The 576,716-nt window shown below is 41.7% G+C and overlaps 5 protein-coding genes and 4 long non-coding RNA genes across 19 annotated transcripts; 4 read left to right on the top strand and 5 right to left on the bottom strand.

Annotated features, from left to right (window-relative positions):
- Positions 1-986: 986 nt before the first annotated feature.
- GNG12 (G protein subunit gamma 12) lies at positions 987-123,372 on the top strand. 4 transcript variants are annotated; one of them, XM_082359959.1, is made up of 5 exons: positions 987-1,468; positions 50,909-50,961; positions 95,414-95,481; positions 117,104-117,221; positions 119,366-123,372. In XM_082359959.1, exons 4-5 carry the CDS (start codon positions 117,129-117,131, stop codon positions 119,489-119,491), a joined length of 219 nt encoding a protein of 72 aa, XP_082216085.1. In that variant the 5' UTR covers positions 987-1,468; positions 50,909-50,961; positions 95,414-95,481; positions 117,104-117,128; the 3' UTR covers positions 119,492-123,372. The 4 variants fall into 4 exon arrangements, with proteins under 4 accessions (XP_082216085.1, XP_082216084.1, XP_082216083.1 ...); XM_082359958.1 differs by lacking the exon at positions 95,414-95,481 and having other exon boundaries at positions 1,020-1,468; XM_082359957.1 differs by lacking the exons at positions 987-1,468; positions 95,414-95,481; positions 119,366-123,372 and adding exons at positions 1,519-2,193; positions 117,647-119,357.
- A 14,554-nt stretch (positions 123,373-137,926) lies between these two features.
- GADD45A (growth arrest and DNA damage inducible alpha) lies at positions 137,927-141,099 on the bottom strand. 2 transcript variants are annotated; one of them, XM_082359489.1, is made up of 4 exons: positions 140,831-141,099; positions 140,198-140,299; positions 139,716-139,971; positions 137,927-138,616 (listed from the first exon to the last, which is right to left on the bottom strand). In XM_082359489.1, exons 1-4 carry the CDS (start codon positions 140,872-140,874, stop codon positions 138,503-138,505), a joined length of 516 nt encoding a protein of 171 aa, XP_082215615.1. In that variant the 5' UTR covers positions 140,875-141,099; the 3' UTR covers positions 137,927-138,502. The 2 variants fall into 2 exon arrangements, with proteins under 2 accessions (XP_082215615.1, XP_082215616.1); XM_082359490.1 differs by having other exon boundaries at positions 139,716-139,953; positions 140,831-141,094.
- A 32,401-nt stretch (positions 141,100-173,500) lies between these two features.
- Positions 173,501-187,014, top strand: LOC309613569. The gene is made up of 2 exons (XR_014235795.1): positions 173,501-173,618; positions 182,948-187,014. It is a non-coding gene; the product is annotated as an uncharacterized lncRNA (long non-coding RNA).
- LOC309613361 lies at positions 178,458-361,272 on the bottom strand. Of its 4 annotated transcripts, XR_014235679.1 has the most exons (5): positions 360,757-361,272; positions 319,751-319,935; positions 280,036-280,153; positions 207,476-207,605; positions 178,458-178,704 (listed from the first exon to the last, which is right to left on the bottom strand). It is a non-coding gene; the product is annotated as an uncharacterized lncRNA (long non-coding RNA). The 4 variants fall into 4 exon arrangements; XR_014235678.1 differs by lacking the exon at positions 207,476-207,605; XR_014235680.1 differs by lacking the exons at positions 178,458-178,704; positions 207,476-207,605 and adding an exon at positions 200,000-203,710.
- On the top strand, positions 264,397-277,002 carry LOC309613446. The gene is made up of 3 exons (XR_014235729.1): positions 264,397-265,459; positions 266,313-274,645; positions 275,210-277,002. It is a non-coding gene; the product is annotated as an uncharacterized lncRNA (long non-coding RNA).
- Positions 324,707-330,204, bottom strand: LOC309613567. The gene is made up of 2 exons (XR_014235794.1): positions 329,824-330,204; positions 324,707-329,654 (listed from the first exon to the last, which is right to left on the bottom strand). It is a non-coding gene; the product is annotated as an uncharacterized lncRNA (long non-coding RNA).
- A 96-nt stretch (positions 361,273-361,368) lies between the features above and the next one.
- Positions 361,369-377,680, top strand: SERBP1 (SERPINE1 mRNA binding protein 1). Of its 4 annotated transcripts, none has more exons than XM_082358479.1 (8): positions 361,369-361,817; positions 365,617-365,767; positions 366,264-366,404; positions 366,535-366,606; positions 367,202-367,321; positions 369,811-369,988; positions 373,356-373,529; positions 375,434-377,680. In XM_082358479.1, the coding sequence occupies exons 1-8, from the start codon at positions 361,505-361,507 to the stop codon at positions 375,488-375,490; spliced, it is 1,206 nt and encodes a 401-aa protein (XP_082214605.1). In that variant the 5' UTR covers positions 361,369-361,504; the 3' UTR covers positions 375,491-377,680. The 4 variants fall into 4 exon arrangements, with proteins under 4 accessions (XP_082214605.1, XP_082214608.1, XP_082214606.1 ...); XM_082358482.1 differs by having other exon boundaries at positions 361,379-361,817; positions 366,517-366,606; XM_082358480.1 differs by having other exon boundaries at positions 361,391-361,817; positions 366,517-366,606; positions 367,247-367,321.
- Positions 375,519-466,963, bottom strand: IL12RB2 (interleukin 12 receptor subunit beta 2). The gene is given in 17 exon segments (XM_082360021.1): positions 375,519-389,106; positions 393,469-393,568; positions 395,984-396,074; positions 398,841-398,978; positions 403,006-403,164; positions 403,255-403,353; positions 408,431-408,461; positions 408,463-408,632; positions 422,566-422,785; positions 434,593-434,672; positions 443,641-443,791; positions 444,916-445,058; positions 446,312-446,496; positions 447,406-447,520; positions 454,251-454,538; positions 456,417-456,528; positions 466,857-466,963. Coding segments are annotated over 16 exon segments (2,586 nt in total). The 5' UTR covers positions 456,493-456,528; positions 466,857-466,963; the 3' UTR covers positions 375,519-388,566.
- A 42,117-nt stretch (positions 466,964-509,080) lies between these two features.
- IL23R (interleukin 23 receptor) lies at positions 509,081-564,828 on the bottom strand. The gene is made up of 10 exons (XM_082360028.1): positions 564,758-564,828; positions 561,529-561,825; positions 554,703-554,826; positions 543,974-544,134; positions 539,738-539,883; positions 534,068-534,224; positions 521,523-521,612; positions 519,121-519,226; positions 516,514-516,604; positions 509,081-512,951 (listed from the first exon to the last, which is right to left on the bottom strand). The coding sequence occupies exons 1-10, from the start codon at positions 564,825-564,827 to the stop codon at positions 512,301-512,303; spliced, it is 1,893 nt and encodes a 630-aa protein (XP_082216154.1). The 5' UTR covers position 564,828; the 3' UTR covers positions 509,081-512,300.
- Between the last annotated feature and the right edge of the window lie 11,888 nt (positions 564,829-576,716).

A 576,716-nucleotide genomic window follows, 5' to 3' on the forward strand; every position in this document is an offset into this window, starting at 1 on the left:
AGTATTCCTGCAACTGTCAGTGTCTGTGAATCAGTCAAGCCTTTCCTGCCACTGTACCAAGCGGGGAATAAAGAGCTCCCCTGGCAGCCTGTGGCTTGCACACCAACAGCTACCGCCATCCACAGGTTGCAAGAATCACAGTCCTGGGGCAAAGCATCCAACCACAGACTTCCTATACCCGCAGTACCCCTTCTGCAGCCTGGTCAAAAGATTTCACCGAGAATGATACTTGAGCAGGGGTCAGGAGGGAAGAAAGAGTGAAGATAATGTCCTCACTGCAATCCTTGGCTCCTGGCTTCCGTAGGCCTCACTTCTCCTCAGTTGGTGAAACTCAACTCACAGACATCCTTCATCAACGCTTTAAGACTCCATTTCAAGTCTGGACTCTGCCCACACTGGTTTTAAGTGAGCTACTTTGGCCTTCTCTTCTCCTTTATCTCCACCCTGTCAAACAAGAACGCAGATACCTAGGAACCTGCAAGAAGTCCGCTGAGTGGTGAGATTTCTGCACATCCAACTTTTTGACTCTTTCTGGACTCTTTCTGGACTTTTTGAGGGTGAGTCCCCCGTCTGATTCATCTTTGTGTCTCTCCAATCACCATTATTGCAATGCTTGGCACACAGCGGGTGCTCAATGAGCGTTCGTTGAATGGCTGTATATACGAATAGTCAGAAGTCTGTGGAAACAGAAGTGGCTTTTCAAACTACCCCACCCTGAATCCATTCATTAAGCAGAACTCTACCAGGTACTGGGCGTTCGGAAACACAAATCTCACGGCGAGAGATGGAGGGGAAGCGCCTGATGAGTGGATGTACTAAAAATTCAACAATCCGCAGTTATAGCTCCATTTTCTGGAAAGCAAAATCTCTCTGTGGCCCCAGGGCCCTTTAAATTTTACTGTGACTGTTTTCTTAAGAAATTCCTGGAGCAGAGCCTAACTTTTGTGTAGGGGGTTGGCGGCGTGCATATTGGCGGCCTAAGGGACGGCTGGCTTAAGAGTTGCCGAGCGTTCGAGCGTTCGCACGCGAAGGAAACTTCTCAGGAGTCAGAGCGGCCCGGTGGAGGGCTGTGAAGTGGGGTGGCCCGAGAATCCTTGAACTTTCAAGGCTTCGGGGAAGTCGGGGAAGGGAAACTGGGGGTGGCCAAGGCGGCCAGACGTTTGCAGGACTTCAACGCTCCCGACTTCTCCCCTCTGCCGGCCCAGACCTGACACGGGTTCGGCGGCCGAACCAGGGAACAGCCAGGGCGTCTGGGCAGGAGGGAGGAGGGCCGGGCCGGGAGGAAGAAGTCCGGGGCTGCCGCCGCCCCGCCCGTCGGGCTGTCCGCCCCGCCTACCCGAGCGAGGCGGAGCCGGCGCCCGCCCGGAGGAGCAGGAGGAGGAGGAGGAGAGGTCGGAGTCGTCTCCAGGAGCCCTTAGAGACAGAGTCCCCGGCAGCGGCGGTGACGGCAGGGGCAGCGCACCGGCAGGCAAGTGAGCACCGAGCGGCGGGCGCAGGTGGCGAGTCCGGTCCCGGAGGGGACAGGGGCGCATCGCGGGGCGTCGGCTGGCCAGTTCGGGAGCCGCCTCCGACTTCCCGGTGCTGGGAAGCGAGATGGAGGGAGGGAACGGAGGAAGGAAGGAAGGAGGAAAGAGTGTCCCGGAGGGCGGGGACTGGTCGGGGCACTAGGCGCCGGAGACCGGGATGGGGGAGGGAGGGCAAGGGACGCCGAGACCCGGAGACAGACGGCGCTCTCGCCCTCGACGGGCGGCGGTCGGAGGGTGCAGGAAGCCAGGGGCCCTGCGGGGCCAGGGCTGGGGACGCGGTCCCCGGGACGAGGGCGGGAGTGGGAGGAGAGGTCTCCCAGCTCGCTCGCTTGCTTCCTGGTCTGCCCGCGGCCGTGCGCCCAGCACCAGGATGGGGCTGGGAGGCTCCGGCGTTCCCCGCTCGTGCTTGCGGTGGTGCAGGTTCGGGAGGAGGCCGGACAACTGGGGGAGACCGGGGCGCCACGCCCCTCTTCCCTACTTTCTTCCGTTCTTTCTGGGGACTAGGCGGCGTGTGCGCAGACCTGGAACCCGCTCGGCGCTGGGGGTCTGGCGGGGAAATAGCGGGTCACAGCGAGGACTCAGATCACACATCCCGCGAGGGACCCCCGAGCAGTGAGTGGCCCGGAGACTGTATTTGCAGGTGGTATGAGGAGGTCAAGACTCAGACGTGAGTCTTGCGTGATTTTTTAAAAAGTATTGCCCCGACACTTACTGCGTGGATCAGAGTGACTTTCTTTCTTTTTTTTTTTTTTTTTAATTTTAACTAGGGCATATCAGTTAAAGCTAATTTTAAAACGCTGTCACTGAAGTCGCCCGACACTCACTTGTCCCTCGCCTTCTGTTTGTGTCTTGTAAACTTGACTTAAACCATTCATAACTTTGGAAAAGGACCCCGTGATTCTCGTTAAAACCCCGCCGTGGAGTGAAACTTTGGGCAACTAGAAATCTGAGTGAAGGAACTGCCGAGGCCTGTCATCTTGTGGTCACCACTGTCCGGGCGAGGTTGTATACAAACAAGTGCACAGAGAAGGAAATGGCCAAAAACCGGCGAGAAGGGAGGTCCCCCGCGCCCACGTGTCAGGGCACGTTTAATGGCTGCTCTGAGTGGAAACAAACCGCAATGTATTAGACTTTGTGGAGTTGGGCAGACTTCACATGATTAGCTTCCTTCCCATCAGTTGTTTCCTCCCCCGCCCCCCTACTGTCTTTGTGGACACTTTATATTTCCTGGGGCTGTTGTAGCTTCGTCTGAATAGACTGTCTATAAGGAATCTTTTGGACCTTGTCAGAGGTAGGGACTGCGTCTGTGTGTTCTCTACTTTAAAAGCCGAGTTTGGCTTTGTTTTGAAAGTGCGAGTCACCACACTGCACCATTGCTGGTGCTTCTCAGCCCTGCGTGTAAATTATCGCAGGATGGCGGCCCTCACCTAGGAGAACCAGGAAGGCCGGCAGCGCTAGAGTGACGGGGTTGCGTTTAACTGTTGCCAAAACAGCCACATTCAAGTAAGGAGCTGTTTTGATTCTTAAAAAAAAAAAAAACCAAAGTGTATGTGTCAGCAAGACCTTTTTTCAATAAACAAACATGTGATTCACACATAATTTTTTAAAGTAATCAAACGTTTTATAGAGACTTCAGTGATAAAAGGACTTTGGGATCAACCGTTCAGTTTCTTTGCCTTCTCTAACGGTAAACTAACATCATAAAACCCTGGTTTAAGTCCAAAAAATGCTGAACAATCTAAGGGCTGGGTCTTTAGGCCTTATTAAAAAAAAAAATGCAGTTGTATTTTTACTGTTTTTAACCCAGGTAATTCAGGAAGGTGTAGAATCTGGACAGCATTTAGATTTGTGTAGAAATACATAAAAATGTGGATCTGTGTTTCACAAGAAACCGGAAAGATTAATACTATAAAAATTTTCAATGTCGCAAGCTCCAGTCTCATTTGAAAGCCTTGCTCTCTAACAATGAGATTTGCGGTGTCGGGCTTACGTTGTCACTTGTTGAAGGACGTGGGTGGTCGTCATGTTGTGACAGCAAAAAGCTGCTTAGTCGACACACTTGAAGAAATGGCTAGCTAATATCAGATTAGTTTTGTTTACCTCTTTCTGAGAGAAGAAAATTTCAGATTTGGAATTATGTCATTTATTGTGTTGGATTTTTATTGGGTGTTTTTTTTTAAGTTTTATATGTCAGCTTAAGCTTAATTTAGGGAGGCAAGTTGTGGAAGTCAAATTTTTCTGGAGTCTGATTTGGAAGAGAAGCAGCTTAACAGTGGTTTGAGGTATGGTTTTGGTGTTGGACAGATGTGGTTGGGAATATTAGTTATTTAACCGTTTTCAGTCTGATTTGTAAAATGAGGATGATAGTGGTCTCTGTCTTGAGGGTTTTTGTGAAAGTATATGAAACAGTCTTTGGAAAACATTTTGCACCTAATACACAGATAATGTTCAGAATTATTAGATATTTTATCTACTGACCAGCAGTCGGCTATCGGATAAATTAAAAGATGGCAGTTTGAACCTTCTGGAAACACTGGATAGAGCAAATAAATCAGGTAAAGAAGGTACCTGATTTTATAGATAGATGGATAGATAGGTAGGTAGATAGATAGGTAGATAGGATAGGTAGATAGGTAGGTAGATAGATAAAGCTTCTGGAATGCTAGAGCAATTAAATTCCAAAGAAGTTACCTGGTTTTATAGATATATAGAGCAAGATGTCTATCCATCTATCTGTCTAAAATATCTAAAATATTTGTTTACATATGTGTGTCATGTTTCTACCACAGCAGTATGAATAATTATGATTACTGGAGTAACAGTTTTAATGTGCTTTTAGTGTGAAGTTACAGTTGTGTAATATTTTTAGAGCCAGGCAATCATTTCATTACTCATATTTTAAATTTGAAGAGAATTTATATTTAAAATAGTCATGCTTATTAGCCCTGGGTAGGACATAAAACAGAAACAGAAATATTTGTCTTTTACCTAGTATGATTTTTAATTAAAGTATGAAAAAAATGTGACCTGGAGTATACAGTTATTTTTCACGTACTAATGTCCAGTGCTAACAGATAAGCCTCAAGAAGTGTTTAGGGGGACTTCCCTGGTGGTGCAGTGGTTAAGAATCCGCCTGCCAATGCAGGAGACATGGGTTCGAGCCCTGGTCCAGAAAGATCCCACATGCCACGGAGCAACGAAGTCCGTGAGCCACAACTACTGAGCCCGCTGCCTGGAGCCCGTGCTCCGCAACAAGAGAAGCCACTGCAATGAGAAGCCCGCACACGGCAACGAAGAGTAGCCCCCACTCGCACAACTAGAGAAAGCCCGCGCGCAGCAACGGAGACCCAAAAATAAATAAATAAATAAATATTTTTTTAAAAAGTGTTTAGGAAAGGATCAGCGGCATTTCATAAACGTTTTGTAAAAGCGTTGTGACTGATGGTAAACTTTTGTGAGACTGGGTGTTCCGTTAATTCAGGGAATCTACTCATCGTGTCATTGACTCATGTGCAAAATTTTAAAAATGCTTCCATCTTGAAAACAAACCCTTTTAAGTGTCTGTTGTTTTCTTAATGCATGTCAGGTGCATAGGATTGGGCCAATTGGAATCGTGGCTTGTGCCACAGATGACTTCTCGTTTACTAATTGTTCCGCAGGGACTCAGATCATGCTTATAATATTTTTAAATAACTGTAAAGGGTACAGTATTATTATGAATCATTTCTTGCCTATGACATTATACTCTGAAGCAGCGGAGGACTCGATTGAATAAATTATTGATTCTTTTCTCTCTTAGAACATCATAGCATAGTGATGGATTCCAGGCTCATGCTTCTAGGTGTGTAGCGTGTGGGCAAGTTACTTAATACCTCTGTGCTTCAATGAGGTGTTGGGAGAGATAAATGAGTTAAATCTCTCCAAAGCATTTAAAACAGTGCTTGACACATAGTCTATGCTCAACAAATATTAACATTAAATTATTACTTACTAAAATTTTCTAAAGGTTATAAGCATACATTATTTTTGTAACAGGAAAACAACTATATGAAAATTTAATGGTTCCCCCAAATCTAAAAAGGCTCAGTAATTTATATAGTCCTGTCAAGCAGTGCTTAAGAAGTAAGAGAATACAATCAGGCAATTGTCATTGTGTCTTTTAAACATGAAATGGAGTGCAGTGTTAATTTGTTCAACAAATTAATTCTCCTAGATCTCAGTCCTATTTTCCTTTCTTATTAGAACCTTGAAAAAAAAAATCGATAATCCATGAAGTCCACCTTAGGATAGGTTAAGTAGGGGAAGGGTGGTTGCCCAGTTACAGTGCATTATTACGCTTACAACTAATTTAAAACAAGTTTATGCATAGAGAAGAAAGTACAGAGAAATGGATGGTGGGATTTTGGCGCTTCTCCCCATATTTTCGCCAATGAGCATGTATAAAAAATAAAAGATAATCCATTTGTGTAACAATTACTCAGTAAAACCTGGTTTACTAGCTACAAATAGCAGGATTTTGGTTTTGTTTTAGAAAAACCACCAGCTTGCATAGCAATCGAAGGTCCTTGAGTTACATGTGAGAATTATTTAGCAGTAAAAGAGAGGCCCTTTTGGAAGTTTGCAGGTTTATCTCCTTAAGAGATGTTTGAAATTTGGGTTTGCCTGCAGACGCGGTTCATCAACCTTGACTTTATGGAAACTGTCACTTCCCAGATCCGTCATGTCCCAGCCCTGCACTGAGGAGCTGTGTGTACACAGCACCTACCATGTGTCAGAGGCCTCTAAGACAGTCACGAAGAAGACATACCTGCCATTAGTTTAATGGGAGAGTTCAATAGGTAAAAGAATATACCTTCAGCACAATCGTGCGACTCCATTTACGGAGCTGTTCTACATCCTAGGCCCCAGTCTAACCCCTTTACATTTATGATCTTGCCCAGTCCTCACAGCAGCGCAGGTGAGAAAGCTGAGGCTCCCTAAGCGGCAAGACGAGGATGTGACCCAGAGTTGTTCTGACTCCATATACTGTGCACTAAGAGCTCTGCCAGGAGCTGCAGTGGAGGTGCTTCCAGCTAAAAGTGCTTCCTCATGGAGGAAGTTTCGTTCAGAAGCTGTAACTCAAACCAAGAGAAACAGGAAGGAGAGGTCTCCTCTTGGCGGTGAGATGACCTGCCTGAGGAGTATTACCAGTGCCTTGCCATTGGGCTTATTGGGCTCCTTGCCCTCTGCAGCCATAGAAGTCAAAGCTGCCAGAATTGCCTCGGAGACCCAGCAGGCCTGAAGGGATCCGTAGAGCCGGTCCCTCCCATGGCTGGATTCCCAAAGAGGGCCTTGAGAGGAGATGGGGGCACCAGCTAAGTCCTGCTCTAGAGCCAGCTCACACCGACAGGCCCCGTCTCCCCACTTCTCCCTCAGGAATAAAGGGAAGAGCGGTGAGCCCGGCGCTTTGGACCCAGGGCAGAGGGTGGAGGTGATTTGACCGAAGGTTACTTCTAGATAGATTATTGCATTTAGTGCCGACTCTCTTGAAAATCATTTCTAGTGTCACTTAAATGTCTGGTTTATTGTGTTAGGCTTTATTGGGTGTCGTAAAAGTGCTTAGGTGGGAGTGTCATGGTTGCCATCCCCTGACAAGGAGGGTTTTGTCTTCTCTTAATGGGTCTGCATTTTGGAGGATTGCTGTATAATAAAAACCAGGGTGTTGTAGACTGTTCAAAGACTTGATATTTTCAACTCTGCTGGAGAATTAGTAGCTCAAAGAAGGTTTTCTTTTAGGTCAGCTTTAGTGAATCAGTTGCTAAGAATCTTTTGTAATTTTTCACATTTATTGATTGTAAGCAGGTGACTTTGGGGCAGAGGGTCAGGAGGCCTTATATTCCATTTGCTTTCTTACAGAATAGACTACCATTCCTCTTGCAGTCAGTGTCATGTAACTGACATAGGATCCCCTTGGTTGACTGAGAAGAGGAGTGTAAGTTCTGATTTAACTTGGGTTGGTGTCATCACAAATGCTCCCCGGGTGGGCTCTGAATCAGTGGTCATCGCCGCGCTTGCGTGCCATGTAGAGAGCATTGCCTTCATCCCCAATGGCTGTGTGCAAACCCACATGAGCCCGTGGGGGTGGAATCTTAACTTTACCCATGTTGGATAATCAGGCTTTTACTTAGCTACAGATGCTACCAGCCAAGATGTCCCTCAGCACTGGACATTAAACCTTTAGCCCTGGAGCCCTTTGACTAAGAGCCCTTTGACGAAGATCCCAAGTTTGCAGTGACCTCACTGGAGCCCTTTGACTAAGATCCCAAGCTTGCAGTGACCTCAAAGTTTGCCTGCTTTTCAGAGACAAACGATTGCAGTTTAGCTCTCAGTGTGAACTAAACAAATCTAAGCATGGAAAGAGGAATCAAGATCCAAAAGCTGCTTGGACTTTATCGAGGCGTAGTGAGGACTTTATTGATATGAAACCATCACACCAGGTTTATTCAACCAGAACCTCAGGCAAATTGGGAAAGTGTTGAAGCCAGCAGACTTGGTGCCTGTCCTGTACCTAAACTACCCAAACCTTTTGCACTGTTAGACCGTGACCTGCACATTAGACCATGAGGCTTCATGTGGATGTGTAAGGTCATGATTGGCTGCTCAGACAGGTTGTCAGGGGAAGGTTGAATGTCTGGCCAAGAAGCAGAAGAGTTGGATTGTGACTTCTTGACAGGGCTGCTTTGAACTCTTGTACAGATTGTTCACTGCGCAAGAGTAGCTGGCCAAGGAAGTTAAGTGGGGCTCAAATCTCTCCAAAAACTATGTGTCCTGGGCTAGAACTGCCTCTGCCAGGAGGACGAGGCACTTCATTCTGACTCCGTCAAGCCTGCAAGGCTGGGTGCACTTGGAGGGCTGGCCTTTTCGTAAGTCACACAAAGGCACAATCTGGCAGCAGCAGCCCTGCCTCTCCCAGCACCTTCAGCCACAATAACCCTCAAAATGACATGAGCCGGCTGAGTCTGGCACGTAGTAGGTACTTAATAAATGCCAGTGGACTGAAGGAATACAACCACATTCTCTGTAGTGTGTGCCAGTGAAGTGGATGAGCCAGTGTTCTTTTTTTTTTTTTTTTTTTAAATTATTTACTTATTTATATATTTATTTATGGCTGTGTTGGGTCTTCGTTTCTGTGCGAGGGCTTTCTCTAGTTGCAGCAAGCGTGGGCCACTCTTCATTGCGGTGTGCTGGCCTCTCACTGTAGCAGCCTCTCTTGTTGCGGAGCACAGGCTCCAGACGCGCAGGCTCAGTAGTTGTGGCGCACGGGCCCAGTTGCTCCGCGGCATGTGGGCTCTTCCCAGACCAGGGCTCGAACCTGTGTCCCCTGCATTGGCAGGCAGATTCTCCACCACTGAGCCACCAGGGAAGCCCGCCAGTGTTCTTTTTCATCAAAAAGGTAAAATTGATGGTATCTACTGGGACAGGCACATTCAGTGGTGCGTGTTCCCTGTGACAGGCTTCTTCCTCTTTAGTTCATCATTTCCTAAGGGGCAGGTAAAGCCCAGCACTTGAGCGGTTGTTGACGTTGTTTACTCTGAGTCCAGCACCAACAAATGTGCTCAGCATTGCCTGGTACCTGCGGGACTCCTGCAGTGGTGCCTCCTGGGAATGGACAAAGGGATCCATGGTGTTTATTGACCAGCTGTGGGCCCTCCTCTTGGGGACAGGATGCAAAGGACACTGGCTGCAGGAGCCTTTGGAATTTACCTATGAGTGGCTGCTTCTTGTGTAGAAAGACTTTTCTAGTTTAGGGTAAGAAGTGGGGAGCCTTGTTGCTAAAGCCACTGACAACTGAGGAAGGGGGTTTGTGTGTGTCCCTTGCAGTGCCAGCTGCTGCTGCTGCTTGCATGCTTCTCTAGTAAGCTGATCCTTTAGAAAGCAGACTCTCAGAATTAACCTCCTCTTGGCTCCTCTCCTGAGGGGCAATCTGCACAGCAGGTAGGATCAGCCACGTTTAGTGGGTCAAACTGCTAAGACAGTGGTTCTATGCATAGAGGTGCTGGCTTGCACTTAGGACTTTGGCCTTCTGCTGTTTTATGGAGAGGCCACACCTTGTGAAAAATGCCCAAAGGTGCAGAAACGTGAATGCCTTTCCCATCTAGTCTGGTTAAATGCAGCTTTCTTCAGGCAAACTCAGATTCCCAAAACAGGAATAGCAGGAGATAACAATTCCTAATAAGGATTTCCCACAGAATTTCTTTCGTTCTTTATTTTGGCTGCTTTGGGCCTTTGCTGCTGTGCGCGGGCATTCTCTAGTTGTGGCGAGCAGGGGCTACTCTTCATTGCGGTGCGCGGGCTTCTCTTGTTGCGGAGCACGGGCTCTAGGCACACGGCCTTAAATAGTTGCAGCACGTGGGCTCAGTAGTTGCGGCTCGTGGGCTCTAGAGCACAGGCTCAGTAGTTGTGGCACATGGGCTTAGTTGCTCCGTGGCATGTGGGATCTTCCTGGACCTGGGATCGAGCCCGTGTCCCCTGCATTGGCAGGCGGATCCTTAACCATTGAGCCACCAGGGAAGTCCCTCACAGAATTTCTTGAGAGAGCAAACTTACCTGTTGCATTTACGGTATGATTTGATTTTACGAAATTCCAGGATTCTCAACTTTTCAGGAATATCTCTCTGTTGAATTAAGGAGAATATTCCGGCACATGCTTTGCCCTCTTTTTTGACATAAATATTTGATGAGCAGCATGCTTCAGCCATTACTGTCCAAATCCAGAAAGCAAATAATGCGCCTGGCATGCTGCCTGGGAGGGAATCCTCACGTTTCTGCCTTTGCCTCCCATTCACCTCCAGTTCTCTGACTTCCTCCTGCTGTAATAAATGTCAAGGGGCTCAGGGACACCCACACCCAGCAGGTGATATCGCACAGGGCAGAGACCACCTCTCCATGCACGCCTCCTGAGCTCTGGATCCAGGTTCCTCTGATTTACTGATGCCAACGTGAGAATTCACCTGCATCAACCCAGGTTTCCCAGAAGCCTCGTCAGCTTTGTTTCTTCCAAGCTGGGATTGTCCTGTTCTTCACACTCCTGTGAAAAATGGTTTATACAACCTCTCCATTTTTAAAAAATTGGTAATGTATTTATATGGTTTACCCGCATATAAAAAGGTAAACACTGAGAAATCTTGCTCCCGTCCAAGCCTCTTCCACATTCTCTACAGGCTGCAACTTGTAAATACAAGCAAATGAGGGTGTGCATGTGTGTGTGTGTGTGTGTGTATATTTAATGCTTCCCCCTTCTTTCACAAAAAGTGGTATATTATATATATCGTTCTGTGTCTTGCTTTTTAAAATTAGCAGTCTGTCCTGGAGATCTCTCTCTATCAGCACGATCGTTTTCCATTGTGTAGATGTAGCATGGTTTATTCGACCAGTCCCCTATGGCTGGACCTTTGAATTGTTCCCAGTCTTTCGCTATCACCCACGGCGCTGCAACAAATAAAGGTGTCATCTTGCTTTTGTGCGGGTGGACCTAGAGGATTGATTCATCTTGCTTTTGTGCGGGTGGATCTAGAGGATTGATTCCCGGGAGCGGGACTGCTGACTCGCAGGGCCCTGTCAGCCCCTTGGGCAGGGTTGGCTCATTTTGCCCTCTGCTCAGCAGCATGTCAGATGGCCTGTCTCCCCATAGCCCCACCGGCACGAAGGGTGTCAGCTCTTTTTATTTTTGCTAATCTCATTGATGAGAAATGGTAATTAGGGTTGGTTAAATTTTTCGAATTGTGAGTGAGTGAGAGGATTGGGGCCATTTGTGCATCTTCTCCTGTGGGCGGTCCAGGCCTGCCGGTCCCCCCGTGGGCGTTTATTGACCTTTCCTCCTGAAGCTAAGCCTCTTGCCTACACCGCTGTCAAAATCTCTAAAATAGAGACTTAAGAATGTGATAGCTCTTTCGGGCCCAAGGGTACAATGGGCTGCCAAATTGTCAGTACAAATTCGAGAGAAGTGGAAAGTAGGGTTTAATGCCAGTTGCTAATGTCTGATTTATAAATAGTTTTCGGCTAATGGTATCATTAAACTGGGGCTTCTCCAAAACCATTATGAAGATGACCTTCTAGTCTAGAATTTCTCCCTCTCAAACAAAAACAAGAGAGATTGAGAATATATAAATTCCAATGGCATTTCCTGCAAAATCTTCTAAGAAATCTAGATTTTTCCTTTCATATGCATCTCCTGAAAAGTCATACATGCCACATTTTTTTGTGTGCATACCTGCTGACCTGCTGAATAGGGCTCCTGTTCGCCCTTTGATTTAACCATCAGAGAGCTGTCTGCTCTTATTTCCAGGGTGAAAGAAAAGACGGAAGTAAAAGTACAAGGTAAAGAGACTGGCCAGAGTTCAGGATTCGACGAAGGGTGCAGGGTTGGAGTTCCACAGAGTCATCTTTCTTTGTGAGGTGCTCTTTCACTCAGCTCTTGGGATGCTTTTTTAATATAAAATTAATTTTCATCTTTTTAAAAATGAAATCCACCGAAAGAGAAATTTTGGTTGAGGGAAAAGATGACTGTGTGTGGCTTATTTTTTTATTTTTTGCTTTTAGAAATTCATATGAGGCAGTCCTGTATAAAGTTAACCTCCATCTCCATCAAAAAAAAGAAAAAAAACAAAACAAAAAAAACAAAACTAAGAAAACCCCAGCACCACAACAAATTCTCCTTCTCAGAGTTCCCACATTTAGCATAGGCCTGTGAAATCTCTAGAAAGGACGCTATGATCTTCCACCCCCAGTGCTCTCTTTTGAGCTCCAAACTGTGTGGATTATTACCTTGTGAAGGTGGGTTTTCAGCTCTCTGGATGCTTTGTTTTCCTTCCAGTGCTCCTGTCGCTGTAGTGTTGAGCTCCTGCACTATAGTCTCAGCTCTGTAAGAACAGGCTCTTGGTCTGTTGTTCTAGCCCAGGACCTAGAAGGGTATCCAGCACCTTGGAGTGCTCTATTAATGGATAAATGAATGCTGCTGAGGGCTGCTGCCTTCTGGACCTGGCTGGGTCTTTGTGGTCCACCATGTTAGGGACCCCATGTTAGACTGGGGCCTGGGCTGGGGGTCACGTTAGCCATTCCTTGGCCTTTGGGCAGGATGCTCCAGCCCTTGTGCACTCTCTGACGGTGTGCATGATGGCTTGAGAGCTCAGGCTTGCAGTCTGATTCACCTGGGCAAGTCACCTGACCTCGAAGAGCCTCTGCTGTCCCATTTGCAAAATAAAGGTAATGACACCATATTTCAACAAATCTAAGGTGCCATCAATTATGAGATGTGCTGTTATTCTATGAGCCACTAAGAAAGAAAAAAGAAATTGCTGCCAATTCAACTGTAGCTCCCATTAATCCTAAGAATGCATTCATTTTCTATGGCTGCCATAACAGATTACCACAAATTTAGCCACTTAAAGCAACACACATGTGTTATCTCACAATTCTGACATCAAAAGTCATCACGGTTTTAGCTGGTTTCTCTGCTCTGGGTTTTACAAGTCCGAAATCTTATTGGGAGGTTCTGGGAAGAATCCATTAGCAGGGTCGTTCAGGTTGTTGGTAGAATCCAGTTCCTTGCAGTTGTAGGATTGAGGTTCTTGCCTCGTTGATGGCTGTCAGCGGGGGGCCACCCTCGGCTCTCAGAGACCTCTCTTGGGTCCTTGCACTTGGACCCTACATCTCAGAGCCAGCAACAGCATGATGAATCCTTCTCATGCCTGGAATCTCTTTGAGGTCCCCTCTCCTCCATCCCTCTGCTTCCAGCCAGAGAGAGTTCTCTGCTTTTAGGGCTCATTTGCTTCGATTGGGCCCACCTGGATATTCCAGCCTACTCTCCCTTAATTACATCTGCAAAGTCCTTTTTGCTGTGTAACATAACATATTCATAGGTTTCAGGGATTAGGGCAGGGACACCTTTGGGGCGCCATTCTGACTACTACAGTCATCCTAGTATCGGGGATGTTAAAATGTGAACAGAATATGTTTCTTAGAATTGATTAAATACTATCTTTGGTTTAAAAATCAAAGAGCTACTAATGTATGTAAAGCATTCAGGGTGTCAATAGTAAGTGCTCAGGCATTAACTATTATTATTATAATTAATAGTATGATCATAGTGCTCATATAATACCCATCACCTTTAACTTCAGTTGAAGTTATTCTCACAGTTAGATGCACTTGACAAACACTAATTGAGAGAGTGTAGTGTGTGGGCAGTTAATTTGATGACAGTGATGGTGATAGTTACTCCTTGAGTGACATCTATATGCCGACATGCGCTAGGACCTTTACACACTTTCTCAGGCCTTGCAGTAGCCCTCTGAGGTAGGCAGTACTGTCTCCATTTACAGGTGGGGAAGCAGGTTCAGGGAGGTTGAATACTGCTTAGGAGCTCAGCAGTAAGTGGTGGTGGCATCTTGCTTTGAATCCAGGTCTGCTGGCTCTGCAGTCAGTGGTCTTTGTGGCACCATATTACCTGTCCTGGTGTCCACCAGGTGTGTGGGCTGGAGGGGGTGGCCTCCTGGAAGGGAAAGGAACACAAGGGAAGAGGCATTGCCCTGAGATGTGTCTCTCTTGTACTCAGATGTTTCTTTGCTATTAACTGTTTAGCTTATCAAGGATAAAGGTCCTCTCTCTTCATCCTTTTTTTCAGTTTTCAATAAACACAAAAATGATCTTTTTTCATTCAACAGGTATTTATCAGTTACCTACTCTGTGAGGATACAGCTATGAACAATATTGTGATTTATAATGAGAAATATATATACGATCTTTGTATAGTTCCTGTCACAAAACTCCTGAAACCTTTGGAATTTCCCAAGTGATGAGAGCGATAAAGGTGTCTTTTGTTCTGTTATTGAGGTGACTTTGGGACCACACCTAAGGATGGGGGCTGTTTCCCTGGGACTCAACCATGTGATTAGAAGGGTGGAACTTTTGGTCCCACCCCTCAGACCTCCAGGGCAGGGAGAGGGGCTGAAGGTTGAATCAGTCACCCCTGGCCAGTGATGTAATCAGTCATAGCTATGTAATGAGGCCTCCATAAAAACTCAAAAGGACAGGGTTAGGAAAGCTTCCCTTTGATGAACAAGTGGAGTTATGGAAAAAGTGGTCCTCTCCAAGAGGGCATGGAAGCTCCGTGCCCTTTCCCTGTACCTTGCCCTCTGCATCTCTTCCATCTGGCTCTTCCTGAGTCATATCCTTTTATAATAAACCTAGTGATCTAGTAAGTATAATGTTTCTCTAAGTTCTGTGAGCCGCTCTGAGCCCTTAACCTGTGAAATCCGATGCTATCTCCAGGTAGATAATGTCAGAATTGAGTTGAATTGTAGGACACTCAGCTGGTGTCAAGAATTGCTTGGTAGTGTGGAAGCCTCCACCACAAATTGGAATTGGTGACCAGAACACTTTTATATACTGTGTGTGACTTTCAAAGGGAGGAGAGTTAGCATTGGGGAATTTCTGCTTTTTAAACTATTTTAAGTGTAACTGGGGCAAAGGGGAAGGGAGAAGAGGAGGAGAGTGGTTTAGCAGAACCGGAGTAAAAATAGTAGCTACCTGAATGCAATACACTACTCTAAGATTGCAGTCTGCAGAATTTTCCCAAGACACAACTGCAGATTATCTTAGGCTCTTCAAATTCAGGTAGACATTCTTGAAAACCAACCTTATCATCTTGCCCTCAAAGCCTGCTTTTCTTCCTGCCTTCTTTAAGTCTGTAGACATCTCCATCCACCCAGGATGCCAAGCTCTGGACCCCTGAGTCCTCCGAAACCCCTCCCTCCTCTTACCCTCCCTCCAGCTCAGATACCCCTGGCCTCCACCATAGCCTGCCACATCCACTTCCGAACTAGTCCACATGCCTGGTCTGCTCTCCTCTACCCCCACTGCCTCTCATCCAGATTGTCGCCGTGGCTTCCTAACTGACCTTTCCCCCGCACACTGCCACCAGGGTGATTTTTCTGAAACATGGGTTTGAATATGTCACTTCCTGTCTGGCAGCTCCCCAAAGGCATCACAGGCTAGTGGTTAAGGGTTCACACTGTACAGGTTCAAGGCTGCCTGTGCTTCTTACATGCTCTGGAATCTTGGAAGAGTTATTTAGTTGTCTTGCGCCTCAGTGTCCCCATCTCTTAAATGGGTGTAATAATAGCACCAACCTCACAGATAGGTTGTGGAATTTAAATGAGTTATATGCATGGAGCACTTAGGACAGTGCCTGGCACACAGAAAGCCCTCCATGAACATTATTAACCCACAGTCCTTGGTACCACGACTGTAGCTCACCTTCCCTACTGCTCTGCACCTCATCCTCCCACCCTCTCAGTGCCACACAAAGCTTGCTCTGCAGACAGACTCTTCGCTAATGATCAGACACTAGGTAAGTACCCACATGGAGAGAACACATTTAGACATTTTCATAGCAAGTTTTACATCTCTTGAATCTAATGAAAAATTTGGCTTGCATTTTATATTTCATTTTTCTATCAGTTCTTTTTATTGCATCTTATAAAAGTATTGGTCCATGGTGAATTAGAAATAAAACCGAAAAGCTGATCTTTCACCACGGATAGTTTGAAAAGCACTTCCCTGTTCCCACACACCCTGGCTAGTTGATTCATCCTGGCCAGATTACCCATATTCACTGTGTAGCCTTAAATCTCTCTGGATTTCTTCACACTGTTTCCTCTGCCCAGAGTTTATTACGCATTTACGCAGCACCTATAAGTGCTAGGTTCTGGGGATATAAGAGTGAGGAAGATACTGCCTCTACTTTGAGGAAGTTTCCCTCCAACTACCCAGTGAGTTCTTGCCTGTGTTTTGAAACCTAGAATAATTTTGTTCTTTCTTTCACCCATTAAGAAAACATTTATTAAATACCAGCTGTTTATGAGGCACTTGATGCATTCTGCTCCTGCTCTTAAGGACCACCAAGCTAATGGAGGGGCGGGACACGTGTGAACAGACACAAAAACAATGACAGTAGGATGGGAGGGTTAGAGAGCTATGTGAATAAAGAAGTGTGATGTACAGAGGAGGGTGTGTCTGACTTTCCCTTGGCCGGGCAATGACTTGGGAGCTGGGATACGGTTTCACAGGTATAATGGAGGAAGTGTCATCAAAAACTGAAGATCCAGGTCCTGAGGTCGAGCCCAGGCCCAAAGCCGAGCTCTACCACTCACTAGTCATGTGACTTTGAATGACTGATTCTCCCTCTGTCAGGCTGCTATAACAAAATACCATAGACTGAGTGGCTTATAAATGATGGAAATTTATTTCTCAGAGTCCTGGAGGCTGGAAAGTCCAAGATCAAGACACCTTGCAGGTTCAGTGTCTGATGAGAGCCCACTTCTGGGTTCATAGACAGCAGTCTTCTCACTGTGTGGGGTCTATTTTATTTTATTTTTTATTGAAGTATAGATTTACAGTATTGTGATGATTGGCTTAAGAAGGTGTAATGTGCACATACACACACACACACACACACACACACACACACACACACACACACACACAGGGGAATATTACTCAGCCATAAAAAAGAATAAAATACTGCCATTTGCAGCAAAATGGATGGAACTAGAGAATATTATATCACTTATATGGGGTCTCTTTTATAAGGGCACCAATCCCATTTATGAAGACTTCACCCTCATGACCTAATCACCTTCCAAGGCCCCACCCCCAAATACTATTACATTGGGTTTAGGATTTCAACTTGAATCTTGAGGAGACACATTCAAACCATAGCACTCTCTGAACTTCAGATTCGTCATCTGTAAAATGGGGATAGCAGTACTAGTCTACCTCACAAGACTGTTTTGAGTCTCGCCTGAAATTATTATATACATAATGTGTTTAGAACCGAGCCTGACATATACAGCTCCATAAATGTTAGATGTTATCACTCTTGTGGTTACCTTTTTTCTCCTATCCTTCCTACCCCTATCTCAGGGACATATTTAAATTTTCCCTTGTCTGGGTTTCCCGTGGCAGGCTTTTCAACCAGCACACTGATTATTGCATTGAATTGTGTAGTTTTACCTGCATATCTCTGCCTCCCCTCCAGAATGTACTGTACCTCTTGAAGCCAGTGACATTTTTTCCTCTGTCTATTGCCAGTGGCAGACAACATCCAACTCATAGAAGACTCAATGAATATTTAGAGAATTTATATTGTATTTAAATTTGAGCACTTCTTGTCAAAAAGCTTTGTGAAGAGTCTGGTTGTTATGGACTGAATGTTTATGTCCTCCCAAAATTCATAGGTTGAAATCCTAATCCCCACAGTATGAGGATATTAGGAGGAGGGGCCTTTGGGTGGTAATTAGGTCATGAGTGTGGAGACCTCATGAATAGGATTACTGCACTTACAGAAGAAGCCCCAGAGAGCTGCCTTGCCGCTTCCGCCGTATGGGGACACAGTGAGAGGATGGCCATCTGTGAACCTGGAAGCAGGCTCTCACCAGACGCTGAATCTACCAGAAACTTGATCTTGGACTTTCAGCCTCCGGAACTGTAAGAAATAAATGTTTGTCGTTTAAGACACCCAGTGTATGGCATTTTTTTATAGCAGCCTGAATGGACTAAAAGAGTGGTCAAACATTCGTTTCCACTTTGCAGATGGGGAAACTGAGGCTCTTTCTAAAGTTTAAGTTTCTGTTACTTGCCTAAGGTTAGGGAGCTAGTGAAGGGCAGAGGTGAGATTAGAACCCTACATCTCTTGTTTTCCTGTTTTGTGCTGCCTTGTCAAATCCACCCTGTGAGCTGGGGGCATGTCTGGCTGCTGGCCAGACTCAGAAGCTCCTGTCACCTGGTCCCACCTGTATCAGGATGGCTGTGTAGGCAGGAACCAGGCCTGGAGAGACCTCTAGACACACCCTCTCTCCCCACCCATCTCGTTCACCGCTGCCCCAGTGGTATTTATGGGTCACACCCTTGGCAGTGAGCATCTGCCTGGAAACCTGGGGTGGAGGTGGGGGATAGAGGCGGCCTGTGGAAGGCAGGAGGCTGCTGGAGAATGGAGGAGAGAGGGAGGGCCTTGTCTAAGAGTGAGTGATTTGTAACAAGGCTACAGGGGTGAGTCAAGGAGGAGGAGCCCAGTGAAGTCAAGAGGTTGGAGAGTTGGGAAAACTCTTGTAAGGATATCCAAAGGCAGTGAAGCTTTCTTAGACTTCTTTTTCCCTCCAGAAACATCTTGATGCATCTCCCTTCACACCCTCTATGAAAGGGGCACCCTTTACACTCTGCTGAGGAATACATTCTGTGCTCTAACCACTTCGATTGGGTTGTAGTCTTTATTATGGAGGCAGGGCAGAGTGGTGAATTCACAACGAGGACTCTGACCTCGAACTTTCTTGAGAAAAGTTTAAAATTTATGACTTCGTACTTTTTTTTTAATTCTTTCTTTAGGAAAAAAAAAAAGGAAAAGAATTCTCAAAGGGAATAGGATCTAGTGGCTCAGGTAGCCTGGAAAGCAGAAGAGCCCAGGGTCATGGTTTGCAGATTTGTCTGCATATTGGGATCAGCTGGAGAGTGATTTTTGACAGTCAGAGAGACCTGGCTGCACCCAGACCTGTGAAGTCAGCCCCGCGGGCATGGGGCCCAAGGGTGGCCATTCCTGTAAAGCTCCCAGGTGGTCCCAAGCGCACAGTGAAGGGTTGGGAGGGGTGCCCCGAGGGTGGTCTTCTTGATGCCCGAGGTAAGGCTGGTTCTCTGCAGTGCGGATGATTGACCCGAGGAGAAGCCGTGACTTGGCCAACAGTGAGTTTTACAGCTTCTGGCTCATTTCCTCATCTAATTATGGGGTCTGGGAGCAGCCTTTGCGATAAATCCTCTCTCCGCATCAGCTCACAGAGCCCCTTCCTTGAAACACGCTGAGCTCTACCCTTGAGCTGTCTAATCCAGCTCTTCCCACTTCTGAACAAATTATTGGTGTATCCTGTTAGGTGAAAACAAAAAGGAGTGTCCTTGAAGGGACAATGTCACCATTCCCATTTGGACACAGTCACCCACAGCAGAAGAGCACGGCAACTCTGGGTGCGAGAGGGCTCTCGGTCCAGGCCTCTCTCTCTGCGGCAAATCACACCACCCCATGGATAGTTTTCTGGAGAAAGGGAATCCGCTCAACTCATGTTACTCACGAGTCATGTTCAACATGTGTTACTCATGGCCAGGTTCGTCACGTGGAGCCTAGGAGCAATTTAGTGTTTTTGAGGAGCATATAGCAGGCTCTTGACTTTTGACTAGAAATGGCTTTAATGATCAATGTTCATTCTGTTTTATGTCCAATAGCATATTTTATTGTTTTCAGGGATATAGTAAAGGAAAAATTGTGAGGGAAGGTGACCTGTAAAATTCACATTCATAGAAATGATTTGTGGATTTGTTTAGCTGGATACAAATACAATTTCATTTCTAGAGAGAGGTTTTTTTGGATTGAATGTCCATTCCCCATAGATTTCCCCATTCCCCCTTGAGAGCTAGAAGCCTTCCATATGGTAATGCTTTCCAGAAGCATCTGAAAGTAAGAGTCCCTCGGGAACTTCTATGGTCACCTGCCAAATTAAAACGAAAAATAGAATCTCAGGAGTGCCACTTGGTTTTGAAACTAACTTCACTTTTTACAGCTTTGACGATGAGAAGGAGAGGGAAGTAACGTTCTTGTGTGCCTGCTTTTGACCAAGTGTTACAACCTTATAAAGGAAGTATAATTAGTTCACTTTACAGAAGAGGAAACTACAACTCAGAGAGGTCCAGTAATTTGTCCAAGGCTGCACAGCTTCTGAGGAACAAAGCCAGAATTCAAACCTGTTTCTGTTAGACTATACCATGCTGATCTCTGGTACTAAAAAAAAAAGCAACAACAAGAACAAGACGCACTTAACTCGTTAAGTGTTAATTTTCTAGTACCTTTCAGAGACTTCTTTTATTGTCCACAGAAGATTGTCCTCAGAAACATATAAAACATAAAAGCGCATAAAAGCATTGTAAAACCTGAGGCTTAACGGAGTCAGCATCTATGGCAGGACAGAAAGTCCAGAGAAGAGAAAGTGGAGCTGCTTCCTGGCAGGTACCATGTTTATAAAGAGCCCAGCAATCACTCATGTGAATTTGTTTTTCAACTGGCTCATGACAGCTGCAAAGACTGGAATTATCAGTTCTCAGCTCAATTGTCTTTTTATTATCTGTGACTTGCCCTTGTTAAATATAGCGTTGTAATAGGTAGGAACAGCTTTGCTGATTGTTAATAGGCTTTTGGTTGATGATTGCATTGAATGCATGCGTTTTGGTTATTTCACCAGAAAACAATGCTGAGGAAGTTTAGAGTAAATGTTGGAAAAGTGACAGAATTAAAGTGTTGGCGTTCTCCAGAATTTCTAAACAGGAAAGGCACAGGGCTGGCAGGCTACAAGGGGTATGAGGGGACAAATCTGGAAGTTGTGTTTGCTAAGCAAGAACGATTTTTTTTTTTTTTTTTTTTACTTTGCATGTTTTTGTAATGTTTTCTAAAGATGTTTTAAATTTTATACTTTATAAAGTGAGACAGTGTTTACTGTCCATATTGAAAAAAGGGTTCCTGCAGTGGCAGAGAGGAGGAGCCTGACCGGCAGAGACTAATCCCAGCTCTGCCACTTGCTGCTGTGTGACCTTCAACAAGTTACTTCACCTTTCAGTGCCTCAGTTTCCTCTCCTGGAAGATGGAGATGATATTGCACCTTCTTCCTGGGGTTATTTTGAGGCGTAAGTAAGTTAATATATATAAAGTGCGTAGAACGGTGCCTGACACTGAGTAAACTAGACACCCAATAAATGTTTGCCATTGTTCTTTTAATTAATTGGAGTTTAATTAATCTAATTGGAAGGTCTGATGGAGGCAGTGGTAGGGAGAAGGATGTTAAAGTTCTCCCAGGCCAGCCTTTTGAGAATTCTGCCAGAATAGGTAATTCTCTTCAGCCCGATGATTTGAAGTCCATGTTTTTAATTCTCACAGTACTCCAAATTTATATTTCTACAATATAGTATAGTGGGAAGATCATTAAGCTATTTATTTTTCAAACGTGTTGTAATTCCATCTGTACTTTCAAAAAGGGTTAGATGCGACCTCTGTTGAAACTGTATAGTCAGTGGGGCAGAGCTACAGCCGGAAGCCGTCAGGAGCTCTGTGCAAGATACGTCATTGACCCAGGTGCTGGGCAGAAGGGCCCCAATCATCTGTTCCTCTGAGAAGCCAATATCTCACCACCAGCTCCCCCCAAGTCAGAGTGAACAATGTAGTTTTCATTCTGTGGTGAAAGGAAATGTTTTCTGCAGTTTTCTGGAGAAATATGCTTTTTTCTGGCCCTAAACGCCAACAGATTTGTCATGTAGGTCCTTATGTGAGGGACACTGGAGATAGATTCCTGAGTATCTTCAGCAGTTATTCCTGGGGACCATTTGGAGAGACTGTTCTTGTGGCCATTTCTCCTGTTAACCCTTGAAGTAATTAGAAGGATGTTATTTAATTCTCATTCAGTGACTGTGCTTCTACAAGAAATAATTAAGTCCAGGTGCATTGTTCTTTTGCTCTAATTTGATAAAGGGTCAGCCAGGAGGTCCTAGGAAAGAAGAGTCGGGAGAGTTAGGAGCCTACCGTCGGGAGTTTTAGGTACAGAATTAAGGAAGGTTACAGTGGAAATGGGCCATGGTGATCATGGAACCCAACTCCTGCTTTTTACACATGAGGAAACTGAGGGCCAGAGATTGGCCTGAGTTTGTAGAACTAATTGGTGGCACCCCCTGGGACTTGGTTCCAAGTCCAGCTGCCTGTTCTACCCAACTACACACCTGTCATAAGTGTGTCTTTAGAGCAGCTCTGTGCAATAGCACTTTCTGCAGGATGGAAATGTTCAGTCTGTCCAGGATGGTAGCCACCAGCCACATGTGGCTCCTGAGCACTTGAAATGTCACTAGTGAAACTGAGGAGTTGGATTTGTCTTTTGCTTTATTTAATTTTAATTAATTAAAATTCAAATTTTTATAGCTGCATATGGCTAGTGACAACCATTTTGGACAGTCCAGCTTTGGAGACACTGAGGAGGAGAAAAAGGCCTGTCCTCACCTTCTGCCTTATATTCTCACAGGGCGAGAGGCTCACCTTTCTGGTGGCTCAGGTACACTTGGTCTTGTGCCAACCCCGGAGAGTCAGCCTTGGCCAATCACCCCCTCTTTCTGGATGAAAGGTGGCTCCTCTGTGAAGTAGTGGGTTGGATTGTATCTCCCTCCAAAGTCTCATTGTGTGCAGACGTGGCTGTCCACTGATCAGCAGTGTGACCTTTGGAAGGGTGCTTAGCCTACCTCTGCCTCAGTTTCCTCATCTGTCACCTGAAGTTGATACCTGTTCTGCTCCCTCATCTCAATAATATCGGGGGAGTCTTAGAGTAGGATATCAGTGAGAAGAAATCCCTTTGCAAGCTTTTTTTTTAAAATGGTCTTTGGTGTCTGGAAATATTTTTGGCTTTGACGCAAGTCGTGGGTGGGTTTTCTTTTCTCTAAGGTGCCGCAGGTGATGAACTTACTGTGTCGAGGTGATCCTCATCGCCAGGGTGGAGACAAATACCATGCAACCCCTATGAAATACAAGCTGGGAGACATTTTCCTGATGACAGATGACTGATTTGATCAGTGGGTGCTAGTTTTTCCTAGTAATCTTGCTTAATGTGGCATTCCCTAATCTCTCTCTGCATAGTCAGCTGTTTCATCTGAGAAAACAAAGTGGATCCCCTCTCTTGGGAGCTGTGGCCTCCCCTCTTGGCTTCTCTTCCTTGTGCTCCTTTTCTCACGGCAGCCTATGTAAGCCCCGGGTGGAATGTAATCGTCAGTAAACAGATAAAACCCTCTCAGGACTCCTTAGCGGTAGCCTCTCCATCAGTGGTTCTCAAACCTTGTTCCCAGCTGGTGATTCGCCACTGGCACGCCCACAGCTCACTGGTGGGCCTCGAGTCTCTTCAGAAGTGTGCCACCAAACTTTGATCAAGGCATAAAATGTACTTTGGCTACCACAGAATAAGTAGATCTTCTAGCCTGGTGTGAGTGGAGTAAAACTTGCTCTGAGTAGCAGGCAGTGAAACATGAAGCTGGGGCCAAAGAAAGACGACTAGGTTGGCAATTGTGGGAAGTTTGCCCCCAAGCACATGAGACAGCCGGGTAAGGCCAGCAATGCAGTCGGTGGTGGAGGGTGACTCTGGGGGGGTGACCCAGGGCGAAGTGGCTTAGCTGCAGATGCCGTGGAAACCCCGGGAAGCATTATTTTACTGCAGCTGGGTGTGCCTTGTGATTATGGTTGAACGGTTTAGTGTCGTGTTGAGTCTTTTAATTCTTTCAGGTGGTGCCACCCAAAATTGTAGCATCTGTAACTAAGCCAGAGACCCCTGTTTCCTGCCCCTGAGGTCCCTCGGGATGGCTGCGGGGAATGAGGCAGGATCTGAGGGTACTTGTCGGAGCTCTCCCTACCCAGAACCTTCAGAGCTGTTTCAAATATTCATATTTTGGGCTTCCCTGGTGGCGCAGTGGTTAAGAATCCGCCTGCCAATGCAGGGGACACGGGTTCGAGCCCTGGTCTGGGAAGATCCCACATGCCACGGAGCAACTAAGCTCGTGTGCCACAACTACTGAGCCTGTGCTCTAGAGCCCGCGAGCCACAACTACGGAGCCCGCGTGCCACAGCTACTGAAGCCCGTGTGCCTAGAGCCCGTGCTCCACAACAAGAGAAGCCACCGCAATGAGAAGCCCACACACCGCAATGAAGAGTAGCCCCCGCTCGCCACAACTAGAGAAAACCCACACGCAGCAGCGAAGACCCAATGCAGTCAAAAATTAATAAATTAATACAAAATTAATACATAAAAATAAATAAAATTTTTAAAATATTCATATTTCACAAATCAACTTTCTGAAGAACCTTTTGTAGAAGGGATTCCTCGGCTTATTTTTTTATTTTTATTTTTTTAAAATATATCCCACAGTGAGTCCCATGTGTCTTTATTTATTTATTTATTTATTTATTTTTGTCTGTGTTGGGTCTTCGTTTCTGTGCGAGGGCTTTCTCTAGTTGCGGCAAGTGGGGGCCACTCTTCATCGCGGTGCGCGGGCCTCTCATTATCGCGGCCTCTCCTGTTGTGGAGCACAGGCTCCAGACGCACAGGCTCAGTAGTTGTGGCTCACGGGCCTAGTTGCTGCGCGGCATGTGGGATCCTCCCAGACCAGGGCTCGAACCCGTGTCCCCTGCATTGGCAGGCAGATTCTCAACCACTGCGCCACCAGGGAAGCCCCGGCTTATTTTTTTTTAAGTTGAAAACCAGTACTGTAGAGCAGTGGTTCTCAAATTTTAGCACCAGAGTCACCTGGAGGACTTGCTAAAACACGTAGTACTGTGAGTCAGTGCGTCTGCATTGAAAACTGCATTTCTAACCAGTTGCCAGTCGATGCTGATGCTGCTGGTCTGGGGACCACACTTTGAAAACTGAACCACTGATTGATTGTAGAGAACTGACATAATCATAATGACTACCTCTTCTGTGTCAGGTACTGTGTCACATGTGATAAATTCAGTCCCATTTGAAGCTAAAAACCTTATATGACTATCCCCATTTTACAAAGGTGAAAACCGAGGCATTGCAAACTGAAGTTTCAGTAACTTACCCATCATTAAATTGCTGGGCATCAGAGAGCTGGAATTTGAACGGAGGTCTGGGTAATGCCAGACCCCTTCCCCATCTAGGATGTCATGTGCCTTTCTTGTAGACCACTTGTTCCCAACCTATCGTCCAAATGGGGATGGGGTTTGCAGATCCAGTCTGCATGGCCCACGGACTGAATGTCTCACGTATTGGATGTCTGTTGTACACATGCATTTTTGTGATAAAGGCACTGTGAAGTCATATGAAGTGTGTCAGCTGGACACAGTTAATGTGGAGTGAGCATTTTCTCACACAGTGGACCCTGGAATGACAGCTACTATTACTGAGGGCCTGGGAAGTTGTTTTGTTTCTTGTTTCTGATGGCAAGAAGTCGTCTAGAAAAGATGGGGAATTATTTCACTAAAGCAAGGTGTCCGGTTACCTTTTCTAAATCTGGGCCTTGGGGAAAGAGGAGGGAGACATAATATGAACAGATTCTCATTCGAGAAGATTGCTGCAGGGAGTAATGTAGTGGTGTGGATCGATTCCGCCAGGGACTCGTGCAGTCTGCCCTCAGCTGCCGGCCCCAGTGAGGACAGGATTTGTCCACTCCTTCTGTCCCCCAGGCCCTGCCCCATCACCTCCCCCAGCCCTGAACCCGCTTTCTGCGCTTCCTTCCTCCCACCCTGCTCTGCTGCTGGAGGCTCTCATGTCCAGTTGCCTGGATTCCTTCCCCGTCAATTGTCTCCTCTCCCAGTTGCGTTTTCGCTTCTCTGCCGTCTCATTCAAATAACATTTTTTTTGGTACATTCACCATGTAGCAGACACTTCTTCCCCTCTCCGCACAGATGTGTCCAGGCCTGCCAGCTCGGCTCATAGTTACGATGTGTCCAACCTGGGCTAAGGACTAAACTTGCATCATTTACCACTGACCACTCCTGGGTCCTTGGATAAGCTACCTACATTCTCTAAGCATCTTTAAAAAGGGAACATAACTTCAGAAGGCTGTTGTGAAGATAAAACACTACAGGTACAGTACTTCCTGCAGGGCCTGACGTGTTTAAGTACTCTGTGGTTATAGATCAAGAGGCTTACCCATGAACGGAAGGAACAAAAAGGCATTATCACTGCAGTTTCCTCCACCGTTTCCTTCTGCCTTCAGTCCTTACAGGGTGCCCTCCTCTCACCCCTTTCACTGAATCACCTTCTAGATCAGTGCTTCCCAACCTTTTTTCATTATCACCCCATAAGGAGAAAGAGTAAAATAAGTTTAAGTTCATTGGTTTAATTAAATTAAATATTAAGGAACACACATTAAGTAGGGTTGAGCTTTAGAGGGCCACAAACCACTGTCATATTAAGAATTTTTTACTCCCCCCCAAGAGCCAGTTTGCACCCACACTGGGGAGGGGGAGTGGGCAATACCCCTTCTGATGAGAGTGCATGCTTTAGATCCCTAATAGTCTTCTACTTGTGAAACCCACTAGCTTCCTCTGGATCTGCCATCCTCGGTCTCTCCCCACACCTCTGGCCAGTGGTATCCCGTCCTCTGCCTGTGGCTCCTCTACTGGGACCTTCTGTATCTGTTTTCCTGGCCCACTCAGCCAACTGAGTGGGACTGAGCGTCTGAGACTTCCAGGACAGGGTCACATCTCGGGGAAGAGACACACCTCCTTCTACTACAGCAGGAGAAGAGTGGTGGGGCAGAAGGAACAAGGTCCAGCAAACCTAGGAAACGAGCCGGGAGAGGCAAGTGTGTGGTGGGGCTCAGAGGACACAGCAGCAGGGCGGAGAGAGGCAGGACTAACCCAGGGGGTGATGAGGGAACCAGAGCTTCAAAAGTACCACTGTGAACAATGCTCTCCGTAATTGTTTTGTTTTGCCGTAATATTAACATATGACCTTAAAGATCACAAGTACCGCTCTTCGAGAAACTCTGCTTCTGGGGAAGAGCAGTGAATGCCTTTCAGACAGTGAGGACAGTGTATGAGAAGCCTGGTGTTGTGAACGCGTCAAACGTCAAGTCTGGCGGAGCGGGAGTGGCTGGCTAGAGATGGGAGAGCCTAAATGTGCCTTGCAGACAGGGGTTGGGAGCCGATGCGTGATTTAAAGCAGGTGCTTCCTTTTCGTGTCTCTGATCCGGTTTTCTCCTTTTTTCCCATTTGCCCTCATTTACCGTGCCACATGTCCCGTAGACGTTAATTGATCCTTTACTCTGTGCCCTTCCCTGACTGTCTGGATCTTTGTTGGAAGTCTGACCCTTCGGCATCCACAGAGCCAGCCTCCTTGGCACCTCCATTTGGATGCCCTGTGGGTACCTGCATATCAGCTCATTCTTACGGTCCCCCAGGCTTGAAACCTTAGAATGATCTTCTTTCTTATTCTCTCTTATTATTGTCTTAAGAAACCACAAGCAGGGCTTAATAGATTCTCTCTCCCTCTGGCACTGCCCACGTTCACTTGGGCATTCAACAAATATTTCCCTCTCCTCCCTGGTTTTTCTTCCCCTTCCTTTCCTTCCCCCACCTTTTTCCCCTTCTTCCTTCTTTTCCTGCACCCACCCTCCCTCCCTCCCTCCCTCCTTCCCTCTCACCCTTCCTTCTTTTTTTTTGTAGCTAATATGGAGCCAAGAACTGTGGTGTTGCTTTGTGTGCATCTTTTTCATTTAACACTCACGATCACTCTATGAAATTATATATTATTATTGGGTTGGCCAAAAAGTTCGTTTGGAACATGTTATGGAAAAACCCGAACGAACTTTTTGGTCAACCCAATATTATTCCATTCTGCAGATAAGGTAAGGATCAAAGAGGAAGAGTAACTTTCCAAATTCACACAGTTAAGTGTCAGAATTAGGTCATGCTTTTCACCTAGACCACTGAAAGAATCCTAATGTGTCTCTCCTCCTGTCCCTCTCCACTCCAAGCCTTCCCAGATCCGGCTGGATTTGATCCTCTGCAGCACAAATGTGATCATGTAAATCCTTTACTAAAAATCCCTCAATTTATAAACCACTAGTACTGACATCCAAGCGCCCCGCAGCAGCATGGCCCTGGTTTTTATCACTTTAAAGGCATCAGGGTATGGCGGGAACAACGTGGAGTTTGGTGCCAGAAGACCTGGGTTCAGTCCTGGAGCCACCACTTTCTAGATGTGTGATCCTGAGCAGACAATTCATTTCCCTGAGCCTCATTTGTTTATTTATTCAGTGAATATGTATTGTGTGCCTTTGATGTGCTGGTCACCGTGTGGGTTTTGAGTATTATTAGTGAAGAAAACATACATGGTTTCTGCCTTCAAAGAGCTTCCAGACCTCAGTTTCCTCATCTGAACAAGAACAATGATGACAGTCTCACTGGGCTGTTGTGGGAGTTGACAGACATGACGGGCATGAACATGCTTTGCTACGTGGAAGGTGCTGGTCATCTGAAGTTGTGTTTTCTTCTACTTCTGTTCCAGGAAGGTTCCCTGCACATTTCTAGCTCTGTATCTTTGCTTGTACTCCTCCCAACCTCTAAACCTCCTATGTGGTCTTGATTGCCCAACTGAAAAGGTATCTTATCCAGTAAACCTTTCTAGAACCTCCCTGCTTAATATGAAGTTTTATTCATTCATTGATGGATTCAAGAGTATTTATCAAACACTTTTTAGAACGGTGTTTTCCAAGGTGTGGTCCATAGACCCTGAGGGGCTCAAGAATCTTTCAGGGAGTCCACAAGGTCAGATTTCTTTTTGTAGTATTAAGATGATATTTGACTTTTTTTTATTGTATTGACTTTTGAAATAATGCTGCAAAAGCAGTGGAGGCTAAGACTCCTTGTGCCTAATTATTAATCAAGACAGTGGCACCAAACTGTACTAGAACCCATATTCCTCACCACTACACACCCACAATAAAGAAACAAAACAAAATGCCATTTTCACTGAAGAATGTCCTCGAAGCAATACAAATTATTATGTTTATTAAGTCTCAACCCTTGAACGCATATCTTTTTAAGATTCTTTGTGACACAGAAGGGAAAATAAAGCTCTTCTGCTAAAACTAAAGTGTGATGATTGTCTCAAGAAAAAACACTTGTGCAATTATTTGAGTTACAAGCTGAACTAGCCGCTTTTTTTGAAAGAATGTCTGACAGACAAACTATGCCTATCTAGACTTGAATATTTGGCAGATGTTTTCTCAAAAAAAGAACAAAGTCAGCTTGTCACTTCAAGAAAAATGACTGGCAGTATTTGTTGCCAGTGATAAAATTCTAGCTTTCAAGAAAAAATTAGGATTTTTGGAAAACTTTTGTCTGCCCCCATGAGCTTGACAACTTCTCAAACATACTTTTAAGAAAGTATGCTTAACGACTTCCCTAATGAGATCTGTGGTAATGTTAACGAGTATTTTTTCTTGGTATTGTATGATGAAATGTGTCAAGATATGGAAAACCTGCATAACTCAGTGAACTGATGTTTTTCAAAGACCAATGTGTGATGTTACAAGCCCTGTATAAAGGTCTATTCAAATGCAAGATGGACTAAGCAATTTTAGTACAGCAGAACATGAAAAGTTCATTGAAAGGGTTTCAGCTAACCTTTAAGAAATCATTACTTGTGTAAGTCTTGGTGTAGTCAAAAGCATCCACCATTACCTGAAAAGCCTCTCCATCTATATCCATGTGAGGCCAGACTTTCTTCATATACTACAACCAATACAACATATCACAACAGATTGGGCTTAAAGGCAGAAATGAGAATCCAGCTGTCTTCTATTAGAGAGATTTGCACAGACATGACATTAAAGAGATTTACAAAAAGATAAAACAGCTCTACACTTCTCACTATATCTTCTTTTATTTTGGAAAACATAGTTGTTTTTCATAAAGTACTGTTTTTGTTAGGATCTAATGGATTTATCATTGTTATATTTTTAGTCCATTAATAAATATTTTCAAAATTTCTGTTTTAATTTCCAATAATGTATGTGTGTGTGTGTGTGTGTGTGTGTGTGTATCGATAGAGTAAGATAAATAAACAAAAGCCCTTTTTTTAAAAAAATTTTTATTTTTATTTATTTTTGGCTGCGTTGGGTCTTCGTTGCTGCGTGCAGCATTTCTCTAGTTGCGGTGAGCAGGGGCTACTCTTCATTGCAGTGCGCGGGCTTCTCTTTGCGGTGGCTTCTCTTGTTGCGGAGCACAGGCTCTAGGCATGCGGGCTTCAACAGTTGTGACATGCGGGCTTAGTAGTTGTGGCTCGCGCAAAAGCCCTTTGTGATCCTCAATTTTGAAGACTGTAGGGATCCTGAAACCAAACAGTTTTGAGAGCTGCTGAATTAGAACAGTTCTAGTCACTGGCATACATCAGTGAATACTTAAATCCCTCCTACGATGAAATTTATCCGCGAAGATCACTGTGGTTCTGGGTTTTCTGGCACGATCTAACTAGGTACAAAATCACTTCAAATAGGCATGAAATGATTATAGACTAGTATACGGTGCTCTGTCATCCGTACCATGTCTGGAATGCATGTTAATATAAGTACATTAGAGATGTGAAGAAAAGCAGTTCACCCAAGAGACTAATAAATGTGTCTGCCACGCCTACAGCTCCTTCTAAAAAGTCCAGTTTCAGCTGAGGGAAGCAGCCCAGACTATTAGTTAAAAATGGGTGGCCATGTTCCTAACTAGTATGACTTCTTCTCCCCCAGCCCTTCTTCCTTAGCCTCAGATGATTGGGTCAGGAAGAGGCCCTGACCCTACGGCAGCCAGTCTAAGAAGCATTCTGGTCTGCTGTGAAAATCTCAGCCCAGTTTAAAGGCACCATGTGCCCAGTCGGATTCTTTATAAGAATTTGTGAATGAAAGACACATAGGACTGGGAGAGTTGGCCGTTGGTACTCTCATCTGTGGCTGGGAAGACAGTCACAGAAGCCACATCACAAGCTCTGAGTCAGCAGAAACTATGAGGAAGCAGAAGCAGAGGGGAGACCTAAGATGCATGGCAGGAGCAATCCAAGCAGAGGAAAAAAAGGCTGAGTCATCAGTTTGGGGGAGCCCATAATTGCTGCCGTTAATGGGAGACCAGGGAATTCAATCCCCAAAGCTGCCCTGGCTCCTCTCAATTCTTGAACTGCTTTTTTTTTTTTTTTTTTTGGTCTCAGGGAGGCCTGTCACCATGGCCCTCATTGTTTTGTATATCTTTACAGTAAACCTGTAATATGTGAGGTCACTGGAGGGAGTCTGTTCCTTTCCGCAGCAGAGCTGAGCATATACGCAGGTGATTGGAAGTCCGTCGGAGCGGTGGGGTAGGGGAGACGCCTTAGAGGAAATGGCATCAGCAGGGCCTGACGGGACTTGAGTGGACAGAGGGCATTCCAGGCTGGGGCACCAGCATGACTGAGAGGCATGTGTGAAGAGAGGAAGAGGATGGCAGGGGAGGTCCCCAAAGTAGAGTAAGGAAGGGATTGGTTGGTGAGTTCAAGCTGGTTAGCTCAAGTGGCCTCATGCAGAGAGCACTGGAAAGCGCCAGAGGAGGGCAGACTGAGGCAGACGGTGAAAGGCACCTCCTGTAGGTTCTTGAACAGAGGACTAAAAATGGAAGTGGGGGGAAATGAGACTGGCCTGGTGACTGGGGAAGCGTCTGAGGAGAGAGCATTTGAGTCAGGGACCCTGGTTTCGGTGCCACTGCGGTAACCCTATAGTGTCCATGGACGTGCTGGTCGCCTCAGCCCTGCTTTCGATAGAACTTGAAGAGCCTGGCCTGTTCGGTCACCCGGGAAAGGTCTTGGTTCTGAGGGACTGGTTTTCTTGTTAAAAGCCTCGTGGCCACGTTAGGAACATCCCAGAGACAGCACCCACGTTGACCGGAACGGGACTTTTTCACCTCCCACCCCATTTTCTAGGTAAGAACTTCTTCAGGAAAAGTATGAAAAGTTTAATGGGGAGTCATTTGAATACAATCAATTGGGGATTTTCCAAAAGGCAGAACGATGACAGCAAGGGGTCCTTTTCCTGAAGCCACACACTCCGGGTTGGGCTTCTTGAGATTTCAGGCGTGAAATGTTAACGTTTTGTTTTTGTGTTACGCATACTTGAGTTGTTGTTGTTGTTTTTCACAGCCAATTTAATTTATGGTTTTGCACTGCCTGACTCAACTGTGCTTATGAATTTAAGTGCAGCAGGACTACCTTCCTCTGTGTACATGCTCCTCTTGTGTGCGGTGACATCTTAGGAGAGCATTTCATCCTTCCAGTGAGGTTGAAAGGGTAGGGGGTCCCTGCCTTTCAAGGACCTGTATTTTAATGGAAGGACAAGTTGGAGATGAGTAGAAAAAGAATCTTAGAGATGATCCTGGTGAGCATGACTTCTTGTGTTTTGCCAGTTAGTTTTTAACTCACAAAAGTGTGATATTCCAAGTTAGAATGAGCTGGCTTTTGAGTTGGGGTGAGCTGAGGCAGGAAGCTAACTATTTCATTTTATTAACCTTAGCAAAATGTTAGCTACTAAGCAATTGACTTCTCTGCATCCCATCTATAAAAAGTTGATAATTATAATACCTCCTTCTTAGTGTGGACATAAGAGTTAAATGAACTAAAGTGTAACTCAACTTGTAAACAGGTATTTATTGAGTATCTGCTCTATGTCATATACTCTGTGCTTGGGGTTATTTGAATTCAAATGGGGCTCACAGGAAAGTGCTTACAAGCGTGCCTAGTATATACTAAAATGTTCAATAAATGGTACCCATTGTTATTATTGTTATTGAGGGAAGTGTACCCAAGTTCAGAAATTCTTGAACAAGCCAGAGTTAGCCAGAGGAAAGGTATAGCAATCCAGGCCTCAAGCAAAAAGCATCCTGAGTGTGCCAGTCTCAGCAAGGAAGGGCTGTCCCTGCAAAGCAAAGGCTGGGTTATCTGAATGTACAGTTTGGAAAGAGTCATGTATTATGCTTTTCACACACATACACACACACAGAACATTATCATGTGGTCTTCAGGCACCGAGAACAATGTATATGTTTAAGCTGGCAAATAAATGGGTGTCTTTTATCACTAGGTCATTCATTTTCATGATAGGAACCCAGAAGGCATGTTTTTCAAAATTGGTCACATGTTAAACTGTGAACATGCATTTTGTAAGAATTCTGTGATATGGATCTTAAGAAGGGCTGTGGAGATAAAATAGAAGAGCCAATTGTGAGTGGTTTTATTAAATTCTGAATCTTCATTGGACACTTAGGTCCTCACATTCTAGTGCCAGTTTTCCCAACGTGCGTATTTTTGCATAGTTGGGTCAGTATGTACTTCTTCTTTGTTGGTCTACTTTTGCATCTAACCTTGGTTGATGTTGCCCTTTTCTTGTGTCCTTACACTCCACCTCTTTCTCCTTGGGATGGCAGTAAAATGATCTCCTCTACTGATAAGTAGCCGTTGGTTTACCTTTGTATCCAAATACTAGACATTTGGATTGTTGCCAGCATTCCACAGTGAGGAACATACTTGCTATAAACAGTGTGCAGATTGCTTAGTCAACGACTTATTATGTACCTTCTGGAATGGCACTCTCTGGCAAGGTCTTGGAAGTGATATCAGCTCATTAAACTAAGAGTCCTAAGAACCGGCACTCCGGAGTTCCTGAGACAGCATGGCTTATTTTTCTTTATATAATTAGGAGATATGTAGGGAGGACCTATCATGTGCAATGGAGTACCAGGTGCTGGTGAGCAAGGTCGAAAAGGTCTCCAACTGATGGTGCATACAGTGGCCAACAGATGCAAGATGAGTGCTGTGGAAGCAGACGTCATCATGGTGACATTGCCATCCTGTAAGCACACTGGCAGACTTCAAGGCGAAAAGTGGATATTTGGTCTGGGTGGGTCTAGATACAGTATACAGTGTAACTACTTTAGATTAACTGCAGATGGTGGGGTGAGAGACAATCAAAATTGACAATCAAAATATTAAAAAGCAATACAATGTTTTATTTCTAAATTGGTCTAACAAAGTAATGGCTAGGTTCAAAGCTGCATGGTAGAGTGAAAAGCACAAGGCCTGTGAATTCATACAGTCCCGGATTTGACTCTGAACTCTGCCACTTGTAGACTTGTGGTTTTGGGGAAAACATTTAAAGCTGCTGAAACTCAAATGTCCTTATCTCTAAAATGGGTATAGTATTTTCTGTCTTTTGGCATTGTTTATATTTCCAGTGCCTAGTGCAGCGCCCAGCACTGGATAGAGGCTCAGCAGTTGGTTGTTGGCAGAAAAAAAGAAAGGATGGATGGATGGTTGGATGGATGGATGGATGGATGGATGGATGGAGCAATTACTCTGGATTGATAAAAACTGAGAGCCTCTGTGCTAAAAAAATATAGGTACATTCATAACAAGTCATATTTGCCCTATTGGCTTGAGGTTTGCCAAGCAAATTTTCTCACTTCTAAGTTAGTGGGGACCAAATTTAGAAGCCATAAACCTCTCTTTTGTCATCTCATGTATATCAAGGCTATAAGTAACAGAAAAGAAAACATGACTAATTGTGACCCTAACAAGTAGGGGGTTATTTTCCACATATTCAGAAAGTGTAGACGAGGTAGTTACTTCTGCCATTTGCCACTAAAGAGCTGTGCTCTTTTCGTTCATGGGATCTGCCTTCTTTGCTGTGTTGTTTTTGAAATTCAGACTTGCTTTCTCATGGTCACCGATGGTGATCACTCTTCTGTGCTTTACTACCAGTTTCAAAGTTGAGAATCGAGGAGGCACCTGGCACATGTCTCATGTCTTTCGTGAGGAGGCAAAATCCTTTCCCGGCAGACTCACAACATGTCCCCTCGGGCCTTACTGGGTGGACAGAGCACACAGCCTCCCTTAGGCCAAGGCTCCCACCTTTCCTGAGCTCACAGCATCTCCACCCAAACAACCTGGGGTTCTGTTGGCAGGGAAATGTTGAGGGCTATGTTCATTTTCACATAAGTGAACTGGTTAAAAAAAAAAAAAGCGTAAGTTCAAGTTTAATGGAGATGATTTGCTTGTAAAACTGTGTTATCTGCGCCAGGAGATTCAGGATTTGCAAGCCCCCAACTGGGGTGTAATGATTCTGCTGGTTTTAAGCTGGGTAGAAATGTTTTTGTCTCTTGGTTGTGTGTGTGAGGGTTTTTGTTTTGTTTTGTTTTTTTCTCTTCTTCTTTTTTGAGTGGTAGATGCAAAGAGGAGTAAAAGAGTTAAAATAGGAAAATATTTTCTGGAGTTAGTGCTAGGCCTCTGAAATGCTGCAACCCTGACTTTTGCCAGAAGCCCTGTGCTGAAACTGGCCAAAAAAGACTGTTAACAAAATACTTCCCGACCAAGCTAAGTGAAGAGAAGAAAATATAAAACAGTATTGGGGCGGGGGTGGGGTGGGGGCAGATATTCTGAAAGGAGGGTTGGCAGTGAAGCTTTGCAGGAGAGTGTAGGAATTTGAGGGTTGTACACTAGTGTGTGGTTTACATTGGCTCTGCCCAGGTTCAGTGCTCAGAGAGCAGAGGAAGAAAGGAAACCACTTGCCTAGCCTGAGAAGGATGTAAAGACTACAGTGGGATTAAGTCCAAAGTTAAACTGCACACACACACATTCTAGGAATCCAAATTTGTGGTTTAAAATATATATATATCAAAATATTTTCGTGGGAGCTTTTGACTTGGATGACAAAATGCTTAATAATCAATATCTGCCATTTTCCTCTTTTGGAGAAGCCACCCAACCACTTACATTCCTAAACAAATATTCCTAAATAAATAGGATTTCATGTCGCAAACATCAAAACTTTTAAGATTTAAAGAAGTACTCACACATGTCAATAAAAGTTCACCAAGACTTGCATTTGATTTATTGCATTTCATTTACTGAGGAGGTAAAGGGGCAGAACTGATACTGATCAATGCTTTCTATTTATGTTATCTCTACTCTTAGCATTTGACCATATCCTTGAACTGTGCTATTTCTCAAATGACTGGAGATTAATAATATCCTGTTTTTATACAAGAATTTCAAAGTCTCACATACAAAAGCTCCAGACAGATGATGCTTTAAGAAAAGGAGAAAAGACACAGTAGATAAATGCCAGTTGACTAGACTCTGAAGCTGAGGTTTGCTAAGAGGCCAAGTAAAGGAGAGAAAGGTGGAATTCAGAGAGAGATACTGGTCTCTGTGAGGTTGCATTCAAGGCCACGCTGGGAAAATGCCAGAGGGCTGGGAGAATGGCCGTCCCCTCGGAGTGCCTCATCATAAATGGGGCTCATTCATGAAGGGAACACTGTTCTTCTGAAAAGCACCCATGTTGAAGAAGCAACCAGAAAACCCAGATGTGTAGGAGGTGCCTGGCAAGAAGGCTCTGTGCCTCCTCCTTCCCTCTGTCTCTTCCAGAGAGTTTTCTTAATATTCCACAGTATTTCCTGTGGCCACTGGGCCCAAACTGACTGGAAGCATACAACAAAAGTAGTTTAGCCAGCCACTTGGCACTAAAATCTGAGCCAGCCGTATTCAGAATTAACTGAAAGAAACACTGCCACTGCCATAAATAAGGCAGACAGTTTCTTTATGAGTTGAATTCTCTGAGCATTTTTTGAAGGCAATAAAGCTTTAAGGCTTTAGTAAGAGGCAAGAGACTGTAAAACATGTCAGATGCTTAGTAAAAACTCAGGGTGCAGCCACGAGTTTGTGTGCATTGAACTGGGGGACCACACCATTGACCCTCAAGGGAATGGGGCGCCCTAGCCCACCCGCTGGTGGGGTGTTTCAGAGAGGGCAGACCTATCAGAATCTAAAGTACATGTGTGTGTGTGCAGGGGGGTCGTTTAAAAACGATGTCTTACGATTCATTTGGGAAAAGGGGAAATATTTATTTTCATAACACAAACATCCGAAAATCAAGTTCAACAAAATACTTCTGGTTCGCTGACAATATGCATTTATTCAGTAACAAAAAAAGATTATTTTATTGAATGCCTCGTCTGTGTCAGGCGTCGCCTCGGGCACTGGGGGTACAGCAGGGAACAAACAACGTCCTTTTCTCGCGGGGTTTACATGCCAGTGGAGGGCAGGGCTAATAATTCAGTAGGATAGAAAAGACAGTGTCAAGTACTATGAAGAAAGGCAAAGCGGAGTAAGGGAAGAGAGAGCAGGGCCTCTCTGAGGAGGTGACACTTGTCAGAGACCCAGAGGAAGTGAGGCCGTGGAGTGTGCAGGCCTGCGGTGTCTGTGAGAAGAAGTCCAGCAGCGGGAAGGATCAGTGTCATGGCGTATCTGAGGAGACGGGGAGGTCGGTGTGGCCAGATCGAGTGACCGGGCTGGTTCCGGTAGAGCCTGGTAGGCGAAGGGTGGGAGCGCTAAGCCTGCTGGGAAGCCATTGGCGGGTTTTGCGCGAAGAGTGACGTCATCTGAGGACACGAGTGCCCCCTGCTGGCGGGGAGCAAGAGGGAAGCCCAGAGGTCAGCGTGGAGGCTGATATCCTCCGGGTGACAGATGCTGCCAGTTTGGACAAGGAAGCGGGGAGGGGAGGAATGTGGAGATGTGATAGAATTGGGGAGATGGTAGGGCTGACAGGATGTGCTGACACATTGACTGGACGTAGAGTAGGTAAAAATGGAGCCAAAGATGCCTGAGGATTTTGCCTTGAACAAGGGACATGAATGGTGGTGTCCCACTTTTCGCACTAGGAACCCCAGGGGAGGAACCGTGTGAGGAGATTATTAATTTGGCTGTGGCCATTGTTACAAGTTTCAGATGCCTCATAAGGCACCACTGGGGAGATGGTAAGTCAGAGAAAAGACTGGGAATGGAGATGTAGATTTAGGGAAGAGGAAAGGGGGTGAGAATGCATGTCATAGTTTCCCAAAACAACTGAGGAAGGGCACATCAAAATCTGGTTGGGGAAGGGAAGGGGAAGGTTTTATGGTTATCAGAAATGAGTGTGAGTTTTAAAAGGTTAAGAAAGACTGTCTTACATCATCAGTATCCACAGCTGTTCCTAGAATTAAGGGAGACATATTCATAGGAACAAAAGCCAGCTTTGCCAATAGAAGATAAATAGGAACCGAATTTCTGAATTAGCTGTTCTGTTACTCTTTTGCTAGGCCACTGTGAACATCTTAGGTATAGATAATTAGATAGAAACATGTACATCTGTCTAAAAACATGTACAGATTTTTTTTTTAATTTATTGGAAGCCTGAGGTATGTTAAGAACTCATTCTTGTGGGAAGGAAAACAAATACATGGAAGTTTAAAGTACAGCCTGTGCAGTCAGAAGACCTTATAATCAAGTTGTCCATGCAGATACATGAACAAATGAGAAACATGAGGGTCCAAGGAGAAGGCTGGGCATGGAAATGACTAGCTCCACAGTTAGAACATTGCTGAATGCCCTGGGCTGCCTTTAAAATCCTCCCAGTGGTATGGGGAATGACAGATTTTTTTTTTTCTTTCTTGGCTCTGGGTGGTGGTTGTTGGTTTTTTGTTTGTTGTTTGTTTTTTCCTGGTGCAGTGGGTATATATTTGTATATTTCCCTAAGGGAGGGTCAGCAGGTTGTGTCATTCAGAATGTATGTAAAACGGGAAGCTCCCTGAGAATATCTGGAGGGGGTGCAAACTAATATTAGAATAGAGGCAGCAAAGGTGGCTTTACCCAGGAAGCAAGTACAAGTGGCAGGTTTAAGTACAGGAAGGTTGTACTGATTTTCTTGGGCGCTGTCTTCTCGTTGAATTGTGGCGTTAAGTGGATTATATTGAACATAGCTGGATTTGTTTGTGTGTTTGTTTGTTTGTATAAGCTGTTCATCTCTTTCTTGAGGATACAGGAAAAAGATGGACAATCCTTAGAAGATTCTCCATGCCCAGCCTTGTTTTGGTAGCTGCAATGAAAGACTCTACTGAACCATCCAGTAGAGTCCAAGTCCCGAAACCAGGGTGATATATTTCATAGCATGTGCTCTAAGTGCCTGTAAACATGTGGGACTTGCAGGGAGCCGCTCACAGCCTCACTTGAGGACTACTACTTACTGCCTCCTGCCTCTGAGTGCAAGGCCTGCAGAAGTATGCTCATCCACAGCAGCGGTCTGGCAGAGTGAAAATAAAACCTCTCTCTTGTTTTTCTGACTCAGGCTCAGGGCAGTGCCCTTTGCTGCATCCTGCCCTCATTATGCTGCCTGACTCTGTGCAGCGGACATAACCTGAATATTTCTGTGATGAATCTCTCTGTCTCAGTGTCTGACGGAAAGTGTGTCATGGAAAGGAGTGATACGATTAGAGAGCTAAGCCTCGTGGACAACATGATTATTTTCAACATAAAAGCAGAATCTCAGTTACCCAGAATGCGCCCATAAAACTGGACTTTTTAGAGGGAAACATAGTTCTAATATATATTACTGGTGATAAATGCTACTAAATTTTACTTTTTTTTTTTTTTAGTTTTCTGAGACTAATAAAATTCAACCCTATTGAATAGTTTTTTTCCAGGCATGATTGGATCTTAAAAATATTTTTTTCCTTGAAAACTAATCAGGAATGCGTTGGAGATCATTGTCTGTTGCCAGAAAAAGAGTCTAAGGTCGTATCTTCATCCATTCCTGCTTCAGGAGTTCTCACAAAGAGCACTGAGCCTGGCTAACATTAGCTGAGCTTTGGGGGGTAGGGGGCGGGAGCAGGGGTGCCTTTGAATCAGGATTTAATGGTGGGCCCTTGGCTCTTACCAATTTTAAGTCTTTCTGCATCTTCTGCTGACTGCAGGCCGCAGGGGCTGTTTTACTCATTACCCTGTTGCAAGGAAAGGAGTGCTCTTGAAGAGCTTACGTTCCCTTTTATCAGACAAGAACCGTGTGCCGCAGCTGCCCGAGTCAACAGCACTGTGGCAAAAGCTCAAGGATTGCCATCATCTCATCCACAAGCCCTGGTAATTTTCTCTTCTGTGGTTCTCCATGGCCCAATTTTTTTACCGTCAGTCATTCTATAAAGATTTATCAGCTACCCTCTGCCTGTCAAATATTGCCATAAAGTAATATCCTATTGGGCCTGTAGTTCTTGGAAACTGTGTTACTGTTTTTCTTTGTCTTCTCAACTTTCTTAACTGTCTGTTGACCAGTAAGAATGTAAGCCATTGCAATGGATATGGTCCCTAGTTAACAAAGATATATGAAAATATGTTTACTGCTCTGGATAGGTAAGTAGATTCATTTCTTTAAGGATGATTTTCAGTATTAAATTTGAAAGGTATTTGGTTAATTCTCAGTTAACAATAACAAGCACAAAAATTAAATTCAGACCCTCTTTTGCCTGATTACTGTTTTCAGTAAGCGTTCAGTGAGTGATTCCCTTCAGCATGACAGCTAGTGATCACTAGGCCCTAAGCTAGTCTTTGTGCTTTGCAAATATAATTGAGCATGAATTATTGCAAATGATATAGGACCCCCAGACAAGCCCCCAAGATATCCAGGGAGGGTCCTGAAAGCTCAAAAGGTCTAGGTTAGCTTCCAGGGAGTTAGATCACATTTAACTTTGCACTGGTTCTAATATAAAAACCTAGGGCATACAAACTCTGAGTAGGCGACCATCCGTCTTGGTTTATATGGCACTGAGGGGATTCCTGGGACGTGAGACTTTCAGTGTTAAAACTGGAACGTCCTGGCCATACCAAGATGAGTTGGTTTCTCTAGTCAGAAGAAGAGTCAGTTAACAGGAAGGAATATCAATAAATACTGTCTTCTAAAACCAGCAACTTATCTGTAGAATGGGGACGATTCTCTCTTCCTCATGGGGTTGTGGTAAGGCCTACTCACTACTCCTGTCTGTGGGGTTGGGTAGCTGGCTATGTGTTTTTCCTTGGAATTGGGAACCAGCATCACCTCTGACGGGCAGTCTCTCTCCTTGCCCTCCTCCAGAGGCCTGTTGCCTAAGAAGGCCTTGGCTGTTCCCTGGGGATGGGTCAGTGCCAGCTGTTTCTGATGTGAGGATGCTAGAGATCCCGGGTTCTTTCTGTTGTCTTTATGCTTCTCACTGTGGTTACCCGCTTTGGGTTTTACCTGCTACTGCCTCTTATGTAATAAGGCTTCTCGCTGATTTGAAACTCTTTACTCATTTTTTTTTTTTTAATATATGAAGTCCTTAAGTATTTCAGTTTACCACATCACTTGGCATGTACAGTTGAGTTGAGAAATGCTCAAAGATTTTTCAGATTTTTTTCTGATTTTTTTAAAAAAGTATTGAAATATAGTTGATTTACAGTGTTTCAAATGTACAGCAAAGTGATTCAGTTATACATATATATATATATATTTATTCTTTTCTTACATTCTCTTTCATTATAGGTTTTTACATGACACTGAGTATAGTTCCCTGTGCTATACAGAAGGTCCTTGTTGGTTATCTACTTTATATATACTAATGTGTATATTTTAATACAATTCGAAAAGATACATGCACCCCAGTGTTCACTGAAACTCTTTACTTTTAAAATCGCAGCCCTGAGCACACACAGGTACTTGCTTCCTCTCCAGCATTTGTACAAGCTGTTCCATCTGCCTTGCTCATGCCTCCCTCCTTTCATCTTTTGGCTAACCCTGGTCACTCTTCACACTTTAGCTTTGATGCCACTTCCCCCTGGAAGCCTTCCATGATCATCCCAGACTGGTATTGGTGCCTCTCCTCTGTGCTCTCAGTGCTCCTTGTACTTAGCATGATAGATTATGTGCCTCTGGAGCTGTAATTGCCTGATCAGTTGTCCGTATGACTCACTGTAGGCTCCTTGCAGAGAGGGACTGTGTTTTGTTCTCTGTTAAACCCCCAGAACCTTCCACATTGCCAGGCACATAAAAGGTATAGAGAGGCTTATAAGGATCAGGATAGTGCAAGAGCCGCCAAGGAGCAGACCATCTTTATGTACAATTGGCTTTGGCTTTGCAGTGGCCCTGACTATCCTTGCAGTCCTCCTTGGGAGACATAAGCCACTCTAGATCTTTCTCAAAAGAGCTACAGCCTCTTCATCCAGGGACCACCATCTAGTTTAGTTAGGTCTTTGTTTGCCCTGTAAGACACTGAGCACGTTATGAAAATACACATGCAGTAAACCACCCAGCTGTCAAGCATTGCATAAATATCAGTGGGGAGACATAGGACCCAAGAATATATGTAGGGTGAGGGCATTCAATTTTATGTTTATTTGTATATACATGGCATAAAGATATTTCTACTCTCTCAAGTTTTAATAAAATGTGAAATCTTCCCCTCAGTTCTGAAGATCTGATGATTTGCAGGCTATACTGTATTAAATTGTGAATTTTGGATGTTTCATTTCATAATGTGATCCAGATTATTTTTCTTTCTCCCTAGTGGACATTAATCGTTTCCTGTGAACTTTCCTGATATTAGGAAACAGATGTTCCATATTTTTATCTGAGTTTTTTCCAGATGCTGAACCAGGACTTGTGTGTGTGTGTGTGTGTGTGTGTGTGTGTGTGTACGTGTACACAGTGAATTTTTGAGGAATGAGTTATATCAGAATTTGCAAGTAAAACCATAACAGATATATCTGCAGAATTGTACAGATTTGTCCAAGGCTGGAAATGCTTTTGGACATTCTGTTTAATGTAGTTTAGTATTGTTTAGCTAATGCAGACTGCTGGCTTAAGACTGCATTAGAACTGTCCCATGATAGTGTGCTTGCCAAAATAAGGAGTGGTGTAGCAAAAAGCACACAGTTCATGCAACCTATGATTTTTAACCAAACTGTAATTGCTTTTACCATTGTCTCTTAGCTATATAAAATTCTTCCCCCATCTCCCCATAAAACACTGACTGAGTGCCACCTGTGTGCTGAGCAGGGTGCTAGGCTCTCTGGGAGATACAAACACAAATAATATACGGACCCTTGGGACCTTATCATCCAATAGAAGAGCTGAAACACATTCTGAAGCATCTGTAATGACAGGTAGAAGGTGGTAAAGGTCGTAGAAATTCAAGGAGAAGAGTGGTTTCTTGGAGCCAAAGAGGAAGGGAATATTTGGGGGAAGAAGTGGTACTTGAGCTAGGTTAAAACAATAGTAATAAAGCAACACTTGCTTTAGGTCTAAGTTATTGAACTTATTGTAACTACGTAAGAACTGCGTAAGGGTGGTCCGTTATGTAAGCCATGGTTTTGGTGGATTTGCTAAAACCATACTAACATTTCTTGAGTGCTTCCAGTGCAGCAGGCACAGGGCCCTGATGCTCCGTATAAAGGAGTTTTAATCAGAAACAATGTGGAATTGGTGCTTTGTATAATCATCCATTTTGCACAAAATGCATCTCTTCATTTTACCTTGTGACCTTCCTTTCACGAGGAGGCCTTGGGTTCAGAGAGCAAAGGACTGAGGCCAGTCTTGGCCAACTCCAGGATTCGGGGACCCTCTGCAAGTCACCTGGCCTGTCTGGGTCTCACTTTTCTCCGCTGTAAGGTGGGGATTGTCATCGTCCCGAGCTCACTCACAGGGTAGCTGGGAAAATCAAAGTGGGTGTAAATGGGCAGTGAAAAGCGTCAAAAGCCAAACATTTTGCCATGAAGCCATGTCATAGCTCAGGAGGTTTATACAAAATATGGCTGTTGCTTATTATTAAAACACTGTATAAATGAAAAGATGGTTATCTTAAAATTGCCAGATACCAGTAATATATTTGTAGCAAATACATATACTAACTCTTGATTATCATGCACTATAAAGAACTCATGGAAATTCAAACGAAAAATATCAAGACCCTACTACACGAATAAGCAAAGAATATAGACTTATTGTTTCTCAAGGTAACAAACCATTAATAAACAGGAAAAAAATGTCCATCCTCACTAATAATCTTAGAAATAAAAATTAAAGCAGCATTAGGAATACCATTTTATGTATAAAGTGTCAAGGTCTCAGAAATTCTCAATTATTTTGTAGGTGGTATTATCATACATTAATTAAAAAGCCCCTTTAAAAGCAAAACCTACTAATTCTACTGTTAGGAATTTAGGGAAGCTAGGGAAATAAGTTAAAGGGATGAAAAAAGCTGAAGCATGAAGGTTTCCAATGTAATCTTACTTATAGTAATAAAAACTGGCAATAATTTAAATATCCAGCATTAGGGGAGAGATTTAGGTCCCTTAAACAGTCATTATGAATGTGTGTAGAAACACACAAAAAATATTTGAAATTGAAAGTGAAATGGAAAAAGAAAATAACAGCGTCATATATGGGTTTTTTTTCCTGATGGCTCTATCCTAGCGTCCTCCCTTTTTTTAATCCTTAGAGCAACAATGTGCAAAAGTCATATTAGTCCTACCTTACATGTTAGAAAATTAGCTGAGGAGCCAGCATCAAACCTAGATCTGTCCAACTCCAAAGCCTTTGCTACCAATAGCATATAAACTATGGCCATAGTCATATAACACATATGTCTATCGAGGGTAACAGAAAAAAATAAATAGTAGCACTAGTATGGTGGGAATATGGGTCATTCCAAAGAATGCTATCCTTTTAAAACTGCCATTGGGGGAAACAAACCAACAAAAAACTACCATTGCCCTTTCAATAGAAAAGGAGGAAAAAAAATATGTGGAGTGTAATATTTCACAATTAATTGTTCACTCTGACTTCTTTATATTCTCTTAAAGTTTGGCAGACTAGGAATACATGTGTATTTTTAAAGATTTCTCACTGGCATTGACATTATGAGGATACTTTCTCCCCAACTTATCCACAAATTAGTTGAGGACATATACCACCAGCTCCTCAATTAAAAACAAACTTTAAGTCACTAGAAGCTCTCTGAAGATTAAGAGCAGTGACCAGGTAGAAGAGTTTCTCCCAGTGAACAGCCCAGACCAGCCCTTTTGGCCAGGACATAGTCTTAAGGTGGGGAAAATGGTGTGGCACCATTTGGCTAAAATAGGCCAGCTCACCTGTTCCAGGTGTGCCCTTCCCAGGGACAGAAACCTTGCACAATAAAGGAAAATGTCACCATTTTGGTGACTGTTTACTGTCTTTTACCTTTGGGGATCAACACTTGATTCCTGATGCTTTAAGCCATATGGCATTACTTTACCAAGTCAGTAGCCCTGCCAACGTGTCAAAACACACGACTTTCTGTGGTGGACTCAAGGCACAGGGCATATTTCTTTTGCTTTGTCTCGCCTTTATGGAACATGTACCTTTTATGCCTACTGTAGGGTCCTTTATATGTATCAAAGGCCCTTTTATATCTGTTTTGCCATTTGAGATAACATCATGTCAGTATTTGCAAGTGAAAACATCATAGACCTGACCAGAGAACAGTGGCGCCATCTGGAGAGCTGGAAACATTCTCCAACGTACTTCTCAATATAATCCATTCCAGATCGCTCCCAATTTTGTAGGTGGGGAAATTGAGGCACTTAGAAGTTTAGTGATTTTGCTGGAAATCACTGGCAGTGAAGACAGCTGGAAGCCAGGCTTATAAATCTAGTGTTCACTCTCCTCCAGTGCCTGTATTATGTTATTTTCTAGAGAATTAAAATGAGACTAGAAACAAATATGTTCAGACAGATCATAATCCAATCGCCATTCAAAGCTAAAGGTCTCCGAGGACTATCATTTTGTATTTTATAATTGCAATAAGCTTTATAATAATGATAGGAGTCTAGCAGGTTATCATGTTCATTCTAGACAAGTCTGCCCAAGAGAGCTTTTTATGGTGATTGAAACAGTCTACACCTGTGCTGTTCAGGACAGTAGCTGCTTCTGTGTCCACCTGACCACTTGGATGTGGCTCATACACTGGGGAAATGAGTTTGTAACTGTATATATTTAAATTTAAATCCCCACGTGTGCTAACGGCTATAGTATTGGACAACACAGTTCTAGACTTCTCAGTATTTTTTTGCCGTCTCCACTTGGATGTCTCCAAGTGAACAAGGTCAAATCAGAATTCTTGATTTTCTTTCCTCTCTCAACCCGTTTCTCCCTCAAGGAAGCCATCATTGACCCAGTTGCTTGAACCAAAACCTATGTGTCACCTCAGCCCCTTCCTCTTCCTCATTGGCCACATCCACTTCATCAGCAGGTCCTAGTTGTTTTACCTCCAGAACCTGTCCTGAATCCATCCGTTTCTCTCCATCTCTACTGCTACCATCCTAGGCAAAGGTACCATTATATCTCACCTGCACAATTGAGTAGCCTCAGAATTGGCCACCACTGATCCATTCACTCACTGTTGCCTCTTCGAAACTCCTCCATTCAGCTGCCAAAGAGACATTGTTAAGCTCTCCAGTGGGTTGCATCACTCCCTGCTTGTATGAAAGAATTTGTAGAACTTACCACTGTTGGAAGTTCTCTTATTTTCTTCTTTGTATACTTGCTTATTTTCTGTTTCCTATTAAATGTAAGGCCCCCTATGTCAGGAACCTTATTTACCTCATTCACTGCTGTATCTCCAGCACCTGCAACTGTGCCTGGCCCTTAACTTGCACTCAGTAAACCTCTCAAGAATAATTAAATTACTGTTCATTGTGGAAGGAGATGAAATAGCAAGATCAAAACTGCAGATTTATAATTTGGTTGTTAATATCTGAGAGGATGCTGACGTCCGTATCCATGGGAAGTGTGTGGTTTCTTTTATATTCTGGGTGCAAGTAGGAAGGGTGGGTATTATGGCTAGTTGTATTTATCTCTGAGTGGGTGGGCTGGGCACAGTCCTGATGCAATCTCTGACATGAGCCGGAAGGAGGTCTCTTTTTCTTTAGAAGTCTATGTATGTCCCAGATCGTGGAGCTTTTTTCTTTCCTATTGTTAGAGAAAGAGGAGAGTATCCTCCTACAAGGACTTCTATATCCATCCAGGGGAAGTGTAGGTAGTGACGGAAGGAAGCATCTTATGGAACTCTGGGCTAGAAAGTGGTACAACCACATCTGAACAGCAAAAGGAGATTTTCAACATGAGGCTGTTGTTTTTTGAAAAAAAAAAAAAAAAAAGATGTTTGGAACATACTCATAGCCAGTTATTGGGAACCAAGAAAACTTTAGGAAATAGCATTTTCTGTCTTTTTTTCCTTGAATATTGCATTTTTTTTAAAGGAAAGTGTCTTTTCTGGTATTTCTTTATAGTGGCCAGCCAAGGCATGTTATTACTTAAATCCATGTGCAATGTAAAATGAAACTGATGAACTTGTTGGGGGTGTGATCAAGTCAGCCGTGCTCTGCATTGCTTCTGTTCCCTCTGGTGTTAAACAGACCTGGGAAATGACCATTCCCTCAGCACAGGCTGAATTTAAAAGATGAAGCTAAAGCTTGCTTTGTTCAAGTGCATATCTGGAGACTCTTTCTCCTGGTGTGTTTTTTTTTTTTTTTAAACATTCAAGGAATCTTAACCAATTGCATTTTTTTTTCTTTTTCTTCTTCTTTTTTTTTTTTTTTTAAGTTTTTATTTATTGATTGCTTGATTGCTTGATTGCTATGTTGGGTCTTCGTTTCTGCGCTAGGGCCCTCTCCAGTTGCGGCAAGCGGGGGCCACTCTTCATCGCGGTGCGCGGGCCTCTCACCATCGCGGCCCCTCCCGTTGCGGAGCACAGGCTCCAGACGCGCAGGCTCAGCAGTTGTGGCTCACGGGTCTAGTTGCTCCGCGGCGTGTGGGATCTTCCCAGACCAGGGCGTGAACCCATGTCCCCTGCATTGGCAGGCGGATTCTCAACCACTGCGCCACCAGGGAAGCCCCTGGTGTGTTTTTATTAGGCCCAAGTTTGTACCCCTGGCCCCTGTCCTTCCAGTGCTGTGCCAGTGTTTTCATGTGTGTGCCTTTATGGAGCATCTGCTGTATACCAAACACATTGCAAGGTCCTGGAAAGACAAAGATGAGTTAGACACAGTCTCAACCTCCAGAGATTCTGCAAACAAGTGGACAGAGAGACCAGTAAATGAAAAACTGCAACACAGGAGCCACTTGGATTAACAGAGGGAAGTACAGGAGCAATGAGAGTAGAAGGCAGTGGAACACAGAGGGAGTCAGGCCCGGTATAGCGTTAAAGAGTCCAGGCTCTGGCACAGAAAACGAACTTATGGTTGCCAAAGAGAAAGTGGGGGGAGGTATAAATTTGGAGTTTGAGATTAACAGATACATACCACTATATATAAATTAAACAACAAGGACGTACTGTATAACACAGACAACTATCTTCAATATCTTGTAATAACCTATAATGGAAAAGAATCTGAGAAGAATATATGTGTATTCTTTATATATACAGTATAGAAAACTGAATCACTTTGCTATACACCTGAAACTAACACAACACTGTAAATCAAATGTACGTCAACTTAAAAAAAAAAAAAAAGAGAGTGAGTGCAGGCTCTGGAACCAGGCTGTCTGGGTTTACAGTCTGGCTCTGCCATTTATAAGCTGTGTGACCCTAGGCTACTGACTTGACCTCTGTGCCTCAGTTTGCTCACCTGCTAAATGGGGTAATAACCCATTTCATAAGGTTACTGAGACAATTAAAGGAGCACGTAAAGCGCTTGAAATGCTCCATAAAAATCAGCTTTTATTATTATCAGTAGTAGTGGTACATAATTATCAGTTGAGTTGAGTGAATACTACTTTACTACTGTTACTGCAGAGAAGTTGCCCCTAAGCCAGCCGAGGGAGTTCACACAGGCTCCCCAGAAGTGTTGATTTTTTAATTGAGACTTGAAGGCAGGCAGATACTGTAGGGAGAAGACGTGCTTGACAAAAAGAACACAATCTGCAAAGGTACAGAGAAGTGAGAGTGGCAGGGGGGAGCATTTAGGGACCTGTAAATAGGTTTGTGTGGGTAAAGGGCAAGATGCCCACAGGAGAGTGCCTGAGGGGCAGGCACGAGGTCACTGGGGCTTTGGAGACTGGGCTAAGGAGCTTGGACTTAATCCTACCACCTAGAGGAAGCCACTGAAGGATTTTCAGCAGGTTCAGGGGTCGCCTTGGGTGACTGGGAGGCAGCACCCCCAGTGGCCTCAGCCCACGGCCTGTTGATTCTAAATGATGTACCTCACCAGCCTCCTTCCCTATCATTTGGGCAGGAAATTCATGTGTGTGGATTTGATTTTGCTCATTGGGTATGATTTCTTTGGGGGGGGGCACAGATTAATAAAGTGAAAGGATGTGTTTATGTAATTCCTTTCTACTCCCTACCCCTACTAAGACAGATACAGAGATGTCTAGCTTACAGACTCATTTGAGAATCAGATGAAAGTGATAGACTCTTCCCTCAGAAAAATCACAAAGACACGATTTTCCAAAGACCCCACCTTAACCTCTCCCTGCACCCCCATCTTGGTCATCCAGACAGGCCCCCTAGACACAGTACAGTCTTTTTGACCCCAGCCTTGCCTGTGGTTTTTGTGTTCCCACCCCAAATTATTTTAAATTTAATTTGCTAGTACATCCCATCAGTCCTGCATCTGCCATCAGTGCTATTATCTGACCGTGTATGATGGGAGCAACCTTGGATCGCTTGACGGTTATAATTAAAACTGAAAGTAATTATCTTATTTTGACCCGTTCAAATGTAATTGAGACTATAGTGGCTAAGGGCATGGGCTCTGGAGACCAGCTACGTAGATTAGAATCCCAGCTCTGTCACTATCTTATAACCTTGAGTAATTACTTAACTTCTCTGTGCCTCAGTTTCCTCATTACAAAATGGGAATGATAATATACGTACCTCGTGAAGTTATTGTGAGGGTTCATTAGGGTAACATGGGAGCTTGCCGAGAACACATAGCAAGTACTATATAGCATTCGCTATTATTATGTTACTATTTCTACTAAATGACATCATGGAATGGGGTAATTAATGATGAATTCCTAAGAGCAGGAAAATAGATAAACAAAATCTCCATGTGCATTTCACTCACTTTGGAGCCTTGCCAGTAGCTGAAGGCCAAGGATAGATGCCCTAGGCCCGTGCTGTCCGATACGGGAGCCACTAGCTGCTGTGGCTGTTGACTACTTGGACTGCTGCTAGCCCGAGTTGAAATGTACTGGGTCTTGAAGATTTAGTATGACAAAAAAAAAAAAAAAAAAATGCAAAATGTCTCATTAATCATTTTTTATATTGGTTGCATGTTGAAATGATAATATTCTGAGTAAATTCAGTTAAATAAATATTAAAATTGTCATCTGTTTCTTTTTGCTTTTTTAATGTGGCCACTAGAAAATTTAAAGTTATATATGTGGCTTGTGTTATATTTCTGTTGAACAGCAGCGCTTTAGGCTCACCATTATCAATAAAATAAAAAGGTGTGGTTATCTGTGATCAGGTGATCGCTATTGGAAAGCCTGGTACACTCCTCCTATTGCCCTTCAAGTTATACCGGACCATCCGTTTTTCAGTCGGTTCCATAAAGGGAGTCATGGCTTGGTGCTAGCAGAAGGGAGTGGAGGGACCAAAGCAGGAGCAACAACCCGGGAGGCTCCCGCTGACTTGGAGGGGTTTGGACGAAAACACTACCATTTATAGTTATACTGGCCTCAGACTTTGAACACTCCCTGAAGGAGATGAGAGAATGCTCTCTGTTCAGGAAGTTGAAATATGTAGGCAAAAAACTCTCCCTATTCCATCAGGAGCCAGAAAAAGCTTTGCTAATCTTTAACGAAAAGAATAAATACTCAATGTGATGGCAGTCACTGGGATCGAAGGCACACCCTTTCCAAATGTGATTTACTTACGGAATGCTTGTTTCATTCTATTTCAGATTCATTCCATCACCTAAAACCTGGTAACGGTGGGCCACACAGAGTCTCACGGGTAAGTGATCTTTCATTTTTAAAACAAAGTGACCGTTTGACATTACTTTTGAAATGATATTCACACTTCTAAGTTAGATGCATCCCTACTAGTACCATGATTAGATGTCTATTTATTTACATTTTTTTTTCCTCTGAAATGATTTACGATGTGTCCATGCCTTAAAAAAACAGATCAATCCATGTTCTTTTGCTAAGAACATGATCAGGGAAAAGATCTATGATTACATGCCAAATACTATTAAAATAAAAACTTTTTTTGTGATGAAACTATTTCCAGGCCCCTGTTGATAGTCTGCTTGTTTCAAACAGTATCCAAAACAACAAAGTGATACTTCAGCCAAGGAATTCAGACAGTTCCTTGCAGTGTGTTGTAATGAAGATTGGCTCATAGCTGTAACATTAGCTTTCTTATTGCCCTATTTTTTCTCTCGTCTCTCTTTAAACCTAAATGTGACTGTCATGAGATAACAGTTCTGTAGTGGTAGAAAACTTCCTTTAGAGCTGGGAAAGTAATGTACTTCTTAAGTGAAAAAGCGTCTGAGGCTTCAGGTGGCACCACTCCCTGATATGTGGCGATAATGTTATTTGCATTGTGTATCAGTTAGCTTTTGCTGTATAACAAACCTCTTCAAAATTTACTGACTCAAAATAGCAATCATTTCTTTATCCCATAATTCTGTCGGTTGGCGATTTGGGCTGGGCCTAGGTGTGTGATTCTTTTGGTTTCAGCTAGGACCATTCACGTGTCTTCAGTCAGCTGCAGGTCCAGGTCACCTAGGCTGGGGGTCACCTGGCTGTCCGCTGGAGTGATGACAATGACTAAGACATGTGTCTCACTGTCCTGCAGGCTACCCTGAGCTTGTGCACATGGCATTTGGGCAGGGTACCAAGAGACACAGCAGATGCGTCTTGAGGCCAAGGCTCAGAACTGCCACAAGATTGCTTCCACCACATTCTGTTGGCTAAAAGAAGCTATGTGGCTAGTGTAGATTCAAGAGGTACAGGAATAGATTCTACCTCTTGGTGAGACGAGCTGCGGAATCACATTGCAGGGAGGATGGTTACAGAGAGGGGAAGATTTGCGGCCATTTTCACAGTCCACCCTACAGTGTTTATGGGTCTCACGAAAACAGCTGTGATGGAATGAAAAGCGCCTGGAGAGGGAGAAGGCTCAGGTCACGCTCCCATCTCATAGCCCGTCCCCTCGGCCCGTTCTGATCGACAGACCCTGGGATCCTGGTCTTGCTGTCCGCCGCCTGGCATCCCGGTCAGTTCAGCAGCATCCTGGGTGGTCTTGCCAATACCAGCTTTCCACTCTCAGCCTCGCTTCATGGTACGCAGCACCGCCACACCAGTCATCCTTCAGTTCAACTTTCAGGAGGTTCCTCCTTTGCTCAGAAACCGTCAGTGCCCCCGTGTCATCCACCACACCAGCCTAGACTTCTCTCTGGCTTCTCGGACCCAGCCCTTCCATTATCTGGCCCAGTCCTCTCTTGTTCAACTCCCGCTATTCCTTTTCTTCTAGCCAGACTAGCCTGTTTACCGTTTCTCCTGAGGACACCTCATGCGGCTCACCCCTTCTCTGCTTGGAAATCCTTCCCATTCTGCAGGGCCCGGTAGAATCTTCCCTTCTCTCTAACGTGGCCTTCCCTGCCTCTTCCCACCATCTGTGATCTTCTCTGCTCTGAATACTTCAAAGCCAAACACTGTCTTCTGTCATGCACTCTTCTTCACCTTCGCTAGTCTTACCTCCTCAGTAGCTTTGTCAGAAGGCTCCCTATGTCTCCCTTGCAGTACTCAGCACAGGGCCGAGAGGGCAGTGGGTACTTAGTCAGCCAGGACCCTGCACCTGGTCACCCGCCAGCAGCTCATCAGGATCACATGAGGTACCTGTTGAAATACAAGTTCACAGTCCCTTCACTGGGCCGTCTGCGTTCATTAGGTGAACCCCGGGGATCTTGAAGCACTCAGGCGATTCTGATGTAATAGCTACACAGTTGGCAACCACTTGTTGAGGAAAGAACAAGAAATTTATATGAGACTGGGGTTTGAGTCCTGGCTCTGCTACTTCTTGGCTCTAGGACCTTATAAATGTGACCTTTCTGAGCTTCAGTATCCTCATCTGTAAAACGGAAATAATATTTAACGTGAGGATTGCCAAGAAGATAAAAAAGGATGATGTAAAAGGGAATGAAGTACTGATACATGTTACGACACGGATAAACCCTGAACATATTATGCTAAGTGAAGGAAGCCAGTTACAAATGTCCACATATAATATGATTCCATTCATATGGAAATGCAGAATAGGGGAATCTATGGAGACAAAAGTAGATTATTCATTGCTCAGGGCTGGGAGGTGAAAATGGGGGACATGGGAGGATAGCTAAAAGGTATAGGGTTTCTTTTTGGCGTGATGAAGACGTTCTAAAATTCATTCTGGCAGTGGTTGCACAGTGCCTGTGAATGTACTAAAAACCACTGAATTGTACATGAAAATGGGTGAATTGTATGAATTATATCTCAATGAAGTTGTTTAAAAAAAGAATAAAAAGAAGTGTTCCCTCCTCTTAAAAAAAAAAAAAAAGGATGACGTATACGCAAGTGCTTTATAAACCATAGAATGTAATTAAAATACATTAATTGATTATGGATCTGTGGCTAGCCAGCGTTTCAAAAGGGGCAGTTACCTCTGTGGTGGTAGTCATGGTAGTGATAGAGGAATAGACAGTGAGTAATCCAGTGGTGGAAGGATTAATAATTACAGCAAGAGTAGTCATAATTAGTGTCTACTGTTTATTGAATGCCGACTGTATGCTGGGCACTGTGGTAACTGCTTCACATAGAATTATTTGAAATTTACAAGAAGATCCCCTTGTTCAGTTGCATCTGTATCATAATTACAGCCTATTCCACCATTAGTGATTTAGTCCTTTGATTTCTCCCTCTTCATTCCTGAGAGAAATAGTTGGTTAAGCTGCTATCAACCATTGACAGCTTACCAGTGTCAAGTACAAGGACCTGTAGAAGTGTGAGCTGCTTTGATTGGTGGGAGAAGTTGGGGAAGGGAGAGCAACCAACAGTACTAGGGAGAGAGTAGGTGTGGGACGTGCAGGAATGGACCAAAGGGCACCCAACTGCCTGAGGAAGGATGGAGTAGGGGGAGAGGTGTGCAGGAGGGCGGGAGGGGGTGGTCTGAGACATTTGCTGACGTGACAGTTCGGCCCAGGGCTGTTTCTGGTCTAAGGCCCACCACATGCTCACCCTGCTCACTTGGAACTTCCCTATAACAGCTATCACAACAGGCAACATTTATAAAACTGTCCTCTATTCACTGTCTGATTTGTTGTACATTATTTTGATTGCTGTTGATCTAGTGTAGGTGCCTGTCTTCTTTCAAAGAGTTTTAAAGTGGCTTTTAAATACACATATATTAAGATTCAGACAAAGAAGGACGGAAGGAAATTTGTGGGGAAGGAAAAGTAAGGTGAAATCAGAGATAAGGATAGGCCCCCAGTTCTTAAGTGAAAGCCCGTACGCACACTAGCAGCCCCCGAGCAGTCAGTACTAGGAAAACATGCTCAGTTAGGAGTTCTTGGTGGCTAGAGGATAAAAACACGCTAGTTACTCAGAAGAAGCAAGGTGAATTGTGATTCTTTCGACACTTAGAGTAATTTCCCCCTGGGTGCTCATGAGGAGGATGCCACATAAGGCAGCGAACAACATCCCTATAGAAATGACTGATGAGGACCACCCTCCATGTAGACCAACGATGTGTGACACCTGAGTGCTGCCCAAGAAGAGCCTTCCAGCCCAGGTGTGCTTTTCTCGGCTGGCCTTGCTTCACCCAAGTATAAAATGTAATATTTTCAGCTGTAATAACAAGTATATATATTCATCCCTCCTCCCTCCCCTGTGATGTGTGTCACAGACTGTCATGGCTCTTGATGCTGAGCCCAGACATTTGGCTACGGCCCAGACTTGGCACACGAGTTGAAATCTCCTTACCATCCCAGTTCTAAAAGAATAATAAACAACTTCTTGGGAAGTACTCAGTGAAAGTTATTTCTCCCAACTCCAAATCATGCTATGCCCTGACTCAGTCTGCAGAGTGGCTTTTTGCTGCACAGAATTTACACTGACCCTGTCCACTGTGACCTGTGTGGCCCACTTCGCTTGCTCCACGTGTATCTCTCCTTCTGTTTTGAGCCCTGTGGCTCTACATCATTTTAGATACCAGAGTGTTCTGTGCCTTTTGAGGGAACCAGGGCAGTTTGAGAAGCTCACTGGAATAAGATTAGGAGACTCCAAGGATGTATTGGATGGCAGCAAACTATAAACTGAGCTACTATTGTCCACTTACGCGATTTTCTTCTTCTAGTCGGTAACTTTAATAATTTTTGCAGGAGTAGTGTCTGATTGGTTGGCAGCACTGGTAAGATGAACCATCAGGAGAAGAGGGTGATATGAAAGTAATGTGCATAGAATGAAAAAAAAGTTAATTCAGTAAGGATCATTGTCAGAGAGGAGCCCAGAATTCCATAAGGACTGCCCATAAATGGGAATTTCCTTTTGGGCTTTGTTTTCATTTAGATCAGTTTTCTTAGTTAGAATTATTTTGGTTGCAAGTAACAGAAGTCCAACTTAAACTAGTGTCTTGACTCAATGACTAACATGTCCGTGTTGGCATGGACTTCAGGCATAGGTGTATCCAGGGGTTCCAGAAAACATCAGGCCATTATCCTTCACTCTCTCCATCTCTTGATTCTGCTTAACTCTGTCAGCTTCATTCTCAGGCAGTCTCCCCCTCAGTACATTGCAGAGGTAGCCATCAGTGTTACATTTCCATCATCTTCACAGCTGTGGGTCTCAGAGAAAAGAGAGTGCCTCTTTTGTCATTGTTCTAACAATAGTACCAAGGAGGTCTGGCCCAGTTTGGATTCCTTGCCTGAATCAACCTGGCCAGAAGTAGGCAGTAGACAATAAGCAGTATCTGCTTGGCCAGGGCTTGTCCATGTGTTCCTTGACAGAGGATGAATCGTACCTGAAGCGCATGGCACAGGGTCCCTAGGAAAAAGGAGGAATTTTGTTACCAGAAGAAAGGAAAGAAAGAGCATGCCAAGCAATTAAAATTTCTAGGTACCAGAGTGCACTGATTTAGAAATTCTTAATTTGGGGTCCATTAAACTTGAAAGGTTTAAAATTAGATTCAGCTTCAGTTACATTGACTACCTATTCCAAGTTTAGTATCATGATCAAGACTAGCAACAGTGAGCATACTGAGAGGAGGAGTGTGGGTGAGCCCACTGTGGGGTCACGTAGGCAGCTTTTGGCCTGACGACCTCATGTCGTGTCCCCTGGATCTAGATTATTAACCTGAAGACGATGAATAGGCTTCAATGGATCTGTAATCCATTGAATGAATCAATGAATGGGCTTCTCTAATTATTTGCAAAATGCTGTGTATGTATTTTTTTTTACTGGAGAAAGGGATCATGCTTCCATGATTTTTTCATAGGACTCCCCAGTTCCCTACTGCTTAAGAGCAGACTTACTCAAATTGTTTTAGATTTGGCTAGCTTAATCTTATGTGTTCATTTCTTTTCTTGGCTGAACGAGTAGAGTTTAGCGTCCATGATAAACACAGCTCCTTATGGAACAGACACAGTGATGTCAGTGGCTGGGTATGTTGCATCAAATTGCATGTTGAGGGTTTTACGCATATATGTAAACTTTTCACAGTCGTAGTTGCCATTTACCTAATGCTTTTACTCTGGTGTTCACCCTGTGCTGAGTGCTTTATGTGCATTATCTGAACTATATATTTATACACGTGACTGTATTTCTCTGAACCTCAGGTTTGTTATGGTAACCACCTGCTGGAACCAGCTCCTCCGGCTGCCTCTCTGGGAACACAGGACACAAAGTCTGGCTTTTCCCTCTTCCCCGTGTCCTCTTTTGTGGGTCCGCACCTCTCCACTCCCAACCCCCAGATGATAGAATCCTAGAACCCCAGAGTTGGAGGAGACTGCTGAGATCATGCAGTTCAGTGGTTTTCAAACTCGGCTCTCTGCTTTTCTAGCTCAGGGACTCCTTAGAAGGAAGGATGGAAAGATCCCAAGCCCCTATCCTGCTCTGGTCACCACTGGCTGCTGAAAACTACTCATCTGGGAGAAGAGAGTCCAGAGTTCAATGTCAGACTTGTGGTTGAGTCTGAGCTACTACTCTGCTCACCTCCCTGTGTGACTCTGGGAAAGTTGCCTTACCTCTCTGAGCCCAGTTTCCTTTTCTGTCAAAGGGGTGATAATACCTGCCTCACAGAGCTGTTGGGGGCCTGGATGAGGTCATGTCTGTAAAGTCCTCGTCCCAGTGCCTGGCACACAGGCACTGCTGCAAAGGTTAGCTGTGACTAGGACACTGCACGGCGCAGCTTGTGAGACATAATTAAGACACAGCTTTCTTCTTGTCTCTCACTGTGCCTTTAAAGTTGATTCACTGGGGTGTGTTTTTCACCATTTCCTGATAAAAACTTGATCAGGCCTATGACGTTTCTGGTTACTCTTAGGTAACAAAAAGTCCTACGGCCCCTATAAGTGGCACACACACACACACACGCCGCATACTTTCTGGAAATTGGAAGTGCTCACTTTAGTCTATGAACGGTCAGTGTTTACTCCAAGAGAAGACTTCCCTCCATCTTGCCCACCATTCCAGGCCTGCCCAGGTGAGGCAGAGAGAGAGGAAAGTTCTTACCTGACCACTGTTGTCATGCCTGGCACTGGGTTCTCTGAGCCTGGCTGGTGGATGAGTGGACTCTTTTGCTTTCCTGGCTGTTTCCACGGCTGTCCTGAGGACTCCCGCACCAGCACGTTCCACCAGGACCTCCCGGGATTTGGGCAGTGCCTCTCCTTCTGGTTGCTTCCATCCTCCAGCAATTTCTGGTTCCCATACAGATTCTCTCTTTGGGGTTCCCTCACCCTCAGTCTGAAGCCCTGGTGGGTAGAGCCTGTTTCAAAGAGACCAGAGCTGGCATTCCTGGTGCCCTTTAACCCCCCATCAGGGGAGGGGGCGAGCAGTCCCTTTCTTCTACTCTGTCACCTTATATTGCTTCAGCTCCCCTCCCACATTTTGGTCCCTCAAGCAGGTGTCACATACCAACCCCCAAACTCGAGGAGCCCTCCAGGTGCTGCCTTTGAAACTCTTGTCTCCAGGTTTGAGATGAAAAGCAGACTCCCACCACTCCACCCACCTCGGGGAGGCCGGGAATCAAAGCATTTCCGAGAAATCTGCCCCACAAAATCCTCCATCACTTTCCACTGTCCTGAACCTGTTTATATCCTCCTTATGGATCTTTGAGGCAGCTGGGTCAACTTCTTAGAAATTTCCATATAGTGTCTGGCCCCGGCTTTGGAATTTCCCATCTGTTGAATCGTGTTGCCACAATGGAAACTTCCACTTGAGCATCTTGTTATATTAACTGTTGGCCCAGTTCAAGGAACTCCTCTGTAACACCCTGAAAAGCGGTCCTTTAGCCTGTGCTTGAAAACTGTCCAGGCATGGCAAGCTCTCTCCCTCCCAAGAAGCATCCCATTCCGATTTTCAGATGCTTGGAGTTGTTGGAAAGACGCTGCTCCCATGAAGCCAAGCTTGAGTCCCTGTAACCTTCCCTTTGATGGGATCAGAAGTGTGCATGTGAGGCTCGTCCGAGAAAATCTTCCTGGGCTGCAGGGATTCAAGTGGCAGCCAGGTTTGCACCAACACTCTGTTCTCTAAGACCACAGGGAAGCCTCTGACCTTGTCTCTGGGCCGGTTTTCTTTGCTGTCATGCCAACAGCACATAACCCCAACAGAAAGCTAGTATTGGGAAACTCTGTGCTCAAGCACCATTTCTCATGCTCATTACCCTAACATCCTTTCTCTTGATCTGAGAGCTGATTTGCCTTCCTTCATGGGGGCATCTGGATCAGGGGTCCATCCACAGTTGATGAACTCTCCAAAATCAAGCCTTGCCGAATGTGCCCTACTGCCCTCCAAAGACACCCCATCCCTGCTTTTTTGCAGTTTTTCTCATATGTTTAAGTGTCCTTTGGACTCAGCTGGTTGGTTTGCCTCCTCCCCAGCATTGTGAACTGGGCCTCTCTGCCAGGTGACCTTCTTTGTCATGTGCAAGTTGGGCCACTGTGACGGTGGATCCCACAACAAGTCGGTAACTCTGTGTTCATGTTCCCCACCCCATGGTGAAGGCAGCGTCTCAGATGAGCAAGCGACATGTGCTAGCAAGACGCTTGGGTCAGCTAAAGTTGAAGTCACTTTGGGGACAATGGCCTAAGAAAATACTAAATGCGTTTTGGGTTGTTCCATCATGGACTGGTTCCCCTGGCAAGTCTCAGCCTTATGTATCCAGATGTGAACCTGGTTTACATGCTAGTGTTACTTTTCATGCTGTCTACAAAGACGGTGAGATGCAGCTCCCTCCCTCTCTCCCCCGCCCCTATGCCCTCCCTCCTGCCCAGATGATGCTGGAGACAGAGGCCCGGAGGGCAGAATTCATCTCCCCTAGCACTGCTCACCTATCTTTTTCTCTTGGCCTGAAAGAATATAGTGATTTTTACTGGGCCATTCAAAAATCTCTATGTGAAATAGCTAACGGGCCGTTACTGAAAACAAACTTTCTATCAATATTTGTGTACGTTTTACAGTAGGGAGGTGGCATAGTATAAGCAGAGAGACTAGAGTTCAGACCATTCCTCAGCTGCTTGAGATACTTTGGGCAGAGTGGTTTAGCATCTTTGTGCTTCAGTTTCCTCATCTGTTAAATGGGGATAATGACAGTTGCCTCACAAGAGGGCTGTATTAAAGGAACCAATGAATGTAATGAATTCAGCACAGTGGCCTGTCACATAGTATATACTCAATAAATGGGCTATTATCATTGTTTGCATTTGACTGTTGTGATGATTTCTAAAAAACTTTTAAAGCCTTGAAAAAAGTGTCAATCCTCCAGCAATAGTTGAGCAAGTCACTTACTCTTAAAGTCTCAAATTCACATTCATAAGTGGAGGATAATCCTGTACTGGGTTATTGAGAGGATTAAGTGAAATAATCTATTTGAAATGCTCAGCACAGGCCTGGCACATAGTAAGCACCCAAATAATGGTGGCCATTAAATAATATATTCCCATCACAATATTAGCTCCATTTTACAGATAAGAATTTGCAGGACACTTTTTTCCTTGTGATAAATGGCTTCATGAAGACACTTTTATATGTAAGAAGTTGTTCTCACTGTTTTGTTCAAGAAAGAAGAACATTTAGTAGCTGGTTTGCTTATAAATGCCAAACTGTAGCATATATGAAAGTAAGCTATATAACTAAACCAAATGGCTTTCCATTTTTTTAGGCTTCACCTCATTTCCTTGTTAAGTTTTGAGTAAGTGATTTTGCCACTAGATTAGGAGAGTTTATATATTATTTTTACAAGTTCCGTGGAAACATGCAAGCATAGCTATATTTAGCTAGATGCTCTAAATTCACATCAGTTTATTTTGTGCTCTTGCAATAAAGATGCATGGTGGGCACCTTCCTGGCATCCAAGGAGGTCTTGGAGGGGGCCATGGAGGAGAAGACAGGGCCAGACTATAACAAGATGACCCAAACTGGAGATCGGGGCTTGGTCAGGAGGGTGGCGAGCTGGCCGGGGTGGAGCAGGGATTCTTGACAGGGAGGTTTTCTCCTCTCACAGGGCAACACCTGCAGTCCATTGAGCAGTTCGTCCCTAGGGTCCTCTTGGAGCAGTGGGCAGTCCTGAGCAACAGAGCTCCTATCCCCTTGCTTCCTACTGACCAGGTGCCCGTGCCGCACCAAATACCAGGTTTGCGAAGAATGATGATGACATCATTATTTGTTGGGCTGATTCTGAAGTTTGTGTCACTCATGCCTGGACACCTTCGGTGAGGAATGATCCAGGTGAGCAGGAAACCTGTTCATAGGTTGGGTCTGACTTACTCACCCCTGCAGACAGACAGTTCAGCAGTAATCTTCCTTGATGTGGAAACTTGAAATGTGGCTGGGAAGCCAGAAAGAAGGGAGGGACGGGTAGGGGACCAAGCAGTGGGGCCACTTGAGTTGGTGGGTCAGCAAGTGTGTACGGAGCATCTGCCATGCGTGCGGGCAGGATGAAGAGGGAGCGGAACCGAACCTCCTGCCTTCTTCCTTGCCCAGCTCCGTAGCCCACTTCCTGAGGCAGGGACTGAACCAACGCACGTGGCCTTAGAGAAACCCCCCATTGCCATTTTGTGGATAAGGCTCACGAGAGCCCCTTGCCCGCCACACATGCTCAACTCCAGGGCCCACGAAAGAGCTGATGGCGGTTATGAAGTTTAAGTCTCAAGATCTCTCATTGGCAAGGACCCCTTCTGATGTCCTATAGCTCATTCCTAATTTTGCATTCTTTTTTTAAAGAGGCCCCCAAATTGTATAAGGCTCAGGAGCCACAAAAAACTGGATCTGTCCCCGGACCTGGGAGAACTAGCACACGCTCCGGGTCTTTCCCTCCACCCCATTTTGCCTTCACCAAGACGCTAAAACTCCAATTTGCTTCTGAACTCAGGAACAGGCTTTGGCCCTGTGTGTGTGTGTGTGTCCTCTGCTGCGGCTTGACCCAGCTAGACCTGAGTTCCCACCCAGAGCTCCTAACCCCGTGAGTGAGGGGGAGGGAGGCCCAGCCAAGAATTGCTGTCTGGGCTTCTTCCTGGCTACCAGACACCATCCCCCGGGGTGGAAAGGTCCCACCGTTCCTGCAGGAAGGCAGGGCGGGTGCTCTCAGCCCTCCCGTGGCTTTGTGGTTGCTGGGAGGGAGGCCCTGCAAAGGAGCGGGGCAGGAGGGAGCCAGCCCTGTACGAGGCATCAGCTGGCTAAAATAGGCCTGGTGGAAAATTCTCCTTTAAGAAAAAAAAAAAAAAAAAAAAGTAATATCCTTGAAACTGTATCAGCTTTGGCAAAACCATAACTCTGATCTCAAGTTTTGGGAGAATGGGCCTGCCAACCTACAGGGCTGTGCCGATCACGTGTGCTGGCTTGCTGTCAGCCATAATCATGTCCCTTCCCTCTCATGCCTCACAGGGCTGGAGTGCTTTGCTAATCAGTCAGGATTAAATGTCCTGAGAAGAAGGGAAAGGAGGGGAAAGGCCCTTTTTGTCTGTGAATGTCTTTCTACCACTATGCAAAAGGATACCCAAGTTTGAAAATAATTTTCTCTTTCAGTCAAAGGCTGGCCAACTTCACCCCCTGGTGGAGAAGTAGAGAACTGTGTAAAATGAGCCATCAGGCATCATTGTCATGACTGATAATCTGGAAATTCTCAGCCTGTGATGAGTTAGGACAGGGAAAGGGGCTGGGTGTATAAGGTTTTTGGGTTTGAGGGTGGGTTTTTTGCCTTGAAACAGTTATTCTAAACTTAGGGTTAGATTTTTTTTTAATATCTGTAAAGAGTAAAATGGTTAAAATGCCACTAGGTTTAAGGCTCACACCTATTAAACTGCAGTGGACTTTTTTGCCAAAGCTCTGCCACCAGTGCTAGTTATGGCCAATCCTTACCAGTCTGTAGGCTTCTTTTACTCCTTGAGATTGTGGCAGAGACATAGAACCAACCAGAAAATAGGAATTTCAGCCACCAACTGGATATCTATTAGTGATCCTGACTTTCAGACTCCAGCTCACCACTGCCCACGTTGAAGTCTTTTGCTTTAGTGCTGCTAGTTTAAATTATTTGCCTTAGTTCATTTACACTTACTGCTCACAGCTTCCAGAAAGTCAGATTTGGGCTAACTAGGTGATAGCTATTTCACTACTATTTCCTACATATTTTTAAAAGGAAAATGCAAAACAGAAGGATAATGGTTGAAATATAAAAACCTTCCCATATATGTCATCTTCTGTTGAAATATGATTTTATCCTGACACCTTTATCAATCTTTTGTTAATTACTCAACTGCTTTTAATGACCAGAACTGACCTGATTGTTTAGCTTCTGTTGTGTCTTCAATAATAAGAGCCTTCCTAATAGAAATCTCATCTGCTATCTTTCGTTCACCACGTGGTAGTCCGTGTCCCTGGTGAATGTTTATCATCTCCATTGTCCTGGATCTCCATCCCCCAAGTGGAGGATACAATCGTAGTGTTTATATTAGTAATGCTTTTAATAGTTTTTTTTTGTTTGTTTTTTTAACCTTTCTCTGCTCTCAGAAACCCTTAGGTGCACTTCAGATTTGAGAGCCTGGCATTGTAAGCGTCTGTTTGTTACTCATACATCAGATTAATTGCCTTGAGGCTGTTTTTCCTCAAAAGAAAGATGTGAAAGAAAATGAATGCGCACACACCTTGTAGGTTATTGTAATTGTTTTCAATATTTAATAGAGTTTTCTAATGATTATTGATCATATTTTTATATATATTGTCTAATTTTTTATCTCACGAAATTTTTATGTAAGGAAAACAATTTTTTGATGGTATCATCTGTTTGATTTTTCCCCAAGTGTATGGAAACCAGTTTTCCTAAGCACTAAATAGGCATTATGTGGGGGGGGGTGGTATATTTCTCCCAGGATTAGTTCCTGGGAGAATCCTCTAGTTTCTTGCCTTTTGACTCACTCTGACACAACCCAGAGGAGGGAATGGGCCTGGGGAGCTGGACTTGCTGCTGGCCCAGCCTCAGGCCACAGCACACACTGGTTGCTTTTCTTTCCTTGCTCATGGCTGCAGCCACCACTCCAGTTATTTGAGATTACACACACACACACACACACACACACACACACACACACACACACACACACACACCCCTTTCCCTCTTCCTGGCCATCTGTCCCCTTTCCACTGTTGAAACCGGCCATTAATCTAATGTTGAGACAGCCTGACTCATTAATGATTCCTTGATGTCCAGGTAACTGCAAGGCTGAGCCACATCAGAATGGTTGGTAAGTTCCCTCTAATTTCTGGGCATTTTCAAGCTTTCATTATTATTCACAAATGGCCGCACCCTGAAGTTCAGACTCTGCTGACCAAGATGAACAGGAAGGAAAAGGGCACACTTTAGAAATGCATATTTGGGCTTGGTCCATCTGGGGGTTCATGTTTTTGGTAAAGGGCAGGTTTTGCAGACATTGTGAGGATAGTCGTGATAAGTATTATGGGATGGAACTGGAGAGGCTCCCTTTTTCCTCTGTGCATCCCAGCTGCAGCCATACCGCCTCTGTGTCTGTCTCAGAGCCCCAGGCTCTTGCCTGCCCCACCTGGAGCGCCCCCTCTCATTATTTGATAACTGGGGTATTTCGTAGCCCTTAGAATAATCTGTATTACCGTGTTTATTTCTTTACACGAGAGCTTGATGTCAGCACCTAGAAGAATACTGGCACAAAGCAGACACTCAGAAGATTTCTTGAAAGAATGACGGAACACACAAACAAAAGAATGAACAAACGAACACATGTATTCAGGATCCATCATGAGAGGAGCAGTGCTGTTTGTAACCATACTTTAAGACAAAGTTTACTGAAACAGCAGGGCAATATTATTTTTTGTCTCCCTAAATTAAAATATATCGTATAATATGCCAGTGTGCAAGGCCGGTTATCAGTTGTGGGACTGCACATTGACAGGACCATCTTAGAAAAAGTTGTTAATATCATATCCTTAAATATAGAAGTGAATGGAGAAAGGCCAAGAGATAGTTGGTAGGTAGAAAGAGAAAGAGCTTCATTTTGCAATTATAGCAAAATTATAAAAGAGCCCAAGATTCTGCAATCAGGAAATGCCTATGTAAAATGGAATCTTACTGAAATCATTAAAAATTATGTGTATTCACTTCTATGGGCTAGAAGTGCAAAACCTGAATCTGATCAGGAAGAAACAGCTGACAAACCCAAATTGAGGAGCATTCTACCACATAACTGGACCTTTACTCTTAGAAATATCAAGTCCATGAAATATCAATACAAAGACTTAGGAACGGTCCCAGATTAAAAGAGACTAAAGAGATAAGACAGTTGAATGCCGCGTAGAATTTTGGATTTTCTTTTTCTGTAAAGGACATTATTGGGAGAATTGCCGAAATCTGAGTAAGGTTGCAGATTGGATAACAGCAGTATATTAACTGTAGTGAGGTTGTTTAAGAGAACTCCTTATTTGTAGAAAATACACACTGAAGTATTTAGGGGTAAAACACATCATCTCTCTCTCTTCCGCCCTGCCCACCCCGCCCTCAGAGGGGGAGTGCAGGGAGATTAAAGTAAATATAATACAATGTTGACATTTGAGGAATCCAAATCTGGGTGAAAGGGTATCAGAGAATTCTTTGTACTATTCCTGCAGCTTTTCTCTAGGTCTGAAATTATGTCAAAATAAAAGTTTTAAAACAGGATGCTTATGAAGAGATTATAATCACTTTAGGAAATGCCACTGCTGAAAAGAAGCAAAACATAAAATTGTATAATAGAGTGTGATTTCAGCTACTTTAAAAACTCATAGAGAAAAGATAAGGAAATACAGCAACATGTTAACTTTCCTTATCTTGTATCCATGTTAATTTATCTCACACGTTTTTCTCTAAGTAGCATGTATTTCTTGAAAAATAAGGAGGAAACGAAACTTCTCAAGAAAGATGATGGCTAACTCTCAAAGAAAGAAGACCTGAGTGGATCTTGTTCTTTGTGTCTTTACCACCATGTGCTTCATTCTGGTAGAAGGATGCCGTATATGTATGAATGTACACACATACTTTTTTAAACTTTTGTTTTTCTTTAATGACATTTCAAAGGAAATCCTATATTGGGCAGGAGCTGAAACGAAATGACCTCTTAAGCCTCGTCCAGCCCTGGAATTCCTTGCTCTACTTTCCAGTTCTTTGCAAGTCAGTACCTCTGCAGTCCAGACAGGGTGCTGGGTACTGAGTGCGTAAGGATGGGTCAGCCACCCAGTCCATATTCTGTGTTCACAGTCCACAGACAGACAAACCAGTGATTTCGATCTAGTGCTAGGTACTGTGGGAGCATAGCAGCTCTTATGATGGGCGGACCTGGCTTGCGGCAGGGGTGGTGGTCGGGCAAGGCAGGCATGGATCTCTAGACCTAGAAAGTTAAGTGAGATTTTGCCATTCGGAGAAGGGTAGCAGAGCATTGCAGGCTGAACATCTCAGTGTATCTAGCGTTTGTCCTCACTCTGGCCCACTGGAGTGTCACTCTGGAGACCCTGGCCAGGGAGGTGAGGGTTTTACAAAACTGGGAAGCTCCAGGTCCCACAGGGTCTGCTTTCCCAGGTTTAGGAGGAAGTGGTCCTGCTGCAGAAAGCAGGAGGAGCTCCCTGTGGCTCTGGAGCAAGGCCCCCCATGAACCCAATGCCTCCATTTGCAGAATCATTGTGGGAGTTTGCCTGATCGCTCCCACCACGGATACAGCATAGATACACCAGGGAGGACAGAATAAAGGTGATGGCAATACCATGTTGGAGAGTTTGCTGATCTCTGATGTACTCAGTGGAACTGCTGGAACGTGCTTTATTCATTTGGTATCAGAAATAAAGCCAAGGGGTCGGTCTGCCTGCACGTGGCCTCGCAGGCTCTGCGACTGTTTTTGGAGTCCCAGAGTTACCCCGAAAACAATGTTGCTGTTGAGAAGTGTGCTCCTTATTTTCCTGGGCAGTAACTGCTCTTTGAACCATCGTTTGCTTGGGCCCATTTTCCATTCTAGTCCTCAGAGCCTGAGGACACCAGTACATAAGTATTTTTAATCCACCATGTAACTAGATCAGAGACAAAATAGTGGTTAAGAATCCTACACCTGGTTTGCGTTGGAAGCTTCTCTCCATTTATCTTGGAACCTTTGTTTTTTTTTTTTTTTAACCATTTTAGAGCATGATTTTTTTTACTCAGGTATTATTTCCATTTTAAACATATCTCATAGTTTGGAAAAAGGATTGCACGAGCTGATATTAATTCAGGATGTAACATATAGTAAGCATTTGATAACTACCAGTTATTATTAATAAGCATTGATTAGCACTATGTATGAAGAGAAAGCCCTAGATTCTTGGTTAAGTGACGTGGTTTCTAGTCTAAGCTCTACCCCAAAAGTCCTAGAAGTAAAAAGAAACAGCTGGAAGGAGACCTTAGAAATTTTTTAGCATCTAGTCCAACAACCTCATTTTCAGAAACTTAGAAAGGTTTATTAATCATAGCTTACATGTTCTCCCACTCATTTTTTTTAATAAATCTATTTTTATTTTTGGCTGCGTTGGGTCTTTGTTGCTGTGCTTGGGCTTTCTCTAGTTGCGGCGAGCGGGGGCTACTCTTCGTTGCGGTGCGCGGGCTTCTCATCGGGTGGCTTCTCTTGTTGTGGAGCACGGGCTGTAGGCGCACAGGCTTCAGTAGTTGTCTCCCACTCATTTTTAAAGCGAGAGTAATAATCACAGAATAAGTGCTTGATTTATATTTAGTGTTGTCATGTTGATTCCCAGTTTTATTATCTTCCTCTCTTGTTGGACTATGAAGATAGACTTGTCCTCCTTGCTTATTGTCATGTCCCCACCATCTGCCACAGCAATGGGCATGTAGTAGGTGCTCAGCCGATGTCTGTTGAATGATTGAAGGAAGCATCTTGCTGAGGGTGGAATTTAGGCAAGTCTGAATCAGAACCATGTCCTAACTCTAGGGTGCAGGTTTTCCACACTGTTCGTGTTGGCTTCCTTCTCCCTTTAACTTTAGGCAACGTGCTTCATTTCTCTTTCTTCACCTTGGATTTGATCCGTCAGGTCCCTCCTGCCTTTTGGGAAGACCTATGGTTGTGTGCTTGAATGGCCACTAGGTGGCAGGGTTGGACAAAGAAAAAAAAAAAGGACCGATTGCCCTACCAAGAGAATAATGGGAGTGATCTTATACCCTCATAGCCTTGGATGAGTTGGGGGGACTTACCTTGAGAGGGAGGCAGGTATCCCAGGGTTTGTGTGCATGGATTTAGGTTAGCTTTGCTCCCACCAGCAGACCTCAGACACCCTGAAGCTTCCCCGGGGCCTTTGTTTCAGCGATGTCATGCGTATAACACGCTCAGCACTTTGCAAGGGTAGAGGAAGAGCTCTGTAAGGTTAGCAGCTATGAGTCTACTTCTGGTGTTTGATACCACAGAACACCACTTTTCTGTTCCCTGCCAAGCCAAGTGGACAGGCCTTAGAAGCATTTGCAGGAGAAGCACGTGTGCCTTGCTCCCTGTTTTACAAAGCCAGAATTTTAAATAGCTGCTTAAAGGGAAAAGTGGATTGCATGTCAGTATCAGGTTAAAGGGAAGTTTAGAATATTTGGAGGGACATCAGAACTCCTGAGAGAGTCACTGTAAAGGAGCTTACTCAATACAAAGCACAGTGTTTTGCGCATAACTGGGTGGAAGGGGGTGATGGGGGGATGGTCACAAAATGTCCTTTGCTCACATTGTTCAAAGAAAGAATTTCTTTGTTGCATGGACTGTGATTGAGATCTGGGTGTCTTATTTTTATAATAATTTGGGGAGGATCTTCTAGGAATAGCAATGACTAGCATTCATTACACAACTTACTATGTACAAACTACTATGCTAAACACGATACATTCATTATTCTGTTTAATCCTTACAACAGCCCTATGAGGTAGGTTTGGTTATTATGACCATTTTATAGATGAGGAAATTGAGGTGCAAAAAGAGTATAATAAGAATAGCCAACAGGTATTGAGTACTTACTTACTAGAGGCCAGGAGTTACTCTAAGTGCTTTAAGTATCATCTTTACAACCATCCTATAAGGTAGATGCTATTATTACCTTCATTTTACAGATAAGGAAACAGGCACAGAGAGGTTATGTAACCTTGTCAAGGTCACACAGGGAGTGAGTGGAAGTCAGAACACAAACCCTGGCCCACTTGATTCCAGAGTTGGTTGTTTGTTTGTTTACCCCTGTACTATGCTGTCACCCACAATGCTTTGTATGCAGTAGGAACGTGATAAGTGTTTATTGAATTGAGTAGTTCTCAGACTATAATTGGCCAACACAGAGAAGCCTCCCTAAGGAAGAACTATACAGGTCTTCACACTCCCACTCAAAACCACACCAGCCTCCATTAGTATTATGGGATACATATGCAGCTCCATGAGCTGGATTTTGCTCCTGACTCTTTGTTGGTAGAAAGATACTCTTTCATTGGAACAGTGAGGAAAAGGCTGTCATTGTGGCAAATGTTTCCAGGAAACACTTCCACAGGGAGCATCTCAGCACATTTTATCTGCTTCATGCTTTTCTGGCAGGTGCTTCTTGGGCTTGTTTGTTCTGGTAGAGTGGTGTCTGGCAGCATCTCTTTAGCCTCAAAAAGCCAAGGCCGGAGGGTTGCAGGGTGTCAAGCCAGCCCTGGAGGTTGTACCGTCGGTGTGTGCACCCAAGCAACCCTCGGACAGGCCCACTCCCTGGTCCTGACGCCTGGCCGGTGCCAGGGGACGTGAGCAGCTGAGGGGACCCGCTGCCTCTGTTAGTGAGCTGACCGCTGAGACCGGCCAATATTTTTGGTCGTCACGGTGCCAATGAGGTCTGAGGAAGGAAAGCAGGACCCAGGCCTCATAAATCATTCTGTGGTTATAATAATTCAGTCCCAGGGCTTTGCTTGCTTGTTTTTTATGTGTCACTGCAACAGGAAACCCAAAAGAAGTTAGACTAAAACCTCCCCCTCAGACCTGTGACTCTGAGCACGGAGGCTTGTTTTTGGAACCCTCCGTCCGCTGCCGCTGCCGCTTCTCTGTAAGTGAACTGTGCCGTCTTGAATCTTCCTCAGAGCTTCTCAGCATCTCTGTGGGCATGTGTTAACTACAGGCCCCGGGTTCAACCTTCTCGAGGAAAGCAATGATTTCTGTCTGAATATTTCTCCCTTGAAATAGGAGATTTTTTTTCCCTGTAACCAAAATTATGCATGTCAGAGGAGACACAGGGAGAGTTTGGAGCTGTTGGAGGGGGAGGTGGTAGTCCATAGAGCAGATTCCCCGAGCAGGCAGAGGTGGAAGGTTGAGGGCACAGGTAGAAGAGCTCCTTCAGCCGCATGACTTGTCACCTTCTGGCCGTGCTGGTCTTGTGCTCACCTTCCCAGGATGTAGTTGGAAGTGGGTGGATGTCTGCTGTGTGTCATTAACAAAGCTACTAGACACTTTCAAGGCAGAAGAGGTGGAAGTGAGAGGCCGAAGGTGATGCTGGGCTCAAGTGGGTATTTTCCCGTCTCCTGTCTGGAGCAGTGCTTCCTGCCTGTTCTCTCATAATGGCTCACCTAGAATCGCCATACCGTGGTAGGGAGGAAGATGGCCCCAGATCGAGGCTCTGGACATAATTACTGTTCATCATTATGAGCCTAGGACACTATAAAAGTCTCAAGTGCCCTCAACTCATCAGAGGCAAATTATTCATTTAGCCAACATTTTGAGTGTCTACCTTGCACTAAGCATGTGCTCGGCGCTATAAGGTGTATAAGGACGGATGAGCTAGGTTCTGCCTCCTGGAGTTGACCACAGAACTTTTATATTTTTGTTGAACATTTGAAAAACATAAGCAAAAACAAAACAAATTAAGCCCCTGAAGAAGGTGAGACCCATTTGAAGGGTATTGGCACCTCACAGTATGAGGCCCAGAAGACAGTGCTTCCTCTTCATTCAAGCACAGGAGTGCGATAACCAAGCCTGCCTTTGGGGGCTACAAGGATGCAAACATGGCCTTTAAAAAGCCCGTGGTCTCACAGGAGAAACAAGATTTTTTACCTAAGTGCCTCTAAGACAAAACAGAAAGTGAAAATGCCCTAAGAAGCTGTATCTGTTTGGGCTACAAGTAATAGAAAATCCAACTCAAAAGGGCCTAAACCAAAAGGGGACTTAGTATCTCATCTTAAAAAAAAATGTCCAGATGTAGGCTGTCCCCAGTTGACCAATTTAGTGCTCATTGACAACACCAAGTTCTTTCTATATGTCAACCTCAAAGCATCAGCTAGCTCTCCTCATGGTACCGAAAGGCTGCAGGCATCCCGTCCTCTCACACCAGTTCCAAGGCAGATAAAGAATGGTTTCTTATGCATCCCTGTTTAAGAATGAAGAGACCTTTCAAAAGCCACCAACCAGCTTCCCCTTATGTCTTCTTGGCCAGAACTGAGACATGCTCACCCCTAAATTCATCCCTGACAAATAGGATGGGGTCATTTCCGTGCCCTAGCCTAGACCCATCTAGATTTGCCCTAATCACATGAGGAAATGGTGCCTTCGTTCTGCCGTGAGGAGGAAGGGGGAGATGGCTACTGAGGGGCAGGCTAGAGTGCCTGCCACAGAGGGAATGATAAAGTAGCTCATGTTGTTCAGAGGAAAACAAGGTGCGCCCTCGGTGGAGAAGACCCCACAGGCATGCTCCTACAGGCGCTGTGGAAGCACATCAGCAAGGCTTCCGGGAGGAAGCGACATCTACGTTGGGGAAGAAGTCTAAAAAGGGGGAGGATACGATCAGATTTTTCTTTCAGGAATCAGTGGCTGTGAGGAAGGGATTGGTCGGGGTTCGGAAGGCAGACGAACCAGCAAGCTGTCACAGCGTTGCAGTAATCCCGTGGGGAGCTGCCCGTGGTCCCAGCCAGTGTGGTGGCAATGGGGATGAAAACGTACCCACCTGAGAAATACTGGGGAGGTCGAGCGAGCAGGACTAGGAGCAAGAAGCCACGGTGCAGAGGGGGAGGAGGCCGGGGTGACTGCCGAGCGGCTGCTTGGGCAGCTGCCCGGATGGCGGAGGGTGACGCCACTCCCTGAGCGGGATCCACGGCGGTGGGCGTGGAGGATGAGTTGTGCAGGTGGCACCCGAGCTTAGCGTGGGCGGCGGGTGGGGCCGGAAGTCAGCGGAGGGCTCCGAGGGCCCCCCTGGGAGGCTCCGCGTGATCCTCCTAAGAATCTGTGCAGAGAGGTGGTGAGGAGAGGAGGCGAGAAGACGCTGTGAGCAGCGATAGAAAGGCCACAGCTCCGCCGGCTGCGGCAGGGCACGGCCGGTTCTCACACGTGACGGTGGCGCGGGCTGCACGGGGACTGGAGGACAGCGGGCCGGACCCAAGGGGCATGGGGATGTGCTGGTGACAGCCCGGGGCCCCGTCCATGGGAAGGAGAAGCGGTCACCTGGCACAGTGCTTAAAGGCACTATCACATTTTCTGGGCGCCGCCGGGCCTGCTGGGGCAGGTGTTCCCTCGTGAACAAGCGCAGAAACCACTGCGCAAGAAAACTCCCCGCGCGGGAGGGGCAGGGGGGCGGTCCCGGAAGCAGCTCCCTGCTCTCCCCACTCAGGCCAGTGCTGTTTTTACTAAAAATCTCTGCAAAGAATCTTTTTGCAGCACTGCACAAGCCCATTAGTAAGTACTAGGATTACAGAACTGAGGCGAACACGATCCCATTTGGAAGGCAGAGAAAGGCACACACACAAAATTGCAGTGAAGAGTGAAGGTAGAAACATAGAAGCAGAGAATGAGGGACCCCGGCGCTTTGGATGGCTCAGAGGAGAGTGAGGCCAAGAGCAGATGCCAGCAGGCCACTGGGGGCTGCCCCGGCCCCTGCCTCAGTTCTGCCCCCCCCAGCCCCACCCCCCCGCCCCCGCACGCCTTGCTGTTAGGACGTTAAATAACCACCAGAGGTAGCAGTTGTCACGGATCATCTGTTCAGTGTAGAGCATGAGTTGGAGCTTATTTGAAAACAGGAGCTTTAAAAAAACACACAGAAACAAAAACATTCTTACAACATATTTATCAAACACCCACTATGAACTCAGCCACGTGCCGGGGGCTGTGCATCCAAAGGTGACTAAGACGCGGGTCTTGCCTTCATGGAGTTGAATAGAGAAGACAAGACAGCCACATGAGCTTGCTTTTGTCATACAACAAGGGCAGTGCAGTGGTGGCACTGGAGGAGGCTAAAGGGAGGCCACCAGCTCAGCCAGGGAGTCACCAGGGAAAGTTGCTGGACGCTGTGATACAGATCAGGTTCAAGCTACCCTTGCCTGCTTTGGGATTTTTGTAAGGACACACAGACATAAGTTGGCACTTAGACATTAAGTGTCTGGCACACAATAAACATGCAGTGGCCGATAGCTAATATTATTTGCAGCTCAGATTAGCAGAGGGATGAGCTGAGAACAGAGAGGCTGTTGCTAAAATAATGATACCTTAGTCAACTGTCAGGTGCATTAAAGGTAGAAAATTAAAGTACTGAATCAATTAGAACAGGACTAGCTAATTGTTTGCAACTTATGTGTCACCTACAATTGATTGGAGCCAGGTGTTGAAAAGGGTATTCATTAACTCATGTCTGGGCCCAACAAGAAAGAGCACTGTGATCCATTAGTGATGTCTGCCAGGGGTGCAGGGGGGAGGGGCAGCATGCATGCCAACATCTGCCATCCTCAAATTAGAATGATAGTTTAAATAACTGGGATCTGACTACATAAAACCTATCAATCCCACCCACGCACACTTGGCATTTTTCAGAGACAACAGTACCCTGTTCATGTGTGAAATTTTTAAAAGTAAACAATCATACTTTCAAAGTTGTCTGTTGGAATTCAGGTTCTTTCAGCCCAGTCTCCTATACTTGTTAGACAGTTGCCCTCTTGTCACTGATCAGAGCTGGAAGCAGAGCAACATCCGGAAACACCAAGGAAAGATGAATATTGGGTAATTAATCCCTATCCTGATTAAGTTATATTTTTCCCAGTGGTGGAGGAGTAGAGGAACGTGTGTTAGCTTTTCTTTAAGTGCTGATGTAAGGAGACGGCTGCTAATAAGAACATCCAGTTATTCAAGAGCTTCCCATTAAAGGGTCAGCCCAATCAATCAATCAAGGATGAGCTAGGCGCAAAGGGGTGGAGAAGAGACCACAGTTCCTTGTGTCTTGGTAATAACTCTTGCTGAAAGACAGATGAGATACAAATGCACTGGTACTTCTCACACTTCACGGTCATTAACCTGACATCTCTGCTGTGCTGCGTTAAATGCTGATTTGGGTTAGAAAGGCAGCCGTGAATTCTGAAACCTGGGGAGAGGCACATTTAGTACATGAGTTTATTAGCATGTGCGGTTTGGGAGAGGTTCCTGTTTGCCTGTTGTTTTGGTTTGGCTCTTCTAGAGTGTCCACAGGAGAACCCTTTCTACCAGTCTTGCTTTTCATGCTGGAAAATCAATTTAGGTGTATCTTTGGGAGATGCTGTTGAATGAGAACAAGGGCCAAGGTATGGCTTTTTTGGTTACCTAAGTGTCCAGGGAATATTGTAGGGAGCAGTACAACCGCAGGCATTTGATGCGTGTACTTTTTTTTTTTTTTTTTTTTTTTTTGGTGCATGTACTTTTGTACTCATGGTCCCAAACACAGCAACCCTGACTGGCTGGAAGGCCCCATCCTGGACAGAGCTGCCCCAGAGCACATTCATATTTATACAAAAACATAAATGGCCATTCTTGGAGGCTGTGATTCTTACTACAAGGGTGTGTGTGTGGTTGTATGTTTGTGTATGTGTCTGTGTGTGTGAATGGTTGGGTAAGTCCAGGTGGCCCAAGTAATAAAGCAGTTAAAAACTGTTGAAAAAATATTTTAATACAAAAGCAAAAACAAAAGTGCATGCATCTTTTTTTAATGATGAGCAAAAATATTTCTTTCCCTCTTAATGTTATTTTTTTAAGTATCTAATGTGTTACCTAATGCTACATAAAGTGTCATAAAATATGAAATACATCCAGTCGAGGTGGGAATCTGCACAAGTCCCTGATGCTGTACTAAAATGAATCATTAAATTGAAAGAACTGAAGTTTATTCTGCACAGGTACTTGCCAGTCTAATGTGAGTCTGAGACAAATGATGTGGCTCAATAAGAAGGTATATAAATATGTGTAGGATATTCTGAGAAACGAATGGGCCTAGAAACCTAACCCCCAGTTATAACACTGTTTCTATGGGAAAATATGCTCCCTAAGTGCCTTCTTTGAAACCAACTTTTGAAACCCTGCCGATTTATAAGTTGGGGGTTAATGATATAAAGCGATCACCTACTGATGTGTAGAATTCTCAGCCCGAGTCCATCATCAAGCGTTTACTGAGTAACTGCTGGGTGGATTACACTCTGATAAGCATGGCAGGGTGAAACAAAAGAAATAAAGGGGCGTTTCTGCCCTCAAGAAGCTCATACCTAGCTGGAGAGAGAAAGTATGCATGCATTCCCAGTGCCTGAGCTACAAAGCAAGGGTCCTGCAGGCAGCAGCGTGAAGGAGGGATGTGAGACCGTGTGGTTAATCAGGAAAATGTGGGGCTCCACTGGCAGAGCATGTCCCTATTCATTTGTAATCCCCAGAGGCACACCAAAGACTTTCCCATTCTTCCCCGGAGAGCCTCGCACAAGCGTGAAGCGATGGCTGAAGTGAATGTCACATGATCCCAGGATGCTGAGCAAATTCAAAACCACAACTGGCATGTGGCGTTACCTTATTAGGAAAGGTTTGGTCTTCTTTCCTTCTTTTTTTCTCCCTTCCTTCCTTCCTTCCTTCCTTTCTTCTCTCTCTCTCTCTGTCTCTCTCTCTCTCTTTAGAACATAGGTAGGCTCTTGGCAATCTGGGCAGCGGTGTACCTCCTGTGCCCCAAATTCCAGTTCAGAAGCACACCCTAGTGAATCAGAGTCTTTCTGACATTTGGAGCCTGACTTTGTGTGTTTTGTGTGTCATTTTCTGGGAGACTCTACAAACGAGGCAGGCCTTAAGCAGTGACTCAGTACCAGCAGGCAGTTTCCTTGCCTTATTTGTGAGGCAGAGCTATTGCTTTTCATTTAGCACCAGCCTCGAGGTCACCAAGAGGGAGAAGGGACATCAGGAGGGGGGCAAATTGACTGTAAAATTCCTGAGTCTGGGGCTGTGTTATATCCCCCTGGGAATGCTGACAGCCTGCAGAGAGGGGGATATGGCTGAGGCCGGCCTGTCAGGTAAAGCAGCCAGAGCAACCGCCGTGTCCTGATTGGAAATGCCTAAAAATAGGCCCGTTGCTCCCTTCTGTACACTTTCTCTGAGAACTGCTACCCAGGGGCTGGATCAGCAAATAATTGTACCCAAGCCTTCCTTATGGTGCTGTTCTTTAGGTTTTAGAAGCACTGAGTCCTTGCTACTCTTTATGCTTTGGGGGAAGGGGGGTGACATTCCCATCCAAAAGGTGTAAGTAATAATAATAATCATACAGCAGCAAACATCTATTGAGTGTTTACTATGTTCCAGGAACTGCAAGCATTTCATGTGCTTTGTCTCCTTTAATTCTCCTTATAGCCCTTAGCAGGGTTTTTACATTATTATCTCCATTTTGCAGATGAGAAAACTGAGGCTTAGGGAGGTCATGTAACCTATCCAGAGCCTTACTGCTAGTAAATGACAAAGCTGGGATACAAACCCAGATCTGTCTACCTCCACCACGATTCTTGCTCTCAGACAAGTTTCTATTTACAGTTTCTTACAGATCTTACTCCTACTTAATTCTCCTGCATAATTTGGGAAGGAGAGGAACTTTTTTCCCCCAGGGTGGTGAGAAGAGGGAGAGGCCTTGGAAAAAATAAGTCAGAGATGAACTTATTTTGAAAAAGGAGGGTTTGTGAGGGAAGTGTTGAGTTGGCCAGCAGAAAGGGAGAGGCTATTCTGGACTCATGTGTTATGGAAGAATGCATGGAAATGAGTGGGAGAAACAGAAAGTAAACCAGGATAGGGCAGGATCCAATAGAAGGAAATGTGATAGTCAGCAAAGAAAGGGGCAGCCCTGCCTTCAAAAGCAACGTGTTAATGATTAGCGCTCTGTGAACGTTTCAGGCCTCACGTGCTCTCCGAGGTATGCAGAACTCCCTTGTTTGGGGGAGAGTTTTGCTCTCCAAAAAACAAAAGCATGACATTTAATTCTGAGTTTCTGCAGGGACTGGATGAAATCACCACTGGAAAAACAAGAATGGCAGCGCATGTTAATTATTTCAGGAACTCTTAGAGGGTGCAAATAAAACACCCGCCATCCCAAGGAGAGACGCTGCAGCTCTTCTCCACCCTCTCTCCTTGCTGGGCGCCCCCTTCCCCACCCTGTCTTGCCGCCTGGGTTGAAGATCCCACATCCTTTGTGTTTCTCTGAAGAAAAAAAATGCATAAAGGAGATTTTTGTAAAGCAGACTGCATCTTCCCAGAAGCCTATGGTATCCTCCCTGGCCTTCTCTGACCTTCCTGTGGCATCGATCTTTGATTGGCAACCCACCTCCTCACACTACCTCCTCTGCCACCAGTGTCTGAAAAGCCGGGGATTTCTTTATTGATCTTTAACCCAACTCTTAAATACCCAGGACTTCCCCTCTTCAGAAGCACCATTTTGCAAGCAGAAGAGTCCTTTGAAAATTGAACTGTAGTCCACTTTGCAGGTTTTCTCCCCGTCTTTTCCTCCCTAAAAGAAAGGCTCTTGGGCTTCCCTGGTGGCGCAGTGGTTAAGAATCCGCCTGCCAGTGCAGGAGACTCGGGTTCGAGCCCTGGTCCTGGAAGATCCCACATGCCACGGAGCAACTAAGCCCGTGCGCCACAACTACTGAAGCCCGCCCGCCTAGAGCCCGAGCTCCACAACAAGAGAAGCCACCCAATGAGAAGCCCTCACACCGCAACGAAGAGCAGCCCCCGCTCACCACAACTAGAGAAAAACCCGCACACAGCAACAAAGACCCAATGCAGGGAAGGAAGGAAGGAAGGGAGGGAGGGAGGGAGGAAGGAAGGAAGGAAGGAAGGAAGGAAGGAAGGAAGGAAGGAAGGAAGGAAGGAAGGAGAGAAGAGAGAGAAAAGAAAGAAAAGAAAGAAAGGGGGAGAGAGAGGAAGGAAGGAAGGAAGGGGACTCACTCATCTCTGGTTTTAATATACCAAGTTCTGTAATTATTTGTCTTTTGCAGATTAGGAGACTAAAACATTGCAGCCACTCTCCGAGGGATCCCACTTGGCCCCAGTGACTAAAACTATGCCCCACCATCCTTGTCCTCATGGCCAGCAGCCTCAAGTCCCACAATATCTCTGCCTTGGCACAGGGAGCCGACATTGTTTGCATAGCGTACATTCCTGGACAATTGAACTATCCAATTTAACCTTCAGAGCATCCCCGTCGGTTTGTGGGTGTTTGTTCCGGTGAGAGGGGGAGGAGATGGTGACTTCCATGGTTCACACATGATGCTACCCACACACACCCCAAATTCCAAATCTTTATTCTCTAGAGATTAGCTGCAAATTGCATCTCTAAAATTCACAAGTGAAATCAAACATTTAATGTACTTAAGTCTTTTTGTCCAGAAGCAGATAGCATTAATACTTGCTTCTTTATAACACTCCCCGATCACGCCCGTCCCGTTATATGAAAGCCTTTTAGATATAGCCCCATTTCACGTGAAATTAATCTTCGTTAATTAAGATGCTATAGTGACACATCGTTCTTGAAATATCTTCTGGTTATGATTGGTGCCTAATCAGGGAAACTTTAAAACTGTTACCCCCAAAACCAAATCTTGTACCACCCAACGTTTGGAACAGTCTTTATGCTTTTAAAGGTGCATTTTTGCAGTTTTGTGTGCATGAAGTTTGGTTCCAGAAATGACGTTAGGAAAGGTATGAGTAAGTTGAAACTCACCAGTTTTTCTTCCATTTATTTTGAGTGAATTATAGGCCCTCCCTGCCCCTGCAAAAAAAAAAAAAAAAAAAAAAAAAAAAAAACTTTTAAAATGTTATTTGCTTTAGGGTTATCCAGCTACCTTTTGCTTTCAAACTGGAATTTAAGCCTTTCTACATCCTTATCACCTTCCTTTTATCTCCTTTCACCTTTGGATTCTAAGAGAAGAAATGTTTAGAACCTTGGAATCAAAATAAAATTGCAACCTCCCTGAATTACTTACCGGTACTCACTAGGGTTTAAGCATGATCCTCTGCACATAATTTAAAAATCAAAACACCAACTGGCGGATTTAAGCCAAACCCCCTATTTTTAGAACAGTATTAAAAAAAAATGGCAGACTTTCTTTTCGGCCGCACAGCCGAGTAGCAACGGAGGAGGCTCCTGGGCACTCCTCCATCCCTCAGTGCGGAGCTGGGCTGACCACCTCCTTGCCCGGGCAGCTGCCTCTCTCCGGATGCCTTCCCCAGCACAGCTACTTCCGAGCCTCGGTTGAACTGGTTACTGGGAAGAAAGGATGTTGCAGGCTTAATTTTAAAAAAAACAAACCAAGGGGAAAAAATGTGCTGTAACTTTCCTTTTAGTTGTAGTGGATCTGTGTGCTCCTTGAGCTTAGGGGTAACGCGGGACTTTCTTTTAATTAAGAATGGAGGAGAAAAGTTTCCTTCGGTATTCTTTACAATTATGCCTTTGTCAGCAGGTAGTTTATAGGGGAGTCAATTTAAAAAAAAAAAAAAAAAAAAAGGGAGAAGGCTGTAGCCTTTAATTATCCCAGTTGGTATTCAGCTTTACAAAGTCAGAGTACCTGCTGAGTATGTTAATTTAACCACTTTATAGTATCTTAACTCTGCCAGTCTCCCACCCAAATCACCTCCTCAAAGAATTCAGAGGAGTCTGGAGATACATGAGAGCTTTGTACCTGCGTATCTTTCTTTCTCTTTCTCGGTACTTTGGGCTTTAATTAAAATCTTTAGGTCGGTTTTTTTTTCTTTTTTTTCTGCTCCTCATGCAACTTCAAAATCATTTATTCATTGATTCATATATTCCCGCTTTCTACAAATTCAATCAAATATTTCTTAAGTGCTTACAGGGATATTGACAGAGATGTCCTGCCTTCAGCGACCTTAGATTCTAGGCTGACAGAGAGACAAGTAAACAAATAAGGCGGGTTTATTCCAGGTCGTGGTAAATGATAAAATCGTTTTCACAAATATTTGTTAAGTGTCCATCTGCTACCCAGAAATGAGATGTTCTTGTAGAACCATCTATGGAGAGGGGCTCTCAAATTTGTTTTCTTATCTGTCTGTAACCCTGTGAAATATGGGGAACAGGTTCTGTTTTCTTCCTCTTAGAGGAGAGGAAATTGAAATTCAAAGAAATGAAGTTATATGTTGAAAGTTATAAAATTCCTATGCAGGAGAACCAGAACCCAGAGCATGTGGACCCGTTTCTGTCCTCTCTCCCCTGTGACAGGCCACCTGGTCTCCATGGGAGGAACCGAGGCCCAAAAGAATGAAATGCCTTCTCCAAGTCACATAGCTGATTCATGTCCAATCTGGGACTAAAGACTAGGACTTTATTCCCAATGTATTCTTCAGTTCAGCAGTTCAGATCAAAAACCAGCCCCACAGCCAGTGTTTGTGGTGGGCTTGCTGTGTCGGCCACTGCGAGAACTAATTTAGATATTTCTTCCATTGATAATATATCCACCACCTCTGCCTGGTTTGTCATCTGTATATAGGTGCTCACTTAAGAGAGAGATTTGTCTTTTTGTTTATGTCCCAAACACTTACGTAAATAAACATTCTACAAATATTAACTCATTCATTCCTCAATACAACCCGAGAGGACACGTGCAATTATTATTCTCATCTTACAGATGAGGAGAGAGGCACAGAGAAAATGAGTGACTTACCCTCACTTATATAGCTAGTAAGTGGCAGATCAAGTCCTGACAGCCTGTGAATGTAGCCACTACTCCTTGCTGTTGTTTTAAATGGGATCACGTATTCCCTTAGGTGAAATGCTAGGAGGACAGAGTGTGACGCTAGAGAGGCCTAAGTTCAAATCCCGGGTCTACCCATAACTAGGTGTGTGATTTGCTGCAAGTGATTGAACCTCTCCAGGCCTCATTCTTCCATCTGTAACATTGGACTAATGCACACTTTGTAGGGTTGTAGCGAGGAAATGAGACAGCACTTACAGAGCCCCTCACAAAGACACCTGGGTCCTCATGGCAGCTGCCCGTTGAGTAGCGGTTACACATTCGTGATTCTGGAACTGTGCCTTGCCTATCCGTTTCCATAAACCTGGACTAAGATATGTGGTCTCTCTCGGCAGACCACAGATTGGGCCCCCTTCTCAGGAACATTCTTCACATATCTGAAAATCAGTTATTTAGAGAGGTGCCTGCGAGGGTGTGGGACACAGTGAAGAAACACCACGGGTAACCCTGAGAATTTCAGCTCGGACCCTACACTTGTGTACAGCAGCTGGCAGTTGCAAAACCCTGCAACTTAACGCAGACCCATCTTGCTTAGAAGGCAGCTAAGGGACCAGCGTTGAAGAGTGAAGGTTTGGAGTCAGTCTCTCTAGGGTCAGATCCCAGCGCTGCGGCTTACTAGCTCCAATCTACTTAGCTTGCCCATGCCTTAGTTTCTCCATACATCAAATGCAGATGGTCAAGGTTCCCCCCATGGGATTAGGGTGAAGAGTAAATGAGGTAGTCCTTGTACAGCACTTAGCACAGTGCCTGCCGCTTAGTAAGAACCCAGTAAATACTGTTCGGATTATTGTTAGTATTATTATCATTCAAGCAAAGCCCTTTGAGGGTCCTCCACCTCCCTCCTTCCCTCCCTCCCTCCCTTCCCCACCTACACACCTTTCTCTTTCTTTCTCCCGCCCACCACTCACACACACACTAACACACCCCAAGTGGCTTCTGACGTTATTATAGTACTCACCATTTTCAGTACTCTACTTAAAGATAAATACCATTTTTTCCATCTTGATATATTTCCAGAAAATTATTTAGCACCTGACTGATGTTCCCATGCTGCTTCGGGACCAATACCTTTGAAGAAAGCTAAATGACTGGCCTGCCTCTTAACTTATTAGCTCCTGTTTCCAAAAACAAAGAATTAAGTTTATTGATAAATAGAAATATAAAAGTATCTTAAGCATCACAGCAACCTTTATTCATTGCTCTTTGAGTTTTCTGAGGTTTAAAAAAAATATATGTCATACATTTAAATAGGGCTTTTTTGGGGGGGGGGGGCGGTGACAGGGTCAAAAAGCAAATTCAAACATAGGCAGATGTGAGGAAACCTAAATGTCTTCTTTCCCCAGGGCCTCACCTTGCAAAGTGTCTTTATATCCAAAGGCATTCTGGCCTGTTACCCTCCTTATCTAATCCAGCCATATCTAGGTTTCACTTTCATTCTGTTGCCTTAGGCCTTGTTAGCAGGAAAAAAAAACAAAAAAAACTCTGTCATCTGCTATATAGAAACATTTGTGCCATGGGATTAGGTACAGTTTTATGGTTTGTTAACAAAAACTTGTTGCATTTTGTGTTATTTAGCTGTGTTTTGACATTGTTTTGCCTACCTAGCTGACATGGTCAATAAGAACCTTGCTTCTGCTTCAGGTACTAAGTACAATACATACTAAATCTTGATGCTGCAAATCCAAGATTCAAATTCCTAAAATACTAGGCAGCATTTTGTTTTCACCCAGCTTCCCCCATTCCTCCCCTACTTCAGATCCCAGAAAGTAGCTTCATTGGTAACGCTCTACCCAGAGACGCTATTGTTGGTGAATCCTGTGTGGCTGTGAATTTTGCACTAAGCAATCAGAGACCTTTGTTCTTCCTGATTAATAGACAGCTTATATCTTTACTCTTTTTTTTTTTTTTTTTATAATTTAGTCTTGCTTGATTTCCCTTTGCTCACTTTTTTTTTTTTTAATTTTACTTATTTATTTATTTTTATTTATGGCTGTGTTGGGTCTCCGTTTCTGTGCGAGGGCTTTCTCCAGTTGCGGCAAGTGGGGGCCACTCTTCATCGCGGTGCGCGGGCCTCTCACTATCGAGGCCTCTCGTTGCGGAGCACAGGCTCCAGACGCGCAGGCTCAGTAATTGTGGCTCACGGGCCCAGCCGCTCCGCAGCATGTGGGATCTTCCCAGACCAGGGCTCGAACCCGCGTCCCTTGCATTGGCAGGCAGATTCTCAACCACTGCGCCACCAGGGAAGCCCTATCTTTACTCTTTTAATGAATATAAAACACCAGTATTTTGCATACCACCATCAAGAGTATTTATCATACCTGTATATCATCTGACGTCCTGTGTTTAATGTTTTTCTTTAAATCTATTTTTAAACTAACTCACTTTTTAGTCTTTTCTCAAATGATATCAATAATACCACTGGTCTGATGTATAATTATCTTTATATTTTTCTAACAAACATTAAAATAAATACTAGCCATTATTATTAAAATGAAGAATGTATGTCTGCATACTACCAAACATTATTGTAAGTTCCAAAGAGTGGAAAATAGCTCTCTTTGATGTAGAGACTGATCAAATGGTACAATTTGCTAGCAATCTCACTGCAATGACTTTATTTATAATAAAAAATATTTCTTTTTTTTAGGTAGTGTGTGTCACTTTGCACACACTGTTCTGCACTATTTTTCTTCAGTCTTTTTGGACTCTACCTACTATTTAAGGCTCTAAAATGTATTCCTCTTTTGAGATAATAATCATACTTATCTCATAGAGTAATTGGAGGATGAAAGCTCTGAGCACAGTGCCTGGCACAGAGTTAGGGCTATTAGTTCCTCTCTGGTCTGCGTGGGTGTTTTCTTCCCAGCTGAATTTATCAAATCCTAGGGATCAAAGAATTCCTGAATTCTTTGTGAGTATATAGTATACTGATTTGCCTCCAGTAAATACCCAACACATATTTATCAAATGATTAAAAGTTGGGTAGTTGTAGAATAGTCGGGGAAATAAACAGACACTGGGGTCATGAGGATAACACATTTCTTGATGTAGGTTTATTAATGCGCATTGTTGTGGATGAGTCTTTTTCTGTGACTACCCTTATTCAAGTCATCTCTGAAAGGATGTTAGAGAATCTGTCTCTGGCTAATTCCCCCTCATTCACACCACCCTGAAATGGAGAAGGAGAAAGAACTGAAATTCAGTCTCAGGACTTTGAGGTTTTTGATTCCTAAACTGTCATTGGTCCCATCACCCCTTGAAACATTGGAACAACTTTCCAAAAGGGCGTTTAGCCCGTGGTCACAGACTCAGATACTGAAGGGGCCAGCCCGGCGTAGCAGTGAATGAGGCTGGGCTGTACCCCGAATCTGCATCCACATGGGAATGTGCTCTCTCTAAAAAAAGCCAGAAATCTGGATTTTTATGTGAAAACTCCCAATATCTAAATGTTGGCTCTGTTGCTGGTTTTGTTTTTGTTTTGTTTTGTTAAATAATTCTCTGTGGGCCAAATAAAACAGGTCTGCTGCCAGCTCCAGCTCTCCAGCTGCCAGTATGCGACTTTTGACTTAGATTTTGCTTCCTTGATTGATTTGATAGTTTATCTTGTAGACATACAATATTTTTTTTCAGTAATTTATTCTCATGTCAAACAGCTAGTTTAATTATTTTAAACTTTTAAGAATGCTGGAATCAAAGGATGATTTGTAACTTTGGTGGTCAGTTTCTGTGGGGGAGTCCCAGCTCCTCCAAAACAGGAGAATAAGCTACTGACCCTAAAGCCTGGGCTCCAGTCTTTCCCCTCTTTGCAAACAAAGGCAACAGATGCCAGGCAGTTAACAGCACAGGTAACTTGGTGGGAGCTTTGGTTAGAATATGGTGAACGCTCTTCCAGGGTCAATGCATTTTTGTAGAGCAATAAGGAACAACTTGGAAGGAAAGTCCATGTTGGCTGCACGTGTCAATGACCTTACACCAGAAGGTAGTGGCCTTGAAGTCCAGGTGTGCAATCAGTCGGAATAACCAGGAACTCTGACTTGTTTATTGTTCCCAAAAGCCAGAGAAGCTTTAAAAAGCAAACAAATAAAAAAAAAATTTAAAGCATAAGAAACGCTTTTTCAGTTCACGGCACTAATCTTTAACTTAAGATGCATTTCTCTGTCTCCTTTCCTCAGTGTGTATTTTATAAAAATGAACTGAAGTCCAAATTAGATAATAAACTATATGATTAATACAGGACCTTCTTTTCCAAGTTGAAGCAGAAACAAACAGTAGGGAGAAGTATTTGGGGAGGTAGTTAATTTTAATTTTTTTTTTTTTTAAAGAACTAGTGGGTGAAAGTATAAAACAGGCAATTCCCTATTTATTTATCCATATTCATGGAGTACCTGTTAGGTTATGTATGTGGTAGACTTCTGAATGAAGCCATGATTTTTCTTTACTCTAGATCAGAGGTTAACAAATATGTTCTATAAAAGGCCAGACTAGTAACTATTTTAGGTTTGATACATCATCCATTCTCTGTCACAACTACTCAGTTCTACCATTGTAGCACAAAAGCAGCCATGGGTGATACATAAACAAGTGGGCATGCCTATATTCCAATAAAACTTTATTTGCAAAAATTGTCAGCAGGCGGCATTTGGCCCATAGGCTGTAATTTGCAGACCCCTGTTCTAGGTAACTGAGGAAGAAGTATGGGAGGGATAATTTATTTTTTTAACTTGGAAAAGTACTTTATTATTTTTAATCATTTTTTTATTGAAGTATAGTTGATTTACAATGTTGTATTAGTTTGGGTGTACAGCAAAGTGATTCAGTTATACATATATCTATATCTATTCTTTTTTAGATTCTTTTCTGTTATAGGTTGTTACAAGGTATTGACTATAGTTCCCTTGTTGTAGGTCCTTCTTGTTTATCTATTTTATATATAATAGTGTATATATGTTAGTCCCAAACTCCTAATATATCTCTCCACCCCTGCTATCCCCTTTGGTAACTGTAAGTTTGTTATGTCTATAAGTGTATTTCTGTTTTGTAAATAAGTTTATTTGTATCAATTTTGTTTTTAGATTCCACATATAAGTGATATCATATGATATTTGTCTTTCTCTGACTTACTTCACTTAATATGATAATCTCTAGGTCCATCATGTTGCTGCAAATGATATTATTTCATTCTTTTTACAGTTTTTTGCATATATATATGTGGTGTGTATATATATATATATATACATACACAGACACACACACCCCACATCTTCTTAAGCCAGTTGTCTGTCAGTAGACATTTAGGTTGCTTCCATGTCTTGGCTATTGTAAATAGTGCTGCTATAAACATTAGGATGCATGTATCTTTTTGAATTAGAGTTTTCTCCTGATATATGCCCAGGAGTGAGATTGCAGGATCATATGATAACTCTATTTTTAGTTTTTTAAGGAAGCTTCATACTGTTCTCCATGGTGGCTGTACCAATTTACATTCCCACCAACAGTGTAGGAGGCTTCCTTTTTCTCCACACTCTCTCCAGCATTTATTATTTGTAGACTTTTTAATGATGGCCATTCTGACTGGTGTGAGGTGATACCTCATTGTAGCTTTGATTTGCATTTCTCTAATAACTAATGATATTGAGCATCTTTTCGTGTGCTGGTTGCCCATCTGTATGTCTTCTTTGGAGAAATGTCTATTTAGGTCTTCTGCCCGTTTTTTGATTGGGTTGGTTTGTTTTTTTTTTGATATTAAGTTGTATGAGCTGTTTGTGTATTTTGGAAATTAATCCCTTGTTGGTTGCATCATTTGCAAATATTTTCTCCCATTCTGTAGGTTGTCTTTTCATTTTATTTATGGTTTCCTTTGCTGTGCAAAAGGTTTTAAGTTTAATTAGGTCCCATTTGTTTATTTTTGGTTTTATTTCCATTACTCTAGGAGACAGAAACAAAAAAATGTTGCTGCAATTTATGTCAAAGAGTATTCTGCCTGTGTTTTCCTCTAGGAGTTTTATAGTATCAGGTCTTACATTTAGGTCTTTAATCCATTTTGAGTTTATTTTTGTATATGGTGTTAGAGAACATTCTAATTTCATTCTTTTATGTGTACCTGCCCAGTTTTCCTAGCACCACTTATTAAACATACGGTCTTTTCTCCATTGTATATTCTTGCCTCCTTTGTCGTACGTAGATTAGTTGACCATAAGTGCGTGGGTTTATTTCTGGGCTTTTTATCCTGTTCCATTGATCTATATGTCTGTTTCTGTGCCTGTACCATACTGTTTTGATTACTGTAGCTTAGTAGTATAATCTGAAGTCACAGAGCATGATTCTTCCACCTCCGTTCTTCTTTCTCAAGACTGTTTTGGTTATTCGGGGTCTGTTTGTTTGTCTTACAAATTAAAAATTTTTTTTGTTCTAGTTCTGTGAAAAATGCCATTGAGACTTTGATAGGGATTGCATTGAATCTCTAGTTTGCCTTGGGTAGTATAGTCATTCTAACATTATTGATTCTTCCAATCCAGTGACATGGTATATCTTTCCATCTGTTTGTGTCATCTTCAGTTTCTTTCATCAGAGTCTTATAGTTTTCAGAGTACAGGTCTTTTGCCTCCTTAGGTAGGTTTATTCCTAGGTATTTTATTCTTCTTGATGCCATAGTAAATGGAATTGTTTCCTTAATTACTCTGATATTTTGTTGTTAGTGTATATAAATGCAACAGATTTCTGTATATGAATTTTGTATCCAGCAACTTTACCAAATTCATTGATGAGCTCTAGTAGTTTTCTGGTAGTGTCTTTAGGATTTTCTATGTGTAGCATCATTTCATCTGCATACAGTGACAGTTTTACTTCTTCCTTTCCAATTTGGATTCCTTTTATTTCTTTTTCTTTTCTGATTGCTATGGTTAGGACTTCCAAAACTATGTTGAATAAAAGTGTCAAAAGTGGGCATCTTTGTCTTGTTCCTGATCTTACAGGAAATGCTTTCAGCTTTTCACCATTGAGTATGATGTGAGCTGTGGGTTTGTCATATATGGCCTTTATTATGTTGAGGTAGGTTCCCTCTATGCCCACTTTCTGGAGAGTTTTTAATCAAAATGGATGTTGAATTTTATCAAAATCTTTTTCTACATCTATTGAGATGATCATATGGTTTTTATTCTTCAGTTTGTTAATATGGTGTATCACATTGATTGATTTGCAGATATTAAAAAATCCTTGCATCCCTAGAGTAAATCCCACTTGATCATGGTATATGACCCTTTTAAAGTATTGTTGGAGTTGGTTTGCAAGTATTTTGTTGAGGCTTTTTACATCTATATTCATCAGTGATATTGGCCTGTAATTTTCTTTTTTTGTGATACCTTTATCTGGTTTTGGTGTCAGGGTGATGGTGGCCTCATAGAATGAGTTCCGAAGTGTTCCTTCCTCTGCAGTTTTTTGGAGTAGTTTCAGAAGGATAGGTGTTAACTCTTCTCTAAATGTTTGGTAGAATTCACCTGTGAAGCCATCTGGTCCTGGACTTTTGTTTGTTGGGAGTTTTTTTAAATTACTAATTCAGTTTCAGTACTGGTAATTGATATGTTCATATTTTCTATTTCTTATTTGCTATATTCTTAATTGTTCTTATTGCTCAAACAATAGCAAGAGTATTCATAGTCCTAGCTAGCAAATAAGTTCATCTTTCCATGTTCTGACCACTGATTTATGTACATAGACAGTTGACCCTTGAACCACATGGGTTTGAACTACACAGGTCCACTTCTACACAGATTTTTTTCAATAGTAAACACTACAGTACCACATGATCCGCAGTTGTGCAGGACAGAGACCTGCTGATCTGAGGTCACCAAAGAGGTGGACCTGCTGGAGGGACAGAGGTCTGTGGGTCTTGCTGCAGCCCAGCTGAGCCGTCTCAGCTTTGCTCAGACTGTGTGCTCCCTACGAGGCCTTCCAGTGTCTCGTTTGGCACGTTCCCTGAGACAGCTGATCCTATGGAGGGCTGCCCTGTGTGGTGAAGAGGGTCCCCACTGGTGTCTCTGTCTGTCTCTTTGAGCTTGATACGCATGTTTCATTCCTGAGAGGACCCCCTCAGGGGGCCCTGATGGTGGTTCAGAACCTGCCCAGCTGAGGGCTAGACCTGCTGGCAGGGTCCTCGCTGGGTGCTGCCCAGCCCAAGCACACAGCAGGGTGGCTGGTTGTATTCCTTTGGGGCACTTCCTGTGACCCCTTCCACCTGCCTGAGGACTGTCACTCAGCCCTAAGGAGAGCTCACCGTGTGGTCAGAGAATGGGCTGTGGAGTAAGGCAAACCCAGAACCTCTTATTAATAAGGGAGAAAGAAGCCATCGTGAGCGGGAGCTTGTGGGAAGACAGGACTTGCAGGAGAACCTGTGGATGATTAGACTGGTCCAGCCACGGGGCAGCCAGGAATTCAGAGCTCCGGACCCCATAGTCACCACCAAGTCTATTTCAGGAGTTATTCCTGCTTCTTCAGTAGCTGCTAGAATAATTTCTGTGATCTCCTTCTCACAGAACGCCAGGATCCCGCTAACTGCAGGCCCACCCAGCAGAGTCACTGAACTACCCAGACACACGGCCATTTCCTTGGCTTTCTTATCTCACACATGCAGCCTAAACCCTGGATCAACCCCTGCTTCACCAGTCAGTGCCTGAGACGCTGCAGACAGTTTACATACACTTTCTGAGCACGTTTCGACGTCTATGGAATTGTTGTATTATACACCTTGTCAGGTTAGTGTGAGGATTAGAGATAATGTGAAAACAGAAGCCGGCATATAAGACACAGTTAATGGTACTTAGAGTATTGTATCACCCAGTCCTTCATGCAACGTGTACATACCAGGCCTTGTTCTAGGAGCTGGGCAGACAGCATTGAAAAAGACAGACCTTGTCCTCATGGAGCTCAGACTCTGGGGGCAAAGGCAGACCAAACACACGTAGACTATGATGTCATGAAGTGACCCCTGTTCAGAAGAAAATTGAAGCAAAATAAGGGGAAAGAAAGTGACAGGTAGAATAGGGTGTTGGCTGTTTCAGGCATGGCAATCAAAGAATGTCTTGCTGAGAAGGTGATGTGAGCAGAAACCTAAAAAAAAACAACAAAGAATTCCATATGCACATATCTAAGGGAGGAGTATTCCAGGCCAGGGGAACAGCAAATGCTAAGGCCCTGAGGTGGGAGCAATCTAACATATTTATGAGAAAGCAAGTAGACCTTAAGGATTGGGAGAGAAAGGTGGAATAGTGGCCAGGGGCCAGATCTAGGGTCTCCTAAACCATGCTAAGATCCTGGAATTATTCCAGGAAATGATGGAAAACCACCGAAGGGTTTGAGCAAAAAGAACAGTGTGATCAGATTACATTTAGAAAGCTTCACTCCAGCTGCTGATTATAAAATAAACTGTAGGGCAGCAAAAAAGAAATAGGAAAGGACAGCGAAAAAGCTGTCTCAGGCATCTAGGAGAGAGACGAGGGTGGCCTGGACCATGCTGGGAGCATGGAGCTGATAAGAAGCCACTGGGCTCAGGATATGTTTCTGTAGGTAAGGCCAGCAGAGCTTCCTCTGGGATTAACTGCTGGGTATGAGATGAGGAAAGGAGTCGATGCTCCAGGTATTTTGGGTCTGAGCATTTGGATGTTGCCATTTCAGAGACAGCGAATGCTGAGAAAAGATGGATTTTGGCTGGCAGGGAGACCTAAATCTAGAGGTTGCTTTACACATGTTAAGTTTGATATGCATTGTATCGATAGATATCCAAGTGCAGATGTTGAGCAGGCAGGTGGATATTAAAAGCCAGAGGTCCAGGGGGAGGTTGAAGCTGGACATAAATAGAAGGAGGACTCGGGATCATGGGAAAGACCTGACAGAGACCAAAGCTGTGTGAGGACAGGGACCGTGTCTGTTTCATTGACCTTTGTATGCACAGCATGAGCATTCAGTATGTGTCTGATGAGTAAATTAATCTGTGGCTATTAAACTGTTACATGATGAATGTGGTTTCGTGCAAAACAAAAGCACTAACTGAAAATTTGCTTTATTATTCCAAACCGAAAATAGAAACCTGGTGTGTAGTTTCTTAAGAAATAATTGGCATATGATAAAATCAAAGCTTGATACTGAAAGGAACCTTTGAGGCCATTTAATGAAAAAGTTCAAAATTTGTGGAGGAGGGGATGGTAAGGGGAGTAGATGGTTGATTGCCAAGGGTGAGACAGTGTCCGCACACTGACAATAAACTGAATAAATAACGTCTTGACCGTCAGTGCACTACTCTTGTTCAAGCATATGAAGATGTTGCAATTAGTAAAATAAGAGAGAACAACATATTCTCGTAACCAAAGAGCTCCCAAAGACCAACTGTCTTTGGAGGGGAGAGAATTTAGTGAGTGTTTGTACATTAGAAGGAGTCTTTGTCTTGAAATGGGTGGGAAACTCGGATCTAATCCAAGCCTTTTGTTTTACTGATACAGAAAGGGAAGGGGAGTGGGATTAAGTGATTTGCATAAATGACACAGCTAATTAATGACTGTGCCTAGATGGACTCCTAGGTCTCCTTAACCTAAGCCCAAAACTCCTACCACCACACATGTGCCTGCTCTGACTTTCAGCACCAGCTTTCTTCAAACCAGTAATTGAGGTATTACCTTAGAACGGAACTCATTTATTTTTGGCCATGGAATTATTTTAGTGATGTATTTTGCAGGCAATTTAATATGAGAATTATAATTAGACTTTGTTTTAGCTAATTTCAAAATCCATTTACAATTCCCTAAGCACGTTCCTTTTGGCAATGCGAAAGAATAAGTAGTCCAAGAAGGGTCGCTGAAAGTAAAATGTTTAATTTGCAGTAGATAATTTACCAAGTGAGTAATTCTCGTGTCGAAAAATTAAAACTTGATTTGAGCTGCAAACATCATTTTAAGGAAGCTGAGAAGCCCATGTAGGCCTTCAGGAGGGGACACATCTGAATATCCACAACTCTCGGTTCAAATCCTGGCTCCACAACTCAATTACCTGTACAGACCGTGTTGGCCAAGCTAACTCACTCCTCCAAGCCTCAGTTTACACATCTGCAAAATGGGGAGGGAGACACTTCCCTTTCTAATGAGGACATTAGAAAGCACACCCATCTGATGGCTGCACAGACGAGGCCCTGGGGAAAGAGAGGAACCCCTCTCATCTTACATGTGGGGAAACTGAGGCCTGTTAGAAGTAACCCAAAGAAACCACTGTGAGTTGAGCCCGCAATCCAATCCCCTAGCTTTTAACTACCCTCCAGCTCAGTCACCGTCTCCTGATGTTCCCGGCTCCTGACTTCCTCAGGCTGCGTTTGCCAGGAAATTGCCCAGCCATACTGCCTGGACAGCTTCCCTGGCGGAGGAGTGCCCGTTGGGGGCGCAGGCCCCCGGGGCTGGCATCACAGTCTGAGCCTGTGGGCTGCTCCAGCGGGTTCCGCTGAGAGGCTGCCCCGGTCGCTGCATTACTCACACGTCCCTGCCACCCCGCGCAGCTGGCCCCGGCCTGAGCACAGGCTCGTTTACATTGTGGCACAACAGGAAGCAGGGCCGGTGTTCAGAGCCGCTTTGGCCCACGGAGAGCAGTGGCTCCAGGTGCTCTGGGTCCTGCAGCTGTGGCTGTGTCCCTCACCTCACGTTTGCCCCGGGGCGGGGGTGGGGGGCGGGTAGCAGTCTTCTGCAGCAGCTTGGTGGGGCTTTAGTGGGGGACGGTTGAGTGTTTTAGGGGGTGAGAGGTTGGTTTGCTTTTTGTCCGCTATCACATGCTTGGCAGGCGTGACCAGAAGGCAGGGGAGGGGGGGGGTACCTTTTGTGGAGTCAGGGTTCCTGCATAGTTCTCCCACAGCGGCTGCAAGTGAAATGGCAGAGGCGTGAGTCACCCTGTGAGACGGGAACAGGAAGACATCCTGTTGATGCCAAGCCATTTTCAGTTCAGTTATGAGAATTTACACCCTGCCCCCCCCAAAAAAGACAAAAAATCAGCATTCGGCATGCGTCTCCCCGAGCACAGTGGTCCGGCACTGGCTGTGTTCCCTGTGAAGGACGGCCCGGGGCCCAGCTTGGTTTAGTGCTCAGGAAATTGGCCGTGTCCTTGGTCTGCTGTGTCTGTGACGGTATCAGAGAACCCTCTTTGCCAGAGAAACTTTCTGTCTGAGGTTTTGTTTGTTTGGTTTTTGATTCTTGTTTTGTTTTTATTCAAATATTTTCCCTTGTTTCTCTTCTCGGGACGGTAACGCACTGTATGGTGTCTTAGGGTTTTCTTTTGTGTAAACATTTTTCATGTTTTTCTGACAGGAACTGTTGCTTATGAAGATCAACTGAGAATTTATAATATTTGAGGGATTCTCTGCTCCTCTTAATGGAATTCTCATAATCCCTTTGTTCTTAAATTATCATTATAATAATGTATGGAATGCTTAGAGCCAGGCACCCTTTTAAAAACTTCACATATACATTTAATCCTCACAACAGCTCCATGAGGTAGAGGGACTACTGTTATTCCCAGTGTGCAGATGAGGCGACTGAGGCTTGGGTTAAGCAATTTCCAAAGTCACAAAGTTAGTTGAATGGCAAGTGCCAGCCCTTAAGCCCCGTTTCTAATCACTCTCTTTGCCAGCCTTTACTCAAAGTATGGTCAGCAGAGCACTGACCTCATGAGATGTTCCTAGAAAAATGTAACTGTGTTCAAATAACTGGGGGAAAGGCTGCAAACCATGTGCCTCTTGCAGATCATAAACGTATCTTAGTGTGGGAAGACCCTGTGTAGTCCTGTGTGAAAGAAGCCTACTTATCTTTGTTTGAACTAGGACTCTCCAAAATAGATGTGATATGGACCCTTATTTCCATGTATACCTATTAAGTTGTAATGTGTTTTGAGAAACACCACGCTAGTATACGAAAGCGTATAGCCAGGTGATTGAGAGCTTTGGAGCCAAAGTACCTGGGTTCGAATACTGTATCTGCTACTTCCTCTGCCTCACTTTTCCCATCTGTACAATGGGGAAATATAATAGCACCCTCTCACAGGGTGATGGTGAGGACTAAATTAGTCAGTGCATCTAGAAGACCTAGGAGAGTGTTGTACACATAGAGAAGTACTCGATGTTCCAAATGTAGCAGGATGTATCAAAACATTTGCTACTACCTGTGGGGTCTGGCCGAAGCCAAAATGCTATTTCATGGTGCTTAGAAAACACATGAGACAGGAAGCATTGCCCTCCCTCTTTCCCTTGGTGCTCTCTCTAGCTGCCCTGGATTCTCTCTGCCTCTCACCATCTGGTTGGTCCAGATAGCGGCTCAGAGCTAGGCTTAGGTCTCTGCCCTTGAGTCAGGATTAGCATGCACTCTTGCTGGGACAGGGGACAGCTATCGTCATTAGCCACATGCCTGTGGGTGGCCCCAGGAGAATCTGCAGAGAGAATGTGCTGGTAAGAAAGGAACTCAAGTTCCCTGTGTTTAAACAAGGCAGCTGCCCATGCACACTGTTGGCTCCTGGACTTCCAGAAGGGGAAACTGTTGCAAAGCATTGCGCTTTCACTGAATTTGCTGCTCCCCCGTCAACTGCCATTAACCAGAGCAGCTCCTGCAAGGGGGTCCGGCGCCGGATGAGAAGCCTTGCAATTCTGCAGGCTCGGCTTCTGGTCCTGGTGTCTCAGCACCCAGCCAGCCTGAGCCGCCTCATGCAAAGTCCTGCAGCAGACAGATAGCGCTTGGTGGGGCCGGTTCTTCCCCTCCTCTGCACGTTCCAAAGTTGGTTGTGCGTTGACTCCCGGGAAGGATCAGAGAGAAGTCCATTGGAGAGAAGTAGAGCAATTACAGGAATTTACTAGTTTTTAAAATGAGCACCATATGTGTACATTGCCCTTTGTGATTTTTCTCTAAATTTTTTTTTAATATCTTTTATTTTATTATTTATTTATTTTGTCTGTGTTGGGTTTTCGTTGCTGTGGGAGGGCTTTCTCTAGTTGCAGCGGGCGGGGGCTGCTCTTTGTTGCGATGCGCGGGATTCTCATTGCGGTGGTTTCTCTAGTTGCAGAGCACGGGCTCTAGGCACGCGGGCTCAGTAGTTGTGGCTCGCGGGCTCTAGAGCGCAGGCTCAGGAGTTGTGGCGCACGGGCTTAGTTGCTCCGCGACATGTGGGGTCTTCCCGGACCAGGGCTCGAACCCGTGTCCCCTGCGTTGGCAGGCGGATTCTTAACCACTGTGCCACTGGGGAAGTCCTCTCTAAATTTTAAATGTCTCAAAATGAGAAATTCAAATTAGAAAAATGCACCAACCCTCTATGTGAGCAAGGCTGGTTGCCCGTAATATTTTTATTATTGAGTGAAAAAGTGAAATTTGCAGAACTATATGTAAATATGGCTCCATTTGTTTGAAAATCCACATATATGTGTATGATGTGTGTGTTTGGGAAGACCAGAGGAAGGTGTGGAAGGAAGGAAAAAGACTAGGGACAGTAGTTACCCTTTTGCCCTTTCGAGTGAAATTAGAAGCAAAGAGTTTTAACTCTTTATTCGATTCACATGCCTATAGATTGAATTTTTCAACATATTCCTTTTGTTATTAAAAAGAAGAAGAAGAAAATAATAAAAGGGAAACACCCCTAGGTAGACTCCAAAAATAGGGCTAGACTAAATAGTAGTGGTTAATAATGGGTGTTGTCTGCCTAGGCTGGGAGGCTTTGCAGTAAGAAGGAAGGAAACAGACCAGACCAGAAAATGGGCCAATTCCAGTCCCAGTGAGTATGGTACAGGCTCGGCTCAGCAGTGCAGTGGGTGGCTTTGGAGCCTGTGCAGTTACAAGTGGTGCTAAGTTTTGCTTTTCCTTTCCCACGCCTTCCCTCTGGTAAGCCACCCAGGCTGCTCAGGTCTTCAGGGGTTCAGCTCCCCCTGTATTGCCCTTGGCCATGATAAAGGACTTTAATCACCCAGGCCCTAACCAAACGGAGGGGCCATTGTTATCACTGGGTCACCTCTGCAGAGTCCTCACTCCCCGTGAGAGTTCCACCACCAAACTTTGGACCCCTGCCCAGCGGGGAAAGATTCGAGTGGGGAGAGAACCTTGTCTCAAAGTCAGGAACTGTGGTCTTTTCCCAGTTCTGAGGGGCCTTGGACAAATCAGATTTCCTTCTGCCTCAGTTTTCTCAGATGCTAGACATACAAAGTAATTTAATTACAGGGTGGTTGTGAGGTGTGATAATAGGAGTGAAAGAGCTTCAAAAGGTAAAAGGTGGGGATTTGAAAAGAAAAACTGGCCCCCTGGATGTTATTATTAGCGGTACTATGCTGGGGGCGGGGCAGGCAGGGTACTCAGTGCCTGAGCTGATTTCTCTCCCAACACAGCGTTCACTTTCTGCACTGACTTGGAGGCAGAACCCCTTCCTTTGCAGTATTCAAAGTACTTGCTGTCCTAGGGATCCCCTCTTTGTTGATAAGAAACACGAGGAGGGTCTGAGAGGGTGAATAGTCTGTCTCTTTTTCCTACCTTCCCAGATCCCACCGGAAGTCAGGGAACAGGGCCCAGGGTGAGGCTGGACTCTCGGATTCCACATTCTAGGCGCTAAGCATTTAACGGGACTGTCCTGCTTCAACAGTCACTTTATGCTGAGGGCACCTCTAACTGACTGATGTCAGTGTTTGTTGAAGAATGACACAGAGTGGGACCCCACTCCTCACATACACTTCCTCTAGGGTTTAAGGAACTTTAAACGTTCTCCTTTGTGGTGACAGGTTTTCCCTCCAGATGTCAGTCATTCAGTGTAGTGAACATCTTGGCCTAGACATCAAATCGTACAGTTCAATGGCGCACCTGAACTTGTCCAGCTCAATTATGCTACGCCCTGTGGTTTCTTTCTGTCCCACCTTCCCACTCTCTTTCCTCATTCACTCAAAACCCATTTTAAGGAGACGTTGCGTATTCATTTATTAAGTAAATATTTATTGAGTGCCACTGTGCATATGACAGTACAGTAGCACTGAAACCATATCTGTCTTTCATTAGCTTAAGTCCAGTGGGGGTGAGGAGCACCAGAAGATAAGCATAACCGCATTACAAAGCAAGAGGCAGTTAAGTGCCAGAGGCAGGACAGTGTGTTCTAGACCCTCAAAGGAGAAACAGATCATCTCCATCCATCTGACCTACCAAGGAGGCACATCTCTGATCATATCAGTCCCTGCTGAAAATTTTTCAGTGGCTCTCAGTTGCCTCCAGCATAAAATCCAAACTCCTGAGCCTGGCAGCCAACCTTCTGACTCTATTCCACACCCCTTCCAGCTCTTCTTCATGGTGTCTCTGCTCTGCCGAACCTAACCGCTACCTGCCTTTCCCTGCACAGCACCAGGGCTTTCATAGTCTTTGCCCCTCCACTTGGAATGCCCTACCCTCCCAGCTCCAAAGCCTGCAGTGTGATGCCACCTCTCCCATAAAGCCTGCCCAGATTTCCCCCAGCCAGAACGAATCCCTCCCTCTTCTGAACTCCCCCTTGTACTGACCTCTCTGTCTCTCCTGATGCAGCTTTTCTGCTTCAAGTTATTTGTGGACGCTCCAGTTTTCCCTCTGCTGGATGGAAAGCTCCTTGAGGGTTTGTTTATTTGTACATGCTCAGTGCCTACCAAAGCATCAGAGCAGCCTCCTGATAAACAGTTGTGGGATGGAGGTGGGGGGAGCTTTAGGTTGGAGGATAAACAGAGACTTGGTGATAGAGGCAACCTGACAGGATCTGGAAGCAGGGGTGGCATCTCAACAGGGGGCCTGGGAAGGGCAAGTCAGAGTTCAATTCCAGGGACCATTTGAGGAGCTACAAGTCAGGTTATTTTCTCCTACCTCTTTTGGGTTGTGGGCCCCCTTCGATTAATGCTGTGGACCCTCTCCCCAGAAAATGTACATACCCACAGCATTTCATAGAGGGTACCTGGACCTTTTCGGGGAAAGAATCCCAAAGCAAAAAAAATAGTTGACGACTGGAAAGGTAGATTACAGCCATATTGTGAAGGGTTTCTGGGCCGTAGTGAAAGTTGCATTGACTTCAACAGTTAATCGGGAGCAGTTGATGTTTTTTGTTTCTTACTTTCTTTTGAAGTGTTATATCTCGCAGCTGCTGACCCAAATCGTATGCATAATGATTTTTTTCACAAGCTAAACACACAAATGTAGCCAGCACTTGGAAAAGTCCCTTTGTGTCCCCTTTGCCACCTTTCCCTTCAGGAGTAACCACTGGCCTGACATCGAACAGCATAGATTAGTTTCCCCTGTTTTTGTGCTTAATGGCCCCGTGTGGTAGGTACTTCTTTTTACTCTTTGTGTCTGGCTCCTTTCACTCAACATTATATTTGTGAGATTCATCCATATTGTTACACAGTTCCCTGGTGGTCTAGTGGCTAGGATTCGGGGCTTTCATCCATATGGTTGCATGTATTTGGAGCTTGTCATTTGCTATGGAATATTGCATTGAGTGAGTTATTATTCTCCTGCTTGGGTCGTTTAGGCAGTTTCCATCTGGGGTCTGCTATGAACATTCTAATGCACGTCTTTAGGCGGATATAGGACTAGAATGGCAATATGTAAATGTTCTGCCCAAGTGACTATTGCCATATTTTGTATTCCCTCCCCCCATCCAGTTGATGGTTTTTGAGGGGCATCATAAGATCAGAGTTGAATTTTAGGAAGATTTATTTGGCTGTGGTATCTTTCATGTCTCTGAGCATGGTTTTGGAGAGCCCTGGGAATCTGCAGAGTCCCCTTAGGGGCTGCCACCGGGCAGAGAGAAGGGAGGCCGAGTTAGTGGCAGTGCTCTGAGCTCCTCATTCACAGTCACCCTCCAGCAGAGCAGGCGTGCTCCTATCTGTTTCATTAGCTTTTGCCATTATCTAGGATTACTGGTCCATGGCCAGCAGTCTGACAAGTTGACAGCTGTTGGGGGAGAGCTCAGGGAAACCAAGAAAAGCAAGGCGGTTGTAGTCATCTCCAAACACATATCGAGGGAGGGCCTTAATAAGAGGTTGATGGCAGGGGTACCAGAGAGGAAGGTGTGGATAGGAAAATAGAACCTGTAGGACTGGTCACCTCTTTGGATGTCAGGGAGCAAGGGGGTGGTCTCAGAAACAGAACTAAAGTTTTGAATCTGAGTAACTGTAATAAAGGTTGTTTTCTTAGCAGAGAGATTGAGAAGCCAAGTCCAGAGAAGGGCCCCCGGGGAGAAGAAGAAGGGGAGCCTGACTTCTGACAAGTTTAAGGAGCAGGCAGGCTGTGTGGATGAGGGGGTCCCGCAGACAGCTCCGGGACCAGACACAGATGTAAGAATCCTGTGTCAGGGACTTCCCTGGTGGCGCAGTGGTTAAGAATCTGCCTGCCTATGCAGGGGACATGGGTTCAAGCCCTGGTCCAAGAGGATCCCACATGCTGCCAAGCAGCTAAGCCCATGTGCCACAACTACTGAGCCCGCGCTCTAGAGCCAGCGAGCTACAGCTAGCCCGCATGTGTAGAGCCCGTGCTCTGCGACAAGAGAAGCCGCCGCAATGAAGAGTAGCCCCTGCTCACCGCAACTAGAGAAAGCCCGCAAGCAGCAACGAAGACCCAACACAGCCAAAAATAAATAAATTAATTAAAAAAAAAAAAAAAAAAAAGAATCCTCTGCAAGCCCTTGGAGGGAGATGGAAGGAGGGAGGACAGAGAGAGGAAAAATAAGCACGCAGGCAAAGTCTTCAGGGACGGCTGAGCTTGGAGGACTTGGAGAGGGAAAGATGTCAGCCCGGGAGACAGAGCGGGACAGTCAGAGGCCTGCAGACATGCCCAGGGGAGGATCGGGGCTCAGAGACCGAGGGCAGAGTCAGGAGGGTGGGACAGTCCAGCAGTGTCAGTGTCAAAAAATGGACTTGTTCCAAGAGTTCTTCAGCTTTATCTGGAATCATGACATTTCACGGAAGTGCCTTCTTAACCATCAGTAATGTTCAGGGGTATGTGTGTATTGTGCTGTTATCTCTGAAAATTGGCAACAGCGTGCCCTTGCACATGGTAACTCACCCAGAAATTTCAATTCACTCTGATAGCCCTTCCCAGAACATTCTGGCTAAGAAAGCTTACTGTACTTGTGAGCATGGCTTTATTTTAAAACATCCATGAACAGTATTTTCTCTCCCATGTGCTTGCTTGCTTCAGAACCCACTTGGTAAGGAAAGCTCCCCTGCCCCATCCCTCCCCTATTTGGGCTGATCCCCGCTTATAAAGTCTTCTGGGGCTTCAGAAATAGCTCTGTGCTGACCACACACCCCCCTCCCATGTGCGTAATTCTTTCAGGGCACTAGATTCACCTGTTTGTGTCCCTACACGGTTTACTTTAGTGACTTTGTCCCTGCCGTGGTCATTATGACAATATATAAATATTAAGTGCTTAAACCAATGATCTGAGTAATTCTAAAGAGCAGGAAAGAGAGGACCACTCAGAGAGAAGCAAAGAAGAGGTTCAGAGCGTGTACATTGTTGTCCTCTGTTAAGGAGGAGGAAGCTGAGACCCAGAGAGGGCAAATGAGTGGCCACCAGTTTGGCAGATGAGGAGTCAGGGAGTCCCAGGTGTTGTGCTGAACAGCCCTGATGTATTCTAGTCCCTGCGGCTCTTTTACCCAAATGTACAGCCAGATCACCCGGAACTTCTTCAGAATGTACTTTTCCCAGGACTTACCCTGATGTTCTGATTCTGGAGGTTTGGGGGTGAACTTCAGACCTGGGCGCACTGAAAGAACTGCCCAGGTGATTCTGAAAGCAACCCTGTTAGGAGTCCAATGTCTAGTCACTTTGTGGTTTCTGTGTTTCACTCCACACTACCTCTTAAGTGCAGGTATAATCTGCGTCTAAGAAAATGTCATTAAACGGGTTGTCTCTCAGAGAGGAAAAACCAATACTTTCCTCTATTTAAGAAGTATATGGAATTACTAAAAGTGAATGTTACACTAAATATTAAGAAGGGAAGCACCTGATAGGCTACTAAGAAGTAAGAGTCTTGTGAGGCAAAGGATTCTGATACTTTTCTGGTTTTCTGCAAAAATATCTTACCTATTGACCACATACATTTGCATGCTAAATTCAAGAGGTTCACACAAGTCCATAAGTAGAAATTAAAATGAAATTAAGTATTTAGTTGACCCCATCTGATATAGATGGTATATGAGAAAGCACTTCATAAATTTCCATCTTGGGGGCATTATTGGGATACCAGGCTTACCCCATGAGAAATAGAATACCAGATTTCGACATTGGGTCAAGGCAGAAGTGACATACAAACATATGGCAGCGTCTGTATGTGACACATAGGTATGTTTCCCCAGAATTTAGCTGGGGATGGTTTTCATTTATAAATGAAGGCACAAGCATCCTGTGATCATGTGATCACTGGGTCAGTTCATTTATAAATGTTGACACTGACAGATAATGGCTGTTTATAAGACTTGGATATGTTTATTTTTTCAATCTACTAAAATCAGTCTCATAATTTCTGCATGTAATTTCTACATGTAATATAAACACATGTCATTTATTTTGACTTATATTATGCATAAAATTGTTCCAAAGAATCTCATGTGCTTCTGAAAATACCCCAAGGACAAACTTTTGATAGAATCTACTTCAACCTTCTGAAACTCGTATTTGGTCACAGACAACTAAATGCTGATTTCTTATGATCTCTCCCAGGAATTTAGTCCCTGGACTCATTAAGTGTTAGAAAAGTTTAACTTTACAGTTAAATGCCTGAATAAATAACAGGCACTAATGTTGTCATATTGGTATTAGCATTTGCTGGAAGGTGTATGTTACTCCCAGTGCCACTCATAAGATGAATTACCCTTGGGAAGCAGCCCCCTTCCCTCCACTATAAGCACCTGACCTGCAGAAGCAGACTTAAGCAATGGAGGCATCTGGGGTAGTTCTTTCTTTCCAGAGCTTGCAGTATCACAATTGTACTTTCCTATATTCGTCCTTAATATAAGGGGAAAAGTGCCACCGAGGCCAGAGTCCAGATAAGGAGCTGCTTTTGAAACCAAGGTTAGCAGGTAGCCTAAAACCAACATCTATGTCACCCTCACTTTCATAAGTACAGGAATGAGGAAAGTATATGCCCTAGTGTTCATTTTGGAAACTCAAGTAAAACTGTGCTTAAGACATAAGAAGGAGTTGTGTAAAATGTTATACTTCAGAGATGTTTGTTATGGTTCCTAATTGATATATAATCAGAATCTGAGCTAATACAGTGAGTTTCTCTGACTTGACCTCTTCATCCAGAGATAACGCATCTGGGAAAGTATTACCTGAAGGAATCCTTTTGTAATGTGACATGATCCCCATTTGTTTCAGAAATTCTGAGTTTTATACATTGGGTTCAGGCCCTTATCATCACTCATCTAAAATACTGCCACAGATCCCTGTGTCATAATTTTATTGGAGAAAGTATTTATTGAGTTCCTGCTGTGTGTCCAGCCCCAGGAATATATTGCCCCTTCTGTTTGCTGAATTAGGGAAAGGAAAAATCGCAAAGCCGTTGCTTCCTGCCAGGGCTATCCATATGTCTCGTAACAAACCAAATCAGTATGTAGTTATTCTGTGTGTATTGTATATGGAAGAAGTAGAGAACTATGTACTACGGGGTGGCTGGCCTCAAGGGCCAACCATCAGAGAGAGAATTAGACTTAAAGAAGGACTCTGGTGGGTGAAGTAGATGCAAAATATTTGTGAGAAGTATGATGGCTGTAGTTGTAAAGCCAGCCCTTGGGACGTGTGGTCTGGTAAGTTACTAGTACACCAAGAGAAGCAGAATATTTGAAATAGTTCTGGCCTGGAAAATCTGGGGCTGAGAGTGGCCATAGAAATTCTTCATCTGGGCTTAACAGGCAGCACCCTTTCCCACTGCATTCCATTTGATCATCTTGTTTTGTGAAATTCTTATGTTTAAGAGAACAAACCTTAACAAGCAAGTTGTTGGTAGTAACATGCTGTGTATTTGAACTGATGTCCTCTTTCCAGTGGTCTTGAGTGTCATTCTGTCATGATATATCTTCTGCTTGATTCAGCCCTCTTTCTCAAAAGTTCTATATCTCATTGAAAGAACAATTTTAATGGATTTGAATTAATTCATACTTCTGAGGAATTTTATATCACCTGTTAAGGTGAACAGAGATATTCTGAAATTTTACAGAACTCAGTGAGCTGCAGTAGAAGTGTGCCTTTTGGGTGCCAAATTATTTAACTTGCATTGATGTTGCTGATGAGGTTTGGACCTTAAATGACTTGGCTTGGTTTCCTAGTCCATGTTTTCCCTCAAGTAACATTTTTTGGAAAAGGAGGGAATCAACAAATTTGCTTTGAAAGGGAGAGCTCTAATCCTTTTACATAGAGAATGAGTTAGAACTACAAGAAGCTTCCTTGGGGACCCCTTGTATCTTCAGTTCTTTCCCTTTGAAAATATATAAACTTTTAGGTTCCATGAGGCTCAAAACAAACAGGTACTTTACGTGTGAGGGCCAGCATGGAAAGTTCATCTTGCTGGTCATTCCAGGAATTCGATAGACACTGCTTTTCCCCAACACAGTTATCAAGTCCAGACGTGTTGGAAAGGAGGTTGGGCATGTTCCCTGGCTATCGTTTCATGGGAGAAGGTGAGATGAAGAAAGAAAGAAAAATTAAGTATCCTATTATGTAGTCGGTAGCATGTACAAGTTATGGGTATCGGGACCAGAGTTGGGCCTTTTTTTTTTTTTTTTCTTGGTCAGTGAATGCAAGGAGGGTGCGAAGCTTCCTGGCAAGTTAAACTTTGGCACCTGTGACTCAGGGCCTGAGTGCCACGTACAGTAGGCACAGGGCCCAGATCATGGCTGTTTTAATCCCCTCTGCGCCTCCTAAAAAGGCAATTAAATTACTTCCTCTGTATTGTGGACATTGGCCATACTTGCTAGATGGTGATCTGGAAGAGGAAACAGTAGATAATAATTAACATATCTTCCACTCTTTCATGACAGAGCTCATCTTATGGTGTTGGTCATTATCATGTTATAGATTAGGAAGTGTTTAGGATCATAGAATTTTACTCTTAACTTTCTATCCTTGAAATTTTCAAACATACACAAAAGTAGGATGCACTCCGCATACCTGCCACCGAGCTTCAACAATTAGCAACAAATTTCATAGCCAGTCTTCCTTCATCTACCTCCTCGCCCACTCTCCCTACCCTTCTCGTTTGTCACCATAGATTAGTTTTGCCTTGAACTGTAAGAAAATGGAATTAGTATGCACTCTTCTGTGACTGGCTTCCTTCGCTCAGCATGATGTCTAAGGGATTCGCCCATGTTGTTGGTGCATCGGTAGTTGGTCTCCCTTTTTTCCTCACCTATTAGAAGGCTTTCAGCCACTTTTCTCTAATATCCCCCTGCGCTCACCATTCCTGAATCAATGCTTCTCTCTTGGTCCCTTATCCTTCGACCTCCCTTCCCTTCACACTGTGGAAACCACTCACTCAGGGGCCCTCCCATCACCAAGTTCCATGAGCTATGCTTGCTCTCTCCTTCCTTTATCCCTGTAAAGTGACTAATAACTGCCCCTCCTCCTGGTTTTGTGAATAACAATTACTGGGATTTTTTTTATTTTAATCATAAAAGCATCACATGTGGTTGAGAGCACAGACTCTGGAACCAGGCTGCTGGGATCGCAGTGCTGGCTCCTGCGTTTACCTTTGCTCTGACCTTGGCTGTGTTCTAAGCGTCTGCCTCCCTCAGTTCCTTTAATCCTAAACTGGGAAAAACAATAGTAACAACCTCATAGTGTTGTTTTGAGGCTGAAGTAAGTTAATATCTGTAACGCTCTTAGAACAATGCTTGGCAAGTGTAAGTGCTGTACAAGTATTAGCTATTAAGAGCAAAAAAATAAATAAAAACGTGCACACTGCAGGAGTGCATAAAAACACTAAAAATCCCCTAAAATTCTCACCGCCTATCTAGAGCTACATTGTGGACTATTCCAATGTGTTTTCTGGATATAGTTTAATGAAACATATTTATAACTAACTGACTAAACATATTTACACAGCATTAACGTGCCCTTCCTGCCTCTCTTCCCCTAGCTTTTGTGATGGTGTCGCCCTGCCCCTTCTCTGCTCCTTTGAAGCTGCCGTTATTGCCCCCCCGACACACGGGGAAGGCCCAGGGGTGCGCCCTGCTCTTTCCTTCATGCTCTCCCTCCAAAGTATAGCGCTCAGCCACCATTTCCGGGCTGTTGATCCCCATCCAGCCCAAAGAAAGAAGTCTTGTTCATTCTTACATTACCTGTCTCTTGCATCCAGCTTTTTCTTTACATTCCAATTGCCTCCATATGTGTGAAACCTTATGCTCTAACTCCTAACGGCAGTACTGATGCTGATAGATGACACTGGGTGGTTTCCGTGTGCCAGGCTCTTTTCTATATGATCCCATTTAATCATTACAGTCCTGTGAGGTAGGCACTCTTGTTACCCCATTTTACAGATAGAGCGCCTCGGGGTTCAGTGAGGCTAAGTGGCTCATTCCACATACACACGAATTGGCACAGCCCAGATTTGAACCCAGTGCCATCTGATCGTAAATATGACCTATACCGTATTGCCTGCCCTCTAGACCTTCCATGGAAATCCTCTACTTGTCTCTCTCTGTCCCCCACTTCCGTTCCATCCTACAAAAGGTTGTTGGATTGTTTTTCTGATAGCATTCCCTATGCCTGTCATTCTGGTCAGAAACCTTCAGTGGCTCCCATTTTCACGTAACAGAATCAGCTTTCCTCCACTCTCTACTGCTCCCCTCAATAACCGTTCTAAATTCTCCCCACTCCTTTGCCACCGCCCATCCAGTTCGTATCCTTAAGGGACTGATCCATTTAAGAACTGTGTCCTTCGTGCATGTCTGCTTGCTCAAGCCCTCACTGACTCTGTCTTCTCTGAGCTCCTAATGCTTGCACTTGGCATGCCTTATTGGCCCACTGATATTCCTTATTCATATTCAGGACTTAGTCCATCTTGTTGGAATCACAAGCCCTTTAATCACCAGTGTAACAGCCCACATTCATTGTTTGTCGGCCATGCCCAGCCCAGCTGGTGACTGTAAATGTCAGTGAGCTGCACACACACGTCTCAGTCCTCCTCAGTCTTTCTCTCTCTCAAACCCCCCACTCCTATGCCTTCAAGCAGCTGTGCTGTTCAAAGCAGGAGAATGACTACCTAGCTGCTTCTTAATCTAAAATGGATGTAACAGTGTTTACCTGTTGCCTCACTTTCAACTCTCCCATTAGGTGTTCGGTTGTTTGTCTTAATTCACTCTGGGCATGTAGGTGAGCTCCTCTCTGCTTAGCAGTATTAGAAAGCATGTCCTCTGCTCAAAGTCAGTGAGATGCTAGGCCTTTATGACCAGAATCCTAAATATCTCTGTTCTGCTGCTTTGTCAGCCCACCAGGAATGAGGGTAGAATGGCTATGTTGGGGACAACAGCCCGGGTAAGGGATCTTATTGCAGACAGCGTCCAGCCCTGCTCAGCTAGGGGGGTAGAGGGGGTGCAAGGCAGATCCCTCACTAAGGCTGATGGGGAGGACTCCAGCTGTCACACAGATGGAAAAGAAGGCATCTGTTTTCTGGGTTTGGGTATCAAAAGGGCCATCAACCACATAACCACAGGTAAGAGATGAATGGGCATTCGGAATGTTCTGCCTCCTTCCTTAGATTGGTCCTGTGTCCCTTGCCAGGAATCACTTCCTCAAGGCAAAGTCCCTGTGTCTTTTGGAACCAAATGATGCTATAGGAAGTGAGAGGATGATTTCCAAACGACATGAGAACACAGCCCAGAGACCGTTTCCTTGCACCCCAAGGTGCTCAGTATCTGTGCAGGGAAGGAGCCGGCGGGTGGGGACAACTCCAGACGGGAGCCCCTAGATCACTGCTCCTCCACAAGTGGGCTCCACACCACACCAGCAACATCAGCCTCACCGGAAACTTCGCACAAATGCAAGTTCTTCCCCCAGCCCAGACCTACTGACTCAGAAACTCAGGGATAGAGAAGCACTGTTCCAGGGGGCTTCCTCACGTCATATAGCATTGTTTGCTCCCCAAAGCAGTGAGCCCTTTGAAGGCAGGAATTCAGTCTTCTGCTTCTCTGATCATTCCCACTTCCTCTCTCCAGCCCCAGCAAGCTTGTCCTGTAGAACCTGCAGACAGATGCAATGTGTGCAGTGATGGCTAGGAACACCAGGGTTGATTCCAGCCCTGGAGAGCTTCAGTTTCCTCATCTGGAAAATGGGTTAATAACACCACCTTCACCATAACCCCCAAATATATTAGTTAAAATAAAAAAACAGGGTACAGAGCAATGCATGACATGCTCCCATTTGTATTTTTTGGAACAGGTATGTGGGTAATCACGTTTGTGTATGCGTGTGATGTCTTCAGAAGGAAACAGGAGAAACTGGAAACAGTGATTACCTTGGGAAGTCTAGACTAGAAGGACAGCTAGTTTTTGTTGCCTACCCTTTTGGACTGTTTAAAATTTTGACTATGCACATATATTCTTTTCAAAACTAGTTAATGAAATAATAGTGATTTCTTTTTCAGAGATGTTGTAAAGAGTAAGTAAAATAACTTTACGTAAAGCCCTGAACACAGTGCCTGGCACAGGAAAAGCACTCTGTTAGTGTCAGCCTTTGTCTTCAGTATTAAATAGTTGTGGAATTCATCCATTCATTTATTTATTCATTCATGAATAAACAAATGGGACATCCAGCTGTCCTCAGCCAGCCACGCAGATATGAGCAAATCATTTCTCAGCCAGTCTCGCTATGCTAGGTAGAGAGTAAAACTTGTTTGTGAAGGTCACGCTCAGTCTTGATGGTAAACACGTGCCTCTGCATGGCTGGACCCTAGCTCGGCATACACGGTGGGGGGCGCTGGACCCTGCACCTCTGCAGTGCACGTCAGAGAGCTGCTCCCTCGGCCCACCTCCACTGGCTGTGAACCTGTTTGGGGCACAGTCTGGGGGTGCAGAGCAGCACTGCCCGCAGAACCTGGGCACCACACAAGTGGCCAGCCCACGCTGGAGGTGAATGTTCACAGTCCCAGAAACTGGCCCTGATCGGGTGCATCGGAGTCCCAGGGACTCCGCCCCAGCTCCTCAGAGCTGTGAAGGGTAACCTTTGGCTTGGAACAGGCAGTATTTTTCAGGGTACATGGGGGAAGGAGCAGCGAGGTGTATCCCGTTTCTAAGAAGACAGACACTGTACACATGAACACCGCAGGGTGATAGGTTCACACTGGCTGATGTGTTGTATTGGTTGCTATATTGAGTGTCTTAACCTAACCCAGGTATTTATTGAGGCCCCATTCTCTGCATTAGTCAGTATGAGAGAGAAGATGGCATGGATAACGCACCTGCCTGGTTAAGGGTGTGGCTTTGAAGTAGGAGAGTTCTGGGTTCAAATCCTGTTTCTACCACTTTCCAGCTGTCTGATCTTGGCAAGTTATTTAACCTTCCTGAGCTTCAGTCTCAATAGGTATAATGAATGCAACCTCTTATAGTTGCAGGCAGTATTAAGTGAAGTATCATCTGTAGAGAGTACTTGACATAGTAGCTGGCACGTAGTAAGTAATGAATAAATGTACTTGCTATACTATTATTATTGAGCTAAACTTCCCACAGTTTAGTGGGAAGACGATTTTCACACACAAAGTCAGTTACATAACAATAAGCATTAAATAACATACAATTAAGCATTGAAATAAACACATGGTGTTGCGGACCCTTTTTGAGAGCTTAATGATAGCTATAAATCCTCACTTCAGAAAAAATAAACATAGGCGCACAACCGAATTTTGCATGCAATTTTAGGGGCTTCATTCACATCTCCCCCTGCCTCTCCATCTCATGCATGGGCCATCCCTTAGGGGTCCTTGAAACCCCTGAGCTTCAAGCATACAGCAAGAATTCGTAAGGGGAATTAGTCACTATAAGCAAAAGTATTGATAGGGAGCCCTTCCTGGAAGAGTTAAAAATGCGAACTAGCCTAAAAGAAGAGAGAATTTAAATTGGCCAAGAGAAGCAGGCAGAGAACTTGGGTGGAGATTTGCAGATGGGACTTGAAAATGCAGCCCACAAAGCCAGAGGATGGGGTGACAGCCCCCTGAGGCTACAGCAGTATACAGCAGGCAAGGTTCCAGCTGGGCCCCTGGAGTAAGACTGCCTGGGCTCAAATCCCAGCCAAGCAGCTTGCTAGCTGTTTGACGCTAGGTACATATTTAACCTCTCTGTGCCTCAGTTTCTTCATTTATAAAATGGGGATGAAAATACATAGAATTTCGCACAGGGTGATTGTGAGGATTCAGCAGGATAATGTATTGACAGTGATTGGCATATAGGCTGGTGTCTGGTGTAAACTCTATGTAGCAATAAGCTGCTTTTATGATGAGCATTTTTATTATGGGGCCAAAATACTAGGGAGGATCTTGACTGCAAAGCTGAGCCCTTTGGACTTTTTCTGGAGTTACTGGCGAATCCCTGGAACTTTTTTGAGCCAGAGAGAAATAAACTGAAAATTGTACTTTATCTGAGCATATGCTGGTCAGGATAGATTAGACTGGAGGAAAATAAGGGACATAAGTGGTTATGAGGCTGTTGCAATAGCCCTAACTTGAGGTGCTGGGAGCCAAGACCAGAAAATGGGGAAAAATTTAAATGCGGGGTTTGTCAAAGTAGGAATCAAAAGAATTTAGAAAGTGCCAGAGTCTAGGGTTACGCTGTTCAGTAAGGCCACTGTGACTGCTGAGCACTTGAAATGTGGCTCATCCAAATCAAGATGTGCTGTAAGTGCAAAACGCACGCTGAGCTTCAAAGATTTAGTACCCAAAAGAATAAAATATCTCGATTTTTTAACATTGATTTACATTTTAATTTTGGTCATATTGGGCTAAATAAAATATATTAATTTCACTTTTTAATTTTTTTCATGTGGCTACTAGAAAATTTAACCTCACATATGTGGCTCACATTTCTATTGGACAAAGCTTGGTTTTAGGAATTGGAAGGAGGGCTAATGAAAAAGGATGCCTCGTGACCAGGACAACGGTGGTGTCACTCATTGAGAAAGGGACATGAGAAAGATTGGGGGCAGGCGGCTATGTTGCATTGGGTTTTAGGTGTGTTGTGTTTGAAGCAGCTGTGCAGCATTCGAGTGTAAATTGAAATAGGCTTTTTTATTTAGACATTGGAATTAAGGTAAAGGGTCAGGGCTGTATGCACGCGAAGTGTGTTGGTCTTAGCTACAATCCTTATGGGTAAGGCATCTACCATCACTGAGGACCACTGCAGGTCAGGCAGGTGCTGAGTAATTTACATATGTTCTCTCATATCCTCCTGGTACAACCCTGTTAGGTAGGTACTATTATTATCCCTTCCCATTTTACAGATGAGGGAACTGAAGGTCAGAGAAGTGAAACAACGTGGGGTAGTCCGTGATGAGCCAGGATTCGAATTTATCTGACTCTAAAGGCTCTTGTTCACTCTGCTACACCAGCCCTCCAGGTCTGGGCCCCTGAGAAAACCAAACTCAGAAGAAGGAACAAGAGCTGTAGAAAGGAATAGCATTAGACAGGCAAGAACATGACGGTCTGGCGTCACGGAAGCCAGGGAGGAGACACTTTCCAAAAGGAAGTAGCTGTTAGGAAAACAAATTTAGACTTGAGTTACAAAGGGTGTTAAATGCTAAGAACTGTTTCAGACTGAAGGAGGGTTAATCCTGTAGGTTAAGGTCATTAGAAGAAGTTAGAATTTTCCAGGACTTGTTCAGAGCTTTGAAAAGTTAAACATAGGTAGGAAGTGGCATTCTTTTAAACTGACCTGTTCTAAGACCCAGGCAGAAATAAACATGGGTCGAACCAAGAGGCAGAGATTCTAATAATCATCACTGGTGTTTCTCAGGAGGACCTATACCAGAATCCTTTAGAAAGCTTGTAAATACAGCTTCTTGGGCTCTGCATCAGATATACTGAATCAGATTTTCTTTAACAAATGCCCCAGGTGCTCTAGGTACACAGTGAAGTTAGGAAGCAGCTGCTCAGGCTATGCAGCTCTCTCCTCTGGATTTATTACCCAGGATTGGCTCATTCTCATGGCTCCCTGCCAGCTTTGCTAGGGCACAGGAGGATGATGGGACCATCCTGCGTCTTTAGCAGTAGCCCTACCTGGAATCTGGGGCAGTCCTTTTAAATAAGAGCAACCAGTTCTCCTTCCCTTAGATCTTCTCTCAAGGCCATTGAACTCCCCGCTTCTACCGTCATTGCTATGGAAACCACCTATCTGAAGGAGCAGGAGGCCCTAAAGGGAGGCCTTGTCTTCTTTGTCCAGTGCTTCTGGCTGACGCTTGGCCTTGCTTTCTCCCGATTCCTTCCTTGTGTCTTTGATGTTCAGAGGCCTGCAGTATAGAGTGGCGACAGAGAGGATGACCTTGAGAGTCAGGTGGCCCTGAGTCCCAGCTCTGCTACGTAAATCAGTGTGATCTTCGGCAAGATTTTTTAACCTCTCTGTGCTTCATCTATAAAGCAGAAATGATAAAAGAATTCACCTCTAAGAAGATTAAATGAAATAATTCTTGGAATTTACTTACCTGGCACATACTAAGTACTCAGTAAGTGGTGGTAGTTTTTTGAATTTTATCATCATAACAATAGCAATAACATCTTCATCACCATCATCATTATTCAAGGACATGTGCCCTGGATGGCAGGTAAAATCTACTAATCAAAGATAGCAGACAAAGACTTCGAAGGGTTAGCAAGTTTAAAAGCATCTGCTTTTAGAGGCAGAGCTCTGTTGAGGTTTTGAGAGAGAGCTGTTCTCTTTCTTTTTCACTCTGCTGATTCTGAGCCTACACATACTTGTCTTAGAAAGGAATATCACTGTCACTTCATTGTCTCTTCCCTATCCCAAAGCATGTCTTCCACCGTTCTGTGCAGCCCTCCCTCATCTGTCCGTCTTATTTTCCATCCCCCTAGGCCAGCAACTTGTTCCTTTCGCTCTGTGTTCTCGGAACTGGACGGGAGCAGGGCAGGACATGCAGGCAGCCGGTCACAGGTTCAACTACCCTTGGCCTCACTGCCTGCGAGCTTTGTTTGGGGTAGGGGTTAGGACTACACCTTGTGAATTCTGGGGGGATACAATTCAGCTGGTTACACTGGGAGAGGTAGTTTACTTTCCCACCCTGCACTAGCGAGGTACAGCAGGAGGAGGGGAGAACGTCAGGGCCTGCAGGTGCTCGGAGGACTTCCCATGGGCTGTGATCAGGGGATGCAGCTACTAAATGCTCAGCAGGAGTGTCCTCTATGTTTACTACACTCACATGCTTATTTTATCTGATGCCTTAACAGTCCTTGGAGATAGAAAAGTATTATTATCCCCATTTTTCCCATGAGAAAGCGGAGGCTGAGATAGGCTACAGGTCCCGCGCAGGGCGCCAAAGGTAGGAAGGGGCGGGGACAGGGATGAGTCCAAGTCCCCTGGCCTAATCCTTGAGCATGTCCCAGGAACTAAATATCCGAGGCACAGTGTAAAGGCTGTGCCACAAGTTCAAATAGAGGGGCTGGCAGGCATGCCTCTACTCAGATCCAGCCCACCTGTGTAAGATTTTCTGATTTTTCTTTTTAAGGAGAAATCTCTTCAAGTGTTGACAATTAAAGTTAAAACACACACACAATTTGATTGGTATCTTGTTTTAGAATAAAATATTAGTGATACATATGAGAGCTCTCAAAAAAAAAAAAACACGCATTCTCTCTCTCTCACTCTCTCTCTCTCTCTCTCTCTCTCTCTCACTCTCACTCTCACTCTCTCTCACTCTCTCTCTCACACACACACACACACACACACAATTTAGTTAACCCTCTGTGGGACCCAACCAAACACATCTGCAGTCTGGATTCAGCCTGCAGGCTCTGATAGAAAATAATAAGTGTTCATGAAAATAGAAAACCAGTTCCTGGGGGCCCTGACTGTCCACTCCCTGAACTCCTTCCAAGACCCTATCAGTAGATGTTGCTACCTGATCACATTACCTTGAAACTCTTCTTTTACTGTCTGAATTTTTCCCTTGTTTCCCACTGAACACGTGGTTTTCATCTTATTAACAAGCCTAGGGGCCCAGCACTTAAACGGCTGTGTGTTCCAGGTGCATTAGTGCTAGGTGCTCCTGTTTGTCCTCCCAACAAGCCTGTGAGATAGATTGCCATCCCCTTTAGCAGATGAGGAGCAGAGAGCTGGGGTAAGATATTGATAGTTGAAGGCAGGATCAGAGGGTAAGTGGTAGCCTGCTGTCTTTTTTTTTTTTTTTTTTTTTTTTGCATCCTGCTCTTTTATTACAGCCACAAGGGGTGTGTTTGCTCAGAAAGTTGGCTTCACTCCAGTGATTCAGTTACTGGCCAGGCCATGATGACTTGTGATTCAGATCCTGGGGCTTCCTGGTGCCTTCCTCCCAGAGTGTACCCTGTGACACACTTTCCATCCCCACCCTCCTCTCCCTGCTTCAGGCCCCTCTAGACAAAGATTAGAATGCCCACATTTCCCTAATGTGACACCTTGTTCCTAGGAATTTCTAGGAAGCTGAGAATTCAGATGAATAATAGCATTAAAACCAATGCAAAGTATTTGAATAGCTAAATACTACTTATGTTTATTCAGATCTCTCGGCCACATGTAAAAGTGGAAACAAGGCTGCAGAAGCAATAGCCAGAGTTTTATCAAACCTGGGTGTCTGCACAGGCAGGCACAGGCCTGGGCCCTTCTGGGTGGGTTATCCAGTGATGCCAGAAGTTGACCTCAGTCCTTGCCTAATAGCCACAGTGAGAACATTCTCACTTAGCTTATGGATATGAGAGGGGAGACCTGTCTTCCAGGGCACTAGACAGACAAGCAGATGCCTTCTGCACCAGAAGGGGTGTTGCACAAACGTAAAGCCATCAGCAAGGCCACAACTCTAGGTCATGGAGTGTCAAGGTCGCCCTTGATGAGAACCACATTGTAGACTGTTCAGTGATGTCCAGAGTATTTGCGAATCAAATTAATTGGAATTGCATCCTTTCCTTGATACAATAGGAACTGTGGCTTCTGGGGTGGAGAGGCTTAAAAGCTAGTTCAAGGCTGTGAGCTGGATTAACTTGGAGCAAGTTTTTCTAATTTTGGTTGCCTCATCTATAAAACGAGGATGAAAAAGTAATATACCTTTCAGGCTGAGAGTGAGGCTTCACAGATGAATGCAGATGACAGTATGTGTGTGCTCTAAGGTTCTATACATCGGGTGCTGTTTGTCTTGGAAGCTATTTTTGGAGTAAGAATAAAGCAAGTTTTTTATCCAAGTAGTAGCACAGACAAACAGCCAGACACCCGTGCATTGAGGGAAGACCAAAGACACCCTCTGAGGGTGCAGAGATGCTCAGAGATGTTTGTGTCCCAGCCTCTCGGTCTGGTTCTGCCCCAGCCCAGCCGTTGAGGCAATGCAGAGCAGCTGCAAGTGAGGAGGACGTCCTCAGCGAGACCTCCTGCTCCTGTAAACACCACCCACCGCTCAGACATCAAGCAGCCGTGACCCTGCTTTCATACACGAGAGGCAGCTCAGCCCACCGAGTTCCTTGCAGAGGCTCCTTAGGTTAAAATGACATAATTTTGATTTGACTTATGGTAAAGAAATTATGTTCTTTACCAGTGGCCCAGTGTACAACTTTTTCTAGAGGGATCCCCAGCAGAAGGGAGCAGGAAGCTATCTGAGGGATAGGGAGAGGGCTGTCTGTGAAGGAGCAGGTCAGAACACAGATGTCAGAAGTGGGGAGAGCTGTAAGAGCCCCAAGCTGGCAAGCATGAACTGTGAACCACTGGCTGTTTATAATCGTGACTATAATACAGTCAGGAAGTAAGTCGTCCGTGTACCAGATGCAGAGTTTCTCACCAATTTTAGGAGGACCTACCCAAGCATTTTATAACTAAAGCCTAATTGTGGACTATTTGCTTACAGCCGTGTGGGTGGGAGGAGCCATGGCTGACCCAGTCCTGATACGTGTGTGAAATGTTCTGCAGTTACAGGAAAACTTGCCCAGGCCTTGGAAACTTTATGCCCTAGAGGTTGAGAAGAAGAGACTGCTTGGCGTTATTTTCCTGCAAAGGGAACATTTAGAAAGTCCTAAGGGTGCAGCCTGGAAACCACAGGCAACTCAGAAAGGGTGTCACGTTCGCACTCTGAAGGCTGGGGGCCAATCCTCAGAACCGGTGCCAGCTGGCAGGGGAGCCCAGTTTAACGTGCTACAGGGAACAAAACGAGGACCAGCGCGCTGTGAATCAGGGCACTTCAAACTGTTCGCAGAAAGGCTGCCTGCTGCCTTAGACCCATTTCAAAGGCTCTGTTAACAGGTGCTTGCTGGGAGCACAGAAGGGCTGGGCCAGACCGCTGGGTGTGTGCAGTCACCGGGAGGAGACCCTCAGCCTCTCCTTTGGGTGGGGCAGGATGAGTGCCCCAGGAATCTGAGGAAGAGGCAGCTTGTCGGGAAGTGTGTTGTAACCAGGTCGCCCAAGGCAAGGCCACCGTGCCCTGCCTCACGAAGGCTCCTCCCAGGTTCCTGCACGGCTTGGGCTCCCTTATGCTAGGGGAATCCTTAGTGGGCTGTTTCCAGCCATTCTATTCTGCCCTGACACCAGAGTGTAGCAGAATTGCCTGGGGCCCATGCCCATAGCACCCCCAGACCAGTCGGTCAAAACGCTTGGAGGCCCATTGTCCGGGGGGAGGCGGACAGGTGCACAGGGGATTCCCATTCATTGTTCTGGGTGTGACCCCCAAGGATAAATACAATAGCAGCTGCTGTGTATGGCGTGCCTTGGTCCTATGCTAAACGCTGCATGTGCACCAGTGAATTGAATCCTCAAAAACAATAGTATCCCTATATTACAAATGAGAAAACATGGGCTCATAGAGGTTAAGTAACTGGAAGAGGTAGGGTCCAAACCAGGAACATGAAACTTGCTAAATTAGGCTGGATTTCAAAGTTCTGCACGCAGTTAAAAGCACAGTTTTATTTGGGCATTTGACCCAAAGCTGCCTCTGACTTCAGAAGGTACAAGCCCTACCCAAGTCCTTGAACTCAGCCATCGGAAGCATTCTGAGTGCGGTAGAACTCCGGTGGACCCCGCAGGAGCTGTGGGTTGCTGTTTTCGGCAGCCTTGTCTAGTGTAAGCCTTTATGGCAGATATGCCTTGTGCACCTGCAGCCCCTCCAGAAGGTTGAGTCAGCCTGCGTTTGCTGCTGGCGCCACGGTGCCCTCAGACTTTGCTGAGCCCTTGCATAGCGCCGGCGAGGCACACCTACTGTCCACCTGCTCTGACTCATAAAACTGCCAGCGCTGCCAGCTCTGCGATGTCTTCCAATGCCACCGTGCCAAGAGAGAACTTAGCCATATATGGCAGGGGCACCAGGCAATGCTTTTCCCCAGCCTGCCTTCCCCTTGGACTGTGCCATTGGGCAACTAGACCGGTCGAAGCTCAAGGTCCGGGATGTTTCCTTTGCTTTTCACCGGGAGAGAGAGGCAGGGGGCAGGCCCACAAACATGTGATGGGGGTGTGGGATTAGCCAGTGCCCTGGCCCCCAGGATGAAGCCAGAGAGGTCAAAGGGGTGGGGCAAGGGGGGAGGTGCTGATGTAGTTCCATTAAATATTTCAGGCTTGAGGCTGTATCCCATGTGACTTTTGCTGTGGATCTGTCATTGAGAGTCTTTCAGCTGAAAGGTTCCCACTTTTTCCTGAATAAAGGCTTCCTTATCGGCCTAACATTCTCCAAACGACTGCAAATCTTGATAGCACCTAAAAATGCACCCTTTGTGCAGACTTCTCCAGAAGCACTCTCTTCTGCCCTTTTCTGTTGCCAGGATTTGTATCAGTGTAATAGTTGGGTAAGAGAGCCAAAACGAAATGAAATCAAACCTCCTATTAACGTACAGGGCAGTAATGTTAACCTGCACGTGGAACATGGCCCACGTTGGCTGGAGGCCTGGTAACTACCACAGATGTTTGTGTTTGTTTCCCCTTAGAAAACGCTACTTTATGCTGTATATGGGGCGCATGGATTAAACTACTGGTACTGGGTTTCTGCAGACGAAAGATTCACGAAGGTGCTCAAAAGGATTACAAGCTTAGAAACTGAGGTCGCCCCTCCCATTGCTGAGGGGCTTTGTGGTAGCAGCCTCCAAGAGGCTGTGGTGACCGGGAGTGCATCCTTTTCCCCCTCAAAGCATTATGAATGTCTAAGCAACTTAAAGATGACTGTTCTTCACCTTTGAAAAAAAAAGTTCTCTTCAGATTTCAGGTGAAACCGTAACTGAAGATGTCGAGCAAGACGGCCAGCACCAACAACATCGCCCAGGCGAGAAGGACTGTGCAGCAGTTGAGAATGGAAGCCTCCATCGAAAGAATAAAGGTAAGAGCCTTGAGTGGGTCAGACGTGTGTTCTGACCGGCTCCCTCTGCCCTCCCAAGGCTGGGCCACATTTCTGAGAAGGTGGGATGCCATGTAATTGGACCAGGTGCCAGGATTTTCCCCGAGCCAGCTGAGAGCCTCCGAATCTTCACTCTCATTTCAACATAGCGCTGGCGAGCCAGAGTGTCTGAGTGAGGCTGTGTGGACAGAAAACCTAAAGCCCGTGACAGGATTTCCTGGGGACCTGCCTTCCCTGAGCGCAGATGGTCGAGCCCTCTGTCACTGTGTTCTCCCTCGGGACAGGGGTTCCAGGTGGACTTTATAAACACCCTCGTCCTCCCTCTGGAATGTATGAAGTGTTCTAGCGTTATCGGTGCAGCCAAGGTGGCCTCGTATAACAAGTCAACAACCAGGTGTCCTTTTTAGGAGAAGGTGGGTTTTTCAGTGTGCGCGGACTTTGACGACCACAGTCTGCAACCCAGGGTAAGTATCGCTAGCCTTAGTTGTGATCTGGAGGAAACCAGAAGGCAGTTGTTGGGTCACCTGACTTTGAAGTCTTTTTTCCCCCAGACCCCCAGAGAGGGCTAGGCGGTGAGTGCCTTGGAATGTTGTGAGTAATGGCCGTTTCCTAGATACTGAAGCAGTCACCTGATAAATTCCTCTGGCCTAGAGATAGTCACCTGTCTTCAAAACAGGAGGCTGCCTGTGCCCCTGGCCTGAGGACACTGATCTGATTATCCTAATGGGTCTCCCACCCAGACTTCTGAACAGGGTGTGGTATTTCCATTTTTAACTCATGCCACAGTAAGGTACTGCATCGTCCCATGCTGGCTTTGTCCCTCTTTTTATTCCCCCAAGCCCAATCTTTAACAGTAAATCTTCAAGCTCTACTAGAATTTGGCTCTAGTCTGAGTTTTGGCTCCGAGCCCATAATTCAGTTCTTTAACTCTGTTCTGCATTCTAATCGATTTGTTATTGGATAGAAACTAAGATACAACCTTCCTTTGAATCACAGACACTTTTCTTTTTCCCCCTCCCCCACCAACTTTTTATTTTGAGAAATTTCAAACCTGTGGAAGAGTCGTAACAACAAACACCCATATACTGTTTACCAAGATTCACCAATTAATTAGCATTTTACCGCACTTGTTTTCTCTGTCTCTACACACACATACTCACAAAACTGACATAATTTTTTCTTTAAATTTGTTGAAAGTTATTTGCAAACATTGTGACGCTTCACCCCTAATACTTCACCATCTGTCACCTAAGTAAGTATAAGGGCATTCTTCTACGTAAACACAGTACAATGATTAATTCAGGATCAGCTGCTAATAGTATCTCACACGTAGTCCAGTTTCGAAGATTCCAGGCCACTCACTTCTCAGAATGGCCCTCACTTTAGATGGGATTGTTTGCTGACGATCAAATTCAGGCTAAAAGAAGTTTGGGCAGAAATACTAGCTGGCTGGTGGCGAGTCGTCTGCCCTCACTCCAAGAGACATCTGATGTCAGTTTGATCACTTGGTTAAGGAAGGCCTTATCTGCCAGATTTCTCCATTTAGAAGTACTTTTCCCTCTTTAAGTAAGTAACAATCTGGGAGTGATACTTCTTTGGTTATCCTATTCTCCAACAGTCTTCCACCCAGTGGGTTAGCATTCAAATACCTTTCAAGTTTGTAAATTTTTAAAAAAAATTTTTTTTATTGAAGCATAGTTGATTTACAATTTTGTGCCAATCTCTGCTCTACAGCGAAGTGACTCAGTGATACACATATAGACATTCTTTTTTTATATATTCTTTTCCATTATGGTTTATCACAGGATACTGAATACAGTCCCCTGTGCTATACAGTAGGACCTTGTCGTTTATCCAGCCTATATAGAGTAGTTTACATCTACCAACCCCAAACTCTCAGTCCATCCCTCTCCCTCCCCGCTCCCCCTTGACAACCACAAGTCTGTTCCCTATGTCTATGAGTCTGTTTGTTTTGTAGATAGGTTCATTTGTGCCATATTTTAGATTCCACATATAAGTGATATCATATGGTATGTGTCTGTCTGACTTACTTCACTTAGTGTGATCATCTCTCGTTGTATCCTGTAAATATTTCCTTTGTTTGCTTTGGTCTGTCTACACACCAGGTTTCAAAAGCATCAGCGGACCTCATGTCCTACTGCGAGGAACATGCGAGGAATGACCCTCTGCTGATGGGGATACCAACTTCAGAAAACCCTTTCAAGGATAAAAAGACCTGCATCATCTTATAGAGGAGTAGTGAAGTGGTTCCTCCCCTCTTCTCAACAAAGCAAACGATGAGCAGCTCCTTGAAAAAATTTACCTTCGGCTTATTCGGTAACCACTGCTAATAACTAAAATGCTCTTAACTTGGCATCATGGACTCGGAAGTCTTTGTTTTCCAAGTTGTCCTTTCTCTAAAATGCCCTTTAGTGAATTAATACAGAATAACAATCTTGTTTTCCATTTGTTAACTCTGGTGTCATATTGGGTTACTGCTGAAGGAAAGTTGGTCTGGCCTTTTAAAAAAACAAATATGTGAATGATCCAGTTAAGACCTAAATTACCTAAGGACTCTTCTCGATTAAAATGCCAAGAATAACTTGTCCTAAAGCCTTTCTATCATAGTATGTTCTTAATAGGGTTATGCCAATCTGTACAGTATATGTGGGTGAGGAGTGTTTTGTGTATATATATATGTGTTTGTATATACACATCTCAAAGCTTATTTCCCTATTAAAATGTCTCTCTCTCCAGACCATCAGTTCAACTCCAGAAGAAGTTATACCTTTATCTTGAGCTGTGTGGGGGTAGAATTAAATTCTTTTCTTATAGTCATTGTACAAAAAGTAAAGAACACCCTAAAGACTGCATTCATTGTAATTGAGTAATGAAGTCATCTCTCTCCTCTTGAAATCTTGCTGACCTCTTAGGCTACAGTAAACTGTGCCAATTAAAATTTAAAAACTGAACGAAAAGCCCTTTTATGATATGAGTATTAATTCACCAAGGGCTTTCGGGCTTCAGTGATCCTGCATCTAGAAAAGGGGAGGAGGCCCTTGGGGAGTACCCTGGGCAGCTGTGCCCCGGGGCTCACGTTCTCTGGAGCAGGGGTAGACAGACACCTCTGAAATTTCCACTCGAACGCTGGGAGCGAGACAGAGCATCCGTGAGCCCGGCCAAGAGAGGAGCAGGAATGCGTGAAAAACAGCTGCTCTCCTTGGCCCAACTTTGTGATTTAGCTCACTTTCTCTGCCTGCCCTCCATCTTTCCTCTGCCACCAGAACATGTCCTCAGAGGTCATGTTCACCTCCCAGCCCCAAGTGGGCAGATCATGATGGGGAAGAAACATACATACAAAAAGAACGTAAAGGTATCAGACACTTACTTAAGCTCTTTTCAAATATCTGCAGCGTCAGCGTCATCCCTAGCTTGTCCTCACACCATCTGAGAGAGGCTGGGATTCAGTGGTTCGCTACCTGGGCCCACGGTTCCAGCAGCTGGGTGTTGTTGGGCTCCTTGATTTTCCTCTGGGCATGATGGCGCTGCCACACATCCTCAGAATTTCCAGTGGGGATGCCAAAAGAAGGCATCTCCTGTGGCCAGAGGGTATGTTAACTTTATCAAAGAGGAAGAGAGGGTCTTTTTAAATGCTTGTTTGTGGGCCCAAACCATACACTAGACCTTTGATATTTTAATTCAGCTTCAGTTCATTAAAAACAACTACTAATGAACGATTTAAAATATTCTCAAAAAGGATTCCTCCCCAAGAAGGAATTAATTACAACGGTTTTCCCTAGTTCTGTACAGTCTCGCCCTGCAGTGCAAGCCCCTTTTAAAATCTAATGTCTGAACTTTGAGTATTATGCTAATTGTGGGTGAACAAATGCAGTACTGTTTCCAAACTGCTCAAATATATTCCGTATTTCCCCAAGTCACCTGCCTGTTCAGCATCGTGAACGGCCCTCACTCTTCCAGGACCATGTGGAAATCACGCCACCACTGTTACCCTCTTGTCATCTACCCTTAGTTCTGCAAAACGCCCAGTTTCCAAGTAAATTATAGGCACCTGTTGGAGAGAGAACGGTTTTTCCTTTCAAAAGGTGATATTTGAAATGTACATTAATAAGACAACTTTACACTTACAGCTTCACTTAATGAGACATACTTTTTTTTAATAAGTATATTTTTCTACTGATAGTTTCAGAACACTAATCTTATTTTCACTCTGATTTTTACCATGTTTCTTTAAATATTTATAATGTAGCTTGTTACAAAATATTTTCATGAAATTACTTTTATTATACTGCTATGTACACATTTTTGGTAGCAGGCATAGTTTATTCTTTAGTACTAAAACATGTTCTTTTACCTAACAGAAAACAAGTATGGTTTGCTATATATTTGTTAACATGCCTGTAGTGGTAAGGAATGGACTTGAGGTCCCAGGAGATTTCATTTTTATTTTTGCTGGCCAGATATCATAAAGGCTACAAGTATGAAAATCATGTAACTTCCTAACCAGGTGTAGGGTATGTTTAAGAAAAGTGATATCAAATCCTTTGATGCTGGACCCAAGGGGGAGAAAAATTGTAGCTAAATGTTGATTTACTTATAACTAGACATCTGTGTGAGAAAAATATAATATATGTATACATATATGTAATATGCAGAAGTCACTTTTATTTATCAGGCTTTATTCTACTTGTAAAGCCACAGTTTAACTATTCGGCAGCAACTGGTTTTTGATGATGACAGACAAATGCCCAGTGTGTGTTACTTTTTCCAACTACCACTATAATGACACACCTAATCACTTATGTGCATGCAACTTCTTGCCTTCATATCTATGAAGCTATTTAAATATGTTCACTATACTTTGTCTTTAGTGCTGCTTCTGTTAACAGTGATCTCTTTTTCCATTCTTATATCTTCATTAGTGCATCATAAATCTGTCCAATTGAGGCCTCAGGACCATGGCAAGATATGCTAGACAGAATTTCATGACCCCAAAGTATTTTACAGAAACACTTTTTTTTAAATAGAGAAACACTTTCTATACCAGGTGGTTCACAAGCTATAGGTTTTTTTCTAAATAAGAATCAGGTTTTTACATTTCTTTACCTTATTATTAAAATGAAAAGTGCCATACTTACCCTTTAAAGGAAAGACCTGATTTGCTTTCTCTCTATCGGGACTACTTTTGTGCTTTACTAATCTTTCAACTATCAATCAGAAAAAAAAATTATACCAACAATTTAGTAATTTTGAGGCATAAGTTAGTTTAGGTAGTGCAGGATGTGCCAAACTTTCCCTTCAGATTCCTTCTTCTCAGTCAGTTTGCACCTAAGAGAGTGTCATCTGAGTGATAACTCTGAATTTTAACAGCTATGTAGTCCCAAGAAGTAAATCATAGTACATGTCAGTCCTTTCTCAATAAACGTAATACCAGAGTGTGTTAGGACTTGTATTGACTTTTTATGGTAGATCTGTTAATAGGAAAAAAATACATTGAATCAAGTAGAATTATCTGTATGTTAAATTAACACTTACCTAGAGCTGGGTGGCCTGGATCGTTCGTTGTCTAGCCAATCCTGTGTCCATGTGTTGTGTGACTTTGAACAAGGCACTCCATCTCTCTGGGCCTCCATTTCACCATCTGTAAAATGGGCCTTGAAGTAGATGATGGCTGAGATCCCCCTGTTCCATCCAGCAGCCTACTACCCCTCTACTGGTCCTGCCAACATGTTGGTGCTATATGCTGCTTCAAATATAGAACTCGTTTGTCTATTGTGTGTGCTCATTTAATAGCTTATGAAAGGCCTTTTTGTTATATGGCTTTTTTTTTCTAGTTTTATGGACTTGATTACTGTAATAATGTCTTGTTTATAGCCATGTAACTATAAACATACATTCTCTTGATGTCTCAGTAAATTTGCATTTGATATATAGTTGATGGGATTGTTGTTTTATAACATCCTTTGACTACTCATCTGTCCAGCATCTTATTAACCTAAACATTGTGATCATTGTTTGGAAATCTGTTCTGCGGAAAGAATAAAAGCATTTACTTCATAGCTAACGTGTTCACAGATTTGAAAGAAGTTTCATTAAAGCACCGTTGCTCTCTTTACTGGATCAGTGCCTCATTGAATCTTCCTACTGTATTTTGCTCAATAAATTAACAGAAGACCAATTCTCTTCCCCTTTTCCTGCATTCATTCAGTTAACATTTTCTGAGCACCTGCTGAGAGCCAGGTATGGAACTCAGGCTCTGATTACACTCAGATGAATAAGGTTCACACCAGTCCGTAAGAAGCTCACAGTCTAGGGCAAGGAAGGGTGGGAATAACCAATATATAAACTAATAATTACAGTACCGTGTGCAAAGTGCCTGAGCTCAGGTGAACACACAGTGCTGTGAGAGCCCAGAGGAAGGAGGGCTACCTCCATATCAGCAAAGTCAGAGAAGGCTTCCAAGGGAGGTGGTGTTTGAACTCGGTCTTGAGAGACGAAGAAACCCCGTATGCGTTGGAATGAAGTCTTGGGAGGGAATGACAGGAGGAGGAGAAAAGTGAGCTCAAAGCTAGTGTGCAGAGCGCCTCCCATACCACTTACCCTGCAAGCAACAGGAAGGCAGTGGAAGTTGTTGAGGAGGAGTGGCGTAGTGATTCACTATGTGTGGAAGGCTCTTTCCCATCCTGAGACCCGGCTGTGACCATAGAAACAGACAACAAATGGAAAGGTCATCAGACTTGAAGACTCATATTCAGTGTTTGCTGAAGGGACCCTGCCTCCTGCCCAGTCTCTTCCTCCAGAGCTGGGATTCCCACAGAGATGAAGGGAGGGACAACGTCATCCAGAAAGCCGGGGAGAAGGCAGCCAACAAGGTTATGGGCTGGGCAAGCTAAAGAGATGGCCCCTGCTTCCGAGGACCAGCACTCGCACACTACAAAGGGTAGGGGCAAAAGATAGATAGCCACTCAGCCCTTCCTAGGAAAGGACTGAAGAATTTAGACACGTTGATCATGAAAAATAGGCAGCAACTGACCACCTCTTTCATTGGCTCAGACCAAATTACCAGAAGTTCCTGTGACTTTCAATGGAAGACGATTGTATTGGGGGTGGTAGATGGGACTTGGGTAGGGATAAGGGAATGGAGGACAATGAAGCTGAAATGGGTAGACTAAGTAAGTAAACGTGGCAGATGAAATGGTATGCAACCTTAATGGTATGAACAAAGAACTCAAGCCTGCTGGTAACGTGGGAGCTAAATGTGGAGATGCAGGTCCAGCTCTCCTGGACACGCGCTGTGACCAGCTTCTCATTGGCAAGGGTCTGTTACACATATACATATGGACATTTCACCATAAGCCTTCTTACTTGGGGCTAGGTAGACAGTCTTTTGAGTCCCTATGTCTAGATTTACAGACTTTGGGCTCACGGCTCTGACTCTGTAGAACCTGTCCTGCCGTCAGCTCTAAGCCATCTTTGCACAACCTGGCATGACTATTGCCTTTAGCTTGCTTTCAGAGCATGGCCCTGCTTGCTACTCTACCCCTTTGCCACTGTGAGCAGCAAATAACCTTTCCCTTCAGATGCTTCCCCAATTGCTGTTTCCTTATCTGAGCCAATCACATCTATTAAAGGCCATTTAGCTATAGGCCAGTCCTGGGCAAACATATACAGTTGGTCTCAGGAACCCTCACCTCAACTATTAATTTTTTAAGAAACCAATATTTTCTCTGCACTGGAAGAAAATGCAGTCCAAATAAGTGTATCCTGAAATGCTATATGACTTAATATATTAATCTGTAGAAGACAACTGATGCTATAAAATAGAACTATGGAGAGAGCAATGCTTAGCACAAAGGAGCAGAAGTTAATCATAAAGTTTTAGGTGTATTGAGAATTAATTTTACATACAAAGCATTTTTATACCCTATAAATCCTCCTAGGTAATCTATTCAATAATGAAAGCAAGTAATTGGAATGGCCGAGATATATAATGGTAAGGTCTCGAATTTGCACGTTAAATCTGCAGCTGAGACGTCTATGTGCAAATTGCTACTCCTGGTCTCTAGATCTAATCATGCCATCTTAACACACACACACACACACACACACACAGCTTAGTGATAGAAGAGAGAGCTCCAGCCACAAAAAGACCTCAGATCTGGTCCTGACATAGGACATTAACCATGTGACATCACAAAGACCCTGTGGATCTGTAAGTTGATATGTTGGGGGCAGGGGAAAAGCAGTCACTCACTGAGCAAGTTGTGATATACAGTTTCCTTCTAAAACAGATTTAAATAAAAAGTAAGCCAATTTATATTTTCAAAAATGTGGGTGTATAATAGCACAGCTTGTACTTGGATGTAGCAAAGATGGTAAAGAAGCTTTACAGTATATCTGAAGACAAGCATCCCTTTGGAGAACTGCACGCCAAGAATCATCCATGTGCAGCAGATCCTTCCTACTTTTAACCTTGAGACATTTTCCCATGGCCAACACATGAGAATTGCTTTATTGTAGATAAACCCTTGTAGATCTGACATCAATGAAGTACATTTCAATATAGCTCATACATCTGTTGATATTTACAGACATCTGTGTGAGGCCCTGGGGAAAGGAGGGACCAAACACTGACACAGGGCTGGACACTCCACATGTATCCTCCCATTTAAGCCTCACAACAACTCTTGAAAGGAAAGTAGACTTTATTTAACTATGCTACAGTTGAGGAACTGAGGCTCAGAGAAGTCAAGCGAGTTATGCAGGATCCAACAACTAAGAAGTACAGACCCTAATTCCACACACCCGCGTCAGCTAGATTCTACAGCCCATAGTCTGTCTTCATAACTGTAGCATGGTTTGAATGGTGGGGGGAAGGGAGGCAAAATAACTTTGGGAATTTTAAAATTAATCAAGTGAGAAATAAAACTACCATATGACCCAGCAATTCCACTCCTGGGTATATATCTGAAAAGAACAAAAATACTAATTTGAAAAGATACACGCACCCCAATGTTCATAGCAGCATTATTTACAATAGCCAAGATATGGAATTAACCTTAGTGTCCATCAACAGACAAATGGATAAAGAAGATGTGGTATATAAATATAGTCAATGGAATACTACTCAACCATAAAAAAGAATGAAATTTTGCCATTTGCAATAACATGGATGGGATTTGGAGGGTATTATGCTAAGTGCATTTAGACAGAGAAAAACAAATACTGTATGATATCAGTTATATGAGGGGTCAAACTAGTGAATATAACAGAAATGAAACAGACTCACAGATATAGAGAACAAACTAGTGATGGAGGGGGGAAGGGCAATATAGGAGTAGGGGATTAAGAGGTACAAACTACTATGTATAAAATAATTAAGCTACAAGGATATATTGTACAGCACAGAGAATATAGCCATATTTTATAACAACTATAAATGGAGTATAACATTTAAAATTAATAGAATCACTATGTGGTACACCTGAAACATAATATTGCACGTGAACTCAATAACAAAAAAATTTTTTTTAATTTAAATAAACTTAAGTAATGTAAAGTGAGCAAATTAGTTCCTTAGTAATCAAGAGCGTAATGTCCTGGACCTTAAATAAAAATAAACAATACTAGACTCCAGGCACTTACTATGGGCAGGTACTATTCCCAGTATTTTGCATCCCTTAATTCATTTAATTCTCACAACAAACCCATGAGGTCACTACTATTATTATCCCTACTTTACATATGAGAAAATGGAATTTCGCAGAGATCCAAAAGTGCATTTGATATGCTTTTTTTAAAAACTGCATTTTTTCATGAGTTGTCAGTATGAAGTAAGAGAAAAAACATGTCTTAGACTCAGGAAATACGGGTTCTAGTTGGACTGCCACTAATTTGCTGTGCAACCTTAAGACTTTTATGACTCCTGTTCCTGTTTCCAGAAAAAAAAGGAATTTTTTAAAGAAGGATTTAGGCTAGGTAATTGTTAACATTTCTTCTAGCTTTAAATCTTATACAAATTTGGGGGAGGAGAGCAATTCACTTTGGGTCACTTTTTTGCCATCTTCACCCCCAGTCATTTTACATTTTCCTCCTTGAATTGAAAATCAGGAGGAAAAGAACCAAAGTTTAGAGTATGGGGTCAGAGAAGGGTATGTGGGTTTGCCGAGTATAATTATAGATATTTAAAAGATATTTAAAGAATCACTTCCCAATACTTCAGCTACTGACTCATCATCAGGGCAGGAAAGAATTTTTAAGGAAAAATGAATTGTAGAAAGGTATTTTGTATATAAGCAATTAATAGAATTAAATGAGCAAAGTTCTTCAACAAAGTATCAACAATGTCTCATGAGTTATAACTACAAAAAGAAAAATACCCCACTCAACATTAAATGTGAATAACACAGCATTTGATTTTTAGAAGCAGGACAAAGAGGAATTCATTCATTTGTTGAGCTCCTCCTGGGAATATGGTAGCTCCTACTAGCACTATGCTAAGTATGTCCTAAGATAAACCCAGAAAAGACTAGGATCTCCCAAGATAGTGAGGGTGGGGATTGGGTTGGGCATTACTGTGCAATGTGATCAATGCTATTACAAGAAGTCGCCCTGCCTGAATGAGTCAAAAAAGGTTTCACAGGGGAGGCACTGTATCAGTTGGGCCTTGAAGGATGAGTAGGAGTTCGTTAGTGAAGACTAGGGAAAGGATATTCTCAGCAGCAAAAAAAGTGTGTACAAACGCTAAGTTCTAAAGAAGTCTGGGTTATCAGATAACAGATCTCTGTGGCAGGAGTATGGGGAGGAGAATATTGATGAGGCCAGGGAGGAGAATATTGATGAGGCTGGGAAGGAAGTTTGAGTCAAGTCAACAAAGGCTAAGAGTTTCTACTGATTATAAAAGGCAAGGGGAGGGAGTTGGTAGAGTGGTTTAAGCAGGGTCTTGACATGATAAGCCTTGTTTTCTTAAAGACAGAGTGAAGAAGGAGAATGAACTAGTGGAGAAAAAGTGGCAGTAGTGTTTCTAACCTCTGCTGAGCCTCCAGCAGCATTTTATAATTCTTTTATTGGTCCTTGTTCAACTCCTCCATTCCAAACCTTTATCACCCTACTTAAACCCCCCTATTTATCTCCTTCCCATCAAGCAAATAATCCTGCCTTCCCCATCAAAAACATGCTGGGGCCATTTGGCCTGAATTCTTAAAACTTCCTACCTTTCCACATCCAAATGTCTCCATCACACCCAAGCAAATAACTTCCATCAGGCTCACAGGTGAGAAGCAAGTCCTCCAGCTATTCCTGAAGCCCCTTATCCTCTTTTCTCCTTTCTTATCAAAATTTCCCAAGAGTAGTCCACCTTCCCTGTCTTCTCTTCCTCACCTCCCATCCTCTCAATCAACTGCAATGTGGCTTTACTCACACCAACAGAGCAAAACTGATTTTATCCAATAAAACGGCCAGTGAACTCTTTTTTTTTTTTTTGGAGGTGGCTGTGTTGGGTCTTTGTTGCTGCACACAGGCTTTCTCTAGTTGTGGCGAGCAGGGGCTACTCTTCATTGTGGTGCGCGGGTTTCTCATTGCGGTGGCTTCTCTTGTTGTGGAGCACGGGCTCTAGGCGCGTGGGCTTCAGTAGTTGCAGCACACAGGCTCAGTAGTTGTGGTGCTCAGGCTCTAGGGTGCACGGACTTCAGTAGTTGTGGCACACGGGCTCACTGGTTGTGGCCCACGGGCTTAGTTGCTCCACAGCATGTGGGATCCTCCCAGACCAGGGATCGAACCAGTGTCCCCTGCATTGGCAGGCAGTTTCCCAACCACTGTGCCACCAGGTAAGTCCCAGACAGTGAACTCTTAATTTCCAAGTTCAATGGAACCTTTCAGTCTCTGCTTCAGGGACCCCTCTAACAATGGGAATTATTCTCTCCTGTAAACTCACCATTCTGCCCCACTAGCTTCTGTGACATCAGACTCTCATTTTTCCCCTCTGTCTCCTCTTCCTATGTCTGCCTTCTAAAATCCCACCCTCAGTCCCAGGTTTCTATCCTTGACCCACTGCCGCTTTTCTCACTTTATCCATTCTTGGAGAGCTCATCCACTCTCACTGTTAGTATATGCTGAGGATTCCCAAATCCAAACATCCAGCCCACCTTTTATCCAAGCATCCAACTTACCTATTCTACTGGACATTTTTAACAGATAGTCACACAAGGACTTGAAACAAAATGTGTCCAAGACTAAAGCCATCTCCCCTTGCGAAACTTTAATTGACATCAGTATCATCGTTAAATTGCCCCAGCTGGAATCCTGAGAGGCATTCAAGAATTCCCCTTCATTCCTTACATCTGATCATCCAGTCTTGCCTATTTCATTTCCCAAATATTTCTAAAATCCACCCCTGATTTTCCTCATCAACTGTAAGTTCAGGCATGTATCATCCCTTGACTGAACTACTGGAAAACGTCCCATCTAGACTCCAGCCTCTGTGGTTGCCCCTGGTATTAGGATAGCCAACTGTTTCTGTTTACTTGGGACTGTCTCAGTTTTGGCCTTGAAAGTCTCACATCCAGGAAATCCCTCAGTCCTACTTCTAGTTGCAAATAAAACTAAAACCCGATTTTTAGTTGAAAATGAAATTATGCACATTAAAAAATCCATGAGCCTCCCTTCAGGTACAGCTGGATTTAGCTCTGCTTTCAAGTGTCACCTCTGCCCTTTAGTCTTTAATAGACTTACTCTCCGTGGCAGGCAAGCGGCTGCCAGCAATCCTAGACTCATCCATTAGCTTGGTGGCACTGCAAAGAGACTACAGAGTTTTCTACTCTGGCCGCAAAGTCTCAGGAAGATTTCTGATTGGCCCAGCTGAAGTCACATTATCTATCCCCACACCAATCACCATGGCCAGGAAGATGAGCCAGGCCTATATTCCAAATCTACTTTTGAGGCTGGGGTGAGGGGTGATAACAAGAAAGAAGGTTCATGGAAGGAAGGAGGGGAGCAGGACAGACAAGAACAATGAACGGCTGTCCCTTTACATTACACTCCCCTCAAATCCCATTGCACTGATCTGGGCAATCAAATGCCTCTGAGAAGAGTAAACCATAGACCACTGTTAGCCCATTTTACTTTTCTATATAAAATCCTCGGGCTTCCCTGGTGGCGCAGTGATTGAGAATCTGCCTGCCAATGCAGGGGACACGGGTTCGAGCCCTGGTCTGGGAAGATCCCACATGCCGTGGAGCAACTAGGCCCATGAGCCACAATTACTGAGCCTGCGCGTCTGGAGCCTGTGCTCCGCAACAAGAGAGGCCGCGACAGTGAGAGGCCCGCGCACCGCGATGAGGAGTGGCTCCCGCTCGCCGCAACTGGAGAAAGCCCTCGCACAGAAACGAAGACCCAACACAGCCAAAAATAAATAAATAAATAAAATTAAAAAAAAAAAAATCCTTGGCATCCCCTCATTGCCTGCAGGGCAAAGCCATGCTCCTTAGAAGGACATAGAAGGCCTTCTATGAGCTGGTCTCTGTCTACCTTTTCAGCCTACCTTTCTCCACTCCTTTCCTTAGCAGTTAATCCTGTAGCAAACACCACAGACTGAAAGAGTCCCTCGTGCACCGCATTTTTCTCCCCTGACTCTCTTCTAACCGTGCTTGAGGACCCAGGTCAAGCACCACCCTTTCCTGGAAGGCTTCCTCACCCCCCCCCCAAACACACACACACACACACACACACACACACACACACACACACACACACACACACACACACACACACACACACACACACACACACACACACACACACACACACACACACACACACACACACACACACACACACCATGCCCAAAATGCCAAGGCACCACACCACCTTAAATTCTGTGTCTCTCAGCTCCCCACACTAGACTGCAGGTAGAAACTGCACCATAATCATCTTTCTATAGTAAGTTCCAGCACAGAACTTGGCACACAGTATGCGCTCAATGTTTGATTTTGAACAGAAACTGCTCTGATAATCCAAATGAGTGATAAAGGACCAAATTAAGTTAATGGTAATGGAGAGGAGACACTAGATTCGTGGAAATTAACATAACTTAATTGGATAGTGTCTTTCCATATTCAGTTCTGTTCAGCTATGTAGTTTGCTGGAGGGTTTCTTTTTCACTTAAGTCACCCTCTAATTTACAAACATAGAATAATGATGCAAAATACATACGTAACATACATGCATAGAAAATTACCCACTCGTGGGAGATGCAATTATCGTGGGAGATGCAATTATCGTTAGGTTACAATATATCCAGTACTTCCAGCAACCGAGCCAAGTGTTTTGCTTTCTCTGCATTGTTTCCTTTAATCCCCACAAAAAATCAGTGATATAAGCCTTGTTTATTTTCCCATTTTCTGGGAGAAATAACTGAGGCTGAGAGAAGTTACACTACTTTCCCAAGTCCTAGCTGGGATCCAGGACCCAAGCTCAGGTCTTTCTGGCTAGAAAAGCCTATTGTCTTAACTGCTGAACTCTTGTTCTTGATCTTTTGCCAGCTCTGTCCTTAACAGTTATACAAAGCAAAGTGAAATCGGAAGGCTCTTCTCCAGGTGAGCCTTTTTGCAGAGTGCTTATTTTGATGGTTGCAGTGTGATTACAGTGTGGTGATGTAATCAGGTGTTAAGTGGGGATACTAGGGAACTTTGCAGCTTTTCTGCATAATAAGTTCTCAGACACTTATTTGGAGAAAATACGTTAGCATAAAGTACCCAGGGACACAAAAATCACTTCTCCCATGATGAGGTTACAGGATGAAAGAGAACAATTCTTAGAATTCTCTCCTGTTTTTTTGTCTCCTTTAGTTTTCCGGGGGCTCTGTCCCATTTACTGGGTAAGTAAAAGATTAGGTGCAATTAGTTTCAGCCTCCCGGGTTAACCTGTGCTGTCTGGTTGGCGTCTTTGAGAGATGGAGTTCACAGTAGAATTTTCATTTTCACCTTCCTCTCCATGTGGCTTTGGAGGGGTCTCTTGACCTCTCTGAGCCTCAGGTGCTTTGGCAAGGAATCAAATGGATTAATAAATGTGAAAGCACACTATAAGCCAGAAAGTGCTAATGGATATAACAAAAATAGGAACTCCACTCACTCTCCGAGCTCCTTACCTTGTGCCTGATGTTGAGCAGTACTCTGTACAACAGGTTGTTTTTATCATGCTGTCAACTTCTTGTCCAAGTGCCCAGCGCTGTGTCTGGCACGTAACAGGTCTGTTGATCGGTCAGTTCAAGGCAGTGCTAAGAGCCAACCTGTTTGTGGACCTCCCACCTTTTGTAGTTCTTGTACAGTAATCACCTTAGTAAACTAGTAAATTCTAATTCTGTCCACACGTAGCAAATTGTTCTGGTTATACCTCTTCCCTGAGAATCTCTTCAACCTTTGCAGAGAAACATGTGTCCCTCAGCTCCTGGTGGGCTAACATCAGGGAGGCTGGAAACTGATGAGGTGAAAGCGGCTCCCTGCCTGCCCACCCCCCCACCCCCCGCCTCCACCAAGCTTCGTTAAGCGTGATTCTGCTGAATTTCAGCTGGAAGAACTCCAAGAAAGCAGGCAGTGTTTCTCAAACTTCCCTGATAATAAGAATTACCTGAATTTACTTGTTAAAAAAATAAATTCTAAGACTTTTCCCAGCCCCACTTAATCTGAAACTCCTGGGAAGGGGTTTTAAAGCTGTATTTTTAACATTATTAAAAATGCTAGGTCTTCATTATTATCGGAACAATGTCAGAAATTCTGGAGGGCAAATCCCTCATTTTACACAGGAAGAATCTGAGCCCCAGACTGAGAGATATTTGTCATTGGGGGGTGAAGTGTGGCCCTCACATGCCTAAAAGGATTAGGAAGGGAAGCCTAAGTGAGTCCAGCAGGCTTAAGTTAACAATAGGGAGGGGTGAGGTCTGTGGCAAACCGGAAATCTTTGTCTAAAAGGGAGGAGCCTCCCTCACCTGCAGCCAATTGCTGCCATGCAGAATGTGGGCCCACTGTTGCCACATACAGCAAATTTCCAAGCGACAACAGAAATAAAGATTTTTCGAAGAAATTTCTCCATGTTTAAACGTTGACAACTGATTCCCCCCCAAAATTGTTTTTAAACATCATGTGAGCCAAATTTCTCTTGGCTACCAGTTTCCAACCTCACATTAGGACTTTGTGAGCCCCAGTTTCATCTTTTCCTAGCCTCTGTCATGGTGGTAATAGCACCTGCCTATTTTCTCAGTTTTAAGTTTTTAAATGGCTTTCTATCACTTAATGAAAAAAGGCTGGCTTGCAGGGCCCTTCATGGTCCTTCCTACCACCTTTTCCCACATTATCACCTGTCATTGGAGAATATGGATTCCAGGGCCAGACTGCTTCAGCGTGCATCCTGGACTTGCCACTTACTAACAAACTCTGGGCAGATTTCTCTCTGTGTGTATCAGTCTCTTCACCTTCAAAATAGAGGCAATAATAGTACTGATACTTACTTCCATAGAGTTGTTGTGAGGCTAATGAGTTACCATAAGGTTCTTAGAGCTGTGCTCAGCGTGTAGTAAGCCCTATGTGAGTGGTGTGGTTGCCTCAGAAACTCGCCCCAAACATGCCTCAAACATACACTCGAGAGCTGCAGTTCCTCTCCGGGAGGACGTGCCCTTCACAGTCCCCTGGCAGATCTCTTCATCCTTTGGGTTTCACTGGATCTGGCAAACCTTCCCGACCCCCAGGAACACTTAGGCCTTGAACATAGCACATCATCGCCGATCACCCTGTATCACAGGTGTCAGTCTTCTACACTAAATTGCACACATCCTTGAAGGCAGAGACCTTGTTTTTTCACTTTTGTAGCCCCGGGAACTAACACAGTGTCACGTACATGATGGGCTTTCAATAAATAGCATTAAAGAAGTGAATGTGCTAATCTTCACAATTTCCTTATTTGATGATAAACTTCTTAAGGACAAGTGCTCTTATAGGCTACATCTGTGTATTCTCCGCAGCACTTAGCAGAATTATATTCAATATTCAATCAATTAAGTAATTTGTGTGGTTGCAAAATACGATGCTAGCCTCTGATCAAAGAACTTACAAACTTTTTCTACTTGTCATCCCCATGTGCCCTCCAGAAATCTCTACCCTTTGAATTCTCATAGCATTTCTCTGGGCCTTTCTTATGTTACTGGGCACTTTTGCTTTGGATTACATCTATTGATGTGCATGTCTAGTTACTTCACTAGGCTGGGAACTCCTTGAGGCCAGAGTAAGTGTCTGATATTTCCTAGACTTCAATATAACCAGCATAGCCCCTTTGCCCATAATAAGCTCTTACTAAGTACTTCTTGGTGATCTTCATGAATATAACCTTTCACACAGTTTCTTATGTTTACCTAAGGATTGTTAAAAAGGAACAAAAAAAGATTCAACTCAATTTGAGGGACACAGGCTTGGTGTTAAATCATGCCATTGATAGTTTTGTTCATTTAAAGGAAACGCATCTCACTGCTTACAGCCTTCTACCACACATCAAAGAATAAAATTTAACCCATATAGTTGAAAATTGGGAAACAATGATTTTACAAGGGTTACAGTAAGGCATCTCAAAACAAGCTTTGAAAATACTTCCAATTAACAATATACAAACAGCTCTTTCCTAGTCATGACCCTTTTTTCTTTATTTGGGAAATAAAACATGTATTATGGGAGATTAGTTACCTTCGCGAGTCCTTTCATTACATAAGTTTAACTTACTGAGGGCCTTGGTGAACTGTAGGCAGGAGAAGTCAATGCTATTTATGACACTGAGGTGAAGCTGCCACTGGAAAAAAATAGGTATTTTCCACAAACAACACACCTTAGGTAGACGAGGGGATTTTTGTCCCTGTTGTAACATTTTCACCTACTTGCAATAAGTAGGCATTTAAAGCGACAACTAAAAAATATTAGCATCATTTAGAGGCAGAATCTGCCCTGGTAATTGCACACTTGTTTACAATTAACTCAATTGTTTCAGATTGGATTTTTCAATGCCCTGTTACTTTTGGGTTATGTTCAATTAGGAACAACTAACAACAGTTAAAACTTTAAAACCAAAACAACAACACTGAATTCATTGTTGAGATTTTTCTGAAACCAAACAGCCTGAAGGATGCATACTACCACTTCGTATCTCTAAGTACTATGAATTGAGAATACAGATTCAAAACACTTTTCTTAAAATATATATATCATGTTATAAGCAACAGATTTCTCTGACGCCTTAAAAGTTTTTCTATTGCTATCGCCTAAGTTTTAGTAATAGACACACTGTATTGGCACCTATCAGATGCCAGGTAGTTTGCATCTATTATTTCTAAATCATTTAGTCAACAATTTTTTTTTTTTCACCACGCTATGTGGGATCTTAGTTCCCTGACCAGGGATTGAACCCACACCCCCTACATTGGAAGGGTGGAGTCTTAACCACGGGACCGCCAGGGAAGTCCCTAGTCAACAGATATTAATTCAATACCTACTGCTTGCTGAGAAGTGTGCTAAGTACTGGTCTACAATTATGAACCAGACATTGTTTCTTACCTTCAGGGAAGTTACAGTCCTGTAGGAGTGAAACAACTCTGCAAGATGGTTAATTTTATCTCCGTTTTGCTGATGAGGAAAACGGGATGCACTGGGACTGATCCTGGCTGTACCCATGCTCTTTCCACCAAGCAATGCTGCTTCTCCCCACTCTGCCTTCCTAGTTTAATTCACTCATCTTTGCAGAAGCGTTTTTAATCAAGTAGTTGTGGGAAAGAATTGAAAATATTTTTACTTTAGTGGGAACGAAAAAGAATTCTGTTTAAAACTCACTCCTCTCCGGCTTCCCTGGTGGCGCAGTGGTTGAGAATCTGCCTGCCAATGAAGGGGACGCGGGTTCAAGCCCTGGTCTGGGAAGATCCCACATGCCGCGGAGCAACTAGGCCCGTGAGCCACAATTACTGAGCCTGCGCGTCTGGAGCCTGTGCTCCGCAACAAGAGAGGCCGCGATAGTGAGAGGCCCGCGCATCGCGATGAAGAGTGGCCCCCGCTTGCCGCAACTGGAGAAAGCCCTCGCACAGAAACGAAGACCCAACACAGCCAAAAATAAATACATAAATAAAAATTTAAAAAAAAAACAAACTCACTGCTCTCAATCTTTTGATAATGTAAGAAACAAATATTAAATACCAGTTACATTTTGGATCAGGCACTAGCTTAAATAAGATACAAGTCTAAACAAGGCCTAAAAACCCACATTTCTAGTAGATGTGAAAAACAGAAACTTAATTGTAAGGTGAAGGGCTCATGGGCCTATGTTATTCCTAAAATATGCAGAAATGTGGAGCTTTTACTTACTGTTAGCTGGTTTTCTCTCCTCTGATTTCTACTTTTTCCTGATTGTATGTAGTCATGACAAGGGTGGGAGACAGATGGCAGGGGAGCCATGGGGGGTTATGGTTTGAGAAGAAGGCAAAGAAAAATCATGTAGACCAAAGCTATATTAGGCCTCGCCTCAGTAGGCATTTTTGCTTTCTTTGGCTGTATCTACAGGAGGTTATTGCAGTTAATTATCAAGTGACTGTTCCAAGTAAAAGATGACTGTTCTGCTGAAGCCTTTCATTTCTTTTGCTCTTTTCTTCCACCTCTCCCATCTAATTTAGCCAAACCCCTCGGAACCATAGCAGACATGTTCAGCTGGAAGGCACACAGCTCTAGAAAGAGAATAAGGGTACCAGAATATTTAGCAGGCCACTTCCCTGTTTGTTCCCTGAATATGCTTCTGCAAAATGCACAGCCTTGGACTGTTTCAGTCACTTTCTAATTGGCCTTCTTGCCTATAGCCGATTATCCCAATAACCCGTCTTTCAGTCCCCAGTGTTATCTTCCTAGAACACTGATCACGTCACTCCCTGCGTGAAGGCCTCTGCAGACTGGCCAAAGTTTACAGAAGGAAGCCCAAAAGCTAAGGGTGACACAGAATGCCCTTTACAGTCTGTGCCTAATCGCCACTTACCTTTCAGCCTTATCTCTCCCTTATCTTTCTACACCAGAGGCACACACAGAATCACTTTGTTCCCTGAACAGGTTTTGGCCCTTCGGGCCTCCACACCTTTGCAGAAACTAGTGTTGCTGCTAGCAATATCCTCTTCCTGTTTTAAGATCCAAATAAAATAATCTCTCTCCAGGAAAAACTTCACTGGTCTTGCAGGTACCTTTCGTCACTCTCTCCCCTCTGCTTCCTTAATATGTTGCATATAGTCTTATTACAGCACTAGTATCATTGAACTATAAATATTTATTCAGGTTTTGCAAGTGCAATTTCTAACACTCCTTTTCCCTAACTCCAACCCCAACTCCTCTTAAATCACCTTCGTTTTTCTGACTTTGGATGTAGGGTAGAGCAGGGCATCACTAAAATGTCCATTAAAGAATAAATGAAAAGCAATATTATGCCCCCATGTCTGGCCCAAATGTTTAAGAGTGGAAAAGAATTATATATACATACAAACACACACACACACATCTATATATATAGACACATATACTATATGTATATGATTTCACAAGGGTTTTAATTTTTCCATATGAAAAAGAAACTTGTTTAAAAGAAAGTCCAAGTTAAAAGAAACAAAACACACATAAAGAAATGATGCAATTATTCCATACCAGTTTATTGTAAGTATTGTGTTTCAAAAAATTTATAGCATAAATAACCTTTCATGTCATAAAATAACTTAGTACAATTTATAATAAAACTTTGAGAATTTAACATCTCATCAAAATACAATAAAATATGGTTTTAAAATATGATTAACCCTTTCTGCTTTTTTCTTTTTTACTTGAGGGCATATAAACCAAAATTACCCAAACTACTGCCGCGCACTTAAACTTTAACAAAGCATATTTGGTTTATTTAAATGTAACTCAACCATCCTAAGTTAATACATAGTTTTGTTTTCCTTCCTGCGTGGTTCTTTGTAATTTTTGTTCCTTTTGACTTGTATTTCTGTTTCCACACAGCTTCCTTCTTCATCTTCACCTCTTTCCATCTGCAAAGTCATCTGTCTCCGGGCTCCCAGAACATGTAGTTGAACTCACGCAGCCCCTTGACATCAGTTTCTGTAATCCTTGCATCAGTGTAGGGAGTAACTGCTTGAGTAACTACAAAGGTATTTCAAAACTTCAGTGCAATTTGGTTCAGTTATTTTCATTCAGATGCCATCACCGTTCAGGGAGATTAATCACTGGCACCCACTGATCCATGTAGCGGCTTTCCCGGCAAAAACAAATAAGTTGACTTAAGGCAGGATCCTTCCACTGAGATGAATGTGGATTCTGGGAACAAATTTAGAAAAAATAAATTTACTATTAAAAAAAAGTCAGCCTTTGCTACTTATTACACCACTTTGGAGGGGAAGACACTCGAACATTCTATACTTTGGCTGTGTGACATAGAGACCTGTTACAACCATAAGAAATAAAATTTCTTCTAGGTAGTTGGGTTTCCTGCAAAATCATTCAGGGTAATTCTCTACTAAGCTGTACTCTGCAAAGTCTGAGTACATGAAACCCACTGAGCCATATATATATATACATGTTTTCATAATATTTATTCAGTTTTGCATGAGAGTATTATTCACAGGCTTGCCCTACCAAACTGGTACCTTGGCAGAGAACTGAGTGAACAACTGTGAGAAATATTTCCACGCTGGGCTACCAGGAGGTGAGAGCTGCATAGCAGTTAACTAGAACTGCCACCTGTTATCCTCCCAAAAGAGACAGTAGTATTTTTTCAGGAGTAGCAAAATAATTAGGCTGCCACTTAAGGAGATCAGCCAAAAAGTAGTAAAATGTAAAAGACAAAACGATCACATTTACCTCTGTAAACACAAGTTATATACCTACCAAAGGTTTTTATGGGGGTGGGAGGGAAGCTCCATTTTAAAATATGCAAGATTGCAAAGAAAAAATTTCCACTCTATCCTCTCAATACATTTCTAGGGAATTAATAAGGTCTGTCTCCTACACCATTTCTATTTTTAGCTCTGACTGGCAGAGAATGAAGCTGACTCCTTAATGAGGGTGAGCCAGGAATTTATTTGGCTTTATCTAATCTGCCCTGCTAAAGGAATTAGTCACGGGAGGTAGTGCAGATGTAGGTAGGGAGGAGCTGGGCTGACAATGCTGACTCACAAGGATCTCTTCCGCTTCTGGCGGCCTCCAACGTGCTTAGACACGTTCCGTACCAGAGAAAATCCCAAGGATGAAACTAGCACATCTCGGCTGAAAGTCCAGCCACACTCTTTAATGGGGCAAAGGCGCCCAGCTCTTGACCCTCACCCATTCCGCATCTGGAGTCAGGCGACTTTCAGCCGTTGCGGACTCCCTGCCAGGACTCTAACCGCGTCCTGCCCGCAGTCCCCTTCTCCCTTACCGTCACCAGCACGCAGTGCAAGTCCGGGGGCTGCTCGGCGCCCTCGCTCAACGCGGGGCCCGCGTCACTCTCCAGCAGCAGGAGCTCGGCCAGCCGGCCAGGGTTGCTGACGCGCAGGATGTCGATGTCGTTCTCGCAGCAGAACGCCTGGATCAGGGTGAAGTGGATCTGCAGAGCCACGTCCCTGTCGTCGTCCTCGTCCGCCGCCAGCAGGCACAGCACCACGTTATCGGGGTCGCTGCGGGCAGGGACAGGGCTGGTGTGCCCAAAGGCAAGACCCGCCGCGTGGGCGCCCGCAGCCCGCGCCCACGTCCCAGGGGTCGCGCCCCGGCCCGCTTGCTCCCCTTGGGACAAGCAACCGCAGGGCAGATGGAAAGCGGCAGGAAGTGGCGCTGCTGGCCGAGGGGACGCCCCTGGAAGGCGACCTCTCCGGGCTGGGGCGGGAAGAGGAACCACGAGGGACACGCGAGGGCTCCACTTACACGTTGAGCAGCTTGGCCGCCTCGTACACCCCGACGGTGATGGTGCGCTGACTCAGGGCTTTGCTGAGCACTTCCTCGAGGGCATCCCCCACCTTATCCATCCTACACGCAGGCAGAGCAAGGGGATCCCGTCAGCCCGCCGCCCCCTCGGGGCCGTCGCGGCCCCCTCGCCCTGCGCCGCAACCCTCCCTCCCGAGTGCACGCGCCACGGCGCACCTGGGCCTTTGCAAACCCGGGGCTCCCCGGGCTGTCACACCCCCGCCGTGACCCCTCGCACGCCCAAAGGCTGGGCGTCCAGTGAGAAGCCCCGAGAGTGCCACCCGCCACCCTCTCCCGAGGGCATTGCCAGTCCCAGGCGCTGGGCGAAGCCACAGGCTGCCGGCCGCAGGAGCCGCACCGGCAGGGACGGTCACTTCTGCCCTTTGCAAAGGCTCGAGGGGCTCGACCGGCGTGGGGGGCACGCTCTTTCTGTCCACGCACGCCTCTGGAGTGTCCCGAGGAAGAAAAGCGGGATAGGAAGTACCCTCTGCAAACTTTTAACCGCTCGCTCCCCGCAAATCTTGCACAGCCCGGCAGCACTGGGGTGCGCGCAGTGGGCAAGCAGAGTTCAGGCAGAGGCTCCGGCTGACTTACCTTTCGGTCTTCTGCTCTCCAGCCGAGAATTCCTCCAAAGTCATATTGCAACTGCAGGTGCCCTACAGAGAGAGAGCGGCTTGCGGGCTGCTCCTGCCACCGCGGGCGCGCGGGTGCCTGCTTTCTGCACTCCCTCTCAGGCTCCTCCAGCGCCAGCCGCCGCCGCGCCGTCCGCCCCTCCTGCCCCCCTCGCTCGCTCGCCCGCCGGCTCTCGGCCCCCAACCTCCCCACGGTCCACTATAGCGTCGCGGCAGCTGCCTCACAGCCACTGAAGGACAAAGGCCCCGCTCGCCGGAGTTATCCTGCCAACCCCCAGCCAACCACCACCCGCCTCATTTGCATACGCGCAGCCATTGGGCTATGCAAATCAGCCTGCTCCGACAATTTGACCTCAGCTCCTGGAACCAGGCTGAGAGGAGCGGAAGAGGGAGGGGCCACGAGGAAGGCGAGCCTAGGGGCGGGGGCGGGGGCGGGGGCGGGGCGGGGGCGGGAATAGGGGAGGGCGGGGTCCCGAGCCTACTCTCATCCTGCTGGCAGGGTGGGTAGGAGAGAAGGTCTTTGTGCAGGGAGAGGAGGGTGTCTTAGCTTGGGCTGGAGCTGGCTGCCAAGTGTTTTTCTAGTTGGTGCACATTTGTTTTTTTTAATTGTCGTTTCATGTCTTTTGTTTTGGGGGCCTGCTATTAAAATCTATTTTCAGGGTTAATGCACCCAAGTCTAGTAATTATTAGTAAGCTGGTTACATAAAAAGAGTGTGTCCAGACCTCTGGGGCAAAGTTTACCTCAGAAGTGTTTATGTAAGTCTAGGCAAAGCTGCTTATTAGTAGTAGTATTATTTCGGTGCCCTGATGGCTGGTTTGATTTATTTTTGGAAGGTTGCAAGGGTTGGGAGCTCAAAAAAAGAAAAATCAACACATTTGTGTTTGGTGGTGGCAGGGAACCAAGTTGGAATCTCTTCCACAGAAAGCAGAAAGGCTTCCCACCTGCCCAGGGTACCTCTGGAAAACCGTGTGCAGGAAGAGCTGCTTACCACATGTGTGTATCCTAGCCTTACAAGCCCAGTTCACCTTTCTCAGACAGCCTTTCCCGAAGGAGGATCCTTCTGCAGGGCACCAGCTAAGAGACAATTGTCTGACACCCACACAAGCTACACGTCTAAATTCAAAATGCTCTCAATATGCCCTCAGCTTCCTTTCATAAGGCAAGTATGTCACTACCTTCCACAGGGGGCCTGTGATCTCACTGTGAATTATTGATGTTAGATGCTGAATCATGAAGCGGCAGCAATCGGACCTTTTAGTCATATGCTAAAATTTCAGCTTTGAGTTGAAATTGTTTAACGGCAACTTGTGGGTATAAAGAAAGCAGTAGTTATACATTTTTGAAAAGCAAACTTCAGTGTATAGACTTTCACTGAATAGGTTGAAAGTTCTTTCCTTTGTTTCATGAGTTTATGCAATAAATGCAAAAATATGTGTTAAACCTACTGAAGTCACCAAAGGTGGTAAAGATGCTCCCATATGCTTGCATTCAAAACAATGCTTGCATTATTAAGGTTACTGTACAGACAAAGGTCACAGAAGTAAATTTTTGCTAAGCTCCCTGGGAGTTTTTGCAAACTCCCGTATGATTGTATCATTCTAGACAAAATACTCTCCAGCTCTCTTGATCTTAATTTAGTGGAAAAGAAAAGTGATAGGTCAGTTTTCTGGCTCATTTATTTGAGCTGCCATTTTTCACTTAATCCCTAACTGCGCTGTCAGCAAGGGACAAGGTTTGAGTAAAGGAATGGTGCTCGTCAATGCATAACTTACCCAGGAGTGTAAGGTATGTTTCATATCTATAGCTTAAATTCTAACATGTAGTGTCTTTGTTAAAGAATTCCTTTAAATTGAAATTTAGGGAGATGCTGAAGCCCGTTCAGCTTTGCAAACAAAACCTGAATTATGCAATCTGGCCTGAGTCATCATTTGGAGATTGTTGAACTGTGTTCTGTGGAACTCCAAGGTTCTATCCACTAGGTATTTCTTAGAAGTTCTTTGGAAAGAAATGTGATCACAGCAAGCTGACAGTGAATTAGGGAATCGAGTGAGTTTCTTGACAGCAGGGACTGTGACTTCATCAACTTGGTGTTCTTGGCACGTAGCACCATTTCTGCATTTAGTAGAAGCACAGTCAGTGTTCACTGAGTTAAACAGAATCTGAGGGTTAAACAATAAGATCTCAGAATCCTGCAGTCCTGTGTAATGATTGAATTCTCTCTAAGGTATTCCATATTTAAATTTAATTCAAAGAAAAAACTTCTTTGATGTCCTACAATATACCAAGAATGGTACAATTCCTGGTCCTTTGCCTTTAAAGTGCTTACCATCTAATTGGTATGTCCATGCTTGAACTGGATTTTGGGACAAAATAGTATGCACTGTCATCAGCCAGCTATGCTGAAAGTCCCATGACTTTGGTCATCTGAACAGAAACTGTAGGACAGTAGAACCCCTGTATTGTTATTCCAATTCAAACGAACCACAGCCCTAATAATGCCCCACCCAGGTCAACTATATGCAGTAAAAATGCAGTATAAAAGGATGACTTCTTAATATAGGCCTAGTCCCTCACTCAAAAATTATACTGCATTCTGTATTTGGTCCATAGGGAAAGTGATTTCTTCATGTGTTGTTGGGTTTTTCCCTATGAGATAAGCCTAGCCTTCCAGTATTCAAAAATATTCATTTGTCATACTTTCTGACTCAGATATGTTACACCATTTTGCCTCATTGCTGAGTCTACCTAGACGGTTTCATCAGTGATTATTTTCAAAGCTGGTGTTTCCAACTGGGAGTAGAAGCTGAATTTAGCTACAGCTAGATTGCAGTTATACAATAGGATGATCGTAGATGATACATTTCATAAGTGCTTATTAGTCCTAGGAGAGGACGGTATCCAATGATAAATCAGAGGAATATCCCTAGATCAGTATATATGTGTATATATACTTTTTTCATGTGTTTTAATATATTTGTATTTAAAAAAATAATTCCAGCATATAAAATCATTTTTAAAACTATCCCCAGTAACTCCAAGTACTTCAACTGCACAGGACTGGAATGACCTTCTAGTAACATTTATAAGGATGCTAAATGGTTATATTTGGAAATCAGAGGAAAATATATACTCAGAAATTGTTAACTTATTTTAGCACTGCTACCTGCTTTGCATATTAAAAGGCTTTTTTGATATTTTCTTCACTATTATCATACATATATTCCTACTACTGGTTCTATAGTTTAGAATGATAACTTTTCTTTCTTTCAAAAATTAGTCAATCCTTTAACATCTGAAAGAAGTATGATGCTTATTATTGCAGCATTATACAGATCATTGTTCACATTGAAGGAGATCAGTTAGTCTATGACGGGTGTACTAACTACCTATCTAGAACTGTATTATATTTTATTGTTAAAAATCATAAGGTTCCTGATGTATTTTTTGTGTAAGTCTGGTGAAGTTAGTTTCTAAAGGCAGGCTCTAAATTTCCCTCAGTGTTTTTCTCAGAGAAGATCATTCAGACAAGATTGACTTTACACCTAAAAACGTGTAATTTCTTAGGATCAATACTTCCATTTTGGAATTTAACGTAAACGTTTAGTTTCTTGGACTATCTGGTGGGCACATTCTGAGATGGCCTCGATGATCTCTAACCCAGGTGTTAAGCTCTGTATAATCCTCCTTCTTTGAGTATAGGCAGAACCCATTCCTTGTTTTTAACCAATAGAATATGGTAATGGTGTAGGGCTATCACACACATGATTATGTTACATTCTATGGCAAAGGTGAAAGGACTTTGCAGGTGTAATTAAGCCCCCTATTTCATTGACTCTGAGTTAATCAAAAGGGAGATTATGCTTGGTGGGCCTGACCTAATCAGGTGAGCCCTTTAAAAGAGGGCCTCAGGGGCTTCCCTGGTGGCGCAGTGGTTGAGAGTCTGCCTGCCAATGCAGGGGACACGGGTTCGAGCCCTGGTCTGGTAAGATCCCACATGCCACGGAGCAGCTGGGCCCGTGAGCCACAACTACTGAGCCTGCGCGTCTGGAGCCTGTGCTCCGCAACAAGAGAGGCCGCGATAGTGAGAGGCCCGCGCATCGTGATGAAGAGTGGCCCCCGCTTGCCACAACTGGAGAAAGCCCTCACACAGAAACGAAGACCCAACACAGCCAAAAATAATAATAATAATAATAAATAAATAATAAATAAATTAAAAAAAAAAAAGAGGGCCTCAGCCTTCTCTGAAGAGAGGCTGGAAGCATCAGAGACTTTCTTTCTCCATTGCTGGTTTTGAAGAAGCCAACTTCCATGAAGCTGCAAGGAAATGGATTTTACCAACAACCTGAGGGAGCTTAGAAGTAGATCCTTCCCCACTCAAGCCTTCAGATGAGAATGTAGCCTGGGCAACACTGATTTTAGCCTTGGAGACCCTGAGAAGAGAGCCCGGCTAAGCCACTCCCAGACATCTGACCGGCAGAAACTGTGAGATAATAAATAAGTGTTGTTTTAAACCACTAAGTAATTTGTTATTTGTACTTTGTTTCGTAGCATCAAAGCCTAATACAATACCCTTAATGCCATCTTGTTGTGTGTTCAATAACTTCTTACCCTATGGAAATTTTCTTTAGCTATTAATATTCATGGCAATAGAGGCGTGTTGTTGCTTTGAGCTTTAGGCTGACCTCCTTGTGTTGCCATCAGCTGTTCACATTTCACCAGCCATGCAGGGGCCAGGTAGTTGAGGTGTCAGATGAAGAGACTCATTAGGGCACTTTTCAAGGAGCCCCTCACTCCATTTCCCCACCTCCCCACTGAGTTAAGTGTGTGTCAGGAGGTTTCTATCCTTGTAAGAACGTTCTCTCTGTGAATGTCTCTGCTTGGTGGGCTAATCAAAGGTGAAAAAGATAGGTGTTTGGGGTTGGTAATTGGCCCTTTGTGGTTTGTTCTGGTACCTTGACCAGGTTTCTAAATTTTCTATCTCTGAAATAGAAGAGGTGATTCTTTTCACCCATCTACTTCATTGTAAAGTTCTCTTCTTCCTAACTCTTAACAGCTTAGTTCTTCTCTATCTACACTCACTCTCTTGGTGACTTCATCCAGTCTCATGGCCTTAAATATTTATATGCTGATGACTCCCAAATATACTTCCAATCTGGTCAGTCATCTCTTCTGAACCTTAGGCTTACTCATCATCTTTGTGTTGATATACAATAAGCATCTCAAACTTAAAATGACAAAAGTTGGCCTCCTGATTGTCTTCCTATAGGTCAATGGCAACTCCATTCTTCCCATTGCACAGCCCCCAAGCCATGGTGCATCCTTGACTTCTTTTCTTCACAACCCACATCCAGTCCATCAGCAAACGCTATTGGTTTACTTCAAAATGTAAAATAATTCAACCATTTCTCAGGGCTGCCAACACCACCACCATCATCTCCCACCTGGATAGCTGCAACAGCTGGTTTCTCTCTCTCTGTTTTTGTCCTTCCTCTAATCACCTCCAGCAGACAAAGTATTCTATACATTATAGAATATTATAGTACTATATATACTATAGAATACTATAGTACTATAGATACTATATAGTACTATATATACTATTTATACTATTTCTATAAAAAGCAAGTCAAATCATAGTCACTTTTCTGACCCAAACTTACTAATGGTTCCTCTTTTCACTTAGAGTAAAAGCCAAAGTCCTTACTAAGGTTTAAGAGACCCTGCAAAAATCTGTTCACCATGATGAAAAGGTTCTAATATTGATGGTGGTGATAACTGCACAACTCTTTTAATATATTAAAAACCACTGAATAGTACATGTAGGGTGAATTGTAGAGAATGTGGATTATATCTCAATAAACCTGTTATTAAAAAAATATTGAATCCCTAATCCAATCTCTTCTTTTACTATCCTCCACCATGCGCGTTACTCTCAAGCCACATTGGCCTTCCTTTTGCCTCTGGGCCATTTTACTGACTGAAAGCCAGAAATATTCTTTCTCCTGATCACCACATTGCTCGCTCCCTTCAAGTTCCCTTCTCAGTGAGGCCTACCCTGCCTACTCCTGGCATTACTGTTCCCCTAAACCCTGTTCTCTCTCTTTTTAAAAAACTTTCTAACATACATATTTTATATATATATATACATATATATATATATATATATATATATATATATATATATATATATATATATATATATATAGTCTGCATTATCTGGCTCCCCTATCCTACCCACTCTACTCCCCAAGTATAAGTTCAATGGAGTAGGATTTGTTTTGGTCACTGGTTGATCCCCGCTAGTTAGAAGGGTGCCTTGCACAGGGTAGACCCTCAATAAATATTTACTGAGTCAGATATTATTGAACGAATAAGTTGTACAGATTTAGAGATGTAATTAATGAACTAGAACATAAAACTGTACATCTTCTGGTCTCTTCTTATATAGAAGAGAATAGAAACCATTATATAGAAACCATTTTTGATTGAATCCTAGTTTTGTTGGTTGTACTTTTTTAATTACAGAGGGTTATACACCCTTATCTACATATTATATTCTTCTTTGTACACCTTTCACACCCACCCCAATGATTTTTTATATATTATTTTCAGGAGCTATAAAATGGCCCATCGTGTAACTACGGATTTGTGACCTCTACCAGTCTGTATTGTATACACCTATAAAACCCAACAGATGAAAAGGTGCTTAATTGCCAAGCTTCAAGTCTTGTTCTTTCAATGTAGCATAAAAAGATTATAATGATGAGGAAAACAACCTTGAAAGGTTTTTATGAAGGTGAGTTTTGAAGTGGGCGATTTAAAAGAGCAGAGATGGGGTGTTTTGTTATAGAAGCAACATATAAGAAACACAAATGGAGATGAAATTGAAAACACTGAGTAATATTTAGGATACTGCAAACAAAAGAAATAAGGCACAAAGGAAAATAAAAGCCTTCTTTACTAGTATTTGAACTTTTACCTCTTTCTCTGGCTTTAGTGCTTATAAGCATTTGATCTCTGTTCACTGGAAATTTCTGCCAGGAGAGCTTATACTCTGAAATTGCTTGTAAGATCTATTCTGTGAATAATATGCATTCTTACATTTTGCTTTGGTCCTCCTTTACTTTGGCAATGAAATGTCAGTCTCCAGGTCTGGAAGATATTAAATATTAAAAAAGGATAATTTACAATTAAACCCTATAAGGCTGTGATCTTTTGCAGAGGGTACAGGACACAGTCCTTTGAAACACCTATTTCTGATGGCTGGTCTGGAGGTTGTCTGACAGTACTCTGTCTGGCTACTGTTTGACTTTATATTCTAAAGGTCCAAAGTAGCCTCATTTTTAGTAACCAAAGAATGCAGTAAGCACACTGTTATCTGACTGTCCATTATGAACACTTTACTCTTGTGCTTCATGGACCATATCAGTTTGTGGCAAAGTGATGGATTGTGTTTAACATTCTGTTGTTGACCTATAAGGATTTTTGCCATATGTTATAGCTCATCCCCTTTAAGATAGAGGAGGGGGAGGCCCTATTCGTATCACTGGCCACTAAGCAGAAATGTGTCAGGGATTTTGCTTTCTCAGCTGGAATATCACCCTTGGCAAGCCATCCTCCCTATTTTAGGTAAGTGTCACCATCAAATATAAGCCCTGTCTATAGATTCATTTGATTGTTTATATTTTATGTCTGTATCTTAGGGATGTTTTGAAGTGATGCTATAAAATTAAGATCTATGTGGCTACTTTGCATGCATAGCCAGCATGATAAATCTAACTTGATGTCCTTCTAAGAATGTGGATTGAATGCTGCATGATCTTAGGCAGGTTGTTTAGCCTTTTTGTACCTCAGTTTCCTCATATATCAAATATTTTTTTTGGAAGAGAACTCCCCTTTCCCCAAAGTAGTAGGTATAATCCCACACATAGATAAATAAAAGCAGAAGTGTTCTGGCTGACATGGCCAGATGGGGGTGGGGCTGAGGGACAGAAGTCTGCAGGTTTAGGCCTCCTCTTACCAAGGCCCCAACACCCCAGCTCAACTCACAGTCTTGGAGACACACATTGGTCACGGTTGGAAACTGAAAACTTTGTTCTATAAGACCCTTCCAACGCTGACATTTTTTGCTTAATAATTTTGTTATTCTAATAATCATTCTATAATTTTCAGCAGCCACCAAAAAACGTTTAATATCTTATTTTACCACACAAAAACACGTTATTTTTCTGGACCTTAAAAGCTTAGTCACCAGATGATCTGTCTAAAGAATTAAAAACACATTCATATCCCTCTGCTGTGATGTCAATTTTTTAAAATCTCAATTCATTTCAATAGGTTAGTCGAGATTATGTTACAGCTTGCCTTATTAACCTTAATATATTGCCCAGTTACCAAATGCTAACTAACCAAATGGAGTATGATTTGGCACTGTGTCTTAATAAACAGGTCGCACCTGGGAGCTAGTGGGAACTCTCCCATCTGAGAAGAAACAGCTACAGCAGATGGTAAAACGACTGAAAACCAGGTGGGGTCATTGTTTAATGACCATCTGAATTAAGTTTGGTTAATTTGGCGTGTCTCTCATTATCCCTAGCAACTGGACCCTCTACTCCATTTTATAAGTTTGGGTTTATATTTTTTACATAAACTATCAAAACACGTCCATCTGTGATCCTGAAGCTATACTTGCCCTAAATCCAACCACAATGTAAATCCTAAAGTCTTTGGGTCTAGCTGTGAGGAGCTCTTAAACGCAGGCCTTTGGCAGTACTCTGCAATTAACTTTTTCTCAAATGCCTTCTTGTCATCCGTGACATGGATAAATATCCCTTTACTCTTTTCTAAGTGTTTATTGAGAAAAAGAACTTCCTCTTAACCTAAAACACTTATTAGAAAGAATTTCCAACAATCTGAGATGTCAAGATTTCAACCCATGTGCAATGCTTTAGAATTTCTCCTAAACTCTGTATGTGACAGCAAGTTGGCTTCCAGGGATGTTTCAGAAGATATCTAACTAGACTTGTGATTTATTAATAAAAAGAGCTGCTTCGTTAAATGCTTGTCATATGCTTGGCACTTTTTATTTATATGCTATCACTTGACTCTCACGACCATCTTTGAGGTGGATACTGTCATCTTTATGTTATTGCTGAAGAAGCTGTGGCCTATTGGAGGAGAGTTAAGCTAGCTACCAGCTCAGAGGACCCACAGCTAAGGGGCAGAGTCAGGATGCAAATGCACGTCTGCGAGACTCCAGATCTCACCTCTTTAGCAGCGGATCATCTTCCTCTAGAACAGCTGTCAGCATCAGAGCATGGTATTCAGAATGCAGACTCTCGAGTTAGGCTTGGGCAAATCACCTAACCTGTTTTGTCGCTTTCCTGAGTAATAATAGTACCTATCTCATGAGTTTATTATGATGATTAAGTGAGATAATATAGGCACAGCACTTATAGTGCGCGGCACATAGAATGCCATAAGTGTTCATTATTTGCCACCCATTTTCCAATTCCTTCATCAAAGTAAAATGTTGTATTTTCATTTTCTCTAAACTTTAGGGCATCCTTGCTGATAGTAAAAGTACTGGGCTTCCCAATCTTCAACTAATGCTGTGAAAAATTTCACTGAATTTTATTGTAATACAGTCACAGATGAATCCAACATATGTGTTCCTCTCTAACTACAGAGGAAGCAAACTTTCCCCGTTTGTGCACTTTAGATCTTTATGCAGTTTTGATAGCCTGAATGATGTATTTCTGCGTGCTAAGGAATAGGGCTTGATGTTATTCAAAACCCTCCTCGTGTGTATGTGTGCGCGTGTGTGTGTTTTAATACAGAACAATGAGTTCCTCAAACTATAGAATACTCTTAATGTTTCTTTTATCCTCTGAGAGCTTCCTGTATTTGTGAACTCCTTTCAAATCAGCAAGTGCAGCCTCAACATCTGGGTCCTTCCTGCTGCAGGGAACATAAATTAACTGGTAGCGTCCTGTAAATGTTATGAGCGGGAGCTCGGGGAGCACACAGAGGCAGGCCAGGGTGCTTTCAGTATCTAGCAGCTGGTCCTGATGTAGTGCCTCAGAACTGGTTTTAGTTGACGTCAGATAACGCTGATGTGCACCAGATTGACTTGTAGTACCAGTAAAGCTGATCCCTCCCACTTCCCCTACTGCCCCTGTGCTTGCCAGGACGCTGGAGACCATTATGAACTCACAGTTGTCATTTGATCTCCATCTGGCTGCTGTCACTAAAGCTGCCTTTTATCGCTTGCCAAAAGTGTAACGCTAACGACATTTCTCTTTCTCACAGATCTTTGCTTCTAGTCCTTACTTTTCTAATTTTCTGGGTGGTTCCAAATAATTCTCCTTCTGTCTACTATGCACCACCATCAGGAAACTAACAAAGGACACACCAGAATATTTACCCAGATGTCTTCTTGGTGAATGAGATTTAGTAATAGATTTTTTAGGAAGTGTTAGAGGTGGGCTGTGGCTTTGTTGACTTCAGATATTATGTCTTAAGTTTGATGTGGTTTGAATTTCTGATATAAATGTGAAGTTTGTGTGTATGATCTCATGCTGTGGTAAATTTTATGGAGCTGTAGATCACAACAGTCTAGCCATACAATTATATGGGTCCCTGTATTGGATTAGAATCTACACAAATTAAACAATAGATATAAGAGTAACATGCCATAAATTGGATCTTGTAACAGCTTAATAATCTGAGGAGGATAGAAGAATGGATCCTGAGGTGATGTTTAATGTACTTAGTTACTAGACTGTTCTTAGTTAAAGCTGATCATAAATTTGGACCCAGCTTAAATATTTACTGTTAGTGATCGTCTAGCAGCTAAGATTTAGCAATCTTAGCACCACAGCCTGAAGAACATTCTTGGTCAAGAAACCTCTTTAGGGATGGCCTTTCACATTCAGTAAGTGTTGTTGGTGGTGATGATGATGATGGAGTATCATAGGCTTTAAAAGTTTTGAAAACAAATTTAGGATCCTGATTTTTACTTAGTTTAGCAAATTAATCCTGTAAGAAGTAAATATAAAGAATCTTTTATGTTTGTTCTCAGTATACTGTTCATTTAAAAAAAAAAAACAAATTAGGAGGCACTACATTCTGTATGAATCCATCTTGTGTGTTGATGTGTAAAAAATGAAATAATTTGGAAGGACATATATCACAATGTAAACACTGTTCCTCTTTGAGTGATACGATTACAGGTCATTTTGATTTTCTTATTTTTGCTTACTTTTATGTGATAATGTTTCATATAATAAGCATGTGTTACTTTCTAAAAGTATTTTTAATAGAAGTAAAATTTACCTTCAGTGAAAGACACAGATCATACAACTTGATGAGTTTTGGCAAACGTACACGCTCATACAGCCCAAGCAACATATAAAGTCCAATCAAGATATAACCCCAGTCAAGATATGTAACATTTCCATTGCCCCAGAAAGCTCCCTTCTAACCCCCTTCCAGTCAATCTCCGCATCCCATAAGCAACCACTGTTCTGATTTCTATCATCATAGATGTACATGTCACTTTTAAATTAAACAAACAGCATAATTATTTTTGTTTCTGTTTTTTAAAGAAACTTCTGTATAAACTGAGATAGGACCCCAAGAATAATTGACACTGTCCCCTACCTTGTCAGTGAGGAGATAAGAAAAATAATAGAGCGAGAGCTTAGGAGAGAGAATTTAAGAGTGAAATCATGTAGCTCAAGAAAACTCAGAGAAGAGCAAGATTGTATAAGATTTTATAAGATCTTAGATCCATTATTTCATTCAAGTAGAAAAAGGGAGAAAGTCTACTGGACTATAAGCTCTAAGAGGTCAGGGACTATATTTATTTTGTTTCGTGTATCCTCACTGCCTTACACATTACCTGGCAGAGCTACTGACTCAAGAAATATCTGTGGGCTGAATAAGTGGATACTATTAGTTAGTCAACAAATATTTACTTACTCTTCCAGCAAATATTTATTGACCTCTTGCTATGTGTCATGGATTGTGCTAAGCTCTGGAGATAGAACGGTAGACAATGGCCCTTAAAAATGGTAGAGATGTTCCCTAACTTCACAGAGCTTACAATGTGTCTTGTCAGGAAGACTGATATTAACAGAGTTTTAGAGGCAGAGAAAATGGCACGAGTGAGGGATTAGAAAAGAAGGAGCTTGGTAAGCCTGGAGACTGAGAGAAGGCCAGTACAGTGAAGGGTGAGGAGGCAGGAGGTGGGGCTGCAGAGTTAGTCAAGGACAAGATGATACAGATAGGACCTTGCTGGTTGTCAGATGGATTGGGGATTTTATTCCAGGAGCAACAGGGAGCCATTGAAGGATTTTAATCAGGGGATGGACATGGTCGATTTTGTGTTTTAAAATATTATTCTGGGGACTTCCTTGTTGGTGCAGTGGATGAGAATACGCCTGCCAATGCACGGGACATGGGTTCGATCCCTGATCTGGGAAGATCCCACGTGCCGTGGAGCAACTAAGCCCGTGCGCCACAGCTACTGAGCCTGCGCTCTAGAGCCCATGAGCCACAACTACTGAGCTCACGTGCCACAACTACTGAGCCCACGTGCCATAACAACTGAAGCCTGCACGCCTAGAGCCCATGCTCCGCAACAAGAGAAGCCACCGCAAGGAGAAGCCTGCGCACTGCAACGAAGAGTGTAGTCCCCGCTCACCGCAACTAGAGAAAGCCCGTGCGCAGCAACGAAGACCCAATGCAGCCGCAAATAAAAAATTAAATTAAATCTTTAAAAAATATATTACTCTGGATCTTGGACAGAGAGAGGATAGCTTGGACAGAGGCAACAACAGACAATCAAGAGGCTGTCATAATGTTGTAAGAGGGAGTTGAGGGCCTTGGGGAGGGTGGCAGCAGAGGAAGTGAAAAGAAATGGAGTGAAGGCCTATTCAGAGACAAAACTGAGCCTTAACAAGTGATTGGCTGTGATGAATAAGTGAGTAGAGGTGTCAAGAGTGACTCCAGGTCCTGGTATGAGCACCATCTTGGTTGATGGTGGAACCATTTACTTTTTTTCTCTCGGATCATTATGCAAAAGATGCCAAGCTCATGGATTCACCATGGTGAGGGTCAGACCTCTGTTGAGCAGAGCTCAGCCCATGCATCTAAAATGTGTCCATTGCAGACCTGAGGTGCACAAGTAGTGATTTGGAATGGCTGGTGCAGGGCAAAATGGTGATGGTGGAAGGATTTTGATGCCCGCAACCTGTCCTCTTGGGTACCTTTTCTTGATCTTGTCCACATTCCTCCTTTTCTTTTACCAATCCTCATATCATTTTCAGGTATCTGATAATTCATCCCTGCTAGGGTGATTTCTGATAATTGTGGCTCTAGGGTGGGCTGCCTTTGTACCACCTCTTAAACCCCACATACCTTGAGTTTTTGCCTTATAAGAGTAGTGGGGTGGATAATAGGGAGATCGGACGAGTCACAGTGTCAGCTGTTGCAATTGTAATTTCTTAGAAAAACGAGGCTGCCCTTAGCCTGTGTAGGCCGGGCCCATCCTATTTCTATTTCCCCTATTATTTTCTTCCCTGTCCTTTTCCCGTATTTTCTTTGCACTCTTTGTCTAGCAGTTGTCTTTATTTTAGATCCTAGTTCTGTGTCTTTGGAAAGTTTACTTAAGATCTCTGACCCTCAGTCTCTTCAACTCTAATTGGGGGATAATATCAATGTCAGTGGATTCAGTGTCTTCTACATGGCAATTTCTCACTGTTAATTGCTTTCCTCCACCACCCACTCATTGGCTCCATTGCTGGGAACCATCAGGAAGTCACTCTCCGGTGTACTCAATTTTAATAGGCAAGCTTAAAGGTGCCACCACAGTGGATTTGGAAGGTCTTTCTCTCATTTCTATTCCCTTCCTCACTCGCCCATTACATGAGGACATGCCAGATTTGTGAGATAGTCATTTGTCTCATCAACTTGTAAGTGTAAGCCACTGGACACTACAGTTATTAAGGGGGAGAGTATGGCTGGAACTGCACAAATACATCCCCACCATGAGAAAAACAATTCAATAAGTGCACTGTACTGGCTGCCGATCACAAACGTCCTTAGGTATGAAGCCTAGTCCTCTGTTCAAAGTGTACACATACGAATCAAGCAAACTAACCCATATCATGTATAACTATGAATACTATTTGTGTTTATCAGTTAACAAGGACTAAACACCCACTCATTCATTTAGTCATACGTGGTTGTTAAGCACCTACTATGTGCAAGAGGGTGCACTGGGAGCGGGCCCACAAGTGATGAACAAGACGGAGTTCCAGTGGAATCCACGTGCTGTTAAAGGAAATGCACATGAAACAACTAATTACAGGATTAATTGCTCAATTATAATTGTGCTAAGTTCTACAGAGAACCAATTACAGGTTGCCAGGCGAGCTTATAGCAGGGGATCTGATGCAGTAGAGAGGTCAGGGAAGTGGGGGGAGACTTCTGGGGAAATTAATGAGCACTGAATGTGAAGGCTAAAAAGCAGTTCCTAGTAAGGAAAAAGAAGAGCTCCCAGCTGTTTGGAGGATAAAGATTCTGAGTTTCCCAGTGCTGCTGGTGGGTTGTCTCAGGTTCCACCCTGGCAGAGCGTATGCCAGCCTTGGTGACTTGGTGGTGTTCTGAAGCTGGGATCTGTAAAGATCTTCCCACTTGGTTACACCCAAAGGGAAGAAACCTACTCAGGTATCCTCAGAACCAATCAATTGAAATTGGGTAGAGAGGGAGTTCCCTGGTGGCCTAGTGGTTAGGATTCCGGGCTTTTACTGCCGTGACCCAGGGTTAATCCCTGGTCGGGGAACTGAGATCCCACAAGCCATGGGGCACAGCCAAAAAGAAAGGAATACATTTTTAAAAAAATAAATAAAATTGGGTAGAGAATAAAGAGATATTAAATATCACTTAATTTCCCTTACCAAACACACATACAGGCCACTCAGGAACCTCACTTTATTGAAGGTCTGCTTTGGGACAACTGATTTATACCTCCATGAGATCACTCAGTCCTCTATTAACCTTGCAATGCAAATATAAACTCCACTTCACACCCCGGGTAACACCCAGGGTCAGGGAGATTAAATAACCTGTCTAAGATCACACCTGTACCAACCCCTTGTCCCATGAAAGCCCATGACCTTTCAGCTACACCAAGCTCCCCAGTTGTTGGCGTATTGTCAGATGATTGCTGTCCTCTCTAGGGGCACTTAGATCATTAAAGAAAAATTTTAAGTGACAGTCCTGGAACTAGAGAGTAAACCCAAGTACAATCTGCAATGTTCCCATTTTTAAAAATTGTTATTTAACAAAGATGATTATGACTCGTGAGCAGGTCCATGCTTTGACTATTTCAGTTTGTGTCTGCTGATATTATGGTTCGCTAAGTTTTATCAGCAAAGGGGTGAAAGGGAAGTTAACATGATTAGGAGAATTTCTACAAACGGGCTGAAAAACTGAATAAAAGAAAAGAGCATCAGAGGATTGAGGAGAAGTAGTGTGAACACATTAGTTCTGTGAAGCATCGTCACCATCCCAGGATCTGGGTGTTTACTGCCTTCACGTAAATGAAACTGGTATTGCTGTGTTTACATTGACCTTCTATTTCCAAATACTAATGTGTTATTTAATTTTATCCTTACTGTATTGGAGATCACACTCAAATAGTGCCAGAAAACCAAAGAGAACTCAGGAAGATTTTGGGAACAGTTTGGCAGTTGAGAAATCACATCAGAAGGGTTTAAGGATCATTTCTTTTAGTATTTCATGGGAAAAACTTGAGTGACTCAAAAAAGCCATGGTTCTTTGGAAGGAGATCAAGAAACAAATAAATGGACTCTTCATGTGCCTCTTTGCTTGTGGGAGTTGCAGAAATGGAAATCTGCACAAGGATTTCATTTCTTACAGTTTGTACAAGGATTGGGGGTGTCCCTGATATAAATGATGCAAAATAATTATATCAAGCACGGCTTTCAATGGGTCTGGTAGGCCCAAGCACAGCAGTGATGTGTTCTCTTGAACCCCACGCACTTTGTTGAGCCTTTGGTCCACTCTTCTTTCCTTACAGGCTCCTTGTGCACCCCGAGTGTTAACTCCGGCCAGCTGTGCCTCCTACTCATCTCTCAGATCTACCTTTCTCAGACATCCCCACTGGAAAGGCGAAGTTCAAGACCTGAGCCTCTCTGGCCCTGTATACTTGCTACTGTTGCCATGCTTTTCCTCTCAGCCTCCATATGCTCCCAATAGGAGGGCCAGAAGTATCTTTTTGCAAATGAATCCAATCAGGTTGCATCAGTGCTGAGAAGCCTTCTCTGGCCTCTTGTTAATTATGGGGCGAAGTCCAGGGTGCTTAGCAGGGCATACCATCTGACCTCTGCTGACCTCAGCAGTGTCATTTCCTGCCTCATAAAGTACTTCTGCCCCAGGTACTTCTTGTTGGCAGCAAGGTTGAAGCATTTATGGTGCCCAGCAGTCTGGCTTCATGGACAGGCAACCTGTGCCCTGCACTTACAAGGGCTGTTTGATTTAATGCTCTGCTATACCATTTTGAAATTCTTAATAATTTGTGAACGAGGGGTCCTACATTTCCATTTTGCTCTGGGCTCAGCAAATTACATAGCTGGTCCCGGTGCCCAAACATCACATTGCTTCCCTCCTCTGGGTGTTGCATGTACTCTTCTCTCTGCCTAGCATATCCTTCCCTTCATCTCCATCTCCTGGGCTCTTCTTAGTCTTTCAAAGCTAGTTTGAATACCACTTCTTTAGTGAAACCTTCCCTGAACACCTGTCCCTCTACCCTGGCCACATTAACCCCTCCCTCCTCTGTGCTACCCCTTTATGTTACACGAACGTCGATTATAATCCTTCCAAGCTATATGGTGATGAGTCACCTATCTGCCTGTCTCTCTACCAGTCTTTGAACTCCTTGAGGACAGGGTCCATGCAGGGCCCAGGCAGTGGAACATAATGGTTAGGAACTCTGGAACCAGACTGTCTGGCTGGGGATCACCTTGGAGAGGTCAGCTGGCTTCTCTGTGTCTTAGTTTCCTCATTTCACAAAAGGAGGATACTCATAATACCTACCTTGAAGTGTTGTTGCTGTGAAGTTTGAATAAGATAATCCACGTAAAGTGCTTGAAACAGGACCTGGCGTATCATAATACTCAATAAATGTTTCTATTCTTATACCTTATTCTCTTTTGTGTTCCTGGAACCTGGTACAGTGGCTAGAATGTTTGTTCCTTGAACATTTATTGAATACCTAGCATGCACCAGGCACCAGGCTCTGTGCTGGCTGCCTGAGATACAAAGTGCAATAAAACATGACCTCTGCTCTCAAAGAATATAATTTTAGTCAGGGAGAGACACAAGCAATTAACAATCACGGTCCAACATGATAAAATCCTAGGTGAAAGTTACTTTAAGAGCACAGAAGAAAGGCATCCAGATCTTGACGTGAAGCTTGATCTGAATTGTGCAGAATGGGTAGGAGTTAGCAAACACTGAAAAAGAGAAGATTATTCTAGGGAGAGGGAATAGCACACGCAAAGGCACCCAAGTGTGGAAGTCTCACATGTTTAAGGAACTACATGTCATGCAATGTGACTGAAGCAAATGGTGTTTGGTGACATTTTGGGAGACTAGAGGGATAGATTGGTGGGACTAGCAAATAGATTTCAACTCTGGTCTATTGGTAGTGCCTGCCAGGAACATTGTATTAAGAAGGATTCTGAAGCCATGCCCAATCTCTGTGGGAAAGAGTGATGGGATACAATAGCTCCATGGGTTATGGGAGCAGACGAGGGGAGTGGGAGCCTGCGTGTCACATATCTGCCATTGTTGATAGATTAGGTAGGGCCTCATATGCTGTATTAGGAGGTTGACTTTTATCCTGAAAACCACAGGGAATAATTGCAAGATTTTAAGTATGAGAGTGACATGATCGGATTACATAATAGGTGTTCCATAAATGCTTGTTGAATTGAACTGACTACGAGCCCCACTTCACTTAGTAATGATTTAGTGGATCAAATGCACTGAAATGATTGGAACCCAGCAAATAAAACATGTATAACTGAGCTGATCGCGCTCGGAGGCACTGTGCTAAGTGCTGAAAGAATTAGAGCAGCATCTAAAGGTGCTTAATGTGCTCCTATGGTGTGGTTTACACAGTAAAACAGTCTGGTTCACACTGTCGTTTCAAACAGAGGATTAAAGTGGTATTAATAATTTATGCAGCTATAATATTTCATGCTATAAGCTGGATGTATCCCAAAAGAAAGACTTCCAGCGGGATTTTTGAACCTTTAACCATCCTGCTGGTTACAAATCAAACAGTACAGAAATGATTGGAATGTTTTAAAATATAAATCTACTGATATATATTTTTATACATTTTTCTAATAGGTATTTATTTGTAGCCAGGTGAAAAGGGCTCTGAAATTTGGGTTACTGTAAAAAATAAAAATTCCCTGACCTATTAGTCTTATTAAGAAAATAAGTTAAAATTCTATAAAGTTAGCATTTGTTATTGCAATCATTGTCTTTTAACTGTGACAGGTGAAAAAAATCTTGTGACCAGCCGCGCTTCTGCAAGAATACACAAAGGGGGGGGGTTATCCTCCGCAAATATAGTATGGTAGCCAAAGGCATGTATTTCTATTTATTTTTCCTTGACTCCAAAGGGATTTAAGGTAGCATAGAATAATGCAAACAATATAGCAAGGAAAATGAATTTAAAATAACTACGAAATATGGGGCAAAGGGAATTTGAATGATTTGAATGCAACAAGATGCAATGGAGTCCCCCTGTGAGATTAGAGCACAACACAAGAAAGCGTATGTATCTCAACACACTCAAACTGAGCAACATTGGGGTTCTTATCATGGACCGAAAAGAAAACAGAAGTAAGTGACATTTCTGATTTAATGATTATAAGCAAAAAGACAAAAAGTAGATTTTTCAGATACTGCCTAGAAACGATGAAAAGAATCGATGAAGATATCGAGATTAAGATGAAAATTTGTACGACATTTACTCACCACATCACTCCTTCTTGTGTGTCCATTTGTTTTGTCTTTGTAGGTTTCTGGTGTTTCCTCCCTTTGACTTCCTATCATTATAAAGGCTGACAATGGTCAGAGCTCAGTATGGGAGAGTTTTGTCTTTGTACAAATATTCTTCTTTGCAGTCACATTTCAGGGGTTGAGGGTAAACGGAAAGGAGTTGGGCTGCAAACAACCTGAACACGCAGTGTTATGTCTGTATTAGTGGGATCTAGGATAGTTACTAATATATAATTGATACTCTATAACTGTGAGTTGAAAGAAGAAATGAAGCTTCACAGAATTTATCAATCCTTACAAAAATGTATAACCACTAAAGATGTATGCCTATATGATACCTTTATCATAGCTTCCAAAACTCAGTTTTTAGTTTGTATGGTCATGTTACCTGGACATTTTGTTCTAAAAGTCTAGGCTACAATGAAGGCTTAAGAAGAAGGTACATTAGGAAGACAGAAATGGAAGTAAAAAAGAAAAAAAAATCAAAGAGAGGGCACACAGCAATTCCTCTTCCTTGCTACTCCGTTATTTGTTGCTTCCTTTTTTCATGTTTTTGTAAAAACAGGAAGGCCTTCAGGGCCTCAGACAACACTCTCCCACTCCCACCCAGCTGCCCCTTATTCTCAGAAAGGATTTTTTTTAGCTTCCTTTCACTGAGACTTTAGAACACTTGAGACATTTGGGAAGGAAAGAAGAGATCACTTTTTTTTTTTTTTTGGTAACTACTTTGTGCCGGGTGCCCCACTAAGCAATTTAGCAGTGATTATACTGTTTAATGCTCACAGAAATTTTGATAGGCAGGTATATTCTCACTTTATCAATGAAGAAACTACTGCTCACAAAGCTGTCTAGCTTCAAGCATCATAAATAATGGGATGGAGCTAGGATTCAACCACATGTCTACCCAACATCTTTCCCCTTTACTGTGCAGGAGAAGTACTTCTCCCACTCTCAAAACTTTCTCAGGGTCTTTCTTGTTTTAATTGTTGATCAAGATCCTCTATGCTCCATGATCATGAGGACGTAGTATTTTTCCCCTGGAATGGGCCTTAATATTGTTTGTATTTCTAATACATTTGGCATTAACTGTTAACATAACAGATTAATCCAGTTAGCCAGGTGCTTTACAATGATCTATTGTTTGAATAGAGGAAAAGGAGGCCATGGCAAGTATATAGAAAAAATACTTTCTGTACTGTCACTAACACAGTAGATCTCCAGTTCCATGAGTTGACCATTAAAGTGTGTTACTCAAATTACCAATATGATATAATGAAGATGAGAATGATGGTGATGATAGTAACACTCTTATTTACTGAGCGTTTAACGTGTCAGGGATTGTTTTAAACACTACTACTGTGTCATTTAACTTTAACAATAACCCTACGAAGTAGGTGTTATTGTCCTCAGTTTACAGAGGAGAAAAATGAAGCTCAGAGTTGTGACTTGCTGAGTTCTCACAGTACTAAATGGCAGAGCTGGGTTTGAACCCAGATTTGATGTTCCTGCCCCTATTTTTAGTCATGAAGCCAAAGAGCCTTCTACAATAACAACTGGCACTACGTTGTTATCCTTAGATTTTAGTTTTGCTTTCATGTCTCTACCGAAATCGCATTTGTTAGATTTTTTTTTCAAGTATACTTTGTGTGTGTGCGTGTGTGTGTGTGTGCGTGCGTGTGTGCGCGCGTGCATGTGTGCGCGTGTAGTATGTGGTTGTAGTTAATTCTGCCATAATGGATAATTTACTAACATTTCCACAGCTTCAAGGGTCTTCTTGGCCAGGATATGCTGGTTTTGTCAAGTAACTTAATTTTACTATAACTTATAATTCTTATTTCCTATAATAGTAACAGTCTTCAGAACATGCTATTATATTACTTTACTTTCATACATATGTATGTATATATATATATATATATATATATATATATATATATATATATATATATACACTCATATACAGGCACACCTCATTTTATTGTGCTTCACTTTATTGCACTTCACAGATATTGTTTTTTACAAATTGAAGGCTTGCGACAACCCTGCATTGAGCAAGTCTATAGGCACCATTTTCCCAACAGTATTTGCTTACCTTGTGTCTCTGTGTCACACTTTGGTAATTCTCAAAATATTTCAAACTTCCTCATTATTATTATATTTGTTATGGTGATCTGTGCTCAGTTATCTTTGATGTTACTACTATGACTCACTGAAGGTTCAGATGTTTGTTAGCATTTTTTAGCAATAAAGTATTTTTAAATTAAGGTATGTACATTTTTTAGACATAATGTCATTACACACTTATAGATTACAGTATAGTGTAAACATAACTTTTATATGCACTGGGAAACGAATCGTATGTGATTCGCTTTATTATGATATTCTCTTTGTTATAGTGATCTGGAATCGAGCCTGCAGTATCTCTGAGGTATGCTTGTGTATAATATGAAAAACCTGTGCATAAATCTCAGTGGCATTATTTTGCCCTTAAGGTGAAATGGTGTCCCCTCTCACAACCCAGCTTCTTCCACTTCTCACTCATCTAATATGTATTGAGCACCTACCGTAAGTTTGTTACTCTGCTAGACATCCAGGACACAGAGATCAAAGGGCATGTTCCTGTACTGAAGGAATCCGTAAAAACTTATTCTAGTTTATGTTTAAAGCACAGATAAGGTTGATCTTAAGTCAGTGGAATAGTCCAAGTTTAATTAGTGAAATATATCCTGGTTGTCACTCTCCCCACTCTCCACAGAAACTCCTTCATGATACGGCAACAATTTATAAGGTATCTCTCTTCAGTGTGCAGAGTAAGAGATGCCCAGTAGCCTATGGATACATTTTAGTTAGTTCCTGCTCCAGAAGTTCCCCCAAAGTCCTGGAACACTAGATAGTGAAGAGGTTCCAGGAACTAAGAGAGATCACCTTCATGACTATTGGAAGATTCTGTTATTTTAACGCTGTTATCCAAAGCCTTGATAAACATGCCCTATAGTTGAATACTGGCTTCTTCAGCCACTATCTGTCTCACGTTGCTGTGTTACATAAGCCTTCCTGAGCCTCATCATCCTTATTTGTAAAACAGATAACAATGTCTTTTTTTGGTTTGCTTATATATTCATTCATTAAAAACATTAAAAAAAAATATCCACTTGGGCTAGGCACTAGATAAGCAGTGTCCAACACGATAGATGCTGTTCCTGCCCTCGTGAACTTTACGGCCTGGTGAGAGAAAGAGGCAATAAATGAACTGGGTGCTATGATAGAGAATAAAGAGGGGAAACATGCTTTGGAGTGGGTGGTCAGAGAAGGCCTCTCTGCAGAGGTGACACTTAGGCTGACATCTAAAGCATACAAAGGGCATGCTTTGTAAATGGCAAGTGGCAAAACTGTTTTGGGTAAGGGAAGTAATTTGTGCAAAGGCTCTGATTTGGTAAAGAGGAGTTGAGAAACTGAAAGAGGGCATTATCCTAAAAAGTGGATATTGTCTACCCCCAAACCCAGTAATTCTACTCCTGGGTATATATCCTAGAGAAATTCTTGCATTTGTCTACTAGGAGACACATATAAGAATACTCCTATCAGCACTAACCTTTGTGTGATAGTACAAAACTAAAACCATCAAAACACTGACAGAAGGAAAGAGAAGTAAATCTTGGTACAGTCCAACGATGGAATGTTATACAGTGGTGAAAATGAGTGAATTGTAGCTACTCAAACCAATAAAGATAAATCTTATAAACCCTACTTTGAATGGAGAAAACAAATCATTAAAAAATAGCTTACCGTATTATTTATCATATATTTAAATAATCTTAGAATACCCAAAATATTTTAAAAATTTTATATACATATTATATTGTAAAAGTATTTTTAAAAAGCAAGGAAATTGAAACTTTTGTTTCTAGCCAAGATGTTGGAATGAAGAGTAAATTTACCCTTCTGCCTTAAACAACTAGGAAACTAGAAAATTAAATGAAACAATGGTTTTCAGAAATTGGACAACAGCAAAGCAGGGCTGTAACGCTTGAGTGAAGGAAAACAAACAAGGTGAGCTCTGTAATTGTACCAGCTACCCCCTGGAAGGAGTTGCCAGGTGGTAGCACAGAAAGGGGAAACCCAAGCAGAGTCCAGTGGTCTTGTTGAGTGGGAAGCAGAGACTGGAGTTAGGGGAGAGCAAGGCAGCCACAACTTGCTGGGCAGAGTACTGCAGAGGAGGGAGCTGTGCAGAAAGAGAGCTCCAGAGATCTGTAGAAGGGTCAGCTAAATGTCCATGGCTGAGTACTTACCTACGCTTGAGTGAGACGGACTTACCCGAGGCCAGGGAAAGACCACTCAGAAAAGAATAGGCAGAGCAATTCCTGGACCTAACAGGACTGAGAAAAGTTCTTGCTCCCACAAGTAAGAGTAGAAAGATCTCATAATATGTGGGGCATCGGGTAGGAACCTTAAAGATCAAACATCTTAGTAATGGGTCTAAAACTATACTAAAGGCTGCTGTGGACCCATAATAAAAAGCTTAAAAGCAAGCTTGGAGAGATCCAAGTGTGATCCAATAACTTAACTGTGTGTCAGAAAAAATATAATAGTACTTAAAGCAGTACAAGAAAATCTAGCAACCAACAACATAAATTCACAATATCTAGTATCTGATAAAAACAAAAAACAAACAAAAAACACTATAAGGCATGCAAAGAAGCAGGAAAATAAGACAAAAAAACCAATCAATAGAAACATACACAAAAATGATATCAATGATTAAACTAATAGATAAGAACATTAAAACAGCTACTATAAATATGCTCCATATGTTCAGAAGGTAGAAGAAAAGCCATGTAGCCATAATGAGAAGAGAATTTGAAGCTATTTTTTTCAAAGATATTTGAAAAAACCCCAAATGGAACTTCTAGAGATGAAAATTATAATATCCAAAGTGAAAAATACCCTGGATAGCATTTGTGTCATTGAATTTAAAGTGCATCTCTGGTAGAAAACAGATATTGAATCTCGCTTTTTAAAGTATTATCTGGCAATCTCTGACTTTTGGTTGGAGTGTTTAGTCCATTTATATTAAACATAATTATCAATATGGTTGGATGAGGTAGGCCATTTTGCTATTATTTTCTATTCATCTCATCTTTTTTTTGTTTTTGTTGCTCCTCTGTTCCTCCTTTACTACTTTTTATGCTTAAAAAATATTTTCTGTATTCCACTTTAATCCCTGTTAATTTGATAGCTATATTTCTTTGCCTTATTTTTCAGTAGTTCCTCTAAAGATATAATATGCATCTTTAACTTATCCTAATCTACCTCAAGTAAACACTTATGTACTTATGTACTACTGATAAAATATAGGAACTTATCACAAGTCTAGTAGCATGCCCCTCCCTTTTGTGCTATTGTTGCTATATATATCACATCTATATATGTTGTGAACCCCACAATAAGGTGTTAAAATGTTTGCTTTAAAGAGTCATACGCCTTTTAAAGAAATCAAGAGAATAAAACAGAAAATATATAAATACGTATAATCTTTCATATATGTGCAAATATTTACCAGTTCCCATGTTTTTCATTCTTTCCTGTGGATCTGAGTTACCATCTGGTGTCATTTCCCTTTAGCCCAATGGACTTCCTTTAGCGTTTCTTATAGTGCAGATATGCTAGCAACAAATTCCGTCAGATTGTTTATTTGGAATTGTCTTTATTTTGTCTTCATTTCTGAAAAATAGTCTAGATATGGAATTCTTGGTTGAGAGATTTTTCTCTTAGCTTCTGAATCATCATTCCAATGTTTTCTGACTTCTATTGTTTCTGAAGAGAAGTCAACCATTAATTGCATTGTTTTCACCCTTTATTTATTTATATATGTTTCCTGCCCCTTTCTCTTTCTTCTCCTGGAATTTCAACTACATGTAGGATAGACTGCTTCATGTGATCCACACAAGTCTGAGATTCTGTTCAATTTTTATTTATTTATTTATTTTTGTTTATCTATTTTTTATTTTTGGTTGCGTTGGGTCTCGGTTGTTGTGCACGGGCTTTCTCTAGTTGCGGCAAGCGGGGGCTACTCTTCGTTGCGGTGCGTGGGCTTCTCATTGCGGTGGCTTCTCTTGTTGTGGAGCACGGGCTCTAGGCATGTGGGCTCAGTAGTTTTGGCTCACGGGTTCTAGAGTGCAGGCTCAGTAGTTGTGGCACAGGGGCTTAGTCGCTCCGCAGCATGTGGGATCTTCCTGGACCAGGGCTCAAACCCGTGTCCCCTGCTTTGGCAGGTGGATTCTTAACCACTGCGCCACCAGGGAAGCCCTCAATTTTTTTTTCAATCTTTTTCTCTCTCTATTCTTCAGATTTATAATTTCTATTTTAAAGCTCGCTGACTTTCTTCTGTCAGGTCAAATCTTCTGTTGAGCTCATCTAATAAATTTTTCCTTTCAGTATGATACTTCTCAGCATTTCTCTAGAATTTCAGCATTCTTTAGAATTCCCACTTGGATCTTTTTTATAGGGTCTGTTTCTCTGGTGTGTTTCCCTATTTGTTCACCCATTTTTTTTTTTAGCATATTTTCTCTTAATTATTTGAATACAAATATTTTAAAAAATCCTTAGACATATTTACATAGCTGCTTTGAAATTTGTGTGTGTGTGCTAAATCCAACACCCAGGGCCATTTGGAATGATTTTTTATTGACTGGTTTTCATTTCCTGTGCATCGGTCATACTTTTATGTTTCTTTGCATACCTCATAATATTTTTTTTGTTGTTAAAAAGCAAAGATTGTAGATAATATGTGTAGTGATTTCAGATTTTGTTTTATTCTTCTTATGATTGTTATTTTTGGTTTCAGTAGGTAACTAACTTGTCTGCCCTCAAAACTGCAAAGTCCACTTCCCTAAAGTCTGCAGCCATTGATGGCTCTGCTCAGTTTTGCTGTTTTGTTTTGCTTCCCGGAGGAGAACTACTGGCTCCCGAAGGTCTCTCCCACACCTACATAACTTACTGGTACGCCAGTGATTTGGGCAGAGATTATGTTTAGATACCTCAAGCCAGCAAGGCCTTCACTCTCTGCTGTCTGAGTTGTGGGTAGGCCAAGGAGCACATTTAAAGGTACAGCAAATTCACAAATCTCTCCAGACTTTCCATTTTCACTGGGTTCTTTGGGGTGCACATGTAGTTTGGCACCCATCCAGACCTATGTGATTTTATTATGTCAGCCCTTCTATGGCTCTCTCGCTTCTAAAATTTCCCCATATTAGCCCTTCTGCCATCCTCCCTAAACCAAGACAACCATTTTATCCAGCAGATAAAACTGTAGGCTTTTGCTACTCAACACGGGAGTGGTGCATGGGAATGCCTCCTGCCCCCTGACCAGCATGAAGGCCACAAACTCGTTCTTATTTAACATGGTGAAGTTTTCGTTAGCAAAACTTCTTAACATTGCTGCCTGAGTTTGGTCATCTTCCAGGGCTATGAAGTGTTTGTTAATCATTTTGTCCAGTTTTATGCTTGATCTCTCTGGAGAGGAACTTCTCTACCTCTTCTTCATGCCACAATTATAGAAAGTAGAGTCTCCAAACAGGCTTTTTTAAAAAATAGAAATTGATAAGTTGATTCTAAGATTCATATGGAAATGCAAAGGACCTAAAATAGTTAAATAATTTTGAAAAAGTAAAAGAAACCTACTCTATATGACTCTAAGACTTATTATACCACTCATGTGGTATTAGCATAAGAGGAGGAATATAGATCAGTAGAAAATAGACCCGCTCATATATGGTCAGTTGATTTTTGACAAGAGTGCTGAAGGAAGGGACACGACAAATATGCTACAACATTTGGCTGTTACCTCGCAACACACACAAAAATTAACATGAAGTGTGTCATAGACCTAAATGTAAGAGCGAAAACTATTAAACTTAGGAGAAAATCCTTGTGACTCCGGAGCAGGAAAAGACTTTTAGATGGGACACAAAAAGTATAAACCATAAAAGAAGAAAATTGGTAAATTGGATTTCATCAAAATTAAAAACATTTGCTCTTTGAAAGACATTGTTAAGAAAATGCAAAGGCAAGTCACCAACTTGGAGAAAATTTTGCAAAGCATATATTTGATCAAAGACTTGTATCCAGGATATATAAAGAATTCTTACAACTTAATAATTAGAAGGCAAAAACAATTTTTAAAATGGGCAAATAATATGAATAGATACTTCACCTAAGAAAAGATATGGGTGACAAACACATAAAAAGATGTTCAACATCATTAGTCAGTGGAGAAATGCAAATTAAAACCACAAGATACCACTAAATACCCACTGGAATGGCTAAGGTTAAAAAGATAGATCATACCAAGTGTTAATGATGATATGGAGAAACTAGACTCTCACATAGTGCTGGTGGTGATGAAAAAATGGTGCAGCTGCTTTGGAAAAAGCTGGGCAGTTTCTTATAAATTTAAACATATACTTTCCATAGAATCCAGAAATTCCATCCCTGGGTATTTACCCAAGAGAATTGAAAATGTATGTTCACACAAAAAAACCTGTACCTGAATGTGCAAAGCAGCATTAATCACAATAGCCAAAACCTGGAAATCACACAAATGTTCCTCCATTGGTGAATGGATAAACACATCGAAGTATATCCATACAATGAAATACTATTCAGCACAGGAAATAAACAATATATATATATAACAACATGGATGAATCTCAAAAGTATTATTCTAACTGCCAAACACAAAAGACTACATATTGTAGGATTCCATTTATATAAAATTCTAGAAAAGGCAAGACTGTATTACAGAAATAAGTGGCTGGTAGAGGCTGAGGGTTGCGGTGGAGGTTGACTGCAAAGGGAAAAGAGAGAACTTTGGGGGTTAAAAAGTGTGCTAGATCATGATTATGGTGGTGGTTACATGACAGTATATATTAAGCAAAATGCACTGAATTGTACTCTTAAATTATGTGAATTTCATTGCACAAATTATTTGATAACATATCCGATAAAGAAAAAAGCAAGGGAAGGATAAAAACAAAATTCAAATAGTGGTTACCTTTGAAAGGGATGCAGGGAGATGGAATATGAGAGGTGCACATAAGAACACTGAATGGTGGTGATTTTTTAATAGTTTTTCTGTATATTAAGTTAAAATTAAAAACAATAGGGGGGATGAGTGAATAGGGGAGAAGAAACGTAGACACATATGCAGACAACTTTAGAGAATTAAAGCAGTGGCTACAGAAGAATGTGATGTCAAAGCTTTTTTGTTGTTGTTTATTTTTAAAAATATGACACACTAGAGCATGTTTTTACACCAGTGAGAATGACTCACTAGAAAGGGGGAGAATGATGATGGAAGGAGAAGGGAACAAAGAAGGAGCAAAGTCCTAAGAGGAGGGCAAGATGGGATGGCTTCTGGAGCCAAGTGGAAGGATTGGCCTTTGGTCATGGAAAGGTCTCTTCCTCCATGGTGACAAGAGGGAAGAAGATGGGTACAGATTCAGCTAGGCTTAGGAACTTAGTGGTGGGAAGATGAAGCAATTTTCTTCTGAAAATTTCTATTTTCTCAATGAAGTATGGTTAAGACCATCAGCAGAAGTGGGGAGGAGTAGGAAATTTGAGGAGAGCATTTGAAATGGCCATCTGGAGAGTGCACTGAGGATCCCACCATGAAGTATATGTTTAGTGCCTGCTATATACACCTCTTCCTTCTACATCGTGTACCCACTTTGGCTAAACTCTGTGCCTCCATTGGGTGAGGGTTATTTACCCTGTGACTGTGGTCTGGAGGAGGGAAGTGCTCAGTAATGAGTAAGAGTCAGCAGAGGATGCAGCTGCCCTCCTGGCACTCTCCTTGTCCTGGATCTGTAGTCGAAAACATTGCTAGAGATCTGTTTACAGCCTTTTGCAATCCATGGAGGGTGAGGGAGGCCTCTTCTGAATGTTTTGCTTGCTAATTTAATGTTTCCAGCTAGGCCCCTGCTAAACAGAACGTTTTCTAGGGTAGTTTTTGTTTTGGGCATTTGTACATGGTATTTTTGATGTGTACTGAATCAATCAGGTGATTTCTCCTTCTGTTATGTTCCCACTCTCCATATTATACTATAATATAGATTACACATATGTGTGTGTATATGTTATATGATATACTATAATAGTATTTCCTACTTAAGATATAACTTGCACTTTGCCTTTCTGCCTGTCTGACACTGTACGCATTCAATAAATGGGGAATGGACTAATCAATCAATCAAAATGTATTTATTGAATATTTATTGCAGTGCCTTGCAAGACAGGCTTTAGTAAAAAATGCAGACAGACACTGCCCTTATGTCACCTACAATCTGGTTGGTAAGACATATACTTGTTAAGGCGATGGCATAATATAATATCAAGGTACAGAATTTGGAGTTGAAGTCTACAGAAACCAACTAAATTTATGATTTGGGGAAAGTTGCTCTACTTTCTGGGTGTCAGTTTCCTTGTTTATAAAAAATGGGGACTTGGATTTTTGTGAGAAATAAATAAGATAATGTAGGTAAACTGACCAGCGTGGTACCTGAGTGTAGTCAGAACTCAATAAAACTAACCCTGCCATGGTGGGGCTCATATATCTAAGGCCTTAGAAGGGACAACTGGGCTGATTCGGCTCAGCTTCACACGGTCTCTCATCCTCCAGGAGGCTAGCTTATGCTTATTGGCGTGACAGAAGTAGGTGTTTCAAGTAAGAGTAAAGGAACATAAAGTCTGTTGAGGACCGGGCCCATTACTAGTCCACCATCACTTCCCCATTTTACGTGGAAAGTCCAGCCCAGATTTAAGAGGTGGGGATATAGGCACCATGTCTTGATTAGAGGAGCTGCTGAGTCACATTTTTAAAAACGTGGACTCAGAGAATGGGACATTTGTGGCCACTTCCGCAAACAGTCTACTACAAAGTATTACAACCATTCATCCTACACTTCCTTGTTTTTTTAGGACCTTTTTCTATTTTAACACTAGTTAATTTAAAAATATATATGTAAATTGTGTTCCTGTTTATCCAGATTTGAGAAATGGATCTAAGTGCCAAGAAGTCTATTAAAGTCCAGATTTTTTATTGCTAAAAAAAAAACTAACCCTGCTGCATGAAGTTATCTTGTTAATTAAATGCCACATTTAAAGGGCAGACAGTTGTTTTCTCATCTGTAAAATTGAGACTATAGCAGCACATACTTCTCAGGGTCATTATGGGAATTGTGCTATAACAATACGGGGTAGATTACCTGTAGCATTGCATTTGGTTCTTCATAGTAACTCTGTGAGGTGGGAGGATACTTATGACTACTTTACAGATAAGGAAACTAAAATATAGAGAGATTAATTAATTTTCCAAAGATCATACAACTAATACATGGTAGAATCAAGGGATACAAACCCAGGCAATCTTTTAACTACAGGCTAATAACAATAATGGTAAGGGACTTCCCTGGTGGCGCAGTGGTTAAGAATCCATCTGCCAATGCAAGGGACACGGGTTCGAGCCCTGGTCCGGGAAGATCCCACATGCCGTGGACCAGCTAAGCCCATGCGCCACAACTACTGAGCCTGCACTCTAGAGCCCACGAGCCACAACTACTGAGCCCGCGTGCCACAACTACTGAAGCCCCTGCGCCTAGAGCCCATGCTCTGCAACAAGAGGAGCCACCGCAATAAGAAGCCTGCACACCGCAAGGAAGAGTAGCCCCCACTCGCCTCAACTAGAGAAAGCCTGTGCGCAGCAACAAAGACCCAACACAGCCAAAAATAAATAAATAAATAAATAAATAAATTTATTTTTTAAAAAAAGAAAAACAGTAATGATAATGTTAGAAGGAGCAGTGCTATCAGTAGGAGTAGTAGAAGTAAGAGTAAAGCGAGATCACTTTGAGGGGAGTGGGTACAAAAGACCTCTTGGCAGTAGGATCTGAGATTGGCTTTTAAATATGGCAAGATTTCTACAGGCAGAGAGGGATAAAGTCTTCCCAAAGCAGAGGGCAATTGCCAGCAAAAGCTTAGAGTCTGGGCAGGAGCAGACTTGCTCGTGAAACTAGGCCCTTTTGACCCCTGCAAAGGGTCTGCCTTACAGGGAAGTAGTGTAAAGTGAGGCCAGAAAACATGGTTAGGGTCCGATATGGAGAGAACTCAATACTGAAATAAGACATTTGCCGGTCAGTTTCTGTGAGCAAGGGGTGTCTTTAATCTGGTGTGCCAGCCTGGAACTCCAGACACAGGCTAGGGGAGAAATAAAGATTTGGGATTTGTATGCCCAAAAGTGGTAAAACTATAGCTTACATTTTCACAGAGCTTTAGAGTTTGCCTAGCGCTTTCACACCCCAGGTATTTGCTAATGCTCACGATAACCTTATCCTTGGGATGGGCAGATAACTCCCATTAAGTGCGTTACCACGTGTGAAATGCCTACTTTAAAGTGGGTGCTTAATTAAGGTCACTTCCTTTTGATAGACAAGACAATGAGGGTCAAAGATGTTAAGCAACTTGCCCAAGTCCACAGAGCTAGTACTGTTGGAGCTAGGAGTGGAACACAACTCCTTGCTCCCAGCTTATTCAGTTTTCCACACTTTACGTTGTCAGCCCAGTTATCAGTTCTGTATATAATTCATCCAACAAGCAATTGAGCACCTATTGTATGTCTCATCAAGTATCAAGCTATAGAGATGCAAAGACAAATATGTGTCATGCTCGCAAACCATTGGGGAAAATAGACTTACATTTTTTTTAAAAGCAATTTGACAAGTGCTGAGATGGCAGTGGGTGCACAAGTGTTACGGAAGGGGTTGCATGGGGGAGAATGGCCTCACAGAGAAGACCAAGTTTGCACTGAGCCACGTATCCAAATTATGCTCTCACAGACGGTCTGAGTCTTGCACTTAACCCTCGCAGAATGTCAAGTGCTAGTGGACCCGCCAGAACCAGGGAGCCTCCAAGGGGAGGGACAGAGAGAGTAGAGGAGGTAGCAGCCAAGGGAGCGCACCCTCGGATCTCCCTCCAAGAGAACAGGATGTGAGGACAACACAGCTGACAGCTCCCAGCTGCTGCATCCCTGTCCCCCGGGGGTGCACGCAGCATTCACATGGAGGTGACATTCCCCGGGCTGCTCCCTGCTACTGTCAGAGTATGGCAAAGGCACTACAGCCAGGACATTCCTGCCCAACACAGCAATCCTCCAACAAATCCTCCAGAGCTCAGAGCTGCACAGCAGGCAGCCCGGTCCTCCTTCCTTCCTCTCTGCTTTTACAGGTGTCAGATCTGCATCGTGCTATGTGCTACGAGGCTCTCCCCACCTGATCCTACTCCTTCTCCCTCTCCTTCAACTGACACACTGAGTTAGACAGGAAGAGACACCGAGGGCAAATCGCTTGGGAAAGGCCTTCATCTTGAGCAAAGAGAGGAGGAGAATGAAGGAGACCATGGAAATAAGAGGAAACCCAGCAGAAAGCCCTGTGACCAAGACTCGGAGAGCAAATGTCAAGAGGATGGTCCCCAGTTGTATCCTGAAGAGAAAATAAGACTAGTGAGAAGACTCATAGCTGCCTGCCTGCTACAACAGTCTAGAAAAGTGTTGACTGAACTTAATGAACAGAAACGGAGAACTATCAAGGTATTTAAAGCCAGCAGCTGCACAGAAAAATCCCCAATTCTCAGTTGGTTTAACCCCATAAAGGTTTGTTTTTCACTCACAGCAAGACGGGTGCTGTGGTTTGCCCACGTAAAGCAGGAGTTGCTGGTGATGCCAAGAAAGGTGGGGTGGGGGGATTTTTGAGGGTCTGACTTCGGAGTGGCTGGCGTCACTTCTTCTTATACCCCATTTGCCAGAGCCCAGGTGCACGGCCCCAACCTAACAGGAAGCGGCGGGGGACGGCGGGGGGGGAAAGATCTGTTCCCGAGTGCCTGGGCAAACCCATGGCGTGATCCAGAGATCATTCCACGTGGAATATGCCAGTGTTTGTCAGTTAGGAGCTCATCATAAACCTTCAAAACCGTGAGTGCATACATGAGGGGCGGGGCGAGAAGTGCCCGGGGCATTTAAACCTGTGAAAGGTTTTAGCAGAGTGAGCAGACAGTCCAATTGCAGGGAGTGAGTGAAAGGGGGGTTGGGTGTAAGGAAGTGGAAGTAACTCAGTGCTGCCTCCCAGAATACTTCTGCTCACCTCCACCCTCCTACCCCAGGGTTGAGAGCTGCCCTCTCATCTCCCACGCACGTTTTGCATCTGCCCGTCCCGCACGAATTCACTTCAATGGGCCGAGAGCTCTGTAAGGAGGGGTGGTGTGTGAGGCGTGTCTGGACTCGCAGCCCCTAGCGCGGTGCCTGGCACAGAGTCACTGTCTGTTGGATGAATGAGAAGTGTTCTCCACCTGGAGATTCTGACATCGGGCATCTGGGCTGGAGAAAGGGCATCCTTCCTTTTATTATTATTATTTTTAAATTGTGGTGAAATATACATAACATAAAATTTACCATTTTAACCATTTTTAAGTGTACAGCTCTGTGGCATTAAGTACATTCACATTGTTGTGCAACCATCACCCCCAGCCATCTCCAGAACTCCTTTCATCTTGCGAAACTAAAACTCAATACCCATTGAACAATAACTCTCCATTTCCCCCTCCCCCTTTCCCCTGACAACCGCCATTCTACTTTCCGTCTCTATGACTTTGACTATTCTAAGTACCTCATATAAGCAGATTCTAACAGTATTTGTCCTTCTGTGACTGGCTTATTTCACTTAGTATAATATCCTCAAGGTCCATCCATGTTATACAGCTTATGTCAGAATTTCCTTCCTTTCTAAGGCTGAGTAATATGCCATTGTATGCATATAGCACATTTTGTTTGTCCACTCAGCTGTAGATGGACTCTTAGGTTGCTTTGACCTTTACTATTGTGAATAATGCTGTTATGAACATAGGTGTACAAATATCTCTTCAAGATCCTGTTTTCAATTCTTTTGGATATATCTACCCTTTTTTAAGGTGGTTCGGGTGATCTGAAGTACAGCTAGGGTGGAAAACCTTTTTTTCATGCAAAAGAGGAGAAGAGGGTTAAAGGGAATGATGAGGAATGTAGGAGTTTGGGAGAATGAGTGACCATGGAAGGGTCAGGAGGAGACGGGCATGGGTGGGATCCTGGCTACAGTGGAGGAGTTTATGTGGCCAGGAACCATGGGAAGACAAGGAGGAGAGTCACAGGACTCTGGAAAGGAGAGGATGTCAGATGACCTAATTCCTTAAGTAGAGATGACGTCATTTGCTGACTAGAGCAGGAACAGGGGTGAAAGTGAGGCTGGGGCTGGAGGAAAGAAAAGATTCACAGCCGTCGTGGAGAGGAATGCAACTGGGAGATGATACAGGAAGATGAACAAAGGCCAGAGACAAGGAAAGGACCCAATGGCGTGTGTGTTGGAGGAGAGGGGCTGCAAGTATCAGGAATTCCTTTTTATTAAAGGCAGGGAGTGAAGAAAGTTGGTGGCAAGTGTGCTCAGAAACAGAAATCTTCAGAAGGATGGCAGGATGTCTGCGAGGCAGATGGACATATGGCAGGCCAGGTCACATGGTAGGCTCAGGGATCCAGGGCAAGGTGGAGAAAATGGATCGTGGAAACCATCCAGGTTTGGAACCCGGCCAGAGGATGTGGCAGAAGGTCAAGGGAGGCTACACGCCAAAGAAGTGCTGAGCATTGCATACCTAAACAGACCCATGCTCTTACAGAGGCTTCCTGCTACAAATAAGGAGAGTCACTGTCACACATACACAGACAATATTATTTTATCTTATCCCATCAGATCAGTCGCAATGTCCCGCAGAGCCTGACTTTGAGGGGAGCCCTCTCTACCCCTAGACCGACCGTCTTCCTAAGCAGTGAAAACTTGTCGCATAGATCAAGGTCCTCCTGGCTGCATTCGGGAACCAGAGTTCTCCCCTTGTGCCTGCCTCATTGCTTTGTCACTGCAGCCAATGGCCCAATCTGGGGCCACCAGCAATAGATATCTAACACCTCAGGGAGTCCCCTCAGTGAGTCAAGGCAGTGACTTTGCACTTCTGAAGGCCTTGCCCTTTTACTATGGCAGCTGTGGGCTGCTGTGACAATGTCCCCAGTGATCTCATTTTGAGCTCATCATTGTAAAAAGGAAAAAAATCAGAAGTTTTCTAAGCAACTGTACTAGAAAATCCATTCCCATCCTCCTCCCTTCCTCCCCCTCCCTTCCTCCTAGAGGACCCAATCTATCTTTTTGATCTGGAACTTTCTTTATCTGTTATCTTATGGCAAATAGGAAGCTTTGTTCATATTTCCCTCCGATGCCCCCATTTACCCCTAAGTCTTTGTTGGCATTGTTCTCTTTCCCTGCTCTGTGGGTCTCAGCTTCATCCCTGTATAATTGCTCAGACTTCCCCCCTGCCTGCTCTGAGAAACCTGTCAGTTGCTGCCTGCTGCTTGCTGTCTGTTATCTTTTACTTGCTCCACTGGGCTTCTGGCTGCCCTCTGGACATTGCTGCTGTTCTAGGATCAGATAGGGATCTGTTTGTTTTTCTAAGCAGTCTCTTATATGAGCATTTTGCTGTCCACATTTTATAGCCTTTCTCCCTTTTTTTGCCCCCGCCTTGCCTATTTCCTGTTGAGAGAAGGCATGTAAGAGGCTCTCCAGAAGGCAGGCAGCCTCGGGAAAACACTGTCCTACTGAAGTCCTTGGACGTGTCCAAAGTGACAGTGTCCTTCAATTGCAAATGTGCAGGCAGCCTGGCAAGTGGCCTGCCGACTCTGGTCCAACCCAATCATCAGAGGGTATGGAGGGAATAAACATTGTTTAATAAATAGACTAGCCAGACAAAGTTACCTCTAAAAGATGTGAGGCTGGGAAAGGAAAAAGATGAAAAGGAAGTGTCCCCTCATTCTTCTGTGTGTAGCATGAGGCTTCTGATTGATAATGGGAAATGAGGCCCCTCCAGGCTCTCTTTGAAATGCCCAGGACCCTCTTTGCTCCATTTCTAGCTTGCTTCTACTTCTTTCCAGCTTCAGCAGAGCTGCTGAAATTTGACCTTTCTGTTTGCCTCTAGAAACTAGCACTGGCCCTTGGCTTCCTGTGTTTGTACCGTCAGCACGCCCTGGGGATTTAGGCTGTTTCAATTCTTGATTCTTCAGGCAGAACATCCCACACTAATTTTGGTCCCATTTTGACCTAACACCAGGTGTTATAGTCGGGCTTTCCCTCTCTGTCCAGGCCTTCAGAGGCTGTCAAGTTTGGGAGGTGGACGGGGTGGTGGAACACAGTTCACAAGGAAAATTTTTTTTTAATAATTTAAAAAAATTTATTTATTTATTTTATTTATTATTTTTTTGGCTGTGTTGGGTCTTTGTTGCTGCACACGGGCTTTCTCTAGTTGTGGCGAGCGGGGGCTACTCTTCATTGCGGTGCACAGGCTTCTTACTGTGGTGGCTTCTCTTGTTGTGGAGCACGGGCTCTAGGTGCACGGGCTTCAGTAGTTGTGGCACGCAGGCTCAGTAGTTGTGGCACACAGGCCCTAGCGTGTGCGGGCTTCAGTAGTTGTGGCATGTGGGCTCAGTAGTTGTGGCTCGTGGGCTCTAGAGCACAGGCTCAGTAGTTGTGGTGCACGGGCTCAGTAGTTGTGGCACACGGGCTCAGTAGTTGTGGCGCACGGGCTTAGTTGCTCCGCGGCATGTGGGATCTTCCTGGACCAGGGATTGAACCTGTGTCCCCTGCATTGGCAGGGGGATTCTTAACCACTGTGCCACCAGGGAAGTCCCCAAAAGGAATATTTGAAGGATGCCCTGGGTGGCAGAAATGTGAGAGGAGAGAGTTTCAAGAAAGGAGTGGAAAGAGGTTTAGAATAAGTTCTTTGCAATATGAGTAAAAGAAATATAGTGGAAAAAATCAGAGCATCAGTCAAAAGTTAAGAATATCATGAATACAAAATTGGCAAAGGCCTTAAGAAATAGGGATAAATATTAAGTCAAATATCTGAGTTAAATGTAAGAATCTGTATAAGAATCAGATCTGTGTAAAATGTAATAATAACCGTCTAGACCATCAATTCACAACCGGCTTACACTATTTAAGGTAATTACTGTACCACTCCATGATCAACAAAGTGAGGATACCTGGCTTTGCTCTTTTGTTCTTTCACTGACCTATTTTACATATTTTTTTCTGAACACCAGCCAAGTGCCTGCCTGGTACTAGATGCTATGAGAGATACAAAGAAGTATAACACCTAGTGCATGCCCTTAAGATAGCTAGATGCATATAAATTTAAGATTAAAAAAAAAGGTGCTGCAAGAGAATATAATTATCTATTGAATAAGTACTATAAGTCCTCATAAGGGAGCATCCCTGGGGGTTGGATGGAATCACAGAGGTTTCCTGGAGAAGGTGAGCCTCAAGGGACATTGATGAATAGGTAAAATGATAAAGGAAAAGCGGAATCCTTATGCTTAGTGATGATTTACTGAGTTCTCATGATATATGACAAACTATAGAAGAGCTGTCTCAGGTTAAAATCAACAAAGGACATCTTTACTATCTTCCAAGACCTAGAATAAGAGAAGGCGAAGAAGACTCAATGGCGAACACCTGCTATCTGGTTGTTGGGGTGATCGGTCGGGCGTGTGTGTTTCAGAGGCTGTATGGTATCTTCACCATGGTACACACCTGGAAAGCACGTTCTGTGACCTGGAGAACAAGAATATATGTTTAGAATGTGTTCAGCTTCCAATAACAGGATGCTTGATTAACAGTGGCTTCAATAATAAAGATGTTTAATTATCACACAAAACAAGAGGTCCACAGTTGCTATAGCTGCCCACATATACCCTGAGGGGCCCAAGGTTTTTTTTTCTTACTCTGCCATCCTCAGTGAAATTGTTTTGCATGTCCTTAGGCTAATTTCCCTATGGTCACACGATGACAGCTGTGACTCCCACAGAACTTCATTCCAAGCGTGAAGAAAGGGGCAAGGGCCAAGGTTGTTCTCCTCCTGAGGCTTCATCTTTCCAAGAAAAAAGTCTTTGATAGAAGCTCTTCAGCAGATTTTCCCTGAAATCTCCTTGGCCAGAACTGAACCATATGCCTACCTCTGTAGCCAATTACTGGCAAAGATTTAAGCCACTCATGATTCATCTCCTTGGTCTGGGGTAGATGCCCATCTTCCGTGAGATTTAGAGATCTCTGCTCACTTTCTGAATAGATCCAGAGTTCTCTTTGGCAGAGAAGGGAGTGAAGATGGTGTATAAACAGACAGTCATTCAGCAGCATTAAGGGTCTCTGCCCAAGTGTCTGCTCCAGTGGCTACGGCCAGCTTCTTGCTTTGCTACAGCCAGTCTTTGACCTTGGCCTTCATTCACAACTCTGAATTTTTTCCCACTTGTCAAAAATTATTGTTCTTGCACGATAGATCTGACTTATACAAGAGGGGTGGTAACTCAAAACTCCAAGCAGCAAACCCTTATTCAGAGAAAACCTCTTGACCATACCCCATAAAATTGCTGAATGAATGTACTTTCATATGTTTTAAATTTAAGAAATGTTAAAGTTAGGTAACACTCTCACAACTCCCTCCTTTACTAGACAGGCTACAATGGAACCAGCCAGTCTCTAGATCCAACTGCTTTAGATAGCAGGGCTTCTCATACTGTAATTGTTAGGGGTTTTTTTGCCTGAATTCCCTACTGGATTGAAATCTAGAGGACAGGATTCAATGTCAAACAAGTCTGCACACTGAACTCCAGAACTCTGTAGTCCAATACAGTAGCCACTAGCTACACATTTGAAACATGGCTAGTTTGAAATGAGATGGAGGAACTGAATGTTTAATTATATTAGACTCTAATTAATTTAAATTTAAAACTGAATTCAGTTACTGGAAAAGTTTTAAGTATGCTTGGAACAATTCAGGAATGTGAATCTACTTTTCCAACTGTAAATTTTATGAAATCTAGATATAGATTGACTACTTCCAATGAGAACGTAGCATCTGAATTGAGAGGTGCCCTAATATAAGACATATACCAGATTTTGAAGACTTAATATAGAAAAAAGGACGAAAAAATATCACAAATAATTTTTATATTGATTGCGCAATACAATGGTAATATTTTGAACATACTGGGTTAAGTAAAATATGTTGACATTAATGTCATCTCTTCTTTTCACTTTCCTATAGTCACAGCTAGAAAATTTTAAATTACATGTGTGACTTCCTTTAGATTTCTCTCCGACAGTGCTGCTCTAGGACACAGGGAGCACTCAAATGTTCCCCGAGTGAATACATGAGTTCAGTGACTTGACCAAGGTCACGCAGAAAGACTCAGAATGGAGTCTCGGGTTCCCTGGATCCCCACTCCCTCTTTCTTTCTCCCACTCACTGTAGCCTCCTTTATCCCACTCTGTGCTTGCACCTCACATTCTCATGCCCACCTGTAGGACAGAAACTTTCCTTGTGGGACTGAGCTTTGCAAACTCTGAGGACAGGGAGGAGCATCTGTGTTGAGGTCCTGTAGAGGCAACAGCTTATGGGAAATGGAGCTCTCTCTGATGGAGAGAAGTCAGTGATCCAGGACGCCAAATCTCGGAACACCCTTTTGTTTCATATTGTGCCGTTTCTGGCTATCTTTTCTGAGATCGCCAGTCATCTCAAGGTACCTTCTCATTCTGAAATTTCTCTCAGTAAAAGGATGGTTTTATACTTCTGGGCAGATTGCTTGCCATCCCCAGGGCTCTGGTGACACAAAACAGGCAGGAGTAACATAGGCTGTGTGCACACAACCGGAGAAGACCAAGAACTTCGGCCATCCACGCTGCTCGCCAGAGAAGCTCAGCACTGCCCTGGGCAGGAGAGCAGGGCTTTCTCAGACTCTGCGCCAGATGATTGGCTCCAGCTCCTCAGAGTCCAGTCCATTCTCCCAGACTGCAGTCGTTACAGAACGGCGCTTCTCCCGCAAAACATGCACAGAGCCACCTGGGCCTGTGAATCATACACCGAAGTGAGAGCACGGTAATTCCAAATTTTCAGTTTTACGTCCTCATGTTCATGCTGGAAGTATCTTTATGAAAGATTTCATTCAGTAGACATTCATTCAACAAATATTTATTGAATACCTGCTATGTGCCAGGCAATGTGAGTTGCTGAGATAAAAGAACACGTATGGATTTACTGGTCGGAACTATACATAAATTACTTATTTACCTGAACTATAAATAAATTGTGTATAAATTTATGTGAACTATCAGAGGCACAGATAATTTGTAAGAGCATAATCCAAAGATGCATCTTTACATAAAATAGTATACTCTCCATCCTGATTCAAAACCAGAATCTCTCTGAATGAATTTTTTGTCTCTGACAGTGACATTAAAACATTTGGTGTACTTCTAGAAATCTATTCTAATGAAATAATTAGATACATGGTCAAGATTTATATACATGGGTGGATATTACACTGTTATTTAAAGGAGAAAAAAATGCAAACCCTCTAAATGTTGAATAAGAGAGGTTTGATAAAAGTTGGGCCTATCTATATCATGACAAGTCATTACAGATCAAGTTTTAAAGAATATTTAGTGATGTGAGAAAATGTTTCCCTTATATACTAAGATTTAAAACTCAGGATATTAAAATATACATGGTAAATGTTTTCAGTTTGGAGGAAGATCTATAAATGCAGGGAAAAATAAAGACTGGAAGGATATATACTGAAATTAACAGGGTATCCCTGGGGGTGAGATTATGCATGGATTTTATTTTCTTCTTTACATTCTATATTTTTAAACTAGTCTACATAATTGTTTATTATTTTTGTAATGAGAAAAAAATAAACTTTTAAAAGAAATTTGGTGTAGTAACATTATTTTCCTCTATGGAATTAATTTTTAAATATAAAAAAAATAGTATCCCTCTAACATTTCTACATTTTCTTAAATATTCATTCTGAATCTGGCATGCTTGTCTCTATTAAAACTTTTGAATCAATTTATAACATTGTGACAACTTGTGTTTATGACACGTCCTATGGCAATTAACTTCATAAATTTACTTCTTGCTATCACATGGTGTAATACCAATTACCTCCCTAGGCTATTGAGAAGACTGGATGATACAAAGAATGTGAGGAACCTCATCCAATGCCACGCATAATGAGCCCTCACCACTGGTTCCATCCGCCTCTGCCTGGATTTAATCCTCTCACTACTCTCTGCCTTGTACAGTGTTAATTTTTTAATAATGAATAATTCACTTCTTTTATCATTGTGGTAAAATGTACATAAAATAAAATTTACCACTGTAATCTTTTTTTAAGTATACAGTCTGAGGCATTAAGTACATTCACATTGTTTTACAACAATCACCATCATCCATCTCCAGAACTTTTTTCATCTTCCCAAACTACAACTCTGGACCCATAAAAAAAATAAATAAATAACTTCCTACCCCCTTCTCTCCCCAGCCCCTGACAACCACCATTCTACTTCCTGTCTCTATGAATTTGACTACTGTAGGTACCATATATAAGCAGAATCATAGAGTATTTGTCCTTCTGTGACTGACTTATTGCACTTAGCATAATGTCCTCCAGGTCCACCCACGTTACAGAGCGTGTGTCAGAATCTCCCTCCTTTTTAAGGCTGAGCAATATTCTACTGAATGTATATAGCACATTTTGTTTATCCATTCATCCTCTGATGGACACCTGGGTTGCCTCCACTTTTTGGCTCTTGTGAATAATGCTGCTATGAACATGGGTGTGCAAATATCTGTTTGAGCAATTCTTTTGCTTGAAGTAGAGATTGCTGGTATGGTATTTTAAATTTTAAAATTCCATTTAAAATTTTTCATGGAATGGCAAACTGTTTAGTTTTGTTAGTGGCTGCACCATTTTACATTTTCTAGTGTCATTTTTATTCATGTTTCTTCTCTCAGATTAGGTTGATATCATCCTGCGATCAAGTGCATTCACATCCAAACCACCCGGAGCAACTAAAAAATTGCCACAAGCTTTGTAGATACTCAATAACTATTTGATGGACTCACAGATACAAAGAACAAACTAGTGGTTACCAGTGAGGAGACGGAGGGGGGAGGGGCAAGATAGAGGTAGGGGATTAAGAGGTACAAAGTTCTATGTATAAAATAAATAAGCTACAAGGATATATTATACAGTGCAGGGAATATAGCCGATATTTTATAATAACTTTAAATGGAGTATAATCTCTAAAAATATTGAATCACTCTGTTGTGCACCTGAAACTAATATAATATTGTGAATCAACTGTACTTCAAAAACAACTTACCATTAAAAAAGCTTTTTTGCTAATTTCTAGAAGCGCATTTCCATTCTTAATGTGTTCCTTCTTCTCTTCGTCATTCTTCTGTCAGCTCTCATGTACTGTGATTGAGTAGACCTCTGCTAATAATTTCCATATCCTTAATGATTTATAAACTTTGGTCATGTTGCTCCTTCTTTTAGTATCATTCAGCCTTTAAAACCTCAGACAAAGGAGTGAGAAAGACCTGGCCTCAAGTCCTGGCCTTCCCACTTACTTATAAGTTCCATGACCTTGGACAACATGATAACCTCTTGTTTCAGATATTTATTGCTGTGTAACAAAACACTCTTAAGACTTAGTGGCTTGAAACAGTAACCATTTTATTATTCATTTCAATTCTGTGGGTCAAATTGGTCAATTCTTGTACAACACATGGTGTCCGCTAGGATCACTCACATGGCTGCATTCATCAGCGAGCTTGGCTTGGGTTCACGTGACCAAGAGGGCCTCACTCAGATGTCTGGCACTTCAGCTGGGGTGGCTAGAATCGCTGGGGGCTTGGCTGGGCCATTCTTTCTTCATAGCTTCTCATAAAAACTGGCCCCTTTCTCTATGAGGCCTTTCTCTCTCAACAGGGCAGTTAGACTTCTTTCCATGGCAACTGGCTTCCAAGAGAATAACGACACACATTGCCAGCTGTCTTAGAACATGGGCCAGAATCAGCCCAGTATCACCTCCAGTGTATTCTAGCCATGGCGATAGCCATGAGCCAGCCGAGACTCAAGGGGAGGGGAAATAGACGATAACACTTGGTGGGAGGAGGGCCAAGTGTGTCCTGGGAGGGGAGGAATTGGTGGCCATATTGGCAAAAAACCCATCTCTAAGTCTCTGTTTCCCCATCTGTAAAACTGAAGATACTAATAGATGCTATCATTATAAGATCATAGTGAAGATTCAATGTGATAATGCATGCAAGATGTACACTAATCATGACTCCAATCATTATTATTATTATTGCTATTTTATTCCAATCAGGGTGGAAGTTGTTCAGGGTCATTCTGAAAATCACTTCTCTTTCTTTAATAAGATCAACACCGTACTAATCATCACCACAAAGAGGACTGGAGCCAACATAAAAACCTCTATCCTCCCTGGCACAAGTCAGACCTCCCTGGGAATCCTCAGGGTTTTCCAGTCTCCATGACTGCTCCCCACTTCCCTCTTGCGGTGTGGCTCTTGGAGTGAAAGGTCATCAGTATTTTTGGGGCCCACTTTCAAAATGCAACAGCTTCTGCAATTTTTATGAAATCAGCATTTTGCTTCTTGGAAAATCTTAATGCCTTTCTCTCTTTGAACTCTGAGATTTCACTATGTACTTTCATGAAAGAAAAATAAAAAGCAGAGGGTAGCACAAAATGCACTCACTTCATAACTCAGATCTTCAAAGAAACATGTCATTTCCATGCTGATTTGGTGTTCCTCACCAAATCGTATCCATTGGTGAGTGGGAGGAAAGATTCACTCAAGAGTGGATCTGAATTGAAGAGTAGTCTAATATGATCATTTAAACAGTTCCTTTTAGATGGGGTACCATGTCGCTTAGACACTCTTTCCCTCCTCCTGGTTTCCTCCCTAAACTGATCCCATATGGATATTGAGGCTTCCTGGACAAATGGAAGAGCCAAGGAAAAGAACTTGCCCATAAGCTTTTTGAGCCTGATGTCCTTTGCAGGGGCTGGAAGAAGGTACATTTTAAAAATATATATTTATTTATTTACTTATTTGGCTGTGTTGGGTCTTAGTTGCGGCATGAGGGATCTTCGTTGTGGCATGAGGGATCCTTCGTTGCGGCGCAGGCTTCTCTAGTTGCAGTGTGTGGGCTTCTCTCTAGTTGTAGTGTGTGGGCTCCAGAGTGTGGGCTCAGTAGTTGCAGCACGCAGGCTTAGTTGCCCCGTGGCATGTGGGATCTTAGTTCCCTGACCAGCGATCGAACCCGCGTCCCCTGCATTGGAAGATGGATTCTTAACCACTGGACCACCAGGGAAGTCCCAGAAGGTACATTTTTAATAGTTCAATTTCTTCCATGGTTACTGGTTTAATGTTTCGACTTCTTCTTGAACAAATTTTGGTTACTTATATTTTCCTAGAAAATCATCCATTTCATGTGGGTCTCATATTCATTGGTATAAGTTGTTCATAAATGTTCCCTTTAAAAAGTACCCCCTATATGTGTACATTTCATACCTTTTCATGGCTGATATTACCTATCAAGTATTTTCTCTTTTTATCAATCATTCTAGCCAAATAATTTTTAACCTTAAAAAAGCAAACCTGTGGCTTTATTGATCAAGTTTGCTGAGTTTTCTCCATTTCATTATTTTCTTCTTCTATATTCATTAACTCATTTCTTACCACTTACTTTGGCTTCATTTTGTTTTTCTTTTCAATCTTTTTTTGATGTTCTAATAAATAAATGTAGGGCTAGCGTTTTCTTCTGAAACTTGCTTTGCCATATCCCATTGGTTTTGATGTGTGTTTTCATTGTGGTCCAGTTCCAAGCAGTTTACTTCCTCTTTAAACCAAGAGATCTTTAGAAGTGTGTTTTTATATTTCAGGAGTATAGTGGTTTTTTTTTTTTGCTCCCTGTTTGTTAATCTCTAAATTTATTGAATTCTGGTCAATGAATGTGGCCTGGATAATAACAGTTTTTAAAAGTGTGTTGTTATTTCCTTTGGGCAAAGAACAGAGTCAATTTTGGCGAGCTCTGCATGTGTGCCTTTAACTAAAAAGAAGGGCTTAATATTGCATTATTTTTACCTTCCAGTATTGTCATAACTTCTGAGAAAGGCAACAATTTAGTTGCATTGATAACATTGGACTCATTTGTTCAACAGATCTTCACTGAGTGCCTGCATATTCTAGGCACCATAGGCTTTGGGAGACAGAAAGATGAGCAAAAACAGGTGCAGTCCACCCTTGTGAGTTCATGGTCCAGTGGGAGAAGCAGGTATGAACCACAGAGTCCCTTTAGTGAAGCAATGAGGCGAAGAAAAAAACATTTGGTTCTGTGAATGCATATCACAAAAGATCCTGTACTGGGGGAAGCTCTCCTGATATTTGAACAGAGAGCCAAAAGGGGAGTGGAAACTAACTAGGATAAGGACTGGGGAAGGGAGAGGAAGAAGAGCGTGTCACAACGCTCTGTGTGAAATGTGATCAGGTATAGGTGGTGGGGCCCTGGCAGTAGGCCAGGGCGGCTGCAGCACCCATGGTGGAATGTTCACTGCACTGGCCGAAGCTGGGAAGTTGTGTGTGTGTGTGTGTGTGTGTGTGTGTGTGTGTGTGTGCGCGCGCGCACGCGCGCTGGCAGGAGGAGATGCAGACCATATAAGGCCTAATAAAGAATGTTTATCCTAAGGGACTTCCCTGCTGGCGCAGTGGTTAAGAATCCGCCTGCCAGTGCAGGGAACACGGGTTCGAGCCCTGGTCCGGGAAGATCCCACATGCCGGGGAGCACCTAAGCCCGTGCACCACAACTACTGAGCCTGCGCTCTAGAGCCCGCGAGCCACAACTACTGAAGCCCGCGGGCCTAGAGCCCGTGCTCCGCAACAAGAGAAGCCACCGCAATGAGAAGCCCGCGCACCGCAACAAAGAGTAGCCCCCGCTCGCCGCAACCAGAGAAGGCCTGTGCGCAGCAACGAAGACCCAATGCAGCCAAAGATTTAAAAAATTAAAAAAAAAAAAGAATATTTATCCTTAAGAAAAATGGGAAGTCAGTAAAAGAATTTAGCTAGGCTTATGGGACCATATTTGTGGTTTTAAGAGATATTTTGTAATGTTTGCTCAAGGAGTTTTTTATTCCTTGATGTTGTGCATAGAGGGGTCCCACTTCCCTTCTTGCCCTTTAGCAACATTGATCTAAATATAGTTAAGAAAACTAATCCCCAGGTGCATTTTCTATTAGAGGCCTGCAAATTACCCTGTATCTTTGGAACCAAGTCTGTACTGCTAGTGTAATAGATTATAATAATCATAACAATAAGAATCATATAATAATGGCTACCATTTTTTGAGCATTTGGTCTGTGCCCTAGTTCTGTGCTAGGTCCTCTACAAGTTTTATCTCATTTGATCCTCACAACAACCTTATGAGCTTTTTTTTTTTTTACCACACATGTTAATCACCATGCCTGTCACCCTTTGTAAGGGAAACTCCCTGCCTACAACCTTCGTTGAATGGGGGATGCCCTCAGTGTCTTTGATTCATCTGATGTGATTATCCTCAAACACACACACACACACACACACACACACACACACACACACACTCATTTCTGATTGGATCAGGGGTGAGCCCAGGACCCAACAGCAGCAAATCCAACGGCCAGCCAGCAGTTTTTAGGGTATCATAACACAAAAAGCCTTGTCCAAATAGATTCTTGATTTTAGACATTTCAAGTTGGGATGTATAAAGCAAATCAGTTAATTGCAGAAACTGAAGTTGAAAGATGAAAGGCCAGCGAGGCCATGATGGGCCTGAGTAAGTTGAGGGCATAAGTAAGTCAAAGGTACAGAGAAGCAGAAGCTGGAAAAACTGGTTCATAGAAGGAAGAGAAGCAGATTCAAGAAGAAGCCAACTCTTGGACAACAGCTGAGCCATGTGAATGATGGGCACTAGAGAAAAGATCCACACATTCCTGCCTTGGCATCCAATTCCAGTCTCTGAAGCCCAGCCGCAGTGTGGTTCCTCCTCCCAGCTTTGCATGAGATACCTGCCTCCCCTGTCAGGCATCCTCAGAAGCTCATTACCAGAGTGCACCTGGAGGAATCTCCGCTCCATGAAACATGAGAACCAGCATTCTCGGGTGCAGATGAAGAAATAGAGGCTCAGAGAGGTTAAGTAACTATCCCAAATTGACACAGCACATTGGCAGAGCAGAAATTCAAACTCAAAGGAGTGTGACTGTAAAGCCCTCATCCTTAAGCATAGTACTGTTAATATTATAGCAGCAGGAATTATCTGCTTAAAAATATTTGCTCAGACCTTTATCTTTTTACCTTGAAAATAAACACCGGGGGTACACTACTCTCAAATTAGTAAACTAAGTGACCTGGCATTATTGGCCTATTGTTAAGTACCACAGCTTAATAATATTTAACATGAGATGATCATTGCTCTTGAGTGGACTACACAAAAGCAGTGTTTTGACCTAGTCAGCTATTTGGAGAGCGTGGCTGGAGGTGGTGGAGGGGGGCACGGACACATCAAAAGATGGGTTTATAATTTCTCTTCCAAGAACTGATTAGTCTTGCAGGTCTGAGACCTGATTATCCATTTAACTGGGGAGTGGCCATGGATGAACTGGATCATGTGAAAGAAACTTCTAGCAATCACTGGGAAGCAGACAGCTGCTAATCCAGTTTTTGGCTGTGGAGGAACAGAGCTGGGCACCCAATCAACCCTATTTGTGGTCCTCTAAGTGGAATGTCCTCTTCCTTGTAAAAGGGTTTCCAAGTGAAGTGGCAAGGGGAGTGAGTCCACTATGAATTTACTGAGTGCCTAGTAAGGATGAGGCCTTGTGCCCAAGGAAAGTGTAAAGGTCAGAGTCATCGGTCCACAAAGACTTAAGTAGGTCACCTTTGCTGTGACACAGCAGGAACGCTCTGAGATTGCAGCCTTCTGGTAAACCACCAACACTTTCTCTCCCAAGACCCTTCTTGCATGTGTGCAGTGACCCAGTTGCCTCTCCAGATGGTCCCAGGTCCCGTGCTGAGGGCCGTGGAGATCTTCCTCTTTGGTGTCCCTTCTCAGCAATGCCTTATGTGTCCTGAGCTAATTGCAGTTGAAGACATTTCCTTTTCTGACCTTTGCCAAACCACCTTTTACCTAATTCCTGGTGTTTACCCTATTGAGAGGGGGTGTGGCCAGAACCCAGAGACCAGACAGACCCACAGAGGCAAGAGAGATTAGGAAAGTCCCAGTGGGATGCCACAAGCCCCAGCTACATGTCCCATGAGTGTCGGCCAACAAACTGAGTCACAGAGTCCAGCGGCAAAGATCAAAACCAAGCCTTGAGGGCAGACACCGGATTCCACAGATTGTCCCCCGGGTCCATCTTCACTCTTCTTTCCTTCTCCATATACCCACTATTACTCACTGAATGTTTTTCTTTTTAAAATTCATTTTCATCTTTTATTTTTTTAAATAGGCAATCACTTTTATTTATTTTTTTAATAAATTTATTTATTTTATTTTTGGCTGTGTTGGGTCTTCGTTGCTGCATGCAGGCTTTCTCTAGTTGTGGAGAGCGGGGGCTACTCTTTGTTGCGGTGCACGGGCTTCTCATTGCGGTGGCTTCTCTTGTTGCAGAGCACCGGGTCTAGGCGCACAGGCTTCAGTAGTTGTGGCTCTCAGGCTCAGTAGTTGTGGCACACAGGCTTAGTTGCTCCACGGCATGTGGGATCTTCCCGGACCAGGGCTTGAACCCGTGTCCCCTGCATTGGCAGGCAGGTTCTTAACTACTGCGCCACGAGGGAAGCCCCTAAAATTCATTTTTAAACTTAAATAAGTAAAACTGTGTATCAGTAGGGTAAATGAAGAATGAAGGTCACTTGTCAAAAATAAAAAAGGAAGCCTTAAAGATAGATTTAACTATCAAGGTAGAAACCGTCTGTCCATGTTTTACCTAAAATTGTAGGTCATGGCCATGGCGGAGTGCCTGCCTCACCTTGGCCTGCCTTGGGCTGGAGTGTCCAGGCCTGACCCAGAGTCAGCCTTGCACGTGGGGCCTGTTTCCACCACCTGTGGTTGACAGACTGAAGTGACTTCAGCTAGCTGGACCTGTTTCCTTCCCCATCAATGGGGGACCACAATAGTACCTGCTTTGTAGGGCTATTGCAAAGATTAAATGAAATAATGCAATGAAAGCTCTTAGCACAAGGCCTGGCACACATTATACACTCCACAAATGCTGTCTATCTTTTCCAGAGCTCTCCCTATAAGTGCACTTGTGATTTTCAGACCGTTCATCCCAATGTTTGTTTGGGAAGCATGGTTTTTAATCAGTAAGGCCAAAGTTCAACTTGAAATAGAAGGCATCAAAGTGATGAAACAGAGAGAAAAATATAATTATAGTGCTATTATTGCTCAGGATGAGAAACAGTAAACTAGAACAATAGTTCATGAGGAGCAACTGGCCAAGATTAAACGCATCTTTATGAAGGCGGTCAGGACTGCCTCTAACAGAAGGGGCTGGCCCCGCCCCCTGGCTCCACCCCCTCACCCAAACAGCCCTGTAGCGGAACCTAACCCTGACTTCTTGGCAGCAGTGGGAGTGAATCAGGTCAGCCTGAGTCCAGAGTCCTGAGTCCTGAGCCCCACTTGGCACAGCTTCAACCACAGGTCTGGGGTCACAGTCGTGCCTGCTCCAGGCCAGAGGCCTGGCTCCCTGCACTCAAGGTGCCTCTCAGCTTGGAACACAGGGGCACAGCTGTGGCCAGTTCCCAGCCTCCGGCACAGCAGCTTCCAGACATTCTGCCACAGAATTTTCCCAAATGAAACTTCCCCCCTTCCTGTACAGCTTGGCTCTGGCCACCTTGAACTCCTCTCACTTTCAACCACTTCCTTTCTTTCTCAACACGAGCTTCCCTCCACAGGCCCTGAGTTTCTTCATCATGTCACTTCACCCACCTTCCAGGACACTAATCTACCTTCCTCCTCTCCTCTCCTCTCTCTCCTCTCATTCTCTTATTCTTTCTTTTTCACCCTACCTTCTCCTCCCCTCCCTTTCTTCTTTCCCAAATGTTTTGAGAGCATTTACTAATGGGCTAGGTATTGTGTTAGAGATTACTGTGGTAACAGGATCCTTGTCTTTATGGGATGCTTTCACTAAAAGGAAAGACTAACACTAACAAATAATTTCTTGAATAATTATTTAATTACACCCATAATAATGCTAAAAATAAGGGATCCAAGTGGGCCAGATCCTACAGACCTGACTTGACATTGTCCACAACCAGCTGGCATATCTAATGTGCTAGACGGGGACTGCCCTGTAGAGCAAAGATTATGTCTGCTTCACATTATATCTCCAGGGTCTAGTACAGAGCCTGGCATGAACATAGTAGACACTCAACAATTACTTGTGGAATCAATGAATAAAGTGCTTTTTAGTATAACCTGTTAGTGCTCATTTAGACATGGGAATCATGAGGGAAAGTCCCCTTTCTCAATCCCATCTCCTCCCCTCACTCTATCAACAGTCAGGTAATTAATAGCCAATTAGATGCTAAAGGAATGAGGTGTCAAGGAATAGAGGAAGGCCAAGTATTCTCCTAGATTCTCTGCCCTCAGCTCTCCCACTGAGGAAAATGTACCCAGAACCTCCCTTCCAGGAACCCCCAGCTTTGGGGACAAAAAAAGGGCAATCCCTCTGCCTGGCCTCACAACTTCTTTGGTGTGGAGGCATTTTGACTACCCTCACCATGGCCAAAAAATTGTCTTTCAATTCACATCCGCTTTGGGACTTGTTATTCCGACTGCCTCAATTATGTAGGAAGCAGTGGGTTACTGAAAATCATGCTAATATGAACAGCTATGAAAAGATATTAATCCAAAATGAGGGGCAGGGTACAACTTCTAGTAATAAGTGAAAGGAGAAAGTATCCAGAACACGTCTACTCCGTAACAGTTTCACTTCAAACTGGAAAATAATAATAAGGTGTTAAAAGATGGGAGGAAACAAACTGACAAAGTAAACAAACCCTCCAATTACAGCACAGGTACCACTGAGAGGAGGGCAGAGTACCACTGTCAGCCTCAGGCCCTCAGGGAGATGTGTGGAGGTCACGATGTTTGAGAAGGGAGAAGATGGGCCATTGGGCAAGAAATAATCAGCCTTGGGCTTGACCTGAACTTGAGCTGGCTCTGATAGGAATCTGTCCAACTTGGCAGTGATGTGACAGTAAATTCCATGGATTTGAAAGCACAATTCACAGCAAAAAAAACTTGATTGCATTTTGGACAGAATTATCCTCATTGTTACTGAGCTGGACAAAAAAAAAATGTGCAAGAGATGCAGCATCTGTAACTGTCTGGCCTGGGACACAATTGGTCCCTTTCTCCCTGGTACCCAGGGGAAGTAGGCTGATATAAAGGCTGGTGAGGTCACCTTCAACGCACCGTGTGTGCGCCGGCAGGCACGTCAGAGCGAAAGAGAGACGGATGCTCAGCCCACTTTGGGACAAGCAATAAGCTCAGCATGTTTGCTTCATAAACTCAGAATTTTATAGCTGTAAAGGATGTTAGAAACTGCCCAGTCCAAAAGTCCTGAAGTAGTTCAACCCCATTGTTTCCAGGGTGAGACTGAGGTCAAGACACAGGAAATGACTTACTCAGAGAGCATTGCTAAATTGGTAGTAGAGCCAAGACCTGCTCACAAGGTGCCTTCTTCTACTTCAATTTCCTCATGTGGTAGAGGTCAGTAAATGTTAGCCATCATCACCTCTGTTACTATTATATGCACTTTGCACACCCTGTGGCAATTAGATTGTATCTTCCTGCCTTGTGAATGCAGAAAGTGAGAATCACACAGCTAACGAGGAGCAGCCCTGGAACCCTGGTGTTCTGATGCCACTGCTGTGCTCCCTCGGTCCTCACACTGTCTCCGTGCACGCCGTGTCCCGTGATCTGTATACTGTGAAGCTCTGAGCCTAGAAAGACCCTGTGATCGTTGGTTCTAGAAAATAGCTCTGCTAACTTTGTCTGCACAGCGGCTGGGCTGTTGGGATGCTCCCCATGGGGACAAACGAACAACCTCTTCAGGATGACTCTTTTCTTTCTGGTGAGTGTACAACTGGGGACCGTGCTAGAAAGCAGAAGCAGTTCAGACAGGATGCTGGAGAGGCAGACAAGCAGCAGATCCCAGAAGGGCCCTGTCCAGGTTAGGGTGCTTGGATTTTAGTTTACCTATGGAAACGCTGGTGCGGTTTGAGGAATCAAATGCCGTGGCAAGATCTGTGCTTGAGGTATTTCGTGCTGGCGGTTGGGCGAAGGATGGTTTTGAGAGGGTTGGAGGAGAGGTGGGGAGGACTGACGGGGGTGGCAGCTTAGGGGAGATGATGGTCGTAGGGGAGCAATGGAGGGGCAGACTGAGGCCAAAAAGGGTGGAGTCAGGGTGAGTCTCCAGTTTGCAGCTTTGATGGCTGAGTGGGATGAGGGAGGAAGACACATGGCACCGGGGGGAAGACTAAGAGTTCTGATTTAGACAGTTTGAGATAAAGATGCCCAAAGGATATTTGAGCCTGGATTCCTCCAAAGAAAGGCCTGGCACACAGATTTATGTGCTGGTCGTTTATTTCAGAAGTGATCCCAGGGAACAGGAGTGAGAGACCAGGGAGGCTAATATAAGACAGCATGGAAAGTCAATCAAGGATGTATATTGTGTTGGCCCCTCCATGGGACACTAGCACTGGATCCTCCCAGGGCCTCCTGGGGAACTTACACTACATCTCAGGATTGGCCACCAAAGAGACAAAAGGGAGAAGCATTATCCACTGGTTCTTGTACCTCATTGGTCCAGGGCTTCTCCATGGAATGTTATGCCCTCCCTCTGCCCCCATATCTGAGTTGCACATGTGTAAAGGTCAGGCACTTCCACAGGTAGCCGGGATGAATGAATAGGTGTCCAGGGGCATCAGAGAAGCTCCAAGGCGGAAGCAAGGTGTAAGCTACTTGCTGAGGTAAGTTACTATGTGAACTAAATCAAAGCCAGGGCAGAACTGCCTGCCAGAGCTGCTTCTGGACTTGGAGGTGAGACCAAGGGTCTGTAAGATGATGCACAAGAGGCATCCAATTCATGAGACATCTAGGTGGGACTGTCCAGTGGGCAGATGCATAAATCATCTAACCACTTCTCTGGTGGCGCAGTGGTTAAGAATCTGCCTGCCGACGCAGGGGACACGGGTTCGAGCCCTGGTCCAGGAAGATCCCACATGCCGTGGAGCAGCTAAGCCTGTGTGCCACAACTACTGAAGCCCACGAGCCTACAGCCCATGCTCTGCAACAGGAGAAGCCACTGCAATGAGAAGCCTGTGCACGGCAATGAAGAGTAGCCTCCGCTCGCTGCAATTAGAGAAAGCCCGTGTGCAGCAACGGAGACCCAATGCAGCCAAATAAATAAATTTTTAAAAAAAGAGGAGAAGAAGAAGAAGAGAGGCGGGGGCTGGAGATAAAGATTTGGGAATCATCAGTGCACAGGTGGTGGTTGAAACCATGGGAAAGTGAGCTGAGTGCCAAGAGCAATAAGCTGAGGACGGGACGGCAGCCTGGGGAACACGTCAGGGGAAGGCAGAGAAGAGGAGCCCAAGGCAGAGCAAGAAAGGTTAGGGAGGTAGAAGGAAGTGTGCAAAGTGTGGTTCCGCGGAAGCCAAAGGGGCAGCAAGGGGACTGGTCTGAAGGTCTCTAATTCATCACAGGCCCTTAGAAACCTCACCAGGTCTGGGATTCAGGAGGTGGTGGGTGCCATCAGGAAGAGGAAGTTTAGTACAAGTGTGACATCGGAGGCCAGAAAACAGTGGGCTGAGGTATGAACAGGAGGTATGAAACTGGAAGGAATAGTGCAACCTGCAGAGTCACGGGGATTGCCCTCACACAGGATGAGGACAACAAGGAGGTGGGAACAGATTTTAGGTCAGAGAGTGAGGAGATGAGGGAGATCAGACAAAAAATGATGCACTCTTAAGACTGGGGGAGCACACGGGCTAGAACTGGCCATTTTTCTTTTCCGACTGTGACCTTCACACCTGAGGATCACAGGAAGAGTCTGCTCTAGCACTCAGTTATTGCTATTCGTCAGTTAGCATTTACGAAGCCTCGTGCAAGTAACTGAGGACAATACAAGAATGACTGTGATCCCATCCCTGCTTGTCAGGAGCAGTCAAGCTTAGAGCCTGGGAATTAGCTACGCTCCAGAGGAAGTTAGAAACTGGGCTGGGTCAGGGATGCTGATCTGGGGTCCAGGAGTCTATTCGTTCTTTCAACAAATTTGCTGAGGGGCTACGATTGGCCAGGCCTGATCCAAATGCTGAGAATACATCAGACAACAAAACAGACCAAAATCTTGCTCTCCTGGACCTTATATCTTAACAAGATGTATTAGTCAGAAGAGTCTGCAAAGCATCAGTGGCTTAACCAAGAAATGCTTCATTTATTTCTCCTTCACACAAAGTCCACTGTGATTCTCCAGGGCAACTGTCCTCCAGGCAGTGACTCAGGGGCCCAGAAGGCTTCACCAACTCAGTCTGAGGTTCCTTGGTTGCTATAGCGGAGGAACAGAGGAGAGACGGGAACCTGCCATGGGCTGGTCAGTACAGCAGGAAATACCCACCACACTTTCCTTCAGGACTCGTCACATGGCCTCACCTAATGACACACAGGCAAGAAATCTGGAGGAGCAAATGGAATAACTGGTAAGCACTATCATTTCTGCCCCTTGTGAGGAGACAGCCTATAGACATAATAAATAAATAAGTTATATACTATATAAGAAGGTGGTTAAGTTCCATGGGAGAAGGAGAGCAGGGTAAGGTGGATGGGCAATGTCTGGGTTGGGGGGGAGCATTTTTAAAGAGGGTATTCATGGTAGGTTTCATTGAGAAGGTGGCATTTGAGCAAAGCCTTAAAGGAGGTGAGGGAGCCATTTGAATATCTGGGAGAAGAGTGGCCTCGGCAGAGGGAACAGTCTGTGCAATGGCCCTAAGGCGGGAAGGTGTCTTAGGGAGGAGAGAGCAGTAGTAGGAAGTGAGGTCAGATGGGTAAGGAGGGGGCGGAAGGAGGAGAGGAACAGTGTACGGATTGGGTAGGGCCTTAGAGGCCAATTGTCAAAACTTTGACTCTGAGGGGAAAGGAAGCCACTTATAGGACTGGAGCAAAAGAGCGTGCAGCTTTAACGTGACTCCTCTGGCTGCTCTTTGGAGAAGAGGCTGTAGGGCAGGGAGGCTTCCAGGAAACCAGATAGAAGGCCGTGCTAGTCACCCAAGCGGGAGATGGATGGTGGCTGGGGCCAGGATGGTAGCACCGATGAGAAGCAGTTCAATTCTGGACATTTTTGTAAGTCCGAGCCATGAGGCGGAGTTTCTGGAGCTTTTGTGCTTCATCAGCTCTGACTGTTTACGTCACAACAGTCCAGAGTTCCCGAGATGAAAGTGAGTCCGGGGTGGGGGCGGGGGGAGGCTGGGAGAGCGAAGGTGGAGGGAGGGGGCAGGTAGCGAGTCCAGTGACAAGGCTGAGAACTAACTGGACTCTAAGCCACGCCCTTCCCTGCGCAGCGAGCCTGCGGAGGGATTTGCCTTCAGAGCACGCGGAACCTGCTGACGGGACGGTCATGCCCATTTCCCACGAAACCCCAGCCCTGCAGTCTGGCCACCTGTCAGTTATCACAGATACACGTTAAACAGCAAGGTGAAGAGCCTGAGGTCTGCAAAGTCAAGATGACCTTAAAAGCCAGGGTCAGAGTCAGAAAAGGAACGCTGGTGCCCTGCCTCCGGGCTTCGTGCAGCTGCTTCCTTCTCCTGCTCTTCCCTCTTTGACCCATTTTTACCGAGGTCAGAAGAATTGGGGCAGGGGGGAGAGACGATCCGAGCGAGTCTTTCCGACCTATCCTGTCATCCCACCTCACTCCTCTGCACTTGGCACCGGCTTTGGGAGTCCCCGCACCCGCAGAATGTTCAAGTCTAGCCCTGTGAGGTGGATAGAATGTATCAGGAAGCACAGCAAAACAGCCGCAGTCTGTGTAGTGGTTGGAGGTGAAAAGCAAAGACTCTGGTATTAGAACTGGTTCCAATCCCAGTTTTGTCACCAGTTAGTTATGGTACCTGGGACAGTTACTTTAGCTTCAGTAAGGTTCAGTTTCCCTATCTGAGAAATGGGGATAAAACCTATGTCATAGAATTGTTACAACAGACATTATTGTATGTAAAGTGTCTGACTCAGAATAGGAGGATATGACAGATCCAGTACGTTGGTTTGCTCAAAATCTTTTCTCAAACATCTTCTGCCTTCCTCTACTAGAGAGGGTAGAAGAGGGACAATACTCAAACTCCCAGCTCTTCTGTAGCTAGGGGTGGCCATAAAACCCAGTTAGGGCCAATGGGATGTAGGTAGAAGTCCTTGACTTTTCCAAATAAAAAGGCAGGGCTTCCAAGCATCAAGTCCTTACTCTTCTCTCCACCCCTCTCCCCCACCTTCTTGCCTGGAACTCAACTGTGAGAGTGGAGGTAGAGCAGCCATCTTGCAGTCATGAGGTAACAAGACAAGAATCATAAGCAAAGGATGATGGGGTGGCAAGACAGAAAGCACTGGGTACTTGAGGACATCGTGGAGCTTCTATTTTAGTCCATGGCTACCTGCCCAGAAATTTATTGTTGTGTGAGACAAATACCTCCTCACTGGTATTCACCAGTGTTTGGTGGGGTTTCTGCTATGTGAAGCAAACACAATATCAGTAGCTATCATCATCATCATCACTGTTCTCCTGCATCTATCACAACTTCCAGTCACAGATTTAGATTTTATTATCTAATTGGGGAGCCAATTAGGATTTATTAAATGAACCTCTAAGGTATCATTTCCCAGGGAGTATTCCAAGAAACACTGGTTCTTCCAGATATTAATAGGTGTTCTGAGAAAAGAAAACTCTCTACTGTCAAGTGAACAAATGGTGGTACCTGGCAGAGATATTTTAACAGTGATTTCAAGCCGGTGTACTATCTGAGGGCTTTCCAAAGGATATGTGTAAAAAAAATTATTTTAGAGAATCAGGTTCAGATCCTCAGCTACCATAAGTACTCTTTGCAAAAATTAATATGTCTAAAGACTCCTCATTAGGGTTCCTCTCTCCCTCCTGTCTTTTCATCACGTCCATCTTCCCACCTTACAAAAGAAAGGTGCATCTCCCGCCCGACCAGAAATTACCCTGATGCAATGCACTAAAGTTGTAGAAAGCTCTGTGCCACAAAGAGACGATTCCGAATATTGCTGTTTAACTGGATTCTAATGGCCAGGTCATCCTTTTGCAAGCCTTGTGGTTCCCAATTCTTTGCTTTCAACAGAATTAAAGGACACTCTAATTGAATTGTCAGCTGATAAATCATTAAAATCTTTTCTTAATGATGAATGACCATGTGATCTTCGTCTTATATCTTTGGAATAGTGCAGACGTGAGTGGCAATGCTATTAAATCTATTCTCACCTACTTATTTATGTGAACACAGTTTCTCAATGCCTATATCTGTAAAAATAATAAATAGGAATAGAATGGATGCTGCACCCTGTCTCATTCTAGCAATAAATAACTCACCCATGGATACAAAAAACAATTGAGAAAAAGCGATACTCAGCTTATTAATGAATGCAATTCCAATAAAAATTTAATTTTACGTTTAATAATTTTGCATCATAATGAATTGTAATATTTGTCTGTTGTTTTGACTAATTCTGTGCTAATTATAACTAAGTCCAGAAGAAAAACTTTTACAACGCTTTGCAGCCCTCGACTTACATTTGCTTGTGTGTGTGTAGGTGCAGAAGTATGATAGAGTGACCAGTAAAGGCCTTTAAACATTTAAACATTATTTTAGAATAAAATTCTGTGGGAGGGATTTCCCTGGTGGTGCAGTGGTTAAGAATCTGCCTGCCAATGCAGGGGACACGGGTTCGAGGCCTGGCCCGGGAAGATCTGACATGGCACGAAGCAACTAAGCCCGTGCACCACAACTACTGAGCCCGCGTGCCACAACTACTGAAGCCCACGCACCTAGAGCCCATGCTGTGCAACAAGAGAAGCCACCGCAGTGAGAAGCCCGCGAACCTCAACGAAGAGTAGCCCCCGTTCCCTGCAACTAGAGAAAGCCCATGCACAGCAACTAGAGAAAGCCCGCGTGCAGCAACCAAGACCCAATGCAGCCAAAAAATAAATAAATGAATGAATAAAAATTAAAAAAAAAAAATTCTGTGGGAAAAGTGGAAAGGAGAAAAATGGTGACCATGTGTATCAAAGAAAAGCTTGTTCATGTACTTTTAAACTAGATGGTGGTGGATATCAAATTCTTGTAGCTGGTGTCAAATTGCTGTGGTATTTAGAATTCCTTGGAAAATATTTAAGAGAGCAATGTAAGAGCTTTATTTTTAAATGGCAATATTTATAATATGTCAGAAATCATATCCTTTGCAACTATTTAAACTTATCGTGAAACTTTTTAGATGTTTATTTAAAAAATGGATGGGGGTATACAGTTTTCAAAATTTTGGAGGAGTATACAGGCAAAAATTTGAAGATCACTGCCTTAGAGGATCTGCTTTCATGGATAGATAAAAATGCCAAGTATTAAGAATGATATTGTGGAACTAGTGCTTCTACAATCATTTATTCTTCTGAAAAAGGCTAATTATAATCACTGCCTTCCATATTATACTGTACCCAGCATCCTTTACACATAGATAATGCAAAGCTAAACTTTACTCCTCTCTCTCTCCCACTTAATCACAAAAGACAGCTGTTTGGAATCCAAAGTTATTAATCTATTAATAAGATTTCATCTAAATTGTGAGGACAAGAATATAGTCTACAATCAAGTAGCTTAAAAGAGAAATACATTTGGAGGACAAAATACCAAAAAAAAAAAAAAAAAAAGGATAGGATTCATAACAACAACAAAAAAAAGGATAGGATTCATAACAAAAAGCAAATTAAATATGTTGTCAGTGAGAGCTGAGTAGGAAAAATAGGCAGTGCCAAGGGATGAGAGTTAACTGCTCTGTCCCAGCTGTCTTTTGAAGAATGTATTGTCTACTTTTATGGGATGCATATGTTGGGACCCAGTAGATCTAGAAAGAGATGGAAAAGGCAAAGAATAGCAATCAAGAACAATGAAGATCTGATTTTATTGAAAGGCCTAGATTTCACTTTAAAGTAGTTCACTTATTAAAAGATTTATGTTTCTGTCTAAATAGGAAGTCAAATGGTAACCCAGGGGATGTTTTAGAGTCAAACCTCTCAGAAGAAGGGAATTACTCAGGGTGTATTAAGGATACATTAATATTTTTTTGAAGGGATATTTGTTTTGGTAAAGAATCTTTGGTGATCAAAATTCCTGCTTAGACTTCTTCCACTGTATAAAAGGAAAAATGGGATAAAAGTGAAGAAAATAAAACTTCAGATTATCACAACCATTGTAAGATGATCGACTTGTAGCTTGAATCAATTCTAATAACTAAAGCCAACTTTTGGTTAATAATCATAAGAGATGCTATTAATAATATTAATAATAACTCAATTTATTGGTTACTAACTAGTACTTATAACTGAATAAATTATTCAGTTTCATAACTAATTGTCAAGCTTCATTTAAGCCAAAAGTCCTAACATCTCCTCTGGTAGAGGTGTCATAATGATCTAAAGACAGGAGAGATGTAGGAAAGACCCGACTGATTCACAGTAGGGACTCTTGACATTTGAAAATAAGGAGCCAAGAGAACAGGGCAGTTCTCTCCAGCCCACCCAGGAGAGAGCAGAAGACCTGCTTTTAAGAAATCAAAACAACAACAAAACAATTCTCTCATTTCCAGTCCACTCCAACATCACATATCAAGTGTTAGTTATTTTGGAATGAAGAATAAGACTTTTCCCCAGTGAATTTGCTCCTTCTTCTGCATTGCCTTGCTCATTGTGAGTCTACAACCTGTACACCTGCACACGGCAGCCTTGATTCACCATCTACCATTCTCCCACACTAGAAACCTGGGAATCATCCTTGGTTTCCTCTAATACTTCCCTCATCCACTTCTCTCCATCTGTCTGTCTCCTAGCAAAGAACTCAAACATGTATGGAATAAATGACCTGATTTAATATGATCTATGATTGATCTCTTTCTTCAAGGAGTGCTCTGTGAAAAATGAGGAGCTGGATACAAAAACCCCTTGTCCTTTAGCTCTTCAGGTGCCACCTCCTCCAGGAAGCCTTGCAGACCCCCTTCCACCAATCAGACTCGGGTATGTGACCCTCCTCTGATCTCCCAAAGCACCCTGTGCTTACATTTGCCGAATAACTTATAATTCTGTCTTGCAACCATTAATTTACTTGCCTGAGTCCCCCACTAGTTAGGGACTTTTATACCTGGATCCCCAGTGCCTAGAAGAGTATCTGGTGCAAAATACAAAGACAATGAATGTTGTTGAATGAATGAATGAATGAATGATACAAGGAATAAGTGCAATAAGAGGTACCCACAAAGCAGTCCTATGGGGAGACATATGAAAGAGCAGCTAATTCTGCTATTAGGGTGAGTCAAAATATGAGTTGGAGTTTCCCTAGTGAATAAGGCAAGGAAAGGTGTTATAAGCAGAAGGAATAGCATGAACAAAAGCATGTGGGCAAGAAAGCACATGAAATATTTAAGATAATGGGAGCCTGGCAAAGCTCAAGAACAGCTTTGAGTGGGAGGAAATGGGGCAGATGTGGCTAGAAAAGTTGTTTTAAACAAGTTGTAAAAGATCTGGAAGAGATATCAAGGGGATTGAAAATTATAAAGTAGAAAGTCACTGAAGTTTTTAAGCAGTAGTAACATGATCAGATCTCTAAAAGAGAAAAAATACTTTGTTTCCTTTTTGGTAACTAAAAGCCATAAATCTAACTTCCTCCATCTTTATATTTCTTGCTACTTCATGAAAATAAAAAAACAAAGGCCAGCTGAAGCAATTCCTTGCCTGGTCTGAACTAGGCACTTTTTTTTCTTTTCCTTGTTTTCTGGCCAGTCGCTTGGTGAAGCGAGTGCATCATACAGCTGGGAAAACACGAGCTTCTCGAGTTTGTTTGGCTTCGGAGCTATGTGGGTGAGCGTGAGTCTGGGCAGTGTGTCAGCTCCTTCCTGAAAGTCTGGGTCAAGGAAGTCCACGACACAACCTTGTTTACTTGATTTTGCTTTCAGTGTTGAGAACACTGGTTCTGATGACTACAAAGGTGTATGTGGTCGCTGTTGGCTCACAAGCCTGCAATTCCTTTGAAAAGATGATCTGATTGGGACAACTGTGACCTTATTTTAATACCTCAGTTCCTTTTGAAATGCCCAGATGGAACTTGATGCTTTATTTTCCTAGTGGATTTTGTTCCTGGCTAACCATCTTAGTTCAGTGGGTCATTAGGAGTAATTCTTCAGGACTGAATCGCTGGGCTGGCAGATTTGGAGGTGGGGGACTCCCACCTTGAGGGACCAGTCTGCTAGCCCAGATACATGGAGTTACAGTTAATTGACAAATGTACACTGAGTGCCTGCTTTGTGCCAAGCACTGGGATCCCAACATAATGAAACAGTTTCTACCAGAGTCCAGTAACTAGACTGAAAACTCATCAAAGGTAAAAGCCAACTCTTATTTCTCTTATATCTCCCAAACTGCCTAGTGCAGTTAACTCAAGGCGGAGCCTCAGTAGATACGAAGGTCTTAAATAAACAGGTATATTTCAATTTTGCCCAAAAAATATTTACTAAGAACCTACTATGGGCCAATATCATGTTAGGTAGTAGAGAGACAAAGATGAGAAAGATTGGGCCTTTACCCCCAAACTTCTCACAGTCTGGTGGGGAAGACAGACATTGAAACAATTATTCAGCCTATTTGAATCTGAGCCTCCAAGGAACCCCAAGGCCCCTAAAGAACCTTTTGCCACTTTGTCCCTCCTCTGGAACCCCCAGGCCTCCCTACAAAAAGGCTGGCCGGGATACTGCCCAGCACAATGTCCATTCTGATGCTTTTGCCTTTTCAGTTGGTATTTTACTATCATTCCTACAGGTAGTAATAGAGGCACAAGCCTCTCTTACTTGGGGCTCAGAGGAGGGAACAACTTGACAACACGGCCTGAGACGAGAGCCTGATTAGATCTGGAAGGGGATTATGCAATCTCCAGCAAAACCCAACACAGCAGGTGATGTTTTGTTTCAAGGAGTCTACTCAAACCAAAAAAACCCCTACTCCCCCGAGCATGGATTGTGCAATCCAGATAGAAGGGCACCTGACCATTATTTCATGTTGGAAATGATGGATTCCAGATACAGAAAATCATTTTGAAATGGTATTATAAAACATTTTAATTTTAAAAGTTAATTTAAATAGTCATTTCTTCTGATTCTGCACCAAACATTATCCACAAGCCTGGTTTTGTAGCCATCTTGGTTCAAATAATCTTGTTACCTGCTGAATCCTTAGACTCACTCATGAGCCATAGTGATCCAGAGAACCTTCCAAGGACCAGTTTAAGAATCTTTAGAGCTAACCCTCCAGGCAGAGGAGAAAGGAATGTTTTCGTTTCCTTTTCATCCCTTGCAAAGCTGATGTTTAGAGCCTAGAAATGTGGAACCTTCAACATTCTGAAAAACAAAAAGAAAGAGATGGAGAGAGAGTGAGAAGGAGAAAGGAAGGAAAGAAAAAAAGAACGAAAGGGGGAGGGAGGGAAGAAAAGAGAAAGGGACAGAAAAGAAGGAAAATCATCTACCCAAACCTCTCCTCAGATTTTCAAAATATAAATTCATAAAATCCTAAAGCTGAAAGGGCCAATTTCCCACTTGTAGAAGCATCAAACATCACCTGAGCCGGTTCTTCAGTAAGAACCACAATTATTCTACAGAAACATGTCCACAGTTCTCTGCTCAATTTTATGAGCAAAAGCAATGAAGGAAATCACACTTGTCTGTGTTCTATAGGTAATTGAATTTGGCTTCTTAAAATTCAGGTGTTGGACTGTTGAGCAGAACATGCTAGTTCCTTTGTTAACGCTTTTGTTTCTACCTCCTTTCACCCAAAGCAAGATTTCATAATTGGATTATTTAAAAATAAATTACTGGCACAAGACTAGACTAGTCTCTCGTCACTTTTCCAGCCTCATCTTTCTCCACTTCTTGCTGTGCCCACGAACTAGAGCTCTCGATTCCCATGCAGACACCACACCATTTCACCTCCAGACATTACCCACATCCCCTCTCCACGGAATGACCTCTCCCACAGTTCTCCCTGCAAGCATGGATTTCTCCAGGATGACTTTCCTCCTCTCCCTTCCTCCTCTGGATAAGAAGCCCTTCCTTTGCGCTCCTCTCTCACGCTTAGTGCATCTTTCACCATCCCACTTACCACCTCACATTGTAAGGACCATGTTTGTGCACACACCCGTCTCCCCCTCTCCCCAAACACGGTGACTATGCATCACTTATTTTCACATTCTTATGGCCTAGCATACTATCTGAAAATAGTAGGTACTGGTATCAGTTCTTTATTGCTGCCTAACAAATTGCCTCCAAACTTAGCAGCTTAAAGCAACAATATTGATAATCTCACTTTCTGTGGGTTAGGAATTCAGGTGCAGTTGCAGCTTAGTTGGGTGACTGTGGCCCAGGGTCGCTCACGAGGCCGCAGTCAAGGTGCCAGCCAGGCTGCCATCATCACAGGGGTTACTGCAGGAGGGCTCTGCTGCCTAACTCGCTCCTGAGGCTGTTGGCAGTCTTCAGAAGACCGACTTCCAAGCCAATCACATGGCTGTCCGGCAGGCTATAGGTCCCGCTGGACTCTCGACTGAAGATGTTATTTCCTTACCACATGAGGCTCTCCGCAGAGTTACTCAAAACATGGCAGCTGGATGCCCCCAGAGTAATGGCTCAGAGAGAGACAGAGACAGACAGACAGACAGAGAGCTCACGTGCGTTAGAGCACGTGAGCAAGATGGGAGTCTCTGTCTCTTTGTAACCTCAGAAGAGACATTCCATCACTTTTGCTGTGTTCTATTTGTTAGACCCCAGTCACTAGGTCTAGCCCACGCTCAAGGGGAGGGGACTGAACAAGGACGTGAATACCAGGAGGTATCAGGGCCGACCATGGTGCTTAGTAAATATGTTGAACAAATCGATGCATCTCTCTAGTCAGAATGAGTTTTTCCCTCCCTGAAGATGTACAGCATTTAATCTATTTATTAAGCAACACAGCACAGTGTGTGTGACTTTTTAGCTGAGCATGTGCTCATACGCGTCAGTGGATTATAAGCAACTGCATAAAAACAGTGCCAAATATATGGCTGAAATGAAATAAATAATTATTGATTGGGTGAGTAAGGGCAAGAAAGGTTGACAGAGACTAGTATGTGTCCATCAATATTTGTTCTTCAGTAAAGGAACTGTCTTACTTTTAGCTGGGCACATAGGTGTTCCACCAGAGACTATATTTCCCAGTGTCCCTCACAACTAGAGATTGGCCATGTTACCAGATTTTGGCTAGTGGGATATGAGTAGAAGACTGGGAGAGCACTTTTCTTCCTTTCTTCCCCCACTGACTGGGAGACAGAGGTTTGGGTGGGTTCCTATGAAAGAAGATAAACAACGAGGGTGGCAGGACCACCCTATCAGACAATTTCCGTATGGACTAGTACCTGAGGCAGAGCTAAACTTTTACCTTATAAAAGCTACGTGCTTTATATATATATGTGTATATATATATTACTCAGCCATGAAAAAGAATGAAATAATGCCATTTGCAGCAACATGGATGGACCTAGAGATTATCATACTAAGTGAAGTAAGTCAGACAAAGACAAATATCATATCATACCACTTATATGTGGAATCTAAAAAAAAAAGATAAAAATGAACTTATTTACAAAACAGAAACAGACTCACAGACTTAGAAAACAAACTTATGGGTACCAAAGGGGAAAGGTGGCGGCAGGGGGAGAGATAAATTAGGAGGTTGGGATTAACACACACACATTACCATATAAAAAATAATCAACAAGGACCTACTGTATAATACAGGGAACTCAATACTCTGTAATAACCTATATGGGAAAAGAATCTGAAAAAGAATAGATATGTGTATATGTATAACTAAATCACTTTGCTGTACACCTGAAAGTAGCACAACATTGTAAATCAACTATACTCCAATATAAAATAAAAATTTTAAATAAAATAAAATAAAAACAATGTGCTTTAGGGTCTTGGTATTATATCAGTATAGGCTATTACCTGTCTGGTACAGAGTTTTTAAAAAATCCAAAAAGAAGTCTCCCACGACCCCGTCCCCTACCCCAGAGCTTGCCCCATGTTTTAAGCATGCTCTAGGAACTCCACAAATATTTCTTAGATCAAATTGTGCCTGAAGACCCACTGGGCTGTGCTGGTGAATAAGAGAGGAGTATTAAAGTCACCACCTTTCCCTACAGTCAGGTGAGCACAGGCTTCTTGGGTCAACTCTTGTAAAATTCAGGGCTATGAGGCTTCTCAGTGAAGCAGCTACAGCAGCATGGAGTGGCCTGAACTTTCAGAGGTCGGAGGCAGAAAGCCAGCAGGGAGAGGCTTACGTCAAAATGGATTCTTCTCAAGGAAAACCTGTCCAGATTGAGGTTTCCTCACAGGATGTTGATTTGCTTTCCCAAAAAGGAGAAGAGTTCTCAGCCCAGCTCCTGCAGAGGGCCAGGCCAGCAGCTCCTCCAAAGCCCGCAGCCATCAAGGGCAGGTGTCCCACTGGGCAGCAGCAGTACTGTCAGCCTTGCTCCGCACTCTGCTCTTGGAGAGCCAGCCAGCTCTCCCATCCTGGAGGAACAGGGCCTTAATCTGGAGCTGGAAAGGATCCATGGCCTCGAATTGAATGTTTTTGTTCGGTTTGTGTTCTTTTACAGTATATGGACAGAAGGCTCCAACCAACACCATCCGCAGATGCCAAAATAAAAGGCTCACCTAGCCAAATCCTCTCTGCTGAGGCTGGCTCAAGGAGATGACAAACCCTTGTTAAAATACAGGAAGGGGAGAGGAAGGAAGTGGGATACACTTGCCTAGATTGAAAATCTGTTAATAAGATAGCTATGTGCCAAGTGCAGAGTAATTTGAGGCTATTTCTCTTTTATGGGAAGGTAAATTGGAGAAACCAGAAGAGGAAGAAGGGTTGAGGAACTCCAGGTTGAAGTCTACAGATTCAGTCGTCTTGGAATGTGGGGAAGCCTTCAAGAAGCATTCAGGGTACTAAAGACGACAGCCAGGTCCATTACCGATGGTGATTCCGAGTGGGCAAATGTTTTCATGCTGTTGTTCTCAGAGGACGGAGACAGTCAATCTGACCGAAGGGTGGTTTTATGCAAGGGGACTGAAGGGACTCACCCTTGAAGGATGATTAAGGTTTTCCAGGTGGTCACTGGCATGCAGTGGAGAGCATGTCAGGCGGGGAGAGGCTTGAACCACACTCCAGAGGTCTCAAAGGGCAAGGTATGTTTCTGGAATTCCCCATAACCTAAGAAGGTAGAATCATAGGGCACCTGAATTAAGTCTTTGATAAGAAAGAATAGAGATGACTTCAATTAAAAATATGGAGACTATATACAAAATAGATAATGAATAAGGACCTACTGTATAGCACAGGGAATTCTACTCAATACTCTGTAATGACCTACGTGGGAAAAGAATCTAAATGAATCTAAAAAAGAGTAGATATATGTGTATGTATATGTATAGGTATAACTGATTCACTTTGCTGTACAGCAGAAACTAACACAACATTGTAAATCAACTATACTCCAATAAAAAAATTTTTTAAATGTTAAAAGATATGGAGAAAATAGTGCAAAGGAGATGGGAGGGGATGAGGAAGAGTTAATAGAGCAGAGAGAAAAGAGAGACAGAATCCGTTCCCTAGGATCCAGCTATAACAGGAGCATAGGGTTCAGCAAAATGGTTGTAAAACTCGGTGGTTTAAAAGTCACAGGCTCGGGGCTTCCCTGGTGGCTCAGTGGTTAAGAATCTGCCTGCCAATGCAGGGAACACGGGTTTGAGCCCTGGTCTGGGAAGATCCCACATGCCGCGGAGCAACTAAGCCCGTGAGCCACAACTACTTAGCCTGTGCGTCTGGAGCCTGTGCTCCGCAACGGGAGAGGCCGCGACAGTGAGAGGCCCGCGCATCGCGATGAGGAGTGGCCCCCGCTCGCCACAGCTAGAGAAAGCCCTCGCACAGAAACGAAGACCCAACACAGCTAAAAATAAATATAAATAAATTAAAAAAAAAAAAAAAAAGTCACAGGCTCTTGAGTCAGCCACTGCACCAGTGTCCTAGGGCTGCTGTAACTACATACCACACACTGGTGGCTTAACCATCAGAAACTTATGGCCTCGCCATTCCAGAGGCTAGAAGTCCAAGATCAAAGTGTTGGCAAGGTTGGTTCCTTTTCAGGCCTGTGGGGGAGAATCGGTTCCATGTCCCTCTCCTAGTTTGTGGTGGTTGGCTGTCAATCCTTGGTGTCCCTTGGCTTGTAGATGCAGCACCCTGTTCTCTGTCTTCATGGTCACACAGCATTCTCTGGGTGTCCATGCCTGTGTTTGTGTCCAAATTTCCCCCTTTATAAGGACACAGGCATTTGGATCAGACCCACCTTAATGAACTCATTTTAACTTGATTACCTCTGTAGAGACACTCTCTCCAAATCAGGTAACATTCACAGGTACTGGGAGTTAGGACTTCAACATCTTTGCTGGGAGGGGGCACTCAGTTTAGCCTATCACAGCCATCTCGGTTTGAATCCCAATTCTGACACCTCACTGGCTGGGTGGTCTTACAAAAACTCTTATTAGCCCCATTTTACGGGACGGAGAGCATCCTCGGTGCAAGGATGAGCACGGAGTAAGCACCTGATCCGCATCAGGGGTTACTACTGCACGCCCTGAAGGACCACATAGGCAAGTCAAGCCCTGGCATCCTTCTACATCAGGAATGGAGACTGAGGGGCCACGAACAGGCCCCTGTTTTACTCAGTACTTTCCCCCCACCTCCACTGCCTAGCCTAGTGCCTGGAATCTTAGGGGCTCAGTAAATACTTTCTGCAGTTTATGACTCTCTAACTCAGTTTAAATTTTGAGCCACTGTACCCCCAGGGTGACAGTAACTGAACCGATCAATCTGGGGTTTCCCTCTCTTTTTTCTTGGGATTGTGGCTCAATTTCAGTGAATCCCATTGTGCTGGGACTCAGGACGGAGGCGTGGGAGCTCGTCGTTGTCTCGCTGGTCCACCAGGCCTCTGAAGAGCCCCGGTTTGTCCTGGTTGGTCCTACAGCAGCAGTCTGCACAGGCCCTGTTCCCATCTGAACGCCCCGGCCTCCCCCACGCCCGGCCGCCGTGTTTCCTCCGTACCAGCCCAGAACACAGAAGTCTTTCTGAGTCTGTCTGAGGCTTCATCTCTGCAGCCAGCCACTCATGGGGGTCTCTGTTTCCCCCAGGCAGAGCACTCCTGCCCCTGGGCTCCCCAAAGTTTTCTGAGGACCTGCAGCCCCCCGACCCTGCATCCTGAGACCACCCCACCCCGGCCCTCATTAACCCCCCCTTTACCGTCCCAAAGCCAGCCGGACTGGAGGAATCTTTGCTCTCTCTTTACTGAATTGTCCGCAGGCATTGCAGGGATAACCCCCATCTTCTCCATCCACTGAAGAACTCGGGTTTGGAAAGCAAAGCCAGGAAGAGACCTGCAGTCTTCCTCCCCACTCAGCCTCCCAGGCATGGACCCAGACCAGTCTATTGACTCAAGGGGGAAATACCAGGAAAGGGGAAAAAAAAATAAGTTAAGATTGAAAAAATATTATCCCAGCTTGTTTCAGTGAATCAATAAATGAATACATGGCACGGGCCCACAGAGCTTGGGGGAGATCCTAGGCCAGCTTCGTGAAAAACCTCACTCCTGAGACTCCACTAAGGCCTCTGTTCCCAACGAGAGGGCCCCAAACCCCTCACAACTCTCCCACCCAGAAGTCTCAGCTCAGGGCTGAAGCGTCTACAGTTGAGGTGCTGCCTGGCCACGTGCCCCAGGTAGGATCACAGGTTTCCTCCCCCCTGCTCCCAAGTGCGGCTGGCAGTTCCAATGAGCACTTGGCCCTGCTGCCTGGTATTATCACAGTTAATATTTGACATGGCTGACCTCCTTGCTACCTGGAACCGGTTCTTACTCAACCTATGCAGCAAAGTGAAAGTTTTGCCACTTACTACCCAGGTGACCCTCTCCCAGCCTCATTTTCCTCATAGGTAAAATGGGGATAAGAACTCCCACCTGCCGGATTGCTATGAGGATTAAGTAACATTACCTAAATAAAGCCCCAAGCCCGTGGCCCTCTAGGCGATGTCTGCTGCTGCGAATCACTGTGGTTGTGGCTATGGCTTGCTTGACCCGGCTCTCCTGTACCTCACCTGTGCGGAGAGCGAGGGGCGGTCAGGCTACCAGTGTCACCACAGCACAAGGGGCCCTGCCTGTGGACTTCACCCAACAGAAGGGCCATCACTAAAACCCACTCATGCCTTAAACCACCCCAGATTAAGATCAGCATTGATCCACTCAATAGCTAAGCTCTTATGAAACATCAACCTGGCACTTGCATACATGAGCCTGGCACTTGCATACACCTGAAAAAGGGCTCCACAGGGAGATACACATGGGCAGAATAATAATGAAATGGGCTAAAACAACTGGGTTTAAATGGAAGGAAATCATTTGTTTGCTTGTGGTCATTGATTTATTTATACCACCTTCAGAGCCTCTTGTGTTTCCAAAAAGGATGTAAGGAGGCCCGGGAGAAATAAGGAACTTTACCCAGGAAGTCGTCTGTGAGCTTGGCCTGGAAGACTGTCACTGGATAGCAGTGAGGACAGAGATACTCTGGGAACAGCATGTGCAGGGACGTGGCTGTGTGGACACGCCGGGCACAAGATGCTACTTTTCCCAGGAAGGAAGCGAAGTGCTCACCCCCAGATATCCACACACCTTCTCCTTCACCTCTTTCAGGTTTCTGCTCAAACATCATGTTCTCTACCAGGCCTTCCCAAATCACCAGCGGCATGCTGGAGCCGGCAAGTACCAGCTCAGGAGAGCTGACTTAAATGTTCAGGAAACTTGCAAGCTGGTTAGTATACACGGTGATTAATGAGAATTAAATTATGTAAATGTATAATTAAATGAATTGTATTAGAAATCAAGATTTAAAATATCCAAACTCATCACTTCTTAATATTTTTTGGCTCGTTTATGCCAACAAATAGTATTCTTTACATATATATATATACATATATATATATTCTTTTTCAGATTCTTTTCCATTATATTGAATATAGTTCCCTGTGCTATACAGAGGCCCTTGTTGGTCATCTATTTTGTATAGAGGAGTCATCACTTATTAACTATTTTACTATTATCTCTACTCAAACTTATTTATATCTACTATATTGGTTTGGTAGAAGTTGTGTATAATATTGTGCACTTCTTCCCAATTTCGTGTTTAATGATGTCACATTCATAGCATGCAATCTGCCATGACAAGAATATTTACACCATTGAAATCGGCCATTGCTACAAATCAGGACTTTTTCCACCCGGAAAGCCAGGTATTGAACATTTCCCAGCACCCCGCTGCTGGCCACCTTCCCGCTTCCCACTCCCAGCCCCATTTGCTCTGATTTGTTGTTTCCATAGACTGTACTACTCTTTAACATGTTGCACAATTTGCTCGGTATCATTATTTTCTATCTCGCTACATCAGAAGTAAGCTCCATGAGGGCAAGGATTTTTCTTCTATTATGTCCTTCACGTATTTCCACACCCAAAGAGTGCCTGCCACCTGGCTGGTGCTCACTAAATCTGTATGAAATAATGCTGGTGAACGCTGGACTCACCGCGGGGTAAGATGGGTGGGCATGGGGCTGGGGATGGAGCAGGAGCCCCTTCCACCCCTCTGCCTTCGCCCAGCCGCGCACAGCCGCGGTTTTCCTGAAACTCAGGCTGAAGCTCTCTTTCCCTCCCTCCATCCCTGCAGTCCCTGTGCTGCCTGCAGCCTGAGGGGTGTCTTATGTAAATGTGTCCCCCAAGGGCCCAAGTCTGAGGATTCACTTTTCCCCGCCAGCTCTAGTCACAGGCCAGAAGGTGCTCAGCACACGTTCCTTAGTGCTCTGGAGACCAGCGCTTTGCATCTCTAGGGCAGAGTGGTTCCCAAGTGGCCCCAGGCCAGCAGCACCCGCAGCACCTCATTGGATATGCAAATTCTTGGGCCCCACCCCAGACATTTCGAGTCAGAAGTTCTGGGGATGTGGCTGTCTTAGTTTGCTCAGGCTGCTAGAGCAAAATACCACAGCCTGGGTGGCTTATAAACAACAGGAATTTATTTCTTAGTTCTGGAGGCTGGAAGTCTGAGATCAGGGTGCCAGCATGGCGGGGTGAGGGTCACAGACATTTCATTGCATCCTCATGTGATGGAAGCGGCAAGGGAGCTCTCTGGGGTCTCTTCTATGCAAGCACGAATCCCATTCATGATGGCTCTGCTCTCATGACCTAATCGTCTCCCAAAGGCCCCACCTCCTGATACCAAGAGGGTTAGGTTTCAACATATGAACTTTGGGGAGACACATTCCAACCCTAGCAGAGGCCCGGCGATTTGCGTTTCCAAGATTCCAGTGCAGTGGTTTGAAGACCACTGATCTAAGCCTGAGTTCTCTAAAGCAGTGGTTTTCAAATGGGGCTATGTTTTTACCTGCCTTCCTCCCCCCCGAGGAGACATTAGGCAGTGTCTGGAGACACGTGTGGTCATCAGATTCTGAGAGTCGGGGTGCTACTGGCATCCAGTGGGTAGAGGCCAGGGACACTGCTCATCCTCCTACAATGCACAGGGCAGTCCTCCACAGCAAGAATTACCTGCCCAAAAGGTCAGTTGTGCGGGGGTGGAGAACACTGCTCTAAGGTAGCCTCACTCCCCCATATCCATCCAGCCCTCCTTTGCTTCTTTCCTATCACATGTTCTTAGCACCCAGCAGCTGATAAAAACCAAGATGCCAGCCTCTGACAGGCAGCTGTGAGGAAGACAGATGAGACTGGGGACCTGCTTCATGCAGAGTCCCTGCACCGAGGAATACAAGCACTGCAGCTGACCTTTACAACCCAGCATGTAAGTGTTATGATCAGAGAACTATCAAGGAGATGCTCCCAAGCCAAGCTTGGAGCATCAGGGAGGACTTCCTGGAGAAAGTGGCTTCTGTGCTGAGACTCAGAGTTAGGATTCATCAGGGATGGATGGATGGGGGATAGCTTTCCTTACAGAGAACTTACTATGTTTCAGTCACAATGCTGTGTGTTTTATTATCTCATTTCATCCCTGAAACACTTTCCAAGGTTGATACCATTATTATCTCCATTTTATAGATGGCGACACTGATGTCCAGCTACACTAAATAACTTGCCTAAAGCCACAGAGCTGGGAAACATTGAAGCAGGGATTTGAATCCAGGTCTGTAGATTTTAAAGCCTGACAGGAGGTGATTGCCTGACAGAAGGCAAAGAAGGTAGACGGGAAATTTTTTAAAAAACACCACTAACTCTTGTGTTAAGGGCTGAACTGTGTCCCTCCCACCGCCCCAAATTCATATGTTGAGGTCCCAACGATCTCTAGTACCTAGAGAATGTGACTGTATTTGGAGATAAGGTCTTGAAAGAGGTGATTAAGCTAAAATGTGACCATTAGGGTGGGCCCTAATCCAATATGACGGATGTCCTTATAAGAAGTGGAAACCTGGACGCAGAAAGGGACATCAGGGACATGCATGCACCGGAAAGACCCTGTGAGGACACAGCAAGGCAGCCGTGCACAAGCCAAGCAGAGAGACCTCAGAAGAAACCAAACCTGCTGACACCTTGATCTTGGACTTGCAGCCTCCAGAACTGTGAGAAATTGAATTCTTTTGTTTAGGTCCCCCAGTCTTCTGTGCCAGCAGCCCGAGCAAACTAATACACCTTGTTTCCTCTTTGGGGACATTGCTTTGAGGGTGGGTAAACTTAAGGCATGTTAAATCTTTTTGTGTTTTCTGTTGTACGATAAAAGAGAATGAGAACTCTAGGTCTGTGTCCCCTTCTCTTCCCAACCTGACCCATGCATCCCCTGCCAAAGGGACATCTGTTCAACCAAAGCTGCTAGGAGACAGTTTCTCTCCCTGGCTTTTGTTAAGAGCCAAAATTCATTCATTGAGGAGGTTGTGCAGAGCGTCCTAGCAGGGGAGGAGAGCTGGGAGGATCTTAAGTGGCAGAGGCAGATTCTCTGAGGTGAAGAGGTGATAGAGATCTGAGGGTGCCACCAAGGGGGACCCAAGCCCATTTCCTTGCAGTACCACAGGGAGTGGCCATTGGGCAGCGGACATGGCAGACCAGGCCTAAATTCTCATGCAACAGAGCACTGGCACCTCAAGGCATAGATCACGGACGTCTCAGCCACTGCCAGGGTAGATCCAAGACTGTAGGCAGGGACCGCTAGGAAATTTTTTTCCGGTTGTGAGCCCTAGAACTGATACTGCTTCTGAAGGACGTGGGGTGCAGTCAGCACCAGCACAAGCTGAGATCGAGTCTCCCATCAGCCCAGAGGGATGGAGGGCCCAAGTTAGACTGAGGTGAACTTAAATGTGATATTTTTGCACATCCAAACTTGTGCATTAAGATCCAAACTGGCTATGCTTTATTTTCAGAATTGGGATACAGAAAAGCAGGGCAGAAGCCAATTCAAGGCAAACTGAAAACACTTCTGTCAGCAGGAGAGACAGTCAGCCAGAGGGGAGGAGGAGTAAGCAACCCAGTGTTTTTCTTCTGGCTCTGCCGCTGTCTCCTGGCTCTGTTTTGTCTCCTGACTAGACCTAATTATGCTTGTCATCCGCATCAGAAGGATGGGGCTAAGATTAACAAGTTAATGTGGGTAAAAGCTCTTGGAGCTCAGTAGATGAAAGGAGATCTAATTAGCAAGGCCAGCAATGACCGCAGGCAGGCTGGCCAGGGTGGGCTCCACCCCCTGTACTCACCAGAGAGTTGGTTATAGCTCCTGGGAGGGGCTTCTGCAAATTCCACCCAAGCCTTCAGCACTGAGAGAAGAACTTTCTGCACTTTCTTTTCTTTTCTTTTTTTTTTGAATTTTATTTACTTTTTTTATACAGCAGTTTCTTATTAGTTATCTATTTTATACATATTAGCGTATAAATGTCAGTCCCAATCTCCTAAATCATCCCACCACTACCCCGCCCCGCTTTCCCCCCTTGGTGTCCATACGTTTGTTCTCTACATCTGTGTCTCTATTTCTGCCTTGCAAACCGGTTCATCTGTACCATTCACATTTTCCTTCAGCCCTAGAATTCTGTGACTCTTCATGGGTGGAGGCAAAAATGTGTGCACCTCTCTAAACTGACTGAGACAAGGAAAAGGTACAACTCTCATCCTTTTTTTCCTCAACATGGGCTGATCTGCCTGAACAGGCGTTAATGATACACAGAGGTCAAGTGAGTTCCGTGAGGGGCATCAGAGGGGTGTGGGTTCAATCCCGATTGCCATTTACTAGATGCGAGCATTTCGGCAAAACACTCAATACCCTCGAGGCTCTGGTTGTTCCCTTGCCCAAATGGGGATAATACTTCCTACCTCAGAGGTGTGAGGCTTAGATTTGTTCATGCTGGACCCAAATAAGTGCATTTTTAAAAATTAAAGTTAATAATAGTGGTGCCTGGAACATAACAGCTGCTTGAAATATTGGTTGGAGTTAAGTCTTTCATTCAACAAAAACTTGTTGAATTATCTATCATGGGCCAGGGAGAATGGGCATTGTATATCCTGGCTGTACAGTGATGAGCCACAGACACGACTCTGCCCTCACAGAGCTGATGGGTGTATCAGACAATAACCTCCATAAACTCTCCAATCTTCCCCCAGTGCCTTGCTTCTACTCTTAAAAGGCATCACTTGAGAACTTTTTTTAAATTAAAAAAATCCTAAAACCTGCTCACAGGTATATCTGCCTGAAAGAAAAAGACAATTGATTCTACCCTAAGAATTAAAGGGAATGATTAGTTTAGAATACCCCAAATTACCCAAGAATTTTTAAGTGTAAATGCTGGAGCAAAACTTGTAACGTTTCCCCTTCAGCTGCATGATGTGTTACCCAGAGTTTCACCTGTTATGTAAATGGGAGCCTGGCAGGCTTGGAAATGGGGGAAGAGTTTGCCCTTTGACTGTGAAAAGGACTGGTTCCCACTGGCCCCTCTCCTTCTGGGCACTCACTTATCACCATTGCTGCAGAGCACAGGTCTGTGTAAATATTTAGTTAATGGCTATCTCCCCCACTGGCCAGTGACCTGCAGGAGGGCAGTGACCCTGACTCGGGTTCCTGGTTGAACCTCCTGGGCCTGGTGCTACCTTCTACACCTGGGCTCGGGGCAGGCAGTATTCCCTGCAGTTCTCCTGCAGGATCCTTATGAACTGGTACTCTTATCAGGTACTTTTTGCATAGAGTATGTGGCATAGGAGGATTGCTGACTTGCCGGCAATTCTACAGCTAGGGAGGGGCAGAGCCATGAATCAGAGCATACAGGCACGCTCACCCACTCCACCATGCTGACAGATATTAGGTGGACATGTGTAGGATGGGAGAGGGGGTGCGAGGGTTGCCTGGAGAGCTGGGTGCTCAGGTGCAGCAGGGCCCAAGAACATTATGTGGTGCAGGCTAGTCTCTACCCATTAGCTGAACAACCTTAGGAAAGTTACTTCGTATTTCGGAGCCTCAGTTTCCTGTTTGCATAATGGCAATTTAAAAAAACAAACCAGCAAATCACAAGCAAATGAGATACTACCTCACAGTCTTTGGGATGGCTACTATTTAAAAAAAAAAAAAAAAAAGGAAAAAGAAAAAGAACAAGCATTGGCAAGGATGTGGAGAACTTGGAAATTTTGTGCACTGCCAGTGGGAATGGTGCAGCCACTATGGAAAACAGTTTGGCATTTCCTCAAAAAATTAAAAATAGAATGACCATATGATCCAGCATTTCCACTTCTGAGTATATACCCAAAAGAATTGAAAGCAGGCTCTCAAAAAGGTATCTGTACACCTATGTTCATAGCAGCATTATTCACAAGAGCCAAGAGGTAAAAGCAACCCAAGCGTCCATCAAAGATGAGTGGATAAACAAAATGTGGTCTATATATACAGTGGAATATTATTCAGCCTTAAAAAGGAAAGAAATTCTGACACATACTACAACATGGATGAAACCTCAGTACACTATGCTAAGTGAAATAAGCCGGTCACAAAAAACTAATACCATATAATCCCATTTATATAAGGTACATAAAGTAGTCAAATTCATAGAGACAGAGAGTAGAAGAGTGGTTGCCAGGGGCAGGGGGCAGAGGATGGGTCATTGTTTAGTGGGTACAGAGGTTCAGTTTTGCAAGATGAAAAGAGTCCTGGACGTCTACAGTGTGAGTGTCCTTAACACTACTCGTCTGTACACATAAAAATGGTCAAGATGGTAAATTTTATTTTATGTGTATCTTACCACAATTTTAAAAAGAAAGAAAGAAAAAAGAAGCAAGCCTGGGAGTCTACCTGGGAGGAGTAGATGAGATAAAGTCTAGCATAGCAACTATCTGGAATGAAGAGGTTAAGAGCCCAGATACCTTAGGATCTCCCTCAGACTGCATTTTAAGAGAGAGTTTCTATACTTTTAGCCTTAAAGAAGTGACGAGCACTGCAAGACTTTCATCCAGTGTGGCAGTCCACACAGAGGTTTATTGTTGGTGGTTGTTTGGTTGTTTTTTTTAAAGCAGAGAGGACTTTGGGGGCAATTGCCAATTACAAAGCAGACACCTCTCACCATCCGCAGCCCACAGGCCTAGGGAGGGTTTGGAACTAGCCTCCAGACAGGGTAGGGCAAGAACAGGGCCTGACGGGGTGAGGTCCCATTTTTATGTCTCTGCCGGACACTGGTGCCAGGTTGCTACCAGCTGCCGGCATCTTTCAGTGCTGCCAATAAAAGTTTCAGCAACACTCACCGAGCCAGAACTGCCAGGCCTAGTGCCCCGGTCAGCACCCAGCACAGCCGTCTGCACTGACGCTGCACTGTCTCTCTCTGCAGAGCAGGAACAATAGATTCTGTTTACAGAGCCCTGGTGTTTTGCATATATGATCTCATTTAATCTTTACAACAACTCAATAGGGTGTTATTATATTCACTTTTTAGGTGTGCAAACTGAAGTTCAGAGAGGTAAAGTGACTTGCCCAAACTAGTAGGTGGAAGAAACTAGACTTAAACTTAGGTCTGGGGACTTCCCTGGTAGCGCAGTGGTTAAGAATCTGCCTGCCAACGCAGGGGACATGGGTCCGATCCCTGGTCCGGGAAGATCCCACATGCCGCGGAGCAACTAAGCCCGTGCGCCACAACTACTGAGCCTGCACTGTAGAGCTCGTGAGCACCACTACTGAGCCCACGTGCCACAGTTACTGAAGCCCGTGTGCCTACAGCCCGTGCTCCGCAACAAAAGAAGCCACCGCAATGAGAAGCCCGTGCACCGCAACGAAGAGTAGCCCCCCACTCGCCGCAACTAGAGAAAGCCCGCGTGCAGCAATAAAGACCCAACGCAGCCAAAAATAAATAAATAAGTAATTTTTTAAAAAGCTAAAGAAATGGCCAAAAAAAAAAAAAAAAAAAGAATCCTAACCAGTTTCCCTGCTTTCAGTCTAAGTCCTCTCCACATCAACACCTACAAATCTATTCTCCTTTTAGATTGACTAAACAGTTTTAAAAATTATTTTTAACTCTTTACTAGATAGGAAGTCATGCACTTTTTGTTTTAATGGTTATCTTTAAAATTTTAACATGCTTACTTAACAGTGTCTAAAGTTTATTAATATTTCTAACTTCTCAGTATTAAAAAAACTTAAAATGCTTATATTTAAACACTCCCCTTCCATCTTGATATTGTTACCAATATTTTATTTCACCTTGTTTTGTTACCAGAAATTAGTAATACTCATTTTTTAAAATATATATCCAAAAAAGATAAATAAATAAATAAATAAATAAATAAAAATAAACTTAGGTCTGTCCAAAGCTGCCATCCATTTCATTATGCTACATTGGAACAGTATGAATGAATGGATGGATGAGTGAATGAATAAATGAATGAATGAAAACTGTAGGGGTTATTTCCAAATGTCTTTCAGCTGAGGATTTCAAAGCACTTCTCAAGAATTCAACAGTGATTTGTTGAATATCTACTCTGCAGGCACCTCAGAGTGCTGGATTTATAAAGTCAGGCCATGGTTGTCCTTGTTCTCAGGGAGCTAGCAGCCAGCTAGAGATACAAACGTGTGGTAACTAGTAATAGCTAACATTTACTGACATTGCTGGGCTAGCTTTCACAGGGGTTATTTTATTCAATCCATACCAAAAAGTAGCCTATAAAGGAGGAACTGTTATAACTCCATTTTTCAGATGAAGAGACTGAGGCTTTGATGGGCTAATCAACTTATTTCTGGTCCTATAACTCAAGGCTACTCAAAGGATTGTCCTTGGCCCTAATTGCTTACCAGTGATCAGCTACAAAATTAGTACAGAAATAGAGTATTAGTGTATTGTATCAAACAGAGCAATTTTATGTCTGCTGAATAAAATACTTTTTAAAAGTTGGTCTTGTATTTCATATATTCATTTCTTTTTATTTCATCTCATTTTTAATGAATTCCCCTCAGTATTTGAGGAGAATTGGCTCTAGGACCCCCAAAGATACCAAAATCCACAGTTGCTCAAGTGCCTTATTTAAAATGGTGTAGTATTTGCATATAACCTACACACATCCTCCCATAAATCATTTCTAGACACCTAATACATGTAAATGCTATGTAAGTAGTTGTAAATACAATGTAAATGCTATGTAAATAGTTGCTGGCATGTTGTAAATTCAAGTTTTGCTTTTTGGAAATTTCTGGAATTTTTTTGCAAATATGTTTGATTCACAGTTGGCTGAATCTACAGGTGCAGAACCCACAAATACAGAGGGCCGACTGTACTTCATTTCATTCTGTTTTACAAAAGCATTGATCTGCTACGGATTGAGGAAAAACAACTGCTCCTTTGCCAGAGGTAGCTGGAGAAGCAATGAAACAGTTTAGCAATAGCAGACATGGGATTTGACTTGTGCAGTCTAACTTCATAGCCTATGCTTGTCCTCAGGGTTGAAAGATGGCTGCCGCCCCTCCAGGCTCTGTATCTGCATTCCAAGGAGGAGAAAGGAAAGGGAAAGGGAAAAGGCACATGCCAGCTAAGTCACATGGCTCCTTATCGTTTGTCTGTCAGGCCAAATTTATTCCCTAACTCATGGCCTTTGTTCTTCATATTTCTCCTCTCCAGATATGCACATGGCTTGCTCCTTCACTTCATTTCCCATCTGCATTTGAATGTCACCTCCTAAGAGAAGAGGCTGTCTCTGGCCGCCCTGTCTAAAATAAGGCCACTGTCCATTCACTCCCTAGCTCTGTGCTGTCCAATACCATAACCACCTGTGCCTAGTGAGCACTTGAAATGTGGTTGGTCCAAACTGAGATGAGCTGGAAGTGTAAAATACACACTGGATTCAAAGGCTCAGTTTAAAAAATAGAATTTAAGAATCTCATTAATAACTTTCCTATTTACTACATGCTGAAATCATAATATTTTGAACATACTGTACTAGGTTAAATAAAATATATCATTAAAAATGAATATCGGGCTTCCCTGGTGGCGCAGTGGTTGAGAGTCTGCCTGCCAATGCAGGGGACACGGGTTCGAGCCCTGGTCTGGGAAGATCCCACATGCCGCGGAGCAAGTAGGCCCGTGAGCCACAGCTACTGAGCCTGCGCGTCTGGAGCCTGTGCTCCGCAACAAGAGAGGCCGCGATAGTGAGAGGCCCGCGCACCGCGATGAAGAGTGGCCCCCGCTTGCCACAACTAGAGAAAGCCCTCGCACAGAAACGAAGACCCAACACAGCCATAAATAAAATTAATTAAAAAAGAATAAATGTCGTTAGGAGGAAAAAGCTAATCAATAGTGGCTAACATTTATAAAAAAAAAAAAAAATGAATATCACCTGTTTCTCTTTACTCTTTTAAATGTGACTACTAGGAAATTTGAAATTGCAAATTGTAAACATGTGGCTTTCATTATATTTCTATTGGACGGAGCTGTTCTAGCCCCGATGCTGCTTTATTTCCCTTCATAGGCGTTATTACCACCAGACGTTAGATGACATATTTCTACTTCATTTGTTTATTATTAGTTTCTCCCACTGGAATGTAAGCTCCGTGATGTCAGTGACTTTATTTCCTGTTCACCACTCTAACCCCAGTGCCCAGAACAGTGCCTGGTGCAAAACAGTTACTCCAGATCTGTTATATGAATGGATGAGAAATGAACAAAACCAACTAGACTCGAGAGTCTCTCGGGCCCTTTCATCTTTGTATCATTTGTATGTCAGACAATTGCTTAAAAATATGTTTTTGTAAAAAGTGGACTCCATGTGTGTATTCTAACTTTAATCTATACCCTCCAAGTGGTTAGATAATGTTCAGTGTCCTACTTAGAAATCCACACTCTAGTGGAGACTGCTTAAGCTTTTCAAATACAGAAATCTATATCAGGGGTTTCTTAATTAGCATTAGGAATGTCAAAGATAATTACTCATTGTTGGAGAAAGAGCAGTGCTCCAAGTAGCTTATCTAGAATGACTATCCAGTCCAACTTGCTTGCAGAACAAAGTAGAAGAATCAGCAAGTTTGGCAGCATTGTACCATGCAGCGTGCTTGTGGGATTCACCCCTCCTACCTCTTAGACTTAGAAGAATTGATTGTGCCTAACTTGCTAATAAATACAAGTCTGGCAGAATTTGGTCTAAGAGCTGCTTTCATAATAGCATACCCCCTGGTAGCAAGGTAAGGGGGATCAAGTGTATGCCCCCAATCCCACCCCGTCTACCTCTGATCACTGGGGGCAGCTGATATTTCTGAAAAGAAACTGACAGTTGTTAAACCAACAGACTGGCTTGGGCCTGGTAGTAAGAGACTGTTAGACCTCATCCCAGATGCTTCATCTTCAAGCTCTCCCTCTGAGTAACAGAGCCCTGACCCTAGCTCAGACAATGCCTATCTGCACTTTGGCTGCAGTGCTTCTGGTCTCTTCCATGCCTGTTGCAACAAGCTGCTGCCAGGGTGGCAGGCAGCACGTCCACAGCATCAGAGGTCAGGGTGAGTTGCTCAATCTGAGCCAAATGTTTAAAGGCAGCCGACATTCACACGGCCAGGCCTCTGGAATTAGCTGTGAGCCTTTATTCCCTCTTTGGTGAACAGAGAGCTTCAGTTTGTATTGACTCGGGGTAGGCCTGGCTCCAGGTTCCCAGCCCATCTCAGGGTGTTGCAGGTGGGCTGTGAATACACACACACACACACACACACACACACACACACACAGCATTGTCCGGGGGCTAAAAAAAACAATATGTTTCTCCCAAGCATTTACCATATTTTGTATGCATATAGATAAATACGTTTCCTTTTGATTGTGTTACTGACTTCATAAAAACTTCTCGTCAATATCTGAATCCATAGATCCTGAAGGAACAAATGCTATCCCTCAGGGTCCCCAGTACTCAAAGGCTGGGTGCTACTGAACTAATGATAAACTTTTGAGCTGGAGGAGAGTTTAAAGAGCAAAAAAATCAGTGATTTTCAAAACTGGGGGGACGTGGGGGTGGGAGGGAGGCAGCATCTTTTTTAAAAAAACTAAAATACAATTTTAAAAAGAGAGAGAGAGAGCAATGAAAGTCCCAGAAGTCTCCCTACACAAGCAGGTGTATAGGGGACGGGCTTACCCCAGATGTACCCTTGCAGATCTGAGCTGAGATGTCCTGTCACTCATGCACCACAAATGTCTGCGAACCCTGCACCCCTTCAACATGGGGCCCGCTACCTATCGCTCTGGAGGAGCCATCGTTCACTCCTTCAGTCCACCAACATTCATGAGCACCCTGTGTGTGCCAGGCAGAATGGTGGGCCCCAAGAAGAGAGTGGTGCGCAAGTCAGCAAGGTTCATCAGACAAGGGCACAGTGGTATCACGGTGGAACAGGCAGCCATAGGAGTACAGCGACAGAGCCTGTGACCCCTCAAGGGAGGCAAGGAAAGGAAATGATGTCTTAGGTGACCCTGGAAGGTGGATGAAGGGAGAGGAAAGAGTGGGGATGGGGACAGCAAGGATGGTGTGAGTTCTCCAGGCCAAGGGAATCACATGCAGAGGAAATAGTTATTACAACTAATCCATGTGACAGAGATCTAAGTGCTTTTGCATGTATACAACCCTCTAAGGTAGGTACTATTATTTGCTCCATCTTGCAGATGAGAAAATGAAGGCACAGAGCAGTTAAATAACTTGTCCAAGGTCACAGAGCTAGGAAGAGGTGGAGCCAGGATTTGAGCCCAGATTGTCTAGAACTAGAGTCTTTGTGCAGAACCACTGTATTGTGCTGCCTAGGAGTTCAGAAGAGCAGAAAAAACAAGTCAGTCAGGTTCAGTCCAGTGCTGCAGCAGACTCAGAGGTAAGGCTGGGGAGGCAGGACTTTGCTTTCAGTGCTGAGGAGCCTGAACTTGATCCTAAGGGCAATGAGAGCCCTTAAAGGGTTTTAATCAGAGAAGTGAAATGAATAGATTTCACTAAATTTCCTGCTACAAAACCAGATTCTTATAAGATTGTCAACACTACTCCCACAATTTCCCACCTCCTTGTTCACCTCAGTCACTTCCAGAAGGTCAAGGCCCCTTCTAAGTCAACCACCAACACCCTAACCCTTAGCTCCATGGCGCTGTGCATATCTATTAATCTGACCAGTTGCCACCCTGCCCATCCTTTCAGCAGCCTCCCCTCCTATATCCTTAATCCCTTCTCAGAATGTTTCTCTCACCTCTTGCCCTGTCTAGTGCCTGAATTTGCCTGAAAACTTTGCTTCCATTGCTGCTACATGAAAGTAGTTGGCTTTTTTCTTTCTCTCACACCCCGCCCATGCCACACAACCAGGAGATGGGATGGGTATGTGCCTTGCTTCCCATGGCCACTTCCAAATCATTTTATCCCCTTCTCCTTCAACCCTTCTTCCCTGGAAGTTTATTTTTTTAGACTTTGCCCCACCTCTTCTGGATTGCCACCCTCTCCGGTCCATCCTGTTTCACCCTTTCTACTAATGACTTTTAGCGTCTTCTCATTTCCTCCAATTGCAGCCATCCTTGGTTACTTCAGAACTCCAATGGCTTATCCATCTAACACCTTGGCTGCTTGTTCTTCAGCCAACTCACGCTAATGACCCTTTCCTCCATCCTACCTAGCTATCCTCTTCCTTGGTCCTATCCTTTCATGTTGCAAACCCCACTAACTGTACCACCTCTGAAATTTCAACCTCAAATATCCCAGTCTCTATGCTTCTAGCTCACTTTCTCTGATCCTCCAGTCCTGTAAGTCCTGAAGGTCATAAAGACCTTCAGTGATTATTCACTTCAGAACTTTCTCATTAGTCACCTCACTCTCACCTCGCTCAGCTTAGATTCATGGTTCTTTCACTTCCCTGCAAACTCCCTCCCACAGCCTCACCTGCCAAGTTCCAACTTCCCAGCACCTGAGCAGCTGCAGGTTCTTGACAAATCCACTGATTATGATGAATGGGATTCCGTTTACATTTATGGACACCAATCTCAAGTGGGTTCTCACCACTGACTGGCAAACACTTCTCCAGTATCTTCACTTCCCACTCTCTCCCAAAATATTGTTCACATTTTCTCCTCTCCTCAAACTTCCTATGTTGCTCCTTCCCTCACTCTCAGCTGATGGCCTTGACTTGTAGTTCAGTGAGAAAAAGAGAAACAATCACATAGAAACTGCCTCATCTTCTCACTGATAAAATTCCAACTTAACCCAAACTGTGGTCATATCCTGCACGTTTCCTCCTGTTTCTATGGAGGGCACTTCCCTGCTCCCATCTCAGGTCAGCCCATCCCTCCCCTCATGCCCATGTGGAATCCCCTCTTGCCTTCTCTTGGACAGCACTTCTGTAAGTATCTCCTCTCTTTTCCTGCATCACTTTCTCCCTTTCTACTGGCTCATTCCACTTGCCCTTCCTCCCCTCCACAGAGGGTCAAGAATCAAGGTTCTCAAAAAACAAAAGCAAAAGCACAACAACAACAACAACAACAAACTTTTCTGAGCTCCCCATTCCCCTCCAACTATGGTCTAAAGCTTTATTCTCCTTTACTGCAAAACATCTTAGACGTGGTTCTCTACAGCTGCTGTCTCCTCTCTCCTACTTCAAATGTTCTCCGACACCCATTCCTTCTGAGGTTCTATCTCTCCACCTTCGTAGAGATGGCTCTTGGCAAAGTGGCTGGTGACCTCTGGATGACCAACCCAATGGTCACTTTGCCGTTCTTACTAGAACTCTGAAGCAGCATTTCATAGTTTACCAGGCCCTCCTTCCTGGAAATACTTTTTCTTTTGGTTTCTGTGACACCAGATTTTCCTGGTTTTACCCCCACTTCACTGGCAGCTCCTTCTTCATTCCCTTTGCTGGCTTTCTCCTCTTTGATTTTAAATATTGGAGCTCTTTTCTATATTTATTCTCCCCTTTGGTGACCTAATTCAACCCCATAGTTCAAATACCAATTTAAGACTATGTTTCCTGAATCTCTATCTCTAGACCAACCTCTCAGCTGATTTTGAGACTCATATCCAACTGCTTTCTTGACACCTCCATGTGGATAACAAATAGACCTTTCAAATTTGATGTGGTCAGAGCACGACTCTTTATTGCCTGCCACCCTGAACTTCACCAGGCTTCTCAACCATGGTAATTGACACCGCCACCCACTTAGTTACTCAAACCAGAAACCTAGGAGTTATCTTGATTTCCTCCCCTCCTTCATTCTCATGAGCCAGTGCTCTTCACTTTCTTCTCCAAAATATTTCCAGTATCCATTCACTTCTTGTTCCCTCTACTATTACCATCCCCAACCAAGTCTGCAGTATCTTTGAACTTGACAACTGCAAAAACATTCCTAATTATGCTCTTTGCCTCTTCTCTTGCCCCTCCCCTATAACCTATTCTCCACACTTCTGCCAAATTATCTTTTTGAAAAGTAAAGCATAATATGTCTCTTTGCTCCTTAAATCTTCCAATGTCTTCCCATCTGACTTAGAATAAAAACAATACTTCCTGTTCCAGCTCACAGAGTCCTCCATGACCTGTTCCCTGCCCACTCTCCCCTTTGCTCGCTCTGCACTACTTGGTGACCTTTGTGCTCTGGACTTGGAAGGTTGTTCCAGTCTTAGGACCTTAGCTCTAGCTCTACTCTGCCTAGAATGTTCTTCCTCTAGATCTCTGTATGCACGGATCCTTCTCAAGTCTCAGCTGAAGTGTAGCATCCTCAGAGAGGATTTCCTCATCATCCAACCTAAAGAATCACCCCACCACCATATACATGTCATTTCTCTCATGCTATCTTGTTATATTTTTATCATAGCTGGTGAAGGAAAAAAAACACCACTTGACATTTTTATATTTATTTCTTTGCTTATCTAGTGTCTGTCTACTTCCCTCTCCTCACCCCTGTCACACACACACACTCTAGACTGTAATCTACACCTTTTCCTGTTCACTAACCTAGAAGAGTACCTGCACTGGTTGAATGAATGAGTTATAAACTATGTGTTTTACATTCCAAAGTCCGGAATCTGCACCTGTAGCTAGATGTACTGTGAGAAGGAAGCATGAGCAATCAAGAGAAAAATTTTCAGGTAAAATATGAAAAGGCCTGCAAATAAGTAATTTAAAACCTCCCAACAAACAAAAGTCCAGGACTAGACAGCTTTACTGGTGAATTCTACCAAACATTCAAAGAAGCCTTAATACCAATCCTAAAACTACTGCAAAAAATAGAAGAGGAGGGAACACTTCCAAACTCATTTTATGAGGCCAGTATTACCCTGATAACAAAACCAGTTAAGGACACCACAAGAAAAGAAAATTACGGGCCAGTATTCCGGATGAACGTAGGCACAAAAATCCTCAACAAAATATTAGCAAAACAAATTCAACAGTACATTAAAAAGATCATAACCATGACTAAGTGGGATTTATTCCAGGGATGCAAATATGGTTCAAAATAGATAAATTAATCAACTTGATGTACCACATTAACAAAATGAAGGATAAAAATCATATGACCATCTCAATAGATGCAAAAAAAGCATTTGACAAAACTCACCATTCGTTCATGATAAAAACTCTCAACAAAGTGGGTACTGAGGGAATGTACCTCAATATAATAAAGACCATATATGACAAGCCCACAGCTAACATCATACTCAACAGTGAAAAGCTGAAAGCTTTTCCTCTAAGATCAGGAAAAAGACAAGGATGCTCACTCTCGCCACTTTCATTCAACATAGTACTGGAAGTCCTAGCCAGAGCAATTTGGCAAGAAAAAGAAATAAAAGGCATTCAAATTGGAAAGGAAGAAGTAAAACTGTCACTATTTGCAGATGACATGATACTATGTAGAAAACCACAAAGACTCCACCAAAAACTTGTTAAAACTAATAAAATCAATATATGGAAATTTGTTGTGTTTCTATACACCACTTCAGAAGGAGAACTATCAGAAGGAGAAATTAAGAAAACAATCCAATTTACAATTTCATCAAAAAGAATAAAACACCTAACTATAAATTTAAACAAGGAAGTGAAAGACCTGTACACTAAAAACTATGACATTTTGAAATAAATTGAAAAAGACACAAATAAATGAAAAGATATTCCATGCTCATGGATTGAAAGAATTAATATGTTAAAATGTCCATACTACCCAAAGCAATCTACAATTCAATGCAATCCCTATCAAAATTCCAATGGCATTTTCCAGAGACAGAACAAACAATTCTAAAATTTGCATGGTACCACAAAAGAACCTGAATTGCCACAGCAATCTTGAGAAAGAAGAACAAAGCTGGAGGTATCATGTGCCCTGACTTCAAACTATATTACAAAGCTATAGTAATCAAAAAAGTATGGTGTTGGCATAAAAACAGACATTTAGATCAATGAAACAGAAACAAGCCCAGAAGTAAATCCATGCATATATGGTCAATTAATTTACAACAAAGGAGCTAAGAATATACAAAGGGGAAAGGACAGTTTCCTCAATAAATAGTGTTGGGAAAACTGGGCAGCTATATGCAAAAGGATGAAACCAGACCACTATCTTACACCATACACAAAAATTAACTCAAAATGGATTAAAGGCTGGAATGTAAGACCTGAAACCATAAAACCCTGAAAGAAAACAAAATAGGTAAGCCCTTTGACATTGGTCTTGGCAATGATTTTTGGGGTTTGACACCCAAAGCAAAGGCATTAAAAGCAAAAATAAACAAGTGGGACACATAAAACTGAAAAGCTTCTGCATAGCAAAGGAAACCATGAACAAAATGAACAGTACACCTACTGAATGGGAGAAAAAAATTGCATAGCATATGTCTGATAAGGTGCTAATATCCAAAATATATAAAGAACTCATACAATTCAATAGCAAGAAAACCAAACAGTCCAATTAAAAATGGGTAAAGGATCTAAATAGACACTTTCCCAAAGAGATACAAATGGTCAACAGGTATGTGAAAAAGGTGTTCAACACTAGTAATCATCAGGGAAATGCAAATAAAAACCACAGTGATGTATCACCTCACACCTGTTAGAATGGCTATCATCAAAAAGATAAGGAATAACAAGTGTCTATGAGGATGTGGAGAAAAGGGAAGGCCTGTACACTGTTAGTGGGAATGTAAATTGGTGCAGCCTCTATGGAAAATGGTATGGAGTTTCCTCAAAATATTAAAAATAGAACTACTATATGATACAGTAGTTCCACTTCTGGGTATTTATCTAAAGAAAATGAAAACAGTAACTTGGAAAGATATATGCACCCCCATGTTCATTGCAGCATTATTTACAATAGTCAAGATACCCTAAGTGTACATTGATGGATACATGGATAAGGAAAATGTGTCATATATATATATATTATTCAGCCATAAAAAAGAATAAAATCTCACCATCTGTGACAACATGGATGGACTTGGAGGGCATTATGTTAAGTGAAATAAGTCAGACAGAAAGACAAATACTGTATTATCTTCCTTATATGTGGAATCTAAGAACAAAAAACAAAAATGCAAGCTCATAGATACAGAGAACAGATTGGTGGTTGCCATAGGTGGGGGTCAGGGGTTGGTAAAATGGGAGTCAAATGGTACCACTTCCAATTATGATATAAATGTCATGGGGATATAATGTATAGCCTGGTGACTTCAGTTAATAATACTGTATTGCATATTTGAAAGTGGCTAAGAAAGTAAATCCTAAAAGTTCTCATTACAAGGAAAAAAAATTCTGTAACTATGTATGGTGACAGATGTTAACTAGACATTTATTGTGGTGATCATTCCACAATATATACAAATATAGAAATATTATGTTGTACACCTGAAACTAATATAATGTTGTATTGTCAATTATACCTCAATAAAAATATATAGAAGAATATTTATTGCAATAAGAAAATATACTACTTATAATATAATTAAAAATCAGTGCATATAATGGCAGTGCAAATAATAGCACAGTGGTATGGTAACATTATCATTTCGTAAGAAAAACAATATGTAAGAAAATATTGTCAATTGTTACTATGTTTCAGATTTTAAAAAATTTTTAGTTTATTGTTTTCCTGTGTTCCTGCATCAAACTTAGATTCTCAGTGTAATAGGGGAAAAACAGTATTTTTTGAATGTTAAAAAAAAGGCTTTTCAAATAATTAGAGCTAAAAAGGATTGGGCTCTTCTAGAAAGCGGAAAAGTTTCAAGGAACAATTATTTAGTACCTATCTCAAAAGTTTCTCTCATTCTCACAAGAATGCCTTGAGGTACATATCATTATGTACCCCATTTACTTATGGAAAAACAGGTTCAGAGAGGTTAAGTAACTGGCCCAAAGTCACACAGTAGGAAGCAGGAGCTGAACCAAGGATGTTTAATTCCATAGCCTATGCTTTTGACTACCACACTAACCTGGCCCCCTTACTTTATCTCCTCAAGTCTCAGGGTCCTCAAGTGCAAAATGATGACAATGACATGCTTCAGAGGTTGTCATGAGTATTACAGAAGATAATGCATTGAGAAGAGTTTAGTCAGTGTCTGGCACATGAAGTACACTCATTACCTATTCGTTATTATCCGTATCAGTGTAATCTAATATTACAGAATTAGTGGATGGGAGAGCTAAGAGGTGAAACCAGTCCTAGCTAATTCCAAAGCCTGTGATTTTCCAATGGAGTTGGGTGGGAACTAGTCAGCTCTGCTATAGAATGAAAGGTATTCAAGGATAGACGATCTACATAGTCCCACCTGATTCCGAGAGTGTATAGTTTCTGCCTTTATTTTCACGGGCCAACAGCAGTTAGAGTTAGGCTGGGTAGGAAAGACATTCCTTCATCCTTCCCTACTTCCAAGCAGCCATGGCATTATGGGAGCACAGGTGAGGTCCCTTGGCTTCACCTCATTAGTCAAACCCAGCTGGGTGTGGATACCACTCCTATATCAAATTGGGTGAGCAGGCAAGTTCCGTTGTCACCTAAGGTCTTGGTTCTTTTATCTATAAAATGGGGATAATAATAGGACTTAGCCTCATGGATGGTAAGGATTAAAAGGGTTAATACACGTAGAGCACCTGTCTCCGTGCCCACAGAACCTAGCCAAAGTTCAGAGCGGCCTCCTCTAGCTGGTGGCTCTGTTTATTATTCTCATCCGGGAACCCAGGGTGAGCAGGGCATTGTTTAAGGACCCGGGAAGCCATGTTTGTGCAAAATTCACTTCCTATTGTTGGACCTGTCCGACTTGTAACCGGCTGATTTAGCGTTTGCTCACATGTGTAAAAGCCAGGACGTGAAAGGGCTTGGATCCCTGTACAGAACACATAATAAGGCAAACAAGTTTTGCTGTTCCTGTTTTTGAGCTGCAGGGAAAGACCAAGGGCTATTTTTAGCTGTGGTAGGTGTGGGTTCTGGGGAGGGCACTGGGGCCGTGTTTGTAACATTACATTTTAACATAATACAGAGTCACCAGGCTGAAGGGATTTGTTACAAGTTGTTTTTATTAATCAAAGAGTGGTTTTTTTTTTTCTCCCCCGAGTTGAGATGTTCAGACTTAATGGGCAGCAAGCAAACAGTGCCTGATACACAGATTTAACCTAACAAAAATAAATCCTTTGTTCTATCAAGTTTCCATGAGGTATCCTAAAAACAGGGGGGAAAAAATGTCATAAATACAGCATTGCCTTCACTTGAGTAAGTTGTTCTCTCAGTAAAAAAATATTTTGTAGGGGCTTCCCTGGTGGCGCAGTGGTTGAGAGTCTGCCTGCTAATGCAGGGGACACGGGTTCGAGCCCTGGTCTGGGAGGATCCCACATGCCACGGAGCAAGTAGGCCCGTGAGCCACTGTTGCTGAGCCTGCGCGTCTGGAGCCTGTGCCCCGCAACAAGAGAGGCCGCGATGGTGAGAGGCCCGCGCACCGCGGTGAAGAGTGGCCCCCACTTGCCGCGGCTGGAGGGAGCCCTCGCACAGAGGCGAGGACCCAACACAGCCATAAATAAATAAATAAATAAATAAAATAGACCCAAAAGTTTAAAAAAAAAAAAAAAAAAAGAGAGTCTGCAGAACTGAACGTCCTTGCCCTTATTAAAAAAAAAAAAAATTTGTAATTATACTATTGTATATCTCACACAAATAAACTTTGGAAGAGGGTTCTGTGATTCAGGAACAAAGCACGAGCAAGACCTTCCCATGGAATTTTCTTGAGCTCTTTCAGGTACAGACAAGACATCTTTCTCCTGAGATGAGAACCAGCACAAAGTGGGGGAGGTGGGAAATAATTACATCAAGTACAGACAATTTGCGTTTGAGGTATTAGAAACAAAATGCATATTGCTGGGGTGTAATAAATGATGTCCTCCAAAATCAGACCTCACAAATTCACTTAAGAAACATTAGCTGAGTGCCTGGGATGGGCATGCCATGTGAGATGCAAAAAAGAACAAGACAGATTCGGTTTTTGCCTTAAGAGAGCCCGCGGTTCAGAAGGGAAAATATTATAGATAAGAAAACGGCGTGACAGGTGCTCTCACAGGGGAGATAGCCTCCTAGAGTGACTGGACCATTTCCAAGTTGCTTAATATTCCTGAATTTCAATTGCTTCATCTCTGACATGAGGCTAAGAATTCCTGTGAAAGACGGAAAGTTTGTGCGTATGTGGTTAAAGCAAACAAAAACACGCCCATGTCCTCTTTCCCACACCACAAAATGAAACATTAAGAAAGAGGAAAGCACAGGACCCAGAAATAAGGAGTTTTAACCTAAGAGAGAGGCACAGGGAAGGCCCAGGATGACAGTGAAGGATCCTGGGCTGACAGCTGTATACCAGGCCCAGGGGCTACCCGTCCAGGTCAGAGCCGGTCAGAAGGCGCCCAGAGGGATTGCTTCAAAAAGATAACACTGATAGAATCCCAAATGTATTTGAAACTTTTCAGAAAAGATTTATGCAACTGCAGACAAGTTTGAGGTTGAATTAGAGCTAAGTACACAGAAAATTAAGCCAGCTTAAAAAAACAGGAAAATGACTCCATGGGAAATTAAAAATTGTGCAGGAAAAGTAAAACATCTAGTGTGCTAGATGACACAGTTGTGAAAATGCTGATCTGGCTCAGATTAAGTTATATCTATACTGGGAAGATAGGAGAATGGGGAAAAGTGTGTGTACATGTGTTGCACGTGGGGTGGTGGGTTGATGTCAGATAAATTCTCATCTTCCCCTGGTGGAAAGCCAATAAATAATGCCTAAAACAGAGAAATCACCAATTAGCAACATAAGCATGTTATAGAGAGATATGGAGGTGAATAATAAAAAAAGTCAGCTGAGGTGTTCAAAGTGGTTGCCTCTGGACCATGGGAAACTGCACTGTGTGAGTTTGGGGAAAGAGAGGGGAACAGGAGGTAATTACCATTTCTTGTATCTAAGCATGCAGAACTTTTTGACTCGTTAACTACCTGCACATATAACTAAATTATCCAAAAACTAAAATTTAAGTTATAAACTAAATTTCGAATTATAGCTACACAAGAACAGAAAGTGCTGGAATTCCTTGCTGTGTTTGTTAACAATCATAAAAGTCATGTGCACGTCTCATGAAAACTTTTCTGAGAAAGAACTGCCATCACATGGTGTACCAGGCTGACTGGCCCTTCATATTATCTCTCAGATTTGCAAAGTCGGCGTGTTGATAAAACATCATTTGCTTAAAAATAGGAGGGAGGATAATAACATTATTTACCCCCATAAGGTAGCTGACAGGGTCAAATGAGAAAAGGCAGTGACTTAGCACAGCACTCTATAAATATTGGCAAGTTATCCTATCTGTCCTCCTCCTCTCTGTTCTAATTATATAATTATCCCCAGGTGATGCCCTTAGAGCCAGGGGGAGAAGGGGCTTGCTCTCTCCCCCTTGTACTCAGCTCTGGCTGCCATAAGAGAATGCCAAGGGCTGGGTGGGTTAACAATGTCTTTATTTCTCGCAGCTCTGGAGGCTGGAAGCATGAAATCAGGAGGCCAGCATGGTCAGGCTCTTGGTGAAGACCCTCTTCCTGGTTTACAGGTGGTCAAGCATCTTCTCATTGTATCCTTACATAGCAAGGTAAGTGGGGATAGGAGAGAGTGGGAGGGGTGGTGGTGGAGAGAAAGCTCTCTCATTTTTATTCTTATAAAGGCACTAATCCCATCATGAGGGCTCTACTTTCATGACCTAATTACCTCCCAAAAGCCCCATTTCCAAATGCCATCACATTGTGGATTAGGGTTTCAACATACAAATTTGGGAGGACACAAAGATTCAGTCTATAGCAACCACCATACTGGCTGGATAGCTGGAATGTCAGGTGTGGTGGTGAGCCAACTGGGACCATGCCAACAAGGGCCACCACCCTGAGGATGGTGAAACAACAAAATAGAAGGAGACACGACCTGTTGCCCAGGCCCCAACCTCCAGTCTAATAATGAGAAAGAGATACACTTCTATCTTGTTTAAGCTCCAGGCAGCTGTCATATTCTAACTAATACTCATCTTAATTTCATTCATATTAACAGTAGGAGTTCTAGTAGTAGCAGTTACTTATGGTGTTCTAAGGAGGGACACCTAGCTCAGACCTGGAGACCTGAAGTCCTGATAGGTATACAAAACTGAACGAACTATTAGGCAATCAGGCAAAAAGAAAGGCAAGAATATTCTGGGCAGAAAAAACAACATAGACACAGCACTGAAGATGAGAGACACATAGTGTTTGGGGAACAGAAAGTGGTTGAGGTTGGAGTGGGAGAGGGAGAATGCAAGAAGCAAGGCCAATGAAGTAACATTATGCCCTCATAGGTCTTACTGAGGAGTTTCAGTTATCAATCAGGGACAACAGGGAGCCACGGAAGGAAAGTTGATGTGATTCGATTTTTTTTTTTTTTTTTGGACTAGCACTCACTGATCTTATTTATTTATTTATTTATTATTATTTTTGAAAATTTTATTTATTTTATTTATTTATTTTTGGCTGCGTTGGGTCTTCGTTGCTGCACGCAGTCTTTCTCTAGTTGCGGCGAGTGGGGGCTACTCTTCATTGCGGTGCATGGGCTTCTCATTGCAGTGGCTTCTCTTGTTGCAGAGCACAGGATCTAGGTGCGCGGGCTCAGTAGTTGCGGCTCATGGGCTCAGTAGTTGTGGCTCACGGGCTCTAGAGTGCAGGCTCAGTAATTGTGGCGCATGGGCTTAGTTGCTCTGCAGCATGTGGGATCTTCCTGGACCAGGGGTCAAACTCATGTCCCCTGCATTAGCAGGCAGATTCTTAACCACTGCACCACCAGGGAAGTCCCTGTGATTCAAATTTTAATTGATGTGTTTGCAGTATGGAGAATGGATTGGAGTCAGACAGGATGGAGGCAAGGAGACTGTTTCAGTAATTAAGGCAAGAAATAAAAGGGGCCTGAACTGTGGTGGGGTACTGGGGGTGGAGACACGAAGGCAGATTTGGACAGATTCAAATGACAGGAGGTAGAATCTGACTCAATACGAAGGTAGAGGGGGAAATGGGTATTGAGAATTAGGACCATATTTCTGGCTATTTCCCTGGAAGGATGACTGGGCCATTCATGGAGACAAGGAACAAAGGAGGAGGAGTGGTTTTGAGGAGGAACGTGGAAGATGCTGATCTTGGTTGCAGGAACCTGCAAACATCCAAATGCTGAAGTTCCAGGGGCTACTAGATATTCAAGAGAGAGTCTGGGGCTACCCATGGATTTGGACTCAATCCAGAATTAGTCTTTTCAAGCATTTTTAAAAAGTGAATTAGGGGGGCTTCCCTGGTGGCGCAGTGGTTGAGAGTCTGCCTGCCGATGCAGGGGACACAGGTTCGAGCCTGGTCTGGGGGGATCCCACGTGCTGCGGAGCGACTAGGCCCGTGAGCCACAATTACTGAGCCTGCGCGTCTGGAGCCTGTGCTCCGCAACAAGGGAGGCCACGATAGTGAGAGGCCCGTGCACCGTGATGAAGAGTGGCCCCCGCTCGCCGCAACTAGAGAAAGCCCTTGCACAGAAACGAAGACCCAACACAGCCATAAATAAATAAATAAATAAATAAATAATTTTTTTAAAAAAAAGCTTGTTTAACAGTGAAGAAAGGGAGATTTAAAAAAAAATTTTTTAAAAAAAAGTGAATTAGGAAGGTGATAGAGTAATCACCACCACCAGCAGAGGAAACTGAAGCCCAGAAAGATCCAAAACCTGCAGCCAAGAAAGTTAATCCCCTAGTTTTGCTGAAAGAAAGAAAGAAAGAAAGAAAGAAAGAGAGAGAGAGAGAGAGAGAGGGAGGGAGGGAGGGAGGGAGGGAGGGAGGGAGGGAGGGAGGAAGGAGGGAAGGAAGGAAGGAAGGAAGGAAGGAAGGAAGGGAGGGAGGGAGGGAGGGAGGGAGGAAAGAAACCTAGACCGTACAATTAAATACAACATACAACCCTGGATCTTTGCAAAACTACTACTCGGTACTACCAATCACTTCTCTCACTGAGTCAATTATTTATTCACCAAACAATAACTGAGGACCCAGCTGTGCTTTGCGCAGAACTAGGAGTTGCAAATATATAAGGCAAACGAGACAAAGTCCCACTTGAATGACTTCTTTTATTGAAGAGGCTATTCTGACTGGGGAAGACAGAAATTCAGCCAACAACAACCAGAGAATGTCAGGTAGCGAATGGTAAATACTACGATGAAAAGAAAGCAAGACAAGTATGATCAAGAGTGACGGGAGATACTTTAAACTGGATGATCATAAAGACCTCTCTGAGGATGTGTTGTGAATAACAAGATGAGCCAGCCATGCAAAAAAATTCTAGGAAAAAAGGGACCTGCCGGTGCAAAGGCCCTAAGGTGAGATGGGGCTTAGTGTGAAGGTGCAGTTAGAGGCCCGTGTGGCCAGGGTGTGGTGAGCCCAGGGAAGAATCACAGGAGATGGGGTCAGGGAGGTGGGTGGGGGCCAGAGCAGGGGGCTTGCAAGTTAGAGCTTGGATTTTATTCTAAGTACAATGGGGAGCCATCAGAGGGTTTTAGCAGCAGAGTAACCTCAATGAACCTACATGACCAATGGTCCTGGCTGCTGTGTGGAGGGCAGACTTTGGCAGAAGTGGAAGCAGGGATGAAAAACCATAGCCCGCTCCTGTTCTAGCTCCACTTCTATGCTGTCTGTCATTACAGTCTTCAATTCCTCACAATGACTGGGAGAGGTGGGAGTTATACCCCAGTTTTCAATGAGGATTTTATTTTTATATCCTTCCACAAAGCCAAGTACAGTTTGGGGCATGTAGCTGTCTCTTTAGTAATATTTGATGTTTGATTAATAAGTTAAACAACCCATTGATTCCATTTATTCAAAGAATCAGACAAACCAATTAAAAGGCCTAAAAACAAAGCCCAGACATAGCAGCTGTTTGCTGGCCCTGGTCAGTTGCTTGACCGAGAAGGCTTGTCAAGCTCAATCAACAGGGTGAAGCCAAGAGTTCACAATGACACAGAGTTCCCAAGTCTGCCATTGTTCTCTCTCCCCAGTGTTAAGCTGTGTCTCTGTGCCTCCAGGAATCTGGAGGAAAACAAATACATTCCTTTTAAACCTGGTGTTTTCAAGTCTTCAGTGGTTTGTCATTCTCTAGCCATCCTAGGAGCAACCCAGGTTTGGGTGTGAAGCAGCACACACGGGGCAGTGCATGGCTCACACTTTATCTGCTTCCTCCCAGATTCACTAGTTAACACAGGATCTTTGGGCTTTCCTTGCAAACAAGGGCCTGAATCACCACAGAAGCCCGGGAAAGGCATGGTCATACTTCCTGCCCTAGCTATCCAGTTCCTGGGCCAGGCCAAGGCATCAACGCCAACCATTGGATCACTGCCATTCTCACATAAAAGGCGCAGGGCACTAGAGCCGCCTACCCGACACAGCCCCTCCTGGGGACCCCCACCCCGCCCTTGCTGAGAAGATTCCCTGACCTGATGGTCAGGAGTGAACCTTTGACCCAAAAGAGTTTCCAACATAGAGTAGCCTTTATCTTGCAACCTGGCAAGACAAGATGAATAAAGGCAATCAAATTACTCTCCTAGGATGTAAAACCAAAAAACAGAGGCTTGACAGTCAAAAGTGGGCCCTGAGCTGAGAGGTGAGGCAGTAAAAGTAGAGCTAGTAACTGTGGTTGGCCATGTGTAAAGGATGAAGAGGAAGCCAGGGTGGAGTATTTGTGCCCATGCACATTTGAGAGAGAGAGAGAGACAGAGAGGGAGAGAGGGAGGGAGAAAGAGGGAGGGAAGCAAAGTCAAGAACTGTGCTGTAGAGTACAGTACAGTAGCTGCATATGGCTATTCAATTTTATTTATTTATTTATTTGCTTGTTTGTTTGTTTATTTATTTATTTGGCTGCGTTGGGTCTTCGCTGCTGCGTGTGGGCTTTTCTCTAGCCGTGGCGAGCGGGGGCTACTCTTTGTAGCGGTGCACGGGTTTCTCACTGCGGGGGCTTCTCTTGTTGTGAAGCATGGGCTCTAGGCACGTAGGTTTCAGTAGTTGCAGCACGCGGGCTCAGTAGTTGTGGCTCATGGGCTTAGTTGCTCTGCAGCATGTGGGATCTTCCCAGACCAGGGCTCAAACCTGTGTCCCCTGCATTGGCGGGCGGATTCTTAACCACTGTGCCACCAGGGAAGTCCCTCAATTCTAGTTAAATAATAATTTTAATTAATTGATTTAGTTAATTTGTTTAAATTTAAATTAATTTCTTTAGATAACATTAGAAATTAAAGATTCAGTTTCTCAGTTGAACTTCACAGATATAGAACATTTCTATTATCGCAGACAGCTCTATTGGACAGCACTGGTCTATAAGACCCACTAGGATAAAGAATAAAAAAATCTTAATGCCAGGTTTTCAATTCCTGATTCCAATTGACATGAAGCTCAACTATATATACCTCCTGCCCTGTTATTCCATGAGATCCTTTATATCCTTATAATCTGCATCTACCACCCTACATCTCCCATCACTACCTTTTTCTTGAGCTAGTTAGATTTTAGTTCTTATTGTAGCTTATTATATTCAAAAGAATCTTAATTAAGAACATATTTTTGACTGATATTACTAATAGAAATAATAACAACCAGTACAATTTATTGAGTGCTTCTATGTATGAACACCATGCCTTAGCATTTTACATGCATGTTTTTATTTAATCTTCACAGGAACCTTATAAGATAGATTTTTATCTCTATTCAACAGCTGAAGGAACCAAGGCACAGAGAGGTTAAGCAAGTTATCCAAGGTCACAGAGCTCACAGGTGGTAAAGTAGGAATGGAATCGACCTTCCATCTTCAATGATTGATGCATAGGTACCTGGCCTGACTTTTAACCATGGAAGCAGACTGCGAAAAGTGGCAGGTACCCCATCCTGGGACATCGTAAGTAGGAACTAGAAGTCTGAAACTTCTTTAGAGATCTATGGATTCTGGGACACCTACTTAGGGCAGCTGGTCTGGTTCCAGTCATCTCTCTGCCTAGCATTTTTTTCTTCCACTAAAGAACAGGAAGTTTGAGAAGTGACAGGCCATGGACACAGGCTGACCCTGCTGCAAAATAGCCCCTCAGGAGCAAACTGCATGTCCTGTGAACCCGGGGACTAGCCAGCGAAATTCCCTGATGCTAGAACTTTGGTCAGAGGACCTAAGTTGTACGCTGATTGGTGTTGGAAGCCAAGTTTGGTGGGGGAAGGGAGTCAGCACATACTTCTCTGCTGAACTCCGTTTCCCATTTGGTCTGGCAGCTTGTTTTTAATGAGGCCAATCCAAGAATTCCGTGTCAACATTGCTCCTTTTACTGGAACCGCAAATGCAGCCCCCTGGGACCTGGCTCTATCTCTGGGCAGACATCAAAAACAACTCCTTTTTACTTTGAAATCATAACAGTCTTCTAAGAGCTACCCACTTCCTTACTTTCTTTCCCCTCTCTGAGGAAGAAAGTAAGGGCCAGGGTTTGTGGGGTGCAGCACCCCAGGATTTACGGTCGGCAGAGAAAGCCTCAGGGCTGGCCAGGCTGAGGGGGTTTTCCCGGACCCTGCTGTCAGTTTTCCCTTTCTTGTGCTTCCAAGGCCTCGTGGTTCCTTCCTGCCTGCTTGTCTCCTGTCCAGGACCAGCCTGATGAGTAGGTATGGCTTTCCCAACCCCCTCTTCACCCTGCCACAGCTGCCTTCACGTTGTGACTTCTGGGGGTTGTAAAAGATGCTGCCACATCCAAAATCCTCTCTCCGTCGGTGACCGAAGCATGATGCATCTGTCAAACTTCCGTAGCTCTCCAGGGTTCCTCTGCTTTGGGGAGAGGGGCCACTTTTTAGCCACTCCAACACTTGAGATCCCAGCAGGAGGTGGGAGGTGGGGAAGGGTATGGGGGTAGGAGGAAAGAAGACACGTTTTGGGAAGGAGAATACTAGTGATTAGTGGACAGTTAAAGGTGGATTTGTTGGCAAGTGGTACATACTGATGGGGCATGTCGACGGTGGGGTTTGCTGCATACAAGGTTCTCTCCAGGAGAGAGGAGGTGAGAGAAAGGCTTTTCATGCACTGTCCCCTGGGGCATGGCATGACCTGGCTCCAGGTCTCCTTTCTCTAGGAAGGCTTCTGCAACTCCTGACTCGCCCAAACATGGATTATGTAGTCCTCCTCTGTGTCCTCATAACATCCTGTGCTTCTCTCCTTTGTGGCTCTAGCCACTCATTCATCACCTCTCCACTTTCCTGCCTTCCTCTTCACTGTTTCCTGCCGTGCTCCCAGCACCCCTGCATCTACGTAGTGAGGTTAGCAGACACCTCCGCTCTTTTGAGTGAATGAAGGAATACTAGCTGCTCCTTGCGGAGCTAGGAGAGGAGCAGCTGAGGGAGTGGTGGGGAGATTGCTGCTCTAACCGAAGTTGAGGCTGTGATCCACGAAGAACGTGGTGGTTAAGCGGCGTGCCTCGGGTGTGAACCTGCGCTCCATCACTTACTAGCTGTGTGCTTGGGCAAGCTGTTTCATCTCTCTGTGCCTCAGTTTTTTCATTCATAAACTAGGGATGATAATAATACCTATCTAATTTTTTGTGTGAGAAATAAATGAGTTAATATATTTAAAGTCCTTATAGTTTAACACATTGTAAGCTCTTAATAAATGTCAGCTTAAGGAAATTTTAAAAAACCCTAGAAGAGTCAGCTCTTTAAGCTGTCATCATTCGTTGCTGACTTGCTTTATTCCCACCTCACTGGCCCCCTCCTATTGCTTTAACATGCTGGCCCAGTCTTGCCTCAGAAGCCTTTCCTTTGGACTCTATCTGAAAGCGCCCACCCCTTGCCCTCTTTGGGTTTCATTATGAAGCACTTACAGTATAGTGCCAGACACCGCATCTGTGCATTACTTTATTTGAGTTTTGTTTGTGTCCACATGAAAAAGTAAGCTCCATGAAGGCAGGGGCTTTGTTTTATTCACTGTATCATTCCTAGTGCCCAGTATACTGTCTGCCACGTAGGAGGTGCTTAGCAACGGTGGATGGATGGATGGGTAGATGGATGGGTGGGTGGATGGATCCACTGACCTCCTTTGGGAGACTTCTGTGACCATTTCTCCCGGCCTTCCCCTCCTCAATCTCCCAATCACACACCCTCATGTGCAGCCCTTTCTCCGACTCCCATTCTACCAAACTTGCCCTCTGGGTCCCTTTCCCCTCAAATGGCCATTTGCCCAAGCCATGCACTGTCTCAGGCGGTGGGGTTCCCACACAAGCAGTTTGGGATTTGCTGACTAGTCCAGAAAGATCAGCTGCCCAGTGTCAGCTGTTAAGGGGACACAGTGAACAAGACAGTCCAATGGGAGAGGCAAATGAATGGAGAGATGATTACATCTGCATTGAAGCTGTGTCAGAGAGAAACCCAGGCAGTACAGGTCCACTGAGGAGGGGCCCATAACCTACACCCAGGGCAGGAGTTCCCCTTAGACCCAAAGCCAGGCTCCACCGTAGAGCCTCATCCTAAATAAAGCGCATGAATAGACGACACACAGCTAGTCTGTTGGATTTCTCCTGAGCTGAAAAAGTACCTGGAGAACCAAAGTGAAACTGTAAGCTTTTATCAGTCACAGGAGCGCAGATTTGATATCATCAAAGAAATATTTTCAAGACTGGGGGGAAGGGCAGACAGTGTAATTAGCTGTGAGTAGAACACTTCCCGCTTTCGAGGGTGGCGAGAACTTGGGCTCCAGATGCTGTGGGCCCAGAATGGGGGGAGGAGTGACTCGACTCGCAAATCCCTGCTGGGAAGGAAACGTTTCACCAGCCTCCGTCATCTGTAAATCACAGACTCAAAGACCGTTTCGTATTTTTTTAAATTAATTTTTATAGTCCCAGAAGATTCCTGCTGATCTTAGTTCCTTGATATGATTTTTTAAATAATTTTCAAAATTAGAGTGTTATGGGTTGAATTTTATCTCCCCCCCCCCGCTCCACCGCCAAATTTATATGCTGAAGTCCTAACCCTTAGTACCTCAGAATGTGACCTTATTTGGAGATGGGATCTTTACAGAGGTAATCAAGTTAAAATGAGGTCATTAAGGTGGGTACCAATCCAGTATGTCTAGTGTCCTTCTAAGAAGGGAAATTTTGGACACAGAAAGGCCTTGAGGGAAGAAAATGTGAAAAGACATAGAAGACAGTCATCTACAAGCCAAGGAGAAAGACCTGGAACAGATTCTTCTGTCCTCAGAAGGAGCCAAGCCTGCAATACCTTGATTTTGAACTTCTAGCCTCTAGAACTGTGAGATAAATTTCTGGTGTTTCAGCCACCCAGGCTATGGTACTCTGTTACAGCAGCCCTAGGAAACTAATACAGAGAGTAAATAGCAATTCTTCTTCAGACTGAGACAAAAAAGGACCCCATCCATGTCTTTCCTAATCACTGGTAAATTCAAGTATTTCACAGGATAGGTTAGTTTCTCAATGAGAGTATATATGTTATATGTATATCATACCTATGGTTTGTTACAAGACAGAGAGTAACCAAGCCTTTACATTCTTGAAGGGGCTAGTTGAGTGTTAGGCACATAGATTCAACTCAGTTTAACAAATATTTATTTATCCTTCCATGTGCCAGGTGCCAGGCTGGAGACGCAAAAAATATAGTCCCTGCTTTTAAGGAACTCACAATCTGGTAGAAAAAGCACAAGTGTATAAACAACTATACCTCAGAATGATAAACACAATGATTGAAATGCATAAAAATGACACAAGGAAGAAGTGCCTATCTCAAGGAACGGGGGCTGGTCAGAGAAGCTTCTCAGAGGAGGGTCCGATCTGAGTTAAACCTGCCATCTTCTCTATGAGGTTACAAATCAGGGAAACAGATTGCACTAATACATGCTACGAGTCTGAATATGTTTTCAGAAGCAGAAAAACCATTTGTGAATCATTGCAGCATTGTTTATAATAGCCGAAAGAATTGGAAGCCTCCCAAATCTTTATTAATAGACAGTTTAAAGTAAATTATGCTATATTCATAAAATGGCCACCCTATAGCAATTATGCAACTGTTAAAAATGAGGTAGAGTTATATATACTGGAAAAGTATATATACTTTTATATACTTTATATATACTTTCCAAGTTATATATACTTGGAAAGATCTCCAAGACATTAAGTGAACAAATTAAACGGTAGAATAATGTACATAGTATGATACCATTCATGTTATAAATAAAAGGATATATGAATAGTTACTTAGATTTATGAATGCATGGAAAGAATCTGGAAGAATACCTAAAAACTGGTAATATTAGTTACCTGAAAGGATGGGAGAGGAGAGGCAGGGATATTTTATATATAGGTATATATTCATTTAATCTTTTACAATAAAAAGGTTTTAAGGCAAAAACAAATTTTAAAAATATTTCCTGGGAACTTGCTCTGAATGCCTGAGCTGACTGCTGGCGAATTCACCTCCCAGACAACTCAGCTCTGCTCTCTGTCCTCATGCTGTGTCCACCCAGCCAGCATGTCCGTTTACACAGTGGCCCTGTCCCCAGATCCTCAGTCATGTGCACACTGTTTGCTTTGCTAGACATATAGCTAAGAGCTGTGAATTCAACAGCAGGCAGAACTGGCTTCAAATCCCCAAATTTTCACTCACTAGCTGTGTGACCTTGAAAAAGTTATCTTTATCCTCTGAGCCTCAGTTCTGTCATCACAGGGTGATTGTATGAATTTAAAAAGGCAACACCCATTGAGGGCTCAGTAAATCGTAGCTTAAAAAAAGATAAATAATAGGAATCAGCCAATGTTCAATTGATCCCCACTGAATTCAGACCACCCCCCTGGTTGCACTTACCTGTGGCCAACTGGACTGTCTACCTCATCTTAGGTGACTGAACTTCTCCAGTTTTAGTGAAAAATTATATCATATCAAACCAAAAGGAAGTAAATAATGGGATTTGAAGATTTGATCAAGAGTGTTCATCTTTAGTAAAAACAGATTCTACCTTCTCCCTCTGTCCTCTCTATTCCCACTCCGTCTGACACACACACCCACACCTCCCCCCACACACCTCAAAACCACTAGAAGTTTGGGCAGAACTGTTCCCATGGGAAGAAAACCCAGTATGACACAATCCGAATATGCAGATTTGCTGTATCCATCAAGAAGTTTCTTTAAAATAATGCTTGCCCTACAGCATTTAGCATATGTTTATAGAATAAATGCAATTCACTAGATATTTATTCAGTCATCATAATATTAAAAATAATAGTGGGACTTCCCTGGTGGCGCAGTGGTTAAGAATCTGCCTGCCAATGCAGGGGACACAGGTTCAAGCCCTGGTCCGGGAAGATCCCATATGCTGCGGAGCAACTAAGCCCGTGGGCCACAACTCCTGAGCCTGCACTCTAGAGCTCACGAGCCACAACTACTGAAGCCTGTGCACCTAGAGCCCGTGCTCTGCAACAAGAGAAGCCACCACAATGAGAAGCCCGCGCACTGCAACAAAGAGTAGCCTCCACTCACCACAACTAGAGAAAGCCCGCACACAGCAACGAAGACCCAACGCAGCCATAAATAAATAAATAAATAAATAAATAAATAAATAAATCTAATCCTTAAAAAATAAATAAATAAATGAAATAACTGTGCAAATAACAATCTAGAAACGCTAACAGAGTATTTCAAATAATGACTTTAGAAAGTAAACCCACCTAACATAATAATGCACAAATTGGTGCTATTTAAAGGCAAAATAGCTGTACTCTAAAAAGTGACACTGATACTACAGTCTCAGTGTCTACATGTCTTTCACATGTCTTTCAAACAGTATGAAAAGCTGTAACTTCAGGGTCTACCTCAAATAAAAGCAAAAACAAATAAAATAAAATAATAGTGTAGTGGATTCTTGTCATTTTCAGCTATGTAGCACCTGAGCCTCTTTCTTATGTTAGGGAATTCTCTCATTCTGTGGGTTTAGGGAAGAAGCAGAGACCTTCCTCCTTCAACGGAAGCTGAAAGAAAACAGGCATCTTTTCATCCCATTCCCTGGCAGCCAGAGCTCTGGTCTGTACACTGGACTCAGCCATTTGGATGTCTCCATCTGGAACTTTAAATCTGGAGCAAGGAATATAAAGACAGGGGGAAGTCTCGAGTTGATCACAGCCTCACAGTGAGCCTCACAACCGGACAGTTCCTGGGTCCAGGCCTGGGCTGTGTTCTCAGCTGCCCAGTCTACCTTAGTTCCTGCCCATTTTCCACGCCTGGTTCTCCAGCCTTCCTGTTGATCCTGTGAACTACCCCAAATCCTTTCAAAAGCTTCCTATTCTCTTTAAGTTAACCAGAGTTGGTACCTATTTATTTGTAACCAAGAACCCTGACTGGAACTAATCACTGCAAATTATTGAGCAGCTACGAGCGAGGAATTATTCTAAGCTCTTACATGGAGTATTTCACTTAACCTTCATAACAACCCTGGGAGAAGGGAACCAGTTACTCCCATTTGAAGTGAGAACACTGAGGCTTGTTGAGGTTAAATAGCTAACACAAGGTCAACAGCTAGAAAAAAGGCAGAGTCAGGATTCAAATCCAGATCCATCTGACTGAAATCCATTTAGCTCTCTCCTACTCAGCTCCCCACATGTTTGTGGATTAGTTTACCTGTTACTCAAAGTGTCTTATACCTTACCTAATGTAATCCTGACAGTTCCTTGAGGTTGGAATTTTTAATCCCTTTTTTACAAATGAGGAAACTGAGCCTCAGCAAGATTAAAAGCAACTTGATCAAATATTTATCATAAGCCATGAAAAAAAAAAAGTTGATGACTTGCTGTATGTCACACAAGTATTAGAAGAGGCTAGAAATTAGGACTTTGCAGCCAATTTAATTGTACCTTCTACTATGCCTCAGAGTTTCTACTCTGTACCAGGAATTGTTGTATTGCATGCTTTGGAAAATTGCCTATAAAACATGTTCTTGCCTGTGAGGAACTTGAACTCTGCACAGAAGGGTGAGGAAGGAGTGATTACATCTGATTAGGGGAATCAAGAGAGTCTTCACGGAGGTAGATTCTATGATGAGCCAGGAAGGATGAGTGGAACCTCGATGGGCAAAGACCAAGGCCATGAAGGCGAGAGAGTCTTCAGTCCGGACCGGCGGAGTCTTGTGGAAGGGAACACTGGGGGATGAGGTGACAGGAGAATCTGGAAACTCCATTAGGAGGGGCTCTTGAATGAGGCCTCAGCACCTGGGTCCAACAAACCACTGTACAAGGCATCCACATGTTAGCAGGGCTTAATCCCTCTTCCTGATAAAGATCTCTGAGTTATAATGTAAATCCGTGAGAAAATAAAACACAGTACTGAAAAACCTAATTTAGGACTACTTTGGGGGGCATATATGACAGATGTACCTGTACCATAGCCAGCTCAGATCTCCAGAAGAACAGCTAGATGGCTCAGGGTTACTCAGCTACCTCTCCTTACCATACCATGAGGACCCCAAGGGCAGTATCAAGGCCTTATTGAATTTTGTATTCTGGTGCCCATCATAATGTGTACCTGTGACTGTTACAGAGCAGAGGCTCAGTAAATGGCTGTGAAATGAATAAGAGAGACATTTACATTTTAAAAGGAAATCTAAGAGAGGCAGTATGGTGTGATGGTTAGAGCTTGGACTCTGGAACCAGATTGCTTGGCTTTGAGTCCAGGCTTTGCCACTTACTGGCTGTGTGGCCTTGGGAAAATTTCTTAACCTCTCTGTGCTTTGGTTTCCTGTATCTATAAAACGAGATCATGAGAGTGTCTGTCTCCTAGGCTGTTTTGAGGATTAAATGAATTAGTAGATAAAAAGCACTTAGAACAATGCCTGGTGCCTAGTGAACTCTATATAAGTGTTAGATATTATTTAAGAGATTTTTCTAGTCCAACCTCCTTGCTTTAGAAATGAGGAAACTGAAGTCCAAAGAAAGGCAAGTGACTTGTCCAAGATCACAAAAGGAGTTGAAGGTGGAACTGAGGGCTCTGAATCTATCAATCAATACATGTGTGGAGTGAAACATGTACTGGTTGGCTTCTTGCCCTGTGTCTGGTATTGTCCTAGATTTCATCTGGGGAACATAAGCCATGTTTCCAGCCTTTGGATAGGATGAAAAGATGTTAACACAAGAAACAGCTGGAGACCAGTGCAATACAGAATGCATTCCTAATTGGACAGCACAGTGAGAGACAGGAGGTCAGAAAATGGGAAGATCAACATGGGCTGGCTGAACCAGACAGGTGCCTCTTGGATCTGCAGGGTGGAGAAATAATCAGGGCAGTGTCTTTCCATTTTTGTGTGTGGAGACTGACTGGGAAACATCAGACACCCCAGCTCCACAAACTCCCCCTCCACATAACACTGAAAGGGGCAAGCCCTTTGGGATCAGGCAATCTGAGTTGAAATCCTGGCTCTGTCACTTATCAGGTAAGTGACCTGGGGACAGTCACTTGCTGTCTCTGAGCTTTAGTACCTTAACCCGTAAAATGGAGGTAAAAGTACCCTGACTACTGGGTTGTAGTGGGACCAAAGGAGCTAGTACCTGAGAGACACAGAAGATCAATCAAGATTAATCCTTTTTTTTTTTTTTTTTGGCCCTCTTCTTTGGCCCACCAGATTGAGGAGTCCTTTAATACCTCTCTAATGAGGGACAGGATGTAAGATGGAGACAGAAAAAATCAAATTAAATCATTAGAAGAATTTTAGTTATCTTCCCCTGAGACCTGGCAGGGGGAGGAGGGTGGTGAGGATGAGAGAGCATAAGGCTTTGGAAAGGGAGTGGTGAGGACTGCAGAGGAAAGTCCCAGAAAGGGAGAGGGTAGGCACTGAGGACGTTAGGTATGGCCAGCCCCAAGTAGGGTATCAACTTTCTTTTGGTGGAAAGGAAAGGTACCAGCATGTGTTGAGCCAGGCATCGTGTTAGATGGCAGGGATACAGCCTTGAACTATATATGAGTCTGAACTTTAGAGGCTCCAGTCTTTTGATAGACATTAGCAGGAAAATAAAACATTATAAGTCACATAATTATAATAAGAACAAGACAGCACAGAAGACAGCATGATTAATACTATGAGGAGGTCATATGGAAGGTGGGTTTTGAAGGATGAATAGGAGTTCAATTCAGGTCGGCAATCTAAGGAAGAGCAAATAACATAAGGTTCAGTACTGCTGGAGTAAAAATGGTTTGAAAAGATGAGTTTGAGAGATGAGGCTGGGGAGGTAGATGGAAACTAAATGATGATAATTAGCCTTTATTCTAGAGTGATGGGGGCTAATAAAGGGCTTTAAATGAAAGGAGGACTGTGTCCAATTTTTAAGTTAGAAAGGCACCCTGGCAGCAAAATGCAAGGTGCGCTGGAGTGGGGGCAAGCCTGGAAGCAGAATGCTGTTGAAGACACATTTCTATGGTCCAGGAGAGAGGATAAGGGTCTGAACTAGGACACCATGTGGCCGTCTTCTCTAGAGCTCCTCAACCATGTGCAATCTTATCCTCTTCTATCCACAGCGTATGTTTTCCCTCACTCATGGCCCCCTGACTCTGAGCCATGTGTTGTGATTATCTGTATATTTGTCTTCCCTCCACTTCCAGGTTGGGAGCACTTTTCTTTCTCTGCATCCCTGGGCTGAGGAGCTGGTTCACAGTCGGCACTGATGTGTTTTGAGGGTCATGGGGTTTGGGAAGAAGAGCATGGGGTGAACACAGCATGTGGTCCAATTCATGAGCCAAACAAGACCTCCAGGCCTTCTGTTCACTCACTTCCCTTCTGTATAAACTGTGCAAAGAAATCTTAACCGCCTTCTCTATTGTTTTGTGAATCAACAGAAGAGTCTTGCATGTTTACCATCCAGAGCTTTAAGGAAATAACACATAATCAGGGGAGGAAAAGCCAGCTGGTGGCAGTTGGAGTTTGCCTGCATGATTATTTGTTTCCCCTCTCATAAAAAAGTTGATGTTGGTTCAGTCTAGGACATTTTCCAGAGGTGAATTGGCCAGTCCACAAAGACACTTGGGTGCAGTATTATTTTCTCCTTTGCTCTTCCACGACTGTCCCTTTGCTGCCTTCTGATGCATCTGTGTGCGCACAGACAGGGCGGCTGCAGGTTAACTGGAGCCGAAAAGTTGTTATCACCTGACATCTGCACCGACAGCTTATGTAAAACGAGCTGGTTCCCGAAAGCACGTGTCCCAGGCCGGAGCCGGCCCACCGCCAACACCCTCCAGGCGCCGGTGAGCTGCGCACCGCCAGGGCCCGAGAACCACGCAGCGCTGCGGGCTGTGGCTGCGTGGGGTGTTGGAAAGAGCTGCCTCTGAGGAGGGCCGGGACACGTGGGCAGAGAAGTCAGGCAAGAGAGGACTGAGAGTCCCGGGCAGCACCTGTTCCCAGGGAGTAAATAATACTTTGCCCTTGTGTCATAACTCCTGCCTGTCGCCCAGCAGGCAACCAGTTCACCCTGCACTCTGGGCCACCAGGCTTGCACCAGCGCGCTGCTGGTTTCAAATGTGCTTTGGAAAAGAAAGCAAAGGTCCTGATGGCTTCTGCTCCCTGCTCAGCTTGGTGTCCCTCCCGGACACTCATTTCACAGCTGCCGTCCAGCTGTAGGGCTCACAGGGCGAGCCTGCCAAATATTTGAATCTGGTGCCTCCAGCTTCGGAGAGAAACGAGGTGACAGGGGTAGAGAGCCTGAGATGCACTCGGCTGTGGTCCCAGGAGGACAGGTGCTGGTGGCTGTAGCATCATCGCTTCCCCCCCTTTCTCTCCTTCCCCTCCCCCACTCGCCTCTCTGTTTACAGTCTATTCGCAGGACAATATTTGAAGTATTCGAAATATGGGCGTCATATCCCATTGTGCGGAAGGAGAATTAGTTAAGTTTAGAGACAGGGAAGATTAATCCGTCTGTTTGGGAATGTATCAGAGTTCGGCGATCACTCTTTTTTGAAAGGACATCATTTATCAGTTTAAGTAATAATGCAGTGGTTCAAAACTTGGGTACTAAGGGCAAACAGGCCTGGATTCAAATTCCAGCTTGGCCACGAGCCTGCAGCAGAATTATATTTGGGTAAATTCCTTTGCTCCCATTTGTTGAGTGACCAACTCATCCAGGTTTGCCCTGGGTTTTCCAAGTGCTGGGAACCCCCTCAGTCAGCCCTGGGCACACTTAAGAGAGGATAATGATTGTGCTTAGCTTCTCCCGTGTGAAGTCTAACTGAATAAGACTCATACAGTGTTTACCACAGTGCCTGGTGCACACCGAGTACGCTGCTAAGTAAGCTAGTATGATGCCCTTTTGAGTGCTCAAAGGTCTTGGGGTACTCAGCTGTGTCTCTTGCACTGCTAGAGTGCAAGACACACAGCTGCAAACAAAGCTGTCACTGTGTAAACATGGCAGCATTTGTGACTGGAGCCAGCCCTGTTAAGTAGCTAGTGTAACCTCTACTTTACATTACTGATGAGGAAATTAAGTCTCTGAGGGATAGGACTTGCCAAATGTTAATAGGAAAGGAAGGACATGGATCTTGAACCCAGATCTTCTACATCAAGCCCTGAGTTCTTTTGCCCTAGATCATTCCACCTCCCTTGAAGCCATTCACACTACAGCTTGAGTACTGCATAAGCCTTTGCTCAAGCTGTCCGCTCTTCTGGAATGCCCCAGCTCACTGCCCTGGCCTGTGAGCCCTCCATCTCTTCACCTGGCAAACTCCTACTCTCCTTGGCACCCAGCTCAGGCATCACCTTCTCCAGAAACCTGAACTGACCCTTCTTCTGTGTCTCTACCCTCTTAACATCCCTTGTGTATCTCTGCTGCTATAGTTCCCTCATGGTATTGTAATGACTTACTGATAGACTGTCTCCTGTGAGCCCCTGGAATGCAGGGATAGTTTCTCTCTTTCCACCTCCCCAGAGCCAAACACGGTTCCTGACACAAACCAGGTGCTCTGTGAATGTTGTGGAAGTGAACTGAATTCACTAAGGTCTGACATGATTGTTTTGTACTTAGTAATAATAAAATAGCTACAATTACTTGAGTCTTATGATATGTCAGGCACTATGCTGAGCATATATATTGTCTCATTTAATCCTCACAACAAACTCATGAGGTTTGATAAATGACAAATAGGAAAACAAGGCTCAGAGAGGCCAATAACCTGCCCTAGGTCACACAGCCAATAAGCATCATATCCAAACTTTGAGTCCAGATCTGCCTAACACTCTCTTAACCTCTGCGCTCTTTACTGTCACTGGTGCCTAACTCAGTTCCTTGCACAGATGAGGCGCTGGGTACTAGCTGACAAGGTGGATGGATGGCGTGGTGCACGGACAGGCAAGCTCTCCACGGGCGGGCAGTACCGGACACAGGCTCACTGTCTTTGGGCCCTCAGAGCCAGCTGGGGTGTGTTTTCAGGAGCTGCCGGCTCGCTGGGCTGGCACCGAAAGCCCTTCCTAATTCCAGGGCTCATTTTCACCCTCATACCTTCCCAGACTTTCTCATCATCCCAGGGCAAGGTAAGGTGTGAGAAACCTAAGGAATGCAGTTGAATTGTCTTCAACAAAGTTTTGATGGTAAAACCTGGGGGAGTTTCCAGACACTTTCCTCTGACGTTTCAGCTAAGAACACCAGGATAAGCTGCAATGACTCAGCCCATGGAAAACCAGGGCCGTCAAAGTCTCCCAGGAAGTCAAGTTGCTGTACACATGTCTTCACCCAGCCAGGCAGGAAGTCACAGGCAGCCCAGGGTCCTCCAGCCTCCCTGTGGGGGGATGGGCAGAAGGACAGAAGAAGGAGCACTGCTGCCCCGGTGAGAAAGGCTAGGTCTAGAGGCAACTTCTGATCTATAAAAAACCTCAGGGAGAAGCAAGAACTACGATCCTGCAGCCTGTGGAACAAAAACCACATTCACGGAAAGATACACAAGATGAAAAGGCAGAGGGCTATGTACCAGATGAAGGAACAAGATAAAAACCCAGAAAAACAACTAAATGAAATGGAGATAGGCAATCTTCCAGAAAAAGAATTCAGAATAATGATAGTGAAGATGATCCAGGACCTTGGAAAAAGAATGGAGGCAAAGACTGAGAAGATGCAAAAAATGTTTAACAAAGATCTAGAAGAATTAAAGAACAAACAAACAGAGATGAACAATACAATAACTGAAATGAAAAATACACTAGAAGGAATTAACAGCAGAATAACTGAGGCAGAAGAACGGATAAGTGACTTGGAAGACAGAATGGTGGAATTCACTGCTGCAGAACAGAATAAAGAAAAAAGAATGAAAAGAAATGAAGACAGCCGAAGAGACCTCTGGGACATGAAACGCAACAACATTCGCATAATAGGGGTCCCAGAAGGAGAAGGGAGAGAGAAAGGACCAGAGAAAATATTTGAAGAGATTATAGTCGAAAACTTCCCTAACATGGGAAAGGAAATAGCCACCCAAGTCCAGGAAGCGCAGAGAGTCCCATACAGGATAAACCCAAGGAGAAACACGCCGAGACACACAGTAATCAAATTAGCAAAAAATTAAAGACAAAGAAAAATTATTGAAAGCAGCAAGGGAAAAATGACAAATAACATACAAGGGAACTCCCATAAGGTTAACAGCTGATTTCTCAGCAGAAACTCTACAAGCCAGAAGAGAGTGGCATGATATACTTAAAGTGATGAAAGGGAAGAACCTACAACCAAGATTACTCTACCCGGCAAGGATCTCATTCAGATTCAATGGAGAAATCAAAAGCTTTACAGACAAGCAAAAGCTAAGAGAATTCAGCACCACCAAACCAGCTCTACAACAAATGCTAAAGGAACTTCTCTAAGTGGGAAAAACAAGAGAAGAAAAGGACGTACAAAAACAAACCCCCCAAATTTAAGAAAATGGTCATAGGAACATACATATCGATAACTACCTTAAACGTGAATGGATTAAATGCTCCAACCAAAAGACACAGGCTTGCTGAATGGATACAAAAACAAGACCCATCTATATGCTGTCTACAAGAGACCCACTTCAGACCTAGGGACACATACAGACTGAAAGTGAGGGGATGGACAAAGATATTCCATGCAAATGGAAATCAAAAGAAAGCTGGAGTAGCAATTTTCATATCAGACAAAATAGACTGTAAAATAAAGACTATTACAAGAGACAAAGAAGGACACTACATAATGATTAAGGGATTGATCCAAGAAGAAGATATAACAATTGTAAATATTTATGCACTCAACATAGGAGCACCTCTATACGTAAGGCAAATGCTAACAGCCATAAAAGGGGAAATCGACAGTAACACAATCATAGTAGGGGACTTTAACACCCCACTTTCATCAATGGACAGATCATCCAAAATGAAAATAAATAAGGAAACACAAGCTTTAAATGATACATTAAACAAGATGGACTTAATTGATATTTATAGGACATTCCATCCAAAAACAACAGAATACACATTCTTCTCAAGTGCTCATGGAACATTCTCCAGGATAGATCACATCTTGGGTCACAAATCAAGCCTCAGTAAATTTAAGAAAACTGAAATCATATCAAGCATCTTTTCTGACCACAACGCTGTGAGATAAGAAATCAATTACAGGGAAAAAAACGTAAAAAACACAAACACATGGAGACTAAACAATACATTATTAAATAACCAAGAGATCACTGAAGAAATCAAAGAGGAAATCAAAAAATACCTAGAGACAAATGACAATGAAAACACGATGATCCAAAACCTATGGGATGCAGCAAAAGCAGTTCTAAGAGGGAAGTTTATAGCTATACAAGCCTACCTCAAGAAACAAGAAAAATCTCAAATAAACAATCTAACGTTACACCTAAAGGAACTAGAGAAAGAAGAACAAACAAAACCCAAAGTTAGCAGAAGGAAAGAAATCATAAAGATCAGAGCAGAAATAAATGAAGTAGAAACAAAGAAAACAATAGCAAAGATCAATAAAACTAAAAGCTGGTTCTTTGAGAAGATAAACGAAATTGATAAACCATTAGCCAGACTCATCAAGAAAAAGAGGGAGAGGACTCAAATCAATAAAATCAGAAATGAAAAAGGAGAAGTTACAACAGACACCACAGAAATACAAAGCATCCTAAGGGACTACTACAAGCAACTCTATGCCAATAAAATGGACAACCTGGAAGAAATGGACAAATTCTTAGAAAGGTATAACCTTCCAAGACTGAACCAGGAAGAAATAGAAAATATGAACAGACCAATCACAAGTAATGGAATTGAAACTGTGATTAAAAATCTTCCAACAAACAAAAGTCCAGGACCAGATGGCTTCACAGGTGAATTCTATCAAACATTTAGAGAAGAGCTAACACCCATCCTTCTCAAACTCTTCCAAAAAATTGCAGAAGAAGGAACACTCCCAAACTCATTCTATGAGGCCACCATCACCCTGATACCAAAACCAGACAAAGATACTACAAAAAAAGAAAATTACAGACCAATATCACTGATGAATATAGATGCAAAAATCCTCAACAAAATACTAGCAAACAGAATCCAACAACACATTAAAAGGATCATACACCATGATCAAGTGGGATTTATCCCAGAGATGCAAAGATTCTTCAATATACGCAAATTAACAAATTGAAGAATAAAAACCATATGATCATCTCAATAGATGCAGAAAAAGCTTTTGACAAAATTCAACACCCATTTCTGATAAAAACTCTCCAGAAAGTGGGCATAGAGGGAACCTACTTCAACATAATAAAGGCCATATATGACAAACCCACAGCAAACATCATTCTCAATGGTGAAAAACTGAAACCATTTCCTCTAAGATCAGGAACAAGACAAGGATGTCCACTCTCACCACTATTATTCAACATAGTTTTGGAAGTCCTAGCCACGGCAATCAGAGAAGAAAAAGAAATAAAAGGAATACAAATTGGAAAAGAAGAAGTAAAACTGTCACTGTTTGCAGATGACATGATACTATACATAGAGAATCCTAAAGATGCCACCAGAAAACTACTAGAGCTAATCAATGAATTTGGTAAAGTTGCAGGATAGAAAGTTAATGCACAGAAATCTCTTGCATTCCTATACACTAATGATGAAAAATCTGAAACAGAAATTAAGGAAACACTTCCACTTACCATTGCAAAAAAAAGAATAAAATACCTAGGAATAAACCTACCTAGGGAAACAAAAGACCTGCCTGCAGAAAACTATAAGACACTGATGAAAGAAATTAAAGATGATACCAACAGATGGAGAGATATACCATGTTCTTGGATTGGAAGAATCAATATTGTGAAAATGACTATACTACCCAAGGCAATCTACAGATTCAATGCAATCCTTATCAAATTATCAATGGCATTTTTTACAGAAGTACACAAAAAATCTTAAAAATTCGTATGGAGACACAAAAGACCCCAAATAGCCAAAGCAATCTTGAGGGGAAAAAAACGGAGCTGGAGGAATCAGATTCCCTGACTTCAGACTATACTACAAAGCTACAGTAATCAAGACAATATGGTACTGGCACAAAAACAGAAATGTAGGTCAATGGAACAGGATAGAAAGCCCAGAGGTAAACCCACACACCTATGGTCAAGTAACCTATGACAAACGAGGCAAGGATATACAATGGAGAAAAGACAGTCTCTTCAGTAAGTGGTGCTGGGAAAACTGGACAGCTACATGTAAAAGAATGAAATTAGAACACTCCCTTACACCATACACAAAAATAAGCTCAAAATTGATTAGAGACCTAAAGGTAAGACCGGACACTATAAAACTCTTAGAGGAAAACATAGGAAGAACACTCTTTGACATAAATCACAGCAAGATCTTTTTTGACCCACCTCCTAGAGTAATGGAAATAAAAACAAAAATAAACAAATGGGACTTAATGAAACTTAAAAGCTTTTGCACAGCAAAGGAAACTATAAGCAAGACAAAAAGACAACCCTCAGAATGGGAGAAAATATTTGCAAATGAATCATCGGACAAAGGATTAATCTCCAAAATATATAAACAGCTCATGCAGCTCAATATTAAAAAAACAAACAACCCAATCCAAAAATGGGCAGAAGACCTAAATAGACATTTCTCCAAAGAAGACATACAGATGGCCAAGAAGCACATGAAAAGCTGCTCAACATCACTAATTATTAGAGAAATGCAAATCAAAACTACAATGAGGTATCACCTCACACCAGTTAGAATGGGCATCATCAGAAAATCTACAAACAATAAATGCTGGAGAGGGTGTGGAGAAAAGGGAGCCCTCTTGCACTGTTGGTGGGAAGGTAAATTGATACAGCCACTATGGAGAACAGTATGGAGGTTCCTTAAAGAACTAAAAATAGAATTACCATATGACCTAGCAATCCCACTACTGGCATATGCCCTGAGAAAACCATAATTCAAAAAGACATATGCACCCCAATGTTCTTTGCAGCACTATTTACAATAGCCAGGTCATGGAAGCAACCTAAATGCCCATCGACAGACAAATGGATAAAGAAGTTGTGGTACATATATACAATGGAATATTACTCAGCCATAAAAAGGAATGAAATTGGGTCATTTGTAGAGACATGGAAGGACCTAGAGACTGTCATACAGCGTGAAGTAAGTCAGAAAGAGAAAAACAAATATCGTATATTAACGCATATATGTGGAACCTAGAAAAATGGCACAGAAGAACCAGTTTGCAGGGCAGAAATAGAGACACAGATGTAGAGAACAAACGTATGGACACGAAGGGTGGAAAGCGGCGGGGGTGGGGGGGCGGTGATGGTGGGATGAATTGGGAGATTGGGATTGACATGTATACATTGATGTGTATGAAATGGATGACCAATAAGAAAAAAAAATGAATTAAAAAAAAAAAAAGAAACCTCAGGGATGGACTTGGAGGATGGGTTCTGGTTAGAGTCCTTCCAGTGTGACGATGGCCAATGATGCAGCCTTTCTGAGCTTTGGGGTCTTCACTGCAGAATGGGGGGAATGGTACCTACTTTTAAAGGGCTGATGTGAGATTTAAAAAATTAATGTCTACACGGTGCTGAGCAGTCCCCACAGCGAGTAAGTGCTTGACAGCAGTAGCTCTTACATGTGAGTGAAGGAAGGGAAAAAATATGAGTGGAGCCCTGGCATCTGGGGTGGCCATGAGTCGAGCCGATTCCTCACTGCTCCCCCTCTGAAAGAGTGTGCTTGCTGTGCCACCGTGACCGCTCCCAGGCTGAGCGGCACGTACCATGTTCCCCTGACCAGTGGCTCCCAAAGTGTGTTTTCTGCAGGCTGGTATCTGCAGGAAGGACTGGTGTAGCCACAGCCCACTGTGTTCACAGCGCTTGTGTTTTGCAGCCCGGGAAAGCTGGGAGTGCGTGACCCTACGACACTGTCTCAAGGGGACCTTTCCTCCAGAGGTCAGGCTGGGTCTGCACTCTTACTCAGCGAAGCCCTGCCTTTGAGAAATTCCTTCTGGACACATTGCAGGAAGGCTCATGGGCTCCACGGTCTTGGCCGTGTTCCTTTCCTCTCCCTACCACCCACCCCCTTTTTTGGCAGAACCTGAGGCAAGTGGAAAATTTGTGCTCAGGTGAAGAAAGATGTGTAATGTCTTAGATAATATCTCTTCTTCTCTGACTTTGAAGTGTGTTAAAGAAATACACGTGACCTAAAATTGATAATAAATAGCCTTTAAAGTGCGGTCATGTCTTCTTGTCAAGTCAACAAGTATCTATTAAGTTGTTAAGTGTTTGAAGACTGGGGCTCATGAAGCCTTTATGGATGGAAAGGCCTGTGGAACTAATATAAACAGTTAAGAAACGAGAGCCTCAAGAGAAGTGACATTCTGAAGATTATCAGCCAGCTGGGGGGATTTAAATCCAACACCCTGATCTTTGGCTTAATTCTCTCTCCTCCTTCTCCTCCTGCTTCTTATGGCCACCCCATGGTGTGGTTCGTATGGTGCTGGGCAACATAAGAACACCAAGAATTAAGGGGAACACCTCTGCTTTCGAGAACCTTTCAATCTAGTAGAGAAACCAGCAGGTTAAACGATGAGCAGACGATGCTTAATAGTATACTCAGGAGAAAGAGCAAAGATATCGTACAAGGCTGATGTACCCTGGCTCCAGCTCCTGGAAAGGCCCCACCACTCACCATCTGTGGGACCTGGGACAGGTTGCCTAGCCTCTGGAAGCCCCAGTTTCCTCACCTATAAGCCTGCCTCTTAGGGTTGCTATGAAAGCATTTAGTGTAGAGCCTAGCACATACTAGGTGCTCAATAAATGGAAGCAAAAATAAATCTAAGTCCTACAAAAATGCCACCTCTTCCTATTAGACTTTCCTGTGGGTACCCCATCATTTGCATTGTGAATTTACATCTGTTTTTTCCTTCAGTCCTCACAAGAGTGTTCAAAGATAACTGGAGAAGATTCTGAATAAATATTCATTGAATAAACAGTGCATGAATAATAAGACTAACAAGCACAGCTCATATGTCAGAAACTATTCCTAGCACAACCTGTTCTATGTAACTTATGTAATACATGCGTTATACCCGTACAACCACTCTATGAGCTGGGTACTATTATCCCCATTTTACAGATAAGGAAACTGAGGTCCAGAGATACTAAATAAAATACCTAAGATTATACGGGCAGTATATAATTTAGCTGAGAATGAAGCCGGGTAAGCTGGCTCCAGTGTTTGTGTTCCTATGAATGAATGGTGAATGAGTGGATATATCCCCTATCTTACAGACACTGAAGCTGAGGCTGCCAGAGCATAACTGAATTGCCCAAGGTTACACAGTTGGTTTAGTGCTAAAATGGCCATCAGATGGCAGGAGTCCACTTCCTTGCCCCCATTTGAAGTGTAGCCATGTGACTTGCTTTATTCAGTAAAACGTGAGTGAGAGTTGCCTATAGCACTTCCAGATGGAAGCTTTAAGAATTTGCCACATTTCTTAGAAGCACATGTTGAAGTGAAGCCTCTGTCTGCCTGCGTCACAGAGAGACTAAAATAAGCAGAGTCCACCTGCCTATCAATGATAGCATTAAGTGAGAGATAAATTGTTATTGTATTAAGCCACCGAGATTTGGGGGGCTTGTTATCACAGCAGAACCTGGCTTCTCCTGACTGGTACAGGTAGAACTAAGAATGAGAGCTTGGGTAAGCAAATGCTCATACACCTCATGTTGCGTTACCTAACCCCAGTCTCCAGTGCACACTCGGGGGTTTACCCACCAATGGCTTCTTCCTCTGAGGGACTAAGCTCAGACTGAGTGAGCTGGATCATTTACGGCAGGGGTCCCCAATCCCCGGGATCTAATGCCTGATGATCTGAGGTGGCGCTGATGTAATAATAATAGAAATAAAGTGCACAATAAATGTAATTGCACTTGAATCATCCCGAAACCATCCCCCCCCCCCGACCCTGGTCCTTGGAAAAAGTGTCTTCCATGAAAACAATCCCTGGTGCCAAAAATGTTGGGGACCGCTGATTTACGGCACGAAGAGAAGACAGCTGCAGAATTCCAGCTCCTGACAGAAGGCTCTAGACAGACATTGACAGCTTGGCTCTGCTGGTTTGATGCACCAGAAACCCCCTCCCCAAAGTGCTATCTTGTGTCCATTTTTCTTAGTGAATAGAATGCTGTAGAGAGAGTGAGCTTTTCATAAAGCAATCCATAGGTATTGAGATTAGCATCACTATCTCCTAAAGCTGAAGATGTAAAGTCAAGTTTAACTGACCAATTTGTATTTGACTGATTTTTTAAAAGGTTGTAAAGAGAGTGGCATGGACATATATAAACTACCAAATGTAAAATAGCTAGTGGGAAGCAGCCGCATAACATAGGGAGATCAGCTCGGTGTTTTGTGACCATCTAGAGGGGTGGGATAAGGAGGGTGGGAGGGAGACGCAAGAGGGAGGAGATATGGGGATATATGTATATGTACAGCTGATTCACTTTGTTATAAAGCAGAAACTAACACACCATTGTAAAGCAATTATACCCCAATAAAGATGTTAAAAAAAAAAGAATAGTTACATAACCTAATAGGCTTATCATTTTCTATTTGACAAACACATTAACATTGAAACAATTGATATTGACACCAAAAATGTTCAACTACTTTTTCAAAAAAATTTTTGATTGGTTAAATGAATCCAACTAGAATTTTTTTTAAAAAATGGTTTCTATATATAGAGAGTATCCCTTATATTAAACTAATGAGAGATTATACACAAGAAGAGTTTCAGGATTTTAGATACTGACTGACATATATTGATTTATTTTAATTTAAAAAATTTGGTGACACACACCAAAAAGTTAATGGTGTCTCAAACTAGATGAACTCTATGTTCATCCTTAGATTTTTCTGCATCCTCTAAATTTCATTTCTAGGCTTTATACTTTTCTTTGTTTTTCAATATCTTCTGAATTTTTGCATAGACTAGTCATAATCAAATAGAACAATCAAGGTTTGGAGTTTTTTTTTTAAGTTATGGTAAACTTATGTATCCTTTCCTGAGATTGCCTGGCTATCTTTGGGGCCAATGGAGGCCAACTTGAAGGTGAATCTGAGCCCAGCTGTGTCAAATGGTGAGGGTAGACCCAGAACCACACCATGCTGGGGCTGGAAGAGACCTTGGAGCACACTGGGCACAATCTCTCCATTTCACAGGTAGGGGAACTGAGGCCCAGAGAAGGGATGTGCCCAGGGCCACACAGCTGGTGAGTGGTAAAGTAGAGCAACCACTAGAACCCAGGTCTGTCTGATGCCAAAGCTCATGCACTGCTCACCAGTTTTGAGGAGACTGGAAGCCTCTGGTTTGCACTACTGCACTGGATGTTCTTCTGGAACTTAGGTAGATACAACATCATTCCCCATGTTCTGACACCATCTGCATTTGCCATGCACTTTCCAGGTAAAGCATATACAAATGCATAATCTCACTTGAACCCCTAACAACCCTGTGGGCTACAAAAGACGTTGAGCACTAAAACTCAGCCTCCTGTTTTCTCGGTCCCTCTTTGCATGTCAGCACTCTCCCTCACCTTTACACATTCAGGTGGAAAACTGTGTGGCACCAGCCATATCTTGGTGCTTCTGTTTCTCAACTGTGTGGTTTAGGACAAGTGACTTAACCTCCCTGAACCTCACTTCCCTCCTCTGTAAAATGGGTATATTAATGTAAGTTGTCCGAATGATCAAAGGAAATAACGCAGGTAGTGTGCCCGGCCCATGTTCATTTCCAGGCTGCAGCTCATCAGGTCCTCTCACAGAGGCATTTGACCAACAACTTCACAGCATGCCCCTTCTGTTCCCTTCTATGAGGGCTTCTCCATGTCATAGGCTGGTGTCCTCCACCTCACCAAAACCTGCCCCTCCAATGCAGTGTCACCTCCCCTGAGAAGCCTGCCCTGACTCCTTCAGCCACGCTGAGCACTCCCACTTTTGCATTGCTATTGAAAGTATGGTTCCTGCCACATTTTCTTGTATTTTAGGCTCATGTCACTAAGTAGGCGACTGCCTTTTCTTTCCGGCATCCACTGTGCCATACCAGAATCAAGGATCTTTCATAACAGGTAAAACTGGATCTTTAACTCAGGATTTCAAAGAGTTTGTGTATCTATACCTGTATCTATTTATCTATCCATCCACACACACAAACACACACACACACACACACACATATATATATATATATATATATAATGTGTATATAGGTATATAAGTAGACACATGTATATTTGCATGTATATATAAAATATATATGCATATATATTTAATAATTCATCCCTAATTCTTGTTCCATTAGAAAAGTAGGTCAAGACCTGGAAGATCTTTGCTTTTCTTCACTAGCTTTGAAAAGCAAAGGTAAAGAAATGTGGATGTTAAACAGAGGTAGAGGAAACTGGGGAAAGGAGGGAGGGAAAGCTTGAGAAGGGAGAAAGGGGAAGACGATGGCTAAACATATGATCTCGTTTAGTCCTCAGAACAACCCTGGTGTGACTTCCACTTTGCAGATGAGGAAACCGAGGCCTGGAAAGATGAAGTGCCGCACACAGGGTTGCAGAGCCAGATCAGATGTTCGCTCTGCCTGATGCTGAAGTTGGTGCTTTTGTTGCAAAACCAGGCTTCGTCCCCTCTGCCAGGTGTGGGATGGTGGTTAGGTGCACGCACTGTGAGCCAGACTACCCGTGTTGAATCCTGACCTGCCGCTTACTAGCTGAGGGGACTTGGGTGAGTTACCTCACTCTAGGCCTCAGTTTCATCATCAATAAAATGGGAGTGACAAAAAGAGAAGGATCGCTTCATGTGGATGTTGTGGACATTAATGATCTCTAGCAAGTAAAGCACTTACAAAAGTTCCAGGTGCAGAGTTCATCCTCCGTCAGCACTAGCGATGGTCGTTCTCCCAGGTCTCCCCATGACGGGAGCAATGGCTCCAGCAGAATCCAGCAGACTCAGGGGGAGCCCACTTCCTCATTACTCCAGACCCAACTTCTCCCTTGTCCTCCTTGCCCAAGGTCAGGACCCCACCAGGATCCTGTTGCTCACATCATTACAACATAGCTTCCCATCCTTTGTGTAGGTGATTTGCAACTAGGGCACAGGTGGAATTTTGACAACAGGAAATATGTCTTGTGGAGAACAAACCAATGAAGGCAAAACTCCTCAATATGCTCCATTTTACCGATTTCTTCTCTTGAGTTTCCAATTCATAGAGCACCAGCATTGGTTTCTGCTTCATTTTCCCATCTCCCATCATTTCCAACATAGGAAAATGCCCAGGATCACACAGCTACCAGGTGGAGAAACCGGGATTTGAACATAGATCATCGGATTCCAGCCCCTGCCTACTGAACCACTGCTCCACAGGGCCAACCTTTCCCTACAGAATATAACTTGAGGACAGGCATCACCTATTACACTTCCAACCACGGCTGGTACCTCGCAGCTTGCTTATAATAAATAATCAGTACCCACTGATAGACTTGTTGCCTGACAACATTAAAGGCCTTCATTTAATCTCTTCTCTTCAGAGTTGATTATCTCAGGGTTGAATTGAGGAAAGGCTGAAATAGTTATTCATTCATTCATCAAACATGTACTGAATGCCTAACCAGGACAAGACTCTAAGCTGGGCGCTAGAGAAATGAAAATCAGCAAGACAAGTGCCCTGCACTCCAGCTGCTTCAAGTCTATGTCAGGGAGGCAGTGCAGGGATTCCCAACCCTGGACGAACATTTAATCTCCTGGGGAGCTTTTAAAAAAATCCGGATGCCTGGGCCTCACCTCCAGTGGTTCTGATTTAATTACTCTGAGGTGGGAGCCCAGGCTTTGTTTGTTGGTTTGTTTGTTTTTTTAATAGTAAACTTTTTTATTTTAGAACAGTTTTAGATTGACAGAATTATTATGAAGGTAATAGAGAGCATTCCTATAAACACCATGCCTAGTTTCCCCTACTATTAACATCTTACATAAGTATGGTACATCTGTCACAATTAACGGACCAATATTTTTTTTTTTTAAATACGTATGCATATGGGTCTGTTGAGGTATATATGTGTGTAGCTTTTTTTTATTCACAAATATTATCAAATTGTTGACTGTTTTACGTTCATGCCACTCTTTTTTTTTTTTTTTTTAATTATTTATTTATTTATTTATTTATGGCTGTGTTGGGTCTTCGTTTCTGTGCGAGGGCTTTCTCTAGTTGCGGCAAGTGGGGGCCACTCTTCATCGCGGTGCGCGGGCCTCCCACCATCGCGGCCTCTCTTCTTGTGGAGCACAGGCTCCAGACGCACAGGCTCAGCAATTGTGGCTCACGGGCCCAGTTGCTCCGCGGCATGTGGGATCTTCCCAGACCAGGGCTCGAACCCGTGTCCCCTGCATTGGCAGGCGGACTCTCAACCACTGCGCCACCAGGGAAGCCCCATAACGGACCAATATTAATGCATTATTATTAACTAAAGTCTATCCTTTATTTAAATTTCCTCAGCTTTTCCCTAATGTCCTTTTTCTGTCCCAGGATCCCACCTGGGACACCTCATTACATTTAGTCATCATATTTCCTTAGGCTTCTCTTCTGTGACAGTCTCTTGGCTTTGGTATGTTTTTAATTCCTCAGATTATATTATGCAGCCAGGGCTGCAAACTTCTGGTCTGGGGTCAAAAGCATGGAACGTGTAGAGGCGGCTGTCTGGGTTCAAATTCTGGCTGGACTGCTTAATAGTTATGAGGCCTTGGGCAGTAAGCAATCCTGTAGGGCCCCTATTTCCTCACATATATAATGGAAATATTAATAGTAGCTACCCCATAAGTTGTAAAGGGCGAACGAGGCCAGTGTTTCTCAACTTTGTCATATCATAGCAGCCAGAGAAAATACATAGCATTTGTAGGATGTACTGACATAGCACACAACCCAAGTTCTAGTGGCATAAATGCATGAATCTTCTCACAGCCAGGGATGAGGGGATCAAAGCTTGAGCCGCCGGTAGCTCTTCTGTGCCGGGTTAGGAAGTTCTGGGTTGACATGTGTAGAAGCACTTAGACTCTACCTCGGCCTGTGCAAGCCCTCCATAAACGTGGAAGAGGCAGACCTGTAAAGTGCAAGGAGTAGTGCAGACTGGGGAAGCGATAGGGGCAAGGCAAGAGCAGTACTTCCCGGGCCCATTTGTACCGACCTTTTGCCTTTCCAAAGGGAATGGGCATTGTCTCTGGAGCAGGAAGGAACTGCTCTCACTTCCTGAAGCTGGGTGACCAGCTATGGACATAAACCCAGGGCACCTCGTTACACTGCGAGGAACAAGAGCAGCCAGGCTGCTGACACATGAGGAATGCAGAGCGCCGGGAAAATTAAGTAGTGGCCCTTGGAAACAAGATTCAAGATTTCGTGTCCGGAGCCTCCTGCAAGGATGATCCCTCCTGCTGGTTACTGCCTCTCTGGCGCCACCCTGTGGTGTCGGCTGGGTGGTTCACGACTGGCCGAACCTGCCAAAACTCTGGTAAGTTTTTTTTTTGTTTTTTTTTTTTAATGGAGAGTTTTTTTAACTAAGAAACTTAAGACTTGGGTAGATCAAATAAAAACAATTTCTAGGGGAAAAAATAAAAACTCCCAATGAAATAAAACGTTAACACTGTCTGGGCCATTGCAGAACCCAGAGAATATATTCGTGTATTTGAAAAATTCCAGGCACTTCATAATTGACCTTTTGATACAAAATGACCTATTAAACTTGCAGTTTGTAGTTCTTGGCTTTGAGGTTCACAGGACAAGCTGGGAAGTCTTCAAACCTTGAGCTGAGTTAATCCCAAGAGGAGTTATTTGGCTTTTGAATCAGTTTTTCTTTTCTAAGACGTAACAGCGGCAACAGCACCCACCTTCTGGCCTCCTCTTTCTGGGCTTGACGACCCTGCAAGAACCACCACAGCTTCATCTGCCTGGGAGCCGAGAGACTCGGTTAGACTATAGCACGCACAGCAGCTGGGAGTCACCCGTTCCCAGCAACATTCCCTTCATCTTTCCAGCCAGCTTTGAATGCAGTGTTTGGATGAGTGGGATCAAACGTTCTCCCAGCACCTGCTTCTGTTCCTGGGCAAGTGCTGCAGCCAGCATGGAGGTGCTGGGAGGGTCCAGCCCCACACACGGACCAGCAGGCTGTGCTGCCCTAGGAGGTGCTATGGTAGGATGAGGGCTGTGGCCATTGGAGGCATATTTGTACAGTGCAAAGATGCTAATCATTTTGATCCCAGCCAAGCTTTGTTGTCTCAGAGTTGATCTTGGGATCAAGCTCTGGGTTCAAATGTTCCAGTCCATCTTCAGTAACAGAAAGTCTGTTTTTTCCCCTCATTTGCTAGGTGTGAATTTCCCGAGGCTGAAGAAATTAGAGATGTGAAAGATTGTTACCATGAGATGGTTCTCTCTGCAATTTGCCCACAAATGTGTCAGCACCATCTCTAACAGACAGTCCTTGTACCTTTGAGACCCAGAGACATTCATAGATGATTTAGAAATAATAAATGCTGATATGCAGAAAAGACCTCTCACTACTATAAAGCATTTCTGTGTTCCTCATCTTATAGTGAAGTGTGTCAATGGCAAGAGTTTTATAGTTGACAGACTAGGTTTCAAATTTTAGCCCTGCTGTGTGACCTTGGGTAAGTTGCTTAACCTCCCTGAGCCTCCATGTTCTCATCTGTGAAATTGAGATACAAATGCCATCCTCAAAGTGTTGTTTTGGGAGGATTAAGAAGCATAGTCATTGCTAAGCTGAATGCCTGGCATGTGGTAAAAGCTCAATCATGGGTGGCTAGGACTGTGATTACTCCCACTATAACTTTATGAGGTGGGACAGGCCCGCTTTACAGATGAAGGAATTAGAGCTCAGAGACACAGAGTGACTGATCCACGTGAGTGGCACAGCCCATGGGGGCTCAAACTCTGGTTCTCCAGGCACTGAGTCTAGAGCCCTTTCCTCATTCCACATATAGGGTGCCTGCTCTCCTCCCTGCCAGATTCTCAGACACTCAGCTGAGGCTCAGACCACAGGGCTGGAGAAACAGCCACATCAGAAGAAACCAAAGCAAGGAACAGAAGATCCACCAGACAGGCGTGAGCTGGCTGCCGGGAGCTCAGGGGCTTAAGGACCCAGACACAGAGGTGGGGAGATTCAGCCCTGTGTCCACAGCAGGGAGGGCCAGAGGGGTGTGCGAGGCTGAGGTCTTGGCATTAAAGGACAGACGGCCTAGCAAGCAGCCGGTGAAGGCTGACTCAGAGAGCCATGGACTCGAGAGGCCAGAGGCTGGAGACAAGGACAAATATGAAGAACCCAGAAATGGACAGAAATAGAGGGAGGGAAACTTGACGAGAGGCTCCAAGATAGTATTAATTGAGCATGGCACCTGGCTTCTGGGGTGTGGCAGGTGAAAAGTCTGTCTGTGGTGGAGTCAGTTAAGATACTCCTTTAAGATTCCTTCTAATGACAAAAAAAGAAAGTGTCTTTCCTTAGCAAACCAAGCAAACTTTCATAAGCCAAATTCCTCCAAGTCTCCAGTCAAGGGAAATTGGCTAGGAGAAATTTGATTTGCCATGATTTGATGTCAGATGCTCTGGATATCCATGTGATGTGTCCATGTGATGTCCACGTGTCGGTCCAGTAGAAGTAACCAGAATCTCTTTCAGCTTGTTTTCCAGAGAACCTGGAGTCATGGAATCTTAGACTGAAAGGTCATCCAGCTCACATTTTCCTCCAGTGCATGAAGCTTCCCTTTCAAAGTGGTCTGCCAGGCTCCGCTTGAACATCTCTGGTGATGGGGAGCTCACTAACCCCCAAGGCAGCCCTTTACATATATGGACAGCTCTGAATCTTAGAAAATGTTTCCTTATTATATTCTTCAGTTGCCAGTGACAGAAAAGACTAACTGAAACTGCCATTAGCAAAAAATAAATTCACAAATAAGCAATAAATAAGGAATACATTTTGCAGTAGACCCTTGATGTGCCACCCAGATCCCCGCCCCCATGAAGGACTTTCAGCACCAGCTGCTGGAGAGCTGCCAGCAGACAACCTTTAACTGCCAACCCCTTCACGGGTTGACTTCCCTGCAGCCGTCTTTCCTGGGGCAACCCACAGCCAATGACTAATCGATGCCAGAGTATAGCTATCTGGGTCATCTCCACCTAGGGCTCCTCCTGGGCTTGGCTGAAGTCATCAGGACTGCATTTGGCTTGAGCCCTCCCTCTGCAGCTTCTCCTCCCTTCCCTTCCCTTCCCTTCCCTTCCTCCGGCATTCATCCCTAGGGCACTCCTGGCACTCCTGAATAAACATCCTGCAACCTAAACTCTGCCTCAGAGTCCACTTTCCAGGGAACAAAATTGTGGCATACTGGCTCCCCTAAGTGGAAGGTCTAGGGCAGGGGTCCCCAACCCCTGGGCCATCTGCCGCTCCCCATTGCTCTCATTACCGTCAGAATCATTCCCCTTCTGCCCCTGTCTGTGGAAAAATTATCTTTCATGAAACCAGTCCCTAGTGCCAAAAAGGTTGAGGACCGCTGGTCCAGGGGATATCAGGCACAGCTGGTTCTAGGGGCTCAGGAGGAACGAGTCGGGGCATAGTGTCACCCCTTCTCTTGGCTGTGCTCAGCTTTGTGCCAACTTCACTTTCAGATACTCACATCCATGCAGCCTCAAATCTAAGGGGGGGCAGCTTTTCACCAATAACTCCATAGAAGTTCAAAATGTACTTCTCATTGAACTGATTTGAGTCACAGGCCGTTTCTTGGATCAATCATTGTGGCCAGAGAGGATGGGATATGCTGATTCTCTTAGGCCAGAGTCATAAGATCATCTGGATGAAGGGACGGAGTCATCGGCCAAAACACAAGGGCCAAGAGTAGGGGAGGGACTGTCCCGTGAACAACACGTGGGTTCTGTGACCAGAAGAAAGGAAGGCTGACGCCATGCAGGCAAACACCAAAAAAGTCTATCACAATTCTGCTGTGCGGAAGTCCATCTCCTTGCTGTTCCCGCTCACAGGGTCACATGGCACGGAAGTCCTAGCCCTCTTCCACAGGACGCATATTTGAAGAGCCCCGTTCTCCCCCCACCTCCAGGCTGTCCCTCCAGTGTCCATCTCCCATCTTCTCCTACGTGGCTTGGCTCTGAGTCCTCTTACCTCTCAGAGCATTTTCTTCTAAAAACAATCTCTTTTGTCTTTAGTTTCATAGTGTGCTGTCCAGAATGAAATACAATGCTCTTAGAAGTGTACCAGATAATCACTTCTCTCCTTTGAGACATTCTGCTTCTATTAATGAAGTCCGGGGTCAAGAATGAGCTTTACTTGGTGGACATAAAAATTGACTTCTAACAATAAATTAGGTGCTATTTGCCTAAAGCCCTGAGTTGCCTTCCCGAGTTCCAGTACTGTCATGTACCTTCTCATTCCACAGTTGTGCAGTTAGGTTTTTGAACAATATTGCATATAATGAATGACAATTCTATATATATATATATATTGATTGGATATCAGAGCTCATCCTACTTTGACTCTCTGGGTGTAGGCGTATAAAATTATATACGTGAGAAAGATTATTGGACCAGAATTCTGGATTCAAGTTCTAAGCACCAACACTTAGAAGCTGTGTGACCTTTGCTGATCACTTAATTACCCGGTCTCCACTTCATCATATAGATATGAGTTAAAAATGAGTTTAAAAAAATTTACCTCATATAAGTCGTACATATCAAATCAAATATCATATATGCTTTGAAAACTATACGTATGTGTGTATATAGTATAAAATGTTTTATATTATTAAATGCTTTTCTTACTGTATAAGAAACGTTACAGTATAAAATGTTTTCTTACTGTAGGTCACAGTTTGAAACTTTGAAGAAAAACACGCATTCCAGGCCTATACCTGTCTTATTCACCAGTGTACACACAAACAGACACACACATACACACACGCACACACCCGCGCGCGCACACACACACAAACTGAAACAAAGTTTCATGAAACAAAACTCTCTCTTATTGGGCTTCCCTGGTGGCGCAGTGGTTAAGAATCCGCCTGCCAATGTAGGGGACACGAGTTCGAGCCCTGGTCCGGGAAGATCCCACATGCCGCGGAGCAACTAAGCCCATGCGCCACAACTACTGAGCCTGCACTCTAGAGCCCACGAGCCACAACTACTGAGCCCATGTGCCACAACTACTGAAGCCCATGCTCCTAGAGCCCGTGCTCCACAACAAGAGAAGCCACTGCAATGAGAAGCCCGCGCACTGCAATGAAGAGTAGTCTCCCCGCTCGCAGCAACTAGAGAAAGCCCGCATGCAGCAACGAAGACCCAACACAGCCAAAATAAATGAATAAATAAAATTAATAAAGAGAAAAAAATTCAAAAACAAAAACAAAAAAACTCCCTCTTATTACATATGCATAAGAAACAAATAACAAAGTTAAATAGCAAACATAATTGTATTACTATTCAAATACAACATAGAAAGATTATCCCAAAATAAATAATACAAAACCCAGAAATGCTGGTCACGACCCAACTACATTGATTTCATAGACCATCAATAATCACAACTCAGACATGTGGATGGCGATTCCAGCAGAGTGCGGTACAGGCGGGGCTGAGGAAGCTACACCTGTGGGTACCACCTACGGTATGGAAGCCCCAAGCGGGACACCCAGCAGAGACCCAGGACGCTGGAGGCATTTAAGAAACAGAAAGTGGCGTTTAAGCTGAAAGCTGAAGGCTGCATATGAGTTGCAGAGGCTGGAGGGTGAGAGAAGCCTGGATGAGCTTGAAGAACTGCAGGCAGAAGGGTCTGCAGAGAGAAAACAGACCCCTGGCCTCTCACCACTACAGCACAAGAAAAGGGAAGACGACGTTTCCTCCCTAAAACATCATGGTGAGAACAGGTCATTGAACTGAAAGTTTGCAAGATAAAAACAAAACAAAATCTTGACAAAAATATTAAGTAGAAAAAAAAATATGTATACCCAAATAAACAAAAATTCAAAACTCTTAAGAAAGATCCAAAGAAGTCAATTATGATCAAAATATTTGATGAGTGGGATGAAGTTCAAGATTCTTCTCTCACACTTCCTTAGGGAGTAGTGAGTCAGGCATAATTTACCTAATTGCTCACACTTACTTTTAATCTCAGTGGAAATGAAACTGCTTAAATTGCAAAGTTGATAAAGCTTTGAAAAACGTAGACAGGTATGGTTCCTGGCTCCAGAAAGCTCCCTTCCTCCCCGGGGCCTGCCACTCTCAGCATTACTCACACCTGCAGACAGGCAGGGCCTGGGACTGCAGCTCCCAAGTGGAGACAGGGCAGGACTATAAAAAGCGCCTCAACCACAAATCAACCATCTTCCAGCTGACTGGCCTCACACTCCACTTTCAGGTGCTCTGATAATTGGGCCTCTGATTGACCTGTTTCCTGGTCTGGGTCCATCTCCCTCCTGCCAGGGCCTGGCTCCCATACTTCACCCCCTTTGGCATGGCATTTAAGCAAAGGTTTTTCTTTCACCGCTTGGCTCCAATCTCTGCCTCCGCCGTTTCCTATCTGCATAACCCTTCCACACACCTGCAAGCGGGTTATTGCATGAAAGGCCCTTAGAAGCTAGATGATCTGAGAAGGAACACGCATTGGCATTCATGTTTTGGACTCATTAGAAAAGTCCAAGGGGATCAGAATAGATTAATTCTGAAGGAGAAAAGGTGGATGTGAGGAAAACAGCAGGTCTGAGAAGAGAGGAGGAGAGAGAAGGAGAGAGAGAGAAAAAGAGAGAAGCCTCGGGCATCCAACAGTCCACATGCAGATGGAGGCTTTGGAGTGATGGGTTGAGGCAAAGAAAGGAAGGAGCTCACAAAACAAAGCTCTTTCTTTACATCAAAATTTTGCTGCCACCTGGCCTTTCAGTTGCTCCAACACAAGTTCTTTCCTACAGCGTGTGGACCCCTCTGCTGGGCAGGTTGTCCCCCACCTGGCTCCCCCCTATTCATTCTGTAAAGTCACCTTCCAGGTCCCCTGCTTGGGGAGGCCCCCCTGGACCCTGAGACAAAGTCCCTATTGTAAACCCTCATCCCACCCTTTCTTTTCCTTTGTGTCTCCCATCTCACCATGATTCCTCTATTGAATCTGCCCTATTTAAGGTCTCTCTTCTCCACTAGATTGTAAGGCCTGCAGGCCAGGGATCACATTTAGCTTGACTTTCTGCCCAGCTGTGCCTGATCGCCCCTAGACTTTCCACGTAGGTGAGCCGGTATGTTGCAGCTTCACTCCTGCGAAGTGGACTCTGAGACGGAGTTCAGGGTGCAGGCTGTTGGTGAGGCAGTGCCCTGGGGGGTGAACCCTGGAACGAGGGAGGGGGAGGGAGCCGAAGATGCGGAAGAAGGACTGAAGCCAAATGCAGGCCCGGGGACAGCCTCAGCTGCAGCCAGGAGTTGCCCTGGAACTAGAATGGCCTCCAGAGTTAAGGAGTGGGGCGGAGATGATGGGCATTTATACTCAGGTATCGTCAGTCACTGAAAGGGGCTGGTGTGGGGGGGGTCACCTCAGGAAGGGGTGTGCTGGGGCAGGGTGACTTGGTGCAAAGCCATCCCTGAAGGGGCTGACTGTTAAAGGTTGTCTGCCGTCTATGATGGCACTGAGTTAAAAATTAAAAGGCATTCCATAACGATTTCATTGTTGCTCATGGTTACTGGGGTGGCAGCGGAAGCCTTTAAATGCACGTTTTATTCATTTCTCCATCCATCCCTCCATCCGTCTGACCACTGACCTCACAAATATTGGCTGAGTGCCTACGAGGTTCCACATGCCCCTCCATAGCACGGAAAGAGCCTACTCACCACACCTCCAGTGGAGGTTTCTCTAAGATTGGAGAAAGTATGTGGGGGGAATAAGGGGCCAGAAGAGTAATGAAAGGGAATAGAAGGGTCTCTAAAGCAAAACCTACACCTGTGGCACAATTTGAGGAAAGGAGCACATAAATGATGGGCACCAACTACAGAGCAGCACTCGCCCTACGTACTTTCATCTCCCCAGTGAGCGACAGACGGTACTGTCACGTTTCATTAAAAAGAAAACTGAGTCTCAGAAAGTTGATGGAACTTGCTTAGAATCATGTAGCCCCCAATGCTGCCAGATGCAAACCCAGCTCTGCCCGAATGGAGGGCTTTTGCTCAACCTTTGCTGAAGACCTTGGTTCAGCCCTTGCTTCAAAGCCATCAGCCAGATGGACACAGAAGGCTGCAGCTGCAAGTGGGCCTCGAGGTAGTTGGGGAGATGCCACCAGCCAAGCATTTGACCAACTGAGTCTGAGCCACCGTGGTCCTCTCTGTCTGCTTCCCCTATGGGTGAACCCCAACCTGCTCACCTTACCTGGCCTGACCCCTGACTGCTCTCTTTGCAGGATGAGTCAGCTCAGCCCTCCTGACCTTGGGCTGTACTCTGACTCCAGTTAACCTGAACACAGCCACAGCGGCTCAGCCACGAGGGCCCATAACCTTTTCTCTGGTGCCCTGCCTACTCTTAAGTGAATGAGCTCATGGAGTATAACAGGTGTAGGTGATCTTGCTTCTATGGAAATTCCCAAGCCTCCCATTGTCTGTGTCCTTCCATGAAAACAAGAACTTGAGCTGCTAATTGGTAAACTCCTTCAAGGCAGGATCACAGTTTAATTCAACTTTGATTCCTGGTACCCAGCGCATTACCCAGCTACAGCAAATGCTCATGATGCATTCATTAAAAAAAAGTAAAACCGGTCAACACACATACACACAAAATGAGTAAGGCTAGAGCCATTCAAAACTAGAATGACACTAACAGAAATTACTCATGTGTTCCACTATATCAGAAAGATCCAGCTTTAGAACATCTTTTGTTCATTTAACAAATACTTATGGAACACTTGCTAAATGTCAGGCGTTGTGCTAGGTGCTGGAAAGACATCACTGAAAAAGAAGATACAGCTCCTAACTTCATGGAGCTTACAGACTAGTGAAAAAATATATATATATAACAAATCATTGACCAAATGGCAGTCATTGTGACCAGCAGCACAGAGAAGCAGCATGATGCTGTGCAAATTAGCATCACTGGGTGCTAGTCTGGTCCCAGGGGTTGCAGATTTTCCTATGGAAGGAATATTCGAGCTGGAAGTTAAAAGATGAATAAGAATTAACCAGACAAAGAGGAAAGAAGTGCCATGACAGCAGGGAGGGTCTAAGGGATTGGAGTGCGCCTGTGAGGCAAGAGCACTGAGAGGTCAGAGAAAGAAGGCATAAGGACACCAGAGGACATTGATGAGGAGGGCGTAGCCAGGTCAGGCAGGGCACTGTGAGCCGTAGCAAAAGATTGGCGTTTTTTAATAAAAGAAATGGGACATCACTGATCATGTTTAAGCAGGGGAGTAACGTAATTAGATTTGTGTTTTTAAAAAATCTTTCTGGCTGCGACATGGAAAATAGATTAGAGAATGCAAGAATGGACGTGAGGCTTAGTCCAGGCAAGAGGCTCTGGTGTCTGGTGTTGGGGAGCAGGGTGCTGGCAGTGAAATGCAGAGTAATGGACAGAAGTGAGAACTCTTCGGGAGGTTATTGGGTTGCAGGACTCGATGACTGTACAATCATGCAGTGGATTGGGGTGGAGGGGAGGTGAAAGGGAGAGGCATGGATAAAGAAGATGTGGCACATATATACAATGGAATATTACTCAGCCATAAAAAGAAATGAAATGGAGGTATTTGTAATGAGGTGGATGGAGTTAGAGTCTGTCATACAGAGTGAAGTAAGTCAGAAAGAGAAAAACAAATACAGTATGCTAACACATATATATGGAATCTAAGGAAAAAAAAAAAAGGCCATGAAGAACCTAGTGGCAAGACGGGAATAAAGACACAGACCTACTAGAGAATGGACTTGAGGATATGGGGAGGTGGTGGGGTGAGATGTGACAGGGTGAGAGAGTGTCATGGACATGTATACACTACCAAATGTAAAATAGATAGCTAGTGGGAAGCAGCCGCATAGCACAGGGAGATCAGCTCCGTGCTTTGTGACCACCTAGAGGGGTGGGATGGGGAGGGTGGGAGGGAGGGAGATGCAAGAGGGAAGAGATATGGGAACATATGTATATGTATAACTGATTCACTTTGTTATAAAGCAGAAACTAACACACCACTGTAAAGCAATTATACTCCAATAAAGATGTTTAAAAAAAAAAAAGGGAGAGGCAGTGTCAGTGATGACATCTCCCGGATTTCCTCCTTGATTATCTAGGTGTTTGGCGCTGTCATCCTCTGGACAGGAAACCAAAGAGGAGGGGCAAGTCTAGGAGACAGCTAATAAATTCATTTTAAGGGAGTCAAGTTTGTGATGCCAGGCCGATATCCAGATGGTGATGACAAGTCAGTGGTTGGAGACAGGGGTCTGAGCTCAGAAGACAGAACTGAAATGGAGATATATGGTAACCACTCCCACATTTATAGGTGGCATTAAAAGCTGTGGGAATGGATGAGATCACGTAGGGAGAGACTAGAGGGGAAAGAGAAAAAACCGACAGGAGCCAGTCTAGAATAAAATCTTCACGACACCTCACCAACAACAACAAAGCCTCAGGGAGGACCAGGAGATGCTCACATGTGCCTAGCACGGATTCTGGAGCTTACAGGTCCTGGAGCTTACAGGATCAACAATGGATGAAGGTCAGGCAAGCCTTTGGCAAGGCAGCCTCAGGGGAGGGAGGGAAGTGCATGTTTACACACTGATAACCCTGAAATAAGGCAGTGCCCCACAGAGGCACTACTGGAAATCTAAATGTCTCTTGGGGAAAAGTCTCTGTGTCCACCTCCCTCCCGTTCTCTTCCTTGACATTTTTGCAGCATTGAAATGCTGGAGTCCTGTAGGGTTGATCCCCAAAGCTGAGGAAATCCAGTTTCTCAGATACGAAAGGGACTCTGGCTCCCGAGTACCAGTGCTCGCCCAGAAGAACTAACCTACGCAATCGAGTTGGTTAAACATGAACTCGCCCACAATCAGAACATCACCCCACCGTCAAGCCTCACAGTCCCCAAACTGAATTATGTAACCTCGTGGGTTTACTAAGAGCCATTTGTCAATTTAATAGCACAAAACCAAGGAGAAGCCAGATTCTCGACTGAGGCGGACAAATTTATGAAGACTATGACTCAGGTGCTTTCTCCCTGGAAGCTCCCTAATAAAATGCTGTACGAAGACTAGCTTGTACCTTAGAAGCGGCGGCTTCCAGAAAATAAATTGTGAGATTCTTGATACACACCCACCCACTCATGTACATATCTACACCTGCATACATATGCATGCACACATGGACACATACACATCTGTATCTGTGTATACACCCATGTGGATGTGTAGATGTATACAAATATTTTCTGGAAATGAGAAAAGCATTAGTGGGAGTGAAGTCCTAGATTCTAAGTCTGCCTGGTAACTAACCCTCCTTTGCACAATTTACCATAATGTGTGCGTTGGTGTGTGCACACACATGCACATCCAAAGAAGCACAGTATGTTTTAAGCAATGACAAAGTGGTGGTAACTGATTTTTCCCACCCCCTGCCCCCTGCAAGGAAAAAAGCACTTGGCTCCGTTCCTAGTATATTTATTGGAGAGGAACAAGGCTTTCTGAAGAAGGTGGCATCTGAGCCAGGCCTAGAAGGTGGCCTGGGGTTCTAGTAGCTGGAGAGTTGGTGGGGATGGCGTTCTAGGAGCAAGGGAACAGTCTGAACAGAGATGGGAAAGTCAGGACCTTGAGAAACCCTAGGCTTTCACTAGAGCATTGGGTACATCTGGAAAAACAATGAAGGTAAAAATGAACAAGCAGGTTGGGCGGAGGGTCCTATCATGGAGGGTCTCAAATTTTGGGTGAAATAATTTGGACTTCATCTGTAGGACATGGGGCGTGGGAAGCATTTCAAAGGGTTTCAAGAGGAAAGTGACATGATCAGGATTATGCTTCAAGAAGACTAATCTGCTCACAGGTTGGTGAGAATTGGAAATGGAAAATTCGGGAGGTTGTAACAGCACTCCAGGCCAGAATTTAAAATAGCGAGATTATGAATATCTCTTAACATGGAAAGATGCTTGTAATAAAGTTCTAAGGTTAAGTCAGTTGCAAGTTGATATGTATTATATACATAATCTCATTTTTGCAAATATAAATACACCTACACCTACAAGCTATAACTGCAGAGGAAAAGTCCAAATACACAAACACTGGTTATTTCTTGTTGGTGGGATATTGGGTCACTTTTATTTTTTATTTGATTTTGTGTATTTTATATTATTTCCTACAATGAACATTTTCTTGTGTTAAAAAAAAACAGGAGGAGAGAGGAGGGAGACAGAATTTGCCTCTATCAACCAGAAAGTCTGTCAAAGTATTTTCCTAAACAATAGAATCATCTACCTTGGAGCTGGATTGGGCCTCTCCCCTCATTTAATAGCCCAAAGTCGAGGATATGGTGACCTAAACCATTGAGGAAGCCACTAGAACGGAAAGGACATAGTATTTTCCTTCCGAGGTTCCTAAGCCAGTCAATCCTGGCACTTGAGAGCTAGACAACCTAGTTTAGGTGAAGAATGCCAACAGCTGTGAATCTGGGCTGCAAACTGGACAGGCCACAATACCACTCACAGGCTGAGAAAGCCTTATTGCCAGAAGAGTTTGGGGATTATTAGACCAACCCTACCACTGAGTAGCACTGAAGAACAGGACAGTGAAAGTGAAAGGGCTTGACGGCGTTCTGGTAAACTACCGAACTTTCTTGTCTAGTGCTCGTTAACTCAGGCTGTATCAGAGTCACCACACACACCTCAACTCCAACCTCCTCGCTGAATCTAATCCATCCACAGCAAATCGTGTATCAAGCTCTTACCGTTTACCAGGCAATGTTCTACGGGTGGGAAGCCCAGCAGCGATCAAAGCTGATTCCGTGGGTCAGACCTGTGGCATTTCATGTCCTTGAAGATCCCCGCCATGTTTTTTCCTCTTCCATTCTCCCTGCTCCCTTCCTTCTGGCTTCTTGAATATAAGCTTCGCGATAGCTGGGATTTGTATTGGTTGTTTTCTCGGCTGTGGGCCCAGGACCCAGAACACCTGCTTGGCCCATAGTAAGGGCTCCACAAATAATTGTTGAACCAATGGCCTTCACATGGGCTGTGTCTTTGACAGGGATCATGCTTCCTCTACCATTCTGTCAAGCTTATTTCTCTGAACCCCTCAAACATCACTCTCTCTGAGAAGCTTTCTGGAATTTACCAGATTCTTCTGTTAATGATTCTCTTGGTATCCTGTGCTGCTTCTCTTAGCATTTAGCGTCACTGTAATTACATAATTACTTAATCTGTCTCTCCTGTGAGTATAGCGACTCCATGAATCCTGGGCCTGGCTGGTCTTATTTACCTCTATATCCCCAGTTCATAGCACAGAACCGGGCCCATGGGAGTCACTCAAAGTTGTCAAGTGACTGACTGACTGAAAGAATGCATACAATTTGATGGCCACTGAATCCCAGCTGGAAACAAGAGTAATCATCATTCCTGTGTTTACTAAGGATGCTCCTGGACAGCTGTTGGCAGGGTGGATCACAGCAACGAGGCTAAGCCCCAGGGCATTTTTTTGCCACCTGGTCCTGTTTCTGAGAGTAAATTCAGGAAACTGGAGGATGCACTGCACTCACTGATTCATTCAACAAATACTTAGGTGTCATTAGATGAGGTACAAAGATGACTAAAACAGTCTCTGCTTTTGAGGGACTTGTAATTTAGTGGGGGTAATGGTACTAACAAGATAAAGGCACTGATATCTTTTTTTTTTTTTAACATCTTTATTGGAGTATAATTGCTTTACAATGGTGTGTTAGTTTCTGCTTTATAACAAAGTGAATCAGTTATACATATACATATGTTCCCATATCCCCTCCCTCTTGCGTCTCCCTCCCTCCCACCCTCCCTATCCCACCCCTCTAGGTGGTCACAAAGCACAGAGCTGATCTCCCTGTGTTATGCGGCTGCTTCCCACTAGCTATCTATTTTACGTTTGGTAGTGTATATATGTCCATGCCACTCTCTCACTTTGTCACATCTTACCCTTCCCCCTCCCCACATCCTCAAGTCCATTCTCTAGTAGGTCTGAGGCACTGATATCGTGAAAGCTGTATTAGTTTTCTAGGGTTATCATAAAAAAGTTCCGTGAACTGAGTGGCTTAGGGATTTATTGTCTCACAGTTCTGGAGGCTAGAAGTCCAAGATCAAGGTGTCAGCAGGGTCATGCTCCTTCTAGAAGCACTAGGGAAAGCTCTGTCCCAGGCCTGTCTACTAGCTTTGGGAGTTCCTTGGCTTGTGGCAGCGTGACTCCAGTCTTTGCATGGCGTTCTTACTGTGTATGTCTGTGTCCAAATTTTTCCCTTTTTATAAGGACACCAGTCATATTGGATTAGATCCCAGCCTAATGACCTCATTTTAACTCGATTACCTCTATAAAGAGCTTATCTCCAAATACAGTCACAGTCTGAGGTACTGAGGATTAGGACTCCAACACAACTTTGGGGGAACACAATTCAGCCCAGGACAGAGCCACTCTGAGAGAGGTCTGCACAGGACCCAGAGTGGCAGCAGGAGGAAATAATCCAATCCCATGGGGATGGGGCTGGGGGGTGAGGAAAGGGTGCAGAAAAGGCTTCTCAGAACACATGAACCTCGGACTCAATCTTGAAGAAGGAACGAGTATTTTCCAAGTCATGTGGGGTGGAGGTGGGGTGGGGTGGAGGTGGGGTGCAGAGAGGGTTGGACAAGGTGGGCAGGAACCAGATATTAAAAGACTCAGTGTAACCAAAGGGTTGGTCCTGAATGTCCCCCAAGTCCTCCAGCTTTCCAGAATGATCCTTTTGTTCAATATGCAAATGGAAAAAGCTGAAATAACTACGCTGTGAACAGCGGGAAGCCTGATGTCGCTGAGGATTCAGTGTGGTTCTGGTGGAGGCAAGACTCTCCTGGGCCACTCGGCACTGCAACTCACCTGTGACTGGGGCTCGGCGCTGCTCTCAGCCTCTGCTGCTGCCGTCTGCCTCTGCATCCCTCAGTCCTTTCCGGACTCTTCTCCCACGACTGTGGGCATGGCAAGCTTACGCTGCTGGCTGGGGAGAGCAAAAGGACACAGCACAGAATAGGAAACAGCTTATCTGAAACACTGGCCATGGTGGCCCCAGCTTCCCTTGACCACCTCCACTAAAGGAAAGTTCTTACCAGCCAGCTGTATCTTCTTAGGCTCCTGTCACCCCACCTTCTCTGTCTCACCAGTTAGAATCTTTTAGAAGCTTTTGAAAGGACCAATGCCCAAGACCATCTCAAACCACTTAAGTCAGCCTCCATGGGAGTGGGGTCAGGCAGGGATATATCTCCAAGCTCCCAGGTCCTTCTAGAGTGACGACAGCACTGGGAAGACCACTCTGTGTACAGACCTGGCTCATATCTCCCCTTCCTCATTGTCCTGGCAGCTAAGGAAAGCTCTGGTTCCTATTACCTTATTCTTATTATGCAGAGCAATTCCTCTGTCTGTCTGTCTGTCTGTCTGATTTGCTCTCACTTACCCAGGCCCAGGCACATTAGGCCAGCTCTTCTCAAAATAATAAATAAACGAGGTCAGTCATGATGTGCTCCTACAAAACAGCATCCTTTTCCTCTAAAATGAATCGTGTCTCTCCCCTTACAGGGAAAACCATTATACCTCCAAGCTTTTGTATTAAATACCATATTTCAGTGATTTTAAGACTCAAATATTTCCCACATTTTAACCTATCTGAAAGCATATGTATCTTATCATCAATGGGGTGTCATAGTTTATTTGACAATGTTTTGGGGTTTTTTTCAGTGTTTCAAATAACAAACACCTTACAATTGTAAGGGGATTTGATTTGATGAGATAGTGTAGCAAGAACCTTTTTATTCCTCTTGCCACAAGGGCTGGTTTTGCCAAGGAGTTTGGACTTTATGTCATAGGTAGTAGGGAGCCATCAAAGGGTTTTGAGTGAGGGAGTAACATGGCAATGCCTGGCTTTCCAGAACCACTTTGTCACATGCCCATGGGAGTAAGGCAGGAAGGCTCTTCAGTGGAACTAGAAAATCAGGCCTGCCTAGGGGTGAAGGGATCCAAACTTGGTTCCTTGCGAGCAGGAAGGATTTTGATTCCCTGTGCTAAGGCCCTCGTGTCACTGTGGTCCAGGGGCTATCCTTAGGGAAGGCTCATCTGCTCTCTCCTAAGAGACCCGAGATGGTAGCCTTCACTGCCTGGTGGATGAATTCTCCACCTGCAGGGCTGGCTCTCTCACCAGACCAGGACTTGACTCTGTTGGTCCTCTCCACCCAGGGTCTTCTTCCCCAGGTATCCTAGCATTCACCAGGCACACACAAGAGACCGAAGTATAAACCACAGGATCCCATTTGTCAAGTTCCAAAGGGAAATAAAGATGACAGGCAGACAGCACACTCTGGTAGGGAGATCAGACCATTCGCTCCCTGAAGGCAAATTAGCGGGAAAGCCAAGTTGTCACGAGAAAGCCAATTGATTCACTTATAATGAGAAAATCAACTTTCAAGAGTACTGAAAGTTCACACTGGCTGGAGCACCTTGTTCTTTCCCTGTTGAAAAATGAATCCAGAAGCAGCCAAATCATCCAGCAGAGACTTGGTGAGCAAGGAATCAGGGCAGGGGTGACGGTTAAGCATTAGCCACGTCTCGCAGCTGAATTGCTTGCGCTGTTCTCCTCTGCTAGAGGGCTTGCTGTGCCCAGTGAACCTCACTGCTCACGTCTGCCTGCCAAGCTTGCTTCTTGCCTGGACGCAGAATGGACGGACCTCGCCAGCATTTGCCCCTGAGACTTGCCATGTTCAGCTTCCAAGGCTGGCCCGTGCCGGCCTCTGACAACGTGGCCCTCCCACCCCCAGAGGACTTGGGGCTTTGTTCACTCCCTCATGGTCACAGTCAAGCCCAGCCTCATCTATCCAAGAATACATTTAAGCACAATCTCTTGGATTTTTCCCACAAATGACTTATCTCAACTTCCGGGTCTGTAGTTCAATATTTAACCCTTCACAAATTTATTTACAGGCTCTTCAGACTCCTGGCTGTCACTTACTGGGGGCAAGCACCAGGAGGAAATGGCCTTCCTTTTAATAAGGAACTTAATTTCCCTTTTTCATCCTGGGTATGGAAACCCTCCCTCCTCCTGGGTTGGAGTAGCCCACAGAGCTTGTGAAATAAGCTGGATTTCACATGCAATTGAGAGGAAGACAAGAGCTCGTAGCCCAGGGAAGTCTCATAAGCAGCTTCCGGGTAGGGATGGATTTTGCTGGGTCTGCATCACAGGGATCATCTTATCAGAGTGTTAACAACACAGACCCTGAAGCCACACAGAGCTGGGTTCCAATCCTAGCTTTGCCTTAGAGACAGCACTCAACCTCTCTGAGCCTTGTCTTTAAAATGGGATAATAATACCTGTACCTCCTGGAAGGATGAAGTAAAACAATAATGCACAGTGCTTGGCACACAGTAAGCATTGTTCCTTCCTCTTTGCTTTCTCAGTTTTTCTCATTATTGGAAACTGTCCCATAAAAACCTTAGACCTCCACAAAAATCTCCTCTTCACCCTCCCTGCACAACCCCACCCACCGGGCAATTCAAAGCAGTGAGAGAAGCCTAGCAGTTAAATTTTCTTCTTTTCTTGTCTTTTTTTTTAACAATGTCTTATACCCACCCTAATATTCACATCTATGTGTTTACTTCTAAGATTTACTTTAAAATAATAGGATGAGGAAGTGGGGAAGTGGAGAGTACAGAGGAAAGATGATGGGCCATGAGTTGATAGCTGTTGAAGCTGCATAATGTGTACAAGGGAACTCATATACCATTCTCTGTAATTTTGTATATATTGATATTTGAAATTTTCCATATTAAAACATATTTTTAAAAGAAAAAAATCATATTGATGAGTTTCTATTTGCCAGACACTGGTTGAGGAGAGAGGGTTTGAAAGAAGAATAAATTCAGACCCTGCCCCTGAGAAATTCACAGACTGGTGGAAGAAGACAGGAGTGATAGTGATCATTTCAAGCAGAGCGATAAGGGGTAACAGCGCAAGTGGGGGCTCGGCAGGGCACCTCGGGGAGAAAGAGGGCGGCTTCACAGCTTCTGCTCTCCCCCTAGACCACCTTGCTGGCTCGCACAAATGCATGTGAGAGGCAGCAGGCATGCAGAGAAAGATATGCCTGAATGGACATCATTTCCATCATGACCCAGTTCATACATCATCTCCTCCAAGAGCCACTTCATCCTTCTCTCTTCCAAGCTGTGTTAGGTGCCTTCCTCTGAGCTATGTCTTCCTTAGCCTTTATAACGCTGAATAAAGTGATTATATTTGGGTGGGGTGGAGAAGGAAGGAGTCATCCCTGAAAACCTTGTATAATGCAAAGCTCCCATAATTCAGGACCAACCCTGACAGAATGGCATGTATGTCCACCTACCAAGCAATGGTGGCACCCCTGTGTGGCAAAAGTGTGAATGTTATCTGCAAATGACCAGGTTCACCTGCGTTCAACTTAAGCAACTCTTAACCGATTTACAAGTTCAGAAGCTTCTCATTTCTTCAATACTTGCACATAAATGAGACTTAACATAGTTCTACCACACCCCTTCAAATCTGTGGCGTAATTTAAAATTGCGCAAAACCTGATTCTTGAATTGTAATTATCTACAATACAGGGTCCTCTTCCTTACCTCTTTTTTCCCAGCTGAGTAGGAGAGAGAGAGGAAGGAAGGGAGGAAGGGAGGGAGGGAGGGAGGGAGAGAAGGAAGGGGGACTTCCCTGGTGGCGCAGTGGTTAAGAATCCGCCTGCCAATGCAGGGGATCCCTGGACCAGGAAGATCCCACATGCCGGGGAGCAACAAAGCCCTCGAGCCACAACTACTGAAGCCCCCATGCCTAGACCCCATGTTCCGCAACAAGAGAAGCCACCCCAATGAGAAGCCCACGCATCGCAACGAAGAGTAGCCTCCGCTCGCCGCAACTAGAGAAAGCCCGCGTGCAGCAACGAAGACCCAACGCAGCCAAAAATAAATAAAAATAAATAAATCTATAAAAAAATTATTAAAAGAAAAAGAAAAGAAGGAAGGGAGGGTAAGATTAGACAGAAAGACGGTCTTCTCTTCCTCTTCTCCCTTCTCCATCCCCCAATGCAGAGGCATATCATGAGAATTTGACATTAGAGATCATCTTTTCTGTGCTGAGCAGTAATTGACATATAAGTGATGTTATACCCTGATGCTGTCTAGCTCCCCCATCTTGGGCTTGTCATTTCTCCTTCCAAAACCTTTATTCCCCCATCTCTCATGTAGGAAGAACAGTACCAACCAGACCTCTGAGGGGTCATAGAAGGGTCACATTAGATAATGCAGGAGAAAGCCCTTTGAACGCTGTAAAGCTGCAGACTCACGTTAGGGGCGTTGTGACCGGCTGACACAGGGCATCCACAACCTGGTACTTCCGAGTGACTCACCAGCCTCTTATATGAGCCCCTCTCACTAGGAGGCCCTGAGGGTAGCTGAGCTAATGTTTGCAAACCACTTTAAAGAAGAGAAGGGCTTTAAAACTGCTTGGATCACTTCCAGTTAGATGACCTCTTCACAAGACTACAAAGAAGAGCAAATGTGGACTTTTCCTTTTAATTTTCTTTCAAAAAGGGAGACAACTCACTCCATCATTAGTGTACATCACTGTGTTTGAATTAGCCAAGCGAGGGCAGAAGAGTTTGGGGGGTGACAGGCTTATTAAAAATATTATTATTGTTATTTTTTAATGGAGAGAGCAATATGTGCTTATTTTTTAAGTGTAAATGATATAGAAGTATAGAAAGTAAAAGGGAAAAGCCCAACTCTTCTAAATACCACCTCCACCCCTTCCCAGAATTGGCCACTGTTAAGACAGGTGTAAGAGCTTTCTGTGCATATGGTCCTGCAATTCTCTTTTTTCACTTAACCATAAACAGTAGGTCGTTTTTTTTTTTTTTACAAGGATGGAAGGTTTTAAAAGAAATTTAGAAGGCAGTATAAACGTTTTACCAAGGCGACTGCTTATTCAAATCTGTTTTTTAAGCCAAAACCCAGACTTGGAACGTTACCACAGCATCTGAGGGGAAGGATGTCCTGTGCACACCTTTGTCGCGTGTTCATCCTCCCAAACCAGACTGTGAGCTTCCCAGAACCTAGCACCATGCTCGGCACAAATCAGTGTTTGCCGAGTGAATAAATGAATGACCTTGATTCCGCAGAATTAATCTCCACTGGGCCCCTCTGTGCTTCACGGCATCTTGCTTTCCCAGTATTTTCACACTTTGGGTCATTTTGGCCTCACAACATCCCTCTAATTTGTGTTGCACTTCATATTTCATTTTATGGTTACTTTACAGCGGGGGAAACAGTCCCAGTGAAGTCACAGAGCTGGGCCTAGAACCCAGGTGTTTTTTTTTGCACCCACTCTTTGTATTCACCAATGCCTGCCTCTACTGTGTACAATGGTCAGAGGATAACAGAATCAGTTGAATGTCTACATAGCTGAAAGCTTGCTTTGAGGTGGTGAGGGTTAATCCTCTTCAGTGTGTGAGCTAGGAAGGCTAATTTATGTTGGGTGCACTAAACTTTATGAAGGTCTCTGGTTTGCAAATCCATCTTCCGCCATCTGCTGGATGAAAGCAGCATTTCAGTACTGCCGCTCATCAGCCATGGTAAGAGTTACCATCTGTTAAGGTACTACTTAGTGCCATGCAATTAACATGTATAATTTCTTTTACTCCTCCAAGCAACCCTATAAGGTAGGTCCAATCTTATCCCCATTTTCAGATGAGGCAACTGAGGTTCACGTGGTTAGGTAACCCACCCTATGTGCACTAGTTTCCTAGGGTTGCTGTAACAAATTACTGTAAACCTGGTGGCTTAAAACCATAGGAATTTATTCTCTCAATTATGGAGGCCAGAAGTCTGAAATCAAGGTGTCAGCAGGGCCATGCTCCTTCCAAAAGCTCCAGGGAAGAATTTTTCCTGGCTCTCCCAGCTTCTGGGGCTCCAGGTATTCCTTGGCTTGTGGCTGCATCACTCCAATCCCTGCATCCATCTTCACACGGCCTTCTCCTCCTTCTCCCTGTGCGTCTTTCCTCTGTGTTTCTCCTACAGGGACATTTGTCATCTAATTTAGAGCCCACCAAGATAATCCAGGGTGATCTCTTCTCAAGATCCTTAACTTAATTACATCTACCAAAACCCTTTTCCCAAATAAGGTCACACTCACAAGTTCCTAGGGTAAGAAGGTGAGCATATCTTTTGGGGGTTGGGGGAGCAACCAGTTAACCCACTACCCTATGTTCTTTAGTTGACATGTTGCAGAGTCTATGCTCTTAATCACTGTGAGGTGGCATCGAGACTGCTGCTAGCAACCCTCCTCTCTGTGTCTCCTCTACCCCTCAATCCCTCCCATTGTTGGCCCACCCCTTCTCTCTTTTCAGTTAAAGGACATGCCAAAAAAAAAAAAAAACGGCTTGCACCCTGAGCCTCCCTGCTCTTGCTCATTGCATAGGGTGACCACGTGATTTACTATCCAAATGAGGACACATTTGAAGACCAAAGAGTAAAAGTGAGTGTTAACAATGATCCTGTGATGACAGGCACATCAGGACTGTGAGGGCAAAGCTAGATGCAGAGGGTCCCTGCCAGGGCCTCCCCAGGGTGGGCCTCTCCTGCTGGCTTTCCCAAGACTCCGTGCCTCCCTTTTCTTTTGCACCCGAAGTCAACTCCCTCTGCCAGGCACCTCCACTTGGCAGGTGATCAGGAGACTCTGAGGCCCAGCAGACACCTACTAAATGAGTGCTGAATTCTTTTTTAACATACTTGTTGAACATGGACTTTGTGCTGCTGATCCCTGGCACGAAATCCCTGCCCTCAAGGAGTTTATAGACTAGCAAGGGAGTGGTTGACAGCGGAAGTGTGCTAACTTCACCGGCTGCCGAGTAAAGATCTCTGGCTGCCACCTAAGGGGCACGTTGCACTTGGGAAAGGCTCACTGGGGCAAAGGGGAAGGAAAATGCCCCGGCAGGGCTGATCCAGGTGCTCTAGCCCACCATCTCACACAGCCCTCACATTCCTATGAGGAAGGTATGGATCCATGGTCTATTATCAAAAATCCTTGGGGCCGGGCTTCCCTGGTGGCGCAGTGGTTGAGAATCTGCCTGCCAATGCAGGGGACACGGGTTCGAGCCCTGGTCTGGGAAGATCCCACATGCCGCGGAGCAACTAGGCCAGTGAGCCACAATTACTGAGCCTGCGCTCCGCAACAAGAGAGGCCGCGATAGTGAGAGGCCCGTGCACCGCGATGAAGAATGGCCCCCGCTTGCCACAGCTGGAGAAAGCCCTTGCACAGAAACGAAGACCCAACACAGCCATAAGTAAATAAATAAATAAATAAAGTTAAAAAAAAAAATCCTTGGGGCCAATGTATTTTGGAATTCAGATATTTCTCGATTTCAGAGCAATAGTGTGTTGTAACCATTTTCTATTCTGTACCTGATGGTCTGGGGCTATGCTCCCCCCCTCCCCAGTGAATATATTCACAATATAGAGCAAAACATGTATATTCACATTCAATAAAACAAACACAGACTGTAAAAAGTTTCATGTCAGTTCAAAGTAGGATTTTATGGCAAATTAATTCAGATCAATTAGATTTCACTGCTAAATGAGTTAAGAAAAAAAATGTCCGTTTTTATAGTTTGGGGATTTGGGAATTGGAGATAGATTGTAGGGCTGTAGTATTTGCTCCAATGTGAAGACAAAGAAACTGAGGCTCAGAAAAGTTATGAAACTTGCACAAGACACACAGTAAGTGGTGCAGCTGGAATCGAACGTTCATCTGTCTCCTGGCTCACCCACAGTATCACTCTGTTTTGATTTTTTTTTAATTCAGGTAAGAGAGCGAAGCCCGATCATGAGCAATATCATGATTTCTGAGATAATATTGGCTGCTCCGTCCTGCTTGTCTTTGTAGAAACACTTGAACCAAAGCTTTAAGTCATATAAACATGCATGATCTTTTTGTCTGCCCGTGTTTGTAGTGTGCCATTCTTGAGCCATCTGTAGTGTGAATGATTCTGTGGTTTCAGGCACGGGGGTGCAGTTCCTACTCATGAACTTGGAAGGGGCTTTAATTAAAAAGTTATGCAGGTGACAGTACAGGCAGAGTTGCTTAGACAACAAAACCAGACAGCTCCGTTTTGTTGACCTACTTCAAACACATATGATTACTTCACTTTATAAAAAGAAAATAAAGTCCTGGGGAGAGTAGTAATCATTCCTAATAGCACCTTTAAAAGAAATGGTCTGATTAGTAGAAAACACCCAACCCACGAATAATTTAAAATGCTTGCTTCTTCAACCATAGTGCGAGATCAGATTCCCTGACCTGGCAGTCCCAACATACACACACACACACACACACACACACACACACACACACACAGATACACAGACGCACAGACCCATACACACATCTCTCTCACACACACCACACATACACAGACACACATACTCCTTATACACACATCTGTCACACACACCACACACACACACACACACACACACACACACACACACACACACAGATGATAAACATCCTATGGACGGTGAAGCTTGGTTGAATTTGTTCTTCTGGTCCCCTCTGCTGGGCAGTGGAGTGCTAAACGCCACTGGATGTTACTAACCCCAGCTAAAGTCAGCTGGCCAAGGCTTTAGTATTGTCAGGCTTCACGACCACATGACTTATCACAACTTTTTGGCTTCCTGGGGTGAGAATTCACTCCAGGCTAACAAAGATGGTAATATTCCTTCCATAGTTAAGCCTTTCAGCCTCTCCTCATGACTAGGTTTTCACCATTGTTTTGTCTCTTGACACAAAAGATGACATGCCCAGAAAATTCCCTTAACAGGTCAGTTTTGTGTTCCTCGCACTTCTGCAACAAGGAAAGAAATAACAACTTACCTAAAACAATCCAGAGTTTTCCATTCAAATTGCAACAATGACAGTTATGATGATTCCTAACTTTATTGATTGAGAGGCTACTATGACCCAGGTGACATAGCATGCTGTGTGATTTATCTTGGGAGAATGAGAGCGATCAAATTACAGCTTTCAGGACTGTATTATATTGTATGCAAATACCAATAAATACTTATACTTAACATAGCATTGTCATGTGCCAGGCACTGTTCTAAGTACATTATATGTAATCCTCTCACTGTAACCCATACAACAACCCTATATGGTAGATACCTATGTTATGCCATTTTACAGATGGGGAAACTAAGACCCAGAGAGGCTAAGTAACTTGTCAAGGTCACACAGCTAAAAAGTAGTGTAGCTGGAATTATGATTGAGACACTCAGGTCCTAAAGTTCATGTTTTTCCTGCTACTGTGAGAACGTTGTTTCTCTAGGGATGAGGTCTATGTCTTATTGTCCCTGCATCCCAGCTCTCAGCATTGTACCTGGCAGAAATACATGCTTAACACATGTTCAAAGAGGAAGGAAAAGATAGGGGGATGGGAGGGAAGGAGGACACCTGTTTCAGAGACATACTTGCACAGTGCTCCCCGTGGAAATGAAGGTCCGGGGCCCATTAGTAATCAATGGCATTTTTCTGAGAGAGAAGAGCTGACGGATAGATCTTCGGGGGTTTGCTTTTATGAGCTGTCTGCTGCAACCCCATAAAGGGAGGACCCTTTGCAACTTTACCAATGACCAAAGGACAGAGCCTGTCAGAATATGCTCATGATCCCAACAGCAGGATTAAAAGGCTCTCCACGGACGGGGGTGCAATATGGGGAGCACAGAAGCATAGCTAGGTAGGGAACAATCATTCTGCTGGGTCCATTCTCTAAATAACAGTATTTTCTAATATTTGTAAAAAAGTATTTAGATCTGAAGATTGTGAAGACCATGCTGATGCAGAGCAAAAGCCAAACTGTGCAGAGAACTGGCCCTCTATTTCCTCAGGGTTCCAGAATATCAGTCATACCTAATTAATGTAGGTAGCATGTTTTAGAGGAGTTATTTGTTTATATCTATCTCTCCTGCTAGCCCAAGTGTTCCTGAGGTGCAAGGACCTTGTTACTCATCCTTAGTATGGTGTAAGCAGTTAAACATGTGACTTGGGGAGTCAGATTACCTGAGATAACATTAAGGCTTCCTCATTTACTGTGTGGCATTTGGCAAGTTACCTAACCTCTCTGAGCCTCTCTTTTCTTATTTGTTGAATAGGAAATAATGTTTTCCATAAGGGAACTTCACCAGCTTCTGAGCAAAGATCTCTGGCTGCCTGGGAAAAGTCTTACTGGGGGGAAAGGAAAAAGAATGGCATTAAAGTAGGGTTCTGCATGCATTACTTCATGAAACCTTGATGATTAAGTGAGAGATTTATGTAAATTGCTTAGCACAGCGCTTGGCTCATACTGCATGTGACAAAGACTGTTTCCTAGTACCTACACTCCCCTTCTTTCTTTAGTAATAGTGTCACCAAAGTTTTAGTGGGGTGTGTACCTGGTTTCAGAAAGAAGGCTCTGGAGAACCGTGAAGAAATGGTGGGGTGCATGTGGCCAGGGGCAGATGTCCACTTGGCCATGGCCAAGGTCAAGGTGAGAGGAATACTGAGCACCCTGTCAGCGGTGGAGAGGAGTGGTGAGCACTAGGGTGTTTCTGGGGCAGAGTCAGCCAGATTTTATGAATGACACAGGGAGAGAAGAAGGCAGGTGGCAGGGAGGGGAAGAGACCAGAGGACACCGGGTTCTCAGCATGGTGACTAAGTGTGGGGACTTAGTAATTAATAAGTCACTGAGCTAGAGAATGGAGGAGGAGGAACAGGTTTGGGAAGCAGGTGATGAGTGCAGTTAAGGACACACTGGGCAGAGGGGCCTCGGGGATGTCCCATCCAGAGGTCCAGCCAAGTTCCTTTGTTCGCCGCCTCTGTGGAATGGCCTTTCATCATCAATATGAATCCTTAAAAAGAGACTGGCATGGACATATATACACTACCAAATGTAAAATAGATGGCTAGTGGGAAGCAGCCGCATAGCACAGGGAGATCAGCTCCGTGCTTTGTGACCACCTAGAGGGGTGGGATGGGGAGGGTGGGAGGGAGGGAGATGCAAGAGGGAAGGGATATGGGGATATATGTATATGTATAGCTGATTCACTTTGTTATAAAGCAGAAACTAACACACCATTGTAAAGCAATTATACTCCAATAAAGATGTTAAAAAAAAAGGGGGGGGGGGGTTTGCAAAGAGCACTGCAAATGTTCTGTGCCTGGAAGGTCAAAATAACCCGCAGAGGGAGCAACTTTCACACACACACTCTCTCTCTCACACACACACACACACACACACACACACACACAGCCTACAGTCAGCCCTCAGGTAGCTCCCCCTGCCCCTCCAGGTCTGCTTCCCAAGCCTGCAGCTCAGCCTGGTCTTGCCCCACACCAGGCTCCCTGGGTGGGATACAAAACATGTGTATCCACAGCACAGAAAGACCATATCTACCTCATCAGCGATGGTTTCTGTGGAACGTTTGGTCACAGTGTGCAAGTTTTTGTTTTACTGCAGAGTCGTTTCCGTGAAAAGAGCCAACGTGATTATGTTGAATTGCACAGCTAACGCTGGAGCTCTCTCCATTGCAGTTCTGCTCCCTGCAGACATTTCCCTGCAATTCTATTTTACACCAACTCCATGCGGGCTCTTAAAAGTCTTGTAAAACTACAAAGGGCCTGAAGCAAGTGTGCTACCCAATCCCCTGACCTCAGACCAGGGAGGTCAAACTGCAAGGATGGATGATCTTCTTTCTCAGCAGGGAGTTTTAAGAGGTCAAATCACCACCTTGAAGACCCAGCCCAGTATTTAATGAATGCTTGTTAGTGCCTGTCACTAAACAAAATATTGTGTATGTATTATCTTATTTAATCCTTAGACCTAAAGAACAAGGCAGGTAAGATGAGGCTCAGAGAGGGTGAGGAACTTGCCTAAAGCTGTGCAGCTAATAAATGGTAGAGGTGGGATTCCACTCAAACCTATCTCACCCCAGTTCTCAATGCCTAACCACTGGGCTGAACTGCCCTCCACCGTCAGTCCAGGGCTTCATTCTCCCGGTGATAGGACCACAGTTAGCATTGCTGTCATTTAGTTCCAGGTCCTCTAGCTCAGTTTGCCCTATTTTCCATGTGTTGTTCTTCACATCTGGACTGGTTTACTGAAAGGGATGTGTGTGGTTTCCTACCATCCACCAAGTGTTAGAAAAGGAAAGGTCTTGGCCATGAGGAAACTCAGAAAAGATATCTCTGGCTCTACTTGCTCTCCTCGAAGTGATGAGTGGGGTAGACAGTGGTGACCAGTGTCATGCTGGCTCTGTGAGAGTGGCCACTTGGTGAGCTCTTTGTGCAGGTGACCATCGTACCTAGCTCGGGGCATAATGGTCTTAGGATAGAAAAGCTATCTATTTGGGTCCACATCAGTGTACTTTTTATAAAGCAAATCTGGGCTATGAATGTTTAGAGTTCTGAGGTAAAACAAATGAGAAAGGATGGACATGTTTAGAAGAGACTTTGATAGTTCTGTTTGTCTTCTCTCTGAATTGTTTGTTTCCTCTGAGTTGCCCTCTTGCTTTCTCTTTGTTTGCCTCCATCACCATCTTTCCCGGTAGACGCTGAGTTGTCAGAATGGAACAGGCTAGGTTGCAGTGCTTATAGGGTCGCAGAGGTAGAGGAAGAGTGAGTGTCGAGGTGGCACCCCAGCTTTAAATGCTTCAGCCCAGAAGCAGCACACGTCACTTCTGATCAAATTTCACTGCTGAGAGCTAGTTCCAGGGCTGGGGAAAGTGATCTCTCCCTGTGCCCAGGCAGGAGAGGAGAAAGGGACCTGGGGAGCACTGGTGATCTCTATCATTGAGACTTTCCTTTGATGTCTACTGATAGTTGTTGACATGATTAGGGACAAGGGGAATTCTGGTAAGATGTCATGGTAATGGTGCAGGGTTGTTTGTGAGGTTTTTTGTTGTTGTTTTTTTTAATTTTGTCAAGGTGTGATTTATATATCATAAAATTCACCCACTTTCAGTGTACAATTCAATGATTTTTAGTAAATTTACCAATTTGTGCAACCAGGTAGTATAGCAGTTTTTGAATCTCCTTGAATCCCACCACTAAAACATTCACAGCCACTAGGTTAGCAAAACCAAAACCCCATGGACAATACCTACTACCAAACCTGACAAGCAGTGTTTCCTTGAACTCCAAAATTTGAGTCAGTAGGAACAAGCTGCCAATAATTGCATGACCCACCTGATATCAGAAACTGCAGAAGGAAGAAGAGGAAAGGTAAAGGGGCTTCTGATGCCCCTAAGAATTGGAGGACCCCCCCAACCACCAAAGGAACTCACTGGAAAGTTCCGCAGGTGTTGGGCTGCACCCCGCAGGCCTACAAGGCCTGTGCTTGCCAGTTTCAAGACCAAAGAAAGAGCCCAGAGTCAGCGGCAGAGACATCGATGGTTTACTGGATGGGGGAGCTTACACATCTGTAACAAGGTCCTGGAGAGACACCCCACCTTGTATGGCACACGGCGGGCAGGACATGATGGAAGTCTTCGCTCCCAGGGGGGAGGAGAGATTACCAGTTATAGGGGAATTGATGTCAGGTGGGCTCATTAGTTACCAGGGAAACCAGCAGAGGGGCACACCCCTCACCACCCCTTTGACAAGAACAGTCCCTAGCTGGGGCCTGGGGCAAGTACGCAGGAAGGTCAGTCATGTGCGTAGGTGTAGGTGAAGCAGGCACTGGTCGGGCAGGGGATGTACAGAGAGCAAGAGAACAGCCATCTGGAGTGGCCTGACCATACAGTGGGCCATTTAGAGAATGGAGGTAAAGCTGGGGTCTGGTTCAGGGGAGGTTGTAATGCACACATGAGTACAGGATGACTATAGGAAAATCTGATCATGCTGGTGGGGTCCAGAGGTCCCAGAGTCCAGAGGTCCAGACCCTATGAACTCTTAAAGCCAACAAGCCAAAGCACTCTTCCAGGACGAAGCCCCACCCGGAGGAGAAAATGCTTGGAGTGTCATCCAAACTGAACAAGTCAGGACAAACAGGCAAAGAAAAGTGATGTTAAAATAAAGGGTGGGGAGGTGAGAAGGGAAGAGGAACTCAGAACGTACAAGGTCATATTTATAGCTACTTCATGAAAGCAACAGAAAGGGACACTGTAGACTGTGAAACTAGAAAAAGCTCTCTTGTTTTTAACTCCTGAAAGTAGAAGGGAAACTCCTTTCCCTAAAAAATGAGCCACAGGAAAGGATTGTAGTCAAATACCAACAACATTATTATAAGGAAAAAAGAGAATAAGAAGCAGAATAATACAACCACGACAATGAAAAAATATCAAAAAACATGCCACAAAAAAGATTAAAATTGTGATCTAATATTTCAAGATGAGCTTAAAAAATAAGAAAATAATAGAAACTATGAAAGACAACATAAATCAGAATGAGAAAAAAAGTAGGATGATTCAGGAAAAGGAAGATTTGAAAAGAGAAGTGAAAGAATTCAAAAAAGAATTGGAGATAAAAGAAAAATCATTTCAGAAATAAAGGCTAAACTAGAAGGACAAGAATAAACAAACCAAATGAAAAGTGCCTTGAGAGAAATAGAAATGGAAAATGGAAAGTTTTTAAAATCAAAAAGGAAAAGAAAGAGATAAAAAGGGCTTGAGGGAAAGTAACAAGCAGAGAAAACAAGCAAAGAATATCCAACATACCTATTAGAGTCCCCAGAGAAGAAAACAAAAGAATGAGACAAAAAATTATTAAAAACTAAAATACAAAAAAAACTTGAAATTAAAAAAAAAGACACCTTAAACCACATATTGAAAACAACAAGAACCTACTATATAGTACAGGGAACTATAGTTAATATCTTGTAATAACCTATAATGGAAAAGAATCCAAAAAATTATATATATTATATATACCATATATTAATGTACAGTATAAAATTTTTATTATATATAATATATATAGATAACTGAATCACTTTGCTGTATACCTGAAACTAAGAGAACATTGCAAATACTTCAATTAAAAAAGTTTTTTTAATTTTTAAATTTAAAAAAATACACATATTGAACAGACACACTGCATAAATTGGAAATATCAGCCCTCAATAGCTCCACACTGAAACTATTGAATTTTGGAGAAAAATCTTAAAAATCCTTTGTGCAGCCAGACAAAAAGAACAAGTATTTTATAAGAGAAAGAAAATCAGATTGTCGTTAGACTTTCAACATCAATGCTTCATTCCAGAAATCAATGGAGTAACTTATTTAGGATATTCAAAGAACATGTGAGTCAAGAATTTAAAATCCAGCCAAATTGATCTTCAAATATAAAGTCAGCAAACATCCTGTTATGAACACACAAGAACCTGGGAGGCAGTAGTACCTCTAGGAGTCTTTTCCGAGGAATCAAAGAAAGCTCTTGCAACCAAAACGGCTCAAGAGACAACGGCATAAGAACTGCTCAAGTAGGCCAGATAACAAAGGAAGATCAATGATAGAATTAAAATACATCATTTGGCAACCCCAGATGAATGAATAGATCTGTTTGTTCAATGATCATCAGTGGCTGCTAACATCACAAAAAGAGAGACAAAGATAAATTACATGCCCCGTGATGGAACTACACAACATAATTAATGAAGTAGACTTGAAAAAGAATGAAACATATCAAGCCTCTAAAGCTAGCTACCACTTCACAGGCAATACAGAGAAACATCACAGTCACACCACAAGGATGCAATTAGCAAAATTCAATCTAGAGGAAATGCTATAGAGCAAGCAGCACAATTTCTTTAACAATTTTTTCAGTTAAAAAATAAATGGGATACCATATGATACCACTTATATGTGGAATATAAAATATGACACAAATGAACTTATCTACGAAACAGAAACAGACTCACAGACATAGAGAGCAGATTTGGGGTTGCCAAGGGGAAGGGGAGGGATAGATTGGGAGCTTGGGACTAGCAGATGCAAACTATTATATATACAATGGATAAACAACAAGGTCCTGCTGTATAGCACAGGGAACTATATTCAATATCCTGTGATAAACCATAATGGAAAAGAATATGAAAAAGAATGTATATATATGTATAACTGAATCACTTTGCTGTACAGCAGAAATTAACACAACACTGTAAATCAACTATACTTCAATAAAATAAATTTTAAAAATTAAAAAATAAATGGGAGAATTAAAAGATTAAAAAAAATAATCGGAAGATTTACAAATCAAGTTGTAAATCTTGTTTTGATCCCAATTCAAGCTAACAAACTCTAGGGAAAAAAATTACAGAAAAGTCAAAGAAACATGAACATTGACTAGATATTGATGATATTAAAGAATATTTTAGGTTGATATTAGTATTATGGTTATATTTTAAACGAGCAGCTTTTGTCTTCAGAGACTTATAGTGAAATATTTACAGATAAAATGATACGAGGTCTGGGATTTGGATCTAAGTAGCCTGGGGTCAGGGTCGGAGAGTAGATGAGAGTAAAGAAGAAGCAAGCTTGGCCAGGAGGTGATCATTGTTGAAGCTGAGCAACGGGTTTATGCTGGATGCTCTCTACTTCTGAAATATTCTTTTTTTTTTTTTTAGTTTTTTTTTTTTTTTTAAAGTTATACAATTTATTTATTTATTTATTTATGGCTGCATTGGGTCTTCGTTTTTGTGCGAGGGCTTTCTCTAGTTGCGGCAAGTGGGGGCCACTCTTCATTGCGGTGCGCGGGCCTTTCATTATTGTGGCCTCTCTTGTTGCGGAGCACAGGCTCCAGACGCGCAGGCTCAGTAATTGTGGCTCATGGGCCCAGTTGCTCCGCGTCATGTGGGATCTTCCCAGACCAGGGCTCGAACCCCTGTCCCCTGCATTGGCAGGCGGATTCTTAACCACTGCGCCACCAGGGAAGCCCTGAAATATTCTGTAATAAAGAAATATTCTGTATTTTTCATTTGTTAGAATTTCAAAGTTTTATTGTAAACAAACATCCCTCCCCTTTAATTTTTTTTTTCAATTTCATAGAGATTTTTTAAATTGAAGTATAGTTGAGTTGCAATGTGTTAGTTTCAGGTGTACAGCAAAGTGATTCAGTTATATATATATTCTTTTCCAGATTCTTTTCCTTTATAGGTTATTACGAGATATTGAATATAGTTCCCTGTGCTATATAGTAGGTCCTTGTTGTTTATCTATTTTATATATAGTAGTGTGTATCTGTTAATCCCAAACTCCTAATTTATCCCTCCCTCTCCCTCCAGATTATTCTGTATTTTTAAATTTATTTATTTTATTTATTTATGTTTGGCTGCGTTGGGTCTTCATTGCTGCACGCGGGCTTTCTCTAGTTGTGGTGAGCAGGGGCTTCTCTTGTTGTGGAGCACGGGCTCTAGGGGCACGGGCTTCAGTAATTGTGGCTCGTGGGCTCTAGAGTGCAGCCTCGGTAGTTGTGGCGCACGGGCTTAGTTTCTCTGCGGCATGTGGGATCTTCCCGGACCAGGGCTCGAACCCGTGTCCCCTGCATTGGCAGGCGGATTCTTAACCACTGCGCCACCAGGGAAGCCCCTATTCTGTATTTTTAAAGAGAGAAAGACAGTGCACACATGATTAAGAGAGAGAGATTAGGAGATTATGGGAATAAAAAGTGAATTGGGGGGCTTCCCTGGTGGCGCAGTGGTTAAGAATCTGCCTGCCAATGCAGGGGACACGGGTTCGAGTCCTGGTCGAGGAAGATCCCACATGCCGCGGAGCAACTAAGCCCATGAGCCACAACTACTGAGCCTGTGCTCTAGAGCCCACGAGCCACAACTACTGAGCCCACGTGCCACAACTACTGAAGCCCACGTGCCTAGAGCCTGTGCTCCGCAACAAGAGAAGCCACTGTAATGAGAAGCCCATGCACCGCAACGAAGAGTAGCCCCCACTCGCTGCAACTAGAGAAAGCCCGCCTGCAGCAATGAAGACCCAACACAGCCAAAAATTAATTAATTAATTAATTATTTTTAAAAAGTGAATTGGAAGTTCTGGGTGTGGTTTCTACTGACCTGGGGCTTCACTATAAAGTGATTTGCTTCAGCCATTTGATGGCAAACTCCTAATATCAGTACCTTTCAGTCTTTTAAGTTGGTCAGGTTATATTCCCCAGAATAGATTCTTCCTATTACTAGACATAGATGGTAAAGGTCTGACGACCAGCTTCCTGGGAGCTGCATGAGGAATTGTGGGGTGAGGGCCTCAGCATTTCATTGTTAGGGTACCGCCATCCTCACCTGTGCCTGGGGTCCCTCCATCCAGAGACCCTATGTTTTTGCTTCTCCAGAAAATAAACCTGTAACCTTCTGCTTGGAGAGGGAAGCAGCAGTCATCCAGCAGTCCTGGGTAGGGGAGGGGACCTACAGGTCTAACTACTTCTTAAACAGCTGCCAACAAACCCTCCTTATTGTAACACCTATTTTATACTAATTCTTGATATTCCAGGTACCACAAATTCCTGAACCTTTTCAAGATTCTGCAGTGAAAATAAAGTTGGTTCTCAGCTGTCAACAAAAAATTAATCAATAGTCCCTCTAAGAAAGAAGTGGAAAATTTATTTGAGCCAACCTGAGGATTAGAACCTGGGAGACAGTCTTTCAGAAAGCTCTGAGGACTGCTCTGCCTGCTAGAGGTCAAAGCCCAGTTACATACATTTTTGAGACAAAGGATTATACATCAAATAACGTACTGACAGTTTACACAATCCAGATCTACATGAACCAGTAGTGGATCACCGTGACCCCTTATAGGATTAAGAGGGAAGGTTATCTCCTAATGAGGTCTGGTTAATGCAGATGCACAATACACACTAAAGGGGAGACAGGAGGCCCAAATGGGCAGAGAACATTTTTAGGCTTAAATATTTTTTGTCTTGCCATAAAATATGAATTTTATTTCATCACAGCTTTCCCCATCGCCAGTTTAGAATTCTACTTCAGTGAATCTGTTGAGCCATTTATCTCTCATTCATCTGTGTTCTCTTCTTTTACTCTCCTGGCCATGCGAGTCTACAGAAAACACATACACACACACACACACACACACACACACACACACACACAACATTTTTAGCTGGGTTCTGGGAGAGAACAAAAAATGAAATGTGTATACCAATTTACTGACCCTTTACCCCTTTCTTTATTCTTTAATTCAAAAACAATAATATAAATACAGAAAAGTACATACAAATATGTATAGTTTAATGAATAATTATAAAACAGGTCCATGTGACCACTACGCAGGCCAAAAACAGAACACTGCCAGCACCAAGGAACCTCGGTGAGCCCCATCAGATGCCAGCCCCGTCGCCACCAGGGGCAACCTCCATCCTGACTTTTTAAAAAATCCTTCACTTGCTCTTCATTTATTTTTCACTTTTCTCTACAGTAGCCATCTCTATACCATATAATTTAGCTTTGCCTGTTTAGGAACTTCTTTTGATGGGAAACATACTATCGTCTTCTTCCGTGTCTTGCCTCTTTCCTTCAACATTACGTTTGTGAGATGTATCCATGTTGCATGTAGCTCTGATGTATTCATTTTCTTTGCTGTTATTCCATGATGAATGCACGGTAGCTTTGTTTTCCCATTTATTTTGTATGGACACTGGACTGTTTACAGTTTGGGTCTACGATGCATAATTGTGCTGCACACATTCTTGGACTTGTATTCTTGCACATTTACACAAATTTCTCTAGCTATATGCCTAAAAGTGAAACTGCCACACAACAAGATATGTGAATCTTCAACTTAACTAAAAATTCCCAAGGTGTCTTCCAAAGCAGGCCACCTCATTGTACAACTGAAGGGGGTGTCACCCCCCCACAAGTGTCCTATGCAAATGGCACACTCTTAGATGTAAGATGAATTGGCAACTTTTTGGCTCTGTCAATTTGTTCTCCAACCAGAAGCTTTTGAGAATTATTCCTATTGTTCCATGTTTTGCCAGCTCTTGGAATTTTCAGACTTTAAAATTTTTGTGAATCTGGTGAGTGTGTAATTATGTTTCATTGCATTTCCATGGTTACCAGTAAGACTGAGCACATCTTATGTTTATTGGACTTTGGATTCCTGATCCTCCTTTCTTTAACATTATTTTGAAAATATGCATTTGTTTCTGTAATCTAAACCACGTAGTTAAAACCTTATATATTTGACACAGTGTGTTACCGCTGTAATGACTTGGGGTGGGGCGAGTTTACTGTTTCTATGCCAATATATGTTAAATTTTGAATAATGCCAACTCAACATAGTACAGTTGGATTCTTTGTCCAGCATTGACAGCACAGCTAACACTTTTATGTTTACCTATTAAAATACAACTAACTCAGGCTTCCCTGGTGGCGCAGTGGTTGAGAGTCTGCCTACCAATGCAGGGGACACGGGGTTGAGCCCTGGTCTGGGAAGATCCCACATGCCGCGGAGCAACTGGGCCCGTGAGCCACAACTACTGAGCCTGCGCATCTGGAGCCTGTGCTCCGCAACAAGAGAGGCCACGACAGTGAGAGGCCCGTGCACCACGATGAAGAGTGGCCCCCGCTTGCCGCAACTAGAGAAAGCCCTTGCACAGAAACGAAGACCCAACACAGCCAAAAATAAATTAATTAATTAATTAAAAAAAAAAAAAACAACTCCATCCTTTAACTCACAGAAATCTGATTTCTTTACCAATTTGCTCCTTAAAGTGCTTTGTAAAAGGTTTTCTGGGACTTTTTGTAATCAAATGGTCTCTGACATTGCTCATCCTTCTTGGCTGTTCTGTAACACTTGACGCTTTATGCCTCCCTCCTTCCCTCTATTGGTTTTCCTCCTATCTGGAGACTCTTTCTCTTTTTCCTCCCCCATCTCTTCTCTCTAACATCCAATCAATGTTGGTGTTTTCCAGTGCTATGTCTTTAGACCCTCTCATCTCTAGTAAATATCATTAGCCCCACAAACCAACTCTAGTCTCTGGGAAAATTCCCCACCCCCATCCCACATTCACGAGGTTGAGCCTTTAACAGGTATGTTTGTATTGCCTTCCCTCACTTAGCTGATTGGCCCAGACAACAGACCAAAGATGGGTCAATCAGATTCCTGCTCCCCCAAATTAGGGACTGAGACCCAACTCTGAACTCTGGCTGGAATTGTGACATGAGAACCTCAGAGCCAGAGGCAGCCTCATTCTAACAGGTGGGCGAAGAAGTGAAGACAGCTGTCAGGGAGAGAACAGAACAAAGCACATAAGCACAGAGCAGCAGAGACAGAGACAGTGAGAATTCCTCACATGATGCTTTGGTTCCCAGGTTCCAGGCCCATCCTCACCCTTAGGTCCCATGAGACAGTCAGAGTTCATCCTTATTTCAAGCCCCCTCACTGTGTTCAGGCTTACTTAGCATGTTCACTGTATTCACAACTTAAGTCCCAACCAACCGCTTCTCTTCTACCTCTACCCACTTATCCTGGATGATTTTATTCCCACTGGAATTTATCCCAGAGCCCTATCCTACCCTGCTGAAAGGCACCATTGCTTCGTATTTCTTGAGGAGAATACTCCATAGCTCAGGAGAAATTCTCAATGGTGTGCCTGGTTGGTCCCTGCTTCATTCCATTCTGGGCTTGAGGCTTTTCTGCCATGGTTTTCAAACAGGAAATCATCTGCTCCTTGTTTTTCCTCTAGGCCCTGCCATCCTTCCCCAGCTTGGAAACTTTACTTTAGTGCTCCTGCTGATGCCTCTTGCCCAGAATTCCTTTTTCTCTAAGCCTGGCTAGTATGACTTAGCACCTGCCCACTCTCCCCAAGAACAGCCATATTCTTAGCTATTGCTGTCAGCACCTGCTCTGAGGATCCGGTTCCTTAACCCCTTTTCAGGACAGAGTCCGGTTCAGATACAGCAAATATATGGCACAGGCTGTCTGTCCCCCCATCCCACAACAGAAATGTTTTCATTAATCATATCACTCTTTCTTGCTGGTGCTGGACAGGACATCACCTTAGAATCTTTCTTAACACAGTCCTGGAGTACCAACAAATTATCCACCAGAGCTGGGCTCTGATGATATGAGAGAATGATGATGACATTGGCAAGAAAGAGACATTTAGAAAGATTTGGGAATATGTATTGAACTCTAGTTTTAGCCCTAGATTTGAGGAGAAGGCATAATTTCAAGTGCAGCAGACTCATAGGCAGCTGGAAGGCCAGGACCATAGAGGAAGAGAGCCCAGGGGTGACACCTCCCTTCCCTCCCTGGGATCTCTCTGCAGGCTGGGCTTGCTCCCCTCAGCTGTCCTCAACCCTGGTCAGTGGCCTCTGCATCTCTGTAGGAACTATTTGGTCTTTGGATAATGTAGTGGTTAAAAGCATGGGTACTAGAGCCAGGCTTCCTGGGTTTGAATCCCAACTCTACCATTTATCAAATGTGGGAGGGACTTCTGGCAATTTATTTGACCCCTCCCACCCCTGTGCCTTGATTTCCTCATCTGTAAAATGGGATAATAATCAGATCTACCTCATTGGATTGTTGTGAGGATTAAATGAGTTCATATGTATAAATGTTTAGAACAGTGCTCAGTAAATGTCTGCAACTATTATTATCCCACAAGGAAACTATAAGTTCCTTGAGACTCAGTTGGTCTTCCTCATCTTTTCCTGGCACATAGATGGCTCTGAATTGAAGAACACAGTCTTTGAAGACCCAGAGATGAAATCTCGTTCTCCCGCTCAATATTTGGGTGACTAGAAAATAAGTATCCGCCTTGTAAAACTGACATGATAATACCTACTTTATAGAACTGATTCATAGAATTGTGAGTATTAAATGAGATATTGTATATAAAGCTCCAAGGACACAGCAAACCCTAAAAAATGCAAACTCTTACTATCAAGGCTAGGTATAGTGTCGTGCCTATGGAACCACACTGCTTGGTTTTGAATTCTGGTTTTGCCACACAGTTGCTTTGTGATCTTGTCACAGTTTTCTCCCTGTGCCTCAGTTTTCTGAGTTCCCTGTGCCTCAGTTTTCTCCTCTTTAAAGTGGGGATAATGCTAGCACTTACTTTATAGAGTTTGGGCAGGATCAAGTTAGAAAATACGTGTATGGCCCTTAGCCCAGCGCCTGACACATATCTCAGCCAATGCCAGGTTGTTACTGTTTGTTTAATAAAGGAATGAATTGCAGACAAGGCTTTCAAAAGTGAACTTGCTAAAGGACAAAATCATTGAGTGCCATAATTACCAAGACCCATCCTGAAGCCAGATTCAGGTTAAGCCAAACCCATAAATGCAAGGAGAGCTCTGGGAGACAGTAGCCCAGTGAACTAAGCCCTCTCTCCCTGTTGTCTTCTCTCACTGGTCTGGGACATGGGAACAACTGGCACCTAGAATAACAGGCTTTTAGAGCTGGAAGGATCTTTGTGACTAGATCAGGTAGGCCATTTTCTCCTGAGTAATTGAAACCCAGAGAGATAAGTGACCCCAGTTGCCCAAGATTCAGGTCAGTTCAGTGGCTTCACCACTGCAACACGCTGCTTCTCGACTCCACAGTTTCCTCCTGTGAAAATGGAGATGCGCTTGCTGCCCCTTGCCTGCTTCAAGTCATCTGGCAGCCATGAACTTCAACTCTTCCTGGGCTAAAAAAAGTTCAGCGGGAACAGTAGAAAAGTGAAGCAAGAATGATGTAGGGTCTACTCGCAGCCTCTAGAGGGAGCCCTGAGCACAGGCTGGGACGCACTATACTGGCGCGCACCCATGCCCTCGGGGCGCGGGCTGCAGCCTGAGGACCAGCGCCCCCCGCCCCGCCCCCCCCCCGAGGGCTCCTAACATCAGGCCGACCCCTTCTCCGGGCACTCGGAGCACTGGGAAAAGCCCAGGATACAGGCGCAAACACAAGGCTTTCGGCCCTTATTCCATTCACGCAAGGTGTGTGCACCTTAACCCCACTGAGACTCGGGTGTCAAGTGGGAAGTCACATCTGCCTTGCCTATTCCAGGATTTAAAAGACTGATCCTCTGACTAAATAAAGTCTAGGAATTTACCCCAAATAAATAAACAGAATCAGGTAGAAAGATTGGTATGCAACAGCAAATCTCATGGTTTTTGTCTCATGACCCCTTTATACTCCTAAAAAATTATTGAAGACCCCAAAGAGCTATTGCTTATATGGCTTATATCCATCAATATTTATCATATTAGAAATTAATTCTTAGAAATGTCTAAATATATACTCATTTAGAAATAACAAGTGATTATATGTTAGCATAAAGAGCATTTTTGTGAAATAATATTTTCCAAAATAAAAAAATACATGTTTTCAAGTCTTTTTAATATCTGGCTTAATGTAAGAGAGCTGAATTCTCTTTTTGCATTGAGTACATGGCGACTTCACATGTCATGTAACATCTGAAAGACTCTACTATGCACCTTGAGAATAAGAGTACAGAATGGCTTTAACCTTGAGGACTCCCTAAAAGGACACTGCAAAGGTCCAGGGGCCACACTTGGAGAACTGCTGGTGTAAAGACATTTTTCTTAGTGTTCTTTATAGCAGGGCCACTCCCCTCTCTCTTCTCACTGCCACCAGGCTGGTTCAGACTTGCATTACATGGGGCAGGTGACAGCAAAATTCTCAGAACTGGTTGCCTTGCCCCTACCCTCTTCCCACTCCCAACCGTGGAGAGAATTCTTCACAAAACACTGCACGATTAGGTCACATGCCCCCCCTCCCAAATCCTCTTATGATCCTTCACTACCTATTCAGTGCTCATACACCTAAGGGTCAGGCTCCCTGGTCTGATTGCAGCCAAAATTCCCACCCTTACGTCATACTCCACCTGTCTGATGTGCCTGATAGTTTTAGCAAAACCAGACTATTAACCCTGCCTCATATGTGCTTTCTGCGTCCCACTTCCATGTTTTTGTTTCTTTGGGTCCCTTCACTTAAAATATTCTCTCTCCCAGGACTTCCATGGTGGTCCAGTGGTTAAGACTCCATGCTTCCACTGCAGGGGGCATGTGTTCGATCCCTGGTTGGGGAACTAAGATCCTGCATGCTTCGTGGCACAGCTAAAAAAAAAAAAATACTCTCTCCCCCATTTCCTTCCATTCTCCTTTCTCTTTCAGACTCATTCCTCCAGCTGGAGACCTTCTACAAGCATCTAAAATACTTGTTTTCTTTTATGCAAAGCAGAGTGTTCTGATGTGGGGCTTCTGACCCAGCTGTTGAGAGGTAAGTTTCAAAAAAAACACTTGCTTTATTAGTTTCCTATTGCCACTGTAACAAATTACTACAAACTTAGTAGCTTAAAATAACACAAATTATTACCTTATAATGGTGGGGGTCAGAAGACGGAAATGATTCTTAGAAGCTAAAACCAAGGTGTTGGCAGAGCTTTGTTCCTTTTGGAAGCTCTAAGGGGAGGATTCGTTTCCATGCCTTTTCCAGTTTCTAGAGGCCTCCTGCATCGCTTAGCTAGTGGTCCCCTCTTTCCTGTTCAAAGGACATCATGTCTCCCCCCTCTCTCTGACTTTCCTGCCTCCCTCTTCTAAGGACCCTTGTGATTACATTGGACCCACCTGGATAATCAAGGATACTCTCCCCATTGCAGGCTTCTTAATTTAATCACATCTGTAAAGTCCCTTTTGGTATGTAAAGTATACATATTCACAGGTTCCAGGGATTAGGACATGGATATCTTGGGGGACATTATCCAATCTAATATCACAGTTGCTAATATCAAAAGATAAAAAATCAAGATGCAATCTCAATGCATTAACTGTACAAATCTTGGAGTCAGACATACAACCCTATGTGAGATAAATCTCATTCATCTGATTGCCTTGAAGATTCAATGAGATAATCTGCATGAGGCATGATGACAGCTACACTGAGATCACTCACCAAATGCCTGTGACTATTATTATTGGTCATTATTTGGCATTTTACCACCAGCTGACTTAGAGTTGCCTTCATAGCACTTGTCATATTTTATAACTATTAATTTCTTTGGGGTGACTGTGCAGTGTACAATGATTTTTAATTATGTAAATACGACCTTAATTCTCCTACAAACTAAAAATCTATTTGTTTAATCTGTCTCTCTCACGTTGGATCATGAACTCCACATGGGCGAGAGCTGTTTTTTTTGTTCTTTTTTTTATTAGAATTCATTAGAGCTAGAACCTCTGGTTTTTTGTTTTTGTTTTTTTAATAGTAATCTTTTATTTATTTATTTTTTGGCTGTGTTGGGTCTTCGTTTCTGTGCGAGGGCTTTCTCTAGTTGTGGCAAGTGGGGGCCACTCTTCATCGCGGTGCGCGGGCCTCTCACTGTCAGGGCCTCTCTTGTTGCAGAGCACAGGCTCCAGACGCGCAGGCTCAGCAGTTGTGGCTCACGGGCCCAGTCGCTCCGCGGCATGTGGGACCCTCCCAGACCAGGGCTCGAACCCGTGTCCCCTGCATTGGCAGGCAGACTCTCAACCACTGCGCCACCAGGGAAGCCCCCGAGAGCTGTTTTACACACCATCAAATTCCCAGAATCCAGCCCACTCGTGAATACATACATATTTAACAATCTATAAATGTTTATGGAATTAATGAATTCAGTCTAATTTATAAAATAGTTCTTCTGGTTCCCCATTGCTTTCAAGATAAAATTCAGGTTCTTTACTTAGCAAGACAAACAAGTTTCAGTAAGAGCTAGTCCTATCTTGCTTCAAATCTCACTTCCCACCACTCCCTCCCATCGTGTACCTTACCCTCCAGCAACACCAAACTTGCCCCATCCTATCAGGCCTCCAGGCCCTTTCTTGGGCCAGCGCAGCAGCTTTCTTTGCCTGGAATGGCCTCTCCCCACCTTCAGCGATGGGAACACACCCATACATCACTCCCTCCTTGTCACCTGGATAAGTCCCGCTCACCCCTTCTTAGCCCAACACTCCACTCTGGACAGCTCCCTCACAGACCCCCACATTCTGGACAAGGGGGCCTACCAGATCCTCCTTAGCCCCTTGAGCTTCTACCCACCTGGCTTGAAGGGCACTGGATTGCAACTGCCTGTCCATCTGACAGCTTCTTCCCACCCTCACCCCAACAGCCTGTAAGATCTTTAAAAGCAGGGACCAGATCTTACTCACTGTTACATCCCCGGAGACTGGTAGGAAGTACATGGTAGGCACTCAATTAGTGTTAGCTGAACCCCTGCCTCTGTCTCTAGAATGTCAGCTCCTTGGGTACAGGGACGATTTTATTTATGTCTTCAGCCTCTGGCGAGAACATCATGGGCACTCTACCAATGTTTGCCGAGTGGCCAAGTCTCTCCACAAGATGCCCTGCCCACACTAAGTTACAGGCTTGTGTGTCAATTACTGTGTGCTAATCACCACTGCTAGGCTTTGCAAGGATTAAAAATAAAAACAAAACACTGTTCTTCCCTCCAGAGCTCACAGGAAAATATAGTGGGCAAGACCCAACATAATTATCTATTGATGGCCTCTACAAATGCTTTTCAATGGATTCTACTAGTTATACTTCTCACCAAGAAGTATATCTCACAACAAGAAAGGCTCACGAATAATCCTAAAATAGCCACTATTTCTCTCATTCTATCAGTGATGCTCTAGTTCCTACTCTCCGTGTGCCTGCTCTGCACCTGCCCACACCCTTCTATGGATAACACCGGAGCTCCAACAACTCCTTTGACAAACCAACAGACCCACTGTGTGTCTAGCATCATCCCTTCCTCCTCTCTTTTGACCTTACTGACACTTTCCCAAGGAGGCCAGAGGGCTTCTCTTCCCCAATCCACTCTTATCTCACTTGGCAGTCCCCAGATGCCCAGAGCACCAGCCCTATCTTCTGAAGCAGAGCTCTGGTAGCAGAAGAAAGGACAGTTGGGGGCAGGAAAGAGGTGTGCACACAACAGTCTCCAGAGCACCCAGACACACCCACTGAAGCGGCAGATACAGCTTTATTTCCTGTATTATGGAGAAAAAAAAATTATCAGTCTCCTATTAGGGAGCACATGGCTGGTTGTGTAACTGCATCCTTTACAACCGTTTACCTAATTAGTTTCTTTCCAACCAGCCTATTTATCAGCAGATATATTTAAAATTACTGTGAATTGGAGGGAACAGGAGATAAAGGAGGGAATTAACATTTGAGAAGAGGCTACTGTGTGCCAGGCAAGGGCTGTGCTGGGCATCTTTATATGTGCTAGCTCTTTAATCCTCACCAAAACCAGCATACCAACAAAAAGACAATGTAGTGCTAGATATTTATCATCTGCATCTCCTAGGGCCTCAGAAAGTTTTAGGTATTCACAAAGCTGATAAGCAGTGTTATCATGATTCGAACGCAATTTCCACAAAACCCGTGCTTTTTACACTACACAAAGTTTTCTGTTATGGAGCAGCTGCTATATGGCAGTCACATGGCCAATGATATTCCATTAATCTTCCCCAAGACACTATGGGAAGTGGTTTCATACAGTCATTTTATAAGCAAGGAAACAAGGCTTAGAAAGGTTAGGTACCTTGTCCAAGTCCATATTTACAAGGAGATTTCACATGGAAATCTTAAAAACACCCGCTACCACTCCCCCACCACCCTGCCACACACACACACACACACACACACACACACACACACACACACACACACACGAGAGAAAAGAATAGCTCCAGCTATGTTAAGCAGGAAAGGATTACAGGGAATTGGGTGCTTACAAAATTGATGGAAGAGCGGGATCTAGGCTGGGCCCCCAGGAATGGCACCCAGAACAACATCCAAATGGTATCTCAACTGCTGTTGAGGCCCTGACCGCCTTAGCCACAACCCAGGATGGAGAAGCTGCCATTATCAGCGTCGGCGCTGCATCAGCCAGGCCTACACCAGCAACATAGTGTAGCAACAAGGCGGCCCCACCTTCATCCCCATTTAACTTGATTCCAATTTGAGCCTCCAGCAAGCACATCTGAATGACACTCTATAATCATACCCAGAACCTGTAAAGGAGGCTGATAAGGTGGATTTTACCTTTGCAGCCTCTGCAGTTCAGGAAGGCACGCAGAGGAAGGAGGGATAGATGCTGAGCGAGTCATTCTACTATATCTGTCATAGTCTGCATTCCCACGGGCCCCCAACGGCTACTGCTGAGAAGCCCCCTTCCGAAGAAGCTAAGGATCAAGTCCTCCTACTCACAAGCACTATGTATGTTGCGTAGCTATTGTTTCTAGCTGCTACATAGATCCCACTGTGTGAATCCACCACTTCTTACCTATCCAGTCTGCCAGTGATGGAAACCCAAGCTAGCTTTTGGGCCTCCTTGGGAAATTACATAAGACATATATGCTTGGCCCTGATGGGCTTTTGAGCTTACATAACCTGATTTCATTTTCATCCACTATAGAATAATAGAATATATAACTATATAAGTATGTATGTATATATGTACGTATATGTAGAATATAGAATAACAATAGGTAACTTCCATGGAGCATTTGTCATGAGTCAGATACTCTTCTAAATGTTGTAACGTACTAATTCACTTAATACAGTCCTCATGGATTGTCATGAAGATTAAGTTAAGCAACACAGGTATCTGGCATTTTATACCAGGGACATAGTGGTGCTCAGTAAGTGACAGTTATTATCACCAAGTACTAGGTCAAGGGAAGGACACCAAGGCCTGTCCATTGTCTGACACAGTCTGGAATGCACCCCCAGGCAAGATGACTCAGTTTCCCTCTGTGCACCCACCCTATGGCCTGTGCCACTTAGATTCTAGCCCCCTAAACACAGGTGGACCTGATCTGTTTCTCCAACTCCCCATGAGACTAGGATACCTTTGAGGCAGGGGGTGGGTCTTACTCTTTTCTATACTCTTTTCAACACCTAGCACAGCGACTGGCACATGTAGGCATTCAATCCATCACTGTTGGATGAAAATATTAATGTGTAGGGGAGTTTATGATAGGCCTAAACCTCATAAGAGAAAATCCTTGGGGTGTAGATTCCATAAGTGTTTCAAGGAGTATGGGCTCATTGGCCTTTGAAGGTCAAAAAAGGATATTTCATAATATGCCAGGGAATGTTATTCTCCTAGAGGATGAACTATAGGGAGATACCAAAAACCAGGGCTGTTTCCTACATGCCTGGCAGAAGTTTAGTTGGGGTTGGGATAACAGGGGGAGGCAGCACCTTCCACAATGCTGAGGCAGGCCTGCTGTTCTCAGAAATGAACATTTCCTAAAAGGCTTCTTCTCAGATTAGTGGCCAGACTAGGTGCTAGGCTTGCAAACTCAGATGCCTACAGAGGGCAGGCAAGGAACTTAAATGAGTGAGGAGTTCACTGAAGAAAAGATGCAATGGGGACCATGGACATCTTATCAGCGACAGCTGCTGCTTAATCTTAGCCATTGTTGCCATGTAGGCTGTGGGTCCAGTGTTAACCAGGTTCTTCTGTTTTTCAAAGAACGCCAGATGATATAGATTTTTATGGGTCTAACTTTTAATGTAAATTTGTAAGTTAAGATGGTCCTCAGGCCTCACATGTTCTCTGAGGAAAGTATAAGCTATTACAGTTATCCAGGAAGAAGTGATCAGGTGCTTACCTAAGGCAGTGGCAATGGGGACAGATAGACCTGGCAGAGGTAGGATAACTAGATTTAACGATTAATTAGATGTAGATGATGAAAGATGTTGTAAAAGACTCTGATGTTTCCAGCCTAAATGACTTAGAGGAAGCCAGTGCCACAGGCAGCTTCATGAAATGGCACAAGAATGGATCTTGAATCGGACAGAACCAGTTCAAACTCAGCCTCATCACTTACTAACTCTATGACCTTGGGCATGCAGCTTAACCTCTCTGAGCTTCAGTTTCTTCATCTATTATATGGGGCTGTCTCCCATATAATTATTTTAGAAATAAAAGCAAAAATTATTTTTATTTTAGAAATAAAAACAAAATAAACAAATGGGACCTAATCAAACTTACAAGCTTTGGCTTGTAAGGAAAGGAAACCATAAACAAAACGAAAGACGACCTGTGGAATGGGAGAAAATATTTGCAAACGATGCAACTGCCTAGGGCTTAGTTTCCAAAATATACAAACAGCTTACACAACTCAACAACAAAAAAACAAACAACCCAGTTGAAAAATGGGCAGAAGAACTAGACATTTCTCCAAAGAAGACATACAGATAGCCAACGGGCATATGAAAAGATGCTCAATGTTGCTAATTATTAGAGAAATGCAAATCAAAACTAAAATGAGGTACCACCTCACACCAGTCAGAATGGTAATCATTAAGAAGTCTACAGAGACTTCCCTGGTGGTCCAGTGCATCCAATGCAGGGAGTGTGGGTTTAATCCCTGGTTGGGGAGCTAGGATCCCACATGCCTCTTGGCCAAAAAAAACAAAACATAAAAAAAAACCAGAAGCAATATTGTAAAAAATTCAATAAAGACTTAAAAAAAAAAGGTCCACCTCAAAAAAAAATCTTCAAAAAAAAAAAGAAGTCTACAAATAACAAATGCTGGAGAGGGGTGGAGAAAAGGGAACCCTCCTACACTACTGGTGGGAATGTAAGTTGGTACAGTCACTATGGAAAACAGTATGGAGGTTCTTCAGAAAACTAAAAATAGAACTACCATATGATCCAGCAATCCCACTCCTGGGCATACATCTGGACAAAAATATAATTCAAGAAGATACATACACTCCAGTGTTCATAGCAGCACTATTCACAATAGCCAAGACATGGAAACAACCTCAATGTTCATCGACAGACGAATGGATAAAGAAGATGTGGTACATATATACAATGGCATACTACACTTCTCAGCCATAAAAAAAGAACAAAATAATGCCATTTGCAGCCATGTGGATGGAACTAGAGATTATCATACTAAGTGAAGTAAGTCAGACACAGAAAGACAAAACCATATGATATCACTTATATGTACAATCTAAAATATGACACAAATGAACTTTTATTGAAAGAGAAACATACTCACAGACATAGAGAACAGACTTGTGGCTGCCAAGTGGGGGAGGGTGGGAGAGGGATGGAGTGGGAGTTTGGGATTAGCAGATGCAATAAACCACTAGGTCCTACTATACAGCACAGGGAACTATATTCAATATTCTATGATAAACCATAATGGAAAAGAATATGAAAAAAATATTATATATATAACTGAATCACTTTGCTGTACAGCAGAAATTAACACAACATTGTAAATCTACTGTATTTCAATGAAACTAAATAAAAATTGTAAAACTATACGGGATAATGTTGATATATATGTCATAGAGTTGTTAATAAAGATTAAATAAGATTGTGCATGTAGATTGCTTAGCATAGAACCCGGCACATAATAAGAGCTCAAATGTTTGTCAAATTTATTAGCAACATCTCTTCATTCTACGTACAGTAAAATGAAGTGTTGGGGTTTTTTTGCTTTGTTTTGTTTTTCTTGGTAGTCTGTACTCTTCCCCATCCCCTGATCCAGGAGTATCATGTGACCCAGGCCTGGCCAATGAGAACATTACATTCTTCTGGTGATAGTGATTAGTTCAGGGACCAGATCAGATAGTCTGAGAATGGAATCAACATAGTAAGCAGAGTTAAGGGATGAAAGAGAAACCGAGTGCTTCTGGAACATTTGGTTGTCTTCATCATGCCACACCTGAAATCAACTCTATGTCTGGACTTTTCAATTAATATTCCTTTAGATTATGTCATTTGGATTGGATTTTCTAACATGTATCACTAAAAGAATCCTGAGTTTATCACTACAACTACTGTTATTATGACTTTTTAACTTAGATTCCTAATGATTGGCATATCCTTCATAGAATTTAAAGCTGACAGCACTTGGGAAAGCCATCTCCAGCCATGGTCCCCTGGGGATGAGGCCCTGTTCTTGAACACCTCTTAGATGAGAGTGAGAACATGACATGTATCTGAGGTACCCTTAGAAGCTATCCCAAGGTGGGAACCTACCCCCTGACAGCTCAGCAGCACCTACCGAGCTTGAAGTTCAGAAACCCAGTTTGAGGGTGAGGCAACAGGCATGGGGTCACTTCTTCTGTAACTTCTGTGGTTCTTGTCTGGTTTCCAGAGGAGACTCTCAGGTTGGACATTAGCTCGGGAAGCAGAAGTCAGTTGAGATGTAGAGACTAAAGAGAACCCTGGATGTTTGGAGAGAAAACCCTTCATCTTGAGCCTCCAGGGATATGGTACCTAGGCCTTACCAGCCTGCTGTCACATCCCATGGGGTCATGAGAGAGGGTGTTACATGTGCAGGGCTCTGGCTGGCATTTGGGAGATACGGGTTTTAGCCCTGTCTCCAAAACACACTAGATGTCTAACCTAGGGACATGCTACTTGCCTCTCTGATCCTTATTTTCCTCATCAAGAAAGCTGGAGAATTTAATAAAATGATATATCTATAGCACTTAGCAGTGTCTGAAACATAGTATGTATGTTCTTAGCAAATACTTTTTTTTTCCTCTCTGAGTCTCAAGTTACTCATCTGTAGAGTAAGGGCAATGAGACTATAAACTCTGGTTACTGGATAATCCATGAGGTTCCTTCCAGCTTGAAAATATTTCAAAACACTCTGGATTTCTTTAGCTTATTTAAACTGAAAAAAAACCATACTGCAAGCTTATCATGATACTATAGAAACATAACCCTTCATCCAAAACTCTTGGTGCCAAAAGCAATTCATAATTATTTAGGATTCTTTATTGAATTCCTCAGTACATAAAAGACTAAAGCAGACGTTAGACTGCTCCAAAGATTGTATATAACAGAAAACACCCAGGGAGGTATGGGTACCGCTCCTATGGTGGTTTTGAAATACGTCTGCAAGTTCTGTGATATTCTCTTCTTCAAGAGGTGAAGACTAAATCTCTTCTTGTGTGGGGGGTGCTGAACTTGGTGATTCTAAGAAACAGGACCAAACAGAAGGGACAGTGTGACACTTTGGAGCCCAGCTCGTAAAATGCATTGTGCTCCCTCCTGCCAAGAGCCGTATGAATGAGCCGCCTTGCAGGAGAGCCCTTCAGTCCAGTCAAGTCTGCAGGTGACTGTGGCCCCAGCAACACCTTGAGCGCGGCCACCCATGAGTCGCTTTGGAATTCCTGACCCACAGAAACTGTGGGATAATAAATATTTGTTGCTTTAAGCCATTAAGTTTGGGGGTAATTTGTTACATAACTGCTAATAACTAATACAACCCCATAATCAAGCACATTGATAATTTTGCAAGGCGACGTATAAATATTCATAGCGAGTGGTTTAAATAACATCTGCAAATAAACTTACTTCAGTTCAGTCAAGTTTGACTGCAAAGTGAGTTGCCCCAAACTTGACTTCTGGTTTTCAGCCCACTTTTATTTTATTTTATTTTGTAATGGTAGATGAGAAATTGTGAACAGGGATTACATAATGCAAAACACTTGAGGCGGGGGGGGGGTGAGGGGGGGACACATTTTTCAGTCCCAGTGTGCCTGTTAGACAATGACCATGTCAGAAAAATGCCCTGAGTTAATTCTCTTATAAACAAACATTATCAGCCACAAACTGCCTTCCCCACTAAACTGTGTACTCGAATGTATGGACTTTCTCATCTTCACAGACTTTGCAGCCTCAGGGATTTTTAGAGATCATCTAGGCCATAGTTTTCCAAAGTACGATAAAGAGGTCACCCTCATCAGAATTGGGAAGGTTGGGAGAGGTACTTTTAATGCAGATTCTGAGGCCTTAGCCAGGCCTGCTGAGTCAGAATCTCAGACCTAGGAATCATATTAGCTTCACGGTGTTGGGTAAGTTAGCTAACCTCTTTAAACCTGAGTTTCTGCATCTATAAAACGGGGATAATAATACATGCTTCTGAAGATTATTAGGAGGATCAAAGAAATGGTATAGTAAAGTGTCCAACACAGTGCCTGGTATAAAAATGATTTCTGAATTGAGGTATATAATTAAGGCTATACCTTGATTCCAGGAAGCCCAGGACCAGGGGAATGCATAATATCACCTCCTCTGCCGTACAAGGCGTCAGTGGGGTATAAGAGCTTAAGTATGATAATAGTATTAATAACAGCAACACTATTGTTGAATGTTTAAGTGCCAGGTACTGATCTAAACACTTAGCTAACATTAACTTATTAAATTCTCATAACAATCCTGTGAGGCAGATGCTGCCTTTTGACCCATTTTACAGATGAGGATACTGAGACATAAAGCAGTTAAGTAACAGACTAAAGTTATAGCTTCCAGGTGGCAGAGCCAGGATTTGAACTCAGAGAACCTAAATAGTTTGTAAGAGTAAGATTCAACCAGGTTTGCTCTCCCTAAAATAAAAGAGAAGGGACCCCAAGTCCCAAAGCATCTTCCTTTCTTGATGAATGCCTGCTACTCTGCCTCAGAGCTATAGCTGAAGCTGAGATCCCAAGTGAATTGTGGATCCTGGCAAAGCTGGCTCTCATGCTCTTACCAGGAGCATGTTTGGATGAAACAAAGGGAAGCACTGGGCCTAGGGCAGACGGACACTTTCTGGAGAAAGCAGTCCAGGCAGGAAGCCTGGAGGGCCCCCAAGAGTAGCTTAGCTTCTTTTAGCCTGAGCCAACTTCAGCTTTAGAGCCGTCACACAATCCATTTCCTCTGCCCAGAATTCTCCCTGGGCTTCTTTATCCTTCAAGTCCTATCCTTTACATCCTCAGAGAGGCCTTTATCTGATAATTCCATTTGAAATAGATGTCCCGTCCCATCCCTTATTCTCGATTATTCTCTGTAATAGCCCACTCTTTAGTTCCTACCAGCACTTACCATAAATTTTAATGATTTTTAGAAACCTTTCATCTGTTTTATGATCTTCCTCACTGCTTCAGGAGAGCAGGAACCATGTCTGTCTCATTCACCACTGTAAACTTCGGGACCTGATTGTAAACAAGGTGTGGCACATAATTGATTCCATCAGGACTTGTCAAATGCTGGTGAATATGATGAAAAACATGAGTGGATATACTGGCCTTTCCCTCTCCTGCCCACATTGACACCCATTCCTCACCACTTCACCCTACATCTTTCCCTTTGAAGGGAATCGCTGAGCTTGGATAGGGGACAGACCTGCTTTCTGCACCTGTCACTGTTCTCAGCAGAGGATTTCTCCCACTCCCCAGCCCCAGTCTTTATCACAAAGCACCCACATCTTCTGGGAGGAAGGCTGAACCAAGCACGGAAGCGTGACCTGAACAGAGTGGTTCAAAAAACCTACTTAAATATTTTAAAAAGTAACCAGCTTTGGAGCTCCAAAGTCTTCAGTCCTAGAAAGAAAAATAGAATGGATTCAGTGATTTCTACTACAGGGGGCAAGGGTTTTCTTTAAGCTAGAACCAGCATCATTAGCCACTGGACACAATCCACTGAGTGATATCCAAAGTTTGAACCAATTAAGCCACAGCTTCAGATCATGGCTGGAGACAAATGATGGCAGAGAGAAGGCACCAAGGCCCCATCTCACACCCCAGCTGTAGACAATGGATAGTCCTATTGACTTTGGCAAGAAAAAACACTGAAATACATTTGGGGCAGGGCAGTAACTTTTCTGTTGAATGTGTTCTTTCCCTGCAGAGCCCTAAGAAAGTAAAACTGATAACTCGAATGACTTCAAAGTGGCAAATGGTACAATTCACTGAGAAAACCAGGGTTGCACAATCATTAAAACAGCAGAATCTCCCAGAAGGCAATTCCTAGAAATAAAATGCCAACCACAGTACAAGTTGTCAGAAAGTCTTTGGAGCAGGAATTTCCAGCTTGACAGAAACCATCCACATAGTATACTGAGACAAAAGAATAGCATTATCCCAATTCCGTACAATTGCATTGTTACTGAGACTTGGAATTTAACTATTCAACTAAATAATTGCTCTGAAGTTCATTTGACATTTTTAGCTCTGTGACCCTGGGCGTGTTACTTGACTTCTCTGGGTCTCTATATCCTATAAAACGGAAATAATTGTAGTACATATTTGCCTCATGCAGTATAAAGACTAAATAAATTATAATATACGTTAAGTGCTTAGTACAGTGTCTGACACATAGTAAATGCTATGAAAGTGTTGAAAACCAATTATTTTTTGCATATGTTTATATGGTTATTGCAAATATGCTCACAGTGAAGCTTCACACATCTCCATCACATTGAATCCTACTACCAGTTTGTTCTTCCACTTCCATCCTAGAGCAACCTGAGGGCAAGGACTCAGTCTCTTTCTCCATGTATCCTGGTGCCATCAATGATCTGGCAAATAATAAGCATTCAGTAAGTATTTCTGATGAATAAATAAAGGCATACTACTCTGAGGTTATAAAATGAATATCACACAGTCCTTGCCCTTGAGAGCTCATATCCACTGGGGGAGAAAGACACTAAACAAAACTCCATCATGTGATTGATTAGTATTCTTAAAGAGAATAGAATTCTAATCTCTTAAAGAGATTAGAATTCTTAAAGAAAACACTGCTGTTAGAATTTGCTTGGGTTGGGGTAATGAGGGAAGAAGGTGATGTATAAACCAACCTCAAAGGAGGAGAGGACTTTTGCCAAGTAAAGGTTGAGTGAAGGAGGTGGCATCTCAACTGAGTTTGAAGGATGAGTAGGAGTTGGCCAGATGAAGAAGGAAAAGAAGACTCTGTGGGCAGATGAAGTAGCATGCATGTGCTTCAGGCTCTTGTGTGGGGAGAGCGTGTGGATCTGTATATGTGTGAGAGAGACATTTCGCTATCGACTGTAAATTCTTGTAGAACAGGGGTCAGCAAGCTTTCTCTATAAGGGGTTAAATAGAAACTATTTTCAGCTTTGTGAACCATCCAGTCTGTCGCAACTACTCAGTTCTGTCACTGTAGCAAGAAATCAGCCGTAGATAATATGTAAACAAATGACGTGATTCAGCCCCGGGAGGGCTGGATTTGGCCCATGGGCCCTAGTTTGCCAACTCCGACTACAGAACAAGGAAACTGCCCTCTGGCTTCCCAAGGATACAGTGCATGAAGGTGCCCAACCCACAGGGCTTATGCTAGGGAGCCCTTCACATGATCGGACTTGCTCTTTGCATGGGTTATCAATTGCTGTGCTACAAATTATCTCAAAACTTAGTGGCTGAAATTATCAATATCTATGACAGTTTCTGTAGGTCAGGAAGAAATTTGGGTAGTTCTGGCTCAGAATCTCTTCTGAGGTTGCAGTCAAGATATCAACCAGGGCTGCAGTTACCTGAGAGCTCTACTGGGGCTGGAGAATCTACTTTCAATAAAAGTAGCTGACAAGTGTGTGCTAGCTTTGGCAGGTGGCCTCAGTTCTTCCCCACATGGGCCCTTCCACATGGCTGCTTGAGTGTCCTCCACAACATGGTGGCTGATTTCCCCCAGAGCACACAATCCAAGGGACCAAGGTGGAAGTCATGACCTAGCCTAGGAAGTCACACACTGTCACTTTTGCCATATGTTATTTGTCATAAAGACAAACATGGATTCAACATGGGAACATACACTATGCAAGACATGAACACTAGGAGGCAAGGAATACTGAAGGTAATGTTGAGGCTGGCTACCACACCCTTTCTCCATAACCCACAGTGACATATGTTTCACTCTTCTCTCCCCTCTTTCAGTCAAATGCTATCACAGAAACGTCAGAGAATTTGAATGTCCCAAACCCTTCATATTACCCATAAAAGACAATAAGAAGACCTCTTGGATAATGTGGAGATGTTAAAAAATTAAATAAATCCTGGACTTCACTGGTGGCGCAGTGGTTAAGAATCTGCCGCCAATGCAGGGGAGACGGGTTTGATCCCTGGTCCGAGAAGATTCCACATGCCGCGGAGCAACTAAGCCCGTGAGTGTGCCACAACTACTGAGCCTGCGCTCTAGAGCCCGCGAGCCACAACTACTGAGTCCGCGTGCTGCAGCTACTGAAGTCCACGTACCTAGAGCCCGTGCTCTGCAACAAGAGAAGCCACCACAATGAGAAGCCCGTGCACTGGAACGAAGAGTAGCCCCCGCTCACCGCAACTAGAGAAAGCCCGCACGCAGCAACAAAGACCCAACGCAGCAAAAAAAATAAAAATAAATAAGTAAAATAAATAAATAAATCCTTGCTACATTTACCTAGAGCATGAGAGAGACTAGGGTACAAACACAGGAAGCTCATCTCTGTAATTCTCCCTGAAGGAAATGGCTTATTGGATAAACCATTAGTTGCTCCTCATCAATAAATCTCCACGCCAGTTTCCTCACTCGCCTAAAGGTGAGCTGTACGACATAGCCAGATACTTTACTCTTCACCTTCCATAAATGAAGTAGAATCCAGAAACTGCTAAAAATTTTACCTAGAAACACAGCTTACTGTTCCCCAAACCCAGTGGGGCTACTTGGGGAAACAGGCTGAACAACTCCATTTCTATCAAACTATTCGGGACTTAGGGTTCTAACACTTTAGAATTGACAAGACCTTACCATTTTTTTCCAGCCTCCAACTTGGTCCAGCACGCCTTTCCCCTGCACTCCTGACCAACAGCCTTTCTGCTTCTGTTCACAGGTATCACAGGTCCTTTTTGGCTAGGCAGGGCCTGGGGAGAAGCTAGGTGGCCTCTCTGCAGAGTATCTCTTCAACTGGTGCACGGAGGCTCTGTGCTTTGTGACTGGGGGAAAAGAGAGTTTTATTTATTTTGCTTGTCCAGGTGACAGAGAACGTTGAGAGAGAAGTAAAGGTGACAGGGAGGGACAGGATATTGTATTAATTTGACCCAAATCTAACTGTTGGACTTCTCTGAAACTCTATAACCAAGAAGATGAGGGCCAGAAGCTGAGAGAGACATCTTGTTGTTGAGAGATAGAAGACTCTGGCCAAAAGTAGTGTTTCTTGGGGACTCATATGACAAACTGTGGCACAGAAGTGGGACCATTCTCCACAGCTCTCAGGACCCAGTGACACACAGGATGCTGAGCCCAAGGGACCAGGGTGCATTGTGAGGAAGCAGACACTGGTGCAGACATTGGTACACACAGGGGTGCTGAGCCCGAGGGGCCAGGGTGCATTGTGAGGAAGCAGACACTGGCACAGACATTGGTGTTCTAACAATTAGTATAGTTGGCAGAGGCAGGAGCAAGTCTGCCTAAATAGTGTCAAGAGCTAAGATGTCACCAAGAGGGAAGCCACAGTGTATGACAGGTGCTCGTACCATATGCACTAGGTTGTAGGTGGAGGTAGGTACTCCATGGGGACTCCTGGAAATGACCCAGGCACCTCTGGATGAGGGGGAGAAACTCCTATAATTCGACATGTAGGGGCCTATAGTCATATCTTGGGGTATTCATATAAATGTGCCTTCACTATAGTAGTTAAGATCATGGATTTTGGAGCCAGACTACCTGGGTTTGAGTCACAGTGTGGCCCTGGGCAAGTTACTGAACCTCTCTGAGCCTTTTTTTCCTCATCGGTAAATTGGAGATAATAATATACTACTTCGGAAGGTTGTTGTGACTATTCCAAGAATTACATATGTAAAGTACTTAGAACAGTGCCACCATAATAACCACCACATAATGGTTGAAAAAATTTTTTTGTTCTCACAAGTTGGTGATGCCAGGAACAAACTTGTTAAATAGACTTACTGGGATGAAACTTATCTCCTCCACTATAAAGACTGTTGCTTGTTGGAAAATTCTAGTTATTAAAATTCTTTCTGTTAAGGCAACTTTCCTCCTTTCAACTTCTCCACTTTGGTTTCAGTTTTTCTCTGAGCTATTCCAGAATAAACCTGTCTCGTGGTAACAGCTCACTGAGACACCTCTCAGGATCTCCCTGAGTTTTCTCTTCGACATGCTGAGCAGCCCCAGATCTTTCAACCATTTCCCAGAAACCTGGCCCCCAGGTCCCTCTCCATCCCAGAGGCATGCCTCTGAATGCACTGCAGATCACCAGCATTGGGGAGGGCTGTGGACTCCAAGCAGACAGCCTGGGGACTGTCTCTAGGAGACCCCCCCCTCACATGAACACATGTTCCTCATAGGAAAAAATGTCAGATGAACCCAACCGTTTCAAATTAATTTTGTTTGGGAGAGCAAAGGAAAGGGAATTTCCAAACAGGGCCAAGGTCTTCATCAAAGCTGTTCCTCTAAGATAGAGATGGACAACTGGCTGCCTGGAGAGGGGCCAGCTGGGAAGTGTAACCCCGTCCAGGGACGTGGGCCAGCGCTGGCTCCTCCTCTCGGGAGGTGAGAAGGAAAAGCTGGTTTCCTCAGTAGAGATAAGCACGGAGTGTGTGCTCCAGGAATAAATAAAACTTCTTGTGCCTGGCACGGCCCGTAACTCCTGCCCCCAGCTGAGACGTATGCCTCTCTCACCCCACTTTCACTGTCCGAAGCCCTGGAGAGCAGTTGTCTGCCCCCCACTCCAGGGCAGGAGGCTGCCAGCACATTTCCGGGTTGCACTGGCTCATGACTTTTCTAAATGATTTTCTTTTATGGGCCTGAGGGGTAGAAGAACAGAAGGTAGGAGGGAAAACATCATTTTGGTCTCAATCAGACTATTTTCTGAAGAATGACATTGAAACTGTCTTCAGTTGCTTTGTGGTTGGCAATATTTCATAAGGATTATGCCCAAGGACAGTTTTGGAAATAAGGCCTCCTCATTTCTTTTTTTAAAAAGTTCCCCCTATTATAAAAGTAAGGCCTGCTCATCAAAGGGGGAAAAAAGTTATCAACCACAGTTCAACAATCCAAAGGCAACCTTCATTAACACTTTAGTGCATCTCTTGCCATAATTTGTCAGAACGTATTATCTCTTTTCCAAATAATTATAATCATAGTTTACAAAACACGATCTCAAATCATTCACACATTTTATGAACATTTCTTCTATTATTATATACTTTACACAAATGTGTTTTTTAAGTTTTATTAAGATGTAATTCATATACCATATGAATTTAAATTTGCCCATTTAAAGTATATAGTTCAGTGGTATTTAGCATACACAGAATTGTGCAACCATCACCATAATCAATTTGTGAACATTTTTATTACCCCAAGAAGAAACCTTGTGCCATTAGCAGTCATCCCCCAACCCCAGCCCTACCCCAACCCCAGCCTTAGGCATCCACTCTTTCTGTCTCTATAGATTTGCCAATTCTAGACGTTTCATGTAAGTGGAATTATACAATATATGGTCTGTTGTGACTGTCTTCTCTCACTTAGCATAATTTTTTAAAGGCTCATCCATGTTATAGCATGTATCAATACTTCATTCCTTTTTATTGCCAAATAATATTCTATTATATGGATATGCTATATTTTATCAGTTTGTCACTTGATGGACATTTGTGTTGTCTCCACTTTTTAACTATTATGAGTAATGCTGCTGTGAACATTTGTGTACAAGTATATGTTTTTATTTCTCTTGGGTATATACCTAGGAGTGGAATTGCTGGGTCATATGGTAACTCTATGTTTAACCTTTTGTGGAACTGACAATAGTGTTTGCCAAATTGGCTGCATCATTTTACATTCCCAGAAGCAGTGTATGAGGGTTCTAATTTCTCCACATCCTTGTCAGCACTTGATACTATTTGTCTTTCTTAGTGTAACCATCCTAGTGGGTATAAAATGGTATCTCATTATGGTTTTGATTTGCATTTCCCCAATGGCGAGTGATGTTACAATGGAATACTACTCAGCCATAAAAAAACCCAAAATAATACCATTTGCAGCAACATGGATGCAACTAGAGATTATCATACTAAATGAAGTAAGTCAGAGAGAGAAAGACAAATACCATATGATATCACTTAAATGTGGAATCTAAAATATGGCACAAATGAACCTATCTATAAAACAGAAACAGACTCACAGACATAGAGAAAGACTGGTGGTTGCCAAGGGGGAGGCGGGTGGGAGAGGGAAGAACTGGGAGTTTGGGATTAGCAGATGTAAACTACTATATATAGGATGGATAAACAACAAGGTCCTACTGTATAGTACAGGGAACTATATTCAATATCCTGTGATAAACCATAATGGAAAAGAATATAAAAAAAGCATGTCTCTATGTGTATAACTGAGTCACTTTACTGTACAGCAGTAAAGCAGTGTAAATCAACACAGCACAGCACAGCAGTGTAAATCAACTATGCTTCAATTAAAAAAAAGAGAGAAATGCAAATCAAAACTACAATGAGGTACCACCTCACACTGGTCAGAACGGCCATCTTTAAAAAGTCTACAAATAACAAATGCTGGAGAGGGTGTGAGGAAAAGGGAACCCTCCTATACTGTTGGAGGGAATGTAAATTTGTGCAGCCACTATGGAAAACAGTATGGAAGTTCCTCAAAAAACTAAAAATAGCGTTGCCATATGATCCAGCAATCACACTCCTGGGCATATATCTGGACAAAACTATAATTCGAAAAGATATATGCACCTCTATGTTCATAGCAGCACTCTTTACAATAGCCAAGACATGGAAACAACCTAAATGTCCATCAACAGATGAATGGATAAAGAAGATGTGGTACATCTATACAATGGACTAGCACTCACCCATAAAAAAGGATGAAATAATGCCATTTGCAGCAACATGAATAGACCTAGAGATTATCCTACTAAGTGAAGTAAGTCAGAAAGAAAAAGACAAATACCATATGATATCACTTATATGTGGAATCTAAAATATGACACAAAAGAACTTATCTGTGAAACAGAAACAGACTCACAGACATAGAGAACAGACTTGTGGTTGCCAAGGGGGAGAAGGGTAGGAGAGGGAAGAACTGGGAGTTTGGGATAAGCAGATGCAAACTATTATATATAGAAAGGATAAACAAAAAGGTCCTACTGTATAGCACAGGGAACTATATTCAATATCCTATAATAAACCATAATTGAAAGGAATATGATAAAGAATATATATATATATGTATAACTGAATCACTTTCCTGTACAGCAGAAATTAACATAACATTGTAAATCAACTATACTTCAATAAAATAAATTTTAAAAAATAAAACAAAATAAAGATGTTTGACTACATTGCTTTCTCAAAAGTTTTTATTGGTTTACACTCCTTTCAGCAGCATATAGTTGGCCCTCTGTATCCACAGATTCAACCAACCTTGTATCAAAAATATTCAGGAAAAAACAAATTCCAGGAAGTTCCAAAATGCAAAACTTGATTTGCTGCACACTGGCAACTATTTACATAGCATTTACAGGCATACTTCCAAGATATTTTGAGTTTGGTTCCAGACCATGGCAATAAAGCAAATATCGCAATAAAGCAAGTCACATGAATTTTTTTGGTTTCCCAGTACATATAAAAGTGATGTTTACACTGTCCTGTAGTCTATTAAGTGTGCAATAGCAGTATATCTAAAAAAGTACATACCTTAATTTAAAAGGACTTTATTGTTAAAAAAAAATGTTATCATCTGAGCCTTCAGCAAGTTGTAATCTTTTTGCAATAGTAACATCAAAGATCACTGATCACAGATCACCATAACAAATATAATAATAATGAAAAAATGTGAAATCTTGCAAGAATTACCAAAATGTGATGCAGAGACAGGAAGTGAGCAAATGCTTTTAGAAAAATGGCACCAACAGGTTGCTCGACACAGGGTTGCTACAAACCTTCAATTTGTAAAAAACACAGTATCTGTGGAGCAGGATAAAACAAAACTCAGTAAAATGAGGGGTATGTCTGTACATTGTACTTATAACTATTTACAAAGCATTTACATTGTATTAGGTATTATAAGTAATCCAGAGATGATTTAAAGTATATGGGAGGATGTGCATGGGTTATGTGCAAATACTATGCCACTCTATATAAGGGACTTGAGATTTTCATATCTGCGGGGTTCCTGGGGCAAACCCCCCCCACAGATACTGAGGAAGGACTATATAAGGACTGTATAAGAAAGCCCTCATTTTGTCATAATTGCAAGGGAATTTGTATTTTTTAAAAATTTGTGCTAACTTGATTGGCACACATTTTTTTCACTAATTTGTTTTCTAGTTGCATTTCTTACTCTGAATTTTCTGATTCTGTCCTTTCCCACATTTAAGTGTTTTTCTTGCTGCCTTGTTTGAACTCCTTTTATAGCCCATCTAATTGTTTGGCTCCCTATCATTCATTACCCTGTAGCATACTGATCAAAAATTCTTGCTGGATCACTTGAATCTTCTGCCTCCATAGTGAGAACTTGCAAAGACTTAAGTTAGTTTTTTTTAATGTTTTAGCATCTTTTTACCAGCTGCTTCCACTCCTGGCAGTGCTCATCCTGCAAAACTTCTTATAGTTGCACCATAACATTTTTGTTTCTTTGCTTTCTCTTGAAAATGGTCCTTTGCTTTCTCCTGAAAACTTACCAGTCCTGTGTTCCACCCCCTCAAAGCTCTTCTGGTTGGCTCATTAATTAATTAAACTGTGCAAATAATATAGTTATGTAGGATAAAGCATTCTGCATGCATTACTTCACATTGGCTCACATAAACACTAAGAGATAGTTATCACTATCATTCTTGAGACCGGAAACCTGAAGCACAGAGAGATTTAGTAACTTTTTCAAAGCCACACAGCTAGTAAGTGGTTGAGCTGGATTTTGACCCCAAGCCCTCAGACTCCAGAGCCACTGGGGTGGTCAACTAGTTTATCTGATCCATGAAATTACATTAAGGGAAAGTGGATGAATAGGGCCTGGTGTTACCATCCCAGGTCAAAATGTACATTTTCATAGTGACCTCAACCCAAAGTTATGACTAGTTTTGGGCACCATGACAAGACAGGTACAAGGTAGAGGAGCTATTTTAGGGTCAGATGCCATTGTTTCCCTTTCTCAGAGCACACTGTTTTGTTCTATATGGTATCTGAGCTAAATATGTACAGTCCTGGCACAGAGTAAGTGCTCAAGAAACATTGGTTTTCTCTCCCTGCTTCCTTGGCCCCCAAGAGATACCCTATCATCATCAGTGCAGAACTTTGGTGACAGATGATCAACTTCACTCTTAGAGTAATAATAAAAGCTGCCCTCTGAATGCAGTCTATTGCCAGGCACTGGCCTAAGCAATTCATATACACACCACCTCATAAACTCATGTCAATCTCACCACATGCCTGAGAAGTCACTCCTTAAACACATGGTCAAATGACATGTTAAAACATCTGGAAAGATGATCCTTTTCCATATATATCAGGTCATGTTACTGCTCTTCTGCTCAAACCCCCAGTGGCTTCTCAACTCATTTAGAGTAAAACTTAAAGGTTTTACATGGAGTAATGTTCCTTCTTACTTTTCCTCAAACATTCATTCAAAGCATACCTTCCACATTAGGGTCATTGCATCTGCTGTTCCTCCCACCTGGAATCTGCTTCTCTACACTTAGTTCATGTTTCAGCTCAAACATCACCTTCTCAGAGGGGCCTTCTTTGACCACCCCTTCTAAATAGCTTCTCTCCACCCCTCATACCCCTTACTCTGCTTTGTTCATTGTACTTGCCACCTGGCATCCATATTTATCTATTATCTGTTTCACTCAACTAGATTCTAGGTACATAAGAAAAGGAACTCTGTCTTTGTTCACGCCTGTACTTATTCCCCAGAGCCTTGAGTCACACATTGCAGGTACTCAAAAAAGTACTTGTGGAAGGAAGGAAGGAAGAAAGGAAGGGAGGGAGGGAGGGAGGGAGGAAGGAAGGAAGGAAGGAAGGAAGGAAGGAAGGAAGGAAGGAAGGAAGGAAAGAACTGTTAATATCCCCATTTCATAGACGAGGACTCAGAGAGGTTAAGTAACTTGCTCAAGGTCACACAGCTAATTAAGTGGCAAGACAGAGATCTAAGACTTCAACTCTTAACCACTACATGGTTCTGTCACTAAACATCACCTCACACATACACGAGTATTGGAGAGCTTATTTGCAATATTGGGTGATTTTTTTAAAAAGAGGCCTAAGTAAATGTTATTTATAGATTACTTGCTTTAAAAAAAAAAAAAGGAAAAAGAAAACACAGAAAGAACCAAAAAGCAACATACACATTCTGGGTGAAAACACAAAGTTAGAAGTGCTTGAATATTTTAGTTGGCTATGGTTTAGTACTTTATTTTAACTCCTTCTCCTATGTACACTCAAAAGGCATGGAATAATTCTGTCTGTGACATAGGGCAGTCGCTGCAAATGCCTGGGCATTGGGCTTATCTAGAAGGCCACAGTCCAGGCATCTTCTCAGAATGCTGACCTATTCCTTTTATTTAGCCAAGGTAACACAATCCTTTAGACATCCAATTTGTAGGTCAGCTGTAATGGGGGTGGGAAGTTGGAAGCCGGGTATTATCCTTCTTCACTCTTTTCAGTTTTTAGTAAACAAAAAAGTGAAATACTATGTCTGAAATACATAAACCAGAGCGCACAAGTGCTAGAAAGCCCTTTAGGGAGCATCTGGTCTACCCTCTCGTTCTCCAGATGAGGAACATAAGTCCCTTGGAGGTGAATTTCTACATATATAATAATTCTGCTTGACATTTGCTTTCAAAGTTAGCATGGCATTATGCCAAATGAACCCAAAAGCTGAGAATATAGGGCCAAAAAAGTCCATGTGTTTCTTCAGGAACTCATTGAATCATGACATCAGTTTTCTTCTCAAGTCTCTAAAATCTGAGTCTCACTAAAAATGATCTCACACCTCAACAGGGAATAAATCTGCGGGACTGTTAATCTCAAACTGGCCAAATATTGGCACTCTTCGTGTATCCTGGACCACATCTGATTTAACCCACCAATCTTCATTGAGCTCCATCTCTGTTCAAGGGTGCTGACCATGTACTACAGATATGAAGGCTTGGTCTTCAGCCAGGCCAGAATTAAAGTCTAAGGATGGGGTCTATGTGACTGCAGTAAGATCCTCTGCACAGGGAACTTGTTAGCTTCGATGGCCAGAGACAAGTCTGAACAATTTATTTTCTTTTCTTCTTTTTTTCCCCTATTTTATTATTGTTTTATTTCCTACTGTTCCTTTTCTTCCTTCCTGATAGTAAAATAAATGCATGTTTGTGGACTTCCCTGGTGGCACAGTGGTTAAGAATCTGCCTGCCAATGCAGGGGACACAGGTTCGATCCCTGGTCTGGGAAGATTCCACATGCCGCGGAGCAACTAAGCCCGTGTGCCACAACTACTGAGCCTGTGCTCTAGAGCCCGCAAGCCACAACTACGGAGCCTGCGTGCTGCAACTACTGAAGCCCGCGCACCTAGAGCCCGTGCTCTGCAACAGGAGAAGCCACCGCAATGAGAAGCCTGCGCACTGCAATGAAGAGTAGCCCCCACTCGCCGCAACTAGAGAAAGCCCATGCACAGCAACGAAGACCTAACACATCCAAAAAAAATTTTTTTTAAAGTATGTTTTATGCAAAAAAAAATCTGGAAAGAACAATTAAGTATTGACATTATATTTATAATTCCAAACACTGGAAACACTTTCATGTGTGGCACTTAGAAGACCATTAATTGAGAAAACAAGGCTGTTTGTGAGAAACATGGAACCTCAGATTTGACATCATCAATCAGAACCTCCTCCACATCTCCCCAGGGCCCATACTGAGAAAGAATCTTGGTGTGGGTAGTTGAGTTCATGATGGGAAATTTTTTGTAACTGAGATCCTGAAAGTAAACTGCATCAGAAGGTTACCTTGAGATTGCAATGTTGGTGAAGGAGAAATGAAGGTTAAGGCTATGGTAGGAGCATCATGATCAAGCCCCTTGAGGTTTTGGAGCTTGACTCCTGGGTTAGAATCCTATCTCTATTACTTTAGGCAGGCAGGTTACTCAACCCCTCAGAGTCTCCTCTATAAAAATGGAGATCAAGATCCCTTCTCTGAAGGAAAATTGTGAGGGTCTCATGAGACGGGCCTATAGAGACCTTAGCGCAGAGTCAAGCCCATGGTGTGTCCTCACTCAGCATGAGCCGCTCTTGTATGTTGGCCTTCAGTGCAGTGCCATGGCAACCAGAACTAAAGGAAGAGTCAGAAGAAGTTGGCTCCCTGCTCTGAATCATCCACACTGTCACAGGGGCTCTGCCCGCAGCCTCGTGGTAGGTGGTTCATAGAACTCTGGCTAGGACCAGGCACAACCTGCCCATTGCTCCGGGCCTGGGGATCCAGGGCAGCAGCTGCCAGGGATGCAAAGTATCTCTTCAGGTTGCCAGAGTCACTCCCCCCTTCACTCCAGCATGTTGTCCAGCATGAAATCTGGTGAAAATGAGGAGTCTGGACCACCAAAGGAGCAGGAGGAATGGAGGCCCAGAGGAACAATCTGAAGCCTGAGAAGGGGGTCATGTGGAGTCAGGGAAGTGACTCCCAGGTCCATTGCCCTAGTGATGGGGGCAGGAAAGGAAAACGAAGTCAGTTTGCTGGTTCCTATGACAGGAAAGGGAACTCTCCAAGTGAGAGGCCTGGGGAAATCGACTTAGGAAATTAGACAGGGCTTAATTTGTTAAACCATTGGAAGGATACAGATACTGGGAAAGGGCTTCCAGGTACCTTGGGAGAGGGGACGGTGGGTGGCACATCCTCTGCAGGGAGAGATTCAGATAAATACACTTCTTCGGTTGTCTGTTTTTCAGGGGAAAGGAAAAACACACACACCCTCTCCTCCATAATAAGAGGTTTGGTCTGTGCTTCTCTCTGACTTCCTCACAAACAACCACAGGGAGCAGACAGACTCCTCAGATTACTCTTGACCTTGGGAGCTGAGCCTTAGAAATGCATTCTACTTCAAGATCTGAAAAAACAAAACAAAACAAAACCCAAAAACCTCTTGTGGAAAACGGCTTATTTCTGTTGGGGCCCTGTTTCCCTTCTCTAATTCACTGCCGCTCCACAGTTAAGATCACTTTAATAAACACACACACACACACACACACACACCAGGCCATTCCTCTTCTAATTAAAGCACTTCACAGCTTCCCACTATCCTAGATTAAAATCCAAATGGCAAGCTGTGGACAATAATGTCTCCCATGATCTGGTCCACCTCTCAGACCTCATCCGCACCACTCTCTGGGTGTTCATTATTTCCAGTTACCCTGGTCTTGGTCTTCTTCCAGGCTTATTCCCACTTAGGGCCTTTGCACCAGCTGGTCTCTGTATCTGAAGTGCTCTTCCCCCTGATTTTGTCATGGCTGACTCCTTCTTGCCTTTCACATCCCACTCAAATGTCACCTTCTCGAGAAGAACTTCCTGAACCACACAGTCCAAATCTGAATCCGTACACACTCCATCACTTGCCAGCACTTAATCACTTTCTGGCCTCTTTCTTGTGTACTTGCTCCTTGATTGTTGTTGTCACTCCTACAGGGACATAAACCCCATGATCACAAGGCTTTAGCTTTCCTATTCATCACTATCCACAGAGTCTAGAGTCTTGCCTGACGCAGAGCCAAGCTCAATACCTAATTATAAACCAGAAGAATAAAGCTCATACCTCCCTACACTTTCCCCCATTGCCATCTTTGATGACAACACCTGATTCCTTCTCATCTCCCACCTACACCACCCAGATACCACAGCCTTATTTTGGCCTTCATCATCATACTCTGGGGCTCCTGCTCAACCATCACCAGCTTGGAACCCCTCTGATCTCTTTAAAATTCTACATCTTCCAAGTGTCCTTTACCCCACCTCCACTAAAGCAGGAATTCCAGCTGTTCAACCCTTCCCAAATCCCCAAGCCCATCAGCTTCCTTTCAACTTGACTCCCTGCACAGACTTTTGGCATCGTGGCTAAAAACACAGGGTGGCGGCCACACCAGTGACTGGGGTTTGAGGTTTGTTGTGAGGATTAAATGAGCTCAGCACAAGGCCTGGCACATCCTAAGTGTTCAATCAACATTAGCCGGTCTTGTTACTACCAGTACCATAATTAAAGTTTCTTCTTTGCCTCTGCCTCCTACTGTTTCTTCTCCCCCACCCTTACTCCTACTTGGTTAGTTTTACTCTGTTTGGTTCATTTATGAGTTGAAGTTGGGACCTGGCCAGGTCTTCTTGCTGGTAGTGCATAGTTCTGACTGGATAGAACCAGCTCGGTGCAGGTTGGAGAAGAGCTAAGAGCTTTCCAGACTCCCTAGGAACCTTGTACACCAGCCTTTGGGCTTCAGGTTCTGGCTGTCTGGTGTCCATGGGTGGGCTTCTAAAGCTGTTGGAAGTGGGGAGCAGAGGCCCTCTGAGTAGGGTATGTTGGAGGGATGTTCATCCATGTTTTCACTTATTAGATGCTTAAGAAGCCAGCTTCTACCCTTTGGGGTTATCAACTCAGGGTTTATTACAACCCCTTCAGTTTTTTAGCCTTTCTTGTTCAAGGTCTCAGGCATCTGGAGAGGCAATCCTTGGAAACGATCACGAGTAATTCCTGGCCTGATTCCCTGTATGGGGTGGGGTGGAGTTAGTGCAAACAGGGGAAGCTGCCCATGTCTTCTGGCTATAGTTCTATGACCCAGGCAAACTGAAATTATGAAACCCTTTCTTTGCCTCTCCTCAGATATGTCTCAGGCCTCAACTGTGGGGAATTTTTCATTTGAGGAAATCCAATTTATTTCAGGATGGTTAAAAGTGGTCACTTACCAGATTCTCAAATATTTGCAAGAAGGAACTCAGAAATGGATATGACTAGAGACCCTGCTGCTATGAGGGATTGGCAAGTCTGGAGTAACCAGGGTGGCCTTATAAAATTAACTAAATTATTTCCACAAATGCCCTCAGCACATTGTATGTGCCAGATACTGTGCTAGATGCTGGAGATGCAGGGGTGAGCAAGGCAGGCCCAGTCCCTGCCCTCCTAGAGCTCAGAGTGTATGGACAAGGATTATACAGTGTGAGAGATGCTACTGCCAGAGGAGAGGTACAGGGTGACTTATCTGGGAGCACATGAGAAAGGATGCTTAACCCAGACTCGAAGCACCGGGCTCAGGGAGGGCTACTTGGAGGACAACATGATGCTCCAGGTGAGGCTTAAAGGATGAATGAGTCACCCAGATGGCAGGAGGGGAGGCGAGGTTAAAGGGGAAGTGTTTCAGGCAAAGCCCAGAGCATGTGCAAAGGAAGACAAGAGAGGGCATGGTGCACTGCAGGAACCGAGAAGTAGTCGGGTAGGGCTCCACTGCCAGAGGTTCTGATTTATTTGGTCTTGGATTAAGCCCAGCATTGGGTATTTTTAAAAGCTTCCCAGGTGACTTTCAGTGTAGCCAGGATTGAGAACTGCTGGACTGGAACATGGGATGAAAGGGAGGGAGTGGTGAGAGGTGAGGCTGGAGATGTGAGCTCGGCCAGATCACACAGAACCTGGAAGACCGTGTCAAGGGACTTGAGTTTTCTTCTCTGAGTGCTGGGAGGCTATTTAAACATTCAAGCAAGGGAACAAATGGCATGATCAGACTTGCAGACTTCAGAACATCCCTGTTGTGGAATAAAGATTAGAGGGGGCAGGAATAGAAGAAAACCAGTTGAGAGGCTCTTGCAAGAATTGAAGCAGGGCTTTCCTGGTGGCACAGTGGTTAAGAATCCGCCTACCAGTGCAGGGGACACGGGTTCGAGCCCTGGTCCGGGAAGATCCCACATGCCGCGGAGCAACTAAGCCCATGCGCCACCACTACCGAGCCTGCACTCTAGAGCCCGTGAGCCACAACTACTGAGCCCGTGTGCCACAACTACTGCGTGTCTAGAGCCCATGCTCCGCAACAAAGAGAAGCCACCACAATGAGAAGCCCACACACTGCAACAAAGAGTAGCCCCCGCTCGCCACAACTAGAGAAAGCCCGCACGCAGCAATGAAGACCCAACACAGCCAAAAATAAATAAATAAATAAATTTATTAAAAAAATAAAGAATTGAAGCAAAATATAATCATAAGCTGAGTTAGGTGAGTGGCAGCAGGGATGGATGGAGGCAGATGAATTTCAGAGATTTAAGGAGTAGAACTACTAGGGCTTGATCAAAGAGGGCTGTGGGAGGGAGAAGTCAAGGGCATCTCTTTGTTTGGACAGTCGGGTGGATGGAGTATCATCCCCTAGGATAGGGCTCGCCAGAGGGCAAGCACCAGGAGAGAAGAAGCTGATGTGTGGATGGGTGGGTGAGGACATCAGCCTGGGATCTGTTGAATTTGAGGTGCCAGTGGGACATGCAAGTGAGATAAGCAGTCAACAGATAGTAGTTTAGCCCTCAGGTAAAACACCTAGGTTGAAGATAGAAATGTAGAAGTCATCAGAAAAGCGTGGAAATGGATGAGATCCCCCCGTGGGGAGGGTGTGGAGTACAAAGAAGAAAATATGTTCACAGAATCCTGCAAGTTGTTTCCTTCCTCCAGGTAGACAGCCCTGAACCCATTAAGGTAATTAGGCTACGTGGTGAAGTGACTTGTCCTAGCTAGTGCTCCTTAAGTATGTGAGCTGGCTTACCCCAGCCAACATGAACCCTTGCCGCTGGCCTATATTCGGCCTGTCACTGTTAGTGCGATTGGATCAAGCTGACTGGCAACGAGGAGTGGCTGGCAGTTGTGTCTTGCACCTATGGAGCTTAGCTGCAGCAGGCAGTTCCAAATTCCATGGCTCTGCTTAGGGGTTTCTAAATGCAGTGGTAGTTATGTGTTAGACATCTAAGGCGTTTTAAAGAACATAAGCCTGAATCATCTGAGAATGGGAACATCTGACAACTAACTCAACAAGAAAGTCCTGGGAAGAACTTGCTGTGGAGAAGGGAAGGATGGGTAGGCAGCAAGCGATGCTTTTATTCTAGGCTCTGTGCCATTGTGATTCTATTTTACATTTAGTCCACTTGGATCTAAGTGATCCAGGTGCCCTCAGATACCAGAATCAGGGTTTTTTGGGTTTTTTTTAAACCCCTAACAACAAGCCTACAAATAAGGCAGGTGTTAGCCCCATTGTAAAGATGAGGGAACTGAGACTGAAGCTAATGCATTAGCTTGCCCAAAGTTGCAGAAAATATAAATTGGGCTGTGGTTAAGAATCCACCTGCCAATGCAGGGGACACAGGTTCAAGCCCCGGTCCGGGAAGATCCCACATGCTGCTGAGCAACTAAGCCTGTGCACCACAACTGCTGAGCCTGCGCTCTAGAGCCTGCGAGCCACAAATACTGAGCCTGCATGCTGCAACTACTGAAGCCTGTGCTCCTAGAGCCTGTGCTCCGCAACTGCAATGAGAAGCCCGCACACCGCAAGGAAGAGTAGCCCCCACTCGCCACAACTAGAGAAAGCCTGCGTGCAGCAAGGAAGACCCAACGCAGCCAAAAAAAACAAAAAAACAAAAAACACGATAAATTGGGCTGACAGTTTCTCACTCCAAATCCACTTCAACCTCTCAACTCTGGCTTTCACCTCTTTTAAAAGGGGCCTTTTAACCTGCTCCAAAGAAGAGATACAAGAGAGGATGGGAAGAAGATGTGGAAAGAAGCTTAACATTTACCTCCTGTGATTGCTGTGTTTGTGACTTTTTCCTTTGCTCTTCATCTCGTCCCAGCATAAATCACACATGCCTAATAGCAAAAAGTTTGAAGTCTGGAGTGGTGGGCAGAGGAATCGGGGAACCTGATTCGAGATGAATTATAGCCCCCTAGGACTGGAAGGAGCCAATGGGTCATCTACTTTAGCCCCTAAATTTACAGATGGGAGAAAGTGAGAGGAACTTAACTCATGCATGCTCACCTAGCCAACTGTGGCCAAAGGAGCCCAGAACCTTAGCCTGCTGATGTACACCCAAATAACAGCGTGAAAACAACCACAGACTCACAGCACTGAAACAAACACAACACCCCAAAATATATAGGGGAATAAAGAGCTGACCTAAAAGAAACAGTACATACTCTGCTATACATTCCCCTTTTCTTTTGGATACATTCTCAAAGGGCTCTGATTGAGAAAGTTAATTAAGCAAATTATTATGGTGCTCTCTCTTGTCTTTTACTGAAGTCATGGAGGGAGGTTGGTAGAAGTGCCTAGAAGGTAGAGTGGGTGGAATTGGGAAATTGCTGTGTAAGATTCAGGTTGGTGACAATGGGATTGTTGATTCCACCAGTTTACTATTCACTAGGCACTAGAATTAAATGTAATAGTAGCTTGCATTTGTACAGTATATTCTAATTTACAAAGGGCTTTTATGACATTATCTCATTTGATCCCACTGATAACCCTTTAAGGTAGACAAGACAGGTATAATTATCCCACTTTATGGATGAGAAAACTGAGACTTGGAGAAATGAAATAACTTGGCCAAGCAAATTCAGTTACTAAACTACAGTCTGGACTAGAAAGTAGGTGTTCTTACTTAGAGAGCTTCAATTCTGCAAAGGTCACACAGCTAAGTAGGACTTGAATCCCAGTGAGGCCGCCTACAGAGCTTATGATTTTTACCACCATGTTCTACTAGTCATTCAAAAGACATATGTTGAGTGACTCTTTTCTTAGTTCCCTACTCATTGTAAATATAACCCATGTGCTCCTGCTGAGACAGGGACTCATTAGTGAAGGCATGCTTGGAAAAGGCTTCCAAAACCCTCTCCACACTTCAGCAAACACAAGTCTGTGTCCTAATTCCAGAGTCCCCACTAGCCCTAATTTCAGGGAAGATGAGCTAAGAGGAGCCTGGAGGGCAGCCCAGTGATGGCTGCAACCTTCAGGCCCTGGGCCCGTGAGAAGCTGGCGTGCTACAGTTCCACCCTGGGCCCAGTCGGAAGTAAGGAAGCCAGATGAAGGCTCTTCTTCCCAGGAGTCTTCTCTGTTGCCCTCTCCTTTGCCCTGTTAGCACCTCTTCTGAAAAACTAGTAGCAGCTACTAGCTAGTCTTGAAACTTGCCCAATGTGAGGGGAACGTGTCACAAAGTACACAGGGCCTCCTTAAGACTGGACCCCTGGGACAGGCGGCTCAGCCAAGCAGCTCCATAAATAGCACCATCATATGTGAAAGGGGAGGTAGGTCAGGAAAACATGATGGCTCTCCTCGGTGACTGCAAACCAGTGAGTCTAAATGATGAGTCTCAGGAAAAAAACAATTCCTATTACACAGGTTTAACGCTGAGGAGTCCCTTTAAGGACTAATTCCTGTTATGAGTTGTTTAGGACTTTCTATTCCTCATTCCTTCACTCCCTTTTCTTCTGTCAGTCCCTGACTAACATGCCTTTTCCATCTTGTCTGTCAGATGATATTGTATAAGAATCCAGACAGAGTTTTTCTGACTATTTATAGAAGACAGTTGTGCTGCTTTAGCACAGGAACTAAAGTTTGGTTCCGGGTTATGTTACATGTAAACTTACAGAAATGTGTTTGTTCTCAAATGTTCTCTCCCACTCCTGTCCCATCACATCAGAGAGGCCTCTTTGAGAAACATATCCTTTTCCCTGTCCTTTTTGAATTAAAAAAATTTTTTTCTGATTGCAAAAGCAGTTCATGCCAGTTACAGGTTTCAAGGACTGTATAAATGTATAGCTAAAAATGTACAAGTGCCTCTTAGTCTCTAGTCCAGAGATAACCACAGTTAACAGTTGATGTCTCTTAGGATGAAGGCTTTTGCAATGATGCATAGGAAAGGTCAAGAATAACGGTAGTAGGTTTCTATAGGAGGGGACCATACAAAAAAGTTTCAAAGCAAAATCAAGGGGAGGTGGGAAAAGAGAAAAGTGAAGGAAAGTAGCCCCAGTCTTTCAGCCTGGGTGATTGGGAGGAAGGTGTTGCTAAGGGAAAGAACTAGGAAAGATGTTTAGTCTGTTAGGCCTGGGTGGTCATCCTGTGTCAATTATTATCATTGTTCTAGGAGCCACAGTCACAAATGCTTCAAAGCCTGCAGTTGGCCTCCCAGATGTGCTGTTTGGTATTCCAAACTGAGACCACTTCAGCATCTCAACAGGAATTAAAAGCTGAGAAGGAGGGAGAAAGTTCAAATGTAGAAAAGACGGACTCACCTATGTGAGGAACCTAAAGTTTTCAATCATCACCTCCAGGCAGCTGCTCAGAACATTTTAGAGCTGCCATCCACAATTTCTATAAACTTACCCATAACCTTCTCAAAGTCTAAACATTCTCTAATATTTCTTTTTTAATACATTTATTTAATTAATTTATTTATTTTTGGCTGTGTTGGGTCTTCATTGCTGTGCGCGGGCTTCCTCTAGTTGCAGCAAGCGGGGGCTACTCTTCGTTGCGGTGCACGGGCTTCTCATTGTAGTGGCTTCTCTTGTTGTAGAGCACGGGCTCTAGGCATGTGGGCTTCAGTAGTGTGGCTCGCGGGCTCTGGAGTGCAGGCTCAGTAGTTGTGGCGCACGGGCTTAGTTGCTCCGCGGCATGTGGGATCTTCCCAGACCAGGGCTCGAACCCGTGTCCCCTGCCTTGGCAGGCAGATTCTTAACCACTGCGCCACCAGGGAAGCCCTAAACACTCTCTAATTAATGCAAAATCACCTTCAACAAAATGTAATTTGAGCCAAACAAACATCTTAAGGCTAGGGTAAGAGGTAGATTATTTCTAAGTTAGAAACGTGAATTCTGTCCACCTACTTTGGGGGTACATCATCTAATAATTAACAGCAGACCAAGAGTCAAGCTTTTGACCCCATCACTCTTGACACTATTAATGTCACTGGTACTCACTGTTGTGTGTATAACCAGGCAAATTCCCATTTTAGGACCTTGACAAACAGGTCTCACTGGTCCTTCCCCTCTGAGTCCAGTATCCTCACAGAGAGCATGTGTTATTAAGTAGGCTGTACTAATGCCAGTTCCTATGCACCTTGAATGAGGCTGGTGAGGATAAAGTCAGCCCTTGGCCCTGCTGACTTCAGAGTGGGAGGGTAATTGCTGCTGACTTGCAGATCTAGGTCCTGGGAGGCTCCTACTCCCTGGATTGTTCTCAATGGGGGTGATGATTGCTGTATCTGTACTTCTCTTTCTTTTTAATTATCGCAAAAGAAAAATAGGAATGTAGAGATAATATCATTGTTGTCACTTGTTATTTAATTTTACTTTGCTATTTTAGGTCTTTATCATTGGCTTAACTAAACGAGAGCTTAAATTTTCTCAGCATTGCCCCAAGGGATAGAACAAGGATCAAAGAGAAGAAACGGAAAAGGAGGCAAGCTTTAGCATTTCTAAAGGCACCAATCAAAGAGTGAAGAAGCAACCTCCTGAAAACGAAGTTCCCTCTCTCTAACAGAAGTCAAGTATAGGCAGTAGGATCTTTTGTTAGGATGTTGTTCTCATCTGAATGGAAAGACCTGGGGTAAGGTCAGATGTGACTTGGGCCACAAAGCTAGTTGACCATCTAGAGAGTTTACCAGATGGCGGCATTAATTAGGGATAGTCGCCAGATTTCCAGGAAGGATTATACTCTTTAAAGGCTCATAAATTGAATTACAAGTACACCAAGATATGATTGAAAGCTAAGAGAGACATATGTACAAAAATTAGTGTGCCATATACTCATTCCCTATGAGAAATGTAACTACACAATGTATTGGATATGTCAACCAATTGACTGCATTATCAATTGTAAGGGTAAAAACACACATTTAGACACATCTACAGAATCCTGGAAATATACTGTCAAGACTGTGATAATTAGGGATTTTATCACACTCTTCGGTTCTCTAGGAATACAGAACCAGCCTCATAACATGTAAGACTTTTTTTTTTAAAATAATTATTCGTAACTGAGCACCTTAACACACCACCTTTTTTTTTTTTTTTAAACTTTGGGTTTATTTATTTATTTATTTATGGCTGTGTTGGGTCTTCGTTTCTGTGCAAGGGCTTTCTCTAGTTGGCGCAAGTGGGGGCCATTCTTCATCGCGGTGCGCGGGCCTCTCATTATCGCGGCCTCTCTTGTTGCGGAGCACAGGCTCCAGACGCGCAGGCTCAGTAATTGTGCCTCACGGGCCTAGTTGCTCCGCGGCATGTGGGATCTTCCCAGACCAGGGCTCGAACCTGTCCCCTGCATTGGCAGGCAGATTCTCAAGCACTGCACCACCAGGGAAGCCCAGGACTATTGAGCGATTTTAGCACATTCACCTTTTGGAACGTGTTTCCAACTTACGACCCCAGCTAGCTTTCAAGAATAGGCCTGGCTTTATGTGTTTAGTAGAAACATTTGTTTTGAAAGGGGAGGGTTCACAAACTCTCTCTTAGGTCATTTCCTCAGTTACGAAGCTTATGCCTTATATTTTGATTCTTACTAATGCTCTTCCCAGAGAGTTCTGAGTTGAGTCAATTGTGAGAAAAACTGGCAGCTCACCTCTCTACTGACTATAGGGTATTCAGTTATTGAATGGGAAGCTGTACTAGATGACCTTTATGGTCCTTCTCAATTCTATGGTTTTATGGTTTCATGAACCTATTCATAGGGGAATAGAGGAAGGGATAGGAAAAGTTATAGTTGAGGCAGGGGAATAAGGAGAAGGTTGAATCTGATTTAACTAACTAAAGAAACTATTTTTACTGAGGGCAGAGATATGGAATTATGTATGTTGAATTTTCTCTACTTTCATTGTTCATAGGCACTTGCCACATTTGGCAGCTAAAATCCAAGGAGGCTCTCCTGTGAGACAAACTAGGCAGCAGCTCCGAATCGTGTCTATGCAGCAGCCCCACTGCGTAAGGGCCCACATACCTTGCACTGAATTACCATAAACACTTTGATTCCACACAGAAATTGGTTTGGCTGCAATTCCATTCAGCTAAGTACCTTGCTCTGTCTAGTCATTCATTTATTCAATCAACTTTTACTGAGCACTAAGCCAGATGAGGGCAGAGAGAAATAAGTAAGATACTGTCCATTCACAACCTAACAAACAAGTAAGATATAGAAGGAATGGTTTTAAAACAGGAAGTTTTGTGTTTTGCTAAAGGAACATGCAAAGTACTGGGGTATTCATAGGATGGAAAGAGTACCTCCAAGAACTGCTTTAGTTGCATCTCACAACAAAAAGGTTGTATTTTTATTTATTTCTATGTACTTTTTATTCCTCTTGAGACTTCCTTTTTAACCCAGGGATTGTTTAAATGGATTTGTTTTGTTTATAAGTGCTTGGAGATTTTTCGGTAATCTTTCTTTTATTCTAATTTGATTTCATTGTGGTTAGAGAAAACACTCTGTATGATTTCAATTTTCTAAATTTTGTTGAGGTTTGTTTTATAGCAAACCTCATAGGATATGGTCTATCTTGGTGTATGACCCATGGGCACTTGAACAGCATGTGTATTCTATTGTTGTGAGGTAGAGTATTCTATAAATGTTGATTAGATCCTGTTGGTTGATGGTGTTGTTCTCTTATGTCCTTGCTAATTTTTTGTCTAGGTGTACTATCAATTGTTGAGAGAAGTATATTAAAGTCTCTAACTATAATTGTGAATTTGTCTATTTCTCCTTTCAATTTTATAGGTTTTGCTTCACACATTTTGTAGCTCGGTTGTTTGGTGCATACATATTTAGGATTGCTATGTCTTTCTGGTATAGTGTCCCTTTTATCATTATTTTATTGTGCCTGTCTTTGGTAATTTTCTTTTTATTGGAGTTTACTTTTTCTGACATTAATATGGACAATCATGCTTTCTTTTGATTAATGTTTACATGACATATCGTTTTCTATCTTTTCCTTTCAACCTACCTATTTCATTATAATTGAAGTGAGTTTCTCATAGACAACATATTTGGATCATATTTTTTAATTCACTTTGCCAGTCTGTCATTTGATTGGTGTATTTAGGCCATTTACATATAATTATTGATATGTGAGGGCTTAAGTTTGCCATTTTATTTTTATTTTCTATTTATTCTGTTCCATTTCTCTGTTTTCTTTTTTATGCCTTCCTGTGTATTACCTGAACATTTTTGAGAATTTCATTTCAATTTATCTGCAGTGTTTTGGAGTATATTTCTTTGCATAGCTTTTTTGATGATTGCTTAGGTATTATATACACATAAGTTATCTACTCGTAACATCACTTTACCAGTTTGAATAATAAGAATGATTGAATTATGAGTGAAATTTTTTCCAAAGTCTGCAGCATTTAACTACAAGACATCACCTCAGGCACCTGAGAAGGTCTTGATGTCACTGAAATCCAGATTTCAGAACTTCCTCAAGTCTCCAGAGGTGCCTGCCTGTGAAATCCAGCTGTCACCACCACAGGAAAAAAAGGTGCACTGAAATGTTTGGGAAGCTACCAATTGTCCACGTTTATGAGCAAAGGGATAGATACTTAAAATCCAGATAGAGCTTTCAAAATTCCAAATTTTAGCTGCATATACCAACTTGATAAACTTTTAAGAGGAAAGTTTAAAAACAGCAAAATTACATTATTCAAATTTTACCTGACGATTTCATTTTTTTGCTAGTATTTCATGTAAAGGGAAAAATGGGTCATATATGACTCACACTGGATCATCAGACTGCAGGTACTTTGAGTGAGGCAACATAAATTTGCAGTTTGGCCATATGGAAGATGTCTAGACTTGGATGTCAGATAGACGTGGGGTTGAATCCCATCTTTGCCATTTATAAGCTATGTGACATTAGATAAATTACTTAACTTTTTGGATACCTTGTTTATAATCTGTAAAGTGTGGTCAATCATTTTTCCTGGAAAAGTGAGGATTAAACAACACATGACATATGTAAAAGGCTTAGCCTAGAGGAGATGAGCGACAAAAATGAATTTCCTTGCTATGTTTCTGTTGACTTTCACAGAGAGAAACCAAATATCTGTATTTAAAAGCAAATGGGTATTTCCAAACTAGGCCTCTCTCATCAACCAAGGTTTTTATTTGTTGATACCATCTTGACATATAAGCATGAGGTAGTTATCAGAGAGCAGAGAAGTGTGCTAGATATTTAATATTTTGGTAGCATTAAAGAAGTCCCTTCTTGGGACTTCCCTGATGGCGCAGTGGTTGAGAATCTGCCTGCCAATGCAGGGGACACGGGTTCAAGCCCTAGTCTGGGAAGATCCCACATGCTGTGGAGCAACTAAGCCTGTGCACCACGACTACTGAGCCTGTGCTCTAGAGCCCGCGAGCCAGAACTACTGAGTCCACACGCCGCAACTACTAAAGCCCACGTGCAGCAACAAAGACCCAACACAGCCAAAAAAGAAAGAAAAAGAGAGAGAGAGAGAAAGGAAGGAAGGAAGAAAGGAAGAAAGAAAAAGAAAGAGGAAGAATAAAGAAGTCCCTTCTTAAAGGGTTTAAAAAACAAAACAAAACAAGATTTACTGATCACTGACTATGTGATGAGCAGGGGAGGGGCACTTTGACATCTGACATCATGGCTTCCTTTCATTGCACCCACCTCGTCATCTCCAAGATGCAGAGAGATAAAGAGTCAGGCAAGGGCTTCCCTGGTGGCGCAGTGGTTAAGAATCTGCCTGCCAATGCAGGGGACACAGGTTCAAGCTTTAGACACAAGCTTTAGATCTTTAGTGAAGATCCCACATGCCATGGAGCAACTAAGCCTGTGCACCACAACTACTGAGCCTGAGCTCTAGAGCCCGCGAGCCACAACTACTGAGCCCATGTGCCACAACTACTGAAGCCTGCGTGCCTAGAGCCCGTGCTCTGCAGCAAGAGAAGCCACGACAATGAGAAGCCCGCGCACCGCAACGAACAGTAGCCCCCGCTCGCCACAACTAGAGAAAGCCTGCACACAGCAACGAAGACCCAACTCAGCCAAAAATGAATAAATAAATTAATTAATTAATTAATTTTAAAAAAAAAGAGTCAGGCAAAAAGGGACCTGACCTGAAAATTAAGTCTGGGATCCAGATCAGAGTTGCCTAGGTAATTGTTTGACCTTGAAGAAGTTACTTAGCTTCTTTAAACCTCAGTTTCCTCATCTATTAAGTGGGACTAGACCTCCTTTGGGGAAGCTGTAAGGGTGAATTAGGTCATGTCCATAAAACACTTGAGGTCTTTGAAAGAAAAGCTTTTACAAACCTATAAACAGCATAATTAATGTCATCATTGCCATTATTGTTGTTGATGATGGGGAATAGTTTAGCACACATGCAAACTGCAGAATAGGGAGTATTTGTTACAGAGAATATGAATCTGAACACTTTTCTATGGAGTATATCTTACCCCACACTCTTTTTTGCTGGCTTAAAACATCCCACTAATACAGAAGTACTTTTGTTCTTAGAATTGGCATTTTATTGCTAGCAATAAAATGTATGTGTAAAAAGTCCCAAAAGCCATCACCCCATCTTTTGCAATGGTTAAGAGTCCCTCAGGAGTGTCTTACGTGGAACTAGAAAACTTTTCATCTTTCCTGTAATGCAATACCTTCTTTAATAATCTAAACAGCTAATATTGATATGGCACCTAGTGTATTCCAGATACTGTGGTAAGATTTTATCAGCATTATCTCATTTAAATCTTACAACAGCCTAGAATACACTTTACTCTTTCACTTTCTTTAGTCTCTACTCAAAGGGCACCTACTTATGGGGTCTTTTCAGACCACCCTATATGAGAATAACCTGCTCCCTCACCCCCAGTGCTTTTACTTGGCTTTGTTTTTTCCATAGTCACCACCTGACATAATTAAGTTTCTTGGTATATTCTTGTCTCCCATTAGAATGCAAGGTGTATAAGGATGGGATTTTGTTTTGTTAACTGTCTATCCTCAACATCTAATACAGTGCCTGGCAAGTAGGTGTTCAAAAAAATACTGATGAGCAAATTAGTGACCCTATGAGTTAAGATTATACCATTTTACTGATGATGAAACAGAGGCTTTGAGATTTGTCCATAGTCACAAAATAAATGGCCGAGCTGGTACTGGAAAGAAGTCTATCTGATTCTAGACTGGTCACTAACCATTGACCTCATGCCCCACTGCCTTCAAGGAAGATCACAAAGATGATACTTTATTGCTGTTTTGCTGTGGCATGTTTCTGTTAGAAGAGTCATGAAGGTAATAAAAATGAGATAAAGGCAAGGGATGTGTCTAAAGTGACAGATAAACTGGGGAAAATAATTAGATTCTAGTAAATTGTCCTTTTCTCCCCTTCCAACACCTTTCATATCTAAAAAAGATATCAGTCAATTTTCTCTTTGGGTCTAGCTAAGATGACCTATAAATATGGGGCCCCATGTTTCTCCTTTCTCTTGTCTACCTTCTATAACTTCTCCATCAGTGTGCTGGGGCCACAAGTTCCTATAAGGAGAAAAAATGAAATAAACATTTTAAACATTTAACGTGCTTTGCCACTGCCCTAGACACACTACATTCTTTATCTCTACTGCACGCCGATTTACAGGCAGTGGGTATTTTAAATCCACATTTTATAGATGAGAAAACTCAAAGAGGCTAAATACATACTTCAAGGTGTCTCAGCCTGCCTTCAAAGCATGCTTTTTATCTGTTTGGATTAGTGAGGACAGTCGAAGACTGAAGTAGACCCACTGGGATTTTTCTACTAGATATCATTTGATCTCCTAGGAAATTGGTGACAAATGCCAGTTCTTGAGTATAAGGAGTACTCAAAACTGCAGGGATTGCAACACCAGAGCAAAATGACAAGATTGGTATCTCCGTACTTGGCTAAGATATGCCCTCATTGTCTCTACACTTGGTCCTCAGACATTCTTCCATGTGGAAAAGACCAGGGTCTAGGACTGGGCATCTCTACCCTTGAGCCTTTACTCTCTTCTAGGAGGATGCCTATGCCTAAGGAAGAAGATCCCAATTAAAATAAGTTATCCTAGGAGTATGGTAGAGTCAGGTGAGAAAATGGATCTGACTCTGTAAGACAGAAGGAAGGAGTGCTGAGGAAAGGTAGCCCCAAGGAAGAAAAGGTGGTTAGGCTCCAGGGACAAGACAAGAGTTGGACCTAACACTTTCCTCCCCTCTCTACTTTCTTCCTGTTTCCTCTCCTAATCCCCTCCTCCCATCCCCTGGACCACACCTATACACTGTCTGTAAACCCCCTCCACACACCACTCACCCTCCCTACCGTGCATTCTGAAAGGACTCCCTCTGACAGAAACAGGTTCTGGGGGAAGTACAAACTAATAAACATTAGAAAACATTAGAAAAGCTGCCAACCTCTCTGGAAACCTGGGAAGTGGAAATTTAAGACAAAGCTAACAATGCTTGGAAGAGTTTTTAAAGCAGAGGAGTGGTGTTGTCAGAATACATGTACCTTTGTTTGACTTGGGATTTTAATGCAGTGTATAATTCTTTGGATACATTCCCCCAAAACAAATGATTCAATTTCAGGTTTTAAAAAAAATATACCAACAAATACCCTGGTGTTTTGGTGTTTAAAAATAGCACGGTATACTTGTAAATGGAAAACTAGTTATGCAATTACTAGCTACCTTTCTTTTTTCGTACCTGAAGGATTTCTTTTACCTTGGGAACTTACAAAAGAAAAAACAAACAAATGATCAGTGATGAAAAAGCAAAGGGCAAGGCATATTCTAACATGCTCAATTTATAGTTTAAGTATTACTGAAACAGATTTAGATATACATAAATTCCATTTAATATGAAGACATACCTTTGGAGTGGTACTGGAGTTAACTGCATAACTTAAATCTTTAGAGAAGTTCTAAAAGCTGAAAGTTGGTGGTGTTTAGTTTGGTTTGGTTTAGTTTTGTAACTCATTCCTGGCAAGACATAATCTGATCTGAATTCATTTAGTGGCAAAAACCTGAACTAAGCTCATATGTTATGCGGCTATTTATAGTCTTTATTTCCCACTTAGTATGAATATTCATAAGTTTTTGTGCAGAAATAATGTTTGATTACAATTACGGGTCTGCTGTATATCCCACTAGAGTGTTACATAATATATTTTATATGCACATATTATCTTTCTTATATCTGAAAAATTCTGAATCCTGAAAACCTCTGGCAAAGGTTTTGGATACGGAATTAAGGACTCCCTTTCTTCACCCAGGTATTAATAGCTGCATAACATTTTTATGTAAGGGGTTAGATGTTGGACATGATGATCTCTGAGATAGCTTCCTGCATTAAGTACAACACTTCCCCCCTTTTAAAGGGTGAAAACTAGTGTTTACAGAGGAAGAGCCTCCAAACACACAAACGATAACTCATAAAGCTCAGGCCAGCATCACCAAGTCTTATCTCTGATTCCGAAGAAATTCAGCCAGGGAGTGGCACCTATGCTGTCCTGGCATGAATCATCTACTTTTACTGTCATGATGCTGAACCTGGCTTTCGTCCACCTTCTCTCAGAGGCTGAGAGAAGCCCAGGTCATGTGTGGTTTTTGAGAATCTTGGTATGTTTTTTAAAAATGCTAAAAGAGAGTTACAAAAATTGTGCTCATGTCTATATTAAGTGGTTTTTAGTAACAGTTTTGTTAATGTATGATAAAAAGCTATGCACAAAATAATTACAGAATTGTCTTATTAGGTTTATTAATTTTATTAAAAATATTACACATTACAGGTGGTATGGTCCAGCAATGAAACACTAGTTTAAAATTGCATATGAACATGACCCACTTTCAATTCTGTAAATATACCTCCAGGACAATCAAACATATAACCTTATTTGGAGATAACATGAAAAGTCTACACTGGAGGGCTCTGAACGTGAGTCCAGGCCCTGTGTCAGGCCTCCTGGACTGTCCCTGGATTGTTTGCTCTTCTATTTTAATGCTGATCTGCCAACTGCAAAGAACTCTCAGTCTCTGAAGCTGCTCAAAGTTGGGTCTTTCAAGCATGGAGTTTCCCTGCATTATGTATTTCTATTGCTAAATTTATATTATTCTTACGTTTTGTTTCTGTACACAGTAGTAATAGAAGAGAACCACACATATCAGGAGCCATGACTCTCCCTCCAGTCAAAAATCCCTCCGAAGAGTAAGTCAGAAAGAGAAAAACAAATATTGTATATTAACACACATATGCGGAACCTAGAGAAATGGTACAGATGAACCGGTTTGTAGGGCAGAAAGAGACACAGATGTAGAGCACAAACATATGGACGCTAAGGGGGGAAAGTGGCGGGGGGGGCGGTGGTGGTGGGATGAACTGGGAGACTGGGATTGACATATACACACTAATATGTATAAAATAGATAACTAATAAAACCTGCTGTATTTAAAAAAAAAAAAAAATCCCTCTGAAGGCTTTGGAATGCCAGGGACTCTTCTCAGACCCGTGGTGGAAGGACAGGCTGTTAGGGACCTCTGTGTCTAAAGTCTGTTGAAAAGAAGACTGTCAGGCTTCCCTGGTGGCGCAATGGTTAAGAATCCGCCTGCCATTGCAGGGGACACGGGTTCGAGCCCTGGTCCGGGAAGATCCCACATGCCGCAGATAAACTAAGCCCATGAGCCACAACTACTGAGCCTGTGCTCTAGAGCCCGCGAGCCCCAACTACTGAGCCCGCATGCCACAACTACTGAAGCCTGTGTGCCTAGAGCCCGTGCTCCGCAACAAGAGAAGCCACCGCAATGAGAAGCCCACGCACCACTACGAAGAGCAGCCCCTGCTCGCCACAACTAGAGAAAGCCCACGCACAGCAATGAAGACCCAACGCAGCCAAATAAATAAATTAAATAAATAAATAAATTTTTTAAAAAAAGAAAGCCATTAAGAAAAGTTTAAAAAAAAAAAAAAGAAAAGAAGACTGCCTTCTGAGCCAAGTGCTGCCCAGAAGACTCTCCTCTTACTCAAAAGCCTTTTCCTCCTGGGTTGTTTCCTGCCTCTCGCTGTAACTGTCTCCCTGGCAGAGGAACCACCCACTCTGGTTCTCCGGGGCCAAGTGACCTGGGGTTTTCTGTTTAACTACTCCATGCCTATCCCATGTGGGATGTTACTCCCGCTCTGAAGGCAAGGAGACTTGAGGCCGAAAGGAATTATGTAACTTGCTCAGGATCTTACAACTAGTAAATGGCAGAACAATGACATTAAAATCCAAGCTTTATTCCACTATGCTAGATAGGCCAGGTAGTCTACTCCTTTTGTCTTTTACAAAGCATTTGTAGCCGATTGTTTAATCAGTTACAAATCACCTAACTGCACTATCCTGTGGCCCACATCTCTCTCTCTTTCCCTCAAGAGATTCATGAAATGCTTTGCTAAATGCCTTGAATTCTTTATGAAATGTGTGGTAACTCCATCAAAAAAAGAAATAAAATTAGTTCATACACCAAGTATTTTTTGATGACCTGCTATGTGCCAAACAAAGCCCTGTGTCTACCATGATTTATTCCTAATGAATCAGTATGGGATCCTAGTGATCAGTTCTTCCTCTTTTAGTAATTCACAAACTATTCCTTGAACATGCTATTCCAGAATCTAGCCCAGGATGATCACTGAAGTATTAATAACTAAGCTGTAGTTTGCAGAAGTCAACTTTTTCAGAAAATCAAACTATTCATGCATCCCCCCCAAACCTTTTTCATTCTCCCTGATACCTTAGAGAGATAACCAAAATGGTTTGGCTCCCTCATTTTTAACTTCTTTCCATTGCTGCAATAAATCTAATTGCAGAGTATACTTTATTCATATTTTGACTTTTATTTTTAATGGTAATGCTATTAAATTCTTTCAGCTGTTTCTGAGGCAGCTATACTGCCTGCCTGTTTCTCCCAGAGTCTGCCCAAAGGAGAAAAATCTCTCTGACCCCAGGGAAGCCTTACTCCTGGATCTGGGATTTATGTGTTTTATTGTATAAAATCAACCTTCTGTGTGATTTTTCAGCAGAGGATCCTTTCACAGACTTGCTATCTTTAGCATTTTTTGGTTAGGGCTAACCGCAGTTGTTTTGGTGGGAATGTTCTCATGATCTATTGCTGCATAACAAACCAACCCAAGACTTAGTGAATTGAAATAACAATTTATCATTGTTCCATGGGTTGACTGGGCTCAGCTGGGAAGTTCTCACTTAGGATCTCTCAACTGGTTGCAGTCAGAGTCTACTAGCGCCAGGGTGGGTTTCATGGCTGTGACCTGTGCAGTCACACAGGACCCCATTCTTAGAAGGGCCTCATGCTTGGTTCAATGTCCTGTTGTTGCCATCTTGATTCTCTAAATACATTTTGAACAGGGAGCCCAGAATTTTAATTTTGCACTGGGCCTTACAAATTATGTAGCTGGTTCTGGCTGAGGCTGCAGTCATCTGAAGACTTGACTAGACTGGATATCCCAGATGCCTCACTCACAAGGCTGCTAGCTGACGCTGGCTGTTGGCTGGGAGCTCCGCTGAAGCTGTCACCTGAAATCCCCACACATGACTTCTCTGCATGGCCTGAATTTCTCATCAGAGACAGTATCTCAAGAGTGAGGGGTCCAATAGATCCAGGCAGAAGCTGAAATACTTCTTGTGACTCAGCCTTGGAAAAACCAGAACATCACTTGCAACACACTCTGTTGGTCAAGCAAGTCATGAAGACCAGCCCAGACTCAAGGGCAAGTGCATTGGACTCTACCTCTTGATGGGGAGTTGGAAGATCACATGGCAGGAGAGCACGTGGCATGAAACATTGTTTTGTTCATCTTTGGAAAATACACTCTGCCACAGGGCTATTTGGGGCACCCCACTGCTTTGCCTTGAGTGCTCTGCCTCTTTCAGGCTTCCCTGAATGCGTTCTGCCTTGTTGGCAGGCATTCATGACCAAGTGTGGCTAGACAAGACAGCTTTGGGGTATCCGCCCTGGTTTTTGGTATCTGTCTAATATGATTAAAATGGGACTTGCTCAAAATCTCTTCAAACCAAGCATGTGCTTGGGGGATGAGAGGTGTGCCTAAGGGGGGTTCTGATCTTGAGGTGGGGTAGGGGCTGCTAGGAGGAACTACTTTTTGAGGTTTTGCCACAGTTCATGTTGAGTAAAAATAACGAGCTTTTCTAGATTACATTGCTAAATCTTGCAGCTTTCAACTAAAAGGTCTTATGGTAGAGATGAAAGAAAAGAAGGTGTAGTGTTTGATAATCCTTGGACAAATCCCAATTCCACCACCTATTAGGTAGGGAAAACTGAGAGCTTCAGTTTCTTTATTTATAAAGTAGGACTAATGATATTCCCTTAGGGGCTATTGTGATGATGAAGTAGGATAATGTATTAGCTGCACAAATAGTTACTGTTATTAATAAGTATATCACTTGTCTTTGGTTTAGGTTATTACCTTTTAGGTTCCCTTTGCCAAACTCATGGTTGAGTTATTAGACCTACCTAGATCCTCTGGGGTGACTTACTGGTGTAGAAATAATGAAAACACCCTAAGAGTAGCATCGTCCTGCAGCCTCTGTATTAGAAGTTGCTGGTTTCGGGCTTCCCTGGTGGCGCAGTGGTTAAGAATATGCCTGCCAATGCAAGGGACACAGGTTCGAGCCCTGGCCCGGGAAGATCCTACGTGCCGCGGAGGAACTAAGCCCATGGGTCACAACTACTGAGCCTGAGCTCTAGAGCCCGTGAGCCACAACTACTGAGCCCACGTGCCACAACTACTTAAGCCTGCGCGCCTAGAGCCCATGCTCTGCAACAAGAGAAGCCACGACAATGAGAAGCCCGCACATTGCAACGAAGAGTAGCCCCCGCTCACCGCAACTAGAGAAAGCCCGCACACAGCAATGAAGACCCAACACAGCCAAAAATAAATAAATACAATTAATTAATTAATTAATTAATTAAAAAAAAGAAGTTGCTGGTTTCTACCTTTCAATGTTGAGGGCTGATGTTTTGTCAACTACTACTTGTAGTAGTGGGTAATTAACATTTACTGAGCAGGGTACTTAAATGTGTTAGGGGCTTTTGATTTAATTCTCACTCAATCCTCTGAGATGAGTACTGTTTTATTTCTGATATCATAGATGAAGAAATAGTAGGTTGGTGAGAATAAGCAATTTGTGCAAAATCATCCGTGAGATAAACAGTGGCCCAGGATCCAAACAGAGATCTCTCTAGCCCCAGGGCCTGTGTTTCACCATTGTGTTATATGGCCTCCCAGACAGATTAAAGCATTCACATATTTGAATCCTTTGCGTGTGACCTGAGATCTCAGGCTCTTTTTAGCAACTGATTTGGGAGCTTAAGACCCTAATATTTTACTGTCAAGTCTGGTTGTGAGACCTTGTTGGAGTTCCTAAAACCATCCAATTTTTAGGCTGTTGGTATAAATTTCCCTCGAGGATTATCTTGTGGTAGGCCAATCCCTCGTGCTTGTGGCTGGGTAGCTTTCAGCAAGGCCTCTCATCTGACATTTGGCATTTTTCCTGGCAGGCAGCCAAGGGGACTGAGTATTTCTCTGTTTTCTTTTACTTTCATTCTTAACCATTTCCTCTCAAAATAAACAAAAAAGAACTTGGGGATTTTACTAGTGGAAATGCATCTTAAAAAGCTGTTTGTGAGGGAAATTTTGTAGCTAGAGGGGAAAGGGGGGAAAAGGAGATTGAGGGAATGGAGGAAACAGAGCCCTTAAAATTAACAGAATTCAGAATTCCCTTGAGCTAGAAAGGTTCCATCTAATTTTAAAAGTTGTTTAAATTCCTCAAAAGAGAGGTATTCTGTAAGTATAAATATATGGTCAGGCACCTCTTAATGAGCTATGGAGAATCTCTAAGGTGATTATTTATTTGTGCTGTGTCCCCAACATTTCCCTTTAGCAAATGTTTACAATGACCTTCTCTTTCCTAACATTTAATTCCCAAACTTGATAAAAAGTAGAATTGGCTTAAGTTTGGATGCTTTCTCTTCCCTCTTCTACTCATTTAGAAAGGTGTTAGCAGCTATTCATAAACCACTGAAATGATTATTTGGCTTTAGTGAACCTCCCCAAGAAAAAACTTTTTCCTCCTTTTTTTTTTTTTAGCGCTTAACTACATGCCTTGCTTTGTTTTAAGTGTTTTACAAGTATTAACTCATTGAATCCTCACAATCCTAAGAGATCTCTAACAATTACATCCCTATTTAACAGATAAGAAACCTGAGGCTTAGAGAGGTTAAGAACCAGGCCCCAGGTCAGTGGGGTGATGGTTTGATGGGAGGGCCTTTTTTCACACAGTCCCAGGATCAAGACCAGCCTCTGCCACCTCCCAGCATGACTGGCCAACTCACAATTGCTTATACTGCCTGTAATACGCTTGAAGCTCTCACAGTATTTCAACCAATCCCAGTGAAATCTGACATTATTCCCATGAGAAATTAAGTGCATTCCAGTTCCTAATGGACTTTCTATCTTCCCTCCTTAAATTGGCTAACAACTCCTTTTGCTCCTGTAGAGGTTGGAAAGGATTCTATTTATTCATTCCTTCACTTGACAGACACTCACACACAGGCAGTATGGCACAGCGTCAGAGTGCGGACATTGGAACCAGACTACTTTGTCTGAATTGTGGCTTTGCCATTTACTTGCTCAAGGTCACACAGCTTGTCAGTGAATCTTTCTGTGCCTCAGATCTCTTACGTAAAATGGGTTAATGATTACACTGACCTCACACAATTATTATGAATTTAAAATGAGTTAATCTATATTAAATACTAAGTACTGTGCATGGCACAAGTAAATGCTCAATAAGCACAAAGTATCATCGAACAGCTACTTAGGAAATAGAAGTATGCCAGGCACTGCAAATAAAAGCACTTGAAATCTAGTGAGAAATATAGGGCACATTCTGTCAATAGATCCACTCATGTGCTAAGCACCAGGCATTGGGGGCATAACAGCTAAACAAAACACCCCCACCACAAATATTTACAAACTACTAGAAGAGGTAAATAGACAAATAATGACAGTGCAATGTAATAAGTACTGTAAATAGAGTAGACATGAGTTATATTAGAGCATAAGAGGGGATAGGGGTGCATGACATTTGAAGGTCGGAGGAGGCTTCTTACAGGAAGTGAACTGAAGGTAAGACCTGATGGATGAGAAGGAATTTGCCACATATTACTAGAACAGGATGTGAATTGTAAGGCGTATAAAGAGCATGGAGCACATGCATGGGATAGAGTGAGTAGTTTTACCTGGCTTAAGGAATAGGGTGCATGGGGCGGGAGGCAAGAAGAAGGTGAGGAGGCTGGAAAGAAGATACCACCAGATTATGAAAGGCCTTCAGGGCTTTGCTGAGGACTTTGGACTTTATCCTGTAAGTAACAGGGAGCCATGAAAAGCTGTCAAGTCTCGGAGTAATATGATCAGATAATCCAGATCTGATGAGATTTGAAGTCAGGGCCACAGTGATATTCCTAGAGAGATAGGAAGGCCTGCATTGCAGTGCTGGCCATGGGGATGGAGAAGAAGAGATATTTGGGAGATAATATGAAGAACTGTTAGAGTGTGATGACTGATTAGAACAGAATGGAAGGGCAGAATATCCTACATTGCCCTCAAAAGTAATATCCTTCTAGCTATGATGCATACTTAGTTGGAAAAGTTTGAGGAGTACAGGTGGCATAATGGAAAGAACATGAATTTTTGGAGCTGGATGCAACTGAATTCAAATCTAGTCTCTACCATCTGTTGGTTTCATGTTTAATGTAGATAACAATCCTACCTCAAAGTTTGTTATATAATAACATAAGCATGTAAAACACCTAGTACAGTGCCGGGCACATAGTACGCATGATCATTGTATTCTGGGATTATAAAATAAGACACAATCAGAGGTTCATGCCAGACAGCAGTGGTCCTTAGTCTTTTGAATGTCTTAGCTATTCATTAAAAAACAAAAAACTTTACTGAGATACCATCACATACCATCAATTCACCCATTTAAAGTTTACAATTTAATGTTTTCTAGTATATTCAGAGTGGTACAACCATCACCACAAGCTAATTTTAGAACTTTTTTTTTTTTTTTTGGCCACACCAAGTATCCTGTGGGATCTCAGCTGTATGACCAGGGATTGAACTTGGGCCATGGCAGTGAAAGAGCTGAATCCTAACCACTAGACCACCAGGGAACTCCCAAATTTTTGAACATTTCAATCACCCCTAAGAGAAACCACACCCATTAGCAGTCACTGCCCATTCGTCCCCAAGCCCCTCCATGGGGGTAGGCTGCCACTACGAATCTGCTTTCTGTTTCTACAGATTTGCTCTTAAATCCTTCAAAAGATCTGATGAAAGCAAGGTCTATTCTGGGAATATGCAAAATTTTGTATGCAATTTCTAGGAAGGCAGAGGCCCCAGCTTAAATTTAAAAGGAATACCCTTAACAAACTCAAACCCAATCTCTACAAAGTTGGCACTAGAGGAAGAAACTCCCTGTGGTGATAGTGGGCAGCAAGGCCTTGTAGCCCTCACTCCTGTGTCTCTGCCTAACCTGAGATCTCTGCACACACACAATTTACTCCAAAATTTCTACACATAATCTCCACATGTGAATGTCAGCCACAAGGATCCATCTCCTTTATCCTCACCATTTGTTTATTCTGGGAGCAGCAGAAACCTAAGAGATTCCAGTCAGCAATCAAGAATAGTGTCTCTGAAGACTGGTTTATGCTATTGTGATAATGGCTCCTATTCATTCAGTCCTTATTATGTCTGAGCATTGCACTTATAATTAACTCTTCTGATTTTTCAATTTTACGGATACCACCTGCACATGTACTATTTCGGTTTTTTGGTAGCTCCTGGTAAATAATATGATATCACCATGAAGAAACCTTCTGCCAACAATCTTTGTTTGGTACTGTTACCTCTAACCTTCTTCACAGAAGCCAAGAACAGTCAGAGTATGGAGAGGGAACTTTTAGTGAAAAAAAGCAATGTTTGAGCTCCTATTGGATCAGTAAGAATGCCCTTGTGCTCTCAATGCCTAAAGTATCAGGTTAAAACTTCAAGAATGTGTTGACCTGGCTTCTTTCAGAATAACAAATGAGAATTTTGATTACAGAATATTTTTTAAAGATTTATTATTTATTTATTTATTTTTGGCTGCATCAGGTCTTAGTTGCGGCACGCGGGATCTTCGCTGAGGCATGCAAGATCTTTCGTTGTGGCACGGGCTTCTCTCTAGTTGTGGCATGTGGGTTTTCTCTTCTCTAGTTGTAGCACCCTGGCTCCAGGGCATGTGGGCTCTGTAGTTGTGGCACGTGGGCTCTGTAGTTTGTGGCATGCAGCCTCTCTAGTTGAGGCGCGTGAGCTCAGTAGTTATGGCACGTGGGCTTAGTTGCCCCATGGCATGTGGGATCTTAGTTCCCTGACCAGGGATGGAACCCACGTCCCCTGAAATGTAAGGTGGATTCTTTACCACTGGACCACCAGGGAAGTCCCCAGAATATTTTATATTGTAAGCTTTATTACCATGTTAGTTTCTTCTTCTTTTTTTAAATTTATTTATTTTATTTATTTTTATTTTTGGCTGCGTTGGGTCTTTGTTGCTGCATGCATGTTTTCTCTAGTTGCGGCAAGCAGGGGCTACTCTTCGTTGCGGTGTGCAGGCTTCTCATTGTGGCTGCTTCTCTTGTTGCAGAGAACGGGCTCTAGGCGTGCGGGCTCAGTAGTTGTGGCTCGCGGGCTCTAGAGCTCAGGCTCAGTAGTTGTGGCGCATGGGCTTCGTTGCTCCGCGGCATGTGGGATCTTCCCGGACCAGGGTTCAAACCCGTGTCCCCTGCATTGGCAGGCGGATTCTTAACCACTGCGCCACCAGGGAAGCCCAAGGGATTCTTCTTGGCAGAGAAAATTAGAAGCAATTTGAAAGCACATACAGACTAAATTACCTTTGTATTCACTGTAAGATCTGTCTTCCAATTCACCACTCCAACCTCATGCTCATCTGGCTACACACTCAGAGATTGTTGGTTTTGCTTTTATTTTTTGTCTTGGAATCCACAAGCTCCTTCCTACTTCACGTTCTCTTGCTTGCTGTTTCCTCAGCTTTTTCTTAAAGTCTTTGCAAGGCTGGTTTCTTCTCATTGTTCAGGCCTTAGCTCAGAGGGCTTTCTAACCATACAATCCAAAACAGTTGTCCCTTCCTCACATTATGCTCTCATAATATGTACCACTCTCTGAAAATGATGTCAGTGACATATTTATTTACTTGTTTATTCTTTGCTTCTTTCCATCAGCATGTAAACTCCACGAAGACCAGGGCCTTGCCTGTTTTGTTCACCACAGAAACCTTAGGACTCAGAGCAGTGCTTGACACACAGGTGGATGTTCAATAAATAGTTGTTGAATTAAATCTTTATTATCAAAATGAATAAATAGTATTAAGTGTGAAATATATTTTCTGTTTTCAAAGGGGTTTATACAGATGCATTTGGAACTTCACTGGATGTATTTAAACCTAAAAACTTGTTATTTATTGTAATGTTCAAAATAAAATGTTTTTAAAATAGTAAGATGAAAAATAACGACCTTTTTTTCCCTTCTAAAATTTTTCTTTGGGTTTGACATATTCAAAATTAATTTAAATTAAAAGGAAGGGGAATACATCGAACAAAAAAATTAGTTTTAAACGGATTATAGGCCTAAATGTAAGAGCCAATACTATTTTAAAAATCTATAAAACTTTTAGAAGAAAACACAGGAGTAAATCTTTGTGATTTTGGGTTAGGCAAAGGCTTGTTAGATATGACAACAAAAGCACAAGTGACCAAAGAAAAACAGATAAATTGGACTTCATCACAAAAGACCACATCAAATTAAAAAGGTTTTATGCTGCAAAGGATACCACCAAGAAAGTGAAAAGTCAGCCCACAGAATTGGGACAAAATATGTAAGTCATATAACTGATAAGGCCCTTGATCTAGAATATATGAAGAATTCTTATAACTCAATAATTAAAAAATAAATATACTAGTTAGAAAATAGCAAAGATCTAAATAGACATTCTCCAAAGAAGATATACAAGTGGCCAATAAGCATGTTAAAGATGCTCAACATCATTAGCCATTAGGGAAATACAAATCAAAACTACAATGAGATACCACTTCACACCCACTAGGATGGCTATAATCAAAAGACAAACACACAGGATATGGAGAATTTGGAACCCTCATAATTGTTAGTGGGATTGTAAAATGGTGTACACTCTTTGGAAAACAGTCTGGCTCCTAAAAATGTTAAACAGAGTTACCATATGACCTAGCAATTCCATTCCTAGATATATATCCAAAAGAAATGAAAGCATATGTCCATACAAGTTCTGCAAACAAATATTCATAACAGCATTATTCATAATAGCCAAAAAGCAGAAGTAACCCAGATGTCTATCAACCGGTGAATGTATAAAATGCAGTCCATCTATACAATGGAATATTATTTATTCACAAAAAGGAATGAAGTACTGATACATGCAACAACGTGGATGAAGTTAGAAAATATTATGCTCAGTGAAAAGAAGCCAGTCACAAAAGACCACATGAATCCATTTCTATGAAATGTCCAGAATAAGCAAATCTATGAGACAGAAAGTAGATTAGTGGTTGCCCAGGGCTGGGGGTGGAGGGGATGGGGGAGTGACAGTTAATGAGTATGGGTTTCTTTTGGGGGTGATAAAAATGTTCTAAAATTAGATAATGGTAATAGCTGCACAACTCTGTGAATATCCTAAAAACTTTTGAATAGTACTCTTTAGATGGGTGAATTCTATGGTGTGTGAATTATGTTTCAATAAAGCTGTGCTGTTTTTTTTTTTTTAAGAGTACAATGTAGGGGAAAAAAGGAAGGGAAGCTTAAAATCAAGAGTATCAACCTTCAAAGAAAGTTTGAGGTGACAAAATAGAGAGTGTAATATTTCTATTTTTAGCTTTGATATCCTAACTTTAGCAAGAGCCCAGACTTGCAATATTATATTTAGCATTCCATACTCAGACATGGCGGATTTGCCCTTTTCTTCATAAGAGCCACCTTTATTGCTTTTGTTTTAAAAATGTATTATATAGAGTACACTGAAAATCAGATTCTCTTATTTACATTTATATGATACCTGTATCCAGTGTCCCCAAAGTGTTATAATAGAATGATAGTTTTCTTTTGCTACAGGTGGTAGCCATGCAAGACTTTGTTCTCTCTATCATGCCACTCACAGGTATAACAGGCTGTGAGATCAGACTGTCTGGACTCTTCTAGGCAATGTGAATTTGGGAGAGGCACTTAACCACAGTTTCCCCATGTGTAAAAGGGGAGTAGAGTAATATTATTTACTCCATAATGCTGTTCTGAGAGTTAAAGGAAATGACTCATGCAAGGTATTCAGCACAGTGTCAAGTGCATAGCAAATGCTCAAACTGTAGTCCTTGTTAGTAATTATTATTATAATATAGCAACAGTTAGTAACAGAGGCTTGAGATTATTTAGAAATGGGTAAAAAACAAGTTGTAATGTGGTTGATAACTGACTATTAGCATCCTAAAAACAAGTGAGGGCCGGAAGGAGGTATAATATTCCATTTCTCAGTTGCATTAACATTAGGCAACTATATTGGATATTTAATCAAGGTATTTGGATAGTTTTCAGCATTTACTGCTAGAAAACTCTAGAGAGCTTGCTATAGATAAGGCTGTGAAGTTGCACAAGTATTTTTCAGAGAACAATATGTGATTCAAGCATCGCTACAGAGAGCTGATATTTTAGGCTACATTTCTAATCAGTGATATCTTATACTTTGTCACCTTACAACTCCTGCCATTCATTTGAATAACAGTCTGCAAGAAGTCTCCTTTTCCTTCTCTCTAGAGGTTTATTTGGCCAATATTTTTTCTATTGAGAGTAGCAGGAACTTTTAAATATTTTTAAAGACTATTTTAACTTCTCAGAAGAAAGGAAACATTTGCAAAAATAATTACATATAAAATAAAATTGATTGTGAGATGTAAAAGAATTAGCATTTGGAGCTTTATTTGTATACTTTAAAAATGGGCTTTAAAACGTTCCTGGATTAACCAAAATTCCAGAAGAGACAAAAGGGAGAGAAGGAAGTTGAAAGTGCTTACAAATTTTTCCCATTTTCCCCAAACGTTTATTCATATTTTTATGTTCTATTAATAGATAAAGCCCCTGAGGAGCATGACTGAAACTCAAAAATTCATAGCCATACAATTTCCCTACGTGTAGCATATCTTTAAGTATTCTTGTTGTAAGAATGCTTGGTGGTCATAAAGATCTGTCTGAGGAAATCAGAGACCTGTACATAGGATGAAAAACAACTAAGGACAGGCCTGCCCCACCCCCCGGACTGTGGTAGGAGTGGGTAAGTTACTTAGTCCCTTTGTGCTTCATTTTCCTCCCTTTGAAAAGGCAATAATAATACCCTTCTCATAGAGTTGGCTTGAGGCTTAAATGAGATCACACATGTAAAGTACACCAAGTATCTAATAAAATATCAGGTTTGAGCTCCTGACATTGCTGTGGCAGTGGTCAGAAAGGGGTAAGAGGAGGAGGTGTAGCAGATGTCTCAAAGATGCAGATATTAACAGCCCTTGGTAAAGAGAAAGAGTTTGTTAAATCAGGGAGATCTTCCAAATGGCACTTGAGCTATTTTCAAAGGGGCATGAAGAGTACAGTCAAACACTCCTTGTCCTTTGTCTTGGTAGGAGCCAGAGCTCGTGGAAGGAGGTGGGGTCCCTGTGTGAGATGGGAGTGTGTGTGGCAGGGACTGAGGCGACAGAGAAATAGGTGACTTTGAGAAATGGGGGCTGGACTTAGAAATAAGAAAACCACTAGGCTTGCTGCCACATGCCTGTAACACGACTCTTTGATTTTCCCTGTTAAGGAATTGATTTAAATTCTGCTCAGACATCGATAAGATTACATTTGGCCATGTGACATACCCTGCCTGACATGCAACAATATTTAAATCTCATTAAATACTGTAAATTAACTTATATTGACTGACTTCTATCAGAAGTCAGAGTCTGGATTAAAGAGTTGATGTCAAGAGTCTCAGAGTGGAGTCAGAAGACTGGGTTAACTCCTGGCACTAGCACTTACAGAGATGTGAATGTGGTAAGTCATTTCACCTCTGAAATGGTTTCATCTGTGAAATGGGACAACCACTTACCTAACAAGTTGTTGTCGACATTAAGGTTATTCATAGCACCTGGAACATAGAGATGCATTTTTTTTTTCTATAGCTTGTGTTAATGGAAAAAGGTTTTAAAATTATGATAACACATTTACACTTACAGCGTTACCAAATATGCCTGAATACGCATTGACACTCTATTAATGGACTTTAATATTCTCAACTAATATCAATGCTTTTAGTAATGACAGTTAACTTGCTGATATTATTTTCCTCCCCTCACTGCACCTCTCAGCACACCACACATGCTCTAAAATGTTATTTCTTGAGCACTTTTTACTGACACCCAATCCTTGGCTTGCCGGACACTAAAGGACAATTGGATTGACTCTAGAAAGTGTTTCTACAAACAGTGCCTTTTCGAGGCTTGCCCAGCGTCTGGCTAGTGTTGCAGTGTCAGGAGTTTACTTCAATTAAAGCACTAGTGGCAACACGGCATTCCTCACACAAGAAAAGAGCGCAACACTCACATACGATAGTTCAACTTGTCTTTTGGGTTGATTCTGCTGCTCGAGTTCAGTCCCCGCGAGAGGAAGCGTATTCCGCCTCACATTAAACAGAAGAGCCTCAATTCATTATTGGAGCTGCAGGAGGGCGACTCCAGCAACTGATCAGCTAGGGACTTGACACAGAGCGGGTCCTGCGCTCGTGAGGCAAGTGCGGCACCTCAGCAACCCGCCAGCCCTGGAAGTTTGTGAGTCTCCACTTGTAAGACTGGTAGTCACCTTGACCTCCCGGACAGGTGGGGAAAGTTAGCCCTGGGCCGGAGGCGGGACGTAAAACCGAAGGCTCAGAACTTTCCCGAGCAAAACACGCCGTCACGTTTTCCTGTTTTCAGCGCAGCTCGAGACCCGGAGAATTTAAGGGTGGCGAGAGCAGGTGGCAGGACTCCGCCCACCACCGCTCTTCTCCCTCAGCTTGCTGCTCCACTCCCTCGGTGAGGTCCCGCCTCTGAGGCGCGCGCGAAGAGTTGTCGCGCCGTGTGTTCTGGGAATTGTAGTCCTAACGCTGGGAGCCGCCTCGGGAGAGGCGACTGCGGCCTACACACCCCATGGTGCCGCGCGGCGCTGGCCGCTCCCGGATGTGTGCCTGGCGCCGGAAGAGAAGACGGCCCCCCTCTCTCGGCCCGGCCATCTTGTGGGAAGAGCTGAAGCAGGCGCTCTTGGCTCGGCGCGGCCCGCTGCAATCCGTGGAGGAACGCGCCGCCGAGCCACCATCATGCCTGGGCACTTACAGGAAGGCTTCGGCTGCGTGGTCACCAACCGATTCGACCAGTTATTTGACGACGAATCGGACCCCTTCGAGGTGTTGAAGGCAGCAGAGAACAAGAAAAAAGAAGCCGGCGGGGGCGGCGTTGGGGGCCCTGGGGCCAAGAGCGCAGCTCAGGCCGCAGCCCAGACAAACTCCAACGCGGCGGGCAAACAGCTGCGTAAAGAGTCCCAGAAAGAGCGCAAGAACCCGCTGCCCCCCAACGTCGGCGTGGTTGACAAGAAGGAGGAGACGCAGCCGCCCGTGGCGCTTAAGAAAGAAGGTAAAGCTTTGGTGGAAGGTGGGGGAGACTCGGGATGGAGGGAATGAACGAGGGTACTGGTGGCTACCACTGGCTTCTGAGGCTCCGAGGGTCCGCGAGGGACTTGGCCGCCGATTTCCCCGCGTTTCCCCCGCCTGACAAAAGCCAGGTTCTGCGAAGGTGCTGGGAGCGTGGTAGCCCCAAGTTCAAACCGCCACCTGCAAGGATCCTGGAGCCACCCCTTCCCGCCTCAGGTTCTGAGAGGAGGAGCGTGGTCGGGATCCTGGGAGGCTGTTGTCTTCCCGCCGGATTCCTTGGCGGGCGAGCGCATGGGCCGAGGTTCGGGGAAGGGAGCTCCTTCTCGGAGCGTTATGTTGTTAACGGGATGGCGGGGCCTCCGCGGCTTCTTCCTGCTCAGAGCTCTCTCTCAGTCCGCCGCTCTGAGGTGCGGTTGTGTCTTTTAGGTTCCTGCCCTGCCGTCTTGTCCCAGGGTGGCGTGGAGTACCCCCGAGAAAAGCTGGGGGTCGGAGTTTCCACCTACGCCCCCCCCCACGTTCGAGCCTATCGGATGTTGTGGAGTAAGGTGCCCTTTTACGTGCTCCCTGTGCTTTATCGTTACCCCCTCGCCCGCACAACTATTGCAAACTTAATAACTTGCTGTAGTGCGTCAAGCTGTTGGGAGGGAGAGAAATTTGGCCACCTTGGATTGAGCAGAAGCGGGAATTCTGAATGAAGATTGGTGATGGCAGGAAATCCTGAAGCTTGTCCTCGGGTCACGATCTTTTTCCCCGGCCGGACCCCCCGCATGCAGTGTTTCATGTGGCGTGGCCTGGCCTGGGCCTCGTGGTGCAAAGAGTGTCGAGGCTGTCACAGCGTTAGCCGCCGCAGAGCCTTTTGGAGTGCAGCTTTTTCTCCCCATGTGCGTGAAGCATGGTCAGGATTTCATTGGCGGGTAGTAGTTGCTTCCAGGTCACTGTAAACTTCGCAGGATTGTCTTGAACTTGGTTTTCGCACTCTCACTCGTTACTGGTTTGTCTTTTGTGATGGATGAAAAAGCAAAACAGTGGGGGATTAGAAAAAGTGTACACGATCCGTAGTAAGTAGGTGTAGGATTTAAGCTTTGAAGCTTAAAGGTTTCCTTTATGTGTTGAAAATTGAAATTTTGCCACGTGCTTCCGAAAGGAGTTCTCATTAGCTTTAGTCGAATTTGATAACATTCAACTATTTTAAATTAAAAAAATCAAAACAATTGTGTTAGGTTTTGGTTTAGAACTTTTAGAAAATACAGAGAGAGGTTTGTGAGGCTTGGGGTGAAGAACCTAGCTGGTAAATAAAACAGTTGCATTAAAATTACAGGTTGGGGAGGGAAGCACAAGTTGGAGTATTAGAAAGCATGTATATACATCGTTTAGGCTAAATATTCATTCAGCTAAGTTTTATAGCAATCTGTAGCACAATAATAAATCTAATTTCTATGTTAAGGAACACTGGCTTGTGTATTATTTAAACTGCTCAAGTTTACCTCCTGCATCACACTAATCCAAAGAAAGTACATGAAAAAATGGAATCTGAAGTGTGTTCACCCATTTTGAATGTTCGAAACATAAAGCATGGTTTAAACCCCTCATATGTTTTGATCATAAAGCCCATTTTTGAAATAAGCTCTTACCGGGAACTTAGTATTTTAAATTACAAAGTTAAAAATTTATTTCATAAATTTATAGCCAGGACCGAGTTCAACATTCAGTAGTCTTTCCTTGGGAAAACTTCCATTATTAGCTATCAACATTTTCCTTAGGTCAGCATTTCAGAGCACACTTAACCTTAAATTGCATAAAACACAAGCTTATAAAAATATTGAATGAAAAAAAATCGTTTTGAGGCCTTACTACTTAGTCAGTTCTGGGCATTGGGGAAGGATAGACCTGTAAACAAAGTCCCTGCCTCTTGTAGTGGGATGGATTGTTAACCTGATCATGTGTTCCTAGCCTGTGAATAGAGGTCCTGGCACAATCCTAGACGTGCCTTAGATGTGTGTTTGATGTTTATATTCTTCGAATTTTGTAGTTTGTCTTTTGCCCATTTGAGGAACTTGAGAATTGACACCACCTACTCATTTGTTTTTTTAATGTTAGAAGCCTGGAATCTAGTGAAAATCAAGAGACACTTGCATTTTTAAATGTCAGTCATTGGGTGGATTTATTTGTGTTTTAGATTCTGTAAGCCTGATACTGGATATTGGGGTGGGGAAGCAAGCCATTGTTCATTTGGGTGTGTGGCTTGGATAGTATAAGGACTGGTTCCATAGCTCCACCCTAATACACTACCTCTGATGAAATTTTTTTTAAATGCCTTGGTGTAAGATCTAAGATTTCTGGTCTGTCCTGAGAGTATGTGGAACGGACCTTAAAATTTCACTGAAGAGTTTGACATTTACCGTTTGACTTTGGCTACAAGCAGCTGAACAATTGGGGGCATCCTGGTGGTGGTACACTTTCTTAGAAAGAACCAGAGTGAACCAACTTAATTTCTTGTGAAAACAATTCCTCAGGTGCTTTTTGACTTTGTCAGAAATTGTGGTTTGGGAATTAGAGCATACCTAAAATATTAGTCATGAATTTAACTATCAATCTACTTACTATCTTTAAGGCTACCAGTAACGCATATTGGTTGCCTTTTTGGCCTCTGACATTAACAGGAAAAAAGTAATGAATGAAGGGGGAAATCAGTAAATGCTTCAGCCATCACTTAGTGTCACAAGTTTCTATTTCTGTGTCTTGCTTAAAAGGGGTCCTTTTGTGTATGTGGTTTTTAAAGATTCTTTGGAAACGAAGATACTTGAAAAGGCAAACCAAAAAAATCTCCATAATAATAAAATAAGTGGACTATTTCCTGTTGGTTGCATAACAGTATGTTTTAAAAGTTAGGTGTGGTATGTATGTATATGTATACATATATATGTATGTAGACTGCAACAGGAGAGGAAGATGGTACCTTTTTCCTGTTAAATAGCTATTTTCAACTATAGAGAAAATTTTTTAAAATTTATTTTTTATTGAAGTATAGTTGATTTACAATGTTGTGTCAACTTCTGCTGTACAGTGAAGTGATTCATCGATTATACATATATACATTCTTTTTTCTAATATATTCTTTTCCATTATGGTTTATCACAGGATAGTGAATATATCAGTAGTTCCCCGTGTTCTACAGTAAGACCTTGTTATCCATCAAAGATGTAATCTTAAGTGCCGTTTGTTTTCCTTTCAGTTTTGTAATTTTATAGAATCATCAGTCTTTTTACTCTGTTGTTCTTTTTTTCCCCCTCCAGATTATATAAAATAAAATAATGTCTTCACTGGGGTTTTTTGAGGGTCCTTACCTGGTGATTGTGTTGGTTTGCTTGGTTATTATTTATGAATGGCTAATGGTGTTATTTTTGGTATCTGTAAAACCAAAATGTATCATTTGCTTAAAATTTCTTTAAATTTAGAATTTTAAATTAAGAGACTGGCATCTTGAAAAGTGAGAGAAATAATGGCTACCCAAATGACTTCCAGGTCAGTTATAGAGAATGCTTTGGGGGAAAAAATTATTTGGCAAACTGAATGGAAGTTTGAAACAAGTTTATTTAAATAGGAATTTTTCTGAAGTACTTTGTTACACTTTAGAGATGCCCAGCGTTAGCCTTTTTCAGTGGGAAGTGCTAGTTAGTGGACTTAGAGAGTAGTTTTTTTTTTTTTCTTTTAACAGTCTAGCCCTAAATTTTTTGTGTTGCAAAAAATAATTTGCTTACGTGGGTTTTTTAAAATCATTTTAGGAATAAGACGCGTTGGAAGAAGACCTGATCAACAGCTTCAGGGTGAAGGGAAGATAATTGATAGGAGACCAGAAAGGCGACCACCTCGTGAAAGACGATTTGAAAAGCCACTTGAAGAAAAGGGTGAAGGAGGAGAATTTTCAGTTGATAGGCAAGATTGTTTCTTAATCTCTTCATGTTTTGTCAGTTTACAGAGTCACATCTTAACACAGATAAATTGAGCGTAATTGCCAGGAAACAGTGTGGCTAGTTAATTTTATCAGTTTTTCTAGCGAAACATATAAGTGTGTGTTGTTATTCTTAGGACATTTTGGTAACAGTTTTCAGTATTCAAACTTAGATTTCTTGTAATGAAACACTTCAGTTATGAAGGTTACATGTGTTTATTTTAATTTTTATGTATATTGGTGAATAGCAGTTTTACTCGATTATAATGTGAAATGAGTAACAATGAAGAAGTATATGCATTAGTAGTAAAGTTTTAGAGAATGTCAAAGTAATTTTCTTATGTTGGGGAGTTTCTTAGTTTTGATTTCCTTTGGGATATGAGCCAGTAAATATGTTCCTGCATTTTTGAGCCTTTGAATTTCCCTTCTTCCTTTTACCAGAAACCTTAGAAGTATATAATATTTTTTTATTTGTTATAGACCGATTATTGACCGGCCTATCCGAGGCCGTGGTGGTCTTGGAAGAGGTCGAGGAGGTCGTGGACGAGGAATGGGCCGGGGAGATGGCTTTGATTCTCGTGGCAAACGTGAATTTGATAGGCATAGTGGAAGCGATAGATCGTAAGTCTTATATTGGTTTTTATTATACTTTTATATTTGAAGCTACTTCTTTAATAAAACAAAATTTGAATTTCTAGAACTAAAGAGTATTATGTTAACTCAGTTTTGTTAGTTCTTTTTCACATTACAGTGGCCTGAAGCATGAGGACAAGCGTGGAGGTAGCGGATCTCACAACTGGGGAACTGTCAAAGATGAATTAACGTTGGTATTCTGTTTTTTTTAAATAAATACTTCTAATAAAATTGATCTTATACCTTACTAGAGGTTTGCCCATTAAACTTTTACTTGTCCCTGGGACACGGATGGATGCTCTTATCTCAGAGCTACTTCCTTATAAGATAATGAATGCTTTTTTGGATATGTTTGGGTTATAATGTATCAAATGACCAGTTTTTCTACGTTTCAAAAATATGTGGTATTAATTTTTCTTTTCATATGGATACATAGCTTTTATTGAAATCCTATTTTGAGGTTATTTGGGCATTATGTTATTGTATGTTTCTTATTTACTAGTTCTCATTCTAGTTATTGACCCCTTTGGTGATGACAAAAATTTGAAAAGCCAGTAAGGCTTTATTTTAGAACTAACTGCTGTCATACTACTTTTTGAGTAATGTACTTGAGCTATAACTTGGATCAGTATACATTTTTAAATTATTTTCTCTTAGTGGTCTACTGGGGAGTAAATTTAGTAGGAAAAGACATTGGGAATGTGAGAATTTTAAAATATTTCTGTGAAGACTTTCAGCTACATGTAAATGGACCTAGATGCCTTTTTTTTTCTTTCTTTCCTTAGAGAGTCCCCCAAATACATTCAGAAACCAATATCTTATAATTGCAGTGACTTGGAGCAATCAAATGTGACTGAGGAAACACCTGAAGGTGAAGAACATCCAGTTGCGGACACTGAAAATAAGTAAGTGATTTGTGTGTACGGTAGCAGTAATGCTCGAGTGTTGAAATGTTTGGGGTTTAACAAGAAAACAACCTATAGGCTTAATGCTGTTATTTATTTGCTTTTTAACAGGAGAGACTTTATTGTACTCCATTCCCTCAAATAGTATTTAGAGGAGTGCTTTACAAATGTATATGTTAGTCTCTAAAGGTTTGACAAATAGAAATGGTTATTTCTATTTGAAGTTACCATTGTTATCTTAAAAAGATACAAAAGATATGTATTTCAGTAAATCCTGTTAACCCTAAGCACAAAAATAGCCGTTTTAACCTGAGAAATATTTGGAACTCATAGTTCAAAGTACTTTGGACTCTATGTAACTGTACAGATTTTATTCTAATACAGTTTAAAACGAGAAAACATGACCATTTTAAAATTAGTTCCTCCATCTCCTTGAAGTTTTTTTTTTCCATCAACATAGAATTTGGAACATAGCATTATTGGCTTGTTTTAAAATGTGTGAGGAGAGCAAGCACCAGAATATGTTATCAGTTCACTAGAAGACAGTTTTGAAATTTTTTGTTCAAGGGTGTGGGAGAGTTTTAAAGACTCAAGTTATGCTAGTAGAAATAATTTAATGCCTTCCTCTGGTTTCCATCAATACAAGCAGAAGTTATATGCTAGGCATTTCTTTCAGTATGTGGTTTAAAGTCTTGCATTACAGATTATTTAGGTCAGTAATTCTTAACCAGGGCATATTCAAATCATTTAGGGAGGCAATGCTTTTCTAAACTTCTTTTTCTCCAGAAAGAATTGTTCTTACAGTGAACCATTATTAATGATTGGAAAATCATATTTTGTGGATTTGTTTGAATAAGGAATAATAATGAATTTACTGTTGGAGAGAGTAGATAAAAATACATGGTGTTAAGTGATGTGTTGAACTTGGTAATATAAATTCATTTATACGAAACTATGGAGTCTTAATTTTGTGTGGTAAACAATGAAATTGTGATAGGTGAGATAGATGAACCTTATGTAACATTAAGTACTTTACAAAGCTCAACATAAATGTTGTTCCCTTAATGAAGAGTTCATGTTTAACTCACTTTAAGAGTAATCTGACAAGATTATAACTGTTTACCAGAAGGAAAGGATGTTATTGATAGGGTATTGGAAGCAAATCCTTAGCTCAGTTCCCAGGACTAAAATTGGGGGTATTGGGTCTAAAGACCATGATGATGACATTAGAGCAGCCTCTAGTCTTACTCCAGAATAGGGGAGAGTCTGAACATAGTATTATGTCTTGCATGTGCAGGTGTAAATTTAAGAAACACAGCTTTGGCTGAATTTGATTAGCTCCCTTATGTATAGTTCTAGAGCTTCTGTTTTGTCTCATTTGATATCCTTATAACAACCCTTGAAGGTAGTTGTCATGGTTTCATGATATGATAAAGGTATGCTGAGTTCTTTTCTTGGCTGTGTTACAGCTTAGGCATAGCTAGGACCTTTTTTCAGTCTTTAGTTTTCTGATCTGTAAACTGACAGGGTTGGACTTTACAATCTAGATCTCATCAATTCAGTGTAAGCTTGGTCTGGGAAGTTTTAAGATGGGATTTGTCAAACAGTAGAGAGTAGCACAGACAGGAGATATTTGAGCAAGGCTAACTGAATCACCTGCTATCTTTGGAAAGAAGCAGTGCTCCCAAAATAGCAAACAACTTGTTTGGTGACAATTGGAAATTGAGATTAAATAGTGGATTCCTAGACCTATGCTTTGTTTCTGTAAAAAGGGAAAGGGATAATATGTAATAGTTATAGCCTGAGAATTATATTTAGAAATAACTAATTTGGTGTTAAGCATTGAAACCAGTATTTTGTAGAAAGTTCCATCACTAGTGAAACTGTAGTCTCCTTTTCATATACCGATTGGTTTGAAAGTTGGAGTATAGAAAGTTAGGATTTTTAGAAATTAAAGATTTGCCTTAAGTGTTAAATAAAGGATAGGGGAACAGTTCTTTTATATTCTAGAATATGAAACTTGGTTGCTTATGGATGTCCTAGATGATTACCTTCATATATGTTATAAATTATGTATTGTGGAAAATTATGGAAATTAAAAAATGTGTTTTAGGAGAAGTTAGGTCAACGATTTTAATCACATAGTGTAAGTTTTAAAAACAGTAGTATGGTTTTAAAAAATGTGTTCTAGGTTTGATATAGCCAATTCAAGATTGTGTTACTGATAGATGATCATTTAAGAGTTTATGAAGATGAATTGTATGTTCCTTAGTTATCCACGCTTTCACTAATTCAACAAACATTGGATTCCTGGTCTCTGCCAAGTCACATGTTAGCCACTGGGTTACAAAGAAAACTGTGATTCTCCTGTCCTTGGGTAATCTAGAAGACTACCAACCAGCCAAGATTAACTTCCTTACTTACAATTGTAAGTTATATGATTTTATAAGCCCCCTTACCACGTGTAAAACTTAAACGTTTTCACATAGGGAGAATGAAGTTGAAGAAGTAAAGGAAGAAGGCCCAAAAGAAATGACTTTGGATGAGTGGAAGGCTATTCAAAATAAGGACCGGGCAAAAGTAGAATTTAATATCCGAAAACCAAATGAAGGTGCTGATGGGCAGTGGAAGAAGGGATTTGTTCTTCATAAGTCAAAGAGTGAAGAGGTAAAATGAAGTTTTGTCGTGTTTGAAAACGTTCAGATGTCTTGAATTGCATTTACAATTTTTGTGTTAAAATTTCACGTGGGTAATCTGTTTATAAAAAAGAAAAGTTTTACATAGGATTATTTGAGGCAGATAAATTGCCCCAAGAGGAAAATAAACTGCGTTATCATATAGTCTAAGAAATTATTCTTTCAAATTTGTGTAATATTTTTTAAAATCTTACCTAACTGGGAGTCATTAAGACTTGTATTAGGTTAGGCGGTTGGCATTTTTATGTGGGAAACTGTCTGCGTATGCCATATATAATATCCAGGAATCTTTAGTAAATGGTATTATCCTTTACTGAGGAGTGATGTCTTGTAAAGACCAGAGAATTAATTTATGAGTTTCCTTTCCTTAGGAAACAAGGAAACTAATGAAAATATTTGAGAAAAACGTGTGTGACTTTTGGTTTGGTAGCTTCTATTTAAGCCTTGGGGCACATTCTTAGAGGAAAATCCCACTGCTGTATCCTTTTAGGGTTTGTGTAAGTATGAGATTTTAGTCACAAAGTTAAATTGAAATGTTACGAAGGCAACCTGTAATAAAAAGATTCAAAAAAATCCACATTTTAAATTTCTAAACAAGAAAATAGCTGTGAAACAAACTTGGAAATATTTTTAAATAAAATAGAGGTTTGGAGATGATTTTTTAAACATTGACTTCATGAAGGTAGTATAAATGAGGATATTATCTTAAGTGTCAGTTTCTGTAGGGAAGAAAAAACATCTTCATTAGAATGCTTTTGGTTATTTTTTTGTAGTTCTTGCAGACAAAGTTGTTTTGTGTATCTGTGTAAAACAGAATTCTTTATTTAAAGAACCATGAAAGTTCACTTTGGGGAGATTGTTCATTTGAACTAATTATTAAACTGTTTAGGTTAATGTGAAAGAGATTTACTTTGGCACCTTTGAGACAATTATTCATGACCTTTTTGGGGTCCCGACGGAACTTTTCTCCAGAATAGGACACTTAGATATAAAATGTTTTGATATATTGTATCATTATTATCATTAATACCCTGAAGCCTTTTCATGCATTTTTTAGACATCAGGTTAGGTGTCACAGCTTTAAGTATTATTTTATATTGAGCTTTTAAGAAATAACTATTACACAAGGTGATGTATATAATTAGAAATTTTAGAAAATTATAAAATGTGAAATTAGTGATGAATAACCTTGAAATCAGGACATTTTCATTATCAAGCCACTTTTATATGTTTGGACCCTTATAGTTATGCTGCCTTTGTGATGTGTGTACATGAAATCCAGCCTTACTGGCATATGGCCTCATCATTTGAATACAGATTGACCCCAACTTAGAACTTTTTGGTTTTTTGATTTTAAAATGGTGTGAAAACAATACACATATAGTAGAAACCATACTTCAGGTTTTGAATTTTGATCTCCCAGGCTGAATATGCAGTACTCGCTACTCTTTTGTGATGCTGGGCAGCGGCAGCGAGCTGCAGTTCCCAGTCAGCCTCCTGATCATGAGGGTAAACAACTGATACACTAAAAACCATTCTGTTTTTCACTTTCAATACTGCATTTAATAAATTATGTGAGATATTTAACAGTTTATTATAAAATAGGCTTTGTGGTTTTGTGTTAGATGATTTTGCTCAACTGTAGGCTAATGTAAATGTCCTGAGCACATTTAAGGTAGGGTAGGCCAAGCCGTGATGTTTGGTAAGTTAGGTGTATTAAATGTATTTTGGACTTAAAGATATTCAGGCTTTATCAGGATGCAACACCATTGTAATTTGAGGAAGATCGGTATGATAGGTCTTCAAGTTTGTTGTATACAATGCTTTAAGTACTCTTTCTCTTTTACTTACCTTCATCTTCACAGCAAATATGAAGTAGTTAGGGAAGGAAAGAAACTGAGAAATGGAGAACTGAATTATTGACAGCTGAGACCAGAGCTCTTATTTCCTCATTGTCATACAGTGCTCTAGAAAAAAAAACTTTGGAAATTTATCCTACTAGTTAACTTGAAGGTTGGGGATGTAACCTGAACATCCAGACTTCCTCTTTATTATTATAGTAAAACCTTCAAGATGTTTTCAGTAGTATATCAACTTAAGTTTTTTTGCTTCTGTGCTCTGGAAATCTATAAATGCTTTTAATTGATAAATTGATATCATTGCTTTGCAATAGCTAACGTTTAAAATCAGAGACTTAGTATATCTCATTGACTTTAATTTGCTAGTGATTTTGTGGGTTTGCATTTGTGTTTTATGCTCCTTTATAATTAATATTTTAAAAAGAATCTTCTATTGCCTTTAAATTTAACCTAAAGGAAGACATAAAGTGATGACATTTAATTTGGATATTCGATGATTAAAGGAATGAAAATCTGTGTACAAATACAAATTTTATTTGTACTTTAAAAGGTAATTATTAACAGTTGTAATATTATAAGTCATTTAGAAAGAGTGAAATATCCCTTCAGAAAAGAGGATTATACATGTATTTAGAAAAATTAAAACATACTTCAAATTAGTATAAGAAGTTTCTAACTAGAAGATTAAAACCCATTCACCCCAAGGATACAAAAGAGATCAGACATAAAGCAGTGTAAAATTCTCTGGCCTTTTTTTGCAGAGTCCATTATGTAGCTTAGGATCTGGGTTTCACAAATATGACTTCATTTTTAAGAAGGTTCCTGTGGTAAATTTAAGGCATGGTTTTATTTGTGCACAGCTTTTCAAGGTTCCTTTCTTACGTAATGTTGTGTTTCACTTGAATTTGTAGTTCTCCAATTTATATGGAAGAACACATAGTTAAATATGAACAGAAAAGCATTTTGAGAAGTTTATATATAATTTCTTTCCCAAGTCATAGTTGGAAGAGTATAGAGCAAAAGTTCTCTTTAAAACTTATATATTCAGTAATATCTCTAATAGAAATATATACCATCTATCCAAGTCTTCCTCAGAGGTTCACATTGGAATGCTAATCTGCAGGGCATATTTTAAATGTACTTATTCATACTTCACTGCTAAAGATGATGATTCAATAGGTCTGAGATGGGGCCCAGCCACTTGAATAGTTGTGATTATATCTCTAATCAAGACTTGCTAATATCATCTATAATTTAAAGTTAAGGGAATATGAAATAGAGAAATGTGAAAGGAGTTATTCCTCCTAGATTACTGTAGCTGATCCCAAAGCTTACTTATTACCTGTAGAGGTGTTACTATATTTTTTCACACAAAGTGCAGGTTGGATTTTTGGTCTTTTTAGGAGAAAACTCATTATTTAGAAGTGTGCAACATTACTTTCCTATTAATCACCCAGTGGCTTTCACTTAAATTTTTAGGCTCATGCTGAAGACTCGGTTATGGATCACCATTTCCGGAAGCCAGCAAATGATATAACATCTCAGCTGGAGATCAATTTTGGAGACCTTGGCCGCCCAGGACGTGGTGGCAGGGGAGGACGAGGTGGCCGTGGGCGTGGTGGACGTCCAAACCGTGGCATCAGGACTGACAAGGTAATTTTAAGGCTTCTTTTACCCTTTTAAGTAATTCGAGGACCTCTTTCCACAAATCACTGCCCTAGGTCCTTTTGGGGACATAAGTCGAAGAAGAAAAGGTTGACATGCATGCCTTTAAGAAACTGCATTTTAGGTTATATATTTTTTATATATATATAAATTTATTTATTTATTTTTGGCTGTGTTGGGTCTTCGTTTCTGTGCGAGGGCTTTCTCTAGTTGCGGTGAGCGGGGGCCACTCTTCATCGCGGTGCACGGGCCTCTCACTGTCGTGGCCTCTCTTGTTGCGGAGCACAGGCTCCAGACGCTCAGGCTCAGTAGTTGTGGCTACGGGCCCAGCTGCTCCGCGGCATGTGGGATCTTCCAGACCAGGGCTCGAACCCGTGTCCCCTGCATTGGCAGGCAGATTCTCAACCACTGCGCCACAAGGGAAGCCCTAGGTTATATTTCTTGTTTAAAGCACTTACATGACTGAATAGTGCTGCCAGTAGTTAAGTTTACCATCCTTCATCGAGTACTTATCTGGTGCCAGTCATGGTACTGTGCTAAAAAAACAAACAAACAAAAACCCCACCATTTTACAGAAGATGAAATTCAGGTGAAGGGAACCAAGGTAATTCTTGGCCTTTGGTAAGGTCTGCCTGAAATGCCAAATACTTACTTTGCCTTGACAAATCTTCACTGCTTTTTAGAGCTCAGCTTAATAAAACCTTTGTGTCCTTTGTATAATTTTGTGGCATTGACTGATTGTTTTTTGTTCATGAGAGCTGTTCTGTAAGTTGGGATTCATTTGTGTCCTATTTTCTGTAATCTCCATTGCCTTGCACTAAGTGTGACAAAAAACAAATTCTTCTGAAATATTTTGATAGAAGCCCTAGTAATTGGTAGGTTTGAAATGATCTGTCAGATGCCAAAGTCCATGGTTTTAATGACTAGATATTACTAAAGTATTAGAGATAACTTGGGTTAGTTTATTGTCTCTTATGGTCTACCAAGGAAACCATAATGTCCTCCTGAATTCTCAACACCTGATAGGCAAATTGGGGGACCCATCTGCTTGATTGAGTTTGCCAATGTTTGATTATAGTAGTAACTTAATATCCTAGATTTTATGGTCACCCATAACAATGTAGTGATATTTTGTTTTTATTTCTTTCTCTGTGACATGGGTTCTTTTTAAAGGCATTGTGTATATGGATCTTTTCAATACTTTTTTGTTTTGTAAAAATTTGTATTTTGACTGTAAATAGCCAAGAATGTGCTGCTTAAATAACTGTAATTGGTTTCTTAGCCTGCTTTCACATTGATGCCATTCTTATTTAGCAAGTGGGGAAAATAAAAGGATACTGAACAACAAAGTAAGAATCCATATACATACCTTGTGTGACTCTACTTGTGTGATTTATTAGAGAAATAACCCATGCTGTTACTAGGGAGTTTTCTGAGATCTTGATAGAAATTCAGGACAAGGCTCATTGCAAATATTTGTAGTCCTATTATTATTTTTTTTTTTTAATTGGCGTATAGTTGGTTTACAGTGTTGTGTTTCTGGTGTACAGCAAAGTGAATCAGTTATACATATACATATATCCACTCATTTTTAGATTCTTTTCCCATATAGGTCATTACAGAGTATTGAGTAGAGTTTCCTGTGCTATACAGTAGGTCCTTATTAGTTATCTATTTTATATATAGTAGTGTATATATGTCAATCCCAATCTCTCCCCCACTGTAGTCCTATTCTGATCCATAATTTTGCCTTTCAAAAGTAAAAGCTTTGACATATTTTACTTATTGTAATAAAACTAAGTTGTTTTTAGAATTCTGTGTCTAAATGTAGACACTGGAAATATATTAATAAGATTTGAAAATCTTTAATTTTGCTTCTGTTTCTTTTTCAGTCAAGTGCTTCTGCTCCTGATGTGGATGACCCAGAGGCATTCCCAGCTCTGGCTTAACTGGATGCCATAAGACAACCCTGGTTCCTTGTGGACCCTCCTCTTTGAGGCTTGCATGCTTAAGGATCCCAAACGACTAAGAAATTTAAAAAAAAAAAAAAAAAAAAAAAAAGACTGTCATTCATACCATTCACACCTAAAGACTGAATTTTATCTGTTTTGAAAATGAACTTCTCCTGCTACACAGAAGTAACAATATGGTAGTCAGTTTTGTATTTAGGAAATGTATTGGTAGCGGGGATGTTTTCATAATTTTCAGAGATTATGCATTCTTCATGAATACTTTTGTATTGCTGCTTGCAAATATGCATTTCCAAACTTGAAATATAGGTGTGAACAGTGTGTACCAGTTTAAAGCTTTCACTTCATTTGTGTTTTTTAATTAAGGATTTAGATGTTCCCCCTATTACAAACTGGTTTTAAATATTGGACATAATAGCAGTTTTAATACCTGCTTTGCATTTTCACACATGGTCAACTGGGACATGTAAACTTTGATTGTCAAATTTTATGCTGTGTGGAATACTAACTACTTTATGTATTTTAACTTAGTTTTAATATTTTCATTTCTGGGGATAAGGTCTTTTTTCACTTCTCATGATAGCTGTTATATATGCTAAATCTTTATATACAGAAATATCAGTACTTGAACAAATTCAAAGCACATTGATTTATTAACCCTTGCTCCTGCATGGTTCATTAGGTTCAATTTATAATTGATTCACAATTTCAATTACATTTACTTTTAAAATATGTCACTTTCCCGTTTTAAAAACCAATCTAGACACCTTACTGGTGAAAGTTGTTTAAGCTACTTATTGTTGATAGACATATACTGTCAAGTGAAGTAGTTTTATGGGTGTTGGGTTTTTCCTCCTCCAATAGGGTGGGTGGAACAAGTTAATTTGGCTAATGCGTAATATTTAAACTGCTCTGTAAAGTAAGTGGCTGCTCAGTATGATTTGTATGTGTGAAAGGTCCCAAATCAAAATTGTACATCCATAATCAACCCTTCAACCCTTGTTCTAAAGAAACCAAAGGGCACTGGTTAGTATGGTAAGGGGGGGTATGTTAATTTTTGGAATTTGGAAAGCAGACAGCTTTACTTTATAAGGTTGGAACAGCAGCACCATCCATGAAATACAAACCAAAAATTTTACTGTTTCTGAATTTCCTATATTGCTATTCATTTTGGTCTTAAGTTGATAGATTCCACAGAAGGTGATAAGTATCTTTTACCTCTTCTTCCATTAGAAAATTAGGTTAATAATGGATTTCTTGATCGAGAGCATCACCACTGACTAAAACATACATGGAGAGAATAATCAATAAACAGGCTTTCTAGGATCTTTTTTTTTTAAGTGTTCCGCAACATTTATTGATAAACAGGAAAGGGGTTTTATTTACAGTTTTGAAGATCTTTTTGTCACTATTATTAGTAATTTTCTATCTATGTATGGTAATGTCCAATTTTTAAAATACTTTATGATTTAAGACTTTAAATCATAAAATGTCTGTTTAGCTGATTAGTTCTCCCCTATACTTCTAAATGAGAAATTGTACAGTACAAGAGTTGTTCATTGGGATTAGATTTATTAACCTAGTTACCTACTAGTTTGACATCTTAGGAAGGAGGTAATTGTTTTTTTTTAATGATGGATAAACTTGTGCTGGTGTTTTGGATCTTATGATGCTGAGCATGTTCTGCACTGGTGCTAATGTTTAACATAATTTTATATTTACAAACATACCTGCTACCCAGAGGCAAGTATTAATTTAGTCCATATGGACTATTACCCCTCTTGAGATTGCAACATACACACTCCTAAACACACTCATACATAAGTGTGTTTAGACTTTGAAGTATCTTAACTCATTTCTGGACATGAATGTGTTATAAACCTCCTGATTTCTAGCAACATATAAAAAAACACTGCTATTAAAAACCCATCACAAGTTCTACTCATTGCCAGCCATTGCTGGCATTCTGTCACTAGAGAATACACAGCAATATCTGGTATGTTGCAAGCTTTCAAGATAGCCTGGATTTTAAAAGTTGGTCCATTAGTTGTATCTGATGGATGTAAATTTGCCTCCTAGTTCACTTTGTGTCAAGAGCTAAAACTGTGAACCTAACTTTCTCTTATTGGTGGGTAATAACTGAAAATAAAGATTTTATTTTCATGCTCACTTCTTAAAAGTCATAAAAACAATCAATAGGAGCCCATTTATCGTCATGTGTTTTCTGACCTATGTGTGCACCCCCAAGGGTAATGCTCATATTTCATTTTTCCTCCTTAAACTTAGGTTTTGTTTATGTGGGGTGTTTATTTAACTAGGCTGTCAACATTTGGGATGGATACCTATTTTAATTACTATAATAAGAAAGTTCTTGTAAAATGAATTTCAAGGACTGACAAGACAATTGGCATTTCTTTTTAGCAAACCATGTTTTTGAGTGTGAAGGTTAACGATACTGAATGTCAGGGGGTTGTTTGTTTTTTGGTGGCTGATAGAATGTTCTAATGAACTTTTGATGCTTTTAAATGGAAATAATGCCAGAGCTTATATTTTTTATTAACATGTTTCCAGTTTGCATTGATGATTGGGATAAGGTCTCTTTTTTTATAATGTTTTGAGACCTGTGCGGAGTTATGAAAGATTTTAAAATGTGTTGCTAGGCACTATATGTCTAAGTTTACTCAGTTTTATTTAAAAAGTGGAGGCAGGACATATCGAGTCGTAAATACATTTGGGGCTTGTTGGTGTGGGTGTGGAGGGAGAATATTAAGTATTCATTTTGATTGTGTTATTTTTCGAATTGCTATAGATGGTTGTCCTGAAATAGAAAAATTTTGTTATGCTGTTAGGGAGTTGCATAGAAAGTCTGAATACGGTATATTGGATTTTTAAAATATATCTTTAAGAGCACTAACATTATATGGAAAGAACCAACAAATAGTAAAGGGCTAAAAAAAAACTTAGAAATGTGGAGCTACTAGAACCGGAATGATTTTGACTTTAAGGTAAGATCATATCAGGTATACTAATGGACATCTGTATCCCAACGTTGAAGTAATTGGTAAAGCAAATTCTCAGGCTCTCAGATGCCTGTAGTTCTGCTTTGTAAAGAAAGTAAATAAATGCTTAGAAAATAGATTCTAACGCAGACATTTGTAATTCTGCTGAGATTAACGTGTAAATAAATGTTTAGGGAGTCGGAACACTTACAAGCCAGATCTCCAGGTTCACTGGTGAAAGCCCAGAACATGATGACTAGAATGCTTTACAGTAGTAACAAGGCAGTAAAATCCCTAGTCAAATTTTCAGATCTAGTAATTAGTGAGATAATCTGTAAACATTGTAAAACTTTCAGGTTTTATCATTGAGCTGTATGTTAAGTGGCAGCTTTCAGAAATTTAGGCTCAATGATTTTTTGCTCAGCCTGGGTTTACCTATGACATGTTCTCTCAGCTTCAGAATCTTACTTGATCGAAGTTAGACAAATATGGAGAAGTGATTGAAATAAGTCAAGCTGAGAGGAATTCATTAGATCAGTAATATAGGGAAAGGTAACCTAAAGGATAAGCTTAATTTCAGAAAGAGATTAGGATATAAATTATTGAAATCATTACTACATTGGAAATGAGTAATGAGTATCATTTAAATAAGTGCTGTGTCTAAGCCAGGGGTCAACAGATTTCAGCATGTCGCCTGTTTTTGTATGGCTCCTGAGCTAAGAATGGCTTCTACATTTTAAAAGGATTAAAAATTATTCTACAAAGATGTGTGTAGCCCACAAAGCTTAAAACATCTGGTCCTTTACAGAAAATGTTTGCTGACCCCTGATCTAAGCCATCACTCTCAGGTCAACATATAAATTCTTTAAAAAAAAAAAAAAGTTTACTTCCAGGTACAGATTAAATCACCCTACCTCCTGGGAAGTTGTGAAATTAGAAGTATTTAAAAAAATTTTTTTTTACCCCTTACCTCTAATCAGAATAAGGGCAGGATACTTGATAGCTTCTTAGTAAAGAAAATCTTGTTATTTAAAAAATTGTTTAGCTTGCAAATTCTGAAAGCTGTTAAGGAAAGTATAAATTTGCTAAAATAGTATATTTAGTGCCTGATTATAGTTTTTCACATTTAGTGGCACTTAGTGCTAAGATCCTTCTGTTGTGCTAATTTTGACTTTTCCGTAAGATGAGAATTATGAATATTTTGTATAGGTAAGAAAACCAATGTCTAACTCCATAGGTTGACTGGGGCGGGAATTAATGGCTTCTGAGGACTGCATTTCTCAGCTTAAATCATGAGGTTATCTGGGCAGAATCTAGCTTTTGTGCCATTACTTCTGTCTTAAATAACTGGGAGTCAGTTGTTTGCTTCTGTCTTACAAAATAACTGGAAGTCAGTTGTTCGCTTTGAAATGGAAAGAAAAGGTAAGAAACGGCCTATTCAAGTTAGAAAATAATTTACCAAATTATGTTTTTGTTGGAGATGTTAATTACATAGGTAGTGTTAAATCAGTAACATTTGTCCCTTTTGTTGCCCATTGGGGAGGTTATGACAGTTCTGGTGCACTTGAATGTGTATTCCAAGTCTTGTGCTTGGAAAACATAAAAGAGATACTTGCTGATAACTAATCTGACAATTCTGGTTCATTATGGATTTTTAAAAACTATTTACAGACAGTACCTAAAGTGATGAGAATTGCTCTGAACTGATCTTGCTGTGGCTTTATTCCTTAAATAGCTGCTTTAGTGTTACTGGTATGGAAATGTGAAAAGCAAAGGGCTAGTGAATATTTAGGATTTTGTTATTTGGAGAACTGAGAAGTTATTTGGGAAGTAGTTTGGACAGTATTGTTTACACTATATACAATATATAGTATAATATACACTGTATATAGTTTACACTCTCACCTTAATTGCAATTGTTGCTGATTTCTCTTACAGATTTTAGGACCTAAAAAGAGCTTCAATTTGAAGAAATGGCACAGGTTTTCATCTACCTAGAATGGAGATTTTGTGTAAAGTGATCCAGTTGAACTTGGTTCTTGACATTGCCCAGAATTTTGTCAGATTGGATCTCAAGTTTTTTATTAGCTGATGAGTAATGTCAGAAATTATGGGAACTTTTACATGTTGAATTCGTTGTTTCACATCTTGGGTGTAATAATCTATAGTGAAATGTTGCTTTGTTTGGCAACCATACTGACAAAAGTTAGATGAGCACATGTTTAGACATTTTGTCAAAGTGCTCAGGCTGCCAGGGGTTGACTAAACACATCAATGAAGATGGTAGATTCCTCCCCACCCCCCCAACACTATTTCATAGCTGAAAATGTTTAGGCTTACATGACTGGCAAAATGAACTAAACACAGATAACCTTTCTGTTTAGAGATACAGTGGTTTGTCTTTTCTGTGGAAATTCTGAATTTCCAGTGAAGCTTCCACATTTTTTTTTCCCAGTAAAAGAGGAAGACCTTTTCCTAAAAACTACAGATAATTTGGTTTCAGCTTGATCTTGTGTACTTGTTTATCAAGGCTTCACTTAGGTGCTACAGTTGTAGTAGCTTCTTAAATATGCCATGGAAGACTGGATTGGATAAAACTACTTTTAATACAGGTGTTCATTGGTCACTAATTATACGAAGAGAATCAGCATACCCAGCCACGTATATTGTGTGTGCTTCAGACCACTGTGTTTTGTTCATAACAGTATTCCTTGAAGATTGAGTGGCACTTTGGCACTGTATCGACAAAATCCAGTAGTTGAAAAGTGTTTAATGTTGAACAGTTGGATTGGCCCACCCCCACTCAGGCCCGCATTTTGAGTCAAATGGTAGAGCTGGAAGTCACGTTGACAGAAATAGAGAAGTGCTTTGGAGGCTGTAGAATGCCAGGTGAAAATATTTGCTTGAAGAACTTAAATAACCAGCACCTCAATTACAGCAAAGCATGGATGTCCCCCCCACCTTTTTTTCAGGATATCAGTTTCTTGCTACTTAAGAGTTATTAAACTTCAAAAATAACTGCAGATTTTTAGAGGAAAAAGTTTGAGGAGTATCTGTAGCTGGAGAAATTACTGACTGAATTATCCTTTCTAGTTATTTTATCTATTTTAAGCACGTCGAAAGTGGTTTGTTTTTTTTTTCTTTTAAAAACCATCTATACAACTGCTCTGAAAGCTATCCTGCCATAGACCAGAGGGAGTCTAAAGGGAGTGTTCATAGGTATGCAAAGGAATCCAGTCATATGCAGTTGTTGGACTGAAAGGAGAGAAAACTTAGAAAACTAGTATTTTCTACAGTATTGTGAAAAGGCAAATGGTCTTCTAACCCCCTTTGTGATGGGGGAGAGTAAGATTTCTGCTTCTAAATGAACTCTTGTGACATACTATTTTCACCTTGAGAGATTTTTTTGGCTAGGGATGAGGGTCTCCAGGCTCTTTGCTTTGGATAGCACAGGAAAAACCCTCTAGTTAACACAGGCTACATTCTCAGCTAATGTGCAGGGAGATACATAGTTGACATTTTAGTAAGTGAATTAGATTTTGTTTCCTAAAGGAACAAGTGTGTTTTGTTACAATTTTTATCCAATTTCAGAAGAATGTTTTTGCAGTTTTCTGAACTAGTGAAAATGTTCGGCTTGTGGGTGTTCTACCTTTCTGGTGAAAATTCAGGGCCTTTGAAAACAATTTAGTCTCTGTGAGAATCTCATAACAGCTTTTATAGTATTTCATTGGGTCCAATTACCTATGGGTAGCAAAATATCTGAAATTGGAAAAGGGAAGGTATTATGGGCCTCACCTGACATTCTCTTGCCTAGGCAAGGCCCAGGTCTCTTGTGGAAGAATTCCTTACAGTTGCGGAAATTGAAAAGTGGCCAGAATTGATGTAAAGGAACCCCAAGGTAGCACATAATAGGTTTGTATGTTTCTTGGAGATACAATTGAAATCTCGGAGCCAAATTAAGAATGGTTTTGCCACTTGTAAATAAAAGAAAGGACCATTAACAAAATGTGGAGCTAATTACCATAGAATGAAGGAAAGGCATTTATGTTTCAGCAATTCATACAAGCAACACAATTGAGTCAAATGCAGCCCTACTTCCTTTTTACTTAAGAAATAGCCATGTTTGGAAAAAATCAGGTAAGTTGGATGGGGTTATAGTTATTTTAATTAAAGAGAGAACACACTGCTCTGGTTACTTTTCTGTTTGAAAGGCATAATGTTTTGATTCATAGTTTTAAATACTTACCAATTTCCTTAAAATAATGGACTTTCTCTGGAGTGTTATTTCCCTTCTGTGGCCTACACAGTGTGCCTTGTATTGTAGGATTTGGATTAGTTGGGTAGATAAGTTAGCAAATTCAGGAGTGCCAGATTTGTCCTGGTGTCATATGCTTTTTGGGTAGATTTCTCAAGAACCAAGAAGGCTCTAGAACTTTAGAAGTACAGAGATGCCAGGTTTTGGTTACCTAGTAACAGCTTCAAAGATTTTTATGGAATCACAATTAACAGTCAACTACAGTCGGAACCCCAATCGATATAAATTTTTTGTGCAGTCACTTGCACAGAAAAGAAAGTAGTTGAAAATTATGCTCTAAAACCAGACTGGTATCAGGTACTAATTGTGTGACTTTGGTTAAGTTACTTGTATCACAGTTTCCTCATCTCTAAAGTGGAGATAACACCTACCTTAAACCAGTCATGGTGAGAACCGCCTTACACCCCTTAAAAACTGCATGTATTAAGTACTGTGTTAGAGGTCATTGATCATTATTAACAATTCCTGTTAGAATGGGAATAAGGCAAAATTTGGCTTTTTATATAAACTTTGTATTTCAAAGATCCAATGCTTCAGTTATTACTCTAACATCCCCACCCCCCCTCACCTAGTGTGGAAGCTACTTTGTCTTTTCTACCCTCTGACAGGAGTATTAAGGGTGGAAGTGCCAGACAGAGGAGGTGGAGGATGAAAGAGACGTGGGCCATAAAGAAAGTGGTTAGTGTCTGTCTTTAGGACCCACTGTCTCAGGTCTTTGGAAAGAAATTGGTAATATTTTATATTTCATTGACTCCCCACTTCTGAGAGTAATAAGCCTTTGTGATGAAAAGAATGCAAAAGTAATTTAAAAACCTGTGGCTGGATGTAGTCACTGTTAGCATTTTGGTGTATATTTAGATTTTTTTTGCATTGCTTTATGAAAGTGAGATGATTCTATTCAGCCATTTTAACCACTTCCATGTCAAACATTCTTATGGTTTTTAAAAGGCTGCATAGTATGCTTTGCATCAATTTTAAGATGCATCCCAATTTCAGGCATGTTAAAATGTGGAGGGGGCGGGGAAGTGTGCACCATAGCAATCAATGGCATATTACAGTTTAATTTGCATTTTTTCCCTATTCATAGCAAAGTAATGAGGTGTCCCCTAAAATTGGTGGCGTCTTAGACTCCATGAAATTCAGTGTTTCATTGTATGCGTGATTTAACCAGGTCCCTACTGAAGGGCATTTAGGTTCCTCTCCCCATTATAGTCAGTGCTGTGATAAATCTTTTATAGAGTTTATGATATTTGTACTGTTCTTTAGTCTACATTGCTAGTCAAATTTTATTGAATATTGCCCAGGTGCCTCCAGAAAAGAGCCAACTAACATTCCTGTAGCCAATCGCAGTTCTCTGATTAATAGTGGCTAATTTTTTCATTACTGTTGCTAATTTGGTAAGGGAAAAATGGTACTTAATTTTTATTTCTTTGATTACAGCTGGAGTTTTTTTCATGCTTATTGGACATTTATATGTATTTTATGAGTTGCTCACTCCATTTTTCTTTGAAGTGTTGGCTTTTTTCATATTGATCTGTAAGAGTGCCTTATTAAGTAAGTTATCTTGGCATATCTTGCAAATACTTTTATCTAACTTGGTGTGTGTGTTTTGCAAAGTTTTAATTGGAAATTTATTCCCGTGTAGGCTGTGATGTAAAAATATGACTTGTTTCTTTCCATCATCAGTTGGCCAATTGATTAAATTGCTTATCTTTTTTTTTTTTTTCTTTTAGGGTGAAGAAGAGGCCTTTCTGATCTCTTTTATTCTAGAGAGTGATTAATTTGAGGGTTCACCTATCAGCCTTTCATAAGGGTGGATAATGTGAGTGTCTTTGTGTCCTGCAGGCTAGGAAGAGAAAAACAGGGCTCCTTTGGAGGGCCTGAGCAGTGATACTGGGACAGATGACAACTACGTCAGGTGAAAGAAAAAGAGCTTGATGGAGAAAAGCAAGAATCAAACACGGGGGATTGACTAGAATAGAATGTGCCTAGTTTGGCATTTCTTTCACTGGCCTCTGGGAATTGGAGAGTTGCAGCTGTAGGCTATTAATGGAAGCTGAGAAATTGGGACAGGGTGGAGGGGAAAAGGCACTAAAGGGAAAGAACCAGATAACGCCAGTTTGGCTTTCCTATTGCCTATAAGGAAAACAGAGGCCCAGGAAATAGAATTTCTGGCTTCTGGAAAAGAGGGCCCTTTTAATTCAGGGTAATGATCTGTACACAGGAATTGGTAGAGATTCCCATGAATTCATTGAGAATGAACTTGGACTCTATTTGTAGTATTTAGGTCCCAGAGAATTAAGGAATTTGATGTGTTTCAATAGAGCAGAGATTTCTGGGTTGGGTTTTGGATACATATCAGGAGTGAGGATTTAAAGAGTTGCTAATTTTCCTGAGGAATGAAAGCCTGGCTATATGAATATTAGTGAGCTCTACCTAGTCCTGGTAAACTAGGCAATCTGATTTGGGAATTTGACTGTGTGTGGGCAGGAAGGGAGATTATAAAAACTATTTGGGGCAAGGGCAGAATGAGGTTACCCATCCTGTCATTCACGGAAAGAGGACATTTTATCTGGCAGAGTGAGCAGCCAAAGGCATGTTCAAATATGTTTTTAATATATAAGAAACTGCTACATGTATTACAGTAGTGCTGTCAATAAACGGTAGGGTAGAATGGGGGTTGGGAATGAAGAGATTATAAGCAAATGCAATTGTCTCAATAAAGAGGAAGCAGGCACAGCTGGACTGGCTTCTGGAATAGAAGGAACAAGGTGGAAGTGGTGGCAGAAGACATCTTTTACTTTTTATTGATAGCCTACTATGGACCAGGCATGATGCTGGAGATTGCCATGGTTCCTGCTTTCCAGCTATTTACAGTCCACTAGAGGAAGTAAGTGCATCATGCTAGGGGAGCACTGAGGAGGCCTCTGCATCCTTAGAAGGAGCCTTTAGGGGTCAAGGAACTCTCCCTTTAAAAAAAATTTTTTTTTCACCTTTTAGGAAAGCAAGTAAGGACTGCAGTACCACCTAGAGCTTTAAGGGAGGGGAAAAGGTGTAGGGGGTAAAAGGGAGACTGGGACCTGTGTGTTGAGGCCAAAGGGGTAGGGCAGCGGTCCCCAACCTTTTTGGCACCAGGCACTGGTTTCCTGGAAGACAGTTTTTCCATGGACGGGGGTAGGGTGGGGGGAGGGGGGATGGTTTCAGGATGATTCAAGTGCATTACATTTATTGTGTACTTTATTTCTATTATTATTACATTGTAATAAATAATGAAATAATTATACAGCTCACCATAATGCAGAATCAATGGGAGCCCAGAGCTTGTTTTCACTTGCCGCTCACTGATGGGGTTTTGATATGAGTCTGCAAGCAATTGGTTTATTATGGTCTCTGTGCAGTCAAACCTCTCTGCTAATGATAATCTGTATTTGCAGACGCTCCCCAGAGCTAGCATCACTGCCTCAGCTCCACCTCAGATCATCAGGCATTAGATTCTCATAAGGAGCATGCAACCTAGATCCCTCGCATGCGCAGTTCACAGTAGGGTTTGCGCTCCTATGAGAATCTAATGCTGCCACCGATCTGACAGGAGGCGGAGCTCAGGCGGTAATGCGAGTGATGGGGAGCGGCTGTAAATAGAGATGAAGCTTCGCTTGCTTGCCCGCCTGCTCACCACCTGCTGTGCGACCCGGTTCCTAACAGGCCATGGGCCGGTACCGGCCCATGGCCTGGGGGTTGGGGACCCCTGGGGTAGGGGAAGAGTGACTAAGATGGCTATCAGGTAATCAAAAGGTATGTAATAGGAAAAGCAGGTATTGCAAGAAAGAAAAGTTGGCTCTTATTGTCAAGAGGTGATAGGTTGGCCTGCTTCTAAGGTGGCAGCTTTGTCATGGCCCATTGCAAACAGTCAAGGGGCTCCACATCCTGGGTGCAGACAAGCCAGTACTGAAGCTGCTGAGATGCAGGGCACCATGGTATGGGGGTGCTACACAGCAGCTAAATAGAGTAGAATGGAGATGTAAGGAAGAAGCTTAAGCTTTTCAAATAAAGCTTGGAAGAACTAAACGTGTTAGTCTGGAATAGCAGGAGGCATGGATGAAGTGTTAAACATGAACAAGCAGAGCAAATACTCATTTTAATTTCTAGAGCTCTGAGGGACATCTGGTAAACCAAACCCGCCTCAGCTCCAGTGTTTGGGTGGGATGGTGGTAGGGTGTAGGACCCAGGCTTGACAGGGATTTAAGAAAATGGTTCCTGGACCTTTCATCCCATTCGTTTGCAAAGAGTACTATTAGCATTTAGACTAAGATTCTTCTCTGTCAGCTTAGCAGAAGTGCCTATAGTTAAGGGATAGAGGCAGTGATGGGTGAAGGGAGGATGATAAGCCAGAGGCCACATCTTTAAAGTTTTCCAAGTTCATGCTGGGGAAAAGAGAATTATCTTCCATGATCAACTTGAACTGTCTGAGGACCAGCTCAAGAGTTTTCCTGAGGAAGGAAAGCGGGATGCCTTCAGAAGGGATGACTTATGAGTGCAATCTTGGCAGTTTGGTCTTAGACCCTGAGGTAGCCCTGGTCCTAAAGGCAGTATCAGCTGCAGCAGAAAGAAGAGGAAACACAAGGGGTCAGAGAAGCTTTGGCCCACTCTTTTACAAGACATTGTATTTCAGAGAGGGGAGGCTGCTTGCCCAGGGTCCTACAGTGGGTTTAGCAGTAGCTTTCCACCATCAAGCTGCTTTCACTGAAAAAGGGTGAAGGCAAAATAAAACAAACGAGCAAAACTAAGGAAAAGGTACATTCTTAGGCTTCTACAAATAAGGACAACCATGACCATCTTGGGAGCCCTTTTATATTGGCGTTCACCGGGGTCCTTTATGCCTGCATATGTAAAACTAGGTCTATCTGTTTTGAAGGTACCCAGTAATTCTAATATGTCCATCATTTAGAGTTGTGCTCTCCAATACAGTGGCCAAGTGTCATATGTGACTATTTTAATTACAATAAAAAGTCAGTTCCTCAGTCATACTAGAGGTACACCCCTAAGTGATCAATGGCCAATGTGGTTAGTATCTGTTGGATCAAACAGGGCAGCTATACACAGAACATTTCTATCTCAGGCCTGTTGGACAGTACTGATCTAGACATAAGACCTGGTTTGTAGTAGCTGCTTTATAAGTTGACCCTTAAACAATGTGGGGGTTGGGATGCCGACTCCCCTGTGCAGTTGAGAATCTGCATATAACTTCTAGTTGGCCTTCCTTATCTGTGGTTCTGCATCCATGGGTTCATCCAGCAATGGATCATGTAGTATTGTAGAATTTATTATTTTAAAAAATCTGCATATAGGTGGACCCATGCAGCTCAAACACATATTATTCAGGGTCAACAGTAAATAGTTGTTGAATGAATGGTCCTCTGGACTATCTGCCATTGCTGGTAAGAGTTTTGGTTTCCACTCTTGCCTTTCTCCTTTCTGGCCAACATAGCCAAGAAAGTTGCAGGAACCCAGATTGGAGTCTCTAGGTCCACACAGCAGAGGATGTGATCTTAAGGCTCTGGAGAAGTCAAGATGAGGTATCTTGAGGTGAGATTCACCCTGAGTTGGCTTGCCTGCCCTCTAGCTGCAACCAGACCTGATGGTAGCACCCAGACGTAACGACCACTGGAGCAGGTGGCTGGGGAGATGGGGCACGCTGTGTCACTTGGAGGCACATCGACTTTCCAAACTTCAAGCTTTGCCACTCAGAGCATGAGGGAACCACACCCCATCTTTAACTGATCCAGAGTCAACTTCTCACCACAGGAGAAGGTGAGTGGGTGAAGGGAACTCGAGGGGAAAACGGAAAGAGAGATGTGCTGAGGCAGTTCTTCCCGAGGGTCAGTTATGGGAGCCTCAGGTGAAGGGAGATAATCTATGTTGGAGGGTAAGTAGCCCTCATGGGCAGGAAGGTAGTCCACTGGGAGGACTGTCGAGGGGCTGGCTGGGTTTCCCAGCGTTGAGTCAGGGCCCTTGCTCCCCAGCACCTTGTACAGATCCACGCCTTGTCCCATCTCTGCTGTGAGAGCTCTCGGAGTTGGGGGGCTCGAGGCACTGTATCCTGTGTCTTCCTCAGAGGTATAGTGACCTTGGACTCCTTGTCCCTTTTCTGGCCAGTTGGGGTGATGGGGACGTCTGAAGGCTGGGTTCACTTGGTGAAGGACTTTGTTGATGACCAGGGGCTCAGGTTCCTCGGGAGTGGGCCAGTCTGTCAGGAGCCTATCCAAGGCCAGCTGCGTCTTCTCCTGAGAAAGGGGAGGAAAAAGCTCATGTGGCTATGTTGAGTAAGTAGCCTTGACGACCGACTTCTGCAGGGTTCCAAAAGGCCTGGCAGCCTGCACTGCCTAGTCAGCTCGAGGCAGAACACTGTGGGCCTTTACTTTGTGAGGTAAGAGAAGCAGTTAACACTGTTGGGGAGGCAGACAGGCAGGAGCCGTGGACTCCTCTCAACCCCAGCCAGTGAGTGATTCGCTACCCTGCTCAGCCTTCAACTAGACTTGTTTCTGGTGAGTCAAACTGCCCTAGCTGCTTTTCCTCTAGCAGAGAGGGTATGGGGGGTGCAAAGGAAGGGCTGAGCTTGCTTCTGTTTGGGGATGAGGCACGGAAGACTTTAAAAGGGTCACACTAGAGCTGAATCCTGAGAGATGTATAGTATTTTCCAGGTAAGGAGGTGGTGGGCAAGGAGAATTGGTCTATTCTGGAACCTGCTAGTTCTTTCTTAGGACAGGCACACTGAGGCTTCAGAAATAGAAGGAGGTTACATGATGAAGGGACTTTTATGGGATGCTAAAGAGTTTGGGCTTTGATACCACTACTGAAGGTTTTTTGGCAGGGTAATATCCTTGTCAGTTATGCTCTTAAGAAAGACCCCTCTGGAATAACTTTTTTGGAAGTGACGTTCATCCTGTCTTCCCTACAGCTAATTTCATCTGTTACTTTTCTTGCTTTGTCTTTCTCAACATCTAATTGGTTACTAGCTCTTCAGTGTCGTATCTTTCCTTTCCAAACTTATTACTGATTCCTGAGTCAAGTTCAAGCACTTTATTAACATTTCTTTTTACAGGCTTTATTGGGCTCTCTTTACGTCCTTGAAACTATGTTTTATGCTGACTGCTTGATCTTTCTGAAGCAGATCTTTCTGAAGCCTGCTTTCATGAAGCCCCTAGTGACTGTTCCCTCCACTGGATTCCTACAACAGCAAAGAAGCCACCTGTTAGGTTCTTAGCACAAGAAGCTTTATACTGTCACTTTTTTTTTTTTTTTTTAACATGTCTGTAAGCTATCTGCAAGTAGGGACCATGCCTTAAGGGAGGAGGAGGATAACAGAAAATAGCATTAGGACAGGGCAAACCCTGAGGACTAGTCCCAACTCTGAGACTCTATGGCTTGGGAAAACTCAATCTACCTCTCTGGCCTTTGGATCACTCATCTGTCAGATGCCAAGTTGTGCAAGAATGATTTGGTCTGGACTGGCCTCTGATGTCCCCACCCTTGCCTTGAGCATGGCAATTGTCCCCAAAGTGAATGACAATGCTGTCTTAGGGTAGACTTCTGCAAAGGGCCCTGAGCAGCCAGAGGGTACGTGTGTACTTTTCTTTCGGGAGCCTGCTCTTTTCCTATCGCTATGCAAACTGGCCCTGGCACATTGGTCTGGCTTGGAACATGACTGGCAGCTGCGACCACTGCTATGGAAGAGATCTCACTGGATGAGGATCACCTTGTTTTCACAGGGCGAGGCTCTGCCTTCTTGAAAGCTTTGGCAGTATCAATAGAGGCTGCTCCTCAGAGCTTTACAAAGCAGCCCCCCTGGCTGACAAGTCCTGGGGCAAGGCGTCTTGGACCACTAATAACTCAGGTACATCATGGAAACTATTTTAAGCTTTTACAAGCTCAAAATGGATAACATCCCAGTGATCCCCTTTATGATTGCGCCTTCTCCTCTAGAGCTTTAAGACCCATGGCTTTTTAGCCACATTTTAAGAAATGGTAGGGGGATGTAAAGTCTGAGAACTTAAAGCACATTTTGTTGGAGGTGAAAGACTATTGTGTTTCTGATGTCTGCCCCAGCCTGTCACCAGGAGAGCAGTTTGGGTCTTTAAAAACAGTCTACCCCTTCAAGGGTCAAGTGACATGGGGTTCTGAGGCTGCCACAAGGCCATCATAGATGGCATGTTTAATTTTTTTTTAAAATTTTCTAATTTACTGGTTATTTTTGCAAAAGAAATATATGCACATAGTTTTATAAAAAAAATTTTTTTAAGTTCGAAGGGAATTTGTAATAAAAATTAAGTGGGCTTCATACCTACAGCTGCCTCCCCAAAGGCAACCACCATTATCAGTTTCATATTTAGGCTTCCAGAAATATCCTGTGCACATGTTGGAGACTGTGTGTGTGTGTGTATAAAATCATCTTTTTATACAAATGAGAACCCACTTTAGACAATTACTACAAACTTTGCTTTTTTTCACTTCTAAATATATTAGAGATGTTAGACACATATAGATCTCATTTTTTTTTAGTAGTTGCATAACATCTTGTTGTACAGATATACCCAAATGTTTAACCTGGCCCCCTGGTGGCAGGTTACGTTATGGCTTCTATTTATAATGCTGCAATGAACATACTCATACTGTACAACTTTGGGCACGTGTATGGCAATTTCTGTTATTTTTTCCATGTGTTACTTTCTCTAACTCTTTGTCTTTCTCAGCATCTCTTCTAGGCTTTTATGGGCTCTTCAGTGGCTCTGCATGCCTCTCTATCCCCTCATGCCCAGGCAGTGGCAAATAGAGACCATGATGCCACAGCTACCAGCTTGGGAGCCAGGTGTCCATGACTGACCCAGAGCTGCTTCTCACTGTGCTATTTCAGGCTTTTAGGACATGGGACTGTGGAATCTCAGCATTGGAAGAGAGAGATCTTAGAGCTCAGTTGATTCAATTCCTGGTACCTGAATCCCCTCTAATACTAGCAGTGGCATCCTTATTGAGTGCCTTCCCATAGGTCATCACAATATTGCCACCAAGTGAGGGCCCAGTGTGTGAACACCTGTTGAGTTAGTCTGTTCAGCTCAGAGGTGTTGACTGCTGTAAACACCCCTCTCACCCTGTGCTTAAGATCTTTTAGAACGTATAGTATAATGGAGGACAGCACATCCTGCTTGTATGTAAACCCAGAGTCCACCTACTAGCTGACTAACATTGGGCAAGTTACTGACTCCTCTGTCCCTCACTTTCCTCATCTGAAAAATGGGGATAATAATATTACAATCTCATAAAGCTGTTGTACAGATTAGGTGTTAATGCATGAAAAAATTTTTTAAAGTGCCTGGCATATAGAAAGTAATGTATGTTATGTGTATATATAAACATAAATATATTATTATGTAATACTGTTGTATATCATATATAATTATACGTCATGTATAATCAAATATATATCAAACATCTATCATATATATGACATACACACGCGTATACATATTTATTATTATACTGTTCTTGCTACTGTAACTTAACAGCAACAAAACTCCTCAATAGAGAGAGGAGACTTCAAGTATAAATCTTCCTGGGAAGAAAATGAATGATCTTTGCCTTGTATGACTTTGTATGTACTTTACATGGCATCTTACTTAGTCTTCACAACAATATATATGAGAGATATTGTCAATTCCTATTTTACGGAGGATGAAACTAAGGCTCATGTCATCGGGCAAGCGCTCAAGGGTCATTGACATAGTAAGTGGCAGAGGTGGCCTTATTTCAAAGGCATTAAACTGCGGTGACTTAACGTCCTACGGAGGCAGACAGGGCTGGGACCAGCTCTTTGAGAGGCGGCTGGTACCACTGGCTTCTGGATGGGGCATGGGTGACTGAAGAGAAGAATCTTGGAGGAGGAGGGCTATACGATGTGAGAGTGCGGGGCTGCCGAGGCGCCGGGTGATGGGAAGAATGTGGGCACCCCTCTCCTCCCCTTTGCTCCCCTTCAGTGCACAGTCTTGCTCCACGTTCAGATGCCTTCAACTTCAAGACCCTCTGTCAGAGACAGACCCTCCTGCCCGCTGTGAGCTGCTCCCCCCTCCTAGGACTGTGTGGCAGCAGCTCCCTGCGTGTCCTTTACTCCCAGCACTCTCATCTGCCGGCTGAGCAACCTCCTGCCTTCAAACCTTTTCCTTGCACAATGGAATGACTTACTGGCTTCCTGCCAAGACCAAAATAGTCTGGGCTCTATTTATCTGTTCTGTGCTCACACAGGATGGGTAACATCACAGTAAAGCTTCAGTGCTCTTCAATTTGGGTGAGCCAATGCTCAGACTAGTGCTTGGCAAATATATTTGCTTTTTAAATTTCTTTTGAAGTGAGCTGAGGTGAGGAGAGGAACAGAAGGCATAGGAGGAATGAAAAGTTACGGGTCTTTTAGTCTTGGTCATAAGCTTCAGAAAATTCCTGTGCATGGGAGTGATGACTCAGATGGTAACCTAGCACTCGTGATAAGCAGCTTATCCATAGGATCTAAACACTGAGGTTTCCCTGTAACTACAACGAAAGACTTAGATGTACTGATCACCAGAACCCCATCGACTGACCACTAAGGCTTTATACCTTACCTCCACAATGGGATATTTCTTGGCCCAAGTGCTATTCGCTGGGTCTGGAATTTCTTTGCTACACCACTGAGGTCTGAGGGCCAAAAGGAGAACAAACACCCTGCAGGTAAAGAAAACAGTGACATTGGTTAAGTGTGCACACGGTGGCAAGGAAGCACAGGTTCTTAGTGCAGTGACTTCAGTGTAAGGGTATGCAAATGAGTAAAATGTAAACACTGCAGGAGAAAGATGGTGCATCATCCAAGTCTGGACTAGTTTTCTATGAAGTTTGGATAGATGATAAAGACTCGTGGTGCAACCACTTAGGGTTTGCTAAATAAACTATGGAACTTTTGCTCGATGTAATGTTTAGCTATCACTAAACAAGCAGCCAAGTACTAACTCAACAAACGTTGATTGAATCCTTATTGTATGACCAGCACAGTGCCACATGCTGGGGATAAAACAGCAAACAAGAGGATATGGTCAATACCCTTGGGGAGATTACTATTTATATTTAGTAAATTAGAATGTTTATAAAGAGCTTGTAATGAAAACAGAGTAAAACGGGATACAGGTGGTATAAACAGCTTGGACATAACCAAGTAAAAAAAAAAAATGCCAGGAAAAAAATACCAATATGGAAATATCCAAACTACTAAAGTAGTTGTATTTGGTGATCGGAGGGTCTTTTTATTTCTTCTTTCCACATTTCTGGGTTTTTGAAAATATTTTAAAATGATTTATGATGTGGAAGAAAAAATCCTAAAAATGTTTCTCATATGCATATGACTTAACTATTTTGACTGTTTTTTTAAAAAAAATTCAAGACCAATATGAAGCATTTTTAAAGACTTGGCTTTAACACACTTTATTTAATAAGGAACGTAAGCTTCTGGGACGTGTTCAACCCTTTGAAACAAGAGATGAGGCCATGTGACTAGGTTTTTTCCAAAGAAACGTGAGCAGAGGTACCTGTGACCTAGTATAGATCATGCAGATGAGGAAAGTACCCAAGGGATGGTGGGCCAATAAAATGGAAGACAATTGGATCCCTAAATGACTGTGTGGAGCAGAGCTGCCAACCAATCTGGATGACATACCTTAGAACTATTATACGGGAGAAAAATGAGCTATTTTATTAAAGCCACTATATTTGGGGGCTCTTTTTTTTTCTTTAACAGCAGAAGCCTCCACCCTAACTGATACTATTTCCCTGAAGAGGATGCATGTGATCCTAGTTGACTCTTCTTTGAGTTCAACTTTTTCAAAGTCTTACCTAAAGAGAGCTCTGCTTTGAAGTATCTATCACATATGGGAGAGCTTCAATAAATGGAAAACCTTTCAGACAGGTTCAATGACTAGTAGAATGACTTTGAGCTAGTTTTATTTTGACCTTTTCGCCTACATTACACAACATCTGAAGAAAACTATTGAATAACTAACTCATTTTAAAAATTCTCTTTACCAAATAATACATGTTTAAAGAAATTTTAGGAAATACAGTTAAATAGAACTAAAAGCGCTATGATTCTATCCGCTGTTATAACCACCATTAATATTTTAGTGTATGTCCTTGGAGCAGAGAGTATTAACTGCCATCCAATACCCATTTTCCCCTCTTTCTTAGAAAGGGGACCCTGATTTACTGGGACAACAATGAGCCCAGCTAAAGGGCCACAGTTTTAAGCCTCCCTTGCCTCACCAAATTCTGGCCAATGAGAGGTAACCTAAAGTGCCATGTGTGACTTCTTCATGTGTCTTGAAAAGGTGGGTGTGGGCACCTCCCTTCTTCCTGTAGTTGTAGAATGCAGGCATGATGGCCATAGTTCCTGCAGCCGTTGGACCATCAGGTGAACTTGATGATGAAAGCCAGTGTCGGGATAGTGAAGCAGAAAAAGAAGGAGCCTAGGTCTCTGATGACTGCGGAGCTCCTACACCAGCCGTTACCTGAGTTTACTTACTTTACCTGGGTGAGAAACTTAGCTCACTTGTCATATTATTTTTATGTTACATACAACCAAATTTAATGCTAACTAATATATCTTGCGTGTCTGTGTGCACGTGTGTATGCACTATTTTTAAAAAATGAAAGTACATGTTTTGCAACCTGCTTTTTAAAACGCAATATAGCAAATATTCATATCATTTAATTTTCTTCTACATCTTTAATGAATGCATAGTATGCTGTATAGCATGAAATATACTGTGATTTATTTAACCAATCCCATATCGCTAGGCATTTAGGTTGCTTCAAATTGTTTTCCTTCTATGAATGATACTTCAGTGAACATAGTTGCCACTAAATATCTGTATATACCTATGATATACTTAGAATAAATCTAGTTGGGAATTGCTAGGTGAAATGTTTAATATTTTTACAAATTAAACATATACTGTCACCCCAAAAAGGTGAATATATTTAGTGTGCTACCAGCGATGTAGGAGAGTATCCATTTGTTTGACCCACAGCAGCAACAGCTATTATATGAAAAAAAAAAAAATTTACCAAAGTTGGCAGGTGTAATAAACTTACTTTTGCCGGAAGCAACGCACTGAGAGAAGGCCCACCATGATGACACCCATGCAAATGCTTGGTGCCACATACGTGCTCCAATTGGCTTTACCTGAAACAAAAAGTTAGCAAACCCTGTGACTGAGTTATCGTCAATGAACATTTCTAAATACTGACTGTTGTGTGAACCCGCTGGGCTTTACCCACAGCTCCTGGGTAGCTGGACTCAGGAACAAGGCCAACTCTCTTTTGCCCATTCAGGAAGGAAGAAAGGGCCCAAAGGGGCCAATACTATGGTTCCAAGGAAGGAGCTCCAGCCCTACAAGAACTTCTTCCTCTAACAGGTGCAGAAAGAAAGGGAGTGTGGTATACAAAGCACTGGTTGTGAACTGGGAGCCCTGGATTCTAGTCCTAACGCTGCCGCTGACTGATGTGTGGACCTCAGATTCTTGATCTATAAAAGGTGAACGATGACATCTACCTTGCAGGTTGTTGTGAACATTAGAGATGGTGTATTTAAAGGGCACAGCCATGTATCTGAACAGAGGAGGCCTCAAGAAATGGTAGCTATTAATTTTACCAAACCATTGGATAAGCCCCCTGTCTACCTAGGGTCTTTGAAATTGTTCTGATTCCTTCCTATAAACATGTAAATATTTCACTATGTGTTGGAATTTTTCATTAATTCATCCAACATTTATTGAGTGTAAACCATGTAACAGGCCAGGTTAGGTGCTGTAATACACAGATGAATGGGACATGGGCTCTGAAGATAGTCCAGGAGACATGTGTAAACATGTAAACAGTAAACCATGATGCCACAGGATACATATAAAAACAGCATGTACAAGGCAGTGTCACAGAGAACAGCATGGGAAATGGCTTCATGAGCAGCTCAGGAAGGTTTCCCAAAAGGCAAGATGTCAAAAGTTTAGAGTCGGATGGCTAGGAGTTGGCTAAGTGGACAAGTTAGGGAAGTGCAGACTAGACAGACAGCAAGCACGGAAGGAGGAAAGAGCGAGTGCTTCAGCAACCACAAATAGTCTGCTCTTGCTTTCCAGTACGAATGATGAGTGTGCGGCAGACGACAAAGCTAGATGGATGAACAGGACCAGGTCGTGCAGGGCTTGGTAACAAAGCAGTTTAAGTTCTAGCTTGAAAGCCCGTGGGGAACCACTGATGGGTTGCAACAGGAGGTAGAATGTCAGCAACAGGGATCTTGTAGAAAGATTCTTCTTCTGATAGAGTGAAGAACAGGGTGGGAGGGAGGGTGACCAGGGGCCACTAGCAGCCAGAGACCTGCTAGCCCCTGTGAGAGGGGCTTTTCCCAGGGCTGAACAGGGGAGTTAATGCAGGAAACCTTGTTACCACCCCACACAATCGGCACAATCTGACATTTTTTTTAGCATCTGCCTTTCTTTCTGGGCAGATGGGACAAGTCTGGAGTAGAAAGATGCTGAGTCCTTAGTCCAATTAATTGCTCACAAGTTAACTTTCATGGGAGTGCTTGAGAAGAGGGCTTGTCACTTTTCCCAGTGGAGGAGTATCTGGCATAGAACAACAAAGTCCTGAATGATTAACTTGATACTCCATGTCACAAAGCAAGAACGGCTTGTTTTATGCTTAGAGCAGATGCAAATGGGCGCTGCCAGAGAGAACAGCATAATTTAGCCAGTGGAGAGAAACCCATGTTAGCTGGGTCACTTCTTCACATACTCAAATTTAACTGAAGAAACGCAAATCTGTGTCTGATTTGTAGTTCTGCCACTTGCCACCTCTAAGACCTTGGGTAATCTTTTTGTACCTCGCACCTGTAAAAAGGCATCATAATCTCTCATTCTTTTATTCATTTCATATTGAGTGCCTGGTAGTATGGCCAGGTACAGGCGTGTAAAGCATGCACATTACATGGTTGTGGTCAGGATTAAACAAGTAAACGTATGTGTTACATGTGTTGAATTGTGTCCTCCCACCCCCAAAATTCACATATTGAAGTTCTAACTTTCAGTACCTCAGAAAGTGACCTTATTTGTAAATAGGGTCATTGCAGAGGTAATTAGTTAAGACAGGTCAGGCTGGAGTAGGGTGGCCCCGAGTCTGATATGACTGGTATCCTTGTAAAAAGGGGAATTTTGAACAAAGAGAAACACACAAGGAAAACTCTAAGTGAGATGAAGGTAGAGATCTCAAAACCAAGGAATGCCAAAGATTGCCCCCAGTCGCGAGGTGAGAGGCGTGGAACAGATTCTCTCACAGCCCTTGGAAGAAGCCAACTATGTTGACACCTTGATCTCAGACTTCCAGCCTCCAGAACTGTGAGAAAATGAATTTCTGTTGTTTAAGCCACTCAGTTTGTGGTACTTTGTTACAAGAGCCCCAGCAAACTAATACAGTATTCAAAGAGCTTAACACAATGCCTGGCACATAACTATCTGATATGCAGTAGCTGTATTATTTTTGGGATTATTCTCATCATTCATTGAACAGATATTTATTTAACAAGTACTATGTGCTGGGTGCCGTTCTAGACCTTGATGTAGAGATTAAACAGATACTAGTCCCTGCCTATTGGATTCAGAGTTTTGAATAGGGGTCAAGTATAGCGCATTATGAAGGAAATATGGATGTGCATTTGGGAAGGCTTTCTGGAGGGGGCAACATTTTTGCTGAGTTTAGAAAAACGAGTAGACACTGTCTCCAAGCAGACAATGTAATGGTAGGGCACTCTGGTTAGAGGAAATAGCAAGTGCAAAGGTATAGCAGCAAGAAAGTAATTAGTGAATTACAGAAAATCTGATAATCTCCATATCAAGTAGTGGGAGTATACTCCTATATAGGAATTCACAGTGGACTTGCCCTCTCTAAGGGTGGTTCTTACCTTGCAGACAAAATTCTCTTTCATTTCCTTGGGGGCTTTCACCAGCAGCTGTCAGAGCTGTCATCCATAGAATGTATGTCACTCTGGGCCGCAGGCTGTCTATGGGATGTGAATCTGGGGAGACCCTATAGGGAATTTCTGAAAGTAAGATAAATATAAAGGTTAAGGCACAAATTAAAGGAAATATCTGAATGTGGGCTCTTACTCATTTTTATTTGTTAATGCTTCATTTAATTTGAAAGAGAAAAGCACATTGCTGTTTTAAAGTAGTCCTAATTCATTAATACTTAATACTTTAGAAAGCCCTAGGCACTGTCATTTATGAAGGCACCACTTCACAGCATTATCAGAAGAATTACATTTTTTTCTGTGGTAAAATCTTTTCAAAGAATTTTTATTATTTTGCTTTTGAAACTATTTAGCTGTAGTAACTTCTTTTATTTCCTATGACTATAATGTTTCTGACATTTATCAGGTATATTTGAGAACTCCTGGGGAGGAAATTAAATGTACAAATTGTTTTCAATGGAATTTTTAAGAAAGCTAAGTTTAGCAATTAATGAAATAGACATTTAATAACATTTATTAATTCTGACTTCCTCTTTTATTTTTTGGTAAGTTCTGGGTACTGGTCTTAGTGGGTTTGATCACTGATCTGCTTCAATTTGACATAAAATCTAAAAAATGAGAGCAATGGTACTTAGATTTATTTTGGTAGTTTAAGGCTAGACTGTCAGTTCTTTATGCTTTTAACACCCCTGCAGGTTCTCAGCAGGTAAGATTTTGGTTTTTGAGCAATGTGTTTATGCTGTTTTTTTCCTCCAAGAGATATGAATATCGGTAGCCTTTAGTAAATAGGCAGTCTCCTCCTCCAGGGATCTGCTGGGTGTGACCTCTCAAAAACTGAGGGGGGCTGTAAAATTGAGGCAAGAACTTCTACAGGTGTAGCCTACTGGTTTGCTCAGCAGACTTGTGTGTGTGCTGGTGATCAAAGTGGAAACTAGAACTCAGCACTTTGTGCCTCAACATTATTTACTGTCTCACAAACCCCAGGGCAAGTCAGATTTTGACCCTGTTTGCTGAATTTATTTCAACAGTCACACATATTTATTGAGTGTCTGCCCTGGACAAGGCACCAAGGCACAGAATCTGCCTCAAAGAGTTCACCATCTAGTAGGGAAAACAGACCCCTTACACTCACTCACCCCTACTTACTATGTGTGAACAGCAAGATGGAACCCTGTATTATTGCATCCACTCCACCCAAAGGACCTGAGGCCTGAGCAGATCATTTAACAGCTGTGACTATCAGAGCAATTTCTATATTTTACATCCTTTTGAGAAAAAGTACCATGTGGAAAATTCCCAAGCCTACTTTAACCTGATGAAATTGCTTGCACAGACTTCAGCTATATGATTACACTAAAATGTCTCTTATTCCCAAGGCAGGGGACTAAAAAAATAATTTGGGAGAGACTTTCTGCTCATCTTGCTGCAGCAAAGCATAGGCGAGCATCAGGGAGTCAGTCGTATTACAGTCCAACTGTATTAGGGCATCCTTAACTCCAGGAGTGAATGAGCCGTTGGAACACAAGGGAAGGAGTTTGAATGATTTGCTGGGCCAAAAAAGTTTACACGCAAACACAGATACATGCACATGTGTATATTTGAAGAATAAAAATAGAAACTATGGAGGAAGCCAAGAGGAGGGTGACGGTGTCAGCAGTTTGGTTGATAAATAGGTTGAGTTGAGTAAAGGAAGAAAGAAGTCATGCAGGAAATACTGGTTCTGCTGCCTTGTCTGGGCTGTGATCTCCGGCAGAGATAAAGGAGGCCATTCAGTTCTTGGATCTGAAACTTTAGGTTTAAGGTGGTTAACTGACAAAGGCACCAGTTTAGGGAGATGTGATGGTTGCCAATCATCTGAAAGGTCACCAGTAAGAAGGTCAAGTGGTACCAGGCAAAACAGCTGCATGGCTCCTGGAAATCAGCTTTTATCTAAACATCTGCATTGGTTTGACAAAGCCCAGGGCAGTATTCACCCATTTGTTATTCAAAAAATACTATTTTTATTAAGCACCTACTGGGTGCTTGGCTGTATTATAGGTAAGGGGGAGACAGTGGTGAGCTAACTGCCATGGCTTCTGCCCTCATGTTGGCAAAAACACCCAAGTGATAAGTAGAATGTGTGTGCCCATAGAGCAGTGCACATGGCGGTATCAACAAACTTCCAGAGGAGTGGCTGTGTACCCAAATCACCTGGGGAATGCAGATGCCCCGCCCCACGGCTACCCTGCTCTCCTGCCCAGGCAGGCGAAGTGTTCCTACTGCACCCTGCTTGTGCTGTTAGGGGCCGTGACAGAAGACGCCTCGGAACTCCATCCTCCTTTTGCTGATGTGGAGCCTCTCTGCTTTCTTTTTCCCTCCTCCTCAACCTACTGCCCTCTACCATTCTCTAGAAATGGCACTTGTGGATTTGCCAATGATTTCTGGTTGCCAAATGCAATAGGTAGGTGTCAGTCCTTGATTACAGCACTTACATATCACTTTTGTGTACTTTTCCATCTCCCTGGGTGCACTGTGAGCTCTCTGAAGATAGGGAACAGGTCTTTGTTCATCTATAAGTGCTAAAAGGGAAACCATCTAAACTGGTACAAAACAGGGCTTTGAATCTGCACCTTCTCCCCTTTAAACTTATTTTAAAATACCCTTACACAGACTTTAGATTCATCAGATTTGGTGCAAAAAAGGTAGGTAATTTCTTCAACATCTACAAGAGCAGATTTAAGAATCATCTAACCATGCTGATCTTGTTGTAAATAAGCATCTTGGTTTAAATTCTGTCAAAATGAAAAATTGGGGGGCAGCAAATTTCATATGAAGTATTCCAAATGGCTCATGATGAGATCAATTGATTCATCACCTTTGCAGGTGCATTTCAGAACTGACTTACCCCGACAGTGGGGAGCAGTTCTGTTCAGTGATCCGCTGTATTTAACAATGGTGGATTATTAAGCTGATTATTGTAAGATCTTATAGTGGAATACTATAAAGCTGTTTAAAAAAAGAAAGAGACAAGTCCACATGGATTGATGTGGAAAGATCTCAGTATGTATTATTGAGAGGCAAAAGTAAGGTGCAGATCAGAATATAGATGGTTATCCCAAATGTATGCTAGTGTATGCATTAAGTTTTTTTCTGGATGAACACACGAAGAACTGCTAACAGCCTAAGTATGGAGGAAGGGATAATTTCCACTTTATATCTTTTTGAACTATTTGAATGCTTTTACTATATACAAGTATTATTTATATAATAAGAAATTAATTAGCTTTAAAAGTCATAACTTTTAGAAAAGCAGTACTGCAGATCTAAGGTCAAGAGAGAGGACCAATTCCTCAAGTTTCCCAGGTAAAAATCACTCTGCAGGCAGCTCTCTGACACCTACATCTCAGGCTGGCTTTGTTACATTCTTCTTGGACCTAACAGTTCTCATGAAGGAATAAAATGGTTGCTTATTTATGATAAATGCTCCTGAAAGAAAGCCAGCTGCCTATGAAATACTAAAGGGAAGCTCAAGCCAGGAAAAACAAAACAAAACTGAGTAAATCAAAGATTAGAACATTAAATCTGGCAAGTGACTTGGAAATGCTCGGTGAACGAGTGATGAAATCATTTGAGATAATGCTCCAGCCAGAATTTAATTGCTTTAGTCTTACAGCATAATCACGGGTCATAAGGAGTTACTTAAATTGTATTTTATCCATTTAAGGAGAAAATAATATGCTATGATGGTATTTGCAAATGTGGGGATTCGAAGATTCTCCAAATTCATTTCCTGCAAGCCTCAAGGGTCTATATAATAGTATCAAAGTACACTTATTGCTTTTTGAAATGCTATCTCCCCATATGAGTAAGCTCCTTGAGAGCCTCGTCCATTAACTTCATTTCTTCAATTTGCTTGGCACGTAACACATATTCAGTAACTTTGTGTGTGTGAGTGTGTGTGTGTGTTTAGATGTCTATTTTTCTTCATTCAATTAATTTCACATATATTTATGGAGCACCTACTAAGTGCCAGGTATGGTGCTAGCACTTGCACACACTTGTGTTTTCCCAACATCTAAACAAGAAAGACCCTGCTGCTTTTGTTTCTCACACATACCACAAAGCTGAGGCTGGGAATCGGAGTCCCGTTCCTTCCAATATATCCTGTAATGGAGGATGCAGCCCATTTGCTCCTGGGCTGGAATTTTGTTCCATGAAATTAAAATGCTCCCCTTTTCCTCTGAGATGGCATTAATGTGGGGGCCACTCAATGGTGCTGTGAAGTAGAACACAGGAGGCTTTTGTCACCCTCCAAATCCAAACCACTAAACTACAGCAAAATTGGGCAAAAGGTCCCAAGACTCACCTTTGTGCTTAGAGTTACCCCGGATGGAGTTGCATCCTCCCTGGTCCCCTGAAAGTGCATGCACGTGGATTTCATAACAGATGTAGGGTTTTATGTTTTCTGCAAGACATAAAGACAGACGCTATTCCAGGTGAAACAAGGATTTAAAGAAAACCACACAGACAGCTTTTGAAACAAAACTCACCTTCAAGGAAAAACTTTGACTTTTACAAATAAATTATTTGCTGTTTACAGAAAAGTAAGCGTGGTGTTTTGCAGGCATAGCACCTGAACGGCTCTTCTAATTCCCTAGATGCTTATTAGGCTCTGACAGGGCAGCATGGGATGACACATTCAGGCATGACTAATCAAGGCGCGCTCAGTGCAATCTACCCCCTTGTTCCCCCCATTCCCCCCCTCCTCGCGCCATGTTCCACTCAGATCTCAGTTGCTTCACAGCTTGGCAGATTAGGAAGATACCTGGGAATGTTAATACTCCTTCCTAGCTTTTACAGTGCCACACTTGGCAGTTTTCTGTCAGTCATGAAGTTTATTGGCAAGTCACTCTTCCCTTCCCAAACTCCCTATGTCCATGAATCTCAGATTTCTACTTCCTGTAAAGAAAAGGCCCCTCTCATAGATACTGCCCATGACATATCTTTAAACTCCCAATGAAAGTTTAAAGGAAAAAGATTATTTCTGTTAGGTACCTAACTGTACCTAACAGTCTCATGTGGTCAGGGTAAGGACTCTCTCCCATGTTGTTCAATGCCCTGCCATAGGTAGGTCTGGTCCCCTACACTGACAATTGATCAGGGTTTAACATTTTCTTTTTTGGGAAGAAGAATTTTACATCACAAAATAATTTACTAGTGTGTGTGTTATATAAAAATCCATTGTCCCTTAAATATTCCAGCAAGTAGGTAGTACATGAAGCTCAGACGTGCAACCAGTACCGTCAGAAGGGACCATGAGGAAATTAAAACTCATGCCATGGGTGAGTTCCAACTCGTATTCATGAACCAAGTGAAATGGAGCAAGGCTGCAATCAGCTTAGTCCTGTAATCCAAAGATGCTTTGTGGGTAGCCTCCAGACCCAGAAGCTCAAAGGGCAACACGGAATATAGAATCATTTCATTTGGGAGGGGCTGGTTCCTGGCTGCTCTGTCGCTAGTTCTGGAAGGGACCCACCAACCACCGTGCCATGTGGGAGCTCCAGATGAGCTCATTAGGCAAATGGTTTCATTGCATTTTGCCATGCAAAGTGTAAGTTCAGGGCAGAGGCCTTGGGGAACTGCTGCATCAGAAGCTGTGGGTTCCTTCTTATGAACAGCCTACCCTTCGTGGAGGAGGGAGGAAAATGTGGCTCCATAACTTAGCTGACATTTTCCTTTCTATGAAGAGCAGAGCCCTAGCAAGCTTGTTCCCCAGTTCTGACCTTAAGAACTCCTGTTTTACTGGCTAATTCTTACATGAACACCCCCTAATCATTGTCTGCTCCCTACCTCAAAAATTCCTTAGCCTTTGCTGCTGGTGGATGAAGCCCATACTCTTAACATTTTCATTTCTTTCTACAGTCTGGCCCCAACTTCCAGGCTTATATCTTGAAACCCCCATGCATACACATATACCTGGCACGCTTGGGCAAAGGCTCTGTCTTCACATTTATAAACCACCTCTTAGGTGGTTTTTCTGCAGAAAGCTAAATTCACCTATTAAGTCTGGGAGAAGGCAAACATTAAATGATCAGCAATGAGGAGTAATCACAGAGGAAGTATGATGGGACCATACGGAAGAGGGGCCCAAGTAGCTAGGCATCAGGGAAGGTTTTCTAGGCACTGTGATGTCTACATATTTGTAAAAGGAGTGTCTCTATAAGGTCAGAACTGTTTTCAGCAAGACAAGACAGGACTGACTGTTTCTAGCCTAGACCCCACCAACTTATAATCCAGGAGGTGGACTTTACTGTCGTCTGCTCCAAAACACCCAACTCGGCCCCAGCCAGATGCTGGGAAAAGACTGGTAAGGATCTGATGACAATAAGTCATCTTACTTATTGGAGAGGGTTACTTTGAATTCACGATAAGTATGAGTTAAGTTTTAAGTGTTTATTTCCAGAACATAACCTCAACACAGACTCATAGTTGATCAAGTGTTTTCAAGTGGGAGAACAACTTGAATTAATAGTTATCTTACCCAGTATTATTCATTTTCTTCAAATGAATATGTCATACTTAGGAAACATTTTAGCTTCCTAAGTATGGAAAACATTCTCTCTTGTCATCTATTTTATGCATTGTGTGTAGAATATAGAATTTCTAAAAGGAAAGAACTGTAGGGACTATATAGTTCAAACTATCCCAAAGGGGTAAATCCTAATACAGTTTATAATAAGTGTTTACAATTATATAGCAGTTTAGAGTTCAGTAAATGCCTTTTCTATCCACTGTTTCATCTGATTTGATGGGCATAACAGCCCTAAAGGAAAAATGGTTCTACTGCAACAACTCTAGGGACAGAGAACACACTGCCTTGAGGGGCAATCAACTGTCCTATTAGAGACCATCAAGTATAAGGAAAGTTCTTTCTCAAAATTGAGCTGACATCTGTCTTCTTATAATTTTTATGCAGGGGGCCTTCGTTATGCTCTCCAAAACAACAAAGGACACATACTCTTTCTTATATACATGTCGAAGCCAGTAACGGCCGTCAACCACCCCCCACTGCCCCAATCCAGAATTCTCTTCTATGGGCTAAGTGGTTTCCACATTAAAAGTTCCAGACCCCTAATGGCTTACTCACTTTCCTCTGATGTTCACTGGGTTATCCAGGCAGCACTCTTTTTAAGTACAGGGATTAAAACTGAATACAACCCACTAGAAGTCTGAGTAGCTAGACTCTAAAAGAGGCACACAGTTAAGGACTGGCTCGTGTATTATCATGCAGCGCCCTCTGTTTATTTCATTTGTGGAAGTCTTGTCTCCTTAAGCAGGGTGTGTGTATCCTTTGGTCAGGTGTAATAGTTGTCATGGTGTAATGAAAATATGGGATTTAGAGCTTGAAAACCTATTAAAATCTTAGCTCCATCACATATAATAATAATAATAATGATAGCTAAATTATTAAGCATTTAAAATGTGCTAGGTACTGTTCAAAACGTTTTCTCTTTCAGTTAGTCTTCACAGTAATCCAGTGAGGTAGGTGATACTACCCCCATTTTACAGATTAGGAAACCAAGGCACAGAGAAGTTAAGCAATTTGCCCTGGATCATACAATTTAGTAAGTGACAGAGCCAGGACTCAAACCCAGATAGTCTGGCTGCAAAACTTTTAACCTCTATGCTGAACTTATACTTTAAAAATCACATTGACATTTTTAACACATTAAATTAACACGTCCATTGCCATACAGAAGATACATTTATCAACATTTTAATTTGGGGTGATACTGCTGATTAGTGTTAATTATCTTATGATGATTTTGAATTATTATAGAACAACAATTAGGAGAAAAATAGAAGGAGCACAATACTGTAGTTTCGGCTTCTGAATGTTCTGAATGTTTCAGCACACACACACACATGCACACATGTACCCATGCCTTGTTCATTGAAATTCATCCTGGAAGAAGATTTTCAAGCAACTGACCATCTAACTAACCTAACTTTGATATGCAAATAATACCATTTCTCTCTGGGAAAATTAAAATAAGAAGAAATATCTACTAATAGGTTTTTGGTAACATATTCATCGGTAAGTAAGGGAGGTCTCTGAGTACTTCAAACACAAAACAATCTTAGAAGCTGACTGTGGGGCTTCCCTGTTGGCGCAGTGGTTAAGAATCCACCTGCCAAGGCAGGGGACACGGGTTTGAGCCCTGGTCCGGGAAGATCCCACATGCCACAGAGCAACTAAGCCTGTGCACCACAACTACTGAGCCTGCGCTCTAGAGCTCGCGAGTCACAACTACTGAGCTCCAGTGCTGCAACTACTGAAGCCCACACGCCTAGAGCCCGTGCTCCACAACAAGAGAAGCCACCGCAATGTGAAGCCCGCGTACCGCAACGAAGAGCAGCCCCTGCTCACCACAACTAGAGAAAGCCCGTGTGCAGCAACGAAGACCCAACACAGCCAAAAATAAAAATAAATAAAATAAATTTAAAAAAAAAAGAAGAAGTTGACTGTGGCTAACAGACAGAGTAAGACTTCAGAGTTCGTGAATTAAGAACTTGAAAAAAAATAAACCTGAGACCTTGCCTTTTAATGTTTGCTTGGCAAATGTCAACTGCCTGCAGCGTGACTAGGACTAGATCTCTCCTCTGAGAGAAGAGGTTAAGATTCTTTTCACTGGTCAGGAATAGCAAGCCCCATTTAGGGATTGCTGTGATGAAAGCTAAAGGGCAAGTGTCAGACTCTGATGGGAGGAAGATGTGCACCACAGCAATCATTTATAAAAATGATGAAACGAGCCTTTGGCTACCTTGTTTTCCCATTGTCCAATGTTGTTTATGCTCAGGATTGAATGGTTGACTATTTGTGAGATTTCTTTTTAGTTTAAATTCATATTGTATGATACAGAAATTTAGGATGTGCTCCAAGGGTAAAATGAAATTGTAAAAAAAAAAAAAGAAAAGACATTGATTAACTTCTGTCCAATTATTTGAATATATTTTCTGACACTTTCTATCACTTGATTTTAACCACTGACAGATTCAGAATTTGAGGACTAGAGACACCAATTATCATATAGATAATTCTGGATTTGTTATCACACAAATAATAAGTAGCAGAATTGGAAATGAAAGATCTTCTGGTTTCCTCATCTGTACAATGGGTATAATAAATCTTGCTACACATGACTGTTCTCAAAATTAAATGAACTCCCAAATTCAAGGTGTCCATCACACTGACTGGTTACTACTTAGCTCTCAGCCATGCTTGTTGGGTTCATTATTCAGTCATCTTATACGGCACTGTATCAGGCACATGAGTTTTCCATAAATTCTAGAGTTTTTAGTCAATCTGTGAGTATATTCTATGGCTGCAGTGGTGCATCCTGATGGGCTCTAGGTCATCACTATCCTTCTTCTCATGCAGCTGCCTGTAACTGAAGGCATGACTCTGGGTTCCCGCCTGCAATTTCCTCAAAAAAGGTGAACTTAGAAACCCTCTAGAAGGAAGGTGAATAATTTAGTACCTGAAATCAGAGCAGACAGGTTGTAGGGGGGGACTCCGCAACCAGCCTAGAGGGGGCTGCGTGCTGGCCCCTGGATGGAGTTCCCTCCATTCCACCACATACTCCTGCACAGCAGCGGCAGCTTTCCCCGGAGGTGTCCATGTCACCACGAGGTGGTCCACGCCTTCTGAGTTTGCTGAGACCTGTTGAGGAGCCAGCAACCCTTTATGGGGAAAGAGGGGGAAGGATAAAAATAAAATCACAGTGGATAAAGACATAAAAAACAACAACTCAACCCAGCAAAGTTGTAGCAAGAACCGATTTCTTGTAAAGAACTTCAGGTTCACAGATTTTGTTCATCCAGCTTCTCAGATCTTGGAGAACTGGCATCGGTGCCAGGACCCTATGTAGTGTTATTTATGAAATTATTTTCCCCTTCATCTTCCATTTCACTTCCCATTTCTGTGTCCCCAAAGGTACCTGCTCTAGTGAATATAATATGCATCCTTCTAATCCACCTCCCGTATGTTTATTTACATATATATGTGTCCTTGAGAATTAGTGTTGCTTTGTGCTGGTGTGTTGCATTTTCATGAAACATGTTTGGAGTATATCTAATGCATTTCCTAACTTTTTATTTCACTCAACATTATGTTTCCAGGATACATCCATCCTGCTGCTATATGAAAATCCAGCTCATTCCTTCAGACTGCTGCCTCAACCCTGTCTTTGTCCAGTCTCCAAGTGACAAGCAGTAGCTTCCTTCCAACTTTTTGCCAACACAAACAAGGATGCAATGAACATTCTCTTGCATGTCCTCGTGTGTGCCTGTGCAAGAGTGTCTCTCTCACCCTCCTATACTGTTGATGGGAATGTAAATTGGTAAAGTCACTATGGAGAACAGTATGGAGGTTTGTTAAAAAACTAAAAATAGAGCTACCATATGACCCAGCAATCCCACTCCTGGGTATATATCCAGAGAAAACCATGATTTGAAAGGATGCATGCACCCCGATATCCATTGCAGCACTGTTTACAATAGCCAGGACATGGAAGCAACCCAAATGTCCATTGACAGAGGAATGGATAAAGAAGATGTGGTACATATATATTAATACAATGGAATATTACTCAGCCATAAAAAGGAGTGAAATAATGCCATTTGCAGCAACGTGGATGGACCTAGAGATTGTCATATAGAGTGAAGTTAAGTCAGAAAGAGAAAGACAAATATCATATATCATTTATATATGGAATCTAGAAAAATGGTCCAGATGAATTTATCTGCAAGGCAGAAATTGAGTCACAGATTAGAAAACAAACTTATGGTTATCAAGGAGGGAAGGGAAAGGTGGGATGAACTGGGAGATTGGGATTGACATATATACACTACTATACATAAAATAGATAACTAATGAGAATCTGCTGTATAGCACAGGGAACTCTACTCAGTGCTCTGTGGTGACCTAAATGGGAAGGAAATCTAAAAAAGAGTGCATATATGTATATGTACAACTGACTCACTTTGCTGTACAGGAGAAACTAACACAATACTGTAAAGCAACAATACTCCAATTTATTAAAAAAATTCTTTTTAATATCTTTATTGGAGTATAATTGCTTTACAATGTTGCATTAGTTTCTGTTGTACAACAAAGTGAATCAGCTATAAGTATACATATATCCCCATATCCCCTCCCTCTTAAGCCTCCCTCACACCCTCCCTATCCCACCCCTCCAGGTCAGCACAAAGCATTGAGCTGATCTCCCTGTGCTATGCAGCAGCTTCCCACTAGCCATCCACTTTACATTTGGTAGTGTATAGATGTCAGTGCTACTCTCTCACTTCGTCCCACCTTCCCCTTCCCCCCATGTGTCCTCAAGTCCATTCTCTACGTCTGCGTCTTTATTCCTGCCCTGCCACTAGGTTCATCAGTACTACTTTTTTACATTCCATATATGTGCGTTAGCATACAGTATTTGTTTTTCTCTTTCTGACTTCACTCTGTATGACAGACTCTAGGTCCATCCACCTCACTACAAATAACTCAATTTCGTTTCTTTTTATGGCTGAGTAATATTCCATTGTATATATGTGCCACATGTTCTTTATCCATTCATCTGTTTATAGACACTTAGGTTGCTTCCATGTCCTTGTTATTGTAAATAGTGCTGCAATGAACATTGTGGTACATGACTCTTTTTGAATTACGGTTTTCTCAGGCTATATGCCCAGTAGTGGGATTGCTGGGTCATATAATAGTTCCATTTTTAGTTTTTTAAGGAACCTCCATACTGTTCTCCATAGTGGCTGTATCAATTTATATTCTCACCAACAGTGCAGGAGGGTTCCCTTTTCTCTACAACCTCTCCAGCATTTATTGTTTGTAGATTTTTTGATGATGGCCATTCTGACTGGTGTCAGGTGATACCTCATTGTGGTTTTGATTTGCATTTCTCTAATGATTAGTGATGTTGAGCATCTTTTCACGTGTTGGTTGGCATCTGTATGTCTTCTTTGGAGAAACGTCTATTTAGGTCTTCTGCCCATTTTTAGATTGGGTTGTTTGTTGTTTTGATATTGAGCTGCATGAGCTGCTTGTATATTTTGGAGATTAATCCTTTGTCAGTTGCTTCGTTTGCAGATATTTTCTCCTATTCTGAGGGTTGTCTTTTCGCCTTGTTTATGGTTTCCTTTGCTGTACGAAAGCTTTTAAATTTCATTAGGTCCCATTTGTTTATTTTTTATTTTATTCCCATTACACTAGGAGGTGGGTCAAAAAAGATCTTGCTGTGATTTATGTCAAAGAGTGTTCTTCCTATGTTTTCCTCTAAGAGTTTTATAGTGTCTGGCCTTACATTTAGGTCTTTAATCCATTTGGAGTTTATTTTTGTGTATGGTGTTAGGGAGTGTTCTAATTTCATTCTTTTACATGTAGCTGTCCAGGTTTCCCAGCTCCACTTATTGAAGAGGCTCTCTTTTCTCCATTGTATATTCTTGCCTCCTTTGTCAAAGATAAAGTGACCATATGTGCATGGGTTTATCTCTGGGCTTTCTATCCTGTTCCAAAGATCTATATTTCTGTTTTTGTGCCAGTACCATACTGTCTTGATTACTGTAGCTTTGTAGTAGAGTCTGAAGTCAGGGAGCCTGATTCCTCCAGCTCCATTTTTCTTTCTCAAGATTGCTCTGGCTATTCGGGGTCTTTTGGGTTTCCATACAAATTGTGAAATTTTTTGTTCTAGTTCTGTGAAAAATATCATTGGTAGTCTGATAGGGATTGCATTGAATCTGTAGATTGCTTTGGGTAGTATAGTCATTTTCACAATGTTGATTCTTCCAATCCAAGTACATGGTATATCTCTCCATCTGTTTGTATCATCTTTAATTTCTTTCATCAGTGTCTTATAGTTTTCTGCATACAGGTCTTTTGTCTCCTTAGGTAGGTTTATTCCTAGGTATTTTATTCTTTTTGTTGCAATTGTCAATGGGAGTGTTTCCTTAATTTCTCTTTCAGATTTTTCATCATTAGTGTATAAGAATGCAAGAGATTTCTGTGCATTAACTTTGTATCCTGCTACTTTACCAAATTCATTGATTAGCTCTAGTAGTTTTCTGGTAGGATCTTTAGGGTTCTCTATGTATAGTATCATGTCATCTGCAAACAGTGACAGTTTTACCTCTTCTTTTCCAATTTGGATTCCTTTTATTTCTTTTTCTTCTCTGATTGCTGTGGCTAGGACTTCCAAAACTATGTTGAATAATAGTGGTGAGAGTGGGCAACCTTGTCTTGTTCCTGATCTTAGTGGAAGTGGTTTCAGTTTTTCACCATTGAGAACGATGTTGGCTGTGGGTTTGTCATATATGGCCTTTATTATGTTGAGGTAAGTTCCCTCTATGCCTACTTTCTGGAGAGTTTTTATCATAAATGGGTGTTGAATTTTGTCGAAAGCTTTTTCTGCATCTATTGAGATTATTATATGGTTTTTAATCCTTCAATTTGTTAATATGGTGTATCACATTGATTGATTTGTGTATATTGAAGAATTCTTGCATTCCTGGGATAAACCCCACTTGATCATGGTGTATGATCCTTTTAATGTGCTGTTGGATTCTGTTTGCTAGTATTTTGTTGAGGATTTTTGCATCTATGTTCATCAGAGATATTGGCCTGTAGTTTTCTTTTTTTGTGACATCTTTGTCTGGTTTTGGTATCAGGGTGATGGTGGCCTCGTAGAATTAGTTGGGGAGTGTTCCTTCCTCTGCTATATTTTGGAAGAGTTTGAGAAGGATGGGTGTTAGCTCTTCTCTAAATGTTTGATAGAATTCACCTGTGAAGCCATCTGGTCCTGGGCTTTTGTTGTTGGAAGATTTTAAATCACAGTTTCAATTTCAGTGCTTGTGATTGGTCTGTTCATATTTTCTATTTCTTCCTGGTTCAGTCTCAGAAGGTTGTGCTTGTCTAAGAATTTGTCCATTTCTTCCAGGTTGTCCATTTTATTGGCATATATTTGTTTGTAGTAATCTCTCATGATCCTTTGTATTTCTGCAGTGTCAGTTGTTACTTCTCCTTTTTCACTTCTAATTCTGTCAATTTGAGTCTTCTCCCTTTTTCTCTTGATGAGTCTGGCTAATGGTTTATCAATTTTGTTTATCTTCTCAAAGAACCAGCTTTTAGTTTTCTTGATCTTTGCTATTGTTTCCTTCATTTGTTTTTCGTTTATTTCTGATCTGATCTTTATGATTTCTTTCCTTCTACTAACTTTGGGATTTTTTGTTGTTGTTCTTCTTCTTTCTCTAATTGCTTTAGGTATAAGGTTAGGTTGTTTGAGATTTTTCTTGTTTCTTGAGGTAGGATTGTATTGCTATAAACTTCCCTCTTAGTACTACTTTTGCTGCATTCCATAGGTTTTGTGTTGTCGTGTTTTCATTGTCACTTGTTTCTCAGTATTTTTTGATTTCCTCTTTGATTTCTTCAGTGATCTCTTGGTTGTTTAGTAGCATATTGTTTAGCTTCCATGAGTTTGCATTTTTAAAGTTTTTATTCCTGTAATTGATACCTAGTCTCATAGCGTTGTGGTCGGAACAGATGCTTGATACAATTTCAATTTTCTTAAATTTACCAAGGCTTGATTTGTGACACAAGATGTGATCTATCCTGGAGAATGTTCTGTGTGCACTTGAGAAGAAAGTGTATTCTGTTGTTTTTGGGTGGAATGTCCTATAAATATCAATTAAGTCCATCTGGTATAATGTGTCATTTAAAGCTTGTGTTTCCTTATTTATTTCTGTTTGGATGATTTGTCCATTGGTGTAAGTGGGGTGTTAAAGTCCCCTACTATGATTGTGTTACTGTCGATTTCCCCTTTTATGGCTGTTAGCATTTGCCTTATGTATTGAGGTGCTCCTATGTTGGATGCATAGATATTTACAATTATTATATCTTCTTTTGGATTGATCCATTGATCATTATATATTGTCCTTCCTTGTCTCTTGTAATAGTCTTTATTTTAAAGTCTATTTTGTCTGATATAAGTATTGCTACTGCAGCTTTCTTTTGATTTCCATTTGCATGGAATATCTTTTTCCATCCCCTCACTTTCAGTCTGTATGTGTCCCTAGGTCTGAAGTGGGTCTTTTGTAGACAGCACATATATGGGTCTTGTTTTTGTATCCATTCAGCCAGTCTCTGTCTTTTGTTTGCAGCATTTAATCTATTTACACTTAAGGTAACTATTGATATGTATGTTACTATTACCATTTGCTTGTTTTGAGTTTGTTTTTGCAAGTCTTTTCCTTCTCTTGTGTTTCCTGCCTAGAGAAGTTCCTTTAGCATTTGTTGTAAAGTTGGTTTGGTGGTGCTGAATTCTCTTAACTTTTGCTTGTCTGTAAAGCTTTTGATTTCTCTGTCGAATCTGAATGACATCTTTGCTGGGTAGAGTAATCTTGGTTGTAGGTTTTTCCCTTTCATCACTTTAAATATATTTTGCCACTTCCTTCTGGCCTGTAGAACTTCTGTTGAAAGATCAGCTGTTAACCTTATGGGGATTCCCTTGTATGTTACTTGTTGCTTTTCCCTTGCTGCTTTTAATATGTTTTCTTTGTGTTTAATTTTTGTTAGTTTGATTAATATGTGTCTCGGCATGTTTCTCCCTGGGTTTATCCTGTATGGGACTCTCTGCGCTTCCTGGACTTGATGGACTATTTCCTTTCCCATGTTGGGGAAGTTTTCAACTATAATCTCTTCAAATATTTTCTCAGACCTTTCTTTTTTTCTTCGTCTTCTGGGATGCCTATTATTCGAATATTGGTGTGCTTAGTATTGTCCCAGCGGTCTCTGGGACTGTCTTCAATTCTTTTCATTCTTTTTTCTTTATTCTGCTCTGCGGCAGTTATTTCCACCATTCTATCTTCCAGCTCACTTATCCGTTCTTCTGCCTCAGTTATTCTGCTATTGATTCCTTCTAGAGTGTTTTTAATTTTAGTTATTGTGTTGTTCATTACTGTTTGTTTGCTCTTTAGTTCTTCTAGGTCCTTGTTAAATGTTTCTTGTATTGTCTCTATTCTATTTCCAAGATTTTGGATCATCTTTACTATCATTACTCTGAATTCTTTTTCAGGTAGTTTGCCTATTTCCTCTGCATTTATTTTATACTCCAATTAAAGAAAAAAAAAGCCTCTCTCTCTCTCTCTCTCTCTCTAAATGCACAGAATTTCTTGATTATAGACTAAATTCACCTATTTCACTAAATACAGCCAGGTCGATCTCTAAAATAGTCAATCATTTGACACTCCAACAAGAAAAGCATAAGAAATTCTCATTTCCCCACCAACACTTGGTATTTTCTGACTTTCTCATTTTGCCAATCTGGTACATGTAAGGTGGTATTTAATTGTGGTTTTATTTTTATTTTCTGATTTCTTATGAGGCTGAGCTTTTCTTCCCATATTACTCACTGTCTGACTTTCCCCTTCTCATACTTCACTCATTTTTTTCTGTTGTGTTTCCTGTCTTCTTCCTGATTTGCAGAAATAGCTTTTATATTCTAGATATTAATCACTTGTTAGTTTTCAACACTAAATATATCTCACTCCAACCTTTCAATCTCTGATGTGTTTGTTGCACATACATACTTTGATGTGGGTAAATTTATCCACAGTTTGTGTATTTTGAGTCTTGTTTATGAAATCCTTCCATTCTGGGGTCACAAAGATACTAAACTACATTTCCGCCCATTGGCTTTTGGTTTTACCTTTCACATTCAGGTTTTTAATTCAAATCTAGCTAAATGGTATTTTTTTTTAAGGGAATAAACTTTATTATTTTTACCACACAGTGAGTCAATTTTTCCAAATGGGGTTTCATCCCTGTCCCACACCAAGTTCCACACATTCATGGGTTTGTGTCTAGGTCAGCTTCTTCACCAGAACACACTGGTTACATTACGAGGCTCTGTGACACCTGACTATTTGGTGGGTAAAGTCCCTCCTCATTTTGCTCTTCTTTTTTCAAAGTGGTCTTGGGTATTCAAGAAACTTTATTCTTCCGTATAGCTTTTAGAATCAGTTTATCAGAGTCCTCAAAAATTTCAGCTGGTACTTTTATTGGAATTATATTAAATTTATAGCTCAATTTAGACAATGTTAAATTGTCCCATTTATAAGTATGCTGTCTATTTGAAATTATTTAGGTCTCCTTTTATATCTTTTAATGGAGTTTCAAAAATTCCTCCTTAAAGTTTTAATGCATTCTTTTTTAGGTTAATTTCTAGACACTTTATACTATTAGTTTGCTACTTAAGTGGCATCTTATTTTCTATTGCTTTTTCCAGTATTAATTTGTGTGTGTTATTCTTATTCTGGCAGACCTGCTGAACTCTCTAATTAGTTCTAATAATTTGTCTATTGCCTTTGTTAAAATTTCATAATAATCGTATTAGCTGTACACTTAAAATATCTTCTCTTTTCAATCTTTGAATTGCATCTTATTCCTTTTTTTTTTTTTTGCTTTTATCTTGTAATTTTAAAGAGAATGTTCCTACATATCTTTATTACGATGATGCTTGCTGCATATTTTTGGTAGAAAGTCTTAGCAAAGCTAAAAAGTTTTCTTTTATTCATAGCTTTCAAATAGATTTTTATAAAATACTATTTATTTACTAAAAACTTTGTTTTACTGAATACTTTTCTACATCTGTTAAGAACATATCCTCTTTTTTCTCTTTCGGTATTAAAGTAATGAATTACATTGATGCATTTTTCTGATACTGATCCATCTTTGTATTTTTGGGAGCAACACCTGCTTGATCATTCTGCACTCATATTCCTTTCTTTTCTTATTTCTTTCTTTTTTAATAGACTTTATTTTTTAAAGCTGTTTTAAGTTCACGGCAAAATTGAGTGGGAGGCACAGAGATTTTCCACAAACCCCTGCCTCCATACACCCCTGCCTCCATACACACCTGCCTCCATACACACATCGCTTCCCCCACTATTGACATCCTGCATCAGAATAGTACATTCTATAAGATTCTTGATAAATATTTTAGAATACTTTTTCCCTTTCATTTACTTTGTTTCTCTTATTGGGACTCCTTTTAGATGGTTGTCATTACTTCTCTTTTTATTCTTTCAGTGTTTTAAGTCTTCTCATTTTTCAGATTCTTTTCCCCTTTTGATGACTTTTCAAAGAGTTTCTCATCCAATCTTCCACATACTCTTTCAATCTTCAGATGAGTCCTTTCTGCAATCCAACCCATTGGGTGAGTTCATTATGTCAACAACTGAACTTTCCATGCTGAATCTCTTTATTTGGGCCTTTTCCACAACCACCTATTTCTGATTTATGTTCCTAGCATCCTCTCTTATCTTTCTAAGGATACTTATTATGCTTATTCTAAACTCTTGCTCTTTCTCTTGTGCTGGTTATACTTCCTATGATACAGGTAGTCCCATTTGCTGCCTTTCTTTCTCAGAATTTGTGCCCCTCAGATTTCTACTAATTTTCTCCTTTGGGATCATGTTTTATTTTCTTGGATTGATCAGCAGCCTTGGCCTTTATTTTTCTGTGGGGGGAGGAGTGAAAGTTTAGCCAGAGCTCATGCTCCCCCAGGTAAGTTTAGGTGGGGTGGAGGAGCTTTTCAGAGAGGAAAGCCAGGGAGCCTGTAGTGATTCACCCTAAGCTCTGCCTGTCTCCTGTTCCCTGTAGCTGTACCTGGCAGCTCCAGAACCTACCCATGTCTCTGTGGATGGCACTGCTCTTCATGGGGGAGTGGGGCTATTATTCTCTTCTATAATTGCCAGGCCATGGGGTGGGTGGCAGAAGAAAATCTCAGGCACTCTTTGTCAGGTTCCAGGGCTTCCTTGCAGTTACTCTGCCCTGCCCTCCAGACTTTCCTGCCCATAGTAAAAATGTCCAGGCAATGGACATCTCGGGGCAACAAGGGGAAGAAAAAGGAGTGCAACCAGCAAGTGCCACCTCAGCCCTCCCCCTTCATCACTATTACCCATCCACAGGCGTTCAGCCATCCTGTCCTGTCTCTCCTGTGGCATCTTCAGGGCGGGTTTGGTGGTGAGAGCCTGGAACCTGTGTGTTGGCTACCTTGCCAGGAACTGGAATTCCCCAGCCCTGGTTCTTTATCTTCATTTACCTTGGTATCTTATTTTCTGGCTATGTCACAAGTTTGCTTTTGTTTTGTTTTGTTTTGGAGAATAAAATGTATTCATTCAGTAATATGTATTGAGCAACTAGGGTTTGCAAGACCCTTTGCCAGATGATGGGCTAAAATAGCCAAAGAGCCTTTCTAACCACTGCTCTCTTTGCAATTAGCTAAGTAAATCAACCTGGCATTGCCCAGCCTCTGAGTCACCACACTTGCCAGGAACCAGCCTGAATTTCCTCCCCATCATGTTAGCCAGGGCATGCTCTCTCCTTTAGAACTCTGCTAACAACTCACCTCTCTGACACCTTCCAAAATTATTCCTTTAGCCTCTATCATTCGACTTCTCATCTCCATTTTCACTGAGAACTTCTAAATAGAGTTATGAAGTCATAAGGTATTTGGAAAAAGTGCCCAACTAAGAGACAGGTGGCTTGGTTTTTCAGTCCAGCTCTGCCACTAATTGTGTATATGATCTTGGCCAAGTTACGTCACCTCCTGGGGCCTCAGTCTCTGACATCTGTGTGGGCCTCTATTTATGGCTGTACTGCTTTCTGTTTCTTGCCATAGTTTCAAGAATTCTTGAGCTCAGGGACTGGTCTGAAATATTAAATATGTTTTACTTGTTGACTGGTGGGTTTAGCACACATTCAATTTTCATCATAAACCAACAAAATCATTCTAGTGCTTCTTGATATGCAATGCTGTGGCATATACCTTTTACAACAAAGTTGTCCCTACTTTCTCAAAATCAACATAATTCTGCCTCTTGGGGCATTATTTTTCTCTTCCTAGAAGGAAAGCTATTTATGTGAGTAGTGTGAACATATATTGAAAGAGAGGAAGACAAAAATCATGGTACACTATTCCTACAGACCATGCAGAATTTGCACAAGACAAGAGGGCTCCAGGATGGGACCATGTGGTTTGCAAATCTGTCCTCCAGGTCTCGCTGGGGTGCACAACTACTCTTATTGGATGGTGTAGGTGTGGCCTTAGGAGAGACAATAGGCTCTTGAGATTTCTGGGACTAGGACCCTCTTAGCCACAGCTCGGTTCTAGAGAACTGTTTCAATATTCTACTTTACCACCCCTCCACGTTCCTCCTTATTGAGCCTCACCCTTACTTAACACCTTCCATTCTGAGAGGAAGAAGTGTGTCTCTTACATCTTTTTTGCTATTGGATCCCATCATCTTTCAGCTCCCCAGGAACTTCATTCCATTAATGATCCCCTTTCCCCTTTACCTTCAACGCTTTCCCACCCCACTTCTCCTTTTCAACTTATATGCCTGTTCAGATCTCACTTTAAAGCAAATCCTCACGCCCGCACACCTGCACTACTTCGCCTGGCTAACACCATCTTGTCTCTCCATTTCTGTTCACACGTAGCCTCGTCTCCAAGCCCATGCTTCAGCTTTTCTCTGTTCCTAGAGTGCCCTGTGCACACCTCTAATATTACACTTATCCTGTACTGCAGTTTACTTGTTTATATGTCTACCCCTCCCACTGGACAAAATATCAAAAATAACTGTAGGACCATGACTGTATTTTTTACCTCTTGCTGAATTCCAGTTACCTTATATAGTAATCTCAATAAATTTTTGTTGAATCAATAATGTAGAGGCCAACTCTAAAATAATGAATGTGTCATTTTGAGAAGCTGTTTCCAAATCTAAATAAAGAAGCTGGAATGGGCCCAGAAAATTCAAGAGGCTTATATCCTCAAGACCCATCTGCGGTGAGGTTTAAAGAAGTAACGTATTTTGACATACTACATCTTAACAAGAGCAGGATACTAAACAGTGGTAAGATCTCAATTTCCCCCCAACAGAATCCCCTTTAAAAATTATATACATAGTACTTATTCATTGAAGAAAAAAATTTTAAATATAAAAATCACCTGTAATACCATATTGTAGATATGGTTTCTGTTAATATTTCCATGTACATTCTCCTAGTTTTTTTTTACTATGCTAAAATGTGTATTTGTGTAAATATATATTTTAAATGACATCACACCATGTATACTTTTGAAAGCCTACTTTTTCACTTATTATGTGCATCTTTCCACGCCAATAAAAACATAGCTACAATATCACTTTAATGCTGGAGTGGGATTAAGATGGGTGAGGGTCATGATATATTTAACCAATCCATCGTCTATTATTAAATATTTAGGCTGTTTGAGGTGTTTCATTATTTCAAAAACATTTCAACAAACATTTTTGTGCTGACATTTTTTTAAGCTCATGCCTTATTATTTGCTAGGATACATTTCTTTTGTTGTTGTTGTTGTTGCATTGGGTTTTCATTGCTGTGCACGGGCTTTCTCTAGTTGCATTGAGCGGGGGCTACTCTTCATTGAGGTGCACGGTCTTCTCATTGCGGTGGCTTCTCTTGTTATGGAGCACAGGCTCTAGGCACGTGGGGTTCAGTAGTTGTGGCACACAGGCGCAGTAGTTGTGGTGCACGGGCTTAGTTGCTCCGCAGCATGTGGGATCTTGTTGGACCAGGGCTCGAACCCATGTCCCCTGCATTGGCGTGTGGATTCTTAACCACTGCGCCACCAGGGAAGTCCCGAGGACACATTTCTAATGGCAAAATGTCTTGATCAAAAGATATGTTCATATTTAAAGTTTGTTAGTGTTACAAATTGCCAACTTTATCTTCAGAAAGTTGTACCAATTTACACACCTGCCAGCAGTATACAAGGTTATCTTTTCCCCACACTCTCACCAATATAGGTTATGCTAATTCTACTTACTCTTTCTCGGTCTTGTTTGATTTCTCATGTTTTTTCAAAATTTGCATCTCATTGATTGCTAACTAGGCTAAACATTTTCATATCTTTATTATTATTTTTATTTTATATTTATGTTTTGAGTTGCCTGTTCATATCCCATGATCTCTTATTATTTGAAAACTTATATATATAGATAATCAATCCTCTTTTTGCCAAAAATGTAGCATACACTTTTCTTAAATTGCTCTTTGCATTTTAAAGCCTTATTTATGGTGTTTTAAAATTTTTTACTTTACTATGCATAAAGTTTAAGCTTTTTTTCCCCATAGTTAATCCATCTTTTCCTTCAGGTTTCTGCCTTAGATGCCTTCCCCACATGAGGCAGAGATTACCAGTTACCTACCAAATACCCTCTCCTCATCTTCTTTAGCAAGGGAACAATGTATTTCTGAGCCTCCTTTGCAGTTGGGTGTGATCAGGTGACCAGTTAGGGTCAATGACTGCAAGAGTTGTGTGACCTGGGGCAAAACTCCTCAAGAGTGAGAGTTGAGGCTTCTCCCTTCTTCTTTTCTGTTGCCTAGAAGGAAACAGCTAGAGCTCCAGCAGCCATCCTGGACCACTTCCATCTTGCAGATGGAAGTCAACTTGGCAGCGGGTACAGAAGGAAGGAGCCTGGAGTCCTCACAATGTTATGAAGCTGTCACACTAGCCCTGGGCTGTCCACCTCCAAATTTCTTTTATACAAGAGAATAAATAAGTCACTGTAGTCAGGCCTTTGGTAAGAGCAACTCTTACTCCTAAGAGCGATTCCTAACTCATATGCCAACCCAAGGTTATATCAATATTTATTTGTATTTTTATCTACTATATTACCTCTACATTTACAGATGTATGACTGAAATGACATATAACCAAGATTTGACAGTGTCTATAAGATAATCATTTTTGGTAGAAGCTTCTTCAAAATGATAATTGCTAGACTCACATGTGGATAAACTGTTACACTGAATTTTAAGGAAGGATCTAATTACAGAGTTTTATTCTATCAGGCATTTTTTGAAAAAGTTAGGCCAATGATCTTGACTTGAAATACTTTTATTATACAGATCTTGAGAAATAGCTTTAATATCTATTTTTTTTGATGAATTACGGGCTTATATCCTAAGTTAGTTTTCAGGGGATGCAACTATAAAATGTGTATAGCTAGTTGGGAGGTTTTCAGTGTAGATAATTGGATACATATCCAAATTTGTGTAATAAAGAGCTGTATTATAGCAAAATTGTACTATAGTTCCATAACAGCCAGAATTTCATTTTAATACTATTGGTTTTAAAACATATTTTGACTATAGGTATGCTTTTTCTAGAACTTGACAACACATATTATTCTTGCTTCTAGAAAAATTAGCCAGATATTAGTGTTCAGTTTAATGTAACGAATATTTCCTTAACTAATATTTATTAAGCACCTGCTATGTATTAGTCTCTGTATTTAATCTCACAATGACCTGCAATTCAGGTAATAAAATCCCTAGTTTAGAGAGGGGGAAATTGAAGCTCAGAGGTGTTAATTCACTTGTCCAAGGACACTCACTGGCTAAATGGAAATTTCAGATAGCCTCTGAAGGCTGTTGACTCCAAATTCTAAACTCCTGTGCTACTCATACCAGGCCCTGAGCTGGACCTGAGGGAGATAAGAGATTAGTAAAACAATTTCCTTCAAGCAATATTAAAGAAAATTTGGTACTTACCTGCCCCACACAGGTCCGTTATGTTAATATGAGTGGGCAGGGAACTGCCTTTCGAGTTAGCTGCAGACACAGACACAGCCCAGTTCCCAGTTCTGGGAATGACCCAGGTCCAGGAGGTGTGTTCTGTGATGTTCTGTAGTGTGGCTTTCCCCCCTGCTACCTCCTGCAAGGTCACTCGATAGTGGAGGATTTTTCCTTTTGCCTCTGATAGACTCAGATTCTGCAACAAAACACATCTACTTACTATGTACTCTTAGACAAGGTCACTGGATGCTCTATGCTAGGACCTCATGACTGCCAGCAGCAGGCGGCTACATTGGAGTGACCTTTTTATTTACATCTTCTCATCTCCTCCACTGCACACTTTCATGTCTCCACCCAGCCCCCCCACTTAGAAAAAAAAATCAGTTAACATTTTTTAAAGCTAATTCTTAAAAACATATTGATTTTCCTTTCTTGCTTCAAAGTGACACTTCCTAATGGGAGAAAACTCAATTACATTCAATGGAACAAGTGAGGGATCTGAACTCAGAAGATCTGGGTTTGAGTTCCAGCTCTACCAATCACCAGCTGTGTGACCCTGGGCAAGACATTCAGACCCTCTGAGTCTCCATTTCCAAATTTGTGAAACACACACACGTATGTATTTTTATAAAGAAAGTGCAATGCTGCTCCTGAAATCAAAAACAAGCTTTTCAAGAGCTAAACTAGTAAAATCCATACTTAGTGAATTGGATTAGCCATCTGTGCTAGGAAACTAAGACACTGTTTATAAATGTGTGACTAACAAGTTTTGGAACTGCAAGAATTCCAGTTGAGATGGCTTGGGAACAATCCCAGAAAGTAAGCAGAAAACTAATTATTTGTACTGTAACCCTGTTTGGACAAGGACCATGGGAAACAGAAGCATTGGAAATGGGGAGTTGCCAAGGCCTGTGCTGGCAGTGTCTGTCGATGCCTAGTGCAGGGAGAGAAAGGCATTGCTCACCAGACTTAAGCATCACAGTTTTCTTGACAAGGCTCTTACTTCCATGGGGTGTGGGGTGGCCTCAAGCCACTGAAAGACACACCTTAGGATTGGCAAATGCCCCTTTCTCTGGTTCCCTGCTCCCTAAGCAATCTTTTAATAATTTGGTTTCCTATGTCATTTATCGTCCTTTATGTGTCAGGAGAGGCTGGGCTAACATGAACATCTGGTTCACTTAAAATTTGTATCTTTCACTTAAAGTGAAAAAATTGGCCTTCTGATTATAATTTGGCTTCTGAAATAATTAGCATGCTGGGAGAGGATGTTCCTATCTGCTGACTCAAGCCTTCTGGTTGGCCCAACAGCTGCAATTCTCACTATAAATTAATGCATGAACATCCAGCTTTTTATATTTCAGGCTCTAGGAGCTTGAATAATGCAGATCATGTCCTATGTACCCTTCTGTATCCACAAGGCCCAAGACTGGATCATAAACCATGGTCAACACACTGGGTGAGTGCCATGCTCTTGGGGGCATTTTTGGGTGCATGTTCAGCCGTTCCCTAGAAGACATCCTGTGTCCTGGCAAGAACCAAGAAAGTTAGCACTGCAAATGTCCATCACAGCTGATCTCATAGGCCCATTGTGTGGATTAAAACAAGTGAGTGCTTTTGACATTGTGATGTTCTGAACTGTTATTAATAAACATGCCCTTTGTCACAGGAGAAAAAACAAGATAAATTAAAGCAAAAGCTGGCTAGGGAAGACCATTCCCTCAGCTCTCTCTCACTCCATTCTTCCCTCCCTGTCCCTTGTGCAGCTCCAGAGGGAGGACTGTCACCCCCTTCCCAGGCACCCCACCCAAAGGCACTCCCCAAGAGTTAACTGGGCTCACAAAGCTCCCCATTCTTGCCAGGGACCCAAGGGACAATAGGGAAACAGCCTGTATTACCACCAGCTCATTGTCCTTCACAGACACCTCAGCAATCTCATGCAATGCAGTGTAGAGTGCTGACAGAAGGGAGGAAACATCAAGTCCTCTTGGATCCAATGAACCCACCTAGAGACCGCTGTGGAAATCCAGCTGATCTCAGTGATCTAGTAAACAGACCTGTGGGTTGGAAAGATAAGTAAATGTTCCCAGAGGGCAGGGAAGGGCTTGGATCCACCTTGGATTATTTTTGAGTTGCAAATATCAGTGAGAAGGTGAGGATGGGGCCAAGGAGTTAGACAAATAAATATGGTATCCCTTGAGTTATGCTTGTATAAAATGTCAAGCTCCAGTTTGGCGATAAACGTTAACATCTCTCAGATAACTGGTCTCCTTAACCAAACTGGAAAATGGGTCTAACTTGTCCAGCAGGGTCCATAGAATAAAAGATTCAATGAGTTCAATGAGCCAGTGGGAAAACAGGTATTTAGCTGGAGGGGCACTCAGTCTCCTGAAGCAACTAAAAAGAGTTTGATTAGGTTGGTTAAAAAAACCAGTAACATCAAGTTTGCAAATCATGTATATAATCCATCACCCCTCGATGACACCTGGCCCTGATGGAATGGAATATCATCCCAGAACAGGAAGGGATTCTACAGATTAACAATTAATTCAGTGTTTCATTTTATCAATGGGGAAACTAAGCTCTGGGGACAAGAGATGACTTGCTTAAGGCCACTCAAGGGACAGACAGAGGGGCTGAGAGTGGAATCCAGGGCTCCTGACTTCTGGATTCGTGACCCCTCCACTCTGACTCACTGCTCCCTCTATCGGCAAGCCTGAGACAATGAACTGGTGAGTATGAGCGCCATGTTGCATAGTTGGATCCCCATTCACCCTTCTGGCCCAGAGCTGCAAAGCAACTGGAACATCAACAGTGGGCATGAGGTCAGCAATTTGGGGAGGGTGGAGATCCAGAATTCTTTTTTCCCAGAGCCAACGAGCCCTGAGTCAGAAGGAGAGAAGCTCTGAACCGAAAAAAACCTTGGCCTGAGGAGCCAGCTGGGTCTTCTCAGATAAATTTATTTTTACTCTAGTGTTTGTTTATTTGGGTTGGTGAGAAGGGGGAATCTATCATTTATTGGGCCATACCATGAGTCAGGAGCTCTACATCTATTGTCACATTTATTCCTTATAACTCCCCATTCTGATGAGGGTGCTAAAGCTTAGAGAGGTTAAGAAACTGACTCAAGAAGTCCCTACAAATCTAAAAAAAAAAAAAAAGGTTCTGCAGGTAGATCCATCTCCTGAACATGGTCCTAAAGTAAATCGCTTGAGGAAATTGGATCCCAAAGGTTACAGGTGGGGAATTTTGAAGTGTGTCCATATTTCACTGGAGATCAAAGAAGCCTAACTAAAAGAACTGTGGGCTGACTCACATGATAACTTCTTTTTGAAAGGGCTATTTTATCTTGAAGACTATGAGTTTGGAGGAACTAAGGTGATTGGCAGTGGAAAGAATCAGAACATGTGAAATTCCTTAAAAATTTATTGACTTAAATAACTTTGTCTGTTACACATAATTTAAAAAAAAAAAACCTTTACAAAAAAAAAGGTTCTGAAGAACCTAGGGGCAGGATAGGAATAAAGACGCAGACTTAGAGAACGGACTTGAGGACACGGGGAGGGGGAAGGGTAAGCTGGGACGAAGTGAGAGAGTGGCATGGACATATATACACTACCAAATGTAAAATAGATAGCTAGTGGGAAGCAGCCGCATAGCACAGGGAGATCAGCTTGGTGCTTTGTGACCACCTAGAGGGGTGGGATGGGGAGGGTGGGAGGGAGACGCAAGAGGGAGGGGATATGGGAACGTATGTATATTCACTGATTCACTTTGTTATAAAGCAGAAACTAACACACCATTGTAAAGCAATTATACTCCAATAAAGATGTTTAAAAAAATAAATTAAAAAAAAAAGTCCCTACAGAAAAGTAATGTGAGATTTTAGTGCGCCCCCTGGTGGATGTGAGAGAGGAGGGCGATACCCAGACGGAGTCTGGGGTCCCTGGGAGCATCTCAAAGACAGGGTACTTCTTGTCCCTTCTTGGGTAGTGCTGAGAGTGGGTTTCAAGCCAGTGGTCCTGCTGTTGTCACCCTCTCCTACTGGTAAGAATACACTAAAAAGGAAAAGCTGTCCACTGCCTCTCTCCCGTCAGTCTTCTTTCTGCTCTGTCCTGTGGAAAATGATCTAAACTTAGTGAATGTAGCCTTTCTGACTTCGTTTTGTCTGAGAAGCAAAGAGTGAACAGCTCCCTCATAAACCATTATAAGAATTCTGCTGTCTGAAAAGGCTTTCAGCATCAAAAATAACTTGGTGAATGTAATCCAAGAAAGGACAAAAGTCTGATGCATTTGTGAATGCGTGCCCCATTTGTGTTTTGAAGTATATTATAGGAAAGGTGTTTCTGTGAATTGATATATCATTTCCTCTTAGGACTTCAAAAAAACTACTGTACTTATAATAAAGCAATATTTTACTTCCCCTGATGCAAATAATAACTTTTAAAAAACTGTTAGAGCTTAGCCTGTATCAGAGAAGAGAGTCTGTAATCAAGATCCCTTGGAAAGCTGGGCAGTTTGAACACTTATTAGTCACAGCTTTATCTGTGAAGACTTTTTTGGTTTTTTTTAGTTTTGGAAGACTGCTGACTTGGTTCTTGTTATTCGGGAAGATCTTTTGCTTTTCTGCTCCACCACCTATCAGCCACATGACCTTGGGCAAGTTATTTCACCTCTCTGAGCCTCAATTTCCTCATCTGTAAAATGAGGATAATTCTATATGCAGCATAGGCTTATTGGAGGATTCAATGAGCTAAGCTATTATCTTCTGTTAATTCTCTGCTAATTATTCTTACCTTTGTCACTGACCACATTCTGCTACCCAACCTAAATTCCCTGCATTGCATCTGGTACAGTATGTGTGACTAGTAAGCAAGGGAAAGCAACCTGTTCTGTCTGAAAATATCTCCAGAAATGCTGTGCCAGCCTGTGATGAGACAGGGTTGGGAAAGGGAAGGAGAGAGAGTTGAATACTGCAGCAAAACTAATCTTCCCATCTGCTGCTTTTGTATTTAAACATTGATTCTGAGGTTGGATACCTCCTATAATTATATAAGGGCCTCAGGCTCCTGGCAGGCAATCTTCCCTGGGGATTTACAATAGACCTTTGTCCTCCATCAATATAAACCAGGTTACAAATAATACTTTCTATTTTTACTGAATCCCTTTCATATTTCACCCCTTCAGTGCAATGTGATACAGGTTGGAATATTCTTCTTTCACCAAAGACAAAGACAGGGAGAAAGAGACCAAGTGAATGTACTGAATAAGCCGCTCCTGGTCTCAACAGGCTGAGGCTGTGCTGTAAACTGGTGTATGGGGCTGGCTCTTTTCTCTTTCTTCTTGACTGCTATGGTTTGAGGGTAGCTGTTTATCCAAATGAATTACTTCATTGAACAAGTGAATATAAAACACCCAGTCTTTTCCCCACCTTTGGAACCAGACGTCTCCCTATCTCTCTTCTGTCTTGCTTGTTAAGGCTCAGGAGACTCGCTGTCGTCCACTACAGGAGGGAGCTACGCAGCCTTCAAAATGGGGCTATCCTGACCCGAGACGGGCTGCTATCTGGAGGGTGAGCCCCTGGCCACTGTGCCATACTGGCACTTAGTAGACACACCAGTTGTCAAAGACATAGTAGGAAAAAAAGAGTGTAAAATAGCTCATTAATATTTTTTAAATCAATTACATGTTGAAACGATAACATTCCAGATATATCTGTAAGTAAAATATATTATTAGAATTGTCCACCTGTTTCTTTTTATTTTCTAAAATATGGCTACAAGAAAGTTTTAAATTATGCATGTGGCTTGCATCTGTGGTCTGCTTTATATTTCTATGGGATAGCACTTCACTAATGTGATCCTTTAAGCCAAAGTCGTGTCCCCAGGGGGTCTCCTGTCAAATGTTCTCCCACCCTTGTCCTGACTAACTTGTTCTTCTGGGGAGCTCCAGTATTAACTTCTTTTTTTTTTTTTAGGGTCAGAAAACTTTAATAACACCTGGACAGAATCAATACTAACAATTTAAGGGGAAGTTTATACATGATATTTTCTAAGATTTTAAATATTCCAAAAGATTTTATCCTTAAAATTCAGTTTAAACAAACAAGCAAACAAACAAAAACTTCACCCTATTTAACCCTCAGCAACTCGACTGTGGACTCACTTTACCCACACCTGGAAATCCTTCCAACCAATTAAGAAACTAAAAAGCAGAAACTCCCGTGGGATTCTGACTGCCAGGCCTATCTTTCGATGTGCAGACTCTCCTATCCCCTCTGTCCTCCTGATGTTCCATCTCTTAACTGCAGTGACTCACTCATTGCCTGAGCTCCACTTTGTTCTGTGGTTCACAAAGTTAGTCAGCTGCATAGAGAGTGGAAGATGCTGAAATCTGCAGTACTACATTCTGAAAGGTCCTCTCTGACTCCTCACCCCTTCCCCTGCCTAACCATCATCCCCCCCAGCCGAACCTTGAACCCCTCCTTAACACCTGAGGGCCCTCACCATCCCCTTGCTATTTCTGTCCTCCTGCTGGACTGTGAACTCAAGAACATGGAGCCTGGACCTGGCTTGTTCACTTCCATATCCCCACATGCAGCACGGGCTCTAGGCCTAAAGAGGGGTTTTAATGTATTTGTTTGCATGAATGAATAAATGAATGAGTGAATGAAGGAGTGAATTCAGCTCCATCTGCACACAGGTATTTCTCTTCCAGACCCATGGCCCAAACCACCAGAAAGTTTCTGACTTGCTATGATCGAGACAGTGAGAGGACGCTGAAGAAATTTACAGAGGAAATTGGAAAGGTTAATGTGGCTTTAACCCACCGTCATATCTTTTCATATGTCATCCCCATATATATTCGAGGTGACTTCCTTCTTAAAGGATAGAAGCTGTATTAACTGAAGGAAAAGTGTGCTGGAATCACGGATTGAAATGCTTTGTCAAAGCAAAGGAAATGGTATGAAAGTTTTTGCAGAAGGAAATGATAGAGGGAATCTGAGGGAAAGAATCGGTGACACTCCCCCCCCCCCCCCTTAAAGGGCTCTAACCCAACACTGGGGCTGTTGGTAACACAGCAACAGTTTCTACCTGTTACTGCATTTACTGTTTTAACAACACCCAGGTGTTTTTCCTTGATTCATAGATTAGGTTCTACTTTTTGGCTTCAACATAGAAAGTATTTTTTCTCTTAAAAGCAACCATGGGGACCTCCCTGGCAGTCCAGTGGTTAGGACCCTGCACTTGCACTGCCAGGGGCGCAGGTTCGATCCCTGGTTGGGGAACTAAGATCCTGCAAGCTACGTGGTGTGGCCAAAAATTTAAAAATAAAAAATTTTTAAAAAGCAACTATGGCAAAAAATAGTACAGGATATTTTTGAGGAAATGGAGTTTTTTGGAGAAACCAAGGTGTGGGAACATGAGTAACTATGTGGGAACCAGAACATCAAAGGTCTCCTTTACCCTCAACATATTCCCACACCCACCTTCATAAATACACACGCATATAGATACATTCATACACATTCACACTCACACACCCACACATATACACCCACACTCATACCCACATGTATCCCACACACTCACACCTTCACACTCACTCACTATGGAGGGTGATTCGCATGTTGGAATTTAACACCTAATGTGATGGTGTCAGGAGGTGGGGCCTCTGCGAGTTGATTAGGCCGTGAGGGTGGAGCCCCCATGGGTGGGATCAGCACTCCCTAAGAGACCCCAGAATGCCGTCTAGCCCCTTCCACCACGTGAGGGTACAACGGAAGTCTGCGACACAGAAGAGGGACCTCACCCAACCATGCTGGCAGCTGGATCTCAGACTTCCAGCCTCCAGAACTGTGAGAAATTGATCTGTTATTTATAAGCCCCCAGTCTATGGTATTTTATTATACTAAGACACTCACATACATGCACAACATACATGCCCACGCACTCACACACGTACTCACATATACACACCCACACACTCACCTCCCTCCCACGCATACAAAACTCACACGCATTCACACACATGTGCACTCACTCACGTATACAACACACATGCACACACACCACTCCAGACACGCACCTTCACACATCTTCAACTCCCTCCACACGCACCGGGGCTGTACCCATTCAGCACCAAGCTGTTCTCCCCTAGTGTAAACATCCTACAAAAACGAAAGGTCATCTCACTTTTCCCTATCTGCAAGAGAAACGTGTTCTCTCTGTGTTCACCGGCTGATGGGGTTTTACTTGGGGCTTCCTTTGGTGCCAAAGCCCCAAATTCCCCTTTGCAGTGGCGGGGTGTCCCCCTTATCTGGTTTCCCAGTATTGATCAAAGTGAAAAAAGAAAAATCACCCACCACACGCATGTGTTTGCTTCCTTTCCCCAGTGTGGGAAAGCCTCTGACTGAGGCCCCACCACAAAGCACTTGATCTGGCTACAGTGTTTCTTTCTAGCCTGGGGTTTAGATGAGTTCCTTGTGTCTTAGTACAGCCCCGTGACTGAGGCTCCCAAGCCTGCCTAAGGGGGGCAAGAGGAATCCCCAGGCGGATGAGTGGGAGAGGGGTGCTTCCAGAGGGCAGTATTTCCGCCCAGGAAAGGCTTCCAGCACAAGCACCACATCATGGAATCCTCTCATGGGAAATCACTTCCCCTCCCTAGACCTCAGTTTCCATGTTTGTAAAACGAGTGTAGGAACTGCATGCTGCTTAAATGCCCTTTGGCTCTAGAGGTCTGGGATTCGTGGTTCTGGGGTCCAGAGCGGGACTGCTCATCTCAGCAACTCCAGTCGGGGTTTAATTGCCTCTCCCAGGTGGGTGCAGAGGCAATTGAAGAAGCCCAGGATTCGACAGAGAAGGACTAAATCCTGTAATGACCCTATAAAACTGAAGACTGGGTCCAACTTTCCTTTCTCAGGCTGGACAATCACTGAAGGTTTTGAAGGTGCCCTGTCACGACTACCATCTGGCACAAGGTTATAGAAGCTTCTAGTATTTACATTTTTGGTTTCTTTTTCAAATCGATTCCAGTCCAAAGCATCCTTCTTGGGCCCACATTTCTGGCTCCACAAAAGGAAAGATTTTCTAACTTATCAATAAGAGATGCCATCAAGGCATGGGCTTCCTCCAAAGCGATTCTCCCTGTCCCAGAAGGTCCCAGACATCTGTCTGTCCTGACTGGGCTGGGAGCAATGTTTATGAGAGAAAGGGTAGACTAGAAGAGCTTTAAAGCCTCTTTGAATTTCAAGACTTCATTTTAGGATCCAAGCTTTGTGAGGAATAGGGACAGGATCAAGATGAGCCGCAGAGAGGAATTTGCATATGCAAGCTTGCTAAACATTACCTGTTGGCTAACAAATAGTTATTCTGACTTTGCTCTGACGCTGGCTTCAGGGTACCCTGCTCATGCCTGTTCTAAATTCTCTTTGTGACAGTATACACAGATATAGCACCAGGCATGTTGCTTACACTGTTAGGATAAAAATCATGATGCAGTACCATTTAATTTTTCCTTGGTGGCCCCCGTGATTTTTCTGGGTTTGTGTCTTCTCATTTACTGCGCCCTACGATGGCCTTGTCAGCTCTGCAGGTACCAGGATCATTACCCTCATTCTACCGAGAGAAACCCTAGAGTAGAGAGGAGTGAAATGGGACCAGAATAGAGCATCTTTTCAGATAACTGTAAAGTACATTTTGGGAGGAGGGATCTTTATGGGAGGAAGAATATTGGTTTTAACCAGTCACTTACTTCTGAAAACGAAAACCAATAGCCAGGAATTGAGCTGGGTTCTTCTATACTATTTACAAATTATGGCTGCTCTAAATGCCTTGCTTTAGGAATAATCTTGCTATTAACAATGCTTTACTTTAAGATAAATTTTAAGCTGCAGTTTTAGTTTCAAAGAGAAGAACTTGATTATGACTCACCAAGCTATTTATAGTAGACTCCTCTTATGCCAGACATTGTGTGTGTGTGAGAGAGAGAGAAAGGGAAAGAGGGAGAAAGAGCTCATTTCTTAAAACCGAAGAAGATTGCAATTATCGAAATCTATCAAGCTAACCCCATCAGAGGACTTTATTACTCTGACTTCTTGTTTCATGCTCATCAGCTTCATAATTCCAAAACTCTTCATTTACCCTTAACTAGAAGAACTGTCATAAAAGGGATGTAGGTTTTGGGAAATAAAACCTCTTCTTATGAACATGCCAATCAGTAGCTCAATTCAAATAGTATTTTTTTTTGGACAAAGATGAGTCATGCTGTAGCAGAAAGAGCTCTGGATGGATTTCAGTCCCAGCTCTGCACTTAGTAGGTGGGTGACTTTGAGAAGAACCTCCTTTCTTGGACTCTCAGTTTTTTCATGTGTTAGTGGGGATACTAGTATGTACCTCTTAGAGTTTTTGTAAGGATTAAGTGAAATGATAATGCCAGCTTTCAGTACTCTGTAAAACTTTTACATTTTGTAATAACATTAGGCCTCATTGTTTTCTGGAAGGTTGTTCGGTTTACTACTGTTTTACTACTATTCGTAAGGGCTGCTTTCTTTTCCTATTCCTATTATTTTCTACTATTATTAGTATTCCTGAGGTAGAGCAGCTTTTTTTCCATCCTTTCCCTTTTCAATGACCATAGAAAACATATTCTTTTCCATTTGATTTTTTTTTAACATTGTTATTGGAGTATAATTGCTTTACAATGGTGTGTTAGTTTCTGCTTCATAACAAAGTGAATCAGCTATACATATACATATATCCCCATATATCCTCCCTCTTGCGTCTCCCTCCCATCCTCGCTATCCCACCCCTCTAGGTGGTCACAAAGCACCGAGCTGATCTCCCTGTGCTATGCGGCTGCTTCCCACTAGCTATCTATTTTACATTTGGTAGTGTGTATATGTCCATGCCACTCTCTCACTTCGTCCCAGCTTACCCTTCCCCCTCCTCGTGTCCTCAAGTCCATTCTCTATGTCTGCGTCTTTATTCCTGTCCTGCCCCTAGGTTCTTCAGAACCTTTTTTTTTTAGATTCCATATATATGTGTTAGCATACGGTATTTGTTTTTCTCTTTCTGACTTAACTTCACTCTGTATGACAGACTCTAGGTCCATCCACCTCACTACAAATAACTCAATTTCGTTTCTTTTTATGGCTGAGTAATATTCCATTGTATATATGTACCATATCTTCTTTATCCATTCATCTGTCGATGGACACTTAGGTTGCTTCCATGTCCTGGCTATTGTAAATAGAGCTGCAATGAACACTGTGGTACATGACTCTTTTTGAATTATGGTTTTCTCAGGGCATATGCCCAGTAGTGGGATTGCTGGGTCATATGGTAATTCTATTATTAGTTTTTTAAGGAACCTCCATACTGTTCTCCATAGTGGCTGTATTAATTTACATTCCCACCAACAGTGCAAGAGGGTTCCCTTTTCCCCACACCCTCTCCAACATTTATTGTTTGTAGATTTTTTGATGATGGCCATTCTGACTGGTGTGAGGTGATACCTCATTGTAGTTTTGATTTGCAAGAAACCATATTCTTAAACATCCACAGCTTTAATTTTCCCCCAGATGAATAAGTGAGGTTGCATGGTCACTGTTGGGCATATTGTATGAATTAGAAGAGAAGGTGTAGTGAGTGGGGTCAAAGGGTGGACATGCTCGGGGATGGGAGGGAACCTTGATCCGACTGGAAGTGGGTGAGGGAAATATGTGATTGTGTGGAGGCAGGAAGTCAGAGTTCTCACCCTTGTTTGGGAAAAATAAATGACACAGAATCAAGTATCATGAGGATCTGGCTAAGAAAATGAGCTCCAACACAGACTCTGAAGGCTCATACCAAAGCCACTATGGAAACAGAAGGTCTTTTTCTGGCCTTGAAACTTATCATTCAAATATGTAATTCTCTTCATATGTCAATTATATCTCAACAAAAACAAAACAAAAAACCCAAATCTATAATTCTCCTGAATTTTAAGTGGACACTGCAAACTTACCTTCCAGAAAAGAGAAATCTGTTGTCTATTGTAGTCAATGTTCTGTCTCATGTACCAGACATCTAATGTTCCAGTAGGCTCTGTTTTGAAGGAGAAAAAACCAGTTTCATATATACATATATATCTATACAACATGAAGACTTTAGAAGTCAATTGGTTATTCATTAAATAATTCTGGGGGAGTAGGATTATAGGATAATTTCAATTTTCTTTGTGTCCCAGTATCTTCCTTTTTCTGTTGTTACACAATGAACATGTATATATCTTTGACTACAGAAGTCAGAAAAAACAAGACTACCTTGAAGACAAATTTTAAAAAATGACGAGAAAATTAGATTCTTAACTTATTCTCAAAACGTGTATTAGTAAAACAACTCAGAGAAAGTACGTGTGGTTAGTTCTTTTTTATTGGAATGCAGAAAGAATTCTCAACAGAAAAATAAACATAAATCATAAGGGAAACATTTTTTTGATCCTGTAAAAATACAAAATACAAATGATGAACTTTGTGTTCATCTCTGTTCCTGAACTTATGCTGGAGTATAATTATTTGGTATTATGATCACTGGACAATAATCTATTTGTAAGGAAGCCTATCTCATTCATCTTAATACTCCTCATACCTAGCACAGTGCTTAGAATGTAACAGACTCCCAATTACTCTTTGTTAAATGATGAATAAGCAAATGAACAAACCAGGCAATACTATATACTTGATGCTGAAACACAGGCTGAACTCATAGAAGAAATAACCACCAATCCATAAGATGATGGTCAAATATTACCTAATTTAATTTGAGAAAGTCAATCGAACATACTTGAAAAGAAACTGAATAATCAACTCCTGTGTCTAAGAGTGTGTGTGTGTGTGTGTGTGTGTGTGTGTGTGTGTGTGTATGAATGGGTAAAGTAGTTTTATTTCTCCCACTGTCAGACTTGTTCTGGTTTACAGCCAGGGGTGGAATCAGCAGAAGCAATCCCTGAAAACAGGCTTCAATTGCACCAACCTTACTTGTGTAACAGTGACATTCAGAGTGTATTAGGGTGAGGCTATCTTGGGGTTCCTTTTGGAGCAGCAAGTTCCATTTAACCAGATGGAAATTTCCAGAAACTAAGTCCCATCTGGAGAGCAGAAGACAAACAGCCAGAGAGGGGAGAAGAGAAAGAAGGACAGGGAGGGAGCACATGTCCCAGCACATACTATGGGCAGGCCCTTTGTGGGCCCATTCAATTATATCTCCTGCCCTCCTCAGCCCCGTGATGCACTAGCTTCAGTGCAGTGGTTAAAGTGTGGGCTCCAGAGCCAGATCGTCTATGGGCAAATCCCAGCTCTGTGATTTTGAACAAATGTTTACCATGTCCTCAAGCCAGGTTCCTCATCTGTCAAATAAGGACATTAATTCTACACATCAGATGGGGCTGTTGTGAGAATGTAAATGAACGGAAGAGTGCTGACACATGGTAAGTACTCAGTAAATTTTGCTGCTGTGTTTTCTTCCTTTGAGAAGTGAAGTACTGAGAAGTTAAGGAACTTGATCAAGGTTCCAGAACAAATCATCGGAGAAGCCAGGCTTTGAACACAGCTCTGTTTTATCATGTAGCCTGTGCTCTTTGCTCTGCATCATGCGGTTGCCTGGCTCTGTGAAGGCTTATGATTTCTCTATAAAACTTACATCCTCCATCAGGTACACCTTTCTATTCTCTTCCTTTGTCACTTCCTCTTCCTGCCTCTCTCGCCTTTGTCTCTCCTTTTTTATTTCTAAACATTCACTTCTTTTCTTCCCCTTCTTTTCTCACCAGTGGTAGTATTTACCCTTGCAGCCAGGAATTAGAAGTAAGAAATGTGTACAGAAGACATTCTGGAAGTGCTCTCAATCGTTCAGGATTACAGGGACCCAGGAGTCAAGCTCAGAACTTTTTTTCTGCTGTCCAGATGCATAAAAGGAAAAAAGCACAGGCAACAGAAGGAAAGGGGGCCTGACATTTATTAACCACCTACCATGTGCCAGGTAATCTTTGGACACTTTATATGCATGATCTCACTTAATCCTCACACAAGGCAGAGGGTACATGTGATTATACCTGTTTTGCAGCTGAGAACAAGGAGGTTGACAAATGCTAAGTGATTTACAAAAACCGTGGAGCTGGTAATGGCAAAGCTAAGAGCCAAGCCCAGGTCTCACTGTCTCCAAAGACCCCGATCGTCCATTACAGTCCACCGTGTTGAGCAAAGATCTGAACACTCCACAAACTATATAATCCAGACATTGACTACATAGTCAGGATTTAGAAACTTGGGTGTGCTCAGTGTCAAAGCCAGTGGACGTGTTCCATGGTGCTAAATGTCTTCAGTAAATTACATATTGGTAAGAAATTTAAAGGGAATACTCATTGCCTCATTGCCTCTCATTGTCACTCATTGCTTCTACAACCTACCAGATTATTACAGAGCTAAGAGTCAAATTCTAGAGTCATATTTTCTTCAAAGGATAAATTGCAAGTGAAGCTGAAATTTTAATGGTGCCCACTTGCAGCGTAAGCTTCTATGGGAGAGAAATCATTAGCCAAATCTGTATGAGTGTCAAGTGTAAAATTTCATGACCAGGAATGTCAAACCACTGCTGCTTAGAGCAACCTAAGGGCTAATATTAGAGAGAATCTTTGACATTCAACTGTCATAAAATCACTTAAAGTCCTAACCTCAGTGTTATCTAACAAAAGACAGATAAAACTTTTATGGGTAGACGAGAAAAGGAAAGTCAAAGGCCCATATGTCCAAGTGACCAAAAAAAGATGGGTACAAATGATTAAAAATATGAATATTGAGAAATGGAAGTCAGCTCTCCTGAGATGAATGTACCTTCACGGTAAAGGAAAAAACCATAGGGTTAAAGAGGAGGGAATCACCAATATGAAAAAGGAGGACATCCTAAATTAAGCAGAAGATCAGCTTAACTGACCTAACTGACCTCAAGGGTTCTTTCAATCTAAATCCCAAGATTCTAGGATTCTATGAAACAGTACATGTGGTAAGTAAATCAGGGCCAAGCCATGTGCTGCTTCTGAGGTTAGCATCTGTCTCTGAAGCCAAGGCAAGTGCAAGGGCGTGAACAAGAGCAACTGAATTGCAAGTGGAAAGCAATCCTTCCACAGAGATTTTAGCAGGCAGTGGAGTGGAGTAGAAAGATCTCTAAGAACAGTGAAAACGGAGAATTTAACACAAAGCAAATATGAAAAAGGAATATCTTGAGAGATTTCAGGTAGTGGGCTAAATTGAACCCATGAGAATATTTTGGTCCAAACCATGCTCCAAGCAGGATAAGATAGAGATAAGTCATTTGCCATCTTGGTTCCTCCATGTCCACTCTTTGGGCTGTGATACATTTCTCTAAAATCTAGTTTCAAATAACTCAAACAGATTTACAAACACCCATTTGATTAAACAATTTTTTAGTGGTATACTCTTGCCTTTATATGTTACCACCTGCTATGTCTCCATGGGAAGCCCTACACAGATGCCCCCGCCCTTCCTCCTCTTTGATAACTTTCAACACTTGGTTCACTCTCTTTCCACTCCTTTCTGTCACTATTTTTGGTGGTTCATCATCCACCCTGGTGTTCCTTCCCAATGGCTGGTACTGTCCCTCCCTCCACCTGCTCACTTCCAATGATCTGATTCTCTCAACTTCTTCACTGAGCAAAAGGAAGCAAGCAGACAGGGATTCCCTAATCTTTCCACCCTGGAAACTTTCAAACTTCCCCATCAATTCCCTAACACAGCACCCCTACTGATTTTACTGTGGATGAAGCATCCCCACTTCCATCAAAGACCAACCCCTTGAGTTCTGGATCCCATCCTCTTGCTTCATCAAGGATCTCTCTCCCACCATTATCCTACTTCCTGTATCATTAATGTCTCCCTCTCTGCTGGGCCCTTGTCATCACTTTGCAAATATACTGTATTATCTCTGATCCTAAAAGCAAAAACAAATAGGGAATTTCTTAATACCACATCCTGCTCCAGCTACTGCCCAACATCTCCGCCCTCCTTCACAGAACTTCTTGAAGAGTTGTGAATTGTCACTGTCTTTATTCCCTCACCTAACAGTCACTCTCAAGCAATGCCAACGGATTCTGTCCCCATCACACTACTGATGCTGCTCCTGGTCGGCAATGAATGCTACTTTGCCAAATCTAACGATCGCTTCTCTATTCTCATTTCATTGGATTTATTGGCAGCATTTGACATAGCTGAATACTCCACCATCTTTTTTTTTTTAAAGAAACATAACCTTTCAACATCCAGATCACAAGTGAAGAGCTTGTTTCTTAATAGAAGCAGAAACGTTTCATCCATACTAAAGTCAGTGGAGGCCTCATGTTAGAGTGCCAAGGGAAAAAAGTGAGTTGCAAAAGATTACATACACATATAATTTTGATTAAGCTCAAAAATAAGCAAAACTAATCACTGCTCAGAAATACATACATTTCTGAAAGCTACGAGAAAAAGTATGAGGATGATATAAACACACAGTCCAGAATAGTGGTTACGTATAGGGAAGCGTGACATGGTAAGAATATATTGGTAATTTTATAGCATTTAAGCTGAATGGTGGGTTTCTAAGTGTTCATTTTATTGTTACGCTTTGTATGAGAAAGTAGCTTAAACTAGGATAGTCACAGTAGCAATGTAAAGAATGAATGCATTTTGAATATGTTTTAGAAGAGTCAACTGCTGGTATGAGGGGATAGGAGAAAAGGAGAAGTTAAGGATGATTTCTGCATTTTTGACTTGAGTAGCTAGGAAGATGGTGGTGTCAATTACCATGATAGGAAAGATCGAAACAGAGGCATTTTGGAAACATTTTGCTTTGGAGAAAAAAATAAAAGTGTCTGTTTAGGCTATGTGAGGTTTAGAATGTCTGTTGACATCTAAGTGAAGATATGGAATAGGTGATTGGAACACAAACCTGAAGTTCTGGAAAGAGTCCAGGACAGAAACTATGTTCTATCTTTCTCTCTCTCTCTTTACCTACCTATCTAGTTTTAGAGCCATGAGACTGAATGAGGTCAGCTGGGAAAAGAAGGGGGTCCAATATAAAGCCCTACAGATGGAGATTAAAAAGAGAAAGATGGCCAGCAAAAGAGACCAAGAAGAACTGACCAACATGGTAGAGTAAAAACCAGGAACGAGGGATTTCACAGAATTCAAGAGAATCAAGTACTTCCAGGAGGAAATAGCTCTTTTCTTCTACTGCAATAACCTTGGAGACCACATGTTCCAGATGGAGGAAGGCCACAAGATTCCCTTTGGACTTTGCAGGTTTTTCTTGGTGTCATCTCTTCCAGGAATCTTTCCCTGATGTTCCAAGATAGACTATAAGCTCTTGAGTCTGAGGATCTGACTGGTTACCATTATGTCTGAGCACCTGGCATAGTTCCTGATATACACACATTCCTCACAGATCATCCAGAGAAGTATTTTTTTCCCCCAGTGGCTTCTTTTGGAGGGCTTCATGGAAAACAGTTCTTCCCATTTGGGTGATCACTACCTTGTCAAATAGTTAAGCTCAGGCACTTACTTCTTCCAGGATAGGTGTTGGGCTTAGAAGAGACCACAAGAAGAAGAAAAAAGGGTAGGGACACTCACTGGATCTAAAACATAACATTTTCCCTCTAATGAAAATGTTTGTAGGTAAATCCCTTTAGAAGGTAAAGAACCATTCATTCTCATTTCCTGAAGCCTTAGGCAAAAAGATGCAAGTATAATAGTTTCAAGTTTAGCTAGTTTAGGAGTCAGCAAACTATGGCCCATGGACCAAATCTGGCTGATTCCTGATTCCCTGTTTTGGTATAGCCAGTGAACTAATAATAATGGTTTTCACATTTTTAAATGGTTGAAAACAAGTCAAAAGAAGAATCATTTTTAGTGACATGAAAATTTTATAAAATTCAATTTTCAGTGTGCAAAAATAAAATTTTGGACACAGCTTTGTCTATGTATTTGTATACTGTCAATGGCTGCTTGCCTGTGATAACAGTAGATTTTAGTAGTTGTGACAAAGATCATATGGTCTGCAAAGCTGAAAATATTTACTATACGGACCTTTATAGAAAATGTTTGCTGACTCCTAAGCTAGACTTACCATCTTGCTTGCTAACTAAGATGGTAAAATAACCTCTAGTATTTAATTGTTCACACCTAACTTATCCTAGCAATAGTTCAAAATCACAAATGAATGAATAATTGTCTAGCTTCTTAATGTGAAGATGGGTGGCTGCAGCTGGTAGCCCTGCATTTTCTCCCTCTTTGGGATCTCTCACCAATCACCTGTGCCATCACCACAGTGGGGGAGGACTCCTCCTTTGCTGCTCTGGCACTAGTATGAGCATTTAACACTTCCTTTATTAATTGTCCACAGTCACATTTAGCAAGACCAAACTTATAAATAAGACTGAAAAATGGTGAATGAACAGACAGAAACATCTAACTGATAATACAGCTCTAAGGGATAGCTCATTCATCTTTATTTTGGAGTCTCCTCCTGGGCGTTCAAAATGATGAGGGAGTGCCTTCCCCCCAACACCTGGGCATATTCTCAGGCATGTTTGGACACTATGCAGCCCAAATTCAGACTGTTTTCCCACTAGAAGTAAAATATGATTGCTTGTTTCCCAGTATCAGGCCCACTGATGGTTACTGATTGCTGGACTGTCCTCCTAAACATAAGAAAGTAACCTCTCTCCTTCCACCCCTTACTTAGTGGTCATTTTAAAAGTGTTTTTCATGGAGGACCATGACAAGAGTTGAATTTAATGACATGGGAAAGGGCCATATGGAGTGAATAATACCCTCATTCTCTGCTGGAGTGCTATAAATAACTGTGCCCAATCCACCAGGAGATAACATATTGCTCTGTTTTGAGTAGCCAAGGCTGCAAAGAAAAAGCTCTATCATAAGATCATTCAGTTTTAGACAGTAACTAAAAAAAAAAAAAAGAAAAAAGCTTACTAGTATTTTTTTTTAAATGCCAAGTTATATATGCATACACATCTCAGGGGTTAAAAGGAAGAAGTGTTAAAAAAAAATTCACACCTTTTAGGTTTACATCAGTTGGTGTTTCATACAGAAACTGATGACAGGAACAGCGGTAAGAGGTGAAAACCGTGAAGCTTAGAGTAAGAGAAAAGAGATCCTACAACAACCCGCAGAAAGATCAAACACAAAAAAGGGACATTCAGACACTGAAAGGAAACCAGCAGAGCTTGGTAGCGTGGTGTATCTCAGAGAATGGGTTTCTCTCTTTATGAATGTTTGCAATTACTCTGAATAAGCCAGCTTCCTTGGTTCAATTCATAACCATCCACGAGTTCATAACTTTAACAAGTTGCTGCACTCATTGTTATGATGGTGGTTTATTTTATAGGATATGAGAAAGTTACCATCCTGCCTTGATGGGTTTTTAATGCAACAGATAAACACTTGAAAAAAAAGAAAGAAAGAAAAACCTTTTCACACATCTCTAAATGGGTCATTATCAAGTGTGAGTAAAAATGACAAGAATTTACAAGCCCAGAGTTTCCCTAGTTTATACTTTAGCTTAATGTGATATAACTTAAAAATTTTCAGCCTATTTACTACCTTGGACTTGGACATAAAATATGGCCTATTTCCAAGAATTTTATCTGTACTATGTATAAATAAAGTCTAAAAATCTATGAGGTATTTTAAAAATGCATTACTTTGACATTGTAATAAAAGGATAATAAGAGTAAGCTCCGGATTATAAAAGTGACACATATTTAAACAGAGAAAAAGTGGCTCAACATTAATTTAAGAGATTTTTACCATAAAACGAGAGGAATAAATTATAATTTGCTGAATGAATTCATTTAAAAATATTTTTTTAAAATAGCGAAATGCAATTATTGTCAGAAGAAAGGAAGAGTATACAATTATTCTACAATTTATATATTATTTATTTTACTAATAGTTTACATCCTTGAAAGTCACTGGAGTATCACTGATAAGTGTCATCAGTTACCAAAAATCACTAGTAGCTCACAGAAAATGAATGTAACTTAATCATTAGGCTAGTTTACATGCACACATATCTATAAGTTTCACAAATAAGGATTTAGCTTTTCTGACATTAATGCTTCAAAATCTCCAGATAATAAAGCAACGGATTATATGTCAATTATTTTTCCTCTGAAACAAATTTACATAAATTATGAAGCTGTATACTGTATCACTAACTGAGTGCTTTTGAAAACTAATATTCAGATGGTTATTTCTTATGTCTCCAAAGATTTAGTGTTGTCATAAAGTTCATATAAGCATTTTTGCTTTTTCAATTACACTTCAATAAAATTGTCTTCCCAATAATTACCAAAAAGAACAGTCCATCAGACTTAAAAATACATTTGATCTCCTCTTTATAGCTATGGGCAGTCTACTGGTAGTCACGTGAGCAGTGAGTATCAAAGGTTTGAAGAAGTGCAGTGCTGTAACATTGGGAGGAGAGAAGATTGCCAGATGTTAAACTTTATTTTAAAATGTTGTCTCCAGAGTCTACCTTTTTTCAAGCTTTTAGTATGGCTTATAAAGCCATATTAATTTTCATAGAATCCAAAGGGTAAAATGTATCAACGTTTAATGATAAAGGAATGAAATTAATTACTGGTTGCAGCTTTGTGGAATAAGAGAAAGTAACTGAGAAAGTAAGTGAAATAGAAATAAGAGATATAATCAAACGTTACTGAGGCATAAACTTGTAACCAACGTGATAACGTGTGGCAAACAGGAGTAGGACTTACCTAATGTTAAAAAATTTTTAGCAATATAAACATATCTCCCTGGACAGCTTCAATACTTAAGTCAACGTCAAAATGAGCTTGTTAATTAATGCACTCATACTCTTTGATTCAGTATCAGTACTTTAGAGATTCTATTCCAAGGAAATCATTACATCTTCCTCTCGCTCTCCTGTCTTTCCTCCGCTCTATCCACCTCCCTCCCCTCCGTTTTTTTTTTTAGACACATACCTTCTTCTGGTGTTTGTGTTCTCAATGATTCACTCCAATCACTCCAACTACCTTTATAAAGATGTAACTTAGAGGAAACCTGAAATTCATATTCTGTAAAGGGTTTCAGATCCAGCAAATCATGTCTTCCTTTGGCATTTGTGGCATTAACCTTGAATCCAACAAGATTTTAAAAAGTGCCTGTTAATACTAAATTAATTTAAATAAAGGTAGGAAAACCAGACCAGATAACGCTTTTTACTTTTCAAATCTGTCATTCAATAAGAAGAAATATCAATGACTGGGTTACTGAATACACGTGATGTTAATCTGAAACAATAGCTTCTCATTAATAAAACAAAAAACTCCTGGGTCTAAGAATCCATCTATATGGATTCCAAGGGGGATCCCGAAACCAGCTGAAAAACAAGATTGAAAACTACCAGTTTTCAAAAGGGCCTTGAAGAAGCTTGTTTCTACACTAGAGATTATTCTTTATTTGGTTACAACTAGAATGTGATGAATGTTTTAACACAGACATAAAACTGGTTCCAAACAGAAAAATTTAAGTATATAAGAAAATTATATAGGAAAAATTATAAGTGAAAAATTTAATTATTTTACCTCTCTACATGTGGAACTGATCCTTTGTTATTATTATAAGCCATTATATTTTACAAAAATACTGGAAGGAATTATAATCTTACATTTTTTATTGTAAAAAATTTAATGTTTAGGGAAATCCCTGGTGGTCCAGTGGTTAGGACTCCGTGCTTTCACTGCCGAGGGCCTGGGCTCAATCCCTGGTAGGGGAACTAAGATCTCACAAGCCACGTGGCATGGCAAAAAAAAAAAAAAAAAAAATTAATGTTTACTATTACATCAAAGTGTGAAGCTTTATCTTTGGAATATTCAATTCAGATAAGCCCCTCTTTGAACACTCCCTAATATTTCTCTTTCCAATATGTTAAAAAAATTACTAAAAAGTAATAATGGAAGTAATAATGGGGTAGGGGGGTAAAATAACAAGGAAAAATGACTCACTAGAAATAAACTGTAGAAAATTAATGTGGATTTACAGAAGCCTGTGGCTTAAAAAATTTCGGAATCAGTGATCAAATTTTAAGATATTTCTTAATAAACAGAAGTGTAAGTGACTGGTATGTCTCAAATGTGTATGTGTACTTTTGGGCTAAATATTCTTAAACTCCATATTTTGCTGGTATGAAAAGAGAGATCTGGGCGTTGCTACTAAGAACCCCTCCCTGGTTTCCCCTTCACTCTAGAGACCATTACCATATTCCAGGACCTGCTGTGAATGGGCCGATATCTGAGTCGATTAAGCAGCACCAGCCCCTCATCTCTCCACTGAAGGGTACACCTGCTCACGGAAGCGTTTACAAATTTGATTCTGATGTCCCACGGAGGAAGAGGCCTCACTGGTAACCAGGACAAAAAAAAAGTGTGATTCAGGCTCCATAATTGGAAATTGTCTTACGTATTGACATGGGCTTATAAAGAGTTGAACAAATCTCATTTCTAAGATGCATGGCCACTAAACTTGGTGAAAGAGACAAGAGAGTAGTACCTGGCTTTTAGAAAGAAGAAAAAGTTGGATTCACTTCTAAATCATTAAAGTAATTCCCTTTAATCTACCCTCATTTTTACTAAATAAACTATGATGAACATCAGTAATAATCTCGATTCCATTTAATTCAATGATTTAAAGAAAACCAATGTGCCAAAACCCAGGAGTTCCAGTGGCTGAGAAGGTAGAGGTGTGGCTAGTGGTGATCACCTCAGAAGGAGAAGAAATATTGGTAGGAAAAGCCATAGGAAAGAGAGCAACAGAGGAATAGAAGAGAAGAATAAGAGGGAAAGAAGGTGGCTAGAGATGATCAATGTAAAGAGATGGAAGGTAGAATGGGCAGAACTTTGACAGGAAAATGTAGAGTAGATACCAGTGTTCAGACTCACAGTTAGCAGTATGTGTGCAAAGAGGTGCTTTGGGAAGAGAGAAGAGAGACACATAGTATGAGGCCAGAACTTCAGTCAGGCCTGAAGCCCAGTCCTACATGGAATGTTCAGACCTTGGGAATGCCTGGGATTGGCCTCTGATTCAACTGGGCCAATTACATTTGCTCAGAAATGTGCTGGGACTGGCTCACTCCAGCTCCCAAGCTGATGAGAGGGGTGGAGGTAGGTATTCTCTGAGGAAGATGGATTGGTACAATGATACACTTTCTTTACAGGTGGCACTTGGCTGCTCTAGCCCTGCAGGCCCACCTGCAGCCTATCTCAGAACAATGGAGTAGCCATGGGGGTGAAAAGACACCTCCACCAGGAAGGGCTTACACTGCGCTTCCTGAATAACCTCACATGACCCTTGCCTCAGTCAGATGGTATCCCTGGCAGCCAGTGCCTTCATGGGATTTGAGGCCAGGGGACTCTTATTTCTCCAACAGAGAGAATAATGTTGAATATCCCATTTTGAACATCTCTCTATAGCTCTAGAGACATACATCCTTTTGCTTGCATCAAAGAAACATCTATCCTTTGCCTATGCCTACTGGCCACTTTCCATGAACCACTGTCCCTTTTGAAACAATCACACATAGAACATTCAAGTGATTTTAAAAATAATATTCACGTGCTGAAGATTGACACCTGCAAAAAGTGAAATAATACATACCTATGTCCAACAATGTGAATGAGGATGGAAATGAAGAAGCACTCCCAAGACTATTGATAGCAGTAACCTTGGCTGTGTAACTAGATTCAGGTGATTCAGGGGTTAGGTTAATTCCAAGGTCCAAATGATCACAATAGTGATCATTACATTGTTTCTGCCAAGTTAAATTTTTTGGTCCACTTAACCTGTAAATGAAAGACGATTGTGTTTAGCAAGATACTTTATGTGCTGTTGCCTTCTTAGCACAAAGGAACAAAATGTTCATATATTTAAAATTCCTCACATTTTTAAGGTCAGTTTTACTACTAGGGGATACACAGTGGGAATATTTGTATTCTGTGGTCGTAAATAGGACCATACTTCACCCCTCTCTTTTTTTTTGGTAGGACTGAGACTTTTTGACATTCGTATGGATGAGTAACCATCTCTACACTGCCTGAATTCCCAAAACCCTGGCTGACATCTTAGCTCCTCAGGACAGATCCAATCATCCAAAGGATCCATGGCCACCTTGGCATTTACTGCACAGAAATGCCAGATGCTAGTATAGACCAGAACCCTGAGCCCCACTGCCTTTTCCTTATCTCCTACTCACTTAGGCATAGTGCTACCAGCGGGATCTTTGGAGAGGATTACAGAATCAACTCCAAGGAAAAGAATCTCCCAGACTCTCTCTTTTTGTGAACTCTCAGGTCAGGCAAAGGTGCTTTAAAAAGAAACTCCTCCAAGACTAATGGAAAGCTACCACAAAAAAGAGTCTATTTATAGACTCTAAGAGTCTATACCATGACCCTAAGAGTCCACAACTGCAGAAAAGGGAAGGGATATAATGCAGCCAGTTTAATCCTATAGAGCAGGGAAGAACGTCTACACCGTGGGCCTTGGATACCCTGAAGAGAACTCTGAGTTAGTCACACTTTAGATGAATAAACCAGTTTTACTTGATGAACACTAGAATTTTTTTTTTAAGTATCTAATTATCTAGAGGTGTTTATTGCTTCTTCTCTCTGGTAAAACTAGAACTGTTCGATACTTCTAAATGTCATCTAAGAGAAGACCTACCAAAAAAGCTGCAAAAATTCAGTCTCACTCACTGTAAAGTATAGGCAGTATACAGGTGGGTGTCTTGTCCTCTATCCCAGGTGCAGCCCACGGTCCCACGTTCTCCCTTCTGTATACAAGATAAGTTTTGAGGCTGTTCTGGAACAACTTTAAAAATAAATAACAAAACCACCTATTTTAAATAGCACACAGGTGATACTTCAATTACATTGTTATTATTTGCCAACAAGACAACAATACTCCCCCTATGTCTCCTATACCCAGAGGAGCTGGGAGCTATTTCAGATCCCATGAAGTTCAAATTTGCCTCCTAGGCATGAATTTCTTCTAATAACAATGGCAATAATAGTGAATATGGATCAAACAATTACTATACGCCAAGTTCTATGATCAGTGTTTTATGTGTGGTTTTTCTCAACTGGAAATCATAGCAGCTACATCAAGTACCTACTATTATTATCCTCATTTTATCAAAGAAGAAACTAAGACTTAGAGATGAAGTATCTTGCCCAAGATTACAAAACGATGAAGTGGCAGAATCAGGTCTCCAGCCCAGGAGTGGCTGACTTGAATCCAAGCCTTTCACCACCATATTTTACTGTTCTCCCTAACAGGTGAACATCCAGTGCTAGCTCCAGTACCCCAGGTGATGATGAGCTTACTTTTTTAGAATGAAGCCCATTCAAATATTAGAAACCTTTAAAACTGAGGGGCTTTCTTTCTCCATTGACCTGAGATTTGTTGCCAAGGCACTTTTACCCACTGGCCCTTAGTCATGTCTTCCTGGGCTGTACCACCTAAATCTAATTTCTGCAGCATCACTTGGAGCACTTAATGAACATGTATAAATTAATTCTTTATGTACACAGACACTGAGAACCTTCCATGGGCTAGGCAGTGTTAGCTGTGGAAATGCAAAGGTGAACAAGGCAGGCATGGTCCCTTCTATCATAAGGTGTGTATTTTTAAATGAAGCCATTTTATAGTCAAAGACAGAACTCAAAGCTAGGAGTTTCTCAGATTTAATGGAGATAAGAGAAAATACTCTGTTACCGGGTCATCTCATTCTACCCTACTACTGAGACCCAGATGTAGACACAGGCTTCCTTTGGGTGAGATAAAACAAGGGTACCACCGAAGCTCTAGACATTGTCTGCTCAGAAAAAAAAAAAAAGCAGTAATTGATGGAATAAAAGCTTTTTTTGTCCTTAGCACACACCATAGATCTGGGGACAGATCTGGGGACTACCCACTGTGTGATCTTGCCCAGATGAGCTTCTCAGAGCTTCAGTTTCTTCATCTATAAAGTGAGTGTAACAATATGTAGCTCATAGAGTTTTGTTTAATGGAATAATAAACTCTTTCTTTTCCTAGGATAATAGACTCATATGTGTATATATAGATATACATATATACATGTATACATTTATATGTATACTTTATACATCTGTATATACAACCACTTATGACTAATACTATGTTAACTTCTCATTTTATGTACAATTTCTTGTTTATCTTGGAGGTAGTCATTTTCTTGTTTTTCCATTTGTTTAGTTTCCTTATTATTAATAGAATTCCAAACTTTCAAGTCAATTATCTGAATCACTGTTCAACATACTCAGAAGCACTGACAATTCTATTAGTTTCATCTGCTTGGAGACCAGTTTCCTGGAGCCTTGTGAACTTTCCAGTAAGATGGGTTTGCCTTTATGCCTATACACAGCTATCTTTCTGGAACTGCCAGCCCTCAGTGTCCTGGAAATTCCTTCTCTTTTTTTTCCCTGTGTTGGATCTCCTGTTTCTTAGATCTAATGTTTTCTTCTTTCTTGATTTAATTACTTGTGTTGGTGGAGTATATCCTCCAGTAGTTCCCTGGGAAAGGTTGCAGGAGAGGAAATATTTTGAACATGGCTAAAAATGTCACTATTCTACCCTCACACTTGACTGATACTTTGGCTGAGTATAGACTGTGCTTAATGGGGTCTCTTTTCTTTCATTCTTATGGATTCTCAAAGAGTTCATAACTTCTGGTGACTTTTATTTTTTATTTTGAGAAACATTTTTGAATTATTTCTCTGATAATTCTTATCTGTTTTTTCTTTCTAAAAATCCCTAGTTTCATAGGTTGCACCGTCCTCTCTAATTTTGTATTTTATCTCCTATATTTTAAAACTCTTGATCCTTTTGCTCTAACATGAGGAAAAAACCCTCCTCAGTTTACTTTTCTTCCCTCCTATTGAGTTTTTCATTTCCACTTATTTTTTTGGGGGGGGGATGTTTTTTATTCTCTGAATATTTCCTTTTTATAGCATCCTATTTTTGTTCTACATGCAATATTTGCTCTTAATTCCTAAGTGTATCAAGGATAGGTACACTATCAAGGATAGTGTTAAGGATAGATTTTGTTCCTTAACATTTCTTCTCCCTGAATACATCTGTTTCTTCTACTTTGCTTCTATGCTTTGTTCCACATGTTTGTTTTGGTTTCTGTTCTCCATGTTAGGCATTTTCCTCAGATCCTTGTTTTTTTTGTTTTGTTCTATTTTTTTCTTTTTGGCCACCCTGTGTGGCTTGTGGGATCTTAGTTCCCCAACCAGGGATTGAACCCAGGCCCTTGGCAGTGAAAGTGCTGAGTCCTAACCACTGGGCCACCAGGGAATTCCCAGATCCTTGTATTTTTACTCACATATAGGAGGGGGAACGCTACATTATAGATTGGAGCTCTGCGGGTATGTCAGTTGAGGGACATTTGTTGACTCTGGGTTTCACTCCAGGGTGATCTGACTAGGGTGTCTTAGGAACCTCTATTGCAAATAATTTTAGACATTTCCTCTTAGCCTGGTCTGATTTCCAGAAAAGGATTTTCTAATCTGCCAGGAGGAGGGTACAGGTCTGAAGGGAGCCATATGCCAATGTCCTTTTCATCCCTCTTTTTCAGTACATACTACCAATCTCAACTGAATGGGCTGAAACTAGCTCAGTGGCCCTCTGATACCAGGCCTCCAGGGCTATGCCAGTGTAGAAAATCAGCAAGTAACTGGATACATGAAATTGGGAAGGGAATCTGAGAATCTGCTTTTTAAATAGATTTTTCAATCAAAATCTCCCATTTTTATCCCCACTGCTACCCTCACTCCCAGCAGTATATGGTATCACCAATTTCCGTCTGTCTGGGGTGGGAGCTTCTGCATTAAATCAGGTTGCAGCTTGAAGTTTCTCACTGCCAGCTGTAGGCTAAGCCAATTATCACTGGCCCACCTGTTTTCCAGCTTCCAAAACTTTGTTGCTGTGTCTCCCCTCCCATTCCTGTTGTCCTTTAGGGTTTGTGCCTCTAGAAAACTTTTTTGTACTGCATCTTGGCTTTATTTCACAAGGAATGAAAGTAAATGCATGTGTTCAAACCACCATCACTACCCTAACGCTTCATATGGTCTTTTGATGACCAAATGAGATAAAGTACCTGGCACTTTTGCTTAATGAAAAAGTTAGTCTCACCCTCACCTTTACTCCTAAAAGTTTGCAGAGCATCTCATTTTAAAGACCACAGCTCTTACCCACAAATCAAGTCAACTTTCTCGGTGTGAGTTCCCTGGACCATGAAATCAAGGTGTCTACTTCAGCCCAGGACTTGGTTTGGGCAGAGACTGTCTGTCCCAGGAGAAACCAGATGTGATTCTCTTCAATACAAATATATAATAGCTGATGCTAAGCAAAGGTCAGAAATCAAAGTCTCTGAAAATTAAAATGGTTTACCATGTAATGAATTGTTATGCGTATTATGCTTGTTATTAGTTTTAAAAGCCCTACTTACTATGTGAAATAAAAAGTCTTAGAAAAACAGCTTTCAGAAATATCAACAGCTAAACATATATTGAAAACAACTAAGCAAGAATCTATTGTCTTTCATTTATTTCCTTGATTGTCCAAACAGTCTGTGGCCCAATCCTCTGAGGTTACGTAGAGCACTGGTTGTTTAGTTACCGCACAGTTTGGATGAGCTCCGGGCAGCAGAGCAGCACAAGCCCAGGAAGGGGCCAGAAAGAGAAGGCTTAAAGGCCATTTACGCATTCCCAGTTCTGAAGAACCAGTCAACTTTATGACAGGCCCACTCAGGGTATGCAATGGCACTATGGGCTACCGCTTATCACAAAAAAGAAAATGGGCTGCTCACTCCCTCACTAGATAGGTTTAAGCTTACTACACTGGGTGAAACCAACATTCATTGTGTCTTTTCTTGGAATGACTAGCCATACTCAGAAAAAGGTGTTGCTTCCAGTCAGTCCTTCATCTCAAAGGTGCTAAACTTGTTCAAAGAGCAGCCATTTGATAGTGTGGTTACCACCTGAGCACGCTGCACAAGCAACATTCCAGCAGCGTCGCCCAACTGAGCTGCACTGGGGCAGATACTCCTCACCATCTCCCTAGATCTCCTGATGCTGCAAACTGTCACAGATGCATCCACAACCTCTGGATGGAAAAGTAAACAGATGAAAAGGGGTTGCATCACTCTCATGCACCTGAGCAAAGATAGAAAATGGAATGGAATGGCTTAAGGACATCTGCAAAGATACTGACTTTCAAGGTCATTGTTAGCCCCCTAAAAAAGAAGAAAACACCTGCAGCACTGTGGACACCTGGAACTGACATCACAGGGCTGAGAATGTCTGATACCAATATGGTATGTCGGTCTGTAAGATGGTGAATTACCTGGATGAAATATTCAGGTCTTCTGAGGACAAGGGAGGTGAGGACTAATGGTGTTTTTAAGAAAAAAATTTCATTTTGTCTATAACCAATGCTTATACTTCCTTTCAAGCGAAATATGCCCAGCCGCTCGGCATGCTGCACACATGAAGAAAAGAGTAAAACCGATGGAACTGCAACCCTAGCGCTCATCCCTTAAGTGCCTCCTATGTGACCGGTACTAGATTAAGCACTTTGCATACAAGGTGTCATCTAATCACTACAACCATCTTATGAGGTAGGTGTTAGTATCTTCATCACACAGATGGAGAAACTGAGGCTCAGAGAATTGAAATTGTCTAAGAGTCCACTGCTAGTGGCAGTGTTGAGATTCAAAGCCCAGGCACCTTTTACTACACCACAGGCTATCAGAGCTGAGAGTACGTGACCCATAAGTGGTGTGAACAGGAGCCCCTGAGCTGGAAGAGGAGCACAGGACCTAGTTTATGCCTCCGTACCCACAAATGATTTGCTTAGACATTTGCTTGGTGTTCTGCTCAATGCTTGTGGTTGACTTCCAGGAAGACCGCCTGGCACCGACCACCTCCTTATAGGTCACAGAGAAGAGGACGGAAGCCTCTTCCCTAGAAGAGGGAAAGAGACTCTTTCCATCCTGAAGAGTCTCATTGAGCTCTGTATCACTCTCTTTATGAGAGGGACCCTGTCCTTGCATCTTGGTCAGTCAGCCTGCTGCAGCAATTCCTCCCACTCTTCTTACGCCTCTCACCTGCCCCTTCGGAGCTTCCCTGGATTCACAGAGGCACAGAGTGCCGTGGGATTGCTCAGGCTCACTGGCTTGCTGGGCTGAGCCTTTAAGGCTGCAGGCTGCAGGCTGCAGGAAGGCGTGCTGTTGGCTCACCCTGAGCACTGTGGCTCAGGCTGCAGACGCCAACTCTGACATCTTAGTTCTTACTCCCCACGGCTGCGTGGAGGGACCCACAGTGCAAGCCAGCAGTGCCGGGGAGTTGGTGCTCTGTGGGTGAACTTTGACCGATGGCAGACTGTTAATTCTTTCACCTGTCCCTCTATTTCCATATGTTCTTTCTGGGGATGTCGCTAGTGACCAAGAAACCAGCTGTATCTTCTGTTGATGCCAAGGCCAGCTCCGTAACTTAACCACCTCATGTTTGCTCTGCTCCTTTCCTAGTTCACTCCCTCACTCTTGCTTCTCTAGAATTGTACAACTCCCCTCCCCCCATGAAGTCTTAGCACGTCAGTTTTGTCTCAGGCAGTTTTCTAGAAAACCCAGGAAAAGATACTAAGTATGATGATAGTTCTCTCTTAACCTCTGCTAAGTCTGATAACCAGTGGTCAGGAGTGAGGTGGATGGAAGAACTATTTCTTGTGCATTAAGTCAGAGAGAGGAGAAGTGCTCAGCCTTGGGTATCAGCCTGGGCTGCATAAGTCAAAAGAGACATCTCTCTTCTTTTTAGGGGGCAGTGGCTTTGAACAATTCTCATAAGTCAAGAAGGCATGAAGACTCAGCTGTGGAGAGCCATTGGAGCCCACGGGCAATAGGTAAATGGTCTTAATGGCCAAAAAGAGGAGAGGAAGAGAGAGGGGAGGAGAGGGGTGGAAAAGAGAGAAGAGGAGAAGGAAGAAGAGACTTACTAAATGTGATCCCAGTTCTACTGATTTCTGGACTTCTTACATTGAGGTGCTCATGTTACCATCAAGATTAAATATATCCGGGACTTCCCTGGTGGCGCAGTGGTTAAGAATCTGCCTGCCAATGCAGGGGACGTGGGTTTGAGCCCTGGTCCGGGAAGATCTCACATGCCATGGAGCAACTAAGCCCGTGTGCCACAACTACTGAGCCCATGTGCCACAATTACTGAAGCCCACGTGCCTAGAGCCCGTGCTCCACAACAAGAGAAGCCACCGCAATGAGAAGCCCACGCACCACAACGAAGAGTAGCCCCCGCTCGCCACAACTAGAGAAAGCCCGCGCGCAGCAACAAAGACCCAATGCAGCCATAAATAAATAAATAAATAAATTCATATTTTAAAAAAAGATTAAATATATCCTTGTGGTGGGAGAAGAAAGAACACTGTCTTCTACTTGGATTTCTGCTTAATCATGACAAATACCAGAAGATCACCAATTTTTAGGAACTCAGGATGGAATGCTCACCACCAACGGAGATCTCTGCCCCACATATTCGAATCTCGTCATTACTGCTACAGGCCAGTTTGCAGACAAACAGGGTTGTACCCAGGGGAAGACCTGTGACTTGCGAGCTGAGGGAGCGACCATGCTGAAAATAGATTCTTCTGTCAAACTTGTAGAGGATTAACTTGTTAAAACTGGAGAATTGCAGGCAGCCTTGTTTGGTCTTCAAAGAGCACGAAATGTTGACAGCTGACCCAAGTGAAATTACATGGGAAGGCTGCACAGTCACATCCCCTCTCTTGCACACATCTGCAATAAGACACAAATGCAAAAGACCTAAGATGGCATATAAGAAACCCATTGCAAGATGGAGGGTTTGTGTAATTCCCCAAAGCTGGATAAAACTAACCCTGTCAAATGATGGAAATATACATAAGCTACATTGCTCTGGCTGTATTGGTGAAGCACAATGAGGAGAGAAGGCAACTGTATTAAAGTCTAACTGTATTTGAATTAAAATATATATCCTTCTCAAAACAGTAATACTATAACCAGAACAATATATAGGAAAGTGTTGAGAAAATAGGGTTGGAAGAACATTCAGGAGCACAGTTCTAGGAAAAACCAATCTCTCTTATATGCAAATTATTCAACAGACTACTAAAAATTACTTCCCAGAATAAATCACATTTGTTTCCATCCCCATTTATGATTTATAACACTTACTTCAATACTCATACCAAAATGATTAACAAGCTATTAGAAATGTTTAAAAGGCTATTACAAATGTTAAAGGGTAGATTTGGGAATAATTCCCTCTCTTGCTGTATTAGAGGTATAAAGTATGTGTAATCTATTATTTTATAACAAAGAGAAAATATTTAGGGGCTCTGTATGTGTAGTTTGCATCAAGGATAGAAATTAGGTCTTACCACGGTATTCCTTCAAGATGTAAGACCCTAGGTAGGATGAACCATTGCCCAATACAGCTAATACAAAATCACATGAATGTATTCTTCTTTTAAAGAGTTCTCCATATTATTTTCTATATGCCAGGTCCCACAATAAACTTATTTTTTTAAAGGAATAGGGGGAAGTATCCCAAATGATATTTTAATTTTATTTTTTTTTTTTTAAATGACTTTATTTATTTATTTATTTACGGCTGTGTTGGGTCTTCGTTTCTGTGCGAAGGCTTTCTCTAGTTGTGGCAAGTGGGGGCCACTCTTCATCGCAGTGCGCGGGCCTCTCACTATCGCGGCCTCCCCTGTTGCGGAGCACAGGCTCCAGACACGCAGGCTCAGCAATTGTGGCTCACGGGCCCAGCCGCTCCGCGGCATGTAGGATCTTCCCAGACCAGGGCTCGAACCTGTGTCCCCTGCATTGCCAGGCAGATTCTCAACCACTGCGCCACCAGGGAAGCCCCACAATAAACTCTTAAAGAGAGGTCATTCTTACTCTCCAGGATCAGGGCCTTTTTTGTATATGTATATATGACAACTAATCAGAAATTAGCAGTTTTGGGTAGTACTCAGTACTGCTGATGAAAAAAAGAAAAAACCCTCAGAATTATACACTCACCTTGAATTTTTAGATGTGATATAAAGCCTCCACTGAAAGCCTTTTTTGGTAATTATAAGATTGCTTGGATCAACTACCATAAACAAATTGGTAAAAAAGTTATTCAAATCAAATAAAGGAAATACTGAATTCTGAAAAGTTTCCATTTTTATTTTCAGAACTAAGTCTCTTTCTCTCTCTTATCTTACTTATATTTTTGTTTTCTGCTTCTTTGATCCTAATGGGCCAGAAAGTAAAAAATAAGATGCCAATAAAAACAGCAAAGAAAATGCCAGCCATTTTTTTTTTTAGCAGAGCTGAATCCATCCATGAATACCCTCTGTTAAAATGCACTATAATGTAAAACATTCATTCATGATGCCTACCTTGATACCTAGTCATTTTGTTAAGAGGAAAATATATCATTGGACTCTTAATCATTAGTATTAATGAAATAAAATACATATTAGTAACAGACATAGAACCAGACTTATCCACTTAAACTTGACAGAAGATTGACTACAAAAGACCAACTACCAGAACATTTACCACAAATGCATATTTCATCTATAACTGAGAATTTAAACCAAAAATCCCTCCACAGATTAGATTACAGAAATATCTTACCTATTTTTGCTTTAACTAACAGCCACATGATGATAAAAATAAGTGCCAATGAGCACCCGTTAACTGTATGTGCCATGAACAGTCAACTCTGGAACACACCTCTGTATTTTTCCTTGTAAAAGAAGACAAATTCATTCATGTTAAATACATTCAGAAAATACCAGAACCAATATTATTCAGAGGGCTTAAAATGCCCCTTTAATTTTCTTCACATTGTTAAGATTTTTTTTTTTAATGAAGTTTACCTTTAAAACTAGTAAACTGAAAATCTTAGCCACCTCTAACCCCCATGTCATTTAAGCTTCTTGGGGTCAGCAAAGGGTGGGGGAAGACATATGGCCTTTGGAGTCCTTTAGAACTGGTTTAAATACTTTGAGACTATTGGGCAAGTTAATTAACCTTCTGAGCTTCAGTCTCACACAAAACTTTTTTTCTTCCAAACAGGGCTGCATCATCATAGTCAAACGCAGCAGTATTAAATTCCAAGAGTACTGAGAATTTCTTTCTTTCCTTTTTTTTTTTAATTTTTAAAATTTAAAGTCTTTTACTGAATTTGTTACAATATTTCTTCTGTTTTATGTTTTGGTTTTTTGGCAGCAAGGCATGTGGGATCTTAGCTCCCTGACCAGGGATGGAACCCACACCCCCTGCTTTGGAAGGCGAAGTCTTAGCCACTGGACCACCAGGGAAGCTCCAGTAGTGAGAATTTCTGATCTAATTATGTGCTTCTGGAAGTAACAGGAGATTAAAAAGTGGCTCATAACCACACACCCCCCCGCACCAAGAATTTAGTAAAAGATTGATCTCTTTGGCAGTAAGAAAAGAATTCCAAGGGTTCTTAGGGGGCTGTTTGGGTTTTCTATAGAAGTTCAATTTTGTTTGTTTGCTTGTTTATTCATTATTTATTTATTTTACTGAGTATTTTTATCTTGAATGATTTGGAAAATGCAAGCTGGTGATCTCTGTTTGTTTCCAAGTTTAAACTTAAGGAATGGCTTTAGTAAATTCCCTAAATTCTATTAAAGGTGGGCCAGAAATTCATGAAGCAGGCTTAAAAGTTGTGTGATGTTGGGCCACTGGCAACCAGCCAATGCAAATGTTCACCTCGTATTCCCATACCTAGAAATGGGCCAGAACGTACTGGAGAGCCTCAGAAAAATTCATTTATTCATTCAACAGTGATGGTTACCTTTCATCTGCCAGGCACCGTGTTAAGTGCTAGAGATACAACAGTCCTGCTCTGTGGGCTTCTAGAAAGTGTCCACTTGCTCTTTTGACTCCTCTGCCTCTAACCCAATCATCACTCAGGGAAGCCCCCAGATAATATCAGCATCTTTTCAATAGTCTTTTCTGGTGGTTCTTCCTCCTCCTCCTGACTGTTAAGTCTTGGAGGACCTCAGTGTACTCAAGACATTTTTGTCTCTATTTCTACTCTCTCCCGAGGGATCTCATCTGGTCACCTGGCTCTAGATACCACCTGTATGCTAAAGACTCTCCGATGCTTATCTTCAACTCAGACATTGCTCTGAGCTCTAGTCTCATACGTATGTCTCCTTGGCATCACTTCTTGGACATCTAAGAGACTGCTCAATATTAACATGTTCAAGTTGAATTTTTGGTCTCCCTTCTCCAAACTGGTTCTTCCTCCAGCCTTTTCTACCTCCGTGAATAACATTTTTATCCCCTGAATTGTTCAAACACCTAGACATCATCCTCGATTCCACCCTCTCTCTCATGCCCCACAGCCAAACCATCACTAAGTCCTGTCAATTTTTTCTCCTGAATACATCACAGATCAGTCCACTTCTCTCCATTTCTACCATCCTCACCCCAGTCCAAACCACTGTCCTCTCTCCCCTAGATGAGTGCAGTAGCTTCTTAATGTGTCTCTCCATCCATCTTTGCCCCTTTCTAAGTCATTTTCACATAGCTGACTACCTTTTAAAAACATAAATCGGACTACGTTACCTGCTTCATATCACCTCTATTTAAAACCCGTCAACAGGTCCCCATTGCTGTTAGAAAAAAAATCCCAAGTCCTTACCATACATGACTCTCTCAGCCACTGCATGGCTTCATGTCTTCTATCTTGCCACCATCATTTGCTCTACGTTTTTGCCTTGCCAGCTCTGCTTCATTCACACTGGCCTTCAGACTGTTCCTTGAACAAGACATGCCCTCTGCTGCTCCGGGGACTCTGCACTTTTCATTTCCTCTGCTAGAATCCTCTTCCCCTGGCTCTTAGTGGCTGACTGGCTTACATCTTTCAGACCTCAGATCATGTGTCACTTCCTCAGAGAGCCCCTCCCTGACCACTCAGCCAAAGTGGTCTTGGCCATCTCCTTTCTACTCATCACCTTATTTACTTAATGATACAATCTGTAACTAGCTTGTTTATTTATTTGATTGTCTTGTTTGTCATCTATCTTTGTGCTAGAATTTAAGCCACCATGAGAGCAGGAACATTGACTGTCTTGCTCACTGCCGTATGCGAGCACTTGGCATTGGGAAAGAGTACTCAATAAGTCTTTATTGAACGAGAGAAGGGAAGGAGGGATGGAGGGGCTATAGAAAATTCCCTATAAACGTCCCTGTGGTAGGCAGCATAATGGCCCACAAAAGATGTCCATGCCCTAATCCCCAGAACCTGTGAATATATTATGTTGCACGACAAAGGGACTTTGGAGATGTGACTAAAGTTAGGGACCTTGAGGGGAGGCGATTATTCTGGACACCCAGATGGGCCTGATCTAATTATGCGAGTCCCTAAAAGTGGGTGAGGGAGGCAGAAGGGTCGGTCAGAGAGCTGTGGAGCGAGGACTGTGCTGCTGTCTTTGAAGATGGAGGGAGGGGGTTATGGGCCAAGGAAGGTGGTGCCTCTGAAATCTGGAGATGACCCTCAGCTCACAGATACTGTAAAATGTATTCTCTGGGTCTTGGTTTAAAATGTTTGAGAAACACTGACCTAAATTGAAATCTGACAGTTTCGCTCTCCCTAAATCATGAAGGCCCAAGTCATGGCACACAGTGGCTTCTGTGAGCTAATTCCTGTCTTCATCACCAGCCACAACCACCACTGTTGACACTATTGTCTAGTAACACTGAGCTGCACATTCCATGCCAATACCTGCTTCTGTGTCTTTGTTCATGCTATTCTCTTACCTTTCCACTGTTCTTAGACTGGCTAAGTCTTTTTTTTTTAAGCGAATGGTATTTTTTTTTTAATTAATTTATTTTATTTTTGGCTGTGTTGGGTCTTTGTTGCTGCACCCGGTCTTTTCTCTAGTTGAGGCGAGCGGGGGCTACTCTTTGCTGCGGTGCGCAGGCTTCTCACTGTGGTGGCTTCTCTTGTTGCAGAGCATGGGCTCTAGGTGCGTGGGCTCTAGAGCGCAGGCTCAGTAGTTGTGGCGCATGGGCTTAGATGCTCCACGGCATGTGGGATCTTCCCGGACTAGGGCTTGAACCCGTGTCCCTTGCATTGGCAGGCAGATTCTTAACCACTGCACCACCAGGGAAGCCCCAGATTGGCTAAGTCTTACTCATCCATCCCAACTCAGCTCAGGCACCTTTTATTCAGTCATTTATTCAACAAATATGTATTTAGCCGTTGCTATGTGCCAAGGAGTTGGGAGAGAGTGGAGAAAAAGACAGACAAGGTTTTAGGTCTCATGGAACCAACATTCTGGAGTAGGTAGACAAAAGACAAATAAATAACAAACAGATATCTTCAGATAATGACGAAAGAATAAGAGAGGCTAAGGGGAGAGAGAACCTGGGGAGGAGAGAAGCCAGTCAATGAAGGTGTTTCTAGGAGGTGAAACTTGAGCTGAGATTGGCACAGGCCAGACGAAGACTCAGAAAGACTTTTCCTGACAGAATAAATGTTGAGTGCAAAGCCTGGAGGCAAAGGAACAAGCTTGCTGTGGTTGAGGCATAGAAATAAGGTCAGGGTAGCTGGGGAAAGTGACTCTGGGGAGAATGGTATGAAATGAAATTTGAGAAGAAGGTAGGAGCCAGATCTTCAATGGGCTTGTTTGCCATGGAAGGGAGCCTGGATTTTACTCTCCAATCTATGGGAAACCATTGGTATATCATTAGAGGTTTTATTTATTTATTTAACTGGGTTTTAACTAGGGTATCACAAGATATGAATTACATTAAACACACACACAAATACAAAAGCAAACAAACAGAAAAACTAGTCTTGGCTCTGTGTATGGAGGCTGGAGTAGAAGCAAGCAGACCAGTTGGGAAGCAACTGGGGAGGCCCAGGTAGGAAAGGATGGTGACGTGGACCACAGTGATAGCAGTAGAGATGGAAAGAAGCAGCCAGATCTTAGCCTTATTGATGTCTTCAGGTAGACTGAAGCCTCCTACTAGTATCTTCATAGCACCCTGGCATCCTCCTATCTTAGCACCTGCTGTGTTAAATAGGCCTAATTTCTTTCGGTATCTGCTTGTCTCCTCCATTAGCTTGCAAGTTCCTCATGGGCAGAGGCCACAATCTGTGGCACATAAAAGGCATGTGCTGAACTGAATGAAACTTAAATGGTTTTTCTGTTTTTTACTTCTGGTTTAGTTTAATATAACTACAATACATTAAAAGTACATTAAATCTCATTCTGCTACATGGTGCTCGACATAATAAGTCATTTTTTATTGTAGCTACCTTAGTTTAGTTTAAAATTCGTTAGTTTTCATTAAGCCTTGGAATAGTCTGGCATAAAGGAAATTATGGATTGAATTAGAAGATAACTGAATGAACAGATATATAGGGATTAAACAGGTTTCTGCTTCTTAACTGCAAAGGGTATCTACAGGGTATCTCTCAATGTGCCTTGCAACTTATGAAGTGATAATATTCTCCAAATAGTAAAATATTCAATAGTAAAACATTACTTGGTTATTATAAGAATTTTAAAAATGTATATATGTGAAATATGTATATATATGATAGATATATACACACACCTATATATGAAATAGGCAAAATAGAGGATAAATTTGAGTTTATATAGCACATTGATTCAGACACAAACATGCTCATTTTCTCTGAATGACCAGGTAAAATAGCTGCTTCATTTATAAGAAACTCAGAACCCCAAAGACCTTCAAGTAAATGAGGTATCTTCCAATAAAATGAAACCTCCTGTCAACTGTAAACATCCTTCATACAGCCTGCCTGGAGGGTCAATATTAAAACTACAACTCTGTCTTGAATCAGAAAATCAAAGAGTATGCTATGTCACTGACTCATCACTCAAGTGGTGACAATTTCCAGACAGTGAAAACAACATCTCAATGAGGGGGGCGGGGACCAGCCAGAAATAAAGCAACTGGCAGGAGGGCAGAGACAATTCCCCCTCAGTGAGCCTCTCTTTCCCCACTGCTCCAAGAAGAAGCACAAAATAAGCAGCTAAAATCATATTTGACTAGGCTAGGAAAAACCCTTACCACAGGTAATTTCATGTAGGCAGGAACTCTTCCTACTTCCACATCACTTTTCTTCTGTAGCACCATAGTAAGCTCAAGGAGCAGCATGGTATTGTGGAAAAGAGAAAGGCTAGTGAATCTCAGTTCTACTGTGTGCTGTTAACTGTCAGGGTGCCATTTCCTCATTCATGCAATGAGTACAGGAATACCTACCTAGACAAAGTTACTGGGAGGATGAATATGCCAGTGTCATGGACCCATGAGAATACCTAGCACAGGGTAGGCACTCCACTGAGGCTAGCTCCCATTTTCCCTTCTGGGTCCAGCTTTTGTATCTCTTTTCTAAATCGTTTACGACTTGCATCAACGTATTGGAATTGTATGTTTTGTTAGACTAGGTAAAAGGTCTTATGTTAGGCAACCTTAACCCTGGCTATCAAAGAATTTAATAACTCAGAGGAGGAAGGAACCTCAAAGGTTAGCCAATAATTACCATGCCCTACTGCTCCTTTCCCCTCCCAAAAGCTGACATTTGAGTCTGGGCCACCACAGAACAACCAAGTGATTGTTCTGAATGTGCATTAAGGCTGTCTGCCTTATAAATACATGCCGTTAATTACCCAGTTGACTCAATGAGCCAGGGTACAAAATCATTCTCTTCTGCCACCAAAGCTACTGACAGACATACCTTACTGGTGGCAGATCAGTATAGAGACAACACTTTGGAGGTCATGTATTCTACATTCCTCATTTTATAGACAGATAAACTGAGCCCTAGAGAAAACAAGGGACTTGCCAAAGGTCACATTAATAGCAGAATCCAGATCAGAACGGAGGTGTCCCAATTTCTAATCCAAGATTACTTCTAGCAGGTAAGATTGCTTCTGATCAGTTGCAACAGTAGCAGCATAAAACTAGAAATAACACTAATATTAACACCACCCTTAATACTAATGCTACAGTTTGTTGATCTCTTATTATGTTTGATGTACATTACAATCTTTATGATATCCATCTAGTAAAGCACTTACAATGACTAATGCTTTAGTTTTCAGAAGGTTGAATCACCCACCTCCCTCAAAAGAAGATCAAACAATAAAACCCATTGTACATACAATATGTAACCATCTCTAATGATCTATTCCACTCCGAGGATGGAAGAGGAAAATCAAGTCCACCAAGTAGCTAACTTGCAACTCAGCCACTGGAGCCAACCTTCTCTTCCCCATACCTTTCCATGGGCTATGTCATGAAAAAGAAGAGTTTCCTGACCAAAGCATCATCTCCTTTTTGCTTCTGAGTCTACCATTTGTTGAAAAATCTAACAAGCCATAACACGGACAAACCCTGGCCTGCCAGCCTCAGATCATCAAATCACCCCCCTCATAATGTCATGTCAGATGGCTTAAAGGGGAAGGAAAGTAACCACATCAACCCCTTCTGCTTTTTCTTCTTTCTAGCCAACAGTTCCAACCCCCATTACATGAGCCGAATTGGACGCACACCTGTTTTCCTTTCTTATGCAGCTGCTGAGGCTCTCTTGAACTTTCTCTCATCTCACTGGTTAGCATTTGTAGTCCTAATTTTACTCAGTTACAGGAACTTTCTTCTCTTGCTTGAATTCAGGAGACTTCTGAAGTTTGGGTCCCTCTCTCTCTTTTTTTTAAAATTTTAGGGTGTTTTCTCCTTTCCCGCTTTATGACCTCTTTATCATTTTTCTTAACAAAGATTCCCTTATGCTTTTCTCCCTTCTTTCCTGTTTTTCTGGAATGTTCTGTCAGACCTATTCGTCTCTATTTCCAATTCAGATATATCACCCTGGACATAATATACGGGCTCCTGAAATGTTGTGTGTAAACAAATTACATTTAAAATGCATTAGGGAATCTTATCAGGCCCCAACCCCAGAATCATGTGTACTGTGAACTGTCTTATAAATTGAACAAGCATTCCTACAATAGAGCAATAAACAGGAAATAAAGAAAGAAGAAATAAGACGTGGATGGAGTCTTGAAGAAACAAGGTACTTTCAGATCAGTTGGTGTTATTTGCTATGTTTTTTCTTTCTTCGATTAGCTTCACAAGGCTACAATTTTCATGGCACTTGTTCAATTAAGTTTCAACAATCCAATCTTCTCTATTTTCACTCTCTGCATCCTTCAATAGCTATAAATAAAATAAGCCATCTTTTACTGAAAAGGATATACTGGAAAGAGTGATATACTGGAAAGAGCCTGGTATTTAGGGCCAGAGGATCATCCTGGGGCCAGGTGTCATCCTGGTTTCTCCACTTCTACCTGTGTCATCATCACAAGTAACTCTGAAAAATGGCAATCCACATTTATTGAGAAAATTAACTAACTTTTCTTCCTTAGTTTATTGGAAAGGTCTCTCCTTTGACACATTTAACCTTGAAGTTTCTATTCGTGGACAATGGCATGGGAGTGGCAGGTTTACCCTTGAGTCTTGAGTATTGTAAAATCCTGGCAAGTTTTGTAGCTTCAACCCCTGAGTCTTTTCTTAGTGCTATAAGGCATTAAAAATATTAAAGCACATTACAATTACTTTGTTTTAAGAGTTTTCTCGGAATTTCACAACTATCTTAATATAATTGGAGGCACCCTGGGTCAAGGGGGGCAGACAAAGACTAGTGATCACCATGCTACAATATTCCTCAAGGTTTCTTCTATAAACTAAAAATTCAACCGAAATCTCGACACTAATAATCCCATGTCTCAGCATCTCTACCTGATGTTTTACTTAATATTTTCCTTTTCTTCTGCATATTACTGCAAAAGGGTGTAAATTAAGATTCTAATCTTGATAATCTTTTATAGGCATTTACTTAGCAATTTATCACAATGCAGAGCATGTGACTGAGTTGTTAACATTTGGTCTTCTACTAAATAAAGTAACTATTGGTATCTCTATTCTGCAGGTGGAGAGATCTGCAGGTTGATCACGATAATACAGAAAAACCAGAAGTAAATTCAGAATTAGATACATTAGAAGTACCTTCCATGCTTGAGTTTCCTCAGTTGTAAAATAAAAATAAAAATAGCACCAAATTCACGGGATTATTGTGGGAGTTAAATGAGAAGCTCTTAGCAAAGTGCCTGGTATATAGAAAGAGCTCAATAAATACTATCATCCATTATTATAAGAAAAAAGATAATACCACTTACTTATCAAGGACATTGTTGGAATTAAGCTAGACAGCCTCGCTTTTTGACCTCTCTCTTGGCCCATTCATCTGGCTCATCATTGAAGAATTAATTTGATTAAAACTAGATACCATGCCTCCTTCATAAAAGGTGACTTCATGCCACTTATAATTTATGACATACGAAGTGTTCTCATAATTATTGTCTTCCTAAACAGTTTTAACTTTTTTGAGGACAGGAACTGAGACTTAGGTTTCTTTATATTACAATGACCAGCACAATGTCTTGAACGTAACAGATGTTCAATACATATTTATACTTTAAAAAACATTGTTACTATCAGCAAAGAGCACCACAATGTTCCAAGAACAAAGGAAACTGGACAAAGCTTCTTTGGGATTTGGCTTTCTTTCCAGATTAGCCTGAACAAATGTACATGCAAAAGTTGAGAGCAGTGCTGTGAGTGCAATTGCAAAGATGACAAATAATTGGCCAAAGAGCAAAGCAGGTACAATAAAAAAAAAAAAAAGTCCACAACTGAGAAATGATGTACAACATCTACTGTACTTATAGGATTCTTCTCCCATAAAATAGGTGGCATGACCCTGACTCACATCTGCTTTATAATTTTTTCCACACTAGAACTCATTCTAATGTAAGAAAGATTCAAAACTTGCCAAAATTTGGGAATTTATGTAAACATCATGACAGTCAAGAAACATGATACATGATAAAAGAATGCTGCAAACTCTTTTAGAGCCTTTTGTGCCCAAGAAAGTGACAGTAATGAATTGAGAATTTCACATTAAAATGGAGGGAAAGAGTATCAGCTCTCAGCCACTAAGGTCCTTTGAGTTATATGCTGGACAGAGAAACAGGGCACTGTACCATTCCTTGTTAATGGGAACAAGAATCTAATGTTTGTTTGCCCAAGTGGATATAATGTTTTGAGTCAGAGGTGCAAAGGCAAGGAGCACAGAGTCTGGAGCCCAAAACCTGTAACTCACTATCTCTGTAAAAGTGTGCAAGTTTCCACATCTGTAAAACGGGAATACTTATAACCAGTTCACTGGGTTTTTAAAGAATTATAGAGGATAACAGTGATACCCAAGGGCCAAGTCCATAGTAGGTGCTCAACGAAGACTTTTATCCACACAGGATATACACGTAGGGGATTGTAACAGACATTCGGAGTTTTGCCTTGTTCTTTAGAGTTACCAGGAGAAAACTTTTTGTATGCATTTGGATTGCTATTCATAAGACCTAGATCTAATCGCAGGGATACTTAATCTCTTCCAATGTTTGTATTTACTGCCCCTCAACCAGGTGAAAAGAGCCTCTCTAAAGAGACATTTCACAGATGAGAAAAGAGACTGGCCAGGCGGCTCGCCCCAGAGCATTCTGCTAGTGACTAGACAGGGGGGGACTCTGCGTCTACAGAGGCCCCAGGAAAGTGCTGCGGAGAAAGGGAAAATTCACCCCCATGCAAGACTAAGTAAGACTCCTCCATATCTTATTCACAGAAGATCCACTTTCGAGCCGCGAGTCACGCCCGTGGGCCTGGACCCAGGCTGGCTCCTGACGAGTGCCCGCTGCCGTTTCCAGACGCCAGCCCTCCCCTCCTCACGCTCCCACCGTTCTGCGAGCGCCTTGGAAGCTCAATCTGAGCGCCCCTCCGCTCCATCTGGCCAACCGCGACCCGGCACCCTCAAGCGAACGTCCCGCCCAGCGTGAGGACCCTGATGAAAAGACGCCGCCCCCAAACCCCCCTCCCCGGGAGAAGCGAGGCACGAAAGCCGGGGGTCCCAAGCGCCCGCACCCCACCGATCCCCCAGCCACTCACCGCGCGTCTCCAGCCCGCAGGCCCGCTGCGGGGCGGCGCGGAGCCTGCGGCTCGGGTGCTGCGGGACGCACGTGCCGCGCAGGCAGCGTGCGCTCCGGACGTCCCGCACGTCCCGGACGTTCCGTGGTGGGCGCTCCGGCGGCGCCGGGGCGAGCGCGGACGTGCGTCGGGCGGTGCACGGACCGAGGAGGTGGCCGTGGCCGTGGCCGTCGGCGGAGGGAAAGCGGCTGCACTGTCAGCTGTCGAAGCGGGCCGGCCAGGGTCCCGTTCCGCCCCTGGCGGGCTGTGCCCGTGCCGCCCGGAGCAAGGTAATTACCGTGGCACACGTCGGCTTCCCCTTCTATACAAGGCGAGTAGGAAAGCCTCGCTCCTCAGCCAGGGTGGTGAGGTGAATTAAGCACCAGGGTATGAAAAGCACGGCAGTATCATGTTCCCGCCTTTCACGGCCACAGGGAAGTGGAACTTCGTTGACACTCTGTAGAGAACTTTCCTCAGAGATGTTCTTCCTCTGTGCTTGCCCAGCACTTACCACACCCTAGTGCTGCGGTCTCCAAAGTGGGCTGTGTGTAAGACTGGGTGTGAGAAGAAAATACTAGAACTTTCATTTGTGTTTGTAACTAAAAAGTAAGAAAGAATTCACATTTAATAGGTGGCATGACCCTGACTCTAAATGGTCCCATGTTCCATGTGTTATAAGTGGGATTCTGAGGGAAGAGGGAAAACTGTCCAAAATGCAAAGGGGATGACAGCGGTGCTTTTACTTATGACGATATTTCATTGACGCTAGGAATTCAACTCTAAGACATACTATTTTTTATACACTAGTAAGAAATAAAAAGAACTGTCTTATAAACTTATGACATAATGCTTTCTTGTCACTTAGAATATTTTTAATTAAAATTCTTATTTTTATTTATTTATTTTAAAAATTTATTTATTTTATTATTTTATTTTATTTATTTATTTTGGCTGCGTTGGGTCTTCGTTTCTGCGCGGGGGCTTTTCTCTGGTTGCCGCGAGCGGGGGCTACTCTTCGTTGCGTTGCGTGGGCTTCACATTGTGGTGGCTTCTCTTGTTGAGGAGCACAGGCTCTAGGCACGCAGGCTTCAGTGGTTGTGGCACGTGGGCTTCAGTAGTTGTGGCCCACGGGCTCTAGAGCGCAGGCCCAGTAGTTGTGGTGCACGGGCCCAGCTGCTCCGCGGCATGTGGGATCTTCCCGGACCAGGTCTCGAACCTGTGTGCCCTGCACTGGCAGGCGGATTCTTAACCACTGCGCCACCAGGGAAGCCCCTAAAATTTTTATTTTTTAAAAAATATCCCTTTTAGATTTATTAGACATATGTGTTTGCTATCAGTCTTGTTCATTCAAAAAGAAAAAGGAAAATAGAAGCATAATAAATTTGGTTAAAATATTCTTTAGATACATTCGCATTCAGTCTGCAACACTCCTGATCACTTTTTTGTTTCACTCAATATCATCTTCAGTGACATGAGTATTAATAAAGCCACATTTCTTAAAAGAAGGTCCCACTGTTACCTCTGGGATGTTCTTCCCTTCCACTGAAACCAGTCCAGGCTTGCTGAGTATGTGCAGAGCCAACTCCATCACCATACTGTTTGGGCAGTAAGCATAAGACACCTCCCAATTTTTTTTTAATAGATCGTTATTGGAGTATAATTGCTTCACAATATTGTGTTAGTTTCTATTGTACACCAAAGTGAATCAGCCATATGCATACGTATGTCCCCATATCCCCTCCCTCTTGAGCCTCTCTCCCATCCTCCTCCCTATCCCACCCTTCTAGGTCATCGCAAAGAACGGAGCTGATCTCCCTGTGCTATGCTGCTGCTTCCCACTAGCTAACTATTTTACATTCAGTAGTGTATTTATCTTGGTGCTATTCTCACTTCGCCCCAGCTTCCCCCTCCCACCCCGTGTCCTCAAGTCCATTCTCTATGTCTACATCTTTATTCCTCTCCTGCAACTAGGTTCATTAGTACAACTTTTTTTTTAGATTCCATATATATGCGTTAGCAAATGGTATTTGTTTTTCTCTTTCTGACTTACTTCACTCTGTATGACAGAGGTCCATCCACCTCACTACAAATAACTCAATTTTGTTTCTTTTTATGGCTGAGTAATAGTCCATTGTATATATGTGCCACATCTTCTTTATCCATTCATCTGTCGATGGACACTTAGGTTGCTTCCATGTCCTGGCTATTGTAAATAGTGCTGCAGTGAACATTGTGGTACATGTCTCTTTTTGAATTATGGTTTTCTCAGGGTATATACCCAGTAGTGGGAATGCTGGGTCATATGATAGTTCTATTTTTAGTTTTTTAAGGAACCGCCATACTGTTTTCCATAGTGGTTTTATCAATTTACATTCCCGCCAACAGTGCAGGAGGGTTCCCTTTTCACCACACCCTTTCCAACATTTATTGAGTCTAGATTTTTTGATAATGGCCATTCTGACTGGCATGAAGTGATGCCTCATTGTAGTTTTGATTTGCATTTCCCTAATAATTAGTGATGTTGAGCATCTTTTTATGTGCCTCTTGGCCATCTGTATGTCTTCCTTGGTGAAATGTCTATTTAGGTTTTCTGCCCATTTTTTAATTGGATTGTTTGTTTTTTGATATTGAGCTCCATGAGCTGTTTATATATTTTGGAGATTAATACTTTGTCTGTTGTTTCATTTGCAAATATTTTCTCCCATTCTGAGCGTTGTCTTTTCATCTTGTTTATGGTTTTTGCTGTGCAACAGCTTTTAAGTCCCATTTGTTTATTTTTGTTTTTATTTCCTTTACTCTAGGAGGTGGGTCAAAAAAGATCTTGCTGTGGTTTATGTCAAAGAGTGTTTTTCCTGTGTTTTCCTCTAAGAGTTTTATAGTGTCTAGTCTTACATTTAGGTCTTTAATCCATTTGGAGTTTATTTTTGTGTATGGTGTTAGGGAGTGTTCTAATTTCATTCTTTTACATGTAGCTGTCCAGTTTTCCCAGCACCACTCATTGAAGAAGTGTCTTTTCTCCATTGTATATTCTTGCCTCCTTTGTCATAAATTAGGTGACCATATGTGCATGGGTTTATCTCGGGGCATTCTATCCTGTACCATTGATCTATATTTCTGTTTTTGTGCCAGTACCATACTGTCTTGATTACCGTAGCTTTGTGGTATAGTTTAAAGTCAGGGAGCCTTATTCTTCCAGCTCGTTTTTCTTTCTCAAGATTGCTTTGGCTTTCAGGGTCTTTTGTGTTTCCATACGAATTGTAAAATTTTTTGTTCTAATTCTGTGAAGAATGCCATTGGTAGTTTGATAGGCATTGCATTGAATCTGTAGATTGCTTTGGGTAGTATAGTCATTTTCACAATATTGATTCTTCCAATCCAGGAACATGGTGTATTTCTCCATCTGTTTATGACATCTTTGATTTCTTTCATCAGAGTTTTATAGTTTTCTGAGTACAAGCCTTTCTCCTCCTTAGGCAGGTTTATTCCTAGGTATTTCATTCTTTTTGTTGCGATGGTAAATGGGATTGTTTCCTTAATTTCTCTTTCTGATTTTTCGTTGTTGGTGTATAGGAATGCCAGAGATTTCTGTGCATTAATTTTGTATCCTGCAACCTTACCAAATTCATTGATTAGTTCTAGTAGTTTTCTGGTGGCATCTTTAGGATTCTCTATGTATAGTATCATGTCATCTGCAAACAATGACTGTTTTACTTCTTCTTTTCCAATTTGTATTCCTTCTATTTCTTTTTCTTCTCTGATTGCCATGTCTAGGACTTCCAAAACTATGTTGAACAAGAGTGGTGAGAGTGGACATCCTTGTCTTGTTCCTGATCTTAGTGGAAATGCTTTCAGTTTTTCACCATTGAGTATGATGCTTGCTGTGGTTTGTCATATATGGCCTTTATTATGTTGAGGTAGGTCCCCTCTATGCCCATTTTCTGGAGGGGTTTTATCATGAATGGGTGTTGAATTTTGTCAGAAGCTTTCTCTGCATCTATTGAGATGATCATATGGTTTTTATTCCTTAATTTGTTAATGTGGTGTATCACATTGATTGATTTGCATATATTGAAGAATCCTTGCATCCCTGGGATAAATCCCACTTGATCATGGTGTATGATCCTTTTAATGTGCTGTTGGATTCTGTTCGCTAGTATTTTGTTCAGGATTTTTGCATCTATGTTCATCAGTGATATTGTTCTATAACTTTCTTTTTTTGTGATATCTTTTTCTGATTTTGGTATCAGGGTGATGGTGGCTTCATAGAATGAATTTGGGAGCGTTTCTCCCTCTGCAATTTTTTGGAAGAGTTTGAGATGAATCGGTGTTAGCTCTTCTCTAAATGTTTGATAGAATTCGCCTGTGAAGCCATCTGGTCCTGGGCTGTTCTTTGTTGGCAGATTTTTAATTACAGTTTCAATTTCATTACTTGTAATAGGTCTGTTTATATTTTCTAATTCTTCCTGGCTCAGTCTTGGAAAATTGTACCTTCCCAAGAATTTGTCCATTCTTTTGTGGTTGTCCATTTTATTGGCATATAGTTGTTTATAGTAGTCTCTTATAATCCTTTGTATTTCTGCGGTGTCACTTGTGATTTCTCCTTTTTCATTTTTAATTTTATTGACTTGCATCCTCTCCCTTTTTTTTTCTTGATGAGTCTGGCTAAGGGTTTATCAATTTTGTTTATCTTCTCAAAGAACCAGCTTTTAGTTTTATTGATCTTTGCTATTGTTTTCTTCCTTTCTATTTCATTTATTTCAGCTCTGATCTTTATGATTTCTTTCCTTCTACTGACTTTGGGTTTTCTTTGTTTTTCTTTCTCTAGTTGTTTTAAGTGTAGGGTTAGATTGTTTATTTGAGATTTTTCTTGTTTCTTGAGGTGAGATTGAATTGCTATGAACTTCCCTGTTTAGAACTGCTTTTGCTGCATCCCATAGGTTTTGGGTCATTGTGTTTTTGTTGTCGTTTGTTTCTGTGTATATATTTTTTTCTTCTTTGATTTCTTCAGTGATCTCTTGGTTATTTAGTAGCACACTGTTTAGTCTCCATGTATTTGTGTCTTTTACAGTTTTTTTTCCTGTAATTGATTTCCAATCTCATAGCGTTATGGTCAGAAAAGATGCTTGATACGATTTCAGTTTTCTTAAATTTTCTGAGGCTTGATTTGTGGTGCAAGATGTGATCTATCCTGGAGAATGTTCTGTGTACACTTGAGAAGAAAGGGTATTCTGCCACTTTTGGGTGGAATGTTCTATAAATATCAATTAAATCTATCTGGTCTATTGTGTCATTTAAAGCTTGTGTTTACTTATCTATTTTCTGTTTGGATGGTCTGTCCATTGGTGTAAGTGGGGTGTTAAAGTCCCCTACTATTATTGTGTTACTGTCGATTTCTCCTTTCGTGGTTGTTAGCATTTGCCTTATGTGTTGAGGTGCTCCTATGCTGGGTGCATAAATGTTTATAATTTTTATATCTTCTTCTTGGATTGATCCCTTGATCATTATGTAGAGACACCTCCCAGTTTTGAAGATGTTAAATATGAAAAATGTGCATCTTAGACATGACAAAGTACAGTGGATTGCTTTTATGAGACTGTGACATGTTGTAGTTTACATACTTCAGCAATTTATCTATGTGAATAATTTGATAAAAACAAATCCTTAAATTGTAGAATCTTAACATCACTGCCTAGTGAGCTGGTGAGTGACTGTGAAAATTATTTGCAACAAAGGTAAAAGAATCTAGTTAAAAGTGAGCTATTTTTTTTTTTTTTTTTTTTACCAAAGAAGGCAAATATTTTAAACTTGCTGATCTTTTCTGTAATGATGTGTCTCTTAGTAGTATGTTACCTAATAGATTTTTTTGGAAAAAAATAAAAAACAAGGCTTGTTTGTCCCTTCAAGTAAAGATAACATTTCAACACTGAGTGAGAAAGTGCTATAAAGAGAACATTTGAAAACAAATATTTCAAAACATTACCACTATTGTGGGCTTTTTTTTTTTGCTAAAAATATGTAACTTTGTCACCTACAAAAAAATGCTTTAAAAAGCTTGGAAACAATTTACTATCTTTTTCAATCTTTGAGTTGAGTAATTGAGTGAATTTTCAACCCATGTGTTAAAAAATATGAAAATGCAGCAGCTTCTGCTCAGTTTGAAAGGATGACTAATCAATATCAGGAGTAATAAAATTATGTAACCAAATGTTAATAATAAGCTTATATAATTCATAGATTAGCTTATTTTTCTATAATTTTTAGTGAGAAGAAAGTCCTCTTATTTTGTTAATAAATTATTCAAAAAATGAATTTTACTCTCATTTTAAAATTAAGTTATATTTTTGTGTACATTTTACAATATATATGTTGGAAATACATATTTATAATATATATTTATGCATATATAAAATTTTTAAGTAAATTTTTTAAAAAGCTGAACATATATTGGGGATGTATTCTCAAGTCCCTTTTTTCTTAAGGCATGAACAATCTAAAATGTTTAAAAACCACTAGTCTGTTAACTTCTAACTGCAGCATGTTATAAAATTGCTAAATCAGACACAAGATTGTATTCCAGTACATCTGAGCCATTTTCTGTAGGGGAACAGATGAGAGGTATTGGAGAAAGGACTTGAATCAGTTAAGCAAGCAAAACAAATTATGAGAAAACTATAAGATGCAGGCAACAATGATAGCCTTCATTATTCTCTTCTTTTCCCTGGATGCAAATAAATCAGAAGATGACTAATCTTACATAAGCATTATTAGAGAAATTATCTTCTTCTAAGTTCATCAGTAGATCATTCAATTTAGGGTTAAATGTTGAATGAAAGCTTGTGCTAATAGTTATTGATAACAGGGGTTCTCCCATCCTCCCTGCATCCTTCCTGTTATTGTAAGCTCCAGGACTGCAAGGAGTCCTGTCTTGTTTGCCCCCTTATCTCCAGCACCTGGCACAGTGAGCGGCACAGAACAGGGGCTCAACAAATACTTGTTGAGTTGAATTGACTTGTTCTGGAGAGATCTTATTCTCTTTGGTCAACCAAGGTTATAAGTGGTATTGAATCTTCAAACTTTCAACAGAGTTAAAAAAGAATAGTTGGAAAATTACATATAGTTTTGCTTAGCATGTCAATGACCCTTCCATATGGAATTTAACCATCTGTAGAGGTCTTTCTGTTTTCTTTTTTCCTTTCTCTTCCTTTCCTTCCTCCTCTTCTTTGAATATCTGGGGAGTTTCCCTAGTAGATACATGGTAGTTGTCAGTGGTTACCTATCTAGTTAGAGAAAAAAAAATCTTGCTTCTGTATTTTCTGAGAACTAGCCCTAGACAGTTGAGAAAGCCTGGTGAAGCAAGAGCCTAACATACAAACCAAACTATCAACCTATGATGGTTAGGATGATTATTTTTAAGTCTATGGCTATGAGATGGCCATCTGTGTAGCTATAGCACTTGCAAATCAAAAGCTCAATTAAGTGAATAACCACAGTGACAGTGACAAAGACTTTTCTAGGAAATACCAGTTCAGTTTCCATTTCTGGTATTTTTCCATTCCTTTAAATGTCTGTTTTGGTTCATTGTTGATACCAGAAGTCCTGAAAATACTTAATCATACTGTGCTACGAACACCTGAGTGTCATTTGTCAGAATAAATATTAAGAGATGGTTGCCAACATAGTGATTTAGTGCATCAGACAAATGCTGGCACCAGTTAAGCTTGGTAAGAAGTTTTGACATACATTTTAACCTTTTACTTTAATAAGAAGATTAGAATCTAAGATTAATTATTCATTCTTACTGCTTCACTTTGCAAAAGTTCCATTTCTGAAAGTTTTTGCTTAATTATCAATTTTATTCATCTGTCCAAAGTGTTACAGTGATAGGACACCAGTGTAACTCCTAAATATACTTGTAGTGCCATATGTTGAAAATATAAAATATTGTAGTGCAAGATTCTTAGATTATTTGTAATCCCCAAAGATTCTTAAAATGCAGAGTTGTAACTTTTCCACAACTGACAGTCAGCAAGCACAGATGTTGTTTATAGATGAACAAACCACATGGAAAATGCCATGTCTTGGATAGGAACAATGCATTTACAAGAGGTTTTTAGGTTGCCAGAAGCCTTATTAAATGAAGATAAAGCTTAAAGAGTAAAATGAGGCAGGAGGCAAATTTAAAACACTGACAGCCACAGGCCCTGCACAACATAAGTTTGATTCGCTGTCTGGCTTGGCTATTCTCAACAGCTAAATCTAAGAGACATATGACATACAGGATTCACAGATCCCATCATATAATGGCTTGTAACCTGAGCCTCAGAAGCAGAACTTTCGGTGGCCCAAGAGAAAGTTTTTAGGTTCTTCTAAAGAGGAGAGTGATTCACATAAAAGACAAATTTCTCACAAACATTCCTACACAAAATCACACAGTAGATTCTTATTTATTTATTTAATTAGTTAGTTAGTTATAGATTTGCTCAATGAAAGTCTAATGAAGGGCACTCTGGAACATAGATGCTTGGTGAGCATTAACATTCTTTTCTATGTATCAGTCTTTTAGACTCCAAATATCTCTTTGCTCCATGCTTTCCATACGTAAAAAATACTCTCTGGAATGGACTTGAGGACATGGGGAGGGGGAAGGGTAAGCTGGGACGAAGTGAGAGAGTGGCATGGACATATATACACTACCAAATGTAAAATAGATAGTTAGTGGGAAGCAGCTGCGTAGCACAGGGAGATCAGCTCCGTGCTTTGTGACCACCTAGAGGGATGGGATAGGGAGGGTGGGAGGGAGACGCAAGAGGGAGAAGATATGGGGATGTATGTATATGTATAGCTGATTCACTTTGTTATACAGCAGAAACTAACACACCATTGTAAAGCAATTATACTCCAATAAAGATGTTAAAAAAAAAATACTCTCTGATTTCTGTAGTGAGATAACCTCCAATCCTGTCCCGTCAGTGTATCCAGCTCAGAGCCAGGCTTTCTGGGTAGTGAGCAGCAGTGGCTGCCTAGTGGGCTGTGACTCCTCTGGTCCACTGCCTATAACCCCCAGACACACATTACCTGCCCCCCACTCCCTCACGCATGATGTAAAGTGGTGGGACAGGAACAATGAATGCTCCCCTTTGGAAGGGAGAAAAATGTGAGACACCAGAAGTCATTGGTCTGAAGCACTGCTATCTGCTGGGTGATGTATTAGTGTTTTTGATTTTAGTCTACAGGACCTCTGTTAAAACTAAGACAGAAAGAATCTCAATTAAGTATCCGTTGCTACAAGTCAAACACAACAGAGTAATAATAGGGTAAATTAATAATTTGGCCTTTCTTTCTAGTCCCTCCCTCCAAAGTAATAGTTTTGTGAGAATCTTTCCACATTTTTCTTCATGCCTTTATAGATGTATAAAAGCATGATAGGTTTTTTTTTCCTGCTTTAAACAAAAATTGTCATTCTATCTATCTATCTTTTGTTTTTCTTTACCGCATGGCATAAACTTCATTCCACAACACACATAATAGATCTAATTCATTTTTTCAATAGCTACAAGTATTCCATACTACTTATACACTAAGATTTAGTTGACCCTTCTCTTATTTATAGGTCTTCAGTTTTTGTCCTATTTTCCACCAAACAAAAATACAACATACTCACCAAAAGAAAAATATTCTTAAACATAAACATATACAAATGTATAGTGTGTAGTAGAATCTCACATGTGGCTTGTTGAATCAAAGGGTTTGAGCTTTTTCTCTTTAATGTATTATGCCGGATTATTATCCAAACTGTAGTAATTCACACTCTTACTAACATACCACATCATCACTAACAATGAATGCTATCCATCCTCTGTAATTTTTATCAATATAACAGGTGAGAAATGGTATCTCATTGCTTTAAACTGTATATCCTTGACTACGATCATCTTTTCATATGTCTGATAGTTTTTACAAATAAGTATTATTAATTTATCTCAGCCTACCTTCAAATAATGTATAATGCATGAACTTTACAACAGTAGGCTTCTATCTTCATATCTTCTGTGCTATTCCATTGCACATTTTACCTTCATACATATTACAAGCCACACATTACACTATTACTACTTTTGCTTTAACTATCTTTTAAAGAAATTTAAAAATAGAAAACAAAATTTTCTATATTTCCCACATATTTTTCATTGCCAGCACCCTTTATTCCTTGGTAGAGATCAAAGTTTCCACTGGGTATCATTTCACTTCTGTCTAAAGAAATTCCTTTAACATTTCCTGTAGTGCAGGTGTGCTAGTGACAAATTTTCTCAGCTTTTATTTGTCTAAAAATGTCTATTTCACCTTCATTTTGGAGTATTTTTCGTGTTGTATATAAAATGACAGGTTTTTTTCCCCCATAGCATATTAAAGATATCATTCCATGGTCTCTGGGGTTGCGTTGTTTCTGATGAGAGTCAGTGGATTTCTTATCTTGTTCTCCTATATATAATGTCCTTTTTTCCCCCTTGATGTCTTCAAGATTGTTCTCCTTATCACTGATATTCATATTATATTATGATGTGCTTTGGTGTGATTTCCTTGGTGTTTATTCTGCTTAGTGTTTGTTGAACTTGGTAGATCTGTGGGGTTTTTTTGTTTTTGCCAAAACTGGAAAAATATTCAGACATTGTTCCTTTAAATCTTTGTTTTTTCATTTTTTTTTTTTCCTCTTTTTGCTTCAGCTTGGATAGTTTCTATTGCTGTGTCTTCAAGTTTATTGCTTTTTCTTCTGCAGTGTCAAATCTGTTAAATATATCCAGTTTTATTTATTTATTTTTGGCTGCATTGGATCTTCATTGCTGCATGTGGGCTTTCTCTAGTTGCGGCGAGCAGAGGCTACTCTTCGTTGCGGTGCACGGGCTTCTCATCATCGTGGCTTCGCTTGTTGCAGAGCATGGGCTCTAGGCGCGCAGGCTTCAATAGTTGTGGCATGCGGGCTCAGTAGTTGTGGCTCGTAGGCTCTAGAGCGCAGGTTCAGTAGTTGTGGCACATGGGCCTAGTTGCTCCGTGGCATCTGGGATCTTCCTGGACCAGGGCTCGAACCCATGTCCCCTGCATTGGCAGGTGGATTCTTAACTGCTGCACCACCAGGGAAGCCCCCTATCCAGTTAGTTTTTGATAAGATTTTAAAATATTTATCGTCTTTAGAAGTTCCATTTGCTTATTTTTTAATAGTTTCCTTTTCACTTGTTATCAGTTTTTCCTTTTAATCCTTGAGTGCATTTATAATAGTTGTAGTGAAGTCCTTGTCTGCTATTTCTTTCATCTTTGCTATTTCTGATTTTATTTCTATTGCCTGCTTATGAGTCACATTAATTGTGCTTCTTTGCCCATGTAGTAATTTTTTACTGAATCCTAGATATTGTAAATGTTACAGGATCTGCAAAGGCTAAAATATTTGCTATCTGGTCCTATACAGAAAATAAATTTGCTAACCTTGCCCTAGATGTATAGAATCGTGTTGAGTATAACTGTCAGTACATGGAGTACACAGCATGCAGTTGTCTTTTAAAATCCTACCCCACCCCCGCCTTTCTCCTTTCTTTCTTTCTTTCTTTCTTTCTTTCTTTCTTTCTTTCTTTCTTTCTTTTTCTTTGCGGTTAATACATCAGTACTTTTTTTTTTTATTTAATTAGGCAACAGTCAAGAATACAAGAGTGGAGAGCAACATAAACAATGCCCTTTGTTCCCCACCCTCATCACAAACTCAACAATTATCAAATTTAGTTTGGGGAGATTTTGGTCCTCTTATAATATCTATCAGTCCATCCAGACCATACTTTGATAGTGACACTTTCTGTTGTTTGAATTTATGCAAAGCCCCAAGCAAACACAACTTTTAGCTGGGTCTACTGTTAACAATTTCTAACCTCTACACCCACTTTCTATTCATTGTATTCATAAACATACACCTTTCTTTGTGTGGGTGCATTTGGGACCATGGTATACATATTGGTCTTTTCTATCATTGTTCATCTTGGAGTTCTTTCCATGTCAAAGTGTGTAAGCCTATCTCATATTTTTCTTAAACAACTTCATCACATCTATAACACAAATAGACCACAATTCATGAACTAGTTTCATTTTAATGGACATTCTTATTTGTAATTTTCCATTATCACACATGATATTGCAAGAAACATACTTTACATAGTTTATATACTCATTTCTGAACATTTGTGGCTATTTCATGGGATAAATTTTGGAAGTAGAATTTAAGCATCAGAAAAAGTGCATGTTTACAATTTTTATTGAGATATAATTGACATATAACATTATATTTATTTCAGGTGTACAACATAATTATTTGATATATGTGTATATTGTGAAATAATCATCACAGTGTCTAATTAATATCCATCATTCCACAGAGTTACGATTTTTTTTTCTTGTGATGAGAACTATTAAGATTTTCTTAGCAACTTCTGAATATGTAATACAGTATTATTAACTATAGTCACCATGCTGTATACATCCCCAGGACTTATTTATTTTATTTTATAACTGGAAGTTTGTACCTTTTGACCACCTTCACCAATTTCACCCACTCTCCATCCTCTGCCTTCAGCAAACACCAATCTGTTCTCTGTATTCATCAGTTTGGTGTTTGTTTGTTTGCTTTTTAGATTCCATGTATAAGTAAGATCATACAGCATTGTTTTTCTCTATCTGACCTATTTTACTTAGCATAATGCCCTCAAGGTCCATCCATGTTGCTGCAAATGGCAGTAATTCCTTCATTTTTATGGCTGAATAGTATTCCATCATATATATACGTATATATCTCACAACTGATCCATTTGTCCATCAGTGGACATTTAGTGTGTTTCCATATGTTGTCTATTGTAAATAATGCTGCAATGAATTTGGGGGTGCGGATACCTTTTCAAGTCATTGTCTTTGTTTTCTTCCCTGAAGTAGAATTGCTGGATCATATGGTAGCTCTAGTTTTAATTTTTTTGAGGAGGCTCCATACTGTTTTCCATAGTGACTGCAGCAATTTACATTTTCGCCAACAGTGCACAAGGGTTCCCTTTTCTCCACATCCTCTCCAACACTTGTTATTTCTTGTTTTTTTAATAATAGTATTCTAACAGATGTGAGGTGATATCTCATTGTGGTTTTGATTTGCATTTCCCTGATAATTAGTGATATGGAGCACCTTTTCATGTGCTTGTTGGCCATCTCTATATTATCTCTGGAAAAATGCCTATTCAGATCCTCTGTCCATTTTTTTAATTGAGTTGTTTGTATATATTTTGGATATTAACCCCTTATCAGATATATGACTTGCAAATTTTTTCTCCCATTCAGTAGGTTGCCTTTTCATTTTGTTGAGTTTCCTTTGCTGTGCGGAAGCTTTTTTAGTTTGACATAGTCCCACCTGTTTACTTTTGCTTTTGTTGCCTTTGCTTTTGGTGTCAAAGCCAAAAAATCATTGCCAAGACCAATGTCAAAAGTTTACTACCTGTATTTTCTTTTAGGAGTTTTATGGTTCCAGGTCTGATGTTCAAGCCTTTAATCTGTTTTGAGTTAATTTTTGTGTAAGGTATAAGAGAGTGGTCTAGTTTCATTCTTTTGCATGTGTCTGTCCAGTTTTTCCTGCACTATTTATCAAAGAGACTGCTTTTTCCCCCTTGTATATTCTCGGCTTCTTTGTCATAAACCTACATATGTGTGAGCTTATTTCTGGGCTATCTATTCTGTTCCATTGATCTGTGTCTGTTTTTATGCCAATATCATACTCTTTGATTATGATAGCTTTGTAATATAGTTTGAAATCAGGATGCATGATGTCTCTAGCTTTTTATTCTTTCTCAAGATTGTTTTGGGTATTAAGGGTCTTTTGTGGTTCCATACAAATTTTAGTATTGTATATTCTATTTTTGTGAAAGAATGCCATTGGAATTTTGATAGCAATTGCATTGAATCTGTAGATTCTTTGAGTAGTATAGACATTTTAACAATATTAATTCTTCCAATCTATGAGCATGGACTATTGTTCAATTTGTGACTTCTTCAGCTTCCTTCATCAATGTCTTATAGTTTTCAGTGTACAGGTCTTTCACCTCCTTGGTTAAATTTATTTGTAAGTATTTTATTCTTTTTGATGCAATTGTAAGTGGGATTGCTTTCTTATTTTCTCTTTCTAATAATTTATTATTAGTGTATAGAAACCTCACTGATTTTTGTATATTGATTTTATATTCTGAAACTTTACTAAATTTGTTTATTACGTCTCAGTTTCTTTGCTTTTTTTTTTTTTTTTTTAGTTGAGCTTTTAGGGTTTTCTATAATAGTATCATATCATCTGCAAATAATGATAGTTTTACTTCTTCCTTTCCAATTGGATGTATTTTATTTCTGTTTCTTGCCTAATTGCTCTAGCTAGGACTTCCAGTACTATGCTGAATAAAAATGGCAAGAGTAGGCGTCCCTGTCTAGTTCCTGATCTTAGGGGTAATACTTTCAGCTTTTCTCCACTGAGTATTATGTTAGCTGTGGACTTGTCATGTATAACCTTTATTATGTTGAGGTCTATTCCCTCTGTTTCCACTTTGTTGAGAGTTTTTATCATAAATGGATGTTGAATTTTGTCAGATAACTTTTCTGTGTCTATTGATATGATCATATGATTTTTATCCTTCTTTTTGTCAATATGGTGTAACACTTTGATTGATTTGTGGATGTTGAACCGTCTTTGCACCCCTGGAATAAATCCCATTTGATTATGGTATATAATTCTTTTAAAGTATTGTTGGATTTGGTTTGCTAATATTTTGTTGAGTATTTGTACATCTATGTTCATCAGGAATATCGGCCTGTAATTTTCTTTTCTTGTAGTGGCCTTTTCTGGTTTTGATAGTGGGGTAATGCTGGCCTTGTAAAATGAGTTTGGAAGGGTTCCCTTCTCTTCTATTTCTTGGGAAGATTTTGAGAAGGCTTGATATTAGTTCTTCTTTAAGTGTTTGTTAGAATTCACCAGTGAAGCCATCGGGTCCTGGACTTTTATTGGTTGGGAAGATTTTGATTACTGATTCAATCTCCTTACTAGTAATAAGTCTGTTCAGGTTTTCTATTTCTTCATGATTCAGTCTTGGTACTTTGTATGTTTCTAGGAAATTATCCATTTCTTTTAGATTGTCCAATTTTTTGCATATAATTATTCATGGTAGTCTCTTATGACCCTTTGTATTTCTGTGGTATCAGTTGTAATGTCTCCTCTTTCATTTCTGATTTTATTTATTTCAGTTATCGCTCTCTTTTTTTTTGGTGAGTCTAGTTCATACCCCCTTTTAACTTTTTGTTTTGTTCACTTTTATTTTTCCTTTCTAATTGTCTATCTCCAGTCTTATTACTTCCTAACTCACTGACACTCTCATTTATATAATGTATCTTTCCAATTTGCATTCTGTGTGTTTATTCACATACTTATGAATTTATGATAAATATCTAACATTGTTATGTTTTAAAAAATTTAAATGAATGGTATTGCTTTATAAATTTAATACTGTTTTTACTTTTGTTTCCCTCTCAACATCGTGTTTTTATGATCGATTCATGTTGTTACAAGTAGCTTTGGTTCATTGTTTCAGCCTGTTGCATAACATTCCTTCAAAAGCATAATCCACATTTCCACATTCATACTCATATTGATGGGCTTCTCAGTTGCCTCAAACTCCTTGCTGCCACAAATAATACCTTGAACATCCTCGTGTATGTCTCTTGTGCATGTATGTGGATGTTTCTCTAAGGTGTGCACCCAGAAATAGAAGTGCTGAGTCATAAGTGATGCACATGCTCAATTGAACTAAGTACTACAAGATTGCTCTTTAAAATTGGCTGCACCAGTTGGCAGTCACATGAGTGGTATGTGAGGATATCCATTTCTCCTCATCTTTTTCAGAATCTTGTATTATCCAATTGTATTAGTTTCCTGATGCTTCTGCAATAAATTGCTACAAGGTTGGTGGCTTAAAATAACACAGATTTTTACATTCTGAAGGTCAGAAGTCCAAAGTGGGTCCTACTGAGCTAAAATCAGTTTGTTGGCAACATTGCACTCTTTTCTAGAGACCCTAAGGGAGAATCCATTTTCTTGCCTTTCTCAGCTTCTAGAATCTACTCACATTCCTTGATTCATGGCTCCCTTCATCTTCAAAGATAACAATGGTCAGTCCAGTGTTTTTCACATCACATCACCCTAACTCTCCCTTTCCTGCCTCCCTCTTTTACATTTAAGGACCCCTGTGATTACATTATGCTCACTTGGATAATCTCCCTCTTTCAAAGTCCACTGATTAACAACTTTAATTCTACCTTCAACCTTAATTCTCTTTTGCCCTGTAACCTAATATTTTCACAGGTTCTGGGGATTAAAATGTCAGGATCTTTTGAGGGGGGGGCATTTTTCTGCCTACCACACCAACTTTATAGTTTTTGCCAATTTGTAAAGCATCTCATTGTAGCTAAAATGTACAAAACAATCTTATAAATTGATAAGAAAAAAATGAATAGAAAATGAGTAATGGATATAAATAGACAAGTCACACAAGGAAAAACCTGAAATGTTAATAAATACATGGAGAGATGCTCAACTTCACTCTTAATAATAGGAACGCAAGTTAAAACTACACTGAAACCACTTTTTTGTAACAATTTGAGATATTTTTGATAACAGTTTGAGATATATTGAGATATAGTTATTATACCATATAACTCATCCATGTAAAGTGTAGAAGTCAATGGTTTTAGTATATTCATAGCGTTGTGCAACCATCACTATAATCAATTTCAGACTGTTTTCATCACCTCCCAAAGAAACACTGTAAACTTTAGCTATCACCTCCAACCCTTCCAACCCTCCTGACCGGAGGCAACCACTAATCTATTTTCTGTGTCTGTAGATTTGCCTATTCTGGACATTTCATATAAATGGAAAGATATAATATACGGTCTTTGGCAACTGGCCTTTTTCACTTAGCATGTTTTCAAGGTTCATCTGTATTGTAGCATGTATCACTAACTTTATTCCTTTTTCTGGTTAAATAATATTATTCCATTTTATTGATATACTTCATTTTGTTTATCCATTCATCAATAGATGGACATTTTGGTTGTTTCTGTCTTTTGGTGGAATGATGCTGCTATAAGCTTTCATGTACAAGTTTACGTGTGGACATATGTTTTCATTTCCCTTGGGTATATTCCTAAGAGTGAAATTGCTTGGTCTAATATAGCAACTCTATGTTTAAGTTTTTGAGAAGTGTTCAATCTGTTTTCCAAGGTGGCTGCATCATTTAAAATTCCTACCATCAGCAGTGTATACAGGTTCTTCACCAAAACTTAATATCTGTCTTTTTATTATAGCCATCCTACTGTGTGTGAAGTGGTATCTCTTTGTGGTTTTCACGTGCATGAGACCATTTTTTACCTATCATATTAGCAAAGATCAAATTTTGAAAAAACACTGAGATGGAGAGTATATTGGGAGAAAACAGGCACTAACCAACATTGCTGGTGGGAATGTGAGTTAGTGCAACCTCTAGGGAGGTTTTTTGGCTATTTGGCTTATTTATCGATATCTTAAATGCACATAACCTTTGACTTAACAATTCCTCTTCTAGCAATTTGAACTTGAGATACTTTTGCATATGGAAATGTGGAAAGTGATTTATGTACAGGGCTTTTCACAATAGCATTGTTTGTACCAATATTAATTAGTACGGGACTGGTTATGTAAATGGAATGCAGTGCTACACTTTAAAAGAATGAGGCAATTTCATATGTACTAATATGAATTTATCCCCAAGATATATTGATATGTGAAGAAAGATGGGGTGCTGAGCAATGTTCCACTATGCTGTCATTTTATAAAAAAAGAAAGAAAGAAAAATATATATTTGCCTGTGTATCCCTAGGATATCTCTGAAAGAATGCATAAGAAACCAAGAGTGATTTACCCTGGAGAAGGGAATTAAGTGGCTGAGAAAGGGTGGGAGGTCATTTTTAAATAATATTTCTTTCTTTTTGTATTTTAAATTCTCAAACTATATGTATGCTTTAGTTATTTTATGAATAATTTTTACTTAAAAATTTCTGTACAAAGCTCTGGCATTACTTATGTTAATTCCAACTTTATTTTTTGTTATAAAAGAAATATTTTTATTATGTTTTTTAATTGGAAAAATATCTTTTTATTATGTTTTCTAATTGGATATTGCTGGAACCAGGGGGCACTAATGATTTTTATATACAGATCTTGTTCTGATAAATTATTATAACACTCTTTTATAATAGTTTATCTTATTGGTTATCATAGTTTATCTTTTTTTAATGTAAATGATTGTATCACCTAAAAATATGAAACCTTTGTCACTTCTAATTCTTATACTTCTTATTTTTTTAATTGTCTTATTGTGTTGGTTTGGTGGAGTTTTCCTTGACGCATTTTCACTAACAGGTCAACCTTGAGTGGTTCACAGAATTATTCAAGCTTTCCATCAAACCTGGGTCTGAGGCTATGTGCTTCTTCTTCTCACAGGTAGTGAAACTCCAGTCCCAAAGGTCTGTAATTATTTCCTTCACCCCTGTGAATTCTGCTTTAGCTCCTACTTAGTGGTTTTACTTTGGGCCTCTCTTCCTTTCTGGCAAATGAGGTAGTTCTTTCTTGCTTTTGGCTTGGCTGTGTATTTTAAGCAAATTTTTAAAAAAATTCAGAATTTCAATGTATTTGGAGTTAGAGACAACTTCCTATATCAGCTGCTATATTATTATCAGGAAGTCTCCATCTGCTTTGGACAGAATGTTTGTGTTCCCCCCCAAATTCATATGTTGACGCCTTAATCCCCAGTGTGATGGTATTTGGAGGTAGGCCTTCGGGAAGTAATAGGTTTGGATGAGGTCATGTGCGTAGAGCTCCCATCATGGGATTGGTGCCCTCATAAGGAGTTAAAGAAACCTAAGCTCTCTCTTCACATTGTGAGGAAACCAAGAAGAGAGCTCTCACAGGAACCTGACCATGCTTTCACCCTGATCTCAAACTTCCAGGCTCCAGAACTGTGAGAACTAAATATTGTTATTTAAGCCACCCAGTCTCCAGAATCCTTGTTATAGCAGCCCAAACTAACTAAGAGACCGTCTGACCACCACCACCTTTTTAATTTTTTTTTTTTTTTTTTTTTTTATTTATCTATTTATGGCTGTGTTGGGTCTTTCGTTTCTGTGCAAAGGCTTTCTCTAGTTGTGGCAAGCGGGGGCCACTCTTCATCGCGGTGCGCGGTCCTCTCACCGTCGCAGCCTCTCTTGTTGCGGAGCACAGGCTCCAGACGCGCAGGCTCAGTAATTGTGGCTCAGGGGCCCAGCTACCCCGCGGCATGCGGGATCTTCCCAGACCAGGGCTCGAACCCGTGTCCCCTGCATTGGCAGGCAGACTCTCAACCACTGCGCCACCAGGGAAGCCCCCACCACCACCTTTTAATACCCATTTTTGTCCCTATTTCTTTTCCCAATCATTCAAATATGGATATATCAATGTTTGTCAGAAATTTTGACCCTCTTTGGTTCTCTTCATATTCTTTTTCCATTGGTGTATTAGTATTCTACTGCTGCATCACAAATTGCCACATAGGTAACAGTTTAAAACAATATATATTTATTATCTCAGAGTTTTGGTGGGTCAGGAGTCCGGGCATGGCTCAGCTGGACTCTCTGCTCATAAAGCGTCTCACAAGGCTGCAGTCATGGTGTTGACCCGGGCTGTGACATTATCTGAAGCATGCTATCCTCTTCCAAGCTCACAGGGTTGTTGGCAGAATTCATTTCCATTCAACTGTAGAACTCTTGGTGGCTTGTTCCTTCAAGCCAGCAGAAGAATCTCTTTGAACTTGGGGAAGGCCTCAGTCCCTCTTTTAGAGGGCTCATCTGATAATCTCCCTTTTAACTGACTCAACGCTAACTGATTTGGGACCTCAATTACACCCACAAAATACCTTCACCTTTGCCACATAAGGTAGCATAATTACAGGAGTGATATCCTACCACCACTACCATTTTCTGTTGGTTAGAAACAGGTCACAGGTTCCACACTTAAGAAAGGAGGATTATACAAAGGTATGAATACAAGAGAGTGAGAATCATGGAACTATCTTAGAAGTCTGCCTATCACACTTGGTAATCTTATACTTGAATACTATTTGAAATTCACTCTTTAGCAGGAATGAATCTCAAGTCTGTACCTTAACTTCAGTTTCTTTTTCAATAACCATTTCAACCATCTAATGAACATCTCTGCTTCTGTGGCCCATGAGCATTTCAAACTCGATACAGTAAACCTTGATCAATGATGTATCTAATTCTCACATAAGGAGATGATTGAGTTCATAATTTAAACTTAGTCTTTAAAGTCATGAGTTTCCTCTGCACATACCCATTCCACAAGCTGATCTTTTTCACTTTGTTAGGGCTAGTGCATTAAAAGTTGAGTTTCATTGGCTAGGCACTCAGCTGGGCTAACTACTAAGTCACTTGCTGTTACAGAGCACTGCCTCAGGCTTCAGCATCCTTAGAAATTACACATGTCATGCTCCTCAAGGGTCTCTCTAGAGTAGTCAAAACCACGCACACTATAAGGTGTTTGTTCTGTATTTTTAAAACCTGACTTCCCTCTACTCCTCTAAACCAACTATTTTTCAAGTTGTTCATAGGTTGCTTAACGCTCTCACCATCCTCCAAACCATCCAGTCTTACAACTCTAAAGTAGTGGTGTGTGAACTTAAGCGGTGATATTTAAGAAAGGAAGGAATCTCCTGATTTATTATGCAAAGAAGCTTTTGCGAATGAGCATATGTGCATTTTTTTCCAGGAATGATGTCCTTAGCTTTCTTTAGATTTTCAAAGGCGTGCATAACTGAATAAAACTGACTTAGAGTTAATTTTGTTTTTTCTCTCTCCTTTTAAACTTTGGCTGGGTTGTCAATTTCTTTTAACATTGCCACCTTGATATTCTTAGTATTTCTATCATCACTACCAGCATCCTAGTTCAGGTATTCATTGCCTTTGTATTATATTCCTAATTACTCTTTTGCCAATTTAATCTTCCTAAAGCCCATATTTGAACATGTGTTTAGCCAGTCAACTATTCATTCAGTTTACAGTGCCAATTGCTAAGAATACCAAGATGGGTAGATATTTCATATCCTCAATCTTTTCCCATTTTGGTGAAAAAAACAGATATAAAGATATTTTTAAACAACAGCATATGTGAAAGAGTAAGTTTTACTATGTGTATACTGCTATGGGAATAATAATCAGAAGAGTATCTAACTCATCCTGAGGGAATAAAAAACAGTCACAGGATGTGACACTCACGCTGGGCCTGGAAGGATGAATAGGAACTTTGCAGGTCCAAAGGAGTGTGGAAAGATCATCGATGGAGATGGATTGTATGGTTAGATGTAAGGAGTCAAAGTGTAGGTTGAGCTCGGGAAGGTTTGAATAATTTCTACTAATCATAAAGATGCACGGGGTGGAGTGTGGGAAATGAGCTGACATGTAGGGTTGGTCAGATTGGAAGATTCTCATTTGTCTTTTGTGAGGACCCATGAAAGATTCAACCGTCCATTCCATTAATGGCAATTTGTTAAATGCCTGGTATGGATTGGGTGTTATGATAGGCCCCACAGGAAAGAGGTGATAAGAGACACAAATTGAAATTTGCTAAAAGAGTAGAACTTAAATGTTCTCACCAAAAAAAAGAAAAAAAAAGGTAAATATATGAGGTGATAGATGTGTTAATTAACTTGATGCAGGGAGAATCCTTTCACAATGTATGTATATATCAAATCATCATGTTGTACGCTTTAAATATCTTACAATTTTATTTCTCATCTATACCTCAGTAAAGCTGAGGGAACAAAAGAGATGTGTAGATAAGTAATCATAATAGAGTTTGATGAATTCTGTGAAAGTGGCCATCTTGTAAAATGGGGAGGCAGATCAGGGAAGCTTTTTGAAGGAAGATATATGAGCCCAGGGACTTCCCTGGTGGTGCAGTGGTTAAGACTCCGCATTCCCAATGCAGGGGCCAGGGTTCAATCCCTGGTCAGGGAACTAGATCCCACAAGCATGCCGCAACTAAGAGTTCACATGACACAACTAAGACCAGGCGCAACCAAATAAATAAATAAATAAATAAATATTAATAAAAAGAAAGTGTTATTAACAACTGCAATGTATAATAGTTCTACTTTAAAAAAAAAAAGGTACATGAGCCCAGCGTTTTGCACATAGAAGGCACACATTAAAGTTCCTTGCATGATTACATGGACAAGAGACTGGCTGGCTGATATGACAGGAGGGGTCTTCCAAGTAGAGGACAAAGGAATAAGCATGTTATGTTTAGGGAGAGAGAATTATCCTGAAGTATATAGAGAACTGTTGAAGCACTAAAAACATTGACCTAATTCTCTTTTTAAGTCTTGAAATAGAGAGGAGAGTGACCTGGAGGAAGGAGAGACTGGGTACTCTGTGAGTGGGGCAGAGATGCAGAGGAGAATATGGAATTAAGAGACATTTAGGAACAGATTCCAAAATAGGATTCAACCAGATTATGGAATGTCACATAGAGGAGGATTGTGAGTTCAACTTTGGACAGGCTGAGTTTGAGGCAGTTTGGGGTTATGACGGAAGATGTCTAGTAGGCAACTGGTTATATAAGCCTGGTACTTTGAAGAGAGATCTAGCCAAGACATATAGAAGGCATCAGCACGAAGGTGGTAATTGAAAACATTAAAGTACATGAGATCATCCAGGGAGATTTTATAAAGTCCTTGGGAACCTTAGAAACACTAGTCTTGAAAGAACGTGAGAAAAAAAGGGATAGACAAGAAACAGTAAGAGGTTGGGGAAAAATCAGGAAGAGAAAGAGACCATGGAAACTGAGGGAGGAACTAACTTAAAAAGGCAAGGAACTGCCCAAAATGATAAGTTCTGCTTCAGAGGAGTACTTTTAGTCATTAAATTCATTTGTAAAATATTTATTGGGAACCTAGTCTATATCAGGTTCTAAACATTAACAATAGAAGCAATTCTAAATATTAAGGATAGAAATTCAGAGTTTGGTGGCTTACATTTTGGTAGAGGAGTATTTATATAAGCAAATATGTACAATGAAATATTTAAGGTGTTTGATCAAAATTTCCGTAAGGTATACCAAAAAACACCAGTGCAACAGAGACCAGTTCTACCTGTGGAGCGCAAGGGAAATGGAAAGGATTCATATAGAAGGTGACATATGTGAAAGTATTAATTGGATTTGGCAATTACCTGCATAAGAGGAATTCTTTAGAGGTAAGGAAAAAGGTCAAATTGTAGTTGGTAAGGAGTAAGTGAGAAATAAATAAATAAGAAATGTAAGTTATCCTTTCAAGAAATTTGGCCCTGAATACAAAGGGGTAATTTCAGGTTCTGTCTCCTTCTCTGTCAGCTTCTCTCTACTGCTTCTGCTTCTGGTGACTTCTGTCTGTATGTCTGTATTGATCATGTTTTTATTTATATATTTATTTATTTATTATTGAAGTATAGTTGATTTACAATATTGTGTTAGTTTCAGGTGCACAGCAAAGTGATTCAGATATATATATATATATTTATGTATATACATACATATCATACCATTCTTTATTCTTTCATACCATATCTTTATCCATTCATCTGTTGATGGACACTTAGATTGCTTCCTTGTCTTGGCTATTGTAAATAGTGCTGCTGTGGACATTGGGGTGCATATCTTTTCGAATTAGAGTTTTTGTCTTTTCCAGATATATGCCCAGGAGTGAGATTGCTGGATCATATGGTAATTCTATTTTTAGTTTTTTAAGGAAACTTCACACTGCTTTCCATAGTGGCTGCACCAAATTACATTCCCACTAACAGTGTAGGAGGGTTCCCTTCTCTCTACACCCTCTCCAGCATTTATTATTTGTAGACTTTTTGAAGATAGTCATTCTGACCAGTGTGAGGTGATGCCTCATTGTAGTCTTGATTTGCATTTCTCTAATAATTAGCGATGTTGAGCATCTTTTCATGTGCCTGTCGGCCATCTGTATGTCTTCTTTGGGGAAATGTCTATTTAGGTCTTCTGCTCATTTCTTGATTGGGTTGTTTGTTTTTTTGATATTGAGTTGTATGAGCTGTTTGTATATTTTGGAAATTAAGCCCTTTTTGGTTGCATCATTTGCAATTATTTTCTCCCAGTCCGTAGTTTGTCTTTTCATTTTGTTTATGGTTTCCTTTGCTGTGCAAAAGCTTATAAGTTTGACGATCATGTTTTTTACTTTCTGTGTTTTATGATGCTTTGACATTTTGGGGCCTTGCAGACCTGGGGAGAGACCTCCCCTCCCAGGACTAGCTAATTCCTAAGATAGTAAGCAATTTGCCTTCAAACACTCTTCATATACAAACCAACTGTCTTAGTCAGCTCCAGTTGCTATAACAAAATGCCATAAACTGGATGACTTAAACAACAGACATCTACTTCTCAGAGTTCTGGAGACTGGGAAGGTCAAAGTCAAGGTGCCAGCAGATTTGTTCCTGGTGAGAGATCTCTTCCCGGCTTGCATACGGCTGCCTTCTTGCTGTGTGCTCACATGGCCTTTCCTCTGTGCACTCTCATGGAGAGAGATTTCTCACTCTCTTCCTCTTCTTACAAGGACACTAATCCCATCAGGAGGGTCCTACCCTCATGACTTAATCTAAGCCTAATTACTTCCCCAAATCCTCACCTCCAAATACTATCACACTGGGGACTGGGGCTTCAACATATGAATTTTGGGGGGACACAGACATTCAGTCCATAACACCAACTAACCTAAAGTCCATATCCCTGAACACCTCCTTTATACAATTTCCATGAATCAAGTCAGTATTTCCCCTTCCTCAGACCACCCCACGTCCGAGTACCAGACGACTAAAGACTACCTCTATAGCCCAGAGTCCACTGGGATTATTCAAACTACCCAATCCTAAACTTGCTCAAACTTGCCTGCCCTGCCCCACTCATTCCTTCCCATGAAAACCCCCCAAAAGGCTGTAGGCCATGTTCTCCCTTCACTCTTTCTGCCTCCTGACCAATCCTGGAACTTCCCTGTGTGGCCCTGCACGGTGTGGTGTGCCCCCTTCTCTTGGGAACTGTGAGTAACAAAGCTCACAGTTTTTACAGTGAGGTATCACCTCACACCGGTCAGAATGGCCATCATCAGAAAATCTACAAATAACAAATGCTGGAGAGGGTGTGGAGAAAAGGGAACCCTCTTGCACTGTTGGTGGGAATGTAAATTGATACAGCCACTATGGAGAACAGTATAGAGGTTCCTTAAAAAACTAAAAATAGAACTACCATATGACCCAGCAATCCCACTACTGGGCATATACCCTGAGAAAACCATAATTCAAAAAGAGTCATGTACCACAATGTTCATTGCAGCTGCATTTACAATAGCCAGGACATGGAAGCAACCTAAGTGTCCATCGACAGATGAATGGATAAAGAAGATGTGGCACATATATGCAATGGAATATTACTCAGCCATAAAAAGAAACGAAATTGAGTTATTTGTACTGAGGTGGATGGACCTAGAGTCTGTCATACAGAGTGAAGTAAGTCAGAAAGAGAAAAATAAATACCATATGCTAACACATATATATGGAATCTAAAAAAAAAAATGGTTCTGAACCTAGGGGCACGACAGGCAGTAATAAAGACACAGAGGTAGAGAATGGACTTCAGGACACGGGGAGGGGGAAGGGTAAGCTGGGACGAAGTGAGAGAGTGGCATGGACATATATACACTACCAAATGTAAAACAGATAGCTAGTGGGAAGCAGCCACATAGCACAGGGAGATCAGCTCGGTGCTTTGTGACCACCTAGAGCGGTGGGATAGGGAGGGTGGGAGGGAGACGCAAGAGGGAGGAGATATGGGGATATATGTATATGTATAGCTGATTCACTTTGTTATACAGCAGAAACTAACACACCATTGTAAAGCATTTATACTCCAATAAAGATGTTAAAAAAAAAAAACCTCACAGTTTCCTCTCCATATCATCACTCAGTCACCTCTATAAAATAAATCCCAAGTACAATCCAGACAATGTCTCGGATTTAATACTAATGGGAGAAGTTCTGATTAAATTTGTTTGCCACTGTATTATTAGTTCCTTAAGGCAGCTATAAAGAATTACCACAAACTAGGTGACCTAAACAATGGAAATTTATTCTCTTACAGTTCTGGAGGCAAGAAGTCTGAAATCAAGGTAGACCATGCTCCCTCTGAAGGCTTTAGGGAAGAATCCTTCTTTGCCTCTTCCTAGCTTCTGGTGGCTCCCAGCAGTCCTTGCAATTCCATGGTTTTGGCAGCATCCAGTCTCTGCCTATTTCTTCACATGATGTGTTCTTATGAGGACACCAGTCATTAGATTTAGTGCCCACCCTAATCCGGTATGACTTTATCTTAACTTAGTTAATTATATCTGCAGAGACCTTTTCCCCAAATAAAATCATATTCTGAGGTTCTGGATAGACATGAATTTTGGAGACATTATTGAGTCTAGCACAGTCACTCTCCAAACTGGTATGAGGCAGAGTTCTCACATTAGGCTGCTCACATAGAGAGCTTATGCTGCTGGCTGAGCTTACATGCAACAACCCAGCTTCAAGATGGAGTTTCCTATCTAATTGAAACATACACAGATTCAGAGGAGGAATTGTTGAAAATAAATGCTTTCAAAACAGTGATTCTCGGGACATCCCTGGTGGTCCAGTGGTTAAGACTCCACGCTTCCAATGCAGGGGGTGTGGGTTCAATCCCTGGTCAGGGAACTAAGATCCCACATGCCAAAAAAAAAAAAGATTCTCTAGAGAACATATTTTTAAGGCTTACTTGTCCCCAGGTGTACACTCCTGCCTGTGGGAGAAAGTTAAGATTGGTGATGGGGCTCCTTGTTGAAGAGGCAGTACTACTGGTTCCAAGAGGCACCTGAGCACAGCTCAGTGGACCAGCCAGTGTGTCCCAACAGTGGGACCCTCTGAGAAAGTCAGCTTCTGAAAAGCTGATTCTGGTTACCTCTTCCCATCCAAACCTGGCTGGCAAGAGGCCAGGGAAGACAATGAGAATTTGCAGGAGCAAGACCTGGAAGTAAAGTCTAGGTATGTGAGCTTGGCATTTGGACTCTTTCCTTTTAGAGATGCCAGACAAATGTGTGACTGAGAAGTTCCTTGAGAAGCCCCAGGAGTTACAGGGACAAAAGAATGGAGCTCAGAAAATGTTCCCTGGTAAACTCTCCAGGCATTCAGTTGGGATCCTGAAGGGCTTCAGCCTATGAGTCAATGGGAGTGGGAAATAGGCTTCACAAGAACTCCAGCCTAGCTTTGCATTATTTTAATCCCAGGTTGCATTAAGATGATCTACCTCTCGCCAAACTTCCTGCCAAAAGTAAAAGTCAACCCAGGGCCCCAAATTGCCTTCATATTTCTTCATGTACAATGTCTAGAATTCAATAAAAAAGAATGAAGCCTACCAAAATAATAATTAACCTAAACCAGAAAGAAAATATGAACAGAGCCACAGGAGATACAAATGTTGGAGTTTTTAGACATGATTTAAAAATAACTGTGAGAATGTGTTTAAGAAATTAAAGAACAAGGTGAATAATTTTGTCAGAGAACTGAAAACTATAAAAATGAATCAAATGGAAGTTCTAGAACTGAAAAATAAAAAGTAAGCACTGAATAGATTGATTTAATAGTAGATTCGATGCAGCTAAAGAGAAAATAAAATTGGATATATGTCAGAGTAAAATATCCAGACTGAAGCAGGGAGAGACAAAAGAGGTAAGTGACATGTAGAACACAATAAAAAGGTCTAACATACATGGAGCTGGAGTCCATTGAGAGAGAAGAAGGCAAAGAGGACAGAATCCAGGCTATATAAAGAGCTTCTAGCAGCAGACAACTCAAAAGAAAGATGGGCAAGAGACTTGAAGGCACTTCTACGGAAGAGGGGTTATGGGCTGAATTATGCACCCCCTCCCCCAATTCATATGTTGAAGTTTTAACCCCTAGTACCACAGAATGTGACTGTATTTGGAGATAGACTCTTTAAAGGAGGAATTAAGTTAAAATGAGGTCATTAGAATGGACTCTAATCCAATTTGACTAGTGTCCTTATAAGAAGAAGAGATTAGGACACAGACATACACAGAGGGATGACCACGTGAAGACAGGAAGAACATAGCCATCTACAAGTCAGAGAGAGGCCTCAGAAGAAAGCAACCCTGCTAACACTTTGATCTCAAACTTCTAGCCTCTGAAATTGTGAGAAAATAAGTTTCTGTTGTTTAAGCCGCCTAGTCTGTGATACTGTTATGGCAGCCCCAGCCAGCTGATGCAGAAAGTATTCATAAGGCCAGTTAATACACGAAAAGGTGTTCAACCTCACTAATCATCAGGGAAATGCAGATTAAAAACACTAGGATACCACCACACCCACCTGAATGGCTAAAATTTAAACGTCTGACAGTGTCAAAAGTGTTAACTATTGCTATAATTGTCGACTCAGTTTACAGATATTTGTAAAACATTGTCCCAGGCACTGTACTAGAGAAAGGGACTATAAACAAGGTAGACACTTTCCCTACCCTCCTTGAACTTGTGGTCTGGGAGGGAAGACAGACAGCTAAATTAGTTAACAAATAATATGTGCTAAGTGCAATGATTGTGAAAGTGTGGGATGCCTTGGGACACACAGCAAGAATATCTAGCCTAATATGGGAGTAAAATCAGTGGCAATTAAGAAGAGGGGTAAGCATTGCAGGGCTCTTCTAATGAGAGTCAGACTGAGATTCGTGGGCTCCACAAGCAGCCTAATAACTGGTGTTCCTTCAGGGAGATGATTTTCAAATAGATATTCAACATTTATTCAAAGATGAGGCTGAATCTCTTTGGGGGAAGAGCAGAGAAGGACCTCAGGGTCTGCCTCAGCCTGTCCCCTAGTATTCACAGAAATCCTGCGCTGGCCACAGACTCATCAAAACAGAAGCCTGCAATCAAGCCTGGCTTCATGGATGTGTGACCTGTAAGGATGCACAGGTCCCAAGCTTAAAAGAGTCTTGCGCTTGGTTTAATGCTCTGCTGTCACCAGTTTTTGAAATTCTTAATAATTTTTGAACAAGGAGCTCCAATTCATTTTTCACTGGGCCCCTTAATTTATGTAGCTGGCCTGGCCTGTAACTAACAACGCTTGAGATCCTTAAACAGTAGTTTAGCATGCTCCTTGGGAGTTTTATATGGCCAGGATTATTGTGAATACAGACTCTCTGTCTGTATAATTCTGGGTCCACTCCAGACCTCCTGAATCAGAATCTCCATTTTAGAAGTTCCCTGGCAGTTTAGTGCACATTAAAGTGGGAGAAGTGTTCATTGATAACACTTTGTCCCCCCTAGGTGCTGAGATTGGAACTAACCCCACCCCTGACTCCTGGGCATGTGACTTGGCCTGGCCAATGAAAGCATTGCACTCCCTAGCAACAGTGATTAATTAGCTTAGAGATAAGTATGTGATGTGGGTTATTCCAAGCACCTTAATTGTTGGAATTTATGTAGGAACTGCTCAGCTGAGACCATCTCTTTTTCCCTGGGACTGCTAGCAGTAAGAGTGACCTGATGGTGGACACCATATGAAGCTTGAAAATGAAGCCAACAGTGTAGAAGGACAAGCCAAGAGATGGGGGAAAACTAAATCTTGATGCCATTGCCTTAGCTCCTAGATCAAGAGGTACTTAAAGTTAAATCTACCCTTGGATTTTTTTTTTTTTTTACCTGATGCAATAAATTCTTATTTTCATTTAAGTTCATTTGAATCAGGTTTTCTGCTCTTTGGTACCAAAAGAGCCCTGATGGATAAACCCCTCTCTGTTTAATTTTATATAAGGTGACCCTCAGAGGTAGAGAGATATGTTTTGCTGCAGTTGTGTGTACTCATCAATAGATGCACTTTTTAAAAAAAATTTTATTGATTGATTGATTTTTTTGACTGTGTTGGGTCTTTGTTGCTGCACGCGGGCTTTCTCTAGTTGCGGTGAGCAGGTGTTACTCTTCGTTGTGGTGTGCGTGCTTCTCGTAGCCGTGGCTTCTCTTGTTGCAGAGCACAGGCTCTAGGTGCGTGGGCTTCAGTAGTTGTGGCATGAAGGCTCAGTAGTTGTAGCTCTCGGGTTCAGTAGTTGTGGCTTGCGGGCTCTAGAGCGTAGGCTCAGTAGTTGTGGCACACGGGCTTAGTTGCTCCACGGCATGTGGGATCTTCCCGGACCAGGGATTGAACCTGTGTCGCCTGCATTGGCAGGCAGATTCTTAACCACTGCGCCACTAGGGAAGTCCCAATAGATGCACTCTTTGCTTGAACTATCCAGTCTAGTAATCAAGTTGCAGAAATTCACCGGATAATTACCAAATTTCCACTTTGTTTACTTTAAATGACACCAGTCCTGGATCAAAAATATTTTTTCTTTGTGCTTTTCTGCTGTTTCAAAATATGCTATTCAGTTGTAGCTATTAATGGAGGACCAGTAAATTCCAATGTGTAATAACAGGTTTCCTTCTGGGGTGTAACTTCCTTAGGTGGTTCACTGAGCAAACAATGCTAAGAATGAAAAGGTCCTCTTTCTCCATCAGGAATCTATGGCTAAAAGCACTTCTCTAACCAAAGCCTGCCCTTCTCCCCATGTTCACTATCTCCTCTAATTGCAGCTTAAGTTCCATTATCTCAAGGAAATGATTAACCAAGCTTTTTCTTTAATACAACATCAGTCCTTTTTCCTTCAAAGCATACTAAACTACGTTTTACTTGTCTCTGACTTGTCTACTAGGCTAAAGGTTATAAAGTTTCTTAAGGTTACAAATCGAACTCGAATATAGAACATGAGAGCTGGAAAGGACTGAAAGATTCTTTAGGTGAATCCTTTTACTTTCTCTGTCTCTCTCACTGTCTCTTTCCCTCTGCTTCTCTCTCTCTCTCTCTCTAGTTGCAGGACAGGAATAAAGACGTAGACATAGAGAATGGACTTGAGGACACGAGGTGGGAGGGGGAAGCTGGGGCAAAGTGAGAGTAGTATTGACATACGTACACTACCCAGTGAAAAATAGATAGCTAGTGGGAAGCAGCCGCATAGCACAGGGAGATCAGCTTCGTGCTTTGTGACCACCTAGAGGAGTCGGATAGGGAGAGTGGGAGGGAGGCTCAAGAGGGAGGGGATATGGGGACATGTGTATGCATATGGCTGATTCACTTTGGTGTACAACAGAAACTAACACAGCACTGTGAAGCAATTATACTCCAATAAAGATCTATTAAAAGAAAATTATAGGGCTTCCCTGGTGACGCAGTGGTTAAGAATCCGCCTGCCAATGCAGGAGACACGGGTTTGAGCCCTGGCCCGGGAAGATCCCACATGCCGCAGAGCAACTAGGCCCGTGCACCACAACTACTGAGCCTGCGCTCTAGAGCCCGTGAACCACAACTACTGAGCCCGTGTGCCACAACTACCAAAGCCCGTGCACCTAGAGCCCGTGCTCCCAACAAGAGAAGCCACCACAGTGAGAAGCTTGCTCACCACAACAAAGAACAGCCCCTGATCGCCTCAACCAGAGAAAAGCCCACGTGCAGGAACGAAGACCCAATGCAGCCAAAAATAAAATAAAATAAAATAAATAAGTTTAAAAAAAAAAAAAAGAAAATTATAGATACGACCAAAGCCCACCCTATCCTTCCCTTCCTCCTCCCTCCTGCCTAGAGGTTAGCTCTATGGTGAAGCTGGTATACATCGATCCAGTATATGTTTTTGTACTTTTATGATGTATTTTAGTGTCTGAAAATTTGTGTAAAGGGAATCAGATTGATGTATCCTTTTGCAGTGTGCTTTTTTCCCCACTCACTCTTATATTCTTGAATTTATCCCTGTCGATAATGTGGATCAGCTCTGGGACAAGCTTGCATGTGAGCACAAGGAAACATGTATACAGCTGCTCATTGTAGCACTATTTGTGATGGTGAAAAAGTTGAAGCTACCCCATGTAGGGGAATGGATGAGCTGAGGTTTATTCATATAATGGAATGCCAATCCATAATTAAAACAAATAACTTCTGTATTTTACATGGTCCAGAGAGGTTATGTGAAATGGCAAATGTCACTCAGTGAACAATGGGAAATCTGAGCCTGAATCCAGAACCCTGGGTCTAAACCTAGGGCTCTTTTTATTTATTTTTATTTTTATTTTTTAATATCTACTCTTTTGTGTGTAAGTTTTTTTAATAAATTTATTTATTTTTATTTTTGGCTGCGTTGGGTCTTCATTGCTGCGTGCGGGCTTTTCTCTAGTTGTGGCGAGCAGGGGCTACTCTTCACTGCGGTGCGCAGGCTTCACGTTGCGGTGGCTTCTCTTGTTGCAGAGCACGGGCTCTAGGCGCGCGGGCTTCAGTAGTTGTGGCACTCGGGCTCAGTAGTTGTGGCTCACGGGCTCAGTATTTGTGGCTCGCGGGCTCTAGAGCGCAGGCTCAGTAGTTGTGGCGCACAGGCTTAGTTGCTCCTCGGCATGTGAGATCTTCCCCGAGCAGGGCTCACACCCATGTCCCCTGCATTAGCAAGCGGATTCTTAACCACTGCACCACGAAGGAAGCCCATAGGGCTCTTTTTAAATTAATCTTATATTTTAAAATAATTTCAAACTTACAGGAAAACCATGAAAATAACACAAAGAATTCCCATATACCTTTACTGGATATTTTTAACATGTCACTTTTGTTTTGTCATCTCTCTCCTATCTCTCTTGAGACACAATTTCTTCACTAAGCCATCTGAGAGAGGTTGCTTGCATATATTATTGCCCTTTAGCTAAAATACTCCAATGTGTTTTCATATAAATATTTTTTTAAGTATTCACAGTGCAGGTATCAAATAGAGGAAATTTCAACATTGATACAGCATTTTAAAAATAAACTGCAGCTCATATTAAAATTCTGCTGAATGTCCCAATAATAGTCTTGATAGTAAATTGCCCCTCATACTTGCCCTCGGCATAGGATTCAGTCCAGAATCATGTGTCGGTTTTGGTGGTCAAGCCTAGTTTTTTTTTTTTTTTTTTTTTTTTTAAAGAATTATTTATTTATTTATTTTTGGCTGTGCTGGGTCTTCGTTTCTGTGCGAGGGCTTTCTCCAGTTGCGGCAAGCGGGAGCCACTCCTCATCGCGGTGCGCGGGCCTCTCACTATCGCGGCCTCTCTTGTTGCAGAGCACAGGCTCCAGACGCGCAGGCTCAGCAGTTGTGGCTCACGGGCCCAGTTGCTCCGCGGCATGTGGGATCTTCCCAGACCAGGGCTCGAACCCGTGTCCCCTGCATTGGCAGGCAGACTCTCAACCACTGCGCCACCAAGGAAGCCCCAAGCCTAGTTTTTAAATGACTTATTATTGCTGCATCTGAACATGTTTCACAGGTGTGCTTTTTGTAATTGCTCTATTACACACACCTGCTGACTTTAATATACTCTTGGTATAATTGCTATATTCTTGGTGCTGTGTACAGTATTACTACGAAGAAGAAAACTCCAGTCTTGCATAGCAAATGTTAATTTAAAGAAACAATTTAAACCACAGCTGAGAAATTCACAGTAGAGCACAGTGCTGAGTTAGGCACATGGTGGGAGTGAGTGACCTATGTTCAAAATCTTACAAGCTAGGTGACCCTGGCACAATGCGGCAGCTCTCTGACTCAGTTTCCTCCGCTGTAAAGTGGTGATGATAATACCTCACAAGTTGTTGGGAAGTTAAACAATGTTTGGGAATAGCCCCATATGAATTCATAGAACTCATTTAGAGCAGATTGGGTTTGTTTTTAGTTTGTGCACTGAGATTTAGCTTCTGTCAAGTTTGTGTTAATGGTTATGACACCTAGTAGCCCTTAAGCCTATTCACAGCAGGAGAAGTGGGCGGTGACACAAGTCATTTCTTCCCCAGTTTATGACAAGGTTACCTGGTTTCTGCACAAACACAGATGAGGTGCTTTCTCTTTTACACATTATACCACATAAAACTTGGTACTGCCCAGAAGATTTTTGTTTACATGGTCATAGAAAAGGAAGTTTTCATCAGTTAGTTTGAACATTTTGGTTAGCCATACTTTACTCACATTCTGAAATTCAGTCACATAATTTAAAGGTATTTTCCTCTTCTCAAAGAGCGTGCAATATCTTTATCAAGACATAATTGTTTGAGATGGAAAGACGACAGTTATAAACATTTATATAAACAAAAACATTAGAATTTCGTTTCTAATTTTAGTCTTCCAAATAGGAAGTACAATGAGTTGATAATGCAATCCAGTGGTCCCTCACAGGCTTTTAAAATTTATGGTGTTTTTTAAGCTGAATTGCTTTTATGGCCAATTCTTCTGTCTGTAATTGCAAAGAGGTTGATCTAGGAAGAAGTTGTCAGGATGGCTTGAGGTTTAACTCCAGTTTACTAAAAATTTACTGAAAACAACACCAAATATATGTTTGTGCAGTAGTCCCTATCCAATTTCAGGTAAATTAGTGCACAAGATAAACACCACTATTGCTAATCATTATTAAAACCATATAGATTCTGGGAGCAAAATACAAAGCTTTAATTCTGGAGGGTTGTATTAGGACTCTCAATTACAAATAACAGAAATACAACTCTAAGTAGTTTATGCAAAAAGATGACTATGATAAAGTTTTCTCTTATACTGTAGGTCATGAATGTAATTGAACCTTGTTAACAATTAAAACCAGGGACTCTGATACACTTGGGGTTCTCATTCCATCTCTCCTCTTTGCCCTTTTCTGTTCATCTGTTTATTCTTCTTGCTCTCTGCAAACCATCCTCCTTTTTAAATTCTAGTCATGTGAGAAAAAAAACATAACAGCTTCTGAACTCTGCATCTAAACTTCTGTCACTGGAGAGACTCTGTTTCTCCAGAATTTCTGGGGAAGGCCTTTCATTGGTCCAGCTTAGGTCAAGTGTGTACCTCTAGCCCAACTGTTATAACCAGAGTCAAGTCCTAGGAGGGCATTTTGTTGGCCTGCCTTGGATTAGGGTACCCCACACTAATCAACTGCAGCCTGCTGACCAGAGTGACACTGAAGGAACATGTGGAAGGGAGGAAAGGGGCAGTTCCCAGAAAAGGGGAACTGGGCAGACGATAGATGGCCACCATAGGGGTGTACTCCATCCTTTCGTAGAAAAATTAATTTCTGATTACTTATTTCATCCATAATGATTAACTCATATACAAGTATCTAGACTACCAATAACAGTGAGTTAAAAACATTAGCCTTGCCTAAAAATAGAGGTAAGTTCTCCCTCAAAATCATCAGGGACGTGGGCTCCTTCCATCTTTCTGCTCCACTGTCCTCAGTGTGTGGCTTCTATCCTTCAGATCATCTTACAGTCCCAGATGGCTGCTGGAGCTCTAGCTATCATGTCTATTTTCCAGTCATCAGGAAGAAGGAAGGGGGAAGAAAGGAGTAGAGGTTTCTTCATGTGTCTGTCTCCCCTTTTAAAAAGACTTCCTGGAAATCCCTCTAAAAAGTTTTATGTAAATCTCATTGGACAAAACTCAATCACACGGCCACACGTAGTGGTAAGGGAGGCTGGAAAATGACTTTTAGTGGGGGTACATTGGTGCTTCAATTCTAGAGAGGTCCTGATAGTAAGAATGTGAGAATGGATGCTGAAGAGACAACTAGAAGACTCTACCACATTTACGATGAGCCAGACACTGGTAAACAGGAACGAGGTGGGTGTGATTTATAAACAGTTAACTATAGCCAGTCCCTAAGGAGGCACAAGATGAGGGGGCGAGTCCAGTGCCAGGTGGAGAGAGTAGCTTGACAAGGGAAAGGTGTACTTCTTTTGCTTTATGGAAGTAAGGAGAGAGGATGGGGGAAAGCAATTTGTAGATGAGGTGGTGGTGCGGAAGGGGCTCCATTGATTGGCGTCTGTTGTCCCTGAGAAGAAGAGGTCATGGAAGAAGTGGGGATGCTGAATAATAACAGACAAAGGCAAAAAGCTCCTTTTTACAAGGAAAAACATTTAAGTGGCTGGTTCTGAACCCTGGCAGGGCACAAGATACCCCTGATGAACCTTTAAAAAGGTACTGACGAGGCTGGCGACCGTGATCAGGCTTCAGGAGGTTTTGGTTTTTCTTTTTTGTTTGATTTTTCAGTTCCTCGGGTGATTCTAATGTTTAGGCAGGTAAGAACTACTGGTCTATTTCTTTCTTTTTCTGAATTGATTAAGCGTTTTATTTTATCAATATTTTACTTTTTTATTGAAGTGCAGTTGCTGTACAATATTATATAAGTTACAGGTGTACAATATAGTGATTTACAATTTTTAAAGGTTATACTTTATTTATAGTTACTATAAAATACTGGCTATATTCCCTGTGTTGTACAATATATCCTTGTAGCTTATTTTATACCCAGTAGTTTATACCTGTTAATTCCCTACCCCTTTATTGCCAGCCCCCTCACCATTGGTAACCACTAGTTTGTTCTTTAATCTGTGATTCTACTTCTTTTTTGTTATATTCACTAGTTTGGGTATTTCTTAGATTCCACATGTAAGTGATATCATACAGTATTTTTCTTTCTCTGTCTGACTTATTTCACTTAACATAATGCCCTCCAAGTCCATACTACTGGTCTATTTCTAAGCAGTTAAGTTGGTTTAGGTGGTAAAAGAACCCTGGAGTAGAAGTCGGGAAAGTGGATGTGCCCCCAGCTCTGCCACGCTGCATAAATCACCAAGCCGACCCCAGCTTCATTGAAAAAATTAACAGGCTAGATTGAAACAAAATAGATGGCATTTAGAAAAATAATAAGTAAGTAAGTATATTCTACGTATTATCTCTACTTGACTATTTTAGTAGAATATAGTGATTTTTTTTTACACCAAAGTTCCTATCGACGAGAATGCCTGGTCTTTCAGAATTCAGCTGGTGTTTTTTTTATTAGTGAGCTATTTAATGAATGTCCTGTAAGGTGAGCACACCTGTTGGTTTGCTCATTTTCTTTAAAACACCACACAATTTTTCTGCTCCTGATTATCAGAGAAAGCTGTCTAATTAGTGTGTTGGCTAGAAACATTTTCTCCTGAAGAAATAGAAAGTATTGTTTGCTCACTGGGGTGTTATTAACTCTGCCATATGAATCTATTTGAAGTAAGGAATTCAGTCAAAAGTTAAAAAAGTGGTTGAAAGTAGCTGCCATGTTGAAATGATCCAAGGAAATAAAAGAAAACTGCAGAGTTGAAAAGAAAAATGCATATTTTTACACTGTATCAGTGCTTTCTCATCAGTTATACTGTGGCAGCTTAGAGAGAAACAACAATGATGATGATAAAATAATAGACTATATGGAAGAGCCTCAGAAAACACACTGAGGCCTGAAAGTTCTCTGATGCCTTCATGTAATATTGTTTTCCTTCTCATGGGAAACAGATGGAATTAATAAATTGTGTCATCTATTATTCATTTACTCTTTTAACAAATATTTATTGAGCACCTACGATGTGCCAGGCACTCTTCTAAGCATTAAAGATTTTGGGGGAAAAAACAGACAAAATTTCTGCCCTCCTGGATCTTACATTGTAGTAGGTGACAATGAACAATGTATGAAATATGCAGTATGTTTGATTTTAGATGGTGGTGAGTACAATAAATAAAGAAAAGGGAGGGGAGGAGAGTAGGAAGTATGGGGAGCAGGTTTCCAATTTTAGATAGAGTGACCAGGGAAGGCCCGGAGGTAGTGTGCTAGTGAGCAATGCAACAACCTTGGGGAAGAGCATTCCAGGAAGAGGGAACAGCAAGGCAAAGGCCCTGAGGTGTTTGCTAGGTGGCCAGGGGACAGAGAGAGGTACACCAGGTAGGGCTTCACAGGTCACTGTAGTGACTTGGACTACTATTGTTTGTGGGATGGGGAGCCATTGACAGGTTTTGAACAGACAACATTATTTTAGCAGGATCATCCAGTTACTGTATTGAAGATGATCTGTAGGAGACTTTTGCAATGACCCAGGCAAGGGATGATGGTGGTTTGAACTAGGGTGGTCGAGCAGAGGTAGTAAGAAGTGATTTAATTTCTGGATATATTTTAAAGGTGGGGTGAATGGGTTTTCCTGAAAGAGTAGACATGAGGAGTAAGAGCAAAAAAAAAAAAAAAAAAAATCAAGGATGACACCAAGATTTGTGAGCAGTACTATTTACTGAGATGGGGATGCCTGTGAGAAGAGAAGTCTTGGGAGATCATCTTGTATTGGGTCTTACAGCCTGTGAGGAGGTGCAAATGGACATGTCAGACAGACAATTGAATGTATGAGTCTGGAGTTCAGAGTCAAGGTTGGGCTAATCTGTTTTCCTGACATGTAGATAGTGCTTTAAGCCACAAGAATGGATGAGATCACCAAAGGAGAAACAAAGGCCTGAGCTGTGGGGCCTCCAGCATTTATGTGACAGAGAGGCCTAGAAGAAACCTGAAAAGGAGGCTGAGAATGAGTAGCCAGAGAAAGAGGTCATGGGCTAGCGGTGTCCTGGGAGTGAAATGAAGAGAGTGTTTCAGGGAGGAGAGAGTAGTCAACTCAGTCAAATCTTCTTCTGCAAGGTACACCAAGATCCGTGTCCCTGTCCCAGAAAATAGGATGAGGAGAGAGAACATGAAACTCCAGTGATTGCCCAGGGTCACACACTTGGCATGTGATGGATTTGAGATTCAAAAACCCTGATTGTTTGACCTTTATCCAAGCTCTTAAAGGGAAAATAAAACAAAGTGTAGTCCACCTATTTGCAACATCAGTTGTATTTGTAGCTCTACATGCTTTTCTGCAAATTTTTTGTTAAAAAAATTTGGATTTTTAACAGAAGGATTTCCATGCTTAGTAAAACAAAGGAAACAAAATGGGGAAAAAATAAGAGTTTTAAAAAGTGCTTTTAAAAATCATCATTTCATTAAAGTTATGAGAATAGGCTGAAACCAACATCTAGCATTTTTCCAGAGTGTTTCTGGGTTTGTTTGTTTGTTGCATTCAGATTGGTTTTCTGCATTACTCTGGGCTTTAGTGAGCTCCTTCCCCATCCCTCACAAGGTTCTACGTATGCTGCCTCTGTTCAATCAAGTAGAATCTCCGAAGTAGCATGCTGGATGGAATGTGCAATGAATACTAAAAAAGGAAAAATGAACCTGCAAATACTTGGCAGCTGGCAGCTTCTTAAAATCCTAATCTCATTTAATGAAATACAAGTGATTTTCAATTTTAGCTACTAAAATAATATTCTATGTTGAATACCAAAGTAAAATGAGTGCTGAACTTTGTTTAAATCCAGATGAGAAGAGGTTTTAAATAAGCATCACATCAGCCAGTATCCAATGAATATCAAATTTTGCATGTTTACCATGAAATCCTGAACACTGAAACAAAACAGCAGGAGTATGATGAGAGTTTAGGCCCTGAGGGTTGGTGTTGTTTACTAGGTGGGCATGAGCAGCCTGCACTACCTAAATTGCATGCTTTTCAACTTTTCTAGTCCTTTTTCCTCCTCTTCAGTCTGCAAGTCTAGTGACACTTCCTGCCTCTCCTCTCAGGTACCTCATATTCCCATTCTTGCTGTCTCCATTTAAGTATCTATCCCTTCCCCCAGACTCACATATGTGTGTACAGACATATATAAGAGGATTCATTACAGGAATGGGTATACTAGTGAAAAATTGGAAACAATCTAAATGTCTGTTAACAGGAGAATAGGTAAATATATTAGAACACATTTATTCTATGGAATACTATGCAACTGTTTAAAGGAATAAGATAAGGTTAAATATAATGATGTAAAGATTTCCAAGATACATTGATAGATGAAAATAACAAGTCACAGAATAATACTATATGTTAACCACTTAGGTAGAAAACATATTGGAAAGAACACCATTAACTTGTTGAGAGTCACTATTTTTGATGATGGGGATGACACATGGGAAGCAAGTGTGGGAAGAGGCACTGTCACTTTTCATTCCATTTACATTGGTATTGCTTAGATTTGTTTTTTTCATGTATAACTGTATAGCTTAAAACTATATATATATTTTACTATTGTACTCTTTCTTTCTCACTCACTTCTAATAAAATTCTCAGGCAGGATGTGAACAGAAAGAAACAGGTTTATGGACTTCCGCATCTCACACTTGGGTACCAGTGTTTGACTATTTATGATTTCCTTCCTGTGCTCTGACAGAGTCACTAATTTTAGGTATGCCTTTATGGTTAGAAACAGCATTTTGTTTTGCTTGAATTTTTGAACCAGTGATCGCAAGAACTGTGTTTCTGCAACACTTGCTTAGTGTATATATATATATATACTATATATATATATTTTTTTTTCCTCATAAAGCTAGGCCTGAATCCTCTTCCTACCCCAAACAAAAAGGGACCATTTATGAATAAGTTCTTAATTTGTTGCTAAATGCTAATTATGAGAATTAGATAATAAGTTGTTTTCCTGTCATAAACATAAAGGAAATGCATCTTCAGAAAATCGATGTAAATTCTGTATATAAAAGATGCAGATTATTTATCCTAAATTAAGTTCAAAAGTGAAATTAGCAAAATGGCTAGGGTAGTCCTAACATGAAACATTAATTGGGATTTAATGGCGATAATCTTAGCAGTAGGAAAGAGACATAATAACATTCTATCAAACCTTTGTTAGATATCCTTGTAATATTGCCTTAACGATAGCATCCAAGAAAGTTGCACACAATCCACTCCATTAATCAGAATCCAATTATTTTATATTGGTTTCATGCTTTTACCCAAGAGAGATCCATAAATTGTTTTTAATCACTTCTTTTATCTTAAATCAATAGTGTCTGCCAAGTGGGTAATGTTTTCCATTAAAACATCATCTCCCTATAATTGGTATGATTACTTCATAAAGAGATAAACTGCAGCACAATTTGGCAGTCTTTGGGTTTATAAAATCTAATTATATTCACAACACAATATTTTATTCTTAGTAATCACAAAAAGAACATAAACTTGAACAAAACCCAGACATTTATGATGAAGTAACTGGAAAGGAACAAGTTAATTATTGCATATAGTACCCCCTCTATTAGTAGTCTCCGAGAGAAAGCTTTTTACAAAGTCATTCAGAGTGCAGGGAGGTTCGAGGGAGTTCTGGTCCCCTTTGCCTGGTGGCAACCTTGTGGCTGAGATGGGGAGTTTAGTGCAATCCTGAGGTCCAGGCTTCTCAAGGCTGGGCTAGGACCCGGATCACCCAGGTGTGGACTAGAAATTCCCCAGCCTTGGATTTTCATACACAAGCCTATGCACGGATGCATAGGCTGCTTCAGCAGCAGCTACAGAGGAGGGGTAGCGGGGACAAGCATGGACGTCACCCTCTGTTTCAACAGAATACTTGCTTTCACTTGTTTTATATTTGGGGCTTCTGCAACAGATTTCACTTGGAGAAAGGGGATCAGTTGCTAAAATTTATTTTTGAAAACCTCTGCCCTATGCCATAGTCATGTTCTGCCTCTATGTCAAAGGGACTGAAAATAGAAGGAAAGGAAAGAAGCTGGGAACACCTTCTCACCTTCTGACTGAACCAGGAGGGCCAAACAGCAACCCATGTTACCCAAAAACTGCATGCTAAAACTCTAAAGCCCTCTTATAGCATCAGTATTATTTCTAACTCTGGCAAAAACAAATTCCTAATTTAATAAAGGGTAAAACACACACACAAAAACCAAGAAGGTACCCCCAAGTTGTACTTCAATTTTTCCTCCCCATATTGCTTCTATGTAAGAAAAGAGAGGTAGGGGGCAAAGAAGATTCAAGAACAGGAGGAAATTGGATGCCCCTTAATCAACTTCAGTATTGTCCAGAACCAAGGTGTTCCATTTTGCTTCAGCATCACTGCATATTAATCTACCTTTCTTTCTTTATATTTCTCTCCCCTTCTTTCCTCTCAATGGTATCTCGAGGGGCTTTTTCTTTCTTTCTTCCTCCTTCTCCGTAACCCACACCAATAAGTATGACACGTTCATTTAGGAAGCAGCAACTTAGCAAGATTGTGAGACTCAGAGAAAGAAAGTTAATAATAAGCCCAAGGCCTAGATGGAAAGATGAAAAGATACAAAGTTGTCCCCTAAAGCTACAGAAAATTCTGACTGAGGAAGGGACAGGTGGCAGAGGTCTGGGGTTAGGGGCAACTTGTCCAGGAGGGAAAGAAGTAGAGACGTTAGCTCTGGAGAATTCTTCTATAAAAGGGACTTATCAGTGGCAAGCTGATTCTCACATGCAGCTCCTACCTGTGATTCAGATTGCAATGTCCCCTCCTGGGAGAGACCTTCCCTGACTGCCCAGCTCAAAGTGGCCACCAAGTCCTTCTCTATCACATTATCCCATTTTACCTCTCTACATGGCACTCATTATCTGGTATTTTTCTTCTTTATTTTTTTCTGCCTCTCTCCATTTCCTATCCTCACCCTCTTCCCCACCAAAAGCTCCCTGAAGGGCAGTGATTTGGTTCCATGTGCTATCTGCTTCTTGCAGATAGCTCTAAGGCTGCAGGGACTTGGCTGGTTTTGTTAACATCTATATTGGTTCAAAGTGCCTTACACATAGTAGGGGCATTCAACACTTCAGTGAATACTTGTTGAATAAAGAATCACAGAAAGATGGGCTTCCCTGGTGGCACAGTGGTTAAGAATCTGCCTGCCAATGCAGGGAACATGGGTTTGAGCCCTGGTCCGCGAAGATCCCACATGCCGCGGAGCAACTAAGTCCGTGCACGACTACTACTGAGTCTGCGCTCTAGAGCCCACAAGCCACAACTACTGAGCCCGCATGCCACAACTACTGAAGCCCACGCACCTAGAGCCCATGCTCTGCAACAAGAGCAGCCAGGATAATGAGGCGCACCACAACAAAGAGTAGCCCCCGCTCACAGCAGCTAGAGAAAGCCCACGCACAGCAGCGAAGACCCAATGCAGCCAAAAATAAATAAAATAGATAACTTTATTAAAAAAAAAAAAGAATCATAGAAAGAAAACCCTTTGCCGTTTACCAAGGTTGCATTGTGATGAAGCAGTTGAAATTTTCTCTGAGTTGGGGCAATGGCAAGCATATTGCTTTGTTTATAGGTATAGCCTCAAATTTTAGTCCATTGGGACCAACAAGGGCCAATGGCATGGATGGAACTAGAAGTGTCTCCTCCATTCTTAATGTGATGTGGGTGTGAGGAGGACACTATAGGAAGAGAAAGCAGCCCCCTTCCTGCTCCAGGGGGACAAGAAGGAGATGTTCTAAAGGAAGCACTGACTGCATTGAAAGCACACACAGAAGATCAAATAATGCTGCAATCCTATAAGCTTGACAAAAGCTTTTTTGATGTGTGGCAGGTTACAGTTATACTGAAATACACTAAGAAAATATTTTTCACTTGTTAACAGATGTCTTCAGCAGATTGGTAAACATCAAAGATTCATCTTGGTCTTTTGTTATTTCTATCTCAAATACTACCTGCCTCTTTGCTTCATTATATTCTCCCACTGGATAAGGAATAACACAAAGGCATATGACCATTTACAAGTCAAGATATTTAATATTAGCATTTCATTAGTGATTTAAAATATACACCTTTCAGAATATGTGAAGTACAACAAATATATACATATTTTAGGGTAAACAGAATAGAACTTCACAGCAGGAGATACATTTTTTACACTAATATTATGTTCATTTTGGAGCACAATGGCTTTAGTAAATGATATAAAGTAAAATAAAGAGGACCATCAAGGCAAAAAAAAGAGATGAATTGTGATAAATTATTTATATGTTGGACATTAAACAGTCTTCATAGACAGAGTGACCAAATGATTTATCATCCAAAGGGATGTTTCTGAGAGGGAAAAGGCACACTGGCCATAATTAACACTGGGACAACAGACAAAAACCAGGATAAACCAGGATGTGTGGTCATCCTCCTCATGGGGACATTTAATGACAACAAAACTGCTTTTGTGGTTTTTTTTTTTTCAAAAGCCAAAACAAAACAAAATAGCTTGCTCATGTGCTAACAACCGATCCTTTTTTGATTAACTGCTTTGTTTGCTAAAATAAAACTATTTAATCTGAATATAAATTATTGCTGACAACTGTTAGAAGAGGAAGAGAAACTCAATGGGTAATCTATTCAATTTTCAAATTGTTCTGATCATTAGAAAAAAGTTCCCCCTGATGTAAAAATTAATCATAATAGAGAAGTCTGCTGGGTACCATTTCTCAATTAAAATATGCATTTTATATTTTTAAGATCACCCACTTCCAATATTGACCTGGTTGGCAGATAGAGTTCATCTCCAGTCCCAGCCCTTATTGACTGCGGCCATCAGGAGCACTGTGTTGAGAGGATTCTGAGGCCACCTTAGGGCTCAGCAGAAAGGCACATGGTGGTGAGTTGGAGATGTTTACAGGAGACCTAGGATATGGGGCAGTGACAGGTGTGGCAAGCATTGCCATCCTAGATTTGGAAAAATACCTGGTTTAACAATAATTTTCCGACAGATATCTAATACAAAAGAAATAATTACACCTTGTTGATCCTGCATCTTCTACCTCAATAAGTCTACTACAGTGTAATTAATACACCAACTACATCACAGGAGAACAATGCCATCACTCTGAACTGGAATGAAGACAACTATCTCATGATTTCCACACATCACTGTTTTACAACTCTCTCAGTCCAAAATCAAAATAAGGAAGATCAAATTCTTAACATCTGAATAGAAAGTAGTAGGGCAAAAATCCAACACAGTAAACATGCAATTAATTGTTCCTCTGTTTCCATCCCTTACCTATTTTGTTGTCTGTGGGCTGTATTTTTATCTACTCGAGAGAACACTAAGTAATAAAATGAAAATTAAACTTGCTTTTCCTCTTGTAAGCGAATACTAATATCTCGATTTCAAAGAACGATTTTCAGCATTTATTTCACTACCACATATTTTGTATTATTTATCCTTCATACAAAAGAGAGATCTGTTTTGTGCCTTGTAATGAGGAAAATTAAAAAAGATATAGTTGATACATCTTCTAAAATATAGGAGGCGTCCCTAATATTGTTGCTGCTTTTGTGGCCATGAATTATGTTCCATCTTTGGATCTTAATTCTCCAATTAAAAAAAAATAGGGCAGAATTAAATTTGTGTTGAGGGAGAGAGCCATCTTCAAATTGCAAGGCAGCTTTTGACTACACAGCTCTACTTTTCTAAGAGTGTAATCCTGTTGAAGTGGCTTTCCAAAATATTTTGTGGAAAATAAGAATTTATAGATGGTAACGCCTCGTCCATGCTCCCCAAACAGGTGACGAATTCATCAGGCAGCAGGGTCTGTTCTGGAATAGTTTCATTTGGTGATGTATTTTCCAAAAGCATGGTGGTTTCCCCCTCTACAGGGTTTTGCATGTCTGGAGGACTGCATTCTCCTTGATTTAAAATGAGGCTTAATTCTTCAAGAAATAGTGTGTTGCTTAGCGAATTCATACTTGAGACAGAGAAAGAAAAATTAGGATATTTTTTAAACCTGGCATTCTTTCCCAGGTTTAAGCAATCAGCTGGTGGTTCCAGAGCTGAGGAAGCTGTTTCATCATTATTGCTGAGATGGTTTCCCCCAGTGAGAAAATTTGAAATCTGGGGTTTATACCCAGTGTTGAGATCAGGAATATATACAACTGTAGTGTTGGTGAGTAGTGACTTTTGCAGGCTGTCATTTGTCTCCAGGGATCCTGTATTCTTTTCCCTCTTGTAGTCCATGGGTTTTTCTTCTGGGAGAAAGATTTCTATCTCTGTAATCACTGGATCAACATATAGGACCTGTTCGCTGGAATTATTATTCATAAATTCACTTTTTTCCTAGAAAGAAAAGACATTGTTTTATTTTACAAAAGAAGTTTAAAGGAGCCAACTGGATAATTGAGGAAGGACTGGAATTTTGCTTTCCCTCAACTTTCCTTTCCCCCTTATTTTTCTTCATATTGTTTCTCTTCCCATATGATTTCCTCCTTTTGTCTTTTGTTATCCTGCTCCATTCCAAATGTTTGTTAAATTCTCCCAGGAGGAGACTGAAGGAAAGGAGTAATAAAAATAATCCATGCTGTAAGCACATGCCTTTATTTAAAAATTTTAAAGAGAAAGAAGCCTCTTTCATATTAACTTACAAATTATTTCAGGGCCTTTTAAAATTTTGGGCTATTTCTTAATATTATAGTTCCTTTCTACAAGAAAATACTTTGTTGCTTAAATAAAAGAAAGTTGGCGGAGGTGGGGGTAGTGCGTGGAGAATCCTATTTTGCTTCCATTTGAGAATAAGGTTGTAGTAAATGCTTTGTGCTGTGGTTCTAAAAGTGTGCAGCTAGCTGCTCACAATTCAGACATGTCTGTGATGATCAATCAGGAGGGTAGGTGAAGAAAGTTTTTATTTGTATAAAAGCCTGACGACTCTTCTGGTAAGAAAAGGACCCGAGGCCTTCCAGCTGATGGCTGGTTTCCCAGGGCAAATAACTCCCACCCAACACAGTTACAAAATTATAGCCACTTGCTATGGACTGAATGTTTGAGTCCCTCCAAAATTCATATGTTGAAGCCTTAACCCCCAATGTGATGGTATTAGGAGGTGGGGCCTTTGGGAGGCAGTTAGGTCATGAAGGTGGAGCCCTCATGAATAGGATTAGTGTTCTCATAAGAAAAGACACAAGAGAGCTGATCTCTCTGTCTGCCGTGTGAGGACACAACCAGAAAGCAGCCATCTGCAAGAGAGCTCTCACCAGGAACCAGATCTGCTGGTGTCTTGATCTTGGACTTCCCAGCCTCCAGGACTGTGAGAAATAGATGTTTGTCATTTAAGCCACCCAGTCTATGGTATTCTGTTGGAGCAGCTTGAACTGACTAGAACACTACCCCTTAGTCTTTGGGCGGAAAACAAAACCTCATCTGAAGGAAACCCTAAGGTTCATTTCTAATTCCAGGAGCCCTGAATGGGAAGGAAGTTTGACAAAGACGAAGACCTTGAATAAAGCAGCGTGAAGGGTCATTCAAATTTTCTTCTGCTCTGCCTCCCCAAGGCACTTGCCAGGTTTGGGTTGGGAAGGGCAGACATGTAGTCATGGGTCAGATGAAGTCAAAGGAACTAGAGTTACTATAGTAAACTGAGAGGAAGGGGGTGTTTCCCCTCTTCAGGCTGGCAGCTGAGTGGAGAAGTGGATGGGAGTCAGACCATAGTAAAGGACATGGAAAAGCAACAGGGACTATCCAATGTGAGGACAATAAAAGAAGAGGAGAATCTGATCACAGTGAGGGCAGGGACAATTCTCTGAATCACAGAATGTCCCCAGTTCCCTAGGATAACTAGTGGGGGAGCAAGACAGAACGACTAAGTGGAATGCATATCAAGACCACAGTATTTATTAGTTGTAGTTTGGTGACTATGTACTTGTCCTTCAGTCAGTTGTTAACTATGTACTTTATTCTATATGTGGGTTCAGTTATTCCAGACCACCCATCCACCGTGTAGGCAACATTACCTCCTTCAAAATCAACCACGTCCACACCCTTTCTCTCCTTCAGGGATCCAGAGACAAGGATCCCTCCTCTTGCTCCAGGTGAGCCTTTCCTCCTCATCCCTTCATAGTCGTGCTTGATCAGTCCCCTCCCTCCCCCGCCCCCCCCCCATACTAGTCCTCTCAAGCCCGTTCAGTTTAGTACAAACACGCTTCTGAGTCCATACTGCTCTGGAGCTACTGTTAATACGTTCATCGCATCAGTATTGAGAGTATTTGATCATGTGTCAACATAGCCCCTTTCTTACTTCCCTTCTAGTCTACACTCATCAAAAGATGTCTCCACTCTCAGTCCCCTTCCATTCACTTCTAACTGAACCCCTGGACCGGGACCACCAGTGACCTGCTCCTTGTCACGTTCCACAGATGCATTCCACTTCTTATGTTACAGACCCTCTACAAAGACAGCACAAGGACCGTTGCTTCTCGACACTTGGCCCACAACTCACGATGCTCATTTCTCTACCTTCCCATTCTGCCTCTTTCCTAGGACCATTCCTATTCCAACGGACACCCCCTCACTGACTCCTCGCTGTCTTTAGCAATAGTTTTCAACCCCTTAACAGTGTTCTCAGCATGGGCTGTGTAGTGGAATCACTTGGGAAGCTTTGGAAAATGCTGAGGCCTGGGTCTCCCCCTGCCCTCCCTCCCCCAAAGACCCTGGGTTGTGGCCTGGGAATCAGGATTCTAGCATGCAACCAAGGCTGAGAACTGTTGCCTTAGAGACTCACCTGGGGCTAGGGAAGGAGTTGGTTAATGGGCTCACTAGATCTCCAAATAGAGCCACTTTTTCTTGTTTTACAAAAACTTGTCTTCCTCACATCATTTGAACAAAGGGTTCCTATGCTAAAAATAACTTTTTTTTCAAGTTTGAAAACTACTGATTGGCAGAATGAAGTCTGAGTTCCATAATAAGGCCTCCTGTGATCTGATCCCACTCTGCATTCCCGCATTATTCCAGCCACTCCTCACATCAAGTGTTTCCACAAAGCAACACCCAACATGCTTTTCTCACCTCTGCCTTTGCTCATGTAGCCTGTCTATTTTGAATGTCTTTCGTTTCTCCTGAGCAACTCCTTCCTGTCTTTTAATATGTTTCCTCTATACTCGCATCATGTTTGGTCTCATCTCTGTCGCTGTACTACGTCACTGCATTGCAATGCTTGAATGATGTGTCTGTCCCATCACCTGAGTTTTGAACCCCTTGACAGACAGGCTGGAGAGCCAGAAAGTGTAGCAGCACACATAGCAGATGACTTCCCCTCTTCCATAATCAGCAGCAGCTCCTCCATAACCGGCAAAGTCCCCTGTAGCCTCAGGGCCTTCCTGGGGCACACTTCTATTCTTTGCTAAACTGGAAACCTGGCCCACCCCTGGTGACACCATCTGCCATAGTCTCCTCACATTCATCTTCTCGAATTCCACTGGGTCTCAGGAGCAAAGTGGTGTCCTCCTTGGGCTCCACCTGCTTCTGCAGTCTCATGTAAAACAGAAGCCCCTTTGTGTCTCTGAGGCTCGATCTATTGAGATTTTCTTCCCTCTTCCTTTTGTCCCTGAAGACACCTTCCAATTGCTTGGCCACCAAGTGGCTCTGGCATCTGGCTTACAATCTTCCATTCACTCTTCTCTTTTGAATGGCATTGCTTCTCTCTTTCATCTCTCTTTTCTTCCCCTAGTCCATTCTCTCATCTCTCTTAAGTATGATTTGAAATATGTATAATTTTATCTCTACATAAGCTATACAGTTGTGCAAATATGCACACATATTTCTTTATTTGAATGGAAATTCTACTCTAATTATTGGACTGCACTCTTGGTTTCAGCTGCCATTTAGTTTGTATTTGATGGTGTTTGGTTACCTGTAGCATTTTCACAACATTGCTATTTTCTATATTAGGTATATCTTCATAAAGCCACTTCGGTATTAGCAATAAGATTCTTCTTTTAATTCTAAAAAACAAAAAATGACTAAGAATAAGCATCTTACTTGAGGATTGGTGCAGGCAATCATCTTGGAGATTAGGAAATCAACTAGAATGGAATGCATAATTAAAACCAAACTTTCCGATGCAGAAACTAAGATTTCCATCTCTTACTTTAAAAAGTTATGTGGGAAGTTGATTCAATATCTTTTCAGATTTTCCTCTCCTCTCTATTGCTCTGCCTGTCTCTAATAAGCCGGAACATTACAGAACACTCACACTAGATTCAAGATAAATGGGAGAACCACCCAGGAAGTGAAACTATACACATGTTAAATATGGCAAACCATTATAAGCGGAGATGTCAGTGTGGAAAAGTTTGTAAAACCTAAGGGATATTTTGTAAAACTTTCCAAGGGGACCATAACCACAGAGAAATATTAAAGAAGAGAATGTCATATAATAAAACTATAATATTTGAGCTCCTCTAATTGTAATGATTCTAAATAAGGTTGAGATGATAGTGGTGGCTCCAGACTTTCCTTATGTAGTTGGAGCAGGAGTCCGGGGAAGTTGTCTTGCAGTTGTGTGGCATGGTGAGAACACCAGTTTTTACTTAGGCTGTGTGCTTATTACGGATCTCTGGGATCGGGTGATGGAAGGAAGAGTGAGAAGCTGTAAACACCTCAGTTTTCCTCCTAAGCTACCCCTGGGCACTGCCACTGTGTTGAAAGCACTTTCTGCATTTACGTAAAAATTGATTTGAGCAAAAATGTTGTCCTGGGAGCTTCGAAGAGACTACACTGATCTCTGGCACATTATTATGTGTTAACAATGCACCACAACAGATCAGACTCTTGTATCTGTTTATGCAGCTTCTCTAAGAACTTTTACTAAGTAACAACCAAACTAGCTGCATGGACTTTACTTGCCCAATTTGACCTTGAACTGTAGGGTAAAAACTAATTTCTTTACACATATTTATACAATGTTTTATAGTTCAGTTTTTTAAATAATTCACACTCCCTTTATATACCTAAAATTAGACCAAATTAGTAAGTTCATGCTATTGAAGAAAAGTTTTTATACAGCATACTGATACAGTGAGAAAAATATATATGTGTGTGTGTATATATATATATATAGATACCACTCTTGTTTTCATTATATTTAAAATTGTTTTGCTCTCCATTTTCCAGTTCTGTTTCTGAAATAAGGCTTTTTTATAAACAATGTAAAGTTATAGTAAAAACAGTATCTGCTCATATGTAAAATAGTAATATTGGAATTATCTCTAGTTTTATCTTTTTAAAAAGAATGCTTATTTAAATAATTAAATTACCAAAGAATTGTTTTATTTTCTTATTTATTGTTACCAGTAGGAAGTTAATTTTTAGTTCGTAACAAACTTAATGTTATTTAAAATTTTACACTCTCTAGGACATCTTTGGATAATAACACAAATATTAATATGCTTATGCACTACAAGTTGGAACATTAAGATATTTCAAAGGGTTTTATAATCAAGTATATTTTAAAACAACCTAAAATAAAGTTCCATATTAGTTTTCTCACCTCACAAGGGTACCAGGGATATATTTATTAATGTGTAATTTAAAAGCTTAGGTTTTGAGGAAAAAACCTACGTAAATTAAAAAAAAATATCACTAGTGTACTTTATTCACAATAGCTCATTCTGAATCTCTCTACTGCATTTTGATTATAAATTGCAAAGAAAGAAGGATTATCTCATGAAGCAAGTGATGGCAAGAAATAGAAACTCAGTGCCAATTAGGCAAAGAACATTCACATGTGTTAAATTTGTGCATCACTGGACGAACTGGGGGACTGCCACATCAAACAACTCTGTTAACCAATTAGAAATAGTGCATCTGGTAAAATTTAGGGTGTCAAAGGCCTTGCTTCCCTCAAAGTCTCATTTTAAAATAATTAGGCATTGATCTTTATTATACTGATACCATATTGGAAAAAAATGACTGAAGGAGGCCAAGAGGAATGGGCATTGGGGCTGGATGCTAAAACACTAACACGATTGGTATCAAAGTGATGAATTCACACGTTGCCACACTTCTCTTCACATTGATTCAGGGGATTTGCTTGGGTAGAACTTGAGGTAGGTTACGACTTAACTACTGTGAAGAATTCAGGCACTGTAGACAGACTTGAGGGCACAATGAAAAGGCTGCGTAGGGAAATAGAGAACATGGGCTGAGACATCAGCTGTGTCTGGACTCCTGGCTTAGTGTTTGGTGACCTTGGGCTGAGCACTTAACCTCTCTAAGCCTTGTGTAAGTCATCTGTAAAATAGGCCACTGAGCTTTTCTGGCAGGATCTTGCAAGTATTAAATGAATGACATTTGTAAAGAGTTTGGCATGGGTGGGTACTCATTAAACAGTTTCTTCTGTTTTGTCTTTCTCTCAAGAAAAATGTTGATGAACTTTTCTAGTAAATCACAGAATTGACTACATTTTGATGGTACCAATATATGTCTAAATGAGAAAACAAATTGTACAAAAACTTACTCAGTTCTGAGCGATCTGTTAAATATCCCAATCAAAGAAAGAATTGATAAAATAACGGCAAAGAAGACCATTCCCAATAGAAGCCCAATGTCTTGTTGCCTATTGTCTGAAAGGAAAGAAAAATAATTTTAGGTATAATTTCCATCTATGTGACGCCAGAATCATTGTTCTCTCTACTCTGCTCCAAGTGAAGGTCATTGATCTCAAAGGAAATAGGAAGGGGAAATAAAATTAACCTTTACCTTGGGCTGTAAAGTGACTGCCCTTCCAAACTGCACAACAATACCTTTTGTTTGAGGGAATTGGGCTGCATGTATCTGATGTCAGTGAATTGAGTCTCTGGCAAATGTGGTCAGCATTAGACATTTTTCTGAGCTTGGCTTGCATATTTTATATAAAAAAGGTTTAGTGATAAACATCATTAGGTTTGTTCGACACAAGTGAGAATTCCCAATTGCTTGCGACAGAGTCTAAAGCTGGCCACAGTCACAACTGAGTAGTTTTTTTTTTTTAACCTTTTGTACAAGACAGAAGTTATGTACAACTTGTCACCATTCTTCGAAATTTATTGTTCATGAATTTTTTCCTGCTGAAAAAGAACATTCACTCTACTTAGAACAATATATGTTATAAGAGAGAAATCCAAATTGCCATATATCTTACACTGACATTTTATTATAAAAACAATGCTTTTTTTGAATTTTGAAGTGGAATTAATCACCTGTAATCTTTAAATAATTATTATATTCAGCATGTGTTACCTACCAGGCTCATCCCATTTTCTCCCTAGTACATGAAAAACCCTATTTTCTATTTTCAAATGTAAACTTTAATTTGGACATGACTTGTCATGCTGGAGTTGGTTCTGAGCCATGCTGGGTATTGGCCCCTTCCATCCTCCTTCCTCCCTCTCTTTGGCAGACGTTTATTGGATACTTACCATGTGTCAGACACTGAATTGGCCCTGCCCTAGTTATTCCGCAGCTGCACCTAACATACACTTGGGCGTCTCCACGCTGTCCAGCCCCTCTCCTAAAGCCACTGGTGGGCCAGGGCCAGTGTTTCATGGAATTAGTGTTTTCCTAGGACTAAAATACTATTGCTAGGGATTTCAAGCAACTAACGGGAGGTACTGGCTTCCACATATCCTTGTGCATTAGTCCTGGAGGAGGATGAGGAATTCCCAAGTTAACATGGAGCCAGGTAAAGGGGTTTGAGGAGTAGAGCAGAGTCACCAAAAGAATAACCTGAGATACCTGGGTTCAAACTAGATGCTGCCGCTTATCAGCTCTGTAACATCAGAGCATAATAATGAACTTGCTGAAGCTCAAGTTTCCTCTTCTGTAAAATAATACCTATCTAACAGAGCAGGCATGAGTTCGTAGCCTCCACAATTCCCACAGAAATATCAAGGTGCAGGTCTGTGCAGGCATTTGTAATTAGGGATCTGTGCTGAACCTAAGCACTTGGCCCATAATTGATTCACAACACAAATTCAGAGTACCCTTACATTGCTTCATTTCCTTTATAACACTTGCTGCCACCTTCCTTTTCTTGTTTTGTTTGTGGTTTCCCCCACTCCCACCCAACCCTGTCTGTCTGGAATGGAAGCTCCATGAAGACAGGGGCTTTGTTCATTTTTTTCACTGCTGATTCCCCAGTACTCAGAATAGTGCCTGGCACATAAAATATGTGCCTGGTAACATAGAATATTTTTTTAATAAATAAACAGACGTCCAAAGAATATCAATATCACCTGCCAAAGTTTTTATACTATTCTTGCCAGATTTCTATGCAAGGAGATAAATGCTCTACAACCTGATCTAATATCTTTTTTATGCCTAAAACTTTTAGGCATGCTTATCAATGGAAAATACTAAGTCATACTAACAAATAAAATGGGAGCTGGTTTGTATAAGAGAAAGAGCACAGACTTCAGGATTTGAAAATTGGATTTGAATTTTAGTCCAAACAAGTTCCTCAACCTCTCTGAGCTCCAGTTTTCCCATCTGTAAAATAGATACATAGCACTTACCTCAACAGGTTGTTTTGAAGATTGATAAAGATTTTGAAGATTGAAAAAGATGATGTATATGAAATTCCTAGCACATGGTAGACACTCAAATAATGGTATTTTTTAGGAAGAATTTTTGAGGTCTTGAGCCCCAGCACCAATTGAAATGAACATGTATCTAACCCAGAGCAAAAGCTGGCAAAATCTACCTAAACCAATCCTTAAATTCAATTTTAAGCAGATTTTTGTTTGATTATTTTCCTATGGAAAGCATGTGGCATATCTTACTGTCAAGAAACTTATGGCTGACACATGATTTTTCAGTATGGAGCATTCAAATGGATGATTAATAAAGACTACTCAACAAACCTAAGCAGTATTTTCTTACCAGAAGTAAGGTGTCCTTCAAAGATGGAAGCAATTAGAAGCCCAGAATTCTGAGTATCATGTTGAAATGATTGCAGTGTGACCTGGGGAACTTTTGAACAAAAAGAAAACAGTGTCAGCTTTTTACTTTTTGCACTCGGGTTACCCAATTTCCTAAGAGAGTTTCTTCACTTGTTTGGAGATGATTAAAGTAAACCAGTAACTTTAATAGGCTGGAAAGATGGAGTAAAAGCAAAAACCTGTGTGTGTGTGTGTGTGTGTGTGTGTGTGTGTGTGTGTGTGTGTGTGTGTGTGTCTTCTTCTTTTTATTAAATTAGGTAAATCCTAAAGGAGGAAACATTCAAAGGACAATAAATACTACCTAGGGTTTGTAAGACTTGAAGGTGTGTCCACTAATTTCATGAGGCTTCTAGGCAACAAATTCCAAGGAGCTTTATTTCATTCACCGAGCCAGAAAAAAACACACAACTGGTCTCTACTTGATTCCTTCCAATAGATGACGCAATAAAGTTTAGGTTTCCTTAAGAGCCTCCAAGATGTGTTACTTTTGCCTTTGCACAGTCTTAGAGATGCTGTTCGTGAACAGCCTCTTGGCTTCATATAAGAAGCCCAGTTTTGATTAGCAGACACTTTGAGGTTATAACATAAGGGTGGAATGCCATTAACGACTCCCCTCTGCTCCTTCCCCGTGGGCAAGGATCCTGGCCAGCCCTGTCTACCCATAAGGCCTGTCAGAACACTGCTAATGAAATCTTCTGACCAGGGTGGGGTCAGCTTCCTTGGTAGCTAACTTGTTTTCAGTCTGAACTCAGAAGAGTCCTGGATGGGCTTCCCTGGTGGCTCAGTGGTTAAGAATCCGCCTGCCAATGCAGGGGACACGGGTTTGAACCCTGGTTGGGGAAGATCCCACATGCCGCGGAGCAACTAAGCCCGTGCACCACAACTACTGAAGCCCTCGTGCCTAGAGCCCATGCTCCACAACAAGAGAAGCCACTGAATAAGTAGCCCGCACACCTCACCTCAATGAAGACCCAATGCAGCCAAAAAAATAATAATGATAATAATAAAATAAAATAAATAAATTTATAAAAGAAAAAAAAGGAGTCCTGGAGTTTCCTTACCCACCTCCTCCCTCCTGATAATTAAAAGCTGCCAGAGGTGACTTCAAGGACACAATTCTCCCAGCTGACAGAAGATATTCCTGAAAATGGTTCTAAGCTCTGGACCTCCAAGAGGGCCTCAAGCCCTATTTATTCAGTCATTCTGATTTCAGTGTTCAAATTCTTCTATTAAAAGAATTACTTTGGGGGCCAGGGAGAAATCACAACTTGAGGTGTCCTTAACTGCTACGGAGATATCATAGGCTTGTATAACATGCTATGTGGCCAGGGCAACTCTCTTTGAGAAAAATATCACAGAGTTCCGATAAAAAGATTCCTATGGGTCTTTGGAAATGTTTTAAAAAGGCTGATCTGGGTGCAAACACAGGCTCGATTGAAGAGTAGTTTTCTAAGAACAATGGGTAGGGAATTTTAGAAGATGAAAACATCAGAAAAGCCAAAAGTTCTTTCCTGTGTTTTTATTCTCACTTCTCCACAGCAAGAGGGAAATGTTTCACTGTGAATTGTGACAAATCAGAAACTCTTTCTGGCTCCTCAATGCTTCACTACGTCTCTTTTTTCCATAAGTATGTGGTTCCATCCCCAGTGGTCAACAGCCAGGTTTATTCATCTAAATTAGTATTTTACAGGCTTATGTTCATTCTCAGGGAGCCCAAGCAGGAGTCTGCATCTACATTATTTTACAATTTTAAGAAAAATATTACATTAAAATGTAACACAACTTTCAATTTTGCAAAATCATGGGTTTATAGCATATGTTGCTGGATTACTTTTGTTTTCACTTTTATTATTTTAAAATTAGCATTTTTATTAAAAAATAATATGTGGTGCTGTTGGCTTTTAATACAGGTTAATATAATTCTGTTGTATAAACTACAGGTGGTTATTTGGCAATGAAACGTCAGTTATTAATTTGCATCACATAAAAATAATTTTCATATCGGACTAGGGCTTTATTAGCCCTAATAGAGAACAAACATAATCTTCCTTTAGAGTCTTTTTGTTATCATAGTTGCAAATCAACCAGGTGTATTAATATAAATTAGATTAAAGTCATTTAAAAGAGATGCTTAATTATAAGAGGGTAATTTCACAAAGAATCAGATATCTGAAGTAAGACAATTTATAAACAAAACTGTCAGAGAAGAAATCAAGCCAATGACAAATTTTTTTTATTAATGTTTATTGGAGTATAGTTGCTTTACAATGTTGTGTTAGTTTCTGCTGTACAGCAAAATGAATCAGTTATACGTATATACGCTGTACCTATATCCACTCTTTTTAGATTTCCTTCCCATTTAGGTCACCATAGATCATTGAGTAGAGTTCCCTGTGCTATACAGTAGGTTCTCATTAGTTACCTATTTTATACGTGGTAGTGTATATATGTCAATGACAAAATTTTTAAGCGAAGGACTGAAATGAAGCCATATAGACTATTATCTTCATGACATACTGCCACCAAGTGGCTAGGTCATTTCTTCTTAAATCATACTTAATATTTTTCATTATAAAAGCAGTAACTATAGTAGGAGAAAATAATTGTAATACGAAAAATAAAAGAGAGAGGGAAAAAAACTCTAATACATCCCCTTAATCCACCTGCCATGACTGAAAAACATTGTTTATATCAACACTAATCATCAGTGTATTGCCTAAAATGCTAGAAAAAAATCTCATGGTATTTTCGTTATTTATTTAATATCTGCGGTGTTATGTCTGTAAAGAGACAGTTCTGTCCCTGCAGTGGAATATTAAATTATGCTTTATTACTCTCACAGCATATATTTGAGTATACTCAGAAACCCCAAATCATCTAATTTGGTAAGAATTTTTATATAACTTATACACACTGACATTGGACACTAGAGTTAGTCTTAACAGAAGACAGTATGTTTGTAGGGAGTTTAGAATGGTTTTAAAAAAAGATGTAGTTTCTTGTTCTTGGACAAAACTAGAAGCATAACTACATTCTTTGGCCTACCAAATACCAGCTTAATTTAATCAAATCCACTCAAAAGGAATTAGTTTTAGCAATAATGTATTCCATCTGTTTCTTAGGGATAATGTCAAATCAGTCTCCTCAGCCTTTCCCTCTACGTCTACCATGGAGCAAAGTGTGTTTTGTTATTCTTTTAAAGTGATGATTTATCGAGTACTAATTATGTTCCAGATACTGTGCTAGACTTTACATGCTTTCTCTCATTTAATCCTTACAGCATCCCAATCAGGTAGATAGTACTATTGTCCTCATTTTATGGATGAGGAAACAAAGGCATAAAAAGGGTAAATGACTTGTCCAAAGTCACCTAGGTAGAGGTCCAAGAGTGAAAATTCCTACCTGGTTCTGGCATGTAATTTGTGCTGGTCACTGGCTCCATTAATTAATAATCTCACTTTTGTAGCAGGATGGCTCCAGGTGGGGTAGCTGAGTCAGCCTTGCAAGCAGTGCTCCCATGCTGAGACTTAGCCATTGCTCCCTGGAGGCTGGGCGGTGTGTTGGAGCTGCCTGGCCTTGTAGGGCTCGGAACCCACCACAATGGACGATGGTTGGGCTAACCCATTGAGCACTGATTCTCAGACTCTTCCAGCCTAGAGTTATCTTCTTCTGAACACCAACTATTTCCCTTTTATACAAGCAATACATGCTAATTGTAGGATGCTTGAAAAGTATAGAAGAGTATGAAAAAGAAAATACAGTTTTACATTTGTTCACAAACTAGAAACAATCATTTTTTTGCATTTGTTAACAGTCTTTTGTGTATATCTGTACCCTAGCTGAGATCATGCTCTTTACTAAATGCTGTGTCTGGGATTTTAAAATTTAATATTATATCATGAACATTTTAAAATTTTATTAAAAATTGTTCAGAATCATCATACTAATGGCAATTTAATATTTCATGATGTTTGTACTCTGTTTATTCAATCATCCCCCATTGAGAAAGTGTATAGCTTGGTGATTTCAAACACCAGCTTTGGATTCAGATGAAACTTAGTTCAAATCCCGGCTCTACCACTTGGAGTTGCTAGACCCTGGGCAAGTTGCTTAACTGCTTTGTGACTCAGTATCTTCATTTGTAGAATTGGATAATAACAATGCTTCATTCATCAGGTTTGATGAGATAGTTCATACAAAGCGCTTAGTACCATGCCTTATACAAATTAAAAACTTAATAAGCGTTAGCTATGGCTATGATTGGACTTTCAGATTGTTACCAAATTCTTACTTTTATAATTAGCTTTTAAATAAATATCATTGTACATAAGACTCCTTTCCATAGCTCTGCTTATTTCCTAAGGCTAGATTTCTATAAGTGGAATTACTGGGCCAAAGGGTATGGATATTTATAAGGCTCCTTTGTTTATTTTTGTCCTTGCCAGTCTTGGTGTCAGAGCCACACTAATCAAGGCCTGCATCTTAGAGGTTTGACCAGAGCTGACACAGGGACCTTTCTAGACCTTTCTCTTTCAGAAGTTTCTAGATATTTAAGAAAGAGGAGCCATATTAAAGGTGTGTTTTTCAAGTTAGTGAAGGTTTTTTTTCTATCTTGTTTTTCTTAAAACACAAACATCTCCTTTTGATTTCTTTCTTTCTGTTCTCCTTCTTCTAATAATCTCAGCTATTCACAGCATTTACATGCTATCTCGCTAGGCCAGTTTAGCTCTATGGTTGGAATTCAATATTATTGGGCCAAGGGTGAAGATTTGACCCCAGTCCATGTCAGATGGCAAAGCAAAAGACAGTGGCCAGACCTATCAAATAGGCACCAGAAGCCCAGGGCAGAGAAAACAATACATCAGAACAAACTCTTTACCACACCTCGAAAAACAAGTCAAACGATGAATCATTTCATGAGTTACCATGTTATCCTTGTATATTAATGATAGGAGGTCGTGCCTAGGCATATTCAAGGGACCATCTTCATGCTTATATTCCTAGGCTGTAAGTACTTGGTACATAGAGAGTAAAGAAGGTAAGAAATATGTATATGGCAATCATATTGTTAAAGAGAATAAGAGAAGGAAAAGGTAAAAAGCAGCAGCCACCTAGACATTTTCTTGAGTGACATGGACCACACAGAGGTGAGGGTCTGATGTCAAAGTGTAGCAAAATTCTATGTGCAAGAATGGGCAGCTTCCAAGTTTTACCCAGTGGTTTAGGATTCTTCAAAGGTGCAACCTTGCTGTCAAGCCAGCATGTACCTGTTCCTGAGTCTGAACAGTCTAGTGGACATTTGCCATTTTTCAGTTGCCCAGCAGCAGGACTTACTCTGTGGACATCCTAGGGTAGGTAGGAGGCCAGTAGGGCTTCCCACTGTGGTAGCCTCAATGGAGCAGAGACTCCCTCTCCCCACAGCCAGCAAGTAGCTGCAAGCAGATGACCTAAGCCTAGCTCATCAGATGCCTTCTTTCCCACCTCGCACAGGACACACAGCTCCAGGAAATCGCTTAGAATCCAATATGAGTGCAGCAGCTATATCCAGGGTCTGGTAACAGCAGCACCAGTGGAGTGTCCAGAGCACAGGGCAGGCAGTGGCAGTGACCACAGTGCCAGCTGCAGTTCTCACCAGATTCTTCCTAGGCTGCGATTTTGGCTGTGGTTCTAGTTCCTGCAGTCCCTTGGATCCTGCTCGTGATCATTTTGCCAGCCTTTCTACCACTTTCCAGCTGTCTTTCCCATAATTCCCTTCCTGCTTAAGAGAACCAGATTTTCTTTTGCTTGCACCTAATCGCAGTGAAAAACTGTGTAGTTGGTAAAAATTGCAATTGTTGGTAGTAGGTGGTTAGGTGAGGAGACATGGTAGGACAATAATGACCCCACAAAGATGACCATGCTCTAATCCCTGGAATTTGTGTAATAGATTACCTTATATGGCAAAAGGGATTTGAGATGGAGAGATGATCCTAAATTACAGGGGCAAAATTTCAAGGGTCTTTATAAGAAGGAGGCAGAAGGGTCAGAGAAAGAGATTGGCAGATGCTATACTTCTGGCTTTGAAGATGAAAAATGAGGCTGCAAGCCAAGAAATGCAGGCAGCCTCTAGAGTCTGGAAAGCACACTGAAACTGACTCTCTCCTAGAGCTTCCGGAAGGAACACAGTCCTGCCAATGCCTTGGTTTTGGCCCAGTGATATTTATTTTGGATTTCTCACCTCCATAACTGCTAGATAATACCTTTGTATTGTTTTAAGTTACTGAATTTATGCTAACATTTTACAGAAGCAATAGGAAACTAATACAGGAGATTGTTACTTCCTCATGAAAAAGCATAATCTTTATTCTCTATTATCGGATTGCAAACCTCAGAGAAATTGTGAAACTCTTATGAATTGCTTTCTATTCTACAAAACCCTGGTGGTTTATTAGGGACAGGACCCAAAGATTAAATAAATCCAGATGAAGGGTCTAAAATGATTAGTATTTCAAGGAACATTGTGTATATGTTTAACAACCACAAATCTACAAATTTATAATACATCTCAATATGAATGAATCAGAAATCTCTAATTACAAATGACAGAATTTTTGCAAGAGTACATTCTGTGGGCCACTCCTAATTTGCATTATATTTAATACCACCTATATTTGGTTCCATTGATATAACATTTGTTTTAGTGGCTAAAAGCCACTAAAAGTCCTGGAAGATTAGTGAGAATCTTTGAGTCACTGGTAATGCAACAACAAACAGTATTTTGTGAGAACAAAGTATGATGTGGTTTAATATCTTGCTTATACTTGCCTTCCTCTGGAGAATTGTCAAAAAAAAAAAAGAAGAATATGATTTCTCTGGGAAACTTTTCTACTGCAAGTTGTAATTCAAGCAAGTTAGTCATTATGAAATGTGACTGCCCTTCCCTCAGGCTTCTGACTTGTCTTTAAAGGGATTATAGAGCCTCTACCTTTTCTTCATTAAAAAGGGATCTGTATTACAATGCAGAATTGAAAAACATTCCTGCCAGGAAGACCTCTTCTCACATTGGTAGTAGGGAATTCATGTTCACATTTTCAGTGTTGGTTTTTTATGCTGACAAACCATCTTCTCCCCTTTGGGGCTCTTTCTGTACTGCTTAAAGACCCCAGGAATTTTTACAGCGACTATCCAGGTTGGTGGTCTAGAAGCTGCCATTTCAGCAGCCCCTGGAGGTCTTCAGAGCCTCTGCTGAAACCTCACACCCAGAGGCAGGGGAGGGTGTAGGCAGAGGGGGTAATGTGGGACGTGATGGTTTACTGGAGCCTCGGTCCTGCATCCCGTGCTTCTTGGGATCCTGGGCTGCCAAGAGAGTTGGGGTGCCCAGTGACTGAGGAAGCAGTGGGCGGGAGGAAAAGGAGTAGAGAGGGAACCAGACAGTACTAGAGAGAGTGGCCTGAGACTCTCTTGTACCCACCCTTTTCTGGCCCCCAGAACCACTCTTACCAAGGCAATGGCTTGGGCACTCTGTTCTCCCCCTTTCTGTCCACATTTCCTACCCACACCCTTCATGACACTTCTCCCTCTTAAAGGGTGTGTCCAACTTCCAGAACACTGGTTTTTACACTTCACTGCAGAAGTATCACTAGACTAGAGGCTGAGGAATCTGTATTTTAAACTAGTACCAAGCATTTCTAATGTAGGTGGTCCACAGACCCCACTCTGAGAAGCATTGCTTTCAAGACATTTTCCTGAGCCAGGGCCAGCTGGAAAAACACGCTATGCATTTCCCTGTGGTGCCTTGTCTTGGGCAAGGTCACCTTTCCCATCTATACTTTGTCCTCATCTCAGACTGCACTGTCCTATCCCAAGGTTTCTATTGTTTCATTCTCATCACTTTAACCCAAACGTGCTTCCACATCTTGTATTCATTGCCAAAGTAGAAATAGTTGATAGCATCTTACAGTTCCTTCTTCTCTCATTTATTTGCATTTCATAATAAGCATTACATTAAATGAAGTTATGTTGGCATATTAGCTAATGTGTAGAGGAGAATGTGGTTAGTTGGCCCAGGGGAGGTTGACATGGCACCCTCCTAGCTCTCTTAGGAAGGAGACCAGCAGAGCTACAGGGTGAGTGCTGGAATCCTACAGCCTGAGCTCTGCCCTGGCCCTACCATTTCCCAGCTTTATAATGTTCAGCCAACTGCTTAACCTCCCTGAGCCTCATCTCTTCATCTGCACAGTTGGAATAACAGTTTTATAGGGCTGCAGTGATGAGTAAAATCCTTATCGCGGTACCCAACACACAATAAGCATCCAGTAAATGTTAGCTATATTATTTATTATCCTGAAGTCACCTGGATGCAATCACTGAATTAGCCTCTTGTTATTATACCAGTATAGAAAAATGTGAGTCTCTAATCTAGAGAAATTTCTCCTATGTGATCGTTAAAGCCCAAGAGTAAGTAATCAACTAAGGTTGATTTTTTTTTTTTCTTTTTTAGTACAGGAGTCCCCCCTTATCCAACGTTTTGCTTTCCTTGGTTTGTTACCTTGGTCAACTGGGTCCAAAAATATTAAATGGAAAATTCCAGAAATAAACAATTCTTAAGTTTTTAATTGCTCACCATTCTGAGTAGTGTGATGAAATCTCACGTTGTCCAGCTCTGTCCCACCCCAGATGGGAATCATCCATGGATCTGGCCTGTTAGTCACTTAGTAGCTATCTTGGTTATCAGAACACCGTCTTGGTTATCATGGTGCTTGTGTTCAAGTGACCCTTATTTTACATGATAATGGCCCAAAGTACAAGTGCAGTGATGCTGGCAATTTGGATATGCCAAAGAGAAGCCCTAAAGTGCTCCCTTTAAGTGAAAAGATGCAAGTTCTCGACTTATTAAGGAAGGAAAAATAATCCTGTGCTGAGGTTGCTAACTTGTACGGTAAGAATGAATCTTCTATCCTTGAAATTGTGAAGAGGGAAAAAGAAATTTGTGCTAGTTTTGCTGTCATACCTGAAACTGCGAAAGTTACAGCTATAGAGTGTGATAAGTGCTTAGTTAAGATGCAAAAGGCATTAAATTTCCATAAGATATTTTGAAAGAGAGAGACTATGTTCACATAGCTTTTACTATAGTATATTGTTATAGTTGTTCTATTTTATTACTAGCTATTGTTGTTAATCTCTTGCTGTGCCTAATATAGAAATTAAACTTTATCATAAGTGTGTATGTACTGGAAAAAAAACATAGCATATATAAGGTTCAATACTATCCGTGGTTTCAGGCACCCACTGGGGGGCTTGGAATATATCTCCCACCTGTAAGGGGGGACTACTGTGTAAGGCTTTGTTTTCCATTGAAGTCTAAATACTCTAAGGAAGGAAAAGGTAACACGTCATTTAACCCTTATTATAATTGAGTTCCTTTGGTTTCTTTTGGAGACCAGGTTTTTAAAGACCAAGGAAAGGCACTATCCAGAGGGAAAGTGATACAGAAGAATGCTAGGGGCCTGCAGGAAAAGCCATACCTACTTCATGATTTGTCCTGCTGTGCCATCTGGGCATAATTTTGAAAACACATTGTTTCAGGATGAATCAATTTAGTGATACACATATGAGAATTTTAGAGAACAAAAACAGGAAATTCCTGCATAGAGGGTGAAGTATTGCCTGGGCTGTGTTTCTTCATAAATAAATAAACCTTAATTACTGGGAAAGTTTAGCCAAAAAACCCCATTATTAAACAAGTTGGTTATGAAACAATTCAAACTTCAGTTGTGAGGTTTGATTCTTACTGCTTGTATTTCTATATTTATAATGTTATATACTTTTTATTATACTTTTGTATTGGCTGTCTTCTCTAGAATTAAGGGATCTTTGTCTCCTTTGCTCACTGAGGTTCTGCAAGTACCTAGCAAGTGCCTGGTGCATGGTAGAGGATACATGAATACTTCATGAACAACTTAAATGAATTGCTGTCTTTTCATGGATACCTTTTTAAAAAGAAATTGATATTAAAGATTTACTGAAAAGCAGTTTGGCAACTTGCATCAAACATCTTAAAATGTGCTTAACTCTTGATCCAAAAAGACCTAAAGACATAAGGAGAGTTCATATACAAAGCTATTCAAAGAAGTTTATTGATAACGGAAAAAATGCAATAACCTAGATATTGTTTAAATAGAGAAATGATTAAATGGTACTATATCCATAAACTGGAATGCACCCATTAATAGGTTTTTAAATTCAACAAGGTAGATTAAGTAAGAAAGTCAGGATATAAAACAGTACATATACCATAGCATCAACCATTTAAAAAATATGTGCATAGGAAAAAACTAGTATTAAATCCATTAAAATGTAAACAACACATTTCTAGGTTGCATATTACAACAGACTTGCATTGCTTTTACAAATAGAAAAAAAGAGATAAGTTTTTGAAAAGATTTAATACTAGCACTTTCCCTAACACACTTTCCCTGTTTCTTCTTTAATGTGTCTTAGAAAGGAATTTGTACCAAGAGAATAGTTTATGGTTCCTCTTAGCTAACATGTTAAACATGGATAGATGCAAGTTTTCAGGGCTATTTCATCTTAACTGGCATTTTTGCCTCTTAAGTGGTTTTTTCCCCCTTAGAAAACAAAGACTTTACGTTTAGAATTGTTGCGGGGTAGCTGATGTTCCTGTTTCTTCTATGTGAGGTTTACGGCCTTTACTTTTAAAGGAGAACATTTGTGGTCCTATACAGTAGTCCCTTGGTATCTATGGGGGATTAGTTCCAGGACCCTTCCCCCCGCGGATACAAAAATCCGAGGAAGCTCGAGTCCCTTAATTAAAATGGAGTAGTATTTTCCCATAACCTATGCACATCCTTCCGTATACTTTAAATCATCTCTAGATTATTTATAATGCCCAGTACAATGTAAATGATATGTAAATAGTTGTAAATACAATGTAAGTGCTATGTAAATAGTTGCTGGTGTGAGGCAAATTCAAGCTTTGCTTTTGGAACTTTCCAGACGTTTTTTCCCCAAATATTTTCTGTCTATGGTTGGTTGAATCTGTGGATGTGGAACCCATGAATATGGAGAGCTGACTGTACTTAACCTATAGGATATTTTAGTAAGCTGTTCCTCCACTTTGATGTATAGTTGACCCTTGAACAACACAGAGGTTGGGGTGCTGACCCGCCACACAGCCAAAAATCCCCGTATAATTTATAGTTGGCCCTCAGTATTCTTGGTTCCACTGCATCCCAGTTTTGCACCCATGGATTCAACCAACCACAGATTGTGTAGTACTGTAGCATTTATTGAAAAAAATCTGTGTATAAGTGAATCTGCAGAGTTCAAACACATGTTGTTAAAGGGTCAACTGTAATTGGTTAAAGAAAGAAATTGATGAGATTACTGAGGGCTGGTGGTGAGTAAGAAAACTCGTGTTCTCCTTTAACTGCTGTTTACCCACTAGCAATGAAGCAAATCATGCTTCAGTTTCCTCATTTGTAAAATGATGCCAATTACACTACCAAATATGACTAATGTAAAGATCAAACAAGCTTTTGTATAGTAGTACTTTGTGAGTGGTAAGTAAATGTTAATTATCAGTTTGAATAATCTTGCTAAACAATTCTAGATTTCATTAAAATAGATTATCAACTAAATTCTGACTATTCTAAAATGGCATCTAAAGTCCTAAGAATTTTAACAATATCAACTTAAAACAGAATACCTTAAATTAAAAAATTACTTTAAAAAAAGAGAACTGATAACCAGTATTGTAAATTATTCCCTTAATAATGTGTTTCTGAGATTTTGGCAGTAGGGGGCACCAAAAGAACTTCTTAGCTTGTCTGGCTCTTGGCACCTTCTACTTATTTGGTGTCCATCAATATTTATAATGTATGTCAAAGTGTTTTGAAAACATAAAACACAATTCCAAGATGTTGTATTATAGTAAGAACGATATTAACAATGCTGTGATTGCAATTAAGTACTTCAGTTCTGAAAAAAAAATTTTTAATCTAGTGTATAAGCTACCTACAGTAGGGAGACATCTTCAGGATAATGGGGCCACTATGGAGTATTATGAAAATTACTATAGATTCATTTTATTATTTGCTTACAATTGAGTCTGTTTGGCTAAGATTTTATTGAATCACGTGTAAATGACTAGAAAATTAAACGAATAATATTAAGAGCAGGAAAATACCTAAAGATAATAGCTCAGCTAGATTTTATTGAGAAGAGAATAACGTAATCCCATGCATACTAAACAAGCACCCCCAGGTGGTTTTTATTGGTTTTTATGCCCTGGAATGTTTGAGAACCATTACATAAATTGTAGTCAGCCTTAACAAAATCAAAGGAAAATGACATTTAAATGTTATCACCTGCCCTAGAATAGTTTTGTCGATTTTGATAGAAATTAAGGAGAAAAAAATATATACTTAGAAAAGAGACAGAAGTCAAAAGAGAAGCCTAAGAGATTAAATATGTAAATACACTCACCTATTTCAGGAGTTTTATGAAAAAAGGGTGAACTCCAGGACTGCCAGTACCTTTTAGCTTTTTCTTGACATCTTACTTGAAATACGTACTTAGTGTTTGGCTGCAAGTAGAATTCTGACTGTTGCACGTATGTAAAATTGGTGTCAAATTCTTTAACCTAAAATGGATGAATAACCATAGTGAAATACCATAAAGAAATGATGCAGTGTGCTTTTAAAACAATTATTCCATTTAGCAGAAATGTATGGACACTTACTATGTTCCAGGACCCTGGGAAAACAGAGAGGAATAGGCTACTTTGTATAAAAGATGGCCAAAGATAATCAAATACATGTTATTTAACCTTAAAAGTGAAATACATGTTGCTTAGTGTTTGACAACTCTTTCAAGCTTTTAAATATCAAGAAATTCCAAAATGTAATATAGTCTTAATTTTGGAACAGCTGATTTTAATAGGGTGGGAGAAAGGGGGACATAATAGCAATTGTTTGAATTCAGTCTTTCTTCCCTCCTCTCTCTCTCTCTCTCTGCAGTTGCATATTTAGATCAATAGTTCTTCCTGAATGATGAAATAATTTCACTTGTGAATGATGACTTTTGGAAACAATTACCTACAAACTAAGCTGTTAAATTGGTCCTTATTGCAGATCTATGCATTCTACAAGGATATATGTATCCTTTCTCATATATATATGAGGAAACAAAACAAAACATTTAAGACTGTTGAAACGTGAAAATCCAATGCAAGATAAGCAAGAAAATAGCTGAAGGATAAACTTAAAAATCATTTTTCTGGGACTACAACCTGCTATAAAATATAATGAAAAAGGACCCCCAGACAAGCTGGTTCAGATGGGAGAGAAAAACCAAGGCATTTACACAGCGCCTTAGTGTGTTGTAATAGTGGATCTACTGAAAAAAGTGAAGCACAATTGAAACGTAAACATAAAAAAAGTCTAGAAATGCATTTATTCAGCAACTGGGAGAAAACAGTTACCATGAAAGAGAAAGTTAAAACTATCACGATTAAAACACACACACACACACACACACACAAAACAAGGTATACATGTCATATAGAGATTCTAATGTTTTTCGTTTTTTTTTTAAAAGGTCAAGTTTTTTTTTTTTTTAATTTATTTATGGCTGTGTTGGGTCTTCGTTTCTGTGTGAGGGCTTTCTCTAGTTGTGGCAAGCGGGAGCCACTCTTCATCGCGGTGCGCGGGCCTCTCACTATCGCGGCCTCTCTTGTTGCGGAGCACAGGCTCCAGACGCGCAGGCTCAGTAATTGTGGCTCACGGGCCCAGTTGCTCCGTGGCATGTAGGATCTTCCCAGACCAGGGCTCGAATCCATGTCCCCTGCATTGGCAGGCAGATTCTCAACCACTGCGCCACCAGGGAAGCCCTAGAGATTCTAATGTTAAAACCCAGTCTTAACATAAATCTTTAAAACTTGCAATGCATTGAAAACGTAAAAATCATAAAAATATCTGTTTTGGGATATCACGTTTCCTGAAAGATATCATTCAGAGTTTCCGTAAGCCACATTTCTACCCACGGCCCTTGAAATTTTCTGCTCTTCTAAATATGACTGAAGGCCCCTAGAGTCTACTGGGATCCAGGAGAGATTTTATTAGTGCCAAAAGTTTGACTTCCATATGCACCCTGCTTCATATGAGCTTCTTTTGGAGGGGAGTCGCGGTTCTCCAATATGTCTCTTGCCATTATGTTTATAGATAAGTTCTCTAAGAAGAGAAATACCCTAAAGTACAGCCAGAGTTCTAAAATAGAAAGAATAATTTTATGGAACTGTTAACAGTTGTTTCTACTAAGAGGCCAACCAGTTGCCTGCTTAGGGCCTTGCAAGCTGAAGATGGTACCTTCAAAATGATACTTTCAGAGGCTACAATGGACGTCGAGAGAGCTGGACCTAACTGTGTTCCTATGCAGAGGGTATGACCTCAAGGGCCAGAAATATAACTTTATTTTTATAGCAGCTGCTTTCTTTTTAGAGCCTCAATTCTAAAGGCGTAAGGCCTGGAAACTTAATCTCCATCACTTTGAGGTACCTCTTTTCTTAGGGTTACACCTAAATTTCTGGGAGCATCCTTGGGTGAAGGGGAGAATCTCAACCTATTCAGAGCTCTATAATCCCAACTTCCTCTGACTCCCAACCCGGGGCATGGCCCAGAATGAGGGGTCCTGCTCAGTAACCATCCAAGTCTAAACTCTTTTCGTTCTCCCCCCTTACCAACCTCTTCCCCTCACCCATTTCCCCCTCTCTCTGCTCAGGAATCTTTATCTAGTGTTTGGTGTGAGAGGGAAGGGGGATGGGGATTGAGAAACCCAGTCATGACTAATCACATGTTCTTACAAGTCTTCTGTCCTATACTAGCATTGACACTTTTGAAATGCAAAGGCCAAGGATTTGAACCTTGGCTATCTGCCTGCTGTTCTAGTAGCCATTCCAGGAAAAAAATGAATGCTTGGTTTTGTGCAGCCCATGAGCTAAGAAGAGTTTCTACATTTTTTAAATGGTTGAAAGAAAATCCAAAGAAGACTATTTCAATGATGCATGGAAATGATCTAAAATTCAAATTTCAGTGTCCAAAAGTAAAATTTTACTGGAACACAACAATGTCCATTCATTTACATATTGTCTATGGCTGCTTTCATGCTACAAATGCAGAGTTGAATAGTTGGGACAGAGATCTTATGGCCTGCAAAGCCTAAATTGTTTACTATTTGGCCCTTGAATAAAAAGTTTGCCAATACCCTGGTCTAGCTTAATCAGAGACTCGAGTCATTGTTAATCCATTCACTTGAACTTCTAGTCAAGATTTCCCTACTTTACTATCACTGCTATTGGCACCATTAAAGGCAAATAATAATACTACTAATAGCTAATGTGTCAAAATATTATCTGTGGGAACCAGACATTATAAATATCAATGGAAATACAAAAATGATTGTGGAACAGTCCTGTCTTCCAGGGGCTCATAGTTAAAGGATGGGAAAATACACGTGTAAACACATAAATACAAACAACATGGCAAATGTTCCTGAGATAAGGTACACAGAAGTGGGCAAGAATGCCAGGGAGGTAGGGAGACAGTCCATGAAGATAACCAACAAGTAGATATTCTCCCCACGGTGTCAGCCTTGCAGGTTCACCTGAAGGACTGGCTGATACCTCGTAATCTATACGCAGCTTAGCTAAAAACAGCTGAAAACACCCTCAATGCACTGATTTTGATTTTCAGGTGGGCATCCTTGGCTCGACCACACCTGCTGCATGGCTCTCCTGGAGGTTAAGATGAAGCAGAACAGTAACAGCCAGCATTTACTGAACATTAACTCTATTCCAGGCTCTGGGCTAGCTTCTTCCATCATTTGATCACCCCCCAAACCATATGAGGTAGGTGCTTATCTTATCCCTCTTTTAGGTGTGGTAATAATGAGGCCCAGAGAAGCTAGGGAACTTGCCCAAGGCTGCACCACCAGAAAGTGGCAGATCCAGGCTTTGAACTCTAGAGTCTATGTGCTGAGCCACAAGGCTTTCTGCATAGCTGTCTGCCGCTTTGAAGTAAAGAGCTTCCCTCCATCAGTTATCTGATGCAGGCAGAGCTGAGGTGGAAGAGCAAATCGGTAGTCCTTTGTGTCTGCCCACTCTTCCTGACTCTCGCTTCCTGTCTCCTTACAAGGAGGTAAAGACAACATTTTATGCATGATCCAGATGAAACTGACGGGTAACAAATGTAAAAAACAAAGCATCATTCTGGCTGTTACCAACTGGACTTGGGTCATCTGTGTGAGTAATTACATTTGGAGGAATCATGGTAAAAGGGATAGGATACAGATTTTGAATTGAAACTGGTTCCTTCATTTTCCAAACGTTTTTGGGGTGCCCAAAGTGATGCAGGGTCTGTAAGAGGCACTAAGTTACTAACGCTGTAAGCTTGGAGAACCTGGCTTAAGCTTTTTTCAAGCCCTATGTCCTCATTTCGATGATGGAGCTGATACTACCTATCACAAAAGATTGTGATGAAGATGAAATGAGGTAACAAATATTCTTTCAGCTCCTTCATTTGCCTGCTTCTGATAAAGAGAAGGTTTTGAAAAGGGAGCTCAGATTTACCTCTGAGTTACCAAGTCTCACAGTGGCATATGTAGCACTGCCAAGGGGAGCAGAGAACAAGAATTTCAACAAGAAAACAGTTTGTTTCTGAAAATCTATTCAGAGATACTGATACTGTAACTCCTTTCTATTTTCTAAACATTCTTATAGCTTATTACTTCCTCCTAATTATGCCAAATAAAGAAATTTCATGTTCTCAATATCATCCTATGACCCTGACACTACCCAGGTGTCTTATTAGAGTAAGGCCTCATCCACTCAAAATCTAGGATGAGAGTTTCATTTGGGTTGTTTTCAAATTTACCTAAATTCCACATATGCAGAAGATTGTCTGTGAAGTTTTTAATCTTGCTTGTCCTAGGCTTCAAGCATGGGGTTGCTGTGCACACAAATGCCGCAGTTATTTAGTCAACGAGTCCAGCAGGATCTTCATTTGGTTACTGACCAAATGTTGCAGAACATGGACTTGCATCCAAGTGTAATCTAAACAACTAAAAGGTCACATTTCTCATGTACATTAACAAAGGTAAATAAACAACTTGGCATCGGGGATTTCTTTTTAAAGAGCAGTCTTTAGAGCATGTCATGAGATCAGTATAGTTTTACCCTCATTTTCTTGACACTCTTTAAACATATTGTACTACAGCAAAGCCAGTATCGTTCATGTTCAGAATGATGAAGACTTTGGAGCCATGCTAATCACCAGAGAATAAATACATATCATTTCACTTAACTCTCTGAAAACTGATAAATTCATACATGACACATAACTATTAATTAAGCAAAGCCGTAAACTCCATTCCGTAATTATTTTGACTAAATGGCAGTTTATTGTACTTAAAAATAATAAAATGGCATTTGTTTTCAAATACACTAAAATTGGTACTTTTTCTTCAGTCAGGCTAGTGTTACCCTGTAGTTCAAATTAGTGAGTTTTTATTATAATGTTCACAGGTGCTGTCATGTGATGTGATTTTATTAATGCACCTTGTACCTATGCCTCTCCTAAGACGCTTGCTAACTTATCATTGGTATTTAAGGATGGTTAGTTTGCCTAGACATTCACTTTTTACCTTATGCTCATCTAAGACTAATATAGTAACAAATTTTACATTTTGGGTTGAACATTTTTCATTTAAAAAGAGACACCCATGAATCTGAAGCTTTTTGAACAGATTTTATTTCCCTGGATGGCTGTTAAATTTCAGCATAGAATACTTACATTTTATATTCATAATCACTGATATAAATCTCACCCTAAGAGACAGTGAATTACAAGGAGCTAAACAGATGAATCTGTCCTAGTTGGACATTTGTCTATTTAGCAGTTTACAAAAGGCAAGAGACCTTTTCAGGAAACACCTCTCTATTTGGAAGCATCATTATTAAAAGTAGAGTGGTTTGAATATTACATGAACAATCATATAAAAACATGTAAAATAGATCATTATACATCCACTGTGGTCACTTGACTATTGGCTGGCTTTTCTTTCACTCACTTACATGCAAAAGAATAGTGAAAGTTAGCTTACGTTCCAAGTTTGGTTTGTTGCAGCCTTGTATCTCATTTCACAGGAAACCTTTTCAATTGATGTTTGACTATTCCAGTGGATTACGGTTTTGGGCACTGTAGTATTTATATCCTCAGCCCTGGAAATAATGGATGCAGAAGGTATCACTAAAGAAAAACAAAAACAGAAATCCAGCAGCTTAAAACTTGCCTAGGGAGAAATCAATATTTTTTTCATCAATATTTAGACATGTTAAAACTCAAAGTACCAAAAAAAAAAAAATCTCATGATCTAATTAACATGAAATTTTTCTTGTTTTCTAATCTATTATGTAGGCGAAAACTGCTGTTCTTAAGTAAAATTCTATTCCACCCATTCTCCATTTCTGTTAAATGGAGCTCTGTCTTGTCCTTTCCCACCTCATACTCCCCTGTATTCTGAACTAATGAAATTCTGAAGCCTGGCCTATTAACAAAAGAATGTAAAAAGGAGGTAAAGAAGATATCTCTTCTTTCCCGCATCTGTTTAGGGAGAAATGATGTTTTGCAACCTAAATTTAGTTCAGAGTATCTAATTTGGTAAGATGTAAAATTAAGATCGTTCACAATAATATTTTTATTCTCTTGTGTCATAGGGAAACTTGTATGAATATTTATATCTATTGCTAACTTGTTTTGTTATCTATTAAAATAAATCTGTACTTGAAAATATGATTTGAACAAAGAGTCTCACAAGACTCTAAGACTTTACAAATTATTGCTGTGTTCTGTGATTATGATTTTCAAAAGGAAACTGAAATTCTGATTGATTATCTTACTAGTTATTTTTTGTACTAGGTGTAATGGTGTAACTGGAAGCTCTGTATTTCTAAACTGTGTAAATTCTTGTAAATTTGTTCTGTCTGAACAGAATAAAATCATGGGCACTTCCCATTTCTCCTATATGCATAGTAGAACAGTGAAAACCTATAACTTTGTTAGATGTATTATTTAACAAAGAACTCAAGAACCTGTATGTGTGTTTTTAGAGGCCATTATTACAGCTTAATATTCTCTATGAATTAGTTTCCTTTTTGTTTATTCTAAGTTTATAAAGTATTCTTTGGGAATGTGTTTTATTTTCAGTGAATAATATTATCTAAAATTATGTGCACAGATATATGATTTATAGAAAAATATAAAAATTAAAGATTTGCTTTCTAGTAGCACTGACCTAAAGTAAAATCCTTGGGCTAAACCCAGTATAGAACATAAGTAGTAGTAGCAGGATTAATCTAATTAAAGAGCTTACCATACTGAAGTTTTATCATCTGAATTCCATAGGTGGTTTCCTTTTGCTAGTTTAAGCTTCTTGTAATGAGAATCAGAATTCAGAGATTTCTAGAGTCAGGGAAGTGGATCTCCAGGGCTCTGAAACCACTTGGGACCATTTAAGCACCCTCAAGGCTACAAATTACCTACCCCCTCCCGTCTCCCACCTCTGAGTGTGACCTGCCACAGACGTAACAGCACAAGCATTCCGAGACCCTTTCGCAGAAAGAAATATTCTGGGGAGGAAGCAAAAGTCTGCTTAGTCCTATGAGAAATGCAGATAGAACAGTAAGTCTGGTTTAAGATAGAGTCTTAGCACAGAGCAGATCAATGCAATAGAGATCTGACGGTTTAGGTTTGAATGAGCTTATATTTTTCAAATAAAAACATGTTATGTAATATGTACTTGAACATTAGTTTGTTACACAAGACTCAGAATGTTGAATTTTTGCTCTCATTGCTTTGGTTTCATACATTCCCATTAGATCTTAACATTTTTTTTAAAAGCCGTCAATTCCATCGTAGATGCCATATCTTTAGTTTCCACTTATATTGAAATAAAGAACCATATTGTAGTTCTTTGGTATCTTTCTAACAGCATGTATTTACTTATAATTATTCAGTGGGGAGAACTAATGTTCAAAATGGCAGCCAGAAGGCACTGCATTTTCCGTATTGAAACTTACTTCTCTATAAGAGAAGTTTAAGCATTCCTCTCACATGTCATTTTGGCAGTGTTACTGCACTATTAATTCAGCCCTGCCTTTCAGCATATCTTCCTAACTTAATTAAAGACCAATCCCATAGCCGTTATGTGGAAATTGCTCCCAGGAGAGTCCTTTGTCTTCAGTTTCATAGAACAGTTCATATATCTAACTTGCAATGTCTTATTCTTAAAGTGCCACAAATGAATATAGTTCATCCGTTAATAACCTAGGGGTTCTGTTGGGAGTAGCCTCCTACACTGTCAACCTGTGCTTTTCAACCTGAGTTTCTAAGAGTCCATTTTGGGATACTGAGAAAGGAGGAGGAGGAGGAGGTGGAGTAACTCTAAACAAGAGGCTCCCTGGTTCAGTGTGAAAAGCAGATTTGGAGGTGACAGCCAGATGAGATTTTCCCTTTATGGGAGGTGGGGTGGTGGTTAACTACAGCAAGTCGGCAAGTCTGAGATGAAATCTGGCTCTCCTCCTTACTAGCTATGTGCTTTGAGCAAATTATTTTATCTCTTTCTTCGTCTATAAAATGGGCACAGTGGTACCATGCATGATTGTTTTCAGAATTAAATGTGATTTGCATGTTAATTGTCTGGAACACTATAGGTGTTCAATAAATGGATGCAATGACACTAAGATCATAATAAGATAACAATGGTAATAATAGCAGTAATACTAATAGTAATAATCTAATTCCTAAAAATGATACTGCCAAAATGATACTGAACACAATAGCCTTTAAACATCATTAATCCATTGAGGGGAACCTGTTTTTAAGATAAGGGCATGTTATGGCTATATCCTACCTCAAAATGTAAACTTACAAAAATGTGGAGAACTATAACTCCAAGAATATACAGCACAATGGAGTTACTATTCATCACCGTAGTCAGCAGTGCTTGTTTTCAAAGCCAGTATTCATAGCATAAGGACAGATTTTTAGACCAATCTTATTAGTTGAGATAGTTCAGCTTAGTTGAGACGTTGAGATATTAGTTCCAATAGAAGACCCCAGTAGTCCCCAGAGGATACCCGTGTTGTGCCCCAAGAGGTGTCACATCCCCTAGAACGTTAATCAGCAGGAAAGTTGTCAGACACATTGCAGTGTGCTTTTAAATAAAGACTGAGGGTAAGAGTTGAGGATACTAGAACTAGAGGCTTCCTAGCTCTGCAAACTCAACTTCTAATGCCACCTAGCCTTGGTTTCCTCATGTATAAATTATAATCTCTTCTACAAAATAGGACTGTTGTGAGGGTTAAATAAGATAATGTATGTAAAAGCAGTTAGCACTGAAGAAAGTGTGCCATAAATGTTAGCTACTGAAATCAACTTTAATAATAAAAACAGGAATAATTGGCACTAGAATCTCCAAAGAGAAGGTGATTCACACTTGGTGCTCTTTGGCTGAACTCTGGCTTTAGGACTAGGATATAGTTGTAAAAGGCTCAAGGGCAATCACTTTTTGGAAGTTATCTTAAGGGAAAAAACAACTACTATGCAAAAATTCAGCCAAAAGGTTGTCCATGGCAGTGTAGTTTATGATGGTGAAAAATTGGGAACAGTAATAAGGGACTAATTAAAGATATTAATTAAAAATAAGATTATAGATTAAATTAATAGAAATATGTATTCTATATTATTATTTTTTTAAAAGGCAAGTTCTAAAATACCTGAAGCAAAACACGTTAACTTTTGTTGAATCTGGCTGGTGTACATAGAGATGTCTACATAATTCTCCACAATTTTCTATGTTTTCTGTAGAACTTTTCAAACAAAATCAAATAAAAACATAACTTCCAAAATAGCGTGTACAGTAGAATGCTTTAGTATGCTGTACTTCTCACAACATAAGATTCATCACACTTTATTATAATCCATATTTCTTTCCCTCTTCCCTGGTAGATTGCAAGATATTTAGGACAGGAGGTATCTTCCTTGTCTATCTCATTCTCCCTAGCCCTTAGAACAATGGTTAAACATAAGAAGTCCTTAGTAAATATTGTGAAAAGACATACCCCATGTAGAAATAAGACTGGAAGAATATACAACACAATGGCAGCCTTACTTATCTTTGGCTTGTCTCAGGCAGTGGCTTATGGGTAATTCTTGTTTTCTGTATCATGATCTTCAGGAACTTTAGGGAAATTCTTTTCAGATCTCAACTTCATTTGATTAGGTCAGAACAAATTAGTTGTTTATTTGTAAAGCCATTACAGAATTTCTTATTCTTTACCTATATCGTCCAGGTGAATTTGCACTTGTTTTGACTTCTCCGTGCCCAGTACATTTGAAGCTTGGACCCAAACCAAATACTTCTTGCCACCTTGCAATGAATCAGTGGAGATGTTAATATAACTTGAAGTGAGATACTCTTGCTCTTCTTCTGTCTCTAAACTTAAAAAAAAGATTATGATCACCAGTTATGTTGGTTTGAATGAATTATTCCTCAATTTTTTTGATGCTATCTTTTTGGCTTGCTTTCAGAAGGCAACCTTTTACTTAAAAATGAATCAGAATTGGTTTCACTTTTAGAATTTTTTAAAACAAAGTCAAGACCATCCAGGGCCACAGTATGACTTTCATGGGCCCTAAGCACTTTTGCCTTCATAGACCCCTTCTTCCATTAACATAGAAAAGTTTATATGTGTGTAGGTATGTTTATGTTTATATACATATATATATATATATATATATATACACATACATATATAGTCATATAGATTATGTTTCACAACTGCTGATATAAAAGCAACTATATTAATATCACATATTAAACCATTTTCTTTGACCTAATGGTTCATTTTTTCCTGTGATTTTAAACGCAATTAAACATCTTGTAGACTCCTGAAAGTATGGCGAGCCCTGGGTACTGTGCCTACTGTACCTCTTTGGGAAGGGCAGCTGTGGACATGGCTTGAACTAAATGAGCTACCTCTGAGAAGGAGCATTGCACAGGGGTTCCATGCGAGGGCTTTGTAATAAGGAATGCTAACTTCATGGTAAATAAGTATTCAAATGTGAAAATAAGAGAATGGCAACTATGTGTAAGTGGTAAGTAGGGCATCTTTGAATATTTTCCAGTTAGAGAAAACCACATACATGTTGTTAATTGGTTTGTGGCTAATTCTTTTATCACACGTATTGAGACCACAAGTCAAAATGGAAATGTATTCTCAAACCGACATTAACCATAGCTACTAGGTAATTTAATTCTTCTTTTAAAGTCTACCCCTCATATCAGCACCTAGACCACAAAGCACTATATTAGATGAAGAATCTAATTGTAATGACTGACTATATACTTTAGGACAATTTTTGCATACAACTGTATGTTACAAAGTTTTTTAAATTTCTTACTTCTATTTCTTTTTTTCTTGTGCTAATTAATACATAACAGATTATTTGTTGAAGGGAGTCAGCATGATTTATATTTTTCTGAAGTTTCTATTCCACCTAATCCTAGTTATAGTTAATAGATTTTTAATAAACACTGCTGATTTGTGGTGATAATGGTGAACAGTATTTTTTAATTTAATCATTCATTCAACAAATATTTATTTAACACCCACTATATTCCAAGCACTACTTTAGACACTGGGGCTACCACAGTGAACAAAACATGTAAAGTCCCAACCTTTGTGGAGCACACATTCTGGTGGAAACAAATACATATATAATATGTCTTGTGGTGATAAACATTCAGAAGAGAAAAGAAAGGGGTTAGGAAATGCTAGGAGTAGGTGTGGGGGTATTTTTTTTTTTTTTTAGGGAGATTGGGAAGACCTATCTGAGCATCTGAGAAGGTAACGCTAGAGCAGTAAAGAATCGGGTCTTGTGGCTCTTTGGAGGAAGAGCATTCTAGGTGATATGCAAAGGCCCTGAGGCAGGACCTTGCCTGTCCTGTTCAAGAACAGTAAGGAGGTCATTGAGGCTTGGTAGACTGAGGGATGGAAAGGGATGAGATGATATCAGAGAGTCCTAGAGGAGGGGGAGATTTAGAAGGCATTGTAAGGTCACATAAGGCCGTGGAAGGGTTCTGCCTTTGATCTCTGAGTGAAATGGGAGATTTTGAGCAGAGGAGTGACATCTGATGTGCATGTGAAAAGGATTACTCTGCCTACTTGTGAATAATAGACTGTAGCAGGGCAAAGGTGAAGGCTAGAGCACCAGTTTACTAACGCAGGTGAGAGATGATATGTCTTGGACCAGGCAGTGAGAAGTCAGTTTTTTAAAGACAGATCCAATAGATTTTGCTGATCAGTTGAATGGGGGGCGTGTTAGAGAGGAATCCAGGAGGACTCCAATGATTTTAACCTGAATACTGCAAAGGATGGTGTTACCACTTACTGAGATAGGGAATGCGAGTCTGGGGAAAGGAAACTGGGTATTTGGTTTTGAAAGTGTTAGTTTGAAAATACCTTTTGGACATCTAAGAGGAAATATTGAGTAAGATGTTAGATAAATGATGGCTGCATTTCAGGAGAGATACCTGGACTGGAGATATAGATTAGGGAGTTTTACACCATAAATTTGGATGAGATCTTTTAGGTAATGAGTGTAGATAGAGATAATAAGAGGTCCTAGGATAGAGCTCTGGGTCACCATTACTTTACTGGAATAAAGGGGAATTGGCAAAAGAGACTGAGAAAAAGCATCCAGGAAGGTAGGAGGAGAACCAAAAGGGAGTGCTGTCCTGGAAGCCAAATGAAGGAAGTAAAAAGCTAAGTTAAATGCTCCTGAGAGTAAAATCCTCTTATAAGGAGGGTGGGGACTGAGAATAAACCGTTGCATCTGGCAATGGGGAAGTCATTAGTGACACTGTTAAGACCTGGAGGTGGAGGGCAAAAACTTGACTAGATTAAAGAGACGATGAAAAGAGAGGAAGTAGAGGCAGAAAGTACAAACAACTCTTTTGAGGAGTTTGCCATAGAAGGAGCAGAGAAATAGATTAGTGGAAGGCAAGGACCAAGGGAGGGTTGTATTTTCAAGAGAGCAGATACTACAGCACCTTTGAAAGCTGATGAGGAGATCCAGTAAAGATAGAAAAGGTGATGATACAGAAGAAAGAGAGGAGTATTGTTGGAGCAATGTCCTCTAGTAGGCAGGCAGGGTAAGATCTAGTACACAGTGGAGAGCTGGCATCAGGGCAATGGTAGTTCATCCACAGTACTAGAAGGGAAGACCAAGTATGTGGGTACAGATGTCAGTGTGTCAGCAGATGAGGGAGGCTGTGGTATTTCTCATTACTCCTATTTTCTCAATGAAATAGAAAGCAGGTCATCAATAGAGTGAAGAAGGGGAGAAGATGTTGGAGACCAGAGATGAGAGAAAGAGTAATGAAATAATTACCTGGTTAGTGGGGGAGTGACTTGGCCAGTGAAGTGCAGTAGGACTACTGGGTGGCTACCTGGGTCCAGTTGAGGTGAGTGGTCGTGAATATAAAGTAATATCAGTCAGTAAGTTTGTGTTTGTCCCCAGCCACAATTAGCTCTCCAAGCACTGGTGCAGAATCAGTGAGGAGATGGATTTTAACATATGAACTGGTTATTGAACTCAGTAGAAATATAACATCACAGCCTCAAATATATATGGAGTTATATCTAAGAACTCTGGTTATAATGAATATGCATATGGAGAGGAAGATGCGGCAAAAACAAGCAGGCCTTGTGAACTGGAAGAGTAGGCAATTGTTTTTAGGGGTCTCATTAAAACTAAAAGATCCTATTGGTCTTTTATAGTACCTGAAAATTCTACCATTGGTGCTGTTCTAAACAGTTTATAAACTTGTCGTGCACAGACATGTTGCGTATTTTAAAAAATTTTCTAGCATTTAACATAGTTCCAAGAAGACATGAAATACTAAATAAGTATTTGTTAAATTGACTTGAATAAAATAGAATGAAGGGCCATCATGTACTTATTTTCATTCAACAAGTTATTTATTGAGTAGAAGGTACTGTGCCAGACATTGCAAGAGTATCCAAGATAAAGAAAGAATATATTTACATAAAGCTGTTGAGCGTAATGGGACAACAGTAAGTAGATATTTATTAGCAGAGATTCATTTTTTTTTTCTATCACCACCCACTGGTACATAGCAAAATACAAAGGGGTTGAGGAGTGTATGTGAATGGACATGCAGCTCTGCTGGTGGGATCACCACAAAGGTTCTGGGGAGAAAGAAGACTCTTGAAGCAACACAGACACAATTCCTCTACTTTACAACTTCAATCCAACACCAGACGGAGGCCCTGATGGCCCCTATGCTGCCATAGAAGGAATGCCATCAACTGCCACTGTGGAAACAAGTGGGTGGGCTGAGGTGAAATGCCTCTCTATATATGTGATTTTACTGGAAAACAGAACCACATGAGTTGGAAGTGAAACCTTGCAAATGCTGATCTCTACCTATCTGCCCAAGTGGAAAATACCCTGAGAACCCAGGATCTAGAAAAGCCTTTTAAAATCTGATACCACTTCAACCACAAAATTCATTATAACTCACCTTTTTCCTAGGGGGAAAGGCCTTCTTAACCATAAGTTAGAAAAATGGATTTCTCTAATTTTTCTCAACTCGTGGGTGCATTTTTAATTAATTATAAGACAAACAGATGTTTATTTTCTTTTCCAACTTGTCTGTGCTTATAGGAGCTCATTCTTTGAATTTGCTAGAGGAGAACATTGTTTTTATGGTAACCCTTCACATCTTTTATGATAACATATGATAAAGTTTTTAAAAATTCCATTAATCTGGACTCAATCAAGTCAGAATTTGGGTTAGGTTTGCCTGAGTTTGGCTATAATTTGCTCTTGGTTTCAGAAAAGACAGTAAAAAAAGTTTTTTAATATATAGGACCTTGTAGTATTATTAGTTAACTAGATTGTGAAGGGAGGATGCAGGAAATGTTTATTTCTAGTTATCAGAATAATCACTCAACGAGTGTTTATTGAGCGCTTACTATGCGCCAGGCCTCATCCTGGGCTCAAGCAATATAGCAATGAACAAAACAAACAAAAATTCTTGCCCACATTGGGTTTACATTTCTAGTTTGAATAAATGAGTGACTTTACTACTGACATATGTACAACAGCTAGAAAATTAGTCTTACTTATTAGAGCACATTTAACAATCTTTCTAGATAGTCATCTGTCCAAAATTACTGTTACTTGAAAATAACGTAAATAAAGTTACTGTTTATAATATCCTGTAAGTGATCATTTTTTATGGCTTTACATTAATCTTGTCTCCCAAATCAGTCAGGTTTTGATTTTGGAACAAATCAAACAAGTCTAGAGAGCCAGCCTTGAGTTTCACCCTGATGTTCTAATATTCTAACATCGCCTTTTTGTCAGTTTCTAAGCATTTCCAATTTGTGAGCCCTTTCTTAGAATTTGCTTTCTTGTAAGTTTTATAACACTCAGTATGGTATTACTTATACTCATTTCTCAGGAGGCTGAGGCTTAGCAAAGCTAAACAAATTTACCAAGATCCCTCAGCTAGCAATTGTGGCAGATACTATTAGATGACAGTACTGAACTCCACCCATAACACCCCTCTCTGAGGTTCCCATCCTGACAGAGTAGACATGTAACTCAATTCTGGCCAATGAGATGCAAGTGGAAGTCCATGGGAGAATGTCCTTTTCCCTTCACCTATTTCCTTCCTGAAACTTGGATGAGAAGCCTGGATGTGTAGCATCTGAGGATTAAGGCCAACACACTAAAGGCTGCAGAGGAGAAAAGTGGAAAGAGCCTGGTTCCTTGGGGTATCACTGAAGTAACATGCTAGCTCCGTACTACCTACCACTATAGCCTTGTCTGTTTAAGTCACTGCACTTGGGTTTTCAGATATTTGTACCATAAAAGACATCTAACTGATAAGTCTCAGAACTGGAATTCAAACATAAAACTCTAAAGCCTGCGTTCTTTCCAATGGATATTTCTGACAGTTTGCTCTTTAATAAATCTATTCTTAAGACTTTCAAAGTGACTTTTTGGGTACTGAGAACAATTTCAGTACTCATAACTACTGCAAGTATTCCTCACTTGATAAAGAAGATGTGTCCCTCAAAAACCATGTGTAAATAATTTAGACAGATATAATTGTTAATGCATTAATGGCTTTTAAAAGAGATACGTAATAATCATAAAATATTAGGAGAACATTTTTATGATACTAAATAGGAAATTAGGGGTAGCCAACAGGTAGCCAACAGGCACATGAAAAAATGCTCAACATTGCTAATCATTAGAGAAATGCAAATCAAAACGAGAGGGGCCCTGGTGGTCCAGTTGTTAGGACTATGCGCTCTCATTGCCGAGGGCCTGGGTTCAATCCCTGGTCGGGGAACTGAGATCCCACAAGACGTGCGGCATGGCCAAAACAAAACAGAACAAAACAATGAGATACCACCTCACACCTGTCAGAATGGTTATTATCAAAACGTCTACAAATAACAAATGTTGGCAAGGATGTGGAGAAAAGGAAACCCTAGTACACTGTTGATGGGATTGAAAATTGGTGCAGCCACTATGGAGAACAGTATGGAGGTTCCTCAAAAAACTAAAAATAGAACTACCATATGATCCAGCAATTCCACTGCTGAGTATATATCAGAAGAAAATGAAAACTCTAATTCAAAAAGAGACATGCATCCCAATGTTCATAACAGCATTATTTACAATAGCCAAGATATGGAAGCAACCTAAGTATCCATCAACGGATGAATGGACAAAGAAGATGTGGTATATATATATACAATGGAATATCACTCAGACACAAAAAAGAATGAAACTATGCCATTTGTAACAACATGGATGGACCTAGAGAGTATTATGCTTAGTGAAATAAGTCAGACAGAGAAAGACAAATACTCTGTTATCACTTATATGTGGAATCTAAAAAATAAAACAAACGTATGTAACAAAACAGAAACAGACTCACGGATACAGAAAACAAACTAGTGGTTACTAGTTGGGGGGGGGCAAGATAGGGGTATGAGATTAGGAGATACAAACTATTATTTATAAAATAAATAAGCAACAAAAATATATTGTACAGCACTGGGAAGCACAGCCATTATTTTGCAATAACTTTAAAGGGAATATGACCTATAAAAATATTGAATCATTATGCTGTACACCTGAAACCAGCATAATATTGTAAATCAACTATAATTCAATTAAAAGAAGCAGTATGGCAGTTCCTCAAAAGTTTAAACTGAGTTACCATATGACCTAGCAATTCTATTCCTAAGTATCAATATATGCTCAAGAGAAATGAAAACATATGTCTATCCATAATCTTATACATGAATGTTAGTAGAGCATTATTCATAGTAGCCCCAAAAATGGAAACAACCCAAATGTCCATCAACTAATGAATGGATAAATGTGATATATTCATATAATAATGGAACATTATTCAGCCATAAAAAGGAATGAAGTACTGATACATGCTACACCATGGATGAACCTTGAAAACCTTACACTAAGTGAAAGAAGCTAGTCATGAAATACCACAAATTATATGATTCCTTTTATATAAAATGTCCAGAGTAGGCAAATGCACAGAGGATGCCTAGGGCTGGGAGGGTTGAGGGGAGATGGGGAGTAACTGCTAATGGAGATGGGGTTTCTTTCTGGCATGAAGAAAATGTGCTAATATTGTAGTGATGGTTGCACAACTCTTTGAATATACTAAAATCATTGAATTGTACACTTTAAATTGTATGGTATGTGAATTATACTCAATAAAGCTGTTATATTAAAAGAAAAAGAATTAAGCAACTAATCAAGATCAGTGGGTCCATGAGATAGTAGAGGTTCCAGGAGATAGCAAAGCCTAGGCATTCTCTGTCAATCTGGCACTATCTAACTTTTCTTTGAGCTTAAACTGTGGTGTTTGCTCCCATACTGCCTTCATTTTCACATTCCTAAAGTTGCCTTTGCAATGAGATTCTTGTCCTCATGGACTCTTTTCATCTCGAAGGGGCAAGGAGGATTGGTTAAGTCTTGGACACCTGTTAGAATCCTGGCTCCCTTATGTCTAAGGGGAAGTAACATAAGCTCTGTAAAGGGGACAATTCTAATAGTTACTGCGCAAGGTTAAGCTGAGGATTGAAGATGTAAGGCACGTGAAGTACGGAGCGCAGTGCTTAGTATATTATATATTTGGCAACACAACCCATCACTGATCTCAGTGTTTCCATCATCCCTTTGCTACCTGACCATACCTCTACTTAGTGAAAGATGTGAGCTTCTTGCCCATGACATGTAGCCAGTAAGCCCAGGCTTAGCAATGTATTCATAAAATCTGTCTAGTTTTTATACCCAAAATGTCTTGAACATAGAGGTGTTACTTTTTATGTTTCACTTAATCAAAGTTATTCTGAGTACCTAACAGATGGAGAGAGAGAGCAAGATTGGAAGGTTATTCTTTCCCATAATGGTGAGACCTGGATAGCATCTCTCAAATATGCCCTGTGATCTGGGTTCCCACACCACTTCAGCAGAAAAGACTAAACTAGGAAGAAAGCAGTCAGGCCACCCCAGATTCAAATCCCACCTCTCCCTCTCATAGCTGCGTGGCCCTGGATGCATCACCTAACCTAGCTAGGCCTCAGTCACCTGTCTACAAAAATCGGAAAAATAATCATATGTACCACACAAGGTTGTATAAGGGATGAAATGAGGTAGCACATATAAAGCTTTTGGCCCAGTGCTTGGCAAACAGTGGGAATCCAATAAATAATTTTTTTTTTAAGTATAAAAGAAAAAGTAGTTTGTGAAATTTTGAGCTAGAAAAAATGTGTACTTCAAATACAGTTGACCCTTGAACAACATGGGTTTGAACTGCTCAGGTCCACTTATAGGTGGATTATTTTCAATAAATATATTGGAAAAATTTTAGGAGATTTGCGACAATTTGAAAAAACTCACAGATGAACTGCATAGCCTAGAGATATCAAAAAATTAAGAAAAACTTAGGTATGCCATAAATGCATAAAATATTTGTAGATGCTAGTAGATACTAGTCTATCCTTACATAGGCATAAAGTGAGTGATATTTAATATAAAATTAATAATGTGTTAGTTTTGTTACTGTTCTATAACTTTGCTTTCAAAGAATTACATTATCATACAGTATGCCTGTTTTTCCTAATCAGAGAAACTGCATATCGTCCTATCATCACAGGTCAGTGGTTTTTAAAAATATGTAACAAAGTTTCCAATGCTGTATTATGAATATGACTGCAATATTGTATGCCATAAAAATTTTATAATGATTCATTCATTAGTGTATAGGCTAGGCTACTATGAAGCAATCATATCAGTTATACTAGGCTATTATAAAGCAATCATATTGCTGCTTCTTCCCTATCAATGCATGAATTGTGACACCTGTAAATAAACATGAATTTCTTTTTCACATGATCTTTTCATTTTTGATGTCGGTACTAAGAGATGATTAATCTTGTAAACAGACAACATTAACTTACAGTATCAAGAAATACAGTACAATATTATAAATGTATTTTCTCTTCCTTACGATTTTCTTAATAACATATTCTTTTCTCTAGCTTACTTTATTGTAAGAATACAGTATATAATACATATAACATATAAAATATGTCAGTCAACTGTTTATGTTATCAGTAAGGTTTCTGGTCAACAGTAGACTATTAGTAGCTAAGTTTTGGGAGAGTCAAAAGTTACACGAAGGGATCAGCACCCCAACCCCTGCATTTTTCGAGGATCAATTGTACAAAACTAAAGGCATTCTTTAAAAAAAAAATAAACGAAACAAAACAAGGATAGGGTGACCAAGGTAGCCCAGTTTGCCCACAATTTTTTCCCCCAAATTAATGGTATTATTTCCATCTTTAACACTAGCAAAGGAGTCCAACACAGACTGACATACATGGATATAGTTTAGATGTAACAGTGAAACATTTTTTTTTTAAGGTATAGAAGAGAGTTTTATTCAAGCCAAACTGAGGACTATAGCCCAGGAGACAGCCTCTCAGTAGCTCTGAGGAACTGCTCTAACAGTGAAACATTTGAACTATGTACATTCAGGAAGGAAAAGATTTTTTTCACATCAACCTTTTCCTATTTTGCAGTTTCTGAATAGCAGAAACTAAAGATACATTTCTCCCAATTTAATTTAGTATGAAGTAATATAACTTTTATGATCAATTATTTGTCTTTAAGCATAAAACTTAAGAGATTTTGGCTGCATGGTTGTCTGGCTCCTGAAGTCTGGTTATTGTTAGAACGTAACAAAAGAGCGTTTCCACAAAGCCCTCCTCAACTCCAATTAGAAAATTATTACTTTCATTCAATTATTACTTTCAGTTTTAAAAGTGAAAGTCCTGTGTCCTGATAGCTCCCTTAGTCTCAGGCAAACCAGGGAAGATGGTCAGACTACACAGACACCAAATTTAAGATTTGGGGGTCATTATTAATAACTAATAGCTTCCATGAATGTAGTGCTGACTATGGACCTGGCACTGTAATACACACTTAAAAAACCAAATTCCACTTAAATAATTAGAATTACCCTGTGCATTAGGTTTTATTTTTAAACCCATTTTAAAGATAAAGAAATGGCAATTTGGAGAGATTAAGTTGCCTAAACCCTAGAAGGAGGATAGAGCTGGGATTTGAGCAAAGATCCTTTTAAAACTGTGCTGTGCTGTATCCCATTAGGCCTTTGCCCCCAATTACCTCCAATGAGTAAAAAGAGTAGGAAGATTATGGAACACATTGTCCCACAGAGTGAAAATATTAATGGCCTGAAAAGGGTTTTGGTAGCTTCCTTGATCATAATTAGGGAGTTGGTGATAAAAAGGATGCATTTAATATTTAAAGTTGATTTCTTGGATCTCTGCTGGAGGCACAGCATGGGCTGGACTGGAGTGGAATTGCTCAAGTTAGACTGTTAGGAGGGAACCTACCTCTGCACGTACACCACATACTTGGTGTCTATGTAGGTGGGCTTCCCAGGGTTCCAGGTACAAGTCATGTTGCCTGAATATTCATAAATGACACAGGTTACTTTGTCAGGGACATCTGGTGGATCTGCAACAAAATATATCACTTAGGAGCAAAGAAACATAAAGTTTTTTATAGTTAGTTGATAAACTTTCCATTTTATTTGGAAAACCAGGCCACTTGGTACACAGCACCTCCCCCATTCCATCCCTACCAGCTCACCTTGCAACCCACTTTGCCCTCAAACATTGCTGCTTTCCTCCATATACTTTACTATATTCTCCCCTCCTTTGGGGATACTAAGGTGATCAAGTTCCTCCCATCCAAAAAAAAAATTCCTCTCCAAATTGTCTCCCCTCAGCTGCCAACGTATCTTTCTCCTTTTCATAATAGCTTTGTTTTTTTAAGTCCATTATACTGGTCTTTTTCCTCAATTCCCATTTACTCTTGAACCCCAAACAATCAAGATTCAGACCCTCAATTCCACCAGAACCACTGTTGTTAAGGTCATTGTGACTTTCTAATCCACGAATTCCATGATTTCTGTGAAGTCATCATTAAGCTTGACCTCTGCAGCATTTGCTATTTTGGTCACTCCCACCTTGAAACCTCTCTGGCTCTTGTGAAAGTGTTCTCCATGGTGTTTTTCTTCTACTCTGGCAACTATCTACTTCTCCAGCACCTATTCCACTACCCACTTTAAAAGTCTGGTGTTCATACATACAATGGAGTATTACTGAGCCTTTAAAAGAAAGGGAATTCTGACATGCTACAACATGGATAAACCTTGAGGACATTATGCTAAATAAAATAAGCCAGACATGGAAGTACAAACACTATATGATTCCACTTATAGGAGGTATCTAGAACAGTCAAACACACAGAGACTGAAAGTAGAATGATGGTGGCTGGGGAGATGGGGGATATGGGGAGTTGTTGTTTAATGGGTACAGAGTTTTGGGTTTGCAAGATGAAAAAAGTTCTGGAAATGGATGGTAGTGATGGTTACACAGTGATGTGAATGTACAATATGCTTAATGCCACAGAACTGTGCACTTAAGAATAGTAAAAATGGTACATTTTACTACAATAAAAAAAGATTAAAAATTTTTGGCATTCACAGAATTCTATTTCTAGTTTCTCTCTCTTTTACCCTTCTCCCATGCCCTCAACTCTTTCTCCGAGTGGCCCTATTATGGGGAATATTGTTAGTTTTTGTCTGCTACCATCTTTCCCTTTGAGAATTGACATCTCCCTCACTCCCAACCTCATCCCCACTCCACCCCTATGCCAAGGGCTGTCAATCACACAGAAGTGTACCCTTGACCTAGGCTAACTAATCAGAGTATTTCCCTTGGGAATGAACACATGACTCAAGATGACCAATCAGAGTTATCCAAGGATCTTCTTCTGGAGCCATTGTAAAAGAGGTGCTTCTCCCCCGCTGAAACTGCTATCTCTGAGTAACATGTGAGCTGTGAGTTGTTGATGGCCATCTTGCTGTCATAGTGAAACAGTCTATTTAAGAATGAAGCCAACACAGGGGAAAACAAAACCCAAGAAATGAGAAAAGGTGAGAGAGTTCTAATGACATTGTTTGAGCCTTTGGAGCTTCTGAAGCCTGTGAAACCCCAGCAACTATAGAACTGCATCTGGAATTTCAGATGCATCATCCAATAATAAATTACCAAGAATCAAGATAAAAAAGAAGTATGGAAATACTGAGTGTTTACCATATGCTCACTTTTCAGGTGTGGCTCTCTCAGCTTGTGCCTACATTTGCAATACTGCCTGGGAAACTTGACGACTCAAAAAATGACAAGAGGGATTTCCCTGGTGGTCCAGTGGTTAAGACTCCACACTTCCACTTCAGGGGGCGCAGGTTCGATCCCTGCTCGGGGAACTAAGATCCCACATGCCTCGCTGTGTGCCCAAAAAAAAAGGAAAAAAAAAAAAAAAGAAAATGATAATTCTTTCCCATTAAAAAAAAGAAAGAATGGGGGCTCAGAAAGAATAAAATACAGACATTTATGCACCTGAAGTTATACCCAAAGCTTTATCTTAAATACAAATATGTTCTTGCACTTCACCTGTAAATCATCTACCAAGAATACTACTTATAAAAGAAGAAATAAATATATGAAAAATTTATCCTCATTGCAAATTAAACCAATAATAGATGTCATTTAGATCTATCAAATTGACAAGGATTTTGAAAAATGTTAATCCACATTATTGGAATGAACTCAGGGAAATCCTCTTAACACACTGCTGGTGGGAATGCAAATTGATACAACCTTCATGGAGAGCACTTTACATATCACAATCTTTAAAAGTGGGAGTAATATCTTGCGACCCAGCAATTTTAAATCTAGGAATGCAAGCTTATTGAAATGTTCATAGATATACAAAAATATTTGGCTAAAAAGGGTTTGCCTCTTAAAGTGTTGTTCCTAATAATGGAAGAATTGGAGACCACCTTAACACCCCAAAATACACTCCTAAAATGCATCCAAAAACAAAGTTGTAGAAGACAGTTTAAGTATATGGCCTTTGGAAGGCACTAGAAATATGTTTAATTAAGTAAGTAAGGTCTGGCCATATGATAAAGTGAAAAAAATAGTATAGTATAGTGGTCTCATTTGAGAGACTAACAGAGAGATAGAGAGGGGGAGAGAGAAAAAGACTGAAACTTGAAAGACATATTCCAAATTATTAAAGAGGGATTCTGTTAGTAGTGAGATTATGGGATTATAGAAATGATGGGTATTTTTTGTTGGTCCAAAATTTTAAAAACTTTCTACATGAATGCAATTTGATTTTACAATTAAAAAACGTATTTTCGGGCTTCCCTGGTGGCGCAGTGGTTGAGAATCTGCCTGCCAATGCAGGGGACATGGATTCGATCCCTGGTCTGGGAAGATCCCACATGCCGCGGAGCAACTAGATCCGTGAGCCACAACTACTGAGCCTGCGCGTCTGGAGCCTGTGCTCCGCAACAAGAGAGGCCACGACAGTGAGAGGCCCGCGCACCGCGATGAAGAGTGGCCCCCACTCGCCGCAACTAGAGAAAGCCCTCGCACAGAAACGAAGACCCAACACAGCCAAAAATAATAAATAAATAAATGATTTTAAAAAAAAACAAAAAACGTATTTTCGAGGAGATATGGGGATATATGTATATGTATAGCTGAGTTACTTTGTTATAAAACAGAAACTAACACACCATTGTAAAGCAATTATACTCTGATAAAGATGTTAAAAAAAATAAAAATAAAACTGTAACTTGGCCTTCTCAAAAAAAAACACCAAAAAACCATGTTTTCAAACAGTAAGAACACACTAAAATGATTTAGAATATTTTGGTGAGTTGTAGTATCAAGTTACAATGGGGAGAAACTGGACTCCAAGTAGGATAAAAGAAATCTTTAAGTTTTCTTTGAGCCTTGAAGGAGGTAGCTGTGGAAACATAAATTTAAATCATTTTGGATATTGATTGACTTGGGGTTCCTCAGTGATCTGTGCTGAAGTTATTTTTTCCCTCTGGTTTCAGACAGAGTATCACTGATTTGGCCATCCTAAAAGACAACTGTCAGTCTTTTGGGCTATGTTATTCTACAGCATTCTCTCTGAAGTGTCTGGTAACTAATTAACTTTGCAAAAGAGCAAATAGATTATATACACACATGCAAATATACGCACTATTTGTTAATGTGAAGCTATGTAAAGAAGGGAATGTGAATATGATTATAAGAATAAGACCGAATTGTTTTTAGATCTCATTACCAGGTTATTCAATGTCCATGGATAAAAACCTTCTGTACAGCCAGATAGCAGAAGACACTCTGCTCTCTCCTACTAATTGCACCTCTCCCCTACCACTGGGTCCCTCACTATTCACAGACCAGGTTTCTTGTTAATTCAGAGTTTAGCCAAGTATCGTTTTCTACTGAGAGCTTCTTGAAGGCACTCTGTGATCCCCTCTTCTCTGAATTTCTATCGTTTAACACATTTTTGGTGCATACCAACCACTTAGTAAAGTTTATTTCATGACTTGATTGGCTTGATTAATAAAATGACAATGAGAAGAATTTAAAATTAAAAGAAAGTCAATACTTCTGGCAAAGATCACTCCATAATTCCTTACCTAAGGAGCGCACAGACCAGCCTATTGTGTCACTAATGAGACTTAGTAGCAATGTTAAAGATGCATATTCAGTGCCTTCTACTGGATAACACAATGACAGATAGAGATCAAAGATGGTTAAAATTTAAGTCAAAGATATTTCAACTTTTAAATAAATGATTACGTGGAAATATGACTGTTTCATGAATAGTTTAATCTGGTGTTTTTAAATGAATAAAGACATCTTATAGTATTTTATCCCGTGATTGGTGTGACTCTGATAGAATACTTTTCATAATATGCATGCATTTAATCACAGATAAGGATCTAGGAAGTCTTTAAGATTATGGCTAAAAATGAAAACTGTGATAATAATAGTTTGTATTTCACAAATTACACATTAAGGTACAGAACCTTTTTAATATGTTTAGATATCTTTTTAGGAACAGCAACGACTCGTTTACCTTCTCTTTGTCTTTTATGATTTGTCTCCAGTTTAAAAAAATACACAGTCATTTTGTTCAGAACAGTGGTGATAAGTTGACACAGTAAAGCTCACAGGATGAATATCCTGTAATCAAAGTGATCCAGTGAAAGCAATGTGATTTCTAGAATACCACAAAACCCCTCAAAAACCTTTGCTTGACCTACTTAAATAGGAAGTTCTGTTTGCTAAGAGTGCAGAGCCTGAGAACACAGGGGTTCTTGAATCCAGGGGTTTGAGTACACCCTTACATGGTAGTTACAATTTCACGCTCATAACCAGAGGTCTATGTAAGAAGTTCCAACTCACAAAGTAAATAAGTGGAAAGGGTGATCTTTCTAAGCAGCCATCAGCAAAAAGTATAAGTGCTTCTAATATGCTGTCCTAGAAGGGGAGAAAAGGCCATTCCCTGGCCCTAAACATCACCTGGTGGTTGTGTTTGAGGGCAGAGGGCCTCAGGCAACACAGGGAGAGCGGTTGGCAATAACCTGTCACCCAAACTGCAACAGAGGGAAGGAGGCGTACTTCTTTTGCCTCCTTTCTTACTCTGGCTTTAATTAAAAACTAACCTTTCCACACAACTGTGAAAGTTACTCATTTGCCCTCTAAAGAAATATTCTCTCAACACCCCACCACACCCCCAGAGAATAAATAGGAAAGTATTTAAGCATGAAGGGTTATTTCTGTTTCCTGAGGATGTGGACAAGCTAAGAAGTCCTTAGATATCAGATAAGATGTCTACTTATGGTTTCAATTCCTACAATTTAAGGCAAGTTTAGCATGTTAGTATTATCTTAAGGCATAAGTTTTTTCTTTGACTCCAAAACCTACTAATTTCCTTCCTTAGTTCACCTCTACCACTTCCCATGGCTCTTCTCTCTTGAAAATCATAGAGATCAGGAGCCCAGCAGGACGATAGCCTTACTTGAGAACAAGGAAGCCTCCTGCTTCTCAGACATCCCCTCAAGGGGCAGGTAGAGGTGGCCAGGCGGGCTTGCTCTGTCTAGCTGAGGACTGGAGATGAGGAAGAACTCAGATTTGATTCTCAAAAGTATGGAGAAAGGGAGCATGACAAAGACCCAAAGCCCTCTATCTTTCACTGAAAATGGGCCCAGATGCTGTAGGGAATGAACCTCTGGGTTAAAACTGTGCTGAACTTACTGATTTTTCCTTCGTAATAGTAGAACCAAGAATTAAATATATAATTATACAAGCCAGCCCATATTACTATAGTAACTTAAACACCTTCAGAATACCATGAACACAAATTGAACTTACCAAATATTTAAAAAATTAACTTAATTAATTTTTTTCTTAATAATTATAATAACAAACACAATTATTCACAATTGGGGCAGTGACATTAGGAGCAGGGAATTGTATCAGAATCTCCCCATGTTTTATCAAAAGGACGCATTTAAAAGGGTTTAGGCACATTAATGTTGTAGTTTAAAGTGTATAATATGCTTTCAAATAAATTATTGAAATTTGATGCTTACGATAGCCAATATAATTAGCCTCATTTTACAGACATGAAATTGAGGCTCAGACTAGTTAAGCAACTTGCCCGAGGTCACACAGCTGGTAAGAAGTATAGCAGGGACACAAAGCTAATGTTGCAAATGTGTTTTTCCTTCCTAAATCTTAGCCTCAAAATTTTTCAATGGAATCTGCTTCAAGGTTGATATTATTGAATAGTTTGGAAAACAATGTTAAGTAAAAAACAGATGAAAAGAGCAACAGTGAAAAATCTGAGGATGCTGCCCTTCATATATGCTGTGCTTGGCCAGACTAGTGTTGAAAAATTATTTTTTGAATGCATTGGCATACAAACATTTAAAGTTTGTAGAGTTCACATTGAAAATTTACACTTCTGTCTTCTTTTGAAGTGTCCAAAGATCCAGGGATACTGGGCCCTCATAGATGCTGAAGCTGGGCAGTGGCTGAGCCCAGTAGACCATCTCTGTGCTTTCCTCTCTGCACGGATCCCACCAGCCTCCTTAACTCACACATTTCACCAACCTGGCTCCTGGAGACATTTGAATTTGCAACTCCTACATTAAACTAATAGAAGAAGTGAACTATATTAATTTGTCTCTATTTTTAGACAAGATTGGTAATTACCAGTTAATTGTTAGACTAACTTTCATTTGGATTTTGAATGCACCTCAACACTTACATCCAGAAGAAATGTCTTTTCCACATATCAGTGTCTCTTGAAAATATCCGGGACATTCAGCAGTACAGTACATAAAGGCTTGTGGCTCCAGAAAGTTGTTATACCAAAGGCGAGCCGTTGTTTTATTAATTCTTGTGATTTGAAATCTTTCTTTGATGCCATTTTTATAAAAATAAAGTTTCCTTGGTTGGCAGTTCTTAATTGCTGCTTGGCAATATATAGAGATATTCATACCCATCTTAAAAATTGTGGCTGGTTCTACCCAGATGTGTCCAGAGCAGTTTATATTTGTAATTCCTGGAAAACAAATAGATAAAATTTAAAATTCCATGTAAAGCATTAAAACCAGAGATTCAGAAGAATGTGCTATTGCTTTTAAAAATTTTTTTCGATTAATTGAATAATTTCCATTGGAAAAGAGTTTTAGGACTCAGAGTATCATTTGTTTAGTTTATCAAAGTGTGTTTTTACCATGTTCTATTGATGTTCGGCAGCATGACACAAGACTAGAGTCAGCTTTCAGCCTTTAAGTTTCTCTAGCTGTCTAAAGAGCAAATATGATTAGCTCTCCTATTTTAAAGGTGAGGACTGAGACATTGTGAGTCTACCTGATTTTTCAAAGGTAACATTAGGAATAAGAATTGGCACTGCAGAATCCAAGCCCCATTCACCAGCTACTCAGTCAATCTTTCATTCTTTGATAAAAGTTACTTTTAACAGAAAACTATGAGTTTAATGAGTAAAATCATACTCTTACTAATTGTGAAAATTTATTGCTTGACAACCACTTAAAATTCATCATTTTTAAGTTGAAAAGCAAGTTTCAAAACAACATATTTAATGGAGGCTCAATGTTAAAAATAACTCGATGAATGAATTAAAGAGAAATACGCGAAGATATTAACAATGATAATCTCTGTTTTAGAGTAATTTTTTATTTTTAATTGTATATTTTGTGTTTTAAAAATTACATAATAACATTATTTTTATAACCAAAAGACAATAATTTAAAGTCATTTTCATAAACTTGAATGACAATGCAATGCAATATCAATTAAATTAAATTCACATCAAGGAAAATTTATTGTAGGCTTTTTCTGGAAATACCTGTATCAGAGTATCTTAAAACCTTATCAAAATAGTGATAATTAAAGGTCAGTATTTGATTTTTAAAAGTTCTTATCTTTGGGGGCTTCCCTGGTGGCGCAGTGGTTAAAAATCTGCCTGCCAATGCAGGGGACACGGGTTCGAGGCATGGTCCGGGAAGATCCCACATGCCACGGAGCAACTAAGCCCGTGCGCCACAACTACTGAGCCTGTGCTCTAGAGCCCGAGAGCCACAACTACTGAAGCCCGCACACCTAGAGCCCGTGCTCCGCAACAAGAGAAGCCACAGCAGTGAGAAGCCCGTGCACCGCAATGAAGAGTAGCCCCCGCTCGCCGCAACTAGAGAAAGCCCACATGCAGCGATGAAGACCCAACGCAGCCAAAAATAAATAAATAAATAAAATAAATTTATTAAAAAAAAAAAGTTCTTATCTTTGGAATTCAAAGCTTAAAGAATTAACTTTTTTATAATATAAACGTAATTGAATATGGCCATTTATGTAATGAACATTTACATATAAGTTATAAATATTTAAATGTTGAAGTAATGATAAAAATAATTCCATCATTATCAATAGGGAATTGAAGGCAAAGACATGAAAAGAAGTTTTAAGAAAGCATCTGACTGCTTTAAATAAGTTCAACAATTCAAGTTCAGACAAACTGCATCTTGAGCACCTTAAAAAATATGTGAATACTTTCATGAAACCATTACAAGTAGTGTTTGAGGATACACAGAAAATATCAAAAATGTCAGAAGACTTCAGATTTGGACAAATATTCTCCTGGTTTTCAAAAGTGGAATGAAGAAGAACCCCAGAAACACTGGACCACTGAGCTTCACAACATTCAAGAATGAATTAGTAAGTTGATAATTTTTCAGTACATAGAAAAAAATCAGTAATTGGCAGGAATCAACATGGATTATATAAGAATAAGTCATATGAAAAATTGTCAATTTCTCTTTTTAATATGTTAAAATAAGTCATATAAAACATTAATTTCTTTTTTTTAGATTGGTCAGAGGAATGCTAAACATAGTATATTTTTTATTCAGCAAAGCTGTTAAAAAGGGGTAAAATATTGTTCTAGTAGAAAACGTGGAAAAGATAGTCTGGATGATATTAAAAATATTCATAGCAGATTGAACAATAATATATAAAATAATTTTTAATGGACAGCTGGTAGGTCTCTATTGCCACATGACACGGGCTTGTCTTATTTCTCTATGCTTTATATTAATCACTTGGATATATAAACAGAAGTCCTACTTATCATTTGCATATTTCCAGAAGCTGGAAAAAGTAGCTGGTGTCTTATTTTTACTAAATCTTCTTGGATAGCTATTGGTCTGATTCTGGAAGTGTCCAATATCCTGCTGGAAGGATTCTAGTTCTCGAGGTGGGACTACTTCTATATCTCTAATATAATGTGTCCCAACCTACAGAAGACAGTTTTGCTTTTGTCACTATTCTGAGTAACTTGCATGATTTGCAAAGCTTCCTTCAAGGTCTAGAACCCTGCCTTGGTGTTGCTTATCTCCTAGTAAATGAATCCCTGTCACCTGCCCAGGATGCTATGCAGAAACTCTCAAATGCTGATGGCTGCCCTGCCTGAACTTCTGATGATCTCCCTCCTGGACTCCTAAAATCTGTGTATGCCTTTGTCATAATGCCAGATGTTTATGTGAATTACAAAATAGGAATAATAATAGCACATAATACTACTGCACAAAGGAATACAAGGCTTAGCACAGCACCTGACACGCGGTAACCGTCAATAAATGGTTTGTGGAATTGAATTAAGTTGAAATGTTTGATGAGTTATCGTATAAGTTAAATTTGTTCAAAGATAGAATATGCCAACTCAAAATAATAAGCTCTTTCGTGGAAATGTTGGTATAAGAATTAGACGTCTGTCTGTTAGGATGCTTGATAAATGAATACTGCATTAGGAGGCAGGTTGGACTTTATTTCATTGCACATGATTTTATGTGCATATAATTTTTTTGAATATAATAAGTTTTTATTCTTCAGAGATCCTAGCATAATGCCATGAACATCATAAACACTCAATATTTTATCTGAATAAAAAATAGCAATAGGTACTCAAAATACTGTACCTCCATGACACCAATTGAAGAAGATGTAAAGAGCTATTGCCACGTCCCATTGAATTGTGACCTGATTCATGCCTGAAAGCAGGAAAAAGCTCTTTGTCGCCCTCTAGAAAAAATATGAAAAATGTTTAAATTGTAATATTTTAATAAAATAACAATAAAATACTAAAAGGATAACACTTTTTCTAACAGTTGTTTTTGATGAGAATCTTTAATTAGGAAGAAAAAAAGGAAGGAAAGAAGGAAGGAAGGGGGAGGTGAAGGAAACAGGGCAAAGACGAGTTACTGGAGTGTGAGGAGGTATAATACAGGTGGAGGAGTAAAGCAAAAGTATGGAATTTTATACCCTCCAAAAATCACTATGAATTACCTTAGTAGGACATTTTGACCCTTGATAAAATATAATTCCTCCTAATCTTGTCTCTCTCATCAGAAATCTCTTTCTGCTCTAACTCCTGGTGCTCAGTTCTTTTCCTGACCAGGATTACATGCCTATCAAGCTCCAGAAATATTAGTCTTTGATAAGTAAAACTCAGGAAAAGCCAAAAATGTCAGAACTTCCAGAAAAAAAAGCATTCAAAATGAAGAAAGAGAAAGTGAGACAAAGGCTTATGTGCTATCACCAGTTAAATCTACAGAAAGCCCTTTTATCTGTAGAGAGTTCAAAAGAAATACCTTATAGAAATTCCAAACAATATTGCCATTAGTTTACAACTGGAGTTACATTATTCAGTTAATCAGTTACCTACATTATTGAATAAATTATTCAATAATCAACATTATTCAGTTATTTTTATCTCTTTACTAAAATCTGAGCCTTTCATATAAAACAACAAAACTCATGACTGATCAAATAGCACAAGATATCTGATAACACTTTTAAAAACTGGGGTCCCCGTGACTTCTGAATATAAGGATCCCTTTCATAATTTGTTAACAATAATAGGTCTTCACTTTATAAATAATAGGCAAAACAAGCCCTAAAATATTCCTAGTTAGGAGTTAACTATTCACTTAATAGAATATATGCAATAATATTATTCAAAGTGATGTGATAGACAATATTACAGATTCAACTTCCATCAGTAACCACTGTATGAAATACCACAAGAACCTATAAGAGAAGACAACTTGGCCCATGTATTTCCAAAAGAAAATATAGCTGTTTTTGAGTAGTTAGATGATCGTTGTCTCTTTACCTTTCAACCTGTTTGAAGCACATAATTCCACTTCAGAGCCAGGCTGTCTCCTGTGTCACATCTTCTTTCCTCACTGCCTGCCTGTCAACGATCACTTCAGGTTTTCAGTGATGAGGCAAATGGAAATGTCAGCAAAGCGCCGACCTACATTTCAGATTCTCAAAGAGGAACTCAAACCGTCCAATTCAAAATGACTGGCTCTTATGTCACTATTTGGGAAAACCCAGATAACTGAAAGTGAACTGCTTTGTCAGTGCTTTTTTTCCCTCATCTTAATTTAAAATAATCTGTCTCATCCAAGAAGTAGAACACGTATATATGCTTTATCTATCAAAATCTTTGACACCAAAGATATGATGCTTAGTTTTCATTTGCAACCAACATTGATATCCATTATAAACCCATTTCTTAAGAAAAGAAAGTTTAAATGCTACTGTTGACCATTCATTTATTTAACAAGCATTTTTGAGCATCTAATATGTGCCAGGTATTGTTCGGGGTATTAAAGATATAATGGTGATTAATCACAGAACATCTGCTTTATTGTATTGTTTACATGATAAAATTACAGATTAGTGGCTTTGAACTATTGTTCATGGTTAAGCAGGATCTTACGACCAAATAAAAAATTATCAAATTATTTGGTTGGTTTATAGGAAACATCACCAGGAGACTTCTGCAACACACCTTTTCTTGCCTCCTTATTTGTTCTACATGAATATCTTTTCACTCTATGTACTCGTTTATATTGTAAATGACAATTAATTTATTCATTTCCTCCACAGTGAATTTCTTGAAGTTAGAAACTCCATACTGTCTTTTTAATTTTTATATCTTTAGTACCTAGCACATTAGAATACTCTGGGGGAATATTTAAAACATTCCTATGCTCAAATTTATTGTACCCAATGAAATCAGAATTTCTGTGAGTGGATGTTTGTACATCGATATTTTTAAAAAGCCTCTCCTGGTAGTTATAAGGAACAGCCAGGGCTGAGGACCACTGGAATACAGGAATAAGAGTGTCTTTGACTATCAACTGGGTTTTAATCACCAGTAACAATTTTCTAAACTGTGAAGGAGAGGGTATGGGAGAACATTTCACATACCAAGAACAGAAGGTGCAAGTAAATTGTTTGGGACTGGCAGGTTGTTTCTCCAGGTTGAAGGGAAAAGGATTTGAGCTGGAAAATTAGGTCAGTGGCAGAATGTCATGGGCTTTGTATTTCTGTGTATTCCTGTCCGTCCTCCCATTCACCGAGGTGCACATCGCCACCTGGCCGTTGCTTGTCAGGCTACACAGCTGAAAAAAACCCAAAACAACAACAAAAAAACCCAACTTCCTTTATCAGAAAGTGTCAGAGATAGCAAAGATTGTTAGGCAGAGAAATACATAATCAAGTTGGATTTTTAGAAAGATAATTCTAATTCCTGTGTGGAGAATTGAATGAGGGCGAGAGTCCAGTTAGGAGGCTATGGAAAACCAAAGTCTGATGAAGGCCTAAGGCAAAGCAAAGGCAGTGAGAACTGAGAGGAGGAAACACACCTGAGAGCTCTGTGGAGGCTGATTCAACAGCTGTGCAGTGAACAACCGGTGTGTGGGGCTAAGAATTTGGGAGCTTAAGGATTGACTCTGTGACTACTTTTGCTGACTCAGCAGATAACAGCATTAACTGAGCACACAAAAGGAGGAGTGAGGGTGGGGAAGTAATGAATTTGGTTCTGATCATGGTGATTTGGAGGAGCTTACAGCATGTTCAGAGAAGACTGTCTGGTAGGATGTTGGAGACATGGGTAAACTTGAGAGAGAAGTTTGAGCTGAAGATCTAAATATAGAAGATTTCAGCATGTCCATAGTATTAAAAGTAAGATTAGAATAAGAGAACTCAAAGAGAACATCCAGGGAGCTAAGGGAAGGGAGTAGGTGGCCAGAACCAAAAATCTTGACCAAAGGACAGAAGAAGAGATATGAGAAGAAGTGTGTGACTAGTGTCAAATTGTCACAGATTAAATATGATAGGAACTAACAGGTAGTGTTGCATTTGACAAAAGTCTGTCTTCCCTGAGAATAGTTTCAGAAAAGAAATGGAGGCAGAAGGGAGATTGAAATGAATTAGAATAGAAAATAAAGGAGAGGACATCATCTAATCTTTCAGGAATTTAGACAGTGGAGATGAGATTGATGGACAGCTCAGTGCAAATCAGGATTCATTTATTTGTTTTAATGGGGGCTGGTGGTACTTCTTAACCATCTTTTCAAAGATATTTGCCATGCATATCTCTTTTTTGGTGAACAGTCTGTTCAAATCTTTTGTCCATTTTTATTGGTTTATTATGTTTCTTATTACTGAGTTTTGAGAGTTCTGTATGTGGTTTGGAAACTAGTTCTTTATCAGACATACGTTTCACAAATATTTTGTCCTAGTCTGTACCTTATCTTTTCATTTTCTTACCAACATCTTTTGAAAGAAGTTTTTAATTTTGATTAAGTCCAATTCATTAATTATTTTAGTGATTCTTTCTTTTGTTTCTTTGTCCTGTGAGTCTCTGCTTACAATTTTATCGATGGATCAATACGTAATATTGCTTTATGTGTGTTTCTGTTTAAAGACAGTTTATATTGTTGACTCATTAACATTGAACTTAGGGCCAACAGCCCTATAATTCATATCTGAACAAAGCTTACGTAACACGGGTGTTCTTTGTAGTGTACATTGCAGACTTCTTACACTTAAGAGCACTAGACAATACTACAGGACTATACTTGGGGGCCATGTTAAACCGCAAAATCACCAAAAAAAAAGGCACAGAATGTGAAAAATGTAGCACTAAATAGACTTGAGAAAGAACACTTGATTACAGTATCATGCCGAAACAAGTTTCTCAGTTGGGAACTTGCACATTGTGTGACTCAAATCTTTCGCCACTCTGTAAATCTCAGCAAATGACTGACAAAGTGCGGCAAATGTTGACTTTGGGGTTACAAATAAATTTTAGTTAGTAAAAAAATTCACAAATACAGAATTGGAATGATGAGGATCGACTACATAAAATCTTGTATGTAAATGGTTTGACTTCACTTGCTAATCAGAAAGCGTCAAAACCCATTGTCTTGGCTTTCTTTCCACAGACAGGGTTGCCATCTGGGTACCCTGGGACAGTCCAATTTAAACTTGTCCCAAGGTAATTACACATAACACTCCATTTTACTTTCAAAGTTATTCCATTTTGGAAGATATCTTGTCACCATCTTACAAGCCTGCAAGTAATAAACCTTGTTTATTTTCTAAAAGTCACACAATTTCAAGTTTTTCTCTAGCATTTGGTAAAAGTTTGGAATGGTTGTTGGCTGAGGGGATGAAAAGGGTGATTGAGTATAAAATGCATGATCTTGAAAATATATCATTAAATTAGTAAGTATATTTTGAGTTAACACATCACAGGGTAAATACATTTAATGCAACATTTAGCTTTTTTCCAACTTAAAAAAAAAATCCACTTTAGGGAACTTCAGAACAGAAGAAAACAGCTAGAACTGTAGTCCTTATGCAATTGTGCTTTTCTATAAATTTACCTGCCTATTGTGGATTGAAAATATCTCCAGTTTCCCTGTCCGGTGGCAACATTGTCATAAACCAACTGACTACTAGAAGGAACTCCTTGAAGTGGATTGGTTAGGATCTTCCAGTTTAAGAAGTATAGCTGGACCAAGACCTGGAATGTTAAACTGTTGCCTAGCAACATTGGTATAGCATTGGGGAGGAGACCTAGAGGGATCTATCTTGCCTCAGAACTCAGATGCCCTATATGGGTGGGAATGAGAAGAACAAGGAGTGGACTGTTGATCCCTGAAATGGGAATTTAGTGACTCCCTGACTCTGAATAGAGGTGGAAAACCTACCACCTCTATATAGGGAGATGATATGGCAGCCCCAGCATTTTTAAATAGGCCTGGCTTAGGGCAGATAATCTGGTTAGAGAGGAGGACTAGGGAACTCTTGAATTTGTGCTTGCATAGCAGGTACACTATTTCTACTTTGATTACTGCGGTTCTTTGAAGTGGCTTTAGTAGGGGAGAATGTCTGAATATTATCATGTGTAAAGCTCCTAAGCCATCCCTTTGAAGGTACCACTAAATATGCAAATCCCATTAAGTAGACCTGATTTGGGAGGCTTAAAGTTTTGTGCCATAGTAATCTAGCAATTCTGTATGGAAAAAGGAAATCAATATTATGGAAGGGTGGGGAGACTGATGGGTGTTTGGATGAATTGTTTTTTGAAGGAGAGAATGTGACAACGGCTACCCATAGAGGCCAGAGGAAGTCCCCTAATATATGGATATGCTCAGGGCAGACATTTGTACATATCTGCACAATTCTTGGTAGCTAGGATACAGTGGTACAGCCCAGTCTCTCTCTACACCGTGTAAAACAGGTGTCCCCATTTGAGAGGGCTTGCTGTACTACAATGACTAAAGTGTGCCTGGATCCCTCCTCACTCCCTGCCAGGGGCCAGACATGTATCCACTCTCCTCCTTGGGCAGTCACAAATCGAACCAAGATGACAGAAGAGGGCCTTTAGAAACTGCAGCACAAAGATAAGACAGAGGGCTTCTTTTTCCTTAGGCAAATAACAGCAGTTATGCTTTGAAACAATTCCCCAATTCATAGTGGAATAATAGTCTAATTGTTTAATAGACGTTTGGCTAGGAAAGTGGCTTCCTCCTCCCAATTTCTTCTTTAAACATTCAAAAGAGAGGCAACTGCATGGGTGGGCCCCCCAAAATTTAGGATGAGAGAAGAAAAGCCCACTCTGACTGTGGATGGACTCGTGCAGGGGCAGTGAGCCACTCCTCAGGTCTATTTAAGGTGGTTTCTGTATATACTGCAATAAGGGGCTTGAGCCTGGAGCAAAGAACCATTTTGCACTCTTCAATATACTGACGTTTGCATGTGCAATTGAAGACTTATTTGGATAATTGACTGTGTCACCCTGCCCTTCTGTTGTTACAGGCCAAATAAACGGGCCTTAAGTGCCTTCTGTGCACCAGCATAGACTGGCTAAGTGTTGTGACTACAGAAGAGGATGTTAGTGGCTTTCAAGGACCCTGAAGTAGGAAAGAAGATTGTATTTAAAAATTACAATAAAAAAATAAAATGCTAATAGAAAGATATGAAAACAGTTAGGGGATCAGAGAGGAATATACAGGAGCCTTAGGTTCACACTTTTGCAAGCTTCAGCCCTGAATGCCAACTCCTGTAGGGCAAAGTTTACCTGATCTGGGTCAGTGACTCAGGCTTGGTTTCTCACCTGTTCCCTCCAGTTTGATCTCACTCTTGTGACTCTGAACTAGATTTTATGGTATCAAATAACTCTGGTTTCTCTTCAGATCGTGTAAATCTTTTGCCTTTTTATGGTACCAGCATTCCTCTTTCAACTGCCTGTACTTCTACCCCATCATCCTCCAATGGGTGTGTACCACACCATATCACTTTGCTTCACCAACAGTGCCCAGCTCACTGTCTGGGCCTGCCCTACTTTTCAAAACTCACAACTGAGTAATTAAGAAAAGTACAATTTCAGTTCCACAGTCTTAAGAATGTAACAGACAGTATTATTCATTTCAGAAAACTTTTTGTCAAAAATGTTGAACTTATTTTTGTAACTTCATGGCCTTGAAGTTATAATTTTCTTGACGATACTTTTACCTGGAAAAACTCATTCTTCTAATATGCCAGATAAAAGAGGTGTCACTTTATTAATTTTCTCAACTACTGAATTAATAATCCCATTGTTCATAAAGAGTTATGTAGACACTTTGAAGAGAAATAAATACCATAAATCTTTTGACTCATCCAAAGGACCCTACATGTACCCTACATGCATCTGCTCAATATTTCTCAGTATCAAATGCCTTATGGCTCATTCAGCTCTATCAGAGGAGTGGGTGCTACTGGCTGAATCATCACCATTTCCTGTGAGGTGTGCATTAAAGGTCAACTTTATCTTATTTCCTGTGAGCTTCTTAGAGACTTAAGAATGCTCAGAAGTGGAGGTGAACTCAAAACCTTCAGTGTACAACTGTAGCTCTTGGAGACTTCATGCATACTCCTAAGGAGATCAGTTTCCAGATTTCCAACTTCCTAATGTGCACTTTCCTACATTTGATTTCTCTGAGAATGAGCCTGGGTTCGCAGTAGTCATTCTTTCGCTTCTTCAAGGATGGTATCCCTCCATCCCAAATCTCAGTGTTGTGCATGACCCTGGGTATAATTAGCTCCAGGGTACCAAACAAACAGAGAAATGGAGATACTGGTTTCAGGGAGAACTCTTCTGATTACTAATCAAGGCATGTTAAACTCATAAGGCTTCTAATCTTTTCCTGCATTGTATACATTTTTTAGAAAAGTGAAGCTTACTAAAATACTTGTATTTCAGCCCATGTTGATGTACTCTGAATTTTAGCCAATTTGGGGATATTTGGGCCCATTTTGGAATAGTCTGAATGCTGAGCATCAGAAGTAATATGGGGGACTTATGGTTATCCTCTTAAATGTAAATGAGATTTTTGATGGACTGTCATATTTTTTCTAGACACATTGGATAAAATTCATGTGTAACTACCTTATCAACAAAGTACAGCAAATCTGAAAGAAATCAAGTAAAATTTTAAAGGTTTTGTTATCAAACTATATCATGGCATATTTGTCCCTATTACAGCCTTGTCTCACTTATTTCATCTTATAAAACATTCAATAATTTCTATTTAAAAGGAAGTAAACTTTTTTAGACTTATGTTTAATATTTTAGACATTAATTTAAAAATATGTAATAGGATACCTAATTTTTAAAGTTTATTTTAAGGGTGTTTAAGGAAAACATTTGGAAGACCACTGTACTAGTGCTCACCTATACTAGCCAAACAAAATCTGTATGTGGAAAAAATACACCAAAATATTAATAGTGGTTTCTTTGGATTATGGAATTATGGTTACTTTTTCTTCCTTTTGCTTTTCTATAACTTCCTATTTTTTAGGATGAGTATATTGTATATGATGATTTAAAAACATTTAAAAAATACTAAACACATTAAGGACGGGAAGTCTTTAAAGGGAGGGATATAAAGAGGAGATTACTTCCTAGTCGATTCTAAAATATGAGGCAGCTGGAGGGAATTATTGATATGTCTACTGATGTACACATTTATTTATGCAAGTTCAACTCTAAGTGGAGGGGGGGAAGAGTTTTTATCCCATTAAATTCTCCTTCATTCTTCTACCATCTTCTTTAAAAGAGACCTTAAGTCTTTAGTGACTCAAAGAAAAGAAGGCCATACCAGAAATGCAATAATAATACATACTTTTTAAATTGAGGTATAATTGACAAATAAAATTGTATTCAATATATATTTAAAATGTACAATGTGATGATTTGGTATATGTATACATATGTTAAATGATTACCACAATCGAGATAATCAGTGCATTCATCTCCTCACATAGTTACTCTTTTTCTTTCTTTCTCTCTCTTTTTTTTTTTTTTTGTGAGAACACTTCAGATCTACTCTCTTAGCAAGTATACGATATGGTATTATGAACTATATTCACCATGCTGTATGTTAGATCCTCAGAACTTATTCATCTTATAAATAAAGTTTGCACCCCTGGATCAACATCTCCCTATTTCCCCCACCCCACAGCCTCTGGGAACTACCATTCTACTCTCTGTTTCTATGAGTTGCACTTTTTATTTTTTTTAGATTCCTCATATAAGTGATACCAAATAGTATTTGTCTTTCTCTGTCTTGTGTATTTCATTTTGTGTCCTCCAAATTCATCCATGTTGTTGCAAATGGCAGGATTCCTTTCTTTCTCGTGGCTGAATAATATTCCATTGTATATATACATCACATCTTTTTATCCATTCATCTTGTCAGACACTTAGGTTGTTTCCATAGCTTGGTTATTGCGTATATTGTGTATAAAGGCAATGAACATGGGTGTGCAGATATCTCTTTGGATACTGATTTCAGTTCCTTCAGATATATACCCAGGAGTGGGATTGCTGGATCATATGGTAGTTCAATTTTTAATTTTTTAAGGAACCTCTATACTATCTCCAATAATGGCTGTACCATTTTACATTCCCACCGACAGTGTAGAAGTGTTCGCTTTTCTCCACATCTTCCCCAACATTTGTTATCTCTTGTCTTTTTGATAAAAAAGTCATTCTAACAAGTGTTAGTTTTTATGTGAATTTCCCTCATGATTAGTGATGTTGAGCACCTTCTCTGTTACCAGTTGGCCATTTGTGTATCTTTTTTGGAAAAATGTCTATTCAGTTCCTCTGCCCATTTTTTAATCAGATTGTTTTTCTGCTATTGAGTTGTATGTTCCTTATATATTTTATTTTATTTTATTAATTAATTAATTTTTTAAAAAACTTTTTGGCTGTGTTGGGTCTTCGTTTCTGTGCAAGGGCTTTCTCTAGTTGCGGTGAAAGGGGGCCACTCTTCATCGCGGTGCGTGGGCCTCTCACTATCACGGCCTCTCTTGTTGCGGAGCACAGGCTCCAGACGCGCAGGCTCGGTAGTTGTGGCTCACGGGCCTAGTTGCTCTGCAGCATGTGGGATCTTCCCAGACCAGGGCTCCAACCCACCTCCCCTGCACTGGCAGGCAGATTCTCAACCACTGCACCACCAGGGAAGCCCTCCTTATATATTTTAGATATTAACCTCTTATCAGATATATAGTTTGCAATTATTTTCTCTCATTCTATAGGTTGCCTTTCCTTTGTGTTGATTGTTTTCTTTGCTGTGCAGAAGCTTTTCAGTTTGATGTAGTCCCACTTGCTTATTTTTGCTTTTGTTGTCTGGGCTTTTTGTGTCATATCCAAAAAATCATTGCCAAGACCAGTGTCAAGGAGCTTTTTCTCTGTGTTTTCTTCCAGGAGTTTTATGGGTTCAGGTCTTACATTTAAGTCTTTAATTAATTTCAAGTTAATTTTTTTGATTGATGTAAGATAGGGGTCTAATTTCATTCTTTTGCATGTGGAAATCCAGTTTTCTCAGCACCATTTATTGAAGAGACTATACTTTCCCCATTGTGTGTTCTTGGTGTCTTTGTCAAAAATTAGTTGACCATATATGCATAAGTTTATTTCTTTGCTGTGCAAAAGTTTATAAGTTTGATTAGGTCCCATTTGTTTATTTATTTATTTTTATTTCTATTGCTTTGGGAGACTAACCTAAGAATACATTGCTACAATTTATGTTAGAGAATGTTTTGCCTATATTGTCTTCTAGGAGTTTTATGGTGTCATGTCTTATATTTAAGTCTTTAAGCCATTTTGAGTTTATTTTTGTGTATGGTGTGAGGGAATGTTCTAACTTCATTGATTAACATCAGGGTATCTTTTCATTCATATTTATATCTTCTTCAGTTTCTTTCATCAGTGTCTTATAGTTTTCAGTGTATAGATCTTTCACTTCTTTGGTTAAGTTTATTCTTAAATATTTTATTGTTTTTGATGCTATTTAAGTGGATTGTTTTCTTAATTTCACTTTCAGATATTTTGTTGTTAGTGTATAGAAATGCAACTGGTTTTTGTATTTTGATGTTGTATCCTGAAACTGTGCTGAATTCATTTATTAACTCTAGTTACTTTTTGGTGGAATCTTTAGGGTTACTCTATATATAAAATTGTGTCATCTGCAAACAGAGACAATTTCTTTTTCAATTTGGGTAGCTTTGATTTATTTTTCTTGCCTAATTGCTCTGGCTTGGACTTCCAGTACCATGTTGAATAGAAGTGATGGGAGTGGACATCCTTGTCTTATTCCTGATCTTAGAGGAAAAGCTTTTAGCTTTCCACTGTTGAGGATGATGTTATCTGTGGGATTGTCATATACGGCCTTTTTTATGTTGAGGTACATTCCTTCTATACCTAATTTATTGAGAGTTTTTACCATGAAAGGATGTTGAATTCTTGTCAAATGCTCTTTCTGCGTCTATTGAGATGATCATATGATTCTTATCCTTCATTCTATTAATGTGTATCACATTCATTGATTTGAATATCAATAAATGGATGTTGAACCATCCTTGTATCCCAGGGATAAACACTGCTTGATCATGGTGTATGACCTTTTTAATGTGCTGTTGAATTTAGTTTGCTAGTATTTTATTGAGTATTTGTGCATATATGTTCATCAGGGATATTGACCTGTAATTTTCTTTTCTTATGGTCTTGTCTGGCTTTGTTATCATGGTAATGCTGGCCTTATAAAATGAGTTTGGAAATGTTCCTTCCTCTTCAATTTTTTGGAAATTTGAGAAGGATTGGTGTTAACATTCTTAAAATGTTTGGTAGAATTCCCAAGTGAAGCCATCTTGTCTTGAACTTTTCTTTGTTAGATTTTAGATTACTGATTCAATCTCTTTAATAGTTATAGGTCTTCATATTTTCTATTTCTCCATGATTCAATGTTGGTAGGTTATCTGTTTCTAGGAATTTATCTATTTATTCTAGGTTATCCAATTTGTTGGCATATAGTTGTTCATAGTAGTCCATGATCTTTATATTTCTGCAGCATCAGTTTTAATGTCTCTTCTTTCATTACTGATTTCATTTATTTGAGTTGCTCTCTTTTTCTCTTAGTCTAGGTTTGTCAGTTTTGTTCATCTTTTCAAAAAATTGGCTCTTAGTTTCATTGATCTTTTCTATTGCTTTTCTAGTCTCTGTTTCATTTATTTCTGCTCTGA

The sequence above is a fragment of the Balaenoptera borealis genome, assembly GCF_965194805.1.
Source record: "Balaenoptera borealis genome assembly, chromosome: 1".
Lineage (NCBI taxonomy): Eukaryota > Metazoa > Chordata > Mammalia > Artiodactyla > Balaenopteridae > Balaenoptera > Balaenoptera borealis.

Coding starts and splice junctions, on each gene's coding strand:
- GADD45A (XM_082359489.1), bottom strand. CDS start 140,874: ATGACTTTGGAGGAATTCTCGGCTGGAGAGCAGAAGACCGAAAG. Junction 140,300..140,830: donor GGAGAGCAGAAGACCGAAAG/GTAAGTCAGCCG, acceptor GCCTGCGTGTAG/GATGGATAAGGTGGGGGATG. Junction 139,972..140,197: donor GCGGCCAAGCTGCTCAACGT/GTAAGTGGAGCC, acceptor TGGGCACACCAG/CCCTGTCCCTGCCCGCAGCG.
- IL23R (XM_082360028.1), bottom strand. CDS start 564,827: ATGAATCAGGTCACAATTCAATGGGACGTGGCAATAGCTCTTTACATC. Junction 554,827..561,528: donor AAAAGACATTTCTTCTGGAT/GTAAGTGTTGAG, acceptor ATTTTGTTGCAG/ATCCACCAGATGTCCCTGAC. Junction 544,135..554,702: donor TATGTGGTGTACGTGCAGAG/GTAGGTTCCCTC, acceptor CTTTTTTTTAAG/TTTAGAGACAGAAGAAGAGC.
- GNG12 (XM_082359956.1), top strand. CDS start 2,172: ATGAGGAGGTCAAGACTCAGAC. Junction 50,962..117,103: donor GGCCACACAGAGTCTCACGG/GTAAGTGATCTT, acceptor AGTTCTCTTCAG/ATTTCAGGTGAAACCGTAAC. Junction 117,222..119,365: donor CCTCCATCGAAAGAATAAAG/GTAAGAGCCTTG, acceptor TCTACACACCAG/GTTTCAAAAGCATCAGCGGA.
- SERBP1 (XM_082358482.1), top strand. CDS start 361,505: ATGCCTGGGCACTTACAGGAAGGCTTCGGCTGCGTGGTCACCAACCGA. Junction 366,405..366,516: donor CATAGTGGAAGCGATAGATC/GTAAGTCTTATA, acceptor CAGTTTTGTTAG/TTCTTTTTCACATTACAGTG. Junction 367,322..369,810: donor GTTGCGGACACTGAAAATAA/GTAAGTGATTTG, acceptor GTTTTCACATAG/GGAGAATGAAGTTGAAGAAG.